Source organism: Felis catus, chromosome A3 (genome assembly GCF_018350175.1).
Source record: "Felis catus isolate Fca126 chromosome A3, F.catus_Fca126_mat1.0, whole genome shotgun sequence".
In the NCBI taxonomy this organism is placed as follows: domain Eukaryota; kingdom Metazoa; phylum Chordata; class Mammalia; order Carnivora; family Felidae; genus Felis; species Felis catus.
The window spans coordinates 120,480,695-121,029,118 of NC_058370.1; the positions used below are offsets into that span (position 1 = coordinate 120,480,695).

At 41.6% G+C, this 548,424-nt stretch overlaps 5 protein-coding genes and 1 long non-coding RNA gene across 28 annotated transcripts; 3 read left to right on the forward strand and 3 right to left on the reverse strand.

Annotated features, from left to right (window-relative positions):
* Positions 1-40,038: 40,038 nt before the first annotated feature.
* DNAJC27 (DnaJ heat shock protein family (Hsp40) member C27) lies at positions 40,039-79,034 on the forward strand. Of its 5 annotated transcripts, XM_045054855.1 has the most exons (8): positions 40,043-40,288; positions 45,733-45,815; positions 49,895-49,964; positions 63,020-63,184; positions 63,695-63,817; positions 67,048-67,208; positions 70,312-70,447; positions 78,888-79,034. In XM_045054855.1, the coding sequence occupies exons 1-7, from the start codon at positions 40,202-40,204 to the stop codon at positions 70,442-70,444; spliced, it is 822 nt and encodes a 273-aa protein (XP_044910790.1). In that variant the 5' UTR covers positions 40,043-40,201; the 3' UTR covers positions 70,445-70,447; positions 78,888-79,034. The 5 variants fall into 5 exon arrangements, with proteins under 5 accessions (XP_019683387.1, XP_019683386.1, XP_044910790.1 ...); XM_019827828.3 differs by lacking the exons at positions 67,048-67,208; positions 70,312-70,447; positions 78,888-79,034 and adding exons at positions 64,729-64,817; positions 65,080-65,416 and having other exon boundaries at positions 40,039-40,288; XM_006930438.5 differs by lacking the exon at positions 78,888-79,034 and having other exon boundaries at positions 40,044-40,279; positions 70,312-74,292.
* A 20,500-nt stretch (positions 79,035-99,534) lies between these two features.
* ADCY3 (adenylate cyclase 3) lies at positions 99,535-189,895 on the forward strand. Of its 5 annotated transcripts, none has more exons than XM_011281269.4 (22): positions 99,540-99,670; positions 100,172-101,000; positions 144,995-145,144; positions 168,016-168,146; positions 168,683-168,794; positions 168,947-169,074; positions 170,175-170,333; positions 171,076-171,253; positions 175,506-175,634; positions 177,240-177,382; positions 177,519-177,680; positions 179,299-179,386; positions 180,161-180,277; positions 182,025-182,284; positions 182,542-182,607; positions 184,048-184,129; positions 184,972-185,130; positions 185,646-185,792; positions 186,330-186,449; positions 187,431-187,554; positions 188,218-188,342; positions 188,888-189,895. In XM_011281269.4, exons 2-22 carry the CDS (start codon positions 100,326-100,328, stop codon positions 189,068-189,070), a joined length of 3,438 nt encoding a protein of 1,145 aa, XP_011279571.2. In that variant the 5' UTR covers positions 99,540-99,670; positions 100,172-100,325; the 3' UTR covers positions 189,071-189,895. The 5 variants fall into 5 exon arrangements, with proteins under 5 accessions (XP_019683388.2, XP_044910791.1, XP_011279570.2 ...); XM_045054857.1 differs by having other exon boundaries at positions 182,163-182,284; XM_019827829.3 differs by lacking the exon at positions 188,888-189,895 and having other exon boundaries at positions 99,535-99,670; positions 182,163-182,284; positions 188,218-188,546.
* Positions 186,610-202,952, reverse strand: CENPO (centromere protein O). 2 transcript variants are annotated; one of them, XM_006930440.4, is made up of 8 exons: positions 202,811-202,952; positions 202,471-202,572; positions 200,863-201,029; positions 194,732-194,849; positions 193,790-194,049; positions 191,872-192,043; positions 190,828-190,939; positions 186,610-189,685 (listed from the first exon to the last, which is right to left on the reverse strand). In XM_006930440.4, the coding sequence occupies exons 2-8, from the start codon at positions 202,499-202,501 to the stop codon at positions 189,682-189,684; spliced, it is 864 nt and encodes a 287-aa protein (XP_006930502.1). In that variant the 5' UTR covers positions 202,502-202,572; positions 202,811-202,952; the 3' UTR covers positions 186,610-189,681. The 2 variants fall into 2 exon arrangements, with proteins under 2 accessions (XP_006930502.1, XP_006930501.1); XM_006930439.4 differs by having other exon boundaries at positions 190,773-190,939.
* Positions 202,862-205,990, forward strand: PTRHD1 (peptidyl-tRNA hydrolase domain containing 1). The gene is made up of 2 exons (XM_003984439.6): positions 202,862-203,200; positions 205,649-205,990. Exons 1-2 carry the CDS (start codon positions 202,949-202,951, stop codon positions 205,817-205,819), a joined length of 423 nt encoding a protein of 140 aa, XP_003984488.3. The 5' UTR covers positions 202,862-202,948; the 3' UTR covers positions 205,820-205,990.
* A 10,847-nt stretch (positions 205,991-216,837) lies between these two features.
* Positions 216,838-460,182, reverse strand: NCOA1 (nuclear receptor coactivator 1). Of its 12 annotated transcripts, none has more exons than XM_045054865.1 (26): positions 436,714-437,028; positions 436,261-436,346; positions 426,870-426,950; positions 424,978-425,045; positions 404,269-404,403; positions 320,931-321,083; positions 307,739-307,844; positions 300,283-300,449; positions 293,748-293,845; positions 285,046-285,223; positions 282,719-282,898; positions 281,330-281,425; positions 276,759-276,899; positions 268,358-268,505; positions 265,440-266,760; positions 261,980-262,160; positions 253,455-253,572; positions 251,810-251,978; positions 250,478-250,792; positions 241,960-242,061; positions 239,771-240,173; positions 232,604-232,778; positions 227,052-227,235; positions 223,118-223,207; positions 219,358-219,414; positions 219,127-219,269 (listed from the first exon to the last, which is right to left on the reverse strand). In XM_045054865.1, exons 7-25 carry the CDS (start codon positions 307,825-307,827, stop codon positions 219,370-219,372), a joined length of 4,200 nt encoding a protein of 1,399 aa, XP_044910800.1. In that variant the 5' UTR covers positions 307,828-307,844; positions 320,931-321,083; positions 404,269-404,403; positions 424,978-425,045; positions 426,870-426,950; positions 436,261-436,346; positions 436,714-437,028; the 3' UTR covers positions 219,127-219,269; positions 219,358-219,369. The 12 variants fall into 12 exon arrangements, with proteins under 12 accessions (XP_044910798.1, XP_044910793.1, XP_044910797.1 ...); XM_045054864.1 differs by having other exon boundaries at positions 219,130-219,272; positions 436,714-437,027; XM_045054863.1 differs by lacking the exon at positions 219,358-219,414 and having other exon boundaries at positions 216,838-219,269; positions 436,714-437,031.
* A 17,144-nt stretch (positions 460,183-477,326) lies between these two features.
* LOC111559867 lies at positions 477,327-504,606 on the reverse strand. Of its 3 annotated transcripts, none has more exons than XR_006595896.1 (5): positions 500,627-504,606; positions 499,622-499,680; positions 494,357-494,483; positions 479,571-479,751; positions 477,327-478,224 (listed from the first exon to the last, which is right to left on the reverse strand). It is a non-coding gene; the product is annotated as an uncharacterized LOC111559867 (long non-coding RNA). The 3 variants fall into 3 exon arrangements; XR_006595897.1 differs by having other exon boundaries at positions 477,327-478,454; XR_006595895.1 differs by having other exon boundaries at positions 477,327-477,835; positions 500,627-504,605.
* Between the last annotated feature and the right edge of the window lie 43,818 nt (positions 504,607-548,424).

Sequence of the window (548,424 nt, forward strand, 5' to 3'; positions counted from 1 at the left end):
GGAGAAGAAATAACACTTACGGCGTGCGCACTAGGTGCCAGGTTCTGGGTCAGGCGCTTTGCGCAGGTAATCTCAGCTAAGGCTCTCGGCAACCTTGCAAGATCAATAGTGTTACTCCCATTTTACAGCTGGGAAGCTAAAGCCCAGAAAAGTGAGAGGACTCTAGTGAATGTCAAGCAGGGATTCAAGCCCAGGACACTCTGCCCAGGATGCATTTTCTTCCCACCACACACTGATGCCTTGTAGTCCACACTCATGTACACAGAACAACTGCATTTGATTTATTCATTTTTTTAAACATTTATTTTTAGTTTTGAGAGAGAGAAAGAGTGCAAGTGGGGGAGGGGCAGAGACAGAGGGGGACAGAGGATCTGAGGTGGGCTTTGTGCTGACAGTAGAGAGCCTCGTTGTGGGGCTCGAACTCATGAACCATGAGATCGTGATCTGAGCCAAAGTCGGATGCTTAACCGACTGAGCCACTCAGGTGCCCCAAAACAATTGCATATTAAACTGGGTAGTTCTGGGGCGCCTGGGTGGCGCAGTCGGTTAAGCGTCCGACTTCAGCCAGGTCACGATCTCGCGGTCCGTGAGTTCGAGCCCCGCGTCGGGCTCTGGGCTGATGGCTCAGAGCCTGGAGCCTGTTTCCGATTCTGTGTCTCCCTCTCTCTCTGCCCCTCCCCCGTTCATGCTCTGTCTCTCTCTGTCCCAAAAATAAATAAACGTTGAAAAAAAAATTTTTAACTGGGTAGTTCTTCCTAAAAGTCCAAAGGCCATGCCCCCTTCCTTTCCTTTTACCTACATATTGGCTCCCCTTCCTCATCTGTATTTCACCCCCCTATTACCTGGATTTGGAAGGCAGAGTTTCCATATGAACCAGAGGCTGAATTTCCCCATGTTACAGAGAAAGGGGGGCTCAGAAGTGGGAGGTAATCCACAACTGTTGCGTAAAAACCAGGAGCCTCACTCGCATCTGGGGCCTCAGCATCCACAGCATGCCACCAGGCCCGTCCTTCAGTCCAGGAGCCTGGCTTGCGGCGCTCCAGCCTCACACAGCTGCCCCAGCTGTGTGTCTGCCCGGAAGCCTCTAATCACCCCATCGGCCAAACAGCTACAGCAGCTCTTGCTCTGGGCACCAGCCTTAAGCAGCCAACAGCTTTATAGGGCCTTCCAGAAGGAGGGAAAAGGGAAGAAGATGACAGCACCAGGGGATTCAGCTTCAGAGGGGAAAAAAAAAATTATGAGGCCTAGAGAAGGGTCCAGGGAGAAACGGAGGGGAGAATGCACCCCTAAGATTGTCACGTAGCTGGTTAGCTGTGAAGCCTGAAATAGAACTCAGGATTCCTGACTCCAGGCCTGGTGACTTGAACCCCTGGCACTTCTCCCTTGAAGCAGGTACTTTGACCTACTTCTCAGAAGCCGCAGGGAAAGAATAGCCTATAAAAACAATACCCAAGTATAGGAGCAGGTGGGTATCCAAGGGCTAAAGAATGCTTCTCCACAACACAGGAAACAGCTCACGGGCCGGGTCAGTAGGACGTGCTCTTGGCCAGGTTCCTGGAAGCTGCCTTGGGTGGCCGGAGGGACACAGGGGGACAGAGCTGCCTGCTGCCATGAGATCAGGGCCTGAGCATCTGGGGTGGAGACGACTGCTGCAGACAGGTTTCACCTCCACTAAACCAGATTTTGCCAGAGAGTGAGTGACGTTTGTGATATTGATTACTAACACGTCAAGGCTTAAAAGTACTAAGCAAATTCTCCTGACCCGCCCTCTTTGCTGCCTTTGGTTCCCCTATGTTCACCCTCCAGAGCACAGTCAGGTTCCTTTCATTAGCTGCTATTGCCTGTGGTCCCTGGAGAAGAGACTCCTTTCCTATGAGAAGTTCAAATCCATATCCATTTGCTTCTAGTAAACAGCTCAGACATTACCATGCCCTTTGCCCCGCACTCTTCCATCCTTTTGTTCTGTCCTTGCTCCCAACTGTCAGGAGCCATCGGTTCCCCACCCATCATTTCCCATCTCCAGCCTGCCTGATGCTTGCTTCCACTGGGACACACTGAAGGACTTGAAGACCCATGGCATCATTTTCATCCATTGATCAGCATGGCTTAGAAGAGAGAAGAGAACATGGGAAGTGGCTCGCTAGTCAGACAGTTGATTTCTGAAGGTCAGATCTGGCTTTCCAGACCTTGGCTAAGGAGACCTGCATTGCACCATAGCCAGAAGGAACAGGTTTGCCCAGAGTCTGGCTAACCTGGCCAGAGCATGGTTTAAATGAAATTGGAGAAGGGGGAAAAACACCTTCAGAAAATTACAAACCTGACCACTAAGGAAGAATACCGAAAGGACCTGTGAAATACTGAACTCTAAGATCTGAAAAGTGGCACCAGCAGAGGAAGAGCCCTAGGACTTCAATGGGGCCACATGCCAAATCTCTAAGGAAGTTACCCTGTCCTGCCTGAGCCAAACCCAGGCTCTCCAGCCTTGTCTATTCATGGCCTCGCATTGGCTTTGGAAAACCACTCCCTCCTTTTCTCCCGAAAGACGCTCAACCCTTGGCAGCCCTATAGTTAGGAATCCTTGGCCAGGCCCATTTCCCTGTCCACCATAATTGAATTGGGTTGGGGGGGTGAGTCCATTTCAGCTGTAGCATATCACAGCTATTCCTGGATGACTTAGAATAGCCACCAAAGATTTCTTTCATGAGCATTTTCTGGACTGCTTTGGGGACATAGAAAGAGGACATTAGATAAATGTCCTCTGATATTTCTACCTTCCAGTGTCTTTGAACTCCTTCCTCAACATTACACTACATTGTATCTCAGCCTTATTTAGCACTGTTCTCTACCGTGACTAGATTTTAGAAAGCCCACCAAGAAAATATGTGGAAACATTTCCAGCTACTCAAATTAGTATGTTAAATTCAAATTTCTAGAAAATACATCCATGTCTATAAATTCAGTCTGAATCTAAAATTTTGTTTTTCTTTGTTAAAAAATCTATTCCCATGTGTGTTTTCCCCATAATCATATAAATTAACAAAACTTGGTGTATATGTGTGAGTGTGTGTGTGTGTGTGTGTGTGTGTGTGTGTGTATGCAACTTGTCACAGTGTGTGCTAATCATTAACTCATAGGCTGTCCTTTCTAATTGGCCCCCCTGGGCATGCTGGTACCTAATTCTAGCTTTATGTTTGGAGATAATGAGGAGTGAAGGGGGTAGAGTAGGAAAGGATAATTGGCTTCTCTTTGCAAGATATATCTTCATGTAAAGCAATAATAACCTCATTAGACATAGGAGCAGATCCTGTCTGGGCTGGTGGAGGCTCAGTGAGGTCTAGGGGAATAGGGTTTTCTCAGTTCTTCAAACTTTTGCATATATTCCGTTTCTAGTGTTTGAGGTACAACACTTTCCTGATCAATGCTTTAACTTTGACGTCAGAGACCTAGTGAGGCTGTGAATTCAGCTGACTTTGTAATTTGGCAACTCATGGAGTTTAGCTTTCAGTTACCGCTGTCCTTCATCTTTTTCAGTCTTAGAAAATTTGTATTACAATCTGAGAACTTAAGGATTTGAGCTTGTAACCTGTTTTCTTTTAGGCAAACTACATCCAAAAGAAGAAGTGATACCATTCCACACTGATTTCATTCTTTTTGATTTTCCTGTAGTTTGGCAGGAGCAAATAGTTGCTTTTAATGAACAGTGATCAGAGGCATTATTTATCTTTTAACTTTTTTTCAATCATTGTATGCCATGGACATAGCATCCCTGTATATGAATGATATTTGCTGCTCTTGGTCTTAAGTAACCAGAGAGTGAGTGAAGTTTGTGATATTGATTACTGACATGTCAAGGCTTACAAGTACTGACACCAGCAGAGGAAGAGCCCTAGGACTTCAATGGCGCCACATGCCCCATTGTCTTAGAAGAGAGAAGGTCAGGTAGCAGATTCTCTCTTCCACCCATTTCCCCCAAGGTTCTGTTGCCAGCAACCATTTCCCAGCACCAGTTTCTCTATACTAGTCAAGGTTCTTGGTCCAGATAACATAAACTAACTATGGCTACCTTAAGCAGGAAAGAAATTCACTAGAATAGTATACAGTCAATAGGAAGCCCAAGATCAAAACCCAGCCAGGAACCAAGAGTGATTGGGTATCCAAATACCATCAAGATCATGCCACCAAAATAAGGCCACCATCACTGACACCACTACCATTGGCTACTTGCTGTTGCTACTTTTGGTGTCACTGACAAATGATGCCCATTCCTCTGCATCCGTTCTTTCAACTCCTTCACCACTGCACAAAGAACTCCCACCTTCTGTATCTTCACAGTACTCCATCGATATTCAAAATCCTGTATAGTAGCAGCTGATTCACTGATTGTAGATCACATGCTAATATCTTTAGTAGAGAACATGGAGACCTGTTTCCCTTGGTTTCCATAGTGGAAGGTGGAGCCTTGTCTCCTACATACCTTGGATCCCCTCACATAGGAAGAGTTTGGATACTAGGTGGTTTCATTCCACTCCCCTCAGAAAAAGTCTACCATGGTCTTTAAACTGAAAACATTTAGAACAAACAGCAACAAGACAATTAAAGCCTAAGGTAGGTGATGTAATTTATTAGAATTAATTATTTTAACAAACAAAACCTCCACGTCTAGATAAATTACTTTTTAAGATGCTAAGAAGTCTTGGAGAAAGGATTGCAAAGTAACTATCAATAAACCTTAAAAATTCATGAGAAACTAGAGAGGAATTGAAATTGGATTGACCTTGTATGAAGGAAAATTGTGGGTTCTGCTAATTACCAGCTTGGTGTTAAATGTTGATAATTAATAGAATCACTTGGTTAAACAGGGTTGCTTGTTGTGAATACCTAGAAAATAATTAAATGAACACTTGGAACCAATATGAATTTATCAAGGACCAGTCATAGTAACCATCTTTATTTCCTTTTTGAATCAATTTGTTAATCAATTAGTTAATTGGTTTTTGACTATTGATAGGCAAAATGAGAATGTCACAGGTACTGCATGTTAAAACGTGTAAAAAAGAAAAAACATGTTAAAAAACATGTAAAAAAGTTAAAAACACCATTCTTTGCTTTTACTATAAAAAGAAACCATGGTTTCACTCTTATGTGGATCCTGAGAAACTTAACAGGAACCCACGGGGGAGGGGAAGGGAAAAAAAAAAAAAAGAGGTTAGAGTGCGAGAGAGCCAAAGCATAAGAGACTGTTAAAAACTGAGAACAAACTGAGGGTTGATGGGGGGTGGGAGGGAGGAGAGGGTGGGTGATGGGTATTGAGGAGGGCACCTTTTGGGATGAGCACTGGGTGTTGTATGGAAACCAATTTGACAATAAATTTCATATAAAAAATAAATAAATAAATAAATAAAAAAGAAACCATGGTTATTATAGAAAAGGTAGATAGAATTTTCTAGTGAAATGAACTCCAACCGTTATCCCTGCTTCAACTAAAAACAAACAAACAAACAAACAAACAAACCTTAGAATTACATTAAGGGAATAAGAAAGAGAAGAACCCACAAGGATAAAAAGATTAGGAGAGGAGATAACAGGACCATTGATGACAACACATTTTTGGAAGATGGAAAATAAGTGAATGCATGGAACTCACTTGGCAGGACGAAGAAAGGGGAAAGCAAGTGCCTACAAAGAAGATGCCAATGAATACAAGGCAATTTGGACAGCAGAGCTCCAGGAATTCTCAGGAATCAAAGGCACTAAGAACCAGATGTAAAGAGTGGAGCTGAAAACAGGACAATTGGATACCATTCCTGTCCATCTACATTTCTGATCATATTTTAGTGAGTTGTTTTAAATATGAACTGAAAGCCAAAGATAATCAGACATTTGAGAAAAGCATCTAAGATGAAAGATAGAGAACAAAACATAAAACAAACAGTAGAAGAAGACTTGCAGAAAATAGAGACAATGCAGGTAATCGAAGAAAACTGCATTAGCATCACCAGCAAGGGAAGGGAAGATATTACATCCGTGAAAGGCGACTTGTATTTTACACTGTATTTGTTGTATTTTACACTGTATTTAGAGAGCCTTGTCCGTTTGCTGTACAGGGCAAGAGGTAGCCAAGTGGCTAGACCTCCCATTAACACAGACACTCTGTTTTTGCTTGTTTGTTTGTTTTACATATTGGAATTTTTTTAATGGTTTAACAAGATTTTAAAGGGCTCTAGAGTTAGAGTTTTTAAATTAATTTTTAAATTTATTTGTTATTGAAGTATACTTGACATACAATGTTACCTTAGTTTCAGGTGTACAACGTAATGATTCCACAACTTTATACATTATGCTTTGCCTCCCACAAGTGTAGCTACCGTCTGTCACCATACATAGAGTTTTTGATTTAAGCAACAGAAATTAACACTAGGTAGCTTAAACAAAAATGCAATTCATTAGAAGGTTATGCGTAGTTCATCGAACCAAAGGCATAGGTGAAAAGTTAGAATCAGAAAGGGCAGGAGCCAGGGCAGCTCTGGGCTCCCAGCAGCAAGGATTAATAGCCAGTTGGATGAGGGCATGGCTGCTATGATGCATCACTTCCAAGTTTTTATTTTTAAAGTGCTAGAAGAGAGAGTCCACTTGTCTAGGTTGGGTCAGGGGTACACCCTCTGGCTAGGAAAACAAAAGTCGCTCTATTATTTATTTTTAGTTTCACTAACAGTACACCAGTGGGAAAGGGAACTTTCCCCCTTGGAATGTCAGAGTGATATAATTAGAAGAGGGAATAAAAACTAGGGAGCAAACCCAGCAAATTTCTATAATATCTATGGCTAAAAATAAGTTTGGAAACCATGAATCTGCAGAATTTTAATTTTTGTTTTGCAATGACAAAGAATAGTCCATTGAAAGTATGTACGAAAATGTATTCAATCAATTACCGTTTGTGGGACATTGAGATTGTTTTCTATTTTTTGCTTTTATAAATAGTACCTCAACAAACATCCTTGGACCCCAATTTTTGCAGGCATCTTAATTGAGAAGTGGAATCTAGAATCCTAATGGACAAGATGGATGATTTCTAGGCTGGGTGACTTCATATGAAGAATGCTGCTGGTCCATTGATGTTGAGTTGCAGAGACTTTACTAAAGTTATGTGGATTTTCCCCTTGGATTCTTTCTGTTCAACAACTTTATGGATGATTTATATATACCATTTTAAAATGTACTTAAATTTGCAGATGCCATCAATCTAAGAATGATAACAAATATGGTAGAATGTCATCAAACTTCAAAATGATCATTATGAACTGAAATACCATGTCTAAGACAACAAAATTAAAACTCACAAGAACAAATGCAAAAGTTCTGCATTAAAAAAAATCAATTAATTGTTAAGAGACAGGAAGAGTGAGTGCTATTTGGACAGAAATTCACACAAAAAGGTCTGAAGGTTTTATTAATTTCTTTTATTTGTTTTTGAAAGAGAGACAGCATGAGCAGGGGAGGGGCAGAGATGAAGGAGACACAGAATCCGAAGCAGGCTCCAGGCTCTGAGCCGTCAGCACAGAGTCTGATGTGGGGCTCGAACTCACGAACTGCAAGATCATGACCTGAGCCAAAGTTGGATGCTTAACCAACTAAACTACCCAGGTGCCCCATAGTAAATGTAAGGTCAATATGGCTCAACAGTATGATTTGGCTACTAAAACCAAAACCAAAACCAGTGTGATCTTACAGTGTATTAAAATAAGTAAAATATCTAAAACTCAGGTGTTGCTAGCCTCCTGCACCTTTTACTCTAGTCAGGCTAGAGTGGGTGGGTTTAATTTTGACTGGTTACACTTTTAAAAAGAGATGGTAATGAACTGGAGTGTGTTGAGAGAAAGGCATCTAGTAGCTATAATGATAATTTACTGAGTGCTTACGTGTGCCAAGCACCATGCTAAAAACATTTTTAAAAAACTTATTATGAAGTGGGTATGATTTTACAGATGGGGAAATCGAGTCATGGGATGTTCAATAACTTGCTCAAGGTCACACAATAAGTGAGAAATTGGAGGCTGGAACCCTGGAGTCTAACCCTGGAGGCTGCTGACAGCCACCACACATAGAGGACCCCGCAACATAGAGTGATTTGAAGAACTTCAAGTAGATTGTCTGCCAGGAAACATCTCACTGGCTAGCTGGATCGCACAAATAAGCCAGTTATGCACTTGGCCTTTAAATCCAGAGGTCTAAATATTTTGAAAATTGAAAGTCAGCTAAGAAAAGATTTTGATAAAAGGGAGAATTGTTTAGGGGTGCCAAACAGCGGAATTCATTCATTCAACAACTAGTTGAGTGCTACAACGTACTTGGCAATGAGCTCGGCCTGCCAATATAATGATGAAAAAGATGAATGTTTCTTTGCTCCGGCAGAGTTCACCTTCAATGGAGGGTTGGAAATATGGTTGACCCTTGAACAGCACGGGTTTGAACTGTGTGGATCCACTTATATGCAGATATTTTTCAATAAATACAGTACAGGGCTGTAAATGTCTTTTCCTTATGATTTTAATAACATTTTCTTCTCTCTAGCTTTACTTTATTGCATGAATACAGTACAGAATACATCTAACATACGAAACATGTTAATCAAATGTTGATGTTACCAGTAAAGCTTCTGGAAAACGGTAAGCCATTTGTAGTTAAGTTTGGGGGAGTCAAAAGTTACATGTGGATTTTCTACTGTGCAGGGGTCAGTGCCCCCAACCCTTGTGTTGTTCACAGGGCAGCTATAATGAAATCAGTGATAGTAACAAGTGTAGTCAGTAAATAAGGAAAGAGGGAGCAATATGGAATCATATGGTAAGAGCCCTTCCCCAGTTTGGAGGGGTAGCAGTTGGGGGAAGGGTGCATTTCCTTGGGAAGTGAAGGCCAGGTTGAAATTTGATGAGTGAGCCTGACTTTGCCTACAGTAGGAGATGGAGAGAAGGAAGAGAGTTTTCCGAGCAAAGTTCAGATAATTCCAGTAAGACATGATGACGGCTTAGGTATGGGCTGTGGGTTGAAGGGTGGATGGATTTTCCAGAGAATGGCGCACATACTACTGATCAGTACCCGAGATTTTTTAGGCGCTTCACCGATATTTATCCTTTAATATATAATATACATAATAATTATGTGTTTGTTTTAATATATATAAGAAATTTATATATAACTAGCATATCAAACCTGATTTCCCAGATAATATTATATTAGATGAAGCTAGATACTTAAATTTTAAAAAAGAGCATCAGTGATAAATATTGGGCAAATAATGGTACTCGTGGCATTGTACTCAGAGAGCTGTTTATTGGTGGGGGACAGGGTTGCAAAGTTGCTGGTGTGCCATATTGCCCTGGGTCAGCCCTCCCAAGGACAGCCCTGTCCTGCCCTTCCCTTTACCCACCCTGGACCCTTTCTTTACACAGTGTTTGCCCTGAGTCTTATCCTCCTTTGTCTTATTCTTGAAATTTCTCTCTCTGCCCATGTGTGAACAGCTCTCTCTAACCATGTCCTCAATATAGGCATTCCCTGATTTCCGATGGTTCAACTTATAAATTTCCGACTTTCCGATGGTGCAAAAGCAACGTACATTCAGTAGGAATCATACTTCCAATTGTGAATTTGGATCTTTTCCCTGGACTGCGATATGTGGATGACCCTCTCTTGTGAGACTGGGCGGTGGCAGTGAGCACAGCACCCAGTCACGTGATCCAAGGGTAAACAGCCAACACAATGACAACCCATCTGCACCCATACCTTCTGTTCTTCGTTTTCAGTGCAGTCTCCAATAAATTATGTGAGATAGTCAACACTTTATATGTTTATTTATTTTAATGTTTATTTATTTGAGAGAGAGAGACAGACAGACACACAGACAGACAGACTGAGTGTGAGTGGGGGAGGAGCAGAGAGGGAGGGAGACACAGAATCCGAAGCAGGCTCCAGGCTCTGAGCTGTCAGCACAGAGTCCCATGCAGGGCTTGAACCCGCAAACTGTGAGATCATGACCTGAGCCAAAGTGAGACACTCAACTGACTGAGCCACCCAGGTGCCCCAAGATACTCAACACTTTAGTATAAAACAGGCCTGGTGGTAGATGATTTGACTCAACTCTAGGCTAATGGAAGTGTTCTGAGCACGTGGAAAGTGAGTGAGGCTGAGCTGCGATGATGTTCTGTAGGTCAAGAGTACGAAATATGTTTTTATCTTACGGTATTTTCAACCTATGAGGGATTTCTCAAGATGTAACCCCACTGTAAGTCGAGGAATATCATACTGGCTTTTGCAGTTCCCTAATTCAGGCTGTTGATATGCCTTTCAGAGCTCTTAATAGGACTTTTTCAAACAAACATATATCCTTTTATCTTAAAGGTTTAGAATAAGCCTTCTTTGAAATACAGTGGTAGACAATTGGTATACTCCTCTCCCCCTCTCGCACTCCCATCCGCAAACCATCATGTTCCCCAGCCTCTCCGGCATCTCATGGATTCTCACCCCAGCTCATATCATTTACACCTCAGCAGAATCAGAGAGGCGAGCTTAGTTCCGGTGTGATGACCCACTGTGGTCAAAGTGCCCAGAGATGTGCAGAATGACTGCGTCTGTGAATATGGCTCAGCAGCCATGTGAGCACCTCTCACTTCATAGCTGCTGCGGCCAAGCGTGCATCCAAACATCACGGCTCCCTGGGCACGAGGCGCTGCCACGCAGGTATGATGCACAACAGAGAATAGAGGCAGGCAACCCACACGTAGTGTGTTCTGCCCGAAATAGCCATAAAGATCATCTTCTGTGTGGAGCTGGGATCTGTCTCACACCTCTAGCCCCAAGCCAGGGAAGCGTGCAGTGCCTGGTTCGGGCCCAGGATAAGGGAAGGGAGACAGCTGTGTTATCACAGTGACCTGGAGCAAGCATGTCAGAGCCAAAAACAAACACACCAGCCTCGTTCATTTCCCCCTGGGACCCACAGGCAACTCTGGGAATAATAAGTTCTGGTCCCTGACTACATGGTTTAAGGGACAGTCAGAGGCTTGATTCTGAGATATCATGATCATCTGGAACAAATAGTGAAGTGGAAAAAGTAGAGTGCTGATAGTAACGTCCCTGGGGACGGACAGCCCAGCTCTGAGTCACGTTCCACATGGAGGAGGCCATGTTCCTAGGATGTCCCAGACCCCACTTCAACCTTGAGCCAATGCTAGTTTCTCTTCTTGCTCTGAGACCAGAGGATTCAGGTGTTAGGAATCGCAGGGGTGATAAGTAGGTCTCCAAGGGCAAGGGAAGTCACTGGAAATGAATCTGTAAGCAAATCCTGTTACAGTTTCTTCTTAACATCTATTCATGCATCAAATTAAATAATGTAACTGAACAAAGTTTAAAAAAGAAAGACCACAGAATGTAAAAACGATTTATGACAAATATAACTTGTGGGAGCTTAGATTCCTAAAAAATCTAGATCTAATAACAATTTTTATGGCTAATCTTTAGCTTCTCTGTGGCAACTGGTCAGAGTATAGAAGGATGAGAATAGACCATTTCATAAACAGGAAAATAGAAACTATGGCCTATACCACCAATAGGAATTAGATAAATACAAATCAAACATCTTAGAGGTTCTATTATACTTGCAAGCCTAGAAAAAATGAAATAATAAAAGTCAACATCAATGAGACAAGAATCTAAAAGGAAAAAAACCATTTGCACAATGATGCATTCATAGCACTACTGATGATACTTAAAATAATTTAGAAATGACCCTAAAGATGTCACAATCAAGATAATTGAGTAAACTGTGGCATAATCAATAAAATGGAATATTATATATATTATATTATATTATATAGCCATTAAAATAATAAGCATGATGGTCAGAGAAATGTATATATTTGGAAAGTTGCAGGATTACAGGGAGTGTGGAGGAAACAATGCCAGGTCAATGTACATATTCTATGAGAGTCAGAGGTGATTTCAGAGAGATGCACTTGTTTATGGAATTTCCTTTTTTGTGAAGTGCATAATGACAATTTATGCATTTATAGACAAATAGCATATAAAAGAGGGGGTATAGAATAATTTCTTATTTTTCCTTGTTTCCCAGGGAAGCCATGAAGACAAATTAAGTGGTTTGAACTTCTTGACTCAAAATATTAAGTGCTTGGGTGTTGAATGGTTCATGATCTTCCTTGGAAACAGTAAGCAATATCCATCTGTCAACTGTTAGAATGTTTTAAAATTAATTTAATGACATTAGAAAGTGCTCATGATTAGTGATTTTCTTAAAGGTTTTACTTTAAAAAAAGAGAGTACAAGTGGGGGAGAGGGGAAAAGGGAGAGAGGGAGAGAATCCCAAGCAGGCTCTACACTCAGTGCAGAACCTGATGTGGGGCTCAATCCCACGACATTAGGATCATGACCTGAGCTGAAATCAAGAGTAGGATGTTCAACCAACTGAGCCACCCAGGTGCCCCAGTGCTGGTTTTTAAAAAAAAAGTTCTAGAATGCATCCGCCCCTCACATGTCTCTCCCACTCCTCCCTCTCTCTCTCTCTCTCTCTCTCTCTCTCTCTCTCTCTCTCACATACACACATACACACACACACACACACAATCACACACACACACACACACACACACACACAATACATTAAAATTAAACTTTGTTATTTAGCATTAGTAAGAAAAGAAGAGAAGAAATCTCCCAAGTACTTATTGTATGTGTCCCCACACCTATCCCTATCCTATTTAATTCATTTCCTTATTCCCTTCAACTGGTTGTCCCCGACTACTCACTCACTATACACACACCCCCTACAAATCCCACCACTGTTATCCAGAAGTGGTTATATGGGTCTACCATTAATGATAGAGTATCATAAAGTGAGAAATTATTTTTTTTCCCCTTGTCCTTTCTCTATCCTGGTATTCCCTGGTATTGCGTTGATGATGTAACAGGCCAGCCTTATATCAGAACAAGAAGAAAGCATCCAAGAGCTGTCAAATCATTTGGAAAATATCTTATATGAAAACAGTTGAATCTTTTTATTATACACAGAGATACAAATAAGGATAAAGAAACATTTAAATGTTTCATTTATTTCATTCTTGAGTATACAATATGTTTCATTATAATAAGGATCCAAAATGACCTCCCATGCTTGTAAAATTCTGAAAAAGAAATCTGTCCCATTTGCTCACAGGAAAGTGCCCAAGATATGTTAAGTCTGAAAAAATCAGGGATGCCTGGGTGGTTCAGTCAGTTGAGCATCCAACTCTTGGTTTTGGCTCATGTCATGAGCCATTTTAGATTTACAGCAAAGTTAAGTGGGAGGTACAGAGAGTTCCCATAGATCCCCTCCCCCCGCCCTCCACAAAGGCTCAGGTTGTGAGTTGGAGCTCTGCACTGAGCTCTGTGCTAAACAGTGTGGAGCCTGCTTGGGATTCTCTCTCTCTGTTTCTCTCTGCCCCATCCCTGCTCATTCTCTCTCTCTCTCTCAAAATAAATAAAACTTTTACATAATCAAAATAAAATAATCAAAATGAAAATAAATAAAAACTTTAAAAATAAAAAAATTATGTATACAATTCAGTTAAAAATAAGAATACAAAAATATGTATATAAGAGATCAGCTATGCAACGCACGTATATAAACCCACTCCTATCCATTCAGAAAAAAATTAATAGTACTATCAGTGAAATGATGTAATTGTGGGCAATTTAAATATTCTTCTACATAGTTTCCCACATTTTCTGCATTTTCTATCATAAGTGTGTATTAGCTTTGTAACAAAGACAAAATCAGAAGAGCTGTCAATAGAAAGCCATATCCAGGAGTCTGGGAAGGAGTCCTGCTGTGAAGTCAGGGGGCAGATGGGGTCAGGAGCTGGCAGCTATGAAAGCTTTACTTCAGGATCAGTGTTCAGCGAGAACCTCATCTAGTCAAGGGCAGGCTCTCAAAGGAGGGTGGCCAAAAGGGTTGGAGAAATAAATCAAGCCTGAAAGAATGAAATGGCAGGCATGACAAAGTTTCACTAACGCTTAGCTCAGATGGCTCTGAGTAACATCAATAAGGAAGGATAAGTACAACTATGCACTTGCAGAAGGTTAAAGGGGACCTCGGAGGATGTCTGGTCCAATCTCCTTGTCAGGAAGAGCCCCAGAAGAGCTACCCTCATCCGCACATAGCTGCTTAGTGGGAGAGCTGGGATTAGAACCCAGGATCCCGATGCCTAGTCACTGCCCTCCGCTTCCCGTGGGGTAAGTTAAGTGCTGCTGTTATTGTGGTGCTGCCACTGTTTGCATTATGACAGTACCTCATTAACCCTACTGTAGACTCTGGGTGAGAACGATGTGTCAATGCACGTTCATGGGTGGCAATACATGTCCCACTCCTGTGGGGAATGTGATGGTGGGGGAGGCTTTGTGGAGGGCGGGGAGAGGAGATCTATGGGAACTGTCTGTACTTTCCACTTAACTTTGCTGTAAACCCAAAATGGCTCTTAAAAAAAGTAAAATCTGTTTTAAAACTTAAAAAAAAAAAAAAAAAAAAGACAGTACCTCATTAAACCTTTAGCCAGGGCTGGGACTCCTGACCGGGCCTACTCCCATAACTTCACTCCAAGTGAATCCCCTACCATTATTCCAGATTGGAACTGATTCCTGGGAGTTCTGTGTTTCTCTGGACTCCAACCTTCCTCCCCAAACCTGCCGTCATTGTCTTGGACCAAGCCCTCGTTAGGTCTTCTTCTTCTCCTTTTTATTCTTTCTCATAGTGTTTAAACCTACAAAAGCCTTGAAAGAATAGTGTAAGAACTCCTATATTCTCCACCTAAACATAAATTATTAACATTTTGCCATATTGCACTCTCTCTCTCTCTCTCACACATACACATATGACATAGATATGAAAGAGCACCCATACATATCACACATATATCATATATGCCCAAACATTCATATATAACACATATGTACATATATATACATCACACATTTTATGGAGCCACTTGAAAGTAGATTGAAAATATCAAGACACTTCACTCTTCAATTCTCCAGATCAACTAAGAATAAAGATATTCTATGTAGGAATGATGTCATTATCACACTAAGAAAACTAATATCTAATATTTGGTTCATACTCAAATTTCTCCAATTGTCCCCAAAATGTTTTTTATGGGTGTTTCAAGGTTTTTATCAAAGATCTCATTAAGGATTCCATATGTATGTGGTTGTTGGGTCTCCATAACCTCCTTCAACTTAGAATATTCCCCTTACGTTTTGTATTTCTGTTTTCTATATGCCACATTTTTTAAGAGTTCCAGCCATTTTTCTTAGACAATCTTCCACATTCTGGATTTGTCTGTTTTTCATGATTAAATTCAGATTAAATATCTTTGGAAAGAATACTGGATAAGAGGTGTTATGTGTCTTCCTGCATCACAACAGAAGGCAAGAACACTGAATTGTTTCCTTGTGCTAAGTTTGACCTCGAGGTTCATGTGACGGCCACTAGATCTTTCCATTGGAAAGATCTATCTTTCCATTGGAAACATGCTATCCTAGCATCTGTGGATAATCATAGTCCTTGCCTGAAATGGGATCGCAAAATAGTGATTTTGCCACTTCTCCTATTTTATTAGCTGGCATTCTTGGTAAATAAGTCTTCCTCATATCTTGTGTGCCTCCCATGGCAGTGTTCTGACTGCTCCTCCTGCCTCCAGTCTGGCTCACTTCACTCCATCTGCTGCCAGGAGCAACATACGCTCAATTGCAAATCTGGACACATCCCTGCCCTGTTTAGAATCCTTCAGGGGTAAACTCCATTCTGTGAGCTTGGCGTGGGGCTCTGTGATCTGGCTTTCTTCAGCTTTTCTCTCCCTGCACCTCTCCTGTGCTCCATTCGAATTATCTATACTTCTTCAAACATAGTACCCTGTTTCATGCCCCTGAACCCCTGCACCACGAGCCCCTCTGCCTGCAAGATTCTTCCACACCCCCCAACATCATCTGACCCCCACCTGTTTTTCAAGCTTTGGCTCATGCATCAGCTCCTCTGACCCTAGAGTTAAATAGGTGCCTTTTGAGGGCTCTGATGGCACCTGTGTCCCTGTCTATCATTGCTCTTGTGGCCCCGCATGGAAAATTTTACTGGTTTGCTTGTCTTGCCTACCTGATTGTAAGGTCCTTGTGAGAAAAGCCTTTGTATGACAGAAATCTAGCATGATGTCTGGTATTAAGTAAGCACTCAGAAAATGTTTTCTAATGAAGTAATTTGTGTTTCCTCAAATTATTAAATAAGGAATGTGATAAGCTTCACAACAAACTAGATTATATGCTATTTAAGGACAAAAAGCATATCTTCTAAATCTTTGTATTGTTCACATCTCCCACCCTATTCCCTGCTGATTTGAATTAGGATTTTGCAAGTAGGTTGACACTTATAAAAGTGTATTGATACATTACTTTTACCTGTCCAGTTTATGTTCCTTTTGAGAATTTTTCCTCCTCTACCCAACAGGATGGCCAGTCTCTTGCCTGGTCTTCCCACACATGGTGAGCTCATAATGTGAGCTAACCATTAAAGGACTTCCTTCTCCTGATTGCAATGATGGGTTCTCTTGGTCCAAGCCAAGTCTATCAGAGTCATCCTTGGGACTTTTGAAGGAGCTAGCAAGGAAGACACGAAGGAAAAATAATGTAATAGCTATTGCTTCCAGAGGCCATGTTTGCTACCAGGTGGGGAGAGCCTACCTGGCTAGGAAGCTAACTCCAAGGCAAACAAGTCAACGATGGGAAGACAAAACTAATGACATTATTTAAACCTCGAAACCCAGTCTGATCTGAAGAATTATATTTAGGACTTCCTGGTATGTGAATCAACAAATCTCTTCTTTTTGCCTTTTAAGGTGACAAAATCATGACAAATATACAAGAGCTGATTCCACGACATTCCACATTTGGTCAAGCAGGTAAATTGAAATAAAGAATGAGAATCTAGCATCCATTCAATCCTTTCTTGATTTGGGGGAAATTATGTAGAGATACTGTATTAATGAGGCTTCTCCAGAGAAACAAACAAACAAAATTCAAAAGGATAGACAGTTATAGTTATATAGTTATTTATGAAAGGAGATTTATTATAGGAATTGGTCATGAGAGGTCCCATGATCTACTGTATGCTACAGAACCTGGAAAGCCAGTGGTGTAAGTCAGTCCTAGTTGAAAGAAAGATCTGTGAACTATAGGAGCTAATGGTGTAAATCTGAGTCCAAAGGCCAATTAGAGAATCAGGGGTCAATGGCATTAAGAACCAGGAGTGTGGATGTGGAAAAGCAGGAAAAAATAGATGTCTCAGCTCAAGCAAAAACAGTAAATCACCCTTGCTCTGCTTTTATGTCCTATTAGGGCCCTCGATGGATTGGATGATGCCTATCTACATTGGGGAGGGCAGATCTTTACTCAGTCCACCAATTCAAATGCTAATCTCTTTCAGAAACACCCTCGCAGATGTACCCAGAAAAAATAGTTTACCAGCTCTCTGGGCATCCTTTAGCCCAGTCACACTGACACATGAAGTTAACTACCACAAATCTCTGGATCAGCACCATTTCTGTAGCCGATGACAACAAGGAAGAAAGCTTTTATCTAGGCTGCTTCTCACCTGCCTCAGAAGAATTTGAGATGTATTGGGGGGGCCTCATTCTCATGTTCCTGTCCTCTAAGTCACTTCCAAGAAAAGCAAAACAGACCAAGAAAACATGTCACAAATAGTAAAGGTTGGCCTGTATCTTCATTATTTCTGCTCCAGATTATTGAATTCTTCCTCGTCATAATTGGTGCATTGCATCAATTTGCTTTTGAGGTCAACAGCAATCTATTCTGCTTCTGGAAGCTCTTGATTTCTGAGGGATTTAAGGAGTCCAGGGTAAAGGGGCAGGGATCAGGGTTACCCCTGGACACAGAGCTGTTGACATCCACTCAAGGACCTGTTGAGTTAAAAATGTCAAATGCATTTGAGGAAACCATCACTGGGGATATTTTCTAGCTTCCACCTTACATTACTGGAAAATTCCTCAGTGAGGCAGGAGAGGAGGTAAGAGAGGCAGGGCTTCTAGAAAGTGGCCTGCAGAGCTTGTTGACTACAAAGGGGGAAAGAGGAGAGTCTTGGTTTGCAGAAGATCCCCTCACATCAGCCCGAATGGTATCCTGTGCAGCTATTTTACTGAGTAAGAGAAATAGCCAAGTTCTTTAAGAAGAGCATTTACATGACTTTAATTTGAATTAGCTTAATTAGATGTTTTTCTCCTAACTACTGGCTAAGATAAATCACTCCAAGGGACCAGAGTTTTGATGAAGTGTGGAAGAGGAGAAAAGGAGAAGTCAGTGTGCATGGCTGCCCCAGGAGGTCTGGCTGTGGCATTTCTGGATAGAGCAGTATGGGGAACATAACTCCCTGGACAGAAGCAAATTGGGAGGAAAGGACAATGTAAAGACAAAGGCACAGGGAAAAAAATGAGGACACCCAACAATAAACAACAATTTCTCTGCAATTTCACTTAAGAATAGAGCTGCTGGGCTACCCCATATTTTGCAGGGGTGAAAAATGGCAAAAGAGTCCATGATGCTATGTCCCTGAGTTTGGTATGGCAGAAAGGGAGATGGCCATCCCCACCTTCATCCCCTAAGAATCTATTCCAATCATGGACTTTAGTTTTTCTGACCATTGCTACTAAATTTCATGCTGGGGCAAGAGGCAGAAACCTGGCTTGGAACAAGAAAGGTGGATGGAGAGGAGCAGGGCTTATCTCTTCACACCTGCTGCTGTGATCCCTCAGCAATGGGGTGGGGCAACCCTTGGGCCCCCAGGAGGTGCATCTCTGACCTGAAGGTGCTGGAAGCCACACCCCCAGGCATTTTCAGCATTTGTGTTCCCCTTTACTCAACAAAGCAGGGGACCCCGTTCTGCCCTGGACTCTAAGCTGAAGAAGACATTAAAGGGTGATGACCATAAGCTTCAAAAGAACACCACCCAATTTAAAAAGCAAACCCTAAAACAACTTGGTGAACTCAGGGAAAGGAAGGAAAAGAAGACTGGATTCTGAGAGCACACTTACTTCCTTAGGGTCCCCTGATTTATATAATTCAAGTACCTGAGGATTCCCAAGCATGACCTCAAAGCATCTATGCAGAAGCACCATGAGCACTGTCTCCCCAGAGGGAGTGAGAGACAGAGACCAGAAGTGAGACACAGAGGAAGCAGAGGGAAGGTCAAGGGCTGGCACACCAGGGGGTAGCCTCTTATTCCTCCGGGTGCCTATCACAGGGCACAATGACACCACAGGCCAATGATTCACTTAATATCTGCACCGTGCATCACATTCAGAGGAGGTTTCTCCAGGCAGCCAGGTGAGAGCCCCGATCTGCCATTCCACCTGCGCACCTGCCAGGTCTCCGGCCACACGGCCCCTCTGGCCTCCCCTGCGCAGTCTCCATCAGCTTGCAGCACTGATTCTCCCGTGGTCACTGCTGCCACCGTGGCCGTCACTGCCACAACTCCTGAGGAACCAGGGCTGTGCAAGCTGCAGTCTCCCCAGATGCCTGCAGAGAGACAGAGTGGCTGCACATGACTCTCCTGGCAAGGGAAAACCAGGGGAGAGCTGCGCCTGCATCCCTGACTAATGATCACGCCTTCAGGAGGGGAGGCAGTGACTCAAACTGTGTGGAGGCACAGCAAATGGAAGAAAGAGTGGGAGGGAGAGAAGGGACAGGGAAGAAAACACAGAGGCAGGGCGGGGAGGAAGGAGAGAAAAAGCAAAGGAACAAAGGCCTTGGAACTCTGAATCTCTAATGATGCTCTACCCCATGGCCTCTGCGATCATTAACATACAAAATGGTGAGACAAAATATCTTCACACAACAGTCCAGCAGTCCAGTTCGATGTCACTTAGGAAGAAAGAGGGGACTAATGTTAGAAAAGATATTACTATAATTGAAATGACTGTAACTTGCAAATATATAATGTATGCTGCATAGGCAAATACAGTGTTCTACCAACTGTGAAATCTTAAGGACAAGAACCACGGCTCCTTTTAAGCTAGAAAAGTAATAACATACACTAAAACTGTTTTACTTTGGTCTCATTCCAAGGATGCAAGTCTGGCCAGGAAGTATATTTAAAGACAAATTAGGTTCAGTTTTTCCACAGGAAGTTGTTATGTCCTGGGGTATATCATTTGACATGTGTTATATCTGATGCTTGTAATAATAACAAGCTATGTTATAAGAAGGGATTTGCTATGTTTGTGCAGTATATATGGACATATGGGGGTGTGTGTGTGTGTGTGTGTGTGTGTGTGTGTGTGTGTGTGTGTAAACTAGTTTTACAGCTATATTTATTTTTTTTAATTTTTAAATGTTTTTATTTAGTTTTGAGAGAGAGACAGAGCAAATGGGAGAGGGGCAGAGAGAGAGAGAGAGAGGGAGACACAGAATCTGAAGCAGGCTCCAGGCTCTGGGCTGCCAGCACAGAGCCCGACATGGGGCTCGAATCACCAGCCCTAAGATTATGACCTGAGCTGAAGCTGGAGGCTCAACCGACTGAGCCATCCAGGCATCCCTACAGCTATATTTAAAAGTCCATTTTATATTGCAGCCTAGCTGTTCCAATCCTACAAGACCTAACATTAGCTTTTTATTAAAAAATATTTGTAACGTCCTGAAATGAAATTCACAGGAAATATAGACTACAAAATCACATCATTTCCTAAAATTGACATATTCCTGTGATGTAAAGAGAAATAAGGGAAAGTAATTTATAATGAAACACTTTGTGTTTTAATACATAAGTACTCAGGCACGGCTAAGCCAAAAAATACTATAAAACAGGCATCTGCTTGCAATGAATAAGTTTGGATTTAAGAAAAGTAAGATGACATTCATCTGAATACTGTTGATCTTTTATCTTTCTAGTTAACATTTAGAAGTAAAGATTAAACAAATACGCTTCTACGTATCCATAAAAACACCATAGATTAGACAGACACAAATGCAAGCTGATACAGGTGTGTTGACTCAAATACCACGAGCAACATTACCATAAATGATACGATTTTCTGAGCATTTGAGCAACTCTTGGTAAAGTTCCCGACAAAACAAAAGGCAATATTCCCTCAATTTAACCAGCACCGGCACTGGTTAAAGTATATAGTAAAGCCATGTAAAGTGTGTGTGTGTCTGTGTGTGAGCGTTTTCATATGTAAAATGGAGTCTGCCTCTAGGTTTGGATAAGTATAAGGTTTTCTCCTGCATGAATTTCTGGCAGCATTGGAAATTTGTGTGGGCTGCGGGACAGTCCTTCATTGTGTGGGCCTGTCCATGCATTGCAGGGTGTATCTCCGGCCCCTGCATGGCAAGCCACTGGGGTTCTCCAATTGTTGCCGCAAACAAAATGGCACCCACAGATTTCCAAACACCTCCCAGGGAGACTGTTCTTTTTCAAGATTGTTTTGGCTATTTAGAGTTCCTTGAGATTCCATATGAATTTTAGGATGGGTCTTTCTATTTCTTCCAATAAAAAGGTCACTGGGATTTTGACAGGAATTGCATTGAATCCGTAGATCGCTTTGGGTAGTATTGATATCGTAACGATATTCAATCTTCCAATCCATGAACACCAGATGTCTTTCCACTCATTTGTCCCATGCCCTTTGTGAATTTTTAGCTATTGGATCAAATTCTCTTTTCTTTGTAAGGATCTGGCTTTCTTAAATCTAAGGTACTGGTCTTACCACGTCCCAAATTCCCACCCATTCCTTCCACTTTCTCGTGACTTAGGAGTCAGTTCTTTCTCAGTATTTCCTGATAGATTGTTGGCAAGGCAAGTCAACAATCTATCAGATGTCCTCTCCACAGACTAAGACTTTCAGCAGGAATGCTAACGAGGAGTTTCCAGAATTAGGTGAGAAATTGAAATTGCTGACTTACACACTTTTCACCAACACCAGGATTCTAAGATCTCTTTTTTCCCCCTTAGACCATGTGTCAAAAACTTTTTTTATAATGCTTAATAAATATTAGTAAATATTTTAGGCTGTACTGGCCATATAGTCTGTCACAACTATGTAACTCTGCCAATATAGTGCAAAAGCCTCCACAGAGCCACATAAAGAAGCACTGACACATGCCACAAGGATGAACCTTGGAAACATCACACTAGAAACAGACACGAGAGGCTGTATGATTCCATTTAGATGAAATGTTCAGAATAGGTAAATCAATAAAGACAGAAAGTAGATGAGTGGCTTCCAGGAGCTGGGTGGGAGGGAGAAGGGGGAGTGACTGTTAATGACTATGTGTTTTTTGGGGGGAGGGGCGGTAATGAAAATGTTCTAAAATTAGATAACGGTGATGGTTGCAACTCTGTGAATATACCAAAACCCACTAAATTGTAAACTTTGAAAGGTGAGTCTTACAGTATGCAAATTATATCTCAACAAAGCTATTTAAAAAAAAAACAACAGTCATAGGGGTGCCTGGGTGGCTCAGTCGGTTAAGTGTCTGACTTCAGCTCAGGTCATGATCTCACAGTTTGTGAGTTCGAGCCCCGCATCAGCTGTGCCGACAGCTCAGAGCCTGGAGCCTGTTTCAGGTTCTGTGTCTCCCTCTCTCTCTGCCCCTCCCCTGCTCACACTGTATCTCTCTCTCAAAAAATAAATGAACATTAAAAAAAAAATAAGATAAATAAAAATGAAAAAAAAAAGTCATAGACAACATGTAGACAGATGGGTGTGGCTGTGTGCCGATAAAACTTTATTTACAAAAACAGTCTGGATGTGGCTGTAGTTTGCTGATCTTTACACTAGACTGCAAGATTCATATAATCAGAGCTGTGCCTTGTTTATGATTAACCTCCAGGACTTAGTATGATACTTGCCAAACAAGTAACCATTTGACACATGTTTGCTGAGTAAATGAATTCAAGAACAACATGGAACTTCCATGCCATTAGTGAATGTCTTAATAACATCCTTCCTGGTGTCTGTGTAAAACCATGTCCAGTTCCATCTGCCTGGACTTAGCTTTTCTAAGCCACACAACCACTCCTATTATTTATTTCAATTCTCATCCAGCCTCTTCTCCTCCAAGAACAATGACCCCACTTGCCCATTCATTGCACTACTGTTACGTAACAACCTTACCTCTTCTTCAGCTTATTCCTCTTATATTTCATCCCTTCTTTTTGCTACCTGCAATTTCACGTTAATTGATTCACTTATTTATTCAACAACAAATATTTGTGAAGCATAAAATACTGTCTCTTACTTATATTCCTCCCTGCTTCTAAGAAAGGTGGAGACTGGGGTAACCCAAAAGTTAGCCTGAGCTCCACAGTCCTCAGTCTCTGCAGGGTGTCACAGTCAAACAAACAGAGTCTAGCAGCAAAAAGTATTTAAAAGAAATTGCGATCTCTATTTGCCTCCTTTAAAGACTACTTGCAAACATTTATTCATAACTTGCAGTAATGTTTCATAAAAATTTCCTTCTCTATCATTCCTCTGATCTTCATGTCTCTCCTTCCCCACTGTCCATTCTTTTTCTTTCCCTCCAGCCCAACATTTGTGCTTCCCACAGAGTGATACATAGCATTTTTAGGCCATCCACCGTTCTTTGTATTTATACTCCAACCCCCTGTTGGGGGAGTGAAATCTTAATGGAGGCTTCTAGAGCTGCTGCCAGATTCTTGGTTATTCATAGTTTCTGCCTGAAATCTTTAAGGTTAAGGAATGTAGAATTTCTCTAGGAGGAGTTGCCTCATCATATGCAAGAAAGGATATGTCCACTGGGTAAAAATCCTCAAGACTGCAGGCTCCCACTAGCTGTTCCTCTTTGCCATAGCTGGAACAAATATGGGCCCATCTCCCATCAGCCCAACTTCCAACTGTGGTCAATAACTTGGGGTCGAAAAAATACCAAGGGATCAGTGACCAAGTATTCACAGTGACACTGCTTGTGACACACTCTACCACACTGAAAACAAACCAGGCCATGAAGTCTCCTATCTGAGTTCAGGTGGCTCTCAGAGCCCCTTGACTGGGTTTGGAGGGCAGCTGACTGACAAGCACTGAGACTTACTGGCCAGATTCTGACTTAAGGGACAGAGGCCCGGCTACACCACTTCCTTTGCTGCTCGAGGCCCTAAACCCTCATCCATTGTCTTTTTCTAGGAGAGATCCTGGTTGCTTTTTTGCCTATTCAGCCCTGAGCCATTCACCAATACTGAGAATTCAACGTGACCCTTGAGGTTGTGATACATCTTGATTACATGATACATCTTGATTACATATTTTCTAGTATACAATCATCCTTAGGTTATCTTGATTCAAGTGCCCTGATCTGCCAGACCTTGTTCCATGGACTCTTGAGAATTTCATGCCACTCCAGCAGGGACACATTGTAAATCTGTTTTCCTCTTCTTTCTGGTCATAAATTTAACAGTTTGATCCCCAAATGTATTGATCGACCTTGCTGTTCTTTCTTTAGAGAGTAAAGAAGCTTTACACCAAAATTTCAGTTTTTCTGTTTTTTGAAGTCCATGAGCACCTTCTCAGGAGGGGACTCTGGAGATTGCCACTTGGCTGGTGGCATTTCTCAGCCCCCAGGGCTTTTCACTCCAGTACCAGTGTCCTGGCATGTGTTGACCACGACTCAAGTACTTTTCTCAGATCCCTGACCTTGCCCCTCCTGTAAATTTCTTGGATCTCTGGTAATCATTAGCCTGAACCAGTAGTTCCAAAGCCCACTTGAGAGCAAATTCCACACCTGGTATCTGGTCTTCATGGGTGGAGTCGGGCAGAAGCCTTGAACTGGCACAGATCTCCTCTCCCTTTGCAGCAGAAGGCAGGTGAAAAACTAGCATCCAGTCTGCAACTACACAGGGGCATTTCTCAGTTTCCTCAAGTTAGTGTGATTATTAACGTGGTTCTCTTTCTGGAACCAAATAGCCAGTGCTAAGCAGCCCATTCTCCCAATCATAATTCTGATGCTAGTATCTTTTCAGAGGTATTTAATTTTGCATCTGCAGCTTGACTCTGTCCTTCCTCTGCTTCATACTTCAAAAGGTTTTGCTCAGGTTAGAAGGTCTGCCCTGAACACATCTATCTCCATCTTAATGAGGAGCATCCTGTTTCTTGCTAACATTCCTTTTGGCCTCCTAAGATGTAGCACACAAAAAACCCAAATTCTCTTCTTTGGCACCACCTAATTTGCTGTTTGTTTCCAATATCTTGCTTCTTATTATTTTCTCCTGAACATTTATTTTTTGAATAGTCAATAGATGCACATGGTACCAAATACAAAAATACCAAGGGATATTCAGTGAGGTCTCCTGCTCTTACTTCCCAAACCTCAGCCCCTCCCCTCAGGCCCCCACAACTGCCAGTCTCTCTGCATGTTCAAAACCTTGGGTGTGCATATTCTTAAAACAAACAAACAGACCAACAGGAAACCTACATATGGTGGCGCTGCTTTGCGCCTTTTTCCTTATCTATCTCTTGGAGAGAATTTTATATCACTGACACAAAGCTGCCTCGTTCTTTTTCCTAGCTTCCTGTGGTCATACCATAATAGAACTGAAGCCCCTCCTGATGGACATATGGATTGTTTCTGATCTTTTAGTCTTTGTTTTCATGATCAAAACTGTTAGCCAGATGAAGAGAGGTGAAAATAGCTCTTGAATACCAACAACATCCCCAAGGTTGCAACCAATCCTGTAAGGTTTTATTGGCCTTTATGACATCTCCCACACAGATCAGCTGGTGAGTGTTTAATAACTCTTGGCAGGCTTTCTGTCAGATCTTGGATCCCTGCTCAAGGAGACTGTACGCCTTCTGATGGGGGATAGCAGGCTTACATACGGCCAAGTCTGAATACCCATCTCTAGGTTCCTTTCTCCCCTTTCTCCCCTTTTCCCACATATAGTTTTTATGCTGTATGTGATAAAACAGCAAAATAAATGGCAGAAACAATAGGGGGCATGAGAGTTTGGAGGAAAGGAATTTACATGAGCTGGAGAAAAACAAAAAAGAAGATTTTGGAGACAGTATTTGAGCAGGGCCAGGCCAGGGGCTGGTAATAAGGATGGATTTGTGGATTAACAGCAAGAAAAACAAGGACACCTGGCTGGCTCTGTTGGTGGTGCAGGTTGACTTTTGATCTCAAGGTTGTGAGTTCAAGCCCCACACTGGGTGTAGAGATTACTTAAAAAAAAAAAAAAAAACTAAAAAGAAAATAAAGGCAAGGAAAACAGAAAGAGCAAAGGCAGAGAGAGGGGAGGTAATAGCCCAAACTTAGAAGATAGGGAGAAGATCAAACAGACTGGAATGAACATTTCATGTTGAGGAGCGATGCACTATGAGATAGGTTTCATAATGTGGGGCATAATTATGGACAATCTGAATTCATGGATGCTAAGTTTATACTTAATGTTGGAGCCTCTAAAATATGTCTTGCTATCTGGCAGAACAAGTTTCACAGTTATTGGTCCTTTGCTTTTGCCTATAAAATTTAGAATGATCTTGTCAGGTTCCTTTTGGGATTGTGCTAATAACAGCATTGATTTTATAGATTAAGAAGAACTGACATCTTTATATTTTTAATTTTTTTTTAATTCTTAGGAGATTTCATTTTAATTCTCAGGAGATCTCTACAAATACGTTTCCAAGTCAAAGTCAAAGATAATGAAGCATGAAGGGAAATAAGACAGCATGAGGGGAGGCCAGCAGAAACAGCAGACAATGAAAACAGACCAGCAGGGACTTCAGATATAGAACTTTTAGATAGAGGTTAAAATATGCTTACTATAATTATATATATTTATATATAATATGCTTACTATAATTATAATATGCTTACCATATTTAAATAGGTAAAGGAATGGCTGAGAAATATCTGCAGGGGTAAGGGAGCTATAAAAGTTAGCAGAAATTTGGTTTTGTTCATTGTTCAACGGCCAGGGCCTGGACCATTGCCTGGCACCTAACAAGTACTGATTGAACAGTTGTTGAGGAAATGACTGAATATCTATACCCTAGGTCTCCTGCCTGGGCTCTTACATACCCAACTGTCTGTTGGTCATCTTTATTAGGATGTTCTTTTGTTTGTTACCCTCAATTCATGCTCAACACATCGAAAATCTACAATATGTTCAAAACAGAGCTCCCCAATGTCTACACTGCTTACCCTTTTTTCTAACAGTATGATCATCATTATCTCAGTACTCCAGCTCTAAAACTTGGGGTCACGCTTTCCCAGTCTGTTGCCCCCATGCCTAGCAATCATTGCGTCTTCTTCTACTTCTCTTCTTCCATCTGTCCCTTGCTGTCCATCCCACTGTCGCTAGAGTCTGGGTTTTTTATTACTACAGACCTGGGTAACTACTGGGCTTCTAATTGCCGACCATCCTTACTTCTCTTTATGCTTTCCACCACTCCTAAATTAATATTTCTGAAATGGTAATCTGTGCATGTGAATCCCCTCTCCAAAATGTCTATCAGTTGCACAGAACAAAAGCCAAGCAAGCACCCTGGCCCACACAGAAGTCACACACTCACAGCTTTCTCAGAATACCTATCTCTTTTGGTGTTCCAATTCTTCAGCAAATACTAATTGGGTTTCTATTCTGTACCAAGCTTTGTGCTAAGTGTTAGGAAATAAGCAAACAACAGAGACCTAGTTCTTGCCCTCAGCAAACTTCCTGTCTAGAAGGGAAGATAGCCACTTCAGATAACAATTACAGTTCAGGTTGACAAGCGTTATCATAGAGGAAGTTCACAGCTGGTGCAGAAGCCCGTGGCAGAGAAATTGGGGAGGGTAGGTAAAAAAACAAGTGTTGGGGGGGAAAAAAGAACAAGTGTTGGAGAAGGCTTCCCAGAGTAAAGAACTTTTAATCTCATTTCTTGATATACCCCTATTGCAACTTTCTGTGCATTCGTCATCACTCCTTCTATATATTCTCTTTCCTTCAAGATGCATGTTAATTTTTTCCCCAGGTCTCACACCCATGGATGCCGTCTTCTTCTTAGCTCTGATAGCAATACTAAGGTGGTACAGAGGCCATGCTAGCTTGAATTTATGTATGTATGGAATGCATACATACATCAGGTTGAATCACACAAAAATCACTGAATATTTAACCATTTTTAAACCCACAAAAATGGCAATTCCTTATGGTCCAACCATATGACTTGAAAACTTTGCCCAGAGCTATCCCTACACGAATCCATCATATACACTTACAGTTTAGCTCAAAGACACAAACTTGTAAAGCAGCCCCACAAATGCTCTCTTATCCATCCTACAGATTTCCATAAGTGTAAATTTTCATTTACATATTCCACATCTGATCACATGTACGTATATAAAAACACGAAGTGACAAGCTCATTCACAAATGTCCTCACATACCACACACCCGCTACACACACACAAAACCGACAGACGCACGCGGTGTAAATCTACACATGCTCTCTCACACACGTTCATCATAACCAACGCATTGGTATACACATAGACTTCCACAGATACACTTACACATATCCAGATATATCCACAATCATTTGCCAACTTAACAAAGCCAGATACACATGCACCGTTAGGGGAAAATTTCACCCACCCACTTTTAATTTGTCTTTTTACAGACTTAGATAATGAAGTGATAGAACTATGTTTAAAATAAGAATTAATAAGCTCTGAGCAAAGACCTGAAGAACTCTACTGTAAGTACACTTCATATGTGTGAATGCACTGACTCTGTAACAACACTCTGTTCCACTTCGGAGCTGAGGTCACCCCATAAGCAAGCTCTAGTAGGGAGGTGTTAGCATGTGCCTCATCCAGAGAAGACTTTTTCTATTTCAAGCCCCTGCCAGGCCAACACTCCTGCTGGGTTAAGTAAAATGGAAACCGGTCATGGAGAGGGTGAGCCGGAGTTAGTTCTGGGGTGGATTCCCAGTAAGTTATGACAAGCAATCTTTGTCACAGTTGTCATAGACAGATAGTTGCATGGGCAGGGAACCGGCCATAGCTTGAGTGGGATTTGAAAGTATGTTGGGGGTGGGGTGAGGTGCCTAGAGTGTTCTTTTGTCGCATGTGCCTCTTCCCCAGGCTCAAATCCCTTCTTACTTGGTTCCCCACTGCATACTCTGGTTTCCATGGACACCAAGATCTATCACAGCAACACCATGAGAAACTCTGAGCGGAGAAAAACATCAGGTCAGATCTGCTTTTTTAGCTCTTAGGCCCTTCTGAAAATTAGGCGAGAATTGTTCTTGCAAACTTTTTTTATATGGAAGTGTAACATACTAAAGTGCCTAGTGTGTAGCCCAGGGAATTTTCACAACGTGCACACACCTATGTGACTACCACTCAGATCAAGATACATGACCAGCATCCAGAAACCCTCTTTACACCCCTTTTCATTCACTATGCCCAAAGATAACCAGAATCCTGACTCCTAGTGTCACTGATCAGTCTTATCTGTTCTTGAATTTTATATAAATGGATCATCCAGTAATACTTTTTTGTGTTTAGCCTCTTAAAAAGGTTTTTTTTTTAATGTTTATTTATTTTTGAAAGAGAGAGAGAGCGCAAGTAGAGGGAGGGGCAGAGGGAGAGGGAGACACAGAATCTGAAGCAGGCTCCAGGCTCTGAGCTGTCAGCACAGCTGACACGGACCGTGAGATCATGACTTGAGCTGAAGTTGGATGCTTAACCGACTAAGCCACCCAAGCGCCCCTGTGCTTAGCTTTTTGAAATCAATATTATATTTATGAGATTCATACCAGTAGTATTGTATAGTAATAGTATAGGTTTCCCAGTAGTATAGTTTGCATAGCAATAGAATAGCATTCCATTATAGGAATATACCACTATTTATGTATCCATTCTGCCATGGCTGGACAAATGAGTTGCTTCCAGTTTTCAACTACTATTTACGGTACTGCTACAAATATTCTTGTACAAGCTGTATATACCTGATAGAGGATATATATCTAGAATATATAAAGAGTTAAAAATCAATAAGAAAAAATAAACAACTCAATAAAACATTGGACAAGATGATTGAACAGACACTTCATATAAAAGGAAATGGCCTGTAAACAGCTGAAAAGGCACCCAACCTCATTAGTCATCAGGCATAGACAAATTACAACTATAATTAGATACTAATACAAACCTATAAGAGGGGCAAGACTTGAACTGATAAAATTGAAGGCCAACGAGAATTTGGAAGAACAGGAACTCTCATTCACTGTTGGTGAGTATAAATTGATAAAGCCTAATTTAAAAATTGTTTGGTACCATCTACCAAAGCTGAAAATACATCCACCCTGTGACAAAGCAATTCAGTCCCAGAGACATGTGGACATCAGTAATTTGATGGACTTTGCAAAATGTTAAAATTACATCAGGCTACTGATATGCGTGACCAATCAGTAGCAGATTGGTCATTTAAGATTTCCTTTCCAACACAATCAGCAGAGTGCCTATTTCTTTATGATTATCCACACACAAGTCTTGTCAACCTCTCTGCCATATCTTGACCTGAACTGCTAACAAGAACTAGGCAAAAAGCAGAGTCCTATGGCATAGCCCTAGAGATTTCTTTCCTTCTTTGCTCCTATTTCTTGTCATTCCCTTCCCTTCTTTCTTTCTTAAACTTGTTATTAGGCAATTGAGTGCCATTAACTGCATCTAGGTATGCAGGTGTAAACGTTGGTTTGTGCCAAAGTCTCTCCTTCCTGGGGAGCAGCCGGACCAGTATGGCTAGAGCACCTGGAGATCTGAGGAAGAACATTTTAGGAAGAAGGAAACTAAGTATAAAGGCCAAGGGGTTCAAATGAACTTGGCATTCCAAGAAGGAAGGAAGATGGCATTTGAGCTCTTTCTTTAATTCACCTGGTATCCCAGGACGTCTCCCCCCAAATTGGCACCTTGCTCTGAGCTCAGATTCCTTCAGGGGATGAATGGCAATTTTCTACCTGTCTATATTACTGAGTATCACCTGCTATATATTTCTTAATTGCTACGTTCCACTTCTTGCCGGCATCCTTGTTTCATTGCCTTGGCACTTTCAAGATGGCTCAATCCCATGGCTGGCAAGTTGGTGCTGGTTGGCATATGGGAACTCAGCTGTGCTTGTGGGTGGGTGTGGAGGGCCTCTGCTCCTCTCTATGCGGGCCTCTCTATGAACTGCTGGGGTTTCTTTACAGTTGATGTCTCAATTCGAAATGTGAGCATTCCAAGAAAATTAGAATGTGCATCATCTTGTATTAGTTTTCAAAGCATCGTAATGTCACTTACACCAGTTCCAGGACTGCCCAGGTTCAAGGGAGAGGGAACATAGACCTCCCACCCCCATCAAGGGGAAGAATGTCAGTCCCATTGTTAAGAATGTCATGTGGGAACCTTGAAGTCATCATGCTAAGTGAAATAAGCCAGTCACAAGAGGACAAACAGCTGTATGATTCCACTCATATGAGACACAGAGACAGAAGTGAAATGGCAGTTGCCATGAGCTAGGGGGAGGAAAGATGGGGAATTAGAATGAGTACAGAGTTTCAGTTTGAGAAGATGAAAAGGTTCTGGAGATGGATGGTGCTAATGGTTGTACGACAGTGTGAACATACTTAATGCCACCAAACTGTACACATAAAAATGGTGAGAATGGTAAATTCCATGTATATTTTAATTTTACCAAAGTAAAAAAAAAAATTCTATGGGATGGTAGATAGTGTTTCAGTCATATTTGGAAAATGCAAACTGCCACACAGTCCTCAGGATGGTAGTAGAGTGAGCGTGTAGAAGTCTTTGTAGGATCCTAATATCCACGTCCTTTGATGCGGTCTAGTGCAGGCTCAGAACTAAAATCCTATACACTAATGGGTAAGACAGAATGGGCCAATCAGAGTTGGTGTGTTCTCAGGTCCTTATATTGCTCAGGAGAAACTCATCCCATGCCAGTCATTTTTCCAAGGTTTTTACCTCCCCCTCAACCATCTATCTGGTTTTTATTACTCTTCAGAAGCTCCAGATAGTTGTTTTGCATTTTTCCCAGAGTTTATAGTTATCAGTGGGAGTGTCGGTCTATAAGGACTTGTGTTGCCGTACCAGAGCAGAACTTCTCAAGAAATGGAATCTGGAGATAAAAGGGTTTCATTTTTCATTATTAGTTTTCTATTGCCATATAACAAATTGCCACACATTTAACAGATTCAAACAACAGGCATTTAACATCTCACAGTTCCAGGCGTGGAATAGCTAGGTTCCGTAGGCCAGAAATCTCACGTCAAGGTATCAGAGAGCTATGTTCTCATCTGGGGCTCAGGAGCTCTTTCCCATCTCATGTAGGTTTTGGCTGAATTCAGTTACCTAGGATTGAGGTGCCCATGTTTTTGCTAGCTGTTGGCCAGGGTTCACTCTCAGCTCTGAGAGGCCACTCTTAGGTCCTTGCTGTGTGGCACCTTCCGTCTTCAAAGCCAGCAATGGAGAACCTTCCCTCATGTTGAATCCCTCTCACTCTTCTGAATATCTCTTGCCAGAAGAAGCCAGTCCATTTAAGGACTCACTTGATTAGGTCTGGCCCAAGGAGGATAATCTCCCTTTCTTAAAAACAACTGATATTGTTGCTGTAGCTGAAGCTGGGAAACGAATACATGGAGTGCTGATTACATTATTCTCTCTACTATTGCAAGTGTATGAATTCTGTCACATAAATTATTCCAGAGCATGGAAAATGAGACAAAATTTCCAAATGTTTTTTATGAAGCAAGTATGACATGAATATTTAAACCAGCTAAGGTAGCACAAAATTACTTAATTCATTATTATATTATTTAAGAATATTATTTAATTCCAGTTTTAATTCAGAATATTGAATAGACCAATGGAATAGAATAGAAACCCCAGAACTAGACCCACAAAAGTATGGCCAACTCATCTTTGACAAAGCAGGAAAGAATATCCAATGGAAAAAGGACAGTCTCTTTAACAAATGGTGCTGGGAGAACTGGACAGCAACATGCAGAAGAATGAAACTAGACCACTTTCTGACACCATTCACAAAAATAAACTCAAAATGGATAAAGGATATGAATGTGAGACAGGAAACCATCAAAACACTAGAGGAGAAAGCAGGAAAAAACCTCTCTGACCTTAGACGCAGCAATTTCTTACTTGACACATCCCCAAAGGCAAGGGAATTAAAAGCAAAAGTGAATTACTGGGACCTCATGAAGATAAAAAGCTTCTGCACAGCAAAGGAAACAACCAACAAAACTAAAAGGCAACCAACGGAATGGGAAAAGATATTTGCAAATGACATATCAGACAAAAGGCTAGTATCCAACATCTATAAAGAGCTCACCAAACTCCACACCCGAAAAACAAATAATCCAGTGAAGAAATGGGCAGAAAACATGAATAGACACTTCTCTAAAGAAGACATCCGGATGGCCAACAGGCACATGAAAAGATGCTCAACGTCGCTCCTCATCAGGGAAATACAAATCAAAACCACACTCAGATATCACCTCACGCCAGTCAGAGTGACCAAAATGAACAAATCAGGAGACTATAGATGCTGGCGAGGATGTGGAGAAATGGGAACCCTCTTGCACTGTTGGTGGGAATGCAAACTGGTGCAGCCGCTCTGGAAAAAAGTGTGGAGGTTTCTCAAAAAATTAAAAATAGACCTACCCTAGGACCCAGCAGTAGCACTGCTAGGAATTTACCCAAGGGATACAGGAGTGCTGATGCATAGGGGCACTTGTACCCCAATGTTTATAGCAGCACTCTCAACAATAGCCAAATTGTGGAAAAAGCCTAAATGTCCATCAACTGATGAATGGATAAAGAAATTGTGGTTTATATACACAATGGAGTACTACGTGGCAATGAGAAAGAATGAAATATGGCCCTTTGTAGCAACGTGGATGGAACTGGAGAGTGTGATGCTAAGTGAAATAAGCCATACAGAGAAAGACAGATACCATATTTTTTCACTCTTATGTGGATCCTGAGAAACTTAAGAGAAACCCATGGGGGAGGGGAAGGAAAAAAAAAAAAAAGAGAGAGAGAGAGGTTAGAGTGGGAGAGAGCCAAAGTATAAGAGATTCTTAAAAACTGAGAACAAACTGAGGGTTGATGGGAGGGAGAGGAGGGTAGGTGATGGGCATTGAAGAGGGCATCTTTTGGGATGAGCACTGGGTGTGGTATGGAAACCAATTTGACAATAAATTTCATATATTAAAAAAAAAGAATATTGATGCAAAATTTCTCAAAATGTTACCTTACAGAATTTGGTAATATATAACAAAACTAACTATGCATTTACCTTTGACGCAGTAATTCTGTTTTTTTTTTTTCAGAAATTTACTCTAAAGACATACCCCCAACAATATGGAAAATACATAAATGTTCATAAATATATTTATTGAAAAAACACATGGCATATCTGCACAATGAAGTATTGTACTGTGTAGCTATAAAAAAGAATGAGCATGATCTTTGTGAACTACTATGGGGTGCTTTCTAGGATATATTGTTAAGTGAAAAAAAAAGTTCAAAGAACACACACACTTTTGTGTAAGAAAGGATGAATACGAATATATACATGTAACTGCTTAGTTTTTATAAAAAGAAACATAAGAAAGAATAAAACAGATTCTAGAGTGATTGGTGGCCCCCAGAAGGTAGGTGGGAAGAGGGAAGAGGATTGGGATGGGGGTGAAAGTAACACTTTTCTGAGTACACCAATTTGTATCATTTTGACTTTTGAAACTACATTAATGTTTTATCTGTTCAAAAAGATTAGTAAAGTCAGCAGTAACAAAGGGGAAAAAACTAAAGGACAAACAGAAACAAATGAACTTAACTGCATTTCAAATGAAAACTCTAACCAAACTAAAGAGGGGAAAAAAGGATTAACCCAATTAACTTTTGAACATAATACTTATACTATATGAAACTAAATGAAACACTGTATTTGTCAGTTTAAGACAAAGATGGCTATAAACAAATATGGAATTCTAGTTTGAAATGTTTCTATTTTTTGAAATGGTATGGATTAGCAATTCTGAAACTACTTCCTGTGTACTGTGGGTTGGACAAATATATTGAAGGTAACAAGAGCCAGATTTCTCACTGTCAAAGTAGAGAGTTATAAATATGGAAAGGGGGAAGACTAGAATGAATTGTTATGCTAACATGCATTGGGGATATCAGTGGAACTATGCTTTAACATATGAATTTAAATGCATGTACATATATGTATATGTATACATATACATACACATATGTATGCATGTGTATATATATACACATATGTACATGTATATACACGTACACATGTATACATATTTTGGCTTAGTCAACTGAAAGGGCCCAAAGCAAGGGCACCCGGATCAATGAACACACCTAGCATCCAGATCTTGGTTTCTAAATACCATTCTCCACTAAAAGGACCTAGGGATCTAGGGCTCATTGCTGTGCCAGGAAGCAAGGAAATACTCAAAACAAAATGGTAGGAACATATCAAAAAGACATAAGAGCCAGCTTTAGCATCAAAATAAATAGTATTAACAGAATATTCATTGAGTAAAATAAGTATATATGAGTGCATCCTGATATAAATTAATAAATGAATGAATGAGAAAGGAAAGCTTTCCCTTAGACTACCGATTAATAAATGTAGGAGAAATGATGGAGTTAAAAAAAATCACCATTTTGCATTCATCATCATAAAAATCTCTTCAGTCACGAATCCTTGTTGAACTCTGAAGATTTGTGAAAGTCCAGTGGAGAAAGAATATCTATATAATTTCAAAGTGCCCCCTTATAGTTACTTATTATACATGGAAAAAAGTAACTTTATTGTGGATTAACCTAGTTAACACTACACCTTAACTAAAGTTAACATTATTAATAAGTGGAACAAATTGACATCACCAATTTGTTAATATGATAACCTTAAAACTACATAATGTCTTTCCTGTGGTATGTCAGCCAAACCTTACTAAATCTAATCATAAGAGTATACCAGACAAACACAAACTGAAGGATATTGCAAAAATAACTGTCATTTTGGAAGATACAAGCTGAGGAACGATACTAGGTAAGAGAAGAATAAAGATACATCACAACTAAATGATGCTGGATTAGACTCCAGACTGGGGAACAGGGGAACAGAGCTATAATGGATTTCACTGGTACAAATGGTGAAATTTGAATATGAACTGTGGTTTTGATCCCAGTTTCCCAAATGTTCTCGGTTCAAGGCACCCTTAGTATCACAGTAATTTTTTTCATAGTGTTCCTTGGTCAAGAGAAATATCCAGGTTCAAACAACTTATTAAATATTTATGCCCTAACAATTTAGCTGCCATTTGAAAAAATAATACACATAAATTGAAAGTTTTATTTCATCTTAACCACAATTACTAATGGGATTTGTGCACCTGTTGGACACTGTACAACTTCTCAAACCTTAGAATCAGATTGGACAAGAGCACCCTCATTTCCTGTTTCACATTGATTTTTGTGCTGTACTTGCTTTTTTATCACAACCATGGAAAAATCCAGCTTCCTAAATATATGATATATCCAAGGAATATGGTGCCACCTATTGTTGAAATTGTAAACAATCTCGAGCTAGTAGTTTTGCTTAGTCTTAGATTTCATTTTGTTTGCCTTGAAAACATATGTAAATTATCCCACAGGTATCCTCTTGGATAACCCTGTGAGGCTGTGTGGCACCCCAGTGCACAGTTTGAGAACCACAGGATTAGATAACAGTGTTACTGTTACACTGTTACATTTTCTGATTTTGATAAATACAGTATGACTACATAAGAGAAAGTCCTTGCTTTTAGGAAATACACATTGAAGTATTTATGGATAAAGAAACATGCCTGTAAATTAATCTCAAATTATTCAGAAAAACATGTGTATATATATGAATATACAGACAGTGGGCACGGTTGATATAGTAAATGTTAACAACTGATGAATCTAGATAAAGGGTATACAAGATTTTATTTTTTTGCTATTCCTAAAGCTTTTCTGAGTGAAATTACTTCAAAATAAAAGATTTTTTAAAATGCAACACAATACTACATTTTAAGGTGCATATACATATGCAGTGAAGCAATTTTTAAATGCCTGGAAATTAAAAGCACCAATTCAGACAGTTGCAAGCTTTTATAAAGAGGGAGGATGTATTGGGAAAGGATACAGTATAGCATCAGTGATATTTTGTTAAGCTGTATGGTGGATACATAGGTATTCATTATATTATTCTTTATACATTTTATGCCCAACATATTTCATAATTTATTTTATTTTTTTTTTTTCAACGTTTATTTATTTTTGGGACAGAGACAGACAGAGCATGAACGGGGGAGGGGCAGAGAGAGAGGGAGACACAGAATCAGAAACAGGCTCCAGGCTCTGAGCCATCAGCCCAGAGCCTGACGCGGGGCTCGAACTCCCGGACCGCGAGATCGTGACCTGGCTGAAGTCGGACGCTCAACCGACTGCGCCACCCAGGCGCCCCCATAATTTACTTTAAATATACACCTTTAAAATATGTGAAATCTTTAATACACAAAAATAAAAAAACCTGGGGGTGCCTGGGTGGCTCAGTCGGTTAAGTGTCAGACTCTTGATTTCAGCTCAGGTCTCGATCTCATGGGTTTGTGAGATTGAGCTCCGTGCTCCTTACAGCACAGAGCCTGCTTGGGATTCTCTTTTTCCCTCCCTCTCTTCCCCTTCCCTGCTAACACACTCCGTCTCTCTCTCAAAATAAATAAACTTTACCCAGGGCCAACTGCAGAGATCATGTTTCTAACCCCCACTTTCCAAGTTCACACTATACACAGCTAATCCCATTTCTTTTTTCTTTTTGTATTAAAGACTGGAAAAGAGAGCTAACTTTCTTGTTTTTTTGATTCCAAACTAATTTAACACACCCAGTAGAAAATATGTTTATTATGTTTTCGAACCTCAGGAACATCAATATGAAAAAAATGGTAATAAATTTTAATCTTTGGCAAATTTTAATGCCCATATGCCTAACAGTATCGTATCTAATCAGTCTTTTAATAATTGAAAATTTGACATTTTACAGTTATTTTTCACAACACCAGTTCTATTACAGGGCCCAAGGTGAACTAGCAAAGAAATAGATGTGTATTGATTTATTAAATTATGCTGAGAGATCACCTTCTAGATTTGTGAAAAATGAGTATAAATCCAATTATTTTGAACTTTATCAAATTTCTAACCAGGACTTCTATTTCACGGTTGTAAAAAATCCTAGAAGTTTCATTAAATGAAGTTTTCTGGTTGATTATAAATACAACTCAGAGTAAGCTTCTTTCTTAAAAATAATTTGTTTTGGGCCGCCTGAGTGGCTCAGCTGGTTAGGCTTAGGTGTGGAACTTTGGCACAGGTCATGATCTCACAGCTCCTGAGTTCATCCCCCAGGATGGGCTCTGTGCTGACAGCTCAGAGCCTGGAGTGTGCTTCAGATTCTGTGTCTCCCTCTCTCACTGCACCTCCCACACTCACACTCTATCTCTCTCTCTCTCAAAAATAAACATTAAAAAAAATTTTTTTTTAAATCATTTAAAAATAAAAATATTTGAGGGGCACCTGGGTGGCTCAGTTGGTTAAGCGACGGACTTCAGCTCAGGTCATGATCTCACAGTTTGTGGGTGCAAGCCCCGCGTTGGGCTCTGTGCCAACAGCTCAGAGCCTGCTTCAGATTCTGTGTCTCCCTCTCTCTCTGCTCTTCCTCTGCTCATGCTCTGCCTCTCTCTCCTTCAAAAATAAATAAACATAAAAAATTTTTTTTGAATTAAAAGAAATAAAATGTTTGAAAATCTGACATGATAGCTAAGAAATTTTGAGGCTTTATTCACTGTCTTGCTACAATGTATTTCTTTTATGATGCTTAAATCTATCTGAGAACAGAAATAATGCTACTTTTGACCTTGTAATTTACTCAGAAATTGGCAGCCATTCTTTTTCAGGGCACTAAATAATCACTTGTCAAGTTCTATTTATCTTCTGTAACCCAAGATAATGACTTAAAAAAATCCCTGTTCCTCTCATACATTTTATGCTGTTTTTTAACCAAGCAGATGTTTTTCTCATCCTCTGGAATGAGACTAGAAAAGCGGTTCTTAGGATTTATTATTATTCTACTGTCATATTATCACGGAAGGTGTGCACAGATGATGGGGTTAAGTCTGTGAATGGGAGGGAAAGGAAAAATGAAGGAGCATATAGGTACAATCACACAGACCATCCTAGAACTGGAAGAGTGTAAGAAACATCTTGTTTGAGCTTTCTTCCGACAGAGAACTCTGGAATAAAAGAGCAATGACTAAAATAAAACCCAGACTACCAAATGGACAACCTTTTTTTTTTTTTTTTTTTTTTTTTTTTACGATAGCAACGGGTTTCAGATTTTGCCTAACGCCCCTCTTCCAAAACCTGAGCCCCAACTTCCCGACTTCTCCCGGCTCCTGACTTGTCTCTCTACGAGCCCGAGCAAGAGAAACATAGTATGGGGTGGGGGACGAGTAGTGTAGACGGGCTTATACGGGACGGAAGAATTCAGAAAATAACACCCCTATGGTCTACTTCGAATTTTTAGCGGGACTGGGCCTGGACCCACCATTCTAAATACTCCAAGCCCGAGGATCTGCCCCAAACTGCCAATACATTTCTACCACTCGGCTGCAAACGTTAACAGATGCCGCTGTCCCGGCGCCCCTGAACACCAACCGCGCTCTCAGGGTAAACCCAGCCCGACTTCCTGCCGAGGGACTCAGCGCCGCGCGTGGGCGCGACTCCTGGGAACAGGTAATCAAAACCTCGCCTCTAGAGCCTGGTGATGACGTCACACCGCCCCTTTCTAGCATCGCGAGACTCTCTTCTCCCACCCCCCGTTCCCAGAGCTCCCAACCGCCCGCGCCCGCTGCTAGGCAGCGGCGGGGATGGCGAGCCGCGGAGCTGGGGCGGTGACGATAGCAGCGGTTCCGCCATTGGACGAGGAGGCCTGAGGGACGGGCCAGCCTGGTGAACAAGGAGATACCGAGGCGGGTGGCCCCGAGAGAGCGAGGGCAATGGAGGCTAACATGCCGAAGCGGAAGGAGCCCGGCAAGTCCCTGCGCATCAAAGTCATCTCCATGGGCAACGCTGAGGTGGGAAAAGTGAGTACCGCGCTGGGAGGGGCGGGACCTCAGCGCGGCGGGACGACCTGCCGATTGGCTGGGAGGGCGGCCACTCAACAGCCCGGGGCCCAGCCTCCTCCCCGCCCCTGAGCAGGCCCAGGTCTCCTCCTAGGGGATGCGCCTGCCTGGGTGAGGAAAACTCTCGTGACCTTTTTGACCTTTCGCTTGCCCCCCCCCCCCCCACCGACGTCACTCTCCATAAGAAGGTGTCTCATATGGCCGCTAACCCTTGAATGTATCCCAAAAAGATTAAAGGGGCCTAGGTCCCTACCTAAGATCGTCTGCCTATCTTCGTTCTAGGTGACCTGTCCAGGACTTAAGAGGTCCTTAAGAGAATAAAAGTTTAGTTACCCCAGCAGTGCTTGGGAGCCTGAGGGAACTTACTGGGGTGCATGTGAGGATTGGAGCTTGTAAAATGTTGCTCTGCAGATACGGAGCCCAGAATCTACATTGCAAGAGCGTAGCTGATACTGACATTTTTCACGGGGGAAGTGCCGTGGATGTCAAGGAGCCTGCATTATTTTGTTTTGTGTGTTGGTTTTGTTTTTATTTCTGGTAGTTTCATTATATTCATTTTCTCTAAAGCCGTAGTTCTACTGCCTTTCTTCTGGATGTACTGGGTATAAAGCTCTCCCCTAGTGTGTGTGTGGAGGGGGGCGGAAGGAGGATGAGAAAGAGACCCGAGGCCGTCCCCCAAGTGAATTTTAAACTGCCTCCTCTTCACCTAAATTGTCTCCTCTCCCCTTCTGGGTAAGTGGAAGCTGTTGGTTAAGAACCTTCCAAGGTCATCAAATCAATGGCAGAGACCAGATTGGAACTTGGGTCCTCACAGTCTACTGCAGTTCTCTATCATTGTATGCTGTCAAAATCAACTCCAGTAGGATCTGTATCCCAAAAGAGCCGTTAATGGAAGTGTTTAGACCAGTGCCCTACACATAGTTGATGTTCAGTAAATGTTTATTAGTGCCTTTTCTTTCCATTTAGCATTATCCTGTACTATTTATGTATTTGCATATATGTATGTAAGTATTAACATAGCAGTCACTGAAAAGTCAACATTTGTTGAACATCACCTATGTGCCAGGCATTAAAAAGAAAAGAATACAGCCTCTAAAAGGCTTAATAATAATCTGGCTAAGTAAGCATGCATCATTTCTGTAATTTTCCTATGCTGAATGGTCCAACATTAAAAATAGCCCAAAATGACGAGTATCACGTTTATTTAACATTGGCCTAGATTTATTGGCCAATGTGATTAGACAGGAGAAAGAAATAAAGTATAAAATAACTGGAAAGGAGAAGGCAAAATTATTGTTATTTGCTAATGATATGATTATTTATCTGGAAACCCAAAGAAAATTAACTTGAAAAGCTTTTAGAAAGAATAAGAAAATTCAATAAGGCAAAATTAATATACAGAAATTAATAGCTTTCCTATATCAAATTATATGTTTTTTAAAATCTTTTTTGGGGCGCCTGGGTGGCTCAGTCAGTTGAGTGTCTGACTTCAGCTCAGGTCATGATCTCACGGTCTGTGAGTTCGAGCCCCACATGGGACTCTGTGCTGACAGCTCAGAGCCTGGAGCCTGCTTCGAATTCTGTGTCTCCCTCTCTCTCTGCCCCTCCCCCGCTCATGCTCTGTCTCTCTCTCTGTCAAAAATAAATAAAACGTTAAAAAATTAAAAAAAAATCTTTAATGTTTTATTTTTGAGAGAGAGAGAGAGAGAGAGAGAGAAAGAGTGAGCAAACAAGCAGGCAGAGAGAGAGGGAGACACAGAATCTGAAACAGGCTCCAGGCTCTGAGCTGTCAGCACAGAGACCGATGTGGGGCTCGAACTCACAGACCGCGAGATCATGATCTGAGCCGAAGTCTGACACTCAACCGACTGAGCCACTCAGGCGCCCCATCAAATTATATGTTTTAATGTTAAATTGAAAAACTATTTTAATTTACAATAACAGCCAAAATAAAGTGCCTAGGTTTAAACTTAAGAACAAACAGGTAAGACCTATATGAAGAAAAATGTCAAACTCTACAAAGGGACATAAAATTGCTCAGGCAAATGGAAAGATATACTTTCCCCTTAATTAGGATCACTCGACATTTTAGAGATGTCAGTTCTTTAAAATAACCTACAATTCAGTTCTAGTTAAAATAACAATAGGGTTTTTTTTGTTTGTTTGTTTGTTTCCTTCAAAACATAAGGGTGGCTCAGTCGGTTAAGTATCCAACTCTTGATTTTGGCTCAGGTCATGATCTCATGGTTTGTGAGATTGAGCCCCGAGTTGGACTCTGTGCTGACAACACACACACTTAAATACTGGTCCTCTAATTTCTATAGACAGATTCCCAGGGGTAGAATGCTGAGTAGCTATTTAGTAGCTATTGCCAATTGCTCTTCAAGAAATTGTACCAGCAGTATGCAGTTGCCCTATTTCCCGTAGTCCTGCCAACACAGGTATTGTCATTCTTTTAATGATTCCCAGTCTGGTTAGTGAGAAGTATTACTTTAATTTGCATTTCATGGACTACAGATGAAGGTGAGCACCTTTTCATATACTTACTGGATATTTGGATTTGCTCTTCTGGATAGTGCCCAATTTATACTCCCTACCCATTTTTCTATTGGATGATGTATCTTATCAATTTTTCTGGTTCAGGGATATCAGAGATAATAACTTTTTGCTGGTCATATGAATAATGACTATTTGCCTGGGTATGTTATTTGCCTTTTAATATTTTTATATATATTTCTCCATATAATTGCTATTATTATTACTATTTCTATATATTCAAGTATGCCTGTCCTTTCTTTTGTGGTTCTTGTGTTTCCTTTCTTGGTTGAAAATGTTTCCTTAAGGTTGTACATATGTTGCACATTTTTTCTGAAATTTTTGTTTTATGTTTAAATATTGAAATCAGAAGTTCATCTGAATTTATTTTTGTATTTAGAGAAGTTAAGGGCCCAACTTGTACAGGTGGCATTTTACTAAATAAATCATTCTTTTTCCCTTGACTTTATTTTTTTATTTGAGAGAGAGAGAGAGAGACAGAGAGAGAGAGAGAGAGAGAGAGAGAGAGACCGCACACACAAGTAGGGGAGAGGGGCAGAAGGAGAGAGAGAGAATCCCAACCAGGCTCCACACTCAGCATGGGGCTGGATGTGGGGCTTGATCCTAGGACACTGGGACTGTGACCTGAGCCGAAATCGAGAGTTGGATGTTCTACCAACTGAACTGCTCAGGCATACCTCCCCTTGATTTGAAATATCACCCCTGTCACCTTTTAAATTTCTTCTTTTAATGGGATCTATTTCTGGGCTCTCTGTTCTATTCTACTGACCTATTTGTCTATTTGTCTATTATGCCAATATCATACTGTCTTGATTGGTTTCAGACTATATTTTAATATCTGTTAAGGCAGATTCCCTCCTCTTTGTACTGCCCCGCCCCATTCCTCTTTTTCATATTTTGAGTATTTCTTCTCAGATAGTTGTTCTGCAAAAGTGCCTAAAAATATATTTAAGAAAAATAGTGAAAGCAAAAAATTCTATATGTTACTTGGTTTATATGATCTTAAGGACCCTGTCTCTTTGTGTTATAGGGAGTGGTTATTAATACAATTACTTAAATGTGTGTCTCGTTAACCTCTTAGAACTAGTGTTTAAACAGTGTACTGGAGTTAAAGAACTGCCAGGCCCCTTAATCTCATGAATCATTTAGAAAAAGGCCATATTCATTTTCATAGGCTATTGTGAGAGAAAACATTTGTGAAATGCTTTCAAGCTGTAAAATGCTTTTATTTTTTTTTAATTTTTATTTATTTTTGACAGAGAGAGACAGCATGAGCGGGGGAAGGGCAGAGAGAGGGAGATACAGAATCCGAAGCAGGCTCCAAGCTGTCAGCACAGAGCCCGACGCGGGGTTCGAACTCACAGACCGTGAGGTCATGACCTGAGCCGAAGTCGGCCGCTCAACCGACTGAGCCACCCAGGCGTCCCTCAAGCTGTAAAATGCTTTTAAAAGTGTAGTCTGTTAGCAGTAGTCACTCCAAAGAAGTTTTTCTTTCAGTTCACAATAAGCTTATTAACTGCTTTTTAAATTGACCGTCCTGTTTAATTTAGGTTAACGTTCATCAGGGAAGGATTTGAGCAGAATAAACTTCATTACTAGCACTCCCAAGTAAATTAGAAGTTTCACGAGTGCTAAGGGTTGTTATTACTGGCACCGAGAAAATTCCACTGGCACTGAGCAAAAGAAAGAAGTAAAATACTGATGTGTGTCCTAAAGTAGTTTACTTTCCAGCTGAAGAGATAAGAGGAGTGTACACATGTGAAATGATAATTGACAATACAAAGCAATGTATGCCTGATGGTGTGTGTGTGTGTGTGTGTGTGTGTGTGTGTGTGTGTGTAAAATACGTGTGTATATATTAGCATGTATGTGAAGTGCAAGAAGAGTTCAGAGGCAGGCAAGGTCTCTTACAATCTGGTGCTCCAGTAAGGCTGGGCCTTAAAAGATAAGCAAGATTTGTAAAGAAGGGAGAAAGCTCATTCCAAGTAGAGGGAAAAAGTGATGATGAAAGTCAGGAAGTCAGATCTCTGGGAGTTTTGCAGACATGGAAAGCATATATTAGAAAGGTTTAGACAAGGAACACAGATTAGGGCCAGATTATGGGGAACCTTGAATAAAGGATAAAGGAATTTGGATTTCAAACTTGGCAGTGAGAAGCCACTGAAGAGTTTTGAGTTAAGGAAGTAACGTCAGTGCTGTGTAGTATTGACTGAGGTTGGGAGGGAAGGAAGGCAGAAAGACCAACACAAAATTTCCTACAATTGCCTAGGAGTAGATGATGAGGATCTAAACCAAAGTGGTGTCGATGGGAATTGGAATGAGGGGAAAGAGGCAAGAAACATTTAAAAGATTTAGAAAGGCTCAGAATCAAACATGGCTTTAAGATTCTGATCCTCCGTGGTTGGGAAAATTGTGGTGTTATTGACAGAACCAGGATGTCAGCAGGATGAACTGTTTTTATGTATAAGATTAGCTCATTTTTGGACATGTTGAATTTGAGGGAACAGCAGGACACCTCAGTACAAACTAGCCATAGTATTTGAAGATGTCGATCTGCTTTTGAGAAGGTCAAGGCTAAACATAGACATTTTGGTGGCATTGAAAGCATAAGAGTAAGTCTTCTAAACAGAAGAGCCCAAGGACTGAGAACTAAACTGAAAACATATTTGGTTTTAAGGGACGAATATTTAATTTTTCTTTAAAATTCTCACTTTTAGCATTTGTTTCAGTTGTTTGAAAATGCTTTCTTTCCCATTGTGGTGAATGAAGAAACCATAATGAAGAACTGTGCTTATTTTGTATGTTTCCAGAGTGTATGTACTAAAAGAATGCATTTTTATGTTTTTTAGAGCTGTATCATAAAACGTTACTGTGAGAAAAGATTTGTGTCTAAATATCTTGCAACAATTGGAATTGACTATGGAGTCACAAAGTAAGTGCATTGTTTCTTTGGGCTTGTAAATTACATAGATTTGAGAATTTTTCTAAAATGATGTATCTTGAAATAGAGATTCTGAAGAAGGAAAGATGGGAATAAGAGACATTTACGGATATGTAGTGATCATATCAATTATTCATCACTGAGCATGTTCTTTTTGCCAGGCCTTGCCTTCGCAAGGGATAGGTATAGGGTCTACAACAATGAGGAAGTCAACAAAAAGCCTACCTAGCAGATGTATCTTTTTAGGAAACATGTTTCTATATAAACACGTCCTATTAGCAGGTATGTTTATAGAGCATTTTGAGGTATTCTTTCCACAAAGTCTAAATAGTATGTCGAATATTTTCTATCAGAGGATTTCCTTTATTGGTTTATGATCTTTATAACCTATTGGTATCTAGCAAAAATGATCTGGGAGAAGGAAAATTAGGAGTAAGTGGGGATTTATCTCGAGATGAATCAAGGGTGGGTTGAGCCTGAGGAGATAGGCTTACATTAGCAGGAAATAATACCACCAAAGCATGGAATTAAGGTAGACTGCACACTCCCTGAAGGTGAAATTTCAGGTGCTCACCATTCTGCCCTAACCTGCCCCCTCCTCTCTTATTCCCTTCCTTTACACACTTTACCCTCCATCCACACTGCACCGCTGCCCTTGTATTTCCCTAGCTCAGTGCAGTTATTCATTCATTCTGTCCACCTGTAATATCCTTTCCCCTCATCCCTCCATCAGACTCTTTGACGTGTAAAATGCTCCTGTTCCATAAGGCCTTGGAATACCTTCTTTATCAGTTAGGACTCTTTAGTTGCAAATGACAGAAATAATAAACTTCTGTATGCTATTTATGGTACTTATTTTAAATTGCCACATGTCATTATTATTTATATATGTTTCATGTCTCCTGCTAGATTATAAGCCCCATGAAGAAGGAGCTATTAGAATAAGTCATTTCCAGGTGCCTGGCACAGTGCTTGTATGTAGTAGATACTCAAAAACTCTACTAGGTGAGATAGATATATCTAAAGAGGAAGTTTGTAAGATTAGACTGTGAGGGCAGCTTTTAAGGAGGTAGACTAAAGCGGTGAGGTTTGTCTATACTTCAGGGCATAGGATTTCATCAGTGATATGCCAGGATAGCCTATTTAAGGCAGTGTTGTTTTGAATTCATGTAAGTAGCTAATTTATTCATCTAAGAAATGAGAATCATCGTATTACGCCATAGAACTGTAGTGGTTTATTCAACAGACTATTCTATCTCTGGCTGAAATTTTTTTTGGAAAGCTGCTTGTCCCATGGTGTATCAGGAGGATATAACTGACAGAAACCTAACTCAAACCAAGTCAAGGAAAAAATAATGATAATAACAACAACAATAATAAAGAATATTAATCAATTCACATAATCCAGTTATGAGGATGCTGTGCCTTAGAGATGGCTGGAACCAGGGACAGAATATAGCTATAATTTACTACGTCTCTCTCCAGCTTTTAGCTTCCTCTGCATGGCTGCCAGCAGATCTCAGACTCACATTGTAAATTTTACCTCCAGAGAGGGACCAAAGCTAATATACAAATTTAAAAATCCTAGGGAAAGTTTTGATTGCTTAGGTGGGGACAGGTGCCTTTCCCCAGCTCATTTGGCTGTGGCCAACAGAGTGGGATCACTAAGAACATAGCAGAACTCATCTGAACCACAACTGGGAGAGGAAAGGGCTATACTCGTGGGTAGTCAAAATAACAGGTACCCATTCCGTCCCTCCTGTTATCTACATGGTGAAGCTCAAATTCCAGCATATTGAAGAATTACTCGTAAAGTTTGTGAAAATGCAGATTCTTAGGACCCACCAAGATTCTGGTTTGCTGGGTGTGAGGTGGGCACAGGAATCTGCATTTTTAACGGCCTCTCATAGTAATGATGCAGGTGGTCTGCAGGCCACAACCTAGGAAAGCAAGACCTTGAGGTAGCGAATTACCATTTTTCTTCAGGTTAATTTCCTCTGTCTGGCATCTGAATTAAAATAACTTCTTTGAGTTTCAGTGTGAATACATTTGTGCATTCCTGACTTTATCCGTTCTCAGCTGCTATCTCTTTAAGGCCAAATTTTCTAATATTCATCGTTACACCAGGTCTTCTCCAAAGGCTCTCAGACTCTGTTGTTTTGTGTTGTTTTGCTGTTCTCACATTCTCTTTTATAAGGTGGGTCCTGATTTCACAGATGTTAAAATGAAAACAGATGTGCATCTTGGTTATTGATGAAATATGGTAGAGAGTTCAGGAATAAAATGATTAATGGTTAGCTTGATGTAAGTCTACAAGTAATATAAAACACCTGTAGGCATTATGGTTTCAGAACAGAAGGTGGGTGTAATAAACGTGGACAAGAGAATAATAATAATAAAAAAACCCAGAGGTAGTGTAGGGCCGATAAGAGAAAGTACTGATGTCCTTGTATTCTGTAGGAGGGAGTCATGTCAGTGCTGTCTAAACTGAAACATGTCACTGAAAAGCATGATTCTAACCTGTTAACTTACTGTTAATAATCCCTATTCTTAACTTAGAGGGGTCTTTTAGGAAATACTTCTTGTGATGAAGAAAACATATTTAAAGTTCAATAATTCTACTTCACCTCAGTTTCTTTTTCCTTTTGTTACATTCGATACAAAGTAATAAATAAACATTAAAATTTTTTTTTGAATTCAATACAAGTAAATTTTATACTTTTTATTTTAAAATAGTGTAATCCCATTTTGATAAAAACACTTGTAAAAAAAAAAAACACTTGTGCTTCTCAGTCACGTCTGTGTATAGAAGAAGGCTGCCTTGGCATTCATCTATATTGATAAAGGCTTTTGCTGGGTGATAGGATTTGGGATAAATTTTGAACTTTCATCTTTGTATTTCTGTAGTGTTTGAAATACTTACAATATTTCATTAATTTATTTTCCAACAATGGTTTTTCTTGAAAAAAATAAAAAGGACAAGAGGCAAATATGCTATGATGTTGGCAGCATTTAATTCTAATATGAATGGTTGTTCTTTCCCCTTTTGTTCTTTTCTCTATTTTAATTTTTTTTTTAAAGAGAGAGGGTGCAAGTGAGTGAGGGGCAGAAAGAGAGGGAGAGAGAATCCAACGAGGGGCAGAGAGAGAGAGAACGGGGAAGCAGGGCTCTAGCTCACTCGATGTGGGGCTCAAACTCACGAACCATGAGATCATGGCCTGAGCCAAAGTCAGATGCTTAACCACTGAGCCACACGGGCACCCTTAAAATTTTTGAAAAACAAGTTGACTATAGCTCTTGCTCAATGAAGGTCACAAGAAGATCACACAGACGTTAATAAAATACACCTTAATTATTGTTCTGCATGGTAAGCAAGCATAGCTGGTAGTAATTAAGATGTCTTGCCAAGTGAAAGAAAATATTTTGTTTTCCTTCTTCTTACTCCTACTTGTCCCAAATCAGTTTTCTTAGTCTCACAGTAAAAGCCACCATTTGTTAGTAAAAGGGTATGGCCTGAAATATCTTGAGATAAGCTGAAAGTAAATGAGGGTGTTTATTACAGGTGGGTTCAGTGTCTTTATTTTTATTTTTTTATTTATTATTATTTTTTAATATGAAATTTATTGTCAAATTGGTTTCCATACAACACCCAGTGCTCATCCCAAAAGGTGCCCTCCTCAATACCCATCACCCACCCTCCCCTCCTCCCACCCCCCCATCAGCCCTCAGTTTGTTCTTAGTTTTTAAGAGTCTCTTATGCTTTGGCTCTCTCCCACTCTAACCTCTTTTTTGTTTTTTGTTTTTTCCTTCCCCTCCCCCATGGTCTTCTGTTAAGTTTCTCAGGATCCACATAAGAGTGGGTTCAGTGTTTTTTAAATAAGGAGGCAAGATGATCTGCCAAGTTGCTGGCTTCTGTTGTAAAGATTATCTGAAATCAAGAAAAGGCACTAAGAAAGCCTCTTACATTTCATACACATACATTTTTGAAATGTATAAATGACATAAATGATATTAATGAGAACGCAGAAACCATAACCTTCTTTGGAATTGTTTCCATTTGAACATTTCAGGGTACAAGTCAGAGACCGAGAAATCAAAGTGAACATCTTTGATATGGCTGGCCATCCCTTCTTCTATGAGGTAAGAAAGCCTTTTTGAGAAAACCAACATCCAGCATTGTCAGTGGATTCAGGGAAAGATCCTGAGTTACCTGAAACGACCAATATTCAAATCACGTATAAAATTAGGTGAATTTAGCTGGTGTTCGTGGCTTCCTTTCTGAGCCTAAACTTCATAGAAACCTATTGGTCTTTTGTTCCATTCCCTCAAACTGTGGTAGGAAAGTTCATTGCTAATGTTTCAAACACGTTTTAACTTTCAAAGGACTGTTGCTTTTAACTTTGTACCTTAGCCCAGAATGTGACAGGATAATTATATTCATACTTGGACTTAAGAATTCAGCAATGCGACTTCTTTCATAGCACAGTACTGGAGTGAGCTTTCCAGTTCACTCTGCAGCCTTATGTGTTACCTCCCTGGAGAGAGTCCCACCTGCTTTACTTTGTCTTCTTGTCCTGAGTAGTCTCAAAGTGAATCTCATGGCCATTCTCTTTTGTTTTTCCTTCCTTGGGTTATTGATTTTCCCTGAAGAGGCTCTCTGTTCTTTTCTAGTTTGGGCCATTTCACTTCTGCTATTTATTATTTCCTTCCTTCTACTTGCTTTGTGTTTCTTTTGCTCTTATTCTGGGTTCTTTATGTGGGAGCTTAGATTATTGATTTGAGACTTTCTGCGTTTTTGACGTGTGTTTGGTGCTATCAGTTCCCCTCTCAGCACTGCTTAGCTGTGTCCCACACATTTTGATATGTTGTATTTCCAATTTCATTAATATTTCATCTTATTCATTCAATGTGTTTTTTTAATTTCTCTTGAGACTTTCTGTTTGAACTATGGGTTATTTAGAAGTGCGTTGTTTAGTTTCCAAGTGTTAGAGATTTTTTGGTTATCTTCCTGTTATTAATTTCTGGTTTGAGTCCATTGTGATCAGAGAACACACTGTATGATTTTGATTTCTTTTAAATTTGTTGAGGTTTTTTTCATGACCCAGGGTATGGTCTATCTTGGTCTTCCGTGGGCACTTGAAAAGATGTGTATTCTGCTATTGTTGGATGGAGTGCTCTATAAATATTTATTAGGTCTTGTTGGTCAGTGGTATTGTTGAATTCTTTTATATTCTTGCTGATCTTTTGTTTGGTTGTTCTATCGATTGCTGAGAGAGGGGTATTAAAGTCTCCAACTATAACTGTGGACTTGTCTGTTTCACTTCTATCATATTTGCTTTATATGTGTTGCAACTCTGTTATTTGGTGCATACATATTTATGATTGCTATGTCTTCATTATATAGTTTTATTTTTATATAATGCCCCCCTCTGTCTTTGTAATCATTTTTGCTCTGATGTCTACTTTATCTGATATTAATATAGCCAATTTTTGCTTTCCTTTAATGTTTGCATGATATATCCTTTTCTATCTTTTTACTTTCAGTCTGCTTATATCATTGTATTTGAAGTAACTGTCTTGTAGACATGGGTCATGTTTTTCAATCTATTATGCCAATTTCTGTCCTTTAATTGAAATCTTTAGACCACTTATGTTTAATGTAATTATGAATATATTGGGGCACAAGTCTGCCATTTATTTTTCATTTTCTGTTTGTTCTGTTTTCCAGTTCTCTGTTTTCTGTTCCCTGCCATCTATGGGCTAGTTGAACACTTTTTGAATTCCATTTGATTTGTCCATAGTGGTTTTTTTTTTCTGAAAGTAATTAAATTGGATTTTATTTTATTATTTATTTATTTATTTAATATGAAATTTATTGTCAAATTGGTTTCCATACAACACCCAATGCTCATCCCAACAGGTGGCCTCCTCAATACCCATCACCCACCGTCCCCTCCTCCCACCCCCCATCAACCCTCAGTTTGTTCTCAGTTTTTAAGAGTCTCTTATGCTTTGGCTCCCTCCCTCTCTAACCTTTTTTTTTTCCCCTTCCCCTCCCCCATGGTCTTCTGTTAAGTTTCTCAGGATCCACGTAAGAGTGAAAACATATGGTATCCGTCTTTCTCTGTATGACTTATTTCACTTAGCATAACATTCTCCAGTTCCATCCACGTTGCTACAAAAGGCTATATTTCATTCTTTCTCATTGCCATGTAGTATTCCATTGTGTATATAAACCACAATTTCTTTATCCCTTCATCAGTTGATGGACATTTAGGCTCTTTCCATAATTTGGCTATTGTTGAGAGTGCTGCTATAAACATTGGGGTACAAGTGCCCCTATGCATCAGCACTCCTGTATCCCTTGGGTAAATTCCTAGTAGTGCTATTGCTGGGTCCTAGGGTAGGTCTATTTTTAATTTTTTGAGGAACCTCCACACTGTTTTCCAGAGTGGCTGCACCAGTTTGCATTCCCACCAACAGTGCATGAGGGTTCCCGTTCCTCCACATCCTCGCCAGCATCTATAGTCTCCTGATTTGTTCATTTTGGCCACTCTGACTGGCGTGAGGTGGTATCTGAGTGTGGTTTTGATTTGTATTTCCCCGATGAGGAGCGACGTTGAGCATCTTTTCATGTGCCTGTTGGCCATCCAGATGTCTTCTTTAGAGAAGTGTCTATTCATGTTTTCTGCCCATTTCTTCACTGGATTATTTGGTGAGCTCTTTATAGATTTTGGATACTAGCCTTTTGTCTGATATGTCATTTGCAAGTATCTTTTCCCATTCTGTTGGTTGCCTTTTAGTTTTGTTGATTGTTTCCTTTGCAGTGCAGAAGCTTTTTATCTTCATGAGGTCCCATAGGTCTTCAATTTCCTTCATAAGCTTTCTATAGTTTTCAGCATACAGATCTTTTACATCTTTAGTTAGATTTATTCCTAGGTATTTTATGCTTCTTGGTGCAATTGTGAATGGGATCAGTTTCTTTATTTGTCTTTCTGTTGCTTCATTATTAGTGTATAAGAATGCAACTGATTTCTGTACATTGATTTTATATCTTGAGACTTTGCTAAATTCATGTATCAGTTCTAGCAGACTTTTGGTGGAGTCTATCAGGTTTTCCATGTATAATATCATGTCATCTGCAAAAAGCAAAAGCTTGACTTCATCTTTGCCAATTTGGATTCCTTTGATTTCCTTGTGTTATGTTAAACATCAGTGGTGAGAGTGGACATCCCTGTCGTGTTCCTGATCTCAGGGGGAAAGCTCTCAGTTTTTCCCCCATTGAGGATGATATTAGCTGTGGGCTTTACATAAATGGCTTTTATGATCTTTAAGTATGTTCCCTCTATCCTGACCTTCTCGAGGGTTTTTATTAAGAAAGGATGCTGAATTTTGTCAAATGCTTTTTTCTGCATCAATTGACAGGATCATATGGTTCTTATCTTTTCTTTTATTGATGTGACGTATCACACTGATTGATTTGCGAATGTTGAACCAGCCCTGCATCCCAGGAATGAATCCCACTTGATCATGGTGAATAATTCTTTTTATATGCTGTTGAATTTGATTTGCTAGTATCTTGTTGAGAATTTTTGCATCCATATTCATCAGGGATATTGGCCTATAGTTCTCTTTTTTTGCTGGGTCTCTGCTTTAGGAATCAGAGTAATGCTGGCTTCATAGAATGAGTCTGGAAGTTTTCCTTCCCTTTCTATTTTTTGGAACAGCTTGAGAAGGAAAGGTATTATCTCTGCTTTAAATGTCTGGTAGAATTCCCCTGGGAAGCCATCTGGTCCTGGACTCTTATTTGTTGGAAGATTTTTGATAACTGATTCAATTTCTTCACTGGTTATGGGTCTTTTCAAGTTTTCTATTTCTTCCTGTTTGAGTTTTGGAAGTGTGTGGGTGCTTAGGAATTTGTCCATTTCTTCCAGGTTGTCCAGTTTGTTGGCATGTAATTTTTCATAGTATTCCCTGATAATTGCTTGTATTGCTGAGGGATTGGTTGTAATAATTCCATTTTCATTCATGATTTTATCTATTTGGGTCATCTCCCTGTTCTTTTTGAGAAGCCTGGCTAGAGGTTTATCAATTTTGTTTATTTTTTCAAAAAACCAACTCTTGGTTTCATTGATCTGCTCTACAGTTTTTTTAGATTCTATATTGTTTATTTCTGCTCTGATCTTTATTATTTCTCTTCTTCTGCTGGGTTTGGGTTATCTTTGCTGTTTTGCTTCTTTTTCCGTTAGGTGTGCTGTTAGATTTTGTATTTGGGATTTTTCTTATTTCTTGAGATAGGCCTGGATTGCAATGTATTTTCCTCTCAGGACTGCCTTCACTGCATGCCAAAGTGTTTGGATTATTGTGTTTTCATTTTCATTTGTTTCCATATATTTTTAAATTTCTTCTCTGATTGTCTGGTTGACCCATTCATTCTTTAGTAGGGTGTTCTTTAACCTCCATGCTTTTGGAGGTTTTCCAGACTTTTTCCTGTGGTTGATTTCAAGCTTCATAGCATTGTGGTCTGAAAGTGTGCATGGTATGATCTGAATTCTTTTATACTTATGAAGGGCTATTTTGTGACCCAGTATGTGATCGATCTTGGAGAATGTTCCATGTTACTCGAGAAGAAAGTGTATCCTGTTGCTTTGCAATGCAGAGTTCTAAATATATCTGTCAAGTCCATCTGTTCCAATGTATCATTCAGGGCCCTTGTTAATTTATTGATCCTGTGTCTAGATGATCTATCCATTACTGTAAGTGAAGTATTAAAGTCCCCTGCAATTACCACATTCTTATCAATGAGGTTGCTTATGTTTGTGATTAATTGCTCTATATATTTGGGGGCTCCCGTATTCGGTGCATAGACATTTATAATTGTTAGCTCTTCCTGATGAATAGACCCTGTAATTATTATATAATGCCCTTCTTCATCTCTTGTTACAGCCTTTAATTTAAAGTCTACTTTGTCTGATATAAGTATGGCTACTCCAGCTTTCTTTTGACTTCCAGTAGCATGATAGATAGTTCTCCATCCCCTCACTTTCAATCTGAAAGTGTCCTCAGGTCTAAAATGAGTCTCTTGTAGACAGCAAATAGATGGATCTTGTTTTTTTTATCCATTCTGATACCCTATGTCTTTTGGTTGGCGCATTTAGTCCATTTACATTCAGTGTTATAGAAAGATATGGGTTTAGAGTCATTGTGATGTCTGTAGGTTTCATGCTTGTAGTGATGTCTCTGGTACTTTGTGGTCCTTGCAACATTTCACTCACAGATTCCCCCTTAGGATCTCTTGTAGGGCTGGTTTAGTGGTGATGAATTCCTTCAGTTTTGGTTTGTTTGGGAAGACCTTTATCTCTCCTTCTATTCTGAATGACAGACTTGCTGGATAAAGGATTCTCGGCTGCATATTTTTCTGTTCATCGCATTGAAGATTTGCTGCCATTCCTTTCTGGCCTGCCAAGTTTCAGTAGATAGGTCTGTCACTAGTCTTATCAGTCTCCCTTTATATGTTAGAGCATGTGTATCCCTAGCTGCTTTCAGAATTTTCTCTTTATCCTTGTATTTTGCCAGTTTCACTATGATATGTTGTGCAGAAGATCGATTCAAGTTACATCTGAAGGGAGTTCTCTGTGCCTCTTGGATTTCAATGCCTTTTTCCTTCCCCAGATCAGGGAAGTTCTCAGCTATGATTCCTATTGTACGGATATTGTTGCGTTTGATTGCATCACTTAGTTCTCTAATTCTCCCCTCATACTCCTGGATTTTTTTATCTCTCTTTTTCTCAGCTTCCTCTTTTTCCATAATTTTATCTTCTAATTCACCTATTCTCTCCTCTGCCACTTCGATCCGAGCTGTGGTCGCCTCCATTTTATTTTGCATCTCATTTATAGCTTTTTTTAGCTCCTCATGACTATTTCTTAGTCCCCTGATCTCTGTAGCAATAGATTCTCTGCTGTCCTCTATACTTTTTTCAAGCCCAGCAATTAATTTTATGACTATCATTCTAAATTCATGTTCCGTTATATTGCTTAAATCATTTTTGATCAATTCGTTAGCTGTCTCTACTTCCTGGAGTTTCTTTTGAGGAGAATTCTTACGTTTTGTCATTTTGGATAGTCCCTGGAGTGACGTGGAACCGCAGGGCACTTCCCCTGTGCTGTCTGGAGTAACTTGTATTGGTAGGTGGGGCCATGGTCAGACCTGATGTCTGTCCCCAACCCACCACTGGGGCCACAGTCAGACTGGTGTGTACCTTGTCTTCCCCTCTCCCAGGGGCAGGATTCACTGTGGAAGGGTGTGGCCCCTGTCTGGGCTACTTGCACACTGCCAGGCTTGTGGTGCTGCTTTGATGGGATCTGGCGTATTAGCCGGGGTGGATCCGCAAGGTGCACAGGGGCAGGAGGGGCAGGCTCAGATCGCTTTGCCATTGGTGGTCACCTGTGGGAGAGGCCCTGCAGCACCAGGCAGGAGGCTCACCTGTCGGAGGGATGGATCCACAGAAGCACAGTGTTGGGTGTTTGCACAGTGCAAGCAAGTTTGGTGATGGGAACTGTTCCCTTTGGGGTTTCGGCTGGGGGATGGGAGAGGGAGATGGTGCTGGTCAGCGCCTTTGTTCCCCGCTGAGCTGAGCTCTGTCTTCCAGGGCTCAACACCTCTCCCTCCTGGTGTCCTCTCGCCCTCCCGCTCTCCGAGCAGAGCTGTTGACTTTTAACATTCCAGATGTTAAGTCCCGCTGGCTGTCAGAACTCACGCAGTCCGGCCCCTCTGCTTTTGCAAGCCAGACTCGGGGGCTCTGCCCTGCCGGGTGGGCTGCCCCTCCACCGCCCCGGCTCCCTCCCGCCAGTCCATGTAGTGCGCACTGCCTCTCCGCCCTTCCTACCCTCTTCCATGGGCCTCTTGTCTACGCTTGGCTCCGGAGAGAGAGTCTGTTTTGCTAGTCTTCTGGCTAGTTTTCTGGGTTATTTAGGCAGGTGTGGGTGGAATCTAAGTGATCAGCAGGACGAGGTGAGCCCAGTGTCCTCCTGCACCGCCATCTTCTCAAACTCCTCCATAGTGTTTTTGAATAAATCTCTGAATGGCTGCATTAGTGGGTGGTCTAGTTATAACACTATTTAAATTATCACAGTCTTCTGATATCATCATTTTAACAGTTTGAGTGGAATTGTAGAAACTTTTCCTCCCTTTGCATCTCTTTATCTTCCCCCATTTATGATTGTCTTAAAATTTTCTCAATATACCTTTAGAACTGCATGAGACAGTGTTTAATCTTTGCTTAACTGTCACACATAATTTAGAAAACTCAAGAAAGAAGGAAAGAAAGCCTGTTATATTCACTCATATTTTTGTTTACTCTGATCTTTCACCCTTTGCTGTATTCCATACTCCTTCTTCATCATTTCCTTTCTATTTAAAGAACTTCCTTTAGCCATTCTCTTAGCATAAGTCTACTGACAACAGATTCTCTCCTAGTTTTCTTTGATTGAGATTGTCTCAATTTCCCATTTGTGCCTGAAGAATATTTTTTCTTGTTATAGGGTTCTGGGCTGATATTTCTTTTTTTTTTTTTTTTTTTCAGCACTTGAAAAATAGTGTACTTCTTTCCTTTGGCCTCCATGGATTCTGATGAGAAATCTGCCCCTTTGGCTACAGAGAACAGGATTTTGTTGGGCTTTTATTTGTCTGTACCCATTGACATTTCTAAGTTGTACTTCTTCAGTTACATATCTTAGATATATGAGGCAAAAGAAAATCCAGGAAACTTACCACTGTGTCATTCATTGGGCCTCGAGGTCCCTAGCTTATCTGCTTTCTTCTCTCTACCTTCCAATGTCTTCTTATATAGGTTTTATATATACCACTCGGGGTTTTTTACCTGTACTTAGCAGGAAGAATAGGGAAAAGTGTATCTACTCTATCTTCCTGGAAAAAAAATAATAATGTAATGCCTGTAAAATCTTCCGTCTTGTGAATATACCCAAATATATAGGTAAAATGAATTATTTTTTTAATGTTTATTTAGTTTTGAGAGAGAGAGAGAGAGAGAGAGAGAGCAAGCAGGAGAGGGCCAGAGAGAGAGGGGGGCAGAAGATCCAAACAAAGCAGGCTCCATGCTGACAGTACAGAGCCCAACACGGGGCTCGAACCCACAAACTATGAGATCATGACCTGAGCCAAAACCAAGAATCAGATGCTCAACCGACTGAGCCACCCAGGTGCCCCTAAAATGAAATCTTTTTAAATGTGGAGGCTTATACTTTACAAGTATAGAGTACTGTCAGTGAAAAAAGAACAGAAGTTCTAGATTACCACAAACTTGACACAGATTCTAATTACTGGAAATGCTAGAATAAATCTTAGATTTCTTCAAAGTCATAAAAATGGAGAGTTAGAAAATGTCTGAGAATTAATGTGGTCCAGCTTCTTTCTGCCCATTGTAGGATTTCTTTCTGTAGCATTCCTGATCAATGGCCATCATTCATTCACCTCATACCAATATGCCAGTTTCTGTATTGGCTACTGGTAATACATAGCCCCTGTCCACATGGAACATAAATATGTCAGAGCACAACATGTTGAACAAATGACAGATTGCTTAGGAGCATTTAATATCCAGCCCTAGTTTATCTGGGAGGACAGGAAGTCTTGTTGAAGGAAACAATGTTTATATTGACCATTGATGGATACGTAAGGATTACGTAGATTGGTGGGAATCCAGGGATGGTACACGGGATAGTTTTGAGTGGTACAGACTGAATAGTTTGGAGAATGAATGTCTCTAATGATGGGGTCACACTGCTTCACAAGTTCATCCTTCATAGAGTTAAAAACTCTAGATTAACGGCTCCCTTATGAAGGCTGCCTTCCTTTGACGTTCAGTATTGATTCTGGCCTTGTTTTTGGAGCAACATACTGAGTCTGTGCTTCTACAAGAGAACTTTCTAATATTTGTTAATCTGGTCTTTTTCAGGTAAAATATTTTCTAGTCCTGCCCCAGCTGGGCCTATCAGCATCCTTTGTGGGTAATTTCTAGTTAGTTGATAGGGAGCTGGGGACCGAACATAACATTCCAGATTGTCTAATGAAAAACACTGAGTGTTCCTTTACTTCCTACCATTAGACACCAGACTTCCGTCAATGCAACCTGAAATTATAATAGCTTTTTTTCAGCAGCTTAAAAAGATAGAAGCATAATTAATAGAAGCTCCTTGAAATTACCACTTCTGAAGTACCTTTTCTCTGAATAGCTTTGATTTCTCCTTTTTTGTCAAATAGTTGGCTGGCTGCAGCTCAAACCCTCCTTTTTGACAAGACCGAAGCCATCTTCTTCCTAAGTCCCAAGCTGCCCAAAGTATACTTTTGCTCAGCACACACCTGGTTTTGAAGCACCCATAACCATTCTCATGATCCCTGACTTCCCCCAGTCCTTGAGGCCTGTCCTCCATTGAAGCTTCTGTTGTCATCTGTCCTCCAGACAGGTTTACCCAAAGGGTCTGCTGAGAAAGGACAGTCGCTTAGAGTGTGAGACAGCACTCTCCGAGGAAATGTCAGAGAGGATTGTGAGGGAATGGCGGGCCTGTATCTTACCAGCAGTCCTGCTTCCACTGATGTACACAACTATATTCTGGGGCTTGTTGGTAGGAGTTACATGGTTTATAGAAACCTCTTGAGGCCCGAGTGATATTAAACTAGCAGCTTTCTCTGACCTATAAGCTGGAAAGTTTGCCATCTTTGCTTTAAGAAATAATCCCGATTCCCTTAGCATCCTATTTAATTAAACTTCGGATGCAGCAAGACTTCCAGGACTAATATTAGAAAGCTGTTTTGGGAGATGAGAATAATAGAACTATAGGGGACCATTGAGGCATCGACTTTGACCTTTTCGTTTTTACAGATGAGGAAACGAAAGCTTGAGGTCATAAAACCACTTACTCAAGATTACAGAGGTAACTAGCTGCTGAGCCCAGACTTGAACTTGAGTCAGTTGAAAGAGAAATCCGTGGGGCTTGCCTAAGTCTCTGTTTACACACAAATCTCCCTCTGGATAACATCATTTGCATCTTGGAATTCGTTCCTTTCCCCTTTGGCCTCTACTTTCATTCCTGACATTCAGCTATTCTTTTTTATTTTTTTTAATGTTTATTCATTTTTGAGAGACAGAGAGAGACAGAGCATGAGCGGGGAAGGGGCGGAGAGAGGGAGACACAGAATCTGAAGCAGGCTCTAGGCTCTGAGCTGTCAGCGCAGAGCCCGACGCAGGGCTTGAACTCACGAACTGCGAGATCATGACCTGAGCTGAAGTTGGACACTGAACCAACTGAGCCACCGAGGCGCCCCCTGACATTCAGCTATTCTTGATTTAAAATGTCTCAAGTACTTTCACCTGCTAGGCCCTGTTGGCGACACAAAGATGGACGTATCAGGATGCATGCCTTCACATTCTTACAGTCTAGTGGGGAAGGCAGCTGTATATGCTACCAACTATAAAACTAGACAGGAAGTGATAACAAGCGCTACTAGAAGCACAGAGCCTGTGGTGTTTCAGGGATGAAGAAGTTAGATTCTGTTTGGCAGGGGTAGGAGGTTAGATGATGAGGCACGGGCAGAGAAAAACTACATGAAAGATACGGTGTTATAGCTAAACTTGAAAGATTGAAGGTAAAGAGGTGTCTGTTTCCAGGTGGAATTAGGTTTGGGGAAAGAGAGATTATCCTGTTTGAAGTGCAGCAGGTAGGAGGAGGGTAAGACTGGAAAGTTGGTGGAGGACTGATCAGAAACTTTTAACGTCAATTAAAAGAATTTGAACTTTAGGAGGTTGGCAGTAGGGAAACACTAAAGAATTTTTGAACCAGGGCTTTCAAAAGATAAATACACAGTATGTATAATGTTGCTGGGGAGATTACTTAGAAAATTCTTGGACTGGTAGTCAAAGATAGTGTAATGTTGGCAAGTGGAAATGGAAAGGAAGTGACAGGTGCAGGAAATATGGCAGAGGAAGCTTCTACAGGATTGTTTGTCCCTGATGTGCAAAAAGGCAGAGGAAAGCAGCAAAGGTTAACGCTAGGCTTTCAATCCACGTGACTCAGAGAATGGTGTGCCCCTATTATGACTAGAAGTTCAAGGGAAGGAAGAGATTGGGAAGGAGTAAGATGGAGGCTTTTCTGTTGTACACATTGAACTTGAGATTCTGGCAGGACATTCAGCTGGAAGAGTCTAGAGCTAATTGGAAATGCAGGTCTGCGAGAACAGATGAAAAGGCTCACCTTGCAGGATCTCGCAGTTGAAACTGTGCAGGTGGCTGGTGTTGCTGAGTTGGGAGGAAGGATGGAAGAAGAAAGTCTGAGGGCCCGGGACAGGATTTGGGGAAGGATGGTGGCAGGCTGGAGCGGGAGCAATGGAGAGAGGAGGAGTTGGTAAAAGACCAGTTAAGAACCTGGAGAAGGTGGTGTATGGGAGCCAAGGCAATATGAGTTTCAGGGAAGAAGGGAGAGGCCCGTTTTCACTACTGCGGGCGGGCTGAGGACCATGAGGACTGGGGAGAAGACTCTTGCTGTTCATCACTTTACATTCTTTATGGTTTTGTTGGTCTTAATTGTAGAGGATAGCTTCTTCTGTTTCTGCAAATTAGTAGGCATAGGCAGTCTTGGTTCAGGTGTCTATCTGTACTCAGAAACCTAAACTTCATGCCTGATGTGTGTAAGATGTCTTCATTTCTTACCGCATATCCAGCGTGAGTGCGTATATACTGGAATTCCATGAGAAGGTGGGTAATGCGTGGCCTCTGTCAAGGTTCTTACTGGAATTTTGGCTGAAACCCCCAATCTGTCAGTGTCGTTCCTCACCTACCCCACCTGTCATGGCCTCTGCCACGTCAGTGTGTCCTGTACTTCGTGCTGCCTCTTCCTAGAGTTACGTACATAACCCAGAAGCGAGACACCGTTTCTAATAAAAAATATCAAAGGAGGACAATCAGAATGAATGTGAGGAAGGAAGGAGGAAGGTGCTTATAAACACTGTTTTCCAGGCACCATTTAGGTGATTTGCCTTCAGTATCTCATTTAATCCTCATAATAACCCTGTGAAGTAAGTGGTATTGTCCCCATTTTACAGATGAGGAAACTGAGATGCAGAGAGGTTAAGTGACTTGCCCAAGATCACACAACTAGTAAGTAAGTGTGAACCCAGATCTGACTCCAGAGCCTGTGCTCTTTCCCATTACATCACACTGAGACTCTGAGTTCAGAGTTCTAAAGTTGGTGTGCAGACCCAAGAGTCATGGGGAAGCTCTGCCTGATGTTCTGGGGGAGCCAGCTTTGGGATGTGATGTATAGAGGTCTGTGCCTATTGCTGACGCTTATGTCATTTTTGCCTTAAGTTCTTCATTGTTCACTCACTTTCTGGTTCTTCCTAAGAAGAGCTTCACTCTATGGAATTTGTGTTATTTTAAGGTCTACTAACAAGAATTAAAGATTGATTGCCTCAGGGCGCCTGGGTGGCTCAGTCAGTTAAACGTCCGACTTCGGCTCAGGTCATGAACTCGCGGTCTGTGGGTTCGAGCCCCGTGTCCAGCTCTGTGCTGACAACTTGGAGCCTGGAGCCTGCTTCGGATTCTGTGTCTCCCTCTCTCTCTGCCCCTCCCGTGCTCATGCTTTGTCTCTCTCTGTCTCTCAAAAATAAATAAACATTAAAAAAATTTGCCTTGGGGTGCCTGGGTGGCTCAGTCGGTTAAGCATCCAGCTTTGGCTCAGGTCATGATCTCGTGGTTTGTGAGATTGAGCCCCATGTCGGACTCTGTGCTGACAGCTCAGAGCCTGGAGCCTGCTTCAGATTCTGTATCTCTGTCTCTCTCTGCCCCTCCCCCCTCAAAATAAAATAAACATAAAAATTTTTTTTAAATAAATAAAAGAAAATCGAAAAGATTGCCTCCAGGGAATGGAACTCAAGGTGAGGAGGGTGGGGCAGGAGGCTGTTGTTTTCATCACAAGATGAAAACTAGGCTTGTACTAGGCTATTTTTGTTATCATGTTATTTTGATTTTCTAAAAAGCCCCTTAAAGACCAGTAGATATTGAGATATAATAGCAAATACTATGACTACACCAAAGAACACACTTTGTTACATTCATGACTGTGAGATATATTCTTATAAAATCACAAAACCTACAATTTGTGCACCTGTTCTTTTATGTGAAGGTTCGTAATGAGTTTTACAAGGATACACAGGGTGTAATACTGGTCTATGATGTTGGGCAGAAGGACTCCTTTGATGCCCTTGATGCTTGGCTGGCAGAGATGAAACAAGACCTTGGACCTCACGGAAACATGGAAAATATTGTATTTGCAGTGTGTGCCAACAAGGTAACTGCTTTGGAAATGTTTGCTCAACCTTCTGAATTCATTATGGGAGGAGTGTAGCTCTGAGTTTGGGGGAAGAAATGAAAAGAAGTCCTTATTCTATGATATAGGAATCAACATCTTTTCAAAACCTATGTCCCTAAGACATAAAGAATAAAACCACAAACTCTGGTGTACCAGGATATTTATCCATTTTCTTCTGGTGCCATACTTGGGGAAGGGTATTGGTGACTGAGCAGGATAGGTAGACCCTCTGAGTAGGAGGAGTTTTCTCAAAGGAAAAAGTGGGAAGTGTGGGACAGGCACTTGCCATTTTGCCACAGAATATCAGTCTGTGTTCAATATTAGCAATTTTTTTTGTCCCTTGTGGTCCGTATAATTGCATATACTAGTGCTGGGGGTTCCTTTAGGAGTGGTTTTTGCTTCAAGAAAGAATTGATGAAGACCTCACTGGGCCTGTTTTAGTGGGTCATGTTTGGGGTCTTCTCTCTGTCCTACAACTTCCTATTTCAGATTGACTGTACCAAGCACCGCTGTGTAGATGAAAGCGAAGGGCGTCTCTGGGCCGAAAGCAAAGGGTTCTTGTACTTTGAAACTTCAGCACAAACCGGAGAAGGAATCAATGAAATGTTCCAGGTAAACTAGCATTGTTTTGTTTGTATCAAGGCTGACCATGCCCAGTTTTAGTTTAAATTATGAGAAACAAAAATGTAATAGGAATTTGTCATTAGAATAAGCTTGGTCTTTCAGAAGCTGGTGAGAAAAAGAGAGAAAGAGGGAGAGAGAGAGAGAGAGAGAGAGAGAGAGAGAGAGAGAGAGAGTGTGTGTGTGTGTGTGTGTGTGTGTGTGTGTGTGTGTGATGTCTGCCTGCTGACTACAGACCTGGGTGATTGTCAGAGTTACTATGGGAAATTCTTCAAAACACAGATTTCTGGGCTCTAGACCCACCAGAAGCTTAGTGCTGTGATGGAGCTCAGGAATCTATATTTTGAAAAACCTTTCTAGGTGATTCTGATGATCATCAAGTTTAACGACAGTTATTATATACTGACAGTAGAACAAAGATTTTCTTTAAAACTGCCTTTGGGTAATGGTGTTACATTTGCACGCATAGTTATGTGGAAGCATTACTTTGGCAAAATTGCCTTGCCAGAGTGAATGTGTATGGTGCAGCTAGAGAATAGGGGACTGTCATTGCAGAGTCCAGCCAGTCACACATAAAAATAAGGTCTTACCCACCAAGTAGGCGATGGAAGGATGTACTCATATTGCAACCTGAATGAATGGTCATTTTTAAAATATTACTAATCTTGAATCATTTTAAGGGAATGAAGCTTTTTAAAATAATAAATTATAAAGTCAACTCTTAATTACAGATACATTTGGAGGTAAGTGGTGGCATGAATTATGCATTTTTTCTTATGAATATATCTGATATTTTGGGAATTTTTAACATTTCAAAGAGTGTAGCTATACTGTAACGAGTTGTTCTTAATTATTGAGTGGGATTTTATTTAATCTTTTATGCTGAATTTCTTTCTCATAAGATGTCACCGCCCCTACTAGAAGACAAGTTTCATCCTTGGCTGACAGGCTGAATTGGGCATCAGTAGCTTCTATTTCAAGACCAAATAAGGTTGATGTTGGCTTGCCACACTCTGTATCCCATTTAGCACATGGTCCTGTGTGAGTTTGTACCTATTCATGTGCAGTAACGATGCTTAATCATTTGAATGGTATTTTATCATTCTGGCGAAGTTTACGTGTTTCATCTCATTTGAGACTCTTACTGTATGATGGGTATTGTTCTCATTTCCGATGTGATAGTATCTAAGAGTAGTAAAGTGACTTCTTCAAGGACTATAAATAATGACTGTTGAAAATTAAATTTCTTTCAGCACTTCAAGGGCGATGGTCCATTCTTTCCTGGCCTGTGTTGAATCTCATGAGACGTCAGCACCCATTTTTACTCTTATTCTTTTGTACATAATGTGTTGTGTTTTTTTCCCCATCCAGCCACTTTCAAGAGTTCATCTTTGGCTTTTAGCATGTGGACCATGTGCCTGGGTGTGGTTCTCTTTATATTTGCCCTGCGTGGTGTTTCTTGAGTTTCTCAGATTGCTAGGCAGGTGTTTTTCACCATTATTTGTTCGAAAGTTTTTTGGCTCAGGGTGTCCGGGTGGCTCAGTCAGTTGGGCATCAGATTTCGGCTCGGGTCATGATCTTGCGGTTTGTGAGTTTGAGCCCCGTGTTGGGCTCTGTGCTGACAGCTCAGTGCCTGGAGCCTGCTTCGAATTCTGTATCTCCTTCTCTCTCTGCTCCTCCCCTGCTCATGTTCTCTCTCCCTTTCAAAAATAAAGACTAAAAAAAAATATATTTTTTAAGTTTTTTGGCTCTGTTTCTACTCTTTTCCTTCTGGGACTCCAGTTACATGTGTATCAGACCATTTGATTTTGTCCCACCGTCCTTGAGGCTATGTTTATTTTTCTTCCCTTTTTCTCTCTTTTTCAGATTGCGTAGTCTCTATGGTGACAGTGCACAGAGTATGAGATATGAGCAGGATCAAAAAATAGTTTTCACTTCAGACAACAAAAAAATAGGCAAAGAATCTGAACAATTTACAGAAAAAGCAATAAGCATGTGAAAAGACACTCCACTTCACTTAAAATTAAAGAAATGCAAATTAAAACTGTGTGACACATGTAGGTTTGGCAGAAGGGAAGCTGTATGATTATGCCCCATAGTGACAAGGGTGTAGAGAAATAACACTGTCAGACACTGTGATGGGAGTGTAAACGGCACCGTTTTTTTTTGTATGAAAATTGTCAAAATCAAAAATTAAAATGCCCGTACACTGTTATTTAGTACTTCTGCTTTTAGGAATTTGTTTTAAAGCAGTATCTCCACAAGTGTGTGGAGATACACACACACTCACACACACACACACCCACACGCACACACAAAGTATTCACTAAAACACTGTGTGCAGTAGCAAAGCCTGGAAACAATAGCCTTGTCTAAGAAAATAGGGAGTTGGTTAAATAAATTAAGATATAGTCACACAGTGGAATACTGAACAGTCATTAAAAAGGAAGAAAGTGTCTAGAGGCAGCTGGAGAAAGGGCCCAAGGTCTATTTTTATGTGAAAAAATGCAAGGAGCTAAGCAGTATGTTTAATCTGCTCTCTTTTATGTAAAAATTTAGTGTGTAGATGGAGGTACTGGTATTCTGATAGAAAATTTTTCTGGAAAGATACTCAAAAAAAATATTAACAATGGTTACTTCAAGGAGAAGAACTTGAGGGACAGAGAGACATAGTTTTCATTTTACACTTTCATTTACCATTTGAATTTTTCTAACGGTATTCATCTACTACTTTTTTTTTTTAACATTTATTCTTTTTTGAGAGACAGAGACAGAGCGGGGAAGGGGTAGAGAGAGGGAAACACAGAATCTGAAGCAGGCTCCAGGCTCTGAGCTGTCAGCACAGAGCCCGATGCGGGGCTTGAACTCACAAACTCTGATATCATGACCTGAGCCGAAGTCAGACGCTCAACCGACTGAGACACTCAGGCGCCCCTCATCTACTACTTTGTAACTTCAAGTATGGTTATTTGAGAATAGGATTATGAGCCATTTAAATTTTATTGCTTATACTTTTGTGTTCTTAAAAAAAATACACAAGCACACGCACACACATATAAACATACACAGTAGGATGAAAGAAAAAAAATCTTCCAAACTATATTTGCTTTATGGTGAATTTTAAGAGTTATTGGAATGTATTAAAATTCTTTAAGTTATGCTTAAAAGGAATTCCTGTTTTCACAAAGTCAGTTCTATTCTGGGATGCTCTCTTTTTGCAGACTTTTTACGTATCCATAGTTGATTTATGTGAAAATGGCGGGAAACGTCCTATCACGAATAGCAGCGCTAGTTTCACCAAAGAACAAGCAGACACCATTCGCAGAATTCGAAACAGTAAGGACAGTTGGGACATGTTGGGAGTCAAACCTGGGGCCTCAAGGTAAGCAATGCTCTAGGATATTAGTGCTGAGTGCTATCAGTTGTCAGTATTATAGGTCCGGTACATCTTCTTGTAATTGGCTAGAAATATGAAGTTTGTAGAAATGTATTAGATTATGTTATAACTCTTCTTCGCTGAATTAACTGAGTACCAGAGAAACAAAATAGAGGGCACAGTTGCCTGATGAGGGAACTTTGTGGTGTATTGCATAAAAACTTTCTGAAACAGCATGCTCTGATTTTGTCTGTGTTGAAAAAGAGCCTACAAGCAAATGTAACCTTCAAAAAAAACACCTTACAAAATCATAGAGCTTTAGAAGAGGAAAAGAACTGGGGCGCCTGGGTGGCTCAGTCGGTTGAGCATCCGACTTCAGCTCGGGTCATGATCTCACAGTCTGTGAGTTCGAGCTCCGCATCGGGCTCTGTGCTGACAGCTCAGAGCCCGGGGCCTGTTTCAGATTCTGTGTCTCCCTCTCTCTCTGCCCCTCCCCTGTTCATGCTCTGTCTCTCTCTGTCTCAAAAATAAATAAATGTTAAAAAAAATTTTTTTTTAAAAAAGAAGAGGAAAAGAACGTTAGCAGCTTATCCAAACATTTCATTTTATAGGTGAGAAAACTGGGATTCGTGAGACTAAACACATGTTCAAGGACCCTAGGCTGATTCTGTCTCTTTTCTACTGCACTTAAAATACTGCTAGGTCCTCATCTGTGTGTGAATTTATGTTAAATGGTTTTATTTTTAGCCAAAAGAAATATTTGGGAGGAAGAGAAATACAATCACTTTTCTTTGTTGCTTGTGTAAAAATAAATCCTTGTTCAGTATGGTTATATAACTTTTAACAATATAACGCTTCTGTTACTGCACATATTATAATTTTTATTGGAATTATAAGGGTTCTCGGATCTTTTTATTTTATACCATAACTTTTCTCCCCATCCTTCTCCCTTTCTACTTTTTCATCTTTATTCCCACAAAAGAAAACTACATGCTGAAATGCCTTCTTGGCACCAATAGCATTAAGTTTCTCTTTTCCATTTTGGTCTCATAGCACATCTTCGAGTCTAGAAGGCAAGAGGGGAGGGGGAGAGGAAGACAGTAACTGGTCACCGTGACTTGCCAGGCATTACTGAGGAGGCTTTAAGCGCCTGAACAATTCAGATGGTCCCATGTATATAGCTCAATTAATTGTGCCTTTTAAATGTCCTTTTGGATTTCCATAGTCTCCTTCTAAAGTCTTCCGTTTCACCTCCAAGGGATATCGGCTCTAAAATTAAGAAACTCTACTTGTTAGTTAACTTAGAACAGGAAGGAAAAATAAAATTTGGGTTCCTTACTTATTTACTATGTTAATTGGAATCTACCAAAATTTATAGGACCTCCTTAAGTTCTATACTGTTAATCAATATAAACATGTACTTTTCTTATCTTTGTTTCTCTGGGTCTATCAAACAAATTTTATATGGCAGTGAACACATTTCAGAGAACCTATAAGCCGTTTTTAAAGGTATAAAGAGTTTTATTGTCTGTTCAGTGATGTGTTTACTATTCTTGAACTTTAAGACAATTTTCATTTTCAGTAGAATTAATATGTTACTTTGTTAAAAATATTTAATATATTTTTTATTTTGGAGAAGAATTCTGGCAATTCAGATTTCTTCAGAGAGGGAAAATAGGATTTTTGTTAGCTAATATCAAAAGTAAAAAAGCCCCGCGCATGTTTTAAAACAAGAAAATTGGGGACTCGTCTGAGAGCAGAAAGCGAAAAAAGCCTTACAATACATGCCCCCAGCCTGAACTGTTAAGATGACCCTGTGGCCTCAGTCTTTCCAGGTGGACACAAATTTTCCGTCACCTGCAAGATAATCAAAGACCATCTCTAATTCAGAGAGCCAAATAGAAATCCTTCTGATAAAAAAGGAAGGAGAAAAACTAGGGCATTTGGGAAAGCACCACATTCAGGCTTATAGGATAATTGGAGCCCTGAATTACACAAGGAAGGTGGGAAATAAAACCATCTGGTAAGCACAGAGCTAAACCTGGCCAGAGGAGGCGCCGGGCACTTAGAAGCGTCTGGAGCCTGACACCAGAGGATGCTGAAGAGCAGGGAGAGGGGCATGTGGTCTCCAGGCTCCTCCCCAGCCGGTCCCTGCTTCTTGAAGAGCTCCGAAGCCGAAAGAGCCCTCCTGGAGCTTTCCTGGCCTTTGCGGACACATTCTGTGCTGCTCCTTTCCTCTCTGGATTATGTTCACTTCTCTCCTCGGTAGCTCTCAGGTACTCCTCTGCAGCGTCCCTTTCTTGGTCAATGGTGTGACCATCTTCCCTGAGCCTGAGTTCCTGTGACCCTGGAACTCCTTTCAGCCCATTTTCTGACATTTTCTCCACCCGTACATCCAGCTCATCATCTGCTTCTGCCAACTCATAATGTTGTCTCTCGTCTTCGCTTGTTTGTCTCCACAAACACCTTGATCCAGACTCTTGGGACTTGTGCTCGGGTTATTGTGACAACCTCCTACCTGTCTCCCAACTTCAAAAAACAGCTTTCTTAGCACCCTTTTGTCACGAAACACCTACTGATGTCATTGTTCATCAAATCCACTTTTTTGTTGTTTTAGTTCCAAGGCCCTTCTCCTACTGACCCCTGCTTCCTGACCAACTTTGTTTTTGTTACCCCCCAGCGGTGTCCTCATGGAACTTCATGCCGTGGCCCTGCTGTTCCTAGTCTTTGCCAGCTCTCTCCCAGTTGCTCTGTCTTTCCCCACCTTCCTTCAGAACCCTGTTCCAGAGGCCTTCCCCAATCGCCCCACACCCTCATCGTGAGTGCCTGCTGGGTACTGCGGACCTTTTCATCGGATCTTTCTCTTACCAAGGGCTTTCTTGGTGTTTCCATACTCACTTCACCCTGTGTTTCTTTTTCTACTTTTATGTAACGTATTACTTATTTGTATATTGTTGGTCTCCTAGTCCTTTAGTCCCCCTTTTGAGAAGAGGTGGTCATTATTTGGGAGATACTTTCTGCAAGAGTTATTATGGAACCCCTGACAGCCCAGCTGCAGGGGGCGGGGGCTGGCCTGTGGCTGACACAGAGCTTTGCTGCTCTCTCGTAGGGATGAAGTCAACAAAGCCTATCGGAAACTCGCTGTGCTGCTTCACCCTGACAAGTGCGTGGCGCCTGGTAGTGAAGATGCCTTCAAAGCAGTTGTGAATGCCCGGACAGCCCTCCTGAAAAACATCAAATAGGAAGTAAGAGACACAGACAAGTGTGGGCCTCACGTACAAACTGACTCTCCCTAGAAGGGAAATAACCAACATGGATTTTTTTTTTCTCCACAAAATCCTACTGCTTTTTTCACCCGTGTTGTCATTTGTAAATTAGAAATCGAGGTGCCTGTTACCATTTCGCAGACATTTTTCAGAGCGGTGAAGAGAACCGAGCACCCCTTGTACACTGTAGTTCATTTCATATTTCCAGGTAATCTGAATTTTTTCCCTTTCATTTGTAAGCTCTGTATTTGTAGCATCCCATATGCACTTCACTCAGGAAAGTCCGTGAGGTTTCTGGAGGGAGGAAGGAGGATAGGAGAACACTTACACTTTTTCTTTTTTTTTTTTTAAAATTCATCAGAGAAGGAAACAACAAAAACAAGGAAACAATATCAAAAACCCCCAAAGTTTGGTGGAACCTCACAAGCGAGTCGTTCCTTAGGTGGTATTTGAACCATCGTTCAATCTATAATTAATGAACTCTTGACAGCCCTTTGGAAGTTTGTGAGTTGAGGTGATACAGTTCTGAGTTGAGCAGCCCTTTCAGCACCTGCAGTCTGGTCCCCTTCTCCAGCCACCAGGGGGAGGGACGAGCTGGTCCTGAGAAAGAAAGGGCCGTGGCAGCCACGAGTTCTGGCTACACTGGCTGCTCCTGGGCTTGGCCCGGATCTGAGGCCTTTCTTTCGCCATGGACTTGGGCACTGGTAGTGGTAGGGAGTATTGTGCACCTAGGAATCAGGAATCTGACCCCAAACAGAAGTGCTTGCAGGTCACACTAGAGCTTGTGCACATATCCCCAAAGGGCAAGGCCAGAGGCAAGGCCAAAGGGCAAGGCCACCCTGCTGGGGCTTGTCTGATGCCCGGCGGTGAAGCCCCCCTATGAGGCTTATGCCTTTTCTTGTTTCTGCATTGTCTGCCCCGGATAGGCAGGAAAGGCAGGGTAGTCCCCCACGAGCCGTGCCTCGTCCTCACTTCCTCATCTACATTAGCTCCCCTTCTTCCTCTTCTCTTCCTCTTATTTATTTATTTATTTTTAATATACCATATCTGTCATTTTTCTCTTCTTGAATCCCTGGCTTTTGGCCACTGCCTCCTCCAGCCTCCCTTACAAGCCTTGACCTTACAGCCCTCCCCAGCAAGTCCTGGTTGACCAGAGACAAGTATGGGTCCTTGGGGTGGTGGTGGAGGGAGAGATCTGAAGGCCTGAGTGGAAAGAATCTCTAATTTTTGCTTTGGCTCCATATTTCTGAATAGTGATAATTTTAAGCTACAGATTATGAAAACTAGTTTCACATAGAGAAACACATTCTTTTGCCATAGTCTCCTCCTCAGTATCCAAGGAATGGATGAAGATCAAGTATATCGAGACTGACCATTCTTCCAGAGCTTACCGAACTAGTCTCACTATTTGACCCATATTATCATCAATCTCGGTACGTTACTCATATTGTTAGCTGTGACCACCCTGCACTAATTGGGGCTTTAGGGTACATAAAATTTTAACGTCTGTGAATTTTAAACAACTATCCCATATTGACCACCAAACAGCATTCACCTTCTACCTAAGAAGAAAAGCCAGTTTGGTTTAACTCAAGCCCTTTGCAGTCTTCTGGATTCTTCTCTCCAAAGCAGCTTCACTTTGTGCGGCTGCACTAGGGCTGCATTGAGCTTGTTGTCTGGAAACCAGAGCATTGTTTTCTAGTATGACTTTTCATCTTGGTGATATTGAAAACGCTTCTTTTTTTTACGAATTGAGTTCGATATGTGATTTCCTGGGGATTTTGCTCTGGACTTTTAATTTTAAATAGCTTCCAGGACTGCAGAATTCCAACCCAAAATTTTTGCAAATTTAAATTTTGCTTAAGGCCTTCATCATGCCTAAAGTAATTAAATGTAGATGTATTCTTGCAACAGAATTAGAGTCATGTAAACGAGGGATTGTGCATGGTAGTGTCAGCCGACATTGACGTGACAGCTCAGAGTATGTAGCCCTGTGTAAAGCCTGTGCCGGGTTCATCACTGTTACTGAAGACCAGACTGGTCACCTCATTCAACTACGTTGTGCAGATGAGCAGAGAGGTCTTGTGCTTCCATTCCTATACGAGTGACTTGTTGGAATTTAGCCTGATTTTGGTTCTTACGTCTTGGAACTCAGTTCCCAATACCTTCATTATTCATGTGAAGGGTGGCCGTGAACGACTTCATTTATGTAAAAGAAAGAAGAGAAGAAAGTTAAACTTCAGGGTCCTAGAATTGGTCCGAGTGCCATAATCCTCGAGTAGAATATTAAGGGATAATAAAGCATGATTTGCAGTGCAAAGGTTTTCAATACAAACTTCATACAAAACTTCGTAGACCTCTGTGCATTAATTTAAATTCTTGGTATAAACGTGTACTTAATAGTTCAACTTGATTAAAGTCCTTCAGCCTTGTTAGTCCTTCATTTAGGATTTCAAAATACATCGGTGAGAGTAACAAGTAGCAGAATCATTCCATCGGCTAAAAAAATTTGATGGAGAATTTCGTTTTTCAGAAAAGAATGAAAAGTTTCGAACAGCTCTTATTAAAGAAAAGCCATTACCTCCACGTCTGAGTCACCAAGAATTAACAGTTTTAAAGCTTGTTAGAAATCCCTTGAGGCCTTTCCAACTAATTGCCCATCCTACCTAAGCACTTTAACATACACCCTCCTGTGTCCCCCTCCTTTTCCCTTCGTGCTTCTTTTGAATTGACGTTCTCAGCTGTCAACACTTTTTTTACTCCAGCTCATCACTTCATTTCTTCACACAGATGTGTCCTTGGCTCTGTTAGCCTGTTAGCTTAAAAGTCCAGGCCTAGAGTATCGTGCTGCTACCCGGGATAAATTGCTGTAATTCTATAGGTTGCACACTATTCTTTAAGGCTTACATTTACCTCAGGAAACTTACCCTAGTATGTGCTCATGCATTGAATTCTCAACTGGTAAATAATTTCTTTATATCCATGAATAAGCCAGTACCTAGTTCACTGTTAGTTAAAAGAGCCATAGATAAGGCAGCTAAGTTTCTGAAAGAAAGCCAGAGTACGTAAGCAGCCCCCAGGAGCCCTGAGTCAGTAGCGCAGTGGCTGCTCCCCAGAGAACAGTGACCCGGGGGGTGGGGGGGTGGGGGGGGAGGGATTTCAGTCCCAAGTTAGAAAGGGTGGAGCCGTGTGCAGATTGCCTCTGACAGTGACAGTGACAGTGCCCTTCTCAAAAGTAATTTCTGTAGGCGCTGGAATGTCACTCCCTTCTCCGCTGCACTCCATCTAGCTCACTCTCAGTCTGCCAACGTTTTTGTAAAACTTTGGAAAATGAGTTTAGCTGCGAAATATAGCTACCCACCTTCCCTTGCAAGTTTTGCAAAGTGAAGAAAGGTTCACACTTCTCATATTTGGTACTTAGCACAACTGTAAGACAGTAATGTTTGCACATTGGTTTTTCCATTAAACATTTCTAGAAAAAACACAAAGTTTAAATTTGTGATGTGGGTAAGTTAGATTGTGTCTAACAAGCAGTGCAATATTAAGCCGTGCCAAAAAGGCTCTGTTGGTGAAATGACTTGTTGGCAGGTCGGACGGCGTGGGTTAGTGCCCTGCGTTGATTTCCCACGGGGCGATCGTCCCCTCTGACTGTGAATGCAGAGTCTCTAAAGAAACCCTTTGCTCTTACGAGGTAATTTACATATTTGCTTTCTGTCGAAATAACTGAAAATGTTAGATCCAACAGTTGTTTATGTCTTGTATAGAGAGTGTCATATGTATTTAAGTTGTGTATTTTTATAAAATAAAGCCAAAAATCAAACATCGGTCCGTGGGCTGCACTTACTTGTCGAGACACTGGTCTTTCCTGTCTAACGTACTAGCCTAGAAGCAGTCCAGTCCCTCACCAACTGAGACCTTAGAGCAGACATCCTGCCTGAGTTTCCAGTTGGTAAATGGAGGAAATTTTATTCATCAGTCGTCAGGCAGTTCTAACCTTGTTAAGTTATGGTAAAAGTGTTCGGATCTCTTAAAGATCATGTTTGCCTTTTTCATTCAGATGAAACTGTTATCCTATTTTAATAACTGGTCCCTGGAAGCAAGAATCCTTAAGTAATAGACTGTTGTGAACCCAGAATTTGAAAGGGGGAAGCCTGGTAGGGCCAACCCACAGAAGGCGGTGTATCTCTGGAGCTTTCAAACGAGAGCTGTAACACTGTATGCTCTCACCTGAGAATGGCCGCCACTGTTTGGGGGGAACTGCTCTGCCCTACATACTGCTAGCATGCTCGAAAGGGGAGCTACCAGATTCTCCAGTGAACCACCCTTGCTCCCTAGCCAGTCCATGGGATGGGAATGTCACCCCAGCTGAACCCACTGGCATCCTTCTCTCAGTTCTGATTGGAGTTAGGAAAGCAAACTTCCTCTCAGGAGAGGAACGTAAGATAGGAGGAGTCCTGCTGATGCCGGCGACCGTGATTCCAACGTCATGGAGAAAATTTTGAAAGGATGAAGCAGACGTCCTTTTTAAAAATGTTTTATTTATTTATTTTTTTATTTTTTTTTTTTAAATTTTTTTTTCAACGTTTTTATTTTTATTTTTGGGACAGAGAGAGACAGAGCATGAACGGGGGAGGGGCAGAGAGAGAGGGAGACACAGAATCGGAAACAGGCTCCAGGCTCTGAGCCATCAGCCAGAGCCTGATGCGGGGCTCAAACTCACGGACCGCGAGATCGTGACCTGGCTGAAGTCGGACGCTTAACCGACTGCGCCACCCAGGCGCCCCAGTTTTATTTATTTTTGAGAGCGTGCAAGCAGGGGAAGGGGAGAGAGAGAGGGGGACGGAGGATCCGAAGCAGGCTCCACTCTGACAGCAGTGAGCCCCATGTGGGGCTTGAACCCACAAACCATGAGATTGGGACCTGAGCCAGAGTCTGAAACTCAACTGACTGAGCCACCCAGGCGCCCCCATAAAGCTGACATTCTTAAAGACACAGAGTCCTGGTCCCCGAAGTGTCCTGGGCTGGTTGTCCTTCAAACCCATATGCCACCCCAGAATGCGTCCCACAAATCTCCAACCACTGCATTGTGCTTAGGCTAGTTGGAGTTTGCTTTCTGTTAATTGGAACTAAAAGAATATTAGAAGATAGTAGACTTCAAGGATTCTAAGCAAGGATGAGAAAGCTATGGTCTGTAGACTGGTACATTTGGTAGGTGTATTACAACATTTATATATTATAATATATCCAATTACTTGATGTTTCTCAACTGGAGCCTTTGGCTAGGTCTTAAACCAATAGTAGCCAGTCGTAAACTTAAAAGAAAAATTAGGTTTATTCAATTCGTCTCAGGGTCAATTTAAGAAGCAAAATTTTATCTATCAGGGGCACTTGTAATTTCTTAAATTTCCTTAAATTTTAAATTTTTTTTTTCAACGTTTATTTATTTTTGGGACAGAGAGAGACAGAGCATGAACGGGGGAGGGGCAGAGAGAGAGGGAGACACAGAATCGGAAACAGGCTCCAGGCTCTGAGCCATCAGCCCAGAGCCTGACGCGGGGCTCGAACTCACGGACCGCGAGATTGTGACCGGGCTGAAGTCGGACGCTTAACCGACTGCGCCACCCAGGTGCCCCAAATTTCCTTAAATTTTAAAGTATTCACTTGCCATGCATGTATTAAGCACCTGCTATGTGTCAGGCCCTGTTCTAGGCACTGAGTACATAACTGAGCTCAGAACCAGCAAAACTCCCTGCGCTATGGCACTTAGTGCTCTAGTGTGCTGTGTGTGTGTGTGAAGTTTTGAAGAAAGGTTCTTTTTTTTCTATAGGCTTATTTGCTATAGGTTTGTTTCTAAAGAGGCAAGTTTGCACTTTTTCAGAAGTCTTCAAGATATGCAGCTTCTGATTGCTTCTATATACTGAAGATCATGTAGGTTGTTTAAAGCCGTATTAAGGTTTTTTTGGAGAACTTAATCATTATCATACAAAGTTCAGTTTTTCATATTGGACTGGAGGAAATAGTTCCAGACTTAAGGAGGTTCTTTATATATGTTTTATGTCTATAATTAATGTATTCTTTCAAAGCAGTTGATAAGGTTGTATTTATTTGGAGGGAAAATGTCTAGAATTTAAGTTGTTTTAGTTAAAATAACGTGTACCTCGGGGCGCCTGGGTGGCGCAGTCGGTTAAGCGTCCGACTTCAGCCAGGTCACGATCTCGCGGTCCGTGAGTTCGAGCCCCGCGTCGGGCTCTGGGCTGATGGCTCGGAGCCTGGAGCCTGTTTCCGATTCTGTGTCTCCCTCTCTCTCTGCCCCTCCCGCGTTCATGCTCTGTCTCTCTCTGTCCCAAAAATAAATAAACGTTGAAAAAAAAATTAAAAAAATAAAATAAAATAAAATAAAATAACGTGTACCTCTAACATCCAGTTAAAATTTTGATCAGTTGACTGTTGTAAAGGATGCTATGACTTCAAGAAAATTATTCTCCCTGCATCCAAAACAGTTGGTTGTTAGTGATCATTATAAAGTCAACAGAGGCAGCCCGTGACAGCATTTTACCGAGGCAAGAGAAAGTAAAAGTCTTCTATGATCCAGAGAAATTAAGATGTGAGGTGCCTACATGCCTCAGATATCGGAATGTGAACATTCGGCTAGTTTCAGAGTATGAGCCAAAAGGTTAATAAAGTAAATACTAAAGAGAGAAGGCATCTCAGTGGTTCCAAAGGAAAATAAAATGAAAGAAACTATCTCCATTCTGAGTAGCGAAGGAGCAAATAGAAAAGCCCCAAGTCAGTGTTTGTCAGATTTTTTTTTATGGACAGAACCCTATATTCCTTTTTTTTTTTTTTAGATATGGTAGCTTTTTAAAAAAAAATGTATTATTATATTTTTTATTTATATTCAAGTTAGTTAGCATCTAGTGCAACAATGATTTCAGGAGTAGATTCCTTGATGCCCCTGACCCATTTAGCCCATCCCCCCTCCCACAACCCCTCCAGTAACCCTGTTTGTTCTCCATATTTGAGAGTCTCTTATGTTTTGTCCCCCTCCCTGTTTTTATATTATTTTTGCTTCCCTTCCCTTATGTTCATCTGTTTTGTATCTTTTTTATTTTTTTATTTTTTTTCAACGTTTATTTATTTTTGGGACAGAGAGAGACAGAGCATGAACGGGGGAGGGGCAGAGAGAGAGGGAGACACAGAATCGGAAACAGGCTCCAGGCTCTGAGCCATCAGCCCAGAGCCCGACGCGGGGCTCGAACTCACAGACCACGAGATCGTGACCTGGCTGAAGTCGGACGCTTAACCGACTGCGCCACCCAGGCGCCCCCATCTGTTTTGTATCTTAAAGTCCTCATATGAGTGAGGTTATATTTGTCTTTCTCTGACTAATTTTGCGTCGCATAATACCCTCTAGTTCTATCCACGTAGTTGCAAATGGCAAGATTTCATTCTTTTTGATTGCAGAGTAATACTCCATTGTATGTATATACCACATCTTCTTTATCCATTCATCCATCGATGGACATTTGGGCTCTTTCCATACTTTGGCTATTGTTGATAGTGCTTCTATAAACACTGCGATGCATGTGTCCCTTCGAAACAGCACACCTGTATCCCGTGGATAAATGCCTAGTAGTGCAATTGCTGGGTCGTAGGATAGTTCTGTTTTTCGTTTTTTGAGGAAACTCAATACTGTTTTCCAGAGTGGCTGCACCAGTTTGCATTCCCACCAGCTGTGCAAAAGAGATCCTCTTTCTCCACATCCTTGCCAACATCTGTTGTTGCCGACAGAACCCTATATTTCTAGTGAACTCCAACATGGGATCCCTGAATATAAAACATCTAAGAGCAATGTTTTATGAGGATAAGTTTGTAAGTTGACAGTTTTAACATCACTCCTTATGAAAGCAACCAATCAGGCAGTTCTGCCTCCCAAGGCAGATGGCAGGGTTTCCCCCAGAAGATGAATCCCCATGCCCTTCCCTCCTGCTCACAAACGCTGGCTGGGGGAGCACCTCACCCAAGAGGGTGATCAGCCTCCAGGAAACACTGTTACGAGCTGCTGTCAGGCAGTCTGTACAGCTGGCAGGCAGGTCAGGGACTCTGATGACCTTTTAGACCTAAGGGAAAGCACCATGGCTTTGTGCAGCGAGGCAAAGAGCTGAGCTGCAAGTCCTAAGAAATGAACAAGACTTGTAGGGGCTGCGGCTCCCGACAGAAGAGGAAGAAAGAAAGGCCAGATAAGAAGAGGCAGAAGGCTGGGGTCCTGGGAAGGATAGTTGGAAAGATCCTAGATACTAAAAATTATTAGATATCAGGGAATATTAGAAAGATAGCCACAGAGAAGTGCTGGTAACAAAGACAACCAAAGGACTTTTAAGAAGACGGTATGTTTTATTATGTGATCACCATTTTGCAGATGAGAAAACTGATGCTCAGAGAGGTTAAGTGACTTGCTCCAGGCCACGCAGGAAGCTATTCAAATCTGCTTGCCCAGCTTCAGAACCCAGGCTCCCAGTCTATGCTATCAGCCTCAGGATCAAAATTTTAAAATATTCTGCTTTACACTCGTAAGTAATATTGTACCCTCTTGTACCATGTTGCTTAAATGAAATAAATAGGTTGTATTTTTTTTTTTTAAGACCATGAAGGTACAATTTTCCTTGTAATGACACAAGTTTATATCCTACATGTGTGCACGGGAATGAAGGAAACTTCTTTCTGAGGGTGTGCAAGCCAAGAGGGAGTTAGCATGGCAACTTAAGTAAACAGTGTGTTAAAATGTGGAATATAGGGGCGCCTGGGTGCCTCAGTCAGTTAAGTATCCGACTCGGCTCAGATCATGATCTCGCAGTTCGTGAGTTCGAGCCCTGCATCAGGCTCTATGCTGACCGTGTGGAGCCCGCTTCTGATCCTCTGTTCTCCTCTCTCTCTGTCCTTCCCCTGCTCGCGCTCTATCTCTCAACAATAAATAAACATTAAAAAAAAAGAAACAAACCCAGAGTCCAAAAAGAATAAAACAAAACAAAATGAAACAAGGACTACAGTACATTTGGATATATTTATTAACAAGTTTTTTTTTTTCCCTGAGATCTTGAACAAACCCATGCAGAAACTCTGATGCCTCTCAACAGCTTGAAAATCACGTCCTAAGGGACATCCACCCAAGTCAGCAACTGAAGGGTAAAATAAGCCTGAGAATGAGAGATAGATCCTTTGCAGCACGTGTCAGCCTAAGGGCTTTGCTTCTAGGTGATTTTCACACCCTTAGTTATTCTCTTGTCATGGTTAGAACCCTATGAAGCCCTGAAAGGGCAGTTTCCCTCCCCCCCACCATCCCATAGCCCCGGCCTTTTGTGTTAGAATCACTAGCGCCACTGGAGGAAAGACGCTTTATAATCACCAAACTGTCCACAGTGATTGTTTAGGGAGTGGGCTTTAGGGGATGAGGTTAGGATAGTTTGACTTTCTACCCTGTTGTCTATATTATTTGTATTTTCTCAGTGAACATAAACTGTTTTGGTCATCTAAAAAGTTAAATGAGGGGCGCCTGGGTGGCTCCGTCAGTTGAGCATCCAGCTTCGGCTCGGGTCATGATCTCATGGTTTGTGGGTTCAAGCCCCGTGTCGGACTTTGTGCTGACAGCTCAGAGCCTGGAGCCTGCTTCTGCTTCTGTGTCTCCTTTTCTCTCTGCCCCTCTCCCACTCACCTCTGCCTTTCTCTCTCAAAAATAAGATAAAACATTAAAAAAAAGGTAAATGCAACAACAAAAAGCTAGATGTGGTACCAGTTTAAAAAAAAGAGAGAGAGAGACTCACTCTAAACTGTTTGTGGGAACCTCTAAGTAGGGTGGCTCTGGGCTGTAATTAAATCCTACCTCTTTACATTAGTAGGAACTTTATCCTAAAAGAGAAGAAATAAAGCTGACATAGCAATCAGTGCTGTCTGACTGGAATTTCAAATTCGCTTAATGTAGTCACGTATCCGTGAATTCACTCTCCTATAACACAGAAAGGGCAGAACTGAAATGGGAAGGCTGGGATAGAGCCTTATCTCTCCTATTAATTAAGAGAGCAGCCTTGGGCAAGTAGGTTCACCTTCTGAGGTGCACTTTCCTCAGTTATTATATGAGGCTGTTGACTAAAGAACGTTAAATAACACCTAAGGTCCTTTCTAAAGACCATTACTTTCTGAAATTTGACAAAGGCCATAAATTCCAGGCCCCCAGACCTCTTGTAAATAATTCTATTGTAACACCGCCACTCCGAAGAAAGAGAAGAAAAAGGAAAAGAAAAATGGTTTTAGAAAAATGTTAGTGAACTAGGCTCTTCCTAAAGTTAGGAATAACAGGCGTCGTTGAACCCTTTCATTTCCTTTCATAAAGAAAACCTTACACTCCCGCTACACGTGGTTGTGATTTCTGCTCACTTTACAAAGGCAAAAGGTGTTGGGAACTTTTAGGGATAAGTCCACGGAGACTCAGATGTTCAAAGACATTCTTTATTCCTATGAAATGGAAGTCATCTTGGGTCCTGAGGTCACATTTTCCACCAAAGGTGGGAACACTTAAAATTTGCCTCTTCAGGCAAGTTAGTCACTTCTGGGTTTAAACATGATCAACTCTAGATTAAAACCCAATAAATTTAAGACCCCTGCCTCCTCATACTTCTACCCCCTTCTTTCTCCGATGGGATCTAGACTTGGGGAGAAGGGTGCCTTACTTCTCATCTTGGCCAAGAGAAGCATTTTGGGGCCCTCGTGCTGTCCCCACACTAGTGGCCTCGCTGTGCTCTAGCAGACCCCACCTGGCGTGCCGTCTGCTGCTAACGTCACAGTCCTGCCCTGGCCTCCAGACTTGAGGTCCAAGTGCTCCTCCTCCTGGTTGTCCAGCTGGCTCTTGGCCTCCTCTGCCCTGCTCCCTGGGCCTCTTAGCACCTCTGTGCCCTGCCCACCTGGAGGGTGGATCACTCCAGGCCACCTTCCCCCCAGCCCCGCCATGAGGCCCAGGCCCTGGGGCCCCTTTCAGTCGTCACCACTCTGACTCTGGTGTCCTGTCAGATGCAACTTCACACCAGGCTTCCCCTGGAAATTGCAGCCTCCCAGGCTTCCCCTTGGAAGCCCCCTGGAACTTTTCTATCTGGCCCTAGGGATTACTGGTGTGCTGGTGAACTGGATCTTGGGGAGGGGTGCAAGGAAACTCTGATTTGTAGCTTTTGCCCAGCTTCCGTCGTGCAAATGCTCTCATCATGGTTGATTTCAAGCTAGGAAGATACACCACTGAGCTTTCATGAGCAAACTCCAACCTGGCGCTGTTTACTCCAGGACAGCGTGGGAATGTACGGGCAGGGGCGTCTCTGTGCATCCCCGCACATTGAAGCGAAGACCCTCCCCTTTCATCTTGTCTTCCCAACTAGATTGTCAGCTCTTTGGGGCAGGATTACATCCCACAGCCTATCTCCCAAAGCACTTCTCGCGGTGACTTGCAGGAGGCACTCAGTACTTATGATGACCGATTACACTCTTTAACAAAATTGCCACTAGGACTTTTTTTAATTCAATTTTCTTTTTTTACTAACGTACCACTGACATACAATATCCTATTAGTTTCAAGGGTACGTCATAGCGAATTGATCCTTTTATACATTATGAAATGATCCCCGTGTTGACTAGGTGCCATCTGCTTTTAAAACCTCACTGTTTTTGCTATTAGAGTTATGAAGGTGGCTCACTTCTTGTGATTTTCCCTAAAGACCAGATGGAATTAGTCCAATGACCCACAGTTCCTCAACCCTGCACCCGAGAGCATGCCTGCCATTATTGCCATAGAATTTTTAAAACAGCAAGGTATGGGGGTTCGTGAAATGTATTTAGTGGGAGGGATTTGGTTGAAATCAAATGAATTTATATCATGGTTTAAATTACTAGGCAGGAAGACCTAACTTAACTCACCGGCAGCCTCCAATCAGCCTTATAAGTGGGCATTAAGTCTTTGATAGTCTTTTTAGCTTGAAGTGTATGATTCATTGTAAGAAAGACCAATGAAACACCTACTATTTGCAAAGTAGGTGCTTTAGGAACTGAGGAAATGTATAGGACAAGGATTCTGGAAGTGGGATCCAGGACCAGCAGCCTGGGCCACCTCTGCCCCGTCCTTTGTCCCAAGAGACTGAGCTAGGGATTGCTTAGAGCCTAGCTCGGTGCACCTGTGCAGTCAAAAAGAGAACAGATCTGGGAAGTAACTCTTCTTTTCTTCCCTCCTCAAACACCTACTCTTGGCAAGCCTTCTGTTGCCCCATGGGATAAAGTCAGAGTTCCTACTGTTTACTGAGCACTTACTATAGATCAAGTACTTTCTCAGCAATTTAAAAGCATTTTTTAAATGTTCATTTATATTTGAGAGAGAGACAGAGACAGAGACAGAGGGAGACACAGAATCCGAAGCAGGCTCAGGCTCTGAGCTGTCAGCACAGAGCCTGATGCAGGGACTCAAACTCACGAGCCATGAGGTCATGACCTGAGCCGAAGTCAGATGCTTAACCGACTGAGCCACTCAGGCGCCCCTAAAAGCATTTTATTTCAGTCTCACAATGACTTTTTAGGATAAAGATTTTATCCCCATATTATGGATAAGGAAGTGTGCTCAAAACGGTTAAGTACATTATCTAATACCATAGTGTATTATTGCCTTATGGTCCCTCCAAAGATATGTCCATTCAGAACCTGAGAATATGACTTTATTTAGAATAGGATCTTTTCGTATGTCATTAGGGTAAGGATCTTGAGATGAGATCAGTCTGCATGAGGGTGGGCCCTAAACCCATTAAGAATCCTTACAAGAGAAGGGGAAAGAGACAGACATGCAGAGAACAGGAGGCCATGTGAAGACTGAGGCAGAGACTGGAGTTAGAAAGCGGCAAGCTGAGGACGGCCGGTGGTTGCGGGCAGCTACCAGGAGCCAGGGGAGGGGCAGAAATGGATTCTCCCTCAGAGCCTCCGGAGGGAACCAACCTTACTGATTTGGACTTGATTTTGGACTTTTGGTCTTTAGAAGTGTGAGAGAATCAATTTTTGCTGCTTTAGGCCTCCCTCCCAGTTTGTAAAATGTGCAATGGTGGCCATGGGAAACTAATACAATCATTGAGCTACTCCAAGAGTGGCACCTGTGTTCAGCCCGGGGCCTGACTTCAGAGCCCTTGCCATTCTCCACAACACCGCACGGCCCTGGCCTGGTATAATCCAGCCTCCTTCTAGCTTCTGTCTCTTTACCCTCCCGTGTGCTCTAGGCAAGTTCAACTTCTTGGTGTTCTCCGTATATGTTGTTCTGTTCATGGCTTTGTGCCATTGTAACTGCTACCCCGTTGACTTGACATGCTGTTTTGGACTGAATGTTTGTGTCCCCGCCCATACCGGGTTCATATGTTGAAGCCCTAACCCCCAGCATGGTGGTATTTGGAGGTGGGAGTATTTGGAGGTAATTAGGTTTAGATGAGATCATGAGGATGGAGCTTCCTCTATCCACCAAGTGAACACACAGTAAGGAAGCAGCCATCTGCAAGCCAGGAAGAGAGCCCTCACCAAGAACTAAATCTGCTGGCAGATTTAGTTGATCTTGATCTTGGACTTCTAGCCTCCAGAACCTTGAGAAATAAGCGTGTGTTGTGTAGGTCCCAGGTCTGCGGTATTTTGTTCTAGCAGCCTGGGCTGACTAAGGCACATATTCCTTTCCCCTCTCCTCTTTGCCTGGCAAACTCTTACTGAACTTTTATATCCAGCTCAAATGCCTCCATCTCTGAATTTTTTTCTAGACTCACCTCTGCTCCTCAGGTACATTTAGTAGATTTTCTCCTTAGCAGGGCAAGGTGTCCTCAATGTATTACTTCTTGGCAGATGAGGACTTTATCTTTTCTATCTTTGTGTCTTAAGTGCCTAATAAAAGCATAATAAGTATTTGATGAATGAATGAATGAGTGACTTATGTTGCTGTACTGTGGAATAGGTTGTAGATCCTCCAACCACACAATTCCCAACAGGTTATGAAACAAGTTACAGAATACAATTGAATGTTGATTTAAAAGGAGGCCCAAATGAGAGTAAGAAAATAAAAGAGTGTGGGTGCCCTTAGCACCCAAATATGTTGCTCATTAACCAATCAAATCTTGGTGTAGTTTTCTTGATGAAATTTGTCTAAGTGTTTCCCTAGTTTGTGGAAGTTCTTCACAAAATTGACAAGAGAGTTGGCTTTGCCAGGAACCAGGCCTGGCCTTTGAGAGGCACCAGAACCGACACTGTCGATGGCCTACCCAATCACCATTCATCCTTCTTCCTTGCTGGCAGATTCCTAATGTTATCCAGGTACGTGTCCCTCACTGTGTGGCTCAGTGGTAAATCATGAGTGATTGAAACTGTCCGCAATGGTATCATTTCTATTGCCAGTGATTGGTTTGGAAGTGGGCATGTGACCCTGCCTTGGTCAAAGGACATAATGGGCATTCTTCTGGGGAGATTTGGGAAAGAATTTTGTACTCCCAAAAAGAAAGGCATAGGAGGAAACTGTTCCTCTTCTTCTATAGTACAATGTCATATCTACGAATGATGCCGGACTGTGGTGCCATCTTGCAGCCATGGGGAATGTTACCTTAATGATAGCAAAGCTGATATGCTAAGGGTGGCAGGGCAGAAGATGGAAAGTCACATGAACCTTAAAGATGGTATTGAGCCACTGAATAACTAACCTTAAACCTGTTCTGTCCAAAGACTGGGTAGAGGTCCTATCCAAAAACTTGTTATAAAGGTAATACATTTCTCTACCATTTAAGCCATTTTGAATTGAGTTTGGGATTATTAAGACAGAAATCACCCCTTGGGGCGCCTGGGTAGCTCAGTCGGTTAAGTGTCCGACCTCAGCTCAGGTCACGATCTCACGATCTCGCGGTCCGTGAGTTCGAGCTCCGCTTCGGGCTATCTGGGCTGATGGCTCAGAGCCTGGAGACTGCTTCCGATTCTGTGTCTCCCTCTCTCTCTGCTCCTCCCCCGTTCATGCTCTGTCTCTCTCTGTGTCTCAAAAGTAAATAAACGTTTAAAAAAAAACATTAAAAAAAAGACAGAAACCACCCCAACAACTATCATATAACCCAACTGCCAAAAATGTTGCTGGCCCCACCCTGGGAGAGATATCTGAGAACGCCATCATTTTCAGTGTATTAAAGACAATTTCTGCATAAAACTACACATTTTACCCTTGAGAGGGATAAATCACCAAGTTTTTAACACCTTTGAAATTATTCATTTATTCCTAAGCATTCCTTTCTCCAAGCATTTATTTAGTGTCTTTTCTATGCCAGTCACTCTGCTATACTCTGGGATAAAAATATAATGAACAATACGTTTCAACTTATAGCTAACATCTAAATCCTTCACATCTTTCTCTCTAAAGCTATTTAAATGTGCAGCTGACCTTTGAACAGCATGGGGGGTTAGGAGCACCAACCTCCACACCGTTAAAAATCTGAGTATGATTTTTGACTCCCCCCAAAGTTAGCTACTCACAGCCTCCTTTTGACCAGAAGCCTTAGCGATAACATAAAGGTTTGATTAACACATATTTTATGTTATATGTATTAATGCTGTATTCGTATAGTAAAGTAAACCAGAGAAAAGAAAATGCTTTCAAGAAAATCATAAAGGAGAGAAAGAAAGTACATTTACAATACTGTTCTGTATATATTCACAAAAGTCCATTTGTAAGTGGACCCATGAAGCTCAGAACCGTGTTACTCAAGGGTCAACTGTATTATTATTTAAAAAAATTGTTTTAATGTTTATTTATTTTTGAGAGAAGAGAGAAAGAAAGCATGAGCAGGGGTGGGGCAGAGAGAGGGAGACAGAATCTGAAGTAGGCTCCAGGCTCTGAGCTGTCCATAGAGTCCAACAAGGGGCTTGAACCCATGAAGTGCGAGATCCTGACCTGAGCCGAAGCAGACGCTTAACCAACTCAGTCACCCAGGTGCCCCTGTAAATTATTATTTTTAAACAATGTTTATTTATTAAAAAATTTTTTTTAACATTTATTTATTATTGAGAGACAGAGAGATGCAGAGCATGAGCAGGGGAGGGGCAGAGAGAAGGGGAGACACAGAATCGGAAGCAGGCTCCAGGCTCTGAGCTGTCAGCACAGAGCCCGACGTGGGGCTTGAACTCACAAACTGCAAGATCATGACCTGAGCCGAAGTTGGTCGCCCAACCAACTGAGCCACCCAGGCACCCCAGACAATGTTTATTTATTTATATTTAGACAGAGAGAGAGAGAGAGAGAGAGAGAGAGAGAGAGAGAGAGAGTGTGTGTGTGTGTGTGTGTGTGTGTGTGAGAATGTGGGGGAGGGGCAGAGAGAGAGGGAGAGAGAATCCCAAGCAGACTCCGCACTGTCAGTGCAGAGCCCCACGTGGGGCTGGATCCCATGAACCGGGAGATCATGACCTGAGCCGAAATCAAGAGGTGGACGCTTAAGCAACTGAGCCACCCAGGCGCCCCAAATTATTTTTGTTTAAAGGCGTATTTGAACTTAGACTTCATTAAAACAAAAAACAAAAAACAGACCACCTAACTCCCGCTTACGGCTACATTCATACGAAATTACGAACAAGATGCAGTCTCCAGCTCCATCCAGGTTAGCGTCTGTGACTTGTGGAGCAGCTCTTGTTGAGAAGCAAGGAAATGCGGCCCCTGAGAGACGTGCCCCTGCCCTAGGAAAGTGCGAGAAGGGGGCGCGGGCCGAAGCTGAGCCAGGCAGGGAGACGGGAGACGTGCTCACCGCCCCAAGAAGTGACAGCGCAGGAAGGAGAGAGCAGAGGGCTGCCAGCCAGCAGAAAGACTGAGTCAATGCTAGCGCCTCCTAAAAATAGCAGAGCAGGGCTATAAGCTTTCCTGTCCAAACAGATTTAAAGCTGACAGGTAGTGTGGGCTCTGTGGGGCTGTTAATGAAGGGAAGGGCTAGAGTCATCTTGACCGGAAAGCCTTGCACTGGAGGCTCTGGGTCATGGCTCAGCGGTGAGGAAAGTGGTCGCTCGCCTCCCCCTGGTCGGGGCTGGTTGCACATAAAGCCAGAGGCATCCTAGAGGAGGGGTGAGAGACAGACCTGCTGAAACCCACGCTGAACCTATTTCACCAAGATGGGTTTTAATCAAATGAAAAACTTTTAAATTAAAATAAAAGCTCTAGGGGCGCCCGGGTGGCTCAGTCGGTTGAGTGGCCGACTTTGGCTTGGGTCATGACCTCGTGGTCCATGGGCTCAAGCCCCTCGTCGGGCTCTGTGCTGGCAGCACGGAGCCTGGAGCCTGCTTTGGATTCTGTGTCTCCCTCTCTCTCTGCCCCTCCCCTGCTTGTGCTCTATTTCTCTCTGTCTCTCAAAAATAAAGAGAAGTTTAAAAAAATCATAAAACTCTAATAAAAACAAAAAGGGCTAAGCCCTTGATCTGGTTTTGAAAAAGCTTAGCATGTATTCCACCGAAGAGAACATTTTCAGAGAGGTGCCTGGCACCCCCCACGTGGCACAGCAAGGTTGTAAAAAGGACGGCAAAGCGGGTAGCTGACTTCTTTCTGCCAGCGCCTGTGCAGTAAACAGCATCTTTTTTAAGAGACAAGAGGGAAAACAATGCCAGCATGAATTATTTAACAGCTATAAACGTTACTATCTGTAAAAACACATGAATATGCTTACCCAAGAACCTGTGCGTGTCTAATTTGAGTGCAAATCCACATGACAGCTTCATGTGCGAGGCCTGAGAACTTTGTGGAACGAATCCTAGAGAGCATTACTTAATTTGGACCACTGTCTTCCGGTAGTTTTTTTTTTTTTGTGCCTTCTTGCCAGTTTTCCCTTGACAGTCTCTTCCTTTTCCAAACCATCTTTTATTCCAAATCAGTCCTCTGAGAGAACAGAGCTGGTCAGGACCTGTCATTTGTCCAAATGAAGCCTCAACAGCTGTAAAGCCCAAACGTAGCAATTCTAGCTCGGCATTCAAGGCCTTCTGTGCTCTGGCCCTTTTCTACCTTTCTTGCCTTGCCACGACTTCTCTTTCTACACCCTTCTGCTATCCACCTGCATTCACGATTCCCACAGGCTTGCTGGACTTCCCCGCCTCCACGTCTCTGCTCCTGCTGCTCCCTCTCTGCTGGCTGCCCCTTCCTCATTCCGGGCAAATACTCTTCCCCCTCTTCCTTCTCAGGGGCATCCTACTGCACGGAGCCTTTTCTGGTCTCCTTTTTTGAAGCAGACATTATGAATGCTGCTGAGTAAACTTCCGCAAGAAGCTTGACCTGGAAGAGAGAAGATAAGGTGGCAGCTAGAGGGAATGAAGAACCCAGAAGGGTTGTCATTTGTTTATGACGTAAGGTGGGAGCGGCCTTGCCTGTTGACAGGGAAGAGTCAGGAGAGACGGGGAAGGAGCAGATTGGGGTGTACGGGATGGGCTCCAGGGCAAGGGGAGGGGCCAGCCCTGCACAGGAGGCAGCGACCTCTCCTCTACAATCTCCACTGTACTTTTGGATCATGTATGCTCTGATCTAATCGGGGAGGGGGGTGGTGCTGGGAAGGCCACTCTGCCTACAAAATACCATCTTTCTGACTTACTCCTTTGACCCATGGCTTTGACCATCAATCCAAGGTGTGTGTGTGTGTGTGTGTGTGTGCGCACGCACACACACATGCATGCATGTGTCTGTGTGTGTACATGTGTGCATCTGTGTGCGTGTCTGCACATGCCTGCATGTGTCTCTGTGTGTGTATTCACACATGCATCTGTGTGTGCATGTGTGTACGTGTGTGTGCATGTGTGCACATGCATGTATACACGCATGCACCTGCATGTGCACACATGTATGCATGCATCTGTGTGTGCATGTGTGTACATGCCTGTGTGTATCTGTGTGCATGCATGCATGCATCTGTGTGTGTGTGCACATGCATGTATGCACCTGTGTGTGCAAATGTGTATGCATCTGTGTGTGCACGTGTGCACATGCATGCATGCGTCTGTGGGCGTGTGTAGAGATGGCTGTTAGTGGAGTACCTCTCCCTCTTTTGCTTCTACAGAGACCCCCCCTGGAGAGCTCTTCTGGCTTCAGTAACTTTCTTCTGGTGAAATGGGGAACAGGAACTGAGCCCCATCTGCTTGGCCCTCTCACTCTGTTCTCATTTGCTAGCTGAGTGAGCGATAGGGTGCATTTTGTTCTCTTACTTCCATATCCCCAGGGCAGGCTCTGCACCTGGAGGGGGGATAGTTGGCCACCCCCCATGCCTGGGGCTAGGTGAAGGGGCTCAAGTCCAGAGTGAAGCATTATCACAGACTGTGTGGCCAAATGTCTGAGCCCCAAGCTCTGACTCACTCCATCCCGGGTGACCTGTGCGCCCCACCTGCCTGCTTCCAGGGTCCGCTTCCTAGGTGGCTCAGAAGCGGGAGCAGGCAGTGGCGGAATTGATGGCTTCAAGACTTCAGCAGTAACGTGTCCATCTCTCCAGCTTCAGGCGGATCACTCTCTGGGATCTGGTCCTAAGAAGAAGAGAAGGTGAGAGGCCCAGACACTGGGAGAAGGGAAGGGAGGGTGCCTTAAAAGACCAAGGGGGACAGATAAACCTCAGCTTTACAGACCTGGGCCTCACTCTGCTCTGACTTGGTAAATATAATCGCGGAAGCTTATACTCAATGTTTCTTATTTTAAGATATGAAAATGGGTCAGCAGCATGCAAATCAAGCTGACCTGAGTCTTTCCTAGTCGGGCTGCAGGCTGCAGGGTCCCCCTGGGTGTCGCCCTGTTGTGGGCCTGCTGTCTGGTTTTCCACCCTCCAACTGGGCTGCCTTCCTGCCTCCCAGGCTAGCGACACAACTCTGGATTTGAACAGACATATCTTCTGGCAAAGGCCTAGTCTCTCCTCTGCTTTGCTTTCCCCTGACTCACACCCTGTGGTCTGGCACTAACTTGACCCCTACCCAAGCAGGGGGTCAGGCTACTGAGTCTATCATTCCTCCAGCAATGACTGATAGGCTGGGCAGGTCGGATTTCACAGGGCCTGCGTGCCAGGCCCTAGGGTCAGGTGCATGGGTACAAACTTGGCAGTATCCTTTATCTGCTGTGGAACCTCAGGCAAGTTATGAACCTAGTCTCAGTTTTCCCATCTGTAAAATGGACATAATAATCATATTTACATCATAGAACAGTTGTGATGATTACATGAGATAAGGAGCTTAGGACCCAACCAAGAAATATCCTGGATGCTAAGGACTTTAGAATCGAATCTGAAAACAGTAAAACCATAGGAGTTTTTGAGGAAGTGCAAAGTCTAAACCGTGGTTCTGGAAGACAATTCTAATGACAGCATGAAGGGGATTTGGAGAGTCTTGGAATGAATCCCACAAATCTCAGGCATCTCTTGTTCCCGACCAGCCTTCCTGGAACAATGGGTCCTGTTAATGCAGATTAGGTAACATGGAATAAAGGTAGGGAAGATCTCAGGCAGATAGATGAGTTCCTTCTAGAGCTTTTTCTTGCATCAAAAGATTTCAAGGACCTCTTTCCTCTCAGAAAAAAAACCACCTTTTCACAGACTTTTTTTTTATTTTTTTAACGTTTACTTATTTTTGAGACAGAGAGAGACAGAGCCTGAACGAGGGAGGGGTAGAGAGAGAGGGAGACACAGAATCGGAAGCAGGCTCCAGGCTCTGAGCCATCAGCCCAGAGCCCGACGCAGGGCTCGAACTCACGGACCGCGAGACCGTGACCTGAGCTGAAGTCGGACGCTTAACCGACTGAGCCACCCAGGTCCCCCAATTCACGGACTTTTAAGATGCTTTACAATCTCCAGATTTAACCTGTTAGTGACATTTCGTGCAGCATCAAGATTAGAAACATCTGGGGAAGATTTGTTTAGGAGAAATGAACTAATATAGATCCTTGCTATAGGCAGCATTGCCTGGCCATCCTATCAGGAGCCTACTGTGATAGATGGAACAATGGCCCCCAAACTGTCATTATCCTAATCTCTAGAAACTGTGAGTGTGTTACCTTACATGGCAAGAGGGACTTTGCAAATATGACTTAGGACATTGAGACGGGGAGATTATCCAGGTGGGTCTAACCTAGTCCCATGGATCCCTAAAATTGGACTTTCCAGGCTCTGTTACGGGGACATGTGGCTATGGAAGAAAGACCAGAGAGATGTAATATTGCTGGCTTTGAAGATGGAGGAAGGGGGCCATGAGCCAAGGAATGTGGGTGGTCTCTAGAAGCCAGAAAAGGTAAGGAAATAGATTCTCTCCTAGTCTCCAGAAAAGAACGAAGCCCTGCCAAAGCCATGACTTCCGCCCGATGAAACCCATTTTGGACTTCTGACCCCCAGAACTGTAAGATGATATGCATTTGTACTATTTAGACCCTAAATTTGTTATGGGAGCTATAGGAAAGGAATCCATATACTATGGGCCGGTTTGATGCTAACTAAGCACATGAGAATCAGCAGTTTAAAAAGCCAAAACAAAACAGGGTTGTTTTGTTTTGTTTTGTTTGTTTTTGCCAACGGAACTCACATTCCATGGGGACGAAACAAGACTTAGGAACAAACAGTTATATACTGTCATTTCAATTTTTTTTTTTCAACGTTTATTTATTTTTGGGACAGAGAGAGACAGAGCATGAACGGGGGAGGGGCAGAGAGAGAGGGAGACACAGAATCGGAAACAGGCTCCAGGCTCTGAGCCATCAGCCCAGAGCCTGACGCGGGGCTCGAACTCCCGGACCGCGAGATCGTGACCTGGCTGAAGTCGGACGCTCAACCGACTGTGCCACCCAGGCGCCCCGATACACTGTCATTTCGGGCAGAATGTGCCATGCAGAAAGAGGAAGCAGGCTGAGGAGGTGGATGAGAACACATCGTCTGCCCCTGAGAGACTCCGCCAGAGTGGGAGACAGATGAGCAGACCGTCCTCACAGCGGTTCTCGAGGGGCCACCCCTGCCTGGGGATGAGAGAGGACCTCACAGAGCACACGGCACGGGAAGGGGGTCTTTGAGGATGGGTATCTGGAGGACAACAGGAGGGAAGAGAGATCCAGGCAGAGGGAACGGCATATGCAAAGTGGTGAGGGCGTGAGAGCGTGCTCGGAACCGTGAGAGCTCCACGCGGCTGGAGAGCAGCAGCGCAGGCCTGGGTAACGGCGTGGACCTCGGGCGTCTCCAGCATTCCTGGACACAGAGAGAACGAGCCCTCCACGAGCTCTGGAGGCACGGTCCTATGTCCGTTTCCTTACAGTCTTGTCTTGTACCCCAGAACGGATACAAATTCATGTGTTCCGCTCCCCAATCAATCCCTGATGGTTTCGCGATAAAAATCGTGATTAAAACTACTTGCCGGTTAAATCACTCGACTTCCCTCCAAGGGGAAAAAACATCACTTCAAGTACAATTGAAGTCTGGGAATAACTATGAGGTGGATTTTGCCACCCCCCGGCATGTCTCCAGGTCATTGAAGAAGCTCTGCAAATGGAAAAGAGGATCCAACAGAATTGTTATTGTTTGTATTTTTAAATTAAAAAAAAATTTTTTAATGTTTATTTTTATTTTATTTTATTTTATTTTTAATTTTTTTTCAACGTTTATTTATTTTTTGGGACAGAGAGAGACAGAGCATGAACGGGGGAGGGGCAGAGAGAGAGGGAGACACAGAATCGGAAACAGGCTCCAGGCTCTGAGCCATCAGCCCAGAGCCTGACGCGGGGCTCGAACTCACGGACCGCGAGATCGTGACCTGGCTGAAGTCGGACGCTTAACCGACTGCGCCACCCAGGCGCCCCTTAATGTTTATTTTTGAGACAGAAAGAGACAGAGGATGAACGGGGGACAGGCAGAGAGAGAGGAGGACACAGAATCCTTACGGGCTCCAGGCTAGGAGCTGTCAGCACAGAGCCTGACATGGGGCTCGAACTCACAAACCGGGAGATCATGCATGACCTGAGCTGAAGTTGGATGCTTAACCTACTGAGCCTCTCAGGTGCCTCAGAATTGTTATTAAAAAAAAATTTTTTTAACGGTTATTTATTTTGAGAGAGGGAGAGGGAGGGGCAGAGACACAAAATCTTCAGATTGAAGCAGGCTCCAAGTTCTGAGTTGTCAGCACAGAGCCCGAATCCGGGGCTTGAACTCACAAACCACAAGATCATGACCTGAGCCAAAGTCAGATGCTTAACCAGCTGAGCCACCCAGGCTCCCCAGAACTGTTATTTTAATTCAACAAGGTTTATTCATAACCTACCAGGGGCTGGCATTCCAGGTATACAAGTAAACCAAGGCCTTGACCCTGGGCTCAAAATCCAATGAGTGGGGCAACAGTCATGTAAAATTACAACAACTCCTAGTAGGTGTTAAATACAGGTATAGAAAGTATACTATTGGATCCTGTCTTAGGTTTCTGTGGGTGTCATAACAAATGACCGCACCCTGGGTGGTTGAAAACAACAGAATTTATTCTCTTGCCATTCTGGAGGCCAGAGGTCCGGAATCAATTGGTCAGCAGGCCTGCACGTCCTCTGGAGTCTCAAGGGGAGAACACCTCCTTGCCTCTTCCAGCTTTTGGTGGCTCCAGGCACTCCCCGGCTTGCGGCCCCTTCCCCTCAACCTCTGCCTCCATCTACACGTCATCTCCTCCTCTGTGCCTGTCTCACCTGAGGACACTTATCTTTGGATTTAGGGCCATCCAAGCAATCCAGCATGGTGTCATCTCAAGATCCATAACCCAATTACATCTGCAAAGACTTTTTTTTCCAAGTAAGGTCACATTCACAGGTTCTAGGGATTTGGACCCGGATATACCTTTTTGGGGGCCACCATTCAACCGAAGTAAAAAATGACTGGCGTTCCTTTAGTGCAACTTGAAAGGCAAGGTGATAGCTGAGCACTTCATAAGTACTATCTTATTTAATCCTAGCGTGTGGCAAGGTGGGCAGTCCTCTTAGCTGGGGCCGGGACAGCTAGCGACCGGATTCTCAAAGGAGATGGGGACAAGATCAGATTTAGATTTGGAACAATCGCCCTGGTTTTGGGGGTAGAGAATGGGCCGGGGGTTGAGAAGGGCAGAGGCAAGGGTGATTTCCTGAGATGGAGGTGGGGGCTGGGGGGAAGCAGACATGGGGACAGTAGATTGTTTTCATCTGCAGTGAGGGCTTTTCACCAGCACTCCTTGAGCCCCTCCAGCCTGACCCCCCAGGGGTCTCAGCCTCGCTCTTTAGGGTGTTGTGACTTCCCACCTGTGAGAGGGACGGTGAAGGTCGGGGCCCCATCTCCTCCCCACCCGGGCCTTCTCTAGCCATCTTTTGTTGTTCTAAAATCTTTGTCTGTTCCTTCTCATCCCCAGCAGGCCAGGGAGAGAGTTGTTAGCACATATTTCTATGGTGCCTCTTCCCAGAGGGGCCCTGGCTTGAGTGCTTTTGGAAACGTGACATTTCCACAGAGGCCCCGGGATTACTCAGCATTCACACATTGCTTCACACTCCATGGGCATGTGTCTTGCCTTCCCCAAATTTAACCTGTCTGGGCCTCAACTTCCTCATCCGGGCTGGGGCAGAATGATGCCTCGAGCCTCTTTCTCTGCCATCTAGGGAGCCACAATTCCACAGGCTGCCTCTGGCTGCTGGCTAAGCACCTGGTCCCCAAGATCAAGTATCCCTTGGTTAGAGAGGCAGCAACTGACTGACTGGAGGAAGCTTCTTGAGGATTCCTGCTTGAGCCTGACTTCTGTGTGGCCAAGAGCACATTCGGCATCCAGCCCCCTCTCTGCCGCCCCTAACTGAGGGGTCTCTGAGCCCCAGTTTTCTCACCCACGTAATGCGGGACGTTCGTACTTACGTCATAAAACTGAAGGAGACAACACAAACCACAGGGTCTGGAAGCACTGTGCTCTCTCTACTCGCTTCCGTCTGCCTATTCGAGAGCTCAAAAGATCCAAGGGCAGCGAGTAGGCCGTGCAGGTGAACAGAACAAGTGGGGCACGGGGACCAGAAGGAGAGGCTGGAGCCACACCCACAGGGCACGTGCTCACACTGCACACACACTCACCCACGTGCATGCTGATCAAACACACTGATCACACATGCTCACTCACACCCATCACGTTTGCTCACGCTCACCCTCATGCACATGCACACTGATCACACACATGCCCACTGATCACACAGGCTCCCAGATGCAACCAGAGACAACTCGAGGGAGACAGCAGCCCACCCTGGAACAGTCACGCTGGGACAGAAGTGGCCAGAGCGCCTTGGGGATCCGGCCATGAGAGGCATGGGAGCTCCTCCCTTTGACTTGCTCCGTGGAGATCTGCCAACCTCTTGGGTTCCCGTTAATTTCCTCCTTCCTCCCAGTGACCCCCTCTAGGGGTTAGTGCTGGGTCATTGCCCTGCCAGGACACACGGCCAGTGCGCAGGGGCCAGCTTTGTCCTGTACCACGTGACTCTCTCCTCCAGGTGACAGGATCCAAACCTCTGAGTTGGCAGGAGTTGACAAGGGGTCTGGTCCCTTATGGGACAGTGGTGTGGTGTCTGCCCATCCTTTGGGCCCACCTGTCCACTCTGTCATGCAGCGGACGCATGTCGCCTCTCTGCACTGTCTTGTTCCCTGCCTCGTCGTCCCTGAAGCTTGTGCACACCGGGAAGTACCCAGTGGGGTAGGGAAGCGAGTGCATGAATACTCCCCTCTTCCAGCCCTCCAGCGGAAAGTTCTGAGTTGCTTTTTGCACTCATGGATTGAGCCCTACTGTCCGTGGTGACCACTCATCACACACCCTTGTATTTACCGGCTTCCCCACCTTCTTTCTCTGGGAATCACTTGTCCAATTAAACCAGCTGTATGCAGGCCCTGGTCTCGGGCTCTGCCTTCAGCTAAGGCCCCAAACAGGGCTCTCCTGGGGCCCAGCACCAGAGGAGCTAATGATCTTCTTTCCTCCCACTTCTCTTTCCCCAGGACACCAGGGTTCTGCTCGGATCTATTGTTTGCTAGATTCGGAGCCGCCACATTTCCCCAGGGGCCCAAACCACTCCTGTTTATCCAACAACAATTAACACTCTGCAATCATCTCTAGTCTCAAACCATACAAGCAAAGAGGTACCTATCCTTTGTCCTGGGCTAGGGTGGGAGTCAGGACACCCACCCGAGCTGACACAGGAGCTGGGCGTGGTCTTACCAAGTAGGAAGCCGGGCAGGAGAACTCCAAGGCAGCTGACACCCAGGTTCTGTCCCCAGTTTAGGACATGCGTCCTAGGCAAGTCACCCACGCAGCCATTCACGGTCTTGGGTTGCGTGGGTGCGTGCCTGTGTGTACATGTGTTTTAAGATAGATACAAAATGTATAGCTTAGGAACTGAAGCCACTTCCTACCCTTTTCTTGAGTGGGGTTATTTTTAATTTCCCTGGACCAGGACATTTCAGCATCAGTGAATGAGGCCCGTGGGTTCCCTCAGGGGCAAGAGGTGCACTTACAAAGTGCCATTTCTTCCTAGGGAAATCATTCATTCAGTGACTATCTGGCTCCAGGTGCCGGAGAAGCTGCGGAAGGCTATCAGGGCCGGCTGCCCGTCTCCCACTAGTTGTGTTTTCCCTGAGGTCTTCCGCACGCAGGACCTTGAGCTGCTTTCCTGCTCTGGAATATTCACTCAGTGGCCTCTGGCTCCTAGGGAGGCCCATGGGGCTTCCCACATCCCCAGGGAAGGGCTGAGCCCATACCCAGAAAGCAGAGGAGGGATGGGAATGTGCTCCGGACGCTCCCCTCCCCCGCGGAGCCTTGTCAGAGGCTTCAGGTCTCTGAGTGCGCCCCTTTCAGAACGAGTCAGATCCTTCCACCCAGTCCGGAAAGGCCCAGTTTCGGGTCATCTCTGATTGCCACCTGGGTGCAGCCGAGGGTCTGTCTTATTGGTTATTTGGTGCCCCCACAGAGACGGCAGGCATCCTGAGGGCAGGGACGGTGTGGCTCCTCTGGCCTGCCCTGATGCCCGGCCCGGCTGTTGATAGGTGTCCACAGCAGAGAGAGGAGGATTGTGGAAGGTCAGGAAGTGGAGTAGTGTAGGCCAGTGATTAGGGCAGGAGGGGCAGTTAATCAGGCTTGTTTTTTTGTTTTTGTTTTTGTTTTTTTTAACCAGGGGTATCTGTGCAGAAAACTCTCCCTTTGCTAGGTGAGTGTGGTACAAAGGCTGGGACGTGAGGGCAAAGGCCCAGCAAAGAACCCACATGGCCCGGGAGCTGGAGGTGGTCTTGCCAAGTAGGAAGCCGGGCAGGAGAACTCCAAGGATTGTCTTATTACCAGGAAAGGGGGAGGGTGCAATGTGGGTGTCCTTTGTCCCAAAGCAGGCCCAAACAGTATTTCTCGGCTTTTCTCCCTTTATTAACACAGGTCCCTTTGTTAAACATAAAAATCATGTCTCCTTTAACATCCTGTAACAATTCAAAATAAAAAAAAAACTTTGGAACTCCAAACAAATTAAAACAAAGGGGAAAGGTGCTGTTTTATTCAAATTATGCTCCTCCAAACTCTGATGCTATGCCCCCTGCCTTGGTAATCAATGCCCTGACAGGTTTGGACTGAGGTTGGCAAGTTTTCAGAATTAGTAGAGAGAAGGACAGAAACAGCTGTGATAGCATCAATTCTCTGATGAATCTAGTCCTGAGGGATGTGAGGTGGCTGAGGCTTTGGAAAGGGCATTCATGGATGACTCTCAGTGGCACGAAGAGACTTGTCCTTCCAGGGCCTGGATGGCTGAGTTTCTCTCCTCTCTGACTCATTTCTTCTGCTCTCCCCATGGAAGCCCATTCCCTAATGTTGCTGGCAGTCTTCAGCAACTCCCCACCCCCGACCCCGCACTACACACACGTTTTGTTCCCCTTTCCCTTTATCTAAATTCTTAAAGTCTGTGGTTGATCTTGGCAAGGTGTTCTGTCAAAGCCGAGAAACGTAATTTATACTAAGGTGTAAGAGACTAATAGGCTTAACCGTTCACAGGAGCATTTTAGTTTTTAAGCGGAGTTTGTAAACTCAGACCCATCTCAGGCAGGTGGAATGTGCACGGGAGATCTTTCTGAAGCGGATCTCTTGCGATTCCACGTGCCAGGTGCCTACCGGGCCACTCCTACCCTCCTCCTTCAGGAACAACTCAAACAGAGCTCAGCTGCGGGCCCTTCGGCGGAAGGCTTGGACTGCCAGGGTGGGCGGGGACACTTAGGCCCGGCGCGCCCGGCGGGGCAGCCAGCCCCAAACCTCAGCCCCGGCCTCTCCTCTCCGCGCCCAGGAGGAAGCCGCGGCCAAAGAGGCGGCGGCAGGGGTGCTGCGAGCGCGCCTCACCTGCGGGAGGGCACGTCCCGGGCTTTCATCCTCCGAGACCCGGCCTGCCCAGGGCGGAGGCGGGGGCATCGGTTCGCCCATCCTTCCTGCCCGCCGCCCACCCCGGCGCCTCCACGCAGCAGCCGCAGGCAGCTCGCCTCCCGCCGCTGGGGCGCGGGGCCACCGGGGCCCCTGCGACTCTCGCCCCCGCGCTCCTCCGCCTGCCACCCCACGCGGGCCGCGGGGCTGGATCGGGGCGCTCGCCCCCCCCCCCCAACTCCGGGACGCGCTCGCCGAGAGGGCGGCGACTGCGGGGAGGGAGGGGCGCCGCCCGCCTCCCGGGGCCTGGAGCGCGCGTGGCCCCGGAGCCGCCGGCGCCGCGCGGGGACTCACACAGTGCAGCGCGCCGCGCCCGGACTCGGCTGGCTCCGCTCGGCGCGCGGGCGGCCCAGAGGATGCTGGCGGGCTGCCCCGGCCTCGGCCCGCGCTCCCGCCCGAGAGGGCCCCGGGTGCGCCCCTAGCCGCGCCGCCGCCGCCGCCACCGCCACAGCGGGGGCGAGAGGGAGGGGTCCGGCCGTGCCGCGAGCCGCAGCCCCGGAGGCGGGCGCCCCCCGATTTTTCAGCCCCCGCCGTCTTCCTCCTCCTGCGGCCGGGCGCCCGCGGATGCTGAGGGGCAGCCCCGCGCCTCTCCCGGCCGGATCCCGGGCCTGACGGTGAGGGGGCGGGGGGTCGCCCTCCTGCCGGGGACCGGGACGCTGGCGGGGCGGCGCGGCCCCCGCGCGCCATACGCGTGACCCAGCCCCGCAGCCCGAGCGGGGACCGGCCGGACCACGCGGCTCCCGAGTTCCCGCACAGGTAAATGCAGGGGCAGGCCAGCCTTTCCGAGGGCAGGTAGTGCCCGGAGGCGGAGAGCCGGAGCCGCCCAGGGTTGGGTGGGAGAAGGAAGTAAACACCAGGAAGATTCAGGAATCCCCGGGATGGCTCTGGTTGCTCCCGGGCACGTTTAATCTCCAGCTTCTAAGGCTTGGGCCTGTTGGAAATTTAGGTGAGGAAGTCAGGGACTGAGGGAGAAGGGATGACACAGATGGACCCGGAGTGTGAGGGATGGAGAGGTGGCCGGGCCTCTGGCAAGCCACAGACAGGAAACTGGTGAGGACGGGACCAGGTATGAGTGTGTGTGTGTGTGTGTGTGTGTGTGTGTGGTCCGGTGGTGGCGTGAGCGTGGGGGTGACTAGAGAAGGCCCTGGTCGTGGAGCCTCGGGCAGCAGCGATTCGTTCGGGAGGGGTAGGATGGGTCACGAGAAACCACAGATGAGAATGAAGAGCCGTGTATCTACTTGGCGTTGTCCTTCTAAGTTCCAGATCAGTGCTGCCTGTGCCCTGGAGACCTGCTCTGCGTCCTGCTGGAGGTGGCCGGCCCTCGAGAGCCCTGGTAGGTGGCCCGTTCCAGAGCCCTTCCTCTGATCCCGGTCCACCTCTCCTGGGCTGGTAGAAGCAGACAGTCGCCAGGATGCCAAGGAACCAGGGCTTTTCGGAGCCCGAGTACTCGGCTGAGTACTCCGCCGAATACTCGGTCAGCCTGCCCTCTGACCCCGACCGCGGGGTGGGCCGGACCCATGAAATCTCTGTCCGGAACTCGGGATCCTGCCTCTGCCTGCCTCGATTCATGAGGCTGACCTTCGTGCCCGAGTCCTTGGAGAACTTGTACCAGACCTACTTCAAACGGCAGCGCCATGAGACGCTGCTGGTGCTGGTGGTCTTTGCGGCCCTCTTCGACTGCTACGTGGTGGTCATGTGCGCGGTGGTCTACTCCAGCGACAAGCTGGCTCCCCTGGTCGTCGCTGGGATGGGACTGCTGTTGGACATCCTCCTCTTCGTGCTCTGCAAAAAGGGGCTTCTCCCCGACCGTGTCACCCGGAAAGTGGTGCCCTACCTGCTGTGGCTGCTGATAACTGCCCAGATTTTCTCCTACCTGGGCCTGAACTTTGCCCGCGCGCATGCGGCCAGCGACACGGTGGGCTGGCAGACCTTCTTTGTCTTCTCCTTCTTCATCACGCTGCCCCTCAGCCTCAGCCCCATCGTCATCATCTCCGTGGTCTCCTGTGTTGTGCACACACTCGTCTTGGGGGTCACCGTGGCCCAGCAGCAGCAGGATGGCCTGAAAGGCAGGCACTTGCTGAGGGAGGTGAGTCCCGCCTTGAGTCCCACCCAGGGGCTTCCCTTCCCACCAGCTCTCCTGCGAGGTGGTACCAGTTTCAAAGGTGGGATGGCATTGTTGTCTTTGCCCTTGAGTCAACATATGTTGGGGGAGTGCCTCCGGGGCTCTGGGCTGCTTGCACAGAAAGACCGTCTCTCTCTCAACCTCTGGAGTTTCTCTGGAGCTTCTCTGTGCTTGGCCTGAGGGAGTGGAGGATGTCAGGACATTGGGCCTCAGGGCCACTCTGTCACCCGTGTCCAGCCCAGGTGGGCAGCAGGAAGGCCCACAAGGCCTGGTTCCAAGGCAGCGTCATCCTGGTCGTTGCTTCTGTCCTTGATCTCCAACAGAAAGACCTCATATGGGGAAGGGGAGGGTTCCCTTAGCCTCTGGTCTCCAGCCTGTCCTTGACTAGCTTCAGCAGTTGACTGACTTGTGTGGACTCCGTGCCCCTCTGTCGGATGGGGACCGTATGTCTGCATAAGTGGTTGTTTTCAAGATCAGAGGGCATGTGGGCGAAGATGCCCTGGGAAACACAAAGGCGTGATGGTCCTAGATCCTGCGTCTGCCGCTGGGAGCTCACGGTGTGTAGAGCAGTTGGAAGGTGTGGGGACGTACATGGGGACAGTCGTGCTGGCCATGGTAGTGGAGGGTCTGCTAGTTCTTTGAGGACGCGTTCTGCTGGAAGGGGTGGAGTTTGGGCCATCACTTAACTAATCGCTCCTGGGAGGTGTGATTCTCAGCATCTGAGTTTATCTACTAACCCATCTGGAGGAGCCTGCGGGGCTTAATGAGTTCCACAGTCTTGCGCCCTACCTGCTGCCTCCTTTATTCGTGAGCCCAGAGATGGAAAGTGCCCTGTTCGAGGCTGCGTAAGTAGTTACAGTGATCACATGCCTGGAGCGTCCATTTCTCGATTCCGGTTCCAGTGCTCTTCCTCCTAAGTCATGATGCTAGCTACATCTCTGCCAAAGCCATTATCATGGTCTCTTGGGCTTGAGAGCTGAGTCTCCATGGGCCCAGCAGTGCCATAGGGGTTGATGTAAGAACCCCAGGGAGCCGTCCCATTGCCTCCCACTTGGTTAGAGGAAAACACAGGTTTTCTGTTGTAACTTTTTCCTGCTCATGCAGGGTCCTCTCTCAGGAAGCCTTGTGCGTTCTGCAGGAGCCCAGCCCCAGGCTGGTGCGCACGGGCCCCGTGAGTACACCAAGAGTTCCCTTGGTTTTTCTCCCGATGCCCTGTTCACATAAAGTGACAATCCGCCATTGCTACCTTGACTTTTGAGTCCGTGAACTTTAGCTTGTGCCTCTGCCAGTCAAGGGTCCTGCTGGAAGCTATCTGGGGAAGAGTGGCAGGGGTCATTCCTGCTTGGAAATGGGTAGGAAGTACAGCTCAGAGCAGACAGGCGGGTGGGCATGGCAGCCTTTGGGGTCTGACCTCCAACTCAGAACCGTTACTTTCTACTAAACAGTCACTTCTGGCATCTTCCTCCCTGTCTGGGCCCCTGGACCACAGGAGTTTCCCATATGCTTCGCTGTCCCTTAAGAGAGCAAAAACAAATTCTCCCCTTTGGAGCCCAGCCACTAAACTCGTGATTTGCTGGTATCCTTTGGGTGCTGCTAAGAAGAGACAGAAAACCCAAAAGATTAGGAAACCGGGAAACCGGGAAAAAAGAAAACGAAGTAAATAGAAGATAACAATATTAGCATCCCAGGAGAGCATGGCCTTGGCATGGAAGCAGTGCCCTGAATGTGACTTTGGGAATGGAGGGGAAGGAGGAGGTCCCTCTCAAGGTCCATTTGGGAGCCTGAGATAGAATGCAGGAGGCCCCAGCTTTCAGTGGGCTGCATTCCAGAAGTTTGAGTCACTTGTTTGGAGCTAATGTGCCTTTTTAAAAGGTGCCTGGGGGGCGCCTGGGTGGCGCCTGGGTGGCGCAGTCGGTTAAGCGTCCAACTTCAGCCAGGTCACGATCTCGCGGTCCGTGAGTTCGAGCCCCGCGTCAGGCTCAGGGCTGATGGCTCAGAGCCTGGAGCCTGTTTCTGATTCTGTGTCTCCCTCTCTCTCTGCCCCTCCCCCGTTCATGCTCTGTCTCTCTCTGTCCCCAAAATAAATAAACGTTGAAAAAAAAAAAATTTGAAAGGTGCCTGGGTTCCCAGACCCACTTGCCCAAGTTTTCCTTAAGTCACAGAGTCCCTGCATTCAGTATTTCTGAATGTGGTGGAAATTAAGCCCCAGGTGGCTGTGTGCGCTGTGGGGAGAACACTGGATATATCTCTCCTCCAGCTGTGTAATGAAGCAACACCCACCTGCCCTCTGCTCCTGCGGGCCCATGTTACCTCCTGGGATCAAGGGTAGGATGGGACGGAGATGTGAGAATGGGGCAGCCGGATCCCCAACTAGGGTAACCCCAGGAATGTTCTCCAGACCCCAGCACCACTGTGCTTTTCTTTCTCTTGCCTAAAGACTCCCCTTTTCTTTTTCTTTGCCCATCACCTGTTGAATCCAGCCAGTGACTCCCTCCTGGGCCGGTGGGGGGCGGTGAATTGGGTTCCAGCAGGCACTGGGTCTGGGGGCTTTGGGAATGCTCCTGTTGCTGCTGCCACCGGCATTTTCACTGTCGATGGCTTCCTCCTCTGCACCCTTCGTGCTCTCGAACCCATACTCCTCTAGTGGGGGATAGGGGATAGACAGGGACAGGGAGACCTCAGGGTAGCCTGAAATGTCAGCGGCAAGACATCCAGCCTGCCCTGGGCTCTTCTCCTAGGAGGCGGGAAGGTTGGGGTTCTGACCAGAAAAGTAGGTCGAGCCGGGCTGTCAGATGGGGTGTGGGATTGGGGTGTTGCTGGGGTTTCACTTATTAGTGGATGAGTGAAGATTACTGAGCAATAGTATGGGCCTTGCTGCCTGTGGGGTCTGGGGATAATGGGAATCAGACAATCCCAGTCCGAGGCTGGGGGGTGTAGGGGAGCTGGGCTGGGGGGAGCAAGCTGCAGCTAGTGGGGTCTCCGCACATCCCTCCCCTTGCCTGGGTCCTGGTGCCACCCTCCTCTTGCGGCACAACTTGCCCTCTACTGCCCCAAACTGCCCCTTAGGGTGATGTGATGGAGCAGGATGGGGTCCAGGGCAGGGCTAGGCAGCAGCTGATGGGGGGAGGGGGGGTGGGCAGAAAACGCAGCTAAGGTGGTAGGGAGCATTCCTGAGGCCAGTGGCGATTCCCAAGACCCTCAATGCGCCCACACAACCTGTTCCCTTCTGGCGGGGTTGTTAAAGAGTCTGTGACCGGTTAGGGGCAAGGAACAATATTTGAAAACTATTTCATAGCAGAAAGCTGTTTGAGAGCAAAATTTTCTCTTGGAATTAATAGCCTGTTAAGACCTTTATTTACAAATGGGAACACGATATGCCGGGGATGTGTAATTCCTTCACATGTACACATCACACAGCATTCACCCCATGGATGGACATTCCGCTCGGGGGGGGGGGGGGGGCTGGAGGCAGCTATAGGAGGGATATTGTGTGAGAGGGCTGATGCTCCCAGACTCCTTCATCCACAGGCTGGGGTTTAGGGTTCTATATACATCATCCCATTTGATTCTGGATGTTACTGGCTCCATTTTACAGATGAGGAAACTGAGGCTCAGGGAGGTTGAGAGTGGAGGGGCTGGATAACGGGGGAGGGGTCCCTGCTGAGTGAGAAGGGGGGATGATGGGGAGAGGGGGCAGGACATATCCAGAGGCTTCCCTGAGATCCTCTCTTCCTCTGGAATGCAGGCTTCTGAGCCTCTTCCTGCTTCTCTGGCTGCCCCGAAATGCGTTCGCTGAGTGGTGTTGAAGAAAGGTACCAAGAGGTGGGAGGCCCTAAAATATCACAGCAGGCACCCCCCTGTCTCCCCCTGGGAATTGGATACAAGGAAGGGAGAGGCCATGACGGACTCTTCCTGGTGAGGACATGGCTGGGTGGGTATGTGTGAGATGAGATGTGATGAATTGGGGCAGGAGGACAGCAGGCTGGGGGGCTCTGAGCAACCAGAGGCATCAGGGTGAGAGAGGCAGGCGTGCAGGAAACGGGCGGGGAGGCAAAGCCACCGTCCCAGAGTGGGACAGAAGGGTCATCCCTCTGCGCCGTGTGCACAGCTGGGCATGTTTTAGGAACCAGAGTACTAAGGAAAGGTGTAGAAGGGATGGGGAGGCATCAAATCCAGCTGTGGAAGAACAGTGCATTACTGAACATGGAAACAACTTTGCAGAAAATCACCCCCTCAATCCCATCCCGGTTGTGTGTGTGTGTGGCCTTTTCTGATCCTCCTGTGTGTGAGAACAGCTTTTCTAGTACCTCCTTGTCGTGCATATGCAGTGGGTCCTGACTTTCACCACGTTACCTCACTCATGTTTGGCCATGAATATCGGATCCCTCATGTTTATTTTAAATTGGCACTTTATCATTAGCTGGTTTTCCTGGAGAGTAAACTAAAGCCTGGGGCTGGGCCAGTAGTGGGGGACTGGGTAGCAGTGCCAGTCGGACCCCAACATCCATGCCCGGGTCTCCCCTTGCCCCACCCCCAGGCTTGCTTTGTAAACTCCAGGATGCACACACACGTACGCCCCTGGACTTGGTCGGCCCAACAGCCCTGGTGAATGCTCCTTGAGGTGGACTTCCTAGGACTCCAAGGTCATTCTTGTTCTCCAGTTCCTTCACGTTTGTACGCTAAACCCCCTAGGGTGTTCCAACCCTGAATACATATTCAGACCTTCCCTCCCTGGCCCCGCCTCCACTGTGTCCTCTTGATAGGCACTTTTTTTTTTTTTTTTTTGAGACTGAGCATGGTGAATGTGGTGAATGAATAAGCACAAGGGAGGAGCAGAGAGGTGTGGGGAGAGAGAATCTTAAGCAGGCTCCACGCTCCGTGCTGAGCCCCACGCGGGGCTCAAGCCTGCAACCCTGGGATCGTGACCTGAGCTGAAATCAAGAGTTGGACATTTAACCAACTGAGCTACCCAGGCACCCCATTGATATGCACTCTTGATGATAGGCTTCTGTGGGTGTAATCCTGACCAACGCTCAGCTGTGTGTGCTCAGGGGGAACACCCACGTGCAGGGCCAGGCCCGCTGAATATGGAGTGTAGACAGGATGCCTTCATTCACTGAACTCTTGCTGTGTTTCCGGTAAGTAGCTCCCAGCAAGAGGTAGATACTGTTTTCATTTACAGATGGGGAAACTGAAATGTGTATGAGTGACATGACTGGTCTAAGGCCATATAGCGAGCAGGTGGCAGATCAGGATTCAAACCCAGATCAGTGAGGTAACGGAGTTCCTTCTCTTCAAACATAAAAGAACCCCTTAGACTGTCTTTCCTCAGACCTGTTGAGATAAAGTTCCAGCAGGGATAGGGTCCCAACCCTCAGAAGGCGCTATGCGACAGAGAATGAGGTGTTTCTAGGGGCAGGCATATTGCTACTGATCAAGGCGTATAGCTGTCCAGAGATTGAATGGGGGTTGCAACCAAAAGCCTACATACTTCTGTGACTTCTGGAGATTTCATTAGGTCCTAGGACAGTGTAGTTCCTGATGTCTCTGCAGCGATGACCCATTCATCAAGAAAATATTAAGTTACATTTAGTATAAGATGGGGTGTGGTATTGCATTCTAAAAACCTTTTTGGCCAGAGTTTGATAAAAACTAGTTTGGATATTTTGGTTCTCTAGGAAACTCTTTAATGTGGAATGGCCCACTTCTCTTTGGCCTTACCGCACATAAATGCATCCAATTTACTAAGTGTTTCAGTTATCTATTGCTGTAACAACCTCAGAATAATAGCTTACTGTCTTATTCTGTGGGTTGACTGTGGTCAGCTGGACAGTTTTTGTGTTTCAGGTGGCACTGGCTGGGGTCACTCACTTGACCGCCTGGGCTGTTGCATTCAGCCATTGGCATTCAGCTGACCACTATGCTGGAAAGCTCTAGGGAGGCCTGGAGCCTTGGAGCTCCTCTAAATGACCTCTCCACGTGGTTAGCTTGGGTTTCCTCACAGGTGTGGTGTTCTCTGGGAGGAAATGGCAGCTACCAGAGTTGTTTTTAGAGGCTAGACTGGTCACTGTGGTCAAAGAAGGTCACGCTAACCTGGATGCAAGATAAGGGGACCTTCTACCCCTTGATGTGAGAGTGGCCTGTGCATACAGGGAGGAAAGGGATGGAGAGCAGGCATCCTCTGAGGCTGCCTACCAAACCAGGGGACACATGGGGGATGCTGGGGAGAAGGGGTTAAAGAAATCCACGAGTCTGGGTGGGATACCAAAATACCATGTGACCACAGGATGCTTCAAAAGTTAGAAATGTGGTCCAGAGTAAGGCATAATATAACTTCTTTAAGGTATTGCTTCTTTGTGAAATCCATCATTTCTGTGATTTTTCAGAAATTTTTAGAAACTGCAGCACACATAAAAAAAGACAGTGGCTCATAGTTCATTTGTGTGAGCTTTTCATGCATTATATTCTTGAGAAGAATCCTCTTGTCAAGGGTGCAGACCTGCTCTGTCCAGGGCACTGTGCCAATTTACAGGGAAGCTGTCTCTGCATCCAACCACAACCCCAGCACCAGTGCTGGTCCTTTCTCTCCACACATCATCTAGATCAGCAGCCTGGCTTTGATATTTGTATTCCTTTCCCAGGAGGTGGGAGTTTGCTCATGTACATGTTTCAGAAACATGTCAAATTTGTCTTTCTTAACAGGTTGTCATTGCCTCAAGGAGAGGTTAAGACTGATCGTATAATTCCTTTGCAGCCCTTTGTGGTGCCTTGGTTGTGACTTCGCTCTATAAATGTTGAATATGTACATTCCTGCTCTGGTTTTGCCTTTATTTCCTTTCCCATCAACGCATTGAGAGTTTCATAAATCTTTGGCTAGATCCAAGATCGGGGAAATGTTTTAGGGTTAAGCCGAGTGATTTGAGAATTATTATTTTTTAAGTTTATTTATTTTGAGAGGGAGAGGGAGAGGGAGAGGGAGTGCAAGAGAGAGCACGAACCGAAGAGGGCCAGAGAGAATCCCAAGCAGCCTCCATGCTGTCAGCACAGAGCCCCATGTGGGGCTCGATCTCACAAACAGGGAGATGATGACCTAAGTTGAAACCAAGAGTCAGATGGTTAACCCACTGAGCCACCCAGGAACCCCAAAAATTATTTTTTAAAGAAAGGTTTATATAAAACCTTTCAGGGGTGCTAATCAATACTCCTTTGCCACTTGTTCATATCCTTGTGTAGGGAAAAGCAGCAATAGAGGAGGGTTTTTAGGAGCCCAAAAAATGAGTCATAGATATCCTGTTGGCCTAATTCTAATCTCCTTGCACAAAAATGATTTGTGTGAGATCATTTAGGAGAATGGCTGAGCAGAGTTGGAGCTGTTACCATCCCACCTTCTCTGCTTGTTCCTGTAGTTTGAGAAACTTAATTCCTTCCATCACTTATCAAACATTTCATCAGGGTAGTAAGCATTGATCTAGTCAGAGTATACAGAGAATGTCTAAAACTTAGCCCCTTCCTCAAGGAGCTCATGGGCTATGGTGCAAGTCCTGTTAGTGAGGACCTACCTAGGGAAACCAGAAGGCTTCTAAAGAGCTGGCCATTGAGCTGGAATTTGAAGGATGAGTAGGAGTTTTCTAAGTGGAGTAATGGGAGCGGGGCTTCTCAGTCAGAGTCCTAGGAGGTTCTCACTTGGTCAGGACTGGTGAGCATTATTATGTGACAGGAGCATGAGTGGGTGATAGGAGCTGGAGAGACAAGGTGCAGAGAAGCCAGGTAGCAGAAAGGCTAAAGGATTTTTTGGCCTTTATTCCTACAATGATGAGGTCCATTGTAGGAATTTTAGCAGGGGCAGATAGGATCTGATTTGCATTTAGAAGAGTCATTCTGGTGGACTTGAGTGAGGGCAAGACTGATTAGGAGACTTCTAAAATCATCCAGGCATGATGCCGTGAGAGCCATCCACCAACATGGAAATGGGATGGGGAAGACGACTTCAGTTTGAGGTGTCCATGGGACATCTGGGTAGAACTATCAGATTATTCAGTGGGTAATTATTTGAAAAAAAATTTTTTTTGATGTTTATTTTTGAGAGAGAGAGAGAGAGAGAGAGAATGAATGAATGAATGAGAATGAATGGGGGGGTGGGGAACAGAGAGCAAGGGAGACACAGAATCCAAAGCAGGCTGCAAGCTTTGAGCTGTCAGCACAGAGCCTGAGTGGGGCTCGAACTCACGAGCCGTGAGATCATGACCTGAGCCAAAGTTGGATGCCCAACCGACTGAGCCATCAGTGGGTAATTATTGAACACCAGGCCCTGTGTTCAAGATCTGGAGCTTAGAAGAGAAATCTAGAGTTTCAGATTTGGGAATCATTAGCATTTAAATGGCCCCCATCACCACAGAGAGGGTGCATTTTGCCCAAGGAAAGTGTGGAATCCAGAGAAGTGGGCTTAGGACCTAGCATTAGGGAGGAGCCCAGATGAGGAGTTCCCTAGCCCAGAGCATCCATGCCCCACCCCATCTACAAATACAGCTTAATTTCTTCCTTGCCCATATGGATGCCTCATTTCTTTTTCTTGTCTGATTGCTATGGCTCGGTCTTTCAGCACCATGTTGGATAAACATGGCAAGACTAGACATGTTTGTGTCATTCCTGATCTTAGAAGAAAAGGACTCAGCTTTTCACTATCGGGTATGATGTTAGCTGTGCATGTTTCAATAAAGCTGTGCCTTTATTACATTGAGGTATGTTCCCTCTGAACCCACTTTGTTGAGAGTTTTTATCATGAACAGATGTTGAATTTCAGCAGATGCTTTTTTTGCGTCTTTGAGATGATCGTATGATTTTTATCCATTTTGTTGATGTGGTGTATTGTGTTGATTGATTAGCAAATATTGAACCATTCTTGCATCCCTGGAATAAATTCCACTTGATTGTGGTGAATGATATTTTTAATGTATTATTGAATATGTTTTGCTAGTATTTTGTTGAGGATTTTTGCATCTGTGTATATCAGGGATATTGGCCAGTAGTTTTCTTTCTTCCTTCCTTCCTTCCTTCCTTCCTTCCTTCCTTCCTTCCTTCCTTTCTTTCTTTCTTTCTTTCTTTCTTTCTTTCTTTCTCTTCTTTCTCTTCTTTCGTCTTTGGCTGGTTTTAGTGTCCGCTTAATGTTGGCCTCATAGAATACATCTAGAAGCTTTCTTTGCTTTTCTATTTTTTGGAATAGGTTGATGAAAATTGGTATTGTCTCTTTAAATGTTTGGTAGAATTCTCTTGTGAATCCATCTGATCCTGGACTCTTATTTTATGGTAGTTTTGATTATCAATTCAATTTTGTTACTAGTAATTGGTCAATTCAGGTTTTCTATTTCTTCCTGATTAACTTTTGGAAGATTGTATGTTTTTAGGAATTTATCCATTTCTTCTAGGTTGTCCAATTTTTGGCATATAATTTTTCATAGGGTTCTCTTACAATCCTTTGTATTTCTGTGGTGTCTGTTGTTACTTCACTTTTGTTTCTGATTTATTTATTTTATTTATTTGGGTCCTTTTTTTCTTGATGAGTCGGGCTAAAGGTTTATCAATTTTGTTTATCTTTTCAAAGAACCAGCTCCTGGTTTCACTGATTTTTTTTTTTTTTCGATTTTTTTTTTTTCAGTCTCTGTCATTTATTTCTGGTCTTGATCTTCATTATTTCCTTTTTTCTACTCACCTTGGGTTTTGTTTGTTCTTTTTTTAGTTTCTTTAGGTGTAAGATTGGATTGTTTGTTTGAGCTCCCTCTCGGCCAGTCTATGTCTGATGCCTCTTCCTTCCTCTGATCAGGTTTTCAGCTGTTTCCTCCAGCAAAGTTCCTCTTTGTGGTTTCTAAGAAATTTCCTTTGATTAGTAATGAAGGTTTTTCTTTTCCCTTTCCTCTCTTCAAGAACGCTTTCTTTGTTGTAAACAGAACAGAAAATGACATGTTTAAGATGAAATCCCACCCCACCCTTCACCCCCATTTGAAACCCCAAAGTACGTGGTCTGGATTTGAACCTTTGCAAGATTTCCACGGTTGTGGTTTGTTGTTCCTGCACCATTTCAAGACTGGTCCTCATGAAATGTAACCAGCTGAGTTTGATCTGGCAGCATAAGGTCAGGCAGCTGCCCCTCCCAGTTCCATGGTCGGCTCTAAGTGGGCTTCTTGGCTACCCTGGGAAGGCTCTTTTTCACTCGGTGGGACTGGGTCCTGGATAATTGATCCCCGTGGGCCAAATTCTTAAAGAGACTGACTGGTAAGCCCAAGGCTTGGTCACCAACTTGATGATAGTAGATGGACCTGGCTACCCTCCTAAGGAGGGAAATACTACTTATGTCTGTTACTCGGTACATGTATGTTACAAATTCCTAAGAAACCAGATCAGTAATTTCCTGAAGGGGAATTGAGCAAAGGACAGTGCATGGTGCTGAGGGTGGGTCCTCATCTCAGGCTAGGAACTGCTCCTGCTGCCCATAGGCCCATTTCCCAGTGTTGGGCGACTCTGTCTGTTAGACATAGCCTCCCTCTGATAGCCAGGAAAATGGCACAATTTTCTCTCCAGCTCTTTTTCTAAACTCCTACATGTGATTATAGTTTATACTTCACAAGCACTCTGGAAGACACTAACAACCCCCCCCCCCCCACACACACACACACATTGGGATTGTAGTTGTTTAAATCACCCATCTCTGGGAACATACCTGGGACATTGTCTCTTTATTTCAGAAAGGACCCAATGTAGCATGGTCATTTTAGGGAGCATTTTCTCTTCCTTCCATAGTGTCTGGTCTCAGACCCTGCTGACCTCTATACTTATAAACTAGTGAAGGGACCTTGGGGGCCTGGCCTGCCAATGGGCTTTGTGCTTTGAGAATCCATAAAGGCACCGGCTTCACAGTTATTTGACTCAAAGTACTTCCTAGCTCCCAACTTACCAACTATAAGAGCTTAGGCATGTTATTTAATCTGTCTAGTCTCTACCTCTGTGAAATGGGGTGATCTTCCTTCACTGGGTCAGTGCAGTGATGAAATGCACTAACCTATGTACCTGGCTTTCCGGTGTAGGGCTGAGGCACCGCTGGGCCTAGCAGTGCCTGTTGCTCTGGCTTTTGCTGTCGTTATTACTGGCTCCGCTGGAGAGGAATTTTAGAACAACTTGGGCCAATCCCAAGGGAGAGAAGAGAAGCTCCATGCTCCGGATGTCTGGAGGGCACCGTGGTTGGGTCATTGGAAACTTAACTCCCCTTATTGGGGGATAGGGGAGCTAGGCCAACATTTTGTTGTTGCTTCCTTAGACATGTTAGAGGCAACGTACTTTTCAGGTGAAGTTTCCCATGAGGACAAAGAACACTGGACTTTTAACGCAGGCTTTTTGTCCTTTGATTTTTTGGGGGGTTTCTTTTGCTTGTTTTTGTTTTGTACCATAGCAGTGACCTTTCATTTAATGTCTTTCTCTATTTTGAAAAGGATGAATTAAGAGTAGGTAGCGGGTGAAGAAAGGCTCCAGAATGATTTGGACTGGAGGAATGTCAAATCATTCTTCCATTGGGTCGAATCACTTGGGCCATGTGGAGCTTGGTTTCTTTATTGAGAATAAAGAGTAGGGGCGCCTGGGTGGCACAGTCGGTTAAGCGTCCGACTTCAACCAGGTCATGATCTCACGGTCCGTGAGTTCGAGCCCCGCGTCAGGCTCTGGGCTGATGGCTCAGAGCCTGGAGCCTGTTTCCGATTCTGTGTTTCCCTCTCTCTCTGCCCCTCCCCCATTCATGCTCTGTCTCTCGCTGTCCCAAAAATAAATAAACGTTGAAAAAAAAAAAATTTAAAAAAGAGGACCCTGGGGCTGTGGGACAGCCCTCCTGGGTGGCCTCGCTTTGCTTCTCTTCACCAGCATACGCTAATACACACTTCATGAGACTTCTCACTGGATTTGGAGGTGGAAAGGATCTTCGGGGCTCATGGTCCAACTCGCAGGCTGTGGAGTCCCCAGCACATACTCTAGTCTTGGCTTCCATTTCTCTGGGGATGGGGCACTCCCCTTCCTTCAGAACAGCCTCATTGGTCTGAAGGTGCTGTTAAAACTAATTACAAAGGACATTTACATAGATCTTTAAAATATTTTTTTTTAATTTTTTTTTTTTTTTTTTTTGGGACAGAGAGAGACAGAGCACGAACGGGGGAGGGGCAGAGAGAGAGGGAGACACAGAATCGGAAACAGGCTCCAGGCTCTGAGCCATCAGCCCAGAGCCCGACGCGGGGCTCGAACTCACGGACCGCGAGATCGTGACCTGGCTGAAGTCGGACGCTTAACCGACTGCGCCACCCAGGCGCCCCTAAAATATTTTTTATCTACTGAATGTCTTTAGGCCTCATACCTACTTTGAGTTGATATTCTTGCCTCTGGCACTGTAGATGGAGAGAAAGGGAAGGAAGGACATGGTGCAAATATGGTGCCCAGAACCACAGTGAAAATGCAAGCAGGTTAATCTCAGGTCTTCCAGATCCAAATGCAGTGAAAATGCTCTTACCAGGTGAGATTGGGACATGTAGGTGGTCAGTTAATATGCAAAGTTCTCGTGATGGTGGCCACACAGCTGTGTGTCAAAACACATAGACTCTACACCAAAAAGAGTGAATGTCACTGTAAGGAAAGGGACTAAAAATCAAAGCTTGGAAAGACAGTAGGCGATGGATGACCTCAATACAGTGCGGTAAGAGCTGTGATACCTATGCGGACACACTGTGGGGTGAGGGAGCAGGCTTGGATGGGCCCTAATAGAGCCTTTTGGGGCTCTGAATCATGATTGTGGGTGTAGTCACATAGCTGTAGGCATTTGTCAGCACTCATCAAAATACACACTTGCTGATTGTATGTAAAGAGTAATGCAGTGAGGTAGATGTTTAGAAAGTCCGTAAAATCCAGGAACCCAAAGCAATTGTATGTATATACACATTTATATGTATTTAACATTATTTTGATTGAATACACTTAGCTATATGGTCACCTGCTTATCTTTTGTTCAGGGAAAGATCTTTCCTTTGTGTCTAGGTGCCCACATTGGTTTCCCTTGTAGTTAAGATGTGTCATCTGTAATTTCCAGTTTCTTTTAAAGGAGAGAGAATTCAGTCAGTTGGAAATAATCTGGGTACAGAATTTTAGATTTTTATGACTTCCTGGCCATGTTTTTGCTATTATCTTGTTCACTTTTTAGAAACATTTTTTTAATGTTTTTATTTATTTTTGAGAGAGAGAACGAGTGGGAGAGGGGCAGAGAGAGAAAGAGAGAGAGAGAGAGAGAGAGAGAGAGACAGACAGACAGACACAGAAGCTGAAGCAGGCTCCAGGCTCTGAGCTGTCAGCACAGAGCCCAGCACAGGGCTTGAACTCATCATGAGCATGAGATCATGACCTGAGCCAAAGTTAGACACTCAACTGACTGAGCCACCCAGGCGCCCCTATCTTGCTCACTTCTAATTTACTACTTTACTAATTTTAGCTGTTCACTCAAAAACTTCCAGAAGATTCACTTTCCTTAGAAACAATTGCATTTTTTTCAAACTCCTATTCTGTTTAGGTTGTATATAAATTATGTAAATAGGATACCAAAAAACAGCTGACATAACCAGGCTTGGGACTAAACACAGCTGCCTGTGGGGAAACACTCCAGAAGTTAGAGCAGAAATGCAGGGGTGTTCTAGATCCTGCCAGCTGTGTGTGTAAGGCCAGTGGGTCTTATTGAGGGACGGATGGTCTTGACTCATCTGGAATATTCAGTGCTGTCCCACGCTCCTGGCCCTTCTATTTGAGCCCCATCCTGCCCTCTCTTAGTGTCTGTTCCCTGTTCAAGTGTATGCAGAGAAAGTGCTATGCACCTGCCTCCTGTCTTCTGCCCGGCAGCCCTTCTGGTATTTGAATTCAGCCATCTCACTGCCCCTAGTCTCCTCCTCAGCCTAAACCACTTCTCCTTTCCAAGAAGTCCTCAGGTGATGTGGGTTTTGAACCTTACAGGATCCCAGGCATTTTTTTGCGTGCAAACTGCAACTCCGTACCCAGGGGCCCCTGCTCCTGTTTTACAGATGCTGTTCTCCTGCCTCATTGCAGGACACGAACACTAGGGGCAGAAATTCTTCTACAGCTATAATTTAAGGTTTGGTGGGGAGAATGGTCTCTACTCTTGGAAAATTTAGGTATTGAACCTTCGTGAAAGAATCACAGTCTGTGTAAACACTTACATTAATATAGAGAAACCCACTGCTGCCTGGATGGTGGGACAGCTCTGTGGAGACTGTTAGAATGTTCCCCTGCCTGGCAGCATGTGCTGTTTAAGGGAGTGGGGAGAGGCAGAGGAGCCCTTTCAAGGGACCATTCAGCTGGGGACCGCTGGTCATGGCTGAGGGGTTGTGCTTGCCAACCTGGCTGCCCTCTGCCCATGGCCGTGACCCTCTGCAGCCTGCACGCCCCTCACGCTGTTTCCTTTCTCTGTTGCTTCTCTGCTCCCGTCACCCTGCCAGAGCAGCTGAGATTCGCAGGATTGCCAAGTTAACCAGAGTCTGACCCATCCTCTTTTTTTGCCTTTTTCGTCACAGGGATGCTGCATGTGGTATTGATCATCTAGACTGTGTAATCTTCTTTGTTTGTCTATTGATGGGTATCTGTTGTCCATCTAGCTAGTAATTTATCTTTTCATTCAGCCAAACACATAGGTTCTAGATGCATGTTTGCACAAGTTGCCAGGTGCTGGGGCTACAGAGAAGAATAACCTGGGGTCCTGCCTGCAAGAGGGACCTGACTTGGTTTATTTACTTTCTTAACACCAAAACAGTTTGTCCAGATATGGACACGGCACAGAGCGGTCCCTCCATAAATATTTGTTGAATGTTAATGCTTGAATTTTTATTAGGTTGAATCACATGAAATTACCAATATCCAACCATGTTCAATCTGCAAGAAATGCTAATTGCATTTCATACGGTTCAATCTACTACAACAGTAACAAACGTGTCCATTATGGAAAGCCCGGAAAATACTAAATAGTGTGGAAAAATATTACCCATAGTGTTAGCCCTCAAGGGTGCCTACTGGTGGCATCGAGCCCCCTTTTATATCTGGATCAATAGGTATGAAGATTGATTTCCCTCGATGTTGTGCAAGTGCTTGGAAGAAACAATTCCACCCAGGCAGGAGTTGTAAAGAGTAGCCGTGAAAGCCCCTCTTCCCAGCCCCCTGCCCCACTCCCCTTCCCATAGGCAACCATTGCCAAGTCTTTGGTGTATTTGCAGAGAGCTTTCTATGAATTTGCATATTTATGTGAATCTATGCACATTTAGGGCTGAGAGATTATTTATACATTTATGCAAATCAGTGAAAGTATGACTGTGCTGACGCCTACATGCTCCTCACTGGTAACCAGTTTCCCTCTCAAGGTGGGCAGTCCACAGCCCTCTCCTCCTCCAGCCAGGAGGTCCCACCTGAGGTCCACACTGGTGGCTTCTTGTGTGTAGTCGTGTGGCTGCTCCTTGAGTGGAGGAAGAGCCAGGCTGGCGTGGCAAGCTGCTCCCGCCAGCCTCCATGTGACACAGCAAGAAGGACTGTGTGTGGGTCCCACTGAGCAGGAAGCGTGGGCCCAGCCCAGCCCAGCCCAGCCGGCTGGGTACAGGACAGCAGCATCTCAGCTGGGAGCCAGGGGCCGCCATTAGTCCTGGCACCTGCAGTGGCCCTTGTCCAAGTGGTTTATTCACTGGGACGCTCCCAAGCATCTAAATCCAACACAAGTCAACTTGCAGGGCGAACGAGAGAGGGTGGCGGTTTGTACAGGAGGAGGGAAGCCAGGCCAGGAGCTAGACGCCCGCGGATCTCTCGGTGAACCCTGAGCCTCTGTTGGAGGGTTGGGGCTCTGTAGTGCCCATATTTCTGTCAGGTGCTGACATCCTTTGTGTTTCTGATTTGGCCCATTTCACCGTTGTTTTGTCAGTGAACAGGAGTGGAGTTCAAACTCTGCCCCTCTGTGGATGCTGGGGTCTTAGGCAAGCCATTTGATGTCCCTGAGTTTGGTTTGCTCTTCTGAAAGTGAGAAGGATAGAGGGGCATGTACCCGATGAGTAAGTGCCAGACCCGAGGCTGATGCTGGGGTTCCAGGGCCGGATCTGCCATTTATCAGCTCTGTGATCTTGGTCAGGTTGCTTAGCCCTGTCTGTGCCTTCTTCATGAAACCTCTAAACGAGTTACCATAGGTAAAGCTCTTAGACTAATGCTTACCTCACAGGTTTGCTGTGATGATGACCCACACTGGGTTGTGGCAAGGACTGTATGAGATAATGAGTGAAAGCACTTTGTAAACAATGAAGCCGTGTTTAGATGCAAGTGTTATTATGTGTTGATAACTATGTTAAATCCAAAAATGTATCCGCATTGAGAGGTGCTCAGCAGCATTTTGCTTGAGTGGAATTTACAAATTGGGATGGGTTGAGGTTTGCATCTAAGAGGATCTTGTTCCTGCTGCGCTCTGTCCCCTACTGCCCTTGTTGCTTCTGCCAGGTGGGGATAGCCTTGGGGATATTACTGTTTCCAGAGAAAGAATGCTGAGACCCAGCGGGGAAGTCACTTGCTTGAGGTCACACAGACAGTGTCAGTCATCCCAGCCCCCATCTGTAGCCTCAGTCTCCTGGCCCCCAAACCAGTACTCTTCCACCCACTCAAAGAGGGAGCTAAGGAACACCACGACACCTGTTTATGTGGTGAGGCAGGGACCTGCAACAGTACAGGAGATGGAGGGCCTGTTCATGAGTATCCTTTGTGGCTCTGCTCCAGGAACTTATGTGGAGATGGGAGAGCTTCAGAGGGATATGGGTGGAGGGGTAGGTGGGCACTGGGACTTGGGGTGACAAGGGTGAGTGAGGGGCTACTGGGGTATTAGGAATTTATTCAGGTGGAAGGCTTTTGAGTGTGTGGTTGTGTGGGGAAGATGATGGGAACAGGAGGTGGGGATAGAGGGAGGGGAGGTGACCTGGTGTGAGAGCATTTGAAGGAGCTGGTCTGGAGTTCTGTGCCTTGAAAGAGTTTCCAGCGTGAAACTGAAGTGGCTTCAGGCTTCAGATTTTGCTGGGGAACTGCCCTTGGTTGCATGGTTAATCTTTTGTTCTCCCAATCTTGGGACTTGTTTGCTGCCCTGGGGCCAGGGCTCTCTCCCCAGAGACCTGGAGCCAGGAGTTGTGTGGCTTCCTGGGACACGATTGCCCGCCCATAAGATCTCCTGGCTTTATACGAAGGAAGTCACCGGCTGGCATGTTTTTTCCCCCCAACTCCTGAGAGGCCGTACTGAGAGAGACCGATCCGAGAGTAAATACCCTTAGATGTATTTCCTCTGGCTCAGAATAATTGACTTAATCTGTGATGTGGCTCATTTATTCCCTTTGGAAAAAAGAGAGATGCTGCCTGACTCACTCCTTCATAAGATACTGTTGCTCACCTTCTCCCTTAGGAAAGTCTCGTGCAGGCACATTTTGATATAATCATTACTTGTACTCCTGTCACAGAGAGAGCAGTCCTTCTCCTGGGTGTGAGAGTGGGGCTCATCCCAAGTTGACTGAAAGGATGTCCTCAAGCCTTCAAGGGGCCACTATGACCCACAAGACCTGAGAGTGTAGAGATAGAGCATCTTTCTGCCTCGGTTAGGAGAGGGCTCATGGAGGAGGCATTACTGAGCTGGGCCATGAAGGGCAAATTCCATTTTGAGCCTTACATTGATAGAGAAGAGGCAGAAGCAGATTCTGGTGAGCAGTGGTCTAGAGGATGAGCATGTGTGTATTAACAGATATCCTTTGGAGAAATGTGTGAGATAGTAAGAGAGAAAACTGGAAGGTAATTTTGGATTTGAAGCAGGGGACCTAGACAGTTATTTGAGATCGCTTTGACTGTAAACTGTAGAGGGCAGGGAGCAGTGATATCCCAGAAAAAGGACAGAAAAAATATTTGAAGTAATAATGGCAGAAAAATGTCCAAAAACTATAAAACCACAGTTTAAGAAGCACAGCATAACTCAAATACCAAAAAGAGAGTCACACAAAGGTGTATCATAATCAAATTGCCTAATACTCATAATAAGGAAAAACTAATAAAAACAATCAGAAAGAAAATAAAAAGACCTATTACATAGAGAACAACAAAGAATGATAGAAGATGTCTGGTCAGAAATTATTCTAAGGCAGAAGGCAATAGAACTGAAAGATAAAATCTAGAATTCTATACGTAACAAAAATATTCTTCAGAAAATGAAGGTGAAATACTTTTTTTTTTTTTTTTGTGGGAGATGGTGCCTGGCTGCCTTAGTCAGAAGAGCATGCGACTCTTGATCTTGAGGTCCTGAGTTCAAGCCCCACATTAAGAGAGAGATAGCATGAGCAGGGGAGGGGCAAGAGTGAATCCCAAGCAGGCTCTATGCTGTCAGTGCAGAGTCTGATACAGGGCTCAATTTCACAAATTGTGAGATCATGACCTGAACCAAAACCAAGAGTAGATGCACTCCATGATTTTCTTAAATGTATGTAAATTAATAATATTTGAAGTAGACTGTATTAAGTTAGAGAGGTGTATTGTAAATATCAGAGCAACCATTACAAATGCATAACAAAGACATATGGCACATAAGCCAATAATGGAGAATGATAAAATCAAAAGGTGGCAGGAAAAAAGGGAAAAAGTAATAGAACAAATGAGACAAATAGAAGACGGTCAGTGTGATGGTTTTAAATTCAGCCATATTGATGAAAATATTAAGTGTATGTGATGTAACGACTCAACTTAGTAGACAGATATTGTTACGTTACAAAGCAAGAATGGGGCGCCTGGGTGGCTCAGTTGGTTGAGTGTCCAACTTGGGCTCAGGTCATGATCTCACAGTTTGTGGATTTGAGCCCTGCGCTGGGTTCTGTGCTGACAGCTCAGAGCCTGGAGCCTGCTTCGGATTCTGTGTCTCCCTCCCTCTATGACCTCCCCCACTTGTGTGTGCGCGCGCGCTCTCTTTCTCTCTCTCTCTCTCTCAATAAATAAAAAACAAATATTTTAAAAAAGAAGCAAGAACCAACTATAAGCTATCATAAAGAAACCCATATTAAATGTAAAGACACAATGGGGCGCCTGGGTGGCGCAGTCAGTTAAGCGTCCGACTTCAGCCAGGTCACGATCTCGCGGTCCGTGAGTTCGAGCCCCGCGTCGGGCTCTGGGCTGATGGCTCAGAGCCTGGAGCCTGTTTCCGATTCTGTGTCTCCCTCTCTCTCTGCCCCTCCCCCGTTCATGCTCTGTCTCTCTCTGTCCCAAAAATAAATAAAAACGTTGAAAAAAAATTAAAAAAAAAATAAATGTAAAGACACAAATAGATTAAAAGTGAAAGGATGGAAAAAGTCATTCCATGCAGACAATCAAAAGAAAGATGGAGTGGCTGACTGTATTAAGCAATACATAAAGAACCTATAGACTTTGGAATATGGAATATTATCAAGGACAAAGAGGGACAAATAATTTTTCATAATGATAAAGGAGACAATTCATCAAAAATTCATTATAATCCCAAATACATAGGTACATAATAACAAAGCTTCAAAATACATGATGCAAAAACTGACAGAATGAAAAGGAAGAATAGACAAATCCATAATATTTGAAGATTGCATCACTCCTCTCTGTAACTGGTAAAACAAATAGACAAATGAGTAAATATATAGACCACTTGAACCATCTGATCAACCAGTTGGACCAAAGTGGTATTTTATAGAACCTTCCACCCAGCAACTACAGAAAATGCATTCAAGTGCATGGAAATGTTTGTGAAGACAAGCAATCTGCTGGACCATAACACAAGACTCAATACATTAAAAAATGATTAAAAGTATGCCAAGTATGTTCTCTGACAAAAATGATGGATTGAAGTAGAAATAAATATGTCTTAAAATCACAAAATTATTTGGAAGTTAAACACATGCCTAAATAACCCATTAGTCAAGACAGAAATCACAAGAAACATTAAAAAAAATGTGTTGAATTAAATGAAAATGAAAACATGGCCAAACTTGTGGGATGTAGGCAAAGTGGCACTAAGAGGGAAATTTATAGTATTAAATGTTTATATTAATAAAGAATGTCTAGGGGCTTCTGGGTGGCTTAGTCGGTTAAGCACCCGACTTCAGCTCAGGGTCATGATCTCATGGTTCATGACTTCAAGACCCACGTTGGGCTGCCTGCTAACAGCTCAGAGCCTGGAACCTGCTTCCAATTCTGTGTCTCCCTCTCCCTGCCCCTCCCCCACTCACGCTCTCTCTCTCAAAAAATAAACATTAGAAAAAATAATGTCTAAGATCAATTAGGCTTCCACCTTAAGTAGAAAAATCCAGAGTAAGAAATAGGAAGTAATTGGGGCACGTGGGTGGCTCAGTCGGTTGAGTGTCTGACTTCTGCTCAGGTCATGATCTCACAGTTTGTGAGTTCGAGCCCCACATCAGGCTCTGTGCTGACAGCTCAGAGCCTGGAGCCTGCTTCACATTCTGTGTCTCCCCGTCTCTCTCGGCCCCTCCCCTGCTCATGCTCTGTCTCTCTCTGTCGCTCAATAATAAATAAACGTTAAAAATTAAAAAAAAAAAATAGGAAGTAATAAAAAAAATAACAAAATCTGAACGAATAATAAAGAAAAATTGGAAAATCCAAAGCTAGTTCTTTGAAAAAGTCAAAATAGATAAATCTCTAGCTAGATGATCAGGGGAATGAGAGCGGATGCAAATTACAAATACCAGGAATGGAAGTGGGAACATGACTTTAGGTCCTACAGACATTACAGAAAAATAAAATGTTTGTAAACTACTATATGCCAACAAATTTGACAAATTAGATAAAACAAATTACTTGATAGACCTACTACCAAAGGTGAATAGTTCTGTATCCATTAAAGAAATTGAGTTTGAACTTAAACACTCCAGTCTCAAAGAGACCCCAGTCCCACATGGTTTCAATACTGAATTCCACCAAACAGTTAAGGGTGAAAAATACAATTCTATATAAACTATGCCAAAAAATAGAAGCAGGAACGTTTCCCTACTAATTTTAGTAAGTCAGCATTGCCCTGATATCAAAACCAGAAAAAGGCATAGGAAAAAAAACCACCGCAGGGAATAGTTCTCATTGTGTATGTAAGAATCTTTAATAGAACATTAGCAAATAGAACCCAGCAATATGTAAAAAGGGTAACACATAATGACCAGTTAGGGATTTTCAAAGGAATGTAATGTTTTAGCATGTTAAAATCAATTGATATAAATCAACATATTAGCAAACTAAAAAGGAAAATTCATGATTATTTCAATAAACACAGAAAAACACTTAACAGAATTGAACACCCATTTATGGTAAAACCTCTTTGCAAACTAGGAATAGGAAATTTGAGTTCAGCAAAGGCATCTATGAAAAACCTACATCGTATTTAATAGTGAAAATCTGAATCTTCTCCTAAGCAGGTTTGGCTTTTTGGGCATGTGACTTGTGCAGTCTTGAAATTCTTGATTTTTATCTTTGACCTCGTGTTTTGTAATTAAAGGCTACTTGTGGGGCGCCTGGGTGGCTCAGTCGGTTAAGCGTCCGACTTCGGCTCAGGTCACGATCTCGTGGTCTGCAAGTTCGAGCCCCGCGTCAGGCTCTGGGCTGATGGCTCAGAGCCTGTAGCTTGCTTCTGATTCTGTGTCTCCCTCTCTCTCTGCCCCTCTCTCCCGTTCATGCTGCGTCTCTCTCTGTCTCAAAAATAAATAAACGTTAAAAAAAAATTAAAAAAAAAAAGGCTACTTGTATAGTGGAACATGCCCACGTGCAGAGAAAATATGCACAATATGGGTGTCTTCCATTCTTTGCCTGGCCCATGTTCATGTAGTGTTTGCAGTGCCCCAAGAGCATCAATTCTGGCAAACTCACGGTGTCTGGGATTCAGCAAGATGCAAAGCAAGTACAAGGTAAACATGTTACATCTACGACTAAGTGGGGATCCTGAGAGGCCATGCTTTCTGTTCAAACTAGAACTTGCTTCTAATTCAGGAGGAGGGCAGTGACATTCTAAGAAGTGTGAGCATGCGAGGAACCACGTCATCTCTTTATTACCCATTGTGTCCCTGTGTTAGCCAACTATTTAATGCAGAGATTGATGGCATAGAAGGAAAGGGAGGGATAGAAGCCATAGTTCCTTTTCTTTTTCAGTCTTTCATCAGTAAGCTGAAGATGGGCAGTGTTAAGAGAATGTGTGCATATCAAGAAGTGAAACACAAACAATTGAGTTATTTTTGTACAGTGTTTCCACTGTTTTGGTAAGAATGGAATACACATATACACATATGTGCATCTAAGCCATGAGATACTAATTGTTCCATTTCTGTGTTCTGCATATGTGTTAAATGCTCTTATATTTGCATTTAAAATTGGCATTGTACAGGGGCGCTTGGGTGGCTCAGTTAAGTGTCCGACTTCAGCTCAGGTCATGATCTCTCGGTTTGTGGGTTCAAGCCCCGTCTCAGGCTCTGTGCTGACAGCTCAGAGCCTGGAGCCTGCTTCAGATTCTGTGTCTCCCTCTCTCACTGCCCCTTCCCCATTCATACTCCGTGTGTCTCTGTCTTTCTCAAAAAATAAGTAAACATAAAAAAATAAAATTGGCATTGTACAATATTAAGGTAGTGAAATCAGGGCTAATGATTTTAAAATTTAACTTTTCTTAGACCAATGTTGAATAGAAAATAAAAATTATCATGACAAGTAAAGATAAGCCACAGAGGAAAGGGCAAAGCTATATGTTTTAGTACAATTTAATGGCTCTTTTTTCCTGCTTTTTGAGGAGGGGAACCTTTGTTTTCACTTTGCAGTAGGCCTCTAAGTTACGTAGCTGGCTCTGTCCCTCAGTTCAGGAACAAGACAAGAAAGAAAATTCATTCTCACCACTTCTTCCATTAGATCCTATCCAGTACAATAAAGCAAGAAAAAAAAAAAAAAAAACTCCTACAAATCAGAAAGAAATGAAACTGTCTTTATTTTCATGTGATATGGTCATCTATGTAAAAAATCCTAAGGAATCCTCAAAACTCCTAGAAGAAAGTTTAGCAAATTTGGAAGTTACACAATTAGTATTAAACGATCTGTATTTTTGTACATTGGCAACAATTGGAGATTGAAAACAAAATCCGTTTAAAATAGCATCCAAAACCATGAAATAGTTGAAGCTAAATTTAACAAGATAGGTGCAAGACCTTTATAGTAAAAACTATAAAACATTGCTGAAATCAAAGACCTAAATTAATGCAGAGATCGCAGATAACCATATTAAGATGTCAATTCTCTGTAAATTGGTACAGATTCAATTCAGTCCAAATCAAAATCCCATCAGTCTTTTTTGTTTTTTTGTTTTTTTTAAACGAGTTGAATCTTCAGCTTTTTTTTTTTAAGTTTGAGACAGAGACAGAGCATGAATGGGAGAGGGGCAGAGAAGAGAGGGAGACACAGAATCGGAGGCAGGCTCCAGGCTCCGAGCCATCAGCCCAAAGCCCGACGAGGGGCTCGAACTCACGGACCGCGAGATCATGACCTGAGCTGAAGTCAGACGCTTAACCGACTGAGCCACCCAGGCGCCCCAACCCATCAGTCTTTTTTGTATGAATTGGTGATTAAGAATTTATAGGGGTATGTAAATGAGCTAGAAAAATTAAAACTTTTTTTAAAAAGAGGACTTATGCTACCTGATTGAGATGTAATATAAATTTATAGTAATCAAGACAGTACAGTACTAGCCTAAGGGTAGAACCCAAATAAAGTCCAGGAATTAACACATCTTTGATCAATTCATAGTCAACTAAAAATGCCAAGGTAATTCAACGGAAAAATGATAATCTTTCAACAAATGATACTAGAATAGTTAGATATCCGTATGGGAAAAATATAAAGTGTACCTCATCCCACATATAAAAGTTAACTTGAAATAGATCACAGTAAAACTTATAGAACTTTTAGAAGACACAAGAGAAACTCTTTGTGACCTTGAGCAAAGATTTCTTGAATGGAGGGGAGTATTGAGGCTGCTAACCTTCCATGTGAGGAAGTTGAAGGAGGAGGTTTTATGGGACCTGCAACAAAACGATAGAATAGGAGCTTGTCTGGCTCCGAAGCCACTGCTTATGCCATGGCAGCACACTGCCCCCTATTGTAGGGGCAGGGGAAGGGCTTGCTGACTCATGACAGGTTCTTTGGTGTCCCCGGACAACAGGCAGCACCGTGGGCTGGCGAGGTACTTGGAAGGGCAGTTCGGGCAGGTGGTTGCAGTAGCTGCTGGCACTGCTAGAAGGTCTTCCCAGTTGGAGTGGGTAAGGGGGCAGGAGAGGGAGTGAGCAGCAGGGTCTTGGGGTCTAGCTGGAGCACACCACCAGCACATAGCAGATGTGGGGAGAGCTGACAGGCAATGGGGGAGGGTCACAGCAGCAGGAAGACACTGAAAGCTGTATGGGGGGGGGGGACAGCTTGAGTAGGCATCAGGGTGAACCTTACAGGATGAGGCTAAGGACCATGAAGTTGCATTTAAATAATAAAACGTGGCAGTAAGATTATACTTGAATCTCGTGGTTCCCAGGTAGAACGGGCTACACCAGGATCCCGTTCAGTGGGGAGGAGGGCTTTATTCAGAATAAAGGAGGGGAGGAGGGGAGGAGGGCTTTATTCAGAATACAGATTCCCGGTCCTACACCAGATATACTAAAGCAGAGTCCCTGAAGGTGGAGCCTGGGAATACAAGTGCAGACAGGTTTGGGAACCATTGATACTCCTACCTTGCCGGGCGATGAAAAGACATTAAAGGAGGCTAAGAAAGCTAGAAAACTGGGAATGAAGTTCAGTGGCAATGTTGGGAATTTATAGTATGTCTGATTATAATAGCTAATGTTTATTGAGCCTTACTGTGTCCAGTAGGGTATGAGGCAGGGCGCTTCACCCCCATCGTCTTACCACATCCCACCCCCCAACCAAGGCAGGACCGTTTTATCCTGGTTTCACAGAAAAGGGAGCAGGCTTAGAGCAGAAGTGACTTGCAAAGGCCACAGCCAACAGTGGTAGAGGCAGGATTCAAGCTCGGCGTCTAACTGTTGTGTTCCTGGCCCCAAGCTGTATTTCACCAAGGGAGGGAAGAGTGTGTGTGTGTGTGTGTGTGTGTGTGTGTGTGTGTGTGTGTTGGGACAGATGGTCATCAGGGACCCACAGGAGGATGCCTTGGGAGCATGGTGCCCAGGCTGTGAGCTGGGAGAGGTGCAGTAGCCACTGTGGGCAGAGCTGGCAATGGCGACAATGGGCTTAAGTCCCACACTTGGGCAGAGAGGGTCCTGATCAGGTCATTTGTGTGTCAAAAGCATAAGGACGATAGGTGGGAAAATTAGGCAAAAACCAATGGAAAGACTTTAAAAGTCAAGAACCTCTCAGGAAGCCAAGGGCTGGCTTTAGAACTCGTTTGGAAGCCTGGAAAATGTGTGTTCCCAGGATGAGAAAATCCCAGCTGGCTGGGTGGTGGAGGCCAGTCTTTGAGGGAGAGGATGGACGGTTGGCTCTCACAGGTGGAAAAAGCATTTGAGGGCAAGAGGAAGGAAACTAGGTGGTTGCAAAGGAGATTAGCCCATCAAGTGAGTCGTGTGGCATCATCTGTAAGGGATTGTCAGGCTGACGCTGATAGGCCCTTCATGCCAACAGCAATGATCCAGCAGAGCCCTGGTGATGGGGTGGCTGTGCCATGTGCATCAGCTGGCAGAGAACCACTCAGGATCTTCCCTTAGGAAAGGCTCATCTGAGTGAGATGGTGATTCTGTGGGGACAGCCTGAACCAGTTCCAGTTTATAAGGAGAATGCATCCTTTGTAAATGTTGGCACTGAATGATGAGGGACAAACAACTAGCCTGGCAGCATGCTGCACAGTGATCTTGGGGCAAGCAAGGCATCTTCTCCTGTCATTCCTGGTGGCGGTGACCCTATGGTTCCCAATTCCTGCATTTCACAAAGCAGAGCAGGAGGGCAGAGGGTGAAGTCATTGGATTCTGTGCCCAGGTCTTGTTTGAGGACTTGAGGAAGATACATCTTCCCGGCTGATCCTTTGAAAGATGTGGGAGGAGACGTGTGTCCTGTAGAAACAGGTGCACAGAGAGGAGCTGCTCAGTGGACTCCTGGACCAGATACAGAGGCTCTGTGGTGGAGCTGCTCTCCACGGGGCATTTATTGAGGGCCTTCTCCATGCGAGGAGGGCATTTCCAGGAAGCTGTGTCTCTGTCCCAAAGGGTCCCCAAGTCTGCTGGTGGGCCGGGTATTCCAAGTGAGGAGAAGAATAGGAACTTTCAAATAGTGCTCGTTGTCTTCATTTTCTTCTCACAAAGAGATTCACAATAGAGAGGTTATAAAGCAAAAAGGAAAACAGAAGTTGTCCTAAATCCACAGCAACCACTCCCCACACACAAGACTTTGAATTTTTACCTTTTAGACGATTGGAAGCTATTGATATGTTTCGAGCAGGAGGTAGGGCTTGCAAAAAGACAGTTTTGGAAGATTAATGTGATACCAGGGGATGGGTGGGCAGGATCAGAGAAGGCCCAGGGAGAAGTCTGTGTCTAGTCCTATGGAAGGTCAGGCTTTGGCCAGGAAGTGGCCAGAGGAGTGACAAGGAAGGAGACCAGATGGGACGAATGACCCACTAGAGGCACAAAAATGACCACCAGCCCGACAGGGCTAGTGCTCGTTCAGGCGTTCAGCAAAGGTTTACTGGGTGTGCACAACGTTCAGTGCTGGATTCTAGTTATCTGGAGTTCACGGTCGGTGAGCTGTGGTCCCATCCCTAAGCTGGCAGAAATGGACCTTCAGATGAGTCTGGGTGGGGAAGCAGGCTTGGGTATTCCCACTCACTCAAAGTGTTGTGTCACACCTCTGGCTGCACCTGAGTGTCACCTGGGGGCTTTTAAACAATGTCAATATCTGGGCCTCTGGTTCCATTGTTTTGGGGTGCTGCCTGGGTATAGCTCTCAGGTGATTCTAAGGTGAAGCCTGGGGTGGGAACCCCTGGTAAGGATGAGGAGAGCACCCCCAGGTGGTGCTAATCCAAGACAGTTGAGGTAGAAGAACAGAAATTTAGGAGATGTGATAGTTTGCCAGGCCTTTGAATTTAAAGTTTGGAATTTGAATATGCCATGTGATTAAGACCTCCTTGAGAGACCTGGCCCACGGCCTGGCAGCATCCTCACAGGCCAGTCTTTCTCTTAATATGTGCTAGCTCTTTTGGGAGACTGGAGAAGGGCAATCAGAAAAAGGGACCATAAGAAGGAAATTTGGAAAATGACTTAAAATCCGAATTGAGGACTAGGAGACTAGACTCAAGGCAGGACCAATGAAACCACATTAATAGATGGAAAACATCTCTGTGAGTGTGGCTTTGACTATAACGAAGAGATGCTGGTCAGACAGGGAGGAGGTGTGGCCGCTTGGGGTGAGGGGTGAATATTAGAAAAGGAAAGCAAATCAGTGGACAGAAGAGAAGCAGGTGACAGGCACAGGGAGATGACATGAAGCAGTCCTGTGTGTCTAGAGTTTGGTTTCCAGAGCCAGGGAAGTGAGAGGATCTTGGCTTTGCTTTAATGCTTCTTACACCACCTAGAACAGTAACTCGTAGAAGAGAGTGTGAACTGCAGATCCATGGGCCTCAGTAGGCAGGTGGGACCCAGGAATCTCCCTTCTTCACCTGTTCCCCTGGGGATCCCAGCGCACTTGGCTCAGAAGCACTGACCTAGAGAAATAGCAACTAAGGAGTAAGTCCCAAAGGGTTGAGTTGAAACCAGGGACTAAAAATACCATTCCAGATGTCCCTGGACAGGCTCTGAGGGGCTGTAGGGAAGACAGACCACCGGGTAATGCCTAAGAAGCACAGTGGGAGAGAAGAAACGGGAGGGAGTCCCCAAAGAGGAGGAGCAGTGGCTGGTTTCTGCAGCTGGAGAGTCTGCCAAAAGTTTCACTCTCAAGACTGGAGTCATTCTGAATTGAGAGGTAGGGAACTCTGGAATCCTAAGAGCTTGCTCTGCTCTGTGGGTACGTACAGAGGGGCTTTGATGTTTTTGTGTGATTGGTGATCTCCCTCCACATTTCCTCATGCTAGGTTTATGTGATGATTATATTTCTGGAACTCTAAGAATCTTCTGTCTTCAGATTATGTGCTCCTCTTCCTCTGGGCTGGTACATTTGCTCTTGAGTAAAGTCAGGATCTATACGTTAAATGCAACTGGTATTGCTCAGAGGTTAACAGGACCTGAGCAGGCAGCATAGGACTGTGTTGTCATTCTGATTACTCCTGTAAGTGTGTAGCTAATTTTTTTTTCTTTTTCAACTTTTTTTTAATCTTTATTTATTTTTAAGAGAGAGCGTGAGTCTGGGAGGGGCAGAGAGAGAGGTAGACACAGAATCTGAAGCAGGCTCCAGGCTCTGAGCTGCCAGCGCAGAGCCTGATGTGGGGCTTGAACTCACAGACCGCGAGATCATGACCTGAGCCAAATTCAGATGCTCAACCGACTGAGCCACCCAGGTGCCCCTTTTCTTTTCTTTTTTTTTAATTAATTTTTTAATGTTTATTTTTGAGAGCATGAGTGGGGGGTGGGGCAGAGAGAGAGGGAGACACAAAAGCCAAAGCAGGCTCTAGACTTAGCTGTCAGCACAGAACCCAACATGGGGCTCGAACCCACGAACCAGGAGATCACAACCTGAGCCAAAGACCGATGCCCGACTGACTGAGCCACCCAGACACTGCTTCTTCTTCTTCTTCTTTTTTTTTTTTTACTTTGGTAATCAGAGATTAGCTTAAATTTCCTTTACCATCCAGAATCCATATACTAAAATGTCTGTACAAGCTTGGTGTTGTGAGTGTGTGTGTAGGACCACAACTGAGTGGGCCAGCTCAAGTTTTACTCCCTCTTGGGGGTCTTTGCTGACCTACCCTTTTCTCCATCAGGATCAATCTGTGCTTCCTCTTTTTCCAGTAGCTTCTTTATCTCTGCTCTTGAGATCGTTTTTTTACTGTCCAGGACCCAGGATGGAGCCCTGCCACTTACCAAGACGTCAGTGGGGTTGAGTTTTTTTTTTTTTTTTAAAGGATCTGGAAGCCAAGTATGATTAAACATTTTAAAATAGAGTCCTTTAAGCAAAATTAGAATTATTTGGCCCAGAGAAAAAAGACCAAGGTGACTAAGAGAAGACACAGAATAGTGTGACCACATGTTTTCTGTTTCTAAAGTGAAGCCACCAGGGGAGATGGGGAACTCTTGATTAGTTCTTTGATTCTCAATCATCTGGGCTAACAGGCCCTTTTGAGAATATGATGAGAGCAATGGATTTGCTCCCCTAGAAAAGGGCAAAACACAATTTACCCCTAATTTTAGGGGTTCACTGACTCTCCCATCCTACTCCTCAGATTTGAAGTGAATAATCCCTGGGTCATTATAAAATATTAAATGTTGGGTGTTCATTCCTGCATCTCCTCCCACAGGGAGACAGACCAGATGGCCTTCTATGGTCTTAATCGTCTCTCCCTCAGTGATGTGAGCTGGCTTTGCATCATAGGAGCATTTATCAAGACATCGTGTCCTTATGTTCAGCACGTGTTAGTGGCATTTTCCTCTTAGCCCCAAGGCCTATGATTGACATAAAAATCTGCTTGCTCATATCTTTGTCCTCAGAGTTCATTATTGTTCAGTAATTAAAGCTTAGGAAATTTCACATGAATGCTCAGGGATCCAAAAGGAAGATGGCATTGTACTAGCCAAGGTTTCTTGAGCTCGGGTCTGTTGACATTTGGGGCTAGGTCATTATTTACTGTGAGGCCTGCTTTGTGCACTGGAGGGTATTCAGCAGCAGCCATGGTCTCCACTCAGTAGATGCCGGGAGCACTCTCCTGCCTACTCACCACAACCAAAAAATCAAAAATGTCCCCAGACATATGGCCATATAGCCCCCAGCAGGGTCAGATCACCTCCCCACACACATACACACACACACCACCACCACCACTTGAAAACCACTGCTTCTAGCCTTTCTCTAGCTTGATTTTGGCTCTCTTATCAAGGGGAACACCTCTGTGAAGAATGAACTATTCTCTGGCCTGCCTTCTGGAGCTATTCATGCAGCTAGCTATGCTCTGTGTCAGCCAGTGTATCAGCCCCAGAGGCTGAAAATGTGAGTGAGACACCCTGACCTTGGGGGCTTCCTGTGTTTTAGTTTGAGAGAGAGACACTCAGAAGTATCAGAGGGTGTGGTGGGGTTGTCCATGGAAAAGAGGCATGTGTCCCAGGGCCTTTGCAATAAATTATCCATCCAGGATGGTCTTGGTTAATAGTTTTCCCATGGCTATGTCTTTTTTGTCATTCATATCTCTGTTTAAATGGCCACCACTTCAGGGAGGGGGGGCCAAGATGGCAGAGCAGCATGGAAGTTTTTTGCATCTCTCATCTCTGAAATGCAGCTAGATCAACACCAAACCATCCTGCACACCTAGAAAATTGATCTGAGGATTAACACAGCAATCTGCATAACTTGAACCACAGAACTCGGCAAGTATGTGGCATGAAGAGGTGAACTGGGGGAGAGAGAACCCGCAGAGGGTAGGGAGCTGTTTTTGCTTGTGGAGAGAGGTTGGAGATGGGGGTGGGGGAAGCACAGGAAAAGCACTTCCCCCTGAAAACAGCTGGAGAGAAAGAAAGTAGAAACACCCATAAGGGACTTAACAAAAAAGTGAGAAAGGAGAAAGGAGAGTGTTTGGATACCATAAGACTATACAGGGGAGCACAGAGTCTGAAACTCCTCAGCTTGATACCTGGCAGAGCTCTGGTGGGAAGGGCAAACCCCCAGGAGCAGAAAGTGGGGTCCTTGGGCCACATGGGGAGAAGCAGTTCCCCAGCTGAGAGGACATTTGGTAGAGGCTGTACAGCCTTCCCACAGGCAGAGGTCCCAGTGGACCCCAGAGAACAGCCACATTTGCTGGTGTTGGAACAAGGATGTTAAGGGGCAGTGAAGCCTGGTGCCAGATGTGTGTTGTGATTTACCGTAATCCCTGAAACACTGCTGCTACACGATCATGCGAACTTTTTCTGGGGTGGGCTGGAACCCGGTCTCAGTCTCTGGGCATCTGCAGCAGTGCAGTTGCATGAACGTTCCTGGGAGCAGGCTGGCACCTAGCCATTGCTCAGGGAGACCTTCCCCCAGAGGGTCTGAGTAGGTCAAAGCCACAGGGCCCTCAGAAGTGAGGGGTTTGGAAACACAGCCCCATCTGAGATGAAACTTGGGACGGAGGTGCTGCCTGGCAGCCTGATAGCATGGTCATGGACAGTGTAGAAGCCAGGAGTGGACTGAAGCCAGAGACAAAAGAGGGGTGCTTGATTGCCAGTCAGAGCAAAGAGTTCTGATATTAGAGATTGGGTAGCTGGGTTACACCAGTTTCACCTCTTCTGTGCATGCACATACATGCATATATGTGCCACAATGATCCACCCCAGTAAACTAAGCAGCTCCATCTAGTGGAGAACGGAGCTGTTGCACGAAGCCCCCCCGTCCAACTGTGCCAAGCATGCTGTAGAGGAACATCATAAATCTCTCCACCTGCTTAGTTTACAGACTATAAAGTGCTTCATAGTTTGAATTCTAGGGGAAACTGGGTGTAATTTCAATCATATTTCATTCTGTTCGCTGGTCCATCTGTTCACTTTTTTTCTTCTTGAATACAGAAAGAGAAAAAACTTATTTTTATTTTCCGTTCTTATAAAAAAGATTTTTTCTACAATATTTATTTTTTGTAAGTTTTTATTCTATTTTACTTTCATGATTTCATCTTATTCTATTTTATTGTATTCATTTAAAAAATTTTTCAAACATCTTCCTTGTTTTTTCCTTATGTTTCCTTTCTTTTCTTTTCCTTTTTCCTTTATTCTATCAAGCTGTTTTGACAATCAGACCAAAACACACCTAGGATCTAGCATCCTTTGATGACAACCTTTTTGTGTTGTTTTTAATTTTTTCATTTTAATTTAATTTTATTTTATTCTTTTTCTTCCTTCAAAATGATGAAACAAAGGAATTTACCCCAAAAGAAAGAATAGGAAGAAATGACAGCCAGGGAATTAATGCAGGTACAAGCAAGATGTCTGAACCAGAATTTAGAATCATGACAATAAGAATGCTAGCTGGGGTTGAAAAAAGCATAGAATCCCTTTCTGCGGAGATAAAAAAAAGTAAAATTTAGTCAGGATGAAATGAAAAATGCTATAACTGAGATGCAATCTTGAATGGATGCCATGGTGGCAAGGATGGATGAAGCAGAGCAGTGAATCAGTGATATAGAGGACAAACTTTTGGAGAATAATGAAGCAGGAAAAAGGGAAGCTAAGGCAAAAGAGTATGATATAAGAATTAGAGGACACAGTGACTCATTAAAAAGGAATAAAATCTGAATAATAGGGGTCCCAGAAGATGAAGAGCGAGAAAAAGGGGTAGAAGGTTTATGTGAGCAAATCATAGTGGAAAACTTTCCTAACCTGGGGAAAGACATAGACATCAAAATCCAGGAAACACAGAGAACTCCCATTAGATTTAACAAAGACTGACCATCAACAAGGCCTTTCATAGTCAAATTCACAAAATACACAGACAAGGAAAGAATCATGAAAGCAGCAAGGGAAAAAAAGTCTTTAGCCTACAAAGGAAGACAGATCAGGTTCATAGCAGACCTATCCACAGAAACTTGGTAGGCCAGAAAGGAGTGGCAGGATATATTCAGTGTGCTGAATTGGAAAAATATGCACCCAAGAATTCTTTATCCAGCAAGGTTGTCATTCAAACTGGAAGGAGAGAGAGAATTTCCCAAACAAAAACTAAAGGAGTGCATGACCACTAAACCAGCCCTGCAAGAAATTTTAAGGGGGCTCCTGAGGGTAGAAAAGACAAAACAAAAAAGACCAAAAGCAACAAAGACTAGAAAGGACCAGAGAATACCACCAGAAACTCCAACTCTACAGGCAACACAATGGCAATAAATTCATATCTTTCAGTATTCACTCTAAATGTCAATGGACTACATGCTCCAGTCAAAAGACATATAAAAAAGAATGGATAAGAAAACAAGACTCATCTTTATGCTGTTTACAAGTAACCCATTTTAGACCTAAAATCACCTTCAGATTGAAAGTAAGGGAATGGAAAACATCTGTCATGCTAATGATCACCAAAAGAAAGCCAGAGTAGCCATACTTACAGCAGACAATATAGGTTTTAAAATAAAGACTGTAACAAGAGATGAAGAAGGACATTATATCATAATTAAGGGGTTTATCCACCCAGATGACCTAACAATTGTAAACATTTATGCCCCCAGTGTGGAAGAACCCAAATATATAGATCAATTAGTCACAAACATACAGAAACTCACTGATAATAATACCATAGTAGTAGGGGACTTCAACACCCCACTTACAGCAATGGACAGATTATCTGAACAGAAAGTCAGCAAGGAAACAATGACTTTGAATGGCACACTGGACTGGATGGACTTAACAGATATATTCAGAACATTTCATCCTAAAGCAGCAGAATACACATTCCTCTTGAGTGCACATGGAACATTCTCCAGAGTAGATCACATACTGGGACACAAATTAGCTGTCAACAAGTATGAAAAGATCGACATCATACTGTGCATATTTTCAAACCACAACGCTATGAAACTCGAAATTAACCACAAGAAAAAATTGGGAAAGATAGCTACTTGAAGACTAAAGAACATCCTACTAAAGAATTAATGGGCTAACCAAGAAGTTAGATAGGAAATTAAAAAGTACATGGAAGTCAATGAAGATGATAATGCCAAAACCTCTGAGATGCAACAAAGGTGGTCATGAGAGGGAAGTATATCTTCCTAAAGAAGGAAGAAAGGTCTCAGATACACCCTACACCTAAAGAGCTGGGAAAATAACAGCAAATAAAACCCCAAACCAGCAGAAGATGGGAAATAATAAAGATTAAAGCAGAAATCAATGCTATTGAAATAAATAAAGCAGAACAGATCAATGAAACCAGGAGCTGGTTCTTTGAAAGAACTAACAAAATTGATAAACCCCTAGCCCATTTGATCAAAAAGAAAAAAAGTACCTAAATAAATAAAATCAAGAATGAAAGAGGAGAGATCACAACCGACACTGCAGAAATACAAACAATAATAGAATATGATGAGCAATTATACACCAATAAATTGGGCAATCTGGAAGAAATGGACAAATTCCTAGAAATATATAAACTACCAAAACTGAAATGAGAGGAAATAGAAAATTTGAACAGACCCATAACCAATAAAGAAATCGAATTAGTAATCAGAAATCTCCCAAAAAACAAGAGTCCGGGGCTGGATGGCTTTCCAGGGGAATTCTACCAAATATTTAAAGAAGTGTTAATGCCTATTCTTTTGAAGCTGTTCCAAAAAATGGAAATGGAAGAAAACCTTCCAAACTCATTCTATGAAGCCAGCATTACCTTGATTCCAAAACCAGACAAAGACCCCACTAAAAAGGAGAAGTACAGACCAATTTCCCTGATGAGCATGGATGCAAAAATCCTCAACAAGATACTAGCCGACCAGATCCAACAATACATTAAAAGAATTATTCACCATGACCAAGTGGGATTTATACCTAGGATGCAGGGCTGGTTCAATATCTGCAAAACAATCAGTGTGATCACATCAATAAAAGAAAGGACAAGAACCACATGATCCTCTCAATAGATGCAGAGAAAGCTTTTGACAAAATACAGCATCCTTTCTTGATAAAAACCCTCAAGAAAGGGATAAAACGATCATACCTCAATCATAAAAGTCATATAGGAAAGAGCTATTGCTAATATCATCCTCAATGGGGAAAAACTGAGAGCTTTCCCCCTAAGGTTAGGAACATGACAGGGATGTCTACGCTTGCCATTGTTATTTAACATAGTGTTGGAAGTCCTAGCCTCAGCAATCAGACAACACAAAGGAATAAAAGGCATCCAGATTTGGCAAGGAGGAAGTCAAACTTTCACTCTTCACAGACGACATGATACTGTATATGGAAAACCCAAAAGATTCCACCAAAAAACTACTAGAACTGATTCATGAATTCAGCAAAGTCACAGGGTATAAAGTCTATGCGCACAAATCAGTTCCATTTCTATACACCATTAGTGAAGCAACAGAGAAATCAAGGAATCAATCCTATTTACAATTGCACCAAAACCCATGAAATACCTAGGAATAAACCTAACCAAAGAAGTGAAAAATCTATACACTGAAAACTATAGTAAGCTTATGAAAGAAATTGGAGAAGACACAAAAAAATGGAAAAATATTCCATGCTCCTGGATTGGAAGAAAAATATTGTTAAAATGTTGATACTACCCAAAGCAATCTAGATATTCAATGAAATCCCTATCAAAATAACACCAGCATTCTTCACAGAACTAGACCAAACAATCCTAAAATTTGTATGGGACCAGAAAAGACCCCGAATAGCCAAAGCAATCCTGAAAAAGAAAACCAAGGCTGGATGCATCACAATCCTGGACCTTAAGATGTGTTACAAAGCTGTAATCATCAAGACAGTATGGTACTGGCACAAAAACAGACACTCAGATCAATGGAATAGAATAGAGAATCCAGAAATGGACCCACAGACGTATGGCCAATTAATCTTTGACAAAGCAGGAAAGAACATCCAATGGAATACAGACAGTCTCTTCAGCAAATGGTGTTCGGAAAACTGGACAGTGATATGCAGAAAAATGAACCTGGATCACTTTATTATACCATACACAAAAATAAGCTCAAAATGCGTGAAAGATCTAAATGTGACACAGGCAGCCATCAAAATCCTAGAGGAGAAAGCAGGCAAAAACCTCTTTGATCTTGACCACAGCAACTTCTTACTCAACACATCTCCAGAGGCAAGGGAAACAAAAGCAAAAATGAACTATTGGGACCTCATCAAAATAAAAAGCTTCTGCACAGCAAAGGAAAAAAATCAGCAAAACTAAAAGGCAACCAATGGAGTGGGAGGAGGTATTTGCAAATGACATATCAGATAAAGTGTTAATATCCAAAATCCATAAAGAACTTATCAAACTCAACACCCAAAAAACAATCCAGTGAAAAAATGGGTAAAAGACATGAATAGACACTTTTCCAAAGAAGACCTCTAGATGGCTAACCGACATGAAAAAATGCTCAACGTCACTCATCGTTAGGGAAAATCAAATCAAATCAAATCAAAACCACAGTGAGATACCACCTCACACCAGTCAGAATGTCTAAAATTAACAACTCAGGCAACAACAGATGTTGGCGAGGATGCGGAGAAAGAGGGTCTCTTTTGCACTGCTGGTGGGAATGCAAACTTGTGCAATACTCTGGAAAACAGTATGGAGGTTCCTCAAAAAGTTAAAAATAGAACTACCCTACGACCCAGCAATTGCACCACCAGGTATTTATCCAAGGGATGCAGGTATGCTGTTTCAAAGGGGCATGTGCACCCCAATGTTTATAGCAACGATATCAACAATAGGCAAAGTGTGGAAAGAGTCCAAATGTCCACTGACATATGAATGGATAAAGAAAATGTGGTGTGTGTGTAATATATATATATATATATATATATATATATATATGTGTGTGTGTGTGTGTGTGTGTGTGTGTGTGTATGTATAATGGAGTATTACTCAGCAATCAAAAAGAATGAAATCTTGCCATTTGCAACAATGTGGATGGAACTAGAGGGTATTATGCTAAGCAAAATTAGAGAAAGACAAATATCATATGACTTACCTCATATGTGGAATTTAAGATAAAAAACAGATGAACATAAGGGAAGGGAAGCAAAACAAATATAAAAACAGGGAGGGGGACAAAACAGAAGAGACTCTTAAACACAGAGAACAAACTGAGGGTTGCCGGAGGGGCTGTGGGTGGGAAGATGCGCTAAATGGGGAAGGGGCATTAAGGAGGACACTTGTTGGGATGAGAACTGGGTGTTATACGTAGGGGATGAATCACTGGAATCTACTCCTGAAATCATTATTGCACTATATGCCAACCAACTTGGGTGTAAATTAAAGACAGATGCCACCACTTCGGGAACACCTGTCCTAACCGACCTGCATTAACCGGCTCTTGTCACTTAATGCAGTGTAACAACCCGAAAGTCAGTGGCTCGCAAGCACACGTTTCTCACTCGTACATCCATGGCTAGGCTGGGGCCTGACCTGGGCTGCGTTCAGCTGGGTTTTGCTCCAGGCTGGAGCTTGAGTTTTGCTTGGCTCCACAGGTCCCTCATGCGCTGTACCAGTGAGGTTCTTGGTGCATATTGTTCTCGTGGCAACGGTGGAAGCCCAGAAGGAAGTGCAGGCGAATTACAAACATTTGCTCGTGTCCTATGTGCTGACATCCATTTGACCAGAGCAGATCCCGTGGTCAGAGTCAGCGGGAGGGAACTTTTTTCCGTGAGGCTATGACAAGTGTGTGGCTCTGTGATACTTGTACGGGGGAGTGACGAATTGGGGCCAACAATCTCCTTCACCTTCTAGTCTAAAGCAGCTACCTGTTACTTTATCATTTTTATTCTCTGGGGGGCTCTGATACTTTTATTATCGCATCATGCTCCTTTTTTATCTACTGTTAGCAAAACATCAGCTCCTGACAGCAGGAACTTTTTCTGCCATATTCATTGCTACCTGCCAAATACCTACCTGCCACAGGGTGGACATTCACTAAGTCTTTGAATGAATGAATGAATGAATGAATGAATGATTCTGTTTGGGGATTACCTGGCAGATCATGAGGGGCCTCGTGTAACATGTCACATTGGCTAGATGCCTATTCTGGAAGTCGTCTTTGTTTTGGAAGAAGGTGGACATTGCGTATCTGTTAGCAGAGACTCGCCCAAGCTGTGAAACAACTTGGAAGTTTCTAGAGGTCCTTTTGTTTTGAGGCACGTGGTAGAAACCGGACAAGCTTGGAAGGACCCTTCAGCGGTACCCCAAGGCTCAAACCTTGAATTGTGCTGAGTAGGGTTATATTTCTTGGAGACCCCAGACGTCTCCTGGCACAGGGATGCTGGAGTTTGCTGTGGGCCAGCTCGAGAGCATCTACCCCCTCCGCTGTCTGCAGACCTCCTCACCTGTATAGATGCCACAGGTCCTTCCTGGGTTCTGTGCTCCCCACGGGCCCCCAGTGCCTGGGACTTCAGCCTCCACTGACCCTCGTCACAACTTGGCTGAGTGACATAGGGAAAGCCCTGGCATCATGCTTGGCTGGCGTCTTGCTAGCTGGGCACGAGAGCCGCGGTGGACCCACCCCGAGACCAGGCTGGCTTCTGATACGCAGTCCCCAGGGTCGGAGCAGATGTTTAATTAATGTCTTAAAACTCAAACTCTGCTTTTAGCGGGGAAAAAAGAGTAAGGAGATCTGAGCTCCAGCGTCAGCACTGCCAGGAGACCACAGGCTCACAGCCTCATTTCTGTGGGCTTCAAGTCTCTTCCGTAAAATAATAAGAACTTTGCTTGTTGTGGCCGGTAGGATTGTGAATATGGAGGTGTGATGAAACTCCATTAGTCTTATTGTTAGGCACGAATTTCCCTTCTCCCCTCCGGAGGAATAGAAAGTCACTAAGAACATATTTTGTGCCAAGCCCTGTCCCGGGTGGTGTCGCATATAACCTCTCTTTTGATCTTACTGGCCCAGCCTTTGGGGTTCCTGCGAGGATGAAGAAGTCACATCTCAGAAAGGGAAAGTGACTTGTTCCAGGCCACACAGCCTGCTGGTGGTAGGCGAGGTCTGCGTGACTGCACCGCCCAGCCTCTTTCTGCCACTCGTTCATCCAGTAGGCATTGGCGGCTTCCCGTGTGCCAGACCCGGTCCTAGGCACTGGGGAATCCACAGAGAAACAGAACCAAAGCCCCGTCCCCTTGGAGCTTGCTTTCTAGTGAAGTAAACAGAGTAAACGGACAAATAAAAGGACGAATAAAACGTGCAGATACTTCTCTGCAGGGTCTTAAACAGGAAAACAGAGAGAGTGTGTGGGGGGGGGGGGTGGGGGGAGGTCAGGGCAGGTCTCTGCGAGGAGGGGACATGTCAGCAGGGACCTGACTGATGAGGAAGGTCCCCTCCAGTCTGCAGGGAGCACGGCTCCAGAGTGGGGCCCACAGGCACTGAGTGGCGGCCACCCCAGGCTCCGGCCTGTCTTCCTTGGGCTGGGGAGGTTGGTTGCCTGCAGAGATAACTTCTGCCCTGTTCCTTCCTGCTTTACGGCTCCGTGGAATTTTTTTTTTTTTTCCCAAAACATCTAAGTTGGTTTTAATGAACAGAGGCTCCAGTATGGTCTTCCCCTGACAGCAGAGCATCATGAGGTCTCCAAGGGCAGCTCACAAGGATGTTGGCTCCCAGAGCAGCCTTCTCTCCCTGGGTTTCTTCTCCCCAGTTCTGGAGTATTCTGGAATCTCCAGGCTGGAATGAGCCTATGGGGAGGGGTCGGCCTGGGCAGTTGAGGCACCAGCCTGCCTCCAAGGGGATGACTTCTCTTTTAAAGCCCCGCTTAGAGCAGCCCCATGTCCCTGTGGGCTGGCAGAAATGTGCAGGATGTTGTGATTCATCAAATTCCAAGAGGAAGGACTTCGTAAAGGAATTTTCTCACGGCTGCATTTCTGAGCTGGGGTATTACAAACATTTCATCCGGCTGTCCTGGGTTAGATGAAGCTGTTGAGTCTGAATGTTTACCCACTTGGGAGATTGGTTCATTCTCCTCGTTAGTTTAAAAATCTTGTGTTTAAGAAAAAATAACAGTTCTTTTGCAATGAGATTGCTGCCCAGTCTCTTTCACTGGGGAAAGGGGTTCCCTGGGGTAAGAAGAGGTGACCTCCGTGGCACCCCAGAGCAGAGCTTCTCAGGCTTGTGCGGGGGAATCCCCCCCGAGACGGAAACGAGTGTTGAGTCCAGTGTGACAAGCTGCCCCCACCCTCTCCTGGGCCACCCCGAAGAGCCAGGAGGCCGCATCAGGGCTCCTGCTTGGCCTTCGGAACTGCCTAAGCTGGGAACCTCCCTGTCTGTCCACAGGGTCAGGTGTCATGTCTGCAAACCCCTGGCGCTGAGCTCCCTCAGGCAATCATTGACGATGATGAGAGGAGAAGCCTTCCTGCCACGCTTGGCCGCCGAGTGTGGTATCCGAGGCAGTCTTTGTTTCTGAGACCCCATCTCTGTAGAGCCCGCGTCTTCCTGAAGCCGTGCATCACCTCCCTGATCGGATGTGATCCCCACCCACCCGACCTCTGTCTGCATCTTTGCGCAGCCTCATCTCCTGGATATTTCCGGGACCATCCCCACTACTGTCCTGGCCTGCACCCCGCCCAGCAAAATGACCGAGCCTCATTCCTCTGTTCTTGGGCTGAGGTGGCGTGGGAGAGGGTTGGGGTGCAGCAGCTGGGATATTAGAGGGCTGCGTCCCGGGGAGACCATGAGGCTGGGAGGTCAGGTTTGTGATGGCTTCTGGCCTGCTCATCTGCTCCCCAGAAGGGGAAGGGCAAATAGGGGGAAGACCATACTGGACCCCTCTGAAGGGGTCGGGGTGAGGGGCAAGTTGTGACGTGGTTGCACTACCTCAGGTGGCTCTGGGGAGCACGGGATCCACAGCAACCCTGAGGACCCTTTCGTTGAGGTAAGTTTAGAGAATTGGGGGAGCTCTGAGAAGCACAGCCTGGGGCTCCTGGGAGAATCCTCTAGGAAGGAATAAGCTCACTGCGATGCAGGGAGAGAATTCCCTGGCACGGGGGGGGGGGGACGTGCGGGACCCACAGGACTCTCCGGCGTGTGGCCTGGACATGGCCATTTGCCTCCACATCCCCTCAGATGAGCTGAGAGTGCAGGTCGAGAAGGGGTGGGCAGGGGACAGGAAGCGGTATGACCCTCTGGCCACCCTGGGAACCGACCCGCCTTGCCTTCCCTCCAGCCTTTCCGAGCAGGTCATTTCCAGGCCCACCTTTGCCCTCAGAAGTGAGGTCTGATGAGGGCCAGCCGGGGTCAGGACTGCAGGGACTTCCGAGATGAGGTAGGCCGCCCCTCAGCTCATGGGTGGTGAAGTGGGGGCTCAGGGAAGTTTCTTGACCTAGCAGGTTCCCCATCCAGCGAGGGGCAGGGCAACAGTCCAGGGCTCCTCCTAAGTTTGTTTTCTGCACCTGCCAAGTGGAATGCAAACGTGGGTCTTATTTTAAAATAGGCTGAAGGGAGTGCTGTCCCGTAGAGATGGTTTCCATTGTGAACCAAACCTGAATCCTGTTATACTCTTTGTTTGTTTGTTTGTTTGTTTGTTTGTTTTGAGAGGGAGAGAGGGAGCGAGGGAGCAGGGGAGGGACAGAGAGAATCCAAAGCAGGCTCCACACTGTCAGCACAGAGTCCAACGCAGGGCTCAAACTCCCGAACCAAGAGATCGTGACCTAAGCCAAAATCGAGAGTCAGACGCTTAACCGACTGAGCCACGCAGGCACCCCTGTTATACTCTTTGGATAATAACCTTTGGTGGGAGTTGGTTTAAAGCTTTCCTGTTACAGTTGCTCTCTGTCTACAGAGCAGGTGGTTTACTTAAGGAGGGACCCCGATGGGGAGTAAAACAGTTATTACTGACACTGGCTCAGTGCTTACACTTTATGGAGTCTGCTCTATCCACCCCGTGAGGTGGACAGCAGGACCTGCTGGGGGGCAAGAGACCCCTAGGCGTGGAGCTCTGTCCATGGCTCAGTGTGACAGCCCAGGTGGTGGCCAGGGCCAGAGATGGGTCTGGAGCCTCTGGTTCAGAGTTGTTGACACCGGTAGGTATGGGGCCCAGACTTGTGGCTCGTCTGCGTGCAGCTACTCCCTTGACCTCTAGGACCTAGAGACCCTCGGCCCTGGTGACTGCTGTATCCGGACCCTGTGTGGGTTTTGGCAAAGCGCTCCCACTCAGTGAGATGCCTGAGGTACAGCCTGACCTTGTTGACTAGCTTCCTGTGCCATGAATTTGGGACTGGGCGGATTCTAAGGCTATACAGCCCCAGAGGAAGGTGACCTTTGGGCTGGTAGACATTCTTGGACCTCAGGCCAGACCGGCTTGGAGACGCAGCGTGATCTTTGTGATTTGCTTTGACTCACTTAATGTAAATTGGCAGCTCTTTGGGTTATCAGGTATTTAATAAGTGTCCTGAGGCCATATTGATAGTGCTCAGGTGGGAATGGCCTATCATGTCCAAGCAAAAGTTCAAGAGATATCCCTTAGGATTTTTGAAATTGCCCACTTGCCCCATGAATGGTATAGTGATGGGCTGCCCAGCCCCAAGAACACAATGAGTTGTTAGTTGCTGGAACCAGCAGTTTAAGGAGCTTGTGAGGTCTGCGTCTGGTGACTTTATGACCAGTCTCAAGACACATCGCATGTACTAACTCATTATTCAGTGGGCCTGTGATGAGTGCCCAGGCCTGCAGGAACTTTCTGCCGGGGGTGGTGGGTCCTCAGGGTTAGCACTGATCAGCCCTGATAAAACACAAAAACAAAGGGGAATATGGCATAACCAAGAGTATCCAGAAAATTAATGTCAGAATTAACCTCTCATCGTCTATTAAGCCATCTTCTTTAAAAATCTAAAATTGACTTCCCTGCATTTTTCGCCTACCCAGAATCCATTATCCTTCACTAAGAGAACACTTTCTCTTCCTGGGGCCAGAAATGAAGAACTTCTGCCTCCCTACCCGCATCTCAGCTAGACTTCTGCCTGAGAAACCACGCCCTTCAGAGGAGGGGTCTGCCTTCCTCAGGCGGGACCTCAGGGAACCCAGGTGGGGAGGGTGTGAGCCTCAGGGCATGGGCGGGGCCAGACCTTGTTGGAGCTGGCTCCTGGCGGGTGGCTTTGGAGAAGCAGGAGGAGCTAGAACCTGGTGCAGCCCCAGATGGGGCCCAGTCAGGGTCAGAGACTGGGGCCCAGGAAATGAGCACCAGGAAATGAGATGTGGTTTGAACGTTCAGGTCCATATCCAAGGTTACCTGCAGCAGGCGGCGGTTGAGTCTGCAATCCCAGCAGCCTGTGGAAACGGGCTGGGGACCACAGACACCTAGGGGAGCCTGGACGGTGCCAAGGATGGAGGAACAGACTCAGTGCCCAAGAAGGCCTTTGTACCGATGTACTGAGCTTGCAGGACAGACATCCGTCGCACAGCTGCCCTGTCCCCTTCCCGTAACTTCCTCATGGGACCTCGGTACTGGTACCGGCCACCCCTCATCTGCTGGCAGGTGGGGTTGGCTGGGAGGATGCCCGTGAATGCCAGACACCTGTATACCTGCAGCGTCACGTGGAAGGTAGCGTGAGGGCTGGGAGTTGGCCCAGCACGGCTTCACATCTGTGACCTTCAGTGCAACCTGCAGCTTTTAGGATTATACACCCCCAGCTAGTAGATCGGGGTTTTGTACACTCTCCTCCCAGCTAATCAGCACAGCACCTAAGGGCGCCTAATAAGTGAGTCCTCAGTAAGCGGTGGTTGAACAAATGAGAGAATGAATGAATTGGGGAGCAGAGGGACCGTCAGGCCACGCAGGTGCACGGGATCGGCCAATTTAGCTGCGCTGTGAGCAGGAGAGGCAAACAGCCCCATAACCAGCCTTCCAGGCCGGGGCCTCACCCGCCTATGGTAAGCGGGGCAGGGTCTGTTCCAGGGCCCTAAACGTCCCATCAGGGTCAGAGGCTCGCCGGGGCCCTCCCTGGACACTGGGCAACTAGGGGTTTGATTTTCGTTACCACCCACCCCCCCCTTCTCCATCCTCTCTCCTGAGCATGTGCCTTCACCATTGTCCTTTTCTCTCCTCGGGGCACAGATCCTGGCCAACGTCTGCCTCTACCTGTGCGCCATCATGGTGGGCGTCATGTCCTACTACATGGCGGACCGCAAGCACCGCAAGGCCTTCCTGGAGGCCCGCCAGTCGCTGGAGGTGAAAATGAACCTCGAGGAGCAGAGCCAGCAGCAGGTGAGGTCCTCGCGGGGTGGCCATGCGGCCGTGCAGGCCTGGAGCCCGGGGCCAGCGACCAGGGCCAGAGAGGGGCCGATTGGGAGGGGGTGGGCCTGGGACAGTGCAGCCCCCCCTCCCCCCCGCCCCCAGGGCTCCCCGGGGCTCGGGGATCACCTGCCAGGGCCAGGTGTCGGCTGCCTCCTGGGCCTCTAACCGTCACAGGGCTCCTTCTGACTTCGGAGAGCTTGCCTTGCTGGAAGCCCTGTCCTCTCTCCTCCTCTGTGCTTGACCTACTCCTCCCCTCCTCCTGTTTTTTCCCCCCCTATAATTTAAAACTTTTTAAAGAACTACATTGGCCCAAGCAGTCACCAACGACTCCTTGTGTTCCTCTCTCTCAGGTGAAAAAGTTCTCTGGGTTAATTCTAAGTGCTTTTCCCCCCATGGGCATCACTTCAGGTCAGTCCTCCTCTGCCACCCTTTCCGGTTCTACGGCTGATTCGCCATGTGTCCCTGCTGTGCACTCTGAGCCGTGTTCTCTGCAGCGGGGTGGGCCCAGCCCATAGCAGGGGGGCCTTCTGGGTGAGGCCCATCAACCTGCTCGCCTCCACCCAGGGCGCTAAGTTTCCTTCACGCTCTGTGCGTCTCCCACTTCCTTCTCCTTCTGAGTCCTCGATGAAGAAGTAAAACCAGTCCAAACCCTGGGGACCCCACTGTTTACATTTTTCCATTGAGAGAAGTGCCTGCTGCCCCCGCTCTTTGTTTACTGGCTTTACTCCAGCCTGATCCACCACAGAACCACCCAGTTCTCGTGTGATTCAGTCTTTTAAATAGTTTCTGGTCTGGATTCATCTCTGATGCCTTTTGAAGGTCTGCAGAAATTACATCCACCAACTTCCTGTTATCCATAGGTTTATTTCCTGCTAACAAACAAACTCAATAGTTTGAAAATAGAGGATTCCCTGTTCTGGGAACCATGTCATTTTGTGTTCAGGTGGTGCTCTTGGCTCTGGATTCGCTGAAACGGCTGTTTTCCACTCAGGTGGACAGGGCCAGAGTTTCGGGGGCCTCTCTGGAGCTTTTGCCTGGGGGCCTCCTTGGCGGGCCTCCCCTTTTCTAGATGATGCTCTTCGAAGGCACACACTGAGTCATTTGCTGATGAGTCCTCACTTCCTCTCTCCTGGGGATGTGTTTTCTCTGTTTACCAAGGAGATCTAGAAGCTTCTGAGCTGGGCCTCAGACTCCACTCCTTCAGAAGACAGGTTTCAGAAGAGGAATCTCCCCAGCCTCTGTTGCCACAAGGGGCCAAGCTTAGCAGGTCATTGAATTTGCCTCCTTGTCCCCACCCCTGTAGCCTGTGGTTACCCACGAGCTGCTTCTGCTTGAATGTATGTAAAGAATCCCGTCCATTACTGGCTTTAGAGTGTCTTGAAAGGCGTTCTTCAGTTTCTGTTTTACATGCTGGCTGGGTTCTTTCTGTATCTCCTCTCTCATACCGTGGAGGCATCCCTCTGGATTCTCTACATTTAAAAAAAAAAAAAAAAAAAAAAAAAAAGCTTGTGTCATCGCTTATCTAGGTCAGGAGTTCTTTTTCTAGAGTATTTGTGCAGCCTTCAGCACACCCGTCAGTCTTGTCTGTCTCAGGACGTATAGTTGGTATAATCCAGGACATCCTCAGTCACATCAAACAGTGCTTGGTGGGGGGTGTCCCGGTGCAGTAGAGGAAGGTCCTGTGTCTCACCTGGATCTGATATTCTCTGCATAGATAATATAGACAAGTTATCCCCCTCTTAGAGCCTTGCTTTCCTCATCTGCAAAGTGGGGGTGTTGAGACTCCAGAGCAGGAGTATTGATGCTTGTCTTTAGGTTTCCCTGAAGGCAGAAATACAAGCAGAAGTGCTTTGTAACCTGTAGAGCTTGGAAATGGGGACGGTCAGGCTGCAGTGCCCAGGCCGTGGAGTACATGGGCATTTTCTAATGGCCCCGCTGGGCAGGGGCAGGGTTGGGAGCCTGACAAAGAGGGCCATTCCTACCTGCTCCGGGACTCCTGAGCGCCACGTAGCAGCCAGGGGGCGCTGGCAGCCTCTCCGGGCCACGCTGCTCCTCTGCTGTGTTGTGAGCAGTAGCAGAGCAGACACTGGCTCCAGGAGAGAGGGGTCCAGGGAGGCCGAAGGGAGGTGCACAGGGTGGAGAGGCACAGATGCACACCCCCAGGCTTCAACATTTTTATTTATTTTTGGGACAGAGAGAGACAGAGCATGAACGGGGGAGGGGCAGAGAAAGAGGGAGACACAGAATAGGAAACAGGCTCCAGGCTCTGAGCCATCAGCCCAGAGCCTGACGCGGGGCTCAAACTCACGGACTGCGAGATCGTGACCTGGCTGAAGTCGGACGCTTAGCCGACTGCGCCACCCAGGCGCCCCGAGCACACCCCCAGGCTTAACTGGGACACAGCAGGTGCCTGTAAGTATCTATCGAGTGGAATGAATTTGTCTTGCCCAGCTCTAGCCTGAGTGTGACCTTGGGCCAGCTCCTTGGCCTCTTTGGGCCTCAGTTTCCCTATGTGTAAAGTGTACGTGAGAATAAAACCTTTGGTGAAAATCAGATAATCTGCGTCTATCCCTTTGGGAATGAGAAAAGCACTGTTACCATCAGGAGGGGCGGAATTCTGCACACACACCCCCGCCCCAAAACTGGGTGTTGCAGTTTGCCCATGTTTTCCTTAGGACTCTTGTGACCGTGTGCATGAGATCTGCTTGCAATTTTACTTCCTTTCTGTGTCCTTGGCAGGTTTGGACGTCATGGTTGTGCTGGGTTTAGGAAATAAGTGTTTCCTCTTTCTAACCTGGGAGAGTTTGAAGAAGATATGGGTTCTTTGCAGGAGTAGCAGGACTCTCGGGGCGCCGGGGTGGCTCGGTTGAGCATTCAGCTCTTGATTTCTGCTCAGGTCATGATCCCAGGGTCGTGGGATCGAGCCCCGCATCAGGCTCCATGCTAACAGCACAGAGCCTGCCTGGGATTCTCTCTCTCTCTCTCTCTCTCTCTCTCTCTCTCTCTCTCTCTCTCTCCCCCTCTCCCTCTCCCTCTCCCTCTCCCTCTCCCTCTCCCTCTCCCTCTCCCTCTCCCTCTCCCTCTCCCTCTCCCTCTCTCTCTCCCCCCGCCTCCCTCCCTTTCCCTCCCTCCCTCTCCTTCTCCCTCTGCCCCCTCCCCAGCTCTCGTGCACACTCTCTTGCTCTGGCGTGTTCTCTCAAATAAAAAAAAATGACTCACTAGTGAAGCCTTGTGGCTCAGGAGTTTTCTTTATGAGATTCAGTCTCCCTCAAAGGTACGAGGTTTTTTGTATAAGTTATAACGTGTTTTTGTTTTTTCAGGAACTTAACCAACTTCATATGAATATGTCCCATTTTTGACGTGGGATTTTGTCTTTCCGTGGGTTTTATAGCGATATTCCCTTTTCATTACTGATATTGCTAGTTTGGGCCTTCTCTTTTTTTTATTTGTCCTTAATCTGTCTTGCTGAGGTTTATTAACGTTTGAGCCTTTTCAGTGAACCACCTTTTTGTTGCTTTCTTTGTGCACTTCCGTAATGCATTATGTTTTTGACTTTGATTCTCTTCTGCTTTCTTTGAGGTTGACATCATGTCCTTTTTTACCTTCTTGAGATGGAATTTAACTGATTTAAGCATTTTTCTTTTCTAAAACACGCTCCTGGTGCTCGGATGTCCCGCGTTATGTGCTTTTGCTTCCTTCTACAGATTTTGATATGTCCTATTTCTGTTGTCATTTAGTTCAAAATACTTTCTAATTTCCACTGAGATATCTTTGATCCCCAGGCTGTTTGAGGGTACATCAATTAGTTTGCAAGCATACAGGGAATTTTTAAGGCCCTCTTTTTATTATTGATTTCAGTTTACTTTGCTGCAGTCAGAGAACATATTCTGTGTAATCTCAGTCCTTTGAAATCCGTCAGAACTTGATTTTTGACCTCTCATTTTTGATTGATTTTGATGTACTTAAAGACAACATGGATTTTTACAAAAATGCATCAAAATATCTTCCAACAATGAAGTAATGCTGATACATGTCCATCATGATGCATTTGCATCTACCCCAAATTTTTACCTTTTTGGGCACAGTGCAAGGGCCTCCCAACATTTAATTCCCCTTCCCCCAGACTTTCTGGCTATTGCAAGTTTTTTATTTATCCATTTTTTATTTATTTTTATTATTTTTTTAATGTGTATTTATTTTTGAGAGAGACAGAGCATGAGCGGGGGAGGCACAGAGAGAGGGAGACACAGAATCTGAAGCAAGTTCCAGGCTCTGAGCCGTCAGCGCAGAGCCCGATGCGGGGCTCGAACTCTTGAACTGCGAGATCATGACCTGAGCCTGAAGTCAGATACTAAACCAGCTGAGCCACCCAGGCGCCCCCCCCCCCTTTTTTTAAAGTTTATTTATTTTGAGAGAGAGAGAGATGGGGGGGGGCGGGCAGAGAGAGAGAGAGAATCCCAAGCAGGCTCTGCCCTGTCAGTCCAGCTCTTCCATCCTCTTGAAGAATTCCCCTTAGTGTCACTCTTCACGAAGGTCTGTTAGGGAAGTCTCTGCATTTCTAATTGCCTGGAAATGTGTTCAGTTTGCTTTCGGTTTTGGAAGTCACTTGCTGTCAGAGGTAGAATTCTAGGTCGACAGCGCTGGACTCAGAGCCCTTTGAAGGCGTCATTCCGTTATCCTGTGGCTTCTGCTATTTTTGTTGAAATGCCGGCTGGCTGCCTGACACACTCTTGCTCCTTTTAAAGTAATACGTAGTTTTTGTATTTTTTTCCTCCGGTTGCTCTTATAGTCTGTCTCTGGTGTCCAGCAGTTTCATGGTGACGCGCCTGGCGGTTTTCTTTGCAGTTACCCCGCGTGGTATTTGAGGAGCTTCTTGAATTGATGGCTTGATGTCTTTCATCAGTTTTGAGATGTTCAGCCAGTATCTCTTTGCCCCGTTCTTTCCTTTCCTTCCAGGACTCTAGATGTCCTTGTTAGACATTACCATGTTCCAGAAATCTCTGTGTTTTTTTCTGAATCTTCCTTTTTTTTTCCTTCGCTTCAAACTGAATATTTATACTGATGTGACTTCCAGGTTACTAATCCTTTGTCTGCTCAGTGCTTGAGCTCCTCTGTTGCATCCTTAATTTCAATATTGCATTTTTTTCGTCTCTAGAATTTCCATTTGACTTAAGTGAAAGACACATTCCACTTCTCTGGTGAAGTTCTCCATTTTGTCATCTATTCTTTGGAACATAGTAAAAATTTTAAACTTTTGGACAACGGCAATATCTGAAATACTGACGTTCTGCTTTTCCCTGTTGATTTTTGGTCCCATCTCATGGCATCATGGCCTTTAACATTTTTTTTTTAATTAAAAAAAAATTTCTTTAAGTTTGAGAAAGACAGAGCACGGGTTGGGGAGGGGCAGAGAGAAAGGAAGAGAGAGAGAATCCCAAGCAGGCTCCACACTGTCAGCGTGGAGCCCCATGTGGGGCTCGAACTCATGAAACTGTGAGATCATGATCTGAGCCAAAACCATGAGTCAGATGCTTAACTGAGCCACCCGCATCCTGGCCTTTCTAAAAAAACGCTGGATAAATTAAATGCTGAATATCATGTATGGAAAATAGTAGCAGCTCTGAAGGATGTGTCTCTCCAGAGAGGACTGACTTTTCTTGCACCTCACCTTGATCCAATGTGGGGTCTAGAAGATTTGGGGCTGGGGTTTAGTCCGAGAGCTGGTTTCTGTTGTGCCTACTCTTAGGAAATAGTCCTTCAAGGGTCTTAACTCAAAGGCTGGTCCTCCCCTTGAAGGACCCTGGACTCCCCGCCACAATGAGACAGCCAAACTACCCTTCAGTGTTAGCCTCTCAGCTCTCACTTTCCACTTGGGTTCTTGGTCTCTCACCCCATGTCGCTTGGTGGTGGGCAGACGCCTTGCAGGATTTGTGTAGAGAAAGGCTCTCTTGTCTCCAGGACCTCACCCCGCTGCTCTGCCTTGGAATGCTTGCTCACCCATCCTTGCTTCTCCACCCCCTTGAAAGCTGAAGCCATTGCTCTCCGTCCATCCTCTGAACCCTGACCTCAAGGGCAAAAGTGAGAGAGTGTGTTGGGCTCGCTCAAGTGTGTTTCCCTGCCCTCAGAGACCTTGTCCCCTCCCATCCTAGCCACCTTGGTTGTTTCCCATAGGCTTCAGATAGCTGTCTTATCCAGCTTCTGTAGTTGTTCGTGGCTTAAGTGTCGGTCTGGTGTAAGCTCCTCTGTAATAGCAAGAAAGAGGGGTGCCTAGGGGGCTCAGTCGGTTGGGAGTCCAACTTCGGCTCAGGTCACGATCTCGTGGTTCATAAGTTCGAGCCCCGCTTTGGGCTCGCTGTTGTCAGCACAGATCCTCTGTACCCCCCCCCGCCCCCCCCGCCCCTCCCCTGCTTGCACTGGCTTTCTCTCTCAAAAATAAACATTTTTTAAAAATAGCAAGAAGCAAAGTTTGGATGTTATTTTATACTTCTTTATGTTGATTTTTTTTTAAATTTTTTTTTCAACGTTTATTTATTTTTGGGACAGACAGAGACAGAGCATGAACGGGGGAGGGGCAGAGAGAGAGGGAGACACAGAATCGGAAACAGGCCCCAGGCTCCGGGCCATCAGCCCAGAGCCTGACGCGGGGCTCGAACTCCCGGACCGCGAGATCGTGACCTAGCTGAAGTTGGACGCTTAACCGACTGCGCCACCCAGGCGCCCCTCTTTATGTTGATTTTTAAGTAGCTAAAAATGTACATAGTGTAAAATCATGAAGGTGTGAAAAAGGTTATACCGTGGAAGGTAAGCTTCTCACACACAGCCGTCCTCTTCCCCGTCCCTCAGACAGCCACCGTCATGTCTCGTGTGCCCTTTCAGGATTCCAGTTCTTTCCAAATCTGGATCTGGGACACAGACTTTTCACACCCACGCAAATAGTATATCCCCTCTTCCATACTTGATCTTTCACCTGCTGGCTTCGAGAAGGTTCTAGGTCCACGTGGCACTGCCTCATCCTTGTTAGTGACTGCATTGTATTCCATTATAGAGACGTGACATTTCTTTAATTGGGCTCCTAATTGTACAGTTGAGTGGCACCAAGTACCCCCACAGTGTTGTGCAACCGTCACCACTATTCGCTTCTAGAACTTTTTCATCATCTCAAACCGAAGCGCCGTGGCCATTAAACATGAGCTCTCCCACCTCCTTTCCCCCCGGTCCTGGCTACCGCCATCCTGCTTTCTATGTCTATGAATTTACCTTTTCCAGGCACCTCACAAAAGTGGAATCGGACACTATTTGTCCTTCTGGGACCGGCTTGTTGCACTCTGCGTGGTGTCTTCGGGGCTCATCCGTGTTGCAGCCCTGTCAGGATTTCCTTCCTTTTCAAGGTTGAATAATACTCCGTTGCATGCGTATACCCCATTTGCTTATCCGTTCATTTGTGGAGGGATACTGGGTTGTTTCCACCTTTCAGCTGCTGTGAACACGGCTGTGCGGGTACCTGTTGGAGTCTCTGCTCTCAGTTCTTGGGGGCATATACCCTGAGAGGTAGAGTTGCTGGGTCATATGGTAGTTCTACGTAGAGTTCTAATTTTTTGAGAAACGAGGCACGTACATTTTTATTTTATTTTTTAAGTGATTTTATTTTTTTAAAGTTTATTTATTTGAGGCGGGGGCAGAAAAAGAAGGAGAGAGAGAATCCCAGGCGGGCCCCCCCGTTGCGGGGCTCGATCTCACCAACCGTGAGATCATGACCTGAGCCGAAATCAAGAGTCGGATGCTTAACCCACTGAACCACCCAGGCGCCCTGGCACATTTTTAATGTTGAGAAATATTACCAAATCATCTCATATAGAGGTTCTAACAATTGGCACTCCTCCCGACCGTGAATGGGAGCGCACTTAGACGGTTAAAGTTTCCTTGTTTATCGAGAAAAGGCTTCTTTGACGTGGAACCCGCAACTCCTCCAGAAATGCCTGTTGACAAACCCCAGTGGCAGGGGAGGGGCCCCACGGCGGTCGTGGTGGCCTGTGAGCCCTTTCCTGCTGTTGACTCTTTTGGTTCAAGTCACAGCCAGGTAGACTGGGGTTTGGGAGAGGCTTCTGTGTATTTTTTGACATATGTCGTGCGATATCTGTTAAAACGCAAGTGTAAAGAAAAAAACGCTGATAGACAATTATTCTTTCAAGTCTTTTGTGCTTCTGTGTCTTGAGAGGGTCCTAAAACCATGTTTTTCTGATTATAGAAGTACCGCCTCTTTCTCGTAGAGGATTCTCGTAGAAAGCAGCCAAGAATTCTTATAAGAATATAAGAGTAGCAGCCGAGAACCAGATATTCGAGCCTTTCCGGCTGTGTCCTGTGGCTGCTGTGGACGTTAAACGCAAAGAGCGTGTTCAGCGCCGTGTCTGGACCCCGTAGCCACTCGCACTGACTACTGTCGTGCTGCTGTTGGTGGATAAAAGTGTGCAGAAACAGAGAAGTATAGGAAAGACCCCCAAACTTCCCATCGTTTGGGTGCTTCTTTTAAAAACAATTTTAAAAAATACAAAAGTGATCAGTCGTGTGCTCAGCTAGGAAAGGTTTTAGAACTTTGCGGGTTTGCTTTGCTTCTTTCTCTTTTTCCTTTCCGCGGAGGGGACGTTCTTACAAAGTTAACCACGTGAAAGTGTGCAGTCGAGTACCTTCCCCGGGTTGTCCAGGCGCCACCTCTGTCTGGTCCCAGAACATACTCATCGCCTCAAAAGAAAACCCCACGCCCAAGCCTGATTTTTAAAACCGCAGAGAAGGGTACCTGGTGAGTGTCGGGACAGCCCCGAGCAGTAGGTTCCTTTCCTTGCCTGGAAGGACAGGAGCCTGAGATCCGTGCACACACACACCGCGTGCTGGATGCTCCTCTCCGTGAGAGTCTGAAGCTTGCACCAGAGGCAAGTCCTGCCGGTGAGTTTGGACCTGGGATTTACATCCGACGCTTCCTCCAGCGTTTTCTGGGCAACAGTGAGACCTGGCTTTCCCACCTTCTCACGCTGTGACATCTTCAGTTTTCTGAAAAAGGGAGATTAAAGATGGTGCCATTCATCAGGTTGTTGGGGAATCACTTGAAGTAAGGACACGAAGCCGAGTCAAACATGGTGAGGCCCTTTAGTGCTATTGCTGCTGTCACACTGGCTCCTGCTCCAGAGATGTCGAGGTGGGAGGAGACCCAGGTGGCTGCCTCCCACGGGGCTGACTTGACTTCCCGGGCAAGTTGGCCGAGGGCAGACCAGGAGCAGAGACCCGCGGTCCCATCTCACTGTCCTCCTGTGAGGGCCGCTGGTGAGCATAAAAATGAGATCACGGGGTGAAAATGCTAGAAAGGGCTGCAGAAAGTCCTAGAAGGAGATGAAACAGAAGCTGGTTTGGACGTGGCTCCCGTTTGAGGAGCTGTTTGAGGTCAGTGCCACAGTAGCCACTCACGGTGTTTAAACGCCTGTGTAAAAAAAATGCCCAATTAAATTCGCAGCATCTCCTTTGCAGAGGCGGCTCCATTTCAGAATTTGGCTCTTACGATCCGCATCCCGCTTTGTATTTTGTCGGCGTGGCTTTATCTTGTCCTCTAAACTGCCTTGGGAGGAAGCACCGTGTGTTGAGGGGAAGTCCTGCCCTGGTGGCTGTGTGGCCTCCAGCGGGCAGGCTCCTCTCTGGGCCTCGGCCCCTCCTCAGTTACTGAGGCCCAGGGGATCCCACCCCAGATCTTCTGATTCGGTTTTCTTTACTGCTGTCACCGGGGAGGTTGCTCTCTCATGTGAAAGTTCCCAGCCTCCTGCTAAGGGCAGGCAACTCCCAACAGGTGGACATCAGCCGTTGTCCCCAGGGAAGGTTCAAAGCAGCCCTGGGCCTGGTGCACAGGCTTCCCCTTCTGCTTTGCCACCGAGGTGGGCATGTCCGGGTAGTGAAAAGAAGAGGCATGGGCGTCTCAGGTTCCAGTCACTCCTGCTTAAGACTCCCTGGCTCCAGGCTACTTTCTGCAGGGAGGGGCGGGGCCGGACAGCTCTGAGGTCCTTGCAGAGCTGAGGTCCGGGAGGGTGGCCCTGGCGTGCTCGTGTCTCACTTTGTAGGCAGTCCATGGCCCTTACCTGTGACACGTGGCCGTCAAAGTGGACTTGAGGACCCAGCTCCATGGGCCCGTTAAGGTAGAGCAGGAAGCCCAGGGGACTGAAGAATGGGGTTGTTTTCCTTTACTCCCCTGCGGCCATACACCAGAGTTCAGTTGGGGACCTTGCAGGTTGCTAAGCGCCCCAGCTGCCATCTGGGAACGACAGGCATCGGGGAAATCCACCCGGCACATACCTACTGCCAGGTACAAACTGCAGAATCATGAGCTCCCCTGGATCTCACGCTCCGAGTTCCCTTCCCAGGGAGGGGGACGTGGTTGAAGTCAAGGAAGCGGCGGAGGGTGGAGGGACGACGGGATGGCACAGAGGGCAGCCAGCCTTTCCTTCAGACCACGTTCCGTTAGATGGGTCAGCCTGTGCTTAGGGAAGAGAGGGCTGCCCTCTGTCCCCACCTTTCAGAGGTGAGGAGGGAGAGCCCAGGGCTGACCGTGCAGGGTTGAGTCTAGGTCAGAAAACCACCCACCGGCCCCAGTGAAGGCCAGGTCATGTTCGTCCGGGGCGCCCTAGGGAGTGCGGTGTAGGCTGACGCTGGGTGGTTTTCCACTTAGCTCCTGGGGGGACACGCAGGGCAGAATGGCCACTTTGCTCTGCCTTTCCTTTTACTTAAACCCAAAGCCCAGGGTCACTGTGCCCAGGGATGGCCTTTCTTCTTCACGGTGGAGTCTTTCCCTAGGTGCAGGCCCTGGAGCATGTCTTGGAGGGAAGACCCACCCCTTTACCATAAAAGCCACAAACCTCTCTCCCGGGAGCCCCCGAGCTTGGGATTCTGGCATGCTGCCGCTTCGTAAGCTCGGCTGTGTCTTGTCTTCTTGATGTCCCTCCTTGCACTCTGCCCACGCCTGCTTCACTGTTCCCTTCGAGGCCTTTTGCTGTGAGGGTAAGGCAGAGAGTAATCCCGCCCCTGAGCCTTGCTCTCACGAGAGGCTGGTGGGGAAGAGGGAAGTCAGGGCGGGAGAGAGACAGACACACAGAGACCGAGCGAGAAGAACCGAGAAATCAGCTACCTCTTGTCCTCAGTTGTCCATCGTGACTGTTGTCCTGGCAACAGTGAGATTGGGGCTGGGGACCCGTCTCCTGGGGAGCCGCCGGGGGAGAGGAGGCTGGTGGGGTGGGAGGAACGTGGTCCCACTGCGCCACAGCTCTGCCTCTTGCTGTGTGGTGGCCTGGGGCCGGGCTCTTGTGCCAGCGGCACCTGACGCGGGTGGGGCAGACCCGTCGTCTACTAGACAGCCACAGAGGACCCCCTCATCCCAACGTCAACCAAGAAATACACTTGCTGTCTTAACTTCCTCACACGCCCACTCGTGAATATAGCTAATAGTTGTACGTTTTCGTTTTTAGCCTTGAATGTATCTTGGTTTGAGAAAAGCCAGAAGGCGGATTTCCCATGGTGTGGCGTAGAAATCCGTGCTTCTGTTGGTTCCCACCCCCCACTTCTTGGATTTCACAGAATGTTCTTGATTCTAGCATTTCAGCACTTAGAACAAATCCGCATTTTAGATAATGCAGGTGATGAGCCCGCGGAGCACAGGTTGTTCTAAAGCCTTGACGCGCTCCTGGCAGTGGGAGGACATCTGCTGTGTCAGGTAGACCCGGGCCCTGGTGGTGATGACAGCATTGCAGACGGCACTGTGTATGGGGGGGTGGCTTCTGAGCTGGGGCCCTGCCGGGGTCACATCCTGCCACGGCACTTTTATCCCCGGTTTTAGCGTCTGCTGTCCATGACCAGCTATGGAATATCCCCGCCTTTCTCTGGCTGTGGGACCGACATCTTGTTTAGTAATGGCGTAGTTGATTGGACAGTTACCTGGTGTCAAGTCCCGGGGCTGCATTTTTACTGGATTATCTCATTTAATCATCGCAGCAAACCCAGAGAAGGGTTGGCACGCATTCCCTCCTGGCCACGGCTTCTGTTCAGTTCTGTTTACTAGGCGTTTCAGTTGTAGTCTCTGGACATCTGGCCTGTGGGCATCGGCTTTGTTGGACCTGCCCCGAGTTTTAAATTTCTAATACTTAAGGATTTGGACATTCTCTGTAAAAACTTGCATTTCTGGCCACCTTGGGAAATGGGAGGATCTGACAACGCAGGGCTCAGGAGTAAGGTTTGCATTCACATCCTCGCCAGGCCACTTACTTGCCCCGTGTCCTTGAGTCAGTTATCATGCCCTCTGGCCCCGTTTCTTTGTCTGTGAAATGAGATTGGAATAAGATTGTTAGAAGGCCTAAAGGAGAGCATTGCACAAGTATTTGGGGCATTCTTCCAGGCACTAGGGATGTAGTTGTAAGCAGAACAGATTCCAGTGGGGGAGATAGATATTAAATAAATGAGCATATGCTATTACAGGTAGGACAGTGGTGGGCAAAGCAGGAGAAGGAGCATAGGAATTGCCTGGGGGTGAAGGAAGGCTGCTATTTAATATTGTGTGGCCAGAGAAGCCTTTCTGATAAAGTGAGATTTGAGTAGAGACCTGAAGTTAGGGCGTGAGCCATGCCATGTTCCAGGGAGAGGGAGCAGTAAGTACAAAGGCCCTGAGGTACGTTCACAGGACATCATGGCAGCAGGTGAATGTGGAGTAGAAGTGAGAGGAAGAGAAGTAGGAGGTAAAGTAGGGAGATGATGAGGAACAAGTCCTGTAGGACCTTGTAAGGACCATGGCTTTTTCCCTGAAGGAGATTGGAGACATTGGAGGGCTGTAGGTTTTGTTTTTTTGTTTTTTTTTTTAATATGAAATTTATTGTCAAATTGCTTTCCATACAACACCCAGTGCTCATCCCAAAAGGTACCCTCCTCAATACCTATCACCCCCCCCCCACCCCCCCATCAACCCTCAGTTTATTCTCAGTTATTAAGAGTCTCTTATGGTTTGGCTCCCTCCCTCTCTTTTTTTTTCCTTCCCCTCCCCCATGGTCTTCTGTTAAGTTTCTCAGGATCCACATAAAAGTGAAAACATACGGTATCTGTCTTTCTCTGCCCGACTTATTTCACTTAGCATAACACTCTCCAGTTCCATCCACATTGCTATAAAAGGCCGTATTTCATTCTTTCTCGTTGCCGAGTAGTATTCCATTGTGTATATAAACCACAATTTATGTATCCATTCATTAGTTTGATGGACATATAGAGGGTTGTAGGTTTTAAATGGATCAGTCTGGCTGCCGGTGGAGAAGAGACAGCAGTGGAAGCAGGGAGGCCAGTTAGAAGCTATGTAGTAATTTTAGGGAGAGCGGATAATGGCTTAGACCAGGATGGAAGTGATGAGGGGAAGGATTCTGGGTGTTTTTTGAAGGCAGAGCCAACAGATCTCACTGCTGAGTGGCATGGGGGATGGGGGAGTGGGGAGTCGGTGATGGCTGTCGGGATTTTAGCCGGAGGCGATCGGAAGGGCGGGTGGCTCTTTACGGAGATGGGGAGGATGGTGAGAGGAATGGGTTCGGTGGGGGGTGGAGAGTCAGGACCCGCTGAGTTGGAGATGTCTCACAGACATCCAGGAAGGCAGTCATCCTGCGCGCTAAACACACGTCTGGCAGGCTGGAAGGGCTGTGCCTGCATTTGCAGACTCCTGCTGGGCCCTCCCGGGGCGAGGATGGTGGGCCTTGTAGGACAGCGCCTCAGGCTGGGGAGCTCAACGCCGGTTGGCAACCAGGCAGCACCTGGGGAAACTTTTATCATTTCTCCTCGAAGACAATAGGAGGTGATTCTGCTACGTGAGTCTCAGACCTGCACCCTCTCTTCTGCCCCAGAGGCTCTCAGGGCCTTGCAGAAGGCAGCCAGAGGGGGGACAAGGAGAGAAGCACCCAGTAGAAACTCCGTTTCCCCGGCGACTGCCTCGGCACGCCAAGCCCCTCTGTGTCCTGGCATGTGCCGCCGGGACCATGGCGCTACGTGCCCAGAGGGCAGAAGCAACACGGGACCGTATAACCCAGAGGATCTGGCCGGGGCACAGCTGGGAGCTTGCAGTTCTGCGGCTCCTTAAATACGCAGCAGGAGGGCAGCCGTGAGCGCAAAGTAGAGTGCATGGCGCGGAGCCGGTGCCCAGGGCGCCGGGGAAGGTGGCTGTGGAGGGCGTCAGCACCTGCTGAGGAGGCTCAGAGAGGTGTGTTCGGAGTTGGATTTAACAAGGTGGATGTGGATTCTTGGGTGGCTTTTCAGGAAGAGGAGTGGGTGCTGGCCAGTGTGCGGTGGGGAGAATGGAGTCCTGATCCACGTGGAAGGGCAGAGGCAGGTTAGTGAGGGCTGAGCGGGGAGGCGGAGGGAGTCCTCCCCGGACTGCAGTGGCTCATCCCTGGTGTGGGAGGGACCAGAGTCAGCAGCCAGGCCAGCCCTGTGTCTGGGGGTGGTGGTGGGGGGGGGGATGTCAGGAGCCCGGCCAGCCCTGGAGTGGGACCGGAGGGGAGGCCCAGGGAGAAGAGGAAGGTGGGAGCTGTGTTTGGGAAGAGCACCAGCAAGATTTATTGCTCCCCTGGGAGGAGGCAGAGGGAGTGAAGCCAAACCACGAGCGACCCTCACAAGTAGAGAGCGGGTCTGTTTAACCCGCTGGAAACTTCGTGCCCGGGGTGGGTTGAGCTGTTGCTTCCAGGTCAAGGTCGGAAGCGGATACTGAGCTCTTTCCCATGGATCACAGAGGCGGCTGCAGCGTCGTCCTCAAGGCGGCAGTCTAGGCAGCGGCTCTGTGTTACCCACGGTGGGCGCGGAAGCCGTATTTACGTGCCGCGGCGTTCTAGAGCTGCGCTGTCTGATGTGGTAGCCACGAGGCACGTGTGGCTACTTCAGTGAAATGAATTACAATCTAAAAATTGAAACTCACTTCCTCTGTTGGACTGGACACTCTTCGTGTGCTCAGCAGCTACAAGTGACTACGGCTACCATACTGGACAGCACAGGTTACAGAGCATTTCTTTGCAGAAAGTTCTGGCAGTGCTGTGCTAGAGGGTGATGGCCTGCCCCTCGGGCCACGTCTCCTCGTTGACGGCTCAGCATCTCACCAGATCTCTGAGGGGCACCTGCTCTGTATAGCCACACTAGGCAAGGGCTGTGGATTCCACACACGCGACCGTATTTGCGCCTAAAGGGCAATCTCCTGATAATTGCAGTCACCTTGGCCCCCGTCTCTAGAGACTAGGCAGGCCTCCGGGCAAGTGACCGAAGTCCCATGGTTTGTGTCCCCTCTTCCCCTCCAGCAGGGTAAGAGTTCTGGGCTGCCCCTGGCTCTGTGCAACTTCTGTTCTGTTCCAGGTGACATGTCCTGGTGGTGACTTAGTTGTTAGTCTGGCTCCCACAATGCCAAGATTAAGTGTGGCCCTGCTTCCTTCTTGGAGCCGACATCTTGAGAGACCCTGGGGATGCTGGCTCAGAGCCTGTTTTCACATTGGAGGGTCTTGTTTAAAGAGATGCTGGGTTTTGAGTGCTACAGCCCCTCGTCCCCTGTGAATTCCCACACCCCTGGCTGAAGACAGCATAGCACTCCTGCCCCCCGAGACCAGTCACTCCCAGGTGACCTGACTGCCCTGACCACCCGAGCTCTTAGGAGTACTCTTCACCTTTGACCTGCCCAGCATTTAGCTTGGGGACTTGCAGAGACGACCAGTGACTGTTCTTTGAGTGAGGTTGTGACCGTGTCTTTTGGGCGGAGTAGCGCATGTGGGTCCCTAGTCTAGATGGTGGCTGCCTGCCCCCCGGCACGGCTCTGGAGTTTCCAGATTTTACATGCCGTGGTCCTTCGCGCTCTCATCGGGGAGAGATGAGCCGTTTGGGCTCTGACCTCCCGGGGCTAGCCGCCCAGGGCCTCCTGCCCCCCATCTCCTTCCTCTGCTGCCTCCTCTGCCCAGTGGGTCCGGTCAGGATGGGCACTGTTGGCGTCCATTGCCCTTTTTTGGCTTTGAAGCGGCCCAGAAGCTCTAAGAGTCTGGAGAAATCAGGCCCAGAGCAGATGTGTTTGCGGACAGCTGTGTCTCTGCTCATAGCCCGTGATGGGTTGTGGTGACGTGTGTGTACGCACAGCACACGTATAGGGCACACGTGGGCATACACGAGGCCCCACCTTACAGACTTTACATGTTTGCTTCATGCAGCATCTCACCAGATCACTGCTGAGTTCTCTCTCCATTGAAGTCTCCCTCCCTGCCGCTGCCCCCTTTTCGAGGATGTTGCAGAAACTTAGCTTCTCATCAGCCAAGCTCACGTATCCAGATCCCTGCCGGCCGCCTTGCTGTAATGAACTCCTGAATGCCTCATCAGGGCCCCTGGGAACAGCGCAGGCCTCCTGCCTCTGTCTCGATCCTGAGCCAGCACAGAGGCGCGGCCTGGCCTGAGTCACCGCTGAGGAGGAGGAGGCTCGATTGGTTCCTTCCCAGAGCCTGGGGGGGACCATGCTGACAGACCGCCCCGGTCAGGGGCTCACTGCTCACCTGAGCAGTGCAGCAAATGCGTGTTTACAGATCTCCATCCCAGGCCCAGGACGCGCGCTGTGCCCCAGCCAGCCGCCACCCCCCCCCCCCCCACCGACCCCGGTCCCCGGGTGGCACACCGCCCAGGATGGGCCTCAGGTGCTTCTCCCCAGGATCTGGGTAGTTTTTTTGCTGTACCCAGAAAGCCCACTAGAGACTTTCAGGGCTTGTTCGTTCTTTTGGCTTATTTGGTTCTTTTCCCAGAGAGGGTCACGGCCTTGACTTTGCGTGTATTTTTAGGATAACCATCCAAGCACGGCAGGACCAGAGGGAGACCGAGTGAGGCAGCTCACCACCTTCTCCGTCTCTCTGTGTGGCGCCATGTCGCAGGGCCCCAGGCCCGGACTTACGGAGTCTGGTGGTTCCCTGTCCCCGGGCTGGTCTTCCATCCTGCGCTTGACTCCCTGCTCACCCAGCATCCGGGGCAGGAGCTCACTAGCTCTCAGGGCAGCGCATTCTTCGACTGAACTGCTTTGACTCTTCGAACATTCTTTCTGCGCTGAAGCAGCAGTCTGTTCCCCACAGCTTTCCATCACTAGCTTCCTCCGGGGGGACCTCCGGAGCAAGTGTCCTCCCTTTTCCATACAACTGCCGTCCTCAGACGTGACGGTCGCTCTGTGCCGCTGCAGAGCCCCCACTCCTCTGGCCGGGTTCCCAGCTCCTGGCCCCCCTTTGATGCCTGGCCTCGGGCTCCTACACCCTGTGGTCACTCCCCGGTGAGGGCCTGGGTGAACTGCGAGCTGCCTGAGGGTATCTGGGCCTCCTGAGGAACCACCCTCAGGTGATGCTGAGGCTGCCACTCCGAAGGCCAGACTGGGTCGTGGGTCCTAACGTCCTGAGGGATGGCTCAGCCGAACCAGGAACCTCCCCGAGCCCGACGTCCGGGGACTCCCCATAGATTTCTCCTCCAGGTAGCAGCGTCGAATGCCAAGTTCCCCACATCAACCACGTGTTCTTGGGCCGCTTTCAGTCCATTGGGTGGCATCACACTGCACACATGTCCTAGCAGAGGCCTTCTGGAACTGACGCAGCTGGCCTCCCTCACGGACTTGGGGTGGCTCAGCATCTCCGGGCCCTCATGTCTGGCCCTGTTGGTTACACTCAGGGTCCACTGCCAGTCACTGAGACAGGGCCTCACAGCACTGGCCTGTTTTCTCGTGCCCTCAGCCAGTGAGGGGCGGGGGGGATACTGAGGCTGAGGGAGGTCACTGAGGCCTGCCCAGGTCTGTCATGGAGGCCCGGGGGTCCACCTCAGCAGCACCCACCTCCTCTCCCCTGCTGACCCATCAGAAGAAATTCCAGCAGCTGCCACTGGCCCGGCCTGGCCTCCCTGAGCCCCACAGGTGGTCTGGGATGCTGCCGGGCCCCGTGCTGGGGCACCGCGGACGTCTCAGCTCAGTCCCCGTCTGCAAGGAGTAGCCAGGTGCCCTAACAACTCCATGAGCACTGGGGCCCACAGAATGTTCCAGTGGGCTCACCTCTGGGTTTCTAGAACAGTGTTGTCAGGTCCTTGCTGGGGAAGATTTGGGCACTTCTTGTGCCTTCACATTTGTAGCGGAACAGCGTCCAGTGTGGGTGGGAGAATTCGTGTGTGAAAAGCACATCCTTTGGTGTAGAAGAAAACACCACCCGTTCTTTTGGTCAAAGAGCCCTGGGTTCCAGTGCTGTCTGTCACTAACTCTGAGGAACCTGGGATAAACCATTTAGCCCCTCCATGCCTTGGTTGGGTCACCTGCAAAATGGAGACAGTATTACACGTATGTAAAAGTCGAGGGCAGATGAGAAAGTCTTAGCAAAGAAGAGGGACGATTTTGATATTGGTCACTGGTGTCCATTTGCCCAGTGAGTTGTGGTATTTGAGAGCTACAGCAGGAAACCAGCCTATGGTGATTGTTCTGTCACTCGGCAACCTAAGAGGGTCTCTGCCTCCTCTCCGTTGTGCGGTGGGGCAGGGGTCCTCCCCGGCCATCAGTCTCCTCCCTCAGCTCACATCCAAGCAGACATGGGGGTCCAAAGCCCGCCCCCCACCCCCGGACTTGCAGGAACGGTTATTACAGACAAGCTGGGGTCAGGGTCACAGCTGGCGGCAACAGGAAGTTTTGTGTTTATTTCCGGTTTAGAAAGTATTTTGAAAAAGCAGCCCCAGCAGTATAACCATATAGCAGTTTTGAAAAACATTTCAGGTTTTCTCTGAATTCCATTCGCCAGATCAAGTTACCCTTTTGTGTTTCGTGCAGACTCTTCCGCCTTGACTCAGATGCACATGTGGGTCTGTGGTCCCCTTCTCAGGATACGGTTGCTGTCTGGTCGTTTTCTTATCGTAGCACTTTTCATTATGGTCACTTCTGAGGTTCCATAATCTTCCATCTGAAGGATGTGTCCCGGTCGAATGAGCCATCAGCTGGGCATTTGGGCCACTTAGTCTTTTCCTTGAGTGTAAGTGAGGTTACAGTGCAGTTCTTGCACACACATCTTTTTACTTTTCTTGGATTATTTCTGTTGGAGAAATTCCCAGGAGAGCTATTAATGGGTCAGAGACTTGGAACATTCTTATGACTTCCGAAACATATAGTAGTTGCTATTTTAGGAAGGGCGGGCTCTGCCTCTATGCCGGGGAGGCCAAGCCACATCCCGCACCTGCTCTGAGTGGCCCTGCACCCCTGAAGATGCCTGGCTGTGTTTTCAGAGAAATTGGGACTGTGGTCAGGGGCACAAAGCACCTCTCAGGACTAGTCTGGCTCCAAGGGAACCCAGAGAAGCTCTTCTGGAAGGTCAGGGTCTGAGAGGGTGGGAACCGTGTGAGTAACGGCTGCTGGGGTTGCACAGGCTGGCCCAGCACAGCACTGTGACTTTCCTAATCCTTGGTGTCCCGCGCCCCCTGCTGGCTCACACACCTGAGCGACCTCTTCCCCAGGCTGGCGGGTGCCCCCCACGCTCCTCACGCATCTGCCTCTTCCTCCCCCTAGTGAGCGCCTGCATGCACCTCTGGTGGGGTGTGGGTGTGGGGAGGGGAGGTGGGGAAGGAGGGAGAGAAAGGCTAAGACACGCATGGAAGCTGGGACCCTTGTTTGCATCTCCTTCGTCATTGTGCCTGACCAGACAGAGCTCCTACTCCTGGCCAAGTGACGCCGAGGACTTTCTGCTCACCTTGAACTCCCCACTGGGACTCTTAACCTATAAACCTGTGGCCAACTTCAAAGCCCAAAGGAGGTTTAGGCCTCGTCTTCCTGAGATACCTGCCGACCCCACGCCCTCAGTAACACTTCACCTCAGGTGACAGAAGAGCTGTAATACATTGAGCACTTGCCGTGTGCAGGCACCGTTCTCAGTGCCTCAGGTCAGGGTCACTTCGTCCTGCTTTCCCAACGAGGAAACCAAGGCACAGGGGAGTTAGCGGCAGCCTGGTGTCACACGGTGAGTCGGTGGCAATATAGGGAACTGAGGGAGCTGGGCCGTCGGGCTCTTAACCGCCACGCCCTCCTGTCCCTGCTGGCCTGGCACAGACCAGGGCGCCTCACACTCGGGCGGGGGCTACGACCCCGGATTCCAGCCCCAGGCTCGCTCCTGCCTCCTCCCCCAGCCTCCCAGCCCCAGCCTCCCAGCCTGCCTCCTCCCCCCAAGCTGCCCTGAGAGCCCGCAGGGCCCCGGGTCTCTCTGGCTTTTCTCGAAAATCCTCCCGGAGGCTCCTGTTCTTCCCCAGCTGAGCGCTTTCTCCAAGGTGCCTGGGTTTAGTTTGGTTTCAGAAGCCCCCTCGCCGCACACCGGCAGGGCAGATGGGTGTGCCGGGGTGCAGCGTCCAGGAAACCCCGTTGCTCCTTCCTGGGCTCGGATGGAGGTCGTATCACTGGGGTTATTTCGGCTTCTCATTCCCCTGCAACGCTGCTGCTCGTGAGGGTATTAGCAGTGCTGGAGACAGCTGTGGAAATGGAAGAATAACGGTGGTCGCTGTAAGTGCCAGGCCCACCGGGCCGAGGGGGCCTCGCTTGCTTACGATGGTGTGACTTATGCAAGAGGACCGATTCTCCCCACGAAAACCGGGATAAGTGAGAGGGACCTTCCTGTGGTGCGATGGGTGAGCGGGCGGGGGCTCTGGTCTCAGACTGTCCGGGAGCGGAAGGGGAGGGGCTGTCCCTGCAGCAAAGCTGACTTCTCCCGGAGGAGGTGAGGCCCCAGCCCTCTGCCCAGACCCTGGGGAGCCTCTTGGGCTGCCCCACCCGGAGGAGAGGAGCAGAACCTCCCCACCTTGGTTCTCCTGCCTCAGAGGTGTGTTTAAAGTACAGGTAGAGCTGGGTTCTCTGGCCTCAGGGCCCGCTGAACACGAGGGAGAACAGGAGCCTGGGGCCCTCACCCTGCCCGGGGCCCTGGTGGGAGACGAGGTCCCCCAGCCCTGTACCCACCAGGCTGGTGTCCCTGCCAAGCCTGTGTTCCTCTGGGGTCCAGTCACCCCTGGGCAGGCCAGGCAGCAGCTCGTGGCGTAGCCCCCAGGTGGCTCCGGCAGCCGGCACTCGACACACAGCACGCCTGGCCCTCCCACGCCCGCCCGCCTTCCTCCTCCCTGTCCGCTGCCCTGTGCGGCATGGCTCCCTCAGAACCACTCCACCGCTGGGGTCAGACCCTGCCGTGCCTCTGCTCCCAGTCTTGCCTCGGTCTCCTCCCCTCCCCCCTCCCCACTTCTCTCGCTGCTGTGCCCCGCAGGCCTCCACCCAGCCTCGCCGTAGCCCCACTTCCCGGCCTCCATCCTGCGAACCTCAGGTTCTCCTCATCGTCACCTGCCTCCCATCTTGGGGCGCAGGGTTCCTGGCACAGCACCCTGCCTGGGCTTCTGGCTCTGGCTTCATCCCCTTGCACCCACTCCCGGGGGCTGTCTCCTGTCCCCTGTCCCTGTTGCTCAGCCTGAGCCGTGCTGCGGGGCTGCAGGCTCAACCCATGAGCCAGCTCAGTGTCTGCCTGCCACGCGTCCCAAATCTGCCCTGGTTTTCCCCTCACCTCTCTCTCCTTCTCTATTCCTCACTTAAAGAGACCGGCACCTTCCACCCAGAGGCCCAAGCCACGGGCCTGTCCCGCCTGCTTGATGCAAGCCGTCGCCAAGCCCCACTTTGCCCAGATGACTGCTAACTGGTCACCTGGCCCGCCCTCCTGTGTCACAGCCCTGGGCACTGGGCCTACCCCACAGCTCTCAGGAAGGAGCTCCCCGTTCCTTGCCTGGCACATGAGGCCCTTCAGGATGCAAACCAGGGGTCGGCAGATGTTTTCTTGAAAGCGCCAGAAACCCCTTTTGGTTTTGCAGGCCACGTCTTCTCTATCACAGCAACTCGACTCTGTTGGAGCGAGGGGGCAGCCAGAGGTGACATGTAAACAAACGAGCTTGGCTGGGGGGCCCCACGAGACACTATCTGTGCGAACAGCGGCAGCCAGGTTTGGCCCGCAGGTGGCAGTGTGGACCCCCCTCCAAACCTAGCCGTGGGGCCGCGGTTCCCTGTTCCCGCCCCCATGGAAACCGCTGCAGGTCCCTAAACCTCCTGTCCCATGTCTCTGTGCCTGGTGTGAGCAGCTCCCTCTGACGAGATGTTCCCAGCATGTCAGTCGGCTAGCCTCACTTCTAGGAAGTGTTCCTGATTGCCCCCAACACCCCCGGCAGACTCTGACACCCACCCTCTTTGTTACTGCCCGCTGTCCCTCTCCCGTCTGGGCATTTACCGTAATGTATTGCGCTGGGCCCACTTACCCATCCCCATGAGACCCCCAGCCCTCTGAGGGCAGCGACTCGCTCGTTTTGTGGCATTGGCACGTTATAGCATGCCGCCTGGCACCTAGTCGGTCTTCAGTCATGTTCAGTCAGAATTCTTGGGTGATCGCTCTGTGCAAGGTGGGGTGGGTGACCCAGATCCTGCACCCTCCCGGTGCAGGAGAGAACGGGTCCACGTAGGAACTGCCACCTTTCCTGTGGCATTGAGGACACTCTGGAGGTACAGAACCAAGCTTGGGTTTCTTCATGGATTTCTGACTCCCGTGAGGGCTTTTAAGGTGTGCCGTCACAGCCCTGAGCCTGTTGCCCTGGGCCTCCGGCTGCCTCCCAGCGTGGGGGAGGCCCCTGTAAGGCCCCGTGGAAGGTCAGCTGGTTCCTGGCTGATGTGTGTCACCGGCATCGGGGTGTTTCTTCCTGGAAGTATCCAAACCTGCCCGTGGAAGGGTGCAGACCAGACAGACCCTGCTTCTCCACCAACCCTCTCCTCCTCCTCCTCCCAGGAGAACCTTATGCTTTCCATCCTGCCCAAGCATGTGGCTGACGAGATGCTAAAGGACATGAAGAAGGACGAGAGCCAAAAGGACCAGCAGCAGTTCAACACCATGTACATGTATCGCCACGAGAATGTCAGGTGCGCCGGCCCGTGGGCCTGGGCTCCAAGAGCGGAACGGGGGCTGGGCTTTGTGGGGTCAGCCAAGCGCTGTGGGATTCGAGAGTCTTCCCCCAGGACTAGAAGCTAGGCCACGCCTTCAGTGTGAGCCTCGGCCCCCGTGGGAGCAGTCTTGCAGACGCATGCCGGGAATGAGCCGTCTGGGCCATGTAGTCAGTCCCCATCATCGCACAGACGTCACCCAGAGTGCGGGGGTGACGTCTGTGAGGTCACCCAGCCATTCCGGGCTGGCTAGGGGCTAACAGCTGTGTTCCTACCAAGATGGGTGACTTCATCACGGGGCAGGAGCAGGCAGCATGGGGGAAGGAGGCCCAGAGAGGAGAGGCCCACGAGGATAAACTAAACGTCAGAGCCCCGCATTCGCCCTGGGAGTGCCAGGGGCTTGCCGCTTTGGGGTCGAGCAGGGACCCCTCTGCTGTGGTCCTGGGGCAGGAGCTGGTGGCGGGGCCAGGCACGCTGCCCGGAGCCTCACGGTGGCACCCTCCCTGCTCTCCCAGCATCCTCTTCGCGGACATCGTGGGCTTCACCCAGCTGTCTTCCGCCTGCAGTGCCCAGGAGCTCGTGAAGCTGCTCAACGAGCTCTTCGCCCGCTTTGACAAGCTGGCGGCCGTGAGTACCCGGCCCCCGCTCGGCCTCCAGCGCGGCGGGGGGCCACCCTCGGGGCTCCCACGGTTGCCTCCCACGGGTGCCTGCTCTGCCCCCTGCCCGCCCTCCGTGCCCGCGAGGGACTCAGAGCCACGCCGCACACCCTGTTCTTTCAGAAATACCACCAGCTGCGGATTAAGATCCTGGGCGACTGTTACTACTGCATCTGCGGCCTGCCCGACTACCGGGAGGACCACGCCGTCTGCTCCATCCTTATGGGGCTCGCCATGGTGGAGGCCATCTCGTGAGTGGGGGCCTCTGGGGGGAGGGGCTCTGGACCGCGGGAGAGGCGGGCCTTCCGTGGTCCGGCGTGGGAGCTCGGCGCACCCCAGGCCCCCATGGGACGTGGGTGCCGTGTTGGTCGGCAGGCGGCTCAGCCCCCGGCTCTGGGAAGGGGGGACGTGGCTCGCCTTCTTGCCAGCTGAGGGGCCGAAAGCCTTCCGTGGCCTCTGAGGGGCCCAGCCTGCATCCACTGTTGTTTTCTAGAGAAGTGGCAGTCGTGGTAAAGGCTGTCACACCTCCTCACGCTGGTTTGGAGTCCCCCCAGGCTCCCCGTCCCTTCTCTCCGTGTTTTCTCACTGTGAGCCTCCAGGCCCGTCTCAGGTCGGAAAGTCCGAGTGTGGCAGCGACGTGGGGCAGCAGAGGTGGGACAGGGCCCCGGCCTCTGCTCTGGGCTCCCAGCCAGGGCTCCTGCCTCCGCCACTGGGAGGACGCTGTCCTCTCCCCCCTCGCCCTCCCCTGTCGCTGTCACATTGCAGGTGGCTTAGAGGCCCCAGCAGGCAGGCCCTGGCTGGGATCAGGCACCAGGAGGGAAGGGGGCTCCTTGCTGCAGTTTCCCACCCCACCACCAGGATGGAGGCCGGGGTGGGGGCGCGGGGGCGGGACACCTTAACACCAGAGGGCGGTTTTGCATTGTTACCATCTTCTGGATTAGAGCTTCTCTGACATTGGCCTAGACACAAATGCTGTGCTGGGAGCGTGTGGGGGGTGGGTAGTTCAGGATCATTCAGCTCCACTTCCCTCACCTCGGGGCAGCTTTCCCTGTTGCGCGCGGGCACCTGGTACAGGTGGACGCGGGGAGGTAGCGGCCATAATTCTGTGGCTTCCTGCCTGCACCCCCATCACGCTAACTCGCGACGCGAGCCTGGGCCCCGGCCGACCTGCTGGACCCCTAGCCACAGGTCACTTAGCTGAAGTACAGGCAGAGAGCTGTGGAGTGCCCAGCGGCCCCCTCGGCCTGGAGTGGGAGAAAGCCAGTGCAGGACTCTTGCCGCAGGGCACAGAGGGCCGGCCACCTTGCCACGGCCATGCCCGACCCTCCTCCTTTCCGTGTGTGCCTGGCAGGTATGTGCGGGAGAAGACGAAGACTGGGGTGGACATGCGTGTGGGGGTGCACACAGGCACGGTGCTGGGGGGCGTCCTGGGCCAGAAGCGCTGGCAGTATGACGTGTGGTCCACTGACGTCACTGTGGCCAACAAGATGGAGGCCGGTGGCATCCCCGGGTGAGCGAGCATCTCCTTCCCGGTGGGCGGGCGTGGGCGCTGAGGGAGGGGACCGTCCATCCGTCGGGGCTGGGACTCATCCGGGAGACACCAGGAGCAGTGTTCTTCCTCGGGGCGCCTGCCTGCTTGCCCCGGGCCCAGCTGCCTCCTGCCTGGGCCTCTGCAGCCGTGTGTCCTCGTCCCCGTCCTCTCCTTGTGGGGCCACAGATGCCGGCACAGACGTAGCCGCCTCCAAGGCTCCCCGCAGGGCGCCAAACCCAAGGAACAGGTCCTGACGTGGTGCACACCTGGCTCGAGCTCCTTTATACCAGCAGCCAGTCAGGGCGGACGGGCCGAGGACGCAGAGGAACCCTCCCCGCCTGGGTCAGGGAGCGGCCCTCTGGGGCAGTCAGGGTTCTGTCCCTCAGTGGTGACTCCCCAGAAACGGGTAACAACCCCCTGACGGCGGGTGGGAGCCATGTGAGGTGCATAACGGTGGGATCACCACCGAGTTCAGAGCGGCCTTCTACGCTCCTCACCTGGCCCGGTGCTGCGGGCAGCCTGAGGGTGTTTCCTTCCTGTTTCGCGGATGTGGCACTGAGGCCCAGAGGGGCAGGGGCCACACGGCCCTCACAGCCAGTTAGCACCGGGGAGCCCCGGCTGGAGCTCTGGTGGCACGTGTGTCCCCGCCTCCCCGGCAGCCTTGGGCTTCGGGGTGGCCCGACCCTCCGCTGACGGTCCCGGGCCTCTTGCTGCCGTCCAGGCGTGTGCACATCTCCCAGAGCACCATGGACTGCCTAAAGGGCGAGTTCGACGTGGAGCCGGGCGACGGGGGCAGCCGCTGCGAGTACTTGGACGAGAAGGGCATCGAGACCTACCTCATCATCGCGTCCAAGCCAGAGGTGAAGAAAACAGCCGCCCAGCACGGCCTCGACGGCCCGGTGAGTCCCCTGCCCGCCTCGCTCGGGACGTGGAAAGGCAGGGTTCGAGAAGCAGGGCCTGGGGAAGAGCGGGCGGGGCCGTGGGGGGCACCCTCGCAGGGGGAAAGCGGGCTCCGGGGGGAGTAGTGCACATGGCTCCCGGCAGGCTGACGGTGAGTGGTGCAGCAGAGGACAGGCGCCCGGAGAGGTGTACGTGGCACTCGGGAGAGCAGCTGGCTAGGGAAGGGCTCCCTGCGTGGAGGAGGCAGTCAGAATCACGGGAGAGACGTGGGCACCCAGGGAGCGAGTTCGCGGAGTGGGTGAGGATGCCAGGGGCAGGCACTGAGGTTGGCTTGGTCACAGAGGAGAACCGGGCTGGGAACTTTGCGGGGCGGGAAATGAGAAAAGAACCGGATGGAAGCAGTGAGGCCGTCCTGCCCTGACCTCTCTGCTGACTTCCTGCATCTCGTCAGACCCAGTGCCCTCAGCAGCTGCCCCCACCAGCCTCCTGACAGGCTGTCTGGTTAGAAGCCACCAGTGGCTGCTGCAGGAATTGGGACGTCTGTCATCCTCTGCTGAGCCTGGAAGGCGTTTTACTCCTCGAAGCTTTGCGCTTAAAAACCCCACCAGTCGTGGGAATTTGACAGTTGGGGGGGTTTGGTGCTCCCAGAGGTGGCACGTGGAGACCATCCCATGGCCGAGGCTTTGTCTCATGATGGCTAAAGCAGGGCTTGAGCTGGTCCGGTGAGGTTTCTGTGGCTGAAGACGTGACCCCTGTAAAGTCTGGAAAGAAAACTAGACGCCTTCCCCCCTCCCCCACGTGTACGTGATGACTAGCAAATCAAACACAAACAGAAGATTCATCCGTTTAAATCAAATTGCAACCACTGTTTCGTGAGTACTTCCGTTTCTCCGTAATTTCACTTAATCCTCAAGATAGCCCTGGGAGAAGGGGGCTGTCGCCATACCCACTTTACAGAGGAGGAAACTGAGGCCCAGAACTTTGCGTAAGTTGCAGATCTGGTAGGTGGCAGAGCAGGGCCCTGCCCCCGACCTGCCAGCCACCCCGTAACCCAGAACGTGGGCGCCCCCGTGTGAAGGCGTTCACACGGACTCAGCACTGGGAGGCCTGCACATGTGGGCACCGCCTCACTCCTGAGTAATTTAAAGTCCCACGAGGTGCCCGTGTTAAAGCAAAGGACACTTCAAGGTATTTTGGGCTGCATGTGAAGTCTGAGCTACAATTAAATGCTCCAAGGAACTCAGAAAAGTAGGAAGCTGTTTTTCAGAAAATTAGGAACCAAGACTTGACCTTGCCACAGAATTAACAAGTTCATTCATATTTTTAAGAGTGCTCCTTGGGGAACTGTAACATACTCACTGGAACGCATTGAAAATGTCTCTTCAAAGCTGTTCTACCAGACAGTAATCGACAGTAATTTAAGCAATCAGCTACTTTTGTAAAGCGGTAGGAGATTTGTAATTCCTGGCATACAAAATTTTTAAGAAACTGAGCAATGTTACTCCTTTCAAAACTTACCCACAAATTTGGTTTTACTTGGGGGGGGCCACCTTGAAGTCACAAAGCAGTCAACACGTCCTTGGGATAGCACTCATTCCGCTGTGTTCTGATCTTGTATTTTATTTCGCTTCTTCCGATCACCCTTGCATGGCGTGTCATTTGGCTCAGGGGTTTTCCTCAGCACCTGGCACCCCTCCGAGAGTGCAGATGAGGGAAGGGAGGCCCAGGGAGCCTGGGCAGAGCCCGTCTCCATGGAGCCGTTGTGTTTGAGCCATTCTTCCACTTGCAAATGAGAGAAAAGTTGAGTCTGTGGTTGCATGGCTTAAAACATCAGCTCTGAAGCTGTGAGCCAGCGGGAAACGGCCCATGCCGAGGCCGCGGCCTGAACAGGACGGAGCACAGGCACTGCGGGTCGAGAGAACCGACCTCTTCTTCTTAAGTGTACCATCACACAAGACAGCCGGCACTGGTTCCCGTGGAAACGTGAATGGTGTTCTGTTTTCAGCACTTCTCTCAGTGACACTTTGTGGCCATTCAGGTTTTCAGTACTTTTGTAAAGTTGAATTTTAACATTTTTCTCTGAAAAAATTATTTTAAAGTTTATCTTGAGAGAGAGAGAGCACGCGCACATGTCGAGGAGGGGCAGAGAGAAGGAGAGTCAGAATCCCAAGCAGGCTCCACGCCCCCAGCGCAGAGCCTGATACGGGGCTTGAACTCACGAACTGTGGGATTGCGACCTGAGCCGAGCTCAAAGAGTCAGAGGGTTAACCAAATAAGCCACCCAGACGCCCTGTTAACAGTTTCTTACTGGCCCTTCCTGAAAATATCAATTTCTCGAAGTAGAAAGGCTGGGTTAAGGTTTCTGCACATGGAAAGCTTTCACCCCCGCTCATCACCACCTGCCTCCCACCCCCGGAGGGCACCCTCACTGCCCAGCTCTTTACTCACTTTTAGGTTTGTTCATTTGAAAGACAGAACCGTGATAGGCCACTGTTGTAACCTCATTTCTGTAATCATTAGTAAGGCTGGACGCTTACCGTGGTTGTCAGCTAGGTTGACAGCTAGGTTGTCAGCTAGGTGTTTTCTTCTGTGCTTTATGTGGCCTTTGAGGGCCCGGTCCCCTCTCTGCTTTGTAGGGGCTCTTTGTTTATTAGAGAAGTGAACCCTGGCTCATGCGGTGGCCGGCAGCCATCGGCGGGGCATCCGCCGTGTGCCAGCGCCGCTGTGTCACAGGGAACTCGAACGTTCGGCTGTGGTCGGGAGCTCCCGCCTCCTGTGTTCTCTGCAAGGCGGCGTGGTGGCCGCCGGGGCACGCGGAACTCATCACAGCCCGTGCAGCTCGTGTGGTAGACAACTGTTCAGGAAGTCCTCATGATGAGTCCTTCCCGAGTGTTAAAAAGCTTCCAGACCTCTCCCTGCGCACACTGCCCTTGTTGTCAGGCCTGCCCGCTCTGTCTGTCTCACATGCCATCTCTCATGATGCCCAGATTTCCACCTCGGCCCCGGCTGTTGCCTGCACTCACCCTGTGGCCCCTGTAAGTGTCCATCTGCACAGACACGGGGGAGCTCGGTCCCCAGGTCCGAGGCCCAGTGCCTGCCGGTCCCTCCGCCCTCCCGTCTCCGTCAGCGACAAGTTCATTCTTTCAACAGTTCATACCAAAAACTGAACACATGCTCGAGCCCCCTCTTTGCCATCTACAAGCGCGTTCTGTTGACCCCTCCTGTGAAGGAGAGCTCTGACCCCCCCCCCACACCCCCTCACAGCCACCCCCGTCTGGGCCACCAGGGGCTGGGCCGCTGACCTGGCCCCGGGGCCCCGTCCCCATGGCAGGCAGTGTTCCTGCTGAGGTGTCGGGTGAAGTCCTGTCACTTGTGTTGGTCTCCATCTCACCCGGAGGGAAAGCCCGAGCCCTGCGGAGGCCAGGAAGGCCCGGCATGGCCAGGCCCTCGCCGCCCTGCTCTGCCTTCACTCACCGTCCCGGCAGCGGCTCTGACCTCCCGGCAGCTGCTCAGGCCCGTTGCCGGGCCTTTGCACCAGCTTCTCCCTCTTCCCAGGGCCTCTGTCCCCACAGAGCCAGGTGATTCGCTCCTTCAGGCCTTCGCTGACCTCCTCTCCACTGTCCCGCTCCCCTGCGATCCTGTGCCCCTTTCCTGCTTTATCTTTCTCCAGAGCACGTACCCTCCTCTTACGCGCTCTGCTAATTTTACTTACTTGCTTCCCTGTTGTCTGCCTTTCCTCAGTAGAACTGAGGAACAGTAGAGCTGTCCCGGTCAGGACGTTCTGTGTGTATCCCCAGGAGTTAGAGCAGTTCCTGTCACAGAGCAGGGACTCAGTAACACTGCTGCCCTGTGTTTCAGTGTTTAACTTACTCTGTCAAGGAAGAGTACTTAATCACTGGGGACATGGGCTTGTGGAATTTATTCAGACTTTCGGAAGGCATCTGACGGGCTCTACACCAAAAAAAAGACCTCTGTGAATCACTGTGTCAAGCGACTGTTTCAGAAATAGGAGTTGGAACAATAGGGTCTTTCTCTGCTTTGAATAATTTTACTCGTGGAAAAAGATACCAGAAAAGTACAGCATTTTAAAATTAATGTTCTAGAGGAGTCAAACGGTAATTTCTTTAGAAATTAGAGCTTCCGAACTCTAGTGGGAAGATTCCAGACCGATAGTGCGTGGACCAACCAGGTCTGCTGGGGCCGGTGGGCGGCTGGGTCCAGTGCCCCGACAGCCACGTCTTTCCACCGCAGGCCCTGCTGAATGGAGCGCCAGCTTCCTCAAAGCCCAGCTCTCCCGCCCTCATTGAGACCAAGGAGCCCAACGGAAGCATCCACACCAGCGGCTCCACGTCAGAGGAGCCCGAGGAGCAGGATGCCCAGGTGTGTGCGGGGCGGGGGGCCAGGGCTGTGGGCAGGGGACGGGGTGGGGAAGGTTGCTGCAGGAGTGGGAGACTGGCCTGGGCTCTTCTCCTTTTTACCGGTGCCACCTTGGGCGTCACCTCCTACCCTGGTTCCGCTGTCTCCTCCTGGGGTGGAGGGGGGCAAGTCCAAAGGGGTGCTCACCTCGGAAGCCTTGTCTAGCCCTCCTGTCCCAGAATCCCGTGGCTTTGAGGGCAGTGAGGACATCCGTGGAGAATTCTGTAGGATTCAACCAAGACTGTTCTGGAAGTGAGACTTCAGGGTGGGCCCACCTCTCTGTTCCACAAGTCCCATGAACAGATGGCAGGGGTTTCCGGAGGAATTAACATGCTTTCCGCCCTGAGGACGGGGCCCATCTTGGGACAGCGTCCAGGACCTGTCCGTTACTAAAGAGCTTCCTGGGCCCACTCAGTGATAAAGGCAGGTCCTGGGAGATGGGGTCTCTGCCTTGCTCAGGTGAGCCTTCTGGCAGCCGCGCCGTTCTCACTGCCGGGCGGCGGCGGGTGGGGGGCAGACGAAGGGCCCCGGCGCCTTGAGATGAGGGGGCTGCAGAGCAAGAGGGGAGACAGGGCTGAAAGTTCACGGAGGTTTTCTGGATCACCGTGACGTTCAGCAATTGTGATTTCCTTGATAGAAGGTGGAAATGTAGACTCGACATAACTCATTAACAAGAACGCACATCCTTTTAGCAGCTTGTAATTTTTCTGTCCTCACGATTAGCCACACTCCCTAGCATGCGCTTCAGGGACAGAGGTTCTTGGTGCTGGAACAGACCTTCCTCGTCATTTTATAGAGGAGAAAGCTGGAGCTGGGCAACACGAGTGACATGGGATCAAATTGGCAACCAGTGGCACGCCCGAGCTTAGGACCGGGCTGTCTTGGTTCTGGCTTCCAGATACATCAGGACCGGCACAGACAGAGCTAACGGGCCCGGTCTCAGTTACCATTTCGGCTGATGGCCGTGTAATCACAGTCTGGGGTCATACTTTTGGAGCTGATGCTTTTCCTCTGTGCGAATTAAAATGGTAGAAGTCCCCCAGCCCCGCCACCCCACCAGTGACAAGGGTGTCCCTTCTTCTCCCAGCACTTTCCCCCTCAGACCTTCCTCCCCCAACTGAACCAGATGTGCACTCCCTTAAGCCCTAGGGTTGGGGGTCATTCACGTCCCAGGGACGCCGATTGCGTGGCTGTGTGGGACCCCGTCCTCATAGCAGGATGTGCCGGGACTGCGCTGCCCCAGCAGCGGTCTCATTCCTGGGTGTCCTCCTCGGGGTCAGTGGCTGCTGCCCCACATGCTGCCGTTAGTGGCTGGTCACTGCAGAGCCACGGTCCTGGGAAACCAGGAAGGACTGTGGCTTTGGGTCCAGACCCAAGCAAGATGGAGCCGTGTGGGGGCATAGGGAAGACTTCCTGTAAAGTGGTTTCTAGAAGGGCTTAGTTAGTCCTCCTGAGTGTGATCCCTTTTGTTCCCGCCCCCCCCCCCCCCCCCCCCCCCTGCACCACCCTCTTTCCCCAACTCCACCCCCACTCCTCCCACCCGCCCCCACCCCGGGCACTGCCTTGCAGGCGGACAATCCCTCGTTCCCCAACCCGCGCCGGAGGCTGCGCCTTCAGGACCTGGCTGATCGAGTGGTGGACGCCTCTGAGGACGAGCATGAGCTCAACCAGCTACTCAATGAGGCCCTGCTTGAGCGAGAGTCCGCCCAGGTGTAAGTGGATCCTCTGCATATACCTTGTAGGCCCTGACTTGGGGTTCAGGAAGTTAGCCATCTTGAATGGGGCCCCTTCCTGTTAGGCCAAGGCAGATGTGACATCCGTGTTTCATGGGACGTGTTTCCACCACAGAGTGAAGAAGAGAAACACCTTCCTCCTTTCCATGCGGTTCATGGACCCCGAGATGGAAACCCGCTACTCCGTGGAGAAGGAAAAGCAGAGTGGGGCCGCCTTTAGCTGCTCCTGTGTTGTCCTGCTCTGTACGGCCCTGGTCGAGATACTCATCGACCCCTGGTGAGGAGGGCATGGGGTAAGCCGATAGGCCAGGAAAGAGGAAAGGTGATGAGCGTCCTAGGCCAGAGGTGTAAAGGGTGTGAGTGCATCATCTGGAGCCTGACACTGGGGCAAAAGCCTGGTCTCTTCCTCACCTCAGTGGTACAGCCCCAGCCGATTTCGGGCCCAGGTGTAGCTAGGACTGTGCCCTGGACCCCCCCTTCCTTCTGTCTACCTCGGGTTCCGGAATAGCACTAGCCTTAAAACCAGGATGGAGAAAGCCGAGGGGTAGAGAGGGGCCCAGGAGGATGGAGGCCTTGGCTGTGTGGGCCTCAGTGGTTCTTGGGATAAGGAGACAGAAGATGGGGACCCTCTTCAACCTCAGTCGTCAAGGCTGACCTGGCTTCCCATTCTTGCCTCATCTTAGCAGGTAATTTTAAGCTCTGGGCACAAACGGATTTCTGCAACAAGCAGCAGGTCCTCCAGGGCACGGGGGATGTTCTGGAGTCCTTGCCCCAACCGTTGAGGCCCGAGTAAAGGTCAGAGGTCCCCCTCCCCGTGGCCCATCAGCAGCTCACTCCTGCACGGGGTTCCCCCTCAGAAGGAGGCGGGCGGAGCCCTGTCCCAGTTACAGTTGGGGGCACCGTAAGGAGCCTCGGACTTAGTCGCAGGTTTCTAGACACGGCTGTGTTGCCTATTTGTTGTATGGCCGTGTCTCTAAGGTTCCCGGAGTATCAGTTTACTCATCGGTAAAGCCAAAGATGATGATGGTAATAACAATTTGAAGATCATAATGCCCGCTCTCCTAACTCCCAGGACTGTTGGAAGGATCAAATCCATTCATTCACTGCACAGGAATTTACGGGCTGCTCTGTGCCCGGCGCTGAGGTCTAGGGATATGCAGTGAGGACAGCGTACAAACAGCCCCGCTCTCGTGGAACTTCCATTCTAGCAGAGGGAGGCAGATGTAAACAACTGAATAATCAAAACACATATGCAGACAGGGGCAGGTGGCATGGATAAAAGTCAGGTGAAGAAGGGAGCGGGGAATGCTGGCGGCGAGTTTAGTTGTGTCGGCGTTTGTGTACGACCCCGGGCGGAACGGCCTCACCGACAGGGCGATACTTCAGTAGAGACCAAGAATCCGAGAATCAGGCGCCGGCTTGGCAACAGAGGTTCCTAGGGAACCAAATGGTGGGGGTGTGAGTACGGGGAGGATCTGGAGACCCCGAGTTTCTCGGAATTGAGAAGGTGGGTGTGGAAGTCCCTGCTCAGCTGTGAAGCTCTGTGCGGTCGGCAGAGGGGAGGCCTTGCCGCCCTCGGCTGCAGGGGAGAGGCTCTGTCCCCCGCTCTCCCTTCATGGCAGGGCGCTCATTCCTGAGAACCCCGTGTTTCTCCTGGGCCCTGCCCAGGGCATCTGTGCCCCAGCAACAACTACCGCTGGGGAGGGCTGCTCATGCCCAGGCCCTGCACTCAGGGCCTCCGTCCCGTCTCCACAACAGGAGGCAGGGCTCCGTGAACGTTTCAGGTGCCGGCGTGGAAGGGCCTGCCCTCTCCCTCCTCCTCTTCTCTCCTGGCCCTTCACCTGATCTCACTGACCCATCTGCTCCCCTCTCTCACTGTCGTCTCCCCTTCACAGGCTGATGACAAATTACATGACCTTTGTGGTCGGGGAGGTTCTCCTTCTGATCCTGACGGTCTGCTCGCTGGCCGCCATCTTTCCCCGGGTAAGAGCCGCTTCCCCTTTGACTCCGAAGCCTTCTACAAGTGCAGGTGGCATCGACAGAGTTCTGCATCCCGTCAGATCCTGACAGATACGCTGCCTTTATTAGGATGGTGCAGGCATTTATCCATTCGTTCATTTGTCCCACACCGGTCATTCATTCGCTCCAGCTGAGCAAGCAGGGGTGTGTAAGCCAGAGTCCGGATAAACGGGGACCTGCGTAGAAAAGCAGCGGAGGCCCCACCGGAAGGGGGTTGGTCCCGATTGTGACATGCAGCGAAAGCCAGACAAAGGGACTGAGACATTCTCCTGTAAGCACCGGGGTCCCATGCAGAGTCTGGGATCAGAATGACCAGAGAAAAACAGTGTTTTAGGGAAGGGGGTCTGGCAGGTGACTTGCCGGGTCATTTGCAGGACTTAGGGCACACCGACCCAGGAAAGGCAGGAGCAGCCAGGCAAAGATGGCCGGCCCCGAACATCGTTCCCTGACGTGGCCTTGCCGCTTGGACTTACGGAGCGGGCTGCTGCTGCTGGCACTGCCCACAGCCTCCTGGGCTGGTCTCCGTGTCTGCTCCAGAAAGGGCTCTGGTATCTGGAGGCCCCGCTGTATCACAGACCCCTCCGGTGGGACTGATACAGAGCATCAGGTTCCTGCACCACCTCCTCAGGTCTGCCGGTCAGTTTTTGGTTGACTCACAGGCAAAGGGTCATTAGCAGCCATATTTACAGGAGAGAAGACTGTCAAAGGCTTATGGCCCCTGAAATTCCATTCTTCTAGGCCTTTCCTAAGAAGCTCGTGGCCTTCTCGACTTGGATCGACCGGACCCGCTGGGCCAGAAACACCTGGGCCATGTTAGCCATCTTCATTCTGGTTATGGCAAACGTTGTGGACATGGTGAGTTCCAGCTGTCGCTGTAGAAGGGACACCCCCTCTCTCAGTGGAGAAAGGCTTCTGTATTGGCCAGCGTGAGCAGTTTGTCAACCGGTCCTCCCAACTGGACATGGCTGAGTTTCCTAAACAGATTATCTTGGCCAAATGGAGGGCGTCTTCTACCCCGGAAACCCGAGACTGACCTGTTGCCCCCAGCTCCGTGCTCTCCCAGAGTGCAGGAGCCCGACACCATGCTCCAGATCCTGTGTTGGATGTTGACTCATTTAATCTAACAGTCCCAAGAGGTGTTGGTACCATTGCCTACAGCCTCAAGGCTCAGAGAGGTTAATTCACTTGTTTTAGGTCACACGGCCAGTAAGTGGCAGAGTAAAGGACTGAGCAGTTCAAAACCCCAACCCTGTGAAGAAACTCCCTATCTCGCTGCTCAAGGGGCACAGTACTTGTATGCATTCTGCATATCTGAAGTGTTCCCTATAGTGTGGTGAAAGCCAGGTATCTAAGGGGTATCTAGGGGGCAGGTAAGCCCGTTCCGCTAAAGGAGCTCTCCTGTTTGGCCTTCGTCCATTTGAACGTTGCCAGGCCTTCCTAGAGCCCAAATGGCTTGGGGCAGACAAATCCTCTTCTCTGCTCTCCTCAATTCACGGAGAAGCGGCAGGTCCCAAGGGGGCAGCCAGATGCTTTCCTGGGGAGAGGGGACAGCAGTTGGAAACCCCGATCTATTGACTCAGAGCCGCCAGTCATTTGCTGAGCATTGGCAGCTTGGAGCGGTCGTTGACTTTCTTGTCATTCATCACGGCTCCCGACAATTTTGGCAGTATTATATACACTCTTAAAAAGTCCTACATTTTCCAAATAAATCTTATAGCACTTGCTTTATTTTCTTTAAAAATTGAAGCACAGGAAAAAAAAAAAAAAAAACAAAACCTCACCATGGAGACTGAATCTGGTGGTAGTAGAGGTGAAAAATCCCTAGGGCCAACTGAGCCAAAGTCCAACTAGAATGAGAAGCTGGGGGCTCCAGAACCTAACACGCCCCTGGTCGCACGATGCACGAGCGCAGGGAAGAGAAGCCCCAGGCCCCTAGCATGTCTGAACCCACCTGGAGCCTGGTGCCGGGTCACGGACAGCGGAAGAGCCCGTTGCCAATAGAGGGGTGCAAGACCAGGGAGGTATAGGAAAACTTTTCACGTGCTGAGAACTTCCCCAAAGGCAGATGAGCACCAGCGGTTGCAAGTTACAGAAAGTGGGTTGGATTCAGTTTATGGGTGCACTTTCCCTTGACTCCATGTGCTGGGCAGCAGGACTTGAGAAACGGAAGTGTTTGCACGGAGACTGGCTGCCATTGCGGTGACGCGGTGGGGGAGCCCCCCTCCCCCTCAAGCAACAGTGTGTTGTGGGCAAGAGCATTTGTATTTGAAACTGAAATACTGGACTCCTGGCTCTGGCTTTACCACTTGCTCATTGTGCTGTTTTGTGCAAGTCCAGCCTCTCTGAGTTTTCTATACAAAGGTGGCAATAGCAAAAATACTGGAATTTTCATAGACGTCAAATGAGAGATGGTTAAGCTCTTAGTAGGAACTAGTGGCCTTTGTATCATTCCTTGGTAAGTTTTCCCATCTGTCAGTGTTTCTGAGGGAGCTGTGGGAAGTGGCAGCTGAAAGGACACTGCCGTGCACAGCCCTCTCTGACCAGTGTCTGCTGTCCCCCTGTACCCTGTGTTCTCCCCCTGCCACCCGGGCCTGCCCTCCAGCTTAGCTGCCTGCAGTACCACACAGGCCCCGTCAACAGCACCGCAGGGACGGAGGCAGAGGATGGCTGCGTAGAGAACCCCAAGTATTACAGCTATGTCGCTGTGCTGTCCCTCATCGCCACCATCATGCTGGTGCAGGTCAGCCACATGGTGAAGCTCACACTCATGCTGCTTGTCACGGGTGCTGTGGCCGTCATCAACATCTACGCCTGGCGCCCCATCTTTGATGAATATGACCGCAAACGTTTCCAGGAACATGAGTAAGATGAGGCCTCTTTAGGGGTCTGTTTTGTCTCCTTCCTCCCCCCGCTGCCCAAGTCTCCACTTCAGGGTCATGGGCCTTGGGCTCCTTCGAGGCTTGGATGGGAATCGGGGTTCGTGGCTTCTCACAGATACGCCTCTGAGATCCTTTCCATTCTCGATGAGTGGAAGATCGCGGCTGCCTCCGTGTTCAGCTTCTGGGCATCAGCCTCTTGTACTCAGGTAGGGCCTGAGTGTGCGATTATCTGTCCAACAGCTTTCCTGTGGTCGCCTTAGAGAAGATGCAGGTACTTTCCACCCCCGGGCTCAACGGCACTGACAGGTAAGGGCAACTGCTTTCCCCGTTCGGTCTGCATTTAGTCTCCCTTTCTTCTAGAGACAAGAGAAGGCCATGATCTCACCCCTTCAAAGGCACACGATGTGGGAGATTTATTAGAGCAGTATGTGTTTCTGTAGGAGGGGTAGGAGGGCTGGAGCAGAGGCGGAATGACCCGGGTACGGACCTGGCTGTTGTGGCCTATCCAGGTCAGAGAGCGAGCCGGGAGAGCAGCGGCAGTGTGGTGTAGGGGGTCGGGTGGAGGCCGGGCTCAGGTGAGAGGAGAGGCAACAGATGGCCAAATGGATGTGATAGCTGCATTTGATGAGGAGGGAAAGAGCACCGCACTTGATCTAGAAGGCATGGATTCTTCCCCAGCTTCAGGAGTCCTCTCAGGGGCCGCAGGCAGGCCATCGTTCGAGTCCGTTTCACAACTTGAAGAGGATAGTGGACTAGAAGTTCTCCAGGGTCCCTTCTAGCGCTAAAGTTTTAGAATTTTATGATTCAGTGCCTTGACTAGACTTTTAAGTAAGTTAAAAAAAAAATTACCTAACAGAATTAGGGTAGAAGAACTGAATAGACCCTTCACAAAAGAAGAAATCTAAATGGCCACTAATAAATGAAAGGCACTCACGTAATCAAGGAAATGAAAATTAGGACCAGGACGAAATACCACTACACACCTACCCGTTTCTCAAGAGTTAAGAAGTCTGGTAATATCCAGTATGATGGTAACACACACGCTCCTGATGGGAGTATAAATTGCTACAACCGTTTTAGGAAACCATTTGGAGTTATTTAGTGAGGTTGCAAATAGACCTATGACCCGGCAACTCTGCTGTTCCGTACGTTCCTTACAGAAACCCATGCACATCTGTACGTCCCAGGACGTGTGGGCAGAAACGTCCGGTCATGTTCATCATAGCTACACACACACACACACACACACACACACACACACACACACACGTCCAAAGCAGGTGAAGCCAACCCAGATCCCATCAACAGCAAATGGGTATACAAATTGTGACCTACTCATGCAGTAGGCTACTATGCGGTAATGAAAACTGTTAGCGCCATACAAAAATGTGAAGTTATAAAGCAGCATGATAAAACGGTGCCTTAGTTCCATCACTCTGATGCTCATCTCGCCTTTCTCCAGAGGCTTCCATGGTTGCACCTACTTCTGTTATCAGTTGCAGTGTTTACTAAAACATCGAGGGAGTGGCCCTGGTGTGGATTCCAGGAGCTGCACCGCAGGGCTGCCTATTAGGAGCCCAGTGATTAAGATTTACCTGTGAGTCCAGGCTTGATATGAAGGTGCTTAAGGAGCCGGGAGAAGTTTCTGGAGCCCAGGGTGACGGGAAGGGCACAGCCCAGTTGGAGGGAGTGAAGCTGCCTTCCAAGATGGCAGCAGGGGTGGATGAATTACTGTCTGTCCCACAGGCTGCCCCTGGTGCCTTCTAAGTACTCCATGACAGTGATGATCTTCATCATGATGCTGAGCTTTTACTACTTCTCGCGCCACGTGAGTGCCCACACACCCTCCTCTCCCGTCTTTGTGCACAATCTGTCAGGGTTTCTTAAAAAAGCAGTCTCAGGATCTAAGAACCCCGGCTCCCCAGGAGTGCTGGTTTCCCTTACCCAACTTGGCATGTGGCCCTGGCCAAACCATCACCCCCTCCTTTTTCTGGTTTCCTCCCTTGTAATACAAGGAGAACAGTTCATTACCTCTTTCCTTTGACTTCCTCCAGCATGCTGAAGGAAGCATACAGTGGAGGCATAAAAGCTTGGAGAAAATCTGTTTCTTAGGCTAAGGGCTCCTGGATTTTCACTCACCCTGGTTCTAGGGGTCACTGACACGCATGGAGCCAGAAGAGAAAGGGAAAGAAGCTGATGAAGTTTTGTTTGGTTAAAAGGAAAAAAATGAGCAGAGAGGGAGAGAGTGAAGTAGCTCCATGTTAGCCCAGGTGCCCCCCGGTGGCTGGCGAGGGAAAGTACAGCCTTCCCGAGGCACTTCTTGGCCTAATGGAGCCTGCTGGAAATGGGGACGCCCCGCTGGGCTAGATCTCCATTGCTGCCCACGTCCCCCAGGCCAAGACGGACCTGTAGCTAGAATTAGGTCCCAGAAGGCCCCGCATCTCCAGAAGGCCTCTGGGAGCTCTGCATAACCACAGTGAGGCTGGAATCCTCACTACAGCTGCAGGGTGGCCTTTGTGAGTAGGTGGGTCTCTCCGGGGCTTCTTTCTCTTGTCATTTAGCCACCTTCCTTCCGGTTTTCCCACGCGGAACCCCTGCATCCAAATTCCCGCTTCATCTTTCCATCAAATGGTCAGCTGAAGCACACACCTTGCCTGTGCCTGTCCACAGGTGGAAAAATTGGCACGGACACTGTTCTTGTGGAAGATTGAGGTCCATGACCAGAAGGAACGCGTCTACGAGATGCGGCGCTGGAATGAGGCCTTGGTCACCAACATGTTGCCTGAGCACGTGGCACGCCATTTCCTGGGGTCCAAGAAAAGAGATGAGGTGAGGGGTGGCCCCGTGCGATAGCTCGCAGCCGTAAGGCTGTGTGTCGTCTGGCTTTCTGCCAGGGAGCCCCTCTGGGCCCAAGGTCTTCTCAGGAGCTGGCACCGTTCCAGGCAGGGCTGCGCCCAAGCTGCAGCTGCATCGTAAGCAAGAGGGAAATTCACAGGCGCTCGGTAGAGAGCGCTTCAACCTGTGGGCCACACATCCCCGGAAGGCCCCGTTTCCGCCGAGGCCTTGGCTAGAGCTCCCCTGTCAGCTGCCATCCCCTCACGTAGAAGGGTTCTTCTGCCTCACTTCCCAATTCCATCCCACCCACTCGCTCAAAGCTAGGGCTGTTCCAGAGACCAGAAAAACTCTTGTTCAAAGTCGTGACAGTCTACCTCCTTACAGCTCAAAGTTGGGATAACCTGGGAGGTATCCAAAAAGCTGAGTACACCAATCACGGGAGATCGTCATTTCTGTGGCACACCGTTCCGTCAGCGTTTCCTTGAGCGCTCGGGCCTGCCTCTTTTTAGGAGCTGTACAGCCAGTCTTACGATGAGATCGGAGTCATGTTTGCCTCCCTGCCCAACTTCGCCGACTTCTACACAGAGGAGAGCATCAATAATGGTGGCATCGAGTGTCTGCGCTTCCTCAACGAGATCATCTCAGATTTTGATTCTGTGAGTCCCCGTCCTGCCCCTAAGCCAGCTCACTCTGGATCACATCCCAGGACAGGCTGCAGAAGTCAGAAGCTGTTGTTACCCTAGCTGCTCCATTTTTCCGGCTGAGCCCCTCCCCATTAACGTAGGAGCTCCTGCAGCCTGGTGGGTCTGAGTGGGCAGGCAGGAGCCTGGGAAATCGCCTGCAAATTCATGGTACAACTGGCTAAAACAAGATCCTGAGGCCCCTCAGATTCTCCCCACCCTCAAATTCAGATCCAGTAAAATTAGGTAACTCGTACACCAAGGAAAATGCTTTTACATATATGCTTAGTCACCCTAGGGGACTGGCAGTTTTGTCCCACGTTAAGGTCCTAGAAACTGAGGCTCATCGGGAAGTTTGCCTGAGATCACATGGCTGATAAGCGGCAGACTCGATCAGACTTTAGGAAACATCTCTGGGCTGTCCTGTGGGGTTGTTGTAAACAGGCACACCTGTCACTTAGTTGGCTCATTTATCCCCATTGACTGACATTTCTTCTTTAATATTGGCCTCAGCTCCTGGACAATCCTAAGTTCCGGGTCATCACCAAGATCAAAACCATCGGCAGCACCTATATGGCAGCTTCAGGAGTCACCCCGGATGTCAACACCAATGGCTTCGCCAACTCCAACAAGGTAGCTAACCACCTCTGTGGCTGGAGATGGGGCTCTGCCTCCAAGGCAAGAAAGCAGGGGCCCGCACCCAGCATGTGTGAAACGGGAAGTTACGAGGGTAGCTGACGTTCCCGGGTACAGGTTGTGCCAAAGGGACACACGCACCGCCAGCACCATGCAGTGCAAATTTAAAATCAGGTTTATTGGCAAAGTTTAATGAGCAGAGAAATAGGACACACAACCCCTCCATTGCTGCACAGCTTAGCCCGGGTGTAAGCTGCTTCAACTGTGGCCATGCTCCCTTCGTGTTCTATACTTTGGAAAGAACCAGGGAGTAGAAACCATCCACACAATTATGTAACAATGACGACATCCAGGTCGGAAGCAGTTTTATTAGAAGAGGGGTCTTCAGAGCTCACCGGCTGGCGTCGGCCTGTCCTCTTGTTGAATCAGACCTGTGGACCTAGCCATTTAGCTAGCTCATTCCAGGGGAGGAGAGGAGCTGTGGGGGCCCTGGTCCCAAGAGCTCTTCCTACACTGTTATCATCCTGTTTTGTCTTGTAACTGTCCTATACTATGTAAGTGTTGCTACCGTCTCCATTCTATGGATGAGGCTAAAGAAATGCATCTAAGATGGTTCATGACCTTCCAGTGCTTATAATCTAGCTCAGGAATCAAAGTGAGGACAGCTATCTCAAAGTTATAAGACCAGGTTCGGGCAAGGTGGTGATGAGGCAGGACTGATCTGCTACATGGCAGACAGGAAGTGACTTGACAGGACGTGTCTTCCCCACCACCGCCCGGGCTTTGCCCTGGATCCAAAGGGACCCAGGTGAAGCGTCAGTGACACACAGAGGCAGAGGTCATGGACTTGTCTGTGGGAGGAAGTGGAGAGTAAGGCCTTTAACACATAGCTGTAGGAACTCACCTCGATAATACCGTGAAGGGGAGGAAGGTGCCCACGCTGGCTCCTGCTGCCCTCACGGCCGCTCCTTGGCGCAGGAGGAAAAGTCTGACCGGGAGCGCTGGCAGCACCTGGCTGACCTGGCTGACTTCGCTCTGGCCATGAAGGACACACTCACCAACATCAACAACCAGTCCTTCAACAACTTCATGCTGCGCATAGGTAAGGGCTTCAGGCTTGTCTGCTCCTCGATGTGTTCCTCTGACACAAGGGACTCAGCACATCAGGAGGGAAGAGGACTTAGCCCTGAGGCATTTAGGTCGAGGAAGGCCACATGGTCACAGCTTTGGGACCTCAGGGATCTCTTCCAGATGTTCAGACCACACATCTGACAAAATGATGGTTAGCTGTCTGTCCTGTACTGTTGACCATGAAAAGCGTGCCTTAGGAGTCCGGCTGGGAAGTCAGGATATTTCCCCAAGCAGTCCTGTGTGCCTGCCCAGGCCTTTGCTGCCTCTGTCCAGCCTGTTAGGAGTTAATGTCACCTGCTGCCCTTATTGGGGGTGGGGGTGGGGTCCTCACTCCTGGGTGAGGTCACAAGACACTTGGAAGTACCAGATATGTGTTGCAACTGTCAACTTCCACACTGCATACATTAGTTAGCATATTGGGGACAGCTGACATTTGCCAAGGACAGGATAAACAGGAGACATGCCTGCCCTCTGGTGGCTTAGAGACAAGCTTCAGGAGTAATGTTACAGATTTAGGAGCTCTGTGGTTGGGGTCGGGTGGTAACTTCTCTGGGGGAGGAGTTGATGGCTTCTGAGATGGGATGATGACAAAATGTGACATGTGGCTGTGCTTAATTTTATGCTTCTACACCAGGCATGAACAAAGGAGGGGTACTGGCTGGGGTCATTGGAGCCCGGAAACCACATTATGACATCTGGGGCAATACGGTCAATGTAGCCAGCAGGATGGAGTCCACAGGGGTCATGGGTAACATTCAGGTATGTCCAGCGAGAGCCGAGCATGTGCTCAGACCCAGGGACCGGGCACAAAGTCAGAATAGGGGGTGCTTCGCCACATGCTACTGCCTCCTTTCTGTTGGCCCAGGTTATCAAGTTGGTGTTTTTGGAAGATTAAAGGCAAGGGTGGAAAGGGATGCCTCAGGAGAAGGGAGGAAATACTTCGACCCCATTTCCAAAATTTAGATTTAAGTTTCTGGTAAGGCTGTCCTGCCTCTTGGAATGAACTACATCTTGTGCCAACAGCCAATACCCTGAAGCCACCCCCATGGCAGGAAAGCGCCAGAGTGGGGAGAAGAGACAAAATAGAGTGATTCTGGGGACAGGGAGCACGGTCACTGGGAGAGGGAAAGGCCCTAGGCAACCCCGCATCCTGCCACTGTCCACTCTGTGCCTGCTGGCATGCAGATAAGGGGCTTAGCCCAACAGTTCTGGAGAGCAACACTCCAGGCAGGCTGATTGGGGCCTGTGGGCCGCATGTGGACACCTCTGGGCAGCTGAGCTCACGCTATCTTCTCCCTCCACAGGTGGTGGAAGAAACACAAGCCATCCTTCGGGAGTACGGCTTCCGCTTTGTGAGGCGAGGGCCCATCTTTGTGAAAGGGAAGGGGGAGCTGCTAACCTTTTTCTTGAAGGGGCGGGAGAAGCCAGCTGTCTTCCCTAACGGCTCCTCGGTCACCCTGCCCCACCAGGTGGTGGACAACTCCTGAATGGCCGCGAGCCCCACAACAGTCCAAATGGGAGGGGAGAATCTGTTTTTTGGAATCAAAGAAAGGCCTTGGGAAAGGACAAATGACCAAGCCCCAACCTGCCCAAACTGTTGGAAGTGCACACTCACATAGACTTTAGGTTTAAAAATCTCAAGCCTTCATTTGTTCATGGATACGTGAGCTCTGAGGGTGGCCATACTATTCCTCAGCGTGCCTGTAGCTTCCTCAGAGAGTAGGGGTCTTAGGCATAGTACTGGAACAATCCTTCCAGAGCCCGGGTCTGACCAGCCCTCCTTCCCCCAGAGAGGCCACGGCCACTGTGAGCGGGAACGTATCCGAGGTGGGACAGAGCTGCCTTTGCTGCGGGGCTGGGAGCACAGGTGGGAGAGCTGTGCTTCGGACGAGGACCTGGCAGGACTCCACAACCGAGCGGCCAGCTGCTCTCCCTGGCGCACACGTGGAAGGCCTCTTTCAGGCTGGAGAGCTGCTGGTCTCCATATGGTCCGGGCTAGGTGAACCGGCCCTCATGCTGATGTTCCTGATAATCTTGAAAGGTTCTTCTGGAACCCCTGCCACCTTAGTCATGAGAGCAGAAAGTGCAATATTTCCTTTTACCTGGTGGGAGGGAGGGAAAGGGAATTTATTTCTGAGAGAAAAATATATAAACAGATCTTCTACATTTATATTTTTAACTTTCTGTTAAACACTTTCCAATATTGCCTTGCCTCTTGAGCTCTTGCTACAGTCGCCTTTGCTACTGCTTTAAAAGAGAATTTACAGGTATTGATAAAGAAGACTGTTTTATTAAAAGCTTTATTCAACTTGGATGCGATCACTGTGAAAATTCTGTTAATACCAATCATCTGGAAAGCGCTAAGTGCTTTGCTAACTCACACCACTCATCCTTACCACGTGCCTAGAAGGCAAAAGCCTGAACTAAGACATCTCTTACTCTCAAGCTGCTTCCTTCTAATGGTGGGCCGAGCTGGCTCTACGAGTCCCCTGTGCTCCCACACACATAGGTTACTTCCTGGCCATCGGGTCCAAAGAGTGACCACGGTAGAGACCTGGCTGCAGCTCTGGGGCAGGAAGGAGGGTCAGGACTCCTATCAGGCCTGTGCAGCATGGGAGAGCTTGCAGAAGACAGATGAGGGAGGTCTGCTTCCCTTTGTAACCTCTGAGTTTGAGCAGACTTCTGATCGTGCTTTTTTATAGCTGACCTAACACATTCAACTGACGTGTTTTAGAAAACAAAGCATTTGCCACATAGAGCCCCAATTATCCACAGTATGTTCTTACACCATATTCTTTATGAAACGGGCCTAGAATACACTGCTTCAATCTAAGGATCAAACACGTTTTCCTTAACTGTCATTCAGGAACCCAGAATGTTGTAAAAACTTTATTTTCAAAAGACTCAGGAAAACGAGGCAGAATTAAAGCTTTCATAAAAGCTACTCTTCAGTTGAATGGTACATACTCCCTCTTTCAAAAAATGCCTTCTGCCCCACACACATTCTGATTTTCAGCTAAAATATATGATCAAATCAATACCTCAATTGTCCAAACTTGCCCCTTACCATCATGATGAGATGAATGTTCTCATTACAAGGATGGTCCCTAGGCAAGGGCTCGGAGTCTTTCAATAGTTTTCAGTTCCCAGGACCACACCTGGGACTGTGCACAGTATTACTTTACTCACTTTTGACATGTTCCCAGTGAAAATAATATTCTAGGAGACCAGGCTCATATCCAACCTTTCTCCGTTTCTTGCAAACGAAGTAAACACTTGATACAGGGGCTTCGTAAAAAACAGATTTTCATGGGATGCTCGCTGTTCTTCCCATGAAGTGGATGAGGCGTCCGTCCCTAAAACAGATTAAATCAATCTCATTTAGTGCAACTGGGGGAACCTGAACCTGGATCACTGGTGTTCTGGACCCACGTAACTTTTTTTTTTTTGGTCTGGAGGAAAGAGGCTGCCCTTTATTGGACCAATGAAGTTTTGAGACCCGAACAGACCCTGCCCAGAAGGAAGCCTAAAATCTATGGTGTGAAATCTGCGGCAGCTTCAAATTTTCCACCTCCTAAAAATATTTTATCCTAGTTTTCATTATTGCCCATGTCACATTATGATGGTATATTTAACTATAAAACTGTATCATAAAGCTCTCTCAGCCAGCCCTAAAAAATTCCCATCCAGAGAAGGGTCTCTAGAGAGCGACATATACACTTGTCTACTTGGCTTCTTAGTGAAATGAGTCTTTTGGCTCTCTTCATCACAAGTGACCCTCTGACAGCCTCATGAGCTGTCTCTCTTCAGGAGGGGTCTCCAAAGAAAACAAATCTTAAACTGGAGGAGCATTAGCAGACTTGGATGGAACAAAGGAGAGGGAACAAGGGTAAATTATGTCTACTACCCACAAAAAGGAGAGAAAAACTGGTAGAAGGAAAACATTTGGGACGCCTGGGTGGCTCGGTCAGTTAAGCGTCTGACTTCCACTCAGGTCATGATCTTCCAGTTCCTGAGTTCAATCCCCCCATCAGGCTCTCTGCTGTCAGCACAGAGCCTGCTTCAGATCACTCGCTCTCAATCTCTCTCTCAAAAATACACATTAAAAAATATATTTAAAAAAAAGAAAAATATTCTTTGTATTTTATTGAGTAAATTTCTGGTAGATTAACAGAAGAACGGGTCTCCAAAGGTCCAACTGATGTAATCTACCTATTTTACCGTCTCATTCAACCTGAGTAACGCTGAGCACATTGTAATCTCTTCACTGAGGCATCCTTCCTCTCACCTTGGTACGTAATGGTGACGTCAGTTGGAAGGGTTGTCGTGAGGTCCTTATACAGCAGTCTAGCACAAAATGGGAACGACCGACCCTGTGGCTCCACTTTGTAAGTAAACGACAGCAAGTTGCACAGCGAGTTTCTCTGCAAGGGCCCAGCCAGAAAGGCTGCAAAGTCTCTCTAAGGGGTGTGGGGGTCAGAAGAGACACACAATGTATGATGACTACAGTTCCAAAGGCAGTGAGTGGTTGTGACACTTCAAACAAACATGTCTACAAAAATAGGGTCCATTAATCAAATTTCAGAGAACTAAACAAAAAAGAAAAGCCTGTAAAAAGGACTAATGATAAAGATGTGAAGAGTTAGTGGCATCCTAGAAAGACCTGCAGAAAACACTAAATAAATGGCTGGGGGTTGGGGGCGTAAGGGAGATACAATTTCTGCCAAGAATTTCATTGTCTTCATACAGTTGGCTAAGATGCTTTGTGTCTGTGTCCACGTTATCAGTGTAAGTTTAACTGACAACTAAGAGCTTCAGAGTCATTCTAAATGAATGGGTGGAACACAGCTTCTAAAAGTCATATATTCCTTATCTGTATTCATTTCCTGTCTACTTAAAAGCACTTTTTTTCTCACCCAACCCTAGCTCCAATGCAACCCCAAGAAGGTAGGCCAGAGTTCAGGCAAAGATGGATAGTATTCCTCTATGTATTACTCTGCTTTGCAACTATACCTAAGATTCAGCAAGACACTTGGTACAGAGTAAGTACTCTATAAATCCCTGCTGAATTCACAGTACAGAAACTGTATAGGCATTCCTCAGAGACACTGTGGGTTCAGTTCCAGACTGCTGCAATGAAGCAAGTCAAATGAATTGTTTGGTTTCCCAGGACAGTTATGTTTATACCATACTGTAGCCTATTAAGTACACAATAGCATTATGTCTAAAAAACCAATGTACATATCTTTTTAAATTTATCTATTTTGAGAGAAAAATTGAGACAGAGGGAGGGGAAGAGAGAATCCTAAGCAAGCTCCACACTATCAGTACAGAGCCCAACATGGGCCTTGATCTCACAAACTGTGAGATCATGACCTGAGCTGAGATCAAGAGTCGGTCGCTTAACCAGCTGAGCCACCCAGGCACCCCCCTGCCAATATGCAGATCTTAATTAAAAAACACTTTATTACTAAAAAATGCTAACCATCATCTGAACATTTAGTGAATCATAATCACTGATCAGATCACCATAACAAATAATGAAGAAGTTTGAAGTATTGAGAGAATTAACAAAATGTGACACAGAGACACAAAACGAGCAAATGCTGTTGGAGAAATGGCACAAATAGGCTTGCTTAACACAAGGTTGACACAAACCTTCAATCTGTAGAAAAACACAATATCTGCACAGTGCAATAAAGAGAAGTACAATAAAATGAGGTATGACTGTACTTTGTGAAGGGAAGAAAGGGTCAAGTATAAAAGCCTGACGACTACCATTCGGGAGTGAAAAATCCCTTAACCAGCATCCATGCTTCAACAGCACCCAGAATTTCAAAAGGGGAAGAAGGTGGAAAATAACTTGTATATAAATAAGAAACACGCATCAGAAGGACAATGGTCAAACTTCTGGCTCAGAATTATAAAGCATTTTAAATACAAAAGAGGAGTGCCTGGGTGGCTCAGTAGGTCATGATCCCAGGGTCATGGGATAGAGACCCACATGGGCTGTGCGCTGAGTGTGGAGCTTGCTTAGGATATTCTTTCTCTCTCTCCCTCTGCCCAATCCTCTACTTGAGCATTCTCTCTAAAATAAAAAAATAAAAATAAGATAAAATATAAAAAATAACTTGCCCCCCACCTTTTTTCACCTTTTGAGCCTATTCTGGGCTAATAAAATCCTATATAAGATCCCAGACAGATACCTGAAGTTGATCTGCCTGGTACTTCCTCCCAGCGTAAGCATTTAGGTATTCGCAGAGACAGAACAGGAAGTGCTGAATATTAGTCTGTAAGTATTTTGCAGATATCTCCTCTAGGGGAATGAAGACTGGAACTGAATGGTGATGTATCCGAAGTGGCTTCTGTATGACGAGGTCGACAAAATAGGAATCCAGCAAATTTCCCTCAAAAGCAGTGCTGATGCAGACACAGACCCCTCGGCTGGTCCGTTTCCCACTGAGCCCTGAAGCAAACAAGTTGATACCTGTCAACACATGTCAGCAAAGGTAGTTTCTTTCTTGGCTGTGCAATCACTTCAGCACTGCCTCATATACACCATATGTTTGTTGATTGAACAATCAAATGTTTGTTGAATGAACATAACAGACTCTTTATTCTGACGCTGCCTCACTTCAGATTTGAGTTGTTAAAACCATGGAAGATGGTGGAAAAGATAAAACATCCTTATATCAAATTATGGAAGAGATTTGGAAATTTTCATGTTACTCCTTTTTCTGAGTGTCAAATAATGTATGACAGTGCAGTTCCTTCCACAATCCTCTTATGCCATAGATAATGGGCAGGATCAATCCCCATTATAGTAGGAAAACAGAGACTTACTAGGTTGAAACAACTTGACCAGTGATATCAAGCCAGCCAGCAGCAAAGGCAGTTCTACCACAGGGTCCAACACACACTAGAGCTAAAATGAATAATCTAAGCTGGCCACCAACCAATCTTCCGCAAAAAGTGGCCGATTTTGTAGGTGAAGATGCCCACAAACAGTATGCCAGCTTTGTGTGTATAGGCTGAAGAAGGCAAAATCCATGCTCGTGAAATAAGTCCAGGACTAATAATATATCTAGCAAACCAATGCACTAGAGACAAGAGACTCAGACTGAAACAGGTCAGAAAATAAATTATACCTGTAAAACGATATGCCTGCAAGATGGCTTTCATATTTTCCTCTTTTCCTCCCACAGCTTCTTGCTCACTGATCTCCAATGTTTGGTCGGGTTCTGCATTGGCAGTAGATGCTTTAATCTGCAAAATATGCAGCAAATCAAACTGGGTGCAAAGGGGCATAGCACAGGGTCCTTGCCCTCACATAAATGCAGAGTATTTTTTATTATGTAATAAGTGTATTATGCTACAGTGACCCATTAGTGCTATGAATTCACAAGAAAGGAAAAATTTTGTGGGTCACTGTGCTAGAAATCAGAGTAGCAACTGTGCCGGCCCAAAGAAGAATCAGGACTTTGATAGGAATGGAGAATATTGTGAGAAGAAAAAGAAAAGGGTGTAAAGCAAGTCTAGGGTAAGCACAGGGTAGCAAAGCAATGAAAACATGACATACCACAGCTTGCGGGATATAGTTAAAGCCACGTGACAGGCACTGAATGTTTGTATCCCTCAAAATTCATATGCTGAAACCTAATGCCCAATGTGATGGTATTTGGAGGCAGGGCCTCTGGCTGGTGATTAGGTCACAATATTGGAGCCTTCATGAATGAGATTAGTGCCCTTGTAAGAGACCCCAGAGAGCTAGCTCACCCCTTCCAGCATGTAAACTACACTTCTAGCACTTCAACTACAGTGAGAAGACTACCATCAATGAGGAAGTAGGTCCTCATCAGACATTGAATCTGCCGGGTCCATAATCTTGGACTTCCCAGGCTCTAGAACCGTGAGAAACGTGTGTTGTTGACAGGTCACCCAGTTTATGGTATTTTTGTTCCCAACAGCCCATATGTGACCAAGACACTGTGCTTAGTGAAAAATTTATAACCTCACAAACAAAAAGGGGAAAAGAAAGACTAAAAAAAAAAAAAAAAAAAATCAGTAAGTATTCATCTCAGGAAGCTAAAAAGCAACTTAAATCTAAAGAACAGAAGGAAGGGTATAGTGAATTACGAGAAAATATCAATGAAAATGCAACACAAATGTGTAAAAAAGAAAAATCAATAATGCCAAAAGTTGGTTCTTTAATAAAACTGATACAAAACTGATAACAAGACTGATCAAGGAGAGAAAAAGAGAAGAGTGATCACAAATTACCAATCAGATTAAAAACTGAGACAATGCTACCGATCAATCCTATTTACAAGATAGTTGTTTAAGAAGCTTCAAACAACTTTATGGCACAAAAACAGACACTCACATCAATGGAACAGAACAGAGAACCCAGAAATGGACCCACAGACGTATGGCTAACTAATCTTTGACAAAGCAAGAAAGAAGATTCAATGGAATAAAGGCAGTCTCTTCAGCAAATGGTGCTGGGAAAACTGGACAGCGACATGAAGAATGAACCTGGACCACTTTCTTATACCAGACACAAAAATAAACTCAAAATGGATGAAAGACCTCAATGTAAGACAGGAAGCCATCAAAATCCTCGAGGAGAAAGCAGGCAAAAACCTCTTTGATCTTGGCCGCAGCAACTTCTTCCTCAACATATCTCCAGAGGCAAGGGAAACAAAAGCAAAACTGATCAGGACCTCATCAAAATAAAAAGCTTCTGCACAGCAAAGGAAATAATCAGCAAAACTAAGAGGTAACTGATGGAATGGGAGAAGATATTTGCAAATGACATATCAGATAAGAGTATCCAAAATCTATAAAGAACTTACCAAACTCAACACCCAAAAAATAATCCAGTGAAGACGGGCAAACATGAATAGACACTTCTCCAAAGAAGACATCCAGATGGCCAACCCACACAGGAAAAAACGCTCAACATCACTCATCATCAGGGAAATACAAATCAAAACCACAATGAGATACCACCTGTCAGAATGGCTAACATTAACAACAAAGGCAACAACAGATGTTGGTGTGGATGTGAAGAAAGAGGATCTCTTTTGCACTGCTGGTGAGAATGCAAACTGGTGCAGTCACTCTGGAAAACAGTATGTAGGTTCCTCAAAAAACTAAAAATAGAACTACCCTACGACCCAGCAATTGCACTACTAGGTATTTACCCAAGGGATACAGGTGTGCTGTTTTGAAGGGGCGCATGCACCCCAATGTTTATAGCAGCACTATCGACGATAGCCAAAGTATGGAAAGAGCCAAATGTCCAAGGACGGATGAATGGATAAAGAAGATGTGGTATATATATATAATGGAGTATGTATTACCTGGCAATCAAAAAAAATGAAATCTTGCCATTTGCAACTACATGGATAGAACTAGAGGGTGTTATGCTAAGTGAAATCAGTCGGAGAAAGACAAATATCACGTGACTTCACTCATATGAGGACTTTAAGATACAAAACAGATGCACATAAGAGAAGGGAAGCAAAAATAATATAAAAACAGGGGAGGGGAGGGTGCCGGGATGGCTCAGTCAGTTAAGTGTCCAACTTCGGCTCAGGTCATGATCTCACAGTTCGTGAGTTCAAGCCCCACATCAGGCTCTGTGCTGACAGCCCAGAGCCCGCTTCGGATTCTGTGTCTCCCTCTCTCTGCCCCTCCCCCACTCACATTCTGCTTCTCTCTCTCTCAAATAAACATTAAAAATTTAAAAAAACAAACAGGGAGGGGGACAAAACATAAGAGACTCTTAAATATAGAGAACAAACAGAGGGTTGCTGGAGGGGTTGTGGGAGGGTAGGATGGGCTAAATGGGTAAGGGGCATTGAGGAATCTACTCCTGAAATCATTGTTGCACCATATGCTAACTTGGATGTAAATTAAAAAATAAATTATTAAAAATTAAAAAATTAAAAAAACAAAAATAAAACAAAACAGAAACAAAAATAAAAACAAAAACAAGAAGGTTCAAACAACTTTAAATGAAATGCAATTTACCAAAGATGACCCAAAGGGAAACAGGAAATATAAAAGCTTTATATTAATCAAAGAAATTGAATCAGAAACTTAAAACCTTCCCACAGAGGAGGCCCAAAGTTTTACCAGGTAGTTCTTTACAAATATTTAAGGAAAAACCACACCAATTTTATATAAACTTTTCCAATGAACAGAAAAAGAGGAAAATATATCAACTCTCTTTATAAGACCCAGTTAAATTTAATGCCAAAACCCGAAAAGGACATTAAAAAAAAAAAAAAAAGCACAAGACAATCTCAAGAATTTAGATGTAAAAGTCCTATTAGCAAATATTAGCAAATAGAATTCAACATTATATAGAAAGGTAATACATCAAACCAACTTAGGTTTATTCTAAAAATGTAAGCCATTATTATTCAAATACCAATCAATATGTATCACCACATTAATAAAAGAAAAGCCATACAACCACCTTAATGTATGCAGTAAAAACATTTGATAAAATTCAATACTTGATCACAATTAAATGAGCAAGCTAGACATAGAAGACCATTTCCTTAATCTGATAAGAGTATGTATACAAAATTTAGAGCAAACAGGTTGACCCTAAGATTATTTCTACTCAACAATACAGGAAACAACTTAGCTAGTAGAATAAGGCAAGGAAAACAAATTACAAGGATTGGAAAGAAGTAAAACTGTTAGTGTTTGCATATGATATGATTCCAGATGTAGAAATCCCAAAAGAATAGAGAGATAAATAGAATTAATGTAGATTTAGCAAAGTTGTCATAAAGTCAATATATAAAAATCAAATATATTTCTACATAATATGAAAATAAAATTTCTAAAAGATAATACATCAGGGGTTATTAAAATAGGACTTGTGGGTCAAACCTATCTTGAACTTATTTTTGTAAATAAGGTTTGACTGGAACACACCCACGCACGTACTTATTGTCTATGGCTACTTCACAGTACAACAGCAGAGCTGAATAGTTGCCATAGAGACCAGGTGGCTCACAAAGCCTAAAATAATGACTATCTGGCCTTATACAGAAAGTCTGTGGACCCCTGCCATATACGTTAACATCAGGAAAAATCAAATACATAAAGATAAATATACTGAATGATGTTCAAGACCTCTACACATGGGTGGCTCAGTCGGTTAAGCGTCCGACTTTGGCTCAGGTCATGCATGATCTCACGGTTTGTGAGTCTGAGCCCCACATCAGGCTCTGTGCCGACAGCTCAGGGCCTGGAGCCTGCTTCAGATCCTGTGTCTCCTTCTCTCTCTACCCCTCCCCTGCTTGCACTCTGTCTCTCTCAAAAATAAATAAACATTAAAAAAATAATAAAAAAAATAAAGATCTCTACACATAAAACTGCACACATTACTAAGAGAAATTAAAGAACTAAATAAATGGAAAGATACATCATGTACACTGACTGGAAAATGCAATATTGAAAATATTTCAATTCTCTCCAAATTGGTGTATAGATTCAATGCAATCCCAATCAAAACTATAGGTTTTTTGGAAATTGACAGCTGATTCCCAAATTTATGTAAAATTCAAGGGGCCAAGAATAGCCGAGATTATTCTGAAGATGACGACATATATGACAGGTATCCAAACTTACAGTAAATAAATCTCTTGTACTCACATGGAACAGAACAGGCCCACAGTGGACCCAAAGATCCATTACAACACAACGGGAAAAGAATAGACATCAAAAAGTGGTAGCAAATGCACTGGATATTCACATGGAAAAACAAAAGTAGTAGTATGACCTCTACTTCATCCCATACACAAAAATCAATTCCAGACAGACTGTAGTTCTGAAAGTAAAAAGTACAATAGAGTTTTTAGAAAATACCACAGAACATCTTCACCATCTCAAGTTAGGCAAAGATTTATTAAAAGGAAACAAGAGCAGTAAGTATAAAATTAGACTCCTAAATCAACCTTCATTACAATGAAGACTTTCTTTTCATCACAAGACACCATTAGGGTGAAAAGGCAAGCCACAGTCTAAGAGAAGATTCGTAATACATATACTAAAGAATTCATATCCAAAATATGTAAACAATTCTACAATTCAGTAAGAGATACACAACGCAATAACATTTTTGCAGAAGCCTCAAAAAGCCTATTTCACCACAGAAGACTTTCAAGAATCCAATACAGGTACTTAACAGCATTAGTTATCAGGCAATTGCAAATTACTCCACCATGAGATACTGTGACACTCAGCAGAGTGACAAATTTTTTAAACTGACAATATCAACTACTGGTAAACCTGCAAAATGATGGAAATCTTTTACATAGGTGCTGGGAATGTAAAATTGGTGGAATCACTTCCAAAAACTGTTTGGCAGTATTTACTAAGGACAAATATGACCTAGCAATTCTACAAAGTATACGCCTGATAGAAAAGTACGTATTTTTACATCAAAAGACAGGAACAAGAATGTTTCACAGCCCTGAAGTGAAATAAAATAACCCAAATGTCGCCAATACAATTAAGTAAATAAATTGTGGAATATTCATAAAATGAAATTACTACACAGCAATAAAAAAGAATGACCACTATGTGCACCAGCATGGATAAATCTCACAGACAACATTCAAAAAAAACAAGTCAGACATAAGTTTACACTTTTTACGTTTATATAAAATTCAATGTAGGGTCTTATGAAGCATTTTCCTGGCTGTGTAAGAGTTATTGGAGAAGCAGACATACACGAAGAGAAAACAACGAACAGACTACTCCAATAATCCCGGCATCCCAATCCCCTGGTAAATATTTACAACATATGTGGATAATACTTTGGAAGCACAAAGACAACCTAAAGGAAAATTTGGCAGGTCTTGCTGACCTATCCTGGCCAAGAGAGAAAACTGAAGAGAAGGAAGCGTCAAAGTTCATTGTGAGGTTTCAAGTCTGTAAGGGAAAGATGGAGGTAATGACAAAAATACCAATGACCCATCAGGCTGAGACTGAAGTAACAAGCTCCTGTCTACAAGTGCAGGTTAAGAGGCTATTATGAAGAACTTGCCTGGCCTATCAGTAACACCTAACAATTATTGGTTGACGTTGATATTAGCTGACTCTACAGAACTGATCATTTGAGAGGTCAAGGACTGAAATCAATCCAGTAAGATCACAGGTAAAACCCATTATACAAATTTGCTAATTCCCAGATCGTGCTTATTCTTTATGCTCCAGCAAAGCTTGCTAACATGGCCCCTGTACTCACTCTGGCTTGACGCTGTTTCACTTCAGCCCTGAGCTTATCACGCAGACACCTCAGTTTATGAATCTTGGTCCCAAGATCGCTCTCTGCTGTCTCTCTCGGCGGATCTTCTAAGTTTTTACAGGATCTGCTCATTTGAGTCTCTAGTCTTTCCAAGTGAGCTAAAACACCTGGGGAAAGTAAAAAGGCAATTTCACAAGCATCCAGGGATTTCTGACTCCGGCCACAGGAAGAATTTCAGGGATGAACAGAGGGTTAACTCCCTTCTTAGAACTTTGACCAGCTAAAATGTTAGACATTGGCCACGATTTATAAAACCAGAGGACCTGACAACAAGAATCAAGAATGAGCAGCCTTATAGGTTGAGCACTAATGTACAAGCAGTTCCTGACCAGGACAGTCCAACGTGAGCATAATCTGAATATAACTCATGTCAGTTATCTCTGATAAGGACTGGGGAAAACAGGGTCACCAAATTCACTGACTCTCTCAGACACTGTTATTAAAAATGTAGATTTTTACATTGGCTTTTATGCATGTTTCCCCAAAGTGCTAATGCATAATTCTTTGGATTCAGACATCCAGAGAGTCTTAAGTGTTTTGAAGCTCTGAGAAGTATTATTCACACAGGACTAAAGGGAACTGTCTACCAATATTACTGGGATTTAGAAAGGAAAACAAGTTCACAGTTGGACAGAAATTCAAAGGCAAATACCAGTTCCCAAGAGATTAAGGACCATCAGTTTCATAATGCCAATCAAGTCTAACAATAGAGCATTTGCTGCACATTTCCTACACATTAAGACCCCGTGCTAGATGTTTTACTTGCACATTATGTAAAGAATTAAAGCATGAAGGGGCCCCTGGGTAGCTGAGTCGGTTATGTGTCCGACTCTTGATATCAGTTCAGGTCATGATCTCAAGGGTGGGATCAAGCCTTGGGTCAGGCTCTGTGCTGACAATGTGAAATCTGCTTGGAACTCTCTCTCTCCCCTCTTCGCTTGTCTCCTCCTCATGCTCGCGGGCGCGCGCTCTCTCTCTCAAAATAAATAAGCTTAAAAAAAAATAAAGCATGAAGATAATTCAGTTATTTTCTTTCCACAACCATCACCATAAGGCTACTACTTGCCTCCATTTTCCAGATGAAATGAGAGCAGAGAACGGCAAAATAACTTGCCCAAGGCCACATTATTTCTAATGGCAGGGCCAGGACACACCCAAGTCTAACCAACACCAAAGTCACTGCTTGGCTCCGATCCTTCCACAGGTGTAATGCATAAATGGCCCCACCCAAAAAAATCCTGGAAAGGAATGAGACCTCAGTGACTAGAACTGTAGCTCCGAATATATAAACACTAAGCATTATTATGAGTGCAACCTATCCGTTTAAAAAGGGGCAGGAGCCTAGAAATGTCTGAAATAATTTCCCATCTGCAATGAATAATCTTAGCTGGCCTGTGCCTTTTCAGTCTTCAGTGTTTGGATCTTTCACCATAATGCTCCCAGCAGGCCGGGTCACACATCCGTTAGAGGACGAAAGAAAGGGTTGTTTTGATCTAGGCGTCCTCTTTGGCAGCAGTACTAAGGGGGAAAAGGCGACCCTTTGAATACCTCCTTTGGACTTGTCATTCGCCCACTCCATCTCCTCGGTTTCCCACCGGCCTTCCTACGAAGTTGTGCAGGCAAGCCTTAATAGGGACCCAGATGTCCTTGCTGGCAAAAGAAAAAAGGCAATAAAGTCACATCTATTCACACTTGGGGTGTCGCGAGACACCCCAAGTGACACCGCTAGGACTCCCCTTCCCTGACCCGTCCTACCCTGCCCGTTCCCCGGTCCTAGCCGGCAGTCTACTTGCCCCCGCGCGTGCCCCACAACACGGCTTTAAGAGGCTGTTCAGCCTTCCACCCCGACCACGGTCTCGTCCGTCACCGGGTCTTCTTTTCCCCTTACCTCTTCTCTCGCTCACGCAGACCAAGGTTGAGTTCCCGCCGTCCACGCCTTCAAAACCAAACCAATCGGACCCAGCGTGCTTTGCGCCGCCACCGTACAAAAACATGGCTGCGCTCAGGGCCCCTCCCTCATCCCGGCATGCACCGGGGAGTAGGGCCGGTCTTTCTGTGGGCCCGGAAGATGGCGGCCTCTGGCGCAGAGCAGCAGATCCTAGTCCAGTACTTGGTGTTACGAAAGGATCTGTCGCAGGCTCCATTCTCCTGGCCGGCAGGCGCAATGGTAGCGCAGGCTTGTCACGCAGCCACAGCGGCCTTGCACATTCACCGCGACCACCCCCACACGGCCGCTTACCTTCGGGACCTGGGGCGCATGCGCAAGGTGGTCCTCGAGGTGAGGCACCCGGCGGAGGGGGAGGGGTGCCGAAGTTGTCGGGACCGGAAGTGGGTGTGGTCTTGGTGCAGAGGCCTTACTTGGTCGAGTAGGTGTGGCGTGAGTGGGGAGGAGTCTTCTAAGTAAGGTTTGGGAAGGTTGCCGAGACTTGAGCGATGGCCCCGGGAGCTTTACTTCGGCCGGACGGGGGCCTGTGTGAAGAGTGAGTGGACATTGGGTTATTAAGACTTCCCGCCCCCTTCCGCTCTCATCGGCGTCCCTCTTAATAGAGGGGTATGACACCTAATTATTTGAAAAATAAATGTGTACATATATTGAACCTAGCTTCATAAATAACCAGATACCGCTGGTGTAAAATAGAGGTAAGTTTCGTTTTGCAGGTGGCCAAACAGATCTTACCCTTACCTTTTCCCTTTGTCAATTCTGCTTCTGGAAGTGTAACCTAGGAAGATACCAGATACCAGACGCATCGAAGAGCATTGTATAGATCAAGAATATTCATAGGAGCACTTTATAATAGTAAAGAATGTGGAAATCACCAAATTTCCAGCACTAGTGATTGGTTAATTTTATGCTTAAAATGTGCTATTATAAAGCTAGTATAAATCACGGGTTTTGAAGCATATTTAGTTGGCATGGAAGAGTGCTCATTATGTTATGCTAACCGAACTATATTCTAACTACAAAATGATCCAGATTTTGAAAGGGGAAACTAAGGAAATAACATCCACATATTGAGCAGGTGGTGAGATTTGGGTTATTTTCTAATGCTTCTCTATTCTTTTTAGTTTTCTACATTAAACACATATTTTACTTTACATTATAAAATGTACTATAAACAACTAGAATCCTAGGGCAGAGATGGGGTAATCCCTTAATGGCCAGCTGACAAAGCAGATTGTCCTTCAAGAGAAAGATTTCTGTTGGGTAGTAAAACATCAGTCAGTAACCTAGGGGAAAGTGTCTTGAGAATCTATGAGTAGACAGAAAAGAAACAGATAGCTTTTCATTTAGACTTTTTATAGGAAGAGGACCTCAAGAAATCATCTGGTTCAGACATCTCCCTCTCCCACACGTTCAGGCAGATAATATATTTATTTACCCCTTTTCTCAGATGAGAGATCTGAAGCCCACAGAGATTAGACGACTTCCCTTAAGTATAGAAGATACCTGATGAGAGGTGCTTGGGTGGCTCCGTCGGTTGAGCATCCGATTCTTGATTTCGGCTCAGGTCATGATCTCACATTGGAGAGAGATGGAGCCCGAGCTATTAGCACAGAGCCTGCCGTGCTTAAGATTCTCTCTCTCCCTATATACCCCTCCCCCACTCATGCTTTCTTTCTCCCTCAAAATAAACTCAAAGGTTGCACCATCACTAAGTAGCAGAGCAATAGACTCCCTCTAACTCACTGTCCTATGCTGCTATGTGGTGCTGAAGAAGGAGGGGGGGGGGGAGTCCATGAGTTCTCCTCCAGCATGGCTGTGCCCAGAGGACTCTAGCTAAAGAGTGGCAATCCCTGCATCCTCCTAGTTGATAAGACAAACCTCTAGTTATCTTAATGGCTTCCGCCCTCACAGGCAAAAAATATACATTATGCCAAATAACACACTATCTTTTTTTTTTTGAGAGAGAGAGAGAGAGAGAAAGCATGAGCGGGGGAGGGGCAGAGAGAGAGGGAGACACAGAATCTAAAGCAGGCTCCAGGCTCTGAGCTGTCAGCACAGAACCCTATGCAGGGCTCGAACTCACAAACCACAAGATCGTGACCTGAGCCGAAGTTGGATGCTCAACTGACTGAGCCACCCAGGCACCCCTAACACACTATCTTCCTTTTGAGTGCTAGCTTTAATACCTCCTATTAATGGGAGTCAGTGTGGTGACAGAGAAACAATCTGAGAAGGATGTTAGAGAATGGTTTGCCCTCTGAGCTAACAAGTGGGAACTGTCCCAGCGAAAGGAAAACCTTTCCAGGTTTAGGAGGGGTCCGATGGGAGGGGAGGATGGAGCTCGAGGTGATGTGTTGTTAGAAATCTTTTCATAGTCCACTCTTAACATCACAGCTGGCTGAAGCATTAGGGATAGCTGTGTGGACACCAGCCAGAAGAGAAGTAGAAAATCTAGAGAGCATAATTACTGACAACGCATACAGCATCTCAAGAGGGAAGAGAAAAATCTCCATTTTAGAAACAAGCATATTAAGCCTGTCCCTCTCCTATTCCCAGGCAGCTTATCTAAGGTCCTACAGAGAGTGAATGGCAAGTGGGGCAGTAAAGCTGTTGCTTCTGGAGACACGCTCTACAGCTCCTTCGTTGAGAGAGCTGCTCTCCACTTTTCAGTCCGGAGGAAACCCCCCTACCCACCCCCCCACACACACTTTTTTTTTCATTGCCTTCTGACACTTCCTAAAGGGGCCATTCAATCTGTGTTCTGTGCTCTGCTCCTGGTAGGCTGCAGATGAAAGCACCCTGAAGGAGCTGGCTGAGACCCTGCAACAGAGCAACATTGACCACATGCTGTGGCTGGAGCAGCCAGAGAATATCGCCACTTGCATTGCGCTCCGTCCCTACCCCAAAGAAGAAGTGAACCAGTATTTGAAGAAGTATCGATTGTTCAAGTGACTCATGCTATCAGTTGCCTTGATATCTTTATCAGCTGGATCCAGAAACTGCATGCCATCTATCCCTGAGCATCATGTACTCCTTTCAATGGCAACTCGTTCTTCTCTTTAGGCTGTGAGTGTTTCTGGAGGGTCAAACACATGTTCGTATTAAAGTTGTCATTAATAAGTACTTCCTCTAATTATTTTTGATTTGTTCAGATGGGGAAAGTAGGTAAGCAGCAATATTGTCCGTGGGTCATGGCTCAAATAGAAGATTTGGTTAGACTCCTATCCAGGGATCAAGGGAACGCCCTTCCTTCTTTATTAGGAATAATAGAGTTCTTCCAGTCACCCAGGTTTTCAATTTTGCCTTTGAATTCTTTATTTCTTATTCACATCTAGATATATTCATTGAATCTAGGACAATATCAATTTCAAGATACACCATTACTTTACATGTTGTTAAGAAAGAAGAGATGCTGCCAGTTAAGACACGTGATTAACCATAAGATGTATTTCAGTTTCAAAGGTGTTAAAATACACATACGCGCGCGCATACACACAAATACGTATGTATTTGGTGAAATTTGTCAAGTACTAGAGCTATGGTAGTTTTCAGGGCTCCCACCCGGTATCAGGCTCTCATTTTGTTCATCGGAGTGTCCCACTGGTGACTCCTGTGTGTCCTGGCTACCGTCCAGCAGACTTTCTGACACCAGGTTTGTTTAGGACCATTGAGCACCCTGTTCGGTATAGACTCCTACTTGCTCTTAGAATAAAGGTAAAATTTTCGGCTTAGTCTTCAGACCCTCCACATTTATATTTCCTACCCACCTTTTTAAGTTTATCTTCTACTCTTTCTATATCCAAACTTGAGGTTTCAACAAGGTACTCCAGTTGCCGCCTGCCGGTCTCTGGCCTGGGAGTCAAGTGTTCGTACTCTTCCCTCCCCATTCCCACATCTGGACTTTAAACTATTTCCGGCTCAAGTTTGATCACCTTCAGCGAGTCTTACCCAGCCCCAAATGATAACACCCTTTCTGAACCTCTAGAACACTCTGTACAATGTTTTACATGTTTCTATAAACATTTGGAGACATCTACAGAAATTGTTTGGACATCTGTGAAGCAAAGGTTATAAAGGGTAATATCAGCAGGTATCTGTTGCAAGTCTACTGTGGCAGGCTGTATTTAGAGTTGAGGATATAAGGATGAACAGAAGTTTTTGCCTTCAGGTAGTGAAGAATCTAATGAGAAGACAGAAACCTAGATAATTCATGTAGAGAAGATTGTACAAGGTAATGTGGGTGGACCTTCCCCTTTCCCTCTAGATACCAAGACAACTAAGACACTAGATACAAAGATTTTCTATTATAAGAGACGGTTGTTTCAAACTAAGAGAGTGGATGGAGAATTGCTGGGGGGCTGAGGGCAGAGCCGATTCCAGGAAGCCAAGTGAATAAGAGATTCAAGGAGGGGAGAGCAATCGAGTGCAGCATAGAATTTCAGTATATAAGTACTGAAAACATTTAGCAGTTGGGAACATGCTGGTGAACTTGCTGAAAGCAGTTGAAATAGCATATGAGGGTGGGACTCCGACTCCCATCTGTTGAGACAAAAATGGGAGGGGAGGCAAGAGGTGAGGACTAGTCAAGAAGCTCTAATGGGAGAATGATTGAATGGGGGTTGGAAAGGTGAATGCTGGGTCCCATAGGGGGAGTTTTCTTAGATGTCTGAGCAAGTTTATGGGTGAGGAGAGGGAGAGTAAGGAGAAGAGAGATTGAAGTTACTACATAGAATAACTGATAAAGTCCAGAAAAAGTGGGAAGAGGTGGGGTTAAGGACATAGGGAAGGACTGGCCTTGAACAGAGAGAGAAGGTGGGGGGAGAGAGAGAGAGAGAGGGAGAGAGAGACACAGAGAGAGAGAGACTTTAATGAAATTGGAGGAAAGAAGTGGGCAAATAATATATATATATATATATATATATATATATATATACACACACATATACATACATGAGTTTACAGATTGGAGAAGGGAGAAAGTTGAAGACTATCCTTATTGACTTAATTTTCTTCTATGAAGTAGGAAGTTTATAGCCTTTCATAACACTGAACAAACTTACTGAGCACTGTATTATGGCAAAGTATAGTGGTTAAGACCTCATACTCTAGTGTCAAATGGCCTGAGTCCAAATCCTGGCTCTCATATATTCAAATGGTGTGAACTCAGACAAGTCAACTTCCCTGAGCCCCAGTTCCTTCATTGTAGAATAAGAATGTACAGGAGTGCTCTGTGGATTAAATGTGTTAGTATGTACAGGTCCCTTAGGACAGTGCATGGGCACTTGGTGCTAGGACCTAAGCAGCCCTCAAAGAGCTGCCCTCAAAGAGCTTTCAGTCAAGTAAGTCAGTTGTCTTATTCCCTTTCTGCTTGAGAGTGATGCCATCCACAAACCATGAAGCGCTTCCTGCTATTTCCACTCAAGACAATTAGGAAAATGTTTCTAAATGACACTTAAATATTTTTTTAATTCTGAATTCTGCTGTAAGACAGTGATAAAGCCAAGAGAGAGATGAGTGTATATAGCTGAGACAGAACAGCTCAGGCAAGTCCCTAAAGCTGAGATCTGAGGACAAATAGTATAAACTTCTACCCAAGAGGGGAAAGGACAGATATTCATGGTTGATCCCGAGTGAGCGCAAACCAGTAGGAGGGAAGTAGCAGACTTTCTTATTAGTATCAGCCAAGACCACTGTCATTTGAACTAGATCATTGGTTTTCAAAGTGTGGTCCTTAGATCAGCATCACTTGGATACTTATTGGAAATGCAAATTCTTGGGGCACCTGGGTGCCCCAGTCAGTCAGTTAAGCTTCTGACTTCAGCTCAGGTCATGATCTTGCTGGTCATGAGTTTGAGCCCTGCATGGGGCTCTGTGCTGACAGCTCAGAGCCTGGAGTCTGCTTGGGATTCTGTGTCTCTTTCTCTGTCCCTCCCTTGCTCATGCTCCATCTCTCTCTCTCTCTCTCTCTCTCTCTCTCTCTCTCTCTCTCTCTCTCAAAAATAAACACACATTAAAAAAAATAAAAGAAATGCAAATTCTCAGGCCCTACCCCATTCCCACTGAATCAGAAACTCTGGTGCTATCTGGAAGCAGCCTGGTCCCAGGAGGCAGTCAGCCTAAAAGACGAAGAATAAATGTGTGTGATTTAGAACAACATGGAGAGCAAGAATCTGGCACAAATGCAGTATATCTGACCTTCCGTACTAAGTTTCCAAAAAAACGAGGTACTTGCCAATAAAACAAAGGTTGTGCTGCAAGCCCTAGAATAGGTGATACATCCTTGAAGACAAGAATCTCCTATGCTTTGGTAAGTTTCTGATATGTGAAAAACGTTTTGGAATTAACAAAGGACTTGTTAATGTTAATATGTGCTAATCAATCCTGACAGTTTTGCGATGCAGGCCCCCTTATCTCAGGTTTACAAATTCAAAAAGGCTTTGACTTGCCCAAGATCAAAGTCAGTGGCAGAACTGGCATTGAAAACCAGGTCTTTTGTCATTCCAGTTTTCTCTTAACCTCCTATAGTTGGCTACTAATTTGGTTTTCAGCCATCTAGCTACTAGAAAGTGGTTTGAAAAGGGGTCATGAGTAGTTCAAGTGCTGGGAAGCTGGATCTTCCACTTTAAATTGGTTAATTGGCATTCTGTATTATAAATCAGCCTCCTGTGACTGTGAGTTGTGTGACTCAATACCCTAGAGTCCAATTATCACTGGATGAGCTGACAAGATGGAGTTTCTGAACTGGTAGAGCTGAGAATCAGTGCCTAGGTCACTGCTTCTCATAGGGCTGGCACAATGCAGAGGGCTCCCCTGGAGGGGCATTTAAAATCACGTTTTATTGTCATTTAATCAACATACATCTTCCCCTACAGATTCTGAGATGCCATCCTAAGAGCGTGCACTGCTTCCTGGTTGAGAATCTTGGCAACAGTGAACCACAGTTACTGTTTGGAAGGTGTTAGCGTGGAAAAATGGCTGAGAACCACATCGTTTGGCTATGATTGCCTCACAAGTTTTAGCTGTCCTCTGATGTTAAGCTTAGCACATCTCCAAACTTCTCCTTAAGATCCAGATATAGTATGTCCTGAATGCTGGCCCAAACCCAGTTTTTAGCTGTGGGGGTTTTGCAAGGGCCAAATAGGTGGTGGCACCCAAGTTCTGAACATAGTTTCTTGGTAACTATATGATGAAAAGCAGATGGAGGAACAAAATGTCACTTTTATTATCAATGGGTTGGAAGATACAGCTTTATATGATAGCCTAAATGGTCTTGGGAATTTCCTGTCCTAAGGAAAGTGAGCAGGCAGAGCAGATATCACCAGAGTTGCTCCTTCCTACTGGTTCTGTGGAAAAATACAAATAGAACAAATCCCCTATATTCAGTCTATGAAACTTTGAGAGATTAGTTCCACCCAACTGAGAAACGTGGACCAAAGGCAATCATCCACCAAGTAGGTTATTTGTACAGCCCGCACAAGGAAGAGTAAGGGCTGGGGGAGGGGCAGCTAGGAGCACTGTGTTCCTTAACTCACTCTATAAAGACAGAAGTGGGGATAAAGCATTCTGCCTCCTCCCCAGCATGGGATGGAAGGAATTCTGAAGAAGCGCCAATGATCCAAGAGGAAGACTGATGTGACGATAGGTACAGGATGTATCTGCTGTGAGTGGGGAGGAAAGCTGGGACCTTAGTAAGGAGGTTGCATGAGATGATCAAGGCAGCTGGGATGATGTGGCTGCAAAAATGACTATTTTATAAAAGTTTGCAAGTTAAAAAAGAAAATGAACAGGGAAGATGTGGCCTAAAATTTAGTACAGGCAGGTGTCTAAGGAATTACTTTAGATTTGAAAACAAAGCAAAATTGAGCAGGACCAGCTCTTCAGGTGTGAGGAAAGGAATTCCAGGTAGGACATTTGTTCTGTTGGAGAAAGGTCTTCTTGTTCATCGACCTATTCCGTGTATCCGTTTTCAAGTTGTCACTCGCCTTCCAGAGGCTCTGGTTTTAAAGGCTAATTAATAGGTATTTCACAAAGACCCATCGTCCTCTTGTTTAATTTCATCATGAATCACTTCTCAGAGGTATTATATTGTAAATGAAAGATGCAGCAGGGCATTCTATATACAGATAGTCCCTCATTTTTTCTGGTTGGATTTACAATGGTTGGGCTTAAAAATTTTCAAAATTTTTCTTGGTGCAAAAGCAATATGCACTCAGGAGAAACTGCACTTTGAATTTTGTATTTGGTCATGTTCCTGGGCCAGTGATATGCAGGTACAACACTGTCTCACGATGCTGGGAGGCAAACCACAACTCCATCAGCCACGTGGTCACGAGGGTGAATAATCAACACACTGACGCTTCTGTATCCACACATGCAACCATTCTGTTTTTCACTTTCAGCATTCAGTAAAATTTTATTGGACACTGAACACTTTATTATAAAATAGGCTTTGTGTTAGGTGGTTGTGCCCAACTGTAGGCTCATGTATGTTGTTCTGAGCACATGTGAGGTAGGCTAGGCTAAGCTATTCTGTTTGGCAGGTTTGGTGTAGCAAATGCATTTTCAGCTAATGTGATTTTCAGCTTATGAAGGATTTATCAGGACATAACCCCATCACAAGTCAAGTAAGATCTGTACTCATTTGGGGAGGGAAAACTGGGAGATTGTCTCTCCTGATTTGCCTTTTCTAGTTTTTCAATTAAGACTGTAGTCAACCAATCAGCTGATTTTCAGCGGGGAAGTAATTTCTGAGAAAAGTAAAATGTTTAATAGAAGCATATATCATCTATAAACATAAAGCTTGGGAGCGTGATAAAGTATTACTTTGGAGCAACTTACGTGTACATTAACTTTTTAAAAATGTTTTCATTTATTTGAGACAGCAAGAGAGAGCACGTGAGGGAGGAGCAGAGAGAGGGAGAGAGAATCTCAAGCAGGCTCTGCGAGGACAGCGCAGACTTGCTCCATCTCACAAACCGTGAGGTCGTGACCTGAGCTGAAATCAAGACTTGGATGCTTAACCAACTGAGTTACCCAGGTGCCCCTGTGCATTAACTTTTTAAAAACACTATCCTTAAGAAGTGGAACTTATTAAAGGTAACTGCTAATAGTCTTCAAATTTGGGGCTCCCGTTTCATGAAAAAAGGGAATGATCATCAGGGTAGAATTAGGAGCTTATTTTGAACTCTTGGTCACTTTGCAACTTTTCATTAGCTCAACAATCCAGACTCTAGGAAGACAACTCCGTGCCTGGTCTGTCCATGAGCGCCTTTCCCCTATTTAAAACATTGCTTCTGAATCTATTTCTTCAATTAGCAGATAAGAGATGTGGAACTCTTCTTTAAAAAGCTTACAATTTGGTGGAGGAGAGAAACAGATGTACATGTAACCAAGTGCCAATGAAGGCCCTGCAGCAAGACAGTACAGAAGAGGGGGCTGATTTAAATGTGAGGACCAGGGAGGGCTTCTTGGAAAGAACATCTAAACCGAAGCTTTGAAGGACAAGGAAGGAGGAGAAAGAAGGAGCACTAAAGCCTGAGGAAAAGGAATGAGTATGGCAACGGAAGTGAGGACAAAGGCAGTAAATGTCAAGATAAAGACCAGCTCAGTGTGGCAGGATTGTTTGTTCAGAGAATGTAGAGGGTAATAAAGCTTAAAAGGCAGGTTGATTTCAAATCAACTCCAGGCAAGTTGTCACTAAAAGAATCTGAAGGTTGTGTTCAGAAAGATTTCTCTGATGATTGTGTGAGAGATAAAGGTAAAAGGCATGGGGGTGGTTACTGTAATCCTCCAAAGAAAGAAAACTAAGTCCTGAATTCAGTTTGTGATTAACGGGGCTAGAAAAGAGAAGGTAGCTCTAAGTTAGCACTACAGAGGTAACTGTTGGCAATTTGGGGACATGAGTGGGAGGAAGTTGTCGAAAACGACCACTGACATGATGGTGATGCAATTAACCCAGATAAGGGACACAAGAACATGTTTGTGGGGAAGTAGGTGATTTGGTGTGGGGCTTTGAGTTTGAGGGGTTGGGGTGGGTGGTGGTGGGATCCACCCATGTGGTAATGTTCACCAGCTGGAAATTTAGGCCTGGATCTTGAGAGCGATCTTGGCTAGAAGAGTGGACTTAAATTGCAGATCATTATAAGTGGTATTGAGATTTAAGAAAAAGATAAAATTGTTCAGGGAGAGGATAGAGACTTGTTTGAGAACTATCATTCTCACACAAATTTCAAATATGAGAAAAAGAGTACTTTAGCAAACTCAGAATTAGTACCCAGTTTTACTTTCAAAATGGAAACCCTCACAAGCTTCTAAGAACAACTGTTAACTCATTGGGATTCCCACAGTTTTTATGCGTCACTAAGGAGCTATTGTCTCTGATAGGTGTGCTGTGCAGTGGAAACTGGCAGATGTCATCACAAAACCCCACTGTTGGCTCTTGTGTCCAGAGCTTCTCAGCCACCTGACCATAAATCTGAGTTTCAGTCTCACCATCTGTAAAATGGGGCTATGACCTACTGTAATTGCTTCAGAGGATTTTGAAGATCAAAGGACATCCTGTATGTGAAACTGCTCTACAAACTAAGAAATTATTAGCACAAAGGGTATTAGCCTCGCATATTGCCTAGCAGAGTAGAAATGAAAAGTATTTAACAGATGCAGACTTTCTGTTATTAGGAAGGAAGGATCTTCAGGAAAGTATCTGTGTACTTCCCACACTGCCTATCACAAGGTGTGTACTCAACAGCTCATCAGAATGGAATAAATAAACCTTGGTGTCAAGTTTGCTTTATTCTGCACCGTAGGGCCTCTGGGCATTAGAGCGGGAAGAAAAGCTGAGAGAACAGAAATTATTCCTTTAAGGAGTGCCTTGCTGGCTCAGTCCGTAGAGCATGTGACTCTTGATCTCAGGGTCGTGAGTTCAAGCCCCCTGTTGGGCAGAGATTGCTTAAATGAAAAAAAAAAAAAGCTAACTTTATTTAAAAAAATATTCCTTTATACATTTTAGTTCTTTTCTCAAGCCAATGTCTCAGGATACCTGTGGGCAGTGGTTGGTTCTGCCAGCTGCATAAACTACCAGAGTTCTGAGACAAGCACAAATGATTAGACCAGAGCCAAACTCCAGCAGAGGAAAAAGATTCTTTGTTTGAAGAAGGCTCCAGAGCCAGTGAAAAGTGAATGCTGGCTTTCATGATCTGACCCAAGAAACCAAATTTCCTGGGAGGAATTGTGGGCTCTGCCTCACAAAAGTGATCCTCTGTCACTTGTTTTACACCCACTGCATAAGGAACCCACATTTTCCAAAATTCTTTTTTTTTAATGTTTTTATTATTTATTTTTGAGAGAGAGAGAGAGACAGAGAGAGAGAGAGAGAGCGAGAGAGAGAGAGAGAGAGAGAGAGAGAGAGAGAGCGCTAGCAGGGAGGGGCAGAGAGAGAGAGAGGGAGACACAGAATCTGAAGCAGGCCCCAAGCTCTAGGCTGCGAGCTGTCAGCACAGAGTCCTATGCGGGGTTTGAACTCATGAACCGTGAGATCATGACCTGAGCCAAAGTCGGGCACTTAATGGACTGAGCCACCAAGAGATGCCCCCAATATTCTTTCAAGCTAAGGGAATGGCCCTGCAGTTTCATGGGCCCCTTCTTCATCTCCTGTTTAGATATGCATGATAGAGTGCCTCTCCCCAAACTGGCAGGACAGCCTCTGGACTTTACAGCAAAGCTGGGCCCCAGTGAAGCCTCCAAAGGGCAGGATTGGACTGCCTCCAGAGAAGGGCCAGGTCCTCTCTTCTCAGTCCTTGACTTCTCACCCTGCTTTCTGTGGCCTGTTTTTAAAAGTTGTTTCATGTAAGAATGCACTGCCTAAGGTTACACAGTGAGAGTAACGTCTGCAGACTCTGAATCAGTCCTACATCATATAGTTGAGGATAGGGAATCCAGAACTTGGCATCAGAAGACTTGGCTTCAAGTTCTAGTTACCCTGATAAACTGTGCTTGTGTCATAAGCTTTTAGTCTGTTTTCTGTTTATATCTCTCTCAAAGGACTGCAGGGATTAAATGAGGCAATGTACTAAAAGCACCTTAGGAATTGTTACAGTACAAAGGTGTTTTCCCTAAATGTTCTTGATATGGTCACCTGCTACAACAGATTACTGTGGCCCATCTGGCACAAAAGATATAAAAGCCTGTACTTCTGGCTGGACAGGGCTAGTTAGGGAAGAGACCTTAGCTACCAGCTGGCACAATTTCCAGGTGAGGGGGTCCCGAAGCCTGGTTCACGTTCCTCCTGGAGCCAAAGGCTGATTTCAATTACTTTCCAGTTCATCGGCAGACGTAATACTAATAACATGTTTAGGAGAACTCAGACTAGCAATTAAAAAACCCCAGCTCTCTGAGGCTCCTTCCTGCCTCCAGGCCTTCCACATGTCCTGTTTGTCAGAATTCTCACCCTGCCCCTCTCTGAGCTACCTCTTCATCCGACAAACCTCACCTCAATGCCACTTCTTCGGTACAGAAACCTTCCTTGACCCTCCAGAAAAGAAAAGGTTTCATTCCAGACAAGAAGTTCACAAAGCAACTTCTAACTCTCCTTAGTACATTACACTTAGTCCATTGTGATTATTACTATGGAAGTCCTTTCCCATGTGAATATAAGCTGTGGGAAGGCAGGGTTCGTGTCTGTCTGGATTCTTCCACATCTTAGTACCTTGGATAAAGACAATAAAATATGTTAAATGAGGCCAGAGTTTTGGGTTTCCTTAATCTTGCTAAGAGCTCTTGTGGCAATGAAAATAAAATATATAAAGAAAACTAATTTAGGGCTGGCAGGCAAGGTTCTGGATAGAGGAATGCTTCCTTTGGCAGTTTTCTCCAATAAAAAGAATTTATGGGCTTAATTACATCATCAAGATCTTTTTCAGAGGTACAGGAATGGCCAAGGATCAAGCTTGCTCCGAATTATTCACTTTTTTCAAGTGGAGCTGCTCTCCTGGGAAGAGTAGTTCATGTCAAGGAGGAAATCAGCACAGTTTCCTTTGTAAATAGGCAACTGTCCTTTTATTTCTTTGATTTTCAGGGCCCAGGAGACTATTTGGAGGTACAAACCCATCTTGGCAAAACCATAAAGAAGATGAAGTTCTTCTATATCAACCTCACTCTTCCCTCAATTGTTCCTATTTGTTTTTCTAATGGCCTTCCCACCCCCACATTAGCATAAATTTAAATCAACGTTCAGATTCATCTAAGAGATGTATCATTTCTACCTTACCCCAACTTCGAGAAAAAAGGTTTTCTTCTCCCAGAAGCATGACGGCAGAGAGCAGCCACCAAATCCGTGTGTATTTATGCATAGGAATGTGTGTGGAATGCCTTCTAGAATCACATTTGCTTACCCTCCTTACCCTGGCCTACTTAGCCCAGCATTGGTGGGTTTAAAACCAAGCATTGGTGCTTTACAAACACATCAACAAGAGACAGGGGCTGCCTTTTACAAAGTGCAAAGACAAAATGAAAGAAAGAGCCTCCTTAAGTAAGAGTCAACATCTCTGCAATCTGCATACTAATCATAAATGTCAGTATATAAAAAACAATGACCGAGAGAGCGAGAGCGAGAGAGACAGAGAGAGAGAGAGAGAGACAGAGAGAGAGAGAGAGAGACAGAGAGAGAGGGAGAGAGATGGTGTCTTGTAGCTATGGGGGGCTGCCCCGACTAGATCTCCTGGGTCCAGAAACAGCAGGACCAGTGTGTTTAATCATCAAATGGCCAGAGCTAAAATTTCCTTATGGCCCACTCTCATGACTTTACTTTGACCTTTTCAGTTTTCAACTGGTTCATATCAGGGTGACTTCGAGGATAGTTGGCTTCAGGGATCCCTTCTTTTATGATCCTTTAATTACTCATTAGTCACTGGGGCTTTGGCAATTCCTGCAGGATGTAGGTTTCATTTCTTCCCTGTAAATGAAGAGGCAACCCAGGAGGTTGTTAAACAAGTTCTATTCAGTAGCTGGAAAAGTGAATTTCCTGTGGAATGACAGGAATTACATAGAAGCAAGCAATTTTATTTTCCTCAAATGTAGCAATAATTTTAATCTGTACATACATAAAACAAACAGTGCAATTATAAAACCTTGAAGGTGACATGCATACTTTCAGGTGCAGTTGGGATGGGAGGATGTTATTAGCATCTCCAATTTTCCTTACCGCTTTTAAAAACTAGTTCCTTATGCAAAAGCACTGAGGCAGGAAACTTCATCTGGAATGCTGAAGTTAAAGGTGAACTTCCTGAAGTCTGCGCATCTAAATATCACAAACAAAACAGAAATGACCTCCTAGAGCAGTTTGGTAAGGACTAGAGTAATATGGCTGGGCGTTCAAGCTGGGAATGAATGAAATCAGGGATGCATTTTCTGAAAAACTAAAAGAGATAATGTTTGTAACTGAGTGTCCTATTTCTGTTTCATAGTTGCTACCCATGTAAGCCCTTCCAGCAATCTTTTTATTCCATATAGTTTCTGAGTAGATGCTGTCAATGGAGTTATTTGTAACTAGGGGTGGTGAGATGCAGAAAGGAGGACCTGGGAAAATGGCTTCTTCCTTGGTGTCTGAGTCCATGCTCCTCTTCCGCTGTTCGTTCTTATGGTCTCTTCCCTGCTGTGGAAGCAGAGGTAGCTGGCGCACGATGTCAGATGCTGTCATCATTCACAGGCCCGGGGTGCAGGTAAAGGCGAGTGATGGGGGGATCTACCTTTGCTTCTTCCACAATACCTTTCTCAAGCTTTCCTGGCCTTGCAGTGGAACTTCTAGAACTAGAGGCAGTTCACTGGGTCCTTGACTCACAGGCCAGGATGAGACAAGACGTGGCAGAGTGACAAGACACAAAGGGAAAATACGGTACCAGTTAGCCTCAGAGTAGGATAGAGAAATTTGTATTTGCGCTGATGAAAATTCAAATCCCCAAAGTCAATCTAAAACAAATGAAGATTTTTTTGAGTACTGATTTTTCTCTGTACAAGTAGCCTGTGCACTTCTGGTGTTAATTCCTTGCACTGTCTCGAGTTAGATGATCCCAGGGACACTCTAGGGCAGTAGGCTCTAGCTCATCTGGAAGAGCTCTTTCTGGCAGTGGCATTTTGATTTGAACCTCAAAGTAAATCCATACATGGCATCACAGTTATTAAAATAATGAAATCTTACTAGCCAAATGTAACTGCAATTCAATCAATGATATATTCACACACAAATTTAGAAAAATCAAGAGTATGATAATAAAACCATAAAATTAAACAGGAGGAAATCAATTTCTACAAGAAATCAAGTATATTTACAGTGAGATTTAAAGGGAAAAATAAGCTACTTGGATCATAAATTTAACTTTATTTTAAATAACTTTAGCTACCTTAGCTGTTAATACAATAAAAGCAGAAAGAACAGGCTGCCTTTTTTTTCCAGATTTAATCAGAAAATTGTTATCTACAATAATTGACAGAACTTGTTTCTTGTCCTTCACCCATCTCATCAAAAATTATTGCATTTTCCCCCAAACTGTATTTTTTGGATTCCTCTGTGAATATACTCATTTCGTCCTCATTCCTGGAGGCATCTTGGTTTAAATCCATCTTTAAAAAAAGGAGAAGGGGTACATATGGGAGGCAAAATATTCTCTTGAAGCCAACAGATATAGAGTTGCTAGAAGAAGCTGATTGTACACACAAGCTGCCTGGGGTCGGGAAGGGGAGGGCTGTTGATTCAGACACACGTGACAGCCTTTGGTGGACGGGCACAGGCAAAGCCCCACCGGGCCCTTGGGCCCTTCTTCCTCGTCAGGGTCAGGACTGAGCCAGCAGGGGCGGGGCTTCATCTTCCCCTTGGAACTCGTCGTTTTGGTTCTCCTCCAAAAGCCTTCATCCAGATAAGAAGCCAATGACTGATTACAAAAATAAGAATAATTAAATTTGGCTCAAGAAATAGATTGTCCAACTGTTCTGCCTTGTTATTTTTTTTTTCAATATCCAAGGCCTTTACAAAGAAAGAAACAAAAACACCTCTCAATCTTCCAACAAAAGTGAATTCCTTTGTTGTTTTTTTTTTTGTTTTTTTTTGTGGGTTTTTTTTTGCTCCAAATGCTACGACCTGAAGAATGGCTGCAGATTGAGATATCAAAAATCTCAGAAAAATATATAATATATTTGTATATCTCTGTATGTCTATTATTTAAATTTCACATTCCTTTAAAAGTGGTTATTCAGTCAGTAGCTGCTGAAGGAGGCTCTTCTGCTGGGCCTGGGGGGTCTGTGGTCCTGCCGTGGGTTTTTGAGTTCCCAGTGGACCAGGCTGGTTCAGGTAAGGGTCCCCGCCTACCAGATTCACTGTACATTGGACGTCAGCAAACACCTGAACCTGTTGCACCTGCTGAAACACAAATAAAAGATGTGTTTAGACAGAAGGGCCTGCCCCCCCGGCTTATGAGTGGGTACTACTTGAAGTGGAAACTCACTAGAGCATTCCTCTAGTCTGTAGTCACCACAGAGAAGAACTCTTCTGTCTTCTTGTCCTACAAAAAGAAAATCGCTGCACTCATTTTGCTCAGGGTTCTGGAAAGTTCACACTTTAAAAATAAAATCAAAATTGGAATGGTCAAGCCTCCTACAGGGTTGCCATCAATAATGAAAATGAGCATCATTGCTAATATTGCCAAGATTGGGAAAAGCCCAGTTTCAGAGTCTGGGTGTCCAGTGGTGGGTTTAAAAATATATGTGTATATATAACTGGTTACAAAAGCATTCTATGGATGACTTTAGTGGGATAAAAAAAAAAAAAAAAACTTTATGATGTTAGAAAATTAAGGGCTTTAACCCAGTATTAGCAAAATAAAAACCACCACAACTCAGTAACAGGACATCAGCATTACTGAAGTGAATGTCCAGAAGATTTGTGTAGTATCTAAATATACTCTTACATAGCTCTTTTACATGTTGCCTTTAGAATTACAGCAAAATATTAGTAGAACAATTTTATATTTAACTTATTTTTCCTGATAGACAATTCATTTAAACACATGAGCTAAAAATAACAGTAAATTACTAGCTGAGAACAGTGTGAATTTTCCCTTTAGCTACTTTCAGTAATAATACATGTATTCCTTAAAAATGTTTAAAGTTGCATAGTTCTAGCATTTTCTATTGGGAAAACAAAGCCAGAAGTTAGTTTTTACAACCATCCTTATTAAAAAGTCATTTGTGGAACTGATTAAAGCCAGTATCACACTTGCGAATGTTCCAGACCAAGAACGGAGATGCTTCTAAGGCATCCAAGTACATCTAATAGTGTCTCAAGCGTTTGGCAAACTTGTGCTTCAGGTTTAATAGGTACATGAAGTATTTTAGATTAGTGATGCATTTTTCAGTCATTCATCACTAATTTATGTCAATTACACTCAGCTTTTTGGGAAAACTTTTCTATCCTAATAGAATAAAAGTTGTTTTCATCACCCTTTATTGGCCATATGTCAAATGTCCCGACCCCCAACTGGTGTATCAGTCCAGCTCCCACGTCTTCTCCTCTTGACCCATCTATACCTCCACACTGCTCTCCCTCAGAGAAGGCAGACAGCCGTGAGCTGTCTTCTCAACCTGCTGGACTAAACTTTTATTTAGATTAGCATCCCTTTCCTCTTTATCCTCTTCTCTGCCTGTTTTCTCAAGTTTTGATTCTTGACCCCACAGGCTCCTATCTGTCTTCTTTTGGGTTCTTTCCTGTGCATCTAACATACACCAACTCTCTGTCTGAGTCTAATTCTCTGGCTTTCTCTGTGCCCTCTCCTCACCTCTGTTCTCTAACTTCTCTTTCCTACAGCTCCACCCCTGGCTTCCTCTCTCTCTGTGTCAACAATCCCCCTACTAGTCTCCCTCCTGTTTCTCTATAGTCTGTTCTTTTCCGGTTCTCTCCTGTCTTGCCTCCTCCCCATCTCCACTCTCCAAATACAGGTAGTCCTCAATCCTCCCTGAGCCCTCCTCTCTTGGTTCTCTTCCTTCTCCTTTTCTGTATATCTGTTTCTATATTTCTATTTAACTTGCTCCCAAGCTTCTGTTTGACAAATACAAAAGCACTGGAGCAAATAGAGATCACATGATGGGCTATAAGAAAAAGAAGATTCTGCCACTGAAACTTAGCATGAGCACAAGCTGTAGTGCTTGGAGGCACTGATTTAAAAAAACCAAAAAACAGCATGTAAAGTTTCACGTTTATGTGTTTCAACATATAAAATACTGGGCCACAGTACAAGGTGTTTCTGTCCCCAAACACTTAAAAACATTCTTAATGAAGGCATGATCAAACAAACTAGAGAGAATATTTTGCTTCTTTAAAAAGAATGTTTTTAAGATAGTCTATTTTGAAATTTAAAAAAAATCAAAAAGATTAAACCAAACTTTAGCCATTTTGAACTGCTACTTAAAAACAGGTGCCTGAGCCCAGACCTCTGAGGACTTCAGATGCTGCCACACCTTCACAGACAGGCAGAGCAAGACGCGTGCAAGCCCTACGATTTGTTAGGTGAGAGGAACAGCATGAGAGCAGGGTCCCAACCTCTTAAGATTCTCCAGCAGAGTTTTATATCAATGCAATTGCTGTCTCAGAGCTCAAGAACTTTTAAACTTGGTTGTTTAGTTTTCACTAGTCTGCCGAGCTGCCCAGTATATGTCTCTGTAGGTGTGAGACCTTGAATACCTTCCAGTGAATGAAGACTTCACTTCCCCCATCACGGAATCCCCTCTTCACTCTCATAGGCCTCAGATCCTCTTTCTTGATGCCCCGACTATGGACACGGCTCCTGACTGGGTTTTCTCTTCCTGGGGAGGCTGTCCAGTACTCCTTCTGTCCCTCAAGATGAAGCCTGGGCTAGTGCTTATATCACTGTGCCCCCTCTAGGGGACACTTCATCTGTAGGACTCAGTCCAAACCCCTGAGTTTAGCATTCAAGGCCTCCAGAAATTTGCCCCAATCTATTTTTACCAATGTTATTTCCTATAAAATCTTATTACAAACCCTTTACCTTCAGTGGATTTGGCTTCCCAGGACCGTGCTAAGGTATTACTGTTTCCCTGTCTCGGCTCCCTCTACTCCCAATGCCCTAGATTTCCCAGCTCACTCCTTCCTTCAGCCTCTGACACTTTCTACTTCATTTTGCCTTGTTAACTGTCCTCAAGGCCCAGTTCAGCTCCTGTGTAAATGCTCTTCTGACCCTCACAGCATTTTCTCTTTTAAACCTAATGGTTCCTGTCACTTGTAATATAAATTTGAGTTTGCCTTCTTTGGTTATGTGACAATTTATGTGCATATGTCTACATGTTTTATCATTCAAGTGATATGGCAGAAAGAGCATGAACTTTGGTTGTTAGAAATACGTGGGTTTGAACCTCAGCTCTGCCCCTTTCTAGCTTTGTGAACTGTGTGTGTGGTTAAACCTCCTCAGGTTCTGTTTCTTCATCTGTGAAAAACTGGAATGCTACTTCCTTCATAGGGTCATAGGGAGGCTTACATGAGATAAAGCAGAGAGTGCTTAGCACAGTGCTGGGCAAATTGTAAGTGTTTCACAAAAGAAACTTCCTTTCCTCATTTCTCCCCCAAAGTTCACCTAAAGGGCAAACATGTCTCATGTTTCGTTGTATCTTCACCTTACCATAATGCCTGTACAATATTTTTAAAATACACATTTAGTAAGACACTAACGACCAAACCAAAGTTACTAAAGTGAACTAAAACACCCACAATCTCTAAATTTATGTTAATATAGGAAGGTGGCCATCCTTGCTATTTGAATTGTTTTGAAACGAACTTCTAAAAGGAGGCAGAGTACACAGCAGGCATTCTGTTTTGTCTGAATTTACTGTGATCTTTTGAGGTACTTGGATTACACATGAGTTTTAGAATGGTGCTTATTTACAAAATAACAATTAGTGGCCACCATTTGTGATCCCTTTATCCTGTTTAACCACCGGATTAAACCTTTTGAAAGCTTCTCTCATTTAACCCTTTCAACAATTCTCTAAGCAGGTAACTTGTTAGTTCTGTTGGTTAGATAGCAGCCCAGGGAAGTCCTCTAACATGCCCAGGAGGACATAGCTAAGAAGAGGAGAGCCAGGACTCACATCCAGGTCTGACTCCCAAGGTCAGGCTCTTAACCATGATGTTGAACAAAGTTTCCTGTGTATCTAGAGTACACTTGGCAGCTCTGGGTTTAGAATTTTCTTACTGACCTGGGTTCCATCTGTTTCTGTTTTGAGAAGGTCAGTGGATGAGAGCTGGTTGCAGTAGAGGCCTGTGTGTCTCAGTGCTGGATCATTTATCTATTAAAGATAAGTACAAGACCAAATTACAAGCAAGTTGTTTAAGTTGAAGACCAAATTCTTCAATGACAAATAATCTCACTGACAGAAAATAGGAGTGCAGCAGGAATAAAGAGCTTAGCAATTTTATGTTGTTATAAGTCAGGACAGTGGTTCCCTTTGCAGGGGTGAAGAGTGACATGAAAGTAGCATGAGAAGAACCTCTGGGTGCTACTGATAATGTTTTGTTTCTTGATCTGAATGGTAGCTTTAAAGAAGTGTTCAGTTTGTGAAAATTCACTGACTTGTATATTTTTCTGTATATTCTATTTATACAATACTTCAATAAAAGTTATATTCACACACACACACACACACACACACACACACACACACACACGTTAATTAGCAAACGACTTCTTTTTGTCATTAAGAGAAAATCAGATTAATCCGATTTATCCCCTGCCTGAATCAGCGAAAGAACTGGATAAAATATATGAAACGAAGACACTCAAGACACTGGACAAACTCAATGAAGGAGAGTGACTCCTAAGAGCTGGGAAACAATGGAGATGAGTCCTATGATTGCCCCAGCCTACATCTACAGAGAATTTCCAGGCTGCAGCCAGCACGGGGACAGGGAACCCAGGCAGAGCCCGGCAGGCTCCGTGAGTGGAGAAGACACAGCTGGAAGTCTGAGATGGTCAAGGCAGCTGGAATTCAGAGGTCAGAATATCAGAGGAGTGGGAGCTACACAGAGAGGAAGCTCAGAAGATCTGCAGAGGGACCCCTTGAGCCTGCAACTTAGTACTGATCTGTTAATGGCTTTTAGGGAACTACCCAGAGCAGAGGGAAGAGTCACCTGTGAAGATGCTGATGGAATAATTCCCAAAGGTCACACAGAGCTGGCAATAGGTCCTGACCTCACCAGCCAGAGTGGAAAACGTAATTCACATAATATCAGGTAGTGTATTAGAAAGGCTTTGCCTCAGCAGTAAAGGAAAACGAGCCCTATACTAAATGCTGCTCTGGTCCCATTAAACAAAAAAGGAAGACCTGAAAGGACCAAACTGTTTCAAGTAACTTAACCAGTCCCAGAACAAAGCTCAAGAATGTAGGAGTATCAACGAGGTAAAATTCACATGTGTGGCACCCAATAAAAACTTACCAGGCATGCAAATTAGCAGGAAAATATGATCCATGATGAAAAGAAAAGTCAATCAATTTGAAACCAACCCCAAAATGATGCAGATGATAGAACTGACAGGCAAGAATATTAAGACAGTTATTATAATAACCATATTTCATATGTTCAAGAAGATAAGAGGAAAGACTAAACATGTTAGAGGTATGGAAGATATAAAAGAGGTCCAAACTGAACTTCTGGAGATGGAAAACAGAAAACCCGAGAAGAAAAATACACTGAGTAAAACTAACACATCAGACATTGCAAAAGAAAAGATTAGTGAATTTAAAGTTACAGCAATAGAAACTATCCCAAATCAAACACACAGAGAAAAAAAAAAATTGACCTTGCATCCCTCCCCCTCAAATCTGCAAACCCAGGGAATCTGTGATCTGGGGGACAACTTCAAGTGGCCTACTTTGTATGTGTGTGTGTGTGGGGGGGTGCGTGTGGGGGGAGTCTCTGAAGGAAAGGGGGGTGGGTGGTGACAGAAAAAATATTTGAAGAAACAATGGCCAATGTTTTTCCAAATTTGATGAAAATTATACATCTGTAAATCAGGAAGCTCACTGAAGTCCCAGCACAAGAACCATGAACACAATCACTAAGGCATATGGTAATCAAATTGCTTAAAACCAGCGACAAGCAGAATAATCTTAAAAGCAGCCAGAGAGGGAAAAATCAATCGTGTACAGAGGAACAAAGATAAAATGCCAGCAGATACCTCATCAGAGACACTGCAGTGAAGCAACGTCTCCAAAGTACTGAAAGCTAAAACTAAAGCCAACCTAGAATTCAGGGAAAACTTTCAAAGATGAAGGTGAAACAAAAGCTTTCTCAGACATACAAGAGCTGAAGGAATTCATCAGCAGCAGACTATAAAAGATGTTAGTTAATGTTAAATGAAGACCTTCAGGCAGAAGGAAAACGATACCAAGCTGGAAATTTGGATCTACACACAGGAAGAATACTGGAAATGACTACATGGGTAAATACAGGAGCCTTATTTAAATTAAAAATATGTATCTAGTTGTTTAAAGTAAAAGCATGTGGGGCATATGACATACGTAGGCACAATATGTACGATAACAACAGCAGAGGAAGGGAGAAACGGGAACAGCTGTGAGGTTCTTATATAAGAGGTCATATAATAGCGCTTGAAAGTACATGGCGATAAGTTAAAGATGTATGCTCTGAACTCTGAAGCAACCGCTAAAATAACAAAATGGAGGTACATATAGTTAATAAGCCAATAAAGGAGAAAAACTGAATTAAAGTGTTCAATTAAACCCCCAAAAGGCAGGAGATGGAACAAAGAGAAAACAAGATGAGATATTTAAATTCAGCCATACCAATAATCACATTAAATGTCAATGGGCTAACCACTCCAATTAAAAGGTGCAGATTGTCGAACTGAATAGGAAAGCAAGACCCAGCTATATAAGAAATACGCTTTAAGTGTAATATTCTTTTACCTAATTCATTATATTTTTCATTATTTTGTTTTAATCTTCTGGAGATAGTGAAAAATTCTAATAACTGAATAATAAGGACAAGAACAAGAAACAACACTATTTAGGTCTTCTATTTTGCTATAGGAAATAAATCACTAAGTTATTGATTTTTTCCCTGCTAAACTCTTAAGGGACTTATTATATAAAGTGGGGGGATGAGGAATGGAAAGTTAAAAAAAAATTTTAATAAAAAATATTCTATAGAAAAGGTAATCAGTGTTCACATGTTTGTAAGATTTGCTGTAAATTATAGCTACGTGGTCACAGTCTAGTCACCAGTCTCCTTTGTGGTTGCTGAAAATGAGAACAGCAACTATAGGCAGTTACCCCAATGACCTTAAACATCGTTCTGAATTTAGTCATTCTATCCTTAAAAATCTTCAGGAGGCTCCAGGATAAACTCTAAAACATTCAGATGGCTTGCGAGATCCCTAAAAAGCTTACCACATAAATTCTGCTTTAAACATAATATAAATGTCCCCTTAACATTCATTAGACTTTCAACCTCTATTCCTGCCTAGATTATGCTGTGGCAACCGGTCTTGAATATTCTTTTCTATTCTCTTTCTTTAGGCAAATCTTCCAAGAATCCTTTCCTAATTAGGCGTTTTTCTTTTAAACTCTCAGTAGTTAATTGTACATCTTCCTAATCTGACATAAATATGTATGGCGCTAGGGAGGCCCATGTCTTACACAGAGGTTTTGTCCTATTATTCAACTGATCCTTTGTTAATGTCGTGTCTCCTCAACTTGTCAGTATTATCTCTCACAGAACTACCTTTGTATATAGTAAGTAGTGAATAAATGTTTGTTGAACTGAAAGGGAAAAATGAAGAAAATGTGTTCAGAAGATAAAGGGGTATGCTCCAAGCCAATATATTATATGTATCATTTTATAATAAATCTAAAACACTAAAATCTCTTGAGACTAAAATCTTAGGAGGTCTGTCAAAATTTCCACTGTGTATCTTAAGAGAGGCTAACTCAAAAGACAGTGGGAAAAAAAAAAAGAAGTGCATCTTCTCCCCCCTAGTGTTACTGAGAAACAATTAACACACATCACTGCGTGGTGTGGTAATTTCTGACAGGCAACTGCGAACATACCTGATTTTCCCTGGAATAACGACTCGTGGTGTGTGGTGTGCATGCCAGCTGTGCCACTTACCTGCTCAGGGCACACAGTGTTCATTCCTGGCATCTGCAAAGAGCTCATCTGCATCTGGCCCATCATCGGGTTCATGTTCTGAACATTTGTGTTTCCACCTGCCATGGACACGGTGATGCTCATATTGTTGTACACTCCGGGCTGCGCAGGCGTGGGCTGGCTCTGGACAGCTTGACTGAACACGCTGTTAACTCAAAAACAATCCCAGTTACATCCACGGATTATGAACGTGGGGATGATGTGACTGGACTCTGTTTCTTAATTATTAGATAAAATGCGATAGAAAATATTATATGTTTTTAAATGATGTATAAGACTTTATCTTACTACAATATATAAAGACTGAGTATAATTCGGATGAATTTTGAACTCTGCACAGAGGATTTAATAACTACATAAAGCTCATTTTAAGTGACAATTATCTGGCCTTGTATCCGAGTTGTTAAGCTCCAATTAGCTGAATAAGAAAGTAAGTTGTCCACATAAGTAAATCTTCAAGATAACTGAAGTTTACTCATTTAACCATCAAAACCATTCTAAAATTTGTTACGCCATTTTATATTCCCAAATAGAGAATGTTCTATTTAAGCAAAATGCCTGGGATATATATCAATCCTCAATAGATGCTCATTGAATAAATTAACAAATTCAAAGATGGCATTCTTGTATTGTCATTGCTTGTATATTTTCTTAGACTTCGCATTTTGTTTCACTTATTCCTTGTCTCTCTGCTCATTTATGGCACATGGCAAGCACTCGGTAAATATCTGATGAATAAGTGACTTATGGACATAGGTTATTACTCGGTGTTGTCAACTGATGAAGTTTAGACTGCTTCTTATTTATGGATTTTTCTGGGATCTACACCAATGTTTTTCTAACTGTAGTCCAGAGAGCATCTGCAAGAGAATTCCCTGGGACTTGTTGAAAACTGGGAGGCAGCTATGCTTACCACTATAGCACCAAGGCCAGGACTTATTAAAAATTGAGACTCCCAGGCCTTACTCCAGCCCTAGTGAATCACGGTTTCTGAGGATGGATACAGAAAGTTGCATTTCTAACTATTTATGCACATTAAGACTCAAGGGACTTTATTCAGTGTTCTATAGCTTGCCGTCATTTCTCAAAGTTTCAGCTTCTGGCTGCTTTCAATATGCTATAAACTAAGAGGAATATAACCAGATATATTTATTTGGCAAATGTAAATGTTTAAAGACTTCACAGGTCTTCTCAGGCCTAAAGACAGCTTTATGTCTTTTCTAGAAGCAAAATGCAAAGGCAATTATGTTTTTCAGAGGGCTTGTTTTATGGACTTGCTTCTTCATGGCCTCGTTCTGGACTTTTGTTACACCAAAGATCTTAAATGTTAAACCACCTTCTTCTCTTAGCTGGTAGAATAGTATGGAATAAACTCCCAAGTAAATATATCTGGAAACTTTATATTTGAACCCCAAAATTCTAAATGATACAGATACACACATCTAAAGGAAAATAATGTGAGTTGTGTCTTTTGTAAGTTCTACAAAACATCAAATGTTTGATGATTATCATCAATTGTTAAACAATAAGCTGCTGGTAAAATTCCACCTATTTTAATGTTAATTCTGGAGAATTTGATTTCTAAAAATCATTTACCCCATCAATTGTTTATCTATTCCTTGCTAGCTCCTGGGAGGTAAGCAGGATGTACTGACATTTATAGTTTCTGGTAGATTAAGGTAATCATACTAAAATTAACAGGCCAAGAAACAGCCTATCCATCATGTCTGAAGAAAAGTAGCAGATTTTCCCCAAGTAATTATAAAACACAAATGCTCAAAGAAAATTACATGCCCAGGAAACGGTCAATAATACATCTTTGAGCCATTAATGTCTGTACAGTGTGTATGCTTGTACAGCGTCCCCACAACTAAAGGTGAGGAAAAACCTATTAGTTTGCTGCCCATTTTCTAATGAGAACATTTCTGCCGCAGACAATGCTCATTTGTCAACGGATACATAAATCACCACTGTGGAGGCTCAGCTCAGGGCTATGTAAGCTAATGCCTGCAGAAGCTTCAAGGGCTGCAATGATGTCATTCTTAGTGAAAAAAAGTTTAGGATTTAATTTCTTTTCACATTTTATACTTGGGACTTATATTCACTTAAGTTCTTTCAGACTGCTCTTGCCAATAGTTCCATTTCAGTTTCTTCCATTATGGGAAGAAGACCACGCCCTTCTGCAGCATTAACTCCCTGTTCTAGGCCTCAGAGGGACTGTAGGCTTCACTGGCACCTTAGGCCTCCCTCCCTCTGCTTTCCTGGCCACCCCGGGAGCAATTACTGCAGTTTCCTTAGGCTAGCCCCAGGTGTTTGGTAGCCCCTAAATCATGGTGCAGGGGGGAAGGTAAGGATGAAGACTTCCGGCCTGAAGTGGCTTCCATAGATACAGGTATTAACAAGCAGGGAGGCGCTCCAGGTCAAATAAGTCTAAAAAGGAAGGGTTAAACAACAGGCCTTCCTAGCCTTTAAAATGCTAATAAGTGCTAGGAATCTTCAGAGCGATTAGTGTTACACAGAAACCTGCACCGTTCCAGGACAAAGAGCCTTGCTTTAACCCTTTCTTTTTCTTGCCACCGGAGAGATAATGAAAAAGAATCACATTACACTGTCTCGGAACCCTATTACATCATTCTACTAAAAGGGTCTTTGTTTTCACGTTTTACTCCTCTCACTCCTGTCACCAAGTGGACTCTCGGTAACTCGACAGCAAGGGCAGCTCCCCCCTGCTCCTTGCGGTGTCTTCCACTGTGCAGTACAAAGAGGGAGTGGTCGCAAAATACACGCGGACTGTGTCAACTGATACGCTTTCACACGTGAAGCAAATAAGCAAGTGCCAATGCTTGAAGAGTTGATCTATTTTCTTCTTCAAGTGATTTGGCAAAGTCGAAGTTCACAAAAACCGTGAAAGTACAAGAAAAATTCAAGTCCACTTTGAATCTGAATTCAAGAAGTGACCGAGGCAGGGGAGGGAATCTCTGTATCCACTCACTCAACAGATGTACATTAAGTGCTCACCTGTTCTAAAGGATGGACATACCCGAGTAAACAAAAACAGAGTCCTGGCTTTTAGGATGATTATATTCTAGTTGGGGGAGACAGACCATAAACAGACAGACTAACACACAATATGTGTGGTGTTAAGTACTAGGAAGAGACATACAGAAGGCAAGGAGGGGATCAGGGGGTAGAAAATGCTGTTGTTTTGGAAATGATGGTCAGGGAAGTTTCATCTGGTGACATTTAATATCTATGTCTAATAAGGTGACATTTAAGGAGAGACTTGAAGTGTGACAGCGCAAACCATGTGGCTACTGTGAGAAGAACATTCCAGCAGAGGGACTTAAAAATGCAAAGGCCCTGAGCTTGCAATGTACTTGGCACACGTGAGCACCAGAAGAAGACACAGACACCAGCGTGGCAGACTGAGTGATGACAATAGCAGCTGAGGTCAGAAGGTACCCAGGAACAAGATCACGTGGGCTTCACAGGCCCTATATTGTACTTGGAGTAAGTTGGTGAGTTCTGAGTAATGGACTGACATACTGCTCATGTTCTGAAAGCATCACTCTGGCTACCATGCGGAGATTACACGGCAGGGGAGTGAGGGTGGAAGCAGGAGACAGAAGGCTACTGCACGGTCCCGGAAAAAGATGGTGGCTCACACTAAAGAGTACAAGTGGGACGGGTAAGAAGTGAGAGCTGCTAAGAAGCTGATGTGATTTGCTGATGGGATGTCTGATGTGGGATGTGAGGGAAAGAGAAGAGGGTTTCTCCTGAATAACTGGAAGAACGAGGTTGTAGTTTACGGAGATGGGGAAAGGTAGGAGAGGAGCTTTGGGGAAGAAGACCGTGGTAAGTTTTAGATGCCTATCAGATTTCTGACTGGGATGTTGACTGAGCAGCTGGATGTACACCATGGTGTTCAGGGGAGAAGTCGGGGCTGGAGATTTAAAGCGGGGAGTCAGGGGCATCGACATGGGCATTTATAGCCATTAACAGTGGATGGCATAACCAAGGGAGCAAGTAGACAGAATGAGCTCTGAGGATTTCAAGTGGAGGTCAGGGAGATGAGGAAGATCCAGTGGAGGACACCAAGAGATAGGATGAGAGTCACCTTTCTCAAGAGAGCAAGCTGTTCCAGAACCCAAATGAAGAAGGGGCTTCAAGAAAGAATAAATGCTCAACTATATCAAATGCTACCAACGATCCCTGCATTTGGCATTGTAGAGGTCTTGCCGACCTTGACAAGAATACTCTGGAAAAGCGGCAGGGATGAAAGCCTGACTGGCCAACAAAGAATGGAAGGAGAGGTAGCATTAGAGTACAGTCTTTCAGGGAATTTAACTGTAAAAGGGTGTGGACCTGTCAGCCGGACCTTGTTTTTACCAAGACACATTTAAGTGCTTAGGTGTAGGTATGGAGCAAGAGTTTAGTTGGGTTTATAATCATGGACCATGGACTCTAAAGTGAATTTAGGAAGCTGGGATTAGAACACATTAGGAGACTAACTTCTTCCTGCAGGTTATATAGATGGTTCCATTTCTACCTAATTCACACACAGTCCTCACTAAGAGCTACGCAGTTCTCAAAAGAGAAGATTTCCTCTCACCTTTCAGTGAACTTTAGGAGAATATGGTCTTAAGTTTTCAACTTTAACTGCCTTACTTATTATGTTGTCAGATCAAACGGCTTCCCTGTCATTAGAACCAAGACACAACCTAATTAAAACCCTTATAAAACTCAAGTGAAGTGTGAAAAGTTCAGCAGCCAGGATTTGGGGGGGAAATGACATCCGTGAGATAATTCTAAGCAGAATGGGCAAGGTGAGGCCACTGAAAATCTAGAGATTCAAAAAGCTGGATGAGGCAGAATGGCCTTAGAAGCCTCAAAACCTTTGCTGTTGCTATGAGATCTTTCAAACGTGCTGAGAAGGGTGAAACCTGTATGCTCACTATTCAGCTCTAGTGAATTCTGATGTTTTGCCATTCTTGCTTTAGATTTTCAGGATTTTCTAAAGTAGGCTCCAGGCCCAGCATGGAGTCCAGCGCAGGGCTTGAACTCACGACCCTGAGATCAAGACCTGAGCTGAGATCAAGAATCAGATGTTTAACTGACTGAGCCACCCAGGCACCCCTAAGACTTTTAGGATTTTTAAGTGTTTTTATAAAGAATGACTTTTTTTTTTTTTTAAAGTACCCATTTCTATATCTGTCCCAAGGAAGCTCTGTTACACACGGGAGTTGATCACATTCTTCAGGTGTGCTGGGCGTGGGATGGAAAGGTTGGGGGCCATTAGGTCACTTTTCCATACTGTAAACATACAGATTTGTATTAAAAACGACTTGAAACTTAAAGGATTTAAAAGTCATTATTTTTCTTTGCTAAAACACAAAATTCAGTTCCATGAACTTGCAAATGGCAGTAGCCAATAATCTATTTGGATTGTGAAGGCAGGAGCGTTCTGTGCTGCAGAGGATCAGGGATGTTCATATATAAAAACTGCCCCTTACTTGTTGTTTCCCATTGCTCCTTGCTGCCAGGCCTTCATGTCTGGTGACTGGTACCCAGAAGTGGGTGGAGTCTGCTGGAGCAGAGAGCTCTGAGGAGGAGGGATTGGCATCGGCACCATGGAGCTCCCAGGGCTGAGAGATGGAGCAAAGCTGGCCTCACCTTGGGGAACCATTCCTGCAAATTAACACAAATTAATTTAAGTGAATACTATAAATTTATTAATCCCATAAAAGAGACCCCCCCCCACCCCCGCCAAGGATCTGTCATACTAGAAGTTAGAAATAGCCTATTCAACAGAGTAGGGAAAACATTTCAGTTTCTTCAAAATAAGGCTGGAAACTTCAGTATAAACAGTCAGACAAGTAAACATAAAATAAGTTTGGAAGAATGCTTTCTATTAACTGAGATATTGATTTGGGTACCAAGATTATGTATAATGGTTTTTTTTCTGTTCTTTGCTTACACGAATTTTTAAGTGTGAAAGACATATATGTCAGATTACCTGTGTCATAAAAGTAAGTTAGAAAGGGAAAAAGGTTAAGACAAATGCATGTGTGAAATGAAAAATGACAAAGTTTTTCTGTCCATGCCTCAGTCACCTTTGTGGGCTCTTCTTCCCTTCCCTGTCCTTTCCTTTTAAGCTTTATTGAGATATAATCTACATAGCCTCAAATTCACTCATCGAACTGCACAACTCAATGATTTTTAGTAAACCGTATGGAGCCATGCATCTATCACCCTGAAGGCCTCCGATGCCTGTCTACAGTCATTCCTTTCTCCTATCTCCAGCCTCAGGCAACCACTGATCTGCTTTCTGTCTTGACAGATGTGCCTTTTGGGGAATTCTCACATAAACGTAATCCTATCAGGTCTTTTGTGTCTGGCTTCTTAGTGTTTTTGAGGTTGACCATTGTGTAGCATTTATTGGTAGTTCATTCCTTTCTATGCAGGGTAATTCTTTTTTTTTTTTAAGTTTATTTATTTGAGAGAGAGAGAGAGGGAGAGGGAGAGACAGAATCCGAAGCAGGCTCTGCAATGTCAGCACAAGCCCGACATGGGGATCGAACTCACGAGCTGTGAGATCATAACCTGAGCCAAAATCAAGAGTCAGATGCTTGACCAACTGAACCACCAAGGTACCCCTCTATGCAGGGTAATTCTTATTAGCAGCTATTGATATAATTGTGTTGAAAATTAGCTGGCCATAACATTAACAGTTTATTTATGGATTTTTATTCTGTTGCGGTGATCTGTGTGTCCACACTTGTACTAATACTATATTGTCCTCATTGATGTAACTCTATGGTAATTTTTGAAACTGACAGTCATCCAACTTGGCTTTTCTTTTTCAAAACTGTCTTGGCTACTCTGGGTCCTTTACATTCCCATATAAATTTTAGGAGAAGCTTGTCAGTTTCTTCAAAAAGCATGCTGACATTTTGACTGCATTGAATTATAAGATCAATTTGGAGTGAATTTAGCATCTTTTCAGTCTTTTTCCAATTTCATTTTATACAGTTTCCATTGTTATATCTTCAAGTTCATGAATCTTTTCTTTTGTAATGCCTAATCTCCTTTTTATCCCATCTACTATACTTTTCATCTCAGACATTGTCCTTCTTGTCTCCAAAAGTTTGATTTTGGTTTTAGTTATATCATCCTTACCTTTACTTAGTATGTTCAAGCTTTCCTCCAGTTTCTTGACCATATAGAATGTATAATTATTATAAATTATACATTGAGACAATTGTATGACTCAATGTCCTGTCTACTAATTCTATCATTTGTGTGATTTCTGAGTTGGTTTTGATGACTGATTTTTCTCCTTATCATTGGTTTTATTATCTTGAATCTTTGCGTGCTTGGTAATTAAAAAGTTCAGATCCCAGACCTTGTGTATTTTACCTTGTTAGGTGCTAGATTTTTAAAAGTCCTTTAACTATTTTCAAACTTTGTCTGGGTTGTAGTTAGATTATACGGAGACAGTTTAATTCTTTTGGGTCTTGTGCCTTAAGGGACAAGAGCAGAACTTAGGGCATATTTTGCCCTATTACTGACGCAAAACCCTTCTGAGTATTCTACTTGACATCCCACGAATTATGAAGTTTTCAATTCTGGCTGGTGGGAAGAGAAGCTGGCCCTGTGCGAACTTTGTAGATTGTTCTCTATAATCTTTCCAGGTGTTTTTCCCTAGCGTTGGTTTGTACACACACACACATGCACACACACACACACACACACACACACACACACACACACCCCTGAGTGGGACCCTGTGCACATCTCTGTGGCTCTCTGTCTGACTCCTTCCTGGTCCTATGAGACCTCTAGTTTTCCTGAGACCTCTAGTTGCCTGGCTTTCCTGGACTCCCAGTTCCATGGGCTCGACTCAGAGAAACCACTGGCTCCTGTTGGATTCCCTCTCCATGTAGCATGGTCTGGACAATTTCAAAAACTATGGTTTAATGTACTTTGATTTTTTGTTTGTTTCAGATGGCAGAATAAATCTGGTTCCTGTTATTCTACCTTAGGCAAAAGTGTAAGTCCATAATAGTTTAAAAGAGTAAAAATGGATTTCTTTTCTAGGATTTCTGTTATGCTGGCACTTTGTATTTTTTTCCTGACAAAATACATTTCATAGTTAAATACTTTTGAGGTACTGAAAGTTATAAAGGTACAGAAAAAAAAATAATGTCATAATTTGATTACCTATAATTTAGTATAATTCCTTCAAATCTTCCTTTATAAAATGTTGCACAATTTTGTGACCTGCTTCTTTCCCTTATGATTATATCATAAGCATGTTTCTGTGTTTTTAATGTCTCTTTATAAATATAATTGCATATTCTGTGTTTTGCCATTGTTATAATGATTTTTCTCTTTTTGTTTGGTTAACCTGGCTAGAAATGTAGTTAACTTACCCAATTTTGTTTTTTTTTAATAGGCTACGATTTTAAAAATATTTAAAATTTTCTGTGAAAGCTGAGCCAACTGTAGACTTCCTATTGTTTTTTCTTTCATTATATGTTTACTTTTTTCTTGGTAAAGATTTTATAAATAAAGCTACAGATTTTCTCTCTGCTGCTTCCTCCATGTGTAATTTAATCTCTGATAAATAATTTGAGTCAGAATATATGGAGAAATTATTGTTTTCATCTATGACTCTAGAAGGTGGTTTTTCCCCCCAACATCTTCATTTATATGTTGACTATCTGCACACATTCTAAATTTTAACCATTTTGGTTGCGATCTTTGAAAAAATGCTTCTTGGTTCCTAATGCATTCTTAACCTCACTAATGGTGAAATAATTTTTTTCAGAAAAATATATATGTGGGGGAGGAAAAGATACTTATTGTATTCTGGACATTATTCTATAGAATCAAAGTTGAACAAGATGTAAGAGATTGCAAGTATATCAGCATAGTTTCTGACATTTCTTTCTGGACTCATCTCACATTCTGTTTTCCTTATCAGATGACCTCATTTTAGTCCGAAGAACCAGCTTGTGAATGATAACTGGAGGGGTAGTCAGAATTCTGATTCTGGCCCTGCTATCACATTGGACCTTGGGATCCCTTGGACTAGACAATCTAGTTCCTTCCAGTTTAAAATTTCTATAGTTCTGTCTTTGCCTAAACCAGGCTAAGTATTCCTGTTGGACCATAAACAGTATTACAGCCATTTGGCAGCAGCAACTAGAAAGGGGATTCATCTTTCCATTCATTTACTTCTTCAAAGATTCATTGAGCAGCTACTCTCCCCACCAGATCACTGTGCTAAGCAACAGAGAAACTAAAAGGGTTAATGCTTTGTTCAATCAAGGACCTTGCTGTTTAAAAGTAAGGCAGGTAGGTGAACAAGTGGCTGTAAGACAGGGTGATGGGTGCTTATGATTGGGAGCAGTCAGGGAAGGCTTCCCAGAGGAGGCATCTCTGGAAGACGGGAGGAACAGGAATGAGGCAGGTAATGAAGGATATTGGTTTGAGACAGAGGATACAGGATGTACAAGGCCTAGTAAGTAAAGAGAGTGAGGTATGTACTCTTCCTTGGAACTTGAGAAGTCTGTTACAACTGGAACACTGAGACATGGAGAGAAGGGGAAGAGGAACTGATGAGTCCAACTTTGGACAAGTTGAATTTGGGTGCTGGTCAAAAGAAAATTCAAGTATGTCTGTCATCAGGCAGCTGTGCACAAGAGCCAAGAGATCTGGTTAGGGATACAGAAGAGAGTCATTAGCATGAAGAGGTCACTGAAGCCACACGAGTAGATGAGATCACTTAGGAGGAATGGGTGGAGTAGCATGTTTACTGTAGTTCACAGACGAGGGAGCTGCGGACTGGCTTCAAGGAATTCATGAAGTGGGTACAAAATTTTGTAAAAATTTCCATCAATTTACTTTAAATGTCACCTTAGTATCAAATACATTTTAAATGTCTAATTCTGTTCTTGTGCACTCATCATTGAGGCACGATAGTCTAGAAAAGTTTGTGGCTTTCAGAAATAAAAGAAAGCATACTCTGCCGTTAATATTACCCACACATTCCTTCATTTACTTTGGGCCTACATTGAAAAGACGCCAAAGCAAAAGACAAAAGTTAAGGAATTCAACTTTTGGTTTTACTATCATCAATGAACACAACAAACTTTTTCTGCCAAGGGCCAGATGGGAAATATTTCTGGTTTTGCAGGCTACAAGGTTTCTGGTATAATTACTCAACTCTGTATGAAGCCAACCACAGATGACACTATGTAAACTAATGAGGATGGTTACAATCAAACTTTATGTTACAAACTTTATTTATAAAAACACGTGGTGGCCTTGATTTTATTTTATTTTTTGAAAGAAGGCCTCATTTGAAAAGGCTGAAAACTTTTCCAGAACTTGAATTTGTATTCCCACAAAACCTGGTCTTGAAGATTTCTACCAGATTGCTGATAATGTTGGAATGAGTTTGTAACTTAGAGCAGTGGAAAAACTAAAAACATTGCCTCTTTAAATGTTCTTTTGCTCTCCAGAAAAACTGCCAATTCCCCCCTATTATTTTGAAGCAGTTCAGGGAAGAACTGAAAGCTCTGTCATTCATTTCAATTTGCACCTGGATGAAAACAACCACTCTCCCGAGTGCATCCAGCGTCTGGGTTTTGTTTGTAGTATGAATGCTGACTTTATCAAAGATGAATTCTTACTTTGTGAAAAGCATTTTCCTGCCCATCAAAATTTGGACTAGAAGAAAAATCCATGTACCAGATAGAGCCGTATAAAGGGTAGCAACACATCCAGCTGTGTGGCTTAGAGAAGTAAACTCCACCAGCTCATTATCTCAATCACTGTGTACCACAACAGATCAGACTAGACCCACAACTCTGAAAGAAATCTTGTCAATTTCACTGGCAATGGGGTTCTGAAGCCCTGCTTTTCTAGGTGGCTTTGTGGAGGAACCAGAGCAGGATAGGAAGTTCTTTCTTGGCTTTCCAGAGAAGAGGTGTTAAAGAGCATGACTGAAAATAGATAGAAGTACTGTTTTCATTTTTATTTTTTTAAGAGAAAAGAGTCTTTGGGGAATTTACTAATGTTGGGCTTACTCACAGCTATTTTTTTTTCACCAGTGAACGAGATAATCTTTTGATTTGAGGCTCTGTAATCAATATTATGAATGCAACTCTATTTGCTGTCTGGGCTAAGTTGCCTTTTGAAGAGCAGTGGGGAAAGAGATATCTAATGGAGTCTTCTAACGTTGAGGAAGTACTTCAGCAGGCTAGAATAAAGTGAAAAAGCCTTGTCAAGTTCTTTGCATGCAGAAATCGTAAGACACATGAAAGTGGCCTTCAAAAGGTTCAGACGATATTATAATTAGGATATGGATTTATAATCCTTTTCTTGCCCATACAGATATTGTCAGTGATATAAGCCAGCCAAAGATGACTTCATTGTGCTGAGGACAAAGGAACTGATGTGACATAATTTTGAGTAAAAGGTTTTAGAGAATTCTGGTGCTGTCTGACACAAGTCTCCCTAGATAACTTAATTTGATAGTCACAGGATTTTAGTACTTGTTGCCACCAGAATGAAAGTCTACATTGATTTGGCTGTCAAAGTTGATAAGCATATTGCCATGTAAGAAATCTCTATAGAACCTCAACATTTTATTCAAGTCAAATAGCAGCCTTCTCATGGAAATTCATTTTTAGGCTGCCTTATAATTTACTTTTTCTTTCACTTATAAAATGAAGGGATTTGTTTCAATTTTTCCCCAGGAATTTGCCATTAAATTTGCATCAAAGTTTGATTAAATATCATGGATTAAACAAATGTGTTTCATTGCCACTACCCATTAGAATCTGAAAGCGACAGGGGCACCTGGGTGGCTCAGTCGGTTAAGCGTCCGACTTCGGCTCAGGTCATGATCTCGCGGTCCGTGGGTTCAAGCCCCGCGTCGGGCTCTGTGCTGACAGCTCAGAGCCTGGAGCCTGCTTCCGATTCTGTGTCTCCCTCTCTCTCTGCCCCTCCCCTGCTCATGCTCTGTCTCTGTCTCTCAAAAATAAATAAATGTAAAACAATTAAAAAGAAATTAAAAAAAAAAAGAATCTGAAAGCGACAGAAGTAAAATTTAAAGGGACATCATCCCCTAGGACAAAGAGAATAGAAGGGAGACAATGCAAACAAAAGCTTAAAAAGGAAAAAACCTTCTGAAAGCCAGAAAGTTCCTGATATTCCAGAGGAATAGCTTGTAACTTAAACAGCTAAGAGTGCTCCAATGAGAAGTCTGAGACACTTTGTAAAGATGTGTTATCCCTATATAAACTATCAAAAGACCCAAATCTCCAACATAAGGAAAACACTGTAGGCAAATTTTGAGTTAATGTACTTCAACTCACTGTCTGAAGTGGACTCTCATGAGATTCTCACAAGGACCCGTGACAGAAAGTAAGAAAATAAAAGACAAAATGTTAAAAATGTTAGAATCAGACAGGTCCTTCTGGATCGTGTCATTAATCATCTTAGCTTTCAACGAGCCTCAATGAGCCATTAGTGGCAAGAGAGGAGTCTGAAGCCTGGATCTCCTGACTCCCAGGTCAGCGTCTTTCTTCTTCAGCTCACTGCCTCACCGTCAGTGAGCCTGTACGTATACGTAATAAAGCAGCATAGAGGTGTAATCCTCATACCTGATCCTGGATACTGGAAGACATTCTGCTGCATCTGAGGATTGATTCCAGTGCCAAACTGTCCTCCCATGTTTCCTGTCATGCCTCTGTTCACCATGCTGTTGCGGTTGGCCAAGGTTGACTCGGGATTTGCTGCCAGTTGTGAAAACGGGCTGGTAGAAGCAGGTGGGGTTCCTGGATTTGTACCATAGTTTGGTGGGTAGGGAAATTGCTGCGGAGCACCCTGAGGAAGACGGGGGTTCCCCATTTGAACTGGCAGTCCAGATGAGGGAGGGAGGTTGTTCCCAAAGCTTTGTTGCCTCATGAGCATGGCTCTTTGCTGCTGTATTAGCTGCCTCTGTCGGTGCTGTTGGCTGTACAACTCCCGCTGGCGCTGTGCCAACATTTGGGCGTTCAGGGGTGGCTGCAAAGGAGAAAACAAATCCTCACTTATTAATATTGTTATCGTCGCCACCTATTTTGGAAAGCTTACAGGATAAAGCCTAGTAGCTTGGGACAACAAAATATGTGGCAATTATCACTATGACTTCGATCTTATCTGACTTTAGGTTGTTACGAGACTTTTTTCTTTTTCATTTCCCCCAAATTTACTGTGTTTCTTAGTCCCCTCCCTTTTTAATCTTTACTTATTTATTTTGAGGGAGAGATAGAAAAATCCCAAGCAAGCCCCGTGCCACCAGGGCAGAGCCTGACACGGGGCTCGATCCCACGAACCACACGCGATCATGACCTGAGCTGAAATCAAGAGTCAAAACACTCAACTGATTGAGGCGCCCAGGTGTGCCCCTGCCTTTTTGCACTAAGATCAGTTATTCCACTTTCATGAATAAAATGTGATTATAGTTGATTTTAATTTTCTTCATATTTCCTATATTTTCCAAATTATTTATAATGAACATGCATTACCTTTACAACTAGAAAAACCTACAAATACTGTTTAAAAAGGAAGAATCAGAAATCCAGGATCCAGTGCCAAATAAATTGTTACTTAAAAAGAAAATAATTCATTAGAAATAAAATAATAAACAGAAATAAATGGAACCAGCTATTTTATATCATTGTTGCAGTAAAGACTGCTCGAGGCATTGGAGTACATATTTTAATAGCTGTAATAGTAGGAATGATAAAAGAAGCCATAAAAGTAGGCTAAAATCACTTTTTGGTCTAACCCGTAAAGCAATATGGCATGTCAATAAAGCCTTCCTCAGAAAATTTCAATTCAGACTGAGGACCAGGTTAGAGCATATAGCTCCTTTAAAATTAAACTTGCCAACCAGATATAGTCCAATCTAGAAGAAACTGTGACATATGACTTTCTGACACAAATCATCTTTATGTGAATTCCAAAAGTGGGGTCTTCTTTCCTTATAACCTAATTAACCTTGTATGACCTAATCACTGATGTTTCTTAAAACAGAGAAACCCAAGTATGGATCCATGAAGACACCAATGTCTGCTGCTTAACAGTAGTTTCTGTCAATATTTATCCTTTTGGTTAACAGTTAGCTTCCTGTATTTGCCCAAATCCATCTAGGTGCATTTCATGGAGAAAAGAAAAGTTGTTTGAATCCTCTCTAAAATTCCTCATCTCCCAAATTTGTGTGTCACCTTGGTTAAGGAAACATAAAAAAAGTGGTTGAAGCAAAAATATTAAAGTATGTGTGGAAGTTAAGCAGGGAGTGAGTACTAGACAAGACTCAGAAGGCTACCCAATTCTTTTTATGTTTAAAGTTCCAGTGGCTCGGGGTTCATATCCAAGGATTGTTAAAACAAGTGAAAAATAAATAGAAAATGCTGATGCTCGGACTGAGCAGAGAACACAAGGTAGGTAAGATAACACAGCAATGTAACTGAGTTTTGATCAGGTTTCAGCTACCATTCACACAGTTTCTTATCTAGGCTTCTTATTACTGGTATTATTTGGGATAGCAGTAAGAGTTTTCTACTTATTCATCAGGTATCTAATAGCAGTGACAACAATACCAATAAAACCAAACAGGGAACCCTTGGCTTCAGATCAAATATCAGTAAGGGGTATCACAAGTCGATTATAAATTCATTCTAGAAGAAAACTGGACTACCACATAAAAAGATCAATTCACAGACCATTTCAGACACTCCAGTCAACACTTGGAAAAACACAGCTTGGGCTGGAGGAGTACTAACAATGCCTGGTTTTCTCACAGTACCTGAGGTGTAATCTGCTGCTGCATGCCTGATCTCATATTGATGCCAACGGGAGTGTTTGCTGCAAACTGGTTTAAGATAGCTTGCCGATTTTGGTGTATCAACTAGAGAAAAATGTAAACAATGAGATATCATATTTCTATATGCAAACATATACTTTGGCCCTCACAGAGTGACACAAACTTTTTATTGATTACTAACAAGTTTTAGTATTACAGGTTTAGTAAGATTATTTCCCATGTTTATTTGCCAAAAGGCTGGCAATTCCTAACATTTATCAAATACTTCTTGTCTACAGAACACCAAATATGACAAAGCATTTAAAAGCAGAATCCATATTCATGTACATATATATATATATATACATATATATATGCAAATAGGTATATACACATATCGTACATACAGCGTACTTTTTAAAACACGCTAATACTTAATTATTTCAGTCAAGTACAATAATGGAGAGAAAAGAAACATCAGCCCTTGGTCTTAAACACTTGTAAATATAAAAGTAAGTATATAATAGGGCACATTCTATAAAAGTTTGGAAGATGAATGGAAAAGTTGAGGCACTTCTCATTTGAAGACTGACTGTCAGATGGGTACATATTTGGGGAAATCCAACATGATTTCATTCACTGAAGAGAATTATGTAAGAAACAAATGGTTTGAGAAAATAGACTATTTATTTAACTAGAAGAAGTAATTACTTTAGACCAGCATTTCCCAAATTGGTGTTCTAAAGAACACTGTTCTGCGGGATATTAATAGATGTGCCAGGAAAATAGCACGCTGTGCTGTATTGAGTATTGGAAATGATGGGTTACACAAGGTGAAACAGATTTCTTTACTGCAGTAATTCTATGAGCCTTTAATTGACCAAAGCACACTATGGATCTTCAAGAAGGCGTTATACTATGCAACTTGTTCTCAGAAACCTTTTTTCCTGACACGTAGCCATTAACTTGACTACAGAACAATCTTGTATGGAACGCTAGTTTGGAAGATGCTGTCTGTATTGGACTTAGGGTTCCAGGTCATAGGCATTCCTTAACTTTATCAGGTAACAAAACAAGCATCCTTGGAAGTGATATTTCCTGATAAACAATCTATAGTTTAAAGAATTTCTTGCTCAATAATTTGATATGAATAAACTGTTCAGAGAGATAACAGCAACAATATCAATACTATTTTCTGTTTATATGGCATTTTATAACATAAATTACTAATAAACACATTAACATGTCAATATAGTTTACATTTTAATACATTTAATATATTCCAATATACTAAATGCAAACTAGAAAGACTAAGAAAGTTTTGTAAGAAAATCCATATTGTTGTAAAAAGTGATGAAATCACCCATTTCCAAACAGCTCAATTCTTAATTCTGGTTTCATTAATTTTCTCACTCCCATTAGGTCAGAAAACAAACTGTTTTGGGGGGGAAAGCTCAACAGAATATAAGGATTAAAATGAAAATTTTCAGGCATTTGTGGAATATGATAAAACATTTGGAATCGCTTAAAAAATAAAGATATGAACATTATGGTTTTAAAAGTCAAAGGGACTCTTAAAGTACAAAAATCTATATACTTGTTAAATTCTACAGACCACAGACATACGTTTAAATAAACCATGAACTTTATGAAGATTTATAAAAAAACAAAACAAAACAAAACTAACTGTATGCAAGATACTACATAAGGTTTGAAGGCTAAAGAGGTGAGCATATTTCCTTCCTCCAGGAATTCTCTGTTGAGTGGCACAGGCCAATAGAGAATGGCGCCACCCACAAGTGCTGTACGTGTGTATACAGGGATGTCTACAACTAACTCAGCCGAGGACGTGAAGGGAGGGACCAAGGGCATGAGTGAGCTCAATGGGACCTTGAAAGATGAGAATGCCAGCTGGCAGGAGGATGGCAGAGTTAACCTGAGGCAGAAAGTACAGCAAGTCTAAAAACAGAAGACAAAGCAATGAGGACAGGTGAAAACACACGAATACGCAGTGATGAAGACAAGTAACATTGCTGGGGGAGTGGGAGTTGGGATTCCAAACTCACAGCTTTATATGTTCTTGGAATTGGGAGACAGTGTGAGAATGCAATGGGTGGGGATGGAGGAAAGATGCCTGAGAAGTAGTAAAATTGAGAAAATAACCTTAGGAAATATATTACTACCTTGGAAAATAAACAGGCTATTTTTGGAAGTAGAAGAAATTACTGCAATCTACAAGCACTTTCTGCAAAATTGATCTGTTTCTGCCCTTGAAATAATTCTTATTCATTTCCCCATCCTCCCCTTGACCATCTCTGTGCACAACCTGACTAAGGCAGTGTACAGCTGCCTCACTCTGACCTACTAAAATGCTACCCATTATCTAGCAAGCAGATCAAGCTCTATTTCTGCCAAGGAAGTCTTCCCAAAATGATCACCATATCCTTTAACTCCTCGGAAATCTTGACTTTTGGTTGGTGGGTGGAGAAAGGTCAGTAGTCTTTACAGCTGGGGACATAAATTCAAAAGTCTACAGAGGCCAGGTCAAAAGACTTCTATTATAAAAGGAAATGTGGGGCTTGAGGCCAGTGGAACAGTACAAACTCAACCCACATGTATAAAACACCCCCCCCTTTCACACACACACACACACACACACACACACACACACACACACAGAGTTCAGACCAGCTGACATTTTGTCTGTCTGAATGTTTTTTTTTTTTTTTCCAATGCCTTACCAAGAAGTCCTTCTATAGGAAAACTAAAAGATGATTACCTAGCTAGAGGTTCTCAATCAGGGATGATTCTGCCCCACAAGAGGCATTTAGCAATGTCTGAAGACATTTTTGGCTGTCTTGGGGAAAAGCTGCTACTGGTATCTAATGGGTAGAGGTCAGGGATGCTGCTAAATGTTCTTAAATGAATGGGAAAGTGCCCTATAACTAGAATTATCTATCCCAAACTTTCAAGAGTGCCAAGATTGAAAACCCTGATTCAGCCACCGTGTAAATTTTTGACAAGGAGTTCTTTTAAAGAAGCTCATTCTTACATCAGGCAGTTTTCATGGTCAGAATTCTAGAGGTGAAATTTGCCTCCCTGTATTTTCTGCCCTTTGATCTTAGTTCTACTTTCTGGTTACTTCTATTTTCTATATAATATAAAAAATTATCAATAGTGGTTCTTCTACCAGATCCATAGCCTTCTTCAGTACCCTAACACATAACACAAGTGGACTTGACTTGTTTTAAGATGGCTAAGTAATCACATTTCTTTACCTGTCTCAACTGTTACTCCCTTTCCAAAAAAATTTTTGTAATATTTATTTATTTTTAGAGAGACAGAGACAGAATGCGAGTGGGTTAGGGGTAGAGAGAGGAAGACACAGAATCCGAAGTGGGCTCCTGGCTCTGAGCTGTCAGTGCAGAGTCCAACGCAGGGCTCGAACTCACGAGCTGTGAGATCATGACCTGAGCTGAAGTTGAATGCTCAACCGACTGAGCCACCCAGGCACCCCTCCCTTTTCATATTATCCTTTTCTTGGGAGTATGAAGACCCTTGCTGGAGAAGAAGAAAACAAAACTAGAACAGAATAATTACATCTCTTATCAGCCAATGTTATACCATTTTCTACAAGCAACAGGTCTACCCATTTTTGCTGTTGTCCTTTTCTGAAAATAGAGCTTTAGAAATTCTTTTTTTTTTTTAATGTTTTTATTTATTTTTGAGACAGAGAGAGACAGAGCATGAGCAGGGGAGGGGCAGAGAGAGAGGGAGACACAGAATCCGAAGCAGGCTCCAGGCTCCGAGCTGTCAGCCCAGAGCCTGACACAGGGCTCGAACTCACAGACTGTGAGATCATGACCTGAGCTGAAGTTGGACGCTTAACCAACTGAGCCACCCAGGCGCCCATCAACTAATGCATCTCTACTAGTTTCCTAGGGTGTTTTTCCTCCCCTTCCCCCCCCCCCCCAACTAGGGATTATTCATAACTGTATAATAAAATTTAAAATCTTAGAATCTTTTTACTCTTTGTGTACCATATTCCAGTCAATGAGATATAGTTAAGGTCAAGAAATAGGTTTTTAAACTGATCTTCTTAAAATCCATTAAAAAGAAATTAAACTGTGATGTAGATCTGAGTTTGTACCTTTCTTTTTTCAAACCATCAGGCACTGTCCTAAATTCCTGCCTATGAGATGTTTTACATCTCCTGTGTTTGGCAAGAGGGAAGAAGGCATGAGAGGATATGACCAACAAGTAAACAGATGATTTCAATCTAGAGAGATAAGTGTATTATGAACACCATGTTATGAATCTGAGATATTCTGGATACTAATCCTTTGTCAGTTATACGGGGTTGCAAATATCTTCCCTGAGTCTATGGCTTGTCTTTTAACCTTGTTTATGGTATCTTTTTTTTAATGTTTATTTATTTTTGAGAGACTGAGAGAGACAGAGCACGACTGGGGGAGGGGCAGAGAGAGAGGGAGACACAGACTCTGAAGAGACACAGACTCCGAAGCAGGCTCCAGGCTCTGAGCTGTCCACACAGAGACTGACGCAGGGCTCGAACCCACGAACCACGAGATCATGACCTGAGCCGAAGTCAGAGGCTTAACCGACTGAGCCACCCAGGCGCCCTGTTATCTTTTGTAAGTTTTAAACTTGGAATGCAAAAATCAACCTTTTCCTTTATGTCATTTTTTTTCAGGGCCACAGAAATCTCATATTCACATTTAGGTCATTAAAATACCCAGAATTTATTTTTGTACATGGCATGAGATAATGAATCTAATCGAATTTTTTCCCCTCATGGACAGCCAAACGTACTAGCATTTATTCTATAGGCCATCCTTTCTCCACTGATTGCCACTTCTGTCCCTTATAAAATCTTTATATACATCTGAGTGTATGTCTGGGTTCTCTACTGTGTTCCAATTGGAAGAACTGTCTATCCCTATGACAGTTCCACATTGTTTTAAGTTCCAAAGCTTGGTTTTAAATCTTGGTATTTGGTAAGGCAAGTTCATCCTCCTTCTTTAAGATTTCGTACTCATGCTTCTAAAATAAAGTTAGCATTTATTTGTTAAGTTTCATGTTGAGATTCTGACTGGAATTCTACTGAATTTAATTAATTTCAGAACAATTGTCATCTTTAAAAAAATTTAACATTCATTTCTGAGACAGAGAGACAGAGTACGAGTAGGGGACAGGCAGAGAGAGAGGGAGACACAGAATCTGAAGCAGGCTCCGGGCTCTGAGCTGTCGGCACAGAGCCTGGTGTGGGCCCGAACCCAGGGACCATAAGATCATGATCTGAGACAAAGTCAGACACTTAACCGACTGAGCCACCCAGGCGGCCCCCAAAATTGCCATCTTTATGATAGTCTTTCAACTCACTAATATCTTCGTTTGGATCTTTTTTTTAACTTGCAATTACGATTAATAATTTTCTAAGTTTTATAAATTGTGAACATATTTTGAAATTATATTTCTTAATTGGTTGTTGATAGTAAAAAGGATTGCTATTAATCTTTATTTCTTGGGTTTTTTTTTTTTCTAGAAACACTGCGAAACTTCTCAATTAATTCTAAGTCCTCTGTAGGTTCTCTTGGATTTTCTACATAAGCAGTTGTAGTGTTCGTATATGATTATTTTCTTTCTCATGTTTGCTTTCTATTTCAAAATCACTTAATTTATAGTGTACCAATTTTTAGTGTTTTTCTTTTTCTCTGCACTAATATGAACTTATTCATTTAAAATATACATCCTGTCATCTAATGGAATTCAGGCAGGAGAAAGGGCAAGTGTTCCATCTCAGTTCACCAATTTGATCCCAACACGTGCAACTTTAAATAAACCTCCATTTCTTGATTTTATCAGGTATTGTTATTGCCAACTCACAGCCATTTACCCTCCCCTTCCTCCTCAATGACAAACTAGGAGTTTGTTCAGCTGACTATCCCAAATCATGCACAAGGGGTTAACTGTGTGCTCTAAGCCAATCCTTGCCATCAGGTGGTTAAGGGTGTACATGTGACTCAGTTCTGGCTGGCCAGACATGTGAAAAAACAATTTTCCCCCCGTTTTCTTTTTTTGGAGTGGTAGGGAGGAAAGAAGGGCAAGAACCTGGAAAAAGTTTCTTGGCTTATGGAAAAAGAGGCACAGGTGCATGTGATATTTGTAACCACTGGAGCCATTTTTCTAGTTGCCAGGGATTAGAGAGTAAAAAGATAGAAAGAACGTAGGTCCTTGGATAACATTCTTGAGCCTGTGAGGTAACCGCACCTCAACCTGTCTCTACTTTGTATCATCTCATTATCTGAGTCAAAATACTTTTTAAAAATGGTTTCACGCCTTTGAATTGATGTTTTTTCTTTCCATGTTGCTGAAAGCATCTTAACTGAAACGATGACTGAGATAAGCCTTGGCCAGACCTCGAAGAGAGCCCTTAACTCACACAGAAGACTCCAAGCATTTACAGACTGTGGACTGGATGTCCCACTGTTACACAGAAGAACTTATGGTCCAGAACCCAGAAAGTAGGTCTGGATGATGAGGCTCATTTGGTAGCAAAGTATTGTCTTACACGGCATTATAGGTTGTTTTGTGTACTGACATATCTCAGGGCTCAAAACTTTCTCTAACTTGATGGATATTTCACTCTGTTGGGTTACCGAGACCACCAAACTTTGGACATGTCTCCCTGATATTTAAAGGAAGCAACAAGGAGCCACATTCGTCTATTTGCACCCTTATTTCATGTGTACCCTCTGCATTGCTACCTCTGCTTATCAGCTGTTTTAGGAAAAAATCAAAGTAAAAGTGATTTTTTTCCCAAACTACGTGCGAATTATTATCTCATCCATTCACAAACCTAACCTAGACTGTTGATCTGGCCTTGCTCAATGAACCCTTGCCTTTAAGGAGTATTTACTGACTCTACCCTGTAAAATGAAAATCAGCACACCTACGTTTTCCTCTACTTTTTGGGTTAACCCTTAATCACTACTTGCACTGTTATGTAAGTTTCCAGTTGTGTATGTTTGGAATACTCCAAGCTGATGGGAAGTTCTAAACGTTGCCTGTATCTCCTTAATTCTTTGTATTCCTCATAGTGCCTAGTAGTCTCCCTAAATATGTTTTGCGAATGACATGTTTTGTGAACCAATAAGCATTTCTTATTCTTGTGCTCTCTACTGAATAATGACAAGTTATAGCAAGAGGTAGTTTACCTTCAACTAATACTCAGAACACATTACTATTTCCTTTCTAGATTTCTCTTTTCTTCCCTCTCTTCCCCTAATTCCTCTTTCAGTTCTTTATTCCACCCTAGAATTTTAAATAGTATTCCTTTTTTTTGTTATTCTACTATTAATAATTTTTTCCTATCTCGTCTGGAGCTCCCTTTCTCTTTGTCCCTTTCATCATCTTCTTTTTAAGTGGAATGGAAACTCATTTTATATTACTTACTGTATTTACTGAATATAATTTGATAATAAGAGCTAGTGTTTAGTGTTACTGCATGCCTGGCACTATGTTAAGATCTTTACATGTACTAACTCATCTAATCTACACACCGCCGATGAGGTAGAGGAGTTATTTATTAGTCTCCTTTTATGGCTACAATCAGAAATCAGAGGCTTTAAAAGGGTAAATCATTTGATTGCCAACCCACCTAAGTAAGGTCAGAAGTAGGACTTGAATCTAGAGCTCCTATAACATTATATAATATTGCCTTTCTAATATAATTTAGTTCCTTCTTTCTCTTCCTTTCTGAATTTCTAACACTCTAGGAAATTGCTTTAAATACTTTACAGAAAATCCAAAGTAATACATACAGATGGTTAAAAAAATACAAAAAGATAAATAAGAAGAAGTAACAATCTATAGTGCTGGTCCCACTTCCCAGAGCCGATACTTTTAACCATTTGCTTTTTTGGTCTTGATGCTTATCTCTGTATGTGCTGCTCATTCAATCTTAAATATTTATGCCATTATACCCATTCATTACCTGTCATGAGACAGAAGATTTAACTCACCCACAACTCCCCAGACCCCCAAACTATCCTTTCCTCTACTCTACTCTCCTAATATAATAACATCATTAAGCTTCAATCACTCCAACTTCAAACAACAAAGATTCCATTTTCTGTTCCATCAATCAATCATAACAGTACCTTTTGATGCTCTACTTGATAAATTAAGCTACATATTTCTCTTTATTAATTTAATAATGATATGACGTTCGTCCTAAATATTTTGTCTCAAAAAACAAAATCCACTTGCTTTAAAATTTTAAGTCTCACAGTACTGTTATGAGCCAGTTGCCTTTAGCTGAATGAACGTGTTCTTTATTTTATCCTAGCAGACGAAGGACAGTTTTTTGAGTCTTTCATAAAGGTTGTGGGACTACTCCCACTTAATACCTTTCTTGTAGCAATTAGGCTGTTCTTATTTCAGAGAGGGAGCCAGCACACGCCTTTAAATGTATCACCTGCTAAAAAAGAGTGCTCACCTGCTGCTGTCCCTGCAAGCGCTGCTGAAGTTGAAGCCGCAGCTGGTTGGGGGCAGCGGGAGGTCTGTTCAGAGTCTGTCTGGGCTGCATGCCCATGCTGGGTGAAAAAGCGCCTCGGGGAGGTGTTACTTGAACAGGCATAGTCCCCAGTGAAGGTTTTTGCCTGACCATGCCTTGGAAAGGGCTGGAGAGATTGGCAGTAGGTGAAGGAGAAGAATAAGGCTGGGAATAAAGGTTGGGTCTTTCGTCCATCATCAAAGGTGGTGTTGCTTGTTGTGGTGGAAATCTCTCCGATAACACATCTAATCCACCTCCCTGTTGGACAGCAAGCCAGAACATTTTACAAATAAGTTAATGCCAATACGTGACATGCTTCTCTATATAATCTTGGATCTGAGAACATTTACCTCTAGAACGTCTTATTATAAAATATTCATGTTGAAGTCATGAAGCTCTCTAGGAGTTTGCTACATAAAGGAATCACTTATGAAAAGTTAACTTTTGAAATGGAGTAGCAGATGAACTGAGATGTTTAAAATCTCAGAAAAGAGATAAAAACATGGTTAAAACAAAAGGCCCTAAAATCAGTGAGATAAAGCTAAAAGGTTTAAAAAGAACCACACTGCAAAGCCTAAGAGAGAACACACTTTACCTGTAATAGTTTACCATGAGGAGTTGGATTCCTAAAGGAGGGATTAATTAAGCATTTTTCTATCTCAAATACAAAGTTCATCCTTTTCTCTTATTTGAAAAAAATTCATAGCTGGCCTAACAGAATGCCATAGCTATGGCTTTCAAAATTTATACTATTATTCACTGTAAAAAATCTAATTTAAATTGTGACCCGGTGTATGTAACTGAAAGGAAAATTTTATGAAACATAACTTCCCCTTTTTGTGGGCTATGCATTCTGATACCTTATATTCTACTCCTTAAAAGAATGTTGATTTTTTAACCTCACAGTGTGAAAAATGCCTGGAAGTTGGAGCATCATGGAATATATAGGTTGAGGTCTAGCACGAATGAAGGATAAATTAAGTCCTAGAATAAGAAGTAATGATATAATGTTGGATTCTATTCTAGGGGGAGCTTCTAAGATTCTGTTCCATAGTGAAACGCTAAGACTTTCTAATTCTAACTATTTGTAATTATTATGATTTTTTGTTTAAAAAACTCATTAGTTAGCTATTATATATTTTGACAATTTTCACAAGAATAAATTATAAAACCACAAAAAACACAGTGAGAACAGTATTGAAAAATCTTGCTTAAAAATACTTTTCTAGCTTCTCAGGATTGTATCAGTTATATAAGGCCGAGCTTAATAAATACCTGGACAAGTTTGTCAATCCCCAGAGCTCTATCTAGTTCAGCTAGCTCCGTTTCATCTTTGCCGCTGAGGAAGGACACCAGCTGTTCAAGAAGAGCCTTCTCATCATTTCTTCCTTCTACTGTTGTTGGTGGACAGAGAAGCTCATCTAATTGTGAACTAATACACTGGCTATAGAATCAAAAGATAGAAATGTTTAAGACTGATACAGCAAATAAGTATTCAATCTCAGTAATGCAAATATATATATGTATATATGATACGAACACATATGCAAGTCTTATTCTAGAAAGTTCTTTGCTGAGATGCTTTTTCGATCAACTCTTACACAAAGAAATGTTCTACACTTATGTGAAAAAACTTATAAATGTTCTATATGTAGCCGGAATGTATTTTCACTATTTTGTCAATCACTGAACTTTGCTTTTGTACTCTTCTTGTTAGCTTATAGAATTAGCCTAAAAAATTAACTAAACATAGTTAAGAAAGGAAAAACAATTTTTGGTGAAAATCAAAAATAAAAATCAATCAAAATCTCATAAAAAATCATCCAGCCTATGGTAAGATTTATTCTATTTATACTTAACTCTCAAAGATGATCAAATCATATTGATAATATGACAGGATGACCATTTACCCAAGAAATCAAACTAGAAAAAAGAAACATGCTCAGTGTTAAGCAACAACAACAAAAAAATGTTGATTACATGAAGGAAATACATAGTCTAATCCAAAAGGATGCCAATTGATGCATAAAATTTAGAAATATATAGAAAATAATATTAACAATACAAATATAATGACATAATTTTAAGGATTCTTTTGGGGGGAAGGTAAGTGGGAATGCAGTTCATAGTTAAAAGCTCTAAGCTACACTCGATACTGTCTAGTCATCCTTTGGTTGCTATGTATGAAATGTACTCTTCTCTAATGTTTTGGAATAGAGCTACTTATGTCAATTAAGCAATTAAATTGTAATCAAGATGGGACACTAAGTAGATGTAAAATGTACCTTCTCTTATTAACCATCTTGCTCCAAAAAGAAACTCTGGACAAAATAATTATACAACTAAAAGCTCAAGAGCTTTCAGAATAATTGTTATACTGAGCTCACTTCATCTACAGGTCTCAGAAACTGTATAAGAATCAATCAAAGCAAAGCAAGAGATGAAAAATAAAACAACCACTGCATACTACGTCGATCGCTTGGTAATTACAATACATACCGGCCTTGCAGTCACACAGTAAATAAATCTGTTTAACTTGGTGTCTTCCTACATCCCCTTTTTTTCATTAAACATTCACTTCTACTGCTAGCTCACAAAATACCAACGTAGGCTGGAATCCAGTGTGGGAAAAGTAGTTCTTTGTTGAAATTGGTATCTGATAATTTTAATTTTTTAAATGTTTTTATGTTTATTTATTTTTGAGAGAAAGCGAGCGAGCAGGGAAGGAGCAGAGAGAGAGGGAGACACGGAATCCAAAGTAGGCTCCAGGCTCTGAGCTGTCAGCCCAGAGCCCAACACAGGGCTCAAATTCACAAACCGCGAGATCATGACCTGAGCCGAAGTTGGACACTTAACCGACTGAGCCACCCAGGCACCCCACGTATCTGATGTTTTTTAAAGTAGGAAATGTGTTACTCACTCTTCTGGTTTATTCTGATTTACGGTAGTCACTGTATTATTTGCCCATGGAATCTGATCACCTGTTCCTGGCTGTCCAAACTGGTTATCAATTGCTTCCAATTCCAGCTCCGGTAATCCTGGAAAAAGCAAGAAGTCAGGATCACAGTGGAAGATAAAAAGACAGTATTTTTCAGAAGTAATATATTGTGTAATAGAATGAGATTTCCCCTATAAAATATTATTTCGATGATACAAAGGTCCCTTATTCAGAAACTTAAACTATCGAGAATGTGGCCACATAATAACCAGTGAGAAAGAAAAAGTCTCTGAATCAAAGACAATCTGATGTAAAAAAGCCTGCACGTAAGTTGACGTTATCAGAGGAGAATCACTCAGAATTTTGCCAAAAATTATCTCTTTTATTTCTTTTTAACTGTTTTCTTTTTTATTTCTTTAATTTTTAAGTAATAGCTACACCCAACATGGGGCTCGAACTCACAGCCCTGACTGAGATCAAGAGTTGCATGCTCCACTGACCGAGACAGCCAGGCACCCCAGAAATTATTTTTTTTAAAGATAATTATAACAATTTTGGTTAACTGCTTTTTCAGTCTACAGGGCAGTATAATACATTATAGGTAGGGACAGTGTTATCATGAAATGAGAGTGGCAAACAAAAGATGTTCTATAAAAGGCAGTAACAGAAACTATAGGGCACAGCAGTCTGGGGTCGTTTAGAAAATGGGCAAAGCTCTGTAGCTGTTAACTAAGAATACATCTGTATAATAACAGTATAACGACTGATGTTTATAACAATGACAAATGCAAAAAGACATCAAATTATATCTTGTAACGGAAGAAAATAGTATATGCATTTTAGAAAGTTTTGGTTAGGCATTTTCTTTTCAAAACTTGATCATTTCTGTACTGTTTATTCTATGAAAAATTGTAAATAACCTGAATTCCAGAAACTCAGGGAATGTTTAATGAACCCTGGTTTGGATAGTTACAGTGTCCAACTAAATGAAAAAGAAAATGACCCCATAAACCAAGATATTATGTGCAGAATGATTCTGGTTTTACAAATTATTTAGTATATATGAGTAGAAAAAAATTCTGGAAAGGAGTTTATCTTTGGTAGATTTTAGGTTGTGAGATTAAGGATGACTTTTATTTTCTTTTAATGCTTCTAATGGTTATTTGTAATTTCTGAAATGGACATATATTAATTAATCATTGTTATGGGCTGAACTGTATTCCCCCAAAATTCATATGAGAAGGTCTAACTCCTAGTAGCTCAGAATGTGACTGTATGTGGAGACAGGGTCTTCAGAGATGGGCAGGGAAGTTAGGGCTCTAATTCAAGATGACTGGTGTTCTTATAAGAAGAGGAGATTAGGACACAGACAAAACACAGATAGAGGGATGACTACAAGGCCACTGCAAGGAGGCAGCCATCCACAAGCCCAGGAGAGGCCTCGGAAGAAACCAAACCTGCCAACCCCCTTCACCTTGGACTTCTAGCCTCCAGATCTGTAAGAAAATTAAATTCTGTTGTTTAAGCCACCTGGTCTGTGGTATTTTATTATAGCAGCCTGAGAAAACTAGTATAATTTTTAAAAACCCAACTAAAAATGCGTTGGAGGTTGTTTTTTTTTAAGCGTATTTATTTATTTAGAGAAAGAGTGCAAGTCGGGGAGGGGCAGAGAGAGAGAGAGAGAGAGGGAGAGAAAGAATCCCAAGCAGGCTCCACACTGTCAGCACAGAGCCCAACGTGAGGCTTGAACCCAGGAACCATGAGATCATGACCTAAGCCGAAGTCAGACACTCATCTGACTGAGCCACCCAGGCGCCCCAAAACACATTCACTTCTAAATGCAAATAATTATAGCTTTCAATTAAATTTGTCTTGTCTGTCATGACAAATGATAGAAAAATTAAATTCTATAGATTCCGAAAAACAAAACAAATAAAAACCACCAAACAACACCAACCACAAATTATGATGGGAAAGTAATCACTTAATTCCTATCATTATTTAAATCAGGAAGTTAGTCAAAGAAGATTATCTAAAGCTGTCCCACTGCTCTATTCCACATATTAATTCCTCAGTCCTATTCTATTTCAGAAGTCTAACCTAGACAAAATTAATTATATTTAAGAGTCAAAGAAAATTTATATGGCTATCTACCATCAATACTGAATATTATAAGATAGTTTATTTGACTCAGTAATAGGACTTCGTTGGTAATGAGGTAATGAGTAGGAATACCTCATTGGTGTCCTGGTGAGGAAAATATCAATAAGCTAGATAAAATTTCTCAAAATGAAGTAAGATTCATGTGCTAAGTTTGATGACTAGGAAGATAAACCCAAACAAATCAAACTTTGATTCAAGTAAAAGTTGTTTGCATAGGCTTTATGCTTAAAAGTTGGTTTTTATTCTAAAAGTTACCTCAACCTTTTAAGATTTCCTTAAGAAATTTATTTTTACAAAAAATTTGAGGATTTGCTGGAATGTTTTAAAAAATACACAAATATGGGCCCTTGGGTGGCTTAGTAGGTTGAGCATTCGACTTCGGCTCAGTTCATGATCTCATGGTTCGTGAGTTTGCGCCCCGCACCAGTCTTACTGCCGTCAGCACAGAACCTGCTTTCGATCCTCCATCCCCCCCACTCTCTGCCCCTCCCCTACTTGCTCTCTCAAAAATAAACAAACGTTAAAAAAAAGAAAAAAGAAAAACACAAGTTATCTTTGTTCGTCCAGGGAATAAATCTACTATTTTTGGTCATATTTGTGTCCCTATCACAAACACGAGTATGTACATATGTAACACAAGACAGGCAAAGTAATTTGTAGAGGGAAGCATCAGTGCATCTCTGTGTTGGAGAGGGACAGATGAAGTGGGGGTAGAAAACAAGCTCTTAGGGACCCCTGATCAAGCTATGTTTTTTTTTAATGTTTATTTTGAGAGAGAGAGAGAGAGAGAGAGAGAGGAGGGTAAGTGCGAGTGCATGTCAGTGGGAGAGGGGCACAGAGAGAAGAGAGAGGGAATCCCAAGCAGGCTCCATGCTGTCAGTGCAGAGCCTGATGTGAGGCTTGATCTCACAAATCATGAGATCATGACCTGAGCCAAAACCAAGAGTCAGATGCTTAACTTACTGAGCCACCCAAGTGCCCCATCCCTGATCAAGCTATTAATCTTTCTTATCATCCTTGCAAACGGCTCAACATCATATTTTCTCCATTTCTAGTCTGGTTAAGAGGAAAGCTTTATATATCCATTAGCCACAAAAAAGTTACGTTACTAAAAAATTTAAAAATTTCTCGGGGCACCTGGGTGGCGGTCAGTTAAGTGTCCAACTTCGGCTCAGGTCATGATCTTGCAGTCTGTGAGTTCGAGCTCCACATTGGGTTCCGTGCTGACAGCTCAGAGCCTGGAGCCTGCTTCTATTCTGTGTCTCCCTCTCTCTCTGCCTCTCCCCCACTCACACTGTGTCTCTCAAAAATGAATAAAATGTTAAAAAAAATAAATAATAAATAAATAAAAATTTCTGCACACAGGTAGAAACCATTGTCTAACCATGGCAGTGGCTTTTGCACATTCTACTCCTTTAACAGACCATCCCTATCTAGTGATTCCGACGGTCAGCCACTTGCCTCAGCCATTGGTTAAGAGGTTTCTGGCTCAGTTTTGTGTTACATTTGGTTGTAGTGTTTTATTTTTCTAAATAAAAATAAAGCACAGCAGTTGCAGTGTTTTATTTTGCTAAATGTGATGTAGACAACAGATTAACTTATGTTAAAAAAAAACCCTCCTATAAATCATAAGATAAAAACGGAAAAATCCAATAGATAAATGGCGAGAGAATATGAACAGGTCACATCCACGTGACTGAAAAATCACTGAATCACAGATCACTGAAAAATGATCAACCTAATTCACAAAAAAAGCAATACAGATTAAAGCTATACTGTGATACTTTAAAAAACCAAACCATCAGATTGGCAAAGATGAGAAAGTGTGTAAACTCGATGTCTTAGGATGTGTAGAAAGAAGAACATTCTCAGGGTGTAAACTGGTGTAATATCTGAGAAGGGCCATTTGGCAAAATCTATCTATCCTTTGACCAAGCAATTCTATTTAGAACTTCTGTTTCAGTTACGCTCTCATATGTAGTAAATTATCTCTACATAAGATTATACATTACAGCTTTATAAAATAGCAAAAGATACCAACAGGCACAATACTCTGTAAAAGGGAAATTAAAATGGATTTTTTTAATTACTGAAAAAGTGCTTTATGTAAAACTCATTATTTTTTGAGTTATATAATTATTTTAACGTGCTACAAGTTAATGATCTTTAAAAAATAATAATTTCAGAATGTGTATGTCCATTAAACATAAGATCAACCACTTCACGAGATCATTCACTTATTCCAATGAAGTTGTCAGTGTTCAAATATTTTTGGAATTCTTCTAGATCGATCTAAAACAGTATACAGGTCCCTCAAAAAAATATATCTCCTTATAGTTAGTCTAATTTTGGTTCTGGTTAAAAGAAAGTATTATTGTTTTTTGGATCAACAAACTTGGCTCCAAATAACTCCAGCAAATTTCAGGAGTTAAACCCACCCTCAAAGGGTAAGGAGCTGAAGACAATCAAAAGGACGTAGCAGAGGTTTTGAAGGTGCTGCCGAAGAGGTCATATTGTACATATTTTGACCAATAATACCCTCCTACACCGTCTCTTGCTGTGCTCTTATAGTACATTTCTAACAACATTATTTAAATCACTTGGTCACACTGCATGGGTGTGTGGTGTGCATGTCGACAGGATATTTTGAAACCAGGCAGACTGAGATTTAAATCCTGATTCTGCATATACTAAGTGGAAAACTTCAGGCAAGTTTTTGTCTGTATTTTTTCTTTCTTTTCATTCTCTGGATCTTAATTTTCTCATATGTAAAGAGACCTAAGGCAATATTCTGGTTCAGTGTGGCAGATTTATCCTTGTATTTTATTTTCCCTCCAAAATTATCTCTGAAATAACAAAAGAAATAAAAAAGAAAAAAGAAATCTCCAGCTGAAGGAAAGGCAAAAGAAGTATGGCAGCTGACTTGAACGACAGAGTTTCTGAAAGATAAAACAGAGGGGACAAACTGATGGTAAAACCTTAACAAAACTAAAAAAATCTACAGTGGGAGAAAGAGAAGATTCTCCAAGAAGGGGAGTTTTCCCAAAAGACCAGAACACCCCCAAGCTCAGTGGTCAATACAGGAACAAGCCAGGGGCGACTGGGCCACTGAACAGCTGCAGCAGGCCCTGCCCCAAGTGCAGAGGACTCTGGCATCTGCCCCTGGGATTAAAGGGGTAAGTGCATGACTCAGGGTGGGAGTTCTGCCCAGGGAATCTCCCAGAGTGGGTGCCTGGGCTGCCACGAGGATTTCCCCATCACCAAGCCCCACTCTCTCACAACAGCAACAAAGAAATAGGGCTTCTATAATCAGAACCTACATTCACTGCCAGAGCAAAAGGGTTTCTCACGTTAGCTAAAGATACACTCTAGCTACCAAGATTGTTCATTCTAGGCCTTTGTCAGTGTATATGGATGGACATCTCAAATTCCAGAAAAGCCAGTGGCAGGAAAGAGAGATAGAAAATTTAACAAAGAAAGTAACTTTGGAGAAAACAAAGATAATTACAGAAAATGGATGGGTCCTAGAGTAAGTATAATAGATGTGTCATGACACAGACTGAAGAGTTTTTCATATCCATACAAAGTAATGGGCTCCTATAAAAAGATGGACTCCCCATCTTCTTTTTCCTTCTTCAATCCTTTATTCTGCCCAACTTGTTTCCTTAGCCTTATGCCTCCTAAAATCTTATTTTCCTTCTTGTCTATATTGAAACCATATAGACCGGCTGTCTGCATCTATCATCCTTGCCCTCGTTTACCTCAGTATCTTCCCTTCTATGCTTTTGGCCTTTGCCAACACTATAGCACAAGGTTTAACAGATTCTGGCCTATTTATATCCTTTTATATATGGAGCTATATTCAGGGGAGGAAATCTCAAGAGAGAAGAAAGAGCTATTTGCCTCAGGACAGACTATGAAGGAAAAACACTCCATTTTCACAGCCCTATAGAGCTAGAAAACACTTTCTATTTGTATTATCTTTAATTTTTATCAAATTAATATAGGTACATAATTTTTAGAGTCAGAACCAAAAGGTCTATTATGAATAAAAGCAGTTTTAAGCTTTACCCCTCAACCATTCTCAATTTGTGTAGGTGTTTTCTTTGGCACTTACCTATTTATTTCTAAATATGCGTATGCTGCTATTCTTTGATATCTTAATTTCAGATTACCAACTTCCCATCATGGCAGAGGAAGTCTTAATTCTCCCATATCTACCTCTCCTACTACGCCCTTTGTCCCCAATTCCCTAACAGTCATTTCATATGATTTTTCGTTCATTTGTTTGAAAATATCTTCTTTTCCGTGTTTTCCCCCCTTTCATTGTTTGTTTGTTTCTGGAATTCTTATCTACTATTACTGGCCCTCCTAGGTTGATCTTAACTTTTTCTTCCAAATTTTCTATTTGTCTTTTGGTCTTTTTTTTTTTCTTTCTTTCTTAAAGTTTTTCTCAGCTTTGTCTTCTAATGTTTATCTTGAAATTTAAAATTTTTGGATATCTAATTTCCAAAGGTTCTTTCTTGTTCATTGCCCCCTTTTTTCTTCCCATATTATTTATGGATAAATTATCTTTTCAAAAATTTCAGCATTTTTTTTTTTTTTTTAGTCCATGCACTCATTGTATAGCTCTACCGCATACTCTTTTTCTGTTTGTTTCTTTTACTCTCTTTCAAGTTGCAGACTTCCCTCAAAATCCTGGTGATGTCTAGCTGTGTCTGTTCAGTGTTCTAAAACACTGACTTTGAGAGCTAAGCGTGAGGCCTGTCTCCTGGGAGCCTTCTGTTGGATATTAGATGGCATGAGGATCTTTGCACTTTAGGGAGCTCTCCTTCCATAGCTATAGCCAGTCATCTCTGTTCTGGTCATTCAGTGTCTCCTGAGATAAATCCTCCAGTCTCCCATATTAGATGGAGAATGGGACCAGGATCAAACCAATCAGTATGCAGACTTTCATTTTATTGCCTTTTAGCCTTGCACCTTCTTGTTTCTCCAACTGTGTCTGCCATCCCAGAGTCTGGAGCCTCTCAGTTCCAATTAGAAGAGGCTTTTGGAGTCATTTCATCTAATTCTAATTCTCCTTTTACAGATAAGGAGAATAAAGCTCAAAAAATTTATCTGTCCAAAGTAATACTGTTAATAAATGGAGAACGGGAGACTTGAATCTGGGCTCCTGCTTACAACCAATGCTCTAGTCAGCTGAAAAACTGCTTCCAAAAATGTCAGAAATGACTCAAGACTTTTCTTTCTAGCTTCCTGGAAATCCTGGCAGACTTTTAGGAGGTGTGTCATGACAGCTAAAAGCTGCAGTAGAACTGAAATAAAATGAGTCCCACATCTGATCCCATCAGAAGAATGACAAGACTGGTCAGGAACACAGGCAAATTCTGAAAGTGAGCTGGTTAGTTTCTAGATGACACAACGGAATTACCACCACTGTTATGTTAAACTTCAAAATTTGATGAGTGAAAAAAACTTGACAGCCCTATCTTCATGAAGTATTATCCTATCAAAGTGTCTCCTTGGGCTGGAGTAGAAGTGACCTATTTCAACACAGCTGTCTCCTAAATGGTGCTCCATGGGAAAAAATGCATTACTTGAGAAAAGGAATTCCATAATTAGGAAAGTATGGTCAATGCTTTACAGAAATCTACACTGGTATCTTTAACACAGGACTTTTTAAAACCTTTAATATGCACTGTGGAATGGCATACGTGCCATGCCATGTACCATCCGCCCAGTGGATTTTCGCACAAAATCCCTTTTTTTTCCCAACTCCTAGGACTAGTGTTCAATGAAGACACTTTGGGAAATACAATTTGACCAATATTATATTTGTGAAAGTCCTGCTATGGAATATTTTGGGTAAGAACACAAAATTATTTGCTTCAACATTAATTACAAAAGGATAGAAGTTATCCCATAATTTAAAATACACATGATGAGTCAAGTTTATATGTTTATAAGTAACTGTATATCATTTACAGTGGCATTACTAAGGAGACAGTTCACTCTCTGGGGGCCTGGTGGCTCAGTCAGTGAAGTATATGTCACTGGATTTCAGGTCAGTCATGATCTCATGACGACACCGACAGTGTGAAGCCTGCTTGGGATTCTCTCTCTCTCCCTTTCTCTCTCTCTCTCTCTCTCTCTCTTTCTGCTCCTCCTCTGCGTACACACACACACTCTCTCTCAAAATAAATCAATAAACTTAAAAAAAAAAGAAAAGAAAAGACAGTTTACTCTCAACAAACAAATGGTCTGTGCGGTAATGGTGAGAGACAAAAGCACTAACCCATATTATCATTAAACATTTAAAATGAGGTTTTCTCCTCGACACATACTATTCAGCCTGGAAGTGGGTCTGGCAGTGGTGGACTGAAGCGAAGCTGGCAGGGTCTCTGATTTGATCGTTACATTGGTGACCGCACCATCCATCCTCTCCGGCTCACACAGACCTGGCAACTGGGCTGCCTTCTCCAGTGTGGGTAGTAACTGATCAAACTGGTCAAGGTCAGCTGTAAACTAAGAACAGAAACCAAAGTTAGAGAAAATATATTCTATACTTTACCTGAATCAATGCAGAAAAAAAGGTGCTCCTGGGGCGCCTGAGTGGCTCAGTTGGTTGAGTGTCCGACTTCGGCTCAGGTCATGATCTCGCGGCCAGTGAGTTCGAGCCCCGTGTCGGGCTCTGTGCTGACAGCTCAGAGCCTGGAGCCTGTTTCAGATTCTGTGTCTCCCTCTCTCTCTGACCCTCCCCCGTTCATACTCTCTCTCTCTGTCTCAAAAATAAATAAACATTAAAAATTTTTATTTTTTTAAAAAGAAAAAAAGGTGCTCCCTTATACTCTGTGAATTAAGTGTGACTATGAGGGAAAGAAAGAAGAAATAATCAGGAAGATTGGGGCCGCACTGAAATTATGTGAGCTACTAGAAAAAATGTGGATGCTTATGATATTAATATAGTGTAAGATATAAGATAATATACACATAATATGTGTCTACTATATTTGGGTACAAAATTTACGCACAGGAAAAAGATTGGACTGCAAAGAAGTATCAAAAGTACTGTGTTACACTGATCATGGATGATTTTTGCTGTCATATTTTTTTTAAATCTTGTAAAATGACTTACTATATGATGGAATGAAAAATAAATTCACACTGATGTTAACTTTATCATTTGAAATAGTTTGGGAAATATCTTAATAAATAGCACATCAGCTTCAAAGATCCTAAGAAGGTCACTTCCACTTGAGGATTTAATAAAATAAGAAACATATATTCTAGGAGCTCCTGGGTGGCTCAGTCGGTTAAGCGTCTGACTTTGGCTCAGGTCATGATCTCACAGTTCTTGAGTTCAAGCCCTACAATGGGCTCTGTGCTGACAGCTTAGAGCCTGGAGCCTGCTTCGGATTCTGTTGTCTCCCTCTCTCTCTGCCCCTCCCCCACTCACACTCTGTGTGTGTCTCTCTCAAAAATAAACAAACATTAAAAAAATAAATTAATTTAAAAAAACCCAGAAACATATCTTCTAGACTAGACAGGTATCCCTACATCTGTATGAGGTTATACATAGGAGGAAACTGACCTTTATTTCCCAATATTATTCTATTAGGATTACTTTGAGATAATTCATCAACATAAAACAGGGTTTCACTATTTAATACAACTAAAATTTATATTTTCAGACTGCATAAATAGAATTATATACATGCATTTTTTAAATGTCTGACATCTTCCACTTAACATTACATTTCTGATTCAGAGATCTTGTCACATGTAGCAGCAGTTAATTTGTTTTCACTGCTGAAAACGAACCCATTGTATGAACATACCACACTATATATCCATCTTACTCTGATGGATTTATGGGTATTTTCAGTCTGGGGCTAATACAAATAAAACTACTATGAACATTTTGGCACAGGTATTTTGTTACACATGTGCAAAAAGTACTAATTATAAAGGAAAAGACTGGCAAATTGGACTACATTAAAATGAAGAACTTCAATTCATCAAAAGTACCATTAAAAGAAAGAAAAGGCAAGTCAAAGCATGGAGAAGTTTGCAAATATATAACCAACAAAGGACTCATCCAAAAAAATGTAAAGAACTCTTATAAGTCAATTAGAAAAAGACACCATATTGGGAAAATGGGCAAGCCACTTGAATAGGCAATTTACAAAAGAAGATATCCAAATGACCAATAAACGTTTATTAAGGAAATGCCAATTAAAACTATGAAGTACCACTACCACAGACCCCAGAATGTCTAAAATTTAAAAGACTGACAATACCAACTATCAGCAAGGACATGGAACAACTAGAAGGAATTCTTTGTACACACTAGGAAAACTGGCATTATCTACTAAAGATGAACATACACGTATCTTATAATCTTGCAATTCCACTCTTAGTATAAACTCAGCAGAAATGCACGTACATGTAAACTAAAACAGACGTACCAGGATTGTACAGTTAATTTTAAGGAGTGAGAGTTTTAATATAGTTATTATTTAAAGCTGTTTTTCAGCTAAAAAACAAAGTATTAATTTACTTGTACCAAGAAACGTGAGGGATATCCTCATCCTCAAAGAGCACAATGAAGAATTAACCACAATAGTGTTATTGCAAATGGTACAGAGACAATACGGAGCACTATGACTGCAGAGGAAAGAAATGTCTAACGAGGACTAGAGGGGGAGGCTTTATAGAGATGATGTCTGAACTGGTCCGTGAAGGATGAGGAGAAGTTCAGCAGACATAGAAAGGAGAGCAAGGCAGAAGATGCTTAGAAGAGACATGGCTTATCCCAGGAATGGCAAGGACTTCCATGTGCCTAGAATGCAGTATGTCTGAAGGAAGAGAGAGATCTCTGTGAGACAAAGGTAGAATATAAAGCCGGCTCAAGAAATGAAAGACCTATGCACACTAAGTGTGAATCTTGTTTCACAACGGAGAGTCTCATTAATAAGCTGCTTTGTAACTGTATTTCCAGCTATCTCATACTTGTCTATATTCCATCTAAATAAGTTGTTAACTCCTAAGGTGAAGAGACCATATTTTCAGTTTTTCTTAAATTCCTCCCGAGTCCACGCAACTATTCAATAAATGCAGCTGGCTGTTAATTTCACTCCACCCCCACTTCAGCCTAAACATAGAGGTTTCTAATTCATAACAATTTATGCAAAGATTTATTTGTGTTCACTTCTGTGTCAGGGCCTGTTATGTACCCTACTTCCCAGAATACTCGAAGTCCCTCTTCTGATAAGGGCTGAAGGCTGAGAAGAAAAACAGCCTCAGAAAACGCTTCAAAGGAAATTGAATAGCAAAGCAAGCCAGACGAGACAGTCTTGTCCACCGCCTCACACTTCTCTCCCATTTCACTTACATCGGAGCTTCCCAAACTTAGCTATACATCAGAGTTCCCTGGTGGGCTCCTTTAAAATACCGACTTCTGGGTTCTATTTTCAGAGTTGGATTCAACAGGTCGGGTTGGGAGGAGGGGGCAGGAAAGGTATGCTCAAAAATCTCCAAAGTTGTGAACTGATTTTATAGAAAGAAGAAAACATCTACTTGCTTAGAACGCCACATTAAAACTGTAGCCCTCCGAAGTTCCAACGAGAACTTTTGAGGGCATCCTGTGATTTTTTCAACCATTGATACTAATCTTTTAATATATGCTCAGTGGGTAGGACAAAACACAGCCTGAATCCAAATCTGGCTTATGGCTGGAGGAAAACAAATGAAAAGGGAAAAATAACTATGCACGTTCATTCTCTAAAGCAAGGAATTACCTACCTGGCTCTGGGACTCCAGTTTAATTTCCTCAGGAGCAGGTTTGGTCATTGGGGTTGGGTTTGTGTTACAAGGATCCATCTGTTCTTTCTTTTCCACTTTCACCTTCACATCATCCAGGCTCAGGTTTGGAGTTGATCTTATATCTTTCTCATCTTTATCTAAAAGATATCGTAGGAGCTGATGGTCTTTTGATTCTTTTTTCTTTGAAGCATCCAGTTCTAGTTTTACGCTCGAGTTCCCTTGTACCTGTCCAGTCACTGACACAGAAGTAGACGCACTGTCCTTTTTATCAGGCTCGACAGATAAAGTGGTGATATCCGAGGGGCTGCCCTCCTGTAAGAGCCTGTGCAGAATCTTGTGCCGCTCTGTCAGTGAGCTATGAGAGGAGGGGCAAGAGCCGCTCGAAGAGTTAGCAGAGGCCGAGCCGGAAGTGCCTGAGCAAGACAGTACCTCTTTGCAACTTGTGTCTATATCGGCATGCCGTAACTGCTGCTCTGCTGTTGTTGTCAGAAGCTGCACTAGTTTGTGACTGGTTTGGGAGTATTTATTGTCTCCATCTGAGAGTCTGTCATTGTTATGCAGAAGCCCGGAATCCAGAGGTTTGCCATCACTAGAGCTGTTGTCGGACTGAATCATTTCATTTAAAATGGATGCAATCTCTTTGTTATCTTTGGACTCAGCTTTTGTGGGCTGTATATTTAATCTGCTAGGTGAATTCTGCGAGCTCATCTGCCTGAGGACTGGAGAACTGGCAGAGAAGCCAACGGAGTTATTGGGTCCTTCATTCATACTCTGTAAAGATGTTACTGGGATGTTTGAATAAGATCGGTTACTATTATTACAGGTAGTACCTGTCATGCCAACGGGAGAGCTTAATGTTGGAATATTAGGAGGAAACGAATTGTTTGGCATCCTGGGCCTTGTTGCCAATCCAGAACTAACTTGTCTCCTTGGAGACATGAACTGTGCGAGAGATATTCCTGTACCTTCCATAGGAGAATTATTGAGGTTTAAGGAGGGGTTAGTGCTCTGGGAACTGGCCTGTCCCTGGTTTAAGGCAACACTGGCTACAATCTGATTTCCAGGTGAGCATCCGAAACTCCCTTGGCTGTTGCTAGAGTTACTATGACTGCTGCTATGGAGGTCTGAGCTCTGTTGGCGGTTTACTCTGGGGGATACCATGTTGTTGCTGGATGGTGGCAATGTGGATGAACGAGCCACACCATGAGCCGGAGAGATACTAGAATTGACGGACGGGTTTACTCGGGAAATTGACATTCCAGAATTAGTGTCATCTTGAGGAGAAAGACCACTGTGTTCCCTAGGAGGAGAAAAGACATTATTCAAACATCTCCACTGGTTTCCATTAAAATATTTTTATGATGCATATTATAAACCAAGACCATTAACCTCATTAATACTGCAAGCCATCAAGAAAAGAGCTTCTGTATCACCTTAAACTAAAGAGAAACTATTAGTACTATTGTGAAATATTAGCACCACTTAATGGGAAATGGTGCTCAAGGTTCCATAAATTTCATAATGGTTTCAGTTATAGGAAAAAGAAATCTTTCTTGGCCTTGGAAAAAATCCAATATAGGTACTTTTAAACTTTTCAAAATGTAATATAAATACTTAACATTACAATAATATTTTTGGTTGAGAAACTTCCCACACCTCTGTTTATAAAGTCTTTATTCATGACTCCCTTGTTACAGCTTTTAAGTATTTCAACTCCAAAGAGGAAGACTGGGTAAGGAAAATACTGTGTCACTGATGTAAAAATTAAAAAGGGTGATATGCAGACATAGCAGATGTTTTGAAAGAGAAATCACAATATGAAAAAAAGAACTGTGCTAATTCCACTCACAAGAATAAATTAAACTAAAATTAGAAAAAAACAGAATACTGAATTCAGATTTTCATCGAGCTCTTTACTCAAATCCATAATTATGACAACAGATTTGTGACTGGTATTACCATGTTCCAATAAGCAAATATATCAGATGAGGAAAAGATGAAGTGAGGGGAAATGTCTTTGTTTTTGTTTAATGCTACATTTTAAATAGTTACAAATGTAGGGTTTTGAATAATTCATAGGATAAAAGAATGGTTCCATGAATTTACCATATATACCAATGTAAAATGTATTTAGAGAGGGGAACAAATTAGAGGCAATGACACTCGAAAATCTCAAGTTGATAGTTTAATGACTTGTAGTTCCAGAAACTGTCAACTTGGACTCAGGAGCCATCGAGTCTGCACTAACGAAAATATAACACTTTTAAAAATAAAAATAACAGGGGCACCTGGGTGGTGCAGTCGGTTAAGCGTCCGACTTCAGCCAGGTCACGATCTCGCGGTCCGGGAGTTCGAGCCCCGCGTCAGGCTCTGGGCTGATGGCTCAGAGCCTGGAGCCTGTTTCCGATTCTGTGTCTCCCTCTCTCTCTGCCCCTCCCCCGTTCATGCTCTGTCTCTCTCTGTCCCAAAAATAAATAAAAACGTTGAAAAAAATAAAAATAAAAAAAAATAAAAATAAATAAAAATAAAAAAACAATAGTAACAAACTCTGAAAGCTTTTATAAGACCAAAGTTCACACGTGGAATGTTGGATATTTTTGGCCACTTTTTTGGTTTTTACCCCCAAAACACATATTTTCAGCCTAACCTTCCCTGTGTCCCTTTTTAAACAAAACAAAACAAAACAAAAAACAAAAACAAAAACAACAAAAAGTAAGGCTACTATTACGCGACAAAACTATAAAACCCAGTATGGATATACTGATTATATACTCATCACGCTAGTTTTAATTTAGAATTTTTGTTTTCTAGCCATTAAAGAGTATAAAAAATTTCTTCTCTAAGAAGAGATATGTGAACTGACTTATATCATATGAAGCTCTCCAAATAAGTAGTACCTGTCGATGATATGAATTCCCATGATGAAAGGTTGCATGTCTGGACTTTGAGGGTAGCAAAGCTTACACTTGGTGTGGGCGCTAAGCATTGTCCCATCATTCAATATGAATCTATAGGATGGGCTGGACGCAGTGCCACGGGTCATCACTGTTTCAAACGAAAGAAAAACCTAGTTAAAATTCTGACACTTGCACTTTGGGTGGAGGAGAGTTACCATGCCTTCCTTCTATCTCGAACCTCATTTTAAATGCCCTCCCAACAGCTGCCTGCTCAGTCAAAATAAAGAATACCTCAGACAAAGCAGAGATCTGAGTGGGGGAAAAAGATTCTGGTTGAAATAGACCACTTAATGACAAGTTTTCATTTAGTACTACTTGAACGAGTGCCTCTTCACAGAAGTTAAAATTATGAAGAAACTTCAAACCAGGCAAAAAAAGTCAACCTTAATTTTTCTCCATAATGGGACAGCTCTTCAAATTGATTAACTGACCATTAAAAATACCAGGAAGTAACCTTCTCTCCTTTCCCTTTCAGTATTACCTCAAACAAGTTTTTTTCTTTTTTTCCTTCCATTTGCTGGCTGATTATTTAATGACAGCTTTACTGAGATGTAATTCATATACCATGAAATTCACCCTCTCTATGTTTTTATTAGTATGCAGAGTCACTTAACTGAAATTCAAATGTAATTTTTCACTCAGGAATGTAAATCACTGACAAATTACTGTATTCACATATATGTATTGTTTTTGATGTTTGAATTTAGTGTAGTAAGCAAATCAAGATAAAGCCAATGGTTACTAATATAAAAAACAAAAACTAGGTTAAGGCAGTCAAATTACTACATAAACAACATGATCTGCTTTTGTCTTAAAGCTTTATTAATAGCAGACAAATTCTAGCCATATTGGTAAGTATTTATTAAATATGTAAAGGCTATACCAGACTACTAAGTAAGAAAATGTCATAGGTATTTTAGCAATATAATAAAATTCTATTTTAAGAAAGACTTAGTAGGTAGATTCAGCTATACCAAGGTTAAAAACCATATTCACTGAAAAACAAGAATTACTACCACAAATGACTATTACAATTTAGCCTGCAATAAATGTTAGTCCTATTCTTCAAAGACATTTCAGAAAGCCCTTCTATTACATTTTAAAGACATGTTAAAAAGACTTAAAATGACCAATCACTAAATATTTTTTGAAGCTACATATTACTTTAAGTAAAGAGAAGACATACTCTCTTTTATTGCTTTGGGTATACTTTACATACTGAAGCAGGCATAATCTGTTGTAAATCTATACCATACACAAATCAAACTAAGTACCAAAATTAGGATATAAACTTAATTGAAAGGATTAAGATTTATGTCCAACCAACCACATTCCTTACCCATTTGGCAATTTCGGCCAAATCACTGGTACATTTACCAAATATAACATTCAGAGAAATTTAGTACTTAATGAAATAACATCTAATGAAAGACAGTCTTAAAAGAAATGAGTAATTTTTGTATAAGGATACAAATAAATGTTTGGTGTACCTAAATCCCAAACTGTTAAATCTTTACCAATATGTTTTGGAAAATATATCTACAACAAAAAGTAGCATTTTTAAATAAATTATTAACTTGGGATAATGATAAAGCTATAGCTATGTAAAGGGCCAAGCAAGATATATTTCATGTTATTTTGCTTATGCCATTTGGTCTATTTCTTCATCATTGTTTATTGACCTTAGGATCTCCCCATTCTGCTGGAAAACACTGGCTCTTCACTATTGAGCTGAACTGTCCGATATGGTATCCACCAGCCACATGTGGCTATTTAAATTTAAAATTAAATAAAATTTTAAATTCAGCTCCTCAGTCACACTAGCCACATTTCAACTACTTAATAGCTACATGGGGCTAGTGTCTCCCATACTGGACAATATGGCTATGTACAATCTGACTACCACTTACATTTCCAATCTTATTTTTCATTGCTTCCTAAACATTTCTTCTATATCTCTTTATTTTTTATTAATATATTTATTTTTCAATTTACATCCAAGTTAGTTAGCATATAGTGCAACAATAATTTCAGGAATAGAATCCAGTGACTCATCCCCTACATATATCACCCAGTGCTCATCCCAGCAAGGGTCCTCCTTAATGCCCCTTGCCCATTAAGCCCATCCCCCCACCCACAGCCCCTCCAGCAACCCTCAGTTTGTTCTCTATATTTAAGAGTCTCTTAAGTTTTGTCCCCCTTCCGGCTTTTATATTATTTTTGCTTCCCTTCCCTTATGTTCATCTGTTTTCTATCTTACATTCCATATGAGTGAAGTCACTTTTGTATCTCTTTAAGAGGCAGATAACTTCAGACATTTATTTTTCTTCATCAGCTAAAATAAACATAAGGGCTAGTTCTGTGTCCCATTCTTGTTTTCCACTCACCTTGAATTGTGCACAATGCTTTGCATATAAAATCACCCAGTAAGTACTTGCTGACTGACCCTCAACTTGAATCTCATCTAAACAGACTAATAATGACTTGTGATCAACTACTATAACTTTTCTTTAAAGGATAGATTTTAAATCTTAGCTGATAAGATAAATGCTTATATCTCAGTTTATGTTCTTGCTCTTACATGACTCTGGACTTAATTTTTATAATGAAAATTAATGGAGAGAAATTTCTTGATTTGTTGGTAAGCTGTATAAAGTGAGAAAGAACTAGAAACTCAGACCAGCATGGGAACACTAAGATCTTTAATGTGGATTACAGAAACATGATTGGTCCTTTGGTAACTAGGCTGCCTTAACTTGTAGGATTATATCTATCTAAACTAGTAAAAATTCCAAAATTGGGGAACCCTTCTTAACTTTATTCAAGGAAATCACTACACTTAAAAATTTCAAGTTAGATTACTTATTTTGGATGGTAGTGTGTGGAAAAAAGACAGCACACATAATTCACACAGTCACTCTTTGAAAAGAAACAAAGGTAATATTAAATAGAGTAAAGCTTTAATTATTAGAACTTAATTAAGACTATCCAGTTAACTAAAATTCTTCTGGTGCTCAACTGTTCAGACAGAAAGGTAAACAGGACAGTAATATGGTTCAATGAAAAGAATAAGAGCCTAGAAGTCAGATTTAGACTTGAACTCTGACTTTGTCATTTACAAGTTTAGGACTTCATAATGCAAATTAATCTTCGCCCATTATCACTAAAACGGAGCCGGTAATGTTGTAAGATAATTATCTCATATGGAGCCTAGTACATAGCAGGTACTGAATGAATATTTCCTGAATAAACACCAAAGAAAAAACAAACACAAAGTACATACGTCCTGAGTCATACACATTCAACCAATCCCTAGATACCATTCACACCAATAGCTTCAATCCTATATAATGATCATTCATATTTTGAATTAAGACATGATTATACAGCTTTACAGAGCTGGCTGGATAAACATTTGCTCTGCACACCAAATTTTCACTTTAAACGGGTTTCAAGGTTTACGACTGGACAAAACTATTTGGAATGTCATTTTGATCATAGCTCCTGGCCTTGTTTTCCAGTCTAGGTCTGCCAGGTATATAGCTAGCTACTATTGTAATTCCTGACTACTGTGTCGATTTCTACAATTTTTAGAACACTTAGTGTGAAGGGATACCATTGATGTGGCATTATTGACACCCCCGAAATTCTTCTAGGAACCTTTAAAATAACAACTGTTTTCATCCCCCCTCCAGAATAGGCCTCAACAGAGCTATGAAGCAAAGGAAACCATTCCCTCTGGCCATAGTAGCTGTAAAACTAGAGCTATTTGGGTTTGTGACTCCACCAATCTAGTGCCGAGATCACCTCAAGGAGCATGCGCTACTGACAGTAACTGTATGGGTAGGTATAAAATGTGTGGCAGAGCACTACAGGTCAATGCTGGGAGAGACTTCTTTTTCCTTTTGGTATTTCCCTAGATATGTGCAGAAAGAATGCAATTTAAAAAACTGTTATTAAGGTAAAGAAAAAAAATTACCCCTCGATGCTCTAAGATATTCAATCACCAATGAGCAAACCCTATTCAGTATATCAAAATTTCTAAAAAAGAAAAATAAATTCATATTTTAAATACTTTCAACAAGCCTGACAAAAAAAGATTTTCAGTTAACTCTGTGATAAGGACCATGGAATTAACCACATTACACAAGTCTCAGAGAACATCCTGGTTAATCATTCATATGGGTGCTTATGTTTTACAGCAATGCTTCCAAACTTCTTGATACTATAAACTCCTTCCAATTGTCTCGTGATTTTTTAAATTAAAATAACTTTATTTTGTGATTATAACATTAATAGAGAAATGAATAGAGTAAGATAAAGTCATTTGTAATCCCATCACTCAGAGATAACCACTGTTCACATTTTGTAAGCCTTCTAGAATTGGATAAACAAACATACAGAAGTGAGTCCTACTATACATGCTGTGCTTTCATAGCCTACTTTTCAATATAACAATATATCATGGACATCTTCAAAGCCAAGAAATGATGATCCATTACATCACTGATAACAAATAAGCAGTTCTTTAATAAAACTTTCCTAGGTTATCTAGACCAACACTCCCCATGAATGCTACTCTCCCTAAATGCTGATAGATGTGCTATAGGAAGAAGTATTCTGAGGAAAAATAAGTCTGGATAACAAAATTAAACAGGTACCTTTAAGGTGGAACCTCCCAGAAACTTAAATACCTTAATTATGTCTTATGAATCCCCAAGAGTGGGGGACTGAAACATTCCCCAAACTGAATTCAGCACGAAACATAATTTCTTAGTTATAGCTATTAATGTCTTGTGGAATGTAGGTTTACGTTTTCCAAACTTCTCTGTAAGAAAACATCTTCGACTATACACCCTGATTCAGTAGTGTGGGTGGAGTCCAGAAATCTGGTTTAACAACTTCCCTCAATGAATCTTATCAAGGACCTCTGGGATGCATTTAACCCAAACCTTTCTTGAAAGGAATGGTTCTCAATTGAACCAAATCTGGAAAACCTTTTCAAACCATAAACACCTACAAGGACCTAGTTTAAAAAGTACCTCAGGTGATTGTGATCCCCATTTCTCCCTAATCTAAGTGGAGAACCACTGCGTAATCTAGTTCATGCTGAATGCTCCCACATGTTCTTTGACTGAAATGTGTGTGTGTGTTTACAAATTTGATTCTAGAAAATAAAATGGTAAACCCCCTTTAAAAACAGTCCATGAGCAGGTGGGTGCCTGGGTGGCTCAAGTCAATTGAGCGTTTGACTTTGGCTCAGGTCATGATCTGATGGTTCATGGGTTCGAGCCCTGCACTGGGCTCTGGGTTGACAGCTCGGAGCCCGGAGCCTGCTTTGGATTCTGTGTCTCCATCTCTGTCTGCCTCTCCCCTGTTTGTGCTCTGTCTCTCAAAAATGAATAAATGTTAAAAAAAATTTTTTTAAAGTCCATGCACTATCTCTGTCAAAAGCAGCTGAAAAACTATGCTAAGAACTAATTTATTTATTTATTTATTTATTTATTTATTTATTTTAATTTTTTTTTCAACGTTTATTTATTTTTGGGACAGAGAGAGACAGAGCATGAACGGGGGAGAGGCAGAGAGAGAGGGAGACACAGAATCGGAAACAGGCTTCAGGCTCTGAGCCATCAGCCCAGAGCCTGACGCGGGGCTCGAACTCCCGGACTGCGAGATCGTAACCTGGCTGAAGTCGGACGCTTAACCGACTGTGCCACCCAGGCGCCCCACTAAGAACTAATTTAAAATTTAATGCATATTATCATTTTCTACCAGCCACTACCTTCAAAGAGTAAGTTAATGGGCAGAAAAAAACACATGGAAGGCAAATTTTTCTTGCCTAAATATCAATCACTATGGAAATGTATAAACTTTTAACTTTTTAAAAGTGTCACACAAAATCAAGTTTCACACAGTGGCATAATTTCACTCTTTCACACTGTCCTTAGGTAAATAGGGAGCAAACGCAAATATACACCTCTTCCGACTCTGGACAGACCTCAAACTTGATGTACTTAAATAAGCACGGCCTTGGGAGTTTAAGATACCTGGGCCCTCACAGATTTTCATTCAGCGGGTCAACATCTTTAACAGATGATCCCCATGTGAGGGTTTCACGGATCGTTTTCTTACCAGGTTATATAATCTGAGTACGAAATATCAGAAGAAGATGTGTTCAATCCATGAACACTGGCAAATTGTCCAGAATCTCCAAAACACTATATAATCAGAGTCATGTGAACTCTGGACAACAGTGCTGAGAAAAATACAAGTTATCTCTGTTGAGGAATGTTTTCTTCCCAAAAGAAGTGGAAGAAAAGGACATGAAGAAATGACTAATGGGGAAGAGGTGCTGAATTATATTTCTTTACATTTTACTCTAAATTGTTTTACTTCATATGTGAATGACAGTTACTTGTTACACTTTAATCAATCTGCTTTATAGAGGATTCTTAATGGTTTAGAAACACATAAACTGTGGTTCAGTTACATCTACAGGGAACCTAGTCATTTAGACAATGAGATAATAATCTCATTATTATTATATCTCAATGAGATAATAATACTGCAGAAGTATATATAAATTATATATAAATTATATATATATATAAATTATAGGCAAATAAAATTAAATCTTTCAATTAAAGTCTTGGAAGTCATAACTTAAAAGTTAAGGCAAAAACTTAAGAGTATCATATACTTCAGCATTTTAGGCAGTGAATGGAGATAGTGCTCCGAGACTCAAACTTATGCAAAACTCAAGTGCCATTCTTGGTAGAGAGAGTCACAAAGTTTGCAACCAGTAAATGGCATCATAGTTGCTTACTTCAATGGTTTCCAAACCTGACTGCACTTCAGAATTGCCTGGGGACTTGAAAAAAATATAGATTCTTGGGGCGCCTGGGTGGCTCAGTCGGTTAAGCATCCGACTCTTGGTTTCGGCTCAGCTCACAGTCTCATGGTTTGTGAGTTTGAGCCCCATATCGGGCTCCATGCTGACAGTGCAGAGCCTGCTTGGGATTCTTTCTCTCCTGCTCTCTCTGTCCCTCCCCCACTCACTTGCTCTGTTTCTCTCTCAAAAATAAATAAATAAACTTAAAAACATTTAAAAAAAAATACAGACTCTTGGTTTTATCCACTGAAATACCATCTTTGGGGAAGGTATCAGTCTAGTATAAGTCCCACTGGAGAACTATTAGTCTCCAGGAAGTTGTCCCAACAGTAACCAGACTAGTGAGATTCATACAGATGGGTTCCTGAAAAAAACAAAAAAAAATCAAGCTGCTTCCTCTCCATGTATCATCTGGAAGCAGCTGACCTACAATGTAATGAATGGCAAATCATCTATAAAGTTAGGAAACCTATTATGGGGAAATATTAAAATTAAGAAGGGTGATAGAATAATGAAAATATTTTTACACTGCCGTTTAGGAAGAGCCATACGAAGAGCCTCTTTGCAAAGAAACTATTAGAGAATAGAGAATAAATTATACTGGGAACACAGTATTAGGCTACCATAATTCTGTGATATTTTAAAAGTGTATCAAAACCCTCACCTCTGAAATTCTATGAACTTTCTCAAATAATTTTCCCTATGTTTCCTGTAACACTGTTAAGTTCCTTAAGGGCAAGGAATATACTTGTTTTATCTCCCACAGTACTATGACACAGCATCTATACAATTATTAATTTCATATGACATATTTTAACTTGAAACTTCAACAGAAGTCAGGTGATACAGGAACCATAACAGTAATGAAGTCAACATGTATAATACGGATTTCTATATTAATTAGAAGCCCTTTCACATGTCTCTTCTGCTGGGAATGATCTTCAAAAGCCAGATGAAATGATCACTTTCTCTCTGCAGCCATCCCTGATTCTCCAAGTCAGAATTAATTTTTTTCTTCTTTGGTTATACCTCTAGACATAAGGCCATGTCACACTGATCTTTAAAGTTGTCATATGTTGTCCTAATATATTTTGAGCTCCTTAAGGGCAAAACCCTGCTTATTAGTCATCACTGTATCCCTGCCATCTGAAATAGTGTTCTATGTATGTGAAGAACTTGATACATGTCTGCTGAATGAATGAATGAATGAATGAGTGAGTGAGTGAGTGACCACCACATGATATCCTCTTCTTTAAAATGTGCATCCCAAATTCAGGATCCACTCATGAATTACTTTGCTTACCCATTTCTTCCTTTCCTAAAACTGATTATTGCAAAAACTGTAATTTGGAGAAAATACTTATCAAGCCATAAGTTCTACATAAATTAGTTGATATGAATAAAAAGCAAGGTTAATGAAAGTAATTAAGAGAGAAAAAACTTTACCTTCTTGAAACAGTTGTCTGGCATAAGATGGTTCTCTGCCCTGAGGTTGGAAAAAAGCATAAATGCACTTCCTCACTAAATCTTCCCAGCCAGTTCTGCCAGCAGCTCTCAGGGAACTGGTATCAATAGAGATGATTTTGCCTACATGAAGAATCAAAGTTTACACTTGTGATAGCTTCTTGATATGAGTCATCCATATTTCAAAATTAACAACTACATCTAAGAAATGTGCTGCCGCTCCTAAATGTTTAATGGACAAAAACATTAATAAACTATTAATTTTTGTTACATATGATAATGGAGTATATCACTTACATGACAATAAAACATTGTTTTGGCCTTGAGGGTGCTGTATATTAGTACATCATATTCTAAAATTCCATTCCAGTCAAGCATTAAAGTCAAACTACAAAGGCCTGAAGGTGCAGAGGCTAATATAGGTCCAACTCCTCATACTTGCTCTTTGGATCCTACTCTAATATATCCTAACGACTGGAACACTTATTGGGGAAGGAGAGGCAGAGATGAAATATATTATTTTGGTTTAAATTAATTTCCATTAACTAAGTGAAGAGAATACGAGAAAGTAGGCAAGACCTTCCTTTTCTACCTCGTCTTGGGCATTTGAGAGTAAACAAAGACTGAAGGCAATAAAAGTTACATCAGAAAAAGATATGTCAGAACCTAAGATTTGTAAGACATTCTGCACAAAGAACATATGCTTTATAAAAATGTAGTGGTGATTTGCTATTGTCATCCTATTTGAACAAATTTCCTAGATGGCTGTGGAAGAATTCAGGTAAATTATTCCTTGGTTAACCAGGGACCAATTGTTTCAGTTTGGGATTGTTCAGATCTGTTTTATTTCTTGATGCAACCTGATATTAACACAAAATAATACAGGTTATACACACACACACACACACACACACACACACACACACACACACACACACGCACAATTAGATTAATAACATAAAAACCTGCAAACCCACCATCCAACTTCAGAACGTGAACATCAGCTATACGATCCCATCATGTGTGTACTCCTCACTTGCCCCAACCCTCTGTTTTTACATTCTCCTGTCAAAGGACATCTAAATTGTCCCCCCCCCTTTTTTTTTTTTTTTTACAATCGGTGCCTCTATGAACATCATCTACATTTTCCATGGTGCATGTGTGTGAGAGTTTCTCTAGGGTATATACGTAGGAACAAAACTGTTGAGTCACAGGTTATGTGAACGTTCAACTTCATAATATTAAACTGTTTTCTAGGAACTTATATAGAAGTTACTGTTAATCCAACATCCTCTCCATCACTTGGGGTACTGTCAGTCTTTATTTTTTACAATTAGTAGGTGAAAAATATTTATGCTCTAAATTTGTACCTCCCAATGAATAAGGTTGAGTATTTTTCATGTTTCCTCTTCTGTGAATGTCTGATTTGTCTTTTCCTTATCTTTCCTCTTCTCACAATCAACTCAAATCTATTGTACTATTTGTGTGTTCTCATTTTAACTAATCCCTTCTATATATATTTCACTTGGTTTGTTTGGAAATAAACGTATTAGGCCTCTTTAAGTGAGAGTCTTGAATCTGATATATCTGAGTCTGTCTGATAAGGCTGTTACCCAAGTCTTGGCATAAATGTAAATGGTAGAAATTTCAACTTAAATAAGAAAATTTTGTTATTTAAGAATAGTTTGGGCAAAGCCTGATAAACCCTTGATTGCAACTATAGACAATTCTGGATTTTTTAAGAATTGTAATTATTTAATCTTTTGTCTCTTATTACATCAGAGGTCAAGAGTTGGTTGTAGCAGAAAATCAACTGTTACGTGATCTTCACAAGCAACAATGCTTCTAACAGGCAATGACTAAGGGAGGTGTGTGTGTGTGTGTGTGTGTGTGTGTGTGTGTGTGTGTGTGTGTGTATGTGTGCGCGCGCACGCGCGCGTTCATGTCAGTACTAACCACAAAGAGCAAGAGTCTACAACTGCAGGATTGGAAGGGAGAAAGTGATTCAATTATTAGCAATGGTAACAAATGATTAGGTAATACAGAGACTATCTTAGAAGAGAATCATGAATAGGTTGATTTAGAGTACCTCTGCTTGCTGGAGGAAAGTTGAACCAACCAGTCAACCAATCAGACAAACCAGTAAGCCCCTGTTCAACATTTCCTGGTAGAAGACTTCTTCTTTTTTTAAGGGACATGAACCACCCCATGGAGAGTTAAAACTACTACTAAAATTTAAGGAGTTAAATATCTAATATTTATTATAGCTAATTTATTATTGTTTTAAATCTAAATCAATTTGATGATGTAATAAAACGTTAGTTTTACATTTTAAGAACACTTTATTTCTTTGGTACCTTTTTATTTCCTTCTATTTACATTTCCTCTGGTATCTTTTATATAATAAGTGCATACAGTACAGTAATGTCCTTTTACTAGTGCTTTGGTGGAAAGCAATGCGACAGAAATGAAGGGTCCTATATTAGGGCCTAAGGATATCTGTTCTCAACAATTAGCTGTATGGTTCTGGAAAAGGCACCATTCCATCATTTGTAAAATGGGTAGGCTAAAGTCTGTGATCCCTGAGGTTCCCTGTAGGTTTATAATTATTTCATGATTCGGAGTTCAATTTTTAAACTTTTATGTATTTATTTTTAAATCAGGTATATCTAACATAGTAATGCTGGGTCCTTGGCCAGAAACAAAACTACCAGTCACAACAGTGTCCCTATGGGATAATACAGTCTTCTTTTAAAACAATTAATGATTCAATTTGTAGAAATTCAATATAAGGAAAAGCTGAAATATATTGTTCCTAAATTATCCTCATAATTTTTAAGCATCCTTCATCTTCCACATTTATCCTGTAGCCTAACCATCATCCTTTCCAGCAAGCTCTTATTCTGCTATCTCACCAGCCCTTACTTGGTTTTACTGACACAAAAGACCAGTTATATTTGTCAGAGGACCCTATTTTTCCTCCATGCCTTAGTGGTTTTAGTTTTCAATAAAGGTTATCAAATTTTTCCACAGCTGTTCATTGGTGGAAAATGGAAAAGGACAGGTAGATGGCAGACTCAAAAAGGGAGCAAAGAAAGTTACGGTTAAGTGATAATTACTACGCTCAGATTCTGTATCTCCAAGTCCTACATATTCTCCTTACTGTATTCTATTATTTGTGCTAATTTATCCCCATGTACTCTTTAGTTAGAGCAGCTGGGAGCTTATCTTTAAAAACACAAGAATAAGGAACACAACAGGAATACTTGATTTTTGGGACTAAAACATTAATAAGTATTGTAACAAATATTAATAAATTTATAAAAATGGTAAAGGTCAAAAAGTACATTAAAACCAAATTTTCACAAAGAATAAAATTCAGTAGAAATGACTGTTTAAACCTTGGCCTGCTTAAAAAAAAAAATCTATCTGTAGTATCTTATCCCTATTTTAAAATATCCCTATTTTAAAGTGAGAGAGGCAAGTGATACACACCTAACTCTGATGTAAAAGTATGAAACTTGGTGTGTTCAAAGTGAAGATTACATAACATATGGAAAATTCTATGTAAAATTGTAAAGAACAACAACAGATTGTTTTTGCCAAAGATCAAATCTGAAGCAGGCCTTTCCAAAGAGGGCCTTACTTTCTGGAAGTCCTACCGTTACTTACTCTGGGCTCTGCTGCCTTTCTTTCAGCTCGCCTGACACGCCTGTCTGTTTCCTGAGTGCCATCACAGCTCTCCTCCCTCAATCAGGAGTCCTCACCCCGCACCATGACCCCTCCTCGCCACCCCCTCCACCCTGTGCAGAGTTTGCAACACCTCATCCTTTGGAGCTCAGGGCTCCGTATCAGCTCCTCAGACAGGCACTGGTTAACCAGCTAATTTAAAAACAGGTTCTCCCTGTTCGCTTCCCTTTTACCATCTCACACCTTTTCCATCATAAAATGCACCACAATTTGTAATTACGTTATTGATTTTTGGCTCAGCCTTGTATACCTGAGCAGTCACACATAGTGACAGGCACTTCTAGGCACTCGATCAGTATGTGCTGAATACATTTAAAGAAAAAGAAGAAGAGAAAAAGAAATAGCTAGATACATTTAAGCATAATTTTAAAGCCACCATTTATAAATAAATATATTTACATCTACATTGCCAAATTTCTTTAAAAATTTTATTCCATGATTATGAAAAGTAATTTATAACCAAAACAATATGTTAATAGTTATAATATTCCCCCCAGCACCCTGCTCATGACAATGATTATAGCATCTAAAATGCACAAGATCAACGGGGCATCTGACTGACTTGGTCGATGCAGCATGAGACTCTTGATCTTGAGGTTATGAGTTCGAGCTCCACACTGGGTGTGGACTTTGCTGAAAAGTAAAATCTTAAAAAAATAAAAAAATAAAATTAAAATAAAATGCACAAGATCAGGACTATCATTTAAAGTATTTTTTGTATAAGACTGGTGAACAGAAGCTGAATGGCAGAGAACAGATGAACACAAAATTTTGGATGTAATTCTAAACTTTGCAGTTAGTACCTGTAGTATCTTGCTTGGTCATAAAGGATTCTACACCGGTAATAGCTGGAGGCCGAGGTAATCGCCGTGCAATACAAATCAAACATGACTGGAAATCTGCCCAAAACAAGAAGGGGAAGTTGAAGAAAGGAGGGCAGAAAACAGTTCACATCTATCATTTGCCACTAATGGTTTTTATAAAAACAACATGTTACGGGATCTGACACAATATCGGAGCCGCTCTGATCTAATAATATAGTATTAGTGGTAAAATTGCTGGTAACCAAAAGCTGGCAGCTCCAGGTAGAGATCCAGTTAGCATACATTATCCCTTCCCGTTGAATGTTCTGACATAAACCAGAGGAGACAGATGCATCTCATGTACTTGCATGATAACAACTTGAAGAAGTAGTTTTCACTAGATTTAAGCAACACAGTGATTTTTTAAAAAATAGAGTCCTTAGTCAATTTCCTATACTTATCAGTACTCAATGGCCACAGAAATTATTCTTATAACCACTGTGCAGATAAAAATTACCATATGACAAAAACATCTAACTGTTTCTGAAGAAACATTATTTTGCCCCTGATAAAGGACTTTATGTTGTTGGGACCCATAACTTTTTCGAAGTTCCATTTCCAATTTTCTTGAGTGTTACACACAACACCGCATATCTAAACATGAACTTCAATCATACAAGACAGGCTGGCACTGGCATGTGCATTTTACAAAAAGTCCTCAGTTGACTGTGGCACCCATTCACGGGTGAAGCCTGCTACATGCATGGCCCTTTTTTTGCATCTGATTAAGTCCTCATCTACTACCTTCCCTAGTCCTTACTCCAGTTTCCAATTTGTGGTGTTCTTAACTCAGCCTAGTTCACATGGAAAATTCATCCACTGTCACAGATTTTAATCAATGCCATGTTGATACCATGTTCATATTAGAGCTTCAGCTGTGTTTTCATCTGTTCATAAGCTTTCTCCTTATAAATTACCTTGTATGGCCTCAAAAATGCTAACTCTATTCTCCAATGTTCCCCACACTCTAAACTTGAAACTTTCTAAAAATCAGAGCTGTTCAACAGCCTGCTATATCTGGTACATTTCCAACTGGCAGCAGTTAGCTGCGTCTCTTATTTCTAGGCAGCAAGTTGGTTTGAATTTGACATTTTAGTGGGAATGCCAGCTTTAAACTGAGAGTTTGGGGGCTTTTTAAAGGGGTGAGTCTACATGTTGGCAGTTCTTTTCTTAAGTATTAAGAAATACGTAGTAAACTGAATAGCCACTATGATGCATAATACAGTGACCAATACTATCTGAAAAAGGCTACTTATAATCAATTACCTCCTTGGTCTTTAAAGTCATGGAAAAAGCGATCAAACACCTTAAAATCACCCTTTGTTTTACCTTCTCCATCCTCTTGAATTGATTTTGGCTGTGACACAGTAAAACACTGCATTACTTCATACCGCTGGCAAGCTTCTTGGTTCTCGGTGCCTGGCTCATCTGGAGGGTGAATTAGCATCCTGCAGTTAAAGGTATGGCTATTTCGTCGTGTTGCCTCTTGAGGCCAAGGAACTCCATTTACTGTGGAAGAAAAATTGATTATATGTCTGTGAATAAGGTGAAAAACTCGGAGGATACAAAAGACATACCTATAGCCATCTGCTTCGTCAGATACTCAGATTAAAAGACAGATCTCTTCAGGTCTCACATTATCCTGAGGCAATAGGATACTTATCTTTCTTAGCAAATCTAAATGTCTACCAATCAGAAAACTGTAAAATATTCTAACAGACTGTATAGGACATCCCCCCTCAAAAATAAGGCCTTACAAATTCTTAATTCATTAACAGTCTGTATAAACAGTTAAAGACAAAACTAAAAATTAATAACTTCTAGCTCTTTTGCTGAGATTTTTACAAGCAGTTAATTAATGCACTTTTCTATTTGTTTCCAGTTGCATCCTAGAGATGAAAACCTGATTGGAAACCACAGATCCATTGTTAAGCAGGAGTTTTAACCTGGCAGGTGTGTATTCTTAAGGATGGGCTTGTGTACATGTGCACCTTTTTTGGGGACAGGATTCAGTTTCTCAAAGGAGACTGTGACTCAAAAAAATATTTAGAATAGACAGAGACCAACCTTGGGTTCTTATAACCATTCTTATACCTTATTTTATTTGCACAGTTTATATGCAACAATGCCTCAAATATAGTGGGTAATCAATAAGTTATAACATAAAAATGATTGTTAAACATAAATGTTACCTGACTTGGTATAAAAAACCGAATTCAGTTATAGAAAATAGGTCTATACATTTCAAATGATAATCACTGTGTGATGGGACACCATTTCCCAGTTACAATGTTCTATTCAAACCATGGTGGCAGCTGGAAGGTTTTTAAGGCTCTTCTCTCACCATTCCCAACAGTTTTTTGTTTTTCTTTTAACTTTATTCTCTTCACTGACCCTTCCTCCTTTTTACGATCTCATCACCGTGTAGCTGTTAGAGTGTTAGAGGAAATCACGGAAACAAACCTGTACTGGAAGAAGGAGTCTTGGTTCTGCTATGAGCTAGCTGTGAGGTTGAGGTTAATTACTTTATCTCTGCACCATCTTTCTCATTATTTATTTATTTTGAGAGAGAGAGAGCACGCACGTGTGCGCACATGCAAGCACATGGAGAAGGGGCAGAGAAACAGGGAAAGAGAGAATCTCAAGCAGGTTCCACATTATCAGTGCAGAGCCCAACACAGGGCTCGAACCCACAAACTGTGAGAGCATGACCTGAGCCCAAACCAGGAGTCAGACGCTTAACTGACTGAGCCACCCAGCTGCCCCTGCACCATCTTTAAAATAAAGGAATCCACTGTATCATCTCTAAAATCATTTACACTGTAAAATGCTATACCAAAGCACATAAGACCCTTTGATAATTCAAATATCTAACTAGTGATTTTAATAGAAATAATCATTTCAGGCCCCCAGGTACTGTAAACGTGTACTAACTACTCTTTTCAAAGAATGAGGCTTCCTTTCCATTGAGCGAACAATGTCGAAAATAAAGAGCTACATATAACATTCAATTTGCATGTGTGTATTAGTTACACAGAATTTCTAGCCAAGGCCCTCCCTTACTTTGGGAGTACATACAGGCTACGGAATAGGCACACAGTGTAGCAAATGGAACAGAGGCTGGAAATCAGACCCCATCCGTCCTCTCAGCTAGGCTCCTTTGTCAGCAAACAACCTGTGTACCCATACTTAGAACATCTGAGTTTGAAACCACTTACATCCAAAAATATTCATTTTAATATATACGTAATTTGACAGTATATTTCTCCCTCCCTTCCTCCTTTTTCTTCTTTTTGAGCAGGGTGGTGGGAAGGATATACATGTGTCTCTTTCTTGGACATAATCGAAGCCGAAAACAAAGGCAGTTTCAAGCAGAAGCTTCTAGTGGCAAGGCAGTGACTACTCTGCTTCTCACCACTGTCACATGGCTAGGTCATAAGCTGGAGGAATAGGATAAAAGGGATGCTCTCTACCAGCTATTTGATGATACTCCCTCTTCGTATTTACACATCAGGCTGAAATTAAATTGAAAAATATTTTTAATGTGTTAGAACTTATTTCAAAATGATACTATGTAATATAAACACAACAATTATATAATGTAAGAAACAGCTAGAGAGAGTTCATATTCTTTTGAAAAACACATTGCTTTGTACCTAGTGATTTTGGTAGCAGATTCTTCACAAATTCTGCATGATCCCCTACATGCAGTATGCTGTAGACACTGGTATTCATTAATTCCTCCTGATTGTAACCCAAGTAGCTGGTCACATTCTCCGACACAAATACAATTCTCCCTTCACAGTTCACAACAAAGAAAAATCCATCCAAAGCCTGCAAAGCCAAAAAAGAAAAAAAAAAAAAAAAAAGGATTAAGAGGGTGGGAGGTTAAAAAATGAAAGAAAAATAAACATACACATCTCTCTACTGAAAAAGAGATCAGAAATATATGTCAAGTTAAAAAAAAAGGGGAGACTGAACAGAAGATTTAACACTGTATGTTCTCTGTGGAAGGGACAGAATTTTGAAACAGACTGTACAGGAATGTACAGCAGGGATGAATGAATGTATCAACCCTCTTTCTGCAAGAGAAACTTCAAAGTAGCAGATGTGAAGGAAGTAACCGATATTCACTCAGTCATAAACATCTCTAAACCACAAGTTAAGTACGACAGGTCTCTACCCCCAAGGAACTTGCGGGACAGTGGTAGAGAGAGACACAGACAGAATAAAATACCAGTGATGCAGTGTCAGAGACACACCGAGTGTTCTGTGAGCACAAGGAAAAATACCTAATTTGGGGTTGGGGTGGGGTGGGAGGAGGCACAGAAAGGCTATTTAGACGCCCCTAGCTGAGTTTCATAGGGCATAGTGGAGGAGAGGAAGAGGAATGAGGGAAGTACATTCTAGGCAGAGGGGACAGCGTGGTACATTAAGGAACAAAAAAGCAGTTTGGAGTTGTTGGGAGTACATGGTACAAGACCGGCTCATGGCAGGAAATAAGTCTGGAGAGGTAGACGGGAGCCAAATCACAGAGGGCTTCCCATGCTCTGAGATAGAGCTAGGGGTCTTCAAAAGGGGATATATATATGTGTGTGTATATATATATGCATGCCCTAAGGGGAGCATCACATCCACAGAGGTGCAGGAAAAAAGTTAGAACCTCTATTTCTAGTGCAATCTAAGATATAAAGAAGAAATTCAGCTTAATAAACATACTGAAAACCCTGATACCTCAACTCAGTCTAGACAGTCACATATCACAAACCATGGAAGCCTGAGAGAAGATCCAGAATGAAGAGACTGAGCAGGGTGGCACCTTACTTATTTATAATCTTTCCATTTATTGTAATATATTGCAGTTTACTTGCTATAGGATATATACAAGCAGTCAAAACAAGACCTTTAAAAAGGAGAACATTTATAGGATGTTGTAACAAGATGTAAAATGACAATGAAAATCTGTTTTATACCCAGAAGTGTCTAGTTTTCCGTGGCAAAATTCTTAAAAGAGCTAACAATGTTATGGGCTATTCATTTTTCTTTTTTAAAAAGGCAAGTGTCCCAAATTTGCTGACCTTTTCTAGGATGACAAGTGGTAATGATAATATGTTACCTAGCAGATGTTTTCCAAATAATAAACACACTTAATTTTGTCCCTCCAGGGTAAAGATGATATTTAAACAATGAATAAGTAAACTGCCTTTCAAAAAGACACCTATGCTATACGGCCAGCATATGAAAATGCTTTGAAATGTTTTGAAATGTACCATAGTTGTGACTTTGTTGTCAAAATGACCCCGGTTCCATACTTGTAAAACTTCTCTTCTCAGTTTAAACGTTTACAAACTTTTTACCTGCTCAAACATCTTCCAGTTTCAGTGTGCTTTAAACTCATTTTTTTTTAATGTGATAATGCAATATCCTTTGATTACTTTGGAAGGATCACTGTTTGAGATCAAGGAAGGTAGAATGTCAATAAAAACCTTGGGATGTGATTAATGATCTAAACACCTCAACACCAGATAAACCCTTTGCTAAACTATTTTCTGTTTACAAGAGCACAGGAAAGCACTGTCATTTCTAACCTTTTTTGACGTTAGCTATGAATTTCATAGCAGGTGATATGACGATAGGAACAACAGAAATACAGATACATCATTTTTTTAAAAAGCAGATGTAAAAATTACTTAAAATGTTCTTAGCTATTAATTGATTCAGTGTAAATACAATTTCACTTCATTTATCTTATTTTTGATCTGTCAAAAGAGTTTAATCAAGAACAGTTTGGGTATAACTAAGTGTCATAATTTAGAGCAAGAAAAAGACAGGCAAGTAAAATCTGGTTGTTCCATGGCGATTCCAAGGGCCATAGTACCCTGCTTCGTCAGCACGACCTTCTCCTTTTTGCACCTAGTTTTCAGGGCATCCTTCATGGCTCCTCCCTCTCTGCCTGCATGACAACCCTGTCTACCTTCTCTATCTTCAAAGCCACAGCTACTCTCTCCCTTGCTTTCTTACTCTCCGTGTCTGTCTCTGGATATCTCTGGACGTTGCCTGTTACCTGCAGAGGGAATGGGAGAGACCAAGACCCACTCCCGGGATCACCTCTGTCCAGTGTGAACACTGGCCAATGATGGGCACAGCATCCAGCACCAGTAAGGCTTAGGAATTCACCTGGACTATCTGGTGCAATTATTTTTAAAGTATTTGCAAAATCCAAAGGACTTAAAAGTTCTCCTTCATCGTAGCAGGCCTGGAGTCCCTGCGGTATCCTTTTCCACAGACCTACTGGGGCTTCTCCAAGTTCTCCTCCCACTGACTGTACCTGACTTCACTGCCAGGCTGGGAAGTTATTCTAGTAACTGGCCTCTGGAATATGCAGCTGATCAGCCTTTGGGGAGTGTAGAACTTTCACCAGGTCCCTGCTTGGCCTCAGTTACATGGACTCGTCATTTCCTCTGTGAAGTCTGGGGCATCATGTTTCTTTTGAGCTTCCCCAGAAAAGACTGGCTTGGAAAACAGGTCTACAAAGGCTCCCTCGTGCTTACAGAATCGTCCTGCTGACCCTACTCCTGAGGTACAGATAGCCTGTCTCTTGTTGGAAATGCCTATTTTTTTTTTAATTACGATATATATACTTATAAAAATTGTTTAAGTATGAAAATGAAACAGTAGAAGATCTGCCAAAATCTCACCCCCAGGAGACTGGTAATGTTTCAGGGAATATTCTCTGAGACTATTCCTATGAATACACAAACATCTCTATTTTCTTCAAGTCTGTCAGACTAATATAATCTGCTAATAGTTATTCTACAAGTTTTTCTCGTATGTTGTGCATATAATTAACTTCCAAGTGTCCTTCTGGAAAGGAACCTTCCTGCTTTTCCAAGTCCTGACAGCTGGTCTTCCACTGAGCAGCACACAGGAGATAAGAAGTGCCTGTCCATTCAGTACAACATCATCAATCTGAGGATTTTTTCTCTTGGCCACCTTGTGTCTCATGGCAGGGTCCACAGTGGCCAAGGCTTCTCACAGGGCCTTGGCTTTAAATGACTCCACAAGCTTCACTGACTATCACCTAAGTGCCAGTTAATTGACAAAATTCTGGAAATAAAACACACAACTCTCAACAATTATACAGTCTCTGAAGGAAAAAGACAAGTACGCATCGTTATGAATAGCGCAGTAGAGGAATTTATAAAGGTTAAGCACAGACTGAAGCACCCAAAATGGGCAAAGGGACGACTGTCACTGGTAAAGTTTCCAGGGAGAAGGCCACACTTACACCTGAGCGAAGTCTTGAAAGACACAGAGTAGTAACTCAGGTAGAAAGGACATTCAAACACAGGAACCGGCTTAGAGGTTAAAAACAAAAAAAATCACCCTGTATGCACTTGTTATATTTGTGTTATGTACAATAGCAAAACTTTTTTTTTTTTAATCTTCAAGGAAAGCAAAAAAAAAAAAAAAAAAGGAATTTATTCTAAAGGCAATGGGCATTTTCTTGAAGGCAATGTTTTAAGCATGCGAGTGATGTGGTCTGCTTTTACAAAGATCTTTCTGGAAGTGGGTGTGGCATGAAGATTGGAAGCCAGAACAGTTGCAATGCTATTGTGATTCTCCAGTTCAAACCCAAGCCTGAATTAAGGCAATGGCAGTGGAAGTGAAGGAAGAGGATTTGACACAGGCAAAAAAAAAACAGCATTTGGAGACCTCTAACAGCTGTGGGAATGAGTATTTTGGGCGATTCTCCATTAATGATGTAAAGGGTTCTGGTAGATAGGTGCCTTTCCCTGAGGAAGTGGACTCAAGGAGTAAAGAAATCTAGTCTTTATTACTGACTTTTTCCCCCCTTTATTTTTAGGCAGAAGATAAAGGGACAAGTCATAAATTTAGTTTTAGAAATATTATATTTGTTTCTTTAAAAAAATATTTTCCTATTTTTTAAGAGTTTATTTATTTTGAGAGAGAGAATGCACACAAGTTGGGGAGGGGTGGAGAGAGGGAGAGAGAGAGAATCCCAAGCAGGTTCCATGCTGTCAGCACAGAGCCTGACACAGGGCTCGATCCAACAAACCGTGAGATCATGATCTGAGCTGAAATCAAGAGTCAGATGCTTAACTGACTGAGCCAGCCCCAGAAATGTTATATTTGAAATGACTAAGGAACATTCAGATGGAGATGTTCAAAAGGCAGCAAGATAGAATGTAAGAGAACCTGAAGAGAGATCTGAGCTTAAGGCAGACATTAGCAATTTACAGGTACATACAGTATCATCTGGCTTTTTGTTTATTTTGTCTTAACTATAATCATCTCTTCCCCTTCCACAGAATATCTGATTTCCTTTGGGGAGTTACTTCTTCCCAATTAAACAAAGTCTTGTGAGATTCTTAATCAGACCACTGGGAGACTTCCAACCTAAATGGGAATCTCCAGGAGAATTACAGAAAGATCGAATATAGCTGGAATGCATTCACCTGTACCAGCAGGGTACTGCCCAGATGGGTCTTTCTAAGAGACCATTCGTACAGTATCTGATTTTTAGCCTCCTTAAGATGACTTGGTTTCATCTCACTGCCAAGCATTGTTCTGGGATACCCAAATAGCACTCTGATAAATTCACATTTGCTTGATTTGGGCAGAATTGAGGTCTATTGCTTGAAATCAGAGAATCCTAACTGATAATTCATACATACTTACATGTATGCACACATACATGAGTACATCACATGGACATAGGCATAGATGAAACTGCTTGGGAAATGTGCACAGAATTAAAAAAAAGGGAAAAGAGCCAAGGCCAGAACGCTGAAGGATGCTAGCATTTAAGAGTCAGGCTACGAAAGAGAAATCTGAGGAAGAGGCTGAGGAGTAGCCAGAGAAGAGCAGAGATAGTTCTGGCAACGAGGCAACAGGAAGAGTTTTAAGAAAGCGGGACTGGGTGGTGAACGGTGTCAGGAGGCACACGGCAATGGAGGAAATGGCACAAAGTGAGGTAAGGAGGCCTGAGTGTGCGGGTAAGGTATAGGGAGACCTCCATGACTAAAACTGAATTTTTCTTGGGAAGCAGCTGGAGATAAGAAGCTGCGGTCAGATAATGCAGAGCTGTGAACAGGAGGCAGAGGAACTTAGATAGCAAAGGGCAATGGACAATGAGGACAGTAAAAAATGGAGGAGTACTTACTGTGTGGCAAACAATAAATATCTGCTGAATAAATAAAGGCTAATACCACTCTCCCTTTAAATGTGAAGAAATTACCTCCAGTATCTTCATTCTTAACTCATGCTCCTTTATGTTTGAAAGGGGGAGGGGAGGGAATAACAGTATGGTGAGAGTTCCTAATAGAATTGTAGATGTTTGGCTACTTTTTAGATCTGCACACCTTCCTCTAAGCAAGTCCCTCCAGACCAATGTTGCCAAAGAGAACTTTCTGTAATGACAGGTAAGTTCTATATCTGTGTGTCCAATACAATAGTCACTGACGACATATGGGCACTGAGCACTTTAAATGTGGCTGGTGACGGGGCACCTGGGTGGGATAACTGGTTAAGTGTCTGACTTGGGCTCAGGTCATAATCTTGCAGTTCTTGAGTTTGAGCCCACATCGGGCTCTGTGCTGACAGCTCAGAGCCTGGAGCCTGCTTTGGATTCTGTGTCTCCCTCTCTCTCTGCCCCTCCCTCGCTTGCACTCTGTGTTTTTCTCAAAAATAAATAAACATAAAAAAAATAAATGTGGCTGGTGAGATTGAAGCATTGGGGAAAAATACATATATACATGCATATATACATATATATATTTATTTTTTTAGAGACAGAGAGAATAGGTAAGCAGGCGAGCAGGAAAGAGGGGCAAAGGGAGGGAGAGAGAGAGGGGGGGAGGGTAGGAGAAAGAGGAAGAGAGAGAGAAAGAGAATGAGAAAGAGAACGAGGAAGAGAGAGAGAATCTTAAGCAGGCTCCATGCTCAACGTGGAGCCCAAAAGAAGGCTCAATCCCATGACCCTGAGATCATGAGTTGAGTGAAAATCAAGAGTTGGACGCTCAACAGACTGAGGCACCCACGTGCTCCTGAAGCACTGAATTTTTAATTTTATTTAGCTTTGAACAGCCATGTCTGACTAACAGCTATCTTACTGAATAGTGCAGCTCCAGACTCAGCCTGAATGAACCAATGGACAGTCTCATGGTGACTTTTCACCACTTCTCTTAGCTGCCCTGGATTAGACTCTATAAAGTTTGAGATGATGAGGATGGGGTCAGAGGATACAAAAGAAGGTCCACAAAAGATTGTCAACGAAGGCGACCCTAAAGTCTGTGAAAGTCAGCAATTCTATTTTGCAGTCTGTTTCATGTTATCTATAGCCCATAAATAAAAATATTATTAGCTCCTTGAAGTCAAAACCTAAATACATTTCTATTCTGAGGTTTTAGAATTTCTAACTTGATGCGCTTTTTTTTTTAAATTTTTTTAACGTTTTTATTTATTTTTGAGACAGAGAGAGACAGAGCATGAACGGGGGAGGGGCAGAGAGAGAGGGAGACACAGAATCGGAAGCAGGCTCCAGGCTCTGAGCCATCAGCCCAGAGCCCGAAGCGGGGCTCGAACTCACGGACCGCGAGATCGTGACCTGAGCTGAAGTCGGATGCTCAACCGACTGAGCCACCCAGGCGCCCCTGATGCGCTTTTTCATACTTGAAAATGTTTGCCTAATGACATCTAATTCATGTGATGCTATGGTACGGTTTTCCTTTGATTCATAGTGATTTTCAGGGTAATAATTTCATCAGCTAAAAGAAATATTCCTACTTTGTTTTCTTTTTATACTAGCTTCGAATGGATGTTTTCCTGTCATTTTCTCTTCATGTTAAAGCATCGTGGACTTTTCTCACACGGCAATGGTGAGTGTTTATCTAAATTAAAGTAGCAGTAGTAATATTCTCTGTCTCCAGCTGTGCTATGTTCAGTTTGTTAACAATCCACTTGTTCTCCTTGTTGATCTCTGAGGTTTCTGAAGAACGTGAGGTGAAGCTAGGATTTCAGTGATCACCATTTTCCTACAGGAACCCCAGGAATCTCAAGAATCTGTATATCTTGTACTTACCAGTATCTCAGAAGACATTATATGCAGAAAATAGATTTAATAAAATATTTAATGAATTGAAGGGAGTCCTGAGGCACTAAGAAGGCAGACAGAACCCACACACAGAAGCTACAAGTTATGAAAAGACCAACCCCCTGCAGGGTGGAGAAGAGGAGCAGTAAATGCTAAGACAGGTCAGGGCTCCAGGAAGGGCCCAAGTGTACCAAGTGGTGTGAAAGGTGCCAAGCAGGGGGAAGAGACGGGGCGGAAGCTGGAAATGAGCTGAAAGTGCCCTTCTTTCTTTAATGTCTTTTCCTCTAATAGGTTATATTTTAAAATTTCAAACTATAGCTAAGTTGAAAGAATTCTGTAGCTAACATCTGTACGTTCGCCACCAGATTCCACCATCACATTTTCACTATACTTGTTACAGTACCGTTTCCAAAACATGGTCATGTGTCATGCAGTCAATGTAACAGGATGTGAAGAGGGGACAAAGAAAACATCAGACTCTACCACATGTGGTTACCCTCCCCTCTCCCAGTTATACGTGTATGCACACGCTCAGATGGTAGTTGTTTCTACCCAGTTTCTATTTACTCTGTGGGGAATGAGTGTGTCCGCACATGTGTTCTTAAACATTCATGTGTGAGAGGGATCACTGAAGGTGATGGGCCTGCTTGGAAACAAGACATCTACGCTGAAGACAAAGGGAGTGAAGGTTAGACAGGAAAAGCTGAGGCGAAAATTACACAGTAATTACAAAACAATTCAAGTTTAAAAGTTCTTCAAAAAGTTCGGTAGAGGGTCATTAAAATAGTAAGTTCTCATACAGTGTTTACGTAAACATTTGAAAATTTTAGTCAGGAAACTTTTCAGGAAAACACCTACTGCAATAAAGTGACGCATCCCTTCACTCAAAAGTGAAATTCTACAGACATATAGATAGCACTAGTGAGCTAAATAATTCTAATGTTTTATACTCCCGACTAGTCCAAACCACCCCAGAAATGAGTGGCAAAGCCATACGGTAGGCTTCGGTTTTCCATCTGACTATATAGAATGCCTTTATGAAAATTTCTCATATTCATTATTCACATTTCATTCTGAAACAGCAACAACTGTCAAAATAGGTTACAAAATAATTATTAAAGGTTCTTTAAAACTTACTTTGTTTTATAATTTATTAATCTGACGTAAGGTATAAAAGAGAAAAAACCAAATTATCTTGGAACAAAGATTTTGATCCCTTTCTAAATCAATGAGAACAGCTACCTCCAACAGAAGAGGTCCCAAGGATTCCTTTTCTATCACTCCTTGACTGCTCGATGAGATGTCTGATTTCTGCACTTCATCATCAGTTGTTGATTTCTCTATAATAAAGAAACAAAAAGTCATGCATCCAAAAGGGCTCATTTCCATATTGGCAAGTTACAAAGACACAGATTCACCTCATTTAAGATTCAAATAACATTTACTTATTATCTAGGCGATATTTATTGACAACATTATTTAATCTTAATGATATTCACTTTATATGTATATTCAATTGACAAAATTGGGGTTCACAAAGGTTAAGTAATTTGTCACAAATCATATAACTAAGACGTGGCAGCAGGATAATTTGAATTCTGACCTATCAAGTCCAATGTTCCAACAACGGGGAAAATGGTATAAATACAAAGCCTTTTGAAAAAGTCTACACCAAAAGTTTTTAAGAAATGAGTAAACTGTAAAAGAATGATGATTTCCTCCATTTTTCTTTTTCCTCTTCTGATTTGATCAACTGCCATTGAAAAGAGAGTGAAGAAATGCTTTTTCCTTTTGTGAGCCTGCATGAATTAGCTTACCTTTCACATTCCTGTCATGATGATCTGATTGATAAAACTGTGTAACTACTAAATGATCTGAAATTCTTTTGTGCAGTGATGTTGGAAAAGCCATCCATCATCTTCAAACAGCACCATACTTAAATAAGTTTCCAACCTGTCAAACTAGTGAGTTAGTTAGCCAAAAACCAAATTTGGTATCATTGAATATAGAGGCTCATTTTTTTACTTTAATGTGTAACATATTTCAGGGGCGCCTGGCTGGCTCAGGAGCATGTGACTCTTGATCTAGGGGTTGTAAGTTTGAGCCCCATGTTGGGTGTAGGGACTACTTACAAATAAAAAAAATCTTAAAACAATTAAATATGAAATATTCCATATATTCCAAAAAATACAGGAAATGACATAGCATACATCACATAGCCACCATTCATTTTTCACGGATGTTAACATTTGCTCCACGTCCTTCCTTCTTTAAAAAATAAAATGCTGCAAATAGAACACTCTGCTACCATTCCTTCTCTGTCTCTTTTCAGAAATAACTAGTATTCTGAGGTCAGTATAATAATTTCTAGGCCTGTTTTTTATTACTTAAGTACACATGTATGATTTCTTGAACAACAGATCACCTTTTATTTTTTTTTTAATGTTTATTTTTGAGATAGAGAGCACCAGGGGGGGAGTGGCAGAGAGAGAGGGGGACAGAGGATCCAAAGCAGGTTTCCTGCTGACAGCAGCAAGAACTGTGAGATCATGACCTGAGCCGAAGTCAGACTCTCAACTGACTGAGCCACTCAGGCACCCCTACTGTTTTGTGTTTTAAAGTTTACATAAGTATATATGGACTTCTCCAACTTAGTGTTTCCACTCAATATTATGTTTGAGATTTAAGCACACTGATGTAGATCTGATTCATTCATTTGAGATGGTATATATCATGTGACTAACCCAGTTAGTAGATTTCCTAAGCCACTACTGACAGACCTTTGACTACCACACACAGTGCTGTAATAAACTATTTTCAGTACTTCCTCTTTTGTACATGTGTGACAGTTTCTTGAGGGTAAACACTAAAAGTGAAGTTGCCGGTTCATAGGGTCTATGTATTTTTGACATTACTAAGTTTGACAAATTGCTCTCTAAAGAGAATGTACCACTCGTAACATTCAAGGGTTTTTGTTTTTATGCATCCTCACTGACAATTGATATCAGCATTAAAAAAAAATTTGTGTGTGTGAATCTATTGGGAGTAAAGTGTCATTTCATATAGTGTTTACAACAACAGCTTTACTGATTCACAATTCACATAGCATGCTATTCATGCATTTAAGGCATACAATTCAGGGGTGCCTGGGTGGCTCAGTCGGTTAAGCGTCCTTCAGCACAGGTCATGATGTGGCGGTTTGTGAGTTCAAGCCCCTGCACTGGACTGTCTGCTGTCAGCACAGAGCTCACTGTCCCCTTCTCTTTATGCCCCTTACCCACTCACTCTCCGTCTCTCAAAAAAAAACATTAAAAAAAATAAAGCATTCAATTCAATGGTTTTTAGTACATTCACAGGGTTATGCAACCAACATTATAATACATTTTAGAACATATTCATCAACCCAAAAAGAAACTTTGTACCCTTGAGCAGTCACCCCCCATTTTCCCAATGCTCCCAAGCCCTAAGCAACCACCAATCTACTTTCTGTCTCTGTGGATTTGCCTATTCTGGACATTTAGTATAAATGGAGTCATACAACACATGGTCCCTTGTGACTGGCTTCTTTTGCTTTGTGTGCTTTCAAGGCACTGTCAGTACTTCATTCCTTTTTTTTCTGCCAGATAACATGCCATTATATAAATATACCTTGTTTAACTTATCCATTGGTCAGCCGATAGATAACACGGGTTGTTTCCACCTTTCGGCTATTTATGAATAATGCTGCTACGAACATTTGTGTGCAAGTTTTGTGTGGACCTAGGTTTTCCTTTGTCTTGGGTATATACCTACAAATGGAATTGCTGGGTGATACTGTACCTCAATGCTTAACATTTTGTGGAACTACTGGACTGTTTTCCAAAGTGGCTGCACAATTTTATTTTACTTTCCTACCAGCAGTGTATGGGGGTTCCGATTTCTCCCATCGTCACCAACACTTATCTGTCTTTTTTGTGTGCAGCCATCCTGGTACTTCACTGTGGTTTTGATTTGCATTTCTCTGATGGCAACGATATGCACATATTTTTCCTGTGCTTATTAGTCATTTATATGTCTTTGAGAGGTATTCAGTCAGAGCCTTTGTCCATCTATTAACTGGGTTATTTACCTTTTGATTATTATGGTACAGAAGTTTCTCATTTAGTTCTAAGATGTACTTCCTTCATCAATTCATGTGTTTATACCATTAAGACAGGTTTTTGGTTTTTAAACAGGTTTGTCAAAAAACACCAACCATCAAGTCCAAGTAAATTAAATAACTATGTGTGAAAAGCAAAACATCTAAAATTTCAGGCAAAACCTAAGGCGGGAGTGGCTATGTGACCTAGTTTCTGGCTCAAGGAATGTGAAAAGAAGCGACGTGCAATTTCTGGGTCTTGTCCTTAAAAGGAAAGAAGCATGCCTCCCCATTTTCTTCTTTCCCCTTTTTGTCAGCTGGGATGTGGACCGGTGAGCCATGTTTAGCCACGTGGAAAATGGCAATAGGAATGGCACAGAAAAAAAGATGAAATCAATCACAACCTCTGACACATCCCTAGATTATCTTGTTAAAGCTGCTGCACTTTGGGTCTCTTGTTACAGTAGCCTAGCCTGTATCCTAACTATACATTCTGTATTTCTCAATCCCATGTTTATTTGCTAGATCTTGATTATGTCCATGATAGACATAATTTATTGGCACGCTATCATGAAAAGTAAGACTTTAACTTACATCAACCTTCTACCCACACATTTCTCCCTCCTTCCATCCTCCCAATATAGTTACAATTTCTAGGGCAATCAGTATTTAATATCTATGCTCCTGTGGCCACATAAAGTTCACAAACGAGACAAGGTGTGTGCTATCATTTACATTTCTCCTATTTTGCGTTTTAGTCTTTTTAAGTTCAACTCATCCCTAAACTTCGCCCCCCTCCCCCGAAATGAAATTTTCCTCTTAATTAGTCAGTCCTCTGATTCTTTGTTCCATTTTTTCCCCATGGAAACATTCGTCCTGGAGACATCTATCCACTAGCTACGTTTTTAGGTTGATGCACAAGGGTACACCTTTCTTCTGTTAAGATTCCATGGTTTCCCTGGATTAAGATCCTATGCCTTTCTTTCTTGGTTTGCTATGGTGGTTTTGATAGATATTTCTGGAAAAAGTACACAGAAGATAACTTTTGAACTGAGGCTTTCAATGTCTGAAAATGTCTTTATTTTGCACTTACACTTCATTTGGATTCACACAGAATTCCAGGTTTAGAATTCTCAGGGCACCTGGGTGGCTCAGTTGGTTAAGTGTCTGACTCTTGGTTTTGGCTCTGGTCATGCTCTCACAGTTTGTGAGTTTGATCTCCACAGCAGGCTCTATGCTGGTGGCACGGGGCCTGCTTGAGATTCATATTCTCCCTCCCTCCCTCTCTCTCTCTCCCTCCCTCCCTCCCTCCATCCCTTCGTCTCTCTCTCTCCCTCCCTCTTTCTGCCCCTCTCCTGCTTGTGTGCACTCTCCCTCTCTTTCTCAAAATAGATAAATAAACATTTCTTAAGAAAAGAATTCTCGTTCAGTATTGTTATTTAGGATACACTCTGAATCTGGTATGTGTCTATTTTTTCTTTCCCTTGTTTTTTTTCTCTCTGGTGTCTGAAAATTGTGCATTGGTGTGAGCTTTTTCTCCCTTTCTTTTTATTCGTTGCACTGGGCACTATATGAGTGCTTTCAATCTGGAAACCCACATCTTTCTAATTCTGAGAAGTGTTTTGTTTTGGTTTTGTATTATTACTCTTATAATTTCCTCCCTTTATTTGGTCTGTTCTCTTTTTCTGAAATTAATATGTTACACCTCCTGAACTATTCCTATACACTTCCCACCTTTCCCTTGTCTTCCACTACTTGTCTTTTTATTTTTACTTTCTAAGAGATTTCTTCACATTATCTTTCAACCCTTAAAATATTTATTCAACAAATATTCCCTGAAAGTCTACTATGTAACCAGGAACTGTTTTAGGTATGAGGGCACAATGATGAACAAACAAAAATCCTCACCCTCATGGAGCTCTAGTGGGAGTAGGCCGACAATAAACAAATAAAACATATAATATGTTAGATGTAAAAAACACTGTGGGGAAAATAAATCAAGGAAGATGTAGAGAGTGTGTGTATTAGAGAGAGAGTGTATTAGATAGGATAGTTACAGACAAGTTCATTGCGAAGAAATATTTGAACAAAGGCACCAAAGAGGTGAGGGAATGAGCCTTGTGTACATCTGAGAAAGAACATTCCAGACAAAGGGAGAAGAAAGTGCCAAGACCTGAGGCAGAGTGTGCCTAGAATGGTTAGGCAGAGAGTAGGCAAAAAGTAGAAAACAAAGTAAAGAGGCAAAGTTTATTTCAGTTATCCCGATTTTAAGTTCCAAAAGTTATTTGGTGTTTTGAATGTTTTATTTTATAGCATCTTATTATCGTTTCATAGTTGAATTACCTTCCTTTTTGTCTCTGAGGGACTGTTTGATGGTTTGAAGTTTTCTTCTGCTCCCTGCACTGTCTCTACTTTCTCTGAGTTCCCTTTTTTCCTGTTTGCTTGATTTGTTCTCTTCTACTTTACAGGTTTTCCTCAAATATTCAGATTTTTATTCAGATTAAAGAGTAAGGTACTAAAAGGCTGACTGGCAGCTGTGTGAATAGAGGGGGCAAGACAGGGAAAGGCTTTTGTCATGTGGGGATCATTCCCAACTGTGTGTCTGTGTGTCTTTTCCTTTGGGCAGGTCAGTGTCCCCAGAGGGGTCCTTCCCCCCTTGGGCGGCAAGCAGCGAGGTGACATATAGCTTCTGGCTGGCTCTCCCCGTCGGAGACTTAAAATACTAGTTTCTACTGTCTGCTCCATCAGCTGTCACTAGACTATTCACTTTCCAGCTTATAAAATCTTAACATCCTACCACTTTAATCATTATAAATATATTTGTTTATAATCTTTTCACATTGCTGTTATTCATCTGAAGTTCCTTCTGGTCTATTTGTTCTGTTTGTTATTTGTGTTCCTACTTACTGTAGTTGTTTCCTCATATGTTACATAATTTCTTAGCATAAAATCACCCTCATAAGCACTTTTTCTTTGGAAATGCCATGGGAATGAATACTGTTCAGTTTTGTTTTCCAGTCTTTACCCCTGGTTTAATTAGCCAGATCATCAGGCAACTTGTTTTATGTAATATATGCAAACATAGTGAAGTATTACTTTGAAATGAGTTTTTCCATTATCAGGTGTGAGAGTTTTCCTCCAAAGCGCTCTGCCTGTGTGTCTGCTTTAATTCTTTGCTAGGGGTTTTCTGGCATGAGGTCCCCAGTAAATATGGACAGTATAAATATGAGTCGTAAAACAAAGTCAGGGTTTTCCCAGAAGAGACTGTTTCCCATGCCCAGAGCCCCGGCAGAGACAAGCTTATTATTCAGATGGAGGGATTTTCCTACCACTGAGGCACTGTCTTTCAACACTATGCCAGAGCTTCAGGTCTGACCCCGCAACTTAGATCTCTTGACTCAATTCCCTTAGATACCAGGCTTCATAACCTACCAAGGCAACCAGTGTTCAAGTTAAATTAATAAGCCATGTTTTTGTAACAAGAAACCTCTCAGATTCACTTTCTAAAATAAAGACCGTCTATACAAAAGTGTTTCTTTAATAACATTATGAAATTCAACGCAATTTCTTAATAATAAAAATAATAAAATCACCTATTATAAAGGTCTTCATAACAAAGCACACAACCATGGTTTTGGCTTTTTTTTTTTTTTTTTTTACCTTGTTCCATTCTCTTCATTAGCTGTATCTGATCGACTGTCTTCTTCAAAATCTTGCATTTGTCTGGCTTTACACTCAAACTGTCAATGTCACTGATGTTGGCAGACAGTAACTCAGCTAGTTCTTCTAAATATTTATTTTCTTGTTCCCTGCGCCTCTTTTCAGTGCTGTTTGTTACACAAAGAAAAATCAGTTAGTGTACATTTCTACCACGATACTTCCCTCTTTGTTTTTTTTTGTTTGTTTGTTTTGTTTTTGTTTTTTTTTTAATTTTTTTTTTCAACGTTTATTTATTTTTGGGACAGAGAGAGACAGAGCATGAACAGGGGAGGGGCAGAGAGAGAGGGAGACACAGAATCGGAAATAGGCTCCAGGCTCTGAGCCATCAGCCCAGAGCCTGACGCGGGGCTCGAACTCACGGACCGCGAGATCGTGACCTGGCTGAAGTCGGACGCTTAACCGACTGCGCCACCCAGGCGCCCCGATACTTCCCTCTTTGATCAAATACTTAATATTTACATATTTACAGAGATCCATAATTTTATCCAGAATATAAAGTCCGATTTTAAAAACAACTTAAATTCACAATACCAAAGTGCAGAAAACAATTCTGGCCAAAAATACATAAAGAGAGTGATTGCCATCATATATGTATTTCCTCAATGATATAAATACATCAAATATTTCCCAACAAAATGTTACATATTAAAAGGAAGCAGAAAGTACTTACACTCACTGCATTTGGAATTTACTTTATATTCTAAACAATAATTCCTTGAATTAGAAAATCTGATTTTTCAAATAACTTTGTTATAAATTAAGCAGTGCAGACTATACTAGAGTTCAAATAAGTTATACTTTGAAATCTGATAAACTTTCTTAATTTTTTTGTTACTGAAAGAAATCTGATAAACACTTGATTCTTATCATAACTAGACCATTAGTTGGTCCTCATCAAAAAGAAAAGAGCATCCATCCAAAAAGTAAAAGAAAAAGAATAATAATCAATTATGAGACAAAGGTACAGAGAACAATGTCTTTTGTATACAACTTCATTCTACAAAAAATAAGACATCTATTTATAAGTTCTCATAAATGTGATAAATAAAATCAATTTTGATTTATCTTGAAGCAAAATTACGAGAACAAAGGATAACAGTGCAACCAGCTAGCACTTTACATTCAATCAAAGGTACTGAATGAATACTGTTCAGTTTTGTTTTCCAGTCTTTACCCCTGGTTTAATTAGCCAGATCATTAGGCAACTTATTTTATGTAATACATGCAAAGATAGTGAAGTATTACTTTGAAATGAGTTTTTCCATTATCAAATTAACATAATAAGAAAGATTGGTCACAAATAACTCTTTGTTTTATAAGCAGCAACCAAAATCATCTGGTGTGATGGTAGAAAAGTGGTAAAAAAAAAAAAAAAAGAGGTGAGAAGAGGGCAAGATTAGTTGCTTTTTAAAAAGCTCATAATTGGGGCGCCTGGGTGGCTCAGTCGGTTGAGCGTCTGACTTCGACTCAGGTCAGTCATGATCTCGCGGTCCGTGGGTTCGAGCCCCGCGTCCGGCTCTGTGCTGACAGCTGAGAGCCTGGAGCCTGTTTCAGATTCTGTGTCTCCCTCTTTCTCTGACCCTCCCCTGTTCATGCTCTCTGTCTCAAAAATAAATAAATGTTAAAGAAAAATTTTTAAAAAAAAATTAAGAAAAATAAAAAGCTCATAATTGGCAACAATTAAAATACCACTTACTTTTCATAATACAAAACTATAAAAGCAATAGCATTTCCATAACAACATAGTAAGTTGAAAAGAACCAAGTCAGCCAATCAAATGTATTTAACCACAAAAAACAAAATACTACAACATGGTACACATCCCAGAACAAAACCAAATTTTGAAACTTTAACAATCATCCTTTATCTTTATCTGTAAAGCCTTTCATTATTAAGGAATTAGTCCCACTTTATTTAGTAAAACTTTATCTTACAATTTCCACAGAAAGTACATGGAGCAAGATATTCTGACAAACTTCACACAAAGGCATTGAAAACAAGGCATGAAGAAAATGACACATTCAAGGTTTCCGAGAACTCCATCTCTGCAACTTGATAGTGTTTTAGAGGACACCTGATTTTACCTTAGAGAAACTAAGTCATACTAGACTTATTTTGTAGATTCTGTCTAAAGTATGATCTGTTTAAATCTAGGGGTCTAGATTCTAGCATGAGTAAATTGGATTCACGTAGTGGAACTCCAAAATCGGCTTCTGACATTAAGTTTTACGTAAAACTGAAGTGCCTGACACCACTGTAGAATAAAAGAAAGTGCTAGAATGGCAGGATAGAGAGAGAGTTGACAGAGGAAGCAAGAAGCTAAAAATACTGAAATGCTGAGTTGTCTATAAAATGACTTAAGAAGGAGACTAGGAAAATCACCAGGAAACAAAGTAACTAATAAGTAAGGACAGAAAATGAGAGCAGATATATTTAAACAAAGTCAAAACTGAAGGAGGGGTGGACATGACCAAAAAATTCTACCTTAATGGAAAAGAAGGCTTCCTTTATTACTTTAGCCACTTACACTTCTCACCAGCCTACTCGACTTCCATGACATTGCACACATGCTAGTTAATCATGCTATGAATTAACTAATGTATCTTTTTCCTTCAACTTACTAGCTTTTTCAACAAATGGTCCTAAACTTATTACATGCCAGACAGCCACGCACTATGTCCTGGGGACCCAGGGGTAAATTAGGTGTAGCCCTAATTAGTGTGAGAATAAAGAAAAAGAGTCATTACAACTCTATGTGACAAGACTGTTAATACTATAGAAGTTCATCCAGATCGCATCTACACTGAGGCAATGAGATGTCCCAACCTGGTGGTAGACAGGGATTGGTTTCAGGGCAGGGGAGGCAGACAAACAAAACCCAGCTTTTTCAAAGGTGTAATATGAGAATGAAAATGTCAAGTTAAAGGATCTATAAGTAGTTCAGTATGGCTCAACTACAGATAAGAAACAGAAGGGCAGGAGATGAGTTCCAAGCCACATCATGAGGGCTCTTCCATACACCATGATAAAGAGCATGATGTATTGCTTAAAAGCTCAAGTTCAAATTTCCTCAGTCATTTATTAGCTATGTAACCCTGGACAAGTTGCTTAACAGCAATTTAACTTCTCTCAGCTTCAGTTTCTTTATCTGCAAAACAGGGGTGATGACATTAATTATCTCTTAGAATTTAGTGAGGATTAAAAAAGATGTTAAATGTAAAATGTTTGGCAAAGTTGCTGGCATATACTTTTAGTTCAGTAAATGTTACCTATTGTCATTGTTTTGGTTATGATTATTTTTTTCAGGGCGAGGGGAAGCCCAGAAGGGTTTAAGAAGAAGAATGAGTGGCATGACAAGATTTGTAAGCTCCCTGAAGATAGAAAACATGACTCACTTTGCTTATATCCTTATAACGTCATGCACACCATGCTGGTTGAATAGTGGGCACTAAATAAAGCACTTGTTGAGCTGAATTAGAAATATTAAACAAGCACAAGGCATAGCTACCCAGCATTTTGAGACTGGCATTTTAATCCCCATTCTCCTAGTACAGTTAAAGAATGGAGAAGAGGTAATAGGAAGAGATATGAGGCATCAATTACTAAGAAACTCTACCAGGGCTCTTGTACAAAGGGCTGGCAATATCCTGAGGTCTAACATATTCTCTTTATGATTAATGAGCTCAGAATCTGTCCAAAGAGACAGCAGATAATAACAAAATCAAAAGAAGCATTACAAGGTGGTATTCATACACAAACTCAGTTCCAAAATCACAAAGTTTTACTTTACCATATCAAAAATGCCAATTGAAACTGAAGCCCATACTTACAAACCTGAAGGAGGTAATGTTTTCAAATATTTTGAAAGCAGACATACAAAGATTATTATCTTTAGAACATCTAAGAAGAAAAAATATATTCACTTTTTGATATTTGTCATGACATGATTATGTATGTATAAAAAAATCAAAGATCTACAGATAAGCCATAAAACAAATAAGAAAGTTTAGAACAATGGATGCATAGGAGACCAATAATCCCAAACCCTATATATTAAAAGCTGTCAGTTAGAAGATGCAATAGACAAAATTATACCATTTCCAAAAGCAATAAAAATTCTGTGGGACCCTGGAATATATCTAACTAAAGATGGGCTAGTTGTTCAAAGAGGAAAATTATGAACTACTACCAAACAATAGTGAAGACCTGAATATGTGAATAGCCTTTATATTCACAAATAAGAACACTCGGGAATCTGGAGTCTAGAAAATAAAAATGTCAATTCTCTTCCAATTTAATCTATAAAAGTAAATGACATTCTAATCCAAATCCCAGGAGTATTTTTCTTCAGGGGAAACTTAAAAACCTGATTTAAAAATCTGAATGGACAGGTAAAGGGACAAGAATAGGGAAAACGATTCTGAAAAATAACAAAGAATGACTTGCCTCAACAGATATCAAGGTGATTGTCATAAGAAAGTTCAGAACCAGATCCCTATCTATACAGGAACTGGATCTATGATAAAGGTAACAGCACAAAAGCAGAGAAAGGATAGGGCCATAACCACTTATGTTCTACATGGGAAAAAAAAAATTAGTTCCCCACATTATATCATATGCAAATCAAATTCTACATTAATTAAAACTCTAAATACACATATGTATGTAATATGTAAATATGTAAAAATATGTTTAAGGCCTTGAAGTAGAGGGAAAAAAATTCTTCCACGAGACCCCCAAGAGCTTGACACATGAAAACTGAAGGTTCCAAGGTATGTCAACGGATTTCAAAAACAGTTAAACGGACCAGGAGAAGAAAGATATTTACATCAAATATAAGCAAAAAAGAGTAGTACGCAGGAAATTAAAAAAAAAACTCTTATAAATAAAAAGGAAAAGGAAAACAACCTAGCAGGAATATGGGCAAAAGATATACCCAGGAAATTCACAGAAGAGGAAAACAAAAATCAAAATCAATTTATCTGGTTATCAGTGAAATATGCTTCAAACTGTAACCCCACACTCATCAAGTTGGGAGACTTACAGTGAGGAGAGGACAGTGTGGGTAAGGGTGTGAGAAAAAAAGCACTCTCAATGCTTGTTATTTGAAGAGCAATGTGGTGGTGACCTAGTTAACATAAAGATGAATACAGATCCCAAAGAAACTCTCACATATCAAGTAGGAGGTGTGGAAACTGATACTACACTGTATGTTAACTAACATGAATTTAAATAAAAAATAAACAAACAAAAATAAAGTAGGGAGGTACATATGAGGATGTTCCTTCGCTGTAGTGCTAGGTGTAAGAACAAAAATTTCTAACAGAAAGGTTGTTTATAGGGAAATGGATTTTTCAAATGGGATACATTCCTGTCTTACAACATTTAATCAAAAGGTGACAGAACTGAATCTATATATATTTATATCTCAAGATGCATGCTGGAAAAAGTATACTCTAGAAAAATATATACAGTATACAGTATTGTATCATATGTGTACTTATAAACATTCCGTATTACTCATCAGTTCATATATAATTATTAAAAATGGAGAAATTAATTGCAGACAAATCAATGTAATAATTAATCATTTTACTACCTTATTCAAATAAGACTATACAAGTATGATAAAATATTAAAAAATACTAACAATACCACAAAATATGAACAATTATATGTAATGGATATATATAGTTTCTTAGAGTCTATTCTTAACATAGATTTAAAAAATTTCCCCAAATAAAAAATTAAATCTAAAAAACAACAGTTTTATTTATTTATTCTTTTTTAAAATATTTATTTATTTTTTGAGAGAGAGAGAGAGAGAGAGAGAGAGAGAGAGAGAGAGAAAGCACAAGCATGGGAGGGGCAGAGAAAGAGAGAGGGGGACAGAGGACCCAAAACAGAGTCTGCACTGACAGCAGGGAGCCCGACGTGGGGCTCGAGCTCACAAACTATGAGATTGTGACCTGAGCCAAAGTCAGATGCCCAACTGACTGAGCCATCCAGACACCCCTATTTATTTACTCTTACATTTTCCTTTGAAAAGGACTGACTTTACATACAGATAAAACAAGAACATTAACTTTGACAACACAAATCTGGATTGTATCTCAATATCAACATTCCTCTGAGCATCTGGACACTTACCTGTGGTTATGAATACTTAAGTTATGATCTGTGACAGTTCTTTTAATTGATCAACTTTTCTCTCTCCAGACTGGAGCCCTGGCACTTACTCCCCTGTTAAAATCCTTTCTTTATCCCCCATGAGAAAGAAGCATGTAATCCAGGGACAGATGAATCTTCTGCCACTTCACTCTCTAGATTAGTGATGATCAATGGGGGCCATATTGCTTTCCCCATCCCTGACAAACATTTGACAACTGTCTGAAGACATTTTTTGGTAGTCACAACTGATGTGACACTTTGGTTATCCTAACTGATGGAAAGATGCTACTGGCGACCAGTGTGTGAAAGCCAGGGATATTGCTACGCATCCTACAACATACAGGAGAGCTGCCCACAACAAAGAATTATCTGGCTGACAATGTCAATAGTGTGAAGGCTGAGAAAGCTTTCTCTAGATCCTAGAAAATGAATGGAATAAGATCCCCACTCTTCTCCTCTCAGGTAGGAAGCTGTTCTTTTGATGCGAGTGAGTTTCTTTCTCTGTCTGGCATTTGTTAGAATCTCCTTAGCAACAATTCTCTTTTAGCCTATTTAAGGTGATCATATTCCTTATGATACACAAATATTTAATTTAATAAATAGGCATTCTTTAAAATCCTAATATTAGTATTATAAAAATAATGATATTTCTTAGTTCTGCTAACATAACGTTCTAAGATAGCAGGTTAAAGATATACAATGGACTTATTTATTCACGTGACAAATATTTACTATGTCCTTACTATGTATAAGCCACACACTATGCTACAAACTAGGCATATAATAGTAAGAACAGATAAGGTCCTTACCAAATAGCAGCCTAAGCGTGTAGTGGAGAAGCCAGAAATTCACGAAATAATCACATGAACTAGTAAAAACCTGAAATTATGGATCAGAGCTATAAACATACATGTGAGACAGATACAGGATGGGGGAGACTTAACATAATAGTTATGGAAGTAAGAGAAGGCTCCTTTTAAGGTGGTAATGTCTAAGCTGGTATCTGTTGAATGTATAGGTACTGACTACAAGAAATCTAGAGGGAGCAAGCTAGACTGTGGGAGCAGCATGTGCGAAAGTCCCAGGGAAACAAGAAAACATGGGGAGTATAAGGGACTCCAAGAAGAACAGAAAACTTGCAGTAGATTTAGCAAGAACTCTCAAGTGGCAATGAAAAGGATAAAGAAGCTCTCCTAGATCTAGACTAAGAAAACAGTGTTCCTACCTTGATGCCAGTGTGTCACATGGCGATCCTTTCCTCTTATGTGAGTCTGGGTTAGCAGGGTCGGATGAACTGTCCCCGAGGCCACTCATGTTGAAAAACTTCACACCTAAAAAAGGAAGGACAACAATGAGAAATCTACTCTGGTGAGCTTTCTAACCACAGGAGAGGAGGAAGCTCCCTTATGTTAGAAGAGATCTAAACACTCTAGGGTCTCTGTGAATACCTAATTACAGCCATCATAAAAGTATCCCCATCTATACAGAGTCATCAGCTATTTAGTGTTTCTACACTTTCTTTTCTGTATTTGTAAAACAAAATAAATAGTCCCTTATGAAATCACAAAGGTCAAATAGGATGAAAGTATTATTAGAATAATGAAATAGACACTGACATTTTTTTCAGAGAAAAAAATCACTTTCAGATGTTTCTAAGAACAATGTACAACTAGGAGCCGGAGAAATTATTTCTTATATGTATTTATTTTAGGTTATGCTTTGAAAAGAACTTGAAACAACTTTTACTCATAAGGTTTGGGATTTTATACTGCTAAGAAAATAAATAATACATCTACAATTAAAGTTGAAGCAATGAATTAGATTTGGTACTTACCAACTCTGAATTCTATACTCCTAACCTTGTGTTTATGTAGTCAGGCGACAAAGATCAAATGTTTAGTCTATGTTAGGATCTTGGTATAGATGCCAGAGAACACAAAGTCATTTCCCTGAGCATGCCAGTCAGGTCTCTCTCTCACATGTTGTGCCAGGTAGTGACTACACTTACAGATCCACTCTGACTTGTCCCTATCAACCACTATTCTCTGTAGAATCCCTAACAAAACTCAGAATCCTATCCCTGGCCTTACATTCATCACGACCTTTTGTATGTTATTAGTGCCAAACAGCATACCTCCCCCATTTGTTTTCACCCCATCTACCCTTGAAAAAGGAAAGAAAATCCTTGCTAAATGGGAAAAACCTTTAACTTTTCCTTTTCCACAGCAATGACAACTGTGCTTATAAAGCTTATTATAAAGAATGCTGAGATCCATAAGAATCTCTCACATGGTTTTAATTAATACGTGTGAGCAAATCCTATTTCTCTAGTCCTGAAACTTACTGTCTCTAGCCTGTCCTTTGTCAATACCAAAGACTGTCAGTTCCCCCTTTTCTGTGTACAAATAATAACTAAAATTCTAATCATGAATTTATTATTTCATGCAACAAAAGGGGCACATTCTGAATTTCTCCCACACGAGAAGTGCAGTTCATAAAAACCTCCAACCCCTAGGATCGCAGTGTTGTAATTGCTTTTTACTTTTCTCCTTTACTTCTCATTTCTAATCAGTATCCATGTCCTGTCAATTCTTCCTTAATAAGAGATCTCAGATTGTCCCCTCCTTTTTATTCTCAGATATAGTTATGATTCTAGTTGGAACCCAATGCTTCATTCTGGATTAATGCAAGATCCATGTATCTGGTTTCTCAATTCCAGTCACTCTCACTTCTAATCTGTCCTATAAACAGCACCTAAACCATTCCTGCTCAAATGTCATTTCCAAGATATCAGTTCCCTGATGAGGAATCAACTGGGTCCCCCTACTGGAGCATGGTGGTTGAAAGCATGGGCTGTGGGGTCAGAAAGGCCTTAAGTTGAAGTCCTGGCTTAACCAGTACCTACTTATTCTTGGGCAAAGTGTATAATCTCCTTAAACCTAATTCCTCATCTATAACATACAGATAATAATTACCTTCACCCACCTTCAGATCTGTTGTAAGGACTGAACGAAACAGTGCATGTAAAGAGCATACTCTAGTTCCTGGAGAATGCTGACTGTTGTCATTTCCTCTTTAGACAGAGAGCTCCATGAGGGCCTAGGGTTCACTTGTGGATAACTCATCCCAAACCTTCTTATCAATAAATACAATGGACACTTTTCATGCCTTCATTTGTTAGTGCTCAATATATGCTGCTATTATTATTATTATTATTATTATTATTATTATTATTATTATTGTTTTATTGGCCTACTTGGAGCAGCATTTGAAATAACCTTCTGAAACACTGTCACCCATTGGCTTCTGTGATCCCGTACTTCCTTCATTTACTTAACAAATAAATCAAGCATCTATCATGCATCAGACACTGTGCTAAAAGCTGAGCAAATAAATGGTCAGCAAAATAGAGGTTCCTGCCCTCAGGGAGCGGGAGACATAAGCAAATAAGACACAAAAGTAACATATAATTTTAAACTGTGATAAAAGTTACAAAGGAAAAGACTACAAAAGGAAAAGGAAAAGACTAGAATAGAATGTTTCTCATAGAGAGAAGCAATAGAGGAGACCTAATTTTAATTGGGGCCCTCTCCAAAGAAGTGATGCATAAATCAAACCTGACTAGAACAGTGTGGTTTTCTTCTGATCTTATTCCAAGTACTTTTTGCCCAATTCTTGGGGGTCAGAATTCCTCAAGGTCCTAATGTCCAAGGCCTCTTTTTCCCTCAGACTACGTACATTATCCTCGGGTGATACTACTCACTCAGCCTGATTTCAAAACACATCTCTATACTGATTATCCCCAAATCTCCACCTCTAGCTCAGACCTCCTAAGTCTCAGAGCCATAATCCAATTCCTCACCAGCTATCTCCATCCAGATGTTACCCAGGCACTTCAAATTCAACTTTCCAAACTGAACTAAACCTCACCTCATATATTTCTTCTTTTAGTTGGTATGCTGGAGTCCTTCTAACCTCTTCTCTCATACCCCATATGCAAGCAGACACCAAGATTTGTCAATTTTTATTTCCTAAATATTTCCCAAATCCATCCCTTCTTCACAGCCTCCTCTCATCACCTCCTGCTGGACCATTTCTTTTTTTTCAAATGTTTATTTATTTAGAGAAAGAGAGAGAGAGAGAGAGAGAGAGAGAGAGAGAGAGAGAGAATGACAGGGGGAGGGACAGAGAGAGAGGAAAGAGAGAATCCCAGAGAGGCCTCGATCCCACGAACTGTGAGATCATGACCTGAGCTGAAATCAAGAGTTGGACGCTTAACCGACTGAACCACCTAGGCGCCCCTCCTGCTGGACTATTAAAATAGCCTTCCAGATGGTCTCCCTGAGCCACCAGAGCAGGCTATCAGAAATGTAAGTCTGATCATCTCCATCTCTTGTTTAAAATCCTTCACTAAATCCTCACTGCTGAAAGAACAACATTCAACCTCTTGGACATAATATACAAAGTTTCCATCAGCTCTCACCTACTGTGCGTCAATTATAGAATTTGGTGAATAAGTGACTAAACGTCTATTCAATCATGTACTTAACAGATTATATATGTTATATATTATATATGACACACATATATATATAATCCATAGGAAACAGACAGAGACACACACATGTAGATTACGTATGTTAATTTTAGTTCTGACACTAAGGAAAGACTTTAAAAATAAAATCCTTGGTTATATTCCACGTTCCCAGAAAAGGAAAACATTAGTCAGAAAACTTTAAATTGATCACAACGTGGGTAGCCCTAATTTCACCAGCAACAAATATTTACTGAGTTCCTAGTATATGCCAGCCTCTGTTCTAGGTACTGGGGATACAACCGTGAATAAAATTTATAAAAATCACTGTCCTCATGTCCTCATAGAGGTTCATTCTATTGTAAGGCAGAGAGACAATAAATAAAACTAAAAAGTAAATTATAGAGTATATTAAAAGGTGATATGTGTTATAGAGGAAAATCAGGCTTTAAAAACAGAGGTGTAAGTGTGTAGAAGGGAAGGGACAGCAGTTTTAAGTAGCATAGTTAGAAAAGGCCTCATTGAGAAGGTGAGATAAGAGCAAAGACTTGAAGGATGTGAAGGCAAGGGAAAGGTATCTGGAGGAAGAGTGCTCCTGGCAGGCGCAAAGGGAAGGGCTGTAAGGCCTTAAGGCTGGAGCATAACTATGCTTTTTGCAAAAGATGAAAGAGATCAGTGTAGTTAGAACCAGGGAGTGAGGGAGCAGATGAGCTCAGAAAGATTACACGATGAGGCTACATCGTGTAAGGCCATAAAAACCATTTTAAAGATTTTAGCTTGACTCTGACTGAATTAAGCAATCAGTGGAGGGTTAAGAACAGAGGAATGACAAGATCTGATTTTCATTCTAAGACTTCTGCTATAAAGGGTAAGTACAATCTTTCTCATTTCAGTAATTTGGTATTTAAGTTTCCAACTGCTAAATGGACTTTTTCATTTGGATATCCCACTGTCTCCTCAAACTCAATATGTATAAAATATGCTGGATGTTTATGTTCCAGACTTCTGTTAATGATGAATAAATGAGACGAGTCGCGTTGTGGAGTAATGTCATCATAAAAAATACTTGTTAAATCTCTTGTGGTGGGGGGAGAGGAAGGACCCATGATAAGAAAAATAATTACAGTAATTGCAAGGTGGACAACCTCAATGCAAAGGCAAACAGGCCAGACTTGTAAAAACAATCACCACAATAAAAAAGATGTCAAAAGACCCGACATGTTTGTTAGTATCTCTTCTGAAAGCCAAACACAAAATAATAATCTAAGTGATATATTACTGTAACTAATACAACTGCTACCTTCTTTTCCTAAGAAACTCACAGAAGCATAAATGAGGTTATCACAAAACCAAGTATCACAGAAGAAGCCACCTCATTCTATATTCACATAGAAATAAAATGTAATGTTTTTAAATGTATTAATACAAATAATGAAATTGTGCAGTAACCTTTATAATAATGGGACATTAATTCTAAACTTTTCAACAGAAATAGAAATAAAAGAGAGCAGAAAATGAAGGGGGGAATATAATGAAAGATAAAACTCTGGAGTTCGCTAAACCAAAAGAAAGGAATTAGCTAATTCCCACCTCATGCTCAGGGGCCACTTCTTACTTCCTTATTTGCCTATCTTCTTTGCCTCCAAAGACATTAGGTTATACCTATCTGAGAATTTACCCATCTGGAATTCTACTGACTCTCAAAATAGAAAGGGCAATATACTATGCTTATTATACTATACTATACTGTACTACACTATACTGTATACCATGCTATAAATTATAATTCTCTTGTTTGTCTCCCATTCTAGATTATGAACTCAAAGCCAATTACTAGATCTTTTTACTGTATATCCAGTATCTAACATAATGCCTAAAAGATACAGAAGCTAAGATAGGTGATGCATTAGAAGTCATTATTTAACTAATATGACATGTAAAAGTTTAAAGGATATTTCAGATATTTTATGGTTAATATATTTTCTGGAATCATTCATAAAGCTTTGGAATTCTTTCCTATAAGTGAGACCATGAGCTTATCCGAAATCCTTTTTACCCTATTTTCAATGGGGGGAAAAAACCCAAGCCCTATCTTCTTGATCCAGAAACTGGAGAACATCTCTTCTAATTTTGAAAAGGTAAAAATATACTATTTAGGGAAAACCTCAAACAATATTTCATAGTACTATAAAAACATAAAGTCATGTCACAGTGATACAACTGTAAACATAAATAATATAATTTCATAGACTGGATCATTTTGAGCAACAAATAAACCTAGATTGAAAATAAGATCCCCCATACTGTGCTCCCCTCAGACTACTGGCTAGAGATTGACATCTTCTAAATTTATCCAAGATTCTGAGGCTGAGGAGACATTAGACAATAACTCAACAGCAGCCAGACAGGCTGACCTACCAAAATAAGAGCCAACAGTAAGAAGCTATGAGAGGGTCACCAACAATTTGCTGATGATATGATTCTGGTATTAACTGCTTTCTATTTACAAAACACAATATACAGATAGTGGAATGCAAATCCCCTGATGAGTGAAAACTATTACAGCTGTTCTATTTGTGGAGTGGCTTTATATATGCCAGTAAGGGTACTTAAATAAGGTTCATTAAGAAAAGAATGTTGGTTTCAGGAAACAATTTGCATACCACCTTTTAAAAAGAGGTAAGGTTTCTAAGTCAAAGTACCCTGCTGATTTAAAAAGAGTTGCTAAGTTATACTCAACCTCATGCAATCTGTAGAGAACAGTTTTGGGAATCAGAAACCACATCTATCTCAAATAGATCAGACAAAACCAAATAGGTGAGGCTGAAGAAATAGGTCAGTGTTTTATGTTTCACTTGAACTATAAATTTCTAGAACATAAGAAATTTGTCACTCATCTCCCAGATTTAGCTGAGAACCGCATAATTTGAAAAATAAGTAACAATATGTTAGTAAACAGCTCTAAGAAATATACTTTAAAATGCTGAGCAGGCAATTAGCACAAAGCAGCACAGCCATGACGAGAGGGACATTCTGAGGGCCGAACCTCTCCAATTTGACAGCTGTATGAAAAGAATCACACAGGAAAATCGTTATAAACAAAGAGCTCCTGCAGTGGGCAACCGCCATAAAGAAGTATTTCTCAGACTGGCATCTTCAGACACTTAGGGTTCTCTGAAAGAAGTTTTCAGTTTCTCTTGTCTTTTCATTGCAATGTCAACTGAAATCTTTCTCAAGTGATAAGAAAGTATTGGGATTTACATCGCCTTTTTTATGGTTGGATACTTTTCCATTATTTGTATACATCACATTTTGTTTATCTGCCAGTTGATGGCCATTAGGTTTTTCCATTTGGGGGCTATTTATGAGGAATGATTCTTGATCATTTATATGCATAAATGTGAACATGTCTTCAATTCCCTTGGTATTTTAGAGTGGAACTACTAAGTCATAATAATGTAACTCTCTTTAGCTTTTTGAGAAACTGCCAAACTGTCTTCCACAGTGGCTACAGCAATGTACAAGCATTCCAATTTCTCCACATTCTCACCAAAAATTGTTATTTTATGTTTTGTAATTTTATTTTAATTCTGGTCATCTTAGGAGGTGTGAAATGGTATCTCATTACTGCTTTGATTTACATTGATTTCCCTAATCAGTAATGACACTGAACACCTTTTCAGGTGCTTATTGACCATTGTGTATCTTTTTTTGGAGAAATGTCTATTCAGGTCCTTTGCCCATTTTTAAGTTGGATTATTTGTCTTTTTTTGTTAAGCCATGAAAGTTCTTTATATTAGGGTACTAAGCCTCTACCAGATATATTATTTGCAAACATTTTCTTTATGAACAGTTTTTAATTTTGATGAAATCCAATTTATCTATTTTTTTCTTGTTTAGTAAGTGCAATGCCTGGACTTCCTTAAAGACAATTTCTACTGATTGCTATTCTTCCTGGGTATATACCATACTTTCTTATTTCTCTGAATGTCTCCTAACTTCTTGTTAAAAACCAGATATTTTGAAGCTAATGCCTAAAAAAGATTTCCTTAAAGGTCTGGAAACAAAAAGTCTCTGCATCCACAAAGCCAGAGACCAAAATTCAGATGGTGGCTCTCCCTGGCCCAGAGAAGAACCCCTACCCCAATAAGTCTCTGCCACAAATGGCCTACCAGGATCTGAACTCTTATGCCCAGGAATAAAAAACAAAGGCAAAGAAATGGATTCAAAGCAATGAACTCTTAAAAATAAAGACATCATTTTTTCTTAGTTCATTGGTTCTATAAAACATCTGATTTTTCTTAAAAGGTTTTTTACAGTAAAAGAAAATCTTGTGCAAAATATTTTATATATTAATAATAAAGAAATTATCAAGGATTTAATACTTTAAATTCTACAAGTGTGTCATGTCTGAAGTAATACATTTAATAAATTTATGTTTAGGTTAAGAGACAATGCTTTTTTTTCTTTGCATTATTTTTTTCTAAACGGAAAGAATAAGTTTGGAAAAACTATAAAAGTTTATTTTTTGTTTTTTATTAACAAAAATATAGGAAGAAGAGAAAAATCAGTTTTAAAACCCAGTATTTTAAATCCCTCTCATTGACTTTATTTAAAATTTAATTTTTTAAAGTTAAAAAATAAACATAAACGCATTCACCTTGCTAAAATATTCCTACTGTATGAATTTGTCCCTGAGGAAAAATAGTTGGCATATGAAATACATATTTGTGGCAGCTATCATAGTAAAACAACTGGGCAGAAACACCCTCAACATTTCCTTGCAAATCCATGAAATTTAATGATTCCAGTCATCATACAATTACATTGGGTAATTAATAGATATACTGTATATGACTTCCAAAAATCGGTATTGTATCATTCTAACTTGTGGAAGATATGTTGGTATTTCTTTAAAAAAAAAAAAAGATTAAAATCAGTCTTCTTAGCCACAGCTCTCTTTAACTGTGTAAACAATAAAATAAGTGTTTGATATTTACTTGCATGTGCACAGGAGAAGAGTTTGTAATAGTTTAGCAAAGAGGTAACAGCCTTGAAAATGGTGGTCATAGATGTAAAACCAAGTGATAAAAATTTCACTCTCTCTCTCTTTCCGTCAATTCCATTCTCCTTCACAGATTCAGAAACTAATGAGCAGAAGAGAATGAAGATCAGCTTTAGATACAGATAATCTACAGATGATTATCCAAACCCAAAATCACATTTACTACATGAAATTATTCCAATATCTGATCAGAAGTTGTTTAATTTCCCACAAAATATTTCAGAAACTCATTTCAGAATATAGTATGGTTAAATGTACATATATAAATCAGTAAAAGAAAAATAAACATAGTGAAATTTGATCCTTAACATTATAAGGCAGTAGAAGTACGAAACTGCATGGGTTAATAATTTGCCAAAACAATGAAATTACATTTTGAGGGCACTAGAAAATGATCAAGTCAGGTAAGCCTCCAGTTAATTTTGGGATCATCCCCCTAGCTGGAGCAGAAGTGGCTTGAACGAAATCACCATACAAATGTACATACAATCCTCATTACCCAAATTTGCAGAAGAATATGCATTTTTTAAAGCCTAGCTTAAAACTTAAGTCAACCTACTTGATTCATTTATGTTTGGCAAAAACCTTATTGATACCCATGGGGAAACCAAAAAAAATTCCCCAAGCATCTCAGGTGAATAGCTAGTTAAGTAACATTTATATTTCCTCAATGATCATACTAATTGCTCTAGTCATATCCCTTCCAGGACAATGCCCAACAAATGGCCAACTCAAAACAAGTGAAACTCAAATTTCACTTTCCAGTGTTCTCAACAGAATAACACCTATGAGAGTAACGCTTATAATTTTTTTTTAATTTTTTAAATTTTTTTTTTTTTTTGAGAGAGAGACAGAGCATGAGCTGGGAAGGGTCAGAGAAAGAGGGAGACACAGAATCCGAAGCAACCTCCAGGCTCTGAGCTGTCAGCACAGAGCCTGATATGGGGCTCAAACCCATGGACGGTGAGATCATGTCCTGAGCCAAAGTTGGACACTTAACTAATTGAGCCACCTCGGTGCCCCAGTAAGGCTTATAAATTTTAAACTGGAGACTCAGATTCAAAATTTCAGAATCAGAGGGACCCCAGCAATTGTCATCTAGTACACTGTTTCTCAAACTTTTTGACTATAGGCCACTTAAGAATATACAAAATGCCTATCTTGCCTGTTCCCATTTTCACAGTATCAAGTCAGTAACAAAGAATTTGAGCAGAAAAAATAATAAAAATTGTTCACAAAACAGTAGGCCTATTAACATGCATTTAATTACAAGATAGGACAATATAATAATAATAATAATAATTGTGTGTGTGTGTGTACAGTTTATGTATCTTATTATGTATTAACTCATTTACTCTTCACAACTGCCCTATGAAGTATGCATTATTATTTCTACTTACAGAATCACTCACTGATTGAGTTCAACAATTTTATCTTACAAACTACTGACAATGATGATGATGATGATGAAGATAACAATGATGATGACCAACACTTACACAGGATTTACTATATGCCAATCATTGTTCTAACCATCGAATTTACATTTTTTAACATTTATTTATTATTGAGAGAAAGACAGAGACAGAGCATGAGCATGGGAGGGGCACAGAGAGGAGGAGACACAGAATACGAAGCAGGCTCCAGGGTCTGAGCTGTCAGCACAGAATCCGACACGGGGCTCGAACTCACAAATGGCAAGATCCTGACCTGAGTTGAAGTCGGATGCTCAACCGACTGAGCCACCCAGGCACCCCTGGAATTTACATTATTTACTCATAAACCTTACTAATTCAATTCACTCATAAAGTATGAGACAGGTAACTTTATAACCTATTTACAGATTGTAAGAAATGAGGAAACTGAGGCATAGAAACATTACTTGATCTGCTTAACATCATAAGTAGCAGAGGTAAAAATCATTAAGTAACTTGGCTCCAGAATTTGACTATGCTTTAACTCATATAACTAATCTATAGTCACATAACTGAGAAGTAAAAAGCCAACAACAGATACCCAATATTTGCTTTTGCTTCTACATTAAAATGCTTCTTCATTAGGAGTTCTCTCAGAAAAGCTGACATTAAATTGTGCCACCTCTAGAAATCCTGGGTGGTATTTACAGGGAGTTTCAAACACACGAACAGAGAGCCTTCTCAATTCTTCATCCAAACATCACACAGAAATAAATAAAATTGATTGGATACCCAATCCTGACTTCTCTCATCATTATAATATAAAACCAATTATTTCTTATAAATATAATTTACCTTAAAATATAAACATGTTATTCCTTCAAAAAGTTTTGCCATACAAACCCTAATTTTTGTCCAAAAATTTATAAATCTTGGATTCTAAGATCATATATATACATCCACACACATATAAAATTCTTTTCAATAACATCCAAATCATCTTTAGGAATCTACCTTCTGGAATTCTGGGCTCCCACCATGTTTCAACAGACTTTCCCCTGAAAAAAATCTTTACAGGCTTTGTTCTACCAGATAAGATTCTCAGTTAACAAATCCATGAATCTCCAAAGTCCCATATCATAGTCTCTTTAGAAAGGAACAAAGATGGAAACAGATATCAAGTTCAAAATGAGTGCTACTATACGGAACAGCTGACCTGTCTCCCAAAATGTCCATTTTATGGAAGACAAAGAAAAGCTGATTCCAGGTTAAAGGAACCAAAGAGATGTAACAACTACACAATGTGTGATTCTGGATCAGAGGAATGATAAAAATTTGATATGAACTCTAAATGCGATAATAATAATAATAATAATAATAATAATAATAATAATAATAATGAAAATGTTTCCTGAATTTCATTATTATGTTGTGGTTAAGCAGGAGAAACACGCTGAATATTTAGGAGTGGAAGAACGTAAATGTCTACAACTTCCTCTCAGATGATTCAGCAGCAGCAACAGAAATAGTAGCAAATATACAGAGAGATAAAGCAAACGTAACAAAATGTTTCCAACTGGTGAAAGTGGGCAATGGGCAATACACAGGGCCTACCAATCTTGCAACTATGTGGCAGGTTTAAAATTATTTTGATAAATGTTAAGGAGAAATAGAGAGGATAAAAATCTTCATTGTGATATGAAGAAAAGAGACTTCTTAGAGTCACTCAATGAAGAAGGAGTTAAAGAAAAACACACCTAAGCCAGAGTTCAGTCACTAGATGATTCTGTTTCCTCTCCCTTTCTCTTTCATAAATATAAACTCCTCTCTCTCTCTCTCTCTCTCTCTCTCGATTGGGAATCAATAGTCTGATTTCAAATAATAGAAAATACAAGTTAATAAATATATCTCCAGTTGAATGAAAGCCAGAAATCTGGAGTGTGTTCTAGAAACCAATGAGACTTTATTTTTGTTAAATTAAAAAAAAAAGTTTATTATTTTGAGAGAGAGAGAAAAAGACAAACATTAGCTGGGCAGGGGCAGAGAGCAAGGGAGACACAGAATCCAAAGCAGGCTCCAGGCTCCGAGCTGTCAGCACAGAGCCCGACGTGGGGCTCGAACTCATGGACCACGAGATCATGACCTGAGCCGAAGTCAGACGCTTAACTGCGCCACCCAGGTGCCCCTACCAATGAGACTTTAAAGAGAGAGGCAGGCAGTAGGGTTATTTTGCACCTCCAGCCCCTGCTTTAAAGCACTCTGCTGCCAACAGATAGTCTCGCCTCCATCTCCCAAATTCACTGTTTATCCCAAACACAGGTATTGTTTGTCAGCCAACTAAATCTAACTGCCTTTAACATCTATGGTGGTTAAAGCCCACTCTTCAAGCTGACAGCTATCACTCCACGGTGACAACTGTCTTCTCCTTTATTTTTTTTTTTTAATTTTTTTTTTCAACGTTTATTTATTTTTGGGACAGAGAGAGACAGAGCATGAACAGGGGAGGGGCAGAGAGAGAGGGAGACACAGAATCAGGAACAGGCTCCAGGCTCGGAGCCATCAGCCCAGAGCCCGACGCGGGGCTCGAACTCACGGACCGTGAGATCGTGACCTGGCTGAAGTCGGACGCTTAACCGACTGCGCCACCCAGGCACCCCTCATCTTCTCCTTTAAAAGTGAGTAGGTGGGTGTGCAGCTGGGACAAGGATGAGGGAAGCTCCTGGGGTGCTGATATTGTTTTACTTCTTAACCTGTTTAACAAATATGTTTGGCACATGATAATTCAGGAGTTCTACACTTAAAATCTGTAACTTTTATCTGTATAGTGCTATAATTCAATTAAAAAATCTATTAATTTTAAAAAGCCTCCTGCCAAAAGTCCACTTACTGATCTATCATTTTCTGATTAATCTTCAGCTTTTTACCTACTGTCTTGGCTTAGTGCATGTTTATCTGTCTAACATACGCTTCTATGATCATTGTCATCTTTGTGGACACACAAGAACTATTCCCTCAGGGAGCTCACAAACTCTTCGAAATCAGCTATGTAAGAATGCCCAAATGTGAAAAAATGGGCACCAAATATAGACTGAATGACTGCACACATGTTAGAAATATACAGACCAAATCTAGGGACGGTTCAGTATAGTTTTTCTGCTTGCCATTTTTAATTCAATGAGGAGGTTCTCACTGTAAAATATTCATATGAACCCTATATTCATTTCAATGTGCATTAAAGTGGTTCATAAAGTGTAATCTAGAACATTTTCATTTAGGAATGTCAGCAGATGTTTTATAATAACTTTGAAACTTTTAAATCAAAAACATATTTCCATTGGTAATCATTTTCCCTTCATACTTTTGTATAAACAAAGCTCTTTAAAAACAGAGTTACAATTCCCACCTGGGAGACTTCTTTGTTCATAATGAGTCCTCAAAACAGATATGGTCAAATCTAGCACTCCGGAGGGTAGCTTACAGGGAAGTGGGGTAGCGATGTATCCAGAGACGGCTCTAGTTTCTTCACTCTCACCTCATTTAAGGCCAATTATGCAAACTAAAAGGAGAAGAAAAAAATAAAAGCAGAAGGGAGGTTAGATTGTTGTTTTTGTTGTTTTAGTCTCTAAGAAATGACAAAGGTCAGAAATGCTGCATAAAGAAAGAAAATACAACTTTTAAAGCCAAATGGAAAAATATTTCCAAAAGACAATGGATGAAGACCTGATTTTACAGCTGAAGTCCTTTCTGGTGATTAAATATGTATTCCTATCTAAGGCTGCTGCTTAGGTAATACATAATTACACTGTGCCCTTAATCTTCTGAAAGTCATTTATATGTCTTTAAAAAATTTTTTTCTGGCTGCATTTGCATGTTTATTCTTCTTTTTAATTAAAATACTGATTGTTCATATTTTGTTTTCATTGAATACTTTCTTTGATTTCTGTAATACTTCTTACTATGCATTAAAGTTACTATGATATTTTAGTTTTGAATTTTTTTAAATGTTTACTTATTTACTTTTGAGAGAAAGAGAGTGAGCAGGGGAGAAGCAGAGAGAAAAGGAGAATCCCAGTCAGGCTCTGTCAGTACAGAGCTCCATGCAGGACTTGAACCCACGAACTGTAAGATCATGACCGGAGCCGAAATCAAGAGGCGGAGGCTTAATCGACTGAGCCACCCAGGTACCCCACTTTCAAATTTTTCACTGAAAAACTTTATCAACTTTTTTATTAATGTTCATTCACTTTTTGAGAGAGCGAGAGAGAGAGAGAGAGAGAGAGAGAGAGCCAGCCAGACAGAGCATGAGTGGGGGATGGGTAGAGAGCAAGGGAGACACAGAACTCAAGCAGGCTCTAGGCTCCACGCTGTCAACACAGAAACGAACGCAGGGCTCAAATTCATGAACCGTGAGATCGTGACCTGAGCAGAATCAGATGATCAACCAACTGGGCCACCCAGGTGCCCCTTTACAAACTTTTTATATTCGTAATACTTAAAAATAAAATTCGTTGAGCTTTGGTTCCAGTCATAATGGACTATCTCATATTGGACTAATTTGCCCTTAGATAACAATTATTAACTCTGGACAAAATATTAAAATAACTGTTCAAGGGCTCCTGAGTGACTCAGTTGGTTAAGCCACTGACTTCAGCTCAGGTCACGATCTCAAGGTTCGTGAGTTTGGGCACCCCCCCCCCCCCAATCAGGCTCCAATCAGGCTCTGTGCTGACAGTTCAGAGCCTGGAGTCTGCTTCAGATTGTGTCTCCCTCTGTCTCTGCCCCTCCCCCATTCACGGTCTCTCGCTCTCGCTCTCAAAAATAAACATTAAAAATTTTTTTAAAAAGTTAAAAGTAACTGTTTAAAGATACTGAAAGTGACCAACAGCCGGCAGAAACGTAGGGGATTTGATTATTAAAAGAAAGGAACCATACTGAGATGAGATGTATTCGTACAACTCTTCCTTAAGAAAACTCTTCCCAGTATATCCCCCTTAAGTACTGGGAGGCTAGGGCTAAAGAAGAAAACCACAGTCTCATTGGCATCTAAGAGCTGACAGAAAGCTAGACAATAGGAGGGGGAAATCATGGTAGGAAGGGTAGTACAGTACAGGGCAGGGGGAGCTTACATCTGTCCACAAATGCTCAAAGCTCTGGCTGGTCCCTGAACTGCTCATGCACTGGGAGACTCCAAATAGCCCAACAGAAGGCAACAGCTGGAAGACTAAAAAGCTGAACAGAGATTTCGGCTTCCTACCACAGGAAAGACACAGTTTGGATTTTGAATCCTGCCAAGTTAAAAGGGCCTGGTGAACACAACTGACTTCTCACAGAAACCACAGAAGGGCCACATCTCAGGGTAAAGACTATATTCCAGGAATACGGATTCTCCTAAGGCTAAGGGCAAAACTGAAATAACATCTGGTGTGACAAAGTATAAAAACCAAACCTCTATAATTTCAAGGTGATCCTTCAGTAGTATTTTTAATTTTATTTTGAAATCCTTAGAGCCTCTCATCTTCACAAGAAGTAGTAAAGTGGTACAGAGCGATCCCATGTACTCACCACTCACCTACCCCGATGGTGACAACTTACATAGTTGCAGTGTATTATCATAAGCTGAGAAACTGATTGGCACAATACAATTATCTAGACTATAGACTTTACTTGGATTTTGCCATTTTTTTCATGCAATCATATTTCGTTTTTTGCATATCTTTGTTTATAATTCTATGGCATTTTAGGACATGTACAGATCCATACACCATACCACAACTTAGATTCCCTTTTGCTATTTATAATCACACCCTCCTCCCCTTTCCTTAATTGCTGGCAACCATTTATCTGTCCTCTATTTCTGTAATTTTTTCACTTTGAGAATCTTACAAAAATTGAATCAGATAGTATGGAAACATTTTAGATTGGCTTGTTTTCTTTTTACTCAACATAATACCCATGAAATCCATCCAATTTGTTGAATATATCAATAGTTTGTTCCTTTTCATTGCTCCGCGGTATGGAGATACAGTTTTTTGGTTTTTTCCCACCTGTCGAAGTACAAATGGGATGTATTCTTTTGGGGGTGATTATAAATAAAGTTGCTATAAATATTTGTGCACAGGTTTCTGTGTGAACATAAGTTTTCATTTCTCTAGGATAAATACCCAGAAATGCAATTGCTGGGTTATATGGTAAGTGTATTTTTACAAGCTAGTTATCTGGAACAAAAATCAATATGCTTAAAAAAAAAATCTACAATACCATCAACAAAATCCAATATACAACAAAAAATTACTAAACATGCAAAGAAGATAAAAACTGTAACTCAAGAACAGGAGGAAAACCTATTACAAGATGATCTAGACGTTGGAATTAACTGGCAAGGATGCTCAGGCCGTTAATACAAGTATATTCAACATGTTATAATGAGTCAACAGATAAGAAATATTGACAGCAAATGGAAACAGAAAGAAATGAAACTTCAAAAACTAGGCAGTTAAATATCAAAACTTAAAAATTCACTGGATAGGCTGAATCTATTATTAGTTAATAGATTTGAGATGGCACAAAAACAAGTTAGTGAACTTCAAGTCAAAACAATACTCAAGCCAAAGATTAGACAATTCAAAAAAATTAAAACCAACAGTTTAAAGGATAAAAAAAATCATTTATGCTTTTAGCAAGACTGTTCAAGAAAAACAAAAGGCAAAACAAATTACTGATATCAGAAATAGAAGGAGAAATATCACTTCATATCCTACAAATATAATGTTCACATAATGCAAATCAATTCAGTAACTGAGATAAAATGAAAAATCCCTTAAAATTACTCCAACTATAAAAATAAATACAAACCCATCTACTAAAGAAAACATTTCATAATTAAAACACAACAAAAACAAAACAAAAAACCACAAAAATCAAAACAAAACTCTAGGCCCAAATGGCTTCACTGGTGGGTTCTAACAACCATTTAAGGAAGTAATAACCATCTTACATACTTTCTAGAAAACAGAAGACAGATACTCCCTAACTTGTCTTATTTAAAAAAAAATTTTTTTTAAGTTTTTATTTATTTTGAGAGAGAGAGAGAGAGAGAGAGAGAGAGAGAGAGAGAGAGAGAGAATGGGCAGGCGGGGGGCAGAGAGAGAGGGAGGGAGAGAGAGAATACCAAGCAAACTCTGCACTGTCAGCACAGAGCCCAATACAGGGCTCGAACTCACAAACCATGATCATGACCTGAGCCGAAACCAAGAGTCAGATGCTCAACCGACTGAGCCACCCAGGCACCCCTCTCTTTATTAAATAAGCAAATCCCTAATACCAAAACTTGACAAAGATATTACCAGGAAAGAAAATCAGCCTCATGAATACAGATGCAAAACAACAAATTGAATCCAACAATATATAAGAAGGGTAATATACTATGATCGTGTGGTTTATCCAAGAAATGTTTCAAATTAAATACCAATCAATGTAATTTATATTACCAGAATAAAAAGCATATAACCATTTGAACAGATACAGAAAAAAAATCTGAGAAAATTCAGCACCATTCATGACAAAATTCTCAGCAAACTAAGAATTAAACATAACTCCCTTCAATCTGATAAATAGGATGAGTGAAAAACTACATCTAGTATTTTATATAATGGTGAAATATTGGAAGTTCTCCTAATATTGTGAACAAGGCAAGAATGTTCACTCTAGCCACTTCGTTTTATTTTTAAAGATTTTAAGTGACTCTACACCTAACATGGGGGCCTAAACCCACAACCCCAAGATCAAGAGTCCCACACTTTGGGTGCCTGACAGGGCTCAGCTGGTTAAGCATTTGACTCTTGATTTCAGCTCAGGTCATAATCTCATGGTTTGTGAGATCAAGCCCTGTGTTGGGCTCTGTGATGACAGCGCGGAGCCTGCTTGGGATTCTCACTCCCTCTCTCCCTCTCCCCCTCTGCCCTTCCCCAGCTCTGTCTCAAAATAAATAAATAAACGTTTAAAAAAAAAAAAAGAGTCCCACACTTTACCAACTGAGCCAGCCAGGTACCCCATAGCCACTTCATTATTGTAACGGGTGTACTGAAGGTCCTACTCAGCATAATAAGTCAAGAAAAAGAAATCAAAGGAAATTTAGAGAGAGAGAACTAAAATTGTTTCTATTCACTTAAAAATTATTTTTTGGTACCTAACTCTAAGGAATCTGAAAGATAATTACTAGAATTAATAAGTGATTTGGCAAAGTTGTAGGATACAAGATGAGTATACCAAATCAACTTCCATACAACCACAATTGGAAAATAAAATGCAAAACAAATTCATAATAGCATCAAAAAAAATACTTAGGAAATAATTTAACAAAAGATATGCAAGACCTATATACTTAAATTTTATAACACTGTTGAAACTAAAAAAGACCAAGAAAAAAAAAGAGGGATTGAATATTTTCATGGGTTCACCAAAATATAATTGTCCCCTCAAATTAATTCATACATTCAAAATTATTACTTTGTGTACATCTAGTATTGTTATACTATCAATAAATACAAGTCTATTTTTTCTTTTGTTTTACATTTGTAATAGTTTTTTTAATGCTTGTTTTGGGCTTTTTCTTTTTATATAAAAACTATATTTTCTCTAAATCATGATTTCCCCTAATGCTGAATTCCATATTAAAGTGTAATGTTTAATGTTGGAAAACTGGGTTATCCTATCATCTGGATTCAAAAGTGCTTACCCCTTATAGTCCCTCTAAATTAAATTAAGTGCTTTTTATATTTTCAAGATTTTTTTTCTTCTGTTGATTTAAATCCACAATTCAAAAACTCAAAGAAACTTGAATTAGCTCTTCATACTGACTTGGAGTTAAATATATTAAATAAAAGGATTTACAGTTAGAGTAGCTCAATTTACGTTGTATTTAGTTGAATTTTTCTCACTTTATATGTCTAGCTTATTTGCATTTGTAATAAACAGTGCTCTAGAACATTTTCTTGAATGAAACAATTCATTTCAATCCTCCTGATACTATTTTGTGTGTTCTTTCATTTGTGAAGCATTTTATCTTTTAGTTTTCCCTAGGTAAATCTGTGTAAGAATTGTTAAGTAGTAACTGACCAGTGGCAAAGATGGCATTGTTCATCTAGTCATCCATATACTTAGGTTCTGTCATTATTTGGCTTCCAAGGAAGAGCAACCCTCCAAATCACTTACATACTTAATCCTGCAGGTATAATCTTTGCCAAATAATGCCACTCTCTTCTATAAAACCTGAGAGTTTTTACGGGTACTACTTCAAAACCAAGCAGTAACTGAAGCCAGATGGATCCTGCTAATGATTTAGAGTCCTAATGGATTCGTGGTCAACCATGTGAGGAAATGTGAGAACAATGCTAAGGGGAGTGGCTGAGTATAGTCATTTAAAACCTGCACGAAAAATGGAAAAGCACAAGATAAATCCATATTCCAAAAAAATATGTACAGGGGTGTCTGGGTGGCTCCGTTCGTTAAGCATCCAACTCTTGATTTCAGCTCAGGTCATAATCTCACAGTTCGTGAGCTTGAGCCCTGCATCTGGCTCTGTGCCCAGAGAGCAGAGTCAGCTTGGGGTTCTCTCTCTCTCTCTCTCTCTCTCTCTCTCTCCCTCCCTCCCTCCCTCCCCCTCTCCCTGTCTCTCCCCTACTCATGGCTCTCTGAGTCTCTCTCTCTCTCTCTCAAAATAAATAAATAAAAGACAATTAAGATAATTAAAAAAATAAACAATTAAAAAAATACGTACACAAAAAGATACGTACACAATGATAAGTTACTAATATGGAACCAGGAGATAGGTGACACAGAGAACCTAAGAAGACAGGAGGAATGTGCGTAAGTACTAAGAAAAAGATGTTTGATTGTTATTGTGAAATAATATTTCACTTTAAGTGAGTTCTCTTAAAATGCATCTCTCCAGTGATTTTTTTTTTCATTTACTTTAATTTAAATTCCAGTATAGTTAACACACCGTGTTATGTTGCAGGGGTTCAATATAGTGATTCAAATATTCTATACGTCAGTGATTGTTACATAATTATCTGGACTATCTGGAGCTCAACATTTTAAGACTTTCCTCACCACCCCTCCCCCAATCCAGAGGAATCCAGAGTAGGAGATCTGATATGGATACTACAAACTCCTACTGGAACATCATGATTACTGAGCATGTCTGAAGGCTTTCAATTTCAGGTTCCAATTTTCCCTTCCCAGGTAAGGCTTTTCTGTCATCTTTATCTGCTTCCAATGCTGGATTCTGGCACAAGTTCTGGCTAACACGGCACCTCAATTCCTTTATTTTATTTAATTATTTTTAATTTCTTAAATTCAATCTCATTTAAAAATCAAATGAGGAAGCCAGGTGATAGAAGAGCACATATTATACACCTAACACATAGAGTACAAAGGAAGCCTATTAATCATTCTCCCTTTGTTATTCTGGAATCAGGCAGAGGTACAGAGCCAGAAATTAAAAACATATAAATATTATAAGTATCTATGGATTTATCCCAGAATTAACAACAGTAAACATTTTTTATATTTTTTCTTTTTTAAGAAATGAAGCACTACCAATAAATCCAAGTCCCCACACTTACACAGAGTCCACTCTGTTCATTCCCCTCCCTTTCATAGACAAAACCATTATCATGAATTTAATACATCTCTTTCTGGATATGTATATGTGCGTGTACCCATACACAATATACATTGATGTTTTATGTTTTAAAATATACATTTTTTTATTGTATACAACACATATTATGCATTTTCTTGATTTCATGCATTACGTTTTGGAGCTCTATCCTTGCTGAGGCATACATGCGTGTGTGTTTCATTCATACAAATATGTGAATATACCTCACCTTAGCCATTCTTGTATTTAAGTGGTCTGTAAATTTTCATTTTTTTTAATATTAGAGAGAGCATACACATACTCACATGAGCAGAGGAGGAATAGAGATAGAGGGAGAGAGAATCGCAAGAAGGCTCCACACTATCAGCATACAGCCCAATGTGGGGCTCAATCTCACAAGCTGTGAGATCATGACCTGAGCCAAAATCAAGAGTCGGACGCTTAACTGAGCAAGCCAGGGACTCCTGTAAATTTTCATTTTTACAGAGAATACCTCAATGAGTATTCTTGGACATGGCCTCTTATTCATTTTTTCATATGCACAAGTGAAAGAATTTCTAGTGGCAATATCCAGAAGTGCAATTTCTGAATTACAGTAGTTGTATATCTTTCTCTCATCTCACCACTTGTCAAATTGTTTGCCAATATGGCTGTTTCATACTCCCACAAGCAGTGTGTATAAGAGAACCATTTTCCCCATATTCTTTCCAACACCTGATATCATCAGAATTTATTTTTTAACCAGTCTAATGATGAAAGTGGGAATTCATTTCAGTCTGAATTTCCTTGACTATTATGGAGACTGAACATTTTAGCTGACTATGTGGCTATCCCATGTGGTATCCAATACCAGTTGAACTGAGTACACAATTGGCACTTTTCTTCCTTTATGCTGGGTACACAATTGGCACTTTCAGTTCTGAGAAATTTTCTTGGATTATATTCTTTTTCCCCCCTAATTTATTCTGTTCTCTTTTTTAGAACTCCTAACACTAGGAAGTTGACCCTCCTACATTCATCTTCTTATTTTCTTCAATCTTCTGTTTATCATTTCTTTGCCTTTTTGCTCTACTCCTAAAAAATTCTCAATTTATTATCTAATAATTGTACTGAGTTTTTCTATTCTGCCACGTATTCTTAATTTATAAGAATTCTTTGTTTTCTGAATGTTCTTTTTTAAATATCGTATTCTTGCTTTACGGATGTAGAATCCCATCTTTCTGAAGATATTTTATACACACATATGGTATATGTAGATGTGTGTGTGTGTGTGTGTGTGTGTGTGTGTGTGTGTGCATATCCATAAAATTTTCCCAGCTGTACAGTCTGTTTTCAGCAAGTTGTTTTGTATTCTTGATTTGTTTATTTTGGTTTGTTATTCATAGTAGATGCTTTCCTTAGATGTTTGATGGAGTTTAGACCTTTGGAAATAAAAGGTTTATTTAAAGCTCTAAGTACCTGGGGCTACTGACTGTAACCTTCAATATAGGGCAACTTGGGCAGGCTCTTTATTAGGTCACAGATATTGATGTGAGAAAACTGGTTCCCATTATCTATCACTTATTTACTTATCTGCCCAACACCTGTGTATACATAAAGTAGCTTCAGAATTGTTAACCTGTACCCCTACAAAAAACAAATTTACCCAACAGAGTACAGTATTTATGTAAAGTCCTTTTTGCCTTTAGTTTTTTTCTTAATGGGCTAGTCAGATTTTTCATAGAAGATTCTTTTTTCCTCCTGCCAAGAGGAAAAAGGCCTCAGTTGGGAAGTCAATAATAGAGAAGAGGGCAGGGTTCTCATCATTGAAAATGCCAATGGTCCCTCCACCTTCAATGTGCCTGTTGTCCATTAGGCCAGTAGTCAGCCCTCTTTCTTCAGCCAGAGAATATACTTCAAATTGCCCACTGTCAAGATGAGAGCAGTGCATTAGAACAGTGGCAAAAAGTGAAGAAAATCCAGGCATTTAAGTGTTTCTTAAACATCTTTCAAACAAGCCTCCTTATTTTAGTCCCCTAGATTCATCTTCTTCACCTTCTTGCCCTCCTTCCCCTTGCCCTTTCAGAGTTACACAATACTCTCACTGTGTGGGCCCTTTGGAGATTCACCAGTACAAATTCCATTAGTCCTTAGCTTTCTCCATGTAAAACTAGGCTTTCCTAGGTTTAATAAGATTGCTACCACTCTTCTAGCTGTGTTTCAGCCTTGAAAATTTTGCCCTATTTTTCTCCCAATTCTTCATCTGGATTTATGACTAAAAACAACCCAACAACAACCTTTATTGACTTTGTTTTCATTGTTGTTTAACTTAACTGTGGTTTGGGGAGGGAACAATATTAACTGTGTCCTCAACGTACCACCTTTACCTGCAATCAAATACTATGTTATTATTGGTAATATTTTATTTGCTTATTTTTAATCTTCCTGTTATTTCATAATCTTTTTCTTTAAGAGAGAGACAGGATGCATGAGAGGGAGAGGCGTGGGAGGGGGAGGGAGAGAGAGACAGAGAGAGAGAATCTTAAGCAGGCTGCATGCTTAGCGAGGAGCCCAACATGGGGCTCAATCCCACCATCCTGGGATCATGACTTGAGCTGAAATTGAGAGTGGGACACTCAACCAACTGACCCACCCCATAATCTTTCTTTAAAAATGGTTATTTATTTTGAGAGGGAGAAAGAGAGCATGTGTGTGCATGCAAGTCAGGGAGAGGTAAAGACAGAGAGGGAGAGGGAGAATCCGAAGCAGGTTTCCCACTGTCAGCAAAGAGCCCAACAAGGAGCTCAATCTTATGAAGCCCAACAGCATGACCTGAGCCAAAATCAAAAGTTGGACTCAACCGACTGAGCAACCCAGGCACCCCACCCATAATCTTTTTCAAGTTTTGCTTTGCGTATGTTATTAACACCTCAATCTTTTTAACAATTTTAAAACTCACCATCCTGACATTCTCAAGAGCCAATCATCCGTTAAAGCTGCTCAATAACAGAATGAAGTATATGACAGAAGAGCACTAACAACAGGCAGTAAGGCCTCTGCAACAGTTAATTAGGAAAGATTTAAAAAGTACCGGTTTTAGATCATATATACAACATTAGCTCTTCATACACATTATTTGCTACCATGGAGTCTGATTTTGGAGAAGCAGGAAAAAACCCATCTTCCATCAGCAACTGTCACCTTTTGACCTCATGAGATGAGGATCAAAAGAAGCTGTGGTCTACTGTTCTTTTCTCTGTGAGGAAGTAAAAGAAACTTTCAAATCTCTAAGGGCAGTAGATTCTCTCCCCCATGCCCACATACAATAACTGTGAAGTGTGATGAAAGTAACTTGTTACCAATAACACTTATAATTACAATATTTATATATTAATTACTTTGAAAAAATTAGTGCAGATCCAAGGTTATCTTTATTACAACATGACTTTAACTCTTCTACTTTATGATGTACTTTTTGATGAGGAGAAAGAGGGGTAATGTTAGCCAAAGTCCCAGTGTGATGGGACTAGCTTAGGTTAGCTATGCTGCCATCCAGTAGTGGGTTATTATAAATAAACCATTAACACTAGTGGCAATTATAAATTACTTTGGGTACATGGGGTTAAGATTCCATAGTAACTTCTCTGTTCTTATTAATTCCACCCCAAATAAAATTTAAGAAACAAGGCGGCACGTAAAAATTTGCGTGAAATAGGTTTTTCTTAAGAGAGACTCTAAGATTTCACAAAAGAATTAAGAACAATGCAACCAACTCTCTTCTTACTGATGGTATAAGAGTCATGTTCTCCAAATCAAAGACAAAAATAATTTAAATGAAATTTGAAATCAAGCCATCATATTAATGTTAAAAACATAATTTAAAAATGGGTGTAGGGGCGCCTGGGTGGCGCAGTCGGTTAAGCGTCCGACTTCAGCCAGGTCACAATGTCGCGGTCCGTGAGTTCGAGCCCCGCGTCGGGCTCGGGGCTGATGGCTCAGAGCCTGGAGCCTGTTTCCGATTCTGTGTCTCCCTCTCTCTCTGCCCCTCCCCCGTTCTTGCTCTGTCTCTCTCTGTCCCAAAAATAAATAAAAAACGTTGAAAAAAAAATTTAAAAAAAAATGGGTGTAAAGTTTATTTAACTTCTCCATAGTATCTATTTTCTTTTTTTTAATTTATTTATTCTGAGAGAGAGAGAGCACAAGCAGGATAGGGGCAGAGACACAGAATCCCAAGCAGGCTCTGTGCTGTCAGCACACAGGCTGACACAGCGCGCGATCCCACAAAACATGAGATCATGACCTGAGCTGAAACCAAGAGATGGACGCTTAACCGACTGAGGCACCCAGGTGCTCTTCTCTGCTTTTTCTTATTAACACAATCTGTGAAGAGGAGGCCACCAAAAACGAAGACTTTAAAGATGAAACTGTTTATTTTTAAAGTTAAAAAAATTTTTTTAAACATTTATTATTGAGAGACAGAGAGACACAGAGCGTGAGCAGGGGAGGCTCCGGGCTGAAGTAGGCTCCAGGCTCTGAGCTGTCAGCACAGAGCCTGACGTGGGGCTCAAACTCACAAACTGCGAGATCATGACCTGAGTCAAAGTAGGTCGCTTAACCAACTGAGCCACCCAGGCGCCCCTATTTTTAAAAAATTTTTAAATGTTTATTTCTTTTTGAGAGAGAGAGAGAGAGAGAGAGAGCGCACGCACAAGCGCATCAGCCGGGGAGGGGCAGAGAGAGAGGGAGACACACAATCTGAAGCGGGCTCTAGGCTCTGAGCATCAGCACAGAGCCCGACATGGGGCTCAAACTCATGAGCGGTGAGATCATGACCTGAGCTGAAACCAAGAGTTGGAAGAGTTGGGACGCTTAACTGACTGGGCCATCTAGGTGCCCTTTTTAAAAATTTTTAAAGTTTTGTTTATTTTTGAGAGAGAGAGAGAGAGAGAGAGAGAGACAGGGAGGGAGAGTCAGCAGGGGAGAAACTTTATTTTTTTAATAGAATGGCCATATTTACTTATTTTTCCTTATTAATCTTTGATTTTTAGAAGGCTGATTTCATTGCTCTTATGATTACAATGCTTTTATGAAATGCTTTTATGAAAACCTTACAATCTCCAGAAAAACAACAACAACAACAACAACAACAACATTTCTTCACACAACTTTTGGATGCCTTTAAAAATTTGGGTAAATTCATGGATTCTGTTACAAAAAATTGTATTATGTTGGAAAGATTGGAAAACTGTTGCTCCATGGTAAAAGCAAGAGCTCCAAGGGGACTCCAGCTGGGAATTAAATCTTGGTAAGTGGCAAGAATTCTATGAGTGGGCTAGCATTAAAGAGAACTGTGACCCCAAGGAAATTCTCTATATAAATGGACAAGATATATGAAGAAGAAAAAGATATAGACAAGAAGAAAGATATTCATGCAAGCATTGTTCATGAAAGCAAAAAATGGTAAGAACCCAAATGCCCATCAATAATAGAATGGATTAGTGAACTCTAGTACATTGATGGAATAAAACCTCGCATCCATGAAATAAATTAACTGAGCTTTAGCTATCCACATCTGCCTATAGGCAACCACATTCCCTTCTTAGAACTGAGGTATATTGCGTTTTGATTAAAAGTATGGGTTCTGGAGCTCAACTCCACCAACATTAGCTTTCTGACCTTCACCTTTCTATGCCTCGGTTTCCTGCTCTACAAAAAAGCAGAATAATACTTGTACTTATTCAAAAGTTGTTAGGAGAGTAAACACTTAATATTTTTAAGTTATTTAAAATAATGTCTGGCACACAGTTACTGCAAAGTGATTAACAGATCATAGCCAATGAAGTTTAATATCTTTTCTACTCGGTAGTCACTTATCTAATAAACAATGGCAGCCATCATGTTTTCCCTTGCTTTTTTCCAGACTTTGGTATCGTACAATTCTTTAATTATTTGTTTTAGTAATACGTATTCAGGAAATGTTATATATCTCCACATGGCTTTTTTGTTTTCAATTCTTATTCAGCTTCCAGGGAGATACTGATGCTTACATTCTAGGTTCTAAAGATAAGAGGAAATTTAAACAGTACAGTAAAAAGTCAAAGTACTTCATTGTATCTCCATTTCTGTTTCTTACCCTCCCTTTTTTGAAAAAGGCAGATTATAACCTAAAAACCAAAACTGTATGTTTAACTGCCTACGTATCAATTACTAAATCTAAAATATTAATGACTCTTACATTCGCCATTACATTTATATTAAAAGGACAAAACACTAAAAAGCCTAGGCTACTGGATTTCAAAACTACTAATTCTGGTATAGTATAAACACATCAATTCTGGACACAAGTTATTCTCAAAAGAATGCTCCTACTATTTGCATGCTCTATTTTAAGCTCCACACCTGCAAGCATCTGCCTATTTATTAAGAAGTTCCAAGGGCGCCTGGGTGGCTCAGTCGGTTGGGCGACCGACTTCGGCTCAGGTCACGATCTCGCGGTCCGTGAGTTTGAGCCCCGCGTCGGGCTCTGGGCTGACAGCTCAGAGCCTGGAGCCTGTTTCGGATTCTATGTCTCCCTCTCTCTGACCCTCCCCCGTTCATGCTCTGTCTCTCTCTGTCCCAAAAATAAATAAACGTTAAAAAAAAAAAATTAAAAAAAAAAAAAAAGAAGTTCCAAACTAAACTCTATATTCCTTTGCCTTGGCTATTCCATCTCCAAAAGAAAAAAGAAGAAGAAGGTACCTTCACACTCACTCAGTTGCTGCCACCAGAAACCCAGACATCACCTGTGAAATCTTTTCCATTGTCACACCCTAGATTATATTCAATCCCCGAGCCCCATTGAGCCTATTTCAAAAATAAGCCATCGTCCACATACACACAAATCTGATATCCTATTCTTGCTTACACCCTTTCCATGAGGTTTCATCTCACTTAAGAATAAAATCCCAAACCGCTGACGTAGCCACTCTCCACACAGTATGCTATGTGTTAGTAGCGTTGCTACCTCCTCAGTCCCTGCCCAGTCCCCAGGCTTTCTGCCCCATCGAAGGCCTTCACTACAATATATTCCTTGTTGCAAATCTTATTTTCTTCACGTGCCCAATTTCTATCCACTGTTGATGCTTCAGCTAAAACTCTACTTCTCTTACCTCAGGAATCTAAACCAGCCCTCCCTTCACCTATTGTGATGAGCACTGGGTGTTGTATGTGAGTGATGGATCTAAATTCTACACCTGAAACTAATATCACACCGCATGTTAACTGGAATTTAATAAAAACTTGAAAAAGAAAAAGAAAATAAAAAATAAATCAGCCCTCCCTTACACCTTCATAGCACTTTCTACTATTCCTTCTTAGCATTTTTCCAAACGTATTAACACACTTGTGTGTGTGTGATTATGTGATTATTACCTATCTCCCTCACTAGACTATAAGCTCTTAGATGGATTTTTTTTTAATGTTTATTTTTGAGAGAGAGAGAGAGAGAGAGAGAGACAGACAGACAGAGCGCAAAGAGGGGAGGGGCAGAGAGAGGGAGACAGAGGATCCGAAGCAGGCTTCAGGATCTGAGCTGTCAGCACAGAGCCAGAAGTGGGGCTCGAACCCACAAACCATGGGATCATGACCTGAGCCAAAGTGGGATGCATAACTGACTGAGCCACCCAGGCGCCCTGCAGATGGATGTTTTTTAACTGGCACAGAGTAGGTACATATTTTAAAAGGTTAATTTATGGAATTAATGAACTTATTCCAATTCAACAATGGTAATGCAGTTAAAAGCTCAAAGAGAATGAGGACTATTAAACGTGTCAAAGGACATTACATGCTTCTAAACAAATCCAAGAGTAGTATCAATGGCCTGGGAGGAAGGCACACTCTAACGTAAGGGATTAGGCACAGGTTTGGAGGTGAGAACACATGGAGAAAAACAAGCTGAAAGTAGTAAACCTGCTGGACTCATCTCTGCTAATCGGAGAAAGCCCATTTCTGTGGCATCATTCTGCAATATACTTTATCTCTCTGTTTTTGCTACCAGGCGAGAGAAAACACCAGGATGTTGGAGAGAGTCCATATTCAAAGAGCTAAAAATGAAATGTAACACCTAAACTACAGTAAGTGTTTAGTTCTTTCTTAAAGAGCAACTTTACTGAATTGGAAGGCAGCTGTTGAGGACTATGAAAACCGAGCTGTTCTAAATCTCCCAAAATGCTCTGGCGGGATGCTCACATAGGATTTTAATTCCCAACACAGGTCTTATATGTGCTAGAGGATGGTGTTGTACTAAGATTGCATTTTACAAAGCAGAGGTTAGATCCCTGTAGGTAACAGTAAAACTGGCATATACTTCATCAGATGAGTGTTTGCATTACACATGTTTCTATGTACAGGCTCGGTTTACTCCACACACTGTCAATAGACCTCTCTGTACCTCGTAAGGGTAGCAAAGAATAGATGCTCACTAAAGTAAACTGATAAAAATACTTGTGTCTAGATATTTCTGTTTTAATGATATTTCCAAATTACATATTACTTTTTTAAATAGAGAAATGACCAGCGTATGTGCTTAGAGGTTTTAATAAGAAATTCCTTGTTTGGAATGGTGCTGGGAGAACCGGGCAGCAACATGCAGAAGAATGAAACTAGACCACTTTCTTACACCATTCACAAAAATAAACTCAAAATGGATAAAGGACCTGAATGTGAGATAGGAAACCATCAAAACCCTAGAGGAGAAAACAGGAAAAGACCTCTCTGACCTCAGCCGTAGCAATCTCTTACTTGATGCATCCCCAAAGGCAAGGGAATTAAAAGCAAAAATGAACTATTGGGACCTCATGAAGATAAAAAGCTTCTGCATAGCAAAGGAAACAATCAACAAAACTAAAAGGCAACCAACGGAATGGGAAAAGATATCTGCAGATGACATGTCGGACAAAGGGCTAGTATCCAAAATCTATAAAGAGCTCACCAAACTCTACACCCAAAAAACAAATAATCCAGTGAAGAAATGGGCAGAAAACATGAATAGACACTTCTCTAAAGAAGACATCCGCATGGCCAACAGGCACATGAAAAGATGCTCAACGTCACTCCTCATCAGGGAAATACAAATCAAAACCACACTCAGATATCACCTCACGCCAGTCAGAGTGGCCAAAATGAACAAATCAGGAGACTATAGATGCTGGCGAGGATGTGGAGAAACAGGAACCCTCTTGCACTGTTGGTGGGAATGCAAACTGGTGCAGCCACTCTGGAAAAGAGTGTGGAGGTTCCTCAAAAAATTAAAAATAGACCTACCCTAGGACCCAGCAGTAGCACTGCTAGGAATTTACCCAAGGGATACAGGAGTACTGATACATAGGGGCACTTGTACCCCAATGTTTATAGCAGCACTCTCAACAATAGCCAAATTGTGGAAAAAGCCCAAATGTCCATCAACTGATGAATGGATAAAGAAACTGTGGTTTATATACACAATGGAGTACTATGTGGCAATGAGAAAGAATGAAATATGGCCCTTTGTAGCAACATGGATGGAACTGGAGAGTGTGATGCTAAGTGAAATAAGCCATACAGAGAAAGACAGATACCATATGTGTTCACTCTTATGTGGATCCTGAGAAACTTAACAGGAACCCATGGGGGAGGGGAAGGAAAAAAAAAAAAGAGGTTAGAGTGGGAGAGAGCCAAAGCATAAGAGACTGTTAAAAACTGAGAACAAACTGAGGGTTGATGGGGGGTGGGAGGGAGGAGGGGGTGGGTGATGGGTATTGAGGAGGGCACCTGTTGGGATGAGCACTGGGTGTTGTATGGAAACCAATTTGACAATAAATTTCATATATTAAAAAAATAAATAAAAATAAAAATAAATAAAAATAAATAAAATAATAAAAAAAAGAAATTCCTTGTTTGGGATGCAAACTTAAAATCATGTAATGAGGTGTGCTAATCTACAGTTACATTTTTTAAGTTTATTTATTTGAAACAGAGAGAGTGCTAGTGGGGGAGGGGCAGAAAGAAGGAGAGAAAGAATCCCAAGCAGGCTCCATGCTGCCAGTGTAGAGCCCAACACAGGGCTTGAGCCACAAAACCATGAGACTGTGACTTGAGCCAAAACCAGGAGTCAGACACTAAACCCACTGAGCCATCCAGGTGCTCCTCTATAGTTACATTTAACTATCACTTTCCCTACAATGGCAGGCACAGCATCTTCAGGTGGAGGTGGGGAGGGAACAATAACTAGGCGCCTAGCATCATGACTTCAAAAAACAGGTAATGCACATTAGTAAGGTATTTTAAAATCAGATTATAAAACATTTTCTTTTTATTATTTCTTTTACTCAGCACACACCATTTCTTTTGTAACAGGCAGAGTGATTCAATGCCCACGTATTTAAGAGCCCAACATGCGGTAAGCATTACAGCAGGGGCTAGGGTGCAGCAGTGAACAAGAGAGATGAAGTGCCCATTCTTCGAAGCTCCCATTCTAATGAGAGGAAAAGATCAATAAATAAAACTGAATAATTTGAGGGAGAGAGTTACTAGGGGAGTTACTTTTACACGTTAGGTTGAGTGATTAAGGCCAATTTATATGTCAGGCTAACGTCTGAGCCAAGACCACATAAAATAAAAACTTAAACCCAAAATTATTTCAGAAACGAATGATTTCATAGTATAGTTGAAATAAAAACTCAGCAGAAAGAACCTCTGATCCCCTTTCACTAATCCTGAACTTCTCTTTATTACTTATACAATACCTACATTTGTATATCCAGGCAACACCACAATTTAAGGAGCATTTAATGAGAAAATGCTCATCACTATCACTCAAAGTTGCTATGAAATACATCGCTATCACTAGCAATCACACTTTCTTTTTCCCAATTTTCCAGGTTCTTAGAACTGTTTTAACTCAGGCCTCTTAGCATTTCCTGTCTTCAAATCATTAAAAACTCCTGCTAATTTTTTCTCTTCCATGTGTATCAGATCAGCATCTCGTTCAGTTTTTCAGAACCATCATCACACTCCATACTGTTAGCAACCCAAGTCTGAGGCAGCTCAGCAGCAGGCTAATCTTACCCCTGCTCTGCCTACACAGTGCTCCTGCTAAACAATTCCCAGACCCCCATGTTCACAGTGTCACACCCCGAGTCAGCACTCAGCGGCGTCTTCCACAGTTTCCACGAAGAACTCTCACTCCTGGTACCTAGTATTCAAGGTCTCCTATTATCCTAGCCTCTGACAGGAGAGCTTAAATACAAGAGGCAAAAAGTGACTAAATTAAATAGAGAAAAACAAATACACATCATAGTTGGAGATTTTTAACATCCCTCTCAGCAACTGATAGAAGAAGCAAGCCCATATATATGTATGTATGTGTATGTGTGTGTGTGTGTGTGTGTGTGTGTGTGTGTGTGTGTGTGTATGTATATGAGAGAAAGAAAGAAAGAAAGAAAGAAAGAAAGAAAGAAAGAAAGAAAGAAAGAAAGAAAGAAAGACAGGCTTAGAAAATCTCAACAGTACTATGAACTACCTTGACCTAACTGATATTCTACACCCAACAACTACAGAATATGTATTCTTTTTAAAAAAATTTTTTTTTAATGTTTATTTATTTTTGAGAGAGAGAGAGAGGCAGAGAGAGGGGAGCACAGAATCTGAAGCAGGCTCCAGGCTCTGAGTTGTCAACACAGAGCCTGACATGGGGCCTGTACTCACAAACCATGAGATCATGGCCTGAGCCCAAGTTGATGTTTAACCAACTGAGCCACCCAGGTGCCCCTATAGAACATGTATTCTTTTCAAGTGCTTGTGGTACCTTCACCAAGAGAGACTGCTGATAAACCAAAATAAATTTACAAGGATTAAACACATCAGAATGTGTTGTTTGAACACAACTGAAATGTATTAAAAACCAGTAACAATAAGACGTTTAGGGGGGAAAAAAACCCCATCCCCCAAAGGCTTAAAATGATACTTCTAAATAATCTACAAGGCAAAAAAGTTTTTTAAGCCTCTTATATCCCTACTGTATGATTTCTCTGAATTGTCACCTCTACCTCCTTTTAAGCCTTTGAAAGCTTTTCTCTTACTTGACCTTACAGAATTTGGCTAGGGAGATTTGAGGTGAACCTTGCGCCAATCCTAAAGTCAATATCCTCCCTGAGCTTTCCTGTGCATTGTAAGAAACTGCACTCTACTGGCTGTCCTCAGCTTCTCAATGTCTTTCCAATGTCTAATAAATGTGAACATATCTGCACTGCAGCTCAGTCTTTAGCCCTCTTTTCTTCAATGAACATGTAAACAGGAACACACACACACAAACACACACACACACACACACATTCACGCACACGTGAACACACGCACACACATATACATTCTCTTTTTCCTTGGATAAGTACCAGTGTTCTTTTTTTTTAGTGTTGATTTGTTTTTGAGAGAGAAAATGGGAAAGAGCGCATGAGCAGGGAGGGGCAAAGAGAGAGAGAGGGAGACACAGAATCCAAAACAGGCTCCAGGCTCCAAGCTGTCAGCACAGAGCCTGACACGGGGCTTGAACCCACGAACTGTGAGATCATGACCTGAGCCAAAGTTGGACGCTTAACTGACTGAGCCACACAGGTGCCCTAGTACCAGTGTTCTTTGTTCAACTGAATTTAAAAATCTATTGAGTACTTTACATATGATATTTCAATAAGTTCAACCTACTGGGAAAGAGATAAGCATAAAACTAGTTATAAATTTAAGCCAGAAACCAAAAAGGAAACATGGTAATTCTGACCAAAAAAACAGTGAAAAATTCCTAACAATGAAAACAACTTCATAATCCCACCAGTGACCAAGTTAATCCCAGAAAAATGGGCAAAGAACAAAAACAAGTAGTGCACATTAGATGATATAAAACTGGATAATAAAAATGAGAATACATCCAAGCTAATTAATAACTGTTTGGATTAAATTAAAATTAAGGAAAAGTATTTTCTTATCTACCAGACTGGTAAAGCTAAAAGACTGACAAAACCTAGCACTGGTGAGGGTCTAGGGAAATATGCAATGTCCCACATCATTGTTAGGAATGCAAATTGGTACTACCTTTCTGGAGTTACCAAAATAATTAAAATGTACATAAAAAACAATCTACCTTCTAAGAACTTGTCCTCATCATATAATCAAAAATGCATTAAGTGTAGGGCAGCCATTCTCAACTGGGACCTATAGTTCCCTCCAGGGAACATTTAGCAGTGTTTATTTTTGCTTGTCACATCTTGGGGGAGGGAATGCTGGTATCTAGTGGGAAAAGGCCAGAGATGCTTCTGAAAATCCTATAATGCACAGGTCAGCCCCCACAACAAAGAATTACCTGACCCAGAATGTCATTAGTGCTCGGAAATGCCGGTATAGGAGGACCAGGAGATTTTACCATTGTAGCTACTTTTCGTCCTCTCCAGAAGGGAAGAAAATTAACTTTTATTTATATCAGACTCTAGTATACTAACTAGCTATGTAACTGGCAGGTGCCGACAATGTGCACTAAAAGGTCCAGCTGCTATATGGCTCTCCCTCTCCTGTATTAGTCATCCATTTTGCTAGACAGGTTGATTCAGCTTGACTTCCTAGAAGTGGCTGAGCATTTTCCTCTTACACAGCAGATGGGTCAAAATACATGGGGACTAAAGGTGTCACAAGTACTACCATGCACTTATCATGCTGTGAACAGAACTTGATAGTCAGCTAACAGAGCAAGGTCAAACATTAGATTTCGGGAAATGAGACAAAGGGGTGTATTAATTCCTAACACAGCCTCCTAGGATACAGGAATACAGAGATCAGTAACAAATTGGACCCATGAGGAATGCAAATTCGTGAGCTTTGCTTAGAAAGTTGCCTTGAACACATACCAAAAAATAAAATCTGAATCTACAGGCGATACCCATGTTCAGGGGTGCTGTAGTTAAAATATTCAAAGGGAAAACAGAAAAATAAAGAGATTTAAATATACCGGGTACATATTAAGGGAACAAAGAAAACCTCAGGAAAGATGAGAACTGAAGTACCACTGTTGCAATTTTCTAAATGTTTCAAATGTCCTATTCCAGGCAAGGGGTCAATGGATAAGTAAACCCTCTGAGTCTCCAAGATTATGGGAGTTACAGTCACGCCCCTTTCCACCTCATGAGCAAAGTGCAGTGGATAAAAGAGACAGAGGCTGGGATACTGCAACCAAGAAGTAAGAAAATTCCTAGCTTAGTTAATCAGATGAAAGATGGTATCAGGAATTCAAAATAGAATTGCTTTTCAAATATCCTGTTATCATCTCTTCCCACTAATCCAAAAAGATATTTTCCCCAGCTAGCCTAAATTTTTCATCACATACATGTAACTCATATACATATGCCTGGAAAGGTCTTGCATATACTAAATTTATAAATCAAATCGCATTCTTTATATGTAAAGCTAAAATACTTCATTCGATGGAATCCTAGTGTGAATCATTCTTTTAAAAATTAATCCCAGCTAAACATCTCTTTTGTAGAAAATCGAATTTTTACATACAGCGAATATATAAAACACTTCAACACACACACAAAAATAAGAATTAAATTTTCCCGTATTGTTTTCCATATTCCCAGACTCACAAAATTTGATGGTTAATAGTCACTTTATTGTGACATTTGTTGTACATGCTAAACACACCAAACTATATAAAACTTGGCAATAACCATGAAAATAGAAATTCCAATTTAATGCCAGTTTGTTATAGCAAGAAGAACAGAATCTCCCCAAAGACATGCTTTTCTTAAGTCTCAACTTAGGCTAACTTTGATCTTGCTGGGAAGGAATTTAAAGAACTTTATAAAAAGAGAAGAATATTACCTGGAAAAACTGTAAAGAATTTGTAGAGTGGGTATGAGGAAGGATGAGGAGTCTGAAGAGGCTGAGAAGGCAGGTTGTTTGGGGAAGAGAAAGTCAAGAAGAGGTAAAGATGTGGCAGCTTAGTAAGAAACGGGAAAGTCTGAGAATGAACAAAGATCTTTAAAGGCAAATTACAGGAAGTCTCAATGGATGATACACAATATAAACTACTCCCTTCATTCCAACAAAATCTTTTACGAATAGTGTATAATACTCATCACCAAAAATACAATTTTGGCATTATATTTTATGGTTTTTTGCTTGTTTTCTTGTATGCAAGAAATCCTGAAGAGAGCTTCAAGGACAGAGAATGGTGGTCTAAGGATCAAGACCATTTTGTCCCCCATCCCACAAAAATTACATTATGAAAAAATACAGGTGGTTAAACTGAATTACAGAGTATTCTATTTCCCATTGAAAAACAACAGATTTCTTCAAGTCAACTAACCAGTTAGCAAATTGGTTAATATAAGGTCAGAATGAAGCCAAAGTGTATGGGTCTGGATCCCTATGATCCACAACCTATTCTACTCTTGAGTCCACAGGCTGCATGCCTAGTATCTCGTAAACTTCCTTTCAGTGAAGGGTAGACAAGAGAATATGAAAAGATGAGCAAAAAGTCATCACTGCTACTACTGGCAAGTTTAAAGTACATGTCCCACGGACTTTGAATCTAAGGTCATACCAGTTTGTGGAAAAAGGTCAAGGAATCATCAACAGTTTGGAAAATTATTCTATTCCAGTCTTCTGTAGGTTTTTCCAAGAAGGTTCACCGTGTAATTTTAAGTCTAAAACAAACCCAAGTAAATACTTTCCAGGAATAAATTAAGGACTACATTCATAAAAGAATTACTGCTTAAGATGCAATTATCTCATTTTAATGATGCTAAATTAAAGCAATTAAACGGCTTAACAGGGGAAAAGTGTCTATGATAGGTCCTGTTAATTGTTGACCACAGTAGAAAAGAAATTTTAAAAAATACATTTTGTTTAAATTCCTCTCATGTTTAAATCTAACAAAAGCAATAATGATAACGTAAGTAAAATGTAACATCAAATTCTTAATCATAATTGAAAAGACAGTACAAAATGTCTACTCTTCCCTATTTAACCATCTGGAACATGTTACAAACTCCCTGAAAGCAAGAAAAATCTGCAAGTATAATTACACTCTGGGACTATTAGCATGACATGCTTCAATAAATACTCCTAATAGGATCGGCTGATAGAATAACTGGTGCTAAAACTGATGGATTTTCATTATTTGGCTATTTGTTCTTCCTAACTAAATACTCAAGAAAACCAATAAATTGTCCCTTGAATAGAAACAAACAAACAAATCCCCAGCAAGGGGGAAATGCGATAGGTTGTGGAGGGAGAACAAAGGGACAAAGAGCAAAGGTTTGGACATGCCCGAGATCAATTTAAATTTTCCCTCTCCTATTCTTCCTCTCTTCTCCCAGCAGCACCAAATCTGGCCTAGCTTCTGGTCAAAAGTGACTTTGTTAGGGTTAGGAGAAAATGTTATGTTAAGCCTTCAGTTGGCTGAAGGTCTTCAGACCAAACTGCAACAAGGGAAAATATTTAAAATGCACTCTACTCCTGATGGTTTGGGAGATTTAACATCTAACTACTTCAACTGGAAGGGTTAAGCAAGGAAAGAACCCAATTAGCTAAGATTTTTAGGAAGACAGCTCTGGTGGCTGAGCAGCGGAAGCAAGAGAGCCTCATATGGAAATATAAGTTGAGTTGTAGATCAAAGTCTACTTTTACATCAAGTCACATTCATCTGGCTGCCAGAATATGCAGAGATACTGCTTGCCTTGGGGTTATTTTTAAAGACCAACCTCACTCATTATTCCTATGATCCCCGATTTCATTTTATCCATTACAACTGCCTATTTCAACATCCTCTTTTTTTTTCTTCCAGTCCCACATTCCTCCCCTTCCAAGAAATTCTTTATTCATTCTCATTTTTCTTTTTTTTTTAATGTTTATTTGTTTCTGACAAAGTTCGAGCAGGGGAGGGGCAGAGACAGTGGGAGACAGAGGATCCCAAGCAGTCTCCGTGCTGACAGCACAGAGCCCAGTGTGGGGCTTGAACTCATGAACCGTGAGATCATGACCTGAGCTGAAGTTGGACACTTAACCGACTAAGCCACCTAGGCACCCCATTCATTCTCTTTTTGATATCCCAGTTTTGCCAAAGGAGTGGCCTTTCCCTGGTGTGTTTTTCATGTTACTTTATTGGTGAGGGGCACCAGAAAAAGATGGAAGGAAATCTTAACTCCTATACATACAACTTTATTGATCAATATCAAATCCTTACCAGAGCAATGCACTATACCAAACTAAAACCATAAACTATAAATGAGCCACTTAAACAAGTTTTCATTGCATGTGAATAAGGATAAAAGAACAAGAAATGTGTAAACAGCACATGGTGATATTTACCCCAACTCACAAATTATCATTTCCATCTTCTGAAGATCATTGTTTCTCCCCCTCTTCCCTCCCCAGAAGTATAACTTAATGTGACAATGGTACTGAATAACAAGCATGTAGGCCATATATCTATATATATACAATACCTCAGAAAGTGTTCTTTAATAGAAATTTTAATGCTATACACAAACAGTGCCATTTAAATTTTACTTTTAAAAACTGCTTTAGTAAAGCCTAAACCTAAAACTAGGCTCTTAATATTTTAACACTGACCTGATAAAAGCATATTTTCCTAGCATCTCTGATATTTTCATTAATGTTGGGGACGTATTTCATTAGTGAATGGGACACCTTTGTGGCAATGACAATTTTTTACTAGCCTTTGCTTTGCCTGTCTGGATTTATGACACTAATCCCTTCCATCATCATCCTACCTCTAGAAAGTCATTCCTCATCCACTACAGTTTGGTTGAATAACCCCCACTACAGTCTGGTTGAATAACCCTCCTCTGTGTCTCCATAACAAGTTACACTTACCCACGGCAGCGTCTGGCAAATTATTTGCCTACATATCTGTCTGGATCCCTGCAAGCAGACTGTCAGCTCCTTGAGAGCAGGAAGGCTATGTCTTTATCACTTCTGTATCTCCAGAGCCTAGGGCAGCACTTGGCACCAAGGATATTCTCAAGAGAGACAGTCAGCACGGCCCCCAGCAGCCCCATCAACCAGTGCCATCAACTGCCTCTCCTAACATCATCCTAGACTAAGGTTACTACAATCTCCTGTATGGCAGTCAACATAATTTTCTTAGGGGATACCATGAATCCTGATACTTTCCATTTTGTGTATGGTTAAGCAACATGTTATAGGTTTTATTTATTTCTTCAAAATCTCTGTGCAGTAAAGATAATTATCCTCCTTTACCAATAATAAAAGTAAAAGCTCAGAAAAGATAAACTGCTTTCTCATCACTATACAGTAAGCAGTTGAGGAAAGACTCATGCCTGTCTGCCTCACTGTAACTTAAAGCTGTTTCTACTATACTATTCTGCTCCCCTATACCTATACTGAAGCTACATGAATATATAATAATTCAAATATATTTTTCTGGCTATATTCTTCAATATTAGATTACCTCTGGGAATCAAGACCGTAAAGATGGTGGGTTAAGCTTACCTGGAATTATATTAACTATCTGGATTAAAATGTCATTGTGCTACTTGCTAGCTGTGTAATCTTGGGTAAGTTATTTAATTTCTCTGTGCTTCAATTTCTCATTTATAAAATAAGGACAGTTTGGTGCACCTGGGTGGCTCAGTCAGTTAAGAGAGTGACTCTTGGTTTCAGCTCAGTTCATGATCTCACGTTTCATGGGTTCAAACCCTGTAGCTTGGGATTCTCTCTCCCTCTCTCTCTGCCCTTCCCCGCTTGTGTGCATGCACTCTTTCAAAATAAATAAGTAAACATTAAAAATAATAATAATAAAAAATATCACGAGGATAGTTGTTGTAGCTATAGTGTTGTGAGGGATAGACTGCTACATATGTGAAGGGGTTAGAATAGAGCCCAGCACATAATAATACTACTAATAACTAGGATTATCTCATGCCTACTATGTATGGTAACTTATCTTCAATAAACATTAGGTATTAATACTTAATTGTTTAAGCTTACAAAAAAAACTTGTTAAATTTTTCTATGTCAGTGGTTCTCAACCTTATAGAGCATCAAAATTATCTAAGAAATTTTAAAAGTACCCTAGACCTGCATTCTGCAGATTCTAGTCTATGGGTCTAGACTGGTTTCTAGAAACTATCCTTTTGAAAAATTTCCAACAGGATTTCCATTCCCTGAAATATGCTAGACTACAAGTCTTAAAACACTTCTGCAATACAGCATCTAAAACTGCTCAATAAAATATAAAAATTATCCTTTTCGATGCTGGATATCCCATAAAGAATACAAGGGAAAATCACTAACACCAAGAATGGAAATAAATTGAGAAAAAAGAAAAGCAAGCAGCAAAGCTGCCAGATGTCAGGGTGCATAACCTAGGAGTGGAGGGACCGAGGAAAAAAGCTTAGGCCTCCTGAAGTGTCAGAGACCATCAGACAAAAGTCAGGGCCCAAGAAGTACAATAACCCAGGAAAAAGATGAATTCAAACATCAAAAACACCTCAAATGCAAACATCAAGGAAAATTTACCTCTTTGCTTTGGCAAAAAAATCATAAGAATCTGATGCCTGAATCATCTACACGATGTGGATCTTCCTAAAAACCAAGAGTGAGAATTTTATGTTCAAATCCAGGTTCACAGACTAACCCTCCCGCCCCCACCTCCAAGCACATAGAAGTAAAGGAAAACCCTGTCTAGAAAAATGTATCCTGAACCCAAACCAAAAATAATTCCCATCATTACACAGGATTCCAAAGAAAAGGAGTTCAGAATTCAAAAAGAAAATCACAAAACACACAAGTAAAACAAGGCACTATTACAGTCAGTGAAAAAATTTTAAATTGTAAATATTTCCTACAAAATTTCAGATATTAGAATTATCAAATATAGAACATTAAATATATCTAATACACAAAAGAAAGAGAAAAGCAAATTGAAAACATTAATAAGGTTCAGGAGGGTATTAAAAAATGAACGGGCAAATCTGAAAGAGAACCAACTAAAAGTGCTAGAACTGAAAAACAGTCTAAGTAAAATCACAATGAAAGAATTAAATAAAAACTAAAACTAAGTGAACAGTAAGACAGCGATGACAAACTTACAGTGGCCCACAAGGTCACCAGAAATGAAAATGTGCAAGAGAGGTTAAGAAACACGGAGGAGAGACTGGAATAATCACTACCCCCAGAAAGACTATAGTCTCTGATCACAATACATGAAAGAGAAGTCAGAAAGAAACTAAACACAAAACTGCCAAGAGTTTGGAAATTTAAAACTACATCTCTAAATAATTCACAATTCAAGAAATAACTGAAAAAAATTAATTTTTCACAGAAAAAATTTTAAATAAGACTGAAACAATAATGAAAATACTACACTTCAAAACTATGCTGCAAAAGCAATACTCACAGGAGAATGTATTCCTATAAATGCTTTCATTAGGAAAGAGGAATGGCTAAAAATTAATGAGTTAAATGTCTAACTAAAAAATAACCTCATCTTAAAAAAAATAAAAAGAAATATAAAAGCAATGAAGTGGAAAACAAACACAATAAAGAGAATGATAAAATCAAAAGTTGGTTCTTTGAAATGAGTAACACAATACCCTTGATTGGGTCAAGAAAAAGAAGATACAAGTTAATTATTAAAAATGAGAAGGAGAACCTAACTATAAGTAAAGCAAAGATCAAAGAAATAGGATGATATTACAAAAACCCTTCTACGAATAGATTTGAAAACTTAAATGAACTAGGTAAATTCTTAAAACATAAAACCCATGAAAACAAACCTAGAACACTCTGATATAAACATATGACTGAATAAATAAGCAAATAAATGAGGAAGAAGGGACAAATCTTTCTTACAGAAGAATTCCAAAAAATACATCCAGCCACTCCTCCCTCTAGGAGGTGGAGCTTACTTTCCAGTCTTAGGGACTTAGGAACTTGGTTCCCAAAGAATTAAAGTAGGGAAAGAGAAGAGTAATGACTTCACAGTGGAAAAACCTGGCAACACCACCTTAGTCGTGTGATGGAGGTTAACTTAACATCATCAGTGATGCCATGGATATCATATACTCCCTGAAATGATGTGATGAGAACGGCACTTCCCCTCTGTGGTATTCTTCTCATCACCTTAGTCTGATCATGAGAAAAACATGAGACAAACCCAGATAGGGAGAGATTCTATAGCACAGCTGGTCAGCATACCTCAAGAGTCAAGGTCATAAAAATGCATTAAAACTAAGAAAGTGTCATAAACTAGAGGAGATTGGAGAGACATGACAACCAAATACAAGAAGATAACTCTGGGTTGGACACAGGACAGAGAGAGGATTTCAATGAAAAAAAACTACTCAAATCCAAATAAAGTCTGAAGTTTAATTAGTCAATCAGTGTCTTAGTTCTGACAAATTACAAATCATGGTAATATAAGACATTAATAACAGGGTGGGGTAGTTAAGGGGCATACTAGAACTCAATATACTATTTTTGTAACTTTTTTATAAATCTAAAATTATTCAAAAATAGTTTTTCTTGCCTTTTTTTTTTAAAGACTAACCCAGGAAGATATGGAAAGACTTAATAATCCTACTGCTATCAAAGAGACTAAATCAACAGTTTAAAATATTCTCCCAAACCATAAGTCAGTCAGTTTTGTTTAAAAGTAGAAGATTTTGAGGGGGCGCCTGGGTGGGTTGATCAGTGCCAACTCTGGCTCAGGTCATGATCTTGAAGTTCGTAAGTTCAAATCCCACATGGGGATCTCTGCTGTCCTCCCAGAGCCCGCTTCGGATCCTCTGTCTCACTCTCTCTCTGCTCCTTCCCTGCTTGTGTGTGCATGCTCTCTCTCTCTCTCAAAAATAAATAAACATTAAAAAAAAAAGTACAAGATTTGAGGACTGAGTGATCTAACTACTTAGAATTAACTCCATACACAAATTTTCTTTGTGTCTTGATTTAAGATTGCTTGGTCTTAAAGGTATATGGTATGGCATTATAGAAAATAATACAGACAAGCAAATAAAAAAAAACAAAATTCAATCATAACAATTTTTTTAAAAAAATCTTCTCACAAAGGGGAGCCTGGGTGGCTTGGTCAGTTAAACACCTGACTTTGGCTTAGGTCACGATCTCATGGGTCATGAGTTCAAGCCCCCTGCATCACGTTCTGTGCTAACAGCTCAGAGCCTGGAGCCTGCTTCGGATTCTGTGTCTCCCTCTCTCTACATCCCCACCCCCACCCTGCGCTCACACACACACACACACACACACACACACACACACACACACACACACACTCTCTCTCTCTCTCTCTCTCTCTTTCAAAAATAAATACACATTAAAAATATTTTTTTTAATCTTCTCACAAGGCAGTTGAATTTTACCAAAAAGGTTGCCAGAGAGCAGAAATATTCCCCAACTCATTCTATGAAGCCAGTACAACCTTAATACCTAAACCAAACAGTATTAGTAGGGGGGCCTGGGTGGCTTGGTCGGTTAAGCGTCCGACTTCGGCTCAGGTCATGATCTCACAGTCCGTGAGTCCGAGCCCCGCGTCGGGCTCTGTGCTGACAGCTCAGAGCCTGGAGCCTGTTTCAGATTCTGTGTCTCCCTCTTTCTCTGCCCCTCCCCTGTTCATGCTCTGTCTCTCTCTGTCTCAAAAATAAATAAACGTTAAAAATAAAATTAAAGGGGCGCCTGGGTGGCGCAGTCGGTTAAGCGTCTGACTTCAGCCAGGTCACGATCTCGCGCTCCGTGAGTTCGAGCCCCGCGTCGGGCTCTGGGCTGATGGCTCAGAGCCAGGAGCCTGTTTCTGATTCTGTGTCTCCCTCTCTCTCTGCCCCTCCCCTGTTCATGCTCTGTCTCTCTCTGTCCCAAAAATAAAATTAAAAAAAATAATAATAATAAATAAATAAAATAAAATAAAATAAAACAGTATTAGTAAAGGAAATATGTCAAGCTTACTCTTGAACACAAGTGAAAACTCTAAATAAAATACAGGCATCCCTCACAATCGGAACCTCAACACAGAAAATGAATTCATACATCACATTTTATTAAAGGTAGGGCTGATATCCTTTGTTATTCCAACTCACCTTAATATTTTATAAAATATATCAAATGGGGGGAAAATGTAGTATCCTTCAAAGTCCACATTGTCACTATTCATTCTCCAAAACTCACGACCTAACTAGTTCTGTGGTTCCCAAACTATGTTCCAAGTCATCCTGAGGTACCACAGTGAATTCACCAGGGGTGCCAAGGGACGTTTTCAATTTGAAAGGAAACAGCAACATACAACATCTGTCAGACATCACACGCTTTCTTTCACGGTTTCAACAGTAAATTACACTGCATTCCTTTTGATGACCTATTGGTGAAGCTGAGTTTATGGTAGTTGCTGTGATAAAAAGCAATCACCGTGTGAAAATCAACATGGAATAGGAAATGAGTGTGGCAGTGCCCAATCTGATTCCAAGATTTGAGAAGTTATGCAATACTTCAGATGCACATATCCCATTAATAAGTACAGTTGACTCTTGAACAACATGGTTTGAACTGTGCCGGGCCACTTATATCGGATTTTTTAAAAAATAAATACTGTATAATACTATATTTTCTTTTCCTTATAATTTTCTTAATAACATTTTTTCTCTAGCTCACTTTACTATAAAAATACAATACAAAATGTGTGTCAATCAAATTATCAGTAAGGCTGATAATAGTAGGCTATTAGTAGTTAAGTTTGGTGGCGGGCGGTTGGGGGGGGGGGGGCCGTGAAAAGTTATACAGGATTTCTGACTATGCAGAGGGTTGGTGCTCCTAACCCCTGCATTGTACAAGGGTCAACTATATTTGTGGTTATTTAAAAATAAAATGAAAATATAACTTTTTCTTTGAATTCATGTGTATATTTTTTTCAAACAGCTACTAAATTACTAAGACATAAATACAAATTTGTTTATACCTAACCGCTTAATAAGTATACTTGTAAGGTATTTCTTTGGTATAAGGGCACAATGAACTGGGAAAGTTAGGGAATCTCTGAAACAGTCATTTAACCCAGTATCCCTCACTACCCAAACTAAGTATCTAAAAAAATACAGAGAGTGACAGATACTTATATTAGCAAACTGAATGCAATGATAAAAGATTAATCCATATGAGTTTATACTAGGAATATAAGTATGATTTAGCATTACAAAGATCTAAATATTATTCACAAAATTAACAGAGCAAAGGAAAAAACTCAAATGAACTTTTCCATAGTTACTGGTAAAACATTTGATGAAATTCAACACTCCTAATAACATTTTTAGAAAAATCTTAAAGAGAACCACATTACTTTATAAAGGGTATCTAGAGAACATAGACAATACTGTAGATAACTGTGAAATATTTGAAGCATTCACTTTAAAATTAGAAACAAGGATGGTCATTGACCACTACACCTCTATTCCACCTGTACAGGTATGTTCAGCACAATATATATAACAGGGAGAAAAAGATGAAAGAATTGGTATGAGAGAAACAAAACTTGGCCAGATGATGGGAAAAGAGAAACTGGATGACGGCACATGGCAGATTTCTGTAGGCCAAGGCTAAGAGAGGCATACATTACTTCTACTCCAACTCTACAGACCAGAACTCATTTAAATGGACAATCCTAATGCAAAAAAAAAAAGGTGGAAAATACTACCTAATCTGTGCCCAGGAAGAAGAGGAAAGTTTTAGTGTACATCTAGACACTCTGTGCCACAAACCAAATTGGAAAATAACTTAGCAGTATCTGAAATTGAAGATGCACATACCCTATGGCCCAGCAATTCTACTCCTAGGTAGAGATGCTTTAGCACATGTATACCACAAGACATGTATAAGAATACTCATCGCAGTATTATTCATGATAGGAAAAACAAAAGCAAGCGTGTCAATTACCACTAGAACAAATCGTCATATATCCACAACTAGCCACAAAAATAAATGTTCCACAGAGCAATGTATCCTAGACACTTAAAAGAAGATCTTAAGAAGAAACATACAATATACCACTTTTTATAAAGTTTGAAAATAAATAAATCAACTATTCTGTCTAGGCATAGATATACATACAGTAAATTTTATTTTTTAAAATTAAAAAATAACAGGGGTGCCTGGGTGGCTCAGTTGGTTAAGCGTCTGACTTTGGCTCAGGTCATGATCTCTCGGTTCGTGGGTTCGAGCCCACATTGGTCTCTGTGTTGATAGCTCAGAGCCTGGAGCCTGTTTTGGATTCTGTGTCTCCCTCTCTCTCTGCTCCTCCCCCACTCACGCTCTGTCTCTCTCTCTCAAAAATAAACAAACATTAAAAAGAAAATTTTTTAATTAAAAAATAACAGTCACAAAACTCAGTATAGTGTTTATACTTGGAGGGAGACAGGAAGAGGGATGAGTTGAAACAAGCTGACAAAGGGAGTTTCCATTGTGTTGGTAAAATTCCATCTCTTAGACTGGGTATACATACTACTGCTTGGTTCATATTAACATACTTTTTATTTTATTTTATTTTTAATTTTTTTTTTCAACGTTTATTTATTTTTGGGACAGAGAGAGACAGAGCATGAACGGGAGAGGGGCAGAGAGAGAGGGAGACACAGAATCGGAAACAGGCTCCAGGCTCTGAGCCATCAGCCCAGAGGCTGACGTGGGGCTCGAACTCACGGAACGCGAGATCGTGACCTGGCTGAAGTCGGACGCTTAACCGACTGCGCCACCCAGGCGCTCCTTAACATACTTTTTAATGAAGGACAATAATTTTTTATTAAATGGATTAAGGAGGTTCTAGAAGAGTATTTTATTGAGAATAACTTAATATAAATATTTCCAATAGCCCTACTTATGTTCTTATTTATTAACTAAAATATACTGTCTTGATTACCTAGAGAACTACTACCGAAGAAAACATTAGTTATTAAATATTGAAAAGAATTTAGCATTTGTTAAAAAAGAGTTTACCGATTGACCACCCAATCACTTACTCCTATTCTTCCCCAATCACATGACCATTTAGCAAATTGTACTTAATATAACAACTGAAAGCTACATTCAAGTCTCAGTGCTCTTCCTTAATTTTAATTAGAGTGAGTATTTTTTGAAACCACAGAAGTAGTAACAGGGAACAATTAAAGTGGGGGGGGGGGTGGGTGGGAGACATAATAATTCTAACCAAGATTAGAGTACGTGCGAAGAAAGGAATACTTGTATTCTGACCTCTCGGGTAAAGGTGGGAAGAAGGTAGGAGTTGTTTTCCAAAGAACAGTCTCCAGAGGAATCCCAATTAATAAAATCATCAGGGAAAGGAGCAGGATTAAGATGTTCAGAAGCTATTAAATCCTTTTCTCCCAGCATTATTAAAAATGTAGCTTCGCTGGCTGATTATAAATGTCCAATATTACTTTTTAAATAACATTGGTGCTATGGAATTACGGAAAGTTATCCATGCAAGCTGCATGGATATTTTAAATATTCCATTCTCCAGTAACTTTGTAAGTGAGAAGCCTTAACAATACCCACTATTTTTTATTGCAAAATGATCATATGTACTGAAACCTTGAAGATACAGACTACTTTGGGAAAAAATCCAGTTGACTTGATGAAAACTGAGGTAAAGAATACTAACTGAGGTACAGAAAATAAGTGGTTTTATTTCAGTAATTCAACTTCTGTGCATATCATAAAAATTGCTATAAACACAATCCAAAGAAGAAATTTGCCATGGGAGAAATAAGTAAGAGGCAATAAGGTCTAGAGAACAGAAATCAGAATAGGGCCTGAGAAGTTAACAGGAAGAAATACCATCATTGAAAACAGCTTCTATCTGGAAAGAAAGCAAGAAGAGGTAGGGCCAAATTACAATGACAATGGTAGGAATATGAGGCTCTGGAACAAGGAACATCCCTGCTGTTAGGACTATGGGTAAAAAGCAAAGAAATAAAAACAAAGGCATACACAGTGGGAAGACAAAATAAAGAACAACATCTCAGTGTCACTTTCAAGAAGTGACCAATACTCTCATGGATTTTTTTGAGACTGACAGAATGCAGAGTGAGAGAAAAAAAGGTAAGTACAACTAACTGAAGCTACAGCTTCAGGTCACCAGGGCTCCAGTGTAAAAATAAATAGCAGGACTAAAGGCTGAGACATAAAAATGACTAACTATACACAATAAGCAGGTAAAGGGCTATGTACAAATTATAAGATAATCCGAATTAACAAAGCTTTTTTTTTTTTTTAATTTTTTTTTTTCAACGTTTATTTATTTTTGGGACAGAGAGAGACAGAGCATGAACGGGGGAAGGGCAGAGAGAGAGGGAGACACAGAATCGGAAATAGGCTCCAGGCTCTGAGCCATCAGCCCAGAGCCTGACGCGGGGCTCGAACTCACAGACCGCAAGATCGTGACCTGGCTGAAGTCGGACACTTAACCGACTGCGCCACCCAGGCGCCCCACAAAGCTTTTTTTTAAAAACACGTAGTACAGGGGCACCTAGGGGGCTGGGTGCTGACAGCTTAGAGCCTGGAGCCTGTTTCAGATTCTTTCTCCATCACGCTCTCTGCCCCTTCCCCACTCATGTTCGTTTTCTCTCTCTCTCTCTCTCTGTCTCTGAAAAATAAACATTAAAAAAAATATTTTAAATAAAACATGTAGTACATTTTGGCCATAGCTAAGCCTCCAACTTGGGGGGTTTTCCACTTGCCCCATATGCCCCACTATGTAAAATGTTTCAAATCCTATTTTATGAGAGCTTAAATCGTACATCCTTCATAAATTCTTCCCAGAAAATAGTTGTAAATACCCTCCCACTCTGAACTTCAGCAGTTTTCATGGTCTTTGCCACAGCAGGTACTACTGACAAATTTGATGGAGCTTATTTACCAGTAATTTGATATGTCTGATATCTTCGAATATTGTTTTATACTATAAATTTTATAACCATCATGCTGGACTTACCAAATAGGATAAAATTCCTTAAAATAAGGTACTCTATGTTATGCCTCAGAGTAGAATAAAATAATATCACAAGTTTTACCTCATGGAGTATCTACTGAGCCACGTGTGTACATTACTCATCATATTCTACCTGCTGCTTTCTGTATTTCCACATCACTGATGAAATTAACAACATTATTCTTAGAGTGCCAGATGGCCAGTTCAGGCAAAATTAGTATATCCTCTCTCATCTTTACCTGCAACACGAAATCACAAAGTTCTACAGCAACCTCCAAGAGACCTGGATTCTCAATAAATTTTTGACCAGGTTGTCCTCTCCTGTGCTTGGGGCTTAGAAACCACTCTAGCCCCTTATACACGCAGAACAGTATCTGGTATCTGCAAGAAATGTTTTTATTTAATCACCTCCCTCCTAATTAACTCAGATGTTTGTTATTGTTGCTATTGTTGTTGTTGTTCTGTTTTTCTTTTTTTTTAATTTTACTTATTTTTGAGAGACAGAGACGGAGTGTGAGCAGGGGAGGGGCAGAGAGAAAGGGAGACAGAATCCGGAGCAGCCTCCAGGCTCTGAGCAAGCTGTCAGCACAGAGCGAAACGTGGGGCTTGAACTCACAAACTGCGAGATCATGACCTGAGCCAAAGTAGGGTGCTTAACCAACTGAGCCACCCAGGCACCCCTGTTGTTGTTGTTCTAACTGCCCAGCTTAACAGATGTCAAATGTATATTCAAGGCCCTCTCTGTTATTCCCCTCCTTTCCCTACCCAAGCCTCTCAAAAGGCCTTTGGCATTCTACTCATTGGAACTACCCCCCAACTCCATACATGTGTACACAGCATGTATGCAATTTTCAAAATTTGATCAAAATGCATATTCTTTAAAAATACTTTCCCAAATTTACCCCACTCTGATCACTATTCCCTGAAAATTTTCCATTTTATATAGTATGTAATACTTATTCATATGCCTTAATTTTTTTCCCCTGTTGCACTTAAATAAGATTCTGATATACAAATATATTCTGGTCATAGCCACCCTTGCATGTTTCTTTTTTATTTATTAATATTCCTTATACCAATTTCAATTTCTTCATAGCGGATTTCATTTAGGAAAATGCTAAGAAATCTTTTTTCCCACTGAAATTAACCACTTACTTCCTACCTCTGATGGTTAAATTTTACAAGTCAACTTGGCTAAGCCACACAGTACCCAGATATATGGTCAAACATCAATCTACGTGTTGTTATGAAGGTATTTTTTAGATGAATGAACATTTTTTTTACTATGTGACAAGCTTTGTTCTATTAGAATTTTTAAATGTTTATTTATTTTTGAGAGAGAAAGAGACAGAGACAAAGCGTGAACGGGCAAGGGGCAAAGAAAAGGAAGACACAGAATCTGAAGCAGGCTCCAGAGCCTGACACGGGGCTAGAACTCACGAACCACAAGATCATGACCTGAGCCGAAGTCAGACACTTAACCAACTGAGCCACTCAGGCAACCCTCAAGCTCTGTTCTTAATATGTTTTAACTCATTTAAAAAAACCCAAAAAACCCAAAACCTTTATCTTATGGAAACTTTTATATATAGAAATAGAATAATACAATGAATCCCTATATGCCCATTACCCAGGTTTAGCACTTATTAATGTTCTGCTGATCTTGTTTCATCTACTTTAGGCATGGGATAAAGATAAGAGTATTTTATTTTTACTTTTTAAAATTCATTGAACATTACACTTTATTTATTTTTTTTTAATTTTTTTTCAACGTTTTTTATTTATTTTTGGGACAGAGAGAGACAGAGCATGAACGGGGGAGGGGCAGAGAGAGAGGAAGACACAGAATCGGAAACAGGCTCCAGGCTCCGAGCCATCAGCCCAGAGCCTGACGCGGGGCTCGAACTCACAGACCGCGAGATCGTGACCTGGCTGAAGTCGGACGCCCAACCGACTGCACCACCGAGGCGCCCCTGAACATTACACTTTAATCACTTGTATGCCAATGGAGTAAGTCTAAGGAAAATTTTATTTACTGATTTATTTAAAAATCAACACTTCTTGTCTATCCTTATTCTTTAATTTTTTGTTTGTTTTTAGAGAGAATTGAGAGAGAGTGTGTATGCAAGCAGCAGAGGGAGAGAGAGAATCTTAAGCAGGCCCATGCCCAGCAAGGAGTCCAACACGGGGCTCCATCCCACGACCATGAGATCATAATCTAACCCAAAATCAAGAGTGGGACGCTTAACTGACTGAGCCACCCAGGCACCCCTGTTTATCCCTATTCTTGAAAACTAGATGAAGCTTGTCTGTTTTGAAGTGCATACTTTAGAATGTTAAGTAGTATCATACATGCATCATTTTGTAATTTTTTTCCTCTTACATATTCTAGATACAAATCCCTCATCAGCTATATGATTTGTAATTTTTTCCCCACTCTTTTTGGTTGTCTTTTCACTTTTTTTTCCAAAGTTTATTTAAATCCTAGTTAGTTAATATATAGTGTAATATTGGTTTCAGGAGTAGCATTTAGCGGTTCATCACTTACCTAGAACATCCAGTGCTCAACGTAGAAGTGCCCTCCTTTATCCCCATTACCTATTTAACCCACCCCCCACGCCCATCCCTCCATCAACCCTGTTCTCTATCATTGTTCTCTATCATTAAGAGTCTCTTATGGTTTGTCTCCTTCTCTTTTTTCCCCCTTCCCCTACGTTCAACTGTTTTGTTTCTTCAATTCCACATATGACTGAAATATGGTGTTCGTCTTTCTCTGCCTGACTTATTTTGCTTGGCATAATACATTATAACTTCATCCACGTCATTGCAAATGGCAAGATTCCATGCTTTTTGATGGTTGAGTAATATTCCATTGTGTATACATGCTACATCTTCTTTATCCATTCACTAGTCGATGGACATTTGGGCTCTTTCCATAATTTGGCTATTGTTGATAGCGCTGCTATAAACATCAGGGTGCATGAGCTCTGTCAAATCAGTATTTTTGTATCCTTTGCGTAAATACCTAGTAGTGCAGTTGCTGAGTTGTGGGGTGGTTCTATTTTTAGCTTTCTGTGGAACCTCCTTCCAGAGTGGCTGCACCAGTTTGCATTCCCACCAACAGTGTAAGAGGGTTCCCCTTTCTCTGCATCCTCCCCAATATCTATTGTTTCCTGTGTTGTTAATTTTAGCCATTCTGACAAGTGTGAGGTGGTATCTCATCACAGTTTTGATTTGTATTTCCCTGATGATGAGTGATGTTGAGCATCTTTTCAGAGTATTTTAAAGCAATCGCAGACATCCTACTCATTTGACACATGAAGACTTCAGTCCATACAGAGAGTAATTTTTAAAATGGAATAATATCACTGTCATTTCCATTAAAATTATAATTTTTTCCTATCATCTAATACCTACTCCATTTTAAATTTTTTTCTGTTTGTCTAACAAACAAACAAAAAAAGTCCATCTTTTTATAACTGGTTTGATTTAATCAGGATCCAAATGAAGTCCACAGAATTGGGATATATGTCTCTTAAACTCCATTCACTTTTTGCAGTATTTCTTCTTTCTTTTTCCCTTATAGACATCTTATAGACATCTGACTCTGGATTTTGTTGAAGATGAATTAACATTTAAATCAGTAGACTTTATCCTCCCTAATATAGGTGGGCCTCATCCAACCAGTTGAAGGCATTAAAGGAAAACAGACAGGTGCCTAAGGAAGAGGTAATTCTGCCTATAGACTATCTTCAGACTTGAGCTGCAACATCAACACTTCCCTGGGCGTACAGCTTGCTGGCCTGCTCTGCAGATTTCAGACTTGTCAGCCCCCACAATTACATGAGCCAATAAAAACCAATCAGTCAATCAATCAATCTCTCCGGAGACATACAGGTTCTGGAAAACCATTACACAGTACCCCAGAGTTTAAAATTTTGTTTGGTGGCTATAGAGGACCCAAAGATAGATCCCTCATATCTCTCAATCAATTCATTTACTTAAAAAATTTATGAGCATCTGCTGTGTGTCACATCCTGAAGATTCAAAGTTGATCTAGAAACTTGTCCTCAAGGAGCTGGGGTAAGGGAGGTTTAGTTGAGGAAAGAAACAATACAATAAATAAGCAATAAATATAAGGTTACAAGCTCAGGACACTATTAATGGGAGCACAGGCCAGGTTGCGGGGAAACAAACAACTGAGATTCCTGCATCAACTGAATCTTACTGCCTATAACTAAAATATTCCATCATATATTCACCCTTAAAAACTAATTACATACCTTATATGTTTGAATATAAAAATAAAGTGAAAACATGAGTGTCTGGGTGGCTTGGTCAGTTTTGTGTCCAACTTCGGCTCAGGTCATGATCTCACGGTCTGTGAGTTGGAGCCCTGGTTTGTAAGTTACGGGCCTATACAGGGCTTCCTACTGTCAGTGCAGAGCCTGCTTCGGATCATCCGTTCCTGCTCTCTCTCTGCCCCTCCCACCCACTCCCTATCCCCCATCCCCCATCCCCCCCTGCCCCCACACACATGAACAGGCTGTCTCTCAAAAACAAACACCTAAAAATAAAGTGAAAACATTTTTAAAAGCATAGAATGTGAAAACAAACACAACAGAAATACTATGATGTTAGTATTCCTTTGGAGTGATTTTTTTTGTATAAGCTGAACTGGCTAAGGAATCTTAAAATAGGACTCAGAATGTCGAAGAATCTTTTCCAGTTTTAAAAGCCATACTGATTAATTGGGATTGGAAAGATATGCACAAAATCTCACAGTTCATAAATCTCAAGCATACCATTTAAAATGAATATTGTAAAATGGGATTAGTCTTTAATTCTCTGAAATGTAATAAGACATTAAGTCATAAAATCCTTATTTTGAAAGCATTTTAAGTATATATGAAAAGCGATTAAAATTTAAGTTCATTTAAGAATACTTTAAATTAATTTGCTATAGCTTTTTAACACTTGTAACTATGCTACCTTATATTACCTAATAATATAAAAATACAGGATCTATGTTCACAATGAGAAATGTGAACATAAATTCAACACTAAAAACTCATTAACTAAGAATAATAGTTAAATCTCAATCAAATAGTCGAGTGATAAATAAAATAAAAATCTTGGTTTTGTTCTTTTTTTAAGCTTTGGTCCTTATTTAAATAAGGACATTTCCTTAATTCCCAGTACTCTGAAAATTTATATTTCAAAGCTCTGTCGACTGGCATACTAAATAAAGACTATCATACAAAAACTGCTATCAATATTATTATATGACATTTTCTTCTCTGGGTTAGTGATTAGAAAGAAAAACATTTTCCAACATTAATTAAACTGGTGATGGTATTAAATTAACACAATCTCATAATTTTCCACAATTATTCTTAGATTTTATTTTATTTTATTTATTATTACAGACAGCACAAGTGGGAGAGAGGGACAGTGGGAGAGACAGAAATGTCACGCAGGCTCCACGCTCAGCACAGAGCCTGACATGGGGCTCAAATATGACACTAGGATCATGGCCTGAGCCAAAATCAAGAGTTGGATGCTTACCCGACTGAGCCATCCAAGTGACCCCGCAATTATTCTTTATCAACTAGTGAAACTTATATCCCCACAGTAAGCACACAATAAATATTTGCTAAATGAATGAATATAATCTTCCTAAACTCTACTTCAACATGGACACTGCCAAAGGTATAATGTTTTTGTGATAATTAAGAGGTTTTCCTTTGGGACTACAGGGACCTCCATTTGTACTCCTTCTGAGACACCAATAAATTAGCATCAGACCAATAGGTCATGAAATAATTGAAGCAAATTATCAGAGCTCTCTTTTGTGCCCACAAATGCTCTGTATTCAAATACAAATACCTGGCTGTCAAGTTGAATGCTCAGCAACCTCTGTGCAGAGGCCGGAAGGGCTAAAAAGGCCCTAAGAAATCAATCAGGAGACCATGAGAGCCCTGCCGATTCTCTGCTAATCTCTGGGTACATCATTAACTTCTGGGGGCTTCAATTTATTTACCTATAAAAAATGGAGGTTGGTCACTCCAAGATTCCATGATAAAGTGACTCTAGAAAGCAAAGCAAATTTACCTTCAATATTCCTTTGGAAGATGCAATGCTTCAGAAGCCCTATAAAAGTGGTTTTTAACCTTGTTTGACTGATGGACTAAATGCTACAGACACTTCATCTCAAAAGAATTCCCACATGGAAAAAAATTTTTAATATAGTATCAGGAGAGTTTAATGACCCTCTGAAGTGGTCCATGGAACTCATGTTAGAAACTTATGTTCTGTAAATTTAAATAGACTTCAGTAAACTGGAGACAATATTAATAAGTTTGAAAACAGGGGTGCCTGGGTGGCTCAGTCGGTTAAGTGTCTGACTTCAGCTCAGGTCATGATCTTGCAGTGTGTGAGTTTGAGCCCTGCTTCGGGGTCTGTGCTGACAGCTCAGGGTCTGGAGCCTGGTTTTGGATTCTGTGACTCCCTCTCTCTCTGTCCCTGCCCCCCCCCAAATAAATAAACATTAAAAAAGGAAAAGAAAACAAAGCAGCATTTTGTACCTAATCATTTTTTTTAACAAATTGAATTTATTTTAAATTTCAAACAACAATAAAGAGGAATCAATTATTTTTATAACTATTAGAGAGAAAACATGGTTTTAAAGAATCCAAAACACTCAGTTAGAACATTAAACTATGTTGGTAAATCACAGTTCCAGTTAGGTGACATCCAAACCATTGTGATTATATGTCAATCTCAATTCTAATGAACCAAGTGTAACGAAAACATTTATTTAGGATTCCAAACTTAAACAAACATGTGTTCCATTTGATTGTCTTTGTGCAGATAATCCATTTGGAGACAGGCTTTCAATAAAAATATACAACTAAGTATACTGAATTACTAAAATGGCTTAAATTTCTGAAAGATCCCATAGCAATTGTGTATTTTAAAATAACATAACTAATGTACAATTAAAATTGGTTAAGTCTGTTCAGCTACAACATGAATTTGCTCACTGTATTACAAAAGAAAGAAAATTTAAGAAAAAAAATGTAAAACCCTTCTCCAATGTAAAAGGAAAGACAGTAGAGCGGCCTGACTTATCACATACAGGAAGAGAAGGAACAATTACATAACTCTGCAGAGATTAATTAAATATAGGCAAATAATACTAGTGTTACGGTTTTATAAATCATCTTTGGAATAAGTCAAAAGGATGCTAATATCCGCTCTTATAGTACAGTTTCCAACGTAGATCTTTTGTGGAAACTTCTCTTAGGATTTCTCTTGTCTAATATAGGTCCCCGGGGAACCAGCAAGAAAAAATTCAATGATGGTTTTCTGATGCAATAAAGGGAGAGGCCTTTTAGGAAAATAATGACTCTGCCCGATTATGATGGCAATATCCCTATCAGGAATATAAAAGTAAAACAGCTGTAATTTCTGGTGGAATTTTTTTTGTCTTTTTAGTTAAATCATATCTTCTTAAGGAATTTTCTCATTAGATTGTGAAGTCATAAATTGTCTTTTTCTTATAAATTATAAATTAGTTTGTTCAGTTCACAACTGAAAAACTTTTAAAATGCATTTATGTAACCTACTTACAACAACACAGATTCTGAATTCTTCAATGTTCTGCTTACAAATTACTCAGAGAAGGTGAATATACACTGTGAATAGGGACTGTGTTTACTTGAATAATTGTACATTTACCTGGGAATGAAACAAATACCTAGAACTTAATCCATAATCATCCTTACAAACTGGATTTATATTCTAGATTCTTACTTCTGTTTATCAAAAGAATGGTACACTTACTAAAAATTGCAAAGATATCAGTAGCAGAGTTAAATAAGAATTTAGAATTAATGCTCTTCTCCCCTTTGAGCTGTTTCTTTAGTTTTCTAAGTCCTACTTAAAGATACGTTGGACAAGACCTTACAGAGGAGGCTTCATATGTGAATGCGTGACAACAGGTAATTAGTCAAAACACCAGGCTTTTACTTTCCAAATTTGCCATTAACCTGCTTTTTGATATCTGGTGTATATGACAACTTCTCAGAAACTCAGTTTTTGCCATGTGTAAAATAAGGATGTTGGAGCAGATGATCTCCAAGGTCACTTTCAATTAAAATACTTATGTAAGACTACATTTATGTGAGTATACAAATGAGTAAGAAAATGAGAGTAAGTCCACACGAGACTATGGACACAGGTATGTATGCAGGAATAAAAAATGGCAAAGAAATGTACAAAACAAAAAAAAACAAAAAACCCAGTCCACAATGTTTACATCTAAAGTTTCCTTTCACAGTTTAGGTTGGGACCTATGATTAAAAAGGGCCCAGAAGGCCCACCACTTTCATCCAAATCCCTAAAACCCTCTTTTCATGCCACTACTATTCTAATGTTCACAAGGAGTAGAACCTAAGACTGTGCTTTCCTCCCTATATAACCATTCCTGGATCTGGTCCAAATGAACTAATCCAGTCCATCTAGATCAGGGGTTGGCAAACTTTTCTGTCAAGAACCAGATAGTAAATACTTTAGGTTTTGTAAGCTATATGGTCTCTGCAGCCACCACTCAACTCTGCCTTCAGAGTGCAAATGCAGCCATAGACTATACAAACTAGTATGGTGTCTGTGTTCTAATAAATCTTTATTTATAAAAAACAGGCTGCAGGCAGGATTTGGCCCATAGGCTGTAGTTTGCCAACATCTGGTCTAGATCACACCAAGAAACAAGAATGTATAAACCATCCTGATGGTAAGATGGCAGAGTTTCAGAATACAAAGGCAATACAAAGAAAATAACTATAAGTCATTTTAAAATTCAAAAGAATCCTTCCAGCCTTCTATAAAAGAGAGTATGATAGAGTAGAAAGTACCTATGTGGTACTTTCAATACATACTAGATGCTTCATAAATACAGATTTCCTCTCCTTTCTCAACAGTGTCATCCCTCAAGACAGTTATTTGCTGCCTAGCCTTTCTTCTAGAAATCTCCTATTCGGGCCCTCTGATAAAAGCTGGCCCTTGATTCTTCTTGATCCAGGCAAACATGCTCCTGATACCACCGTATCAAGGTTTTAGTGCTCCTTCATTCCCGCCCCCCACCCCACCCCCGCCCCCATCAATCTAAACCTGCAACTTCACAACCTTCTCCATCTGAGCCTCAAATCCCAGTATTGGCTATCACTCATATTGGCCCAGGGAAGGTGGTAAGGACAAAGAAAAGAGAAAGAGGACAGAGAAAGAGTAGGTTCAGGTGGAGGATAGAGGAGTGATAGCATTACCTCTCTTTCCAGACTGAAAAGGAGCCAGGTGCTAACTTACTGTTAATTTAAATGAAAATGTTGTCTACTCTAATGAGAACAAAGAACATTGCCCTTTATGCAGAGTACTCCCTAATGAAAGAACTCAGTCCTAACAAGAGGGAAAAAAACCACAGTAAGCTTTATTCTTACGCTTTTATCTAGATCATTCTGCCTCCAGCTGTGAAGCTGACTGATGTTTTTAAAGCTCTAAGGAGCCTCTACTAGTAACCATGGTTACTGCTTCAAAACAGTACAAAAAAAGGAGGGGATAGCAATTTGAGGAGAAAAACAGTTTTCTTGATTTTCATGAAATGAAGCTATAATAACGAGAGAGAGAGAGAGAGAGAGAGAGAGAGAGAGAGAGAGAGAGAGAGAAAGGGAGGGAGGGAGGGAGGGAGGAAGGGAGGGAGGGAGGGAGGTGAAGGCTGGGCAAGGGCCTCAAGACTATCACTTCTCCATAGAGCGGCTGAGGTACTTGATCCCTCAGCTTCACAGGTCTAGAACCTCAATGGGTCATTTTACCTTATCCAAGAGTGATCCATAAGCTAACTTTATCATCTACAATGGCAATATCATATAAACTCAACTAATAATCTGGCCAAGAATTCTACTATTCTTGTCATTTCCAGCAGAAGCTTTCTTGGAAAAAACCACAGGACAAGGTTGCTTAGAAGTATATGAATCAGCCTAACAAGCTACCTAGGGTTTTCATAGAAAGCTGCCCAAGTAATTCTTCTCAATATTTGTTAGTCCAAAGGTTTCCATCAAATATTCCTCTTTTCAAGCCCCTTAGCAACTTTCTTAGTTATTTAATGACTCATTCATATACGGTGCCTGCCATGTTTCAGGCACTGTAAAAGACACCGGGTACATCAAAATAAAGAAAATAGACACAACTCATGCCTTTATGGAGCTTACAATCTAATGGAGAAACATTAAACACACAATTACAAGCCTGGCACACTACAGGGATTAAAGCCCATTCAAAAGCTAAAGATCTTTCACACCTACAAGCTACAGATGAAAAATATTCCAAATAGTTATAATGGAAGCTACCTTTATTGAGCCACCACTCGGTGCCAGGCAGTGTGCTAAGAGTTAGGAGTTAGTGTGCTTTGTCTCATAAAGATCTCAGAACAATCTATAAGAAAAGGTACAATTATTCCTAGTTTGCAGAAAAGGAAACTGATGCACAGAAGGTCAGATAACCTGCCTATATCTGATTCCAGAACCTGTGCTTTTTCTTAACCACAACCACATATCCAGATGCCACTATTAAGATTTACTCCAGAGTTCTAAATTCTTGTTCCATTTCAACAATTAACTGACTGTGTGCTTAAGTCAGGTCATTTCACCTTTGGGCATTTCACAACATGAGACTGAGTTAGATGATATCAAGGTGTTCCTAGCTTTTAAATTCTATACCTTTATGAGTATATTACTTATTTTTTCCATATCAGAAGTTTATAGCTATCGTATTTTGTATATCATGTGGAATAATTTAGGCAATTATCTCAATTTGAACAACTCATTAATTAATCATTCCACAAATAATCGCTGGTCACCTTTGTGCCAGTTACTCTTCTAGGTATTAGAAATACAGTAGGTAATAAGCAAAACAGTAAAACATCTCTGCCTCTGTGGCACTTGTAATTTAGTGGGGAGAGAGAGACAATAAATAAAACAAATAGGTAAACAGTACAGTATATTAGAATATGGTAAGTACTGTGGAGAAAAATAAATCAGGTAAGGAGTTTGCTGATGGCCCACACCTATTACGAGCAGGAATAGGTCAGTCACTAAGGCAAATAAAGACAAACAGCACCTAAGCCCTTGCCCTTGAGCTCACAACACTCTAGTAAATGCAAATATGAGAAATCCGAGAAAAGACAAGTAAAGTAGTATGGGAACACACAGGACAGAGCCACAAGGCAGAAGGAACTGAAGTGCAAATTGGATTTTGCACTCTTAGACACACATGACAACAACAACAATAACAAAGTCAAAAAGAAAATGAACCATGTAAAAAAAATATGAGACCTATATTTTAAAGCCACATTTCAAAATTTTACAAAACACTATTGATAAATATTTCAAGAAGATACAAAAAAATAGAAACACAGACTATTTTCCTATTTGGGAAAATTATTAAGACACAAACTGATTCCAAAATTACAGGCTTCATACAAATCAAATAAAAATTAAAATATGTTTCAGAAACATAACAATAAGAATCTATAACTAAAAGGGCAAAAGGGTAAATATGCAAGAAAAACCAAAGAAATTTTTAAAAAGAAGAATAATGAGGGTAGATACACCCTAAATGATTATGAAAACAGTTATTAATATACTTTTCCCATTTGCTTTTCCTTCTACTGGCTTAGTCCCTACCATTCTATAATAGCATCCCTGCGATTGGAGAAGTTTAGGAATATAAAGAGAAAGAAATATTTAATATTCACCTTCCGAATTAAAAATAAAAGGGTTTTGCAGTAAGATAAAAACCTTGAAAGTCTAATTTTCCCAAAGAAAACATAATTTTGACACTAATATTTTCTAACCAAGCCTGAAAGACTCGATAATAGTTTTTTCCACATTATAGAGCAGATATTCCTTCTGTTCATGACAGACAGAACGTACGGCTTGTTACCTATGGTAGAAAGAAGATAAAACCGGGGTGCCTGGGCAGCTCAGTCGGTTAAGCGTCCGACTTTGGCTCAGGTCATGATCTCGCAGTTCGTGGGTTCGAGCCCCGCATCAGGCTCTGTGCTGACGGCTCAGAGCTCAGAGCCTGGGGCCTGCTTCGGATTCTGTGTCTCCCTCTCTCTATGCTCCTCCCCCACTTGCATTCTGTCTCTCTCTCAAAAATAAATAAACATTAGGAAAAAAAAAAAAAGAAAGAGGATAAAACCTAGAGAAAGTGTGAATTAAAGTCTCAAATTCCTAATTCTGGCCAAAGGATTGTGGGATAAAAAAAGTGAGATAGAGACAGGAGAAGGGAGTGAGTAGACCAATATTCTCATTACTCTCTCCTCATAGAAACTGCAAAAGGAAGACAATGAGGCTGCAAAAGGAAGGCAATGTTTGATGGAGTAAGGAAATCTGAGAGTTAGAATGGCTTCTGCTCTCCTTCCTGCTGAGACTATGCAAAGTGCCTGCCTTCCAGAGCATCCCCCCACCAGACACTCACCACCAACCTCTCACCTCTCCTCTGCACACACCTGGCACAAGCTGATGTGATAACCACTTCAAAAATATGGACAGAAGCACTAGCAGACTAAGGAATGGTGTGGGATCTGCTCTGGAGTCTCCCTTTTCTTGCACCATAGAAGACACTGGGAAAGCACTGGAAGGCACCATGAGCTCTTAAGTACTACAGGAGAGGTAATTTAAGATGCTGGAAGGTGAGTTTTCCAGAACAGGTCACTGTGATTAGGAGCTAAGTGACGCCATAGTAGAGGCCTGGAAAAGAGACCACCTGGCTAGGGGGCCAATGGGAAGCTCTAGCCAGGCCTCAGGTTATCTGTGACACCTGGGAAGGTGGCCAACGCATCCCGGGAACCAAGAGAACAGATCTCAAGTAACATTCGTTGTCAGCTTTGGCCGCAGACATCTGAAGAACACCTAAGGACAGAGCTCTGGTGGCACCAAAGTAGTCACAACTCCAGGGATGAGCACAACCACTGACCCTAAAGGAGACACGAGAGAGGAACCAGAGAAGACAGCACATGGCCCGCAGGTCCTGACATCCTCGCACCACTACAAGGTCACACAAGCCACAGACATCCAACCCATAAGTCTGGATTTCCAGTGTGGGAAGGTGTGAGAGAAGAGACGATATGTGAATGACTAGTATCCAAAGAGAGACTGAAATATCCTAAGAGACAAATGTCAATTACTGGATAAGACCTAGTTTACCAGACTGGAGTAAGGCTGGTACTCTTCCTTTAGTTACCCAGTGACCAGGGTCCATCAAAATGAAAAGATGAGTTATAGAAAAATAAAGAAGCTACATTTTCTTTGCACACCTGGGTATGAATAAATTATAATATAGCTACAGACTTTATGATGTTTATTTCATGTGAGAATTCAAAATACCTTTTGGCACACTACAAACCAACATCGATTTAAAAGTAACAGTGGCTTTCCAGTTCAAGATAGCAACCTGAGCCCATTCATCTAGCTCTTCCCTGTCTTAGATATCTCATGTCAGGAGAGCCTACAAGTATAAGCAGGCCCCAAAACAACTGACTGAAGAACCACCAAAGATGACCAAACCAGTACAACTTTGATGGTATACAGTAAACGCTAGTCAGCATTTACTTTAAGTCTAAAGTCTTTGTCAGAGGGTTTGTAGTGTGAACTTTGAGATGGAGATAACAGCAGGCAAGGGGTAACCTTGGATGGGGGCGGGGCGGGGGGGGGGGGAGGACAACTCAGAACTAATCAGAACTCTCCCTGCAAATAAATTCTTTCCCTATAGCTGAAATTGAGGGAGGGACAGGTCCCTACTTGTTAGCCTCCTCTCTGCAATTGCATGATAAAGAAAAAGGGAACTCTGCCTCCCATGGATCACAGCAAGTGGGAAGCAGACCTGCAGAGTCCTGTGGTCAGTGATGATATTCAGTGGAGAAGACGATATTCAGTGGAGAAGTAAAGAAGAACATTGACCTTTATAGAATTACACCAGTTACCAAGATGCCACCAGCATCAGAATCAACTAAGCGTTTAGGTGCCCCGCCCCAGATTTACTGAATCAGATTTTTGTGAGGCCAGGAATCTGCATTTAAACTGCTCCCCAAGAGGCTTATATATATATTAGCCATATATATATATATATATATATATATATATATATATATATATTCAAGTGGGCAACCACCGATTTAGACCTTCATTTGAAAATACTATAAAGAAGAACAGCCAAGATTTACCAGCTACTTAATAAAAACTAAGACGGCACTAAGGTGAAAAAGCAAGGGCACAATGAACCAAAGGAAAGAGAGTAAGGCAACAAAAAGAAAGAAAAGGCCTTTAATTTTAGCTGGTATCAACAGAGAGATTCAAGAAGTCAATATATCCATAAAACAAAGCAAAACAAAAATCTGTTTATAAAATGCAGTAATCGAGGAACAAGAAAGAATTTTTAGAAAAATAAAAAATACTTTCAAAATGAAATGACTTGCAGTGAAGGCCAAGATGTAGAAAGCCCATTCACTAGAGCCGATTTCTCCCACAGAATACAACTAAAAGCTCTTGAGAGAATACTAAAACCAACTACCTGAAGACTCTAAAAAGTAAACCAATAGCAGGACCACTAGGAAGGGAAGTCAAAACTTGAAGAACATTCAACAGGATGGTAAGTTTAATCTTTAAAAAAAACAAAAAAAAAAAAACACCTTTATTTACCACTTTGACATGAGGGTGGGCAGAGTCACAGAATTATGCTTCAGGCAAACACAGCAAAAACTCCAAGAGAAACCCCCTCTTTCTTGCTGGAGTAAAAGGGGCATCTGCCGAGCTGGGAAGTATATGTGTGCTGGGGTTGGGAGGTAGTTCCCAGTTCCTTTTTTTTTTCCCCCTCTGCCCTGAAGCCAGCCCATGTCACAGAGCTATACCTCAGAGGCAGGACACTTAAAAGCCTAAGAGAAAACCTGTCCATCTGTCCTAAGGAACTAGAAAAAGGAGCCCGGGCACTATGAAGAGTAGGGGGAGCATCCTCACGATGTACTTTTCTTTTTCCCTTACTACTTCAACCCAGGAGGCCCCGATGGGGCACGACTGTATAACAGTAGAGGGGGGAAGCACTAAGACTCAGAGAAGGAAACCCCAGCTTTCTAGTGAGAACCAGGAAAAAACTCCTGAAGCCAGAGAAAATGAGGGAAGTCCCCAAGAGTACAGGGACAGAGATTTCCAGATTCCTCTGAGAGTGCATATGTATTGAAGAAACATAGAAAAGTACAGCAAAGGCTGGAGGAAATGAACAATGATACTACATGACTGACCATGAAGATATAATAATACAGTGATACCAATTTTTCCCCATATGTATCTTTAACTTCACGCAATTCTTTTTTTTTTTTTAATTTTTTTTTCAATGTTTATTTATTTTTGGGACACAGAGAGACAGCGCATGAACGGGGGAGGGGCAGAGAGAGAGGGAGACACAGAATCGGAAACAGGCTCCAGGCTCCGAGCCATCAATCAGCCCAGAGCCCGACGCGGGGCTCGAACTCCCGGACCGCGAGATCGTGACCTGGCTGAAGTCGGACGCCCAACCGACTGCGCCACCCAGGTGCCCCAACTTCACGCAATTCTAATCAAAATCCTTCAAATCCTTATTTTTTTAACTTGATGAATATATTCTAAAATTAATCTGTACGAATGAAAACCAAAAGTAAGCAAGACAAACATTTTTGAAAGACAAGAGAAAACTTTAAAGCTATAATATGGCACAAAAACAGACACATAGACCAATGGAATAGAATAGAAACCCCAGAACTAGACCCACAAACGTATGGCCAACTCATCTTTGACAAAGCAGGAAAGAACATCCAATGGAAAAAAGACAGTCTCTTTAACAAATGGTGCTGGGAGAACTGGACAGCAACATGCAGAAGGTTGAAACTAGACCACTTTCTCACACCATTCACAAAAATAAACTCAAAATGGATAAAGGACCTGAATGTGAGACAGGAAACCATCAAAACCTTAGAGGAGAAAGCAGGAAAAGACCTCTCTGACCTCAGCCATAGCAATCTCTTACTCAACACATCCCCAAAGGCAAGGGAATTAAAAGCAAAAGTGAATTACTGGGACCTTATGAAGATAAAAAGCTTCTGCACAGCAAAGGAAACAACCAACAAAACTAAAAGGCAACCAACGGAATGGGAAAAGATATTTGCAAATGACATATCGGACAAAGGGCTAGTATCCAAAATCCATAAAGAGCTCACCAAACTCCACACCTGAAAAACAAATAACCCAGTGAAGAAATGGGCAGAAAACATGAATAGACACTTCTCTAAAGAAGACATCCGCATGGCCAACAGGCACATGAAAAGATGTTCAGCGTCGCTCCTTATCAGGGAAATACAAATCAAAACCACACTCAGATATCACCTCACGCCAGTCAGAGTGGCCAAAATGAACAAATCAGGAGACTATAGATGCTGGAGAGGATGTGGAGAAACGGGAACCCTCTTGCACTGTTGGTGGGAATGCAAATTGGTGCAGCCGCTCTGGAAAGCAGTGTGGAGGTTCCTCAGAAAATTAAAAATAGACCTACCCTATGACCCAGCAATAGCACTGCTAGGAATTTATCCAAGGGATACAGGAGTACTGATGCACAGGGGCACTTGTACCCCAATGTTCATAGCAGCACTCTCAACAATAGCCAAATTATGGAAAGAGCCTAAATGTCCATCAACTGATGAATGGATAAAGAAATTGTGGTTTATATACACAATGGAGTACTACGTGGCAATGAGAAAAAATGAAATATGGCCTTTTGTAGCAACGTGGATGGAACTGGAGAGTGTGATGCTAAGTGAAATAAGCCATACAGAGAAAGACAGATACCATATGGTTTCACTCTTATGTGGATCCTGAGAAACTTAACAGGAACCCATGGGGGAGGGGAAGGAAAAAAAAAAAAAAGAGGTTAGAGTGGGAGAGAGCCAAAGCATAAGAGACTGTTAAAAACTGAGAACAAACTGAGGGTTGATGGGGGGTGGGAGGGAGGAGAGGGTGGGTGATGGGTATTGAGGAGGGCACCTTTTGGGATGAGCACTGGGTGTTGTATGGAAACCAATTTGACAATAAATTTCATAAAAAAAAATAATAAAAATAAAAAAAAAATAAAGCTATAATAACATTAAAACAGAATAATTATGTAATGATACAGAATAAGATAAAAGGAATATTAGTACAGACAAATATGTGTATATATGGGAAACTTATATATGATAAAGGCAGACTCTTAACACTGGGTAAGGAAAGAAACACTCAATAAATGCTATCGGAACTCATTACCTATCTTAGGAGAAGACAGTTAGAGTCCTACATAATATCATTTATTAAAAAAAATCCCCCAAAGATCAGTTACACAAAAAATATTGAAAGACAAAAGAGCAATAATCAATAAAAATATGACCAAAAAAAGTCAAATAATTATAACCTCCAATTATTAATATTTTTTAATTTAAAAAGCCTATGAATATATGTGTTTCTCTGCATTCACTTGAGTGTAGCAAATCTCTGGGTATTTCTACACTAAAAAAAGAAAAGAAGAAATTAGAGGAAATGGTAATTAGAGGAAATCCGAATGCTTATTTTAAAACTTCTACACATAAAAGGAAATCACAAAATTAAAAGGCAAATAAAAAGGGTAAAAGTATTTCCAAAAAATACAATGAAGTTAATATTCTTAACATACTAAAAATTTATACATAATGATCTAAAAACTGGTAAGTCTCTGAGAGTTAAGTGGAAAGAGGATCCTTAAAAAGAAATAAGTTAAATATCATCGTGCACATATCAATTTAGCAAATGCTGGGGGTAGGGGAACACTCAATGTGATAATGTGACGAAATAGGCATGCTTATTTGTGGTCAGTGAGGAAAAGGTGACAGGATCTTATTAGGCAGCAATATGACAGTAAGTAGCAAGAACCTTAGAAAATGTTGATGCGCTCTCAACAAATTATTACAATTTTGGAGTCTTCAATTCTAGACTCACATTTGACAGCTATGTGATACTAGGCAAGTCACATAGCATTGTGAGCAGCAGTTTCTTCATTGTAAAATATGAACACAAGCCACTAATTCCCAAAGTTGCTGTTGTGATACGTTAGAAAGTAACAAAGCATGTCAAATGTCTTAAAAACTACAGAGCAGAGGGTTGACCCAAGATCTGCAAATGCTGGGGAAATTTAGAAGATCCTTAAAACACCCTGACTGAACATGCGTGAATGTTTGTGAAAAGGGGCCGCATACAGCTTTTAAGCAGACCCTCCAAGGGGTTCCTGATCCAAAGGAAAGTTGAAAACTGCTACAAGCAAAGAGCAAATTCAAAGTGAAAATATTCTTCCCAGTGTCCAGCTTGTGCCTGGTACATTTGTGGCTCAAATCAAGAATTCACTATAAAAATCCAGGTAGTATTTAAAATAATATTAAACTTATCCCATTTATTTCTAAAACCCTCAGAGTAGTATTTAGTGATTTCTTAGCATATTAATTCATTCTGAAGTAGTTGTAAAAAGAACCTGAAATTAGGAAAACAATAGGACACTCAGTTGTATCTACCTGGATCTATCACATCAAAGTAATGCAATCTACTTTTTTTTTTTTTTAATTTTTTTTTTCAATGTTTATTTATTTTTGGGACAGAGAGAGACAGAGCATGAACGGGGGAGGGGCAGAGACAGAGGGAGACACAGAATCGGAAACAGGCTCCAGGCTCTGAGCCATCAGCCCAGAGCCCAACGCGGGACTCGAACTCCCGGACCGCGAGATCGTGACCTGGCTGAAGTCGGACGCTTAACCGACTGCGCCACCCAGGCGCCCCGCAATCTACTTTAGAAAATGGGGCAGTATGATGCACCCGGTGGCTCAGCTGGTTAAGCGATCGACTCTTGATTTCAGCTCAGGTCATGATCTCACAGTTTGTGAGTTCAAGCCCGTGCTGGGCTCTGTGCTGACAGTGTGGACCCTGCTTGAAATTCTCTTTCTCTCTCTGCCCCTCCCCACACCTCTTAAAATAAATACATAAACTTGAAAAAGAAAAATGGGGAAGTAAGTAAATTTAACATAAAGTATTATGCTTAATTCACTAAGATATGCATAATTAATACATAAACCATGCAGAGATAATTCTCTTGAAGCAAACAAAAACTAGAGATTTTTATGTGTGTATTTTTAATAAAATGAGATATATAAAATTATCATTCCTCCAAAATAATTAAGACTAAAAGATTAATTCTAAAACTTCCATTTCTAGATGATGAACCACTGTCATTAAAAAAAAATTTGTGGGGGGGGGGCACCTGGGTGGCTCAGTTGGTTGGGTGTCCAACTTCGGCTCAGGTCATGATCTCACAAATTGTGGGTTAGAGCCCCACGTCGGGCTGCATGCTGACAGCTCAGAGCCTGGAGCCTGCTTCTGATTCTGTGTCTCTCTCTCTCTGCCCCTCCCCTGCTCATGCTCTGTCTCTCTCTCTCTCAAAAATAAAACAAAAACATTAAAAAAAAATTTTTTAAGCCCTAAATGTAAGCCATAGTGATAAAATTCTACCCACTCAAGCATATAGCAAATAGACTAAAAGGGAATTTTAACTACAGTGAAAACTAAACAGTTAAGAGTTAAAAGTACTTAAAGACTTCCACTTCCGGGAAGGTGGAAAAGATGCATTTTTCCCTATCCCCCTCGCAAAAATAAAACTAAAAGTCTTGTACATCATATGTAACAAACATAAGAAGACTTTAAAGGTGGAGAGAAGGCAGACAAGGTAGGGACCTCAGGGTCCAAGGGAAACGAAATGGTAGTGAGTTGTATGGGTTTTCTTTAATGCCTTAAATATCTCAGACTTGGAGCTGAAGAAGCTGGCAACCTGGAAATACCAGCAGACCCAGACCTCTCAAAAAACCAAGCAAACAAACAAATAAAATGAAATCCTGTTCTCCCTAGCCAAAAGATCAGAAAAAGGCCAGTCTAGACAAAAGCTGTTATACCCAGACAAATATCACATAAACAGACAAAAAACTGTGGACTCACCATGACGAGCAAAGGGGGGAGCCTAGACTTCCACCCTTGCCAAGCTATAACAGGGCATCCCACACTACCCACCACAGTCATGTCACAGAAAGCCAGTTGGGAGGCCAGGTGACAATGAGACCTCCTTCCCCATGGTGTTAACCAAGACCACATGGAGAACTTGGACATTCACCTGAAGTAACAAGGTGCCTCTCTCCCTCTCTATGACAGGCTGGTATCAGAAGAGGCCTAGTGGAGTCAGGCCTATCAACACTGCCCAAGAGAAAATCGACCTCCCCTGTGGAGACCATGAGGGGAGTAGTACTGAGGCATTCTTAACCCTCCCAGTCAGGGAACGTCACTGGAGGCCAGAACTCCCATCCCTGACCAACAGTAATGAGGTACTCCTGCTAACTTGAGAGTTAACAGAGGCAGAGTGAGGTACATGAACTTCTTTCCGCACTGTGCGGTAATGTGGCAAAGTACTCCTCTCCTTCTCATGCTAAAGCTGTGCCAGAGGAAGCCAGCTAAATCAGAATGTTTAGATAAAATCCAGAGTCTCAAAACATAATACTTGAAATGTCCAGGTATCCATGAAAATCACTGGTCACACCAAGAACCAGGAATATCTCAAACTGAATGAAAAAAGACAACCCAGAGATGCCAATACCGTGATGACAGAGATGTTAAGATTATCTGAAAAGGGTTTTTAGCAGCCAACATAAAGATGTCTCAGGGAAAAATTACATACATGCCTAAAACAAACAAACAATTAAAAAAATAGAAAGTCTTAGCAAGGAAAGAAAAATATAAGGAAGAAACAAATGGAAATTTCAGAACTGAAAAATATAGTAACTGAAATAAAAGACTTAATGGTTGAATATAACAGAATGGAAAGGACAGAGGGAAGAATCACTCAACTGGAAGACAGAACAAAAGAAACTACCCAATCTGAACACAGAGAGAAAATACTGAAAATAAATTAACAGAACCTTAGGGACCTGTGGGATATAATAAAAGATTTATCTTTCATATCATCAGACTCCCAAAAAGAAGAAAGAGGGCGGGGCTGAGAAGTATTCTTAAAAATTAAAAGCTGAAAACCTCTAAGCTTGGGCAAACAAATAAGCTTATGAATTCAAGAAGCTAAGTGAATCCTAAACAGGATAAGCCCAAAGCAATCCACAAACAAGACACATCAACACATCACAGTTAAACTTCTGAAAACTAAAGACAAAACATAATGAAACCAGTGAGAGAGAAAAAATGATGCTTTATCTAAAAATGATGTTTTACAGGGAAAAAATAATTCAAATGACAGACTTCTCATCTGAAACATAGGAAGTGGCACAACATTTTTCACTGAAGTCCACACCTGATCATCTGTGTTTCTGTATCTGTTTTTCTCTTGTTCATGACCCTTGGCATGCCTGGAATCTAGGGACTGAATGTCAGTTATTGTGTAATAAAAATTGTAGAGACTGTGAATGCTACTCTTCTTCAATAGAAGATTTTCTTTAGTTTCTGGTCAGAAATGGGAGCTAATCCAATGAGCTAATTTGAAGACAGTTTTCTTGCTTTTTTTAAAAAAAAATTTTTAATGCTTATTTTTAAGAGAGAGAGAGAGAGAGAGACGGAAAGAGAAAGAGAGAGAGCACAAGTAGGGTAGGGGCAGAGAGAGAGAGACAGACAGACAGAACCTGAAGCAGGCTCCAGGCTCCGAGCTGTCAGCACAGAACCCGACAGGGGGCTTGAACTCACAAACTGCGAGATCATGACCTGAGCGGAAGTCGGACACTTAATCGACTGAGCCACCCAGGTGCCCCAAGGCCAGTTTTTAATCACATTCAGACCTGGTCTACTTATCTGGTTCATCCTTATTGCTAGGATATAGTGATTCACAGATCTCAACTGAAAGCCTAGGATATTTACCCAGATTCCTCTATCTCTATAGTACCATAAGACTGCTGAAAATTCTGCTTAGCCTCTTAGCCTCTCAGCAGCTACTTTCTGCTCTATTTTTTCTGCCTATTAGCTTGTGCTTACTAATCTGCAACAATTTCTAGGGGCAACATGGTTCAGACTTTTGGGCTCACTTCTCTATGCTTATAGTCTCTTTGGGTCTTGGTCACTCAAGCTGTAGATGTCCTGGTAACCCTGAACTCAAAGTCTCTCCACCCCTGTAAGACTGTCAAAAGCTCTCTTCAATTTCTGTTTCTTAGCAACCACTATATGTTCAGCTTTCCTGTCTCTTGGTGGTGTCATCTATGAAGTAGTGAAAACTCACCTAGAGAAAATTTATGTTCCTTTTCCCACTGATAAAATTCAAAAATCCCAATATACAAATTCCTAGCAAGTTAGGAACAAAAGAAAAACTTCCCTACTTTGTTAAAGTTAGGGGAAAAAGGGACTCTAGGGTGGCTCAGTTGGTTAAGCGTCTGACTCTTGGTTTCGGCTTAGGTCAGGATCTCACAGCTCGTGAGACTGAGCCCCACGTTGGGTCCTGCACTGACAGCATGGAGCCTGCTTGGGATTTTCTCTCTCCCTCTCCCTCTCTAACCCTTCCCCATTCTTGCCCTCTCTCAAAATAAATAATTATTTTTTTTAAGTTAGGGGGGAAAAAAAACAACTCTCCTTTGTTAAAACCTAATAGACACCAATGGTAAACATTATATATACTTAGCAATAAAATAATAGATGTATTCTCATGTATATTAAGAACAAGATAATAATGAGGGAAATCACATGTACTATTCAACACAATACTAGAAGACTCATCTAATTCAATAAATCAAGGAAAAGAAAACAAAACATATTCATTCTGGAAAGGAAAAGACTCCTAAAATGTTATCTGCATATAATATGAAAACCTATCCTTATAAAACTCAAACAGAATAGGGTGAATCACTACTAGAATTCATAGGAGTGCTCAGTATGATGTCAAGAAATAACAGACAGATCCCTGTCCTTGTAAGAATTACATTCCAGGGTTGGGGAGAGGGTAAGGAAAACAGGTAATAACAACAAACAAAATATGTAGTTAAATTATCAACTCTGTTACAAGGTCATAAATGTTATGAAAATGTAATGGAAACCAGGGTAAGAGGAAATCAGAACTGGGAACAGGAAGACTACAATTAAAAAAAACAAAAAACAAAACACAGAATCACTCCATACCAAAAGAAACAAAAATAAAAATCACCTAGGAATAAAAAAACTGTAAGTATGTGTAAGGTCTTTAAATAGAAAGCTAACTTTCCAAAAGAGCAAAACTTTCAAGTATAAATGGAGAAACAGTCAACATACATAAGAAAAATATTAATTCTCCCCTAATTGATCTATAAATCCAAACAATATCCTAGCAAAATTTTTCATGTCTCTTATGAAGTAGGTTTGAAATACAGAGAAAGTAGAAGTATATACGCATCAATATAAATGTAAAGAAAGACCATTATGCAAAACAACAAAGCAGTGTTATTTGTCCAACTAGGCATCAAAAACTATTTTAACAATACAGTAATTGGAAGTAGGTGGTAATGGTATATAAATACAAAAATAGATCAATGGAACAGAATATCAATTGGAGAAACAGCGCCTGTAAATATGGAATGTTAGAATATATATGTGGTATTAGCAGGAAGACAGTCTATTCAATAAATGCTGCCAGGACAAATGGCAAACTATTTAAATAAAAGTAAATAAGATACATCCCACACCATCAAAAAGTTTTTTTAAAAAGTCAGAAAAGTCAGAAATAAAATAGCTAAATGTGAAAATTAAGTCTCAAGTTATTAGAAAAAAAGCTGGGGCCAGGGGAGAACTAGGCATTTGTTTAATGGATGTAAAATTTCAGTGTTGTATACACTTGAAATTAATATTATACTGAATGTTAACTAACTCAAATTTAAATTAAAAAAAAGTTTTAGTTTTGCAAAATTAAAGAGTTCTGGAGATCAGCTACACAACAAGAATATAGTTAACACTACTGAACTGCACACCTAAAATAGTTAAGATATACATTTTATGTTATATGTTTTTTATAATTGAAAAAAGTGTTAAGTGAATATTTTTATGCCTGTGAGGAAAGAAACATTTCTCAAACTAAAAAGTAGACATAAATCATAAAGGAAAAGATAGATAAATCTTGATGATAATAGTTCACACGTATGTGAAGTGATGCTTCAAATACTAATGATGGGGATATATATTGAAACAACAGTTTTGGAAGACAATCTGGCAGTATCTTCCAAATTAGAAATGCATATGTTATTACCATGTGCCTCCTTATATTAGATGACAACACTGTCTATAAAATAGTCTTGACAAAAAGAAATCAAACCTGAAACTCAAGCATCCACGCCCAACTAAAAATTTATAGGAAATACAGAGGACAAAAAAACAAGTTAAACAATGTCATGGCATGCAATACAAGAGCCACAGTGTGAAAAAATTTTCATGACAAACAGCCCAATCTCTTCAATCAATATACTGTAAGAATTTTAAAAACAAACAAACAAAAAAAATGGAGACAGCAAAAGAAAAGGGAGTCGGGGAGAAGGAGAGAATAATAGAGACAGAAAGAGGGAAAGAAGGAGAGGGAGAAAAAGGAGAAAACTATTTTAAAAGAGACTTTTTAAGAAATGTCATATCAACCAATCATTGTGATCCTTATTAGGATTCCAATTCAAACGAGTAAAATAATAAAAATATATGAATAATAAAAATATACAAAAAAACCAAAATGTTATTGACATTAAAACAATTGAAATTTTGAACACTGAATATTTAATAATGTCAAAGAATTATCATTCTAAAATATGATAATGGTGTTGTGATTATTTTTTTCTAAAAAAGAGAAACCACTTATGTTGTCTAGAAATATATGAAATATTTCCAGATCAAATGACATGGTACCTAGATTTGCTTCAAAATATGAGAGGGGAGGGGTGCCTGGGTGGCTCAGTCAGTTGAGCGTCTGACTTCGGCTCAGGTCATGATCTCGTGGTCTGGAGTTCAAGCCCCATGTTGGACTCTGTGCTAACAGTTCAGAGCCTGGAGCCTGCTTTGGATTCTCTGTCCCTCCTCTCTCTCTGTTCCTCTGCTACTCATGCTCTGTCTCTCTTTCTCTCTCTCAAAAATAAATAAACATTAAATTTAAGAAAAATATGAGAGGGGACGGGGCACCTGGGTGGCTCAGTTGGTTAAGTGTCTGACTTCGACTCAGGCCATGATATCATGGTTCATGGGTTGGGGCCCCATGTCGGGCTCTGTGCTGACAGCTCAGCCTGGAATCTGCTTCGCATTCTTTGTCTCCCTCTCTCTCTGCTTCTCCCCTGCTTGCACTCCATCTCTCTCTCTCTCAAGAGTAAAATAAAAATTAAAAAAATATATATGAGAGGGGAGAAAGTAAGCGAGAGTACAGATACACAAGATAGGTCAAGGATTGATCATTGTTGAAAGTGAACAGGAATTCATTATTCTGTTTGTCCACTTTGGCGTATGTTTGAAATTTTCCAAATAACACATTTTAAAAATGCATACACCATATGACTCAGCAATTCCACTCTCTTTATCTTGAAGGAACTCTCGTGTAGGTGCAGGGGAACGCACATGGAAGAATAATTCTGTCTTCATTGTTATTAGTTTTAAAAAATTATACAACAATCTGTAGTAAAAACCTTGATGATCCAAATAAAAGTAGCCATGATAAAAAAACAATGTAGAAAGTAAAAAACTGACAACAAAACACAGATCTAAATATGTTGTAGAATGTAAAAATCATAATGCTAAACTATATAAATACACCATTTATGAAAAATATTCCACAATACTATATATTCCCTACAAGTATGTATGTGTATATATGTGTGTATTTAAATCAGTGTATATGTGTACATATTTATGTACAGACATAAATATAAATCGACTAAAATTTGAAAAAGATAGACACCAAATGTTTAACAATGGCTACTTATGAAGAGAATGAGCGAGAACCAGGGCGGTGGGAATGCTCCAGATGGACTTTAGTTTTTATATGTCTTGCTAGTATTTCAAAAATTTCTGTAGATAAAATTTATTTTTAAAACAGAACATTAACTCACCGTTTTGCTATCTCTTTGCAAATCAGTCAAAAAAGTTTGAGTTCTGTCCAGAAACAGGACCAAGAAATATCTCCCAGAAAATTAACTATACAACATATATTCTTCTCTATATTAAAAATAACAAGATTACAGATAAGAATGCATCAATTTGGGAAAAAAATATTAGGTTTACCAGGTGAAACTGCCAATATTCTGCCATTTTTACCTTCAAAAATGGCAATTTCATGAGGTTTGACGTAAGAGATTTTTTCTTTTATTTATTTATTTCTAGAGGAGATTTTCTTTTTTTTTTTTTAAGTTTATTTATTTATTTTGAGAGAGACAGTGGGGGAGGGGCAGAGAGGGAGAGAGAGAATCCCAAGCAGGTTCCACACTGTCAATGCAGAACCTGACACAGGGATCAAACCCATGAACCATGAGATCATGACGTAAGCCAAAGTCAAGAGTCAGACTCTTAACTGACTCAGCCACCCAGACACTTCAACATAAGAGATTTTCTAATAGCAATGCTATTACTGCAGGAAATTATATATTTTCATATAATATATTCCTGAAAATTTGTAAGAAAGATAAAATGTGTGAAAAGATAAAATAAGTTGCTATTAGAAAGTTAAAAAACACATGCCTTAATTTCACCAGACCAGTTATCAACAATATAATTACAACATTTCTGTATTTTCTTCAAATTCTGCCCTCTTACTTAACACACACTGTTGGATTAATACACTTTAATCTGACAAGGATCTGACTAAAGCCAAAGATTTGTAATTTTCATGATGGTCTTAACTAATATTCAGTTTATAAGCATACTTATAATTATCACTATTAACTGATTTTCCACTCATTTTTACAAAATAGGAACAAGTATAAAAATAATCCAAAGACTGCATAGTTTTTCTAAAGATGGCAACACTTTTGAAACCAAAATATTGGACAGACACAGCTACGCAATTATCATGTTAGTTGGTTACTAAGTCTTGTTTATTCCTAAGGAAAGCAGGGTATAATGTGCAAAAATACAGGTCATATAAAGAAGTCAGAAAGTATAGAAACAAAGGATTGCTTGTAGTTATAATGACTCTTATCATCACAATAATCCTAACACCATAAACAGACTTCAAGAACTGGGACTTTACAAATATTTGTGGGAAAGATGCAAGAAATGCCTTATTTTCTATTCTGCCTCTTAGATCTTCAGTCTATCAATTCACTCTCCACATTGAATATTAAAAGTATTTCATAAATTTCTCTTAAAAATGACCCAATCAGGTTATTCCTCTGCTTAAAATCCATTAAGTCCTACAAGGAACAAATGATGTGGCTCCTCTCTACTTCTTCATACCTCTATCATTTTTGCTACTGCTCTCTGTGCTCTAGTTCTGTAGTCTTTTTTTTTTTTTAACTTTAGCTTCACTTTTTAAAAATTATATTTTGTAAATTGTCACACAGTAATTTTTTGTGTGTGTACAGGTCTCTGAATTTTAGTATACATATAGAACCACACAACCACCAACACAAGCAGAAGACAGAGAGCCCCATTTCCGTGCCCCTCCCCACCCCCACGCCTTCCTACAACACCTAAACCCTAACTGGTCTAATCAGAATGACTTTGTCTTTTTGTCATGTAAGAGAATGCCATATAAATGGAACCACATAGTATGTAATCTTTTGAGACTGGCTTTTTTCCACCTAGCACAATGTCTCAGAGATTCATCCAAGTTGTTACATGTATCATTAATTTATTTCTTTTTATTGGTGGGTAGTAACCCACTGTATGGATACACCACATTTTTTATCTTTTCACCCAACAGGAAAACATTCAGTCTGTTTCCAGTGTTTATTGATTATGAATTAAGCTGCTGTAAGCATTTGTGTACAGATTTGTATGTCAAATTAAGTTTTTTTCCTCTAAGATAAATACCCAAAAGGTGACTATTGAGTCATATGGTAATATGTTTTAAACTGGTTTCCAGCGCATAAACCTCACCAGTGATAGTAACGTTGATATTGTACTCTGTGATACAGTGTAAAGAAATGGGCGACTCACTTCTTGTGCTGTTCTTTCCAAAACACCATAGCCTAAATCTAACCATGAGAAAAACATCAGACAAATCCAATGGAAGGACATTCTACAAAATATCTAACCAGTACTATTCAAAAGTGTCAATGCTACCAAAAAGAAGAAAAAATCTAACAAACTGTCACAAACCAGAGGAGATTAAAGAAACATGAGAGTTACATAAAATGTGGGATCCTAATCTGGAAAAGAAAAAGGATATTAGAAACAGAAAAATTGGTACAATATTAATAAAATCTGGAGCTTAGCTAAAAGTAATGTACCAATATTGGTTTCTTGGTTTTGAAAAATACACCATGGTTTTTAATAAGATGTTAATATTACAGGAAAGCGAGGCACATGGGCATCCTGTATTATCTTGACAACTTTTCTTTATTTCCACACTGACATCTTTTAGTATCTTCAATGTTATAAGTCCTTTCTTACTTAAAGGCCTTTATATATGCTGGTTCTATCTGCCAGCACATTCTTCTTCCCCCACCTAGTCACTTCTAACTCACCTTTCAGAATTCAGCTTAAATGTCATTCTCCTCAGGGGAAATCTTTCCATCATGATGGTCAAAAGGGGTTTCATGAGAAAAGGAAAAAAAATCAAGATATATTAGTTCAAAAAGGCTTCCAATTACCAACTCAGCAAGAATCAAGGACTACTGATGGCCTTAAAAACCTATCGGAATTTCCTAAGCTTTGCCATACCACTGTGTATATTTGTCATGACCACCATCCCTTCTCTACCTCTTCCTCCTACCCTTCTCATATGCTTAGCTGTAAAACCCTAAAGCAAAAAGGGAAAGTGTATTTGTCATCTGGGTAGAAAGAAAGGATATCCAATGCCCTGGATAGTAGGCATTGGAGAGAGAGGATTCTCTAAGAAACAGAAGCAAGTGGATGAACTTCCTAGGGCCTAGAACAAGAAGGAAGCTCACTTCCTAGGGGCCTAGAACAAGAAGTTCAACAACAAAAAGGTCTACCCCCAACAAAAAAAACTAAGGCAGTATTGAGAAACAGGCCAATCTTTGTATTAAGCAATCAATTTAAAGAACTGGTGGGGAGGGGAGGAGTAAAGACTTCTTTTAAAGGGCCTCTTCCCTTAAAGTGTTATGTAGCTGACAGAAATGATTTCAAAACAGAGCGGGTGCGGGGGAGAGGAGGAGGAGGAGGAGGAGGAGGAGGAGGAAGAGGAGGAGGAGGAGGAGGAGGAGGAGGAGGAGAATGAGCAGCAGCAGCGGCGGCGGCGGCGGCGGCAGCAAAACTAGTATTTTCTGAGCATTTGTTGTAAGCCAGGGACTGGGTTGGATACTTTACCTACATGTTCTCATGTAGTCTTTCAAAAAAAAGTCTACAAAGTAGACATTGTAATTTCTACTTTAGAGAGAAAGAAATTGAATTTATACAGCTAAGACTGGTTCTGTTACCGCTTTATTCTTATTCTCCCCGATTCGTTTTTATAATAATTAAATTCATTCTGAAAAAAAAACCAAAAACAATAAAGCCATATATGAAAACTTCAACCTAAATGAGAAAAGACAATTACAAGACACCAGTACTGACATGACAAAGATATCTGAATTATCTAACAGGGATTTTAAAGCAGGTATCAGTAAAATGAACGAATAAGCAATTACAAACGGTACTGAAACATATGTGAAACAGCAAATTTCAGCAAAGAAACAGAAGATACAAAGAAGAACCAAATGGAAATTTTAGAACTGAAGGATACAACAGCCAAAACTGAGAGCAGAAAAACGGAAGAAAGAATCAGTGGACTTAAAGATCAATTGATACAAAGTATCTGGTCTCGGGGCGCCTGGGTGGCTCAGCCGGTTAAGCGGCTGACTTCGATTCAGGTCATGATCTCACGGTCCGTGAGTTCGAGCCCCGCGTCGGGCTCTGTGCTGACAGCTCAGAGCCTGGAGCCTGTTTCAGATTCTGTGCCTCCCTCTCTCTGACCCTCCCCCATTCACGCTCTGTCTCTCTCTGTCTCAAAAATAAATAAACGTTAAAAATTTTTTTTTTAAAAAAAAGAAAGTATCTGGTCTAAATAATAGAAAAATAGGTTGACAAAAATTAATGAAGCATCAGAGACCTATGGAACAACTACATAAGTTCTAACATTCATGTCATCAAAGTCCCAGAAGGAGAGGAGAAAGAGTGTGCACTGCAAAATTACTTGAAGAAATAATGGCTGACAATTTCTCAAGTGTGGTGAAAATCGTAACTAACAAATCCAGGAAGCTTATTAGCCAACTATAAACAGGTTAAACCTAAAGACATCCAGACACAGACACATAAAAAGTTTCGGAAAACTAAACACAAAGAAAAAATCTTGCAAGTGGCCAGAGAGAAACAGTACATTTGCATATGGAGGAACACGAGTTAGAACGACAGCAGATTTCTCATCAGAAAACATGGAGGTCAGGATTCCTTTACGTTAAGAAAAAAAGATTATCAGCCAATATTGCGTGTGCTTTTTAACTCACATTTCAATTTTAGATAGTATTTACTGAATTTCTGCTACAAAAATTGAGAAAAGTATACTCATAACTCTCACATCTCAATTTATTTCATTTTGTTTAAGTTTCAACATTTATATTCTACCTTACAATTGCATAATCAATTACATACATATAATTACATATGCAATTTCCACAGGTATCCAGTCTTCATTCTAATCTTAAGTGAGTTCAGTGTCTGTCATATTTAAAGAACACAATCAACAAGCTTGAAACTATGGCTAACTTCTCATTCTGGCTTCACTTGGCTCCCCCTACCTAAAATGACAACTCTTCCCTACCACTCTCTTCTTTAACTTCTGTCATACCACTTAATCGCCTGCAATTAACTATGAGTTTTTTTTCTTTATTATCTGTCTTCTTCCTCCACTAAAACGTAAGTGCCATGAAAGCATGGACTTTCATTCTGCTAAATGCTATTTGCTTGTCCTTTTGTTGGGACATTCAGTTTGACAATGGAGAGTTGAAAGTCTTTTCTTTAGAAAGCCAGTATCTATATAGCAGCTATAAATTTGGGGGAAAAATGTGATTTCACAGACAATTTTCAAATCAACATCACTTAGATAAAATTTATATGCAAGAAAACACGACTAATTTAAGTGGGAATTAATTTTAACAAAAGAAAACACCCATGTCACTACCACAATCAAGATTTAGAACATTTCCAGTCTCCCATAACTCTTTGCAGTCTAGATAATTTTTACTTTAATAGGTTAAGGTATCTTAAATGAATTCTATGAGAAATTATTTGATATAATAACAAAGCTTTTTTCTACAGCCACCAATTAAAGGATCAAAATGCTTATTTATATTTAGTGAGAAGAAGGAAAGAAAATTGTTATACATCCCTTCATGCTGCACTCCCTACATCTAAGAACATACCTTTCACTCTTCTCCAGGGTGTGTGGGTCTATCCACCATTCAATTCCCAGCTCATGTCACCTTCTCTGCAAAGCTCTAACTCTCCTCTCCTCCTGTCCCTTTTCCAAGTCAATCTCTATGTTCCCATGGCAAATTATTATTACCCATATCTCAGTATTTGTTACAGTTTATAAACAATTGTTAGTCCATTAAAGAACGAACTATATATTACACACACACACCCCCAATATCTGGAGTAGACAGTACATACTCAAATAATCTTTAAGATTTGGGTAAAATATCACCTACTCAGCAAAGCCCTTTTCCAACTCAACCTCTTACCCTGGATATTAGGCACTTGGGTATATTCTTCTAACCCACTACTCAAACAATTCAACTGAATTGTCAATTCAATTAAAAATTCATCATTTTGTCGTATAAAGCTTTCCTTTAAATTTTTAATTCTGAATGTTAAACATTAATGCTCAAAAATACTGGCCAATTACTTCATAAAATGCTTGCTATTTTTTTTAAAGAATCTGCACACGTTTATCTACAGATAATTTATGTTTCTCTATTTTGTAAACAATGCAGATTTAGTTTTGCACCACTATTGGCAACACACTGGTTTTTCTTTAAAAATCTCGTCTTAGTTTATTCCAAATAAACCTCGTGACCCTAATTCAGCACAATGAACTGCTTCATGCATGTCAACTTTCACTACCCAAGTGTCACTAACACGTTAAAAACTAGATGGGTGTGGAAACCCTTCTTTTTCATAAAGCCCTAGAGAGCAAACCAGGCCTTCAATTCATAATTTTTAAACGTCTGATCCTTCGCTACAAGATTATAATTTTAAAGAAAGTCTAACAATACTTTTGACAAAACAAACGACAGTTTGACATAGTTTTCCTCTATCTTTAGTGAAGGAGAGATTTACAAAAATGAAAGTAAAGCTGAAAGAATTCCATATCCATGTGGCATAGTTCAATAGAGACTTCCTAAAACAATTTTATTTTGACCCTGAGCATTTTTGTGAATCATTGTAAGCATAAGATTTCGGTAAAATTTTTCCTATATATTTAAATTTTTATTTATTCTCCTAACAGCACTGTCCTTTTACATAACCAAATTTAACTCTTAAAATTAATAAAAATAACATTAGCACAAAGGGACAATCATCCCCATCCACAGGTCAAGATGGAAAACAAAATAGTTTTACAATTACTGTAAGTGGACTTCTCGCATGAAGTTCCACTCCATTTCCAACAGAATTTAAACTGATCTCCCTGCCTGAATCTGTTCTGTATACAAATGCCAGACTGAACTCGAATTAAGTAACTCTTCCAATGTCAACTTTTTTATTTTTATATATTTATTTGAGAGAGACAGAGCGCGCGCGTGCACACATGCACACGTGAGCAGGGAAAGGGCAGAGAGAGACGGAGAGACAGAGAATCCCAAGCAGGCTCCACTCTGTCAGCCCCACTGGGGGCTCAATCTCACAAACCATGAGATCATGACCTGAGCTGAAATCAAGAGTCAGACGCTTAACCAGCTGAGCCACGCAGGCGCCCCAACATCAATCTCTGTTGAAAAATCATCAGTGACTTCCCATACCACAGAATAAAGTCTCACCCAGTTAGCTTCTTTCCATATAAGTCCACACAGAACACTGCCTTAACCTGTGCCCCAGCTCCTACCTTATCCTCCAGTCAACCGCTACTACCAGGCCTTTCCTCAGAGTGGCCCTCCTTCTCGAGTGCCTTTTACAATTCCTGGCTCCCAACAGAAATCCATATTTACTTAATTTCCATACTCCAGTTCAAACGTCTACAAAAAATTCTTCATCGGCCAATTTGTTCCCCTCTCTTCCTCACTAAGGTACTTAAAAACAGGTTCTGCATGTGTATATGAAAAGCTATTCTAGGCAATGGTGTTACAGCAGAGAACAAAAGTGATACAGTCCTTACTGTCACCATGCTCACACTTACACAGTGGATATGAAATATTTGGATATTAACTGAGCATAATACATCAAACTTCCCACTGTTGGCCAACTAGGTTGTCCTCAGTTTTATTATTATAAGTAATATTACTGTGAATATAGCTCTGAATTATTTACTCAGGGTTAATTCCCAAGAGAATTACTAAATCAATGATCACAGATACGCTTATGATTTTTACTATATATACTACCATACTGCTCTCTAAATGAACTGTACCAATTCCAAAAGCAATGCATAAGTACTGGATTCCCATAATATAAGTAAAAATAGTTTACTTATTCAATGAGTATGAAAAAGTTATTCACTGTTGTTTTAATTCCCAGGAAGCTGGACTCTTTTTCTTATGTTTGTTTACTCTATGCCCCCTTATGATCTAATGGGCATGACTTTATCAATGTACATACTGGATCTTTGTACTGTAAATATTTTTAAATATTCATAGTAATGTTAGATAATATTTAAGGTCATATTTGTAAATATTTTCCATTTTGTTATTATTTTTATTTTTGGCTTTGTATTAGTTTTCTTTATATAGATGTGCTTAAAATTTTTTATGGTAAAATTTTTAGTCTTCTTACTATTCTTTGCACAGTTTTATTAGCTTTTCAATTTTAAAACGTTACCATACATTTGCATACAGACAGCTTCAACACCAATTTTTGTGGCTGCTATTTGATCATCTCAAAACTTATTAAATAATTCAACCACCTGACAGACTTTATGCTTGCTCATGGTATATTCATTTCCTAAATCATATTTTTTCAATACTGAAGATATTTATTTTTCTTAAAATAATATTTTTAGGTTTCTGAAACCAGAAGTATCAGAATTAATGTCCAAACACCTCCCCCTAGCCAAGGGAAAGGGTAAGTTGTGATGTTTGTCACTGCTTACCCATGTGTAAATCTATGGGAAATACCTTTCCTGAGAAGCTATTTAACCAACTATGACCACAGCTAAGTTAACTGCACAGGTTAACTCATACACAGTTCAACTTTAAGGTAAATCTAAAAGCCTACCTGTTGCTTGAGAGTATTTTCAGAAAGATTGAACTATGATGAATCTTTGAAATAAAAAGCTATTGTGGTGGAAAAGTTGTCTGTTGCAGGACAAGCAAGGACAATTAAAGCCAGGAGAAATTGCCCAACCTCTCAAAATAGATCACAGAGTTATCTGAGTTGGAAGAGAGACAGTGGTGCAGCCAATTTACATTTTTACAAGGTACTAACACCCAACCACTGGGTATGAATTTGTCAAAAGTTTCCAGGTGCCTCAAAAAGGAAGTTATTTAAAAAAAAGAAAAAAGGAAGTTATTTAATTCACAGTTTATCTGTAGAAAAACCGAAACTATGAGTTTAGCCAAAAAAGAAAAGCAGTTAAATCCAAACATTTCCCATATGACTCAAGACTATATCATCATAAAATATAAAGAAAAAAAGCAAGCACAGGTGAGAATGTGAAAAAGGATCAGATTTGATTTCACGATTCCAAAGAAGATGGTAGAGAAATTATATGGATAAATGTATGCTTCTGTCAGTTAATTTCTAAGAATTTTTAAAATAAATTTAATGTTTCTTTTTTCTTGAGGATATATTAAATCAATAGTACATACCACAATTAACAATCTCAGAATGAAGAGGCACTTGGATGGCTCAGTCGGTTGAGCGTCCTACTTCGGTTTCAGCTTAGGTCGTGATCTCATGGTTCATGGGTTTGGGCCCCGCATTGGGCTCTGTGCTGACAGCTCAGAGCCTGGAGCCTGCTTCCGATTCTGTGTCTCCCTCTCTCTCTGTCCCTCGCCTGCTCATACTCTGTCTCTCAAAAATGAATAAACGTTAAAAAATTAAAAAAAAAAATCTCAGAATGGAGAAAATGCACTGTGCATATGTATGTGTGAATGTTTTGTCTATATTCAGTTATTTATTCACTTGTTCATTTCTGAGTAGAGAAAGAAAGAACAGAAAGCAGGAACAAAACTGAAGATATAATGCATAAAGATCAAACCCTTCCAAGATCCTAAAAGTTACTGTGATGCAGAAAAATACATGATGAACGAAGTAAATACAACCCAGGTGAAAAAGGACAACCAGTTAGATAGCTAGCTAGTAACAACCAAAACATCTGATAAAATTAAAGGTGAGTAATAGCCTGAGGAAAAGTAAATAGAAATGGGTCTTAATTGAGCTTAAAGTAAGAGTGTTAAAAACTTATTGGTATCTGAACAAGATTTCAGAGTACCATAATCCTTGATCAACCACCCTACCACTGCAGTAGATTCCAGAGAGTGAAAATGAGAAGGGACGCACCAGGCAAAATTGCCTGTTTATTACTATCAAAAGGTTTGGACAAGCAACTAGGGACTCTTTCTGCCTCAGTTACAGGTAAGTCTAACACCTGAGACACTGAGACTAAGGCAACTGGTTTCTTGGTTTCTTTTACATAGGCCTACATCTTAACCCACAGAAAAGAAGGAAAAGATAATCCATCAAGTATTTCCACAAACAGCTGTGATGGAGTAAGAGGAATCCAATTAATCCTCCTGCCTTATACAACCAGAAAAATGGGTAAGACAGATTAATAAAACAACAGTTTTCAGGTATTAGACAACAGTCAAAGCAGGAGTGGGTCACTGAGAAAATGGGAGGGGTGAGGAAGGGAGATGAGGTGAGCCCTACAACTGCCCCACCCCACACCCTTGAAGCAGTTTCCAGGATGCAATATAGACAGTGAGGGCTTCAATGAGCCTGGAAATCTCAGAGGGTTGAGGAGACAGAGACTGATGTTTAGGGAGGCCAAGGCAGCCATAATGTGTGGAAAAGCATACCAGAGAAAAGGGAACTGTGCCCAGAAACAGAGCTCTGGAGATCTGCCCTTCAAGGCTTTGGCAGGTAGTGATCTGTTATGTATGAGAAGAAACTACCTAAGGTTGATAGAAGGACCACTGAAAAATAAATAGGCCAAAGAATTCCTAAAACTCATACTAGGAATAGTTTGTATTCCCATCAAGTAGAGTGAAAAGACTTCATAATACATGAGACATTAAGTTCTCAGAAGTTATCAACTCTAAATTAGCTCTAGGAAAATAGGCTGTTCTAGACTCACCCTAACGAAGCTTCCTCAAAACAAAGCACATCTCAAAAAAGCATCAAAGTGATTTCAAAAAATTTTAACTTCATGCCAAAACTTAGACTAACATCATTGAAAGGAATACAACAAAATCCAGCACCCAACAACATGAAACTCACAATGTCTGACATCCAGTGAAAATTTACCAGGCATATAAATTAAAAGGGAAATATGACCTATAACCAGGAGAATAACAAATCAATAGAAACAGATGCAGAACTGACAGAGACACAGAACTTGGCAGACAAAGATGTTAAAAGAGCTACTATAAATATGCTCAATATGCTCAAGAAGGTACAGAAACACATGGGAAGTGTTGAGGGATAAGTGTAAGATTTTTTTAAGGCCAAAATGGAACTTCTAGAAATGAAAAATAGAGTATCTGAAATGAAAAATACACTGGGTGGGACTGACAGCAGATTAACACTTAATTTGAAAACACAGCAATAGAAAAATATCCTGAATGAAGTACAAAGAGGAACAAAAATACAAAAAAAAAAAAAAAAAAAAAAAAAAAAAAAGAACAAAAGGAAAAACAGAAAGAGAACACCAATGATTTGAAGTAATATACCAAACAATCTGATATACATGGAATTGGGGTCCAAAACTCTAGAGGGAAAAACATGACAGAAAAAAAAAAAATCTTTGGAGAAATAATGGATATTTTTCGAACCATAAACCCACAGATCCATGAGGCTCAACAAAATCCAAGAAGGAAAAACAAAGCAAACCATACTTAGAAATATAATCAGGGGCACCTGGGTTGTTGCTCAATTGGTTAAGCGTCTGACTCCTGATTTCAGCTCAGGTCATGATCTCACAGTCATGAGACTGAGCCCCATGTCAGGCTCTGACTGGGTGTAGAGCCTGCTGAAGATTCTCTCCCCCTCTGCTCCTTGCCTGTAAGCCAGGTCTCTCTCTCTCTCTCTCTAAAGAAATATAGTTATAGTTATAGTTATAGTTATAGTTATAGTTATAGTTATAGTTATAGTTATAGTTATAGTTATATAACTATAGATATTTGAATTGTTGAAAATTGTTGAAAACCAGTGATTAAGAAAAAATGTAAATAGGTGCCAGAAGTGTAAAAAAAGACCTGTTATGTACAGAAAAACAAAAACTTCTGATCAGAACCTATACCAATGAGAAGTCGATGGAGTTCTAGTCCTAAGTACTGGAAGAAAGACACTGTCAACCTAAAATTCTATATCCAGTTAAAATATATTTCAAAATGAATGTGGGTTTTTAGACAAAGGCTGAGAAAAATCCATTACAAGACATGCAATGCTCTCTAGGCAAAAGGAAAAGAATATCAGGTCAAAACTTGGATCCACACAAAGGAATAAACAGCACTAGTAACAGCAAATATATTTATAGATACAAAAACATCTTTGTCTAAGTTTTTAGTTTCTGGGTTGTTTTTTTCTCAATTATCTTAATTTCAATAAAAATCTGTGCTTACAGAAAAACTAAAACAGTAACTCCCCAAAAGAATCCTCATTCTCATGAAGTAACCATTGTTAAGATAGTCATACTGATTTCATAACATTAGTTGGGCATATTTCCATCTTTTTATAATCTCTAGAACAGTTTCTCACCATAGGAATTACATGTTCCTTGAAAGTTAGAAAAAACTCACTGGCAAAATGATCTGGCCCCAGAATCAATTTGGGGAAAAAATTCCTTAAACTTTCTTCCATAATCCTTGGTTTACCCAGATTTTCTTCTTAACACAGTTTGAGTGTTTAACAATTCATTTCAGAGAGATTTCAAATCAGCTGGCTTAGAGTTAAATAAAGCTGTCTCACAATTTAAAAAATCTCTTTTCTCTCTCTATATATATTCCCATTATTCTTTCATAGTTTGGTTTTCTATCTTTTTCCTTGATAAAATGAGATTTATTTGTTTTTTAATCTTAAGAAATAGCTCTTAGATTTTTCAATTCCACAGTTCCTGGTTGTTGTTTTTTTTTAAGTTTGTTGTTTGTTTATTTTGAGAGAGAGAGCAAGAGCAGGGGAGGGGCAGGGAGAGAGGGGGAGGGAGGGAGGGAAGGAGAGAGGGAGAGGGAGAGGAAGAGGGAGATGGAGAGGGAGAGGGAGAGGGAGAGGGAGAGGGAGAGGGAGAGGGAGAGGGAGAGGGAGAGGGAGAGAGAATCCCAAGCAGGCTCCACAGCGCAGAGCCCGACATGGGGCTCAAACCCACTAACCGTGAGATCATGACCTGAGCCAAAACTGAGACTTGGATGCTTAACTGACTGAGCCACCCTAGCATACCCTTAGTATCTGTTTTTTAATCCATCAGCTTCTGCTTTTATCCTATTTATATCCTTCCTTTCTCTGAGGCATTTATTTTGACTTTATTTGTTACACTAAATTCTGAGGTTGAGTTCACTTTTTTTTAAATCAATTTACTTTTTTTTTTAATGTTTATTTATTTTTGAGAGAGAGAGAGCGCGAGCAGGGCAGGGGCAGAGAGACAGGGAGACACAGAATCCAAAGTAGGCTCCAAGGGCTGAGTTGTCAGCACAGAGCCTGATGCAGGGCTCAAAATCACAAACTGCAAGATCATGATCTAAGCTCAAGTTGGACGCTTAACCGACTAAGCCTCCCTTAATCAATTTACTTCTAAGAGCAGTATTAGTCTTAGCCTGAGTCTCATTTCAGTTACTTAATAATTTGTTATTTATATTTGATCTTCTATTATTTAAGAACAGTTTTTGTTTGATTTTTCCAAGTGGTTGGAGTAGTGCATTTTAAACTTCTGTTGTAGGGAGAAAATGGACACAAAAAGTTTCAACTTTTCTAGAATTTACTGAGGTTTTCTTTTGTGGCTTAACCCAAAACTTATGTTGTTTTTTTCACCATTGCATGGTCAACTGGAAAAGTATACTTAATCTCAATTTAAATAAAAGCTTTAGAAATGACTAAATAAGGCCCATTATAAAAGCAAATGCACGTTTTATACTATAGTCAGTCTTTCACTTTTAATTAGCGTTAAATATATCCATATGATATTAAGAGTAAGGACAAAGATTCCCAATTTTGCACCTAACCTAACTTTATGTTTACAGTGCTAGACCTGTAACAGGCAGAGGGTTTCTTAATAACGTAAGTAATATCTAATCTCAAGGAATGTCCAAAAGTTCTTGAAAATTTCAATGACTATTTAAATTCATTTCCATGTTCTTTTTTTTTTTTAAGTAGGCTTCACGCCCAGCATGCAGCCCAACACAGGGCCTGAATTCTCGACCCCACGATCAAGACCTGAGCTGAAATCAAGAGTCAGATGCTTAACTGACTAAGCCACCCAGGCGCCCTTCCATGTTCATTTTTAATTGAAACTAAAGTGATAAAATACTGGTAAGTTCTCCATATCAAACACCATTTTCAAAAATAATGCATCCCTCCTTCTTCTCTAAAATAGTAAAATGTGATTTGACTATTAAGTAGTATGTTAGAACTATGACCTTTCTTGCATGAGAATCTCTAACTAATGTATCTGTGATTACAATAACTCAGGAGCCCTAGCATATCGGAAATTTACACTGAACTAGCAAAATCCGTATATCACTGGCTTTGCCAAATCTATGCTTTTGCAGTGTGTTTGAACTAGAATGATTCCTTTGTTTTCTAATTCTGATTAAAAATTAGTTTCTGAAGTCAAACTTTGTTTCACCCCAAGAGAAAGAGATGGATGAATCCTGACTCTACTGTGAGTTAACTTCAACGTAAGCCTTACTGGGATGTGTGGCTGGCTCAGTCGGTAGAGCATGCGATTCTTGATCTTAGGATGACTGAGTTCAAGCCCCACACTGGGTCTAAAGCCTACTTAAATAAAACAAACAAACAAAAGTAAGCCTTATTAAGACTCAGTTTCTTATACATAAAATAGATGCAATAATAGTTTACATGTCACAGAGTTATTTGGACAAAATCTTAAAAGGCATATAAAATGTCTATCATAGTGCCTGGCACAAAGTGAACATTAAATATTTATTATTATTTTTTTGTTTTCTTCATATCAGCTCTCTTTTCTCTTAGATTCACTAATCCCATACTCTGACACTAGCTATGCCTTCTCATTTAAGGTCATGTTCAGAACAATAAACACCTTTACCAACTAACTGATAACAGATATTAAATTGAGTACCTCTCAGCTATGCTTAATCCTGCAGAGCACCTTTTGGTTTCCAAAGTATCCATGTGTCATTTGGAAAGTATTTCATCTTTCTACTCAAAGCTTTCATGATCAGATAAGAAAGTGAGTTTCTGTCATACACATTTATTTTATTCTTCAAAAAATATATTTTATCTCTAACCAATAAACTATAGCCCATAAAAACAAAGCCTCCTCTTTAATTGTCAAGCAACTGATTATTCAATTTTAATAGCTATGCCACTCAATGATTATAGCTGTCATTTGAAAAAATGGAACTCCTGTGCCTCTACTAGCATCTTTAGTTTCCAAATAGCTTAATGTCAACTTTCTTTTCTTTTTTTTATTTGAGAGAGACAGAGAGACAGAGAGACAGAGAGACAGAGAGGGGGAAAGCCCATGTGCAAGGTGGCAGAGAGGCAGGGGAAAAGAGAGAGAGAATCTTAAGCAGGCTCCATGGTTAGCGCAGAGCCCAACACGGGGCTCAATCCCACATCCCTGGGATTGTGACCTGAGCCAAAGTCAAGAATCAGACACTCAACTGACTGAGCCCTACCCAAGTGCCCCATCATTTTCAAAAATACAATTTAAGATATGTTAGGCTGCTTCAGTTTATTGCTATATAAAATCACAGGTGTACCTGAGTCAGAGGGAGGAGTGTGGTGAAGTACAGAAAAATAGTACAACTTTTAACTAGCCCATGCCTTCAAATGGCTACCTTCCATAACCTTTAGGGAAAGGCTGTAATTGTGATTCATCTTTCTCTTGAGGGTGAAACCAAAATTTTCCTTCTTACTAGAGCCTATATGCCTCCTTTCATGAAGCTTAGCTATCTTAAAACCCATGTAGTTGCAACAAGTCACATTTCCCCCTAAATTGTTCCCACCTCACCCCCTAACAGGCAAGTAAGTATTCTTTTAACAACCAGCTCTCCCAGTAACCTTTCTCAAACTCAGAGAAAATTATAAAAAAGCTCTTTACAGAGAACACAGAGATTATTCATTAAACCACCATAACATATTATCAACAGTTTTTGCCACCTGTCCCAGGCTTAGGAATTCTTAATGTAACTAAGCCGTATATACCCACCCTTCCCCATTTTAAAAATTAATTAAAGAAAAAGAACTATTTTTTAAAAAACATTATGAAGTAGTTATCTCTTAAGCTAAAAGGCATATTTTTACTAGATATATATTATGTGCTAAACCACATACTACATACTTTGTCTTATTTTGTCTCATGCAACCTATGTAAAGTCAGGTGGGAAGTAATTATATAACAGATGTGAGGGCTGGGGAAAGGAAGGAATAATTTTTTATCTAAGATTCACAAAGAAATTCAGCAAACAGGACCAAAGAAATCAACAAATAACTGAAAGTAAAATGAGCCATGAATAGGCTGCTTACAGATCAGGAGGTAAATTCAAAATAAAACAAAACAAAACAAAACAAAAAACACTAGAAGCTGTTACAATATACTTTTATTCTTTTTGTTTCTTGCTACACATGAATTCTTAGACTAGTAATGAGTACCTTACATTTGTAAAGAAGTAAATTCAACTGGACTCTGGCTCCCCTAAGTATAAAGACAATTTCCAAAATCAAAATTACAAATGAAAATTCCTATTTAAAATTTAACTTCTAGCCAGCACACTAAGACAAAAATAAAAGGTGTAGGGATTAGAGCAGAGAGAAGTTACAAGGAGAGATACAAAAACCTAAAGTACAGACTCTGGGGCTAGAATGCCTGGATTCAAATCCCAGCTAGTAACCCTGGGCAAGTTAATGTCTGCATCACTGGAGCTCCTGCAAGGATCAAATGGGTTAATATGTATAAGTGCTTAGAATAAAAGCCTGATAAATAGAAAGCACTGTATAGTAAAATTATCCTTTTGTAGGCAATATGATTTTCTATACAGAATACCCAACAGACTCAGGAAATTATCAGAAATAAGAATTCGGCAGGTTGCTAAATACATATAATTCAATTGTCCTCCTATAAGCCTACAATGAGAATGTAAATTTCTGGACTTTTTTCGTGTGGAAATGTTCAAAAAAGCTTAGAGAATAGTACCAAGAATTACACCACCACCACCACCCCCAACACCACAGGTGCCTACTTTAAACAATGATCACATCAACTCATGGCCAATCTGGTTTAATCCCCACCCACAGCTTCCCCTCTACTTTGGATAATAATGAAACATATCCCAGACATATCCTTGCATCCACTATCATTTCAGTATGCGTCTCTAAAAGATAATGACTCTTTTTTAAAATTTTTTTTACATTTATTTATTTTTGGTAGACAGAGAGAGACAGAACACAAGTGAGAGAGGGGCAGAGAGAGAGGGAGACACAGAATGAGAAGCAGGCTCCAGGCTCTGAGCTGTCAGCCCAGAGCCCGATGCGGGGCTCGAACTCACAGATCGCGAGATCATGACCTGATCCGAAGTCAGACGCTTAACTGACTGAGCCACCCAGGCGCCCCAGATAATGACTCTTTTTAAATATAACTACATACTGTTACCACACCTAATAATTAACAATAATTTCTTAATACTAAATATGTAGTGTTCAAATTTCCCTGATTATTTCATAAATATTTATGTATTAAAATCTGGACCTAAATAAAGTCCAATCATTGCTATTAATCTCAGGTTTCCTTGTCACTTCTCTTCTTTTGTTCCCTACAACATATTCATTGAAAAAAAAAACAAGTTGTGTGTCCCAAGGACTTCCCCAAAGCCTTGATTTTGCTGGCTGCATCTCCATAGTATCATTTCATTTGTTTCCCTGTTTTCTGTGTTTCCAGTAACTGGCAATGAGAGCTAGAGGCTTGATGCAATTCAGGTTCAAGTTCAATTTTTTTAAAAAATATTTATTTTTGAGACAGCACAAGCAGGGGAGGGGCAGAGAGAGAGGGACACACAGAATCTGAAGCAGGCTCCAGGCTTCGAGCTGTCAGCACAGGGCTGACATTGGGCTCAAACTTGTGAACTGCGAGATCATGACCTGAGCCGAAGTCAGACGCTTAACTGACTGAGCCACCCAGGAGCCCCTCAAGTTCAATTTTTTAGCAAGAATACTTAATAGGTAGTGTTGTGAACTTTCACTGAGAGAAACCTAATGTCTGGCTGTCTCTCTGTGATGTTAGCAGCCACCAATAATCTTTACTTAGGTCCTGGGATTCATGACAAAATGGTGATGTTCTACTGATCACTCATTCTTCATTTATTAACCGGAATAATCCCCAGAAAAGAAACTTCCTCTCCTCAACTACATGGTTACTTTCAGGTACAGTGGGATCCTTAGCATACTCCAAAGAAAACTCATGAGTTTTGGGGGTTTGTTTCTTTTTTTTTTAACTATCATTATGCACTCATGGACTTAAAGTTGATGTGACTGAGTACACTGCAGTTATACTTACGATACTCAAAATGTCTCCTCTTTGGCCAGCCAGAGCCCATCCAATTAAGCACCTTCGTTGTTCTGCCACACCCTGTTCATGTTTGAGAACTTCTTTGCAGAGATTTCAAGTGCCCAGGTCTGGAATCATCTTTAACCATAAGCCGCTTTCCATATTCAACTCATTTCCTTCTTATTCTATATTTCTACTAAACTGAAAATCCCTAATTCTTCACTATAAATCAGCTGTGTTATACACTCTGAATATTATGATTGAACACAGACCCAGAAATTATCAATTATAGCACTATGTCTCACTAAAGTCTACTTTCAGCATTTCATTAAATGCAACAACAACAACAACAACAACAAAAACAAAACAAAACAAAACAAAAGCTTCCGAACCTATTCTCTGCTGGCATTCTGGCTCTGGCATATTTTTTCATGTTCTATTCCAAAATTTGGGTATGGTTTTTTAAAATGCACAATGAAATTTCACTGTTTTTTTTTTTTCTTTGATGAATTGATAAAATCATCAAGTATGGGGAAATGGTCAAACTCTTAGAAGTTGAATTATTCTGTACCATAATTCAGACTTTTGGAAATCCTCATACCTCATCCTTAACATTAAAATTCATGATGCTGTGACTATTTGACGTACTTAATGTATTTGCTATGCTATGCCCCCTTAAAATCATAGAAATGGCATTATCAGTAGTAAAGAGATATTTACCTTACTTTACTAAAAAAATTAAACATTTAAAGCCCTGTCACACTACAGCACCAGCATTCATCACTGTGGAAAAGCGGTATCCTATACTTATTGGCCATTTCTTCATAAAACACTGAAAAGTCATGTCTTTGGTGGTCAAAAATCACTTACATCCGCAATTTTTACTACTTTCTTTGATACTAAATCACAATCAGAAATTACATTACTGAATGCCAATTCTCCTTGAAAAAAGCAGGTATGAACTGATATCCTGGTGCAATTTCTTTTCTTCGCAGTTTAAGTGCACCCTTTCCCTGCAGCCAATGTTGCTGGGCTTCGATCACAGGAACCAATGCAACTTTTCCAGGCAACACTGGCTTTAAAACTAAAACAAAGACCACCAGCCACCATCACCACCAACAACAAAACAAAATAACAACAAAAATCCTCTGCCCCAGTATGGATTTCTCAGTGATAAAACAGTAACACATCTCTATGAAGTGCTGGTATGTTCTCTGAACATCAGTGCTTTCATCCAACTGAAAAACAAAAAATTCTGCTAGCATGCACACATGACAGTAATTGCTTTTCCAGATGGTATGCCTTTGATAAGGGATTTTTGCCAAAAGCTCATTTTACTTTCTCTCCAAGCATAATATTTGCCATTAACTTTGAAACTGGTTTTACAAGCTTCTCACTAGTAGTGTGAGTTGACCTGTTTTTTGCTATGAGAAGGGTAACTGTGAATAATACTTACTGGTGTGGTCCTTCTCCGTCTTTAGCAACAACATTAATCTCACACTGAGAAGCATTATTTTATAAAATGTATACACATTTCACTTTTCATCACAAGTCTAAAAAGTAGTATTTCTAAGGCAGAAATATTAATTCAATTCCCCAGGGTGGCATGGAAGGAGAAGAGCCAAAGCCTGTGCTCTTTCCATCATCCCACAGAGAGAAATGTAGCAAGGGAACACCTATTCCCTCAATATACCTTGTTGACAATTGTTTTCAAATGTTTGAGTCCAAACATTTTTTAAAGGTACCATTTTAACTTAATGTAAACTATAATCTAAGACATAACCTTATAAATGTTCTAGGGCCATAATTCAGGTACTGATTTTATTTTGCTTTGATCCAATCTCAAAAGCACCCCCCCCTCAAAAAATTTACAAAAAAATATTGTCGAAATATATTATATAAAACTTCTGTGAAATTTTTGTTTGTGAAATTTTCACTTTTCTTCATTTTCAAAGGGGAAAATAAAAAAATATTAATAAAGGATATTGTGTGAAAGCTTGGAAATAAATGAGTGGGGAGATATAAGAAATTGATGAATTAGAGATATCCTAATTTAAGGTATTAGGCAAATAAATTTGGCTATGTTGCACTTTCACAAGTAGAACCATAGTTAGCAACCACAACCAATTCATTAGCAAATCCAATTGATCAGAACTTCCTATTCCCTAATCTTAACTGCTGTTGAGATCTGAGCATAGTACTATACTGCTCAGAAAGGACTTCTAGAATTTGATTTTATGTGCTCATCTTCTGACTGTTTTTAAATGGTTTTCAAATGAGTGTATTTAGCTTCTCTAGCCCCAACAGTAAACCTTTGTAGTGAAAAATGCCTTCAACTTCATTTATAAGCAAGTTATAAATAATTTATATTCTTCCCCATTATCTGGAATCATTCTTTGCAAAGCTTGGACATTCGACTAATGTTGTTAAAAAATAAGAGAAATGTTCTGGAAACAAGACAAATTATATATTTAATCATCATTATTATTTGATTCAAAATGACACACAAAAAAATTTAGAGAAGTACAAGATATCTACTAGCTGCCAGAACAGTCCTAAAACTTCTCATCAAAGCAATCTCTTTTTCATCTATTTGATTCAAGGTAACTTTTCTTTGACAAACATTGTTCAGTTACACCAGCCCCTTTAGAAGATAGTCATTTATTTTAACTGACGCAGTCAGGATTTTCCAATGTCATGGATTCTTATTATTTTAGAACTTATTGCTTTACATATTCTTCTTCCAAAACAGAACAAAATTAAATTAATAATCCTAGTAATAAGTGATACATTTTTCTCAGATCTTTTTCTCTGTATTCGAGCAAGATTAATTTACAAACCTCTATAATATATACACAGAACCACCAACTTTGACCTGCCCCCTAAAATAATAATTTTCCATACTTCTTGCCTATTTGGAAACACATAATTAGAAAAAAAAACTTTTTTTTGTTTTTAAATAAATACCTAACTGTATTCAGTTTAGAATTTATATGTATTTTAGAAAAATAGATAGCACTATGTTTTTTGTTGACACTACATTTCCATTCATTGTTTTGAACTGGCATTTGTAGTCTTTAAAGTGGGATCCACCCCATGACTTGGAAGTGTCACTTGATTCTTTAATTACATATCTCCCTTTTCTGGTCCAAGTGAAACTGACCTATCAGATCCCAAAGGTCCTACAGAGACAGTCCATGTAAAAGTGATACCTCTTGGTGAATAGAAAACCCTTAATAATAAGTTTAGGAGACCAAGAACAAAAAGGTTTCCAAATCAAACCAAAGGACAATCACTAAGGTCTCATGTATCACGTGAGCAGACTCTGTCAGAATGCTTAATTCATCTGCCTATCCCAGAGGGTCATACATAAAATAATTACTAAATTGACATTTTTAATAAATAATAAATAATAATTTAATAAATAATAAAATTACAACTATTATCTAACCTACTTTACTCAGTCTCAATCTGCACCCAGTATATTCCTTATAATTGACATGCTTTACTAATTATAAAGATTATCTCCCTTTTAAATCCGCATCTTTTCTGTTTTGGGGGCAAGAGGGTAGGGAAGGATGAATTCTTCCATAAAAGCTAAGCATTCTAACACAAAAACTTTTAAACTTATGAAATCTGTATATAGAAACCAATATTACAAAATGACTTCCAAGGAGTCAGATTAAAGTAAAATTGTGCCTCAAATACCTTAGAAAAAGTAGAAATTCTAAATGTTGGGGTCTTCATTTGGAACCAAAATTTTCTACTGCATGATCTTGCTGATGGTCCTTGATTTTATCATCAGAGTCGGTTCCAGTTACATTTCCACTAATAAGGACAGATCTACAGTAGAAGAAAGAAGATACACTTAGTCTACTGAAAACATTACAGATTTAGATTCTATTACATATCATTGTTTCCCTGTAAGCACACGAAAATTCTTACACAGATGCTTTATTCAAGAAATGCCAATTCTCATCCTTGTCCCTACTACAGATTTTAAAAATTGAAATTAAAGATTAAAAGCTCAATAATTAATTAATTAATTAATTAATAAGAGATCATTAGTTACTAGCTTTAAAAAGGTGCAGATCCCCAATGAAGATATGTAGCAAACTGGGCTTTGCATCAGTATTCCGAGGAGACCGCGACCCTCAACTATTAGCTTTACTCTCATCAGAATTGCTGACGTTACCCCAGCAGCAGTGGCTTCAGCACCCAGTTTTAGGTAAAGTGGAACAGTAGGAGGGAATGGGATTCCTCGCAGAAGATACCTCAATGCAATGGCTCCTTACCGGATCACTGTCACTGGGACATGACAAACTTGATTTTTTCTAAACTAATGATAGTATTATATCTTCCCATTTTTATCTCAAAGCTAATTCCTAACGGTGGGGGGCTTTGCAGATTATCAGAGGATGCATAAGAAATGTGAAACCTGCTGGCTTTCATTACTTAAAGCTTAACTGGTTTAGGCTTTACCACTCAGGGTTAAGTTTTTCACTAAATTTAATATTCCCTTTAGATCACAAAGACACAGTGGATTAGGTCCAGAGATGATTACTATATCACAGGTCAATTCAGGAACTGTGCCAGTTAATTCTACCTATGGCTTCCACCCATAATCCCTGGGCTTTATTCAAAACACAAACCATTCTGGCCAATTACCCTCTCCCCTATTTTCATACCCCAGTCTTCTCTGTGCTTTCTCACCCACCCCATGTGTTCCCCACCACTGCCCTTCCTTTTAACCTTTTCCCCAGGGAACCTATGGAAAACTCTTTTACATTGTGAAACAAATCACCTCTACATCCTCAACCTATCAGTGAACACTGCTTTCAACCTCTGGGCTAAATCTGGCTCTTGAGAAGAGCCCTCTACAGTGAAGGCTAACACAGTAGGGATCAACCTTCCCCACAGTGATATTTCCAGACCCAAATTCACAAGCAATCCCATTCCTGCCTTCAAGCTCAAGCCATCTGGCTTCCTACTCTCTTCTCTTTGTCATTCAATATCCCAATCTATCATTCCTAACGTAGGTCCAGACTTGATCCCTTAGATGTGCTCTACTGCTCTCATTTCTCCAGGTAGTTACTGTGTTATTACCAGTCTCAAAATCTTGACTGTCACCCAAGCTATCCATCTACTGGGTATGTTACTTTCTTCCTTCCACTTCACCACCCTCAAATTCCTAATGCTGGTTTGATTTAATCACCTGCTAGAGAGAAAACACACAACCATGTGGACTGATCCTGCTATTAACATTAAAGTCTTCAATTTTATATATACTTTAATTTTCTTTAATGTTTATTTATTTTTGAGAGAGAGAGACAGAGAGAGAGAGAATGAGTGGGAGAGGTGCAGAAAGAGAGGGAGACACAGAATCCGAAGGAGGCTCCAGGCTTGGAGCTGTCAGCACAGAACCCGATACGGGCTTGAACTCAGACTGCAAGATCATGACCTGAGCAGAAAGTCAGAGGCTTAACTGACTGAGCCACCCAGGTGTCCCTAAAGTCTCCAATTTTAAACAATGAATGCTATCCAGTGAGCCTTCTACATATCGTTAATCAGGTCCTTCCCCCATTATTCACACTGCCTTTCCTTCCAAACTTTTGGTACACTTCCTCTTCCGGTCCTATGGGAGGTGGGATGGGAAAGTGGTTTCTTCATGTTTTCCTTAACTGTTTGTGTAGGTTGTTATTATTATGAAAACATGATTTCTTTCATTTACTTTGAACGTTTTTTCAATTGCTAGTTTTTAATATAAAAGTTTTTATTTTTAGGTGGCCAGATTTGTCCACCACCGCCTTCTCCGTTTATTATTTCTCTGCTTAGAAATTTCTCCTCCTTCAATGATAGCAGATAAATACTGATTTTTACCTTGTCTATAGGCTAATTGTTTCAATACTTCATTCCAAAAGATGTATGAAATGAGATTTGACTCTAAACTGTTTTCTGAATTGCCAACCAGTTTTCCTGACAACAATCAGTAATTCTCACCATCCTTTGGTTTATAAGGGTTTTTTTTTTCCCCACATATTTCATTTGTTTTTCTAAAATAAGGCTGACTTCTGGGCTATAATCTGTTGCAGTAATGTAATTGTTGTTTCCTTTTATGTTTTAATTTGTGGTAAGAATATTCTTTGGTATTCTCATCTCCAATTCGTCCCAACAACAGTTAAGATACATTTTACCAGTTTCCCAGGACATGCCAAGTGATTTCATGAGTAAGAAATGGTTGCCCAGTCTACTCTGAGTACTGTCTTTCTGTTATGGTTGTTGCCTATACACATTGCTCCTTTCTGTTTTAAGGCATCATCCATTCCACTACTGAGTCAAGAACCAAAACCTCTCTAACCGTGCTAGAAAGACACCCTTCTTAAATATTTATTCACCTGGAGCCAGATTCATAAATTCATAAAACCTTGCTCTTTGCAATTTTCCATGTTCTGTATGTGGTCTTTTCATTTATAAAATCTGATTTGCATAAAATAAAGGTATCTCATACACAATTTTTATTTCATAGGCCAACATTTTTATCACCTCTGAAGTATTTTTCAGATTTCCCTATTATCTTTTAAGATCCACAGGTGTGTTTATTATTTTTAGTTTACATCTTTTGCATACACTGACATCAAAATATTTTATCAAAACTGAAAAATGATGTAAAAGGAACACATATTTTAACAGTCTCATTCCTAGGTCACCCACATGCAGCTCACATTGCCCTTGATTGCTATTGGTCACCACTTTTGTTAGTTTTTTCTATGTCTTTCCAGCAATTCTTTATGTAAATACACTTAACTGAAGAACAGTCTTATTCTTCCTATCTTCTTAAACAGAATTCCCAGTTTTACACCTTACTTTTTTTTCACTCAGCACATCCTACAGGTGTTCCATGTTAGGTTCTGTTTCAGCATTGTTTTTAAAGCTCCGTGACATTTCATTACATGAATATATACTAGTTTGGGTAACTAGGCCCGCGATTGTAAGAAATTAGACTCCACAAATTTAAGTGTTGTTTTTAAAAGGAATTTAGAGTTCAAGAGCAGCAACTGTACAGACCAAACAGTACAGAAACCTATGTAGTGTGATTTCACAAATTTGTAGTTTTATTGATAAATATAAGTTCTCTTGTACATCACTTTATCTTTTCTCTCAAGTTTACTGTAAGCCTATCTAAAAATCTATCAACTGTTATAGTCATATGAGAGTGAGGAGCCTCAGATAATAAAAGCTGCCCAATCTCACTGAGAGCTTCAATGGGCTGACAAAAATGAAATACAGCTGCACAAGAGTCAAGACAGTTGTACAAGTCAAGAAATGTTTCATTCTAACTTAGTGGAATCAGAAAAGAAAAGGTTTCACAGGAGAAAGAGCCCCTTAAGTTCAATCCTAAACGAAGAAATACTCAAGAGGCAGATGAAGGCAAGAGAAAGCATGAAAGAGGGATCAGAATAAAGAGCTGTTTGAAATAGCACACCTTGTCAAGAACTCTAAGGGTTCCACTTCCACTCAGAATACAGAGAGCCACAAAAGAATGTCAATCCCACCCTCATGAGTAAAAGCCAGATCTATCAAATGAAAACTTCTCTTAAGCCTAACAAAGAGTCAAGGTCACAGGGCAACCAAGTAAATTTAATTCCAAAGAGGGACAAGTTCCTCCAAGGAGAGACCACACACATAACTTGTTTTACCTTCAGTAGGTCACAGAAAAAGAAGTGGTCACCGTACACGTGTGTAAGAAAAAGAAATCAGCTAAGATTTTAACAAATTCTTAAAGACTAAGTGTAGACTGATGTGGCAGTTTGGAATGGCTGGAGACCCCAGACACACGCAGAGTTTACACTCAACTGTAAGTTCTTCTGCATGCCTCGGCCAGGTGCTCACAAGAAAAATTAAAGGTAAACCAGAGAGAGCCCTGCATCAACAGGCAAGCGTGCAGGAGGTTACAAGAATGGGCATGAAACCCTGCCTGATTCCTCAACCTTTCATCAAACACAGAGCAAAAGCCTAGAGCCACTAGGGGAAGGACAGAAAACCCTCTCAACCTAGGATCCAGGCAAAAATCTACTGCTTCAGAGGAGAATACAAGCAAAATGCCTCTGCATCTGGAGGAGGAGGAGGAAACAGTCTCAAGCCCCAAGACACAGGCAAAGATACACTGATGCTAGGAAAAGGTAGAGGCAAAAAAAAAAAAAAAAAAAAAAAAAAAAATTCTGCCACTTTTGGGGAGGGAGCAGGAAAGAGTCGTGGGAAAAGGATCCTGCACCAATACCAAAAGAGATCAACTACCACATGACCAAACACAAATATATGGCAGAATCTGACTACCACAAGGGAGAAAGAGCAGAAAAGCTAAGAAAGCCTCACCACCAACACCCAGGAACATAGGGCCTGACCAGGATTAGGTCTGGACTAGGACAAGAGAAGCCTGCTCTGCCCCACAGACACAGGCATGGGTAACAAGCAACAATAATCACTGGGCAGAGGGACAATAACATAAAGAGAAATCTCTCTGGTACACAGATATGCAAAGACTGTTGAAAGATGAGGGTGGTACAGGAACACAGAAAAAATCCTGTAATACCACATGCCACACTCTAGACACAAGGGAACAGCAGCCAACTGCTGGAGAAATTTGAAGCCTGTGGTACAATGAAGGTAATGAGGGCAAAAGAATCCAAACCTCACTCGGTTCATGATTAGATTGACTCAACCTCCAGCACAAACAGCCTAACAAAAGAAGAGGAGCGTTTCAATCTCTCCTATTCTTCTGTACACAATGATGAACATTAAATCAAAAATTATGGAGCATACACAAGAGCAAAAAAATAATAATAATAACCCTTTGTCAAGAGATAAAGCAATCAACACAATCAGAAATGATTTTGCTATTGAAAGTATCAGCCATTTAAAAATAACTATAAATATGTTAAATGGTCTAGTAGGAAAGATGGAAAACATGCACAAACAGATGGACATTTTCAGCAGTGAGATGGAAACTGTAAAAAAAAGGCAAAATATAAAAGATAGAAACAACAGAAAAATTCTATTAGAGAAAAAAATTCCTGAGACAGGCTCAAAAGCAGTCTGGACACAGATGAGGAAAGAATTGGTGAACTAAAAGACAAGTCGGTAGAAAGAATCCAAAATGAAAACAGGTAAAAAGAGTGATGGGAAAATACAGCTCGGGGCATCCAAGAGCTGTAGAATTATAACAAAATATCTAATATTCAACTGAAGCCTGAAGAGAAGGAAACAAAAAAAAAATGAGATGAAGAGATAATGGCCAAGAATTTTTCCAAATGAATCCAAGACAACAAAACAGCAAAAAAATCCTACAGAATCCGAATCATAAAATATACCTAAATGCGTGTGTGTGCACGCGTGCACACATACACACAAATATGTACGGATAGATCATAGCTAAAATGCAGAAAGATAAAAAAATCCCAAAGGCAGACAGAGAAAAAAAATTACTACATACAAAGATTAAAATTTCCTTCTCTTCAGGAAATTACACAAGCAAAAGACAATAGCATAGAAAGATTAAAAAGCTGAACATAAAATTCTATCACCAGAAAAAAATTTTTCAAAAATGAAGAAAGAAAGAATGTTTTGACAAATAAAACCTGACAGGATGCACTGCCTGCAAACATCAAAAATGTTAAAGGAAGTTCGTTAGGCAGGGGTAAAAGTTACCAGGTAAAAATGTAGATCTACAAAAAGAAATGATGAGCACTATAAAGAGAAGGTAAATATAAAATACTGGTTTTTTTCTTATTTTTATTCATTTTAGAATGAATGAAGAACATTTAGAACGAAGAACACAAATAATGTATTGTGGGGTTAACAACATATATACAAGCAAAGTTTATGACAACATACATAAAGAGGAAAGACAGAAAATAAAGTATACGGGCATAAGGTGATCATGTGACACATGAAATAGTATAATGTTATTTACACAAAGATTATCAAAAGTTAAAGTTGTATCTTTTAAACCCTAGAGTAGTGATTCTCAAGGGGGGGGGGGTATTTTACTCCCTCAGGGACATGTAGCAAACTCTGGAAACATTTTTAGTTATCATAACTGGGGGTGGGGAGTGGGTGCTACTGTCATCTAGTAGAGAGAGGCCAGATACGCTGCCAAAATTCCTGCAATGCACACAGAATATCCCCTCCAGTCCCCAACAACTATCCAACTGAAAATACCAGTAGTGCCAAGGTTGAAAAGCCATGACTTACTGCAACTGCTAAAATATATGTGTATAGATACATAAATATACATACTAACATATGTGTATACATACATATATGTATTTATACATGTGTACATAAGTGTATACGTGTGTATATACATGTATATCTATGTACATACAATAAGCCAAGAGTTTACATAAAACGGAATTATGAAAAAAGACTAACTCAAAGGATATAATAATCAATATTCTAATCAGTAGAAGATAGAAAATCACTAAGACATAGAAGATTTGAAAACACTATCAATTGACTTGACCTAACTGAACACTTACAGAATATTCTACACAATGAGAGCAGATATATATTCTTTTCAAGGGCACATGGAACATTCACCAAGAAAGACCATATCCTGGGCCATAAAATGAACCTCAACATATTTAAAAGAATTAAAGTCAAATGATGTATTTTCTCTGACCAAAACAGAATTAAATCAGAAAAATTAAGTGAAAAATAAAGAATTACTGAGGGTTAGGAATTGAACAACACACTCCTAAATTTCCCAAGGGTCAAAGAGTAAGAAATTTTTAAAATATTTTTAATTGAATGAAATTTAAAACAGAACATATCAAAATTTGTGGGATACCACCTACATAGTTTTTAGAAACAGAAGAGCATTAAATGCTTATATTAGAAAACAAGCAAAGTCTTGAACCAATAATAATAAGCCTTCATCTTAGAGAAGTAGAAAAAGAAGAATAAACTAAACACAAAGCCATTAGAAGGAAGAAATAAAATTGAAAAAAAACTAGAGAAAATCTATGAAACTGAAATCTAGTTCTTTGAAACATTCAATAAAATTGAATAAACTTCTGGCTAATGTGATCAAGCAAAAAAGAGAAGCCACAAATCATTTATATCAGGAATGAAAAAAGAGCACCACTAGAGACGTTATAGCTATTAAAAGGATAACAAAAGAATACTATGAACAACTTACGGCAATACATTTTACAACTTCCATAAAATGTACCAATTTCTTAAAAATCTGAATATAAACTACCAAGTTCACTAAAAGAAGAAACCAGATAATAAGGATAGCTCTTAATATATTAAGGACATTTAATTCATAATTTAAAACCTTCCCATGAAGAAAGTTCCATGACAAGTGGCTTCCTTGGTGAATTCTACCAAACATCTACAAAAGAAGTTATACCATATTACATAAACTCTTCCAAATATACATAAGAAGAAAACCCTTCTCAATTCATCTTATAAGCACTACTCATAAATTTCAGCATTACTCTGATACAAAAATCAGACAAAAGAAAAAACTTCAAGAAAAATTAACTACAGACTAACATCCTTTCATGAATATAGACACAAAACATCTTAAACAAATATTAAAAAAATGAATCCAGCAATAAAGAAAAAGGAATATATATAATGATGAAACAATTTATCCCAGCAATGCACTATTAATATTAATATTAGTTCCATATATGAAAAAAAATCCACCAATGAAATTCACCCTAACAATGGACTAAAATATAAATGATCATCTTAATAGATGTAAAAAAAAAAATTAGAAAAAGCCCAGTCATTCATGATTCAGAACTCAGAAAACTAGAAACAGAAGGGAAGGTCCTCAGCCTAGGACATGAGTCTACAACAAATCTACAGCTAATATACATAATCATGAAATACTAAATGCTTTCCCTCTAAGATCAGGAATAAGGCAAGAACATCTGCTCACCACTCCTATTCACTGTACTGGGCTGCCAGTACAATAATGCAAGAAAAATGAACAAATAAAAGCCTATAGATGAAAAAAAAAAAAAACAACAAAAATGCTTTTTTTTTTTTACAAATGATAGCATTGTCTATATAGAAAATCCCAAAGAATCTACTACTGAAACTGATAAGACAATTTAGCAAAATTGCAGAATACAAAGTCAACACACAAAATTCAATTGTACTTCTATATGGTAGCAATGAATAATTAGAAATAAATGACAAAACAGTAGCAATTACATTAATATCAAAAAACATTTAGGATAAATATAACAAAATAAATGGAAGATTTGTATGCTCAAAACTATAAAACTCTGAGTGAAAAATCAAGGATCTTAATAAATGGAGATATACTCTTCTCAAAGACCAGATCCATCAATATTGTTAAAACAGCAATTCTCATGCATTTATAGATTTAACCTAAGTCCCAATTAAAATCCCAGGAGGTTTTTTTTTTTTGTAAAAACTGACAAGCTGATTCTAAAATTTATATGGAAATGACAAGAACCTAAAATACTCCAGACAATTCTGGAAAAAAAAAAAAAAAAAAAAAAAAGAAGTTGGAAAACTTACAGTACCTGACTTCAAGACTTTGTATAAAGCTATAGTTATCAAGACCTTGTAATTCTGGCATAAATATAAACATACAATCCAAGGGAAAGGAAGAGACAATCCAGAAACTGATCTACAAATTCACAGTCAACTGAGTGTCAACAAAAGTACCAGGGTAATTCAGTGGAATTGGCTTTGTAACAAATGCTACTGAAGCAACTGACAATCCCTTTGGTGGGTGGAGGAGAGCCTCAATTTATACCTCATATCTTATACAAAAATTAATAGACCTAAATATTTAAAAATGCAAAACTATAAAACACCTAGAGCAAAATTTAGGAGAAAACTAGGGGGTCCTAGGTTAGCCTAGGGGTTGTCAAACTTTTTCTGCAAAAGGCTATACAGTGAATGTTTTAAGTTTTATGGGCTACACAGCCTCTACTGTAAATACTCAACTCTGTCATATTGCAACCATAGGCAATGTGTAAACAAATGGGCATGGCCATGTTGCAACAAAACTTGATTTACAAAAACAAGCAGTGGGTTCAGTTAGGTGTAGTCTGCCAAATTGAGTTAGACAAAGAGTTTTTAGGTCTGACACAAAAAGCACAAATCATAAAAGAAAAATTGATATATCACAGTAAAACAACATTTTTAAATTCTACTCTTCAAAAGACAGCGTTATGAAAATGTAAAGACATGTCACAAACTTGGAGAAAATATCTGCAGAAATTATCTGCAAAACACAGACCTCATAAGGAACATGTTTTGGAACATAAAGAACGTTTCAATACAATAAGAAATCACCATTCCAATAAACATAATGGCATTCTGGGGCGCCTGGGTGGCGCAGTCAGTTAAGCGTCCGACTTCAGCCAGGTCACGATCTTGCGGTCCGGGAGTTTGAGCCCCGCGTCAGGCTCTGGGCTGATGGCTCGGAGCCTGGATCCTGTTTCCGATTCTGTGTCTCCCTCTCTCTCTGCCCCTCCCCCGTTCATGCTCTGTCTCTCTCTGTCCCAAAAATAAATAAACGTTGAAAAAAAAATTTTTTTAAACATAATGGCATTCCAAAAAAAAAAAAAAAAATTTGAACAATGCTAAAATGACAACTCCAGCAAGCAGTCTCATTACTTGGTACATGTGTTTAATCTTTCCTACTGGCCTTTAGGCTCCCTGAAGCTAGACTACTCCTGTCTGAATAAAGCATCCAACATTCCAGCTTATACAAAAAAGATAACCAACAAATGAAACAAAGTTATCAGGACATTTTTAAAAATATTTATTTATTTATTTATTTTGAGAGAGAGAGAAAAAGACTGCAGGAGAGGGGCAGAGAAAGAGGGAGAGACAGAATCCCAAGCTCTGTGCTGACAGCACAGAGTCGGACGCGGGGCTGGATCTCATGAACTGTGAGGGCATGACCTGAGCCGAAATCAAAAGTCAGACGCTTGGGGCGCCTGGGTGGCTCAGCCGGTTAAGTGTCCGACTTTGGCTCAGGTCATGATCTCACGGTCCGTGAGTTCGAGCCCCGCGTCAGGCTCTGTGCTGACAGCTCAGAGCCTGGAGCCTGCTTCAGATTCTGTGTCTCCCTCTCTCTCTCTGACCCTCCCCCATTCATGCTCTGTCTCTCTCTGTCTCGAAAATAAATAAACATTAAAAAAAAAAAAAAAAAGTCAGATGCTTAACCAACTGAGCCACCCATATACTCCTATCAGAGCACTTTTCAAGTTAATTTTTTTAATGTTTATGTATTTATTGAGAGAGAGAAAGAGAATGGGGGGGAGGCAGACAGAGAGGAAGACAGAGAAATCCCAAGCAGGCTCCCCACTGCCAGCACAGAGCCAGACACGGGGCTCAAACTCACGAACCATGAGATCATGACCTGAGCTGAAATTAAGAGTTGTACACTTAACTATCTGAGCCACCCAGGCACGCCATTAAGTTAATATTTAGAGTAGTTAATATACGTACCTGATACAAAAAGTAAACTATCTTAAAGAGTTATGGCAAACAGAAAATTTCCCCCAATCATCCTGCTCCCTTTCCTTGTTTATTATGTATTCATAGGTATTCTATACATATAAAAGCATTTATATTTTTTTAATGAAAGTGGTGACATACTTACACAGCTTCTCATCATGATTTTTTAATTTAATGTACCTCAGAGTTTATTTCACATCATTCCTTATAGAATTCCCTCATGCTTTTAAACAATTTCATAACATTATATGAATACATCATAATTTACTTACTATTCTCTCACTGATGAATTCTTGTGTTGTTTCAGTATTGACAATGCTGTAAATAATATCTGTGTACTTATGAAGTAGAATTACTAAATTAAAAGAGTATCTTGATTTTATTTTTTTAATTTTTTTTAATCTTTATTAATTTTTGAGAGAGAGAGACAGCGTGTGAACAGGGGAGGAGCAGAGAGAGAGAGACACAGAATCCGAAGCAGGGTCCAGGCTCTGAGCTGTCAGCACAGAGCCCGACGCGGGGCTCGAACTCACAAACTGAGATCATGACCTGAGCCGAAGTCGGACGCTTAACTGACTGAGCCACCCAGGTGCCCCATCTTGATTTTAAATTATGATAGTCTTTGCTGAATTATGCTCCACAAAGCTTATCAGGACTTAAAATACATATATGGAAATACGTCAGTAAATCTTCCAGATCAGGGAAATTAACATAAAGCAGAAAATTCTCTTAGTATAGCCCTAAACAAAGATGTTTTGAAAATTTTGAACTCTAAATAATCCAAGATACCTGTTAATCCAAGATAAATGTATAGTGAATGGCAATGAGAATTGTGAGGCTCAGCATGGCCCCCCTCCACTATCCCAAAATCTTTTCTATTAAATTAACGTAATAATTTTTTATTTAATATTTATAACCTGTCTATTTCTAAGAGGACTTGGAGTAGTTACAAGTTAAAATACAAGGTAAAGAGGATTCATCACAATAAAACTATATAAATAAAATTCAAAATTAGACACTGCTAAACAGTTGGTATGGGCACATACTACCCTCTAAAGATGGCTGCCATTGATTGATTCCTTCTCTCTCCTTGTGCACAAGTCACTCCATCCATCAAGAGATGGGGCTAAAAGGAGGGGAAGCTGGTTAGCTCAGTTGGAAGAGCATTAAACTTTTGGTCTCAGGGTTGTAAGTTCGAGCCCCACACTGGGTATAGAGATTAAATAAATTTTAAAAAGAGAGAGAGAGAGGGAGGTAGGGAGGGAGAGGGCTTATTTCCTAGCTCCTTAAAACTTGGCTGGCCAAGATTTAACCAACAGGATGAGGTAAAAGTGATCTTCTCAAGTTCTAGAAACCAAGAGAATTGGCAGCTTCCTTTTTCTCCCTCTTGGAAGCTAGAAGCCATGTAAGAAGTCCAACTACCCTGAAACTAGCATGCTGTGAAGAGGCTACGTGGCAGACATGTGACAAAGCTTTCTTAGACTGTCCAGCTCTGCTCAGCTACCAGGTGACAGATCCCTGCTGAAGTCACAGAAAACAGAAGAATCCTCTAGCTGAGCCCTGCCCAAATTCCTGATCCACAGAACTGTAAAAAAAATTACAAATCAATGTTATTTTAAGACACTAAGTTTGGGGGTGATTTGTTATATGGCAGTAGGTAACTGAAACAAACACCTTCAAGCTCATGATATCAGCAAGTTAAAAAATTGAGTATCAAATTTAGTTCTATGTTTTCCAAGTTATAAGTTTTTAATTTTTGATTAAGAAGAAAACATAGGGGCACCTGGGTGGCTCAGTTGGTTAAGCGTTCGACTTAGCTCAGGTCATGATCTCAGGGTTTGTGGGTTCGAGCCCCACAGTAGGCTCTGTGCTGACCGCTCAGAGCCTGGAGCCTGCTTTGGATTCTGTGTCTCCCTCTCTCTCTGCTCCAACCCTGCTTGCACTCTGTCTCTCTCGCTCAAAAATAAACATTAAAAACATTAAAAAAAAAAAAAAGAACAAAACACAAATTTTGTATCTGAACCATATGCACTTGTATAAAGAACAATGAACCTTAGTCCACTAGGTTTCAAATTAATTTTAGAAGATGCACATCATTCAAATAATGTTTCTTACAGATAGATTCTACAGACAGAGAGCAAATCATTAAATCAGAACTCAGTATTGGCATTTTCATGTCAGGAGAGACTGAGATGACACGGTCCTGGTACTTCTGTTCTTTGAAAACTTAATACAAGAAACTAGATGAATACATAATTGAGATATTCATTATACTACCTTCTCATATTTGATGTTTTAAGTGAGCTTTTGATAGACACTAAGTAGCTGTCAGTTTACAATTAAATCTTCTAAGAAGAACACACAGAATACTCTGTAAGGTTGGAGACATACACATTAATAGCATAAAAAAAAAAAACAAAACAAAACCTTCCCCCTAGAACTGCTCCCACTGAGATCACCAATTTCTTTAATGTTATATCCCATGAAAAAACCTTGGGCCACCCCTACTTATTTCATCTTAAACACAAATAACAATTCCCTTTTAGTCACTAAGTGCAGCCCACACTCAAGGAATGGGGAATTAGGTTGTATCTTCTTGAAGAAGGGACGTGTCTGCATAAATTACTTTGAATTCTTCTGTACTGGGTAAATAAATAAGTAGGGGCATTTATTTATTCAGTCACTTCTTTTAATCAGCATGGACCTAGGGATATTTATTTTATTCTCTCCCTTACAACCCAATACTACGTTACTTGTTTTGTTGTTCAAATTTTGCCCGCTTTGGCCACTGTAAGCTCTTTCTAGTTGACTCCTGCATCCTTTTGCCAAGCCCCGACATTTTGGGATTTTGAATATATTCTTACTCTCAGCACTACGAAATGTTCAAGACCCACCGTGTATATTCCTGCCCCAGTCCTAGTATCAGCCTTCTCCCAAACAGCCTAGCTCTTTTTTTTTTTTTTTTTAATTTTTTTTTTCAGCGTTTATTTATTTTTGGGACAGAGAGAGACAGAGCATGAACGGGGGAGGGGCAGAGAGAGAGGGAGACACAGAATCGGAAACAGGATCCAGGCTCCGAGCCATCAGCCCAGAGCCCGACGCGGGGCTCGAACTCACGGACCACGAGATCGTGACCTGGCTGAAGTCGGACGCTTAACCGACTGCGCCACCCAGGCGCCCCCAGCCTAGCTCTTTTTATTGGAGAATGGTTTTAGAAACCAAGATCTGGGAGTGCTTGTGCTACCAGGGCGTCATTGCTCCTAGTCCCTCTCAGTAGACAGATGATGCATGTATATTAGACCATTTATATAAATATATCTATAATCATTTCTGTATCTATTAACCTAAATATGAGTTCATACTGATGTCTCTAACTCTAATCCAATACCACATGGTTCATTCTAGCCGTTCCCTTGCCAGGGTTATCTATAACCTCACTCTGCAAAGTGAGAAACTTGGCTCCCACAGTTTACCATCTATTTACTTGTTTAATGCTCATATACACATACAGTGGTTTCAGAATTGTTAGCCTACACACTCCTGAATTTTTGTCCTATGGTTTTTGTCATTCCTTCTGAAAGTCTTATTAGAAGGATCCTCATTTTAGATGTATGTGTTCCTAAGGTCCTTCACCTAAATAATCTCTTCTCTCTGCACATTCTACATTGATGATCTTTCACATCATGACTTGAGTTACCTTCCAAATCACTATCTCTAGCCCAGATCCCTCTCCTCAACTTCAAATCCACTTATCTATCTTCTGGATTGGCACCTCAAATTGAACTCATCATCCTTCCCTAATCTTCTCTAAGATTCCCCTACTGAATGGCATCATCACTATGTACCTACAGCACAAGCAAAATCTTAAGATCAGGTCTGTCCTCTTCCCCCTAAATCTTCCTAATATCCAACCATCAAAGCCTCAATTGTTCTCAAATCCATCTACTAACTCACCATCCCATGATCCTACCACGGCCAGCCCAATATCCCCTCTGACTAGAAATATTTGTTAGAACAAACAAATAAATAAGACAACTCTCTAAATGATCTTACCACCTTCAATTTTACTGGGCTCTAATCTGATATTCTCCACATTATAGGCTGTGTGATCTCTCTAAAAAACAAACCAGATCACATCTCTTTTTCATGATTAAAATCTTTTAATAATTCTCCATTCCTCCCAAGGTAACACCCAACTACCTTGACACTGTTTTCAAGGTTCTGTGTGATACTGTCCCTCATTATCTTTCTGGTGTCATCCGATCCTTTCTCCTACCCTGTACTCTCTGCAATCAACTAATCTGAAATCTTTTCAATTTCTCCCTCTTGTCTTCTTGTCTCAACACAGATGTTCCTTCTTCAGAAAGTCAGCTCCTGCTCTACGCTCACATTCCCCCCTGCAGTCTACCCACTGTAGCATCCATTGCACCGCATTGTACCTACCCAGTTATTTCTTGCATCACCCTTTAGACTGTAAATTCCATCAGGGCAAAATTCACATTGCCTTGTTTTTGTTTTTGTTTTTGTTTTTGTTTTTGTTTTTTTTTACTGTATCCCGGGAGCCTAGCTCTCTGCCTAGTATACAGCAGGTACACAATAAATGCTTAAAATAAATACTTTTGAGTTTCTGTTTTTGCTATTTCTGTGCCTTAGGTAAATGACTCTTTCACAGGTAATCAATCTTCGATAAGGTATAAAGTTTAATGTAAATCTGTTAAATCAAGTTTACTAATTATATTATTCTATAGAGTATTTCCTCAGATACTTTTTTTCATAAAAGATACAAAGCCAGTATTATTTCTGAAACCATGCCTGTCTGGCAATCTCTATTTTGCCTTCATATGTAAATGACAGCATGGTAAAGTATAAAACTCTGAGTTCATAGCCTTTTCCCTCACAACATTGCAGATACTGTAGTAGTTACCAAATTCCAAACCAAGAACCAATACTATTTGGTGATGAAATTTTCACCAGCCCTCAACTCAGCAAAATCTATAAAAATGACAGTATTGTTCACTGTAAAACAAAAATTATTCCATTATTTGCTTTATATTTTATGTCCTTATTTAGCCAAAAAAAAAAAGCTTGATAATTTATGTCAATTACTCAAGTTTTCTACCTGCATTTTATTAGTCCATAAATCCAAAGGTCTGGACTTCCCTGATTTAACATTTTCATTAAGATTAGATTCCAATCTGATTATCTTTACTTTGAAAATCATTTTGTTTTCCTATGTGTAGAATTTTCTCTCATCCTTGAACATTAGAAACGTGACTACAATAATCACTTGTCCCGCCATTTGGTGAGTTCTTTTTAAAATGTTAAGTCGGGGTGCCTGGGTGGCTCAGTCGGTTAAGCGGCCGACTTCGGCTCAGGTCATGATCTCGCGGTCCGGGAGTTCGAGCCCCGCGTCGGGCTCTGTGCTGACAGCTCGGAGCCTGGAGCCTGTTTCCGATTCTGTGTCTCCCTCTCTCTGACCCTCCCCCATTCATGCTCTGTCTCCCTCTGTCTCAAAAATAAATAAATGTTAAAAAAATTTTTGAAATAAAAAAAAATAAAATGTTAAGTCATGAGGGCACCTGGGTGGCTCAGTTGGTTAAGCGTCTGACTCTTGATTTTAGCTCAGATCAAGATCTCAAGGTTCATCAGACTGAGCCCCTGCATCAGGATGTGCGCTGATAGCACAGAGCCTGCTTAGGATTCTCTCTCCCCCTCCCTCTAGGCACCTCCCACACACACATTGCTCTCTCTGTCTCTCAAATAAATAAACTTAAAAACATTTCCAAATAAAACAATAAAATAAAAATAAATTTAAAAAATATAAGTTATCAGTTCAGCAATATTTTCAACACATAAACTGAGTATTTCTTGATTACTTATACATCATCTGCTTTTTCCTTCTAGAATACTCAATTTATACATACCATATCTCTTGGGTCTATCTACCTATTATCTTTTTTGTCATGATCTGTTTCTTTATATAACTCTGGAACATCAGTTAAATTAATGTTCTGATTCACTAATATGATTCTCTGAATATGCAATTTCACTATTACTTTGTTCAAAATTGATTTTGTTTTCCAAAAACTTTTTCCTGTTCTCCAAATACTCATTGTTCATGACAATCACCTCTTAAATTTCACTGGGTCTAAGAATTTGGATTTCTTACATCTGGCACAGTATCATAACTACTTTTCAGAAAGCTATCTGCTATGAAAATTCAAATTATTCCTTCTTTTGAACTGCTGAGTCTTATCTCCTACAATTTTTCTGTTTGCTCATATGTACAAGAAAGATGGCCATGTATTTTCAGAATCATGCTGAGAAAACCTCTCTTAAGAATTATTTAGATTGGGGCACCCGGGTGGCTCAGTCAGTTGAATGTCCGACTTCAGCTCAGGTCATGATCTCGCCGTCCATGAGTTCGAGCCCCACGTCAGGCTCTGTGCTGACAGCTCAGAGCCTGGAGCCTGGAGCCTGCTTCGGATTCTGTGTCTCCCTCTCTCTCTGCCCCTTCCCCCACTCACGCTCTGTCTCCCTCTCAAAAATGAATAAACATCAAAAAAAAATTTTAAGGATTATTTAGATCAGTGTTAAAATCCTTTTCAGAAAATCTTCCCTTAATGCCAACTTTGGAAACCCCAAACCAGCTGGGGCCACAACCTCTTCTCTGACTGCTAACGCTGGCCTCAATAATAGCCTCAATCCAGTCAGTGGACTAGCTCTCTCTTTGTCAGTTCGGATCAGGTTCAGTTGCACATGAACAAATAAATACCTGTGGTTGACAGAAAAGAGAGGTTTATTTTTCCTCACATAAGGCCTCTGGAGGTAGGTACGTGAGGATGGACTGACAGCTCTGAACTCACTATAGACTTCCACTTGTCCTATCATTTCGCTCTGCCAGCCCTACCCCATGACAGCTATGCTCAAAGTCATCCCATGGTCAAAAAATGATCGCGGCGCCTCCAGAAATCACATCCACATCCCAAGGAGAATAAAGGAGGAAGGGGTGAGAGCTTCTTCTGAGGCTCCCTGATGAGTCCATCTCTTTTAAAGAGCTTTCCTAGAAGCCCTTCCCTAAGACTTCCATTTACAACTGCTGGGAAATGTTTAATTTTATAGTGGGGCTTAATGAGGTGTCCATAACATAGCAGTAATATTACTAAGAATGAAAGAGACAACCAGGCCTCTCGACACCATCATTTTTCTGTCTCTCCTGAACAAGATCCTAGTTTGCCAACATCTCTCGCGATATAGTCAAACAAGAGATGTACATGTATTTTCACCAGAGCAGGATAATTAATTCTTACTGTCATCAGAACATAGTACTTCAATTAATGTATATTAAGGTTGCCCAAATTTTCCTAAAACTTCTAACTGTGTAAAATGCACTTGGTTGTGTTTTTTTGCTAGAACTATTCCAAAATGGGATTTTGGAACTAAATGTATTTGTGCCATTGATTTTCAATGACTCTTAATTGAACATCTTCATTGTGACACTGTGGTCAAGTTAAAAACACAAAAAGACCTTGAGAGACTTGTGGTATCAAGTAGCTGAGGAGATAGAGCATACAAATGAATGAACAAAAAGGTATGATAGCATATAAATCTTTCCAAAGAAAAGAGGCAACAAGTGCTACAAAAACGTAGAGTTGGGAGAAAAGTTTAAGAGTGAAATGCGAGGAGGTAAAAGGAGAGAATGAAACAAACCCCCTGACAAGGTTTGTAAGAAACTAGCAGAGAAGAGAAGCTAGAGAAGAAAAAAGGACTAACAGAACAATATCCTTTCCCCCAACCCTGCACCCCCTCCATAGCCCAGCTTCTACAGATCTCGCTCCTCTACAAAACCTACGTCTGCAGAATCTAGCTTCACACCCTCTACCATCTTACCTTCCATGTATTCTTTAACTCACTGCAATCTGGTTTTAGCCCCACCACTCTACTCAAGCTGTTCCCTGCCTCCACTGAATTAGCAAATCACCACTCAGCCCTTATTTACTCTTTGGTAATCTGACATTGTTGACCACTCCCTTACTTCTCCGGTTTCCATGACGTTATTCTTGCTATATCTCTTATTCTTCCAACCCTTCCTTGCCCATGCTGGCTCCTCTTTTTCCACATAGCTCTCAAATGGAAGTACTCATTCTGTCTCAAAATCTATATTCCTCCTGAGCAAACTCACCTATGAGCATGAGACCCAACACCACTATCACCTATATAGGACTTCCAAAATTGACCCAAGCCCAAACATTTGAGTTCTGAATCCATATATCCACTAGTCTAACAGAAAACACCTCTCCACCTGTTTGTCTCACAGGCATCTCAATCTCAACCCTACCCAACCCCTCCCCCACCCCCCGCGCCCCCAAAACTGCTTTTACTCTTGAATTTGCTAGTGTGGTTTCAGGAAACATTATCTCTCCACTTAACCTAATTAAGAAACCTATAAATAATTCAGATGCCTTCTTCTCTCTCATTCTCACACCCAAGTGGTCTTATTAATTCTATATTTTTTAACATCTCTTGTATTTGTTTCCTCAGCTCTATCCCTACTGCTACTATCTTAGTTCAGGATCTCACTGGATCACTGGATCACCAGAAAAGGCCAGTTCTCTCTGCTACCATCATGTAGTGTTCTAATCCATCCTCCACCGGCACCAAGTAGGTTGTTCCATCTCAACAACCACATTTTTCATTCCCCAGATCTCTAATTGACTCTTCCTAATAAATGCCCACCCTTATTTTATAATCACTTGTTGTTAAGAATATAATAAATTCCTTATCTCTCTAAAATTATTGGCTAAGCTCATTTTATAAATCTGTAACTTTTTTTTATAAATCTGTAACTTTTTACTCGACTCTGAGCTCTCTGTTGATTCTCTTGCATGGTGTTGGCTTTCCTGAAACATTTGGCAATTCTTAGCCTTATATTTGGGATTCTGCTACATTCTGTTGGCTTCTGTTGGTACTTCATTCAGGAAGCAATACTCATATTGTTTTCAAGAAGAGTGGAGGAAGAACAGACAAGGTGCCTCAGTGCTTGGTCTTCCACATACGAGTACAGCCAGCTACCGATGGTGCTTCACCATCTCATAGACCCAGGCTCCTACATGCAGTTCTCCCTTGGAAACTGACCTTTTGCTTGACCGAAATTAGTATCAGAACATACACGGGTTGGAGCTGCTTATGTTACAGTAAGGCTAACGAATCACCTTATTGATAACTCTGGGGGATGCTTCCTGCTCTCAGGTTCCCCCACCTCTGGATATGAGTGTTACCCAATGGAACTCCTATTTTCAGAAATTCTTCACAGTTTCTAATTTACAATGATTTCCTCCTCTTATTTCTTTTTTTTCTTAATTTTGTATTTTTATTTTTGAGAAAGACAGCGTGAGTGGGGAGAGGGGCAGAGGAAGAGAGAGAGAGAGAGAATATTCAGCAGGTTCCACACGGGGCTCAATCCTATGACCCCGAGATCATGACCTGAGCCAAAAATCAAGCACCAGATGCTCAACTGACTGAGCCACCCAGGTGTCCCTCCCCTTTTTATTTCTATGGATGACTACATATATATTTTTCTATTATGTCTATAGATTTGGTGAAGGAAAGCAAAAAGGTAGTGAGTGTTCAATCTACCTTGTTGAAATTGGCAAAAATAAGTTTTCTAAAATGCAGATCACACCATGAATCTGTCCCTTTCCTATCGTAAAACCCTTTATGGGCTCCCAACTTCCGACAGACAGACTCTAAATGCCTAACTATCACAACGTCCTCAATACAGCTGGTGACTCCAAACATCTTCCCACTCCTCATGCAATACCCTTCATCGTCCAGCAATACCTAACAACTTAGAGTTGGCCATATACAACATGCCTTTGCAGAATTTCATACCTTTGTATTTATCATTCTTTTGCTCTTTAATGCGTCCTCCTCCAGCTCTGTTTAGTCTTCTAGGCATCCTTCAAAATCCAGATTCAAAAGAGTGGGAAGAAATGCATATCAAGGTATTAAGAGTGGTTGTTTTCCTGAGTTTCGATATCTATATTTCCTAATTGCTTCTTTACGTTAAGAATCTCCTATTTTGGGGCGCCTGGGTGGCGCAGTCGGTTAACCGTCCGACTTCAGCCAGGTCACGATCTCGCGGTCCGTGAGTTCGAGCCCCGCGTCAGGCTCTGGGCTGATGGCTCAGAGCCTGGAGCCTGTTTCCGATTCTGTGTCTCCCTCTCTCTCTGCCCCTCCCCCGTTCATGCTCTGTCTCTCTCTGTCCCAAAAATAAATAAACGTTGAAAAAAAAAATTTAAAAAAAAAAAGAATCTCCTATTTTACTGAGGGGCAAAAAGAAGGTTTTTTCCATTCTAAAACTCTAGTCAGGGGTCCCCTGCTCTGCAAACCGTTACTTGACTGGCCAAAAAAGATTCACTTCCTCTCTGTGCCACCACGTTGCCATGTTACACCTCCCCTTGTTTTTTTTTTTTTATAAATTTTTTTTTCAACGTTTATTTATTTTTGGGACAGAGAGAGACAGAGCATGAACGGGGGAGGGGCAGAGAGAGAGGGAAACACAGAATCGGAAACAGGCTCCAGGCTCTGAGCCATCAGCCCAGAGCCCGACGCGGGGCTCGAACTCACGGACCACGAGATTGTGACCTGGCTGAAGTCGGACGCTTAACCGACTGTGCCACCCAGGCGCCCCCACCTCCCCTTGTTTTAATCACACTGTGTTAAGAGTTTTTCTTCACCTACTAGACTATAAACTACTTGAGGACAGAGTTCTATGTCTTCTTGATCTTTCCAGAACTTAAAAGAACCTGAAATTCTGCACATGCCTAATAAATGTTTGCTAAATAAATGAATAAACAACAAAACTGGAAGAATCAGGAATGGGCAGTTTCACAATCATACAAACTGGTCTCAGAAAGTCATTTAACTTTTCCCCCTAGAAAAAAGGGGAAACATATACACAGACATTTAGAAATAGTGAGAAAAATACAATAATTAATTTATCGTTTTAAATCAGAAAAGATTTTAAGAGATCAGCACATGCAAGCCTTCAAGTTACAGATTAAAAGAACTACATCCCAGAGAGAGAGGGAAACTGATCTGCTCAAGCTCAGAACCTCTAACAGAATAGGGATTCGAACCCGGATCTTCCAATTCCCATTACAAAGATCATTCAACTTTATTGACTTGTCCTATTACTGTTCATGTCATGTGAGGTGTGGGACGGATAATACCACCTTAACAGCTAAACACTGCTTGAAAATGATAGTTCTCCCAAACTGCACCATCACCTAAATTTGGCCATGGTTTGCCTTAGAATAAAACTTCTCTTGGAGGTGGCTACTAGTGCTCAAACTGGGGAAGGAAAGGTGAAAAGCATTCATTCAGGCCATAGATTTGATTTTACCAAGTGACCAAGTACCAAACACAGATAGAAGATTTGTCCTTTTTATGGATCTATTCGGTAATTTTATCAGACATCCTGAAAAGCAAGCAAGCAAACAAACAAACAAACATAAAAGGTCATCTCTTAACACTGGAAGTAAGGTAGGGGCACCTGAGTGGCTCAGTTGGTTGAGTTACCGACTCTTGATTTTGGCTCAGGTCATGATCACAAACAAGATTGTGGGATTGAGCCCCACATCAGGCTCCGTGCTGAGTGTGGAGCCTGCTTAAGATTCTCTCTCTCCCTCTGCCCCTCTCCCCCATTTGTGCACACTTTCTCTCTCAAATGAAAAAATAAATAAAAATGAAAAAAAGAAAGTAAGGTAAATTTCCCAAACCTGCATAGTTGTAGGTCTACGAGGAAAGAAAGGGGTTTTTGTTGGTTTGCTTGTGATAATGGGTTGTTCCCTTCCCCCATCCTACAAACAAAAAGTTAGCATAGTTTTCAATTGAGCAGTCCATCATTGCTATTCGATAACACTCAAGAAGCCATAAGATAATTTTTTATTATAAGGCTTTAATACTGCTGAAGTGAGGCTACAAAGAAATCTGATATTATAAGAAATCCCCATAAGACTCTGGCTCCACAGCAATCAACCTCTTTTAAGAGATATCTTCTATCTAAAATATTCATAAGTACATTTTCTTTACCTTACGTTTCAACCTCAAGATGTTTCTCAGTTCCTCCTCTCCCTACCAGCACTGATGAGATTTGCAAAGGTACTACACATCCAAGTCTGAATAAGTGTGAACTCTGGACTTTGCCAGTTAAATTTTTTTTAATATTTTATTTATTTTTGAGAGAGAGAGAGAGAGAGAGAGAGAGAGAGAGAGAGAGAGAATGAGTAGGGGAGGGGCAGAGAGAGAGGGAGACACAGAATCTAAACCAGGCTCCAGGCTCTGAGCTGTCAGCTCAGAGCCCGACGTGGGGCTCGACTTCGTGAACCATGAGGTCATGAACTGAGCTGAAGTCAGACACTCAACTGACTGAGCCACCCAGACCCCCCAGGACTTTGCCATTTTAAAGGAAGTAAAGGAAAAATGCAAAATAACCTAGCTTGAGACAGTGACTGCAATGCCACTACATGTTAGTATGTCTAATCGGCATATGGATGATAAATTAGTGGGAAATAACTATGTGACAACAAAGGCTAGATTAAGAAAATTGGGCCTCAGGAGGAACAAACAATCAATAAGCCCCCTGAGAGAACAAAAGCTAAAATCTGAAACATAGGCCCAGGGCCATACTATTACAAAAGTGAAGTATAAGAAACAGATGTGTCTTTATTTCCCAAAATAAATTAGCTAGAAATTCCACAGTGTTAATCATAATAAAAATTTACTCACTAAAATGCCGTAACATAAATAAATGACAAAGTGAATGTAATTATTAATACAATGATCCATCTCTAACTTTTAATGGTAAACAAACATAGGTTTTTTTGCTTAAATCAAAACTGTATTGAACATCTTCTGTCCAACACTTCTTCAGATATTCCGCTGACCAGTAAAAGACTTTCAAAAATTGTGGCACCAGAAAAATAAGCTATTGTTAATTCTTAAAGTGGAAATCTTTGGTAGCAACTCTGATGTACTTTGCAATTTTTAGTGAGAAATTAATAAAATGCTATTTGTGATAAGTAGTAGAACATCTCTTAATTCATGGGGGGGTTATGTTAAGAACTTAAATAATCTGAGAAATTTAAAACTGATTTTTTAAAATCTACAATATGCTAAAACAAAAAAAAATGTGTATATTTTACCACTAGCTGAATTATCTAAGAGCTTAAGTTATGTCATTATGCTAATTATGGCTGATCTTTTCATAAAATTAGCAGTTTTCACAGCATAACCATCAAAAAAAAAAATTAGGTGGATAAATCAGGACAATACTAAAGAGAATACATAAATGTTGCACTGATCTCTCAAATATCCTTCTAGAGAAAAAAAATGGCAGAAAGAAGTGGGTAAGGATACTTCCAGGCAGAGTAGCTATCCATAAACCTTGATCCTACACAATGCTAACTAACCACACTCAATACCCACCAAGGAACAGCCCTGCGGCGGCTGGCCCCCTGCTCAGCCTCAGGCCTCCTTGTTAAATATTTTTTTCAATGACTTGCTCCAATAATTCAAAAAATTTTGCTCATCAGATCTGTTGACAACATAAAGCTGAGTAGCCTAGACAATGCGATAAATGAAAATTAAAAATGGTAAATGATCTAAAGGATAGAACACTAGGTTAAAAACAAACTAGATCTAAATTAAGGGTGATACATAAATGTATGCTGTGTAGTATTCTTTATTGGCTACAAATTTTTATAAACTCTTTTGCATCTATTAAATGTTTATTTAAAAAAAAAATTTTAAGTTAATAGTAAATAGGGGCAACTGGGTGGCTCAGTCAGTAAAGTGTCCAATTCTTGATCTCTGCTCAGGTCTTGATCTCAGGGTCGTGAGTTCAGGCCCCACACTTCACTCAGAGCTGGGCAAAAAGCCCACTTAAAAAAATTTTTAAAAAGTAACAGTAAATAAAGCACTAGAATAAAGCATATTAAAGTCCTTTCAATAGATATTTCATGTAATTCTCGTAACAATCCTAGTAATGAGGCATCGTTGTCCTCATTTAAAAAAAAAAAAAAAGCTAAGTCAATAATCCAAGGACACTTTACTACTACATGGGAAAACCCAAATCTTTTTGCCCCTAATGTCCATAGCCTAATTCGCTACATCATTCTCTTCTTAAGTTAAAATGAAGACAGGAAGATCTGGCTTAATAGCCAATTATGAAAATAAATAGGTAAATACATAAATAAATTCATCTACAGGCTTACGTGACCAAAGTAGTTAATGGGAACAAAATTAAGCATATATGGTCATTTAAAAAAAGAAAAAAAAAAAAAACTAATTGGAAACTTGAACTATCTTGAACACATTGATAAAATAGACCCATTCTGATCTCAGCTGATTAGAATCACATTTAAACCATGAGATGAGGTTTTTGAATACCATGATTTCAAGGACTTAAAGTTAGAGACTATCTAGAAGGATTTCCAAGTTTGAAAACAATGGCATACAAGAACAATTAGGCTATGGAAATCAGCCTGAAAAAGAGAAGCATATGGGAAGACAGACTAGCTATCATCATATAGACATCAAAGCAGTCATCAATATCTGAACCCTCGACCTATCAAAATGGACAGAGATGTGTTCTATATGACTTCAGAGAATGTAACTAGGACAAACAAGTAGACAATGGAAAGAAGCCAACCCCACAATCATTATTACTAAAGATAATCAAACAGAAGAGAGATGGACTAAAAAAACCAAAGGTTCCAGGGGGTTAAAAGATACAAACTTCCAACTATAAAATATGATGGGTGTAATATGTAATATATGTATATGTATATGTAATATAAAATCAGAGGGTGTAATATGCAGCAGCATGGTAACTACAGTTAATATTACTGTAGTGCATATCTGAAAGCTGTCAAGAGAGTAAATCCTAAAAGTTCTCATCACTAGAAGAAAAAAAAAGCTTGTAATTCTGTATGGTGACAAATGGTAACTGGACTTCTTTGATCATTTCACAGGGTATACAAACATCAAATCATTACACTGTACACCTGAAATTAATATATCAATAATATGTCAATTATACCCCAAATTTAAAAAAAGGTCCCTTACAAATCTCAGATTCTTTTCTCCTAATCCTTACCCTTAAGATGAGGGCTTTGTTCTCTAAAACCAATTGTAGCCTTTATTTTAACTGTATGTTAGTCATTTAATATTTTATATGCATATTCCTATAAAAGAAATGTCACAAATTATGGTCCAATAGGCAGGCTAATCCACAAAAGCTTATTTTGCAAAACTGGACTACAACATTAACTATAGTGGAGTTACATTTTATTTGCTTGTATCTTTCCCAAATTCAACTTAATCTTCACCCCCTTAATCTTCACTTCCCAAATATGGAAAATGAGACTACATTGAAGAATCAACCTAAGTTGGACGCATGTGAGCAGGAGGTCATCAGAACAAGACAGCCTTAAAGAAAAAAATGTCCTTTGTTTCCCCTAAAGTGTCATCTCTAGTAATTTTTTACTAAATCAATTTGCCTTTTACAAATTCCACATTTCTGCAGTCTTCTCCATGACCCTCTTCCCTAATTTTGGTAACCTTAAATTCCCCTACACTGTAGAACCCTACTCTAGCCGTACTCTGGCTGCCCCATCTTACCATAATATCCTGATCTCCAATATTACATTTCTCCCTTCTAATCACAACTACACTAGGAGTGCAGAGGCAATCTGACTAGAACAGATTATAAACTCTTAACCTAACCAGAGTTATCTTAGAAGCAGGTATTTGTCTATCTAAATGAAGGCTTAATAGACAGAATTTCAGGCAACATAACAAAGTGAAAGTAAAAAATCATCATTTGATTAAGATATTTTTGTGCAAAGTCCATCAAAAGCTTTGTCTGAAATCAGCTCCCATAAGTGGATTCTGTTTCATAACCTTTCTCCTTCCTCTAATCCTAGGTTTCTAAGAATTATATCTCTGATTTATAGGCAGAGGGAGTCTGATAACAAATAGGACTGGGAAAAATGGCTTCCACTGGTACCTGTGTAAATTAATACACCTCAATTAGAGAAAAACCTTGAATAGATAAATAAAATACTAAGAAGTTAGGAAAATTCTAAGAATGAGGAAAATGAGTCTATATACTTGTCTGAGGCTTAACATGACATCTGCCTTCCCATTAAATGTCAACACGTGTGGTAGAAAGACAAAAACAATCTATCAGCTTTAAAATACAGGTATAAATGATGATGGGGGAGCTGATTAGGTGTAATAAAAACATGACTGTTACAGGAGAATGATATTGAGGGGAAGGTAGAAGGACACAGTCAACGAAGAGATCTTTTGAAATGAATGGATAACCCAAATATAAATAATCCACCTACAGATAATCATGACCGTACATATAACTAAAGGTAAAATATATTATTCTTAATTAACACATGTAAAATGTTTAGAACAGTGCCTAGTATATAATAAATACTCAAAAAGTGTTCACTTCTACAATTATTAGTTTATAATACCCATTGTTTGCAGTTTAAAGGAATTCTAAGAACTCGATCCTATCCTCTCCTAAGGGTAAGGAGTAATACATATTTTAAGATAAACACAAACCAAATGTATTACCACTTGCAGACTTCTGAAAGTAAGAATCTTCCTCAGATCACAACGATGTGTTACGCTACAAATTACTAGAAGACATGACATTGCTAATGATTAAAGTTGTACTTTACCCTTTTCATCCTTGACAATGAGTCCTCTTCCCCTCTGTTTTAACTTCTGACTGAAACTGTCCCTCAATGAACATTTTGGTTACTGCATCCTTTTGTTCAGTTGTCCTTCCTCCTCCCAATTCTACCCCACCCCCAAATCAGGACCCAACCTCTAGCTCTCAGAGTTGGGCACGTCTGGTGTATTCTCTTTGTACCTTCCAAATGCCTCTAATGGGTGCCCTTATCACATATCATTATAATAACTGCTGCTATATCTACTGCCACTGTAGTCTGACAGTTCCTTGAGAACAAGGTCCATATTTTCTTCATCTTTATGAGGCTGGCACACAAAGCCTGATTCTAAAGGCTTCTAAATGTTTGTTAAATGAATGACCCTATCCTTCAGAAATAAACTACATCACAAGAAATAGTTTGATAAATTACAGTATAGCTAGATAAAGTATTACATAGTTACTGAATCATTATAAAAATTAAGTCATTATGAAAACTCAATAATAGTTAGAGAGGCTGCATATCACAGTGACTCAGAGCATGAGATGTGGAGCCAGTGCCAGCTTTCATTCATTCATTCAACAGACATTTAATGACAGGCCACTGAGCCAGGCACTGTTCTATCCTGGCCTCACAGAGTTTACGTGCCAATGGGAAGAGGCAAACAATAAACACAATAAAACAAGTAAATTATGCCGTGATATTTATAAGGTGATATGTATTAGAGGGTAAAAAAAGAGCAGGGAAAGGGATTGTGAGTGAAAAGGAAGGGACACTAAATAGGAAGCTATGTGTAGACCTCCTTTACTCAAGGTGAGATCTGAGCTAACACTTGAAGGAGTTCAGCAGGATATCTTAAACTGCCAGACTGTTTTCCAAACCGACTGCACCATTTTATATTTCCACCAGCAGTGTTTGAAGATTCTGATTTCTCCACATTCAAATAAACACTTGTTATTATCTGACTTTTTTTTTTTTTTTTTTTTTTATTCTAGCGTCATAGTGGATACGAAATGGTATCTCTTTGTGCTCTGGTTTACATTTCTCTGATGGCTGGTTTCCCCACCCCCCACCCCCCCACTCTTAATAGTGTCTTTTCAAGGTCAGAAGTTCTTAATTTTGATGACACTCAATTTATCAATTTTTTCTTTTACAGATCATGCCTTTTGTACTGAATGTAAGTAATCTTTTCCTAACCAATGGTCACAGAGGTTTTATACTATTCTTTTGTCTACAAGTGTCAAAGTTTTAAGTTTTATATTTACTTATATTTATACTCCATTTGGAGTATTTAGTTAACTCCACTTGGAGTTACTTTTTCTTTTACTATGGAACAAAATATGGATTGAGGTCCAGTTTTTTCACATGTAGATATCCAATTGGTCCAGCACCATTTGTTGAAGACTGCCCTTTTGCCACTGAAATGCTTTGGTAACTTTGCCAAAAATCAGTTTAACATGTGTGTATGGATCTATTCCTGCACTTTCACAGAGAGTATAGTATAGTATAAAACGTGCAAATTCAAATCCCTACAATCACCTAAGTTAACAAAAATGTGTAAATGGGGTGAATTTAAGCCAATAGGAAGAAGTGGGGGCTATATCTTACTGAACAGAATATATGCTATCCTTAAAGCACTCAAATTCAACAAATATTAAAACACTGTGTAAGGATGTCTGGGTAACTCAGTCGGTTAAACGTCTGACTTTGGCTCAGGTCACGATCTCACAGTTCATGAGTTCGAACCCCACATCGGGCTCTGTGCTGACAGCTCAGAGCCTGGAACTTACTTCAGCTTCTGTGTGTGTGTGTGTGTGCCTGTCTGTCTCTCTCTCAAAAATAAACATAAAAAACAAAACAAACAAAACACAACAATGTGTAGACCAAAACAATGGTGGGTATATGTGGTTGAGGGGTGTGCATAGGAAAAAACTCTGGTATATTAATATACTAGAGACATATTACAAACGAAAAAAAGCTAGACAGAGAGGAGAGTACATTGGGGAAAAGGTTAAAGGCAGTTTTATAGCAATAGGTAAAACAGAGGGAGTAACAGAAAGGGAGAAAGATGACACTAACAGATGGGAGAAGAAACTAAAAGGTCAGATACCAGACTGAGAATTAAAAGGGGTTAGGTCAAGTTTTTTTTTTTTTTTTTAAAGGTAAGCTCTACTAATATAACTATTAATAACAATGTCAGAAGGGTGGCTGTAGTTTGCCTCAGTTAACAACAATGACATAATTATTTGCATTTACAGCTTAGTTAACTTTTGTCTTCGTTCCTCCTCAATTAAAAAAGGGAAAAACCGGGGCACCTAGGTGGTTCAGTCGGTTAAGCAACCAACTCTTGATCTGGGCTCAGGTCACTACCTCACGGTTCCGTAGTTCAAACCCCACGTGAGGCTCCATGCTGACTGCACAGAGCCTGCTTGGGATTCCCTTTCTCCCTCTCTGCCTCTCCCTGTTCCTTCTCTCTCTCTCTCTCTCTCTCTCAAAAATAAATAAACTTTTTTTTTTACAAAGGGGGAAAACCTATTCATATTCATAAAGAGAAAAAATGTATTTTGTAGGGCAGGGTCCGTGTCACTTGTGCCTTTACAGCCTGCAGAGCAAGGTTCAGCCCGTTTACCACCGGGCAGCCTGCACGGAGGAGGTCAGACTCCGGCGGCTCCGAGCTGCCTGCCTGCCTGCCTGCCGCTGGCTGAGCTGCTATGGCTGTCCCTCCGTGACAGACTAAGAATACCTTCCTTTCACTGAAGGTTCCTGATTGTTTCTTTTTGTTTGTTTGTTTTCAACTCCTGATCCAAAAAATTAAAGAACAGTTCTTTGCTTTGGAAAAAACACCCAAAATTCTGAATAAAATTATAAATTCATATTGTAATTTTCAGAAATCCACCAAAATATTAACAGCTTTTGTCTAGGCACAGGACTATATATAGTTACTCGCTCTAAGTTCTTCCTCCCTTCTACTTCTTAATATTTTTCTCTACTTTCCACAATATTCTATTTTCCTTTCCGAAAATGGGGGACAAAAACAAGCAAGCAAGACAGCAAGATAGCTTTCAACCAAGTAATATATCATGAATTACCTTTAATCTCTTAAAATACCAAAGGAGAAATACATTTAACATGGGTGCCAAAGTAAATGTCCCCCAAATAAATGATTCCTAAATGCACATTTAATAATTTGGGAACTTCAGAAGAAATATGTTTTTAATACTATTTTTTTTTTAAATTAGAGATAAGTTCTTTCTTAATGCTAAACTAGATTTAACAGCTATAACTTACTCTGATGCCCGGAGTTCGAGCAAGGGTCAAGCTGTGATAAGCACCTTTATTTCTGGCTCACACATTTGCTTCTTAATCCAATAAACGTGTACCATCTTTGTTTCTGAGCTATCAGTACATATCAGAATATAACTACCAGTGCTATAGATTCACTCGTTACACTACACTTCACCATATTTACTTTATATAAATGTCACAAATGTCTTTCAATGTCAAAATCTTAAACTATAAAAATTTGACTTTCTATTTATGTTTACATTTTATTGCCCTAGTATATATCCTGTACCAATTTTATTAATGGGTTAGTACTTATTTTAAGTCACAATTGCTAGAGACTAGAATCTTACTTTACTTGCTCCATAAAGAAGTGTAATCAAATAAAATACACATAATAAAGACTATTACCAGCACTTATAGGATTGTGTCATTGCTAAGAAGTTCAAAGTTGCTACCTTTCAACTAAATTTGTTGAATGAATTATGGGTTACACCAGAATAAGTTAGTCAGAAATCTGGAGCCACACAGTTCCAGGAGCCTGTTCAGTTGATAGTATAAATGTTTCCTGACACATGCCAAGGGCTTCTAAAGTTGGACAGACAAACTGCTGAACCTAATAACTGCTCACCATCTACAACCTGATGAATTCATTACTTTAGATAATGCTAAAACTTGGTGGAGGAAATGTAGAGGAAGTAAAACTCTCACACTCTGGCAGTAACGTCTAAATTGGTGTACTTCATTAAGTAACGTCAAATTATTCTTCAAAACTGAAGAGGCATATACTCCTCAACTAGTGAGTCCAATCCTAAACATACACACACACACACACACACACACACACACACACACACACACACACGCATGCACCCTCTACAGAAATTCACACATGTTCACGATAAACATGTTCAGGACTGTAGCATTGTCTAATAATAAAAAACTGGAAACTACCTAACAACGACCCAAAGACAAATGGGTAAATAAATTATGGTGGAGCCACACAGTAGAATATGTTGAGGAAAAATAAGCACATTGCAAGAGCATATTACAGTATATTACATATCTAAATTTTTAAAACATGCAAAATAGTTATATTATTTGAGGAAACAAATATATTCAGGATACTGTTTACCTCGAGGGAATGGGTAGGAAGGTAAAGTGAGAGAATGGTACACGGAGGGTTCAATTCCACATTGTTTTACTTCTTTTTAAAAAAATCTGAAATACAGCAAAATGTTAAAGTCCAATTAAGTTAGGTGGATGGTACGTGGAATGATTCTTCTACTATTCTTTATTCTCTTCTGCATGTTTCATATGCAAATAGTTCCTATCAATCCAACACATAAAGAGATCTGAACTGGGTGGATTCTATTTAACAAATAGTCAATATCTGACAGAGTTAAGTAAGGCCAGCAACAAAGCACCTATGACAGAAGACTGTTTGCATAAGACCTATTTCCATTGGGAATGCTAGAGCCACATGCATGCATTGGCACACATCATCTAATTAAACCCCCAACAACACTGTGAAAATGGAGGTATTATCCCCATTTCACAGATAAATGAGGTCAAAGAAATTCGGTACCTTGGCTAAGGTCACGTAGCCAGTAAGTCACAGAGAAGAGCCCAGATAATTTGTAGGTGTAAATTAACTTTCACGGCAACTCTAAGGAGTTTCAAAGGAAGGGAACATGAAGTTTAGTAACTTGTTAAAAAGGGGTTTCACTTAATCATAAGTTCAATATGAGTCCCAAATATATGTCTACCAAAAAAACAGCTTAATTTTGAGTTCTATAATAAGAAAAAACAAAATAAACAAAAACCATCAGCCAGCCATACTTTGTACTAATATGTGCATACACCAAGTACTGACTTTAATTTTAGGAGCCAAGTTTTAAGAGGACATTGATAAAATGCAGAGTTGTTATCAGGAGCAATATTCCAGCTGAATAAAAGAATAAATGTTAAATGTTCTAACCATTAGCTTTTTTTTTTTTTTTTTTTCCAACGTTTATTTATTTTTCGGACAGAGAGAGACAGAGCATGAACGGGGGAGGGGCAGAGAGAGAGGGAGACACAGAATCGGAAACAGGCTCCAGGCTCTGAGCCATCAGCCCAGAGCCTGACGTGGGGCTCGAACTCACGGACCGTGAGATCATGACCTGGCTGAAGTCGGACGCTTAACCGACTGCGCCACCCAGGTGCCCCACCATTAGCTTTTTAAAACTGAGCTGAATTACATACTGTTTTATGTAAGTGATGAATCACGGTAATCTACTCCTGAAGCCATGAGCACACCGTATACACTATGTTAGCTAACTTGACAATAAATTATATATTTAAAAAAAAAGAAATGGTGAAAGACCAGAACTACGTAATCACAAAGACTAAGTGATACTCTAATTTTCCATTCTGTATTTTTTTTTATCACTCTAATGCTTAGTATTAAGATAAAGTGTATGCTGTGCTCTGGAAAATTAATTAATTAAAATAAAATTTTAAATAAAAATTTAAAAACTGAGCTGAATTGCTTTAGGAATATGAGTATTTCTCTGAATACACTGGTGGATATAATGCTTTCATTTAATTATAAACCCCTGTGGGTTATTATATGTCTTACTTCTGGCTGCTATAACAAAACATCAGAGACTGGGGGTACTTAGACAACAAACATTTATTTCTCAAAGTTCTGAAGGCTAGGAAGTCCAAGATCAAGGTGCCAGTAGATTTGGTGTCTCATGAGGGCCCTTTCCTGGTGTATACATATCTGCCTTCACGCTGTATCACCACATGCTATGGGGCAGTGGGGGGTCGGGCAAACTCCCTGGTATCTTCTTAACAAGGACATCAATCCCATTGTGAGGACTGTGCCCTCACATCTCATTTAAACCTAATTACCACCAAAAGGCCACACCTTCTGATACCATCACATTGGGGGTTTTGGGCTTCAACATATGAATTCTGGGGTGACACATACTTTCCATCCATAACATGATACAATCACCAACTCCTTTTAACTTAAATTGCTACAGGAAAAATGAAATTAAAACTGTGGTAAACTATCAATAAACTCAATAACTATCATTTCCCTCTGAAACATTTTTTATTTATAAAATGATTTTTGATTAGATAAGATTTCTTAAATACTGCATTACAGTGCAATACAATTCAGTGAATGAATCATCTCTGTATATGTGCTGCCAAAGCCAGCACAGTAAACAAATCATCTCTGAAAGTGTCAAAAAAGAAGTCGAAAGCCTCTCCGTCACAGATGCTGAAGCCTCTACTCTGGTAAAAGGTTAGACTGCATGATCAATAAACTTCCTCCTAATTCTCACATTTTTTTAAGTGCAAAGGTTAATATGGCTTTGATAAAGAAACTCCATTTAAGACCAACAAAATACTCATTAGCAGGAAGTCAGAGGTGAAACTAATAAAGTGGCAGGAAATCATATACTGATTAAGATATTATCAAGTGAGGTTAATCAGAGGGTCTTGCTGTGTAAATTTAAAAATAACGAGCTTTATCTCTACTGCAAAAAGAACTGAAATCTACCTCATACACAAAGAGAAATATTAACTCAAAATGTATCAAAGACCTAAATTAAGTCCTAAAACTATAAACTCTTAGAAAAAAACACAGGCATAAATTTTCATCACCTCAGATTAGGCAAGAGTCTCTTAGTTATGACACCAAAGGGACAAGGAAAAAAAAAGATAAACTGGACTTCACCAAAATTAAAAACTTTTGTGCCTCAGAGGACACCATCAAGAAAGTAAAAACACTATCCACATGATGGGAGAAAATATTTGCAAATCATATATCTGATATGGGACTCATATTTTCAATAATAAAAGGGCAAATCACCAAATTTAAAAACTGGCAAAAGATTTAAATAGGCATTTCTCTAAAAAAAAAAAAAGATGTATGAATGGCCAATAAGCGTTATGAAAAGATGCTCAACATCTTAGTCATTAGGGAAATGCAAATCAAATTACAATTCCACTTCACACTTTAGAATGGCGTGGGTCAAAAAGTCATATAATAGTAAGTGCTGACAGGTGGCTCAGTTGGTTAAGTATCCGACTTCGGCTCAGACCATGATCTCACAGTTCATGGGTTTAAGCCCCTCATCGGGCTCCGTGCTGACAGCTCAGAGCCTGAAGTCTGCTTCAGATTCTGTGTCTCCTTCTCTTTCTGCCCCTCCCCACTCATGCTCTGTCTCTCTCTGTCTCTCAAAAATAAATAAAAAAACACCTTGGGAATGCAAGCTGGTGCAGCCACTCTGGAAAACAGTATGGAGGTTCCTCAAAAAATTAAAAATAGAACTACCCTAAGACCCAGCAATTGCACTACTAGGCATTTATCCAAGGGATACAGGTGTGCTGTTTCAAAGGGACACGTGCACCCCCCATGTTTAGAGCAGCACTATCAACAATAGCCAAAATATGGAAAGAGCCCAAATGTCCATCGATGGATGAATGGATAAAGAAGATGTGGTATATATATACAATGGAGTATCACTTGGCAATCAAAAAGAATGAAATCTTGCCACTTGAAACTACATGGATGGAACTGGAGGGTATTATGCTAAGTGAAAGTAGTCAGTCAGAGAAAGAGAAATATTATATGACTTCACTCATGTGATGACTTTAAGATACAAAAGGGACATAAGGGAAGGGAAGCAAAAATCATATAAAAACAGGGAGGGGGACAAAACATAAGAGATTCATAAATATGGAGAACAAACAGAGGGTTACTGGAGGCGGTGTGAGAGGGGGAACGGACTAAATGGGTTAGGGGCATAAGGAATCTACTCCTGAAATCATTGTTGCACTATATGCTAACTAATTTGGATGTAAATTTAAGAAAAATAATAAAATTTAAAATAATAATAAATAAATAAATAATACTTAAAAAATTTGTAAACAATAGTAAGTGCTAGCAAGGAAATAGAGAAATCAGAACCCTCATACACTGCTGGTGGAAATGTAAAATGGTGCAGCCACTTTGGAAAACAGTTTGTATTCCTCAAAATGTTAGACACGGAGTTACCATATGACCCAGTAATTCCATTCTTTGAGAAGTCAGTGAGATGATTCATTTTCAGAAATACCAAATAAAAGCAGGGCTGTCTAGTAACAATAGGTTTACAGCCCATTGGAAATATGTACAAACCCCCACCTACCCACAATAGAGTCCCAAACCCTTAGACACTTCACTTCCTGGTTCTTCTTCCCCTCTCCATTTCGTGGGCTTATTTTTCACAGGCTTTGCAATGAGTGTGAGCCAAAGAACTGAAGTCTCTGTGTCACCTCAAGGAATGTACATTTGTCCCAATCAGACTATTTTTTGCCTTACATGGGCAAAGGCGTTGTCTGGGTAAGGCTGTAACCTCTCTAGTACTCAGCCAATGAGGAACCGGGGGAGGCCCTTGCATGCTAGGAGATAAACTGCCTGCTGTAACTGCCTCGAGCGTGCCTCCATCAGACACCTGCTCTTGCAAGAACGGTGATTAAAGCCTTGCTTCATTGTGCTCCGAGTCCCCTCCGCGTTCCTCCTTTGATTGGGTCAGTGGCCTTATTTCTCACACACTCCTAGGTATATTACTAAAAGAAAGGAAAACATATGTCCGTGTAAAAACTTGTACATGGAAGTTGACAGCCAGATTATTCACAATAGTCAAAAAGTGGAAATAACTCACATGTCCATCAACAATTAAACAGATACGTAAAATGTGGTCTATGCATACAACGGAATATTATTTGGCCATTAAATGGAGTGAAATACAGATCATGCTACGATATGAAAGAACCATGAAAGTATAATGCAAAGTGAAAGAAAGAAGTGTGACCCAAAAGGTCAAATATTGTATGGTTCCATGGGATTTCTTTTGGGGTGGTAGAACAGTCTGATAACAGTGATAACAGTTGTATAACTTTGTGAATACACTAAAAGCCACTTTAAAAGGGTAACTTTATGATACATGAATTATATCTCAATAAAAATAATAATGAAAATAAATAGGAAATCTTTCTTGGGATTAATCATAATGAAATCCTAGTAGATTTCACCATAGTAGATACAGTATCATGGTATGATTCCCAGGGTAAAAGAAGAACTGCAGTAAGCACAGGACCCAGAAACTGTCCAGGTGAAGTCCCAGGGCTTTCTGATAAACACATTAGATAATCAACGGTTAGCAAAAACAAAGCACTGTTCCTATACTCTACATGTCTGCCTCAGACATCAATCACGATACCCTCTGCCACTGAGCTGGAAATTGCAATAGAACTCTTCTAAACAGCTATCCATGTACTCAGTACCAATTTATCATAATCGATAACAAATTGCTGAAGGACAGACCTACAGGTACTAACTTCATACCCATTTCTCATAGTCTGTTACACATGCAAATATTAGTGGTTAGCACTTTTAATAATGGTTTTATTGATTACAAAATATTTGACATACAAAAAAGGTATTGAAAATAATTTTAACAGCTATACTCACTATCCAGCTAAAGAAATATACAAATTCAGTTAATATTTCTCCTGCTTTTAACAAATATTTATCCTTTCAGAACAAGAACTATGGGGGCGCCTGAGTGGCTCAGTCGGTTAAGCGCCAACTTCAGCTCAGGTCACGATCTTGAGGTTCGTGAGTCTGAGCCCCACGTCAGGCTCTGTGCTGACAGCTCAGAGCCTGGAGCCTGCTTCAGATTCTGTCTCCCTCTCTCTACCCCTCCCCAACTCATGCTCTGTCTCTTTCTCTCTCTCTTTCTCTCAAAAATAAAATAAATATTAAAAAAAGAAAAAAGAAAAGAAGAAAAAGAACTATGACTATACTCTTGCTCTCTCAGTTAAATATATCTGTACTGAGGAACGTCTGGGTGCCTCAGTCAGTTAAGCATCCAACTCTTAAATTTGTTGTTGCTGTTGTTGTTGTTGTTTATTTATTTATTTATTTTTAAATCTACATCCAAATTAGTTAGCATATAGTGCAACAATGCAATACAGCACACCTGTATCCCATGGATTAATGCCTAGCAGTACAATTGCTGGGTCGTAGGGTAGTTCTATTTTTCGTTTTTTGAGGAACCTCCATACTCTTTTCCAGAGTGGCTGCACCAGCTTGCATTCCCATTAAAAATTTTTTGTAATGTTTATTTATTTTTGAGAGAGAGAGACAGAGAGACAGAATGCAAGTTGGGGAGGGGCAGAGAGAGAGGGAGACACAGAATCCGAGGCAGGCTCCAGGCTCCCAGCTGTCAGCACAGAGCCTGACGCAGAGCTTGAACTCACAAACCGCGAGATCATGACCTGAGCTGAAGTAGGACGCTCAACCGACAGGCACCCAGGCGCCCCTACATCCAACTCTTGATTTTAGCTCAGGTCATGATCTCACAGTTTGTGGGTTCACTGCACTGACAGTAAATCCCTGTTTGGGATTCTCTCTCTCCCTCTCTCTCTCTGCCCTTCCCCCGCTCACACTCTCCCTCTCAAAATAAATCAATAAACTTAAAAAAAATCTGTACATACTGTACATATATGGCCCATGGAGTAAAACTAAGACATCATATTCACCTAGAGACTCTTAAGCGACCTCTGACATATGACACTATGTATAAAATCTCTATCACTGTCAATTTTAAGAAGAGAAGGAAACTCCCACATGTCAACAGCAATAGTAATGGAAACAGAAGTTAGAAAGTGACCAGAGGGTTCTTCCAGTCCAAACTTTCACCCTCACTTAGCCAAAGGCAAAGGCCTCCACTATCCACCTTTCCTGTATATTGCCAGCCCAGCACACTTCTCATTTTAAAAAAGTTTTGTAATGTTTATTTATTTTTGAGACAGAGACAGACAAAGCATGAATGGGGGAGGGTCAGAGAAAGGGAGACACAGAATCTGAAACAGGCTCCAGGCTCTGAGCTGTCAGCACAGAGCCCGACACGGGGCTCGAACTCACTGACCGCGAGATCATGACCTGAGCCGAAGTCGGCCGCTTAACCGACTGAGCCACCCAGGCGCCCCTCATTTTAACATCCGTAATATTTTTCAAGGCACTTTCACACACAACATCTCACTAACCCCACAGGATAGATAAGGCAGCTCTATTTATACCCCTTTTTATAGATGTGGAAGAATGTCTATTAAGAAGCTATTAAGAGCACAAGATCGGAGTTGAGCAGGGCTTGAATCCCTGCTTCACTATCAGCAAGGTGAACCACAAAATAAAGATGAGAATGCCTGCCTTACAGCATAGTTATGAGGATTAGATTACACAACATATACAAAGCACTTAGCACAGAACCTGGTGTAAAATAAGCACTAAATGAATGGTAGCTGCTACTACTGTTGCTGTTAATTAGGCAAGATCACGCAGCTCCTGAACACAGGAGCCAAGACTGAAACTTGGGTCTTCTTTGATTCCACACACCACAGCTTCATTCTCAGATGGTCACCAAGGGTTCTGTTTTATAGCGTAGACCCTACCATTTCCAGGCAATACTTCCCTGTTCTCATCCAGACACCATGATGATCACGTTGGGATTTTAAGAATCAAAAACCAATAGCAATACCAACAGCTGCTAACATCACCAAAACACAACCAGGCATTATATGTGTCTCATAATACTATCTATAAAGTCATCTTGCTCCTCACACACACAAAGTTAAACCTTATTCAAGCTTCTACGTCAAACTACCAATTTATAGGATATACAGAGGGTAGAGAAATATGTGAAACTAAACAAAAATCCAGAGTAACAAAGTCTACAGGACAAACCACCTAGGTTCTTCAACACATAAATTACAAGGGGAAAGAAAGAAAGAGAAGAAGGAATCTACAAATTTTAAAAAGCCTTAAAACACATTTCAATTAATTCTGATGTCAAAAAAATATTTTTGATTCTCCCCTCAAAAAGGCACAGCATCAGCCCCATGCTATGGGGGAAAGAATACCCTAGAGACTTAACCAGAATACTCAGGAATACTTTAGGCTTTGGGACATTTCTTTTTATCCCTTGTAAATCAATAAATTAACATTCTGGTTTTTAAAAGAAAAGCAAAAACAATACATACAGCTTTTACTCTGCCTATGCTACATCTATGATAAAAGTCTTATTTGGAAGAGTATTTTTGAAAGACTACAAGTTTAGTCTTTAAAAATTTTTAAATGATCTTCCCCAACCCCCTCCCCCAATCTACAAGAGATGGCTGGAGCAAAGGTCAAGGGAAAAAACAAATAAGAAAAGTCAGGAAGGAACACTTTTGTAACTGAAGCTTACAAGAAAACCCACAGCACGAACAGGATTAGCTGTCAACAGTAACTTTCCCAGAAGTAAACCATCCTATGATGAGATCTGAGATATCTTAATGAAAATTATAGCACCTCTCTGCCATCAAGAAGCAGTCAGTTAAGGTAAATTAAATGAAAATTCAACTGAAATTTCAACATGGGCACATGCTGTAATGTAGATTACTTGTTTATTTCCAGAGTATTCTAAAAAAGATTTGAGACAGCTCACAAAGTGCATTAGAATTAAAAAGAAAAAAGCAATAAGACTGGGGCAAAGAGAAAATGAGGGAGGAAAATATGATGAAGCCAGGGGTAAGTTTACCACACAAACTATATGCCACAGGTTCTCTTGAGCTGCAAGGGAGGGACTTTGAGTTCCCTTGCAGAGAGAAATACCATGGGTTACAGGAGTCATGATGACTATGTAAGTCAAGGAAATCAGCTGGTCAGGGGAAACACAGCTTTTCCTCGTACAAAGACCTGGAAAAAAAAAAAAAAAAACTACTACATGTGTTCTAACAATAATGGTGATGATAGCAGCTTGAACTATAAAACACTACACTTAAAAATAGTTAAGATGGTAAGTTTTATGTTATGGATATCTTACTATAGTAAAAAAAAAAAAAAAATGGGGGAAAGCAGCTCATTTTCATCGCATGTGTCGTGGGCTGGGTGTGTTCCAAGCATTTTACATGTTTAAACTCACAAAATTCTCATAACAACCTTGTAGAGGTAGGTATAATTTTATTACCCTATTTCACAGATGAGCAAACTAAGGTGCCAAAAGGTTAAGCAGCACACAACTAGGAAGCCTAAGAGCCAGGTTTCAAGGCCAGGACATCTGGCTCCAGAGTCCATACTTCAAACCATTACATAATCCTTTACCCAGAAAGGTGTCCCCTTTTGGGCAAGAGTATTTGCCATCAGCTATTAACTCATTTTGTGTTCAGTCTTAGTATTCCAGACAGTTGCTAAAAGTAGTAGCAGTGGTTACCACATCAATAAGGGCACTAAGATAAAGGAGATAATAGCCTCACAAGAATGCTACAATAAGAGGAGTACTAAATTTTATAAAGCTGTTTATTTTAATGGCCTTCAATAAAGGTTGATTGCATTATACCAAATAACAATTCTGTAAAGTAATTCTACCCCAGTCTAAAACAATGCAAGCTATATACTTAGCATTCTGGTATTCTGGCTTGATCCAAGTAAAAACTGTTTCTAAAGCAATGGATTGAATGTGTTTAAGCAATTCTCAGAGAGTGCTGTTTCTGACTGCTTAGGTTTTTGATAAGAATTAAGCAGCAAAGTAAGTGGATACATACTTGCTAGAGCGAAGCTATTCTATACTGCCAATTAAGGGTAGACTAAATACTTTCATACTCAATCAAGTACAGAATCAGGTTAGTGTCCACTTATGAAAACTGAGAAACCTAACCACTAAAGATACCTAGCAGTCAACCCACCTCGCCATGGAAGTGAGCCAAGAAAGTATTTTCCTATAGGGCCAAAATTTTCCTCTGAAAGTGGTTCTGATTCTGCGCCAATTGACAAACTGGTCAGTTGAGCCTGAAAGTTCTATACCATTCAATGTACTCTCAGTGATTTTGAACTGGAAAATTCTCATAACAAGAGTTTCCCAACATTCATCTTAGTCATAAAATTAACCTCAATTATGCACTCACAGAACATCCAATTAAGACATGCATCCTTGAGTTAACTAAATGAATTGGTTAAAGTTATGTAAAGTTATTAGATATAAACCAATTAAATGTCCAGGGATCTCTGTAAAATATATGTATGATGTAGGTTTTGGAATAATAGATATATCATATCTTTCTTTCTGAAATAACCAGGTAGTAGGGTCAGCTGCCTACCAAGGCCATTCTTCATTAATGTAAATACAAGCACATTATGGCTAGGAAGCAAGGAAAAAAAAAAAAAAGATAGACAAGTATCCCAAAAGGAAAGTGAACAACATGAACAAATTAAGAGCCTTAGAGGAAAAAAAACCCAACATACAACAAACATCTGATAAGATGATCAACTTTATCAACAGTCAGGGAACTACAAATTACAACAATGCTGTTATATCATTTTCATCCATCAAATAGGCCCCAAACAGAAATGACTGACAATATCCAGAGTTCATAAAGGTGGGGGAAAGCAACAACTATCATATGCTATTGGCATAAGTGTAAACTGACAAAGCCTTTGGGGTAACATTTTGAAAGGACATCAATTTTTTTAAATGTGCATAACCATTAATTCCATAAGTATGTTCTCAAACATGTGCAAAAACAAGTACAAACTTGGATGCCTACCAAAACAAAGCTCACAACAGCAAGAAACTCAGTATCTAAATGTCCATCAAAAGAGAGAAAGATGGCTAAATTACAGAATATACATCTAATTAATGTTATACAGCATTTTATGCAAAGATAAAATGGCTCCTTCGTATTCTGAAATTAAAAAAAATTCCCATGCCATTAAGTTTAGAAAGTCTACAACAATTCAAAAAGTATGATCCTAGGGAAGAAACCAGGACAGATGCCAAAGGGGGTCTGAATTAGTCAGAATTCTTTCAGTTCCAAGAGACAAAAACCTGATTCAAACTAGCACGAGCAGTTAGGCAACTGATAAGCTCATTTAACTGGGAAATATAGGGTGGATCTAATTTAAGGTTCAAGAGGATCCAGAGCCTCCAATGAGTCCCCATGCTCATGCATGTGAGAATGTGTGTGATTATGCTTTGGGAGTGTGTGTGAGAGACAGAGTCCGTCTCAGTCAGCTCTGCTTCACCCTGTACGTTGGCTTCACCCTTCCCTACAGTGGACAGACTTCCTTCATGTGGCCAGACACACTCTATCTCACTTCGGTGGACTCCAAGGGAATGAGCCTGTCCCTTGTCCAACATCCGTTTTTCAACCTGAAGGAAAGGCTCTGAACCTGTACTGGTCATAGAGCCATTCTGTAGCAATCACTATGTCCAAAGAAACTATGACAGATCAGATCCAGCCTAGGTCACATGCCCATCCCCTGGCCACTGGGAAAAATACTGTGACCTGAAATGGCAGGGGGTGGGGGGTTGGGGGGAATGTGGAGAGAGACAAGACAGCCTAAATTAACAGCTGCCATATAATTCATTACAGAGACTTTTGCCTTTTAACTCCACATACTTCCATTTCTTTGAATTTGTTGTTAGAATACAGTCAGGATTTACATATATGATTAATTGTTTAATTTAAAAGAGAATACTATTAAAACGCAGTCATAAAGAAGGCCTAAAGTCACAAAAGTTCAAGGTTGATGACTTTAAGAATAAAACTGGGAGGAAAATCGGCCTCATGTACAAATAAGAAACCGGGCTTCCTACTCCTGCATACTTGGCCAACATTTTAACTACCACCCAGTAGTCCTTCTCAAAGCAAGCATTAGAAGATGAACGAAAAACAGAGAAAACAGATTTTAACTACTCAGCAGTATGTTGATAAGAGGAAGGGAAAACACCTCCAGGGACTCTAAGGAGAAACTTTATGAAATCCTCAGACAGCAAGAGGCTGCCAAAAGTGTCAGAAAGCCCTTTCTTTATGCCCTTTCTCACTTTTCCCACCCTACAATATTACAGCCAAACAGTATATGTAGAATAGAAAAGCTCAGGATCAGTTTTACTTAAACTAAATAATCACTTTCCACCTGTTTCAAATATCTACTCTAAAGATGGTAGCAAACCATCTAAACTAAAACAATTTATATTACCTACCCCTAATGTTCCTAGAGACATTATTAAAATTTCTCCTTTAATTGTCCCAAGGTCGACCATTCAACACCACAAGCTCTTTTCACAAATTAATTTAGTAATAAAAATCCCATTTAGACTGACACACAAAACAATTCCTTTTTCCTTTAATGACTCCAAGCAAGGCCTACCAATTCTGGTATTCATTCACCTCTCTAAAGAAGGCCAATTCTGCAAGGATAAGGCAAAGACATTTATTGCTCACAAAATATCTCTTGCACACATTTCCTAGCCCCTTAAGTAGCTGTCCCATGACTACTTCTGACCAATGGATTACATAAGAAGTGATGAGGGTCACTTCAGGGTCAAAGGCACAGTAACCAAAGAGGTTCCATGTTCCTGATAGCGCATCAAACATACTTTATTATTTTAAATACAGAACCCTTTTTCATGTTCCAGAAGACTATCCTATAAGCATCATTCCAGATCCTACAAATCTAATTCAAATTCTACTTCCGCCAAGAAGCCTACTCAGACCACACATATCATCATTAATGTGCTACGTATGTATACTGTGGGTAAAGTACTATGGAAACACTGTGGTACTGACATATAACTAGTAATAAATGCTCTACCCTCTATAATTTACAAAGTGGCTGCTGCAATAGTACCCATGTAAAAACAGAAATAAGTATACATGATAATAAATAAATTTCAAGTGAGTGCTAAAAATAGTAAGTGCCACAGGAGTTTCCTCACATCTCAGTTAGCAACTAGTTTGTTATATACTCCCATATGATACCTTTTCTATTATTTTTTAATTTTTAATTAAATTATGAATTAATCAAATGATGGGGCACCTGGGTGTTCAGTTGGTTGAACATCTGACTCTTGGTTTCAGTTCAGTTCATGATCTCACCATTCGTGAGTTTGAGCCCCACATGGGACTCTGTGCTGACGGTGCAGAGCCTGCTTGGGATTTCTCTCTACCTCTCTCTCTCTCTCTGCCCCTCCCCAGCTTGCTCTCTCTGTCTCTGTCTCTCTCTCAAAATAAATAAGTAAACATAAAGCAAATGAGACTTTTTTATGGGGATTACGATCTTCTTGAAGGGCAGGAGGCCTAAGATACAATAATTTTGTCGCTCCCCATATCACCATTCAAACAAGTACTCAATAAAAATATATATTTTAGTGAGAAGAATAGGCTGAGAAATCAAAACAGAAGTATAGGAATCCCCAAGACATCAGTACTTTATGTCTCCAACAGGGCAAAGGAGAGAGAGGAAGAAACACAAGTTTTTCTGTTATCCATGGCAGGTAGAACTCTACACTGGAGAACATGACTCACCAGGCTATGCCAGACTTTTGAACATAGCCATGACAGCCAGCTTCTTATCCTGTAGGACCACATGCTCTCCAGCCAATATTTGATTTCCAAATCAATTTCCCAAATACCCTGAAACCAGTAGAGAGAATCCCTAGATAATATGTTTGAGTATCCCAGGCACACATTAAAAAAAAAAAAAAAAAAGGTCTGTTTCTCTAAGTACATTAATAAGCAGCATTATGGTTTAATCAATATGATTTGTCAAATATTTTATTATCTATGTGTGTAAGACATTGCAGAGGACAAAATATAAAACATAAGCCCCTTCTGCCATTCTCATACCCTACCTAATTTGGGAGATAGGACACATGAAAACAAAAAATTCCACACAGTACAAGGCAGTGAAGTGTCAAATGAATAATAAGGAAAATATATATGAAAAGAGTTCATAAAAGGAAGAGATCACTTTCAAATTTCATATTCTAAACAATTAACAAGCAAAGTGGAATCTGAGCTGAGCTTTTAAGGATAGGTAGAATTTCAAGAAGTATAGAGTAGGATAATGGAGAACATTCCAGGGAAAAGAATATGTAAAGGAGTAGAAACAGAGAAGCCTAAGGAATGTTTAAGGGACAGTAAACTGACAATTGATTTCAGTTTACTAGGGGAGAATAGTGGGAAATGAGACCAGAAATCCAGGTTGGTGCCAGACACTGGAAAGCTTTAAATGCCAAGCTAAGTAACAATTTCATCTTGACAGTAATGAGGAGCCATTGAAGGTTTTTAAGCAAACAACACAATGAAAATAAAAATTAGGATGATCTCTGCAAAACAAAATTTAGGACACACTTAAGAAGGAACTCACTGGGGGCAGTGAGACCACCTTGGATAACATGGCAATAATTAGGCCTAAATTAGAACAATGACAGTGAGGGAAAAAAAGGAACAGATCTAAGCAGCTGATAAAACTTGGAAAGTGTTTTTAGCATATGTCAAATCAGACCCTAAGGACTCTAGAAAGCTGAGATTCAAATGCTAGAAAGAAAGAGTTTAAAAACACAGCAACTGTGAATTCTAGCCTACCCAGCAGGGTCTCCCCACACTTAAATTGATACCGGGCTCTTCCATACGTATATGCATTCCCATCTCCACACCCCTACAAAAGGTCCACTCTTTTTTATTGGGGTTTAGGGGAACAGAGGTGGGAAATGATATATAAGAGCCGCAAAGTGATGTAGGCCAGGTAGTTGTGCAACAAACAGAACTCAAACATCTGTAAAGGCCAAAGGCAATGCAATCACATCTATTGCAAAATGGAAAAACAGACTGCAAATCCAGTCATACTGCGGGCTTGAGTAATGACATCAGATATATCCATTAAACTTGGCAAGAAGGTGAGACTAGATGAATGGAGTTATTGAGGTCCCAGTCCTTAACAACAGAGGTTCTTAACCTTTGCGGAGGTCATGAACCCTTTTGGGAATTTGGTAAAAGCTATAAAGCTATAGACCCCCTCTCCAGAGAAACGCACAGACTCACAAAATTTTGCATACAATTTCAGAGTATTAGAGATTCTAAATCCATGAATTCCAAGCTTTCTTAGTTAAGAACCCTTGCTAGAAAACACTGATACCTACTTTTTATCATATACCCCACAGTTTAATAAAAGTTTTTGAATAGGGAACCACATGTATATTTATAATTTATATACAGTGCACACCAGACCAATAAATTATGTACCTCGTGAAGCACACACAAAAATGGAAATTTAACAGAATGACATTTGTTATAATAAACAATTCTAAAGCATTTATCTTACTTACTGATGACACAGTTTTCTGCTATTCCTAATAAACACTATTATTAATACCACTATTTTTGCTGAGAGTAATGTGATTGAGTGTGGTTTGTTATTTTTTTAATTTTGCTTTCATATTTTTGTAATATGGCAACTTCAAGTCTGGTTCTAAATTTCAGTTCATTTTTATAATAAATCACTATTTTATTTGTTTTTAACGGCTATCATAGCCAAAAAATTTATTTCACAAAGACGGATAAAACCATCTTGCTGCACTGAATAAAACATGATATAATATTCAATCTTCAATCCCATTCACCATTTATACAAAGGTTTTTGCTAAAGTTCAGCTAGTGCATTTCCATACTTCCTGATGACAATCAGTTGTTCTTCCTAATAAACCAAACACTATTGCTTTTTTATATTTTTGGCAGATGAGCACAAAACCACTAAAACATGTAATTTTAGGGTGCCCAGGTGGTTCAATTGGTTAAGCGTCCGACTTTAGCTCAGGTCATGATCTCACTGTTGGTGGGTTCAAGCCCCAAATTGGGCTCTGTGCTGACCCATCAGAGCCTGGAGCCTGCTTCAGATTCCCTCTCTCTCTGCCCTTCCCCCCACTCACACCCTGTCTCTCCCTCTCTCTCTCTCTCTCTTTCAAAAATAAATAAACATAAAAAAAAAATTTTTTTAAACACCTACTTTTACAAGGTTTTAAAACAGGTTAGAAAATTTTGTTTCCACGTTCAAATGTACATATAAAAATACTCTTAAAGTTACACACATCATTTTTAGCAATTAAACCCAATAATGATGAAAATAGTTCCAAATATTCATTTTCAATAACCTCTGTCATAACATTGAATTTTATTTTGTTCTGAATGGTAGTTAATTTTTGAGTCACTGTTATGAACTCACCATCATCCCAAAGGGACGGATAAAGTGTGTTTATTTTTCATACATATCTGCTAGGCAGCATACTACTCACAGCCACTTGTCACAGAAAATGTCAGCAAATTTGGAACATCTGTGTTTTTGTGAAAGAAAAATGAGTAAGTCACCTTTAAGTTAGACAATTCTTAAGACCTTTGCTTTAAGATGGCCAGTTAACCTCTATGAAATATTGTACAAAAGATGGACTCCCTACTGCAATACCAAGTATGGTAAGAGTCTACTATTTAAAATAACAAATTTGAGGGGAACCTGGGCGGCTCCGTCCATTAGGCATCTGACTGGCTTAGGTCATGATCTCACGGTTTGTGAGTTTGAGCCCCACGTCAGGCTCTGCGCTGACAGCTCAGAGCCTGGAGCCTGCTTCAGATTCTGTGTCTGCCTCTCTCTCTGCCCCTCCCCTGCTCATGCTCTGTCTCTCTCTTTCAAAAATAAATAAATATTAAAAAAAAAATTTTTTTACATACAAATTTGAAAATCCATTTACCCAGGCCCCTATAAACTGTAAAACATCACAACAGACTGAAAGAAATTTCCTTAGAGACCTCTAATATTTCTCCCATTTCCCAGATAATTTTATGTAAACTCTACCATAGAGACCATTGTTCTAAATGTGCCTACACTCTCGTGGGTCAAAGTGCTCTATCAGTGCCCTCCAACCAATTTCCCTTGCATGCTATCGAAGTTTAAGGGAATTATCTTTAAAGGTACTCTAATTATATTGTCTCCATCTCTGAATTACTACCAGTTTGGCAAAAGACACAACCACAGCACATTCTGTGACACCAGTTGTCTTCAACACTGTTCCCTCAGTGTTATGTTGGCTAGCAGTTCAGTCAAATAATAGACAGGGCTAGAACAAGGTCCAAGACTCTTCATGACATATCCTGCCTTAAATCCTTTTTGGAACATGGCAGGGCATAAATAAATCAGTAAAATAAATCATGAACTATATTGAGAGCCAGGGACTTTCAACTTACATGACCAACCTCACTTTTACAGCGAAATATACTTATATTTATACAAGGAGATGACATTTTTACACTTAAAAAACAAGTCCGCTGCATAAATGCCAAATGATAATACACTGTTTAAAAAAAACAGCTACTGCTTTAAAAAAAAAAAAAGTATAAGCCAGTGAAAAAGATTTTGTACTAACTTCTATCAAAAAAACACATAATCTGTTCTCAAATATACATAAAAATGAGTGAATAAGTTCCCAGTGTGGTAAGCCTTACATATGGAATCATTTCAAAAACTATGAAAATATAAAATTTGGGGTGTAAAACCTGCCAAAAAAAATCTATGTAAATTTGGAAAACTGACATTTCTCATAGATCTCATCCAGATCTACATACTTCACTGTTCCCCACCACCTCCCTCCATTAAAATCCTGCAATATCTTGCTACTGCACCTACAGCATCTGGTTCCCACCTCCTACATCAGCTGGTGCCACACTCCTCCTTGCACTTTCCCCCTTCATTGCTCCTAAGTAATTCCAAGCTTTTCCGTCCTTTCATCTTTGCTATTTAATCTTCCTTACTATAGTGCTCTCCTCACCCTCACTCATACACAAATCATCCCTTGCCTTCAATGTTCTGGGCCACCCTAAGCCCTCCATGAAACCTACCCTGATCACTCTCAAATGAGAGTAACTGCTCCCTCTCCTGAATCCTCAAAGTACTATTTCATACCTGTCTCATAGCACTCATCACATTCAATCAGCATTATAGGTATTTGTGTGTTCGTCTTATCACCTCTTTTAGGGCATAATCTCCTTAAGAACAGGATCTGTATCTTATTCAACTTCCCTATCTTTTAACAACACAGCACCTTGAACAAAGCAGGTACTTCTATAACTACATCTTGAATGAATGATTGAGTGGATACTTAGAAATTCAATTACAGACTTCCTGTACCCCCTGGAATGGAGAGGGAGGCACCAGACTTTGCAGAACAAGTAACTTTCCCCTAGGTTTCTCCAAACGAACTCACCGAAGTAAAGCCAGTATTACACACACAGGTGCTTTCAAAAAGCAAGGACATTTCATCCTTCAACTATCTGGTCAAATACAGTATGATATCTTTATATACACACATATACACTCACATAGAGTATCTTCCATTGAACAATAATCAAATCTGTGCTTGATAGTAAAAGCATGTAAATATTTTAACCATACAGGCAAACTAAAAATTTAAGATGTAATATATTAAAGCTATCAGAATAAGATCAACCATTCAAAGTACAAGTGGAAACAGAATGACCAAGCAATTTATTTCAAATGGAAAAAACAAAAACAAAAAAAACCCTGAGCTTTAGCTATTTAAATGCTAACGAAACTTGAGAGGCAGAATTTTATTGCTAAGAATCCAAAACCAACCATTCAAAGATAAGCTTACCTAGACAGAAGCACCAAAGAATCAACATTACTAAAGTACAAAGGTGAGATCAGAAACAGCATGAAAATCTTAAAGTGACACTATCATTAAGTAACCGATATATATGGGCTCCTGGGTCATCAGAAAGCAATGAGATCGCAGGAGTCTCCACTGCACATGTAAGGAACAGAGAAAACCCAGAAAGGAAAAGAAGGCTACGATGTGCCCGACTGTGGCTAACATGTTAGAGACAAGCCACTTGCAAGGTATGCCTGTGATTTCAAGTCAGAAGACCCTGAACTCAAATGTCGTCCCTAATACCTACGAGTTGTGAATCTTATATCAACCACTTAACCACCCTGAGCCTTGTTTCCTCGTTTATAAAATGTAACATGTAGAATCAACCTGAGTACAGTGTGTCTAGGAGGTGGCACTCAATAAATATTTGCTGGCTTTAAATGAGGGCCATACAAGAAAAGCAGACCTTTCTCTCCAGGTTCTTTTGCAGTTTTTGAGAAAGCAGTCTTAAGTAATTCCGATACTTTATTGCAATATTCGGCAGTCAATATTTGGCCAAAAAATAAAAATACTCCTTTCCTCCTAGCTTACACATTACCTAAAAGCTTACTAAAATTCTTAAATTTAAAATCTCTTTGTAATAACCTTCAAATACTAAAAAACAAACAAAATAAAACAAAATCTCTCATAAAGAAGCCTGGAAGCCAAATACCTGACCTAAGTAAAACCACTAAGTACATGAGCCAGGAAAACTACTCTATTTGCCTGTCTTAGTCTTCTCATCTGCAATATTAAGGAGGTTGTGGAGAACTTACTATTAAGGCCCCTTTACTCTAAATGGTGTGGTTTATGCCATCTCAAGGACTTTCCAACCTACTTAAGAAAAACAATTCAATGTACAATTTAAAAAATTATTTCTTTCTTTCAAAAAGGAGGAAAAGAATAAGAAATTTATTACATAGAAAAAAACTGAGCAATTGATGTTAAGGGAGTTATAAAAACAAGCTTTCTAGAGAACGTACCGACTCTGACCCTGTTCTTGAAGGTCAAGAGATAAAAAGGAAAGGAAACACAATTTAAATAAAGAAAATGATATCTACAGGTAATTATAACACTTTCTTCACTTGTGTAGCACTTTACAGTTTACAAAGATTTCTGCTCATGCCATCTGCAGCAAATTTTCTGGAATGAGAAATTCAAGAACAGTTTAAATTATTTGCATTTGATAAATTTGTCCACAGAAAAGTCTCTGCTACAAACAATAACATCAAAAAGCATTCTGGAAAGGAATTTTTTAAGCATTTCTGTGTAGGATGAATTAGGCAAATGCACGCAGGCAAACAGCTATAAACCTACAAATCACAGAATCTAACACAAGGAAAAAATGCGAAATTGGGCCAATATGCTGTTTTAATGATAAAGAAACTCAGGCCCACAGAGTCGATGTGACTCTCATCACTCCATGTGCAAAATGACAGGAGGACCAGATTGAAGAACCAGAAATAAAGGGGGAAATCCAAGAAACTGCAGAGGAAAGAATCAGAATTTGGTGATGGACTAGATAGTGATGTGTTTAGGCTATATTAGCGTAAGAAAGCATTATTAAAGTCTTTGTGGCAATCATTATGCCAGACATATTTTGTTATTTAATAAGTTAATTGAAAGATCACAACAATATGAGGGTAAGTACCTTATTCCAGTTTTACACATGAAAACCTGAGATTTAGTGTGGTTACATAACAAGCCCAAGGCTACATCTACTAAGTATCTGGAGGAGCCAGGACATCATCCCATCTGAAGTCAAACTTGTATTTCCAAAAGAGGCCTAAAACTTGCCTCAAAAGTATAAGCTAAAAGGACAAAATTCAAGTATTGCTTTGGAAATGGTGACTACCCCAGTGTTACCAGAATTCTGGTCCTGTTAATAGGTGTATTTTTACCTCTGTGCTTGCACCTAATCTGTCACCAATGGTCAAGTCCAGGATGTCTTCATAAAGCTAAACTTCCCAGCTCTCCACACTAAACCATCCATGGGAGAGAGCAGATCAAAATATATCTAAGATGAGGGTGACTGGAGGGCGATTAATTTCAAATCTTACAAAACTCAAGTGACTATAGCTTCTGTTTTGGCATAAGCTATTTACCTTCAAAATATGATAACTATACTAAGCTTTCCTAAAAGCCTGTCACTTCAAGAAGCCTCAAAAATACTGTGTTGCAGATGGGGGTATGGGGGAGGAAGCATGGAGACAACAGCCCACTCTACTTGCACCTCTGAATTGGATTTATATGTTGGTGTCAGTGTTTTGTAATAATTTCTCTTCTTCAACCACATATCCTACAGAAATATAAAATAACTATTTCTCTATATTCCAAGTATCTATAATCCAAATACTGTACGCCCATTAAGCATTGTCCAGAACGATAGAAAAATCCCTGCACCTCCTTAAACTAAGCATGCAAGCACAGTACCCAGTTGCCTCTAGGCCATTTTATGACCTCAGTCCCCACATGTTGACAGAAAGGCACAAAGTCTAAAATATAAAATGGAGAAGAAAGGCTTGAAATGACTAGACTTTAGGTAAGAAAAGAGGTCAGAGGCCACGGGGCCCATTCTCAATGACCAATGGCCAAGGCTAAACTCGTGGTTAACCGGGGAAAGAAGCAACAAAGAAGTCCTTTGCGAAGGTCTAGTCTGCCCCAATGGGTAGGAAAGTTATACATGGTGGGGAGAAATTTGTATGGCTCTGCAGCCCAGACTCTATTCAAGTCCTGGATCGCGTGAATTTTCACCCAGTCCCACACTCCCGTCTGTGCCTGATACTTGCAGGAAATGTAAAAAGGAGACCACCACATGGTTTTGGACCTCTGCCAGGAAAGCAATTGATGGCCCTCTGAGAATTCTTGCGATTATCATATGTAGAAGGAAAAAACCACTACCAAGATAATAATGTGCATCCTGGGGATCTCCTCCCGTGCCCCAAGACTTAGAGATAGCGTGCGCTTATACTGACCGGCAGTACTTGCCCTAAAAGGAAAGCTATGTTAGCCCATAGGGTTTAAGGTCAACTAACTCCAAAAGATACGCCACATAACATCAAACGATGTGGAGCCCTTGGAGGATAACGCAGAAAAGGCAAACTAAAGTAAGCAACAGAAGTAGTATCTAAGAAAAGGTATATAAAATTGATGACAACAGAGGAGAGCTGAAATGTCTTTGAAAAACAATTAGAAATCACATTGTAATACACAATAAAACAGAGAAAAGATTTTTAAGGAATGTCCAATATCCTCTCCCCCACACTCCACCCTTCAGCATCTCTAACCCTCATCACTTACTCAACATTTAGTCCTGGTGAAGACCGATCATTGGATTCGCAGGATCAAGAGTACATGCTACGAACATTCCGTCCTGAGAACATCTTTACATTTTGAGGCTTGTTTACCACCCTTCCCTATAGAGTAAAAGCATGAAGTGTTGCCAATGCTTTCATAATATATACCAGTTAGCACCATAGCAACCCAATCCTCTGCCCACCAAAAGATTAACACATACACACAAAACAGGAAATTCAACAAAAATTAAATTTGACCCTAGACTCCCTCAACAGTTAAATGTCTTAAGTAGTAGCAGTATCTTTATATCACACCCACTTCATGCTACCCTTACGGCTTCCTGGCATAAGCAAATTCTTGGGATTATACAAACTGCTGCTTCTGTTTCCAGCCCAGATTTCTAGAAATGAAACCCTAGAATTGAGGGAGAAAGAAAAACAAATGTTGGCAGAAAGAGGGAGGAAAATGCATTGTCTATATAATCCCAGTGTAAGTGGGACAATCACCATTAGTTCCATCAAGCCCTTTTTTTCAATAAAACCACTTACCCAAAAATGCAGAATCTAAAACACTCCCTTGGCTTAAACCACACAAAAAGCAATTTAATAGACACAATCCTACAGATTTTCTCAGAAAGAAATGAGGAAGAGATTAACTAAAAACTATGTCAAATTCCAGTTTTGCCCCTCAAAATTCAAACTTCCCTGTGACTTAAATAAATGCAACAAATAAGCAGTGGAAACATGTCTACAACAATCAAACCAAACACCTGTTCTTATAAGCAACACCCCTCCATTTTCTCTCCAAACCATGTACTTCCCTATTCAGGCCCCCTTTTTGATCCACTGTTCCCAAAGCATGAAGTGCAAATAACAAATGGAGGGAAAACATTTTAGAACCTAGTTCACAGAACCAAATTAGACCTTTCCACAAAGGACAGGCGATAAAATGGAAACACTTCCCAACTGCATCTAGTTTATGACAAATAGTTCAAGGAATGCCCATTTATTAAGATGAATCAAACCCCACTGCTACCTTTCACCCAAAACTATTTCTAGTTCAAGAGCCAAGAGACCTAAGCAAATACTTTCTTTTCACATTATTCTCAACATGAAGAAATCTGACCCCCTTCCTACTACATCATAGCTTCTGTGAAACAAGCTGAGAGAGAGGCCCCTTTGGCCAACTTTTTTTTTTTTTTTTTTTTTTTTTGAGCCTAACCTCCAACCAATTCCAGAAGAAGAGACAAACCTCAAACCAATTTAACCCTTGATATCCATCCCTTCAACAGAACAGTAAGCTTCACCGCAGCAATGTTTTACACAGACACTTGAAGATTTCTTAATCACCGAAGTGTAAGCCTCAGCCCTCACAAATCATCGCCACAGAGATTACTCTTGGCATCAACAGAGGGTGCTGGGACTGCAATTCACTCAAGAACCCTTCATTCACCATCACCATACTCGACATTAAAAATTCGCCCTCTCAAAAGAAAAAAATGTCACCTTCTCCACAAGGACACCTGCCTCTTCAACGCCTCTACAGTGAACGAGGAGAGCCAACCATGAAAGGCTAAAAGACCTTCCAGCTTAAAGTTTTCCTCCCCACCAAACTCGGCAGCCACAGCACCGTGGACTGTCCTTGTCACATACACAAGCATTATTGTCAAAGCCTCCGTCTCTCTCTAACATCGTCAGCCGAGGCTGTGTCTAGACCATGGGGGTGACTGCTTTAGAAAGAAGCAAAACAAACAAAACAAAACCCACAGCTGGGTAGTAAGGACTAGGGACCCTGGTGTCCGGTTTCTCCGGTTCTCTTCCGAGAGACCAGAGGGCGGCTCGAGTTCTGCTGCTGACCATTAACTAGTCCCACCTCCCGATCGTCCAGTCAACACGTCGGCTCCCCCTCTTAGGTCCTTTCAGCAAACTCCTAGCAAGGGGACCAACCCCTAGCCCTACAGGAAAATTCACTTATCCATCCCCTTTCTACCTCCGAAATCCCTCGCCAAGAGGCGGAAAAAGCGAGTGCGCCGGGGTAAACAGAAGCGCCGTCGAAGGCTGCGCTTACGGAAAGGCACGCCATGGTCATCCCCATTTCGCAGTCCCGGCAAGCGAGACTCGGAGAGGTTGCCCGGCTTGCCAAGGTCACCGCGCGCGCCGGGGCCGAGGGGCGCCCGCGCCGACTTCCGGCTCCCCCTCTCGGCGGCGGGGAGCGCCGGAGGGCTGGGGGCGCCGCTCCCCACGCCGGGCCGGCGGCCGCGAGCCTCGCGCACCCTCCGCGGATGCTCGCCCAGTCGGCGCTAACTAGGGCAACTGGGAAAAGGGGCCGCGAAGTCGCTGCTGCAGCAATTTCCTCCGCGGGCGCAGCCCCCAGCTGGCGCCCGTGACAGCTGCGACCTCCGCCCCCTCCAGCCGCGCGAGGCCGAGGGAGAACTCGGGGAAAGTGGGAGGGGGACGGAACGGAGAGAAAGGAGAGCGGGGGGCGGAGGGGCGCCAGCTGCTCCCCGCCCCCTAGGGCCTCGGCGGCCGCGCGGCTCGTGACAGCTGCACCCACCGGGAGGCTCGGCGCCCGCCGCCCGCCACTCACCTGCCGCCGCCGCCGCCGCCTCTGGGCCGCGCTGACGGGCGCCGCGCTCGCCGGGACCGAGGCGGCGCCGCCGCGGCCTCCGCCGCTCCGCGGGCCGGGAGCCCGCCGCCGCCGCCGCCGCTGCCGCCGCCGCCGCGGCTCTCCGGCCCCCTCCTCCGGAGCAGGGGTCCCCCCGCAGGGGGATGCAGAAAGAACCCGGCGCAGGGTCCGCTCGAGGGAGCAGCAGGGAACAGGGCGGCCGAGGAGCTCGAGGCCGCCGTCCAGCCGTCTGAGGGGAGGGCTGGGCGGATCGCGTCAGACTCCCGCTCGCCCGGCCTGAAGAACAGGCATTTCAGCCGCTCTCCGCGGCCGCCATGTTCTCCTCCTCCTCGGCCGCCGCCGCCGCTGCCGCCGCCGCCGCCACCGCCCCCCGCTCGCGGCCCCGCCCCCTCCGCGCCCCGCCCCGCCCCGCCCCGCCCCGCTCCGCTCGCTCCCCGCCGCCCCGCCCGCCGCGCTGCCCCTGCGCGCTCCGGCCCGGCCGGGCCCAGGCGACCCGGTGCCCGCGAGCTCCGACGGCGCGCCCGGGCAGCGCACTTTCAGCCCGCCCCGCCGCCGCGGAGTGAGGAGCAGTCCCGCGCCCTCTGCCGGCCGGCCGCCCGAGGGAGGGCTGCCGCGGTCCCGCCCCGGCCCGCGTCCTAACGAAGTGTGGGAAAGGAGGCCCCAACTCTTCCCCTCCCCTCGGGGCGTTCCTCCGACTGCTGCCGGGAAGCCTCCTCGAGCCCCAGGGTGCTTTCAGCTAGGCCGCCCGGCCTGCACCCTCCCGCTGCCCTTCTCTTTCGGGGAAGATGGTGCAGCGGCGAGAGGCCCTGCACACCCAGGAGGAGTCGGTTCTGGGCCTGGCCCTCCACTAATCTCTGAATTACTTTGGGCGAGACACATCCCGCGGGCCTCTTTTTTTATTCTGTAAAACTGGGAGGTGGTTGCCTAGATGATTTCACAGGCTGTTAGACAAGGGAAAAGAAAGATCATCTGCCCCCTTCGTTTTACAGATGAAAAGCTCTGACTGACACGTCTGGCTCTGCAATTCTATGAATTACCCAAAATGTCTGTCATTGACAGAGCTTTCCCCTCAAGGGGGCCCACACCTTTCTTCTTTTCTACCCGCTTTTTTTTTTTTAATTCTATAATGGAAGTACTACTTCCAAAAGTGGAGGGTTCCTTGTCATTGGAGGAATCAAACAACTGCTGAACAGGCTTTCTGAGCCGTGATGGCCTTATCTGGGAAGCATCCCTCATTCCAAAGTCTGGCAATGTAATATGTATCTTTCTCCCCGGGATGTCCTAAGGATGAATGAGTCACTGGCTGCGGAAGTGCTTTGTAGAGCATACATCTATCCTTTCCTCCACTCTTATTCCCAATTAATCTGTTTTCACCTGCCTCAATCCTGTCCTGCTGCTGCTATCTCGCAACGTTATCTGCTGTTTCTCTTCCAGTGTTTTCTGTCCTAGAGCAACCTCTGTACATCCTTAAGCCCTTCTCACCCCTTCTCCTAACTGAAACCTGACTGCCTTGAAAACACCATCCTCCCTGGCATCTCTCTGAGGCAGTGGGCAACTGCTTCCAGAGGCAGGTACTCCACCCTACTATTAGTCCCTGCCACACACGTGACCATCCATCTTCTGCCCTGTCTTGGTCATAAAGCAACCTTTCGCTCACACCCTTCATTCACTCATATATCCATTCATTTACGTTCATTCAACTGATTCTTGTCGAAGACCTGTCACTGACGCCCTAGGCGCACTTCATTAGATCTTGCCCTCACCTGATTTACCAGGACCTCCAGCCACCGGCAGAGTCTCCATCCCCAATAATAGCTGGAAGTACGCACCGCCATGCATCTCCACGGTTCACCCTATTGTCCCTTTCTGTAGGATCTGTCTCTCCATCTAGTCCAGTCCAGACTGTGTGAAGGTGGAGCCTCTTGTACAGGTGATCCTGTCTTCTGTTGGGGCTACCCTCTAGTCCCTGCTGTTTGCCAAACCTAGTGCACACTTTAGTCCTCCCACTGTGGGCCTTTCTACAGTGCTGAATGGACACTGCAAACTCCTTTTTCAAACTCTCCTCTCCTCCTGTGTCTTCTACATCATTCTCCTTTCCTTCTATCTCCTTTCTGACATTTCCTTTACTAGCACTTTTCTTGGCTGCTCCTTTTTTATCAAGGCATAAAATGTTTCTATCTTCAAGATTTTATTTTTTTCCCTCCTTTCCTCTCGCTTAGATTGACTTCATTTGTTTCCACCACTTCAATTGTTAATAATTCCCGCATCTCCTTCTTCCAGCCACCCCACCCATACACACGGTCTGCAGCTCAGTGTCTTAATTAACTTTATTTTTTTAAGACATTGTCTCTTTTTGTGAGTTTACTTGTTTATTTTGAGAAAGAAAGTGTTCAAGCGCAGGAGGGGCAGAGAGAGAAAGAGAGAGAGAGAAGGCGAGAGAGAATCCCAAGCAGGCTTCTCACTGTCATGAGAGCCCACTCGAGGTTCAGTCTCATGAACCATGAGATCATGACCTGAGCCGAAATCAAGAGTTGGATGTTTAACCAACTAAGCCACCCAGGTGCCCCAAGAACTCTTTTTTTTAGAGTTATACTCTTTCTTTAGAGCCTTTGACTTTTTTCTTCTTCCTCTGCAAATCATAATCATTTGCCAAAAACAGTTAAACCCACTGTTTTCTTTTTTTTATTGTGCTAAAATACATATTACATAAAATTTACCATCTTAGCCATTTTTAAGTGTACAGTTCAGTGGCATTAAATACATCCACATTGTTGTGCAGCCATTACCACCATCCATCCCCATAATTCTTTCTATCTTGTAAAATTGAAACCCTATACCTATTAAACAATAACTCCCCATGCTTCTCTCCTCCCCCAGCCCCTGAACCGCTATTCTACTTTTTATCTCTATGATTTTGCTTACTGTAAACACTTCATATAAGGCAATCATATAATATTTGCCTTTTTGTGTCTGATTTATTTTTCTTAGCATAATGTCCTTAAGGTTTATCCGTGTTGTACCATATTGCAGAATTTCGTCCCTTTCGAAGCCTGAATAATATTCCACATTCTGCTTATCCATTTATCCATTGATGGACACTTGAGTCGCTTCCACATTTAAGCTATTGTGAATAATGCTTCAGTGAACGTGGGTGTATAAATATCTCTGAGATCCTGCTTTCAATTCGTTTGTGCATATAGCCAGAAGTGGAATTGCTGGGTCATACGGTAATTCTATTTTTATTTTATTTATTTATTTAAAGATATTGTAAACACCTGATTTCCCACTTTTTCTTTTTTTAAGTTTATTTGTTTATTTTGAGAGAGAGAGAAACAGTGGGGAGGGAAAGAGAGAGAATCCCAAGCCAACTCTGCATTGTTAGCTCGGAGCCCAATGCGGGGCTCAAACTCATGAGCTGAGCTGTAAGATCATGATCTGAGCCAAAGTCAACAGTTGGACACTTAAAAGACTAAGCCACTCAGGTGCCCTGGTAATTCTATCTTTAATTTTTTTTAATTATTTTAATGTTTATTTATTTTTGAGAGAGAGAGAGACAGACCATGAACAGGGGAGGGGCAGAGAGAGAGGGAGACACAGAATCTGAAGCGGCACAGAGCTCGATGCGGGGCTCGATGCGGGGCTCGAACCCACAAACCATGAGATCATGACCTGAGCTGAAGTCGGATGCTTAACGGACTGAGCCACCCAGGTGCCCCTCTATTTTTAATTTTTTTAGGAGCCTCCATACTGTTTTCGACTGTGGCTGTACCATTTTACATTCCCACCAACAGTGCACAAGCATTCCAATTCTCCACATCCTTGCTAACACTTGGTTCTTCTGGGTTTTGGGGGGGGGAGATGGAGGGGTGGGAGGGGTAGTTGTTATTGTTGTTGTTTTTAATAATAGCCATCCTAATGGGTGTGAGGTGGTATTTCATTGTAGTTTTGATTTGCATTTCCCTAATGATTAGTCATGCAGAGCATCTTTTCAGGAGCTTACAACCCACTTTTATTTCTCCCAGTTGGTCATCTCTTCTCAGGTCATTTTCAATACCTCTCTGGCTCCTTCTACTTTTCCTAAATGGACCCACTTCTTTAATTCCAACTAACCCCTGAGGAACCATTAATACAGAGGCAAAAGATTATAGTTAGATTTACTTCCTGAACCCCACAACAGCCTCTTGGAAATCCATTTACTTTAGCCACCGATGAAAGTTCCTTTACTCCCAAGTAACAATGCCAATCAACAAGTTAGAATGACTACAATTGAATGAAAGTGCTTTGAAGAAATTTTTTAAATGAAAATGTAAGACATTTAATTTGTTAGCTAAGATTGATCTGATTTTAGACCAGGTCCTATTGACCTAGGTCCAGGATTTATAACATACTCCAGGATCTGTAATATACCTGTTAAATTTTCTCCAGAGCAACATAGATACCCAGTTCTATAAAACATCTGGCTAATGTACACAAAATCACTCCAGTTACTGAAACAAGAACTGATCTAACTTTGACATTTCTTTTCTTCAGTTTTTATTTTTGTAATAATGAAACAAATTCATAAAATATTCCAACAATAAAGAAAAGTACAAAGAAGTGTAAAAAAAACAAAAAAACAAAAAACCTCTATTGAGCCTTTCCACACGTTGACTGTATATTTGCACATATAAACACAGTAAGGTACTCAATTTTACATAATAGAATCACATTATAAATTCTCATCGATAATAAGACATCTTTTACTATACAATATGTTTTCGTTATTAAAATGGCTGAATACTGAAAACTCATTAATTGTACGTCTTTTTAGCCATTTAGTTAACCAATCCCTTACTGAAAAATGTGTACATTGTTTCTGGGTTTTTTTGTTTATGCGTTTAGTTTTTAAATAATGCTATAATTTGAATGCATGCTTCTGTGCCAATTTGAAAATCATTTTCTTAGGTTAAATTCCAAGATTAATTGCTAGCTCCAATTGCTGGCTTAAGTTTTTTAAGTTTATTTATTTATTTATTTTTGAGAGAGAGAAAGCGCAAGCAGGGAAGGGGCAGAGAGAACGGGAGAAAGAGAATCCCAAGCAGGCTCCTCACTGTCAGCGCAAAGCCAGATGCGGAGCTCAAACTCACGAACCATGAGATCGTGAGCTGAGCCGAAATCAAGAGTCGGACACTTAACCAACTGAGCCACCCTGGCACCCCCGGCTTAATTTTTTCCACTGAGCCACCCCAGCACCCCCGGCTTAATTTTTTCCACTGAGCCACCCCGGCACCCCCGGCTTAATTTTTTCCACTACACATTTGCCAAACTAACCTTCAGAAAAATTGCTGCACTCTACAATTCTACCTATAGTGCGTGCCTGCCACTCCCCCACAAAATAAATTTTGTTGGTGTTCCTTTGAATAGTCTTTAATTTCCACATTTGCTTGAAGTATAGACATTAAGACTATGTTTAGAGTTAGGCAGACCCGGGTTTGAAATGGCTCTGCCACTTCCTGTGTGACCTTGAACAAACCACTTTAAACACCTCCAGGCCTCAGTGTCCTCATTTGTAAAACAGGATGCTAGCCAACAATTATTGCAAAGATTAAATGAAATAATGTACGCAAAGCACCCGGTATAGTGTTCAGCTTGAGGATTGCCCATGAGAAAGTAAAAGTTAGGGCAAACTAAGAAGGTAAAAATCTTCCCCGCCATTCATCAGGCTGGAAGCACAGGCACAGATAAAGCCAGCTGCACAGTTAACAGGATGCAGTGTCCCCTGAGGACAGACTGCAGCTGGAAAGTGTCATAATAGCTGCCTTCTTCAAGTGACTACTTTCCTGCTCACTGAGAAACTTTGTTCTCTACAATCACAGATATCAGAAACTGTGGCGTTTGTAGTTATGTCAATAAGAATGAAGCGTCCATCCCTTGCCTGGAGAGTCTAAGTCCTTTTTGACAGAGGCATAGTCTTGATTTACAACCCAGGCATAGAGTTTTAGATAAGGAGGTTTCTGGCCAAACATTCTACACCTATCTTAACTTTAGCGTTTCCAAAGCAACAGGATTCTAGGTCTACTTTGCAGTCCAAACTGGATGTTGACCCCTTCATACACAGTCATGCTTTAGTCTGAGCCTATCAAAATGCTGCTTTATTTAAACTGTATCTAAACTCTGCTCAAAGTTAGTATATTCTAAATGTGGTATTTTTTTTTAATGTTTAATGATTTATTTATTTTTGAAAGAGTGAGAGAGTGGGGGGAAAGCAAAGAGATAGGGAGAGAGAGAATCCCAAGCCGGCTCTGCACCACCAGCAAAGAGCCCAACGCAGGGCTTGAACCTACAAACCGTGAGATCATGACTTGAGCCAAAAATCAAGAGTTGGATGCTCAACTGACTGAGCCAGCCAGGCACCCCTTTAACATGTGGTATTAAGTAGAAGTAGGCACTATATAAACGTAGGGTTTTATCTGGAACATCTTATAAATTTCTTTTTAACAATTTAAAAATATTATTTATTAAATTAGCTATCATTAGGCAAATTGAATGGTTTTGTCCCCAAGCGATAGTGATTTTTTAACATTTTAATTCCAAGGTAGTTAACATACAGTGTTATATTATTTTCAGGTGTACAACGTAGTGATTCAACAATTCTATACATTACTCAGTGCTCATCAGGATAAGTGTCCTCTTTAATCTCCTTCCCCTCTTTTACCCATATGCCTCCCCTCTGGTAATCATCCGTTTATGCTTTATGATTAAGAGTCTTTTGTTTGCTTGTCTCTTTCCTCTGTTCATTTGTTTTCTTTTTAAAAATTTTTCTAATGCTTATTTATTTTGGGGAGAGAGAGAGATGGAGCGTGAGCAGGGGAGGGGCAGAGAGAGAGGGAGACACAGAACCCAAAGCAGGCTCCATACTCTGAGCTGTCAGCACAGAGCTGAAACTCTGCTTGAGGCAGGGCTGAAACTCACGAACCACGAGATCGTGACCTGAGCCGAAGTCAGACGCTGAAGCGACAGAGCCACCAGGCACCCCTTCTTGTTTCTTAAATTCCACATATGAGTGAGATCGTATGGTTATTTGTCTTCCTCTGACTGACATATCTCACTTAGCCATTATTTGGGTGGTAAAAATTTTTGCCCGGGAAGTAGATTTTTTCTATGTCAAATAACGGGATTTCTGTTTTGCCAGGTCTCATTGATTCAGTGCTATAACTATTTATATCCATTAGGCACCACTTATTCTCTAAAAGATGTTTAGGTTCTGCATTAGTTCTCTTTTTAGAGTAACGTCATCTTGTCCATGCTTGGTGGTGAATTCTTCAGTGGTAGATGCAGCTCCAATGTGTCCTGGACCCAACATCAGTGTGTGATTGTGTTTAAAAGACAGTCTTGTTGGACGCCTGGGTGACTCCATCGGTTAAGCATCTGAATTCAGCTCAGGTCATGATCTCATGGTTCGTGAGTTGGAGCCCTGCCTCGAGACCTCGATTTGAGCTCCAGTTCAGGTGAGCTCGAGCCCCACTTCGGGTAAGCTTGAGCCTTGCTTCTCTCTCTCTCTCTCTCTCTCTCTCTCTCTCTCTCTCTCTCACTCTCACTCTGTCCCTCATGGGATTCTCTCTTCCTCTGCCCCTTGCTCACTTGTGCCCTCTCTCTCTCTTCCAAAAAAAAAAAAAAAAAAAAGACAGTCTCATTTTCCTGAATGAGCACCTACCTCACACTGTTAGTCTCAACAACTGTCCTGTTTCTCCTAAGGTGAACATTATCCACGCTTACTGATCTTAACTAAGAAAATGAGGGTACCATGAAATTCCTTTGGTTTTTACATCTGAATTCCGGGGATTATATTCTCTATCATGGACATTTTGGTTATTTAAAATTTTTTACTACTTAAAACACACTGCAACAAATGTATTCTTTGGACCCTTCTGAGATGACAATATCGTCTATTTCCCCGAGCATTAATGATATAAAACACAGGCTTCCCTCCTAACATGTGTAGGCTTCAATCAGACTCGCGGTAGCAGCTGCTCTCACGTTTGAAGTCTGAGTCCCCAAGCCAGTTGTATATGTAGGAAGACTGGACTGGCGGTGGCCTGTGTTGGGTTCTTCCAGATGCCAGATGCACCCCACCCCTAAGCTTACACAGGGCCTGCAATTTCAACAGCAGAGATTCATTCCTTTGGGTTTGTAATTTGCTATCTCGGGATGATCCTTTATACAAATCATTTCTCCTTGATTATGGTTATTGTAGAAAACTGAGAACATACAGAGAAGTTGATAAATGAAAATAGAAATCACCTGTAGCTCAAGACTCAAACACCACTACTGTTAACATTTGGTATTTCCTTCCTTTCTTTTCCTGTAATGAAATTCAAAAGATGACCTTATTTAAAATTCTTTTGTTATGCAGTTAAGCAGCTTTAAAATAAAGGAAATTGATGAATATAAATTCAAGCATTTCTCTAATTTACTTCTGGTTCCTTCACTCATTCAATAAACATTACTAAATACGTACTACACACAAGGCACTAAGCTAGACACAGATTAGTGATACAGAACACTTTATCAGTGTATGAAAATTCACATATTTTTAGGGGCACCTGGGTGGCTGGGTCGGTTGAGCGTCCGACTTTGGCTCAGGTCATGATCTCGCAGTCCACGGGTTCGAGCCCCGTGTCGGGCTCTGTGCTGACCGCTTGGACCCTGAAGCCTGCTTTGAATTCTGTGTCCCCCTTTCTCTCTGCCCCTCCCCCACTCATGCTCTGTCTGTCTGTCTGTGTCTCTCTCTCTCTATGTCAAAAATAAACATTAAAAAAAATTTTTTTAATAAATACACAAATTCACATATTTTTACAAATCAGTAATCAGACATACAATCAGTACATAAAGTACTTTGTGTCCTAGTTTCTTTTTCAATATTTTTTTTAATGTTTATTTATTTTTGAGAAGGGGGGAAGGGCAGAGAAAGAGGGAGACAGGATCTGAAGCAAGCGCCACACTGTCAGCGCAAAGACCAACAGGGGGCTTGAACCCATGACCCGTGAGACCATGACCTGAGCTGAAGTTGGACACCTAACTGACTGAACCACCCAGGCACCCCACTGGTTTTCCTCTTCAATATTATTTCTTATATATTTGTATATATTCCTCAAACCTCTTGGTTTTTAAGGGTTACAGGATTCAATTGTATTGATTTTATTATTCTTTAATATTGCAAATGTGGGGTGTTTTCTCCTCCCTCTTGCTTTTAGAGTCTTTCCTTAGACTTTATTCCTCAAAGGAGGTTACCAAATCAAGGAACGTGATTGTTACTTATCTTCTTTTGGGATTCAAATACTAACAGAAAGAGGAACAAATTGCATGTGCCTTAGACTTACCAATGCAGTCAGGCAGATGGTTCTCTTCCCATTTCAGGGAAGTAGAGGCATTGAAAAAGGTCAGTGTCACAGAGGGAAAGCACAAACCACTGAAGATTAACTTTACCCTCTTCGTGGCTCAGCCAGCCTCTCTGAGAGCACTCTCTGAGAGAGTAGTTACTAGGAGTAACTTTCCACCATTGTTAGGTTGTGGACTCCACCACCATGCAAGCTCACTGAGGGCAGGGACTTCTGCATCCAGCCTAAACCCCACAGCCCTTAGGCTGGGCTATTAGGTTTGGCTCTCAGAAGAACCCACACTTCTGCACTTTATACACCGATGCACCTACTAGCTTCTAATACGCCAATTCATTCTTTGGTATCTCTACAGACCAATGATGACTGGATTTTCCCATGAAGATGGGGCCTACCAGTTGCTGATGCGTGGGTGAGAGCTCATAGTGGTACCCATTCATGCCCTGCAAAAGAGTCCCTAGGCAGGACCTGCTGAAGGGATCCTCCCCGTGGAGCCCCTAGACAACCATGTGGGGCTGGCCAAGCCTTCTCATACTCCCACTCATCACTGGGCTGCAGACAGATTCGAGTCCCACTGTCTTGGCTTGATGGGGTGGATACATTCCTTTTTCCCTCCCACCTTCCATGGCTGCCCAGACTCTGCCACTTGGGCAGAGTTTCCTCTGCATGAGAAAGCAGAGAAGGGGAAGTTGCTAGCTCTACCTCCTCAGTCCTTCTGAAGGCAAGCTGCCAGGCCCAAAGTTTCCAAATACAAGAACTGTAAGTAGAAATCATATCCAGAGACTCATTCATACCATCATCCAATACTTATTTATTAAGAGCCCACCATGTGCCAAGCATAATTCTAAGTGTTGGGGACTCAGGGGGAGCAATTTTTGTCCTCAAAGGCTTACATAGTAGAAGAAATAGATAACAAATGAATCAACAATAAATGAGGAAAGATTTCATATAAGTAGAATATATAAAGTGCAAACATCAGTGCTAAAATAATCTAATGTGTTAATCATTCTGAGTCACTCTCAGAATTCCCCTTCAGTAGGAAGCTGAATAAAATCTAAGAATGTTCCTTAGTCCAATTTAACAAACTATACCTCCTACGGTAGCTGGGAATCTATAAAGACTGAAAAGAGAGGCTCCCTGTCCTCAAAGCACTCACCTTCTAGCAGGGAAGTTTCGTGTATTCAACTAACCACAATAGTAGGTACTGTTTATCTTCATTTTGGGAAGGGAGATGTATATATTTCCATTCACGGAGCTAGTATGTGTCAAGGACGTATTTCTGCTCATGGAGCTAGTATGTGTCGAGGATGTTCTTCAAGTTCTGCTTATCCTGGGTCCACAAGATCAGAGCCTGCACACAGCTTCTTAAATTTTTTTTTTTTTCAACGTTTATTTATTTTTGGGACAGAGAGAGACAGAGCATGAACGGGGGAGGGGCAGAGAGAGAGGGAGACACAGAATCGGAAACAGGCTCCAGGCTCTGAGCCATCAGCCCAGAGCCCGACGCGGGGCTCGAACTCACGGACCGCAAGATCGTGACCTGGCTGAAGTCGGACGCTTAACCGACTGCGCCACCCAGGCGCCCCAACAGCTTCTTGTTCCATGAATATTATAGCTATGATTCCACAAAAGAATTTGTTTTGCCCTTCTGCTCTTCCCCATTGCCCAGCTTCATCGCTGCCCTCCAGCATCTCCTTGACTCCCCTCCCCAACTACCCTTTCTCCATGAGCTATCAGAGAGTTCACTATCTCCTCACTTTCCTGTCACCCCTAGGGTCAGGAGACATTGGGGACACTCTTTCCCCTGGCTCTTTCTTCATCTAATTTCCTACACCCACAAAATTCTAAGGCAGGAAGAGATCTCGGCACAACTTACTCATATTACAGATAAGGAAGCTGAGATCTGGAGAACTTAAGTGACTTGTCCAAGGCCAAACAGCTAGTTAGTTACTTCCTGAAGGAAGCATTTGTGCTGGGGTGCGTCAGGGGAAGGTTTTCAGGGACAAGATTTGAAGGGTCTTATCTGCTGCTGGCTGTTAGCATGGAAAGGAAGACGAACCCTCAGTTGACCAAACAGAGGTAACACAAAGAGCCACCCAGAGAAGTTGGGCTGGAAGCAGGATTACAAGTGGCTAAGAAGTGAGTGGGCAGTGGGAGGTCAAAGCTAACTTGCCTGTGATGTCTCTTGATGGGAGAGAAGATGGTAATCAAGAACTTAAATGAAGACAAGAGGATTATCATTTCAGTAGAAGGGAGATATGACATGGTGATGGGCAGAGGGGAAAATAATTCATTGGAAAAGACTATTGTTGCAAAAAAGGAATATAATTGACCAAGCACATTTTAAGTGGACGGGGATGAGATGAAAGCCGTAAGTAGGAACACGACTTCCTGGCTTATTGTGCCATTAACCATCTGACTCTAAATTTCACAAGGACAAGAACCATATCACATTTTGCTCACCATTGTGTCTAGTACCTGGCACACAGTAGGAACTCTATAATATTTGTTGGAGGAATCACTGAATGAATGAATGAATGACAAGGGAACCTCCCAACGCTGCACTTACGTGTTCAATAGCAAAAGTTTAGGTCCAAAGACAGGAAGAAAAAAAAGGAGGCAAGAAGAAGGTTAAAATATAACACAGATGCCTGCTCTGGCCTCTCTGGCCAATGTACTGGATGACGTCCAGGAAACCAAGATGAATTGTCAGCAGTCACTGCCATATAGAGAAACTGACAGTTCTGGTGACTTCAGTGCTGATGTTAATTGGAACTGTACACTACAGCATAAAGTTATTTATCATCTTGAGTTCTGAATGCCAAGTGAAATGTATCATGTTAATCTTTGTATGAGGACCCTGAATAGCAGAGTAGCTAGTGCCCTTGACAGAAATTTCACCAAAAAAGATAAAGAAATTTTACATATGCACACGGGCGATATTCAAAATATTCAACAACCAGTATGGCACAGAAGCCAACAGACCAGGCCTAAGCAACCCACGTGGCTGCACCCGTGCATACTGATGATCAGGACCTGTACGTGGAAGTGGCTTATATTGAGGCTCAGAGAACAACAGTGCTGTTTGAAAAAGGCTATTTTGCTGGATGGAAGAAAGAGTGTGCACAGCAGTGTTGTGTGCTTTCAGAGCAACATCTTCCCCACCAGTTCTGAGCCTGATGCTTCTCCGTCCAGTTCTGCTCTCCAGCACACCAGGACTCACTGTTTTTTCAGCTTTGCCGCCCAGACTTCAGCAAACCCTGACCCTGGCTACTTGCTTTTTTCTCTGCCTGCCTGGACTCATCATACTCTTGAGCCTGTACAAGACCCGCCCTTAGCTAATCGATATGCCTATGACCTTCACTAGCCTGCAGTGATTCCCAAAATCTACCCACCGCCCACCCTGGTCATATATCTAACAGACCAACTTCTTGACCAGACTTAACCACAAAAAAAGACTCAAATTTTATGACATGGAGGACGAACGGTAGAAAACCAGTTTCCAAGACATAGAAGACTGAGAGTACTACTATGGGATTACAATCCCCCACATTTCCTGTGGGTCATGTAAGACTCCACCTCTAATTTTAAGGTGGAAAACCAAATACAGGTATCATACACTTTTATTCATTACTTAAGGAAAGAAGTTCTTCTCTGTGTCTTACATTGTATTTTGTACTGTGAAACCAAAGGAAATATACCTGACACGCCTCCCAAAATCCAGGAAATGTGTTAGCCAACAACTCACAGGTAATTGCCACAGCCTATTATGAAGGGTAGAACTTATTCCACAGGATTACAATGAACCAATCATTCCACAGCGTTAAGTGCTAATTTGTGACCCGCCTAAAATTTGTATGTCGAAATCCTAACCACCTCCTACCTCAGAATGTGGCTGAATTTGGAGAAAGGGCCTTTAAAGGGATGTTAAGCTAAAACGAGGCCCCAATCCAGTCTTACTGGTGTCCTTATAAGAAGAGGAAACTTGCACACACGAAGAGATACCAGGGATGCGCACACACACACACAGGAAAAACCACGTGAGTACACAGCAAGAAGGCGACCACCTACAAGCCAAGGAGAGAGGCCTCAGAAGAAACCAAGCCTGTTGATACCTTGTGCTTGGATTTCCAGCCTCCAGAACTGGTGAGGAAATACATCTCTGTTGTTCAAGCCCCCCAGTCTGTGGTATCTTGTTCTGGCAACGCCACAAACTTATACAAACAGATCGTTATTGCAAGTCATATGGGCTACAGTGACTAAGTGTCCTCAACTGAACTATAAGTATTTGAATGCAGGACCTAAGTTATGTTTCTTTGTATGTCCCCAATGCCCAGCGAAGTCCCCTTCACAGAGTAGGACCTCAGCACACACCTTCAAATTTAGTTCATAAAAAAGTCGAAGATACAGTCTCTGCCTTCAAAACGCTTGAGAACGGGTAGTAGAGACAAGGCAGGCATGGCAAAGTGACCGGCAAAGCAGGAGGTACCAGGGAGGGTCAAACACTGAGGGATCTGTAGGAGCCTTGAGGGAGGGCTTGATGACTGGGATTCAGACAGGAAGGGGAGAGAGTGGGGGCATTCCTGGGACAGAGACCAATGCAAGCAGAAGCAGAGAGTTGGAAATGCTGCATTTTCTAATGACAAGAGAGTAAATAATTGTTCCAGCTAGAGTGGCATGGTCACGTAAAGAAAATACACTACACGTTGGAGAGTTTTGAATGCCAATGGGACCTGATCCTTATCCTAACGCCTTTCTTGAGTGAGGAGACCTCATGCCCCCCTGGTCTGGGATCTGAGGTAGGGTAAGATGTAAGGAAAGATTGGCACGTATAATTACAAACTGGGGCACGGGTGGATCCAGATAAACGAATCAGAGAGGCAGAACTAGTTATGAGGTAACCAGACTGATGTGAAGGTTGGGAAGCAGCCCCTGGAGGAACGACCTGAGGTCCCAGAGTGTAACACAAGAGCTTTATGGAAGCCTTGTCTCGGGATGGGGGCTGGCAGGAGGAGGATGGAAACATTCTGGAAAGTATGTAGATGACGAAGGGTCATCATGGAAGGTAGTTGACCAGAGGCCAAATAAATGGTATTTTAGAAAAATCAAGAATACAGCACTGTAGAAGTAGAGTGAGAAACGGTAGCGCATCAAGACGTAGTTCAAAGGTTGTGAAAATCTTTTTGAAAACCCCCACTTTCACTTTTGTTTGCTCGCCATAATGCCTAACAGGCAGTGCTTACCCAATAAATGTTAAGTATGAAATGAATGCTCTGTATAAAATTATTGTTTTTGTCCCTCAACTAAGAACAGCTCCCAGAATAAAGTAATAAATTAATATCATGGTTTAGATATCAGATTCCTGTGAATTTGGCCAATGTGAATTCTTTCTGTGCAGCCTAATATAATAACTCCTGGGTGAACTAATAGTCATGAGTTTCTAAACCTTGCAGCTTGGGGATCTGATGCTCTATCAATTCTTTGGTTGAAAGTAATGGAAATAGATTCTTGCTACCTAGGCAAAAATTAATTGATTAGAAGGATATAAGGTTCAGAGAATAAAAGGATCTGTTGGATCATCTGGTCTGTGGAGGCCAGAAGCAAAGCAGCTTCAGGGACCTTGGTAGAAGGATCTTGTGAACTGTCTTTCTATGGGTCTGCCGTCAGATAATGCAGCTTCACCACCTTCTACATCCGGATGTCTTGATTCAAAGTCCAAGTTCCTAGGATGGAAAAGTGTTGTTGGCCAAGCAAAGAGCAAACATCAACCTCTATGTTGGGGGTAGATGGCAGAATGCTGTTACTGAACCCATCAAAACAACTTATTAGATAGGTCGAGTAGGGGCAGCGCCCCCAGAAAGGAACTCTAGGCAGACAAAAAATAACTGATATCCACTCTGGGCACCCCTACTTCAATATTCACCTTTACAGGAGTGTAAACAGGTGACTGGACAAGATGCTGCTTGGGCGCCCTTCCACCCCTGAGAAGTCTACACACTGGGATTTCCATTTGTCATTCCAGAGACCAACTCCTACCGAAAATGGTGAATTCATGAACTGCAGAGCTTTTCTCCGCAGAAGTATCTCATTTCCTAGAATCTTCAGCGTTTGTTCAGGATGTCTACATGATCTGGCAGGTTTAAAAATTTTTCATTACAGAATAACACACATGTAGAGAAGTACACACATCATAAGTGCTTAGCTCAAAGAATTTTAATAAAGTGAACAACGTGTAATCAGAATCTGGACTGTGAAATAGAATATAACCAGCACCCCAGAAGGTTTCCCTCAAGCCCTCTTCCTCCCAACAATGGTAACCACTAAACTAACCTCTACCTTCACCAATGAGTTTTGCCTGTTGTGTTTTCGTTTTTGTTTTCTGTAAGCGCTACGCTCGAACTCTTAACCCTGAGATCAAGAATTGCACGCTCTACCAACTAAGCCAGCCAGTCACCCTGAGTTTTGCCTGATTTTGAGCTTTATGTAAATTGAGTCGTATATTATGTGCTCTTTTGTATCCATTTTCTCTCATTCCATGTTGCCTTTTACCAGATTCATCCACGATGCTGCAAATAGTCATAATTTGTTCATTCTCATTGCTGTATAGTACATCACTGTTTATCTGTTCTACTACTGATGGACATTTGCTTCCTGTTTTTAACTATTACAAACAGTGCTGCTAGGAACATTCTTGTCCACGTCTTTTGTGAGTATATATACTCGTTTCCATTGGGTATATATCAAGGAGTGGAGTTTCTCATTCACAGAGTCAGGTTAGCGTTAATAGGTAGTACATATAGTTATCCAAAATGGTTGCACAGATTTATATTTCCAACAACAACGTGTAAGAGTTACTGTTGCTCTGCATTTTAGACATCACATGGATTATCTGCCTTCTTAATTTTAACCATTCTGGTAGATGTGTAGGACCTCGCTGTGGTGTTAGTGTATATTTTCCCGATGACTAATGAAGTCGATTACCTTTTCATAGGTCTAGAGCTAGTTGAAATCCTCTATTGTGGAGTGCTATTGAAATCTTTTACCCATTTTGGGGCGCCTGGGTGGCGCAGTCGGTTAAGCGTCCGACTTCAGCCAGGTCACGATCTCGCGGTCCGGTGAGTTTGAGCCCCGCGTCAGGCTCTGGGCTGATGGCTCAGAACCTGGAGCCTGTTTCCGATTCTGTGTCTCCCTCTCACTCTGCCCCTCCCCCATTCATGCTCTGTCTCTCTCTGTCCCAAAAAATAAATAAACGTTGAAAAAAAAATTTTTTTTTAAAATTAAAAATAAATAAATAAATAAATAAATAAATAAATAAATAAATAAAAAAGAAATCTTTTGCCCATTTTTTTTATTGTGCTCTCTTTTATTGATCCATTGGGATTCTTTATAGATTCCAGACATAAGTCCTTTTTTGGATACATGTATTACAAATATCTTCTGCCATTCTGTGCTTTTCCTTTTTATTCTTCTAATCATGCCATTTGATGAACATACATTCTTAATTTTAATGTTTTATAATTTATCAACTTTTCATTTATGGTTAGGATTTTACTGTACTGTTTAAAAATCTTTGACAGAGAAATCCTAGCAGTTGGAAAAAATAATGATCACTTCGTAGAAAACTAAAAAGATTTAAAGCAAAAATAGGGCATTTATTCACTTCAGGAAAAAAATTATACTAGAACCAAAACATAATCATAGTTTACCACTTGTTTCAATTGTGAGGATTATTTGCACAATCACCGTAATGTAATTAATCAACCCTTGACCGCTGGTTTGTCCAAAGATTATTATAATCTTCAAGGTCTCGGAAGGGGTTCAATAAGAAGTGGCCATCTTCGCAACCTGAGATCTGAACAAATCGAAAGTAAAACAAAAGGGGGGCAGAGAGAGGTTACGATGTCACCTTTATCATAACTGATAGAAGCCAGTTTGGAGGATTTAGCATCAGGTCTTTTTGCAAAGTGGGATGGCTAATACAGAGCCATACTTAGGAAGAATTGTCCCTCATATGGGCAGCACTGGACCAAGGCAAGCTTTCTCTCATGAGTCTCTGGTGTTGCCCATTCAGCCAACAGATGATCGTTCTCCATAGAACACCACTAGTTTTTCAGAGTTGTCTCCAGAAAGCAGTTTCGTTTAAAAAGGAGGAAAGTTGATCTGTCATTTTTTTTGGTACAAGGAAAACCATTCCAGGCAGTATTCGTGTGGGAGTATGTTTCAATTAAGATACAGCCAGTGCTGCAACAAAACAAATTCCTAAATGTATAATGTTTCAAGCACAATATAAATTGATTTCTTGTTCATGTAACAGGCCAAATCATATGTTCCTCATCAGTGGAGGCAGCTCTGCCATTTTCCACACATGGCTTCCAAGGGTGGTAGAGAAACATGTGAGGGAGGTTTTTATGGGCCAGGCCTGGAAGTGTCACTCATCATTTCCACTCACATTCAGCAAGCCGGAGACCTAACTGCAAAGTAAGATGGGAAATATAGCCCAGCTATGAGTCCGGGAAGAAGAGCCCATGAATTTTGGTGAACAGTTACCAACCCCTGCCACTGGGTGTGGGGTTCATTTGGGCAGAATCTTATATTTATTTCCCGTTGCCTCCTGTGCCTGATACACAGTAGGCACTCAATACGTGCTTGTTGAATGAAGAAGAAAGTGGGAAGAGCATGGGCTTCAAAATGAAAAAGGCCTAACTTCTAATCCAAGTGCTGCCACTTTCTAATTGTATTAATTTAGGCAAGTGATGTGAATTCCTCAAGCCTCAGTTTCTCATCTGTATAATGGAGAGGAAGATAGGTTTGTGGCCTGCTTCCCGGGCCATCCCAGCCAGGTGTGGGAACGGGGAGTGATGAAAATGTGCCAGCAAAAGTAGCAGTTGTGGAATAGACCTCTTTGACTTCCTCCCAAATGGCTCTGGGAGTGGGGAGGGGGCATGTGACATGGAGCCAGTGGCTGTCTCATGACATTCTTAAAGAGCTATAGTCATCCAAGCAGCCCATGCAGTTGACCATGTCCCTGTTACCCAGCTCTGATGTCAGGGGTGAAGTCTATTGCCCACTGGCCGAGGCCTAGGCTGAGGCTGCAGGTGCCCCATGCCTTCATGCTCCAGGTCACTGTGTGCTCTCTGTGTCTAGTCTCTCCAGAGTCCCGTGGGCTGCACTCTGCCACCTGAGCTGCCCAGCAAGGGTGCCTCAGGTCATAACATTCTGCCTCAATAGCTTTCAAGTGAAATGGCTCTGTTTGTTTCTGCTCTTTTGTGCAGTCTCAGGAGGATTAAGGCAAAACCCCCACAGCAGAGTCAGCAGATGATGTTAGTGACAGGCAGTTAACAATACTCATGACACCTCTCCCACTTCTACCCGAATATGCCCCATTCTCCGTAGAAGGAGCTATTTCTCAGGCCCTCCTTAATTCTTCAAGCACCTGGGTCCCTTCCCACCAGATTTCCAGACCCTACCCTTAAACTACTGTCTCTGAATTTAGGTTGGGTGGCCACGCTGGGACCTTCTCCACCCCCATCTCTATCTGCTTTGTAGGGTTGATGTTGGGATTGAACGAGATAAAGTAGATACAATACCATACTTGGTGTTGGCATCAAGGAGGTGCAGAATAAGTGTCAGTTCTCTTCCTATTCCTTGGGAAATTTCTGGCATCACTGAAACTGATGGTTCCATCAACTGCCCCCTGAAGGGAGGCCCTGGCTACATGCATCTTTGAAGGCTGGCACAGACAGTTTCAGTGCTGCATTGCTTTGGTACCTAGGGCAAGGTCAGGAAATTCACAGTTAACAGGCAGTCTTGGATATAGGGCCTATTTTGAATTTTCTAAAATAGGAAACAGGAGGCTGATGTAGGCTAGAAGGGAGGGATATCATGAGAACAGCATATTTACACATATGATTTTTTCCAATTAGCCACAGATATTTACTATCCAAATGGCTGTGGGAATTACTAATGAGGTGCTACTGTCCTAACAGCTGTTGTATACGAGACCCGCATTTCAGTCCTGCTAGGAAGCCAGAATTAGACCTCAAAATGACATGGCAAAAAGGGAAGAAGTTGTGAAAGAGAGAAAGTATGTAAAATAAACTCATGTCTCAACAAATGCCTTCAGGCTGGAGTAGAGCAGAAGGGAAGAACAGAAAAGAAGAGGTGTTCCCAGGGACCGAGGAGTGAGCAGATGAGGGCCCACACTGGGAGGTAGTGGTCTAACTAGTTTGACGATGGCAAGTGTGGGACACTGCAGATGAGAAAGCAGGAAAGCTTTGGGATGTGTTCCATGCGGGACACACTGACTGAAAGGAACAGAAACAACCCTGAGGTCAGAGCTTGAGGTGCTGCGTGGTGCTCCTGAGCTTACAGCACAGAACCAACAGTCAGAAGACCTGCCTCTGTCACTTTGGACAAATTACTTATCCCCTCTTGTGCTGTCTCCTCATTTGTAAAGGGTCTCTACCAGCTTCATAACAGTTTTGTGAGGCACAAATACGACGATTTTGGAGAAAGAGCAGCACAAGCGACAATATCCTGGACAAATGGACACAGTACAGTTCACCATCATCGTTCTCATTGTTGCCCGCAGAGAAGCTAGAAAGGGATAGAGTTTGAGGGAGAATACATAAATCCAATCTTAATGTTTATTTATTTATTCTGAAAGAGAGAGAGAGAGAAAGGGAGAACAAGCAGGGGAGGGGCAGAGAGAGAGGGAGAGAGAGAATCCCAAGCAGGCTCCATGCAGGCTCAGCACGGAGTCCATTGTGAGACTCGATCTCATGACCCACAAGACCACAATCTGGGTCAACATCAAGAGTCAGATGCTCAAGCAACTGAGCTACCCAGGCACCGCTAAATTTCATTTTAAATGTGCTAAGATGTTGGCACAATATCCAGAAGAGAGCCAAATAGCAGCCATTGGGGGGGGGGGGGGGATGAACTAAGGAGTTAATGAGTCAGGGCCATTATATCTGATAAGAACATGTTTCTATAAAGTGTCAAGTCTTCCAGCTTATTGATAACAATTTTGGAGTGTAGACTCAACTGTAGAACTAGGATTTATAATCACTTGCATGGTATTGAAGTATACACAAGACATGTGAGGATCAACGTACTGGTATTCCTGTGCTACGGAAGCCTGGATGTGGCTGCTGCAGCACTAGAAACCCTTGGTTGGAGGCTCTTTCATCAATGTCCTTGAATGTCCACCAATGTGAAATATACAGAAAATAGTAAAAACAAATAAGACTGAAATGAGAAAAAAAATGGCATAAGAGTAAGTAGGAAAGAAAGAAAGAAAGAAAGAAAGAAAGAAAGAAAGAAAGAAAGAAAGAGTGGGGAGGGGCATCTGGATGGCTCAGTCGGTTGAGCATCCAACTCTTGATTTCAACTCAGGTCATGATCCTAGGGTTGTGGGACTGAACCCCTATCAGCCTCTGCGCTGAGCATGGAGACTGCTTAGGATTCTCTCCTTCTTTTTCCCCACCCTGCTCAAGTGCATGTGCACACACACACACTTTCTCTCTCCAAAATAAATTACAAAACGGAAAAATTAAAAAGAAAGAATAAAGGCGGAAGTAAAAAGAGATGCTGAGTGAAGAATGTTTGTCAATTGGATACAATAATATATAAACTAGTGAAAAAAAGATTTGTATATATCTAAGAATGTAAATTAATGAGCTAGGCTGAGTATTGTGTAAAAAGTGGTGGTGACAACAGGAAACTTACTTTTCCTAAGAAAAACCTATAGGTGATCACCCTCTGTAAAATAAAGTATATTGTATGTGCATAAAAAAGCAACTACAATTTGAATGAATCCCATGAGGGTTCCTAATGAAAAGCAGAGTTCCCTTCATAAAGCAAATGGTCACTCCCATTATTTAAGTGATGAACTGGTTAATTGCACCATTTGTCACCTTGGTAGACCTTTGTTGTTGTCCTCTAGGACTCTTTAGATCAAAATAAGAATGTATGCTGAACCAGAAGTTCAACTAGAGACAAGACATTTTCCACCTTCTCTCCCAAGTGTGTCCTCTTGAGTAAGTCCCAGGAGACACCAACCACTTCTCCTTCCAAAAGTAGTCACACAGTGCATGACTAATGAAGTGAGCCCCAGACTCAGGACCATCCTACCCTTATGGTCTGGGACAAAAAGGTGAACTAGGCAAGCCTAGTTCCCTCTCCTGGATCTTTGCACTAAAAAACACAGCAGTGGTAGCTAAAATTGCCAACTAACATTGAAGAGTCAAGGAACAACAAAAAAGCAGAGTGAGCTATCAGTAGACAGAGGAAAACAGATGTGCAGAGAGAAGCAGAGAAGCCACAAGCCAACAAGATGTACCTCATTCATGCAAGGAAAAAGGCCTTCCCATTTCGATTTGAGTGTGTGGACATCCTTACCATAGTGTACATTTCCAAGAGATAATAGCTGATAATAGCTTCCACTTACTGAGCACTTACTAGGCTCCAGGTGCTGTGTTACCTGCCTTTTTTTCTTTCTATTCTCACCATGTCTCTGTGAAGTAGGCAGTAAGATTACCACCAAAGGCCAAAAGAGACAGAAAAGTCATAAGCCACTAGGGAGTGGCAGAGCATCGATCCAAGTGCCCGACTCCAAAATCTATACTCTTAACACTGCATTGTGCTCCATCCCCCTCCACACATCCCCCCCCCACCACCACTGGCCCCCAGTAATTAGAATAGGCAGACTGGGCAGTTGTCCTTATTCAGAGGCCATAAAGTAGTCCTCTCCTCCTCCCACCAGCTTGAAATGTTAAAACGAATCTTACTAATTTATACCAGGAAAACGAATATCAGATTGGATTTAAGAAACTATGCTTGCACAGTTGTCTGATAGACGAGGTAGGTGACACACCTGCTCTGGGCTCTTGCCTTCTGGGGAAGGGAAAGGTGAAAGCAATAGAGGAGCTGGATGATCAGGAAATAGAAGAAAAGCTCAGAAAGTCACTCTTAGAAAAAGGTTAAGTTAAACAGTAGATTAAGAGGAAGCCCAGCAAGAGAGTAGCCAGGAGATGCTGATGAGGGAGGATATCAAGAGGCTGAGTGGAATGTGACACATCCTGTGTGGGAGCTGAGTGGAGTGTGACACATCCTGTGTGGGACAGTGAGACTTTAAGTATGTAGGGAAATCAGACCATGCTTCCCTGTAAGCTGGGTGAGCTAAGAACTGGGCTTTCATTGAGACTGAGGGGCACACATTACCTGGTAGAACTAACATCATGAGATAAAGTGAATGAATGAATGAATGAATGATATATTTATTCATAATCATTTATTAAGCAAGCTCTTAGTAGATTGTCAGATAAGTTTAAGTTTAAATCATGAAACCATGTACCTACAATTTACCAGCTTCGTGTGTTATATAATCTAGGATTTCCACACTCCTTAGCACACTAGTTTTGCACTCACACATTGCCTGTGACGAGACAAGACAAGACAAGACAAGACAAGACAAGACAAGACAAGGGAAGGGAAGGGAAGGGAAGGGAAGGGAAGGGAAGGGAAGGGAAGACCAGACAGGACAAGGGAAGGGAAGGGAAGGGAAGGGAAGGGAAGGGAAGGGAAGAGAAGAGAAGAGAAGAGAAGAGAAGAGAAGAGAAGAGAAGAAAAGAGAAAGGAAGGGAAGGAAAGAGGGAAGTAAGTCTGTAATCTGAAGGACCTGGTCAACTTCTAAAAAAAAAAATGCCCTTTAAAAAAAAATAAGCTTAAAAAGTGCACCTTCACCCAAGATTCTAACACTATCTAGAGGAGAAAGCAGGAAAAGACCTCTCTGACCTCAGTCATAGCAATTTCTTACTTGACACATCCCCAAAGTCAAGGGAATTAAAAGCAAAAATGAACTACTGGGACCTTATGAAGATAAAAAGCTTCTGCACAGCAAAGGAAACAACCAACAAAACTAAAGGCAACCAACGGAATGGGAAAAGATATTTGCAAATGACATATCAGACAAAGGGCTAGTATCCAAAATCCATAAAGAGCTCACCAAACTCCACACCCGAAAAACAAATAACCCAGTGAAGAAATGGGCAGAAAACATGAATAGACACTTCTCTAAAGAAGACATCCAAATGGCCAACAGGCACATGAAAAGATGCTCAACGTCGCTCCTTATCAGGGAAATACAAATCAAAACCACACTGGGATACCACCTCATGCTGGTCAGAGTGGCCAAAATGAACAAATCAGGAGACTATAGATGCTGGAGAGGATGTGGAGAAACAGGAACCCTCTTGCACTGTTGGTGGGAATGCAAACTGGTGCAGCCACTCTGGAAAACAGTGTGGAGGTTCCTCAAACAATTAAAAATAGACCTACCCTATGACCCAGCAATAGCTCTGCTAGGAATTTACCCAAGGGATACAGGAGTACTGATGCATAGGGGCACTTGAACCCCAATGTTTATAGCAGCACTCTCAACAATAGCCAAATTATGGAAAGAGCCTAAATGTCCATCAACTGATGAATGGATAAAGAAATTGTGGTTTATATACACAATGGAGTACTATGTGGCAATGAGAAAGAACGAAATACGGCCCTTTGTAGCAACGTGGATGGAACTGGAGAGTGTGATGCTAAGTGAAATAAGCCATACAGAGAAAGACAGATACCATATTTTTTCACTCTTATGTGGATCCTGAGAAACTTAACAGAAACCCATGGGAGAGGGGAAGGAAAAAAAAAAAAGAGGTTAGAGTGGAAGAGAGCCAAAGCATAAGAGACTGTTAAAAACTGAGAACAAACTGAGGGTTGATGGGGGGTGGGAGGGAGGGGAGGGTGGGTGATGGGTATTGAGGAGGGCACCTGTTGGGATGAGCACTGGGTGTTGTATGGAAACCAATTTGACAATAAATTTCATATATTGAAAAAAAACCACAAAAGATTCTAACACTATCACCTGAAGGAAATGTTTTCAAACTATGGATCATGTAATCAATGCAGTTGCTCCTGACCAGCAATTTATTTTTTAAAAGAATAAGAACTGTTTAAAATTTTTTGTTTTAATTATTCACACATACACACATGTGTACTAAATTAAGATGTAGAATGTATTTCTTGTTTTGTTATGGGTCACAACAACAACAAAAATTAGAAAAACACTGCCCTCTCCCTGGCTGCCCCATTGAGATTATTTTATTTTCTGCACATGCTCATTTTTACTTTCTTTAGTCTGAATAGTGAAAAGACTTCATCTGTTTTTCAAATATAAAAGTATATTCTAATATTGAATGTGTTTTTCCAAGCAATCCTCCCCCCCCCCCCCCCCCCCCCCCGGCAACTGGAGATTCTTCTATTGCCCCAAGGGTCAAAGGTGCCCTGGTTGAGAATCCCTGGACAAGGGCAAGGGAAATCCAGATTCTTGGGTAGTCATAGCAACAGCAATCACAGCAAGGAAGCCCTATAAATCTCTTTGGGATGTTACTGTGTTCATTTCATCACACTATTTCCAGGAAGAACTTGGAGATCAGTGGGCCACCAGGAGTCTTATAAACAGACATTTCATATCAATGAGTTCTCAGGCTGATTAAAGTTAATAGGTGGTATTTTCAGTATGCCTCTATTCTAGAAATATCAGTATTTTAGCCAGGGTGATCTTTAAAATATTAAATGGCTGCCAGCATGGCTACTGGACAATCTGAATGAATGTTGACCATAGATAACCAATAGGTGAAGTCCACCTGAAGGTCACCCTATATTAGCAATGAAGGAAATGCATGATTAGACACCTGGCTGTCCGCCAAACAATATTTGTGATTGTAAGAAGACATCTCAGAGCAAGAGCTAGAACTGGTCAACGTCAAAAGGTATCAATGAAGTTTAAACTATTTTATTTTAATATTGCAGCTAGCATTAATCATATGTAGTGTGGGAGAGAGCAATACACAGGCGTGAAATGATAAAAGGTCTTCAAGAAAAACAAAGATATCTGGAAACAAGAAGAAGAAGGTAAAGTAGGTTTTTTTTTTAAAGGTATAAAAGTCTATAAGGGACAGATGGAAGAGAAAAGCAAAACAGAAGGCTCAGAAGATCCAAGATAAAGAAATGAAGATCATATCTTACTTGATTAGCCCAAGTCTGGAAAAATAAGATAGGAGTAAGAAGAATATATCCAAGATGCCTTTAATGGAAAGAATATATATTAAGGTACAGAGACAGGAAATTGCCTAAGGTTTCCTTTTAAGACATGCAAATACCAGGGAACCCTACTTGCTCTAGGGATCTGGGATCCAGGACTAGGCTCAGAAATGAGGAAAGACTGGCCCGTGGGCTCTAACTGATGGAGTCAAGGGAAAGATAGCAAGCATTGGCAAAGCTGGAAACATGCCAGAGAGTCCCACTGAAGTGCCAGGCCAAAGGATCTGGGCTAAGAGACAGAAATAACCAGGTGCTGGGCAAAGGAACAGGAATTGAGATCCCAGGACAAGGCAAGTGGTTTACAATGACAGGTGGGAGGCAGAGCCTGGGGGTTTCCCAGGGCACTGGACTATCATTGCAGAGGATTTTTACAGGGCTATTTAGGGTGCTAAGCTGGTTTTATATAAATGTAATAGAGCCAAGCCTTAACCTCAGCAAGAAAAAATAGCCACAAAAACAGCAACAAAAATAACTAACTATTCTTTGTACCCATTATGGACCTTGGTTTGAATCTCGGTTCCACCGATTACTGGTGGCAGTATGGGTCTGTCTGACGTGGTACTTAATCTCCCCCTACCCTGAGTTCTCTCTTCTTTGAAAATGCAGAGAAGAATACTTTTACACTCTCTCCCTAGATGATTACATCTGAATACGTACTAAGTGTCTATATATTGACATCTCTCAAATTCACTGTTCAACCCAAAACTCTCCTCGGTTTCAGGCTCCTGCATCCAAACACAACTCAAACTTAACAAAAGCAAAATGAAATGACTTTTTCAGAGTCGAGGATCCTGGTTCTTGTCTAAAAGTCTTCACCTCCATAAATGGTACCATCACTTGACTCCTTGATTCTTCCTTTTCAATCATACCTAACATCCGATCCAATAACTCCTAGAATAAAATCCAAAATCCTTTCCAAGGCCAAGGCCCATGTCCTATGTCCTTCTATCCTTGCCTTAAAATGAACCTGCCGTGGCCATGAAAATGCCTGAGATCTCTCTAATGGCTTCTGTCTCCCAAATCCCACCCCACCCCCACCCAGACCCTTCCACTTCTCTGCTCCCAGCCGCTGCTCCACATGGCTGCCTTTCCAGGTTTTTCCAAGCCCTGTTTGGTTACAGGCTCTTCCAATTTTCTCCTAACCCCCCTGGCATTTATAACCCATTCGGGATGCACTTCCCTGGCTCCACCGGCCCCATACCCAAAGGCCTTGGGTAAGAAACACTTGCCAATGTGCTTAAGCTTCAGTAAAATTTGTGCACAGAACTGCATCAGGTGGTCAGAGTGGGGCAGCAGAAAAAAAAGTACGTCGAGATAGAATGTATTAGAGACCAAAAGGTATAGTCTTTAATGGAAAAATATTGACAGGTCAGAAGGACTCAAGATCATCCTGAAGCTAAGGAGCCAGCACATCCCTGGGCTGGGCTTCTGTGTACTCCTTCTTCCTCCCCCACCTCTTCCCTTTCCCCGCTCACAGCAAAACCACAACGTGCAGCCAGTTGAGTTATCAACCACTAGTACATTCCATGAAGTAGTGCAGTCCATAAAAGGCAGAATGATGATAAAGCATTCAAATGCAAGGCTTTTTGCCTCGATCCGTCTAATGTGTGGTTCATATCTAAACCTCAGAAACATTCAGGAAGCTGAGAAGCATTATATGCGGTAAGGATGCACAGGGAGTGGGGACACATGCTTCACTGTTAGGACAGGTTAAAAGTGATGTAACTTTCCTTCCCTCCTTGAAGAAGGTACAAGATACAAATTCAGGAAGTAATCTTTCACGTAGGATTATGGCTCATTTTGTTTACTTTTTAAATGTTTATTTATTTTTGAGAAAGAGAGAGAGTGCGAATGGGGGAGAGGCAGAGAGAGGGGAGACACAGAATCTGAAGCAGGCTCCAGGCTCTGTGCTGACAGCAGAGAGCGCAATGTGGGGCTCGAACTTGCAAACCACAAGATCATGACCTGAGCCAAAGTCAGACGCTTAACCGCTTAACCGGCTGAGCCACCCAGGCACCCCATGGCTCATTTTAAATGCAGCTTCCAGGTGGAAATTCTTGCATGACTGCTCTGTTTCTAGGCCCTCTAGGATAGCCAGACAGACCCTGGTTGGTTTTTGTTTTTGTTTTTGTTTATATATATAATTTATTGTCAAGTTAGCTAACATACAGTGTATACAGTGTGCTCTTGGCTTTGGGAGTAGATTCCTGTAATTCATCACTTACATACAACGCCCAGTGCTCATTCCAACAACTGCCCTCCTCAATGCCCATCACTCATTTTCCCTGCCCCCTCCACCCCCATCAACCCTCAGTTTCTTCTCTGTATTTAAGAGTCTCCTATGGTTTGCCTCCCTCTCTGTTTGCAACTATTTTTTTCTTTCCCTTCCCCCATGTTCTTCTGTTAAGTTTCTCAAGTTCCACATATGAGTGAAAACATATCTGTCTTTCTCTGACTGACTTATTTCACTTAACATAATACCCTCCAGTTCCATCCACACTGTTGGCAAATGACAGAATTTTATTCTTTCTCATTGCCAAGTAGTATTCCGTTGTATATATAAACCACATCTTCTTTATCCATTCATTAGTTGATGGACATTTGGGCTCTTTCCATAATTTGGCTATTGTTGATAGTGCTACAGTAAACATTGGGGTGCATGTGCCCCTTCAAATCAGCATTTTTGTATCCTTTAGATAAATACCCAGTAGTGCAATTGCTGGGTCGTAGGGTAGTTCTATTCTTAATTTTTTGAGGAACCTCCATACTGTTTTCCAGAGTGGCCTCACCAGTTTGCATTCCCACCAACAGTGCAACAGGGTTCCCTTTTCTCCACATCCTCACCAACATCTGTTGTTTCCTGAGTTGTTAATTTTAACCACTCTGACCGGTGTGAGGTGGTGTCTCAATGTGGTTTTGATTTGTATTTCCCTGATGATGAGTGATGTTGAGCATCTTTTCATGTGTCTGTTGGCCATCTGGATGTCTTCTTTGGAAAAGTGTCTATTCATGTCTTCTGCCCACTTCTTCATCGGATTATTTGTTTTTAGGGTGTAGAATTTGGTAAGTTCTTTATAGATTTTGTACACTAACACTTTATCTAATATGGACGGACAGATTCTGTTTTGTTCATTGTAGTATATCCTCCAGTGAGCCAGTGCCTGGCACATAGTAGACACTCATTAAATACATGTGTTATGTAAATGTAACCATTACATGTACCCCAATGCCCTAGCTTCTCCCTGCCTTTTGCATTTTATATGTTGTTGTTGTTGTTGTTGTTGTTGTTTTAGTCTATTTATTTATTTTTTGAGAGGGAAAGAGAGAACGAGTCAGGTAGGAGAAGAGAGAGGGAGAGAGAATCCCAAGCAGGCTCCACACCATCAGCAAGGAGCCCAATGCGGGCCTCAAACCCACGAACTGTGAGATCGTGACCCAGCCTGAAGTCAAGAGCTGGATGTTTAAGCAACTGAGTCACCCAGGCACCCCTATAATTTTTTTTGTTTTGAAATAAGTATTTCAATCCTCAGAACACACTTGGTCCCTTCAAAATAACTGACGCAACCTGGCAAGACAGGGACCCAGAGAGCTCAAATGATGAGCACAGACCGTCAGAAAATATGCATAGTGCTCTTCACTCTTCTTCTTCATTCTTCATACTTCTTGCTCGTGCTTCTAAAGAATGCTGGAGTAGACACAGCTTTTCCTCTGATCATACATAGGAAACTGAGGCCCAGAAAGGAAGAGTAAGTTGCCCAGTTTTTCTCAGGTTTATAGTGGCAGTGCCAGAACTCTTTTGGAACTTCGGAAAATGCCTGAGCTAATCAGACTCCAGACTAGGCTCTGCCACTTAGAAATAGCCTGGGTAATATTTGCAATCCCTGTGGGCCTTGTCTTCCTTCATAACAAGGAATAACAAGGGCACATGGGTGGCTCAGTTGGTTGATTTTGGCTTAGGTTATGATCCCAGAGTTGTGGCATCAAGCCCCAGCATGGAGCCTGCTTGGGATTCTCTCTCTCCTCCTCCTCCTCCTCCTCCTCCTCCTCCTCCTCCTCCTCCTCCGTCCCTCTCCCCTACTCTCTCTCTCTCTCTCAAATTAAAAAAAAAAAAAAAGAATAGCAATGCCTACCCACCTCATAGGAGTATTCTATTCAAAGACCGAATTAAAATAGGTAATTAAAATAGGATGATATAGGAAAGTGTGTACACAAAAAACAATAGTTTCTTTATACCCCTTTACAATTTTGTAAAGATCGTAAAACTTTCTGTTGATTACTTAAAAAAAAATTGTTTTGTCTGAAAATAAAGATCACATGCACAATAAATCAGTATTTATAGCAGCTTACTTTAAAAAGCATTTCAACAACGTTAATTCTTGTGTCTGGCATATATGTTATCTCCTACACTCACACACGTGTGAGTGTGTGCACACACACACACACACACACACAGGCATGCGCCTCTCCTTCCTCATTATCCAGCTTGAACTGTCAGCCTGCAGAGAGGCAGCAGACAGGGACCCAGGAAGCAAGGGTGAAGAAGCTCCCACTTCAGATGGGTTCTGAGACAATTTTCCCCTTCCCTCAGGCTGAGATATTCTGCCATCTGTTTTGATTAAACCTTTCAAAATTCAACTTGTGTTTTTCCTTCCATTCCTTTGAAATCTCCTTTAATTCAACAGTCTTTAGGCTTTCTTCCTTCCCTTAACCACCATCTGGTGCTTCTGTTAGAAAGAAAAGAAAAGAAAAGAGAAGAAAAGAAACGAAAAGAAAAGAAAAGAAAAAGAAAACACATACAACAAACACTTTGAGTTCCTTGGAAGAAAGGTATAATGATGAGGATAATTTATTCCCATAGTGAGGCCCATTACTATTTCCATGGCAACAGACTGTGATGTTCTGAACATGGGACTTTGTGATCATCACAAGAACAGGATGGCAAAAGGCCCTGCTCAGACTCTTTGTCCTTGTGGATTCTTTGGGTAGTCACCCTTGGTGGCTCCCAGTTGTCTACAGAATTAAGTCCAAAGGTCTTAACGTGGCATTCAAGGCCTTCTGAGTCTGCTCCAATCATTCTAGGCTCATCATCTGTTAATCCCAGAGCACCTGGTATTCTGGCCATTCTCTACAGCTCAGTGTCCTAGATACATCACATTCTTTCATGCCTCCATGCCTTTGCCTCTGTCATTTCTCCTTATAATATCCTCCCTCTACTTCTTTTGTTTTTTTTTTAACCTAATGAAATCCTCCTTATCCTAAAGGTTTAGCTCAAATGTTACCTTTTAGATGGATTCTTCCATGGCTCACCCAAACAACACAAATAACTCTTTTCTGTGCTCCCAACGTTTTTCTCAGACAGGTATGACGACACCTCACTTTTTTTTAAAGATTTTATTTTTAAGTAATCTCTACACCCACTGTGGGCTTGAACTCACAACCCTGAGATCAAGAGTTGCATGGTGGGGTGCCTGGGTGGCTCAGTTGGTTAAGCATCTAGCTTCAACTCAGATCATGATCTCGTGGTTCACGAGTTCAAGCTCCACGTTGGGCTCTGTGCTGCTGGCTCAGAACCTGGAGCCTCCTTCGGATTCTGTGTCTCCCTCTCTGCCCCTCCCCCACTCACTCATGCTCGCTTGCTCTCTCTCTCTCTCTCTCTCTAGCTTCAACTCAGATCATGATCTCCTGGTTCATGAGTTCAAGCTCCACGTTGGGCTCTGTGCTGCCAGCTCAGAACCTGGAGCCTGCTTCAGATTCTTTGTCTCCCTCTCTCTCTGTGCCCCCCCCCCCCACTCATGCTCACGCTCACTCTCTCTCTCTCTCTCTCTCTCTCTCAAAAATAAATAAACATTAAAAAAAAGTTGCATGCTCTTCCAAAGGAGCCAGCCAGGTGTCTTGACACCTAACTTACAAAAAAAAAGTTATGTTTATATCTCTTGTATTTGAATTTGGATTATTTGCTGTTGGGATCTGTGCCTGTTTCATTTTTTATACCACTCCAATTATTTCACGTGATTTCTCAGAATGTCCTAAGGGTTATATGGGCAGGCATTTTATCTGAATTTTACCATTAAGGTTTGGAAAATGTAAGTGACTTTGATAGCTAGCTAGTGGCAGAGCCAGAATCTCACTGATACAATGGGAGGAACGTGGACTTTGGAGTCAGGCATATTTGGGCTCTACCTGAACTTCCTTCCTCTCTAACCTTCCGTTTCTTCACCTGTGAAATGAAGAGCACATGAAATCACACATGTGAAGGTGCTTGACACATAATCACTACTCAAGTCATGTTAGTTTTCTTCGTTCCCCTTTCTAGTAGCATCTAGAAGCAAAACACAATGTTTCTTCCATTTTTATTTCCTAAATTTTTATAAGGTGCTGAAATTCAGATGAACAAGCAAATGAATGTCTTTAGCATCTCCCAGAGAAAAATCTTTGCTTTAATTCCCTTATCCGTAATCTGCTTCAATAACGGAAGCTACCTAGTAGAGTTGTAAACATTAAAGGAAGCAACCTATAGATACACGAGGCTCTCAGCACATTGTTTGGCATGGAATAAGTACTCGGGATGTTTGCGATTACATTATTACTATTACCTCATTAGCATTAGCATTATTTTTTTTTTTTGCATGACGGAACAATAGGCCATGTGAGAATTACAAAAATTAGCAAGACTGTCTCACGACTCTGTCTTCAGGCTTTTCCTAAGGCAGCCTGCCTCTGTACTCCAGACTTCTGCACAGTCATTTCCTTCTATTAGATTGGAGGTTTTAGATAGGGCTTCTGTGCCTTATCTGCAATTCTTTTTGTTGGGTGGACCCAAAACAAAGCCTTTCAGAGAAGAAGGCTTCGGTAAAATGCTGAAAGGTATTTCTCCAAAGTGAGCACTAACAAAGCCTCTGGCTTTCTCGCCATCATTAAGATGTTAATTTTCAAGGGGTACCTGGGTAGTTCCGTCAGTTGAGCAGTTGAGCTTCCGGATCTTGATGATTTCAGCTCAGGTCAAGATTCCAGGGTCATGGACTTGAGCCTGTGTCAGGCTCCACAATGAGTGCAAAGCCTGCTTAAGTTAAGATTTTCTCTCTCTCTCTTTCTCTCTCTCTCTCCTTCTGCCCCTTTCCATACTCTTCAAAATAAAAAATTAAAAATTAAAAAAAATTTTTAAGATATTAATTTTCAGTGGTAGCCTATTGGCAGGGGAGAGCCATTTTTTTGAAAATGTACGCATCTAATTCTGTGTCTCCCTCTCTCTCTGCCCCTCCCCCGTTCATGCTCTGTCTCTCTCTGTCCCAAAAATAAAATTAAAAAAAAAACGTTAAAAAAAAAATTTTTTTTAAAAAGAAAATGTACGCATCTATAGGTCACTGGACCGAGCTTTTTGATCCTTTAGACACTTAAACTTGTAGCTTTTCTATGTAATGTTTCCTCATAGAACATACACAATTCCCAGGTTAGAAGACAGACAGTTCCTGATCTCTGGGGAATGTGGGAGGGTCTAAAGAAATTGTGTCCTGGAAAACATATCCACCGGTATCAAGCACAGCACCACCCAGATGATCCAGGGGCAGGATTACTTAGATAGTCATTCAGCGTATACTTTAGGGAATACCTCCTTCATTTTAGGCTCAGTGTTGAACTGAGCAATACCATGAAATCCTGCTTAGGAACCTGCAGTCCCTTCTCCCACCCCCATCACCAAACCAACCACCTACTGGGAAAGAATATTACTACCTTCAGATAAGGGAAATAAGGTTCAGAGTTTTTAAGTGACTTGCCCCAATATCACAAGCATAAATGACAGAAGAAGGAGTTAAACTTAACCCAACTGTCTAAGATGCAGGGCTCACAGGCTCCCTGATACATCTCCCTGGATCCTGGGACCACTTACAGATTCTCCAAGATTCACTGCTGGGGATCACACCCCAGTGGCAAGTGCTGGCCCGTCTGTCCCCTTTCTTATGGTCTGTCATGCTACGGTTAGAATCAGAGTTAGCTTTGTTGGCTCTCCTTCTGGCCAGCACTTAGACTATGGTCTCTGGTCTGTGCCTTCTTAGGAAGGCACACTCAGGGTGCAAAGGATAAGAGGGAGGAGATTTGTGGTGTGTCCTTTAATTGCTTCCCTTTTAGAACTACCCCCCCCAACTTTTTTTTTTTTTTTTTTTTTTTTTTTTTTTTGGTTACAGCTGGGGTAGGGTGGGGGGCATTGATTGTGACTCACCACACACTTTGAGAGGCTCTGACTCATCTCAGCGCTGGTGTTCTTCCAACTCTGTTCAGAACACTGTGGGTGCCCTTCCCCAGCTGCCCAGAGCAGCCAGACCCGTTCAGATGTGCTTGCTTCAGCCCTAAATGACACCAAGTTCATTAGTAAATTAGACACACACACAAGAATCAAAGACTCCCCAGCAACCAACAGGGCTTAGGCAAGTTTTAGACTGCGTTGAAGCCAAGATTAATGTGCAATACCATTAGAATTAATTAACTGCTTTGCATTCAAGCATGCAGTTTACATTTGCATTGGTAGTATTATTGATAGTTGAAGGTCTGTCTTAAAGTTAAAAAACTTACAAACATTAACTAGAAATATTAAATATTAGTAGTTGAAAGTTAACCATAACTTTTTTAAGTTAACTAGAAGACAAAAGAGATGAACTTCTCTCTATTCATTATTTTATAGAGCGGCATAATAAGATATTCCTCTTGAGTTTGGGATCAGATCACATTTATCAAAAGTTAAGAAGCAAACTTTAACTGCTTAAAGAATTACACTTTTGGCTGTTCCCGGGAAGCAAATCACAGGTGTTTCTTCAAGTACATAAAGGGCTCCAAGTTCATTGAATTGTTCCTGATTGCTATTTCAATCACTATGCAGTAACTCCATTCCCAAAAGGAATTTTGCATTCGGTAGAATTTGGGCGTTACACTGTCTTTTCTTTCCACGAGCCTGTTCCGGGTCACTCTCCAGCAGAGTTTTCCCTGCATATTTATTGTCAAGAGCACTTTGTCCCGTTCTCTGATCCCTTTGCTTACTCTAACTTGTAAACTTTCAATTTCCAGCATTTATCATGTTCTGTGAGGTGGTTTTTCTAGGAGTATCAAAAAATGGTCTCCCCCTGCAGTGAGTACCCTGTATTACAAGGATGAACAACTTCCTTTTGGGGAAAGTTGGCTGTATCCCCACTTTTTTTTAAATTTTTCTTTTTACATTTATTTATTTTTGATAGACAGAGAGAGACAGAGCACAGTGGGGGAGGGTCAAAGAGAGACACACAGAATCCGAAGCAGGCTTCAGGCTCTGAGCTGTCCGCACAGAGCCCGACGCAGGGCTCGAGCTCACAAACCGCGAGATCATGACCTGAGCCGAAGTCGACGTTTAACCGACTGAGCCACCCAGGAGCCCCTGTATCCCCACTTCTAAGAACAGATGTTTGTATGTTTTGATGAAGCCCCATCCAGAATCTCCTCCGACTCTCGCTTCTTTTGACATCAAGTTTCTTGTTTTCTACCTGGTCTGATACCTTCTACTTTTCTTACTGTACGTACCTCTGCAATGCCCATCTGCAGAGATACGGTTATAGGCGGATGCTAGGATTTTTGTTACCTCCCTTGGCCACATTTTTTAAATGTTTCCTAGTAACTTGTGTTCTGCAAGAAATGAAACAGAGCCATGGTTCTGCAGAAACTTGATAATGTCCTCCCTAGAGAGCTCCCCATTGCTCAGCCTCTCGGGGACCAGCCACAGCGACCTTCCCTCCTGGTGAGGGCCCTCCGCTCCCTCTCGGATGTTTTAGATGTATTTGGAACCAGGCAGTTTGGTAGGACAAAGGATGTTTTAAGGATTTAAAGAGAAAAGAAGCCGCCTACATTGAACTCATTCCCGTGCCGATGTTATTACAGTCCTTGCCTCTGACACCGCATGTGTTCTGGCTTTTAGCAGGATTGTTCTCCAGCTTTGCTCTGAAATGTAAAGCCCCATTGCCCACTGCAAGTCTTAATGAAAAGCAGCTCATAAGCAAGTTACGTAACCTAATTGTAATCCAGGGATCAGCTTGGTTATATTATTTAAAGAAATAGCATCCATTTTCTGTGACCTGATTTAGAAAAGAAACCGAGGGAAGAAAAAAAATACCCACTTCAGCACTCAGCTCCCTGCGCTCATTCTAATGAGAACCCTTGTAAATAATTCAGAAACAGTGACTTTTAAGAACATTAAACCCAACTTAGCTCCGGGTTATATCTCAAAGCAGCTTTAGCTGCTTAAAGCAAATTATAAGTGATCATGAAATATGGGCCTTATTTCTGCGGATAATTTAGTCACTTAGTAAGTTTAATTTCCTCATCAATTCCCCACACGTGGAGCCGACTAGAGGCAAGATGCTAGGGAGTGCTGAGACGCACAAGCCCTGCTCTCAGGACGCTTACAATCTCATTAGGGTTAATAATAACGTACCATCCCTGGTACATTAATTGGAACAAATGTATCGTAGTAATGTAAAACGTTAACACTTAGGTAAAAGAGGGTTGGTCGTTGGTGGGGTGTTTGCAGTAACTGTACAAGTTTTGCAACTCTTTTTTTTTTGTAAATCTAAAACTATTCTAAAATTAAAAGTTTATTTTTAAAAACCTGGATAGGGAAACAGTTGGGTACACAAATAGAAACGCATCCATGCTTGTTGCCTGGTTTATAGAAATAAAACGAGTCCTGCCTAATAGGCAGCTTCATAAGTACTATGATTGCTTTGTGAACTTCAAAAGCACGAGACTGGATTAATCATAATCCTGATTCATGTTAATAATGTGCCATGAATCAAGGACTATGATTCGTCCTTTGGTCCTTGCATAAACTTCATTGAATTGATTGATACTCTATATAATCTATATAATAATACAATAAACCACTCAGATCCAACTCTCATCCTGTGAGCTAAAAGGCCTCCATGACTTACATTGACTTACGTGTTCCTCTTCTGTCGCATCCCCCAAATGCCCTCTGGGTAGTAACCGTCCTCTTAAATTTTGCTTTTATCATACCCTGGGTTTTTTTCTTTTCAAGTTTATTTATTTATTTTGGGAGACAGCATGAGTGTGACTGGGGGAGGGCGAGAGAGAGAGAGAGAGAGAGAGAGAATCCCAAGCAGGCCCCATGCTGTGAGCACAGAGTCCGACTGGGGGTTTAATCTCAGGAACCGTAAGATGGTGACCTGAGCCGCAAATCAAGAGCTGGACACTTAACCAACTGAGCCCCCCCAGGCACCTCTATCATACCATTGCTTCTCTGTACATTTTATTACACATATGTTTGGGCCAAAACTTTATGCTAGTTTTATTTGTTTTTGAACTTATACGTCATCTTCTGGGACTTATTCTTTTGGCCCAACATTATGTTCCTGAGATTTATTAATAATATGATTATAGTTAATGAATTTTCACTGTTGTATAATATTCAATAGCAGAAATATACCACAATTTATTTAACCATGTTTACATTAATTTACATTAACCATATTAATCAGTGGTTTCTAAAATTTTGCGACGACAAACGGGTTCTGCCACAAACACACACACGTGTCTCCTGGAAAATGTGTACTGATGTGGCCATGGAACTAGAGCTTTGTGAGACTGAACAGTCTTAAAACAGTTTAAGAACTAAGGCAGAATAGTTCACTTATGGAAATTATGTTATACATGTCCAGGGAAGAGCATATAATATAAATTCTTCACTTTTGAGGCAAAGCATAATAGGAATGATACACTAATTCCATGTCAGTTAAGATTTGATTTGTTTGTACCATAAAATCAAAATTAATAGTGGCTTAAACATCCATGTTGCTCTCATGGAAGCCATCCAGAGAGGAGGGGCCTAGGAGCGTGGATGGGCACATCAACAAAGTCGTCATGGATCCTGGCTTCTTCCAGCTTTCCAGTTTGCTGTCCCTGCAGCGGGACCTTTGTCTACATGATCCAAAAGGGCTTATCAACTTTTAGCCACTACATCTGCTTCTCAGTCGGTAAGGACAAAGAACAGAGGAAAAATGCACATCTCCTATTCAAGGACCCTTTCTCCAAATCGCACGTGACATTTCTAAGGACATCCCATGAACCAGAAGGTAGATACATGGCTCAAACCTAGTTTCAAGAGAGGCTGTAAAACGTAGTATTTATTCTGGGCATCCCTGTACTCAGCTAAAAATTCTATTACTAAAGAAGAATGGAAAAAAGGACTTTGAAGACAATTAGCAGTCTCTGAGAAAATTGTCACAGCTAAACTGAGAACAGAAAGGAAAGCAACCCAACAAGGATTTATGTTGAAAAGTACAAAGAAAGAGGCACCTGGGTGGCTCAGTCGGTTGAGCGTCCGACTTCGGCTCAGGTCATGATCTCGCAGTTCGTGGGTTCAAGCCCAGCATCGGGCTCTGTGATGACAGCTCGGAGCCTGGACCCTGCTTCGGATTCTGTGCCTCCCTCTCTCTCTGCCCCCCTGCCCCCCAAATTACACTCTCTTTCTCTCCTTCAAAAATAAATAAACATTAAAAAATATTTTTTTAAGTACAAAGAAAAAATAAATACTCATAATATCACCACCCAATGGTTACCAATTACCACCATTAACTTTTTGAGATATATTTTGCAACACTTTTTCATCCATATATACAACCATGTACATATCTCCAGTATATCCACAACTATACCTATATTTCTATAAATATATCCACACATTACTTTTAAAGGAACTATTTTAATTATTGCAGTAAGTCAAAGAGAAAGATAGCTAGGTTGGTTTTCCCCTTTAAACTCTTAATAAAGTTCACAGGGAAAGCAACACTGGGGTAACTACAGGAAAGAGGATAATGTGTCCTGTAATTGCATGTTTATATTTCTCAGAGTTGCTAAATGCAAAATAAGTTTAGCTGCATACAGTGTACCCTGGAATAAGGATTCAAAGGTGAACTTAAGGGGTACCTGGGTGGCTCAGTTGGTTAAGCATCTCATTCTTGATTTCAGCTCAAGTCATGATCACACGGTTTGTGAGATGGAGCCCCCCACAGGGCTCTGCACTGACAGCCCAGAGCAGGCTTGGGACTCTCTCTCTCCCTCTCCTCTGCCCCTCCCCTCCTGAAAGTAAATAAATAAACATTTAAAAAATAAATAAGTAAAGGTAAATTTGAAAGGAAAAATGATTAGCCATTCAAGAAAAAGTGAGGGCATGTCTTCAATAGGGCAAGTGGCCAGGAAAACTAATGGACACAAGAACTCTGGGGAAATGCATCAACAAGAGTTTCCTAAACCACAGATAGGGAGAACAAGTATCAATAACTAGATTATTTACTTCTAAGAATGCCCTACCAGATGAGCATGAAAGAGGTTCTTTGGGGTTCTTTTCTCCGTAAAAGAGCCCCCTAGAGAGTGAACCAACACGGCATATGATCTTCGGTCAAGAAAAAGAACATTTACATAGAGCTGTAAATTCGCTCAATAAACTTACTGGGACTGTGTTCCTGTCTCTACAGAGACCGTAGTACAGGAGGGGAGACACAGAGGTGCCTGTAAAGGTAAGTTGACATTTAGTGGGCGCCAGACATTGTACTAAGCACTTTACATGCATTATCAAGTTTAACACTTATAATAATCTATTCTTATTCTTATCCCTCTCTGACAGATGAAGAAAATAAAGCTGTAGGTTAGGTAACTTGGTTGCAGTCACAAAGCTAGTAAGGGGCAGAGCTGCGATTCTACCCCAGATCCATCAGATTTTAGAGCCCCTGCTCTGGGCCATGACAACCCAAGTAGTTAGTGTTACGACAGAAGGTTGTGCAAAATTCTGAGGCAACACATAACAAGTATCAAATATCTGCCAGAGGAAAACTTGTAGAGCAGCACAAAAGTGAAAAAATGTGAAGTATAAATATAATGTCAGCAAGTGTTGAAATAAGATGAATGTAAGCATTGATAAACGAATGGAAAAGACAAGATTTCCACATCAGAGCCTAGTAAGCCTGGATTTTAGAAGCAGTCTTTTTGTTTTCGCGATTCACTGCATCATTCAATCCTATATCACCTAATCTCTTTATCCCTATTTTAGTAGTTAATCATACATGGACACCTTATCAAGCTATCTTTTCTCTGTGAGCTGCCTCCACATGTAGACTATTGGCCATAAAAAGCAACATACGACATGTTTGATTCTTTTCTCTTTTTTGTTTTTCGGATCCTTCACTGAGGTACACATTATCATACTAGGCACTGAGTACGTATATGAGTTGAAGTGATATCCATTTATTTAAGGTTGATTCAAAGTGGTAGATAGAGAAGATACACAAAGAAGACCCAACATATGGATAATAGAGAGTCCTGAAGAATGAAAACAAAGTACTAAATAGAAGAAATATTTAAAATTAGAATCCAAGAAAAATGTCTAGAAATAAGAAAAGATTTGAATCCACCTATTGAAAGGAACACACAGAGATGAGACTGGAAACTAGACAGGCACCCGGTCATGCTGGTCCTTGTAGGTCATTACAAGAAATTTAAATTTTGTTCTAAACGCAGTAGGAATCCTTTGGAGGACTTCAATCAGAAACACCATTGATTCCACAAAATGGAGAAGTAAAAATGTGTGTGGACCTGAAAAAAATGAAATATGAGCATTAAGACATGGTTGTGCTTTACAACACAAGGCCTTTCTGCTTCCACTTTAACTGTGGCAATTTTCCTACATTCCTTCCTGCATGGGACTCCCCCCCCAACCTTTTCTTTCCATTTATCAAGGTTCTACCCATGAAGAGATTAACGTTATGCCAACCTTTTTGGCATGAAGAATTGGGAAAGAATGGCAAGCAATTTAGGGATTAAGAGTGTGAAATGAGAGCGGGGAATTGCTGAGATAAAGCCCTAGAAAGCAATCCCAGGTGAGAGGCACAGGAAGGGACTAGGGAATCGGAAACCTGTGGCTAAGGTAGAAAAAGCTAAAAATTAAAGTGCAGCGTTGGGGGTGAAAGAGTATGAGGAAGCATGCTCAGGAAACAAGGCTCAGGACAAGGCCTGAACCTCTTTATGTTCAGCAAACCCTGGAATATCAAAGTCTCTATTCAAGGGAAGGTGGTAGAAATGGAATCAGAGAAAGACACAACCAGGAAGATTTTGAAAGAAAAAAATTAATGCTTTCTATCCAAATCTATACTTTGGTGAGTGTAGAAATGTTAGGGGCTTCCCTGTCAAACTTGCCATTTTAATATCACTGTTATTTGTTTTTCATACTCTCTGTATTCTTAATTTTTCATTCTCTACCTCTCAGATTAAATGTAATTTCCTGTATGATTAAAGTTCTCATGTGGAGTGTTTTGGTGAGAACAGCATGGGTATCAAGCTATTGTGGACCAACTTCCACACTACAAAATATCAAAATGCTGTATAAAATAATACGAAGAATTTAATTAGTCGAGACTGAGAGAAAGAAGGGAAGAAAGAAAAAACAGAAAGGGGAAACTTTGCCAAGAACAAAAAGTGGGTTGAAAATCAGAGCAGTAGACTCCAATTATCCTGTAGTAACCGGGCAAAGTGGGATACTGGACCTGGTTATAAGGGCATGGGCCTGGAGGCTGGGGATTGAACATCCACATAGGGAAAAATACATGACTTGAGAAAGGCAGGGTGTCAGAACTGGGACCTGGCCAAGATGGTCTATTAAATTTATGAAAAGGGAACTAAAGAAAAAAAAAGGGGGGCATCCCAAAGGTCCCTGTGCCTAATACTAGATATATTACGTGCCCAACAGGGGAATAAAAACTCTAGACTATTCAAATGAGGGTGTGGGAATTCATATTTTTAGTGCCCCTAAGGTGTGGAAATTCCCAAATTGGTCTAGGACTCCCAAAATTTCTCAAGCCCCAGCAAGAGAAAATATAAAACATCAGAGCAAAGTGGCTCCCACAGTTCAAGGGACTAAAATGAGAAAGAAAAAAAAAAAAAAGAACATCCTAGATCCTCCAAAATGAGCTCATAATATACAAGAGAGACGAAGAAATGAGCCAGCATGAGATGGGGCTCACATGCACAATGGGAAGAATGTGTGTGCTATGAACTACATACAACAGCAAATCAGAAAGAGAATACTAGATATTTAAGTTAAAATGATAAAGGGGTTGACACCAAAAACATGATCCTTAAAAGGAAAATTGATAAATTATACCTCATCAAAACTGAAAACTTCTGCTCTCCAATAGGCCCTGTGAAATAATGAAGATAAGCTGCAGACTGGGGAAAAATATTTGCAGACCACATATCCAACAAAGTACTTGTATCTGGATGATATAGGAACTCCCAAAGCTGAACAGTAAAAACAAAAAAATTCATTTAGAAAACGGGCAAAAGACATGAACAGACATTTCACCTAAGAAGATATACAGCTGACAAGCACATGAAAAGGTGCTGAACATTATTAGTCGCTAGGGAAATGCAAAGCATTACAACAAGATATCCCCACACACCTATGAGAATGCTGGGGAGGATGTGGAGAAGCTGGATCGTTCGTACAGTGCTGGGGCCCTTAAATGACACAGCCACTCTGGAATACAGTTGGCTATTTCCTTTGAAACCAAACATGCAATTGTCATGTAACCCAGCTACCGAACTCTTGAGCATTTGTTCCAGAGAAACAAAAACCTGTGTTTGTACAAAACTTGTACGTGAATGGTCATAACAGTTTTATTCATGTCGGCATAAAACTGGCAACAACCTAGATGTCTTCAACTGGTGAAAGTTTAAACAACTATGGTATATTCAAACCATAGAATACTACTGAGCAAAAAAAAAGGAGTAGACTTAATTATAAACACAACTGGGATGGATCTCAAGGGGATTTCACTTAGTGAAACAAGCCCATCTCCAAGGTTATGTACTGTATCATCCAATGTATAGACCACATTTGATATAACAAATTGATAGAAATGGAGAACAGATTTTTGGGTTCCAGGTTGAAGAACAGGGTGGGAGAGTGAGGGAAGTCGGTGTGCTTCTAAGAGCAGCCTGAACCTTGCAGAGATGAAGCACTTCTGTATCTTCATTGTAGTGGTGGTAATCGCACAAAACTTTGCACGCACACACGCGCGTGCACGCAGGCACACACTCATAAAACTCGTGAAATCCAAATTAAACCAATGAGTAAAGATATACAAGAAAGGAAAGAAGCTTTGATAAAGAAAACCTAGGCAGACATTTTAAATACAAATCACATGTTCAGAAATGAAAAATATTGTCACCAAAATAAACAGCTTAAAAGGCAAATTAAACGGCATATCAGGCATAGCCGAAAAGAGAATTTGTTACCTTAAAAAATAGATTTGAATAAATCATGCAAAATGCCACATGGAGGGATTAAGAGATGGCAAATGCATGAGACAAGTTCAGAGAGAGGGCACAACGGGAAGATGCCACATCCCTCTAACAGGAGCTTTTGAAGGAGGCGATGTTCAGGGGGAAATAAATGAAAATTCGCCATATTTGAAGAAAGTTCTAAATGCTCACTTTGACCAGGCATAAAAACAAACACAGGCAAATGATGGCAAAACTACAGAAGACCAGAGATAAAGACAAAGTCTCAGAAGCAACCAGAGGGGAAGGGGAAGGACATAGTAGCACAAAAGGGTAGCTATTATTAGACTGACAGCAGATTTCTCCTCAGCAACAATACAGTTTGAAAGATTAGACTGATATCTTCAAAGAGATAATACAAGAAAATAATAAGAGAAAATAACTAACTTAAAATTGTATGCACAATTAAAGTATGTCTTCAAATAAGGCTAAAATAAAATCATTTTTAGACAGAGAAAAATTTATTACTCACAGGTTCTCACTAGAAGATCTACGATAGTTATTTCTTCCTGGAGTTCAGGAAGAAAGAAACTGAAACCAAAGTGGAGAAATGAGATGCAAAAAATAGTTGAGAGGGGCACCTTTGTGGCTCAGTTGGTTGAGTGTTCGACTCTTGATTTTGGCTCAGGGTTGTGATCTTGGGGTCATGGGCTCTGCGCTGACAGCCCAGAGCCTGCTTGGGATTCTCTCTCACTCACTCTCTCTCTCTCTCTCTCCCTCTGCCCCTCTATCCTACTTGTGTTCCCTCTCTCTCTCTCTCTCTCAAAAAAGTTGAGAGATAAATTGGCAAACATGTAGATTAAATCCACACAAATATTAATTGTAAAAAAAAATTAATACTACGGGAGAGTGACTGGAGGACAGGAACAAATTGTAAAAAATACAAGTGAAGGAAAAAGGGTCAAACAGGAGTTGGGGAGATTAAATTTAAAGAATCTAAGGCCTTTGTATTGTTTGGGAAGGGGATAGAACTCTTGGTTAACTGGAAACACTGTTAACAACAACTGTACATGTTAGATATTAACAATAGTCAAAAAGCCTCTAAAAATACAGATATGTAGGGGCGCCTGGGTGGTGCAGTCAGTTAAGCGTCCGACTTCAGCCAGGTCACGATCTCGCGGTCCGTGAGTTCGAGCCCTGCGTCAGGCTCTGGGCTGATGGCTCGGAGCCTGGAGCCTGTTTCCGATTCTGTGTCTCCCTCTCTCTCTGCCCCTCCCCCGTTCATGCTCTGTCTCTCTCTGTCCCAAAAATAAATAAAAACGTTGAAGAAAAAAATTTAAAAATATAGATATGTAATATACAACTTTCCAACGAATAGAAAGAAAAAGAGGACTTAAAAAATCAAGACAATACTTGACAGGAAAAGAGAAATAAAGAAAGAACAGGGTAAATAGAAAATAACTTGCTAAAATTAATACCAAATATATCAGTACTCAAAAGAAAAGGGATGATTTTTCTGACTCCCTCAAAAGTCACCTATTCTTAGGGACACCTGGGTGCCTCAGTCAGTTAAACATCCCATTCTTGGGATCCCCATCTTGATCATGATCTTACAGTTTGTGAGATCGAGCCCCATATCAGGCTTTGTGCTGACAGTGCAGAGCCTGCCTGGGACTCTCTCTTTCCCTATCTCTCTACCCCTCCCCACCTCAAAATAAATAAATAGGCATTTTTTAAAAGTCAGCTATTGTCAGAATGGATTTAAAAAACAACAAATTCCTGCCATATGTTGATGAAAAAAAAAGATTTTTCAAAAAATACCAGGAAAATATACATTTTTAAAAAGCTGGTACACCAACATTATTATTATACAGAGTAAATGTTAAAGCAAAAAGTATTATTTGTGATAAAGAATATCATTATTTAATAATGAAAGGAATCATAATTCTGTCTTGTTTGATGCCAGGTTTTATTTTCACAGTCTTGAACAACACCTGGCCCATGGTAGGTGCTCAGGAAATGAATGGTTGAATAAATTAAGTCATGAGGAAATTACAGATGTAACAGCATAGCCTTAAAATATACAGAGCAGAATCTGACAAAATTCTAAGGAAAACTGATAAATCTATAATAACATTGGTCGATTTTTAACATTTGTCATACAGGAAATAATGAGATCAAACAGAAAAATTTAGTGAAATCTACAGAAGATTTGTGTTCCTGACTTAACAAATAGACATATAGAGAACCCATACCCCACAATTATAGAATACATAATTTTTTGAAATCATTTAAAAAATTGCATAGAAAACATTTTACAAATATTAACCACATGCCAGACCATAATGGAAGTCTTAACAAAGACTACATACAGAATTCATATATAGATCATGTTTTCTGAGCACAATCTGATAAAGTTAGAAATAAATAACAAAAAATAGTTTTTTAATGTTTGGAAAATCGAAGACAAGCTTTGATTAATATAGTCTTCAAAGAAGAAATAATTATGCATATGAAGTACACAGAAAGTGAATGGCAATGAAAACACTTATATCAAACTCAGTACTAATAGCACAAAAGGAAAATTTATTGCCCAGCATGGATATATTTTAGAAAGAAGAATGAAAATTAACGAGCTCAATTTCTAAGTCCAAATATTAGAAAATGCATAATGGAGTATGCAAGAAAGTAGAAGGAAGCAAATAATAAAGATAACAGCACACATTCATGAAATGAAAAACACTATAACAGTGCTATTCCTTTGAAGAAGCTAAGAAGGTAACGTTTTATTTACTTTGAGACACTTTTTTCCACATTTGACATCTCTGAAGTATTTTATGATTGGTGATAGCTAAGATTCTATGATATATGATAGACGAACTTCTGGTAGGGTTGATCAATGAAAAAAAGAAAGCACAAACAAGCAGTATTAGAAATGATATGAAGATATAACTATGATTACAATAAACTTCTTTGACCAAACTAGTGCTGATAAATTTGAAAACAAATGGCATGGTTTTTTAAGATAAAGTATTAAATTTAACTTGAGAAGAAACAGAAAATATTGCTAGACTTCTGACCATAAAAGAAATGGAATAATAAATAAATCTACCACAAAAAAAATGAAGCTCATAATATTTTATAGGCATTCATTTCCAGAAAATGAACTCAAAAACAGAAATTTCATCTTAGGAGGCTAGTGTATTCTTGATGCCAAAACCAGACAATGGCTATGAAAGAAAGAAAAATATGGTTCAATCTTCATTATGAACACAAATATAAAAATACACTAGACAAGATAATAACAAGCCAAATCTAGGAACATAGGTTTGTTTTTTTAAAAGAAATAATGACCAGTTTGGTTTATCACACAAATATAATGAGGAATTACCCTAAGAAAAAAAGCTACTGTTTCATTTCAATGCATTAATAAATTAAAGAAAACCACCTAATCATCTCAGAGGATCCAGGAAAAGACTTCAATAAAATTCAACATCCACTTGTGATTAAAAAAAAAATCCAAACCTATAAAACTCTTAATTAGAAATAAAAGGACACCTCCTAGCCTAAAAAGGAGTACTGACTAAAACCTACAGAAAATATAATCAATAGTGAAATGTTAGAAACATTTTTACATTCAGGGATAAAAGACAAGAATGACCATTATCACTACCTCTATTTAACATTGTTCTGGAGATCCTGTTCAAGAAACAAGTAAAATGTGTACGAATTAGAATCATAGAAACAAAACTCTCATTATATATATATATATATATATATATATATATACACTATGAGATATATATACTATGAGATAGATATAGATAATGTTTATTTTGAGAGAGAAAAAGTGTGCAATCAGGGTAGGGGCAGAGAGAGAGAGGGAGAGAGAGAATCCCAGCAGGCTCCATGCTGATTGTGTGGAGCCCAACGTGGGGCTTGATCTCATAAATCATGAGATCATGGCCTGAGCTGAAATCAAGAGTCTAACACTTAACTGACTGAGCCACCCAGACACCCCTCATAGCATATTAATTATAGTTGTTTCAAATTCTCAGTCTGATAATTCCAACATCTCTGCCATAGCTGAGTCTGGTTGTCATGGTTACTCTGTGTCTTCAAACTGTGTTGTCTTTTAGTATGCCTTGTAATTTTTTGTTGAAAGCCAGACATGACACATGGGTAAAAGGAACTGGGGTAAATAGTCCTTCAGTGTGTGATTTTATATTTAGCTGACTGGGTTTACACTGTGTTTACCATTTGCTATAGCTATAGGTGTCCGAGGTTAAAATTTCCTCTGGTGTCCTTGTTTCTGTCTGCCCTCTTGTCTTTAGGTGTCTCTGAAGACTTCTTCTTAAATAATGTCTGGGATATGCAATTCTTTCTGTTGTATTCCCCTGTTAGTATACAGGGGCCTTCTTGTTCTGGTGGTGTGAAGTGTGGGGGCAGGGGAAGTAAGTATTCTATTGTCCCATGGTTAGGTCACAGACTTTTAATGAGCCTTTGCCTCTGGGCTGCGACGTTCCAAGTGCTTCTCGGTTTTGTTTAGATGAGACAAGAAGGTTAGAAGGGGCTGATGTTGGATATTTCCCTTCCCTCCGGTTGGTTAGTCTTTGGCAAGAACCCAGTCAGTTAGGCTCTGGTAAAATAGTTTCTTTTGAGGCCTTGTTAAGAACAGAATGATAAGGACAGAATTCTCTGGGCATATTTCAATATAGAATTTAAAATGTCTATACCAAGACACCAAAACCATAATTGAAAGACAAGTTCCAAGTTGGCCAGGTTGTAGAGCAATAGGAACTCTTATACATGGCTGGTAGATATCTGAGAGAGCACAACCTCTTTGAAGAGCAATTTAGTGTTATTTAGTAGAAGTGAACACACGCATACCCTCGGCCCCAGCAATTCCATCCCTAGATCTACACTCTGCACTATTTGCCAACACACTTCAACGTGTTGCTGTTTGTACTGATGATGCAGAAGCAATTGTAGGTAAAACTGCTGGTGATTTAGTACGAATCGAATGGTGCCAAACTGTTTTGCTCGTCATTGTATTCTTTATTGTCAGGGGCTTGAAGGAAAATCGTCATCATCATCATCACCATCATCATCATCCAGTTCTACTTAGTAATTTAAAATTTTTTTTTAAGGTTTATTCATTTTTCAGAGACAGAGACAGAGAGTGAGGGGGTGGGGGGAGGAGCAGCCTGAGAGGGAGACACAGAATCCGAAGCAGGCTCCAGGCTCTGAGCTGTCAGCACAGAGCCTGACGCGGGGCTTGACTCACAGACCGTGAGATCATGACCTGAGCTGAAGTTGGATGCTTAACAGACTGAGCCACCCAGGTGCCCTTTTATTTATTAATTTTATTGACGAAGCAGTAAAAATTATTTATACATTTTATTAAATCTCAACTCTGAAGTACATGTCTTCTTAATATTAACATTCTGTGCAATGAAACAGAAAATACACATCAAGCGTTTCTGCACCCCGAAGTATGATGGTGTCTCACGGCAAAACACATGCTTTTTTTTTTTTTTTTTTTTTGAGCTATGAGCTGAACTAGCTGCTTTTTTCATAGAACACCCTTTCTACTTGAAAGAAAGACTGAAAAACTATGGTTATTCAGACTTGGGATTTTGGCAGGCATTTTCTCATAAATGAACAAAGTGAGCCTGTCACTTCAAGGAACTGACTACATCTGTTGCCAAAGATAAATTTTGAGCTTTCAAGCAAAGTTAGAATTTTGGAAAATTTGTATTCACTACCATGACCTTGACAGTTTCCCAATTTTAAAAAACGTTTTTATGATTAAATCAGTGGTGATATAAATAAATGTGTTTTTCTTAATTTTTTAATGTTTATTTATTTATTTATTTTGAGAGAGAGAGAGATAGTCGGGGAGGGGCTGAGACAGAGAGGGAGACAGAATCCCAAGCAGGCTCCGCACCATCAGCGCAGAGCCCAATGCGGGGCTCAAACTCAGGGACCGTGAGATCATGACCTGTGCCGAAATGAGGAGTCGAACGCTTAACTGACTAAGCCACCCAGGCACCCCAATAAATGTGGGGTTTTTTTTTTGATATTATATAATAAGACCTGCTGACATTTGTAAGGCATGTATAACTCAGTGAACCAATGTCTCCCAAATGACCAAGAAAGATCAATGGGTTTTAGTGTAACAAAGGACGAGAAACTCATTGACACAATTTCAGATTCCACATTTGGAACTAACCTTTAAGAAACTATCACTTGTAGACCCTTGATTTAGTATCTTTGGTGAAGAATATCCAAATAATCTAAGAAGGTTATTAAAATACTCCTCCCCTTTCCGACTACATATTTGGGTGAGGCCTGCTTGTCATCCTATGCTTTAACCAAGAACTTATTACAGCAGATTGAATACAGAAGCAGATATGAAGATCCAGCCGACTTCTATCAAGCCAAACTGAAGAGATTTGCAGAAATGCAAAAACAATGACCTTCTCACTAATATTTTTGTTTCGTAAAATACAGCTATTTTTTTATTTAAAAGCATCTTATTTATGGTAAAATGTAGTAGGTTTATTATTGCTATTTTTAAATGAATTAATACAGAGATATTTTTAAAATTTCTCAGTTTTAATTTCAAGCCATAAAGATCAGTAGATAAAATCCATATAGACAAAAGCTATTTGGGGTTACAGCAACGTTTGTGAGTCAAAAAAATGAAGTTACTAAATGTTTATCGAGAAGGGAATGGATAAATACATTTTGATAGAGTCACAAAATACAACAAAACACCTCTCTGAAGTTAAATGAGCTAGATTTACATGTATTAATGTGGATGATTTGGGAACATGTTGAGAGAAGTAAAAACAGGTTGCAAAATGAGGGGCACAGAATGATTCCACTGACACACATCTCAAAAACAGAGGGATATTGTCGGCTTACGGGTACCTCCATAGTTAGTAAGAATACACGCTCCTGTGGAAACACAAGAGGATACATATCAACCTCGGAGGCTAATGGGGTCGGGGGCCAGCGAAAGCAGGGGAAGGTTCAAACGTATACACAAAACATCTAGAAAAAGATGGAAGAAACCATGGCACAAAGTTAATGTTTACACTCTGGGGCCATAGGTATTGTTCCGTATCTTTCTATTCACTTGAAATATCACAGCGTTAAAATATACTTGGTTTTAAATGCCTCTGTCGCATTTGCTGTCCGTGAAGAAATATTCAACTGGCTGGTTCCCAGCGGAATAACATTTTCTCCATTCAGGGCCGGACAGCCAGCTGTCCTGCTTTTTGCCGGCTGCTTCTTGACCCTAGTAGATGACTTGGGATATTTGAAGAGTAATGTCTTTTCTGCCTGCAGAGCTCTTGATCCTGGGTTCTCAGTCATGGCCGCAAAGGAAATTCTCCCTCAGGTTTCTTACAGAACTCCCGCAGCTGTCAGGGAGGGCAGGCAGCCAGCACGCCCAGAGACAACTTGAGCCGGCATCAGCATGGTTCCCGCTTGGGGCAGGAGCCCTGACACAAAGTATCCTGTTCCTGTTCCTTTTCCTTCTGAAGCCAGAGAGCAAGCCTTTGATTCATGGGGCGATGATATCATGTAGTCCTGCTGGGTGTAGCCGGGCTCCAGGCGAGCATCTGGGAGGCACCTAATCCCCTCCCCACACCCAGCACTCCCTGGAGCCTCATGGGCCCCACGGGATAGTTTCATGGTAGAGCTGAGATGATCTTTGTACCTTTAAATTCAGACATTCTGGTCTGAAGCCACTCAGCTTCCCGGCATTTTTATTGAGAATACCCTCGGCGATAATTTTCAGACTTCGCGGCCTCCGATAAGGAGGAAGAGCTTGATAGTCTGGTTTTGTTTCTGTTTGAAGAGCGTATCCCCAAAGGAATTGCATGTGTCCCAGATTCAACACAGCTGTTAATTAGAGCTGAGAACACTTGGTTGACCCCTGTGTGGCTAATTGCTAGAATTGAGAAGCGTCTCTAAGGGCCTCCTATGATAACAACTGAAAATTGTACTGAGCATCACCTAACGCTTCTGGAAGCAGTTCAGGATGGGAAGCAATAGGCTCCCTGCAGCTCCTGGCGCGAGAGAAGCAACTATGTGCTGAAGGAGCAGTATTAAGGATTCTCTTCAGTGATTAAAACACCCACATTTCACTTTGGATGTGTGACTTGAGGCAGTGTGCACAGAAGGCCTTATCACAGAGCTCAGAACGGTGCGGCACAGCATACGTGGCCTACTTCGGAGGGCTTCGACTCCCCCTCTGACATCTCACCCCAGGGTCAGTGCCACCACCGCCCCTGGGCCAGTGCTGTGGGTCAGGGCAGGAAAGAACTCCGGTGGGGAGTGGGGACGGCTGTGAGCAGCTTCTGAGGTGCCGTCTGAAGCAACCGTTCTGTTTCCCCGTGTTAAACGGACCACTGAGACTCACTCTTACAATGAGGAAAATGTCTGGAAATCACCCAGTTCCCTGCCTGGTATGAAAAGAGTGGCCATCACCTCCCTTCCCGTTGGCTCTGCGAGCAGAAATAACTGAACGGAAATGTCCACGGACAGGGCGAGAACCGGGCTGGAAAGAAGAGGAAGTAACAGAGGGAAGAAAACGAAAGCCGATTGTCAGAGAGCCGGCCAGAGGGACATCGGTTAGGGAGAGGAGAAAAGGGGAGGCAGCCAGGGAAGAGGAGGAGGCAGGGAGGGCCGAAGAGCCACTTAGGGGAGGCGAGGGAGAGAAGTGGCTCTTCCTCCTTCCTCCCCAGGTCCTGGGAGGGAGTAAAACTCAGCAGAACCGGCGGCAGCAAGTGTTTTGGGCTTCTCAGCCAAGAGGCCCAGATCATACCCCAGATAGTTTAGTGGCCTGGCGGACTCCACTCCCTTGGCCTGGCCTAAGGAAGGTCGCCTGGAGCCAGCAGTGTAAGGAGACCCATGATCCCTTTTCCAGAAGAGATCCAAAGCATGGGTCCAATTCCAGGAAGTGACAACAGCAGAAAGCAACCCAGAGTTAGCCGCCCAGAGCCGGGGAGGGGAAAGAAACAGAGGAAGCCGGAGAAAAAGGGATCACTTGCATTTTCTTCTAGACCCAGATTGGCTGCGGAGGGCAACCCGTGCCAAGGACAGCTGGGGACCCCACGTATCTGGAGTCTCTAATTGGACGTGCCTCCTCCTAATGGACACCTCTCACTAACAAAGATTATGGAGGATGCCCTGTGCGCTTGGCCTACTTGGGACGGTAGTTGGGGACATGGGAGCAGCGACTATAGCTGCCCTCTGCAGGCAACGAACTGGAGAAGAAAATCTAATACACAAGATATCACAATGTGCAGTGCCGAAGAGTATCAGACATTTAGCTAAACGGGACAGTGCCGGGCTGAGTCCACAGGGACTGGAAGGGGCATCAACGAGGGCTGGGGTAGTCCGAGAGACTTCTCAGAGGAAGCTGGGCCAAGCGTTAAGTGCGGACCTTGAGGGAACACATAGAGGCAGAGCGTCCTGCTTAGATGAATCAACAAGGCTGATCTCACTTGATTGGAAGGTCCTTGTTGGACAACGATGAGAAATCATGGTCCTTTGCTGCCACACATTTACATGGAGCTTCATATTCTAAGACTTTCATATAAATTTTCATAATTGCTCCCCGCAAGGCTTTTAAGAAATAGTTTTTTATTTTTGGAATTGGAAAATATCTTAGATTTTTATCCAGCCCAGGCTCTACACATGACATTTGAGGAAGTGATTCCCAAAGAGTTCAAGTGACTAACTCAAAGTTACACAGTTAAGTAGCCCCAGGACTATAACGCAGGTCTTATTATTCTGCTTAAATGGACTTAACAAAAAGTATATGAATGCAATTTTGTTTTCATTTATATGGAGCTATTTCCTATCATAGAGACACGTACTTGAAAAGAGTAATTGTCTATGTTTTGTTTCCTTATGCTAAAAGGAATATATGATCCAAAATATATGATCATCACAGGAAATTTAGCAAATACAGGTAAGCCAAAAAATTAAAACCATCCATAATCATACCATCCAGTTTACAGGCTTTGAAAATCGTTAAAAGTGTGTATTCTTTTCATTTGAACCTTACACACAGGTTGCTTTATTTTAGGCGTAAATGTCTCTGGTCCCCCTTAAGGAGAAGAACATTAAGAAGCAGGATAGAAGCAGCATAGTGTGCAGAATCTTAAAGGGCATAAAATTTGGAGCCAAAGGTCTAGGTTCCAGACCCGGTCAGTCATTACTAGCTGTGTGGTCTTCCGTAAGTCAGCCAACTTCCCTGCACGTTGGGTTCTCATTTACAAAATGATGGGGTTTCAGCCATCTCTTTCTTAGCTTGCTAAAATGTCTTTTCTAGGACTTCAAAATCAGGCCTTGTAAGCTTACAACAGTTAATTAAAACAAAGCAAAACAGTTTCTGATGTTTTTAAAGGAACGTAACAGCATGTTAAAATAGGCCTCTTCCTTTCTCAGGGTTTTGGCTGGGGCTCCAAAGCTGAGAACAATGGGTTTATGTCTCCCCCACATTTGCACACATTCTAAGCCAGATATAAGACTGTCTAGGCAGGACTGGCAAAGAGTGGCCTCGAGCTTGCTCTGCCTCAGTTAGACCTCCCCACACCCCCAAGCTTTGCAGAGAAGGCTAAAAGAACGGACCTAGAGGCTGCCTTCTCGTTCCCCTGGAAAAAAAAATCCTTAATGAAAGGCTGGCTGGTGGTACCTCGGGCAGCTGAGCAAAACCAATGGGTCCCCAGAGGGAATAAGCTGCATTTACAGAAACAATAGAAAAGTCTGTACCACGAGAACATGAAAAAGAGAGTTGGACTCATTATCTTATATACTTGAAGAGGCTTTTCTAGATGATTCCAACATAGGCCACACGGTGTAGGTGCTGGAATCCGGGTGATAAGGGGGGAATCTCAAGAGCCAGCTGACGTGGGTATCATCCAAGCAATGCTATGGTACGCTATCCCAGGGAGGAAGGGTCTCTCAACAAATCTTCCGAAGCACCCCACTAGAGACGTACCCTTTAGATCTGCCAGTCACCGAGGAGAGGACCCTGTGATTGCAACTGCTACAGCCACCCAACACCTTGCCTCTTTCTCTCTAACTCCCTCTCTCTCCTGGGCCCAGCTAGTGCAAGAGGGGGTGAGACAAAGAACAAAGGACCGTGAACCATGTTTGCGAGTCTGGCTGCGGCCCACACTAGCGGGAGGGAGAACTCTAATTTGGATAAGACACTGAAGTTTTGAAATGACATTGAACTGAACTTTTCAATACGTGAAAGGGAGCAGAAAACCATGGGTAGTGAGGAAAGAGTGGAGAGAGCAATTCTGAAGGGCCAGTCATAAGGTAGAAAAAAGTCGCTTTCTGCTTGAATCCTCCCAGCTCCAGCTTGTTTAACGTGCCTGTTGCAGGAGCGTAACTTGGGGGAGCAAAGAGAGGGTTGCAAAGGGGAGAGAGATTGGTGGCCAGATCCCAATCAAGAGGCTGTTGTCTGGAAATTAGGCAATAAGGCGATGGGAGCTGGGGATGTTCTGAGGTAACTCTGGCAAGAATTAATGACTGCTTAGGCGTGTTAGACAAGTAAAGTGGGTGAGTCACATAAGCTTCTAAAGTTTCTAGCCTAAGAGACTGGAAGATAGTGACTTGATGGATAGCAATGCCACTTCTATGGCTAAATATGTGTTCTAGAGAGATCCCACACTTAGGTCAATGATGCCACATTTTTGGAGCTCCTTCACTCGAGTCTTCCGAGCCAGTGGCTCCTGAGCCAACTTATGAGTCATATAAAAAAGTCATTACTTTTCATGTATCCATTTTTCATTTAATCCATCATTTAACAAGTTTTGTTAAGTGTTTCCTATCTGTTATGCACCGTGCTGGTCACTGCGGAGAAAAATTAGCGGGTCACAGGGTCAGTTCTTAAGTTGCCCATGGGCAACCTACTCTAGTTGCTGGGTTAACCATGGTTTTTGTGGCCTTTCCCCCTTTTAACTCCCTCATGCCATTGATTTTATGTAGAAAGGAGCACAGTATGGTGTAAATTGGCTGTTACCATCTTAGGTACATGAATTTATTTTCATTTACCAGTTTTCCATTTTGTCTTATGTCCCACAGAATATAGGCCGTTATGACAACATGGCCCAGAAATTTGATCTCTGTCCAAATTTGCACTTTCTAAATGTAAGTAGACACTCAAAACGAGTCTAAAAATCACTGCCACAAAATGTACCCAAATAGACCCACACAATTGTTCTCTCTCTCTCTCACACACACACACACATACATACACACACACATTCATACCATTCATATTCAGTTCCGTGTGACAAAAATATGTATCTAGTACTTGGAATATCAGAGTTTGGTGTTAAGTCCTCCAAGGGAGGTACAAATTAGAAACATAGTTCTTTCTTTTTAGAAGTCCACAACTTAGTAAGAGAAACAGATACGTTTAACAGATACATGCTGTTTATAGAGAGACATATGTGGTACATGGTGAAGTGTGAAGTGATATAGTAAAATAATAAACAATAAATTATAATAAATTAGCAAGGGTGAAAGAATCTATAATAACCCCTTGTATTCAGGCTGCTTGACTTTGGGACCTCAGGTACAAAGATCTGAGTTAATCATACTGTCCAATCTATTCAACAAAATTTCCTAGCACCTACCATGTGGCAGGCACCTTTCTAGGTAGAGGAAATGCAACTTTTTTTCAAGCTGGGGATACAGTTAACCATTAAAGAAATGCCTGATCGTAGTGGCAATGGGAAGAATAAAAGCAAGGTGGCGGGGAAGCAGGTGATTAGATGGCTTTTATTTGGGTGATCAGAAACAGCCTCTCTGAGGATATAACATTTCAGAAGGAACCCAACTTGAAAAGGAAGACCAGGACAAGCCTCTCAGACAAGACAAATGACTGTTGGAAAGTCCCCAAGCAAGAATGAGTTCCATGTGCTGCAGAGATGAAGAAGAGGTGGGTTGTGCCCGGACCACTGTGGGCAAGGCGGGGAGCCCGGAATGAGTTGAGGTTGAAGAGGTGGACACTGACCAGGTAAGTAAGGCTAGGTTTTAAAATAACAGAAGGTTTGGCTGATCCTTAAATGTGCACATGCGTGCATACATGCACACACATGAAATACCAAAACTGTTTCGAGCATTGACAGAACTGCTGGAATCTATGCAGGAAATAACACTTATTTGGATCAAGCTTAAAAACTCATTACTTTTTGTTTTTAAGTTTATTTATTTATTTTGAGACAGTGCGCTGGAGGGGCAGAGAGAGAGAGAGAGAGAGAATCTCAAGCAGGCTCTGCACTGCAGAGCCCGACACGGGGCTCAAACTCACGAACCGTGAGATCATGACCTGAGCCAAAATCAAGAGTCAGTTGCTTAACCAACCGAGCTACCCAGGCGCCCCTCATTACTTTCTATTCATACCTAACACTTAATTTGCCTACAAAAGTTTAAGGAGCAGAATATTTGAATAATGAACTCTAAGCATTATCAAGGGTTATCAATGAACAGAGTATAGGAAAAGCCATGAGTGACTAAAGAACAATTTGAAAAAGGAAACCCCATTAAGGCAGGCAGGGAGAGGGGAACAATTCCAATTATGGGGGGTGAAGAGTGGCAGTTTTTGCTATGTTTCTCATTAGGCTGGAGATGATTGTGCCATATTCTCATCATTGGTTTTAGATAAATCCCCTCTCTTATAACGTTATTTTTCCAATCCCCACCCCATAGGTTTCCTTCCTAGTATGTTTGGGATATGTCTTCAAGTGCGTATGTATCTTTCATAAATGCATGTGTTGTTTTCCATGGATGTGATTTTAACTAGCCAACATGAAATTGTGGTATGATACTGTTCCATTTTATTTACTCAAGACTACTTTTAAAGGTCTATCCATATTTCTCTGTGTATCTCTAATTCATCACTTCCAATTGCTGCAGAGTATTTTGTGATAAAGGTCCTTCATGTTTTACTTACCCATCCCCCTAGAGATGGAAACCTAGGTTGCTTCACGCTTTCTACATGCAATGAACATCCTCATGAAGATGCCCTTATGGGCTGAGGTGAGTTTCTCTAGAGGACTACATGGCCATGACGATTACTCTCACTCAAATTCTCTTGATAAAGCTGGATTGCTCTTCTGAATAAATGCACTAGTCCACATGCTTAGTATATGTTCATAAATGAGTTATTCAGAATACACTAAGTTTCAAGTTAAATTTTTGAGATATTTATTTATTTTTGAGATAAAGTGTGAGCAGGGGAGGGGCAGAGAGAGAGGGAGACAGAATCTGAAGCAGGCTCTAGGCTTTGAGCTGTCAGCACAGAGCCCGATGTGGGGCTCGAACTCACGAGTCGCGAGATCATGAGCTGAGCCGAAGTCGGACGCTCAACCAACTGAGCCACCCAGGTGCCCCCAGAATACACTAAGTTTCAGAGTCATATGGTGATGTATACAAGATCCAAGTCTTCCAGTTCAGTTCTAAGGCTTTATCCATTGGGAAATGCCTTTCTGAGAAAGAACCCCCCTCCCCACATGGATGTGCACAAGCACAGATACAAAGTTTAGCTGAATTACTCCTTAAGGGGTATAATTATCCTTCACTGCCCCTCATTCAATGATTATTTATTGAAGGGCAGCTATAGAAGACATTGCTTTTTTTTCTTCACGAGGTCAAGGTGTTATTTCCCCTCATCCTCAATGCCCCTGTTCCAAGCAGGTATGCACTAGGGGATGAGATCCTTCCTTTCCTTGAAGGAACTTACAATCTAACTTCCTCTCATAACCATAATCAACATTAATACAGGTAGCAGATTTTTCAAAAACTTTTTGTGGTTCCGTTTTCTTACATCTGCATCAGCATGTGATGGCCTCAGAATCCCTCAAAATTGATCATTTTACCTAGTCCCTGTTCTCCATTTCTGGAAACGACAAACTCCCTCAAACTTCAGGTCCCAAATATCCAAGTCATACCAGAAGACAGTTACAAGGCTACTGGCCAGAGCCCAGCATGTAGCACAGTGATTCTGTCGGGAGTTCAATGCATTATGAGCAAATATGGCAGAACCATAAACCAGATCCATTTTAGCTGTGGCCGGTTATGCCCTTGGGTTTGAAATAATTAATTTCCTAGACATGTGGTCCCCAGATGAAATTCATGCTGTGATTTGATTTTTTAAATGCAAAAAAAAAAAAAAAATTCTGCAGCAGAAATTCATCACCAACATGTTAAGGAATTTGATGACTAAAAATAATCTCCCCAGAGAGTGTATGGGCATGGTGTGCAGACTTGGAAAGGAAGAACACACCAGTGAGTCTATGTGAGAGGGAATGACATGGGCACTGAACTGGGGGCCCACCTTCTGGTATCAAAGGCTGTATCACATCTCAAAAAATATATATTTTTAATCTATTAAATAAGAAATTATTTGGGGGTGCCTGGTGGCTCAGTCGGTTAAGCGTCTGGCTTTGGCTCAGGTCATGATCTCACGATTCGTGAGTTCGAGCCCCACATCAGGCTCTGTGCTGACAGATCAGAGCCCGGAGCCTGCTTCGAATTCTGTGTCTCCCTCTCTCTCTGCCCCTCCCCTGTTTGCTCGCTCTCTCTCTCTCTCTTTTGAAAATAAATAAACATTAAAAAAAAATTTTAAATAAGAAATGATTTTAAACGCTTACCATGGACATGAGCCTTCAAATCATATTCATTCCCTAGAAGGCAAGTTATAAATTGGGGAGAGTCAGTTCTGTACACGGTTAGGTGGAGCCCACTCTTCCCCTCAGAAAATGGTTCTCCTAGATCCTGGGGAAAGAAACCACTCAGTTGCTCTAAATTTTTCAACATTTATTTATTTTTGGGACAGAGAGAGACAGAGCATGAATGGAGGAGGGGCAGAGAGAGAGGGAGACACAGAATCGGAAACAGTCTCCAGGCTCTGAGCCATCAGCCCAGAGCCTGACGTGGGGCTCAAACTCACGGGCCGCGAGATCGTGACCTGGCTGAAGTCGGACGCTTAACCGACTGCGCCACCCAGGCGCCCCAACCACTCAGTTGCTCTAAAAGAAGAACACTGAAGGCAGAATTTACCCTGAAGCAGGCAGGTGGTAATGGTTGAAAGCTGAGAACACTGACAGATTTATACTGAGCTCTCTATAGAAGCCCAAGGTCATTATTTAGGTTCTAGGGGTCTAGGACCAAATTTAGTCTGCCAACTTGAGACCCAGGAGCGGAAGCCAACTGGGGACTGGCCTTGCGAGGGAGCCATGCAGCTATATGGGGAAGAGCATTCTGTGCTGAGATCTTCCTGCCTGTTGGAGCAGCAACTCCTGGTTTCGAGGAAGTGCCTTCCTGGGCTCAGCTGATGCTGGCTGTGGCTGCAGCTATCTTGCCAGGCTGGTTCTACAGTGTGGTTCTGAGAGCCCTTCTAGAAGTTCAGCTTGTAGCCTGTTATTCCAGCCTTTCCAACACTTATATGAGCTACCTAATAACTCCCTTTCTGCCTAAAGTAGTTAGTATGGATTTTATTGTTGAAACCAAGAACTTGACCCAATTTTAGTTGATTATAGTATCAGTCTTAGGGTTTTCCTTTGTACGAGTTAGTGCATTATACCTCTTTATCTGATTTATCAGCTTTAAAAGATGAAATCTTTTGGCCCCCTAGCTATAAAGGATTAGGAAATCAGCATATTTACCTTCCTCAATTTTTATTATACAACCTCCCAAATTTTGGGCAGCCGACTTTCCTACATAATTCCTGTAAATATTCATACTCCTAAATACCAAATCTAGACTTCTTGGTGCTCAGTATCTGATTACCCTGCACCCCAGACAATATTGCTTTTAGGCTAGCCCTACAAGAAGAAAGAATAATGGGGGAGGACAGGGCATCCTTCCATTGAAACTCAAACCCACTCTGTGTTCAGCTGATTGCTTAGGTCCTGATGTGCTTCTCCACAGGATGATGAGAAGATAGAGGGCTAGTCCTTTTTTCCTCTTCCTGCTCACCCCTGGCTTATAGTTTTCTCCAACAAAATCTGATCCTTAAGCCATATTGCATGATGTTGAGGAATTCATTGTGAACCCTGTTTTACCATGGGTGGTGACCACAAAGGGACTCACCTTGTATTACAGTGGAGATCACTTCTCAGGATGTAAAAAACACAAAACAGAAATTATCAGAGAAGAGTCCATAACCACTATGTCATGAATAAAAAAATCAATAAAGCAATGATCGCTATATGCAAAATCAAGACATAAATGACAACCTGGGAAAAATATTTGTACCTCACATCACAAAGGGTTTTGATTTCCTTGATATAAAGAGTCCCCTGTGAATCAATAAGACCAACACCCAACAGGAAAATGGGCCAACGATATGGATACACAGTTTATAGAAAAGGAGGTACAAAGGAAACACTAAGACAAATGACTTTAAACCCAGGAAATGAGAAAAATTTTATTTCAAAATATACCGAGACTCCATTTTTCACCTCTTAAAATGGCACAGACCAAAAAAATTTAAAAAAAAAAGGGGGGGGGCACCTGGGTGGCTCAGTCGGTTAAGCGTCCGACTTCAGCTTGGGTCACGATCTCGCGGTCCTTGAGTTCGAGCCCCGCGTCGGGCTCTGGGCTGATGGCTCGGAGCCTGGAGCCTGCTTCCGATTCTGTGTCTCCCTCTCTCTCTCTGCCCCTCCCCCGTTCATGGTCTGTCTCTCTCTGTCTCAAAAATAAATAAACGTTAAAAAAAAAAATTAAAACAAAAATGGCACAGACCAAAATGTACTATAGTCCATGGTGTTGACAAGGGTCTGGGGAAATGGGCATGCTTACTGATGGGAATATAAATCAGTATACAACTTCTGGGGAGAGCAATTTGGTGATACCTGTTCAAATGATAAGTGCACATATCCTTTTAGCCAGAATTCTAATCTCAGGGATTTATTCTACTGATACACTTGCATATATAGAAACTGAGTTATGTACAATTGCAGCATTGTCTGTGAGAGCAAAATATTAAAAACATTTTTTTTAACATTTATGTATTTTTGAGAGACACAGAGAAACAGAGTGTGAGTGGGGGAGGGGCAGAGAGAGAGGGAGACACAGAATATGAAGCAGGCTCTAGCTCTGAGCTGTCAGCACAGAGCCCGACGCGGGGCTCGAGCCCATGAACGGCAAGATCATGACCTGAGCTGAAGTTGGACCTTTAACTCACTGAGCCACCCAGGCGCCCCGAGAGCAAAATACTTTCAATCACTTGAAAACAACAAGGAAAATAAGAAATGTAATCTTTGACATACTGGCCAAGTCACTTTTACCCTAAACCTTAACATATATGAAGGAAGGCTATTTTCTTTTTTTTTTTTTTTTAATTTTTTTTTTTCCAGCGTTTTTATTTATTTTTGGGACAGAGAGAGACAGAGCATGAACGGGGGAGGGGCAGAGAGAGAGGGAGACACAGAATCGGAAACAGGCTCCAGGCTCCGAGCCATCAGCCCAGAGCCTGACGCGGGGCTCAAACTCACGGACCGCGAGATCGTGACCTGGCTGAAGTCAGACACTTAACCGACTGTGCCACCCAGGCGCCCCAGGAAGGCTATTTTCTATGGTGAGGATCCAACTCAAGTAAGAAAGGAGATCCAGGCAGAGAGATTGCATATTGCAGAGCTGGCAGAACTCACTCGGAATGCTCAAACCTTCCTGGGAATGCAAGTGGATTCCTGAAATCCTTGCTTAGAACTAACAGTACCTTGCTTAGAACCACACTTGGCGCAGGCCAGCTGTTGAAGTTTTCTTGGACTCCATTTGAGACCACTGAGTGGGGAGGGGGGCAGGTGAAGAAAGAAGGTTGTAGACCCACAGTCTTGGCATGGTGACGCCAGGTGGAAGAATAGCCGTCAGTAATAAGCTGCCCTGAAGTTGCTAAACTTTTCCTCTGAAGAAGAGGAAGCACGAGGCCAGCTCATACCAGCACACATACAGACTCTGCTTAGATTATGGGGGCTCGGGGAGAGGTATGGAGCTCCGCTTTGGGCCCTTCCCCACAAATACTTCAGCATATAGGTAGTCCAAGTAGCAGGGTCTCCAGGAGCCAACATTCATATTGTATTTCATGTGGATGGCACCCTCTGGAGAGGACACTATTTGGAGATTGTCCTTTGGAGATGTACAGTGGGACAGCCCTGCCAGGAAAAGTGCCCTTACTGGGGCACCTGGGTGGCTCAGTCGGTTAAGTGTCTGACTTCAGCTCAGACCATGATCTCACAGTTTGTGAGTTCAAGCCCCGCATCGGGCTCTGTGCTGACAGCTCAGAGCCTGGAGCGTGCTTCGGATTCTGTGTCTGTCTCTCTTTCTGCCCCTCCCTTGCTCAAGCTCTGTCTGTCTGTCTCTCTCTCAAAATTAAATAATAAACTTTAAAAATAATTTTTTAAAAAAGTGCCCTAGGGAAACAGCACAAATCTTTACAAAAATACAACAAAAAAGGAGGGAATCAATAGGGAAAATAATTGGCAGATAAAGAACCATGGCAGAAAGATCTTGTCACAAAGCCAGAGAAAATTATGACCAAAAAAAAAAATTCCGTTATCTCTAGAAACTAAAGAAAAAGTAATCTCTAGGAAAAAAATAACCTGTATATAACAAGCACTCAAAGCAGAGACACAAGGGGTCAAGGAGAAAATGACTAGACAACTGAAGTTAAAACATGAGTTAGTGGGCTACCTGGCTGACTCAGTCGGCTGAGCATACTACTCTTGATCTCAAGGTCACGAGTTCAAGCCCCATGTTGGGCATGGAGCCTATTTTAAAGACAAACAAACAAACAACAAAAACAAAAACATGAGTTAGTGTTAAAATTTGTTTTCTTTGAGGTAGACTTTATATACAGCAAAGTCTTAGATGTATAGCTTGATAAATTTTTTAAAAGTTAACTACACCCATGTACCCACCATTCTGATACAGATATGGAACATTACCAATACCCAAAAAGGTTCTTTCTTGTCCCCTCCCAGTCTAGGGTAATTGCTGTTTCGATTACTATCATCCACTATCAATTAGTTTTGTCTAGTGTTAAATGTACTATAAATGAAAACATATAGTTATGTGTAGGTTTTTCTACTTTACATTATGTTGATGATATTCATCCACATTGTTTGAATAGCAATCGTTCATTCTTTTGCAATATTACATAGTATTCTATTAGATAAATGTGACACTATTTATCCATTAACGCTTGAATTGATTCTAGTTTTTAACTATGATGAAAAAGGCTGCTATGAATACTCTTGTACATGTCTTTTGGGGGATATAAACATTCATTTCTGTTGGGAATATACAAAGGAGTAGAATTTCTAGGTCAAAAAATACCTGTATATATAGCTTTAAAATCATTAAAAAGTTGGGTTTTTTTTAAATGTTTATTTATTTATTTTGAGAAAGAGAGATAGAGCATAAGCAGGGGAGGGGCAGAGAGAGGAAGAGAGAGAATCTTAAGCAGGCTCCGCACTGTCAGCACAGAGCCCAATTCAGGGCTCAAATCCACAAACGGTGAGATCATGATCTGAGCCAAAATCAAAATATTGGTGTGTGGAGTGAGGTAGGGGGTCAAGGTTAATTTTTTCCTATATGAGTAGCCAATTTACCCAACACCATTATTCCAAATAACATCTTCCCCCCATGAATTACACGTATCACAAGTCAGGGAACTGTATATGTGTGGGTCTGTTTCTGGATTTCTTTTCCTTCATCTGAAGGAAATCACATTGTCTGAATTGTAACTTCATGAGAAATCTAATGCCTAAAAGTGTAAGTCCTCCATATTTATTCTTCTTCTTCAAGATTGCCACTTTCAAGATTGTTCTAGGTCCTTAGAATTTCCAGATAAATTTTAGAATAAACTTGTCAGTTTAAGCTAGATGTTAGTAGTCAAGTCTTTGTTTAATTAGTCCTTATACCTTATATATACTTTTAAATTTTATTGATAAAATATAGCGTGAGTGTTGATTTTGGGGGAGCGTGTGTTGGTTCAGTCGGTTAAGAGTCTGACTCTTGATGTCAGCTCAGGTCATGATCTCATGGTTTTTGAGATGAAGCCCCCATTAGGGCTGACAGTGTGGAGCCTGTTTGGGATTCTCTCTCTCCCTTTCTCTGCCCCTCCCCCGCTCATGCTCGGTCTCTCTCAAAATAAATAAATAAACATAAAAAACTGATTTTTAAAATCAATTGGAAGAGTTAGGAAAGAGGAGAGAAAAGGTATTTACTACTCCAGAACTGAGGGCCACAATAGGAGTGACAAAGAAACAGTGAACACATGAAAACCAGTAAAGAACATAGAAGAAAAGCTTGAGGAAAAAAAAAAGCAAAGAAAGATGAAAACAAACAATTTGAACTGTCAACAAGAATATGTCTCAATAAAGTTACTAGACTACAATGATAAAGAAAAAAAATTTTGAACATTTACGCAAAATTATCAACTCATCTATAAAGGGAAAAATTTCAGATGAGCCTTGGACTTCTCCATAGTAACATTCAACAATAAAAAAAACAGTGAGGCAATCCTTATAAAAAAACAAGTGTGATCCAAGAATATCATACACAGCCTACCTATCATCATTTAAATATAAATGCAACAGACAAATTGTCCAACATGCCAAAAGTCAGGGAATACAGTTTCTTTCTGGAAGAAGGTACTGCAGGTCGACCTTTAGCCAACCAAAAGAAGATGCAGAATTTGGAGAGGTGCATTCGTTGGATATGAGCAAACACAAAGGACCAAGATGGCTGCTGCCCCAGAAACTTGTTTCAAGCTCTGGAAAACAGCTGAGAATGAACCTTGTCAGAGGGATCACCAACATAGGAAGACCATGGCTCTGACCCTAGAGAATACGGAGCCAACTGCCTGGACTGGGCTATACTGGAGAAGTAGCCAGACCTCGAATGGTTTACAGGGCCAGTAGGAACCACAGAGAAGGTCAAAGGCCCAGGAAGTACCACCAGGCCCCACCTTGCTGAGACAACCAGATCACAGGTCATGGAACCCAGACTTAGCTGTGAAAACCCTGAGACCAAGAGCGCCCAGGCTCTCTTGAGATCAGCAGATACTAGACACATATCCGAAGCACAAAGCCAGCACCCTTCCCCAGCACCACAGGGGAGAGACAACAGCTCCTTTCTGTCTGGATCTCCAGATCCAGCTCAGGAACAGCAAGAGGGAGCAGAGCACTTTTATCCAGTACGAATAAGTATTAATGTATATTAAGTGTTTAGTGTGTGCTAACCACAGGTGTAAGCTTTTCACCTGCTTTAATTCATTTCATCTTCACAACTCTAAAAGGTAAATATTATTCCTCCCATTTTAGAGATTCAGAAATTGAGGCACAGAGAAGTTTAGTAGCATGCTTCAGGCCACACAGCAAGTAAGTGGTCTAGCTGAAACATAACCAGAGACAGTCTAGTTCCAGAGCCCATGTTCAAACAATTATGTAAATTGATTATTTTTTAAAAAGTATTTTTATTTACTTCTTAAAAGTAAGCTCTACACCCAATGTGGGGCTTGAACTCACAACCCCAAGATCAAGAGTTGTGTGCTCCACTGACTGACCCAGCCAGGCACCCCTGTAAATGGTTTATTTAAATCAAGCAACAAGGGTAAACCTGAACTTTATAAATATGGAACTGGTAAAATAAATTATGTTACAGCCACTTGAGGAAATTTAATGTAACCACCATGAGGAGAGAGGCAGGTTTCTATGTGCTGATATGGAATGATCTCCAAGATATATTAAGTGAAAACAGCAGGGTACAAAAAAGTGTGTTATATGCCATCTTTATGAACAAAAGTGTTCATAAATATATGCTTATGTCTGCATATATACTTCTGGTAATATACTCCCAAACTCACAGTCATTGGGACCTTTGGAGAGAGAGACCAGGAATCCCAATGATAAGGGTTGAGGGGAAATCTGCTTTTCATGCTATTCCCTTTTGCGCCTTTTGAATTTTGTACTATGTGCATATGTTACCTAATCAAAAACATGTGATTTAAATAAATAGATATAAAGAAAGCAGAGGGGCCTCCCAGAGACATGGGAAGATAAAAACCATCTCACGAATCTGAGTGAGGCCCTCTGGCAGGGGGCAAGTTTTGCTAGAGATAACACTCTAAATAAAAGGAATATCTTTGGGGCGCCTGGGTGGCTCAGTCAGTTGAGCGTCCAACTTTGGCTCAGGTCGTGATCTCACGGCTTCTGAGTTCGAGCCTGGAGTTGGGCTCTGTGCTGACAGCTCGGAGCCTGGAGCCTGCTTCCGATTCTTTGTCTCCCTCTCTCTCTGCCCCTCCCCCACCTGCTCTCTGTCTCTTTGTCTCTCTCTCAAATATAAGTAAACATTAAAAAAATTAAAAAATAAAATAAAAGGAATATCCTTCAAAGGAAAGAAAGAAAACAAACATGACAGGACGTATTTAATAGGGAGGTTTGACTGACCAAGTTTGATAGATTTCAGATTCCAAAGTGAGGTGTGAGACCGTATGGAAAGTTCACAGTAGATGCCAAAAGCAGGTTAGACGACTGACCCACATTAAAGGCCTAACATGTTGATGAGAAAGGGAGGATCTGGTGAGGAGGAGTTCTCTGGAAGGAGCTATAAAACCTGCTCAAGGGTAGAGGAGCTTCAGCTCAGCATGACCCCATGGAAACTCGTTTTGTTATCCTTGCGTGGTTAATTCTGGAGGTCGCGACTGACAACCTTAAAGGAGCCAGGTCACAAAGAAGAGGGAAACAGGGCCCGCCCCACCAAGAGCATCAACAGAACACTTCCTGTGGCCCAGAGGTCATTTTGTTAGTTTTTTAAAATAAACTTTACTTATTCATTTTGAGAGACAGCGAGAGTGGGGTGGGAGGGGGAAACAAAGAGAAAAGGAGAGAGAGAGAGAGAGAGAGAGAGAGAGAGAGAGAGAATCCCAAGCAGGCTTTGCACTGTCATTGCAGAGCCCAACTCAGGGCTCGAAACTGTGAGATCATGACCTGAGCCAAAATCAAGAGTCCGATGTTTTTTGTGTTCCGTTTTTTGTTTTTTATATATAATTCATTGTCAAGTTAGCTAACATACAGTGTCTATAGTGTGCTCTTGGTTTTGGGGGTAGCTTCCCATGATTCATCGCTCACATACAATCCCCAGTGCTCATCCCAAAAAGTATTCTCCTCAATGCCCATCACCCATTTCCCCCTCCCCCACCACTATCAACCTTCAGTTTATTCTGTGCATTCAGGAGTCTCTTATGGTTTGCCTCCCTCTCTGTTTGAAACTATTTTGTCCCCTTCCCTTCCCCCACCATCCTCTGTTAAGTTTCTCAAGTTCCACATATGAGTGAAAACACATGATACCTGTCTTTCTCTGAGTGACTTACTTCACTTAGCATAATACCCTCCAGTTCCATCCATGTTGTTGCAAATGGTTCACGCTTATATATAAGCATATATTTATGAACACTTTTGTTCATAAAGATGGCATATAACACACTTTTTTGTACCCTGCTGTTTTCACTTAATACACCTTGGAGATCATTCCATATCAGCACATAGAAACCTGCCTCTTTCTTCAAGTAGTATTCCATGACGTTTAACCTACTGAGCCACCCAGATGCCCCTAGAGGTCATTTTAAATAGATCCTGTCCCAGGGCAGCTGGCTGTGGTGAAGGACACAGGTAAAAAGGACACTGGCAGGAGCAGACGCCAAGAGGGGAACAGGTACAGCCAGCGAATAGAAAGGGCACTGCTCAGGGCGCCTGGTGGCTCAGTCAGTTAAACGGTTAAGCGACCAACTCTTGATTTTGGCTCAGGTCATGATCTCACTGTCATGAGATAGCACTGGGTGTGAAGCCTGCTTAAGATTCTCTCTCTCTCTCTCTCTCTCTCTCTGCCCCTCCCCTGGTTGCACACAAGTTCTCTTGCGCGCCTGCATGCTCCCTCTCTCTCTCTCAAAAAAAAGGAAGAAAGGGCACCGCTCAGGTCAGTGGGTTTGTCAGTCAAGGCCCAGGAGCAGAATGTATAAAGGGTCTATGAAGTTGCCCAGGAGAATGTCTCAAACACTGCTAGGCCCAGAGAGGGGAAGCCAGACCTCACCTCTCTCCTTCGTACCACACCCACTCCCAGCTCCTGGCAGAGCTCCTCTCAGAGAGCACCGAGGGGAGGGGCGGGAAGACAAGGAACAAAGAGAAGCAGTTTCCCCCTCCCGCTTTCCTGGGCCCACAGACAGGCCCCAGCCAAAGGAAGGGAGAAGCTGTAATTAGGAGGCTGAGGCTGTGTGTGTGACCACAAGGAGGGTTATTACCTGCGAGTGACGAGAAATGAAGGAAGTGCTGGAGTCTTCGCCCAGAGGGGAGAAGAGTAGGACACACAAAGAAAGTGGCTTCCGTTGTTTGATGAGCCAGTCGCGCAAAACGAGTAGTTAACAAGAATAAACTCAAAGATCTGATTTTGTGTGTGAAGTCTTTTCATTACTTTTCATTCCAGTTAGGAGTGATTAGATTCATCATGAATGATTAGAAAGCTCTATTAATATACATCAAATGTAGATGTTGATCAAGATATGTGCAGACAGCAAGAGAAAGAATGAAAAGGCTACAAATGTGTATGACTTGTATCAATTATCCATGCTTGAAGAAAGTCATATATAATGACAGAGTATGCAAAAAGCTTCATCTCAATACACAAATTAAAATCAAAGCCAGTGACCATTGCTCACCTGGTTCAAGCTCATAATGGATGACTTAATTATACCCTTCTGTCCCTGAGTCCACAGGTAAGAAGGGGTACTGACTCACTCCTGTCTATTGCCACCGCCTTCCTCCTGGAGTTTCTTTCCTAAACATTCTATAAGTTTATTTATCCAAATAAATCAAGTGAAGTTCTTTCGTTCCCATCATTTGTAGTTCACAAGCTGTCTTCTCCTGGATTGGGGGCCAGATAACAAATTTTATTTCTCCAAGTCATGTCAAAACAAGACAGTTTTTCATTTTCTTGTGTCTCAACTCCTCTCCATTGCATCCTAAGACATAGATATCTGTGTCAAACATCAGGTATGCAGTTTGGAGATAGATACCCGAAACTGTGAATTATTTTTCATTTCAGTATGATGTAATCACCTTGGAGAGCTATGGCAAGAAGCATCCAGAAGAGACTTCTCATCTTTGCATGTGCCTGAAATGAACTGGTGGATATTCACATGTATTAATCAGAGAGACCCAGGTCAGCTATATGATATATGATAAAACACTCTTTTAATCCTGGTGGTTTACTCAATTGACTATATAGTCAATTGCACACATATGTGCAATTTTATTTTGTTTCAGAATAACAGACATCTGATACTTTTACAAAACATGACAATCTTCCGAGCCAAATGTCATTTTGGAAGTTTAGTTCTCCTGAAGTGGAACTCTGTACATGCAATATCCTCCCAATGATTGAAAAAGATTTAAGTATTTGCTGTATAGGGAATGTAGTCCTTACTTAATGTTTCTACGAATATCAAGTTTCCCCAACTTTTGCAATTTATATACCAGACAATTTCCTAATATGTCAGGATTCCCTACTTGATATGAAGAAGACGACCAACCCACAAGAGAAAAAGGGGACAAAAAAATAAAGTACGGACAGTTCCCAAGAAAAGACATCTAAATAAATCTTATACAAATGGAAAGATGCTGGGGTGCCTGGCTGGCTCAGTTGGGAGAGCATGCAACTCTTGATCTCAGGGTCATAAGTTCGAGCCCCTCGTTGGGTGTAGAGTTTACTTTAAAAAAATAAAAATAGGGGTGCTTGGCTGGCTCAGTCAGTGGTGCATGCAATTCTTGATCTTGGGGTTGTGAGTTCGAGCCCTATACTGGGTGTAGAGATTACTTAAAAAAAATAAAATCTTTTTAAAAAGTAAATAAAATTAAAAAAGAAAAGATGCTTTGCTTCATTGTAATAAGGGAAATAAAATTTTAAATGATAATGCCATACCATTTTCCCCTACAGACTGGTAAAGATCAAAAAGTCTGATGACACCTCTCGGTTGTGGAAGTTTGTGGAAGGGCAGGTACGCATACTTACCCAACTTTCTCAGGAGGGCTATATGGCAATATCTATCTAAATTACAAAGGATGGTATGTATTAGTCAAAACTTGCAGAACTATGTACTTAAAAGGGTAAAATTTGCTGTATATAAATTATACCTTAACTTTTTTTAATGAAAAAAGTTAATGTCAGTCTCCTCACAGGAAATCTTGTATTGCCTTAAAAATGAGATTGATCTGTACCCACAGACAATGAATTCTAAAATATATTAAGTGAAAAAAGCAAGGTGCAAAATGGTGTTTGTTCCTCATATATTTCTTTCAAGCAAAGACAAATGACAAATGCTTATTCACATATACATGTTTGCATATGCCTATACTCTCTAGAAGTGTGCACACAACAATGGCTACCTATGGAAAAGGGAATAGAGGCCAAAGGAGGTGGGGGGACTCATCTTTCACTATATATATTCTCATACTGCTTGGTTTGGTTTTGTTTGTTTACCATGTGTATGTATTACTTTTTCAGGTAAAACCTCTAAAAATGAGAAAAAATACAAACATGCTTGCCCTTAACCAAAAAAAAAAAACCTCACTTCTAGAAATTTGTTTCAAAGATACACTCATTCACATGCAGACTGATGTATGTTCAAGGTTTTTCACTGTAGCACTGTCTGTGAGAGCCAAAGATTGGGGGGTGGGGGAGAAATGTAAATGTTACCAGTAGGACACTGGTAAAACCATGGTATTATGAAATTATGGAATACTCAGAGCCTGTGAGAAAGAATGAGGAAGCTCCTTGTGTACCAAAATGGAAGTGGATCCAGGATAGCTTAGGTGAAAAAAGAAATCTATATCTTTGCAGAGTAGGAAATATACCATTGTTGAGGTGAAAGGGAAAAGATAATATTTACATGCATTCGCTTAAATGTGCAGAACATCGCCCTGAGAAGACATGGCAGAAACAGAAAATGGATTGTCTCTGGGGAGGAAAACGGGGGCCTCGGGGAAACGGGAGTGGGAAAGAAAGTGTTCACAAATATTTGTATCTTAGAATTTTGAGCCTTGTGAAATAATTACCTATTAACATAAACTCTAGGTTTTCCTGGTGTAGTATTAACCAATATAGCTGTAGGATATATGGCAGAAGGGCTCCCTAGGAAAATAACTTCTTTGAGCACAATCAATGTGTCCTTTATCACCGTGAAAACAAAAAACAAAAAACAGAATCTGCCTTACTATCTGTTTTGTTCCTACAGGGAAAGGAACTGGGTCTGTTTCTAGGGAACGCTCCAGGTAGACAACCTGGCTGGCCCCTTGTCTTGGAATCATCTCGCCAATTACAGAAGGTCTCTCACCCTTTGACAAGGATGTGGACACCTGGGGTGGAGAGCGCAAAGGTCACCGCGGGGAAGGCTGGAAGTATTGACTGAAGCACGAAGTTTTCCTGAAGTGAACAGTGTCTTCACAGTGATGTCCAACTCCAGGCACAAATGTCTCTCAGCCAAGAGACTGTGGTCATGTCACGTGGTCATGCTGACCAGCCTGTTGTGTCTGTTTCGCAGAACAGCACTGTTTGAGTAAAAGAAATAGCCAGAGAAATTCAAGCATCACAGCATGGGACCACCACTTTTATAATTATAGGCTTATGTGTGCCAATGATTTATCAATATTGCTAAATATCTTCAAGATTATTTTATTCCATGATAATGAGAAATAATTTAGATTCGAAAAGGAAACAAAAGTACATGCTCAGACTTGAGGAAACTGCCCCCAGGGCACATCACCATAATAACGACTAGAGTTCGTTCATTAAGTCATATAATATCAGGAATACCTGTTTAAACTCTTTTCTATATTGCATTACATCACAGGTGGACATTACTATTTAAAGACAGCAAAGATACTGGACATAAGTTATAGGTACACTTACTCCCTTTTAAGTATTTTTCATATTAATTTTTATGACATATTCAGTATCTGAGAATATTCCTTGGTCGTGAGAGATTCTGAACCTATGTATAAGTTAGAACTCTTTTGGTAGCAAGGGAGAGAAAAATCGGATCCAAACACTGGCTTAAATGAAATAGGAACTTACTAGATTATGTAACTGAACAGTCCAGGAATAGGCCTTGCTGCTATGCTGCTGTGTTGGTTTGAAGGCTGAAATGTATCACCAGGGAGCCTTTCTGTCTGTCTGTCTGTTTCTCTCTCTCCCTCAGCTCCATTCTTCTTCTTCTTTTTTTTTTTTTTTTTTTTTAGTGTTTATTTTTGAGAGAGAGAGGGAAAGAGACAGAGCATGAGCAGGGGAGGGGCAGAGAGAGGGAGACACAGACTCCAAAGCAGGCTCCAGGCCCTGAGCTGTCAGCACAGAGCCCGACCCGGGGCTTGAACCCACAGACCATGAGATCATGACGTGAGCTGAAGTTGGACGCTTAACCAACTGAGCCACCCAGGCACCCCTCTCAGCTCCATTCTGAGACGAGTTCCCACTCAAGATATCAAGATAGTTTACAGCAACTCTGGGGCTTCCTTGAAAGGTAAAAAACTGACAGGACAGAGAAAGAATCTCTCCCAGAAGTCCTAGCAAAAGTATTACTTCTCACTGGTGCTAAATGAGGCTTCTGTTAATCAGTCAGTCAGGCCAGGGGAATGCAGCATTTGGAATGATTTAGGCCGCAAGCTCTGCGTCTGAGGCAGGGTGAAAGCCCCAGCGGAAGCAACCACATGGGGGAGGCAGGGGTGTCCACAGATGGGAACTACAGTATGGGTCGCCCGCAGAAGGGTGGCTGCATGGTGGGCAGTGAAGGGAACAGCTGTCAGTAAGCAGCTGTAGCCGGAGATAATTAGCGTGCGATGGAAATCCAATAGGAATGAGGATCCACCAAGAACGAGAAAGGCACTCGCAAAGAAACAGGATGGCAAATACATGTTTACATCCATCATTTGACATTAATATTTTAAATTAAAGAGTCAATGTTTCTGGACTTGATATGCAATTTCAAAAGAGAGAGAAGAATTGCTTTATTCCTCAAAACTAAAAAAAACAAAAACAACAACAATAAAAGACCACTTCGCAGAAGAAGCTTTGAGAAGAAAATTTTATCCTGAGAATTACTGCAAATATAAGATTACTCTCATCTAGAAGCATGTCAGAAATAAAAGACAGTGCTGGGAATCAGCTGCTGTCAGTTCTAGATGGAATGTCTAATTTGAAAATGATTTATTCTTTACCATGTAAGGCTCCTCTGTAATATGTAAATTGGAGGTGATTCGTAACCACTCGTGTCGTGGTAAGATAAGCATTAGAGTAAGAAGTTTGGGTTAGAAGCACAGTGACTTTTAAAAACAGTTTTACAGTCAGTTTCTATACCCATCGTGCATTTAATAGCAAGAAATTTAGCCCAAGAATTTTTCTAAGTCACTGCCGAGGATTAATAATTATCAGAGGAAGAAAAACATTTTACTAGTTTCTGTAGAGGCATTGTCCTGCCCTTGGCACTGGGCCCGGTGGATTTAGCGTGTATAATTTCTCCTGAGCTCCTCTGGCAGGGGCGATGGGTGGCCTACCCAACAGCTATCCCTCACTTCTTTTTGACTTAAAAAAAAAAAAAAAGTACATAAGTAAAATAAAAGCCCTATTTCGATTGGGCAGTGATGTGCCCACCTTCAAGGAGTAAGTAAATCATGCCACTCTCGTGTCCCTTTTGTCAGTTCAGTCATGGGTATTTGGTCAAATTCTGGCCCAAGACGTCTGCTGGGAGCCTCAATGTTTCTTCCCGCTCAGGGGGACTTAGAAGAGAAAGAGAAAGCCCTTTTGCTCTGGTCTCCTCCCTATCTGCTCAGGACTCTGCAAGCTGGGGATGTAGTGTTTAGAGCAGCTCTGCCATCTGCTGGTCAGAAGGGGAAGGCCAGGAGCACAGCCAACTTGTGCCCAGACGGCCAGCTGCTGAACAGCCCAGTCATCACCTGCTTCCACACGTTTTGTTAAGTGGCACATTATGGGTCATGTGGTTTGAGCACTTTTAGCCGGATATTCTGTTTCTTTCAGCCAAAGTCACTTGTAAATGATACAGATCCTTTCAAATTTCTGACGTGCGGTTGCCATACTGAACACCACACGGCTAAATTTGGAGGTTATGTATTTGCCTGACAGAGCCTGAAACAAAGGACTGACTTTCAAACAGTCATTCTTGCAGAACCACTATTTGTTAAACTGTCCTATTTGCTCCTATTTGATCTGGTCAAATTTGTTTACATTTGATCTCCCCACAAAGTGATTCAAGCCAGACTTATTATCTTTTACCAGTTCCTTTGGAAAGCCATTCAATAAATGCATCAGAATGTATTGGTAAGATGACATTCCCTCACAGCTGACACCTGTCCTCCTGTTTCAAATATGGCAACCAGTACAATCTGAGGAGAGCAGTTCTGAGCCCATGATAAGGAAAAGCCTTCACTCAAAGCCATGCAGAGACACAACAGGCCGCTCATGAGGGTGGTGGCAGATGGCAGACCTTACCCACAGAGGAGTTGAAGTATAAACAGAATGACAGGACTTTGTAAAGGAAATTTAAGTGTCAGATGGAATTATTCAAAATGGTATTTGAGGTTCTTCTCAACTCTGAGATTCAAGGATTTCAAATCTTAAAACTGAAATACGTCCTTTTTGTTTGACTCTGCAAAACTGTATTACTATCCTTCTCTGTAAATACCTGATACCCAGGTTTTTACCTTCTGACTGGCTACCCCTTCACCCTGTAACCCATAGTCTATACCCCACCTCTGTACCAAAAGTGTTCTTTTACTAATGACTGAAGATCCAAGCAAAATCCGACATTTTTCTTAATCTTTAAAAAACCAATGCTCTGGTTTCTCTTCAGATCGCATAAATCTCTTGCCTTTTACTAAAAAAACCAGATAATTCATTTCTGCAAATGCTACCAGGAATCAACGTATGTTTTGAGAATTCTCATTCTCATACATGTGCCTCCACTATTAGAGGGCTGCTTGCTGTCATCGGCGTTCTTGTTGCCCGTATCTTTCCTAGTTTCCACATATGCCTTGTGTGATTTTTTTCCCCAGCTTTAGTGAGATTTATTGCCATATAACATATATAAGTTTAAGGTACAATGTGATGATTTGACACACGTAACTAATGCAAATGATTACCACAATAAGGTTACTTAACACCTCTAGCCCCTCACATAATTACCTTTTTGCGTGTGTGGTGAGAACATTTAAGACTTACTCTCTTCACTTGCAGGTATGCAGTGAAGTACTGTTCATTATGGTCACCATGCTATCTGAAGATCTCCAGAACTTACTCATCTTAGAGCTAGAAGTCTGTCCTCTTCTTAATCTTTATGCTGTCTGGATTATCTGCTACATCTCAGACTGTTTCCCAAGCACTGCTCGAAATTCTCTCCTTCCTTCCACGACTTTCCAGACACTTAAGGGTTTTTTTTTTCCTCCTTTGTAGTCCTCATCAAGATATAGCTGAATTATCTGGGGGAATTTTAAAAATTACACACGTCCAGGGTGCCTGGGTGGCTCAGTCCTTTAAGTGCCTGACTCTCGATTTCAGCTCAGGTTATGATATCATGGTTCGTGGGATCCAGCCCTGAGATGGGCTCCACACTGACAGCACAGGGCCTGCTTGGGGATCTCTCTCTCCCCCTCTCTCTGCCTCTTCCCCACTTGCTCACACGCTCTCTCTCTCAAAAAAAAAAAAAAATTACACACATCCAAGCTCTAGTCCAAGAACTCTGATTCAGTGAGTCAAATATCGGGTGCCTTTGTCCAAATATCCTATGTTTTCAGAGTATACATTTCCCCTAATCCCTTCCTCCATCTATTCTAGTTTGTACGCAGGGAAGAGATAGAAAAAGGCTGTTAATTAGACTACCAAGTCCTGTTCAATATCACACGGTTAAATTTAGATTTTAAATTACTGAGGAAAAAGGCTTGGCATGTGTTATTAAAAATGACCCAGGGGAACTTCTTCTCAAAAATGAAAAAAAATACTAACCATAAGGAAAAGAGTGATAAATTAATGACTTCCATTTATCAAAAGACACCATTAAGAGAGTGGAAAAGTAAGCCACAGAATGGGAAATCATATCAGTACCATCTATTATTGAAAAGAGACAATAAGTAAATAAATAAGACTTGCATCTAAAATGCATGAAGAAGTCTTACAAATCAGTAAGAAAAATATGGACCACCTAACGGGTATTCATGAAGAATTCTGGAAATTGCCCAAGAGCGAGCCAGCCTCCAACATTTACTAGCTCTCCAGTCTGTGAAGCCATCTCACAAAACGGTCGACAAAGTTAACTTTGTTACTCCTCCTCTTGCCTTCCCACCAGCCCTATGCTCACCTCTACCCTGGCTCCTTGCAGAGTTACTAACAATGAGCACACAGTTTGTAGGTTGCAGGGGAGAGTGAGAAAAAGAACAACTACATGCCAACGTGTGTCTGCGGCAGGTACCAGCAGGGAAAAGATTTAATTACTGAGTCGGGGCTATTTGCACACCGTGTTTTAGTGATGTTTTCACCCAGTGTGTAATACTAGGTTGGTAGCTGTTTACTGCAGCACATTAAAGATATCATTCCCCGATCCTTTGGCTTCCATAACCACTGCTGAGAATTCAGCAGTCAGCCTAACCATTTCTTCTTTGAAGGTAAACTGTCCTTTTCCCTCTGGCTGCTCTTAATAGTTTCTCATTGCCTTTGGTATTCGTTGCTTCTTTATGATGTGTCTGCGGTGGCCTGCTTTCTGCTATGTTCCTTGCAATTTATTGAGCTTCTGTGGCTTAATGTCTATGGCTGAAAAAATTCCAGCTATTTTCTCATTAAATGTTGCTTCTGTCCCATTCTCTTTTACTTCTTCTTTCAAGGCTCCCACTGAATGGGTTAGACATTTTCATTCTATCCTCCTTTCTCTTACATTCTTTTTTTTTTCTCTTTGCGCTTTATTCTGAATGGTTTCATCCGATCTTTGCCAGAATTCTTCCTTTAGTGTGTCTGATTTGTTCATAAATCATCCACTGATTTAATTTAGGGTACTCTATTTTTTGACGATTTGCATTTCTACTTGGTTCTTTGTCAAATCTATGTCATTTTCTATTTGAACTTTATAAGCATAACTGCTTTACAGTCTATATTGGAATCCCTGAGGGTCTATTTCTGCAGTCTGGTATATTTTATTTTTCTTGTCCATAGTGTTTTATCATCTTGTATACATGGTTATTTTTTCCTATATCCTGATGATTTTATTTGTCAAAATAACTTGAGGCCTACTATGATGTCCTCTTTCTCCAAAGAGAATTCTCATTGCTTCTGCCAGGCACTTGAAGGCACCAACATTCCAATATTACCCCAATCCAATTTTAAGCTTGAGATTTTCCAGGCCACCCAGATGACTCAAAGACAGCCCGCAGTATATAGGACTGGTTGACTTCCAATTCACTCTTATTTCTAGTGTGTGTCAGTCTCAACTCAGGGTGCGGGGCACTTACCCATGCTGGGCCCCAGCCTCCAACTTTTGTCTCCCTAGCCCTAAAGGCACTGTTATACCTCTCAATCGGTGCGCCTGGGTGGCTCAGTTGGTTAAGCATCTCAGATCAGGTCACGATCTCACAATCTGTGAGATGGAGCCCCACGTCAGGCTCTGTGTCTGGGATTCTCTCTCTCCCTTTCCCTTGAGCATGCACATGTTCTCTCTCTCTCTCTCTCTCTCTCTCAAAATAAAATAAATAAACTTAAAAGAAAAAAACCTCTCAATCGCCTGCTGTGGATTACCATGTCCTCAGGATAAAATGGCACCAGTACCATGTTCGTCTTTATAGATTTTCATCTTCTCTAGGAACTTGGCCTGGTAACTCCTCACTGTTTGTTTGCTATTTCTAGAAAGGGGATTTTATATTTTGCTCAGCATTTTGGTTGTCCTCAATGGGAGGATTTGTTTAAATTACTTAACTCATCGTTCCTGGAAATGGAAGGCTAACCTTAACTTTTCTTCTCCTACTTACCACCCCATGACTTTTCTAGGAAGCACAGACATCGTGGAAACAATGAAAGTTGGGATTTTGGTACTGCCCTCTCCATTAATTTGTTGTATGGTTTAGAGCAAATGACCTAACTTTTGAGTCCCAATTTTGTGGAAACAAATTGAAATTCACACACAACTCCAAATCTTTAAGGAAATTTAAGGAAAATGTTCAAGGGAATTAAAAGAAAAATATATCACTTAGGCCTGAAAGAACTTTTGTGTTATCTTCCAAAATGGCTTAGTCTATGCTGATAAACATAGCAAAATAACAACCTTATAAACTAAACCAAAAATTTTTTTTTGGTTATCTAATTATTCAGATTTAATCCAGATCCTGAGTGAGATTAAATTTGACCCTGTTCTGTATTAGTCACAGGTGACATATTTTTCTGTTTGGCTCTCTTCTCACCCAACAAGAAAAACTAAGAATTACCTTGCTGTCAATTTTTTTTAATGTTTATTTTTTTATTTTGAGAGAGAGAGACAGAGCACCAGGGAGGGACAGAGAGAGAGAGAGAGAGAGAGGGAAAGAAAGAGAGGGAGAATCCCAAGCAGGCTCCATGCTGACAGGTGTCAAATATTTTTGATGAGATGTTTTACCCATACAAACATTGAGCTTTCAAATCTGTATGAATGTCAAAGATTATAAATTATGTTTTGGATAATTGTGGAAAGTTTAAAACATGGCTAATGTAAGATTATATTGTTAATGTGTTAACGAACAGACTAGGCTATGCTGCAGGGATTAATAATCCCAAACTCCCACTGGTTTAACCCAGGAAAGTTTATTTTTCATTCACCCCAAGTTGGCTGCAGGTCTGGAGCTCCTCCCGACAGCTCCCTTCCAAGCACGCCTGACATCCAGGCTGTTCCATCTTGTGGTTACACCATCTCCGTGTTTAGCCTCCGCTGTTGTGGCGGCAGGAAAGGAGAAAAGCCTCGAGAACTAAAAAGTGTTCTTCTCTCTATTCTTTGTCCCAGAAGTGACACATGTCACTTCCATCACAGCTCACTTGTCAGAACTCATCACTTAGACCCACCTAACTGCAAGGGAGCTGGGAAATGTACGGGAGCACATGGATATTCAGTGACTAATAAATTATAATAAATTACCTCACTTTAAATGTGACTGAACTTAAAATGAACTCCTTGAAATATTTCCAAGTAAGAGTTATTCCTGAAACAATAGGAAATCCACGGTGTAATTTCCAGTATTGAAGCAGCAGATCCTCTGCTGTGTCTCCCGCCAAAGTGGTTAATTTTTTAAGAGGTTCTGACAGCTTCAAACATAAAACACAGCATGGAACTTTGTTTATTCTTGGATAGTTGCCTTATATTTAAAAGGAAGGAATTGGGCCGAATGATCTCTAATGTCACTTAAGAGCCCTCGAAAACCTTATTTAACATAACAAAACATGTTCTATGTCAACTTGGAATAATTTTTTTTAGAATTCTGTGTTTTGAACTAAAACTTTAATTATGCACCAGAATCTAGCCTAAAAGAGCGGCTGGCCTTTGTCTAGCTCTAGGAGGTAACCTCTAGACTTTTGGAATTTTCCAAGGAGTGTCTTTGTTGTCCACGGGGCCCCTGGGACCACACCTGAGAGTTACACTAACAAGGTGACCCCTGGTGGGCCCCTGGGTAGTCTATGCTGACAAGATGATTCAAGGTGGGGGCTGGTCACGGCACGGACCAACCATGTGACTAGAAGGCTGGGGCTTTGGGCCACATGATACCAGCCTGACTTCCAAGGAGGACAGAGAGATTGAATTCAAACACGTGGGAAACAATTCAATCAATCACACCTGTGTAATGAAGCCCCCGGAAAACTCCTGGACACCGCAGCCCCGAGGAGCTTCTCAGGCCGGCAGTACCCTCTGGGCACTGTCACACTTCAGCGCCGGGAGGGGAACGCACCCTGAGGATGATGGAAGCTTTGCGTTTGGAACTCTCTCACGTAGCTCCGTCTGCATCTACTGCGGCTTGTTCTAATCTGTATCCCTCGCCAATGATAAACGGAACTATGAGTTTAGTAGCTTTCACAAAGAGGAAAAGCCCGATTCAAACATAGGCGTTGCAACCACCACATTCTATTGCGGCCCCATCACCTCAAACTCAATAGAAAAAATACCTAACAGCACCTTAGAAAAAGGTTTGCTTACAATTGCTTTTCAAATGTACTGTGACACACAGTAAGAAATCTTGTGTTTTACATAACTGCTCATTACACATACACACACACACCCCCGAAACAAAATGTGCTACACTCTGATATTTTCTAATCTTGATTATTTGTAATTTCCAAATGCTATAAACCTACCAAAGTTGATTTCCTATCCAGTGAAGAATTTTGCACCAGCAGGGTAAAAACTGCTGGTTTAGAAAGTTGTTTTTATTATTTATTTACTTCTTAAAAATGTTTTTATTATTTTGCGAGAGAGAATGCGAGCAGCAGAGGGGCAGAGAGAGGGGGAGACACAGAATCCGAAGCAGGCTCCAGGCTCTAAGCTGTCAGCACAGAGCCCGACGCGGGGCTTGAACCCACAAACCATGAGATCGCGATCTGAGCCGAAGTCGGAAGCTCAACTGACTGGGCCACCCAGGCGCCCCTAGAAAGTTGTTTTTTAAAATAGTACTTTCCAGTTCTGGTTTTAAATTGGAATAACCTGGGGAATTTTTCAAGAAAACCCAAAGCCCAGTCTCCACCTCTTGAGATTTTAATTCAATTAGTTTAGGATGGAGGGCTGGGGGGGCGGGGCACCAGCACTTTCTAAAGCCTCTGGGTACTTCTGATGTACAGCCAGGAGTTGAGAATCACTGTTCAAAAATATTACCTGCTTTGCTGTTTTAAACAAATGTGTTAAGAAATAAATATGCTCTTTTATTTTAAAATGAAAATGCATGGCTAAATACGGCTAAATATGAATCCTCTACAGCTCACCTTTCCTGGCTATGGTACCTATGGTAGCTTCATAACTAAACTGCAAAAGCAACTGTTTGAGCAATTAAAAAATAAATATGAGAACTGACCCTGTAACTCTGAAGACATGCACATATTAGTGACTTTTCTTTTCACTTGAAAGTGATTTTATTAATTGTTAAGAAGAGGAAAAAATATTCTTTTCTATTATATAATTATATAATCTTTAATTATAACTATATAATTTTATATATTAATACATAATACATAAATATACAGCATATATATTAAAATATGAGCTATTAATACATATTAATAATATATAATGTGTAATATATTACTACATAATACTAAATTATTTTCCAAAGTTACTGTCTCAATTTACATTCTCAATTAGAGTTTGCATTGTTCCATGCCATTGCCAACACTTAATATCAGACATTATTTTTTGTCAGCCTGATGGGTATAAAATTGTACCTTAATGTATCATTTCCTTGAAAATAACGAGGTTGAGCATTTTTCCCTGTGTTTATTGTCTAAATGGGTTTTCTCCTCTGTGAAATTCCTGTTCTAGTCTTTCACCCATTTGTATATGGGGTTTTATTTTGGTACCTTCTTACATGACAGCCTATCAAATCCTCTCAAAGCAAAATATGCCACAGTTTAGATGACCTTCAAACAGAAATCTGCCCAAAGTATGTTTGTATGGAATCCCTTAAAGTTTTTAGGTGATCATTCTAAATATACTGACTTTGTAAATTTAAGTCAGGATATTGAAAATTATCCAAGGGGCACCTGGCTGGCTCAGTCAGTAGAGCACACAACTCTTGATCTCAGGGTTATAAGTTTGAGCCCCACACTGGGTGTAGAGTTTACTTAAAAATATAATCTTTTTAAAACAAAAAAAGGAAATTATCCAAACTACCCATATATCACCAGTGCTTCCCGCTTTATTCCAACCCAAATCTCCCTTAGTACTGAGTGCCATTTTTCTAGGAAGATCTCATAGTGAGATCATATCTATGCAACGCCCTGTGTTTACTGCAGGACAGAAACCTAGACAGAGAAGAAAAACTTTTGACAAAATCAAATATTGTGGGGGAATATGAAGATATGGTTGGAGAGTAGCTTGTCAAATGGAGTTTTCTCCATGCGTCTTCTTTCCTGACAGAAGATGACAGTAAAGGTAGACAAATGAGTAGCAGAAATGAGGGGGGAAAAGTATCACAGTGCAAATAACAATGACTTCAGTAGTATAGCTGAAACATTAAGAGTGGAAGACTCACCCTACTGGGTCATACCCACAATAAATTAATCCCGGTAATCACATCTGTAACAACAGAACTACTGGGCTCCTTCCCCAGTTTGGATTCCACCCCATCCTTATAACCATTCCCTTGCATAAAGGTCAACTCCTTTGTCCTGCTAACCCTCCAGTTCTCTCACCCAGCAAGCCCCAACCCTATTGGTATTTTTTAAATAAAATATTATGTCTTTCCCCAAAATGTTATAATTCAGTATATTCTAAGGAGTTTCAGATAATTTGTACAGTTTTTTTAATGTTTATTTGTGTATTTTGAGAGAGAGAGAGAGAGTCAGAGAGAGTATATGTTCATGCATGAGCAGCAGAGAGGCAGAGAGAGAGGGGGAGAGAGAATCCCAAGCAGGATCCGTGCTGTCAGCACAGAGCCTGACACGGGGCTTGATCCCACAAACCGTGAAATCATGACCTGAGCTGAAATCAAAAGTCAGTTACTCAACCGACTGAGCCACCCAGGTGCCCCAGGAGCTTCAGATAATTTGATCATTTCCCTCTTTTCTTCAAATTCGTTACTCAAAAGTTCTAAATTTAGTCTGTATATAGTAGAGGTAGGGGTGTTAGGGGGGCGGTAATCTATTTCAGTGAAGAAGTATGCTGTGGGGAAATACTTTGAAACATATTATCAGTGCTTCCACATGGCTGTGGCTGAGTATTCATTCAAAGTCACGTTAGTTTTTAAAGACTCATCAACATAAAGGGAGGTGATTTACTTGGTTATTTCTGAGCTTGCCTTATCTTACCTTATTTTTAACTGCTTGTCAATTCTATTTCACTATAAAAAGACAAATATTTCTGTTTTCATTGTTTTAGGGAAAAGCAGCTCTAGATCGGAGCCTGATATTGTTTTTGTTCTGTACAGAAAAGGCAATTATACATTATCAGATAAGGGGATACTGGAGCCAGATGAGCCAGTTCAGGTGGAGAGAGCTCCTGTCTGGCCTCCCACAGTGAGCTGACAGCCAACGGCAGTGACCTTGAAATCTGGAAGAAAATCTAATTCTGCTGAATCAAAGAACCTTTCTAAGACAGGAGAATGTGACGTTCCTCCCACCCCTCCTCCCCCCCCCCCCCCCCCCCACCCCAACCTGCTCTCCCTGGTTTTCCAATGTCCTGGGAACCACAATCCTCTTCCTCTCTCCCACTTTGTCCAGAGAAACTTCTAAACACAATGGATACCTTCAGTTTATCCAGGCTAGACTAATACTAATTAGACTGTTTTTTGAAACACAGATAAAAATCAGTAGTTAAGATCAAAAGGTAGTAAGTCTTTAATCCCTAAAGAAGGCAAGAAAAAAATCCTAAGGATGTTAGGTCAGAGAAAAATCCAGGAATTCCTAAAATACAAGGGGAACCTGCCTCAGATCCCATGACAAATGATGAGCTAGAGCCTTTCTACCTGCACCATACTGATACTAAGTCAGAGTCACAAACATATTGAAATCAGGAATTCTTTTTAGTGGACATGAGTTCATTTTCCCAGCCTGTTATTTTGAAAAATTTCAAGCTTACAGAAAGTGACGAGCCTAGAACAACAAATACTCCATACACACAATTCATCTAGATTCAGGAATAGTTGACATTATGTCAGGTTTGCTTTATCTTACCTTCTCTATACACTCTTTCTTTCTCTCCTTTTTTTCCTTTTTCCCTTCCCTCCTTCTACTGGATCATTTACTTTAGAGTTAGTTACAGACTGTCATGACCCTTCACCCCTAAGTCTCACAGATGTTTCTTTTAAGAACAAGGACAAATTCCTACAATCACTATACTATTATCACATTTGAGGAGATTGAGCATTGATACAATACCATTATCTAATACATAGCGCATATTAAATTTTCTTAATTATTCAAGTAATGTTTAATATTTTTATGTTTATTTTTGACAGGGAGAGAGAATGAGAGAGAGAGAGAGAGAGAGAGAGAGAGAAAGAGAGAGAGAGAGAGCGCATGAGCAGGGGAGAGGCAGAGAGAGAGGGAGACACAGAATCTGAAGCAGGCTCCAGGCTCTGAGCTGTCAGCACAGAGCCGGATGCAGGGCTCACAAACCACAAGATCATGACCTGAGCCCAAGTTGGACGCTTAACCGACTAAGCCACCCAGGTGCCCCTCAAGTAATGTTTATCATAGCTATTGGGTTTTTCAATCCAGGATCCAGTGAAGCATGATGAATTCAGGATTTTTTAAACAACAGAGAAATAATGACAAAGAAAAAAAAATTAACTCTGAAAGTCATCTTGAGAGCAGTGAAACTTTTCCTACTTGCAAACAAAATTAACACTGACTACTATGAAAAACACCTGGTCAAAAATGGAGACTATAAGGGCACCTGGGTGGCTCAGTCGTTAAGGATTTGACTTTAGCTCAGGTCATGATCTCATGATTGGTGGGTTCAAGTCCCACATCGGGTGAGCTTTTGTCCCGCTTCTGGTGAGTATGAGCCCCGCTTCAAGTGACCCCACTTCTCTCTCTCTCTCTCTCTTTCTCTCTCTCTCTCTCTCTCTGCCCCTCATTAACTTGCGCACCCCCCCTCTGCCCCTCATTCACTTGCGCCTCCTCATGCTCAAAAAAAAAAAAAAAAAAAAAAGGAGACTATAAGATGTAATAACCACACTCATACTTGTCCTGAAAAATTTACTACTGGATAGCACTAAAACAGAAAACTTTAAATTTTAAGAAGGATTTATTACTTTTACCTTATTCTTTTTATGTACAGAGACTGAATAGGGTATATTATATACCATTTTATTTTTTTTAATTAATTTTTTTTGTTTTTTGAGAGAGAGAGTACAAGTAGGGGAGGGGCAGAGAGAGGGAGAAAGACAGAATCCCAAACGGATTCTGTCAGCACAGAGCCCAATGTGGGGCTCAAGCTTATGAACCATGAGATCATGACCAGAGCTGAAGTTGGCCACTTAACCAACTGAGCCACCCAGGTGCCCCTCTTACATACCATTAAATTTTTTTTTCAAAGTCAATGAGATAAAGTGAAGCAACATAAAATTCTTGTTTGATGAGGGAAATGGTATTGTAAAAATATACAAAAACAACAACAAAAAGGCAACCTTCTTTTTAGAAGTGATACAAGGAGCAGATCTTTAACAAATTCCCTGTTATTCTACTTGGCTGCGATGCTGTATAAATGAGCTCTTTCTAATCACGTGTAGTGATTACAAGTAGTGGGCCATAGTCTGTAAATCCCAAAAGGTATTAACAATTTTGGAGATGAAAGAATGAGAAGCAAAACAGTCACAACCAGCATGATCTATAAAATTTTGTTTATCAAAGACAGAGATCAAAAATTATGTATCATGTTAAATTTACAAAATAGATGATGTAACATTCAATATTTTCCATGAAAATAAACTATCTTTAAAGATAGATTGCATGTCAATGAATTTAGTAGGAATAAGTAAATATGAAAATGCTAATCCCCTAAGAGCAGGATTAGATATAATTATTATCAGACAAATAGACTTTAAGGCAAAACTATTACTAAGACTAAAGAGGGTAACTTCATAATATAAAAGATTTTTTCACCAGGGAGATATAACAATTTTAAATTTATATGCACTTAATAACATAACCTGGAAATATATAAAACAAAACAAAACAAAAAGAACTAAAAGAAGGAAACAGAACAAAAATCATTGTGATGGATTTTAACATACCTCTTTCACTAATTGCAGATAGATTACAGATCTAACTGTGAAGGCAAAATGATAAAGCTTTAAGACGGCAATTTAGTTGGGGCGCCTGGGTGGCGCAGTCGGTTGGGCGTCCGACTTCAGCCAGGTCACGATCTCGCGGTCCGTGAGTTCGAGCCCCGCGTCAGGCTCTGGGCTGATGGCTCAGAGCCTGGAGCCTGTTTCCGATTCTGTGTCTCCCTCTCTCTCTGCCCCTCCCCCGTTCATGCTCTGTCTCTCTCTGTCCCAAAAATAAATAAACGTTGAAAAAAAAAAAAAAGGCAATTTAGGATAATAATTTCATGAACTTGAGGTAGAAATCAGTTTCTTCAAAAAGATGCAAATATTTCCTACCAAGACATAGAAACAGCACACTGACCATAAAGGAGAAAAAGTTTGATACATTTGACCAAATTAAAATGAAGAACTTTTGTTTATCAAAACACACCATAAAAAGGTGAGAAAAAACAAACTACAAAATAGGAAAAGATCTTTGCAATACATAAAACTAACAAAAGGTTTACGTTGATAATCTATAAAGAAGTCTTAGAGAGTTAAAAAGAAAAAGCTGAGGATCCAGCAGGAAAATGGTCAAACACTTGACAAGCCTCCTCACAAACAGGAAACATAATGGTTAACAAATGTATGAAAAGATGTTAAACTTGATTAATAATCAAGGTAATGTAAATTAAAACAGAACAACTCCTATAAATAAATAAATAAATGACAACACCCAATAAAAAAAAGGGCAAAAAATATGAACAAGTAGTCCACAAAAACCCAAAATGCTAATACCTAATAAACATATGAAAAGATACTCAGTTTTGTTAGCAATTAGGTAAATGCAAATTAAAAATGAGGTAATGGAGCGCCTTGGTGGCTCAGTTGGCTGAGTGGCTGACTTCCGCGCAAGTCATGATGTCACAGTGTGAGTTTGAGCCCCACATTGGCTCTGTGCTGACAGCTCAGAGCCTGGGGCCCTCTTCGGATTCTGTGTCTCCCTCTCTCTCTACCCCACCCCTGCTCAAGCTCTGTTTCTCTGTCTCAAAAATAAATAAACATTTTTAAAAAATTGTAAAAAATGAGGTCCTATTGGTGCCCACCAAATTACAAAAAGTTAAAACATATGAAGTCCAGGTTTGCCTAGCATATGGGGAAAGAAAACTCATATACTCCTGGTGCAAGTGTGAATTGTGACAACCTATTCAGAGCAACGAATAACTGTCAAATAATAAATATCATCACAGTGTGATAATAACTATCAAAATTTAAAATATTTAAAAAAAATTTTTAAATATTTATTTATTTGAGTTTTTTTTTCAACGTTTATTTATTTTTGGGACAGAGAGAGACAGAGCATGAACGGGGGAGGGGCAGAGAGAGAGGGAGACACAGTATCGGAAACAGGCTCCAGGCTCCAGGCTCCAGGCCCGACGCGGGGCTCGAACTCACGGACCGCGAGATCGTGACCTGGCTGAAGTCGAACGCTTAACCGACTGCACCACCCAGGCGCCCCAAATATTTATTTATTTGAAAGAGAAGAGAGGGCACATGCACAAGTGGGGGAGGGGCAGAGAGAGAGAGAGAGAGCGCGCGCGAATGGGAATCTCAAGCAGGCTCTGCAATGTCAGTGCAGAGCCGGATGTGGGGCTCAAACCCACAAACCGTGAGATCACGACCTGAGCCAAAATCAAGAGTCAGATGCTTAACCAACTGGGCCACCCAGATGCCCCAAAATTTAAAATACTTTTAACTTACAGTTTTAGATTTACATTCTATAGAGATACTTGCACAAGCATGTGCAAGGATATATTTATATGGAATATTATTTATAATAGCTCAAACTATGAGACATCTATGTCAACAGTAGGAGAATGGTTAAAATTTGGATGCCAAAATAGTTGTAAAATGGAAACCTCAG

What these genes read in the sequence shown, in the direction of transcription:
- PTRHD1 (XM_003984439.6), top strand. Translation starts at nt 202,949, where the DNA reads ATGCACCGGGGAGTAGGGCCGGTCTTTCTGTGGGCCCGGAAGATGGCG. An exon ending in TGCGCAAGGTGGTCCTCGAG is followed by an intron (nt 203,201 to 205,648) that starts GTGAGGCACCCG and finishes TGCTCCTGGTAG; the next exon opens with GCTGCAGATGAAAGCACCCT.
- CENPO (XM_006930439.4), bottom strand. Translation starts at nt 202,501, where the DNA reads ATGGAGTGGGCGAATGACAAGTCCAAAGGAG. An exon ending in GCAGGCATATCGTTTTACAG is followed by an intron (nt 194,050 to 194,731) that starts GTATAATTTATT and finishes TGTTTGCTTCAG; the next exon opens with GGCTCAGTGGGAAACGGACC. An exon ending in CGTCACCATTACGTACCAAG is followed by an intron (nt 190,940 to 191,871) that starts GTGAGAGGAAGG and finishes AATCTGTTTTAG; the next exon opens with GGACGGACGCCTCATCCACT.
- ADCY3 (XM_011281268.4), top strand. Translation starts at nt 100,326, where the DNA reads ATGCCAAGGAACCAGGGCTTTTCGGAGCCCGAGTACTCGGCTGAGTAC. An exon ending in GCAGGCACTTGCTGAGGGAG is followed by an intron (nt 101,001 to 144,994) that starts GTGAGTCCCGCC and finishes CTCGGGGCACAG; the next exon opens with ATCCTGGCCAACGTCTGCCT. An exon ending in AGCACGGCCTCGACGGCCCG is followed by an intron (nt 171,254 to 175,505) that starts GTGAGTCCCCTG and finishes TTTCCACCGCAG; the next exon opens with GCCCTGCTGAATGGAGCGCC.
- NCOA1 (XM_023252044.2), bottom strand. Translation starts at nt 307,827, where the DNA reads ATGAGTGGCCTCGGGGACAGTTCATCCGACCCTGCTAACCCAGACTCA. An exon ending in AATCAGAATAAACCAGAAGA is followed by an intron (nt 251,979 to 253,454) that starts GTGAGTAACACA and finishes TTGATTCTATAG; the next exon opens with CCAGTGTATTAGTTCACAAT. An exon ending in CTTCCAGTATCCAGGATCAG is followed by an intron (nt 232,779 to 239,770) that starts GTATGAGGATTA and finishes GTTAATTTGCAG; the next exon opens with GAATGGTTCCCCAAGGTGAG.
- DNAJC27 (XM_045054855.1), top strand. Translation starts at nt 40,202, where the DNA reads ATGGAGGCTAACATGCCGAAGCGGAAGGAGCCCGGCAAGTCCCTGCGC. An exon ending in TTGCAGTGTGTGCCAACAAG is followed by an intron (nt 63,185 to 63,694) that starts GTAACTGCTTTG and finishes TTCCTATTTCAG; the next exon opens with ATTGACTGTACCAAGCACCG. An exon ending in GAATCAATGAAATGTTCCAG is followed by an intron (nt 63,818 to 67,047) that starts GTAAACTAGCAT and finishes CTCTTTTTGCAG; the next exon opens with ACTTTTTACGTATCCATAGT.